General features: G+C 36.6%; 12 protein-coding genes and 1 long non-coding RNA gene across 18 annotated transcripts; 9 read left to right on the forward strand and 4 right to left on the reverse strand.

Moving 5' to 3' along the window:
- Positions 1–6,442: 6,442 nt before the first annotated feature.
- On the reverse strand, positions 6,443–86,662 carry LOC306858280 (transmembrane protein 178B-like). The gene is made up of 5 exons (XM_079398726.1): positions 86,285–86,662; positions 83,574–84,198; positions 46,769–46,882; positions 9,550–9,687; positions 6,443–6,879 (listed from the first exon to the last, which is right to left on the reverse strand). The coding sequence occupies exons 2-5, from the start codon at positions 83,953–83,955 to the stop codon at positions 6,629–6,631; spliced, it is 885 nt and encodes a 294-aa protein (XP_079254852.1). The 5' UTR covers positions 83,956–84,198; positions 86,285–86,662; the 3' UTR covers positions 6,443–6,628.
- A 1,490-nt stretch (positions 86,663–88,152) lies between these two features.
- Positions 88,153–90,909, forward strand: LOC306858284 (small ribosomal subunit protein mS33-like). 2 transcript variants are annotated; one of them, XM_079398731.1, is made up of 3 exons: positions 88,153–88,223; positions 88,976–89,196; positions 89,268–90,614. In XM_079398731.1, exons 2-3 carry the CDS (start codon positions 88,982–88,984, stop codon positions 89,371–89,373), a joined length of 321 nt encoding a protein of 106 aa, XP_079254857.1. In that variant the 5' UTR covers positions 88,153–88,223; positions 88,976–88,981; the 3' UTR covers positions 89,374–90,614. The 2 variants fall into 2 exon arrangements, with proteins under 2 accessions (XP_079254857.1, XP_079254856.1); XM_079398730.1 differs by lacking the exon at positions 88,153–88,223 and adding an exon at positions 88,544–88,739 and having other exon boundaries at positions 89,268–90,909.
- Positions 90,910–91,577: 668 nt separating this feature from the next.
- On the forward strand, positions 91,578–108,464 carry LOC306858747 (serine/threonine-protein kinase B-raf-like). The gene is made up of 20 exons (XM_079399439.1): positions 91,578–91,764; positions 96,544–96,645; positions 97,392–97,655; positions 99,120–99,223; positions 99,337–99,439; positions 99,680–99,828; positions 100,065–100,184; positions 100,936–101,095; positions 101,348–101,387; positions 102,058–102,177; positions 103,332–103,465; positions 103,556–103,673; positions 103,758–103,842; positions 104,370–104,546; positions 104,704–104,750; positions 104,877–104,995; positions 105,075–105,206; positions 105,510–105,644; positions 108,012–108,165; positions 108,264–108,464. Exons 1-20 carry the CDS (start codon positions 91,597–91,599, stop codon positions 108,284–108,286), a joined length of 2,454 nt encoding a protein of 817 aa, XP_079255565.1. The 5' UTR covers positions 91,578–91,596; the 3' UTR covers positions 108,287–108,464.
- A 6,948-nt stretch (positions 108,465–115,412) lies between these two features.
- Positions 115,413–124,355, forward strand: LOC306858779 (uridylate-specific endoribonuclease C). Of its 2 annotated transcripts, XM_079399501.1 has the most exons (9): positions 115,413–115,445; positions 115,715–115,774; positions 116,108–116,175; positions 121,505–121,604; positions 121,739–121,850; positions 122,014–122,135; positions 122,626–122,738; positions 122,931–123,084; positions 123,192–124,355. In XM_079399501.1, exons 4-9 carry the CDS (start codon positions 121,569–121,571, stop codon positions 123,450–123,452), a joined length of 798 nt encoding a protein of 265 aa, XP_079255627.1. In that variant the 5' UTR covers positions 115,413–115,445; positions 115,715–115,774; positions 116,108–116,175; positions 121,505–121,568; the 3' UTR covers positions 123,453–124,355. The 2 variants fall into 2 exon arrangements, with proteins under 2 accessions (XP_079255627.1, XP_079255626.1); XM_079399500.1 differs by lacking the exons at positions 115,413–115,445; positions 115,715–115,774; positions 116,108–116,175 and adding an exon at positions 119,944–120,064.
- A 536-nt stretch (positions 124,356–124,891) lies between these two features.
- On the reverse strand, positions 124,892–125,713 carry LOC306858187 (troponin T, cardiac muscle-like; the record flags this gene model as incomplete). The annotated part of the gene is made up of 1 exon (XM_079398603.1): positions 124,892–125,713. The coding sequence occupies one exon, from the start codon at positions 125,711–125,713 to the stop codon at positions 124,892–124,894; it is 822 nt and encodes a 273-aa protein (XP_079254729.1).
- Positions 125,714–130,997: 5,284 nt separating this feature from the next.
- On the reverse strand, positions 130,998–143,860 carry LOC306858262 (cryptochrome-1-like). Its single transcript, XM_079398701.1, has 14 exons — positions 142,975–143,860; positions 136,812–136,920; positions 136,481–136,623; positions 135,869–136,053; positions 135,594–135,682; positions 135,015–135,155; positions 134,591–134,902; positions 134,360–134,511; positions 133,477–133,679; positions 133,086–133,193; positions 132,839–132,922; positions 132,650–132,727; positions 132,452–132,562; positions 130,998–131,706 (listed from the first exon to the last, which is right to left on the reverse strand). Exons 1-13 carry the CDS (start codon positions 143,130–143,132, stop codon positions 132,459–132,461), a joined length of 1,866 nt encoding a protein of 621 aa, XP_079254827.1. The 5' UTR covers positions 143,133–143,860; the 3' UTR covers positions 130,998–131,706; positions 132,452–132,458.
- A 4,104-nt stretch (positions 143,861–147,964) lies between these two features.
- On the forward strand, positions 147,965–282,605 carry LOC306858406 (ankyrin repeat and BTB/POZ domain-containing protein 3-A). Its single transcript, XM_079398936.1, has 17 exons — positions 147,965–149,125; positions 241,685–241,834; positions 257,974–258,181; positions 262,642–262,794; positions 264,502–264,667; positions 266,225–266,314; positions 268,628–268,729; positions 269,397–269,490; positions 272,084–272,219; positions 273,931–274,154; positions 275,201–275,379; positions 276,389–276,494; positions 277,174–277,276; positions 277,805–277,886; positions 278,082–278,150; positions 278,522–278,635; positions 279,883–282,605. Exons 1-17 carry the CDS (start codon positions 148,258–148,260, stop codon positions 280,102–280,104), a joined length of 3,066 nt encoding a protein of 1,021 aa, XP_079255062.1. The 5' UTR covers positions 147,965–148,257; the 3' UTR covers positions 280,105–282,605.
- A 557-nt stretch (positions 282,606–283,162) lies between these two features.
- LOC306858433 (NADH-cytochrome b5 reductase 3-like) lies at positions 283,163–286,608 on the forward strand. The gene is made up of 9 exons (XM_079398985.1): positions 283,163–283,443; positions 283,715–283,840; positions 283,949–284,021; positions 284,225–284,331; positions 284,450–284,579; positions 284,754–284,837; positions 284,911–284,996; positions 285,318–285,417; positions 285,549–286,608. Exons 1-9 carry the CDS (start codon positions 283,426–283,428, stop codon positions 285,719–285,721), a joined length of 897 nt encoding a protein of 298 aa, XP_079255111.1. The 5' UTR covers positions 283,163–283,425; the 3' UTR covers positions 285,722–286,608.
- Positions 286,609–287,120: 512 nt separating this feature from the next.
- On the forward strand, positions 287,121–292,005 carry LOC306858434. Its single transcript, XR_013783210.1, has 4 exons — positions 287,121–287,174; positions 290,142–290,214; positions 290,521–290,593; positions 290,764–292,005. It is a non-coding gene; the product is annotated as an uncharacterized lncRNA (long non-coding RNA).
- A 15,587-nt stretch (positions 292,006–307,592) lies between these two features.
- On the forward strand, positions 307,593–317,657 carry LOC306859098 (uncharacterized protein). The gene is made up of 7 exons (XM_079399933.1): positions 307,593–307,910; positions 313,481–314,086; positions 314,687–314,844; positions 314,938–314,967; positions 315,449–315,560; positions 315,692–315,879; positions 316,070–317,657. Exons 1-7 carry the CDS (start codon positions 307,880–307,882, stop codon positions 316,262–316,264), a joined length of 1,320 nt encoding a protein of 439 aa, XP_079256059.1. The 5' UTR covers positions 307,593–307,879; the 3' UTR covers positions 316,265–317,657.
- A 256-nt stretch (positions 317,658–317,913) lies between these two features.
- On the reverse strand, positions 317,914–344,977 carry LOC306858438 (muskelin-like). Its single transcript, XM_079398990.1, has 18 exons — positions 344,894–344,977; positions 343,396–343,465; positions 339,614–339,756; positions 339,266–339,354; positions 338,832–338,941; positions 334,163–334,355; positions 330,371–330,448; positions 330,129–330,194; positions 329,525–329,637; positions 327,809–328,021; positions 327,465–327,686; positions 326,694–326,823; positions 323,070–323,217; positions 322,205–322,319; positions 321,269–321,408; positions 320,651–320,753; positions 320,384–320,438; positions 317,914–320,258 (listed from the first exon to the last, which is right to left on the reverse strand). Exons 1-18 carry the CDS (start codon positions 344,971–344,973, stop codon positions 320,137–320,139), a joined length of 2,190 nt encoding a protein of 729 aa, XP_079255116.1. The 5' UTR covers positions 344,974–344,977; the 3' UTR covers positions 317,914–320,136.
- A 2,930-nt stretch (positions 344,978–347,907) lies between these two features.
- Positions 347,908–403,045, forward strand: LOC306858398 (uncharacterized protein). 3 transcript variants are annotated; one of them, XM_079398925.1, is made up of 4 exons: positions 347,908–348,242; positions 376,194–376,257; positions 389,396–389,547; positions 402,605–403,045. In XM_079398925.1, the coding sequence occupies exons 1-4, from the start codon at positions 348,231–348,233 to the stop codon at positions 402,650–402,652; spliced, it is 276 nt and encodes a 91-aa protein (XP_079255051.1). In that variant the 5' UTR covers positions 347,908–348,230; the 3' UTR covers positions 402,653–403,045. The 3 variants fall into 3 exon arrangements, with proteins under 3 accessions (XP_079255051.1, XP_079255050.1, XP_079255052.1); XM_079398924.1 differs by lacking the exon at positions 347,908–348,242 and adding an exon at positions 348,560–348,855; XM_079398926.1 differs by lacking the exons at positions 347,908–348,242; positions 376,194–376,257 and adding an exon at positions 386,140–386,404.
- A 6,520-nt stretch (positions 403,046–409,565) lies between these two features.
- Positions 409,566–432,804, forward strand: LOC306859082 (neuroepithelial cell-transforming gene 1 protein-like). Of its 2 annotated transcripts, XM_079399899.1 has the most exons (11): positions 409,566–409,808; positions 416,517–416,583; positions 420,490–420,552; positions 428,645–428,920; positions 429,406–429,468; positions 429,656–429,752; positions 429,832–429,908; positions 430,004–430,261; positions 430,357–430,527; positions 430,802–430,988; positions 431,089–432,804. In XM_079399899.1, exons 1-11 carry the CDS (start codon positions 409,699–409,701, stop codon positions 431,526–431,528), a joined length of 1,809 nt encoding a protein of 602 aa, XP_079256025.1. In that variant the 5' UTR covers positions 409,566–409,698; the 3' UTR covers positions 431,529–432,804. The 2 variants fall into 2 exon arrangements, with proteins under 2 accessions (XP_079256025.1, XP_079256026.1); XM_079399900.1 differs by lacking the exons at positions 409,566–409,808; positions 416,517–416,583; positions 420,490–420,552 and adding an exon at positions 425,678–425,976.
- Positions 432,805–477,121: the final 44,317 nt, after the last annotated feature.

Consider the following 477,121-nt stretch of genomic DNA (forward strand, 5'->3'; position numbering starts at 1 on the left):
TTTTGTTCGTTTTAGTGGGTGTCAATACCAACGTCCGGTGCACGAGCCTTCAAATACTTTCGGTGCGGCCCAATTAACTTTATCTCAGTAAAGAGGCAGCGGCTCCCAGATAATGTCAAGAGTGCATTAGGCGTTCACAGTGAGCTTACAGAGCGCTCTGCTTTCAAACGCTCAGCAGAGCCACTCTGTCATGCTCTCGTGCTTAAATTACTGCAGTGCTGATCTAATTGGCAGTGGAAGCTGCCAGCAAATATGCAATACTGAAACTGCAATGACTGAGCATGTGTTTTATCCAGGTCCTCGGTTATAATGACCCAAATACGTAATGTATTCTTTCGTTGAGTGGTTGAGTTGATATATATATATATATATAGAGACTGAATGATCGAGTGCCTCATTTCCGTTTTATCACCTAAAATGATTTGCATATGTATAACAACGTTATTTAATGGTGTAATTAGTTCAATGAGGCAAGACCTGAAATCGCTCTTGTCTAAGTCAGTGGTTCTCAACTTTTTTTTTTAAATACTGTAATACAGGAAACGTGCAGATGAAATGCTGTGCTGAAATGCCCTGTCAGAGTTTCCTGCACATCTTATTCAGTAGCACAAAACTGAAACTTAACTGACTGCATGACCAGTCCAAACTGGTAAAAATAACCAGGTGTAAGTACTGCTTCAAAATGCCAAAAGAAGAAACAGGAGCAAAAGACAAAAAAATAGAGAATAGGCGATTTATTGAAAACTGCATTTAAACTCAAACAGGCTGTTCATCAGCTGATCAAAAGTTTAAGACCATAGCCTTAAAAAGTTAAAATCTGTGCAATCTTTTGTTCAGGAGTGTGTATGTGTGTGTACTGTGTATATTTATTATGTATATTTAAAAACACACATATGCAGCATATATTTTGAAAATATTTACATGTATATATTTATATAAATTATATCATGTAAATGTTTAATATATAAACGTAATATTTGTCTTATATGCATGTGTGTGTATTTATATATACATAAGTATAAACAGTACACGCTTGTAAACAAAAACCTTTATTTTGGATGCAATTAATGTATATTATAATATGTAATATTAATATATATATTCAGTTGCAGTTGTGCTGCCTCTAAAAAGACATTAAATCCCATCCTTTCACAATAGAATGGTATTTTTTCTGATTATTTTCGGAATATTCTACTTTCAAAAATAATAATTCAGAGAACTGTTTAGTTCTATATCGGTGTCATTGATAGCTAAAGCTAATTCTGTTAAATTAATTCAAAATATAGCTTAAATAACATAAATATTAGATGGAAAAAGAAAAAGCAGGAATTATTATAAATTATGTAAATTGAAGCAAATAGAAATAAAAATATAAAAACAAACAAACATGTAAATAAATGACAATTTAGAATTGGAACAATTAGAATTTAGTTTTATATTGTCAGTTTTCATTTTTAAATGACTAAAACTAAATTCTAATTGTTCTAATTATTTTTGATGGTTTCATGCTCTCGTCATCCAATTATAGACTTCACTGTGCATGTTTATCTTTATCTTTGGATCTCAAACTGTCCAGGTTGTCTTTTATGCAGTCAGTAAACGATATGGGAAGTGTTTCCTCTTCACAAAAGCCTATTTATTTTTATATGGTTAGTTGCATTTTATAATTTGCATTTTGCATTGTTTTTCCCTTTAGAACAGGCCCCTGGCCCATTTTTGGGTCTCTCCCTGCCAGTCTCGGAGCAGTGGTCTAAATGCTCTCAAGTTAAAGCGCTTGTGTTTCTGTCGCCCGTCATCAACAGCAGGGTCAATACTCATTGTCTGAAGAGGCCTGATGGAGAACACACAGACCCATCCTAATCAGAGGTGGTTATTCATAGCAGCGCACTGTAAATGCATTCATGAAGTATTCATCAAGCCTCAAACGCAGGCTTTTCATCTCTTTAAATCAGCCTGTAAGATGTTTTTGTTTTGTACTTTTTTTTAGCCAACATATCTAGTACGAGAGCTAGTTATTGCCTCCGTCATGACGGCTTCCCTCAGACTCGGCTCACTGTTATCACGTTTGATGAGTTTGCCCGCTATTTTTCATCCTTGTACTTTTCTCTCTCCACTTTCTCTGGATCCGTTTCAGCGGTTTGCACAGTTGATCAGATAATAACCTCATCATATTTGTTGCCATGGTGATTTTACTTGACTTAAATGCCAGCAAGTGAACTTCACTGATCTTTGTCATGCTAGACTGCAGTCCTGTCATTTTCTTTTCCTTTTTTTCCTAGTTAAACATTTTTATTACGTCTTTTGGAAACCCTTTACAGTAATGTTAATTTTTTTTAACATTTTTTTAATGCATTAGGTATCAGGAATTTAAAAAAAAAACTTTTGCAGAATTTGTTAAATAAAATAGTATAAATTAACATATGTACAAAAATGAATTAATGAACAATTTATAAATTACCATTAAAATTCTTTATAATTTTTCATGATACCTAATGCTTTAATGTTAACATTAAAAAAAGTTGTATATTTTTAGTGCTGTCAAACGATTAATCGCGATTAACCGCATTCAAAATAAGTTTTTGTTTACATTATATATGTATGTGCACTGTGTATATTTATTATATACACACACAGTATATATTTTGAAATTATTTAAGTTTATACATTTATATATTGCTATTCTTATACTTTATATAAATATTTAATATATAAACATAACAATTTTCTTAAATATACACATGCATGTGTGTGTATTTATATAATAAATATGCACCGTATACACTCATATATTATGTAAACAAAAACTTTTATTGGATGCGATTAATCCTTTGACAGCACAAATTTTTTATCTAATGCCTGGAAATAAGGTAAGTACAATACAAAGGTAAATATACAATACAAACAAACACAACAATGAGATTTTATTTTTGTAATGATATTACATTCCACAGTTTTAACATTTTTTCCAGATTTTATTTTCTCTTTTTTTTCCTTAAACACTTTTTACAGTTTTATTAATTTTTTTTTCAGGTACTCAACAGACACATTACTGATGAAAAAGATCCGATAAACCTATAGGCTTCAGTGTCCCATTAAAAAGCTGCAGTTTCACCGATTCTGCTACTTTTTATTATTACATTTTGAAGACAAAAATATTCCCGCTCATGTTTCCCATCCCACCCCGTTCAACAAATAACTGAACAAAGGCTGACAACTGTTGGCTGTGATGTAAACACATTTGTGTGAATGTAATGTGTAGATTGTGTAAAGGAATCTGTGATCCTGAGCCCATATTACCTACATGCCCAACGCTTCGTGATCTTCCTTTAAGGGGAGTCCTTAAAATGCCCACTAAGTGACAGTTAGGCTGTTAGTTTTTATTCATTGCCACAGATTCTATAAGACCGACTGAAGTATTTCACTATAAGCATCACAATGACCCATACAAAGCTTATGAGATACAGTTCACTTCCTGCTTTCAGTCTGGGACTCTGTCTAGGATGGATGCCAATTAAACGGTAATTGAAAGTGTTTATTCTTTGCGTATGCCCTTCGGTGCCCTTTGATGTCTTTATACTTTGTGATTGAACACCCCTCTTTGCCTTGTTGAAGAAAGGAGTGAATTTGAGTGCATTTTTAAATATTATTACATGTTATTCTCAAATAGGATTGTGGAACTGGTTTTATTTGAAAAGTGTTGTGTACAACCAGCAACTGACCCCATTTATGTCTTCGCCTAGGAGCGTAATCTGTGGACTGAAATGCATATTTTCCTTCTAAGTGTGTCAAGGAACGCTATCTTATATAAGGCCAGATGGGTTTGTTGCAAGATGCCCCTAAAACAGATTGTTTGTGTATTTATGCAGGTGTTCTGTTGCATGCACATTGTAATCAAGCACTGTGGAGTTTGTGGGCTTTGTTTGGTCGATTTGTTGCTTCTGAAAAGTGTGATGAAGTCTTGTAGAGTTCTGGATGTTTATGTAATTTCATGGCCAATTGCATTGTCAGCATGCAACAAAGTCTTTTTACTTGAATGCTGCCACACAAATCACCCAAAGCACCCATAAATATGTCAGAAACCTCTTCTAAATGCTTCCCGTGAAGACCGCTGGACCCATATTTCATCAATGCAGAGCTGAAAAAGGAGAACTTTCAGTGAACTGTTGGCTGTGTTTATGGTGAAAGATCCCATGAAATGGTTTTGGAAGCAGTGTTGGGAAGGATCATTTTGAAATGGCCTTTAGAAAGAGCCTTTAGTTTGTCACAGCTCTGCAAAACTTGGCAGCTTGTTTCATAAACGAACGCAATGAAAATTCTCAATGAATGAACTTCAGCTGTTTCGTTTGCAACCAATTATTGGTTGTTAAAGAACTAAAGTATGAGCATCAGCGCAACCAATGATGATATTGCTATTTGGAAGCAGGTGATCTTTACGATTTAGGTTGTAAAATGAAATACCCCTGAAACGGTTAAAGGGATAATTCACCCAAAAACCAAACCTGTATGAGTTTTTCTTATGTTGAACACAAAGACGACGTTTTGAAGTATGTAGGTAACCAAACAATTGCTGGAAGCCATTTATTTCCATTTTTTCCCCTGCCATTTATTTCAGAATTTAAATTTTTTTGGGTGAGTTATTCCTAAACAAATATTTAATGGAGTCTTTAAATATGTAAGCGCCCATTCTTAGCACAGCAGTAACCTGACAGACTTAAATGGACACCAGGGTAACTGCTAGTTGAGCCGCTGGCCGTCATGCTAATTTGTGGACCCGAGAGAGTCTATGAAAGAAACCTGGCAGGTATTTTCTTTTTTTTTTTTTGGCAAATCTCCCTTCAAGAAATCTGTAAACATGGTCTTGCGGCAAAGCTAAATCTCCTAGAGTAGGTTTTTGGCATGGACGAATGAGTGTGCCGATTCGCCAATGACCCTCCACGTGTGTGTCCCATCATAGCACGCTGTTTTATGGCTGCTCAAGTGATTTTTTTTTTTTTTTTTTTTTTTTTTTTTTCTTTTTTTTTTTTTCTAAATGCATTTATAGCATGTGTAATGGATAATAAAAAGTTTCAGATTGTGAAATGATTGCGTGAGGAGAAATTATGAAAACAGCTTGAGGGAACCAATCGCATGTCGGCTTAGAGATTGTATTAAGCTTGTGCTTGCCGCCCGTCCTCCATTTCGAGGTCATGATTCCACAGATGTACCTCTTTTGTGCACCACTGCTGTCTCATGTAATCACGAGGCACTTACATACCACATCCTGTTTTGGGAATTCCCTGTAAGGAAAGAGACGCATGGTTAAACAGAGCAGGAAGTTGGATTCAAATGAGGATTTCTTTTGTCAGTGCATAGATGCTTTCAGAAGAGAAGTCAGCATGCGTTCCCATCAAATGGCATAAATGCCTCCTTCCAGACAAGCTTAAGGCAGTAACAGTGTGATGTTGAGTTGTCTTTCTGTCTACGTCAGTCGTGTCTACAGGGACTAAGTGTTCACTAAAACAGGATATGGCATCTTTCCTTTCCAGTAATTCTTGGTTCAACAAAAGCCTACCTGATTTCCCCCAAGGCAGGTTTTTGATTTATGAATTATTCTTTTTACCTTTTTTTTTTTTTTTCATATGGAGACCACAAAACTCTCTCACACACATACTATATTGATAGTAGCTAAAGAATTTGCACACTTCCTACACACTCATTCACACTCGTGATGACTGTAATTACTAAAAAAAAACCATGAAAGCAGTACATAATAAAATCGAAAGCATGTTAGAAATGTCCATTGATACCATTTGGACATGAATAAGAAATGAAACATGGAAAATGCTCAAAAAAATGTCCTTCCCGTTAGGATTTGTTTGTTTTCTCTTCTGGAATATTATAGGTATTATTTTTCTCTTTACAATTTGCTGTACAGCAATAGCAACATAACGTCACGAGCAGGCATCTCCGATTCCTGAAATCTTCCTTGTTTATGCACGAACGGATCCTTTAGCTGCATCCCATGAGGCATTGCGATAGTCTCCAGGGTCCGAGACAAATCGGCGGATTTAGCCACAACAGATCCAAATCGCATCAAAGTTGTTGTCCTCTCATGTGAAAGAGCCTCATGGTCGTGGTGCTCCAGATTTGTCCGAACTCCTGGGCTTCAAACATTGGCAACAATACAAATACCATAGTCTCCAGGTTTGGCGTTTTTGGACGTCAGTCTAACAGACATGTCAATATCCATCCTTGCAGCATCGGAATGAGCAATACTGTCTGTATTTGTATTTATTTTTTGCTTCATTCGTCACCATTTTCTTGTGCTCACCAAAGTCACAACTTTGAAAGAACGACTATTTTCCTGTGTAGGATCTTGACGACGGAAGGTTCCACTGATAATATCTTTACAATTATCCGTGATATTTTTTTTCATTTTTTTTTTTTATCTTTGTTTTCTTTTAAACGATCAGGACACTCATTTGTAGATTCACACGCGTAGTTAAAAAATGGCCTGGTTGGTGAGATTAGAAATGATTCTAAATGAACATGATTTTAATTTTCAGTTATGGTCTTTTTTTTTAAATGTATTTTTGTCCCCCATTGTCCAGCTGCACATGTAGGCTCAGGGATTTTCAGAGGCTGTCCCTTAACACACGGTGCCGTTTTCTTGGCGAGATTTGGGGCACGTAGAGCGAGGGATCGGCTGTACAGAGGGTGCCAGTGTGCAGAAGAAGCCGGAGATGAGGGACAGGCCCAAACCGCCCCAGGCGCAGAACATTGACCAGCCGTAACCGTGACTGATGTCATCTGGGAGGCCATATATGTAGCGAGGGTAACGGGACAGCTCAAAGTTGATGCCTGCTACACAGGTGCACAAGGAAATGATGCAAAATGTGCCTGAAAAAGAGAAAGATAATCATCAGAATATTCATCCAACTGAAGTTTCATCCTTTTACTGTGCTGACTTTGAGTTCCAGTTCAGTGGAAAGGTCTAAATTAGAAGTGAATCATACAAATAGTGGTCTTTGACCCACCCCCTTAGTCACGGTTGCTATGTCTGACAAGCTACAGTGCTCTCACGCCACACATCATGTTCTCACGGAGTGAAAAAAATACATTGCGGAGCAAAGAGGAAACTGACAACATGCTGACGGACAAGACAGAGCAGGTTACTTTAGGTATGAAACAAAGTCTCAACAAATTTTGTCACGTTTCAAGTAATTCAAACAATAAATACTGTTTTGTGGCTCTTTGATGTGTACTGACAGATCACTGTAGCGCCTCATCTCTTCCACTTTACCAGTTATAGCATGAAATAAACATGAACGAACATCAGAAGATATCGTTTCAACCACAGAAAGACGTTAATGCACAGCATTTTTCAAGTTCAAGTCCACCATTTATCTACTGTCCTGTTTTGTTTGCAGATTCAGCATTATAATTGGTCAGATCGTCTCAATCAAACTCCCGGTGAATTAATTTCAAAAGAGTCAGACGTTAGCATATGCTAAGCTAATACTTTAATAAGCAGCAAAGAATATTAAGTAATAATAGCACAGCAAACACAAATATTGGGGAATTGACCAACGTTTTAGTTCACCGTTTACTGACCATTTAGATGTGAGCTTAATGTTGCACTTTTAGCAATGCTAATAGGTGAATAAATATGTGATCCTGGACCACAAAACCAGTCATAAGACGCTGGGGAATATTTGTAGCAATATGGGTCAAAATGATCGATTTTTCTTTTATGCCAAAAATCACAAGGATATTAAGTAAAGATCATGTTCCATGAAGATATTTTGTAATCTTTCTACCATAAATGTATAACTTAATTTTTGATTAGTAATATGCATTGCTAAGAACTTCATTCGGACAATTTTAAAGACTATTTTCTCAATATTTAGATATTTTTTGGACCCTCAGATTCCAGATTTTCAAATAGTTGTATCCCAGCCAAATGTCCTATCCTAACAAACCATACATCAATGGAAAGCTTATTTATTCATTTATATATATATATATATATATATATATTATTTCAATAAAAAAATGGACCCTTATGACTGGTTTTGTGGTCTCTATTGACTTTGCTAATTATATAATTGTGATAATTTTAGAATTGCTGGGACTGCATTTACATGGAAATAAATATGACTGAAATTAGAGGACCGGAGAACAAAAACATCACAAGATGGCTTTGAGATGGCCAGAAGTTATTTAAATATAGCCTAGCTACCAAACCAAATCATCATTTTAGAATGATTTCCAAAGAGAAATCTAGAAGTCTATAGATATTTGTAAGTTAATTTTCAGTGGCAGCTTTCTGTCTATACACTGCCATTAATTGTATTTTCAATGTGCTGCATTGGCTGTGTATAGGCCTACTACAAGCTGCGGTTGTTATATGTTATTACATAACATTGCAGTGACATTCCATCATGCATTTGCAGACTCGGCATATTCACAACTCCTCTTTCCCAAGCCTTGTTACAAGCTTTATCTGCAAGTCGAGCCCTGTATAGACGACGCTGTCGTAACATGCTAGTTGATAAAGAGCTCTAACAAACTCATTTTCCCCCACCATGTGACCAAGCGAACATTCAGAGGGGATTCATCCTGCCATAATCTGACCCCCAGCGCTCCTTCTGCCTTTATAATTTAGCATCTTAATTGGCTTTTTAATTGGCATCTCATTATTCAGGCGCAGGGCATCGCATTAATCCAGCGCACATCTTAATTGCGTCTCCGCTTCGCTCTCTATGGCACCGCCGCCGCACTTATGGGAGCGGGGAGAGTGACGCAAAACAAGTCAGCCGCTTCCTCTGCTCGACGGGTGTTAACAGAATATCAAAATGCACGGTAACGAGGCCACAGGCTGTGTTGATTGGTGTGGGTGCATTCAAAAGATGCTCGCCGTCGAGAGCCTCGATATTGGTTGCCATAAAGTGAGATAAGAGATCAGGAGATAATTGATATTATGTAATTGCTTTAATGGCGGCTTCCTGGCTGTCACTCATTAATTAATGCAGTCTTGGGGTGACTTGCGTAGGAATTATTTACTACCACACAGTATTCTATCAATCTATTATCTGTAATCATTTTTTAATTATACTAAATATAATACTGTATATAATATAATATAATAAAATATATATGTATGTGTATTTATACGTATATAATATATTTGATTAATGATTATTAAATTAATTTATATTTTTTTATTTAGTTTTCTTTCATTTATTATATTATATTATATAAATTGTTCCAAAATAATCTAAGCAATTAAGTTGAATTTTGACAATTTCATTCATTCATGAAGCATAATTAATTAATTTATAATAATTAGCTCATCAGGGAAAATGTTAACATTCTCACAATATTTATACTTTCATAGATTTCATTTATTCTTTTATATATATATATATATATATATATATATATATATATATATATATATATATATATATATATACAGATTATGCTTTATATCTTGACTTAAGTATAATCAAATCTGTGTGCATAATGTAAACAGCCTATATTGTCTGTTGTTTTTATTTGACTTACCGCCCATGAGGAAGAGCAGACCTGCCACATACTGCATGAGGCCACGGTCCCAGCAACATCCCAGCATCCCAATGATCCAGCCGAAGAGGATGATGGCCACTGCCATTCCCATAAATCCTGCTGTCATCCTCCGCAGATCTGTGGGCGGCGAGAAATAAGGCAAGTCAAACACATGACTCAGAGCTGATGAGGGCACAGCGTGGACACGCTCGGCAAAATGACGCATTTCAATGAGCGCTTCTATAAGAACTGTACTATGTTCTATATTATTACGTTATATTTATATATTCATAGTTTGTTTGTTTTTTTCCACCAGCTTCAGCAGGCGATCCATGAAATTATTTTTGAATTATTAAAGGAGTTCTTGGGCTGGGCAATCTAGCATTTGAGTAGTTTGTTAGCAGAATTCAAAATTGCAATCGAAAATGAATATGTGCATATACAAAGTTCATAAACTTTATAAATCCTGCAATAATGCACTGCACTTGCCCTGCTGTGAGTGTTTGAGTGTGCGCCGCCACACACTGAGTGTGTTGCAGGGTTGACTCTGTGTTAGCTAGAGGGTAGGTCACAACATTTAGCTCTTTTTAATCTCACAGTTGAATTCTCACAGTACAGGAAAGGTGGCAGGCCCAAAACGCTGGGCACGGTGGCTTATGCCAGCCAACTGTGAAAGGGTCACAGAGTTCACCTCTGGGGCAGAAGTGCCACTTAGATGAGCATGCTGTAAGAGAGCTTTTATTACTTTCTAATAGAGATGAGGTGTTGAAAGCTTTTTTCTTTATCAAAGTCATATCAAAACGAAAATGTCAGATATTTATGAAACAGCAATTCATCATTCCCACATCTCTATGACAGGATATTCAGCAGATGCTTGTATGTTATTACTTAACTTGAAAGTGCCAGATTTCATGAGTGTATGGAAGCCCGTTTCATCCTTGAAGAATAAATGGTAATTGCGGTGTTTGTTTCTGGCATTTGCGACTTCATGTTCTTAATATGAACTACTTTTGACTACTTTCTTTAATTTGCAACTTTAAAGGGTTACTCCACCCCAAAATTAAAATTTTGTCATTAATACCTTATCCTTATGTTGTTCCAAACCCGTAAAAGCTTAGTTCGTCTTCGGAACACAATTGAATGAATTAAATTGCGATTATGAACATGGTTTTGCGCAGCTTGTCTGTGAATATGGCTCTGTGTAGTAGATGCTGCTCCATGTGAAAGCATTTACGTGATGGAAATTTACGTTCAATACAGAACCGGCTTTACTGACAAGATGCGCATTAAATAATGCATGCGATTTATCATGCAGCCCTAATATGATTTATTTGCAGTAATTCCAACTGTTATCAGTAATGGCGATGTTATGGGACATTAGTGTAGTTTTAGGTCTAGTTACTGCAACTTTTACCTTTAACTGCAGGTTTATGTCTCACAATTACTATTAATATTTCCAGTATTTGCAGCTTTATTTCTCACAATATGACTTAATTTCTCACAATTGCAACTGTTTTCAGTAATTGTAACTTCAATATGTGACAATGTGACTTTCTTGTATTTGCAGTTTCATCACAATGCAACTAATTCTTGCAGTTACAACTTTGCTTCTCATAACTGCCTTTATTTACAATGTGACTTTATTTCTCACAATTGCCACTAATTTTGGTAATTGTTGCTTTAGGTCTCACAATGTGACTTTCTCATATTTGCACCTTTATTTCTCACAATGCAACTTTTTTCCTGTAGTTGCAAATGTGTTTTTCATAACTGTGACTTAATCTCATAATGTGACTTTACTGTATCTCACAATGTGGTTTTCTAGTATTTACAACCTTTTTTCGCAATGCAACTTGTTTCTTGTAATTATGATTTAATCTTACACTGACTCTCACAATTAAACCGTTTTTTTGTGGAGTGAGTATTGCAACTTTGTAATTTCTAGTATTTGCAACTGAATTTTTCACAATGCAACTATTTCTTGTAGTTGCAACTTTGTTTCTTGTAACTGACTTAATTTTACACCATGACTTTCACAAATTAAACAGTTTTTGGGGGAATTGCAACTTTACATCTCACAATGTGACTTTCTAGTAGTTGCGACTTAATTTTTCACAATGCAATTTTATTTCTTGTAGTTGCAACTTTGTTTCTTGTAACTGGCACGTAATCTTACACTGTGACTCTTGCAGTTAAACAATTGTTTAGGTAATTACAACTTTTTCATAATGTGACTCTGTAGTCTTTGCAACTTCAACTTATTTGCAACTTCCCAAGTGCAGCTTTATATCTCGGTGTGACTTTTTATACATAATATTTATTTATTTTTGTTTACATTCTCACAATTACCATTGTGTTTTCATCTGAGGTGGAAACGACCATAGAAGTACCATTTGTGTCTCAAAAAACTCTACACAGAATGCCCGATAGACCTGAACTTTTATGTTTGGATGTATTTCTCTCCTTATAAGTTGTCTTGGAACTGTTTTACTTGGCTGTCCTTTGAGAGAGCTCAGTTATGACCCTTAGATACTGCAATATTGCTTCAATAAAATAAAGCAGAGCCTTCACAACACCAGAACAGTTGGTGTGAAATAAGCAAGGTTACGTTATAAATGTATCCTTTCTTAAAAAGAGTTTAAAGAGAAGTTGGCCAAGTCATGTACTAACAAACACATTGAGGTTTAAAAAAGCTCTCAGAAGAGTGTTATTTAAACATTGAGTCAGACTACAAACACTTTACCACACATCTCATGGAAAGCTTACTTGGGACCAGCCTTATTTTAGTTTCTTACGTTGGAGCCCACATAATATTTGTTACATAATAATAGACTTTGTTGTTGCTGACAAACACTACCGTTTCTACATGTAGACAACAGCATGCATTCTGAAACGATAGGTGCTCAGGTATAGTCATATAAATTGCTATGGATTATACAAGAGTTATATCCATGCAATGTTTTTTTTCGCTTTGTGGTCGTCTGTGACTTTATTTGTCAAGAGAAATGCAAGAGAGAAAGCGGTTTACATGAAGTGGGGAGCCTTTCTCGGGAGCAAATTATAAAACACTGTTTGCTACCTAAATGCAGCTTTGGTCTCATGTTGAGAGAAACATGTTATGCCTCAGAGAGCAAAGTATCGAATTTCTCTTCCCTTCAAACTTCATTCTGTAATGAAGTGCAGCATACTAGTATGGTTTGATTTTAGTTAACAATTTTATTTCTATTTATTATACTAAATGGGCTCTACTGTATGAATATTTACTAAAAATGTACTTTTTTTTTTTTTTTATTGCTTTAAACGTGTTGCTGTTTTGCAACAGTGATTCTCTGCTTCGCATACGGAGTGTAACTTTCCTTTGTACTTTTTCTGAAATATTTATCTATCTAGCGGATGTGAAAGAATGAGTGATTGTGTGGAGATTGTGGAAGGGTTTCTTAAAGGTGCTTATGTATTCTGCAGACTGCTGCTAAGCCAGACTGTCAGCATCGTTCAAAATGTATGTTAACTAGAAGAGGACGTCAACGAGAGTACAAGAGCGCAGAACACAAGACAGGCAGCTCTTCTGGAAACAGGCCAGGAGAAGTCTCTGTAGTTGGCCCTCTCCTTTTGTTTGATATTCTTGTCGTTTTTGTGTATCTGTGTTTCGTAACCTGCTGGGCTTCCAGATGTGTCAGGTTCTGCCAGATCTTTGTTCGCCTCGCTCTCAAGCGCTGAATGAGAAAGCAGACCGTAAATGCTGTACTGCAAGTAAATGTGTGCTTTCAAAGTCTCTAAAGGAAAGGGGTGTATAATTATGTGTGGCACAGGATCTTCGCCAATTAGATACTTTTTAATCAAAAAGAGGGAAATATATAGACTGCTGAAGCTTGATTTCTCTGAATTCATGACTTGAAATGTCAGATCTTTTAAATTCAGTTTTTCCACTCTGAAATATGCCATGAATGCCTGAAATGATAGACTGCTCCCTTAGGGCTGGACTTGACAAGATTATGCTTCCTCAAAATGAAATGTATAGTCAGGGTTTGAAACTGTTCCATGCGATCACCCACTGTTTTAGCGATGAATACTGTAAGGATATACTTAAAGGGTTCATTTACCCTCCTTCCAAACCTCTGACTTTTTTTCTGTTTACAGAACACATTGGAAGATATTTAAAAAAAAAAAAGCTGGGATGCAAATATTGAAACCCATTGATTTAATTGTATGGACCAAATAAAAAACACAGAGACTGCATCAGAAATCGAACACTCTCTGAGTCGGTACTTCTTTTGAATATGTAATTACTTAAAGACCGTTTAAAAAAAATAAAGTATGTTCTATAGTTTGAATGTAATTCGGATGTACTGCATTGGCCATGTTACCATTGTCATGTGAACTACCATCGTGACGCTTCACAAATCCTCTATTATGGCCTCATGGGATAGTGAAGTCTTCAACAGACGAGAATCTCGTTGAAAATAGTAGGTTTTCTGAGGACTTGTTGCCTATTCTTTTATGAATACTGTGAATTTGGACCTACTATTCTGCTCACATACTGTTAGTGGGCAAGTATGTAATTTTGGATGCAGCCTGAGACTTTTTTTCTCAAATATTTTCCTTTGTTTCACTGAAAGAATGTAATTTTGTTTGAAAAGAGTAAATGATGACAATTTTTGAGTGCACCCCTTTAAATCACACCAAATCACCAAAATACCATTATAGTCAACACGAAATGGCTTTCGCACCACATTATTTCCATAATGTGACATGATTTGAGTGAAACGGAACAATAAAAATACTCAGTGAAAAGTTTCATATCAGAATGAAGCCAGGAATTGTTTCAGAGTTATTGCATTTTGATGAAAGCTTATTAAAACAAACATTTTTCCCCTCTTTGTACAACTGTGCATTGATAATTATGCACATAAAGACAGAGGCAGCACATAAAGTAAGTAAATAGGGTTGATTATGATTTAATGTCAACTTTAAGCCTTAACTTATGATTCAAATATTGCTGAGCTAATTATTCAACCCAAATATTCCACTTGGGATCACCTTGAAAATTAAGTTTCTTTCCCCACTCCTTTCCCAATTTGAGCTCTGTTAGCAGCGAGGTTCTTGTTCAAATTTGTACACAATTCCCTGAACGATCCACAGACCTCATGAATAATTGCACATCCCTTCCGACATCCAGATCAGACTCCCAGGCTGCCTGTAAACATCCTGTGATGAATCACATAGCCTTCTTGACTTCAACCTTATAATCCCTCTAACAGAAGTAAATATAGACTAACCGCATGATCTAACCACATAATGGCCCTACCTTCGAAAGCTAATGGGAAACGTGATTGATTGCAGGACGGTTTATGGTGGATGACAGCATAATCGAATTGGGAATCAAATTGTGATATAATCAAGTTAGGATTATGCAGCACTCGAAGCCTTGTAGTCCAATATGTACAAACCTGGAGTCTTACAAACATATGCTAACTGATTGATAGTAAATGAAGGTCCACCTTATGAACAGGAGGTCGAGTAAAAAACGGCCATGTGCTCCCTCCTGACAGGAAACTAATGGCCGCACCTGCTCAAAAGAAACTGATTTGCATGCCAACCATCTATAGCGTCTCGTGTGACTGAAAGGCTGAATCTGTGTTTCGTCTCAGCCAATCCTTGTTGTCAAACATGTCTCAATTCATACAGCAACATTGTTTACAGGCAATCGAATCAGAGTGAGAAACGCAAGCCTCTTTTCATCTCTGACCTTTTCAAGAGGGTGCTTCAGAGAGTTCCATCATTGTTAAAGGAAGGCCTTTGTCTGAAAATGAGTTGTTACAGAGAGCACATGCAAATTTGAGTGCTGACTGAGAAACAAATGAGTGAGTGAGTGAAGTGACATACTGCCAAGTATGGTGACCCATACTCGGAATTCGTGCTCTGCATTTAACCCATCCAACGTGCACACACACAGCAGTGAACACACACACACACCGTGAACACACACCCGGAGCAGTGGGCAGCCATGCTGCGGCGCCCGGGGAGCAGTTGGGGGTTCGGTGCCTTGCTCAAGGGCACCTCAGTTGTGGTATTGAGGGTGGAGAGAGCGCTGTACATTCACTCCCCCCACCTACAATCCCTGCCGACCGGAGACTCGAACCCGCAACCTTTGGATTACGAGTCCGACTCTCTAACCATTAGGCCACGACTTCCCCTATGAAGTCGTGGCCTAAGTCCCATATCTAAATGAAATGATAGAAGGGATATTGCTTGAGGAATAATGCGCATCAGCTTTATTTGCACTGCTTTGACAGTTGCCTTTTTTTCATAGAATAAGAATAGCAATACGTGAGTCAGAGCGGACAGTTTAGAGATTCATCTAGTTAAAATAAAAATACAGAAACTGATTAGCGCACAATGTAGAATCGAACCTGTAATTCTTACATGAGCACCATGGTTTAATAATCTGCGCAAGCTACTAAGCCAAAGCACCGTCTCTGATTTTCTTTTTTCCTTCAGTAGCTTATAAGAAATAGCCAAAAATATAATTTTGGCAACAGCTGCACATGATGACACCAAGACACTATGTTGCTTATGTTCACTTTTACAATAACAAAAAAGTAGTCAAGTTTTGCTGTCAGACACAATCTTTGTGGCTCTGTTTTTGTAGTTTATCTTTCTGGACAGGATTTCCCCTCCGGTATTTATTGGAAATAAGCTTCTGTTATCCTCAAAAGTAGTTGTATTTTGCTGAATCAAATGTCAAAATGATTCCTAAAGTCTATAAAAGCATGTCATGTTCTTCATTGAAATGAGTCAGCATGTTTTAGTGCAGCATGTGGTCGTTTTTCTCTCCTGGCTTTGGGAGAGGATGACACTTTTGTTTTTTTTTTTTTGTTTTTTTTTTCTGTTTCTCTTTTTTCCCTCTCTGTGTGGAATGGCCCCTGGAGGTAATAGAGCTTAATTTCATTACCCCGTGTCAACCTCCACTGGGGAGAAAACAATTGCTAACTAAAATTAGATTACAGAAGATGCGATGGGAGAAGCTGGAGGAACATCATACTTGTATGCTCAAGAGAAGCATGTGTGTGATTGGTTACAGTGATGTAACACTGCATGTAGTTGGCACGACTTACAAGTGTTGGAATATGTTGGGAGTAGCATGTTAACATATGTACTATTTCTGCAGTGCACTGTGAGCAGTATCCAAATTTAAAATATGCAGTATACACATTTTGTTCTGGGATATTGTAACTTTCAATGCAATGCACATTATTTGACCTTCGATTTCTTAATAAATGAACCAGAAGTAATCACAGCCTTGATTTTTAGGTTTGATTAATTCATTACCAAGATGGGTTTTTTGTACAAATTATGATTGAAAATGCAAAATAACCATTTCATTTTTGAGAGAACTGAGTCAACTGAATAAAAACTGTGGTCATGTGACAACAATATTGCATGCTACTTGAAATGTATTGTTTATGTATTTTCACATTGACATGTGGACAAAGCAGGCAACAAAAATGTATACTACACAGTATTTTTGCATTTCCATCGTATGACTTTAATTTATACATTATAATTATAATAAAATAATATAATATATAATAGTATAATTTAATTAAACTTTAAAATTAAAAAATTCCAAGTTGAAAATAAAACAAAAATTGTTGGAGTGTATTTTACAATAAAGTACTATGTCAGTCTTTCTTCTTCAGATTTTCAAATTTAATTTAATGTTACTTGCTGTTTCTTTGTAACTGTTTTTAAAATTTACTAGCAGTTTCTGAGTAAAAATAATTTCTACTTAAAAAAAAAAAAAAATCTGTACAGTATTTTGTTACTTTCTAAATTTTGTCTTATGCCTTAAATTTATTAAATTTAAATTATTAGGTCCAATTCTCATCATTAACAAACCATTATGTCTTTTGCCTCCATAAACTCCTAATTTCCTGCGTATAGTTAGTAATGTAGTTGTTAGGGTATTGGGTAGGATTGGGGATGTAGAATTTGGTCATGCAGAATATGTGCTTTATAAGTACTGCTTGTTTTAAATGCTAATAAACAGCATTTGTTAATAATAGGCATGCTAATAAGCAACTAGTTAATACTGTAACGCTGCTTTGACACAACCTTCATTGTAAAAAGTGCTATATAAATAATGGTGGTAGTGAATTGGTCCCTATACTCAAGTGTTACCCTAATTTTTTATTACTTTTATTTAAAGCTCATCAGCTTGTTTGTGAAAAAGTGCACTTGCAAAGAGCTGACTGACGTTGTCTTTCTGCTCCCCTGTGGCCAGAGTCGCTGTCAATCCTGTGGGATCTGCCAATCCGGCCGTGTAAAGCGATAGTGTCTGTGATAGGGGATGGACTGAGGCTGTATAGGTTGAGGGAGGTTACAGCTGGACATGGCAATGTCAATAAGAGCTCACTTAGTGACCCACTGAGGGAATCGTTGAGTGACGGACAGCTGGCACTTCAGTCAAGCACTGCGCTGATGTGACGCTATCGACTGGCCATCAGCAGCATTGCCGTGCTGAGCACAAGTCAACATGTCCTTGCAGACGACAGCTTGTGTCTGTGTATTTTGGTGTCATAAGTGCAAATGAAATCTTGACACTGAAGGCAAATGTTCAATTCATAAACTGATATCAATACTTTTTAGTTTTCAGGTAGCAGGCATCATATTTTATGTTAAGTGCAGAGTTTTCATACGTTTCTAATAATGTGTGTATTTCCTGAAGTAGAAATGCATCCGAACCATTAGCAGTGCACCATTATGACAGATTATCAATTCCAGCTGAGGGCAAGTTCTGCATTGAATGATACGCTAATGCTTCCTGCTGCTTTAGCTCAGTGTTTCCAAGGCCAGAGACTGCATAAGTCTGAAGAATCTGTTATTCTTATTATGCCATCCATAGTCCTGTCTTACAGTTAAAGGAGCCAGTATATTCCATTTATATGCACCAGCCTGAGAATGTTTTATATAATTTATGATTATATTGTTGTCAGACTATATAACTCATGCTACTGAAATGTATTTTCGATAAATAAACAAACTAAACAGAATTGCAATATGTACACTCAGAATTCAGATGACAAAAGTCAGAATTGTGACGCAAGTCACAATGACCTTTTATATATTTTTATTCCATAGTGGAAACAAGCTTCCATAGAGTTACACTGAAGTTTAGTGTGTTTTTTTTAACACGTACTAAAAATATTGAATTGCACTATAAATCACTTTAGATAAAAACATCTGCCCAGTGAATCAATGTGAATGGCAAAACACATTGTTTTGATCAATTTCCAGCCTAGAAAATAAGGTTAGTTAACTTTATCCTCCAGTATGCTTTATAATCTCCTTCTGTTTGGCTCAAAGATAAAGATGGTATCAACAAATAAGATCAGCGTGTTTCAGAGAAGAAAGCAGCATCTGAATTTATGCATGCTGGCAGTGTAGGCGACTTTTGATAAATCGGGGGTCAAATCTTACAGACCAGAAGGTTAAACTGAACAACCACAAACAAGCTGTTCTGGGAGCACTGTAAAATGATCTATCTAAATCCATATCTCCGCCATCATAAAGCGTGCATATACGGTCACCGCCGGAATAAGTAGGCGTAAAAATTCTGTCTGGACTTAACGTCCTTTCTGACCTCAGGACTTTATGCTGCTTAAAAAGAAAGTGATAATGCAGGAAATGCATTATAGGGCAGATAAAAGGACATGGATGTACGATTAGATGAGTCATCTGTTGAAACTAGCCTTGTGAATAACTCCCGCCAATTGCCGTTCGCAGAGAATAGAGTATTGAAATCGCGACTGAAAAAATAAAAATGTTTTTTAATGAAGTGTCAAGGTTGAGCGGTTTTATGGAGTCTGTAGCAGTGCTGATGGCAGGGGCTCGATGACAGCCTATCATTCAGGCTGCACTGCAGTTCTGTGCATTACATCAATAAAGTGTCGATTTGCGTGATGCCGCATGAAGGCTCTGGTGAGGAAGCGTCACGGGTGCTGACAGCCATCGAACATGAGGAGAGGCATGTAACTTGGCACTTTTGCGGCAGACCTTTTGGTTTAATTTCATATGCTTTGAATAACATGCGCTGTGGTTTTTTTATGCACTGGCTGCTTTCAGCATAGCTTAAATTTCAATCTGATTAAGGATGCCGCTTCATAAATCGTGCACGACTGGTTTAAAAGCAACATCTGGAGCATCAACTTTTTACTCCTGTCACACAGCATGATTTTTGACGCCACAGTCCAATGCACAAACATATTCTATTTTTAATTACACAACAGTTAGTGCTGGTTCCAAGAGTGCAACTGCACTGGGACATTTTTTTTTTTTTTCTCGTGGTGTTCCAGACTAGAAAACGGAACCAAATTTTGACTGGTGCTGGTCTTTCCAAATCTGTCATTTTTCTCTCTTTCCTGACGCATTTACAGCTGGTTTCTCACTGGAAAATGTAAAACCTGAATTGGACCTGAAGCAAAATTAGATAGATAGGGCTTTGTTTCAGACCAGCTTAAACTTTTCATTAAAAGATGAAAAATATATTGACTAACCCATTTTGCCAAATAAAAATACTTGATTGACAGTTTCATAAAAACATTCTATAAATTATCACACTCACAATCAGGGTTATTATAGTTCTGAATTTAATTATATTTTTCTGTTCTATTGCTTATACTATACTATACATATACACTCACCTAAAGGATTATTAGGAACACCATACTAATACTGTGTTTGACCCCCTTTCGCCTTCAGAACTGCCTTAATTCTACATGGCATTGATTCAACAAGGTGCTGAAAGCATTCTTTAGAAATGTTGGCCCATATTGATAGGATAGCATCTTGCAGTTGATGGAGATTTGTGGGATGCACATCCAGGACACGAAGCTCCCGTTCCACCACATCCCAAAGATGCTTTATTGGGTTGAGATCTGGTGACTGTGGGGGCCATTTTAGTACAGTGAACTCATTGTCATGTTCAAGAAACCAATTTGAAATGATTCGAGCTTTGTGACATGGTGCATTATCCTGCTGGAAGTAGCCATCAGAGGATGGGTACATGGTGGTCATAAAGGGATGGACATGGTCAGAAACAATGCTCAGGTAGGCCGTGGCATTTAAACGATGCCCAATTGGCACTAAGGGGCCTAAAGTGTGCCAAGAAAACATCCCCCACACCATTACACCACCACCACCAGCCTGCACAGTGGTAACAAGGCATGATGGATCCATGTTCTCATTCTGTTTACGCCAAATTCTGACTCTACCATCTGAATGTCTCAACAGAAATCGAGACTCATCAGACCAGGCAACATTTTTCCAGTCTTCAACCGTCCAATTTTGGTGAGCTCGTGCAAATTGTAGCCTCTTTTTCCTATTTGTAGTGGAGATGAGTGGTACCCGGTGGGGTCTTCTGCTGTTGTAGCCCATCCGCCTCAAGGTTGTGCGTGTTGTGGCTTCACAAATGCTTTGCTGCATACCTCGGTTGTAACGAGTGGTTATTTCAGTCAAAGTTGCTCTTCTATCAGCTTGAATCAGTCGGCCCATTCTCCTCTGACCTCTAGCATCAACAAGGCATTTTCGCCCACAGGACTGCCGCATGCTGGATGTTTTTCCCTTTTCACACCATTCTTTGTAAACCCTAGAAATGGTTGTGCGTGAAAATCCCAGTAACTGAGCAGATTGTGAAATACTCAGACCGGCCCGTCTGGCACCAACAACCATGCCACGCTCAAAATTGCTTAAATCACCTTTCTTTCCCATTCTGACATTCAGTTTGGAGTTCAGGAGATTGTCTTGACCAGGACCACACCCCTAAATGCATTGAAGCAACTGCCATGTGATTGGTTGATTAGATAATTGCATTAATGAGAAATTGAACAGGTGTTCCTAATAATCCTTTAGGTGAGTGTATATTGACCCATATTATACTCATGTTAGAGGTCTTTGTCACAAACACATTGATTGTTATACAGTATTTCTACTCCTCTGAGAAAATTATTTTATTCATATTTATTGATACAGTTGAAAAGGTTTTTAATTAAGTTGATCAAATTTTAGTCTTAACATTTGTAGGGAAAATGGATCTTAATTATTTCATTTAGAAATATTTAAATTGTATAGATTTCATCATAAAAATGTGAAGAATCTGGCATGGCATATATAATATTATTTTTCTTAAATTTAAATTTGCTTTCAATGTCGTCTTTTCTTTTTTCTAATTTTCTAGTTTCGCTTTATTTTAGTTTTATTTTAGTTTTTGTATTTTACTCAACTTGCCAACTGGTATAAATTACAAATGTGTAATTCTAGTTTGCCAATTAGTGCCATTTCCATTTTTAATTCAGTTTTTTTTTTATGAATTCTAGTTTTATAATATGTCATCATTTATAATATATCATATCTAAAACTAAAATTTATTTCTGTCCAATTTAATATTATTTTAGTTAATTTTAGAGTGTAAAAACAGCATAAAAATGCATTTCAGTTCAGGTTCAGTTCCAAATTATGTTATTAATTTGGTTTTAATTTTCATTCAGAATAACACAATTGCTGACATTTGTGATATTATTCTAAATGTTAATTTTAACTGATTTTACCTATGTGCTTGAACCACAGCCATGCTGTTATTCAGTACAAGAGCACTTGCTTATGTGATATTGCTTAATCATCCAACCCCCATCAAGAGTGAGTCTGACAGTAGAATGGCACAGCTATGGAAAATGCTGAGTGGCACGAAGAAGCCTCTGCCAGCTGTCAATCACCGCATCTGTCCCTCATGTGCTTTTTCCACACAGTCATCACAAAATCAACAACAGGGGACAGAACAGGCAAACGCACAGCTATTTGATGTGACAGCCGTTTGACATTGTTTATGCAGATATGAAAGCTCTGCTGTGCTCGTGTGAGCAAGGCTACGTGCTGCGACGCGCTTGCAACCACAAACGTATTTGCCGCTATAGGGGCTTAAAGGCAAATGCATCCTGGTCAGTCACCTCTCCTCTGTACTGCCACTCATTCCCGTTTGTGTCTCGTGAGGACGGGTGAGGGAGCTGCGTCCTCTTTGTTTCATGTTGGGATTAAGGGACGACACATTTGCATGCTGCTGTCAACTGGACGGACGCGTGAGCGCTCGCACACGGCAGTGGATTTGCATACTGAACATCAGGCTAAGCTGAAAGAAATGATGGGAGGGAGAAAATTCTGGCGACAGAGATTGATATCTGCACTGCTTCTATTTAACACTATATAGTGCACTACACTCTAAAAAATGGTGCTATATAGCACTAAAAGTGGTTCTTGGCTCGTAATCACAGGGGAACCACTTTTTGTGCTATATAGCACCATAGGTGCTATAAATGTTATATATAAAGATGAAAGTCATATATTAACTAAAAATTATATTATATTTTTTTATAATTTTTTTTTTTTTTTTTTTTTTTTTTTTACAATGGTCTGTCTGAATAGCCTACTCGATTCCGATTGGCTGGCTGGTATGCATTAAACCCGTTTAATGCACAGGTAGTTCCAAGTCAGTTTAATCACCGTTCTATATTAATACTCTGCTCTAATTGACCCCCCCCCCCCCCCCCCCCCCCCCCACACACACACACACACACACAGAGAGGTTGAAGATTGCAAATTGCAGTGCACATACAGAAACTTGTCAACTCTTTCTCACGACTTTTATTAATAAAATAGCCTAGATACTAGATCGCTACACTACATTCCTCAGCAGCGAGGTGATAAAATCGCTGTTTTTAAGTTACTAAACACAGCTTCATTGTTTGTAGAGAGACTCACAGACGCCGGTAACTCACTCACAGCTGTCATCTCTCTCTCTCTCGATCGACAATTAATTCAAATGAATGCTATAATTCATTCAAATAATTGTTTTCTTACCGCACTATTTCATCTCTGTGACTGATTTGAAGCGGGCAGAATGCTAGTGCTAATGAGCCGTAACCGAGGGAAAAAACTCTAATTTTTATCCTTCTGATCAAATATTGTGCTGCAAACATCATTAACAGTTTTAACTTGTCAATGTGGGCAAATGGCCATGGTATAAGCGGGCTAATGCATAGCTAGCTGTACATTAAACGATTTTAATGCATTTCAGGCAACCACCCTCCACTTAATGCACAGCTAGCCGTGCATTATCCCTTACATGTTATGATATGATATATGATATATTATATAATATTATATTGTTTTAAATATTATAAATGATTGAATATTTACCTTCTTGTAGTGATAAGTCTTTTTTTTGTACAAAAATATAATAGCACTTGAATAACAAAAAAATGGGGGGAAAAAACACATCATGCAGAGGGTTAAACCTTTTTAAAAAGTCCAGATCTAAAGTGAGAGAAATATACATTAAGCTTTTACAGGTCATCTAGTCTGATCTGTGAGGTTTAATGTCATGACATAGGACAGTAGACTCTGTATTCATCATCTGTGGTGTTTCTTTTCCTCTGCAGATATGAATGGGGTTAAGCATCATGCTTAGATTTAAATCCTGTTGTAGGCATTTACTGTTCTTCATGCTAAAGGCTTGTTTAGCTCACAGATCTTGTCTTGTGTACACTGAAGCTCTGCAGCATTCGAATGTGCAAATCTGAAGCAACTGACTGTGCATGTGTTTACTAATCATTCCAGAGTAACTGTTAAGTTAAGATGTCTGAGATATTCAAACGCACAGTGTGACTTTTAACGCAATGTGTCAAGCTGTCAATGCAGAAAGCTCACCGAGCTCACTCAAAAACAATTTCTATGTACAAACGATGCAATGCTTTGAAACTAGACAGGCTTTATCTGTCATTCAGGCAAATGGCAGATGAACATGCACACACACACCGTAAATGAGCTAAAAGCCCAAAGGACGATCTGCCCTGCGGTGTGTTTGGATGGCTTTGTCCCTCCTGTCTGTGCTAAACTGTCACCTCTTCTCTCAGTCAGTATCCCCCATAGTGCAGTCTGGCTCCATTCACAGCACAGCTTTGGAGCAGGATGGCCAAAGCCCACAGGACCGACAGACACGAAAGGAGCGAGATGGGAGGGAGGGAAGGTGGATTCAGAGAGACAGAGCAGCTTTTACATTCAAACTCTTGCATGAATTAGCATGGTTCCTTGGTTTCTGCGAGCACAGTGTGGCTGTTGACCAGTCGAGGGAATCTGGTTGAGAGCCGGACGGTTTCATGCATTCACAGCTGTCAGGTGGCTCTTCTTTTTTTCTTGTGTGATCTTTTAAAACGAAAACTGAAAGTCAATTGAACCTGCATTCCCTGAGGAACATTTTGTTTGGGCATTTTGTTTCTTTCCATGCAACACCAGTTCATGGTGACCAGGGTTTTTGTTTAACTTTGCATTTATTCACTGCTGTTTTTAAGTTTTATTTTATTAATTCCTGTTTTGTTTGCAGTAAAATCACTAAAATGAAAAAATCCATGCAAATTCTCCTCACAAAATAACTTGGCTGTTTGATTAATGGATGACCACTTACATGGGAACCTCTTTGTCACCCCTCTCACCTCTTAACTCTTGCTCTGAACCGTCTCCAAAGACCACATGACTTAGTCAACCATTCACATTTAATCTTCAAAAGACCTGAGTGTCCATTGAGGTCTTTGGTACTATTTTATTAGCTGACTAGGCTTTGCAAATGGATTCAGGTCATGACAGAGATGGAGACACAGAAAGAGAAAGTAATTACATCTTAAGTTTTATAAAAGAGATTAATGGAACCAAAGTCAAGGAATTCATCTCTCTGCATTCATGCGGTCTAGATGTTTACAAAAAATTGGCAGACCACATGAGTTAGTGGTTTTGATTGTCATTAAAGGAAACGATTAACATCCTGTTGTGGTGCTGTACATGCCTCCCACATATTTGATGATAAATTACAAGTGCTAATAAACATTATTAAATGCAAATATTTTTATGTAGCGTATTGGAAAAGTTTTATTCAATGGTCTGGAAGGAATATGTTGACAATTATTTTGACTATTATTATGGTTATAAAGGAGGGAAAACACATTTACACTAATAGGTACAACTAAAAGGATATCCATTGTGTCAATACAGGACAAAGAGAACAATGGTTTTGTTTTTACTATGTGCCAATACAATTGCATATTAATGTATTGTGATTCTATTTCTTACAAGACTGCAATGATGCTTCAAACCATTGTATCAATATTTCTATTCGTTTTTTCAGGTATATAATTTCCTATAGTTAAGAAGCAGATCATCTACAAGGTGTTGGTATTATCTGCCAATAGTATTTCTAATTTTCATTCAAGTTTATCTATTTTGTTGAATATTTATATTTTATTTAAATTAGAAAACATTATTTTAATAGCTGCTCGACATTACTGGACAAAAGACGAGTAAGCAATATGAGAGAGAAAACAGATTCACACTCTTTTCCTGAGGTTTCACAATTATGATCTAATTTTGATATTCTGATGCAATGCACTGTACTGAATTATGACATTTATTGTTTCAGAATATTTATTGTATAATATAACAAAGTAGTTGGCGGTACAGTCCTAATTTTGACAAAATCTGTGTTGTTCAGCAACAGACCACAGATTCTTATTTTGTACTATATCTAAAATATTCCTTTAAATTCCCTTGTTCCCTTAAATTCAATTTAAATACACATCTGTACCTCTTATTCCTCATATTTGCATTATTTTAACTTGCCTGTGCCTTTATAAGCACATTTTCGTTGGACACTGCTTTACCTGTTTGGCTAAACCATGCCAGCAGTAATGCTGAGGATCTGTGGGTTGCTATTATGCTGTCGTCTGATGCAGAGGAACTGTGTGAAGAGTGCAGGGGGCAGTGTCACTCCACTGGTCATATGTCAAAACAGAGGTGAGAGACACTGATACCGGTGCGAAAGATTTGTCACCAGCATCCCACGACAAGAGCTGTGTGGAGAAACATCCCTCAACTCTGTAGCCGAACGGTTCTGAATTACTAGCAATATGACAAGAATCATTACACTATGCTTGTGGGTGGGCCTAGTCACAGGACTCCGCCCACAAGCCATGACGTCATGCATACATGTTTATATAAGGTAGTGGAACAAGATTTCTGATGAAGATGGGTAGTGATGTTATCACCCTGCAGCCCAAGACCGGTTTCCCACTGAAGCTAAGCAGGGTTGAGCCTGGTCAGTACCTGGATGGGAGACCTCCTGGGAAAAATAGATTGCTGTTGAAAGAGGTGTTAGTAAGACCAGCAGGGGGTGCTCACCATGTGGTTTGTGTGAGTCCTAATGCCCCAGTATAGTGATGGGGACACTATACTGTCAACAAGCACCGTCTTACGGATGAGACGTTAAACCGAGGTCCTGACTCTCTGTGCTCACTAAAAATCCCATGGCACTTCTCGTAAAAGAGTAGGGGTGTAACTCCGGTGTCCTGGCCAAATTCCCTCCACTGGCCCTTATCACTCAATGCCTCCTAATAATCCCCATCCACTTGATTGGCTCTATGACTCTCTCTCCTCTCCACCAGTAGTTGGTGTGTGGTGAGCGTACTGGCGCCGTTGTGCTGTGGCTGCCGTCGCATCATCCAAGTGGATGCTGCACACTGGTGGTGGTTGAGGAGAGACCCCTCCACATGATTATAAAGCGCTTTGGGTGTACGGCAATACACTATAAATGCATCATTCATTCATTCATTTTGGCTGTTTTAATCATTACTTAAACACTTTCATTTATTACATTTTATTTATGATTTATTTATGATATTTTATTTTCTTAAAGTTATGTGTAGGGAATGCTATGTATTGCATAAACAGACACATTCAGCCCTCATCTTGCCTGCAACACCTCCATGTTCATAAACAAGCAATACCAAAGAAAGTTGGGTTGAATTTTAAGCGGAAACTTAAAACGCATTCCCGAAGCGACAGTGGTGCTATCAATAAAAGAAAAGGTGCATCCAAAACGCAGTTTTCTGCTCTTTCTGAGATGCAAGGCAGCGGGAACCTTGGGCGTTCCAGACTGTCCCTCGACTGTGTGCACTGAGCTGATAAGATGCCTCCAAAAACCAGCTACAAGCTCCGGCAGAGTGAGGATATTTCCATCTCAGAAGGACAAAGCAAGAGAGAGATGATGAAGCTGTAAGACTTCTCCACGAGATGCCAGTGGAGGCCAGACAGCTGTGTCCAGTCGAAATGATTTTGTTTGGTGTCTTGCCGTTTTAACTAGGAAACTGTTCATTATCTTCGGCTCACTACGTTGACTTTATGCTTGAAACAACCTCTGTCTGGATCTAGGTGGTCTATAATACCTGATGAAAGAGATCTGTTAATGCTTGTGTGCTAGCAAAAAAAAAAAAAAAAAACCTATAGCAATTTACCTTATATGTTTTGCTTGCACAAATGATGCAACTTCACTTTTGAATGGATGTAAATGGAGAAAGATGAAAGCAAAATGGCGTAGTTACCATCTCTATCAGCAGGGGTTTACTTCGCTATGCGAACAAGCCTAACCTTAACCTTTTGATCAGGACATACAATAATATCTGTGATTAGATTTTCCATTGTATTTGTTGGGGAGGGGGGATGTTTTTTCAGTTGTCCAAATCCGTAGTCATATTCGCCAAGCTTAAGTCTAATAAAGACCATATACTGATTACCAGAAGGGATGAACCTGTACTATGGAGACATGTCTTTATTCTTGTCTCCTATATAGCCTCAGAAACCCTCATCATCTACCAAACCTAATCTGATTAAAATCAGACAAGTCTGTATCTACTATACCAATGCAAAGCACGGATGCTTTGTGTATAATCTTGAGTCTCTGGCCTAAATCAAGCAGTCATAATCCCTAATCCAGAGATCGCTTTCTGCCAGCTATATGGGCAAACGGTTTCTTCACATATAATAGAAGAGCATGAGCGAAGGGGTTTGATGACTCATGTGGTCCAAGTGTGTTTGTAGAAATAGGCACAGAGGACAAACACTAAATACACAACACATGCACCATGTTTATCGCTTCAAAGTGAAACAGAGTCTTTTGTTGGTGTTTTTGTTTGCACAGTAGCCATGTTTTGTCTGTTAGGTTTCTGAACTGAAGAACTGAAGTTTGAACACACATGCTCAGTTCCAGCTCTGGAAGAATATAGTTTGTTTCTAAACCAGCCAACAAGAGTCTCCTGGGATTTAGGTGCGTATTTCTTTTTGAAATGGCATCATAATATTTGTCTAGTAAATGTGTTGTCTTGAGTAAAATGCTTGCATGCAGATTTGCAGACACAAGCTCACGTCAAATTGGGTTTGTCTGACAAATGCTTAGTGACCCATTTCGCTTAGTGACCCATTTCTGTTTCAATGCTGTTCAATAGACAGATGATGTGGGGAGGGGTGTGAAATATAAAAACAAGCATTTTGGGGATAACTGTTGTGGTAAATCCTTTCTCTTTTCAGCTCTTTACTGAGCCAGTCCGCTGCGGTCTTACCCCAGTGGCTGCTGTGAGTTCCTGTAACAAGCTTTTAGTGGCAGGGGGCCAGAAGGTGGTCTCACACAATAACCTTTGACAAGTGGGAAAAGGTGGTAGAAATCAGCTACCGTGACAATATTTCCAAGCCTGGAGGTTGTTAAGCTGAATAGGCTTTTTTAAGCTGCTTATGGAACGCTTGTTTCCACCACAGGATTAATAAAAAAAGGTTATTGCGACTTTTGTCTCACAATTCCGATTTTGTTTTTTTTTCACAAGTCAAATTTTTTTATCTCACAATTCTAACTTTTTTATTTCTCAGAATTTTTCTCAGCGATCTAAACTTGCAATTCTGAGAAAAAAGTCAGATTTGCGGGATATAAATTCTGACTTTCTTGCAATTCAGAGGTCTCATCTTTTTTCTCTGAATTCAGCGTTTACATTTCACAGTTGTTGTTTTTTTTACCACAAAATAAAAGGTAATTATGAATTTATTCACAATTCTAATACTCACATTTGTAAGTTTATATCTCACAATTCTGTTTATACGTTGCAATTGTGGGAATTCTCATTGTTGCAAGAAAAAAATTCTTAAATGTGAGATAAAAAGTCACAATTACCATTATTTTTATAACGGAAGCTTCCATTTCCTGCTTTCACTGCTATTTTATTTGATTAAAATCAATTTAATCTTATAATTTTTAAAATAATGTTTTAAAATACATTTTTATTTATTTTTTTACAACCCCTAGGACAAACAATTTCTGAAATAATTCTCTTGAATTGTCAATTTTCATATTAATTCAACTGAATCTTTCATAAACAGCAATAGTAACACACCAACGCTGAATTGTTTTACTCTTTGCATTACTTTGCTTGTCTGTGTTTGCGTTGTTCCAGACCAGAATATGTGAGTGTTTCAATTTAGTCAATTTTGTGAATTTATTTCTTTATTTATTTATGCCTCTCCATTATTATGTGTATTTTCAGTAATAGTGAAAAAATGAGCAATTTGCTGATATTCAAAACAAAACACTTTCCCTCCATAGCTGTCACAGCAGATATTTCTCAAATTAAGAAAGTCACAGCAGACACTTGAACAATGCAGATTAGTTAAATACAACACACTGAAATATTGGTAAATCAACTCTGAGTATTCATGTTTAACAAAGCTTTTCATCTATATATTCATTGCATCATATGATTATGACAGCCTTTGCTCCTAGGCTAAAGGTTGTTGAATTTTAATGAGAATTAATGTCAGATTAAGTAGGGTGTTGAAGTGGGTGTTTTGCACCCTGTTTAAACCTTTAAACACCATGGCGAGTCTCCGGCAGGTGCAAGCTAGCGACGGGATTTGATCTAATGACAGTAAACAGTGGAGCATGGTGTGAAATTCTATGTGGCAGCCAGTCATGGCGACGTAAACCACCACCTCTTCTTTCTAAGTCTGCTGGAGTAAGCACTAAGTGAGAGTCAGTATTGAGTAGTTGGGTCATAATGAGGCAGGAAGGGAATTAATATTCACTTTAGGGAAAGAAAGCAAGCTTTATTAGACATTCCAGGGACTTGTTAGTCCACTCAGTCAGTGAATCCTTGAAGCCAAGCATCATATTTGTGACAGATGTTTATTTTTCTTATTTTTTAACCACACATTTGAGAATACAAAGTGATTCTTGCTGTTTTCCAGTTGGAGAGGTTAAACGTTTACATTGTTTCATGTCCTATTGACCGATAAAAGTGAAAGTCTGTAATTTTTATAGAAATGCTTAAGCGTCTAATAGGGAAGCGTATTAAATCGTTATAATTTTTTTCTTTTTTTTCAATATTATATTTTATAAAGAAAAATTTTACAAAAAAATTGAATACAAATATTTTAATGTTTATATATATATACACACACAGCGCCCTCCAAAAGTATTGGAACAATAAAGACAAAATTGCTCTGTTGGCTGTGGAGTCAAGACATTTACAAATATGATTAAAAAATGAATACGAGACAAAACTACAGAATGTCACATTTTATTATTGGGTGATTCAACACATAGATGTTTTACCAGCTAAGAAGTTCAGCACTTTTAGAGTTTCATCCCTCTATCTGATGTGAGCATAAGTATTGGAACAGTTGCCTCACAGGTCTTTCTAAGTGATCAGCTGTGTCCTGTTGCATTAAATTTTCAGATATTAAAAGCAGGGAATGTTTCGTATCAGTTATATTAATTACTTCTGTATTCTGAATCTTGCATTCGATGATGACACACACAAATCAGGATGAAGACGAGGGAGCTGACTTTGAGAGAAAAGCAAACAATTTGGATGCTAAAAGAAAAGAGGAAGTCAATTAGAGCTCTAGCAAGAACAAAGGGCATGGAGAAATCAAGAGTTTGGAAACCACCAGTGACACCAGCAACCAACAACGACCTGATCAGCTGAGAAAACAACAGTAGTTGATGACAGACAAATCACAAAAGCTGTGAAAATGAACCCTAAAAGACGTGTCTGTAAAATTACCAACAACTTCCAGAAAGCTGGGGTGATGCTCTGACAATCTACTGTCCTCAGGAGACTTTGACACAGAATTACAGATGCTACACAGCAAGATGCAAACCTCTGACCAGCACCAAAAATAGAAAGGCAAAGGTGAGCCAGAAGAGTGTTTGGAACTGTGTTTATGGACCGATGAGACAAAGATTAACCGTTATCTAAGTGATGGGAAAGCAAAAATGTGGAGAAAAAAGGGAACTGCAATGATCCCAAGCATACAGCCTCATCTGTAAAGCATGGTGGAGGTGGTGTCATGGCATGGGCATGCATGACTGTCTCTGGAACAGGCCCTCTCAACTTTACTGATGACTTAATGTATGATGACAGTAGCAGAATGAATTTGGAAGGGTGCAAAACCATCTTGCCTACCAATATTCAAGAAAATGCCACCAGATTCATTGGGAAGTGCTTCATATTGCATCAGGACAATGACCAAAAACATCCTGCCAGTTCAGTCAAGGAATTTATAAGAGCAAAGAAATGGAAAGTCTTAGATTACCCAAGTCAATCTCCAGATTTAAATCCGATTGAACATGAACTTCACTAGCTGAAGAGGAGAGTAAAGGCAGAAACTCCCCAAAACAAGCAACAATTGGAATTGGCTGCATTAAAGGCTGGGAAAAGTATTTCAAAGGATGAGACCAAGAGTCTGGTGATGTCTATGGGTCACAGACTCACTGCTGTGATTGTGTGCAAGGGATCTGCAACTAAATAATAGCTTTTAATCTTTTATATCTACCTTATGTTCAACTGTCCCAATACTTATGCTCACATCAGTGAGTGGGATGAAACTCTAAAAGTGCTGTTCTTTTTTTGGTAAAACATGTATGTGTTGAATCACCCAATAATAAAATGTGACATTCTGTAGTTTTGTCTCATATTCATCTTTTAATCATATTTGAAATGTCTTGACTCCACAGCCAACAGAGCAATATTGTCTTTACTGTTCCAATACTTATTGAGGGGACTGTGTATATGTGTATATATATATATATATATATGTATATGTGTATATATATATGTATATGTGTATATATATATATATATATGTATATATATATATATGTATATGTGTGTATGTGACCACCCCGCTGCATAGAGTTTGTGTCATAAAGATATTAAATTATTTGTATATATTTTATGTATTTATGTATGACTGTTTCTATTTACATGTGGATATAAGTCTAATTGAAATTAATGTATTATAATGAGTTTGCACTGGACAGTCCAGCTGCATTTTCCGATTTCCTGGTGGCAGTTGAGAGAGAATAGAGTAACCGTGACAACTGCAGCACATCCTCAGACAACAAAAGAGGACCGCTTGGGCAACCACTAACTCTTGTCTGTCTCTTTCATTCATTATCAAGGTTAGTTAAATTTATTAAAATGTAATGCCAAACTACAGTTTACATGCTTTAATGTGTTAATAATTTGTTTAAATTGATAATTTGTGTAATTTTAATACCTGTTCCATAGAGAAGTTTATCCAAGTCGTTTGTGTTGTTTTACTTAACTTAACTTACCTGAAATACTTGACTAAGTTAGTTGATCTGAGATATTTATGAGCAAATCCAGATGTGTGGAAGATCTACAACATTTCTGTATATATGATTATCTATTTTATTTGTGTACTGTGATTTGATTTGAGTATTTATATGTGTTAATGACTACTGTGATTCAAAATGTTTAATGAAATATAATGCAAATTAAAGACAACAAAAGAAGACCGCTTGGGCAACCACTAACTCTTGTCTGTCTCTCTCATTCACTGTCAAGAGAGTACTATATATATATATATATATATATATATATATATATAAAATTTTATTATTTTTATTTTAAAAACTCATAATTTCTTAAGTATATTACATGTAATCCTTTGAAATCAAATGAAATCATTTCAAATTAAACTTCCATTTTTCATACTGTACACTGTAATGTGATGTCTAAAAGATTTTAATGTAAAGATTTAAAGATTTACATGTGCACCATGGCTGATTGAGCTAGCCAACAAAACTTTCTATTAGAAATATGTCACACTGGCCTGGTCACTTTGTCAAGTTGTCTTCCATCAAACGCTTGAGTTTGAACCTTAAATATCAAAATAAATAACATTTGTGAATAGATAAACATTTAAAATCAAAAGTTTTTAATAGCCAATGCAGGTAGAAAGCAGTAGGGTCATTTAGAAGGACTCTCTGACAAGTGCGACACATTTATTGATGAAGATGATCAATAAGCGGAGATGGCCGCAGCAGGATCACAACAATTGCCATCAAATATCTCACACTCAGTGTCAAATTTCTCCAAAGAGTTCCTTCACAGCCTGAACACTGTGTTCTGCCAGCCATATCCATCTCTTGAAGGAAAGTCAAGTCAAGTTCAGCGAGTGAAACGGTCACATTTTGAGAGTTGGGGCTGATTCTCATAATTACCATGACAGTGTAATGGCCCTCATCTATGCTCAATTTAGAATATATTCTTATATACTATAATCATCCTCCGTCGCAGCGCCGAAACGCATCATTAGCACCTATTTCTGTGATGGTTTACCCCCAGCGTTTCAGTGCAGAACTGAACGCGAACCAGTCATGATGAAAATTCTGATATTATCAATTAAAACCCCTTTATAGTACACACTGCTGCTCTTGTGCAAACGCACATCTCATTTCTAGAAAGTACACGTTCTAGAGTTGTGAGAGTGCATGAACTCTTGCTATGCCATTAGAGATAATGCCAGCCATGAGAGCACTGTTTGCTTTACATACATTTACATTCATAGCATCAATGAACTACAGCGCTCAAAAGCATTTTTATGAACCCTGCTGATGGTGCGCTGAATACTGAATGTGTTTTTACAAGGCTATTTTGAGATTTGAGATTGAAATAAGATTTTTATTTTATGAAGAAAACATATGTGGTGATTGCTCTTTTTTTTTCTTTCTTTTTTTTTTTTTTTAATGTTTCTAAGATGTTTTGAGTGGTTGCTTACCAACCCAAGTCAAGTTATTTATTTATGTATTTACTATAAAATAATTAATTCTTTTAGTTTCCTCATAATACTTAGTGATATTACGAAATAATTTGATGACCTTGCTTTCTTTCTTTACTCTTACTTTAAATATACTATAAATATAATTTTTTACATGACCAGTGTTGTTTATTATATTTTTATGTATGTATTATATACTATGTATAAATATACTATAAATGCAAAACTTTTTAATACATGTATTCAGTAATAATTTATTATGAAATAATTAGCTCACTATTTATTGATTGATTGATTTATATAAACAGATATTTATTTTAAATATACTGTAATTATATAACTTCATTTTCTTTTTGACTTTTTATGCATACGTAGAGCAGCCTACAATTTCATAATTTAATCATATTTTTTGTAATTAAATGTATTATTGATAATTTGATGACTATTTCTTTTTTTAAATACAATAAATAAAATTATTTCTTTATTTTAATTGACCTTTTTATACATAAATACAGTGTGGTTTAAAAGACCAAACTGCAGGATTTCAAAAACATAACTATTTTAATTGCTTTATGGTGGAAAATGCTGGTAACTGATTAATAATAATATTGTTTAGTTAAGATAATTTTTCATTAAATAAAAAACAAATATTGATGTCTTTCTCTTTTGCCAGTATATAGTATTTCTTCCAAATAATGTTTGAGAAGAATTTTATTTATGTTTTAGTTATTGTTTTATATGTAAAAATACAGTTTCAAATTCCTGAAAGACAGTTATTATAAAGTTAAAGTCAGGATAATTACGAATAATATTTAATAACTTCATATATTGTGACTATTAGCACCACGGTTCATGCAATAAGATTTCAAATAAAGCATTAAAGTTGATTAATGATGTTTATAAAAATGCCATTAGTATTCATTGGCCTGCAGACATCTCTGTGCTGTGTGTTGTTTGGTGAGTACAGTAATGTTTGTATATCTTCTCTCTCTCTCTCTTCAGTGCTTTAAGAGAACAAGCAGTGTGGGGGTTGCTGAGCAAACACATGGCACGCCTCCAGCTCCCTTCTCTTGCTCAGACAGTTTCAGGCAATGTATACACACACACACAATACACACGCTGCTTTCTCGTCCTGCCTTTCCCAGGAACGTTCAAATCTGTATGCTGCTTTCTTACAAAGGAACAGAACTCGTGCAGCTCTGAAAAATTCAGCTTAAACTAAGTTTTACGTTTTTAAACTGAATTAATCAAAATAAATTTTGCATCTGGGATGGAGTTATTTAGCAGTCTGGTCCTCTCAGGAGGGCAGAAGGCTCTATTATGTGTCACATGTAATGGATCTTGATTTATCCTGCTTTGTCTTCATGTTTTAGCACAACCTTCATGTGTCAGACCTACACTTGATCAATGCCAGGCTCCAAGGTGACTAAGGACATGATGCTAGACTATAAACCCCCTGATTTGTTTGCATTAAATATTCTGTTTAAACTCCATAACCAGCAGATGTTAAAATGAGGATAGTGCTGTTGCTAATGTTCTCTAAATAATTTGATAACCATTTATATATTAATTTATTTATTTAGTTAGTTAATTAGTTCGTTAGTTAAAATATTTATTTTAAATATACTCTAATTATATAATTTCTTCATTTTATTTTTATTTACTTTTTATGCATACATTCAGTGTAATTCCTTAAATTGTAATAATATTTTGTAATTACATTTATTATTAATAAGTTGATATTTATATGCTTTTTAAAAAAATACTATAAATATAATTGTTTCTTTATTTTTATTTACCTTTATATGCATAAATACAGCGTGATTTAAAAGACCAAACTACACGATTTTAAAAACAGATTTAACCCTGGAGATATTTTAGGATTTCCAAAAATGAAATATCTAACATAAAGAAAAATAGTGACATAACTGTAATGGAGTGTCAGACAGGAAAACGCTGGAGACTCTGAAGGCTTAGTAAGAAGTAACATTTAATAGCAAACTCAGGATCGTGGAGAATACTCTAAATGTAACTGAGATCAGACCAAGACTGAGGGAGAACTGAGGACTTATAAACCTGAACCAAAAAAATGGAACTAATGAGATAATTAATAAATACAGATGGAACAGAATGATGTAATCGGGGAACAGGAAACATGACCAAAAAAGGGCAAAACGTGACAATAACAAGACTAAGAAATACTAGATTGAGTACAACTGTCAATTTCCAAATACTAAAATAATAAAATTCACATTTCAGTTTTCTTCATCTTTTCACTCAAACTTATTATTTGATATTATTAGCCTAATGTTAATACAGTTATCATAAACAAGTACTTTTTAAGCAAGTACCAGATACGAGTGTATTTAACTTGATCACAATCTAATAAACACCTTGTAAGTTAATCATTTTAAGAGTTATTCAAACAGCAATTAAAGAGAAAATGCAAATAGATGCATTTTTACTAGCTGACTTTGCCATTTGGACCCTTCTATGGCGTGCTCAATTCTGAATTATTAATTTAGGTGACTGGGCGCCCCATAGTTACTCACTCATGCTTATACTAATATGTTGATTGTGACAGACAGTGTTGCTCCAGGGAGAACAGCTTTTACTTTAATGCAGCGCTGTAAGCCATTGTGAGTTTGCCTGGCAAAATGGGGGTTGAAATGTAATTCTAATGTCGGAATGTAAAGTAGGGATTGGCTTTCCAAGGAACTGTTTGCAACAGGGATCTGTAAAGATGGGATTCTAGGGCTAGTTAGTGCTGGGAGAAATGTAGTTGTTTTTTTGCTCAGTCCCTCCAAGGCAAAGCTGAAGAGAATGAAGCTATTTTTGAAGCAGAGAGAAATGTTCATGCATAGCAAAAAGACGGATTATCCATACAGACAAAGAGATGTATCAGGTGGATTAACGACAGTGATTATGTTGAAAATGGTCTGCCAAGCACGCTGATTTGGTGAAACACGTTTTTCAATCACTGCTTTCTGTTTAACAAGCAGCTCTCTTTTAGTCTTTTGAATGTTCTGTATTTTCAGCCTTTGTTTGTTTATTTGATGTATTTGGTCCTTGGAGTAAGAATGGCTACAAAAATGAGAAGGATGTAGCTGAAGAGAACTGTCAAGAACATATTTCATCACAAAAAATAAAGTGCATTTTTACTGAAAAGCAGTAAAATGCATTTTTTTTATGCATTGTTATTAGATTTCTATGACAATTAAGAATTAAATAGTTACTGTTTTTGATCATTCTAGTAATTACAGTAAAAAAATGAATTTTTAATATTTTTATTACACCAGAATTTTTATGTATGTATGTATTGCCTTAAAATAATGAGAATTTGGAAGGAAAATTGCTTAATTGTCATACAATGTCATGAAAAACTAATATTAATAGCACTAAACAAAAGTTTAATCTTTACAGAAAAAAATAAATAAAAATTAAAATTATTTTGATGTGGGGGTGAAGCATGACATGGACATCAAAAATTGGATGACAATGTATTTATCTTTTTTATTATAATAATATTATAATGTAATAACTATAATACATTTATTATTAAAACGTTGACTTTTTTATTTAAGTACTTTCTTTTTAAAAATATACTATAAATATAATTATTTATTTTTTATTTATCTTTTTATCCATGCATTTTAGTGTAATGTAAATGTCTGAGACTACACTGAAATGTGCATTTCCAAAAATATGTCAAACAAAGAAACATAATGACACAACAGGGAAAAAAAAGTCATCTTGAGTGTGGTTGTCATTAAGTCCAAAAACTAAGAACTTATGAAATTCACATTTCAGTTGAAAATTCATCTTTTCACATAATGTTTTTTTCACGAGATTCACTTAGAAATAAAAATCGAATCTAACAAATTTTACCAAAATGCCATGTGCTCAAATTCAAAGTAAAATGCCAAGAATTTGGGAAAACAATGCTAAAATGCACTGAAAGATGTGAATGGATTTTAATCAAGCCATTAACTCTGTGTACGTGCACACCTATTTTTAGGTCAGACTTCAAGGGAGAAAATATTCTCTTAGGCCTCTGAAGTGCTCGATACATCCCTTGCTTTCCACTACGTCAGTTATGGAAGGACCATTAGAGCGTTTGTCATTAAATTTCTCCCAGTGAAGCGCTTAATGAACTGAGAGCCGCAGCTCCAGTCCACCAGTTCAACTAATCCAGGAGAGTCTCTATGGATACCATCACCTACAGCAACAAAGCCAGAGGCTGTTCTCTTGTGGGACAGAGTAGGCATATTCATGCTCGGTTATAATGTCCTCATACAGTCCTCTGTTTTCCTGTGTGTGCTAATCTACAGGACAGGAAGTTTGCCCTATAGAGCAAGGGGGATTCAGAGATGGTTCCTGGATCAGTTGAGGACATCATCAGCAGATGTAGAGCCAGTAGAGTTTAACAGTGATCACCCAATTTACAGTGGTACTTGTTACGGATCTATTTTTCCCATTCATTTGTTTCATTCCACTAGGAGTACCAGAACCAAACCAGCTGTGAGATTAATCACAATATTACAGCATTTCATTTAAATCTTAAAAAGTATTTCCAAGTCTGAAGAAAAAAACACGCTTTTATGAGCTAATGACTTATGAATGGCAATCATATTAAAACGCCATTGGTCATTTTTTTAGTCATTTGTATACAATATAATCAAGGATGTACTATATAATGCAATATTTTCAAAGTTCATTGCTAAATATTTGAATGTCACAGTGCTGCTTAGTAGTAGGCAGTTGTTGCTTCGGTGGAAACAGTGATTTCTCTGATTGTTTAATCAATGGTTGATTCATTTTTCCCATAGGGATTTCAAAAAAAGTCTTTGTTAAAGCTTTATAAGCCATGACCCAAACCAATCAACTACAATTGTAAATTTTGATTTGATCTTATACAGAAGCATATATCATCTCAAATCTCATGGCAGATCTAGTTTAAAATATTATGGTTAAAAATCATTTTCTTTATCTAGACCACCACTGTAACCCCACCATGGGGCTGTATTGTTGAAAGAATGAGAAACTCAAGGATACAGATTTTGTTTGCATTTGAGTTGAAAAGCATGATGTTGCAAGCTAAAGAAACACATGGCCACCAAGACACCGTGCAGAGTTCAAATTCTTGACCTTGACAGCCTACTCATACTATGCAAAAGAGAAACAGACGCGACCTGCAGTGTGACCATGTTTTTATCTCGTCACGTTTTTTGTGCCAAAGGCCATCGTGATGAATTCATGGCCTAATTTAATCTGCAAGTACTAAACGCTACAGCTTAGAGCAGCCAGAGAGTGATTCAGTGGCCTCTGTACGACTGAAGGGGGAAAAAAAAAGAGCTCGATTTATTTGAAAACACTGTTATCTGGCCAACATTTTTCACTGAAATAGACAGTAGATTTGTGTGCCTGGAACATGCAAACACTGAATACATTATGCATGCTTAGTGCATAGAGAGTTTAATGGTGAAGTGTGCCATCTTTAATGCTAATAATTAGGTTAGAAATTCTGTATTTGTTATAATTTTTATATGAATTGAATGATGAATTTTTGGGCAGTACAAGCACATTACCTATACTTCAGTGTGGAGATTATTCTCTGTTTTTAAACCATGTTATTGATCTGATTCAGCGCCGTATATTGGCACTGCACTGCAGCACTTGCAAGAGCATGGCACTTTTCTCTCCATCCGAGCTCTGAGATCAAAGTAAGCCGCTGATTCGTGGCCACTGGGCAATTTCTGCTCGGCCATCCGCAGACTAATCACTAGGCGGCCGTCTGACAGATTACAGCCCTTCTGGATGTGGCGGTCACAGCCAAACCCACAGGGAACTCTGGCTAATCTGAAATGCCCCGTGAGCATATGTGTAAAGTCAATCGATCTACAGCTCTACGCTTTGCTCTTGTTTTATTTAAAATTTTCCTGTTCATTTATAGTCTGTTGAATGTATTACCCATCAATCATCCAGAAACGGGGTGTTGATGCAGCGCGTTCTGCCATTCAGTTGTCTTTTGAGGATGTAGGATAATTGCGAGTCAAAATGGTGCAATTTATAAACTGCCAGGACAAAGAATTCCCAGTTTGTAATTAATAGCAAAGGGATTAGCAAGCTCGAGCTCCATAAATGGGCTTGTGGATTTCTCAGCTGAAATGTTAATTTTTAGGAGAAAGTTTTGTCTTGTTGGTGATAAAAATAAACTGCATTGTTCAGGTTTCTATAAACAACTCCAAAATGACCAAGGTCTTTTATACATGTTTATGCAGACAAGGTTATGTGGTACAGAGAAGATTATTGTTGTAAATAAGGATTTGAATAATGTGAATAGTACGACGGGATGTTTGGCGCCTGATAATGCCACATTTATTTACCGCTTTCTCACATGTCGGTTTTCATCCATATAACCAGTGGGCGAATTGTAAAAAAATTTCAGGGGGGATGGTGCAGTCGGAGGGGAACTGGGAACTAATTCTCATTCTACAACCTTTACCATAATGTGTCATGTACCAAAATGAATCAAAATAAAATGATCTCAACCCAGGCTCACTGGAAATATGTGCCTCTACTTAGATTTTAGATACATACCTATACATACTGTGCAATTCACTGCAGTTTCCAGCTCAAATTAACACTAGAGACAGTAAAACGGCAACATTTTTTATTCCTTTTCACACAAATTATGAGTACATAGCAGATTATCAATGAAGAAAAACTTGGATGGATCCTTGCACAATGTCCTGACCTCAACATAGTGCATGATTTGTAAACTAATGAATTTTGATGTTTGCATCACATAACCAGTTCCATATGTATGGCTTTTCTAACATAGTAAAGTTGCTCAGGAGCTCACCTGGTACAGCATTGCAATTGCGATACGAAGCGCAAAGTCACAATAAAAGAGCTCAAAGACTTGTACAAGTAAGCTAAAATGGTTTGGTTGCTTTATCAAATGCATTTTTATCTCAAGTTTGCATTTGTTAACACTATCGGTTAGGATTACAGTACGGTTTAGTGTGGGTGGTACGGTATTTTTAAATGTGAGCATGAACCTTTTAGCACCACTCGCCAGACATTTAATTCTCAACTGCCACAATATGTGCAATTGTACATAAAACTGACAATTTCCACTCCCCGAACATTTCACTTTGTTGCAAACCGTGCAAAAAGCAGTGTAATGTCATTTTACAGAAATGTCTCCACAGGTACATATTTCCAATGACCCTAGGATTGAATTATCTTATAATTAAGATTTTTTTAAGTAACCATGAAATCAAAATGTACCCTATTTCCTTTTGTGTACATGTTCCTGGTCTTAAAAAAAACACATCTGAAACCCTCTTGCAATTCAAGGCCTCTTGTAATATAGAGACCACTTTTCACAATCTTAATTCCTGATGGACAAAAAGTCCTGTCCCACATTTTCTCCACTGAACATCTTGTTTACAACACACAACAGAAGTGAAATATGTCACAAATTCTGTTTCATGTTGACTTCAGCCTCTGCTCTGTCAACATGCAATTACATCTAGTGTCATTTGGTGTATCTCGGCTCCTTGACTGCTGAATGAAAGAGGTCAACAAAAGATCAGAGTCTCTAACTGTCAGAATGGCTATTGATGGCTCACCTACCACAGAGGAAAAGGTCTCTCAGCTTTTGAAAGAAAATATAATGATCATGGATGTCAAAATGCCAAATCGCAGTTGAGAGATTTCTCAACTGCTCCCTCTGCTCCTGTAATGGCGCGCTTGTTCATGTCAAGCCCAGATGGTTTGCATGATGACACCATTTCCAATTTCCATTTATTATTGCCTAGACACATGGAAATGTCTTATCTAGAGATTACATCAGTAGTGTACAGAAAGTGAACGATGTGTTGTGGTCCCATTCAAAGTCCACTTAGTACAATAAACACAATGAAGGTTCATGCTCAAGCAGTTTAAATGTAAGTACAGAGATGATACAAATTGCTCCATCCCACCTTAATAGTGTCTGATTACAGCAGTGACAGTTAATTACTCTTAACAATTCATTTCCTCTGCGTATCCCACTCTGGGGTAAAGACTAAATTACCACTTAGGATGTTAGTATGTCATTACAGGTCCTGTTTTTAGCAGGGTCCCAAGACAACAATCATCAAGCTATCAAACTAACGTTTTGCATAAGAAGCAGCTTCAGTAAAATATGTAGCTTTAAAGGGATAGTTCACCCAAAAATTAAAATTCTGTCATTAATTACACAATCTCATGTCATTCCAAATCCGAGAGCTTTCTGGCACTGAAGACTGACACAGAACAGAAGAAATGGTTGAACAAAGTTGTTATTTTTGTTTTCTTTGCGCACAAAATTATTCTCTTAGCTTCATAAAATTAAGGTTGAACCACTGATATCACATGGACTATTTTAACGATGTCCTTCTACCTTTCTGGGCCTTGAATTAATGACAGAATTTTCATTTTTTGGGTGAACTATCCCTTTAAAGTAATATGAGCTGTCAAGTTTTAAAATACTTTTGTTTGCCATTATAATGTAATGTCTTTGTTTAATCTTTATTTGAGGCTGATGATACCAATATATGTGATTTTTGACAAATTATTATTGATCAAATGAAATGCAATATCAATATTTGAACTGCATATGATTTAATAAATGTGATAATTGTTTTAATGAATTTTATTTCAAATAAATACAATTCGATCTGATTTATGTGATTATTTATGTGACTTATTGTGTTTGAATTAATTACCTGGTAATTAACTCAATTACAATAATATCTTGATTCGTGTTTTCATTTTTATATTTAAAAGTATTGATGTGATTAATTGAACTTAATTAAATTGATATGTAAATATTTTAAATATATGAATAAATTTATTTTAATTTAATTTAAAATGATTGATATGTGATTAGTTGAGTGATATTTAATTCTCATTTAATTAAAAACATTACATGAATACATTAATTTACTCATGTAATTAAAATCTATTTCATTTAATACATTACTCATGCAATTAAAATCATATATATGATTGATATATGTGAATAATTGCATGCAGTTAATTTAAGTATATTATACAGTATTAAGTATGTAATTGATTTGATCACATGAATACATTTTTAAATAATTGACCCTAATAATAGTAGACTAGCTTTATAAAATCCTTTGAACTTCTTTTCTTCTTATTTTCTTTTGCTTTTTTAATCCAGTGCTTGAGTCTCTGAAACACTAAGCAGTTTCTGAGTTGAGTGCACCGAAATCTGGAGGATTTGGAAACCAAGATCATAATTTGCCTCTTTGGGCACCTTTACGCATCACGGCAGATTATTTCCTGTCATGTTCATTGACAGCTTCCTGCTGCTCATTTTTGGTGCTTCCTTTTGATCTTACAAAATCCCTAAGCTGCTGAAGTTACTCAACCAGGCTGTCTTCATCCAAAGCCGAAACACCAAAAGCATTTTCAGTTTTGAGCTGAAAATGCCATCCATTGCTAAAAACAAGTGATTTTGGCTTCGGTGGAATCTCATCTTTGCTTTCATATTCTGTATAATAGAAGTTGCGTCGTCTTTTGTGACTTTCTTGCTGTTATAGTCGGTTTCCTGGTGTGTTGACTGACAAGTACAAATGAGTGTTGTGTATATCCCACAGCTTTCTGAAGTTTTGCTGATGTCACTCGCGAGCAGATAAGCATTATGAGAGCACAGGAAATGTTCTAACCTCCCTTTGTTCAATTTCACACACTTTATGAAATGTCAGGTCTCGGTTCTCATCCGAGCGAGACACAAGCAAAAACAACAGAAGCCGCCGTGACGCTCGAGTGTTACCTGTTCTGTTGATTCTAGACATCACAACAAAACACGAGCTTTGATCTCACACCTTCACCAGTGGCCGGTTGAGACATCTAGGGATTCTTTTTGAGCCTTTTTTTGGCAGTGTTACCCAGGTTCAGACACATTTCCCAGACAGTACTAGAGTAATTTACTTCTCAATGTCCACTAATGGAGAGTTCTTGATCTCCTGACCTCTCTTGGCATCCCCAAAATCAATATGGCACTCAATGGAGTCAAAGCCTTAAAGGCCATATCTTCTTTTTTTCTGTTTTACATCTGTTTTTCTGATATCATCGGACTGTTTGATTTGTTGGAGCTGCTGTGTAAGCCGTAATAAGAACATTAAACATCTCAGCCTGACCTTAACCGAGAAATTTACCCTTCCATGTCTTTCTTTACAATGTAGGTCAGAATGCTTGGATCAAATGACAGACACACTGGGAGATTCTAAATACTATGTGAACATGTTGTAATCTAAGCTCAAGTGTGTATGAGAAGCATTTTAACTAGAGATGCACAATATATCAGAATTGGTTATCAGTTGATATTAGGTGTCTCTTTATTGGATATTTAATTAACCAACCCCAAACTTTTGAACTGTAGTGTATATTCAATCATTCATTCAAAATTAAAACAACTGATTTTGCTTTTTAGCATTTTATTTTCAGTTCATTTAGAGAAAATAGAATAGAATTTTTACATCAGCCATTTTTTAGTTATATTATGGCTCATAACTGTTAAATGGCTCATATAATATTTTATTTGCTCAGATTTTAACTTTTGACATAAACTCTAACTGCTGGGGTCTGGGGTCATTTTGTGATATCAAAGAGTAAATTTACAGGATCACAGGTTCACATGAACCAGATACTGTGCACAAAATAGAAACCGTAAGAAATGTTGGGCTCCACAGAGATCTTTCATCTGTTGCACTCGACTGCACTGAGAACTGTCTCTTTCTTGCAGTGTCATTTATGCATCTCTGCTTTCATAACCCTCCATGTTGAAGCTTTGGAAAATGAGGAAAAAGAGAGATGGAGGTGTAGATATTGGTGGGTTTTGGGGTTAAAGGAGAGGTGTCTCTTCAGTCACCTGACAGAGGCTGATCTCTGCAGCGCATTGGAGTGTGACCACATGACAGTTTGAGGGCATGCTGAATCCTGCTCGCTCTTCTGTCTGTGATACACAGCAGCTCCAAACCACAATCTCATCCCTTAAGAGGGTTTCAAACAAGCCAATACCCTCCAAGGAGAAGGCATTTTGTGTAGATTTACACGCTCCCCACTCAGTGTAAATTTTGTAAACTGTAGTGAAAACCAGTGTCACAACTATGGACGTCAGCCAGAAAGGAGAAGCTCTGTTGCTGTGCGCTTCACACAAAAGAGCCATATTTAGACAACCTTGTTGTATTGCATGCTTCCTCAGTCCTGTTTTTAATGAAAATTTGTTCTCCAAGCTAAACTCTGAGTTGCTTTTATTTAGCAAGGACACATTAAATGTTTCAAAATTTTAAATACATGCCATTCTTTTCAACTTTCTGTTCATCAGGAAAAAACGGGTGCCACAAAGTCATCATATAACACTGAAGACTGGAGTAAACCAACTCAATCTGGCAAGATAAATGCAAAATAGAACTAAAGTAAATGCCTAAAAAAAATTACTATGCATTTAATGCATGCAATATAATGTGTAAATAAATAATATTTTATATATACTCACTTTATTGTATTTTATATAATTTTTACCAGCAAAATGGATTTATAAATAGTACATATAGCATATATTTAATAAACAAACCCTCAAGAGGAGGCATGTGTAAAAATGTGTGAATCTGGCTTTACAGGTTTGCTAAGCTTTTTGTGGGTCAGGTTGCACACTAATGCTCCAATCTCTATATTCGCGCATTTTTTCCACCACTTCTCTATAGGCATCTTCATAATTTCCTTTTTATAGGGGGAGGGTGGGAACCAGGCAAAAGTGGGTCAACGAGGTACATCTGACTTTGAGATATGTACCCTACTTCCTCCTTCCACAAACTAACAACAAATCACCTCATCTTTAGGTCTACTGAGAGCTTGCCCAAAATAAATTAATGAAATTACAACATGTTGCGCTACCGCTTCCATATCTGGCTTTGACTTGACCTTAGAAAGTAATATGTCTGAGTAAATGAGATCACTAGGTCAGGGATGATTACTGTTTCTACGGTTTACAAAGTGCTTGTCTCAGCACTAAAGCTTAAAATATACACTGATTCGTACTATAAATGTAACTTAGTCAAGCTAGCATGGCAGTTAGAGATATTAATGCTTTAGTTGTTTAAAGCAAGGAATGTTGAGGTCCCAGTTTATTATTATGAATGAAAGGTATACTCACGCAGAGAGTGCCACTCATCCTGACGAATGGTCTTGGTGATGTTGTAAGAGAGATTCTTGGGTATTGTGACCGAGGAGTAGTGGTACTTGATATAAGAGCATCTCGCAATGGACCCTGCAAGCAGAGAAGGAAAAAATAGTTTATGTTCTAGTAAAACCAGAAATCGTGTTTATAATGAAATGTTAAAGGAATAATTCATCCAAAAGTGAAAATTTGCAAGCAGTTTTCAAACCCTCAGGTCATCCAAGAGATTAGTTTGTTTCTTCATCAGAACAGATTAAGAGAAATTTAGCATTATATCACATGCTAACCAATGGATCCTCTGCAGCGAATGGGTGCCGTCAGAACGAGAGACAAACAGCTGATAAAAGCACAGTAATCCACAAATAATCAACATGACTCCAGTCCATCAGTTAACCTCTCGTGAAGTGAAAAGCTCAGTATTTGAAAGAAACAAATCTATAATTTAAACCATTGCTTCTGGCCAAAATACAAGAATAATGCTTCCTTCAGTGAAAAAGTCCACCCCCTGTTGTCCTCTCACATCAAAATCCTGATATATATTTGTTTTTGACTGCTTTCACTTATAAACAGTGCTCGATCTGTGCATTTTTCTCCCCTGATTCAGATGAGACAACTTTTTCACTGGAGAAAGCAATATTATGGATAGCAATACTATGGACTCATATTTTACCCGGAAGCAATGGTTTAAAGTTGAAAATGCAGGCGTAAATTGATAGACTGGAATCCAGTGGATTATTTGATTACCTGATGTTTTTAACAACTGTTTGGACTCTCATTCTGACGGCACCCATTCACTGCAGAGGATCCATTGGTGAGCAAGTGATGTAATATTAAATTTCTTTAAATCAGTTCTGATGAAGAAACAAACTCATCTACATCTTGGATGGCCCAAGGGTGAGTCAATTTTCAGTAAATTTTCATTTTTGGGTGAACTATTCTTTTAAGTGAATCGTGTCTAAAATGCTAACAAATGTGATGATCAATCAGCATATTGCAATGAAAAGTACAACAACAGTCTTGATTTAAATGGAGATTTACACTGTCTTCATTTTCTAGGCATATATTCCACTACTCGCTCCTGCTAGAGATTTTCACTTCACTGTATTTAGCACGATCAGAATACAAATCTTCAAACCTTCGATTTTCTTCCTTTTCTTTGAGAAAGTACAAATCTCATTTTTAGCATCCCGGGAGGCTTTTTCAACATTTACAAAGTAGTGTGATTGTGTTTCTCTTCTGTTTCTAATCAAACGGTGGTTTCCTGTAGCTTGTGTCACATTTGAAATCCCTTTTCTGCAGTCTACTTTGAGGCTTTCTGGTTGACTTGTATAGCGTATCTCTCAAGCTTTGGGGAATGAGATATGTCACATAGTGTCTGAAATGATTTAGTTTGGGAGGACTGTGAAGTGCATTTGTGAATGATATGGCCTTTAGAACAAGGCCTGCACACATCTTCACCTTTAGACAGGAATGATGTGTTCATGTGTCTTCAGAGCACACGCACATGCACTGATCAGCAGTGAAAAAGGGCTGACAAAGATAATGATACATATTTCTGTGTCCTAACGGTACACGCCAGCAATCATTCCAGCTTGCACTATTGTCCAGGATATCATTTCCTGTTGATTATGAAACTCTGCAGATAGAAAAAGGCAGCTTATATCATTCAGAAAAGAGAATTATGGTCCCAATGCTCGACTCTGTCTTCCATTATCGCTTTCTTCCAGGAACCACTAGACCAGCTAAAATTTATGTTGTGTTACCAGTGGAAGGTCTAGTTTCACATTGATTACCAAATCATTAGTGTCACAAGTTGAAAATGGATACGATAGCAGTGGATCTCTACTATATATATATATATATATATATATATATATATATATATATATGAGACTCAGCAAGTACTATTTCTTTGGCAGACTCTCCTGTGCTGTCTGCTTTTCTGCTCATTGTACTAATCTAAAGTCTGCAGACAGGGATTTGGCAGACTGGAAGAGTCTTTTACTTATTTATGAATCTCCAGCCTGTCTTACTTTGCTTTAACTATCACAGAGTGAGAAAGGACATTTTATATTTCATTTTTTTTTCTCCTGAAGGTTGAATTTGGATTTTTTTTTTCCGCAAGGGCGTTTTCAGCTGTTTACTCCAGGATTAATCACTGCCATTATCCGCAGCTAATGTGTCTGCTCAGCCGAATTTCAAAATAAATAAGTGAATTTTAAATAATCCATTTGCAACACGTTCCACACATTGCCAACCAAGGTGCGAAGGCACTGTCACAAAATTAATCACCCTTGAACTTCATCTTTGAATTTTCTCTGGATTCTCAGGAATGTCACTTTGCTATTTTTCCAACGTCTTCGTCAATAATTCATGAGCCCTTCGCTTCACTTTTCCCCTCCTCTGCCCTAGTAATGAGTGAAACCTTTCTAAGAAAAAACTATATCGACAACAACAGCACTGCTCAACTCGAGGAAGGACTGCATGTCAATAAGGTACCAGATTACAAATACTATAGCCTGATTTCTGACTGGGCCTGGATCAATGATATGTGTCCAGTGTCCTCATTACATGTAATCTGGATCAATGTTGTGTGGTGTACTGTACCATAATAGCACTGACGTATATCCAAAGTCACTACTGTTGCCGCTTTAATATTGCAAAGGGGATTAACTTTATCTCCTCATCTCTCTGCAAAATATACCAATTTGAAAGTGGCACAGAGAGATTAATGTAACACATTAATTTTAAGGTAATACAAGAGCAGAAGTTAATATCCTCTAACAGGTCATTTTAAAATAATAACAATCATAACAGTAAACAAAACAACTCATAATTAGCACAAATGTTTATATATTTAATAACTCTGGATTGTAGATATCCCCTTTGGAGGCTAGAAAATGAACCAAATTGTTTATTTAGAAATATTCAAGACAGTTTTAGTTCAATTTATTTGCAATAATGGCTGGCTATTTAGCAAATAAATTATTATTTGTGAAGAAAGAGACTGTGTATTAGCGCATGAGACATCCTTCAGTTTAGAAGTCATACAAAAATATTCCACCATATAAAGCAACATTTGACAAACCAGAACCATAAACGTATTTTATTTTATTTTCAAGATTGTTTAAATGTATTTAATTATATTATAATGTATTATATTTGTAATGTTGACAAATTCTAAAAATATTTCAAAGATAAATTTGATATCATTTTAACAATTTTCCCCTCAGGTAGTTTGATTTTCTTACCTCTTATTACATGGTGTCTTAGAATTTTTTTTTATTTTATTTTATGTGATTTTATTGTATTTACATTTATTTAAAAACATTTTAATTTATTTTATTTTACCAGTAGTGGTTGGCTACTTGCCAGTAAGTAAATAAATGTGAAGAAAGAGACAGCAGAAAGCTACATTTGACCAATCAGAATGAAGTATTCCACAGATCTGTGTAATAAATTTATATAAACTTTTGATGTACTTCAAGTAATTGTATAACCCCTTAACATGTAGGGCAGTGCAAGAATTACTTAAAGACCGCTTTATTAGAGGTCAGGCTTTCAGAGAGTCCAAATGTTTTACAAAGCAAAAAAACAGCATGTCAAAATGCGGAGCTGGATTAATGCTGACCTCTCTGTCAGGAGATATTTGGCGTCATTGCCACAGACTCCAGCAGGAGTGTATTGCACACACTGTACTGAACCAAGGGCTGTATCTGTTCTAGTGATGTAGTTGTTTGCTAAGCAGTAACGCAGTTGTGGAGGCGAGAGTGATCAGGTGCCGGGGCTGATGTGATACTTTCATATTTATTTCTATTAATCATACACTCCCCCCTGTGCTACAGGCCTGTAGCCGCGCTGCTGCCATGTGCTGCAATTCCCTTTGTTCAGTGGTGAGCATTAGTCATCATTACGCTTTTCCTGTTGCCTTAGTGTTCGAGTCAAATACACTGCTGAAGCTGCTTCACAGAAGAATGACAGATAGATTTGGTGTTTCTTTCCAATGATAGCCTATGTGATCTTCCCTTGTTTGGTGATACACTAAACAAAGGCTTTTCAAACTTCATGATGCTTCATGATTGCCGAAATCTCATTGTGCGGGATTTATATTTCATGTACAAGCCCTATTTATGTAAAATATTAATTTATTGGATTTTGTACTGTCAGTGTAGTGAAGCTACAAGAAACTTTTAAAATATTATAAGTTGTTTTGATTATGTTTTCAGCTCTCTGTTGACATAATGGTAGATGCATAAACCTCAAAAGGATCATTCATTTATATACTTAAAAAGTCTGGATCCTAGTAGAACTCTCCTCAGGCTGAAGCGTACGTTATTTACATTTCAGACTACTTATTATGTTACTTAATAATTAAATTTTTATTATAAATTCAACACTTAGTTTATATTTTAATTTAAATTTAATTAATGAATTTTAATTTAATTTTATAAACAATGTCAATATTTTATTTTATTTAAATTTTTAGCATAGCAACAGTGACCAGCTACTTACCATAAGTACATTATGGAAATTAATTAATTTTATTATGTGAGAAAAAGCATTGTTTGGTTTAGTGATCACTATACAAAAATATTGGACTGCAGAATGCCATGTTTGAAATTGTCAAAATAATCTATACAGCACTTTTCACAGTAAATATTGTTCCAAACTAGCTGTACAGAGAATATTGCCTTATAAACTGCAGTGAAAAAACAGAAAAAAGAAAACATTAGCTATTTGGGAAGATATACAAAAAAAATATTTAAACAAATAATTGTGATTAATAGAATTTCCAACCAGTCTTTAGAAATGTAATTGTCAATAGTCAATTCTGTGTATAATAATTCTGTATTTAATAGGCTATTTAAGTAAATTATAAAAAAAACAAATATTTCATCTAATTCTATGGTGTTTGTTTTTTTAAACTTGCAATTCCTAAGACATTGTGCTTGTGCAGACCTTTATGACATGGCAAAAGCTGAACAGAAGGCATAATATTAGTACTTTATCAAAGCTGGAGTAAGCCATGCTTGACGCTAACAGTCCCAGAGTGGCATTATCATCTAGCTGACTCATAGTGTTTGACCCGACACTCCACAATCTAATTATAAATGTGCCTCATGGTGGTCTCTGTCCTTATGATGAAGATAAAGGCTTGTGATAAAGACTGAGAGAGGCTTTTGGCATAACTCTGTCTATGAGTCAAGATTCCACCCCACTCTGTGCTGTCACCCACATGCATATGGACATCAAAGATTCCTGTTATCACACAATCTGTTTTTCTATTCCCTTTACCCCAGGGAGCAATAGCTGACATAATGCATGTGTGGCTTTATTATTTTTCAGTTGGGAACGTTGCTTGAGAAGCATAGTTGCTAATGGCTGTGTACATTCGAGTTCATTTCCATTTGTTATTTATTTTTTATTGCAGTTTCTGTGCAAGCTAAGCTGCACATTCAGTGCACGATCTTCTAACCATAAAACCAGTGCATAAAAATGTATTAAAAATGTATAAAGAGAAATATGGATGTGTAAAATCTATACAAAATAAAAAATAGAACTTTATAGAATGTGATAAATTACACAAATGCCATAATGCATTAACCATGCAGCAAATTAAATATTTGGTATTTCAATATCTGTTGGTCATAGATTAATATATTAATCTATGATTTAATTAAAAATGATCTGAAAGCATTCATGAAATGCTGAAAATTATGACATTTACTGTTACCATATAAATGATCTACTTTCCTTCTTTATTTTTTAAATTAAATAGCCAATATTGTCATGGTTTATTTGTATGATTAAATAGGTTGTTTTTCCTTTTTGGACAAAATAACTATATAAAAATGAATAAAGATATACAGAGAGAAAGAGAGTGATGTACAGTATATGTAGCCTATTATAACACACACACATACACGTACATGAAGATGGAAAATATATTTTATACAGTGGAAGAATATTTATTTATATTTATGTATTTATTTTATATATTTATATTTAGATATATTTAAATAATTGTTTTACAAATTAAACTGACCACAAGTACTGCGGCTAGAATGTTTTTTAAGTATAATATGTATGTAAAAAGTTTTTTTTTTTTTTTTATATATAAGTTTTTATTTATTTATTTAATTGTTTTTCACAAATGAAACTGACCTCAAGCACCAAGCTTAATATATTAGGTTTTATATATATATATATATATATATATATATATATATATATATATATAATATATTATAGGTTAGAGTAGTGCACAAAAAATTGCTTAAATGATTTAGTGGCTGCCGTCTCAAGGCTAAGTCAAAGAAATTATTTTGTATGTAAGTTTCAAAACCAAACAGGTTCTCACACACTTCAGTCCAGAGTCAGGCAACATGTCTCTTTTTGTGCTCACTCTGTTTATTCCTCCAGACCTGCATATCGCTGGCAGAGACAGGCACGTGTTGCTGCCAGATGGACTCTACGGTGCAGTACTTGCCCTGGCCTCATTATTTGGTGACCCAGATTGCGGTCCATCCCTCCCCGAAGCCAAACCAAGCTGGATTAACAGCGAGATACACCAGTTAAGTGCATTGGTAAGGGGGGAAGGGGGGGGGGGGGGTGTTATAACGGTCATGTATTCACTGACCCAGCTGATGTGTTTCATTGTCTTCATAATTACAACACAGCATATGAGCGGTGGGTTTGTACAGGTAGATCAGTCTGTTGCTGCAGGGAACGTGAGGATAGATCGTCTCTGCTTTACAATTGAAGTGAAATTAATTCAGAGATGCTTCTTGCAGCCGCTGAGCATGACATGAAGATGAATGTAATGTGCAGTTAATTTTGCCAATGCACCGATGTCACCGAGGACAATCTTGTTTACAGTTAACAGTGGATGCTGGAGACCTATGCGTGTCCTTTAAACTTACATTAAGCTTGAATATAGTTGATTGTGAAGGTTTTGTGGCTAGAACATAAAGATGTTTTGTTCTTCCATGAGCAAATAATTCATATTTACATGTACTGTAAATATCTTTCAGACAAGTGAAAATAAATTAAAGTGAACCTAGTATAAGTTTAGACAAACTTGGACAACCTTGGATTAAGTGAATCTTTTTTGTTAGAATTGGAAAGTCTGATTAGTCTGTTTAGGTGAATTAGTTAATTTGATTTCTTTCAATGATTCATCTGTCATCACTCGGTTTATGATTTTTGGAATAAAATACCTTTTATTAGGCTTGTTGCCAAAATGCTGTCATGATTAATGAAGTAATATTTTTCGAACACAGTAAGAACCTTTACAAATCTTTTTGTTCTTTTGTGTTTCATTTGTATGGATTTGTTTAGGTGAATAAGTTCATTCAAATCGGTTTCATTTCAATGATTCCTTTGAGTCATCACTCAGGAGTGCCACAAGAAGTGCTTATGCTGCACTTTATGTTTAGGATTTTAGAATCCTCCAAATCAGCATATATTAAAATTGTAAACAATTGCAATAATATCACTGTTTTAACTGATTTTCAATCAAATAAATGAAGCTTTGGTGAAAATAAGACTTCTTTCAAAAACATCAAGAACGGTAGTGTATATATGCCAAAATATAATTTATATAATACAATTTATTTAATTGTGTATTATCAATAACTTTGGTAAGCTACAGTTGTGATGAAACATTTTTTGGGGCCCAGAGTTTTATTTCAAACAGTCTCTACATATCTACAGTTAAGTGAATCGATTTGAACGAATCATTAAAAGAATCAGTTCATCAGAATTACTCATTTGCATAGGACATCTCTAGTGGTTGTGCTGTAGCAGTATTAATGCTAACCCCATATTCACACTGAGTGCCCAATTATCTCCTATACTTTTAATATTCAGCTTTTGCAATTGAAGATCTGTCAGAAAACAGCGTGGCATGCCTTCGGGAGGTGATGACAGGGAACACTGAGCCTGGTTTACTATGGATCATGTTGAGAGTTTTACACTCCGCAGCATCACACTGGCTTTGAAGGGTCAGGAAGGCTTCCCTCTGGAGTGGCTTGTCTCTTGTAATTCGCCAGAATCAGTATGTACATGGTAGAAGCCCTCAAGCCACTGTGTTAGAGAATGAAGATGGATGAATCCGGGCTGGTGTGTGTTCGGCTCAAGCTCGCAGAGGGTGGCAGATCTCACCCTGATCCAGTGGAAAAATAAATAAATAGCCAATCAAAGCTCTCTTCAAAGTCTGTGGGTGTGCAAAAGCCCTAAACGGTCGTACATAATATGCTAGAGCAGCATTCTTCTTGTAATGGAATTCATTTTATAACTAGGCTACAAACTTGTTTATTGGGTTAATCACTACTCTTTTAAAGTCGATTTTTGGTCTTTGACAAGCTGTCAGAGGATGCCAGCCACTTTGTTTGTCTCGTTCGGTTTGCATGCAGGAAAGAATGAGCTGATTATAAAGCAGCATTAGCATTATCTGCTGTGTGCAGGAGATGGAAGTATAGGCAGACGTTACTGACTGATAGTATCTGGACCCTGGCGCAGAGCTCTTTAATTAAAGCCCTTAAAATGGCTGCCAACACACTGTCCTTCACTCCTGTAGGAGAAAACCTCGCATTGCCATTCAGCATTTTTGCTGACGCGCACAGCAAATGGATAATGGCAGTCACAATGCTAACTTCATGCTCCTGTGGGATGCATCTGGTTTGAAGAGCCTTTGTCCAGAGGTTGAATGTAAAAAGGTTGTCACCTCTCTCCACACCAGTTTAGTGTCATTGAACAAAAAAAGTGAGCAAAACTGGATGCTAATGACGCTAGCAGATAGTAGCTACAAGTTACATAAGATTTATTAGCCACAAACTGCATTTCACACTGTATTACTACTTTTGTTATGTTCTTTTGGCAACTTTACTATTACTATTTACTATTACTTAACTATTATGTCTTCACTGAGGTAAAACTTGGTAATTAAATTGTCCTTAGAGTTAAAGGTACACTCAGTAATTTGTCCATCATTACATTGTTTTACACAAGAAATGAATGGTACTTTTGAGAAATGTTTAAAATTATGTAGGCTACACAAAAAATGGGTCTCCAGAGTTATTAGTAGCTTAATAAAAGCTGCTTTATTTTCATGCATGCAGCCATTTTGAGATCACATGACCAGTCGATTTGTCTTGCTTTATCCTGGAAACCTGTTCTATTACTGAAAAAAATTTGATTGTGGAATAAAATAATCATGTACTACAATGAAAATTTTTGTTTTGTGTGATGCCACATCTACACTTACATACATCTGCCACTAGGTGGCAGTATAAAGTCCTGGGAGTGCAATAATGAAAGTCATTTCCGAGTACATAATTTAAGATTTACACCATGTTGTAATTCCCAATAATTATACCAGCCAACTGGCCAGATTGTATTTACTCGCCAAAGCCAATTTGTAACTCTCTGGAGATGCTTGATGAGTGTTAATTTTGTGTCCTGTTTACACGTTATGAAAGGATAAAACTGTGGAGCATATAAACGCTGGAGAAATTCTCGAGTAGTTTAAAAAGGTTTGTAATCTTTCGCATGAACGTGACCTATTGACTGGAAAAAATGTATTATTGTTGAGAGAAGATAATTAATGGGTCCAAAAATGGGATTGTTTAGACAGAAATGTTTTTATTTTTTCCCCCCACAGAAAAACAAACAGAAAAGCAGCATATTGCCTGTAAATAATAAATGAGAATGTACACTATAGTTCAAGATTGGCATCAGCCTAAATGAAATGATGGTGAAAGTTTTTATAAGACAGCTGCCTGGCTTTCTGCCACAGAAACAGAGGCATGATCTGCCATCAGCCTCAGAATCTATATCTTAAGTAGTCTATTGATGAAGCTCTTAACGTGGGATCTAATGATAACACCACTTTCAGGATTGCTGAGCTTTGGGTTGAGAATCAAGAGGTCAGGGGGCAGTGTTTTCTTTTGCTGCTATCTACTAATTACATGATCAGACCGTTATTCCTGTGGGACTTGTCTTGTGGAGCTCTTAATTGTCGGTTTGAATAAACTCAATGCTGTGGTTGGAGTTTTCAGGTTATTTTTGTGGTGTCACTCTTGTCAGACAGATAGTCAGTTAGTCTCACTGACATCAGTGTATCTACATGCAAGTAGACAAAGTTTATATGTGGTGCCCTGTTGGTTTGTAGTAAAGATGAATTTGAGCTGTAGCTCATGGTATTGGGGTCTCATGCTGACTAAACAGCATAAAGTTTGGTCTACACTGTAGCTTATTCTGGCCAAGAATAGCCCACTTAAAGACAAGATGCTGTGACTAACATGCATCATGAACAAGAAAGAGAAATTGTACACTTTTATCCACTAAATGAGCTCATTTCAAATTTGATGCCTGCTACAGGTCTCAAAAAAGTTGGCATGGGGGCAACAAAGGGCTGAAAAAGCAAGAAATTTTGAAAAGATTCAGCTGGGAGAACATCTGGCAACTAATTAAGTTAATTGACATCAGGTCTATAACATGATTAGCTATATAAGGGATGTCTTGGAGCAGAGGTCTTCAACCCTGCTCCTGGGGACCCCCTCTCCTGGAAAGTTATTTCCAACTGGCCCACCTGCCTTCAATTTTCAAGCAGTCTTGAGGAGCTTGATTGGCCGCTTCAGGTGTGTTTGATTAGGGTTGTAGCTAAACTCTTCAGGATAGTGGGTCCCCAGGAACAGGGTTGAAGACCTCCGTTTTAGAGAAGCAGAGTCTCTCAGAAGTAAAGATGGGCAGAGGCTGTCCAATCTGTGAAAGAGATCCTTCAACGGATCTGTGAGAAACGTCAACTTGCAAAGGCTTTGCAAATCTCATCATCTACAGTACATAACATCATGCTGTATATATATAATTTGATTGATTTTATTTCTGGGAAAAGCAGAATATACAGTTTGGATTGTTGATATCTTGTTAACTTTTTAATTAGTAAACTCTACTCTAACTAAGCTAAATTCTAAATCTTGGGTTTGAAGCCAGTAACCTGACAACTTTGTATATACATTATTTGAGTTGTAAAAGCACTCACTTTTTCAACCCAGTCCCTTGTAAACATGATTTTGCTTCCAGTTAAACTAATAAAAAGTTATCTGTGCCATTCATCCTGATAGTTGTGTAAATTTAGGCAGACAGATTAGAGCTTTCCAAATCACAAAAGTGCATTCTGTGTACATGTGGCGGTCTAATGTGGGACTAAGCCTGAGACTGCAGGTGATGTTCTGCCTGTCTTTTTAGTAAGACAGTGCTCTTGAATTTCAGCTTAAACTTTGAAAATCCCTGCCAGGGGTGCACATTTGATTTTCCGTGAATTGTTTGACCGAGGGCAGTCCCGTATTTGGCAGTGTGTAGATAAAACAGGCTCACAGGAAGTCAAATCAAATTCCAGGCAAAACCTTTCATCTCAGCTGGTCATAGACTTCAGGATTGCAGGACTAGCCACCCTTCCAAATGCATTGAGCAGACAGAAGTGGGATATTTCCTGTATTTTTGGGATGAAAATATCAAACCTGGCCCTTAGGTAGAGAAAACCTTTGCTGTATCAAACCTCAACACCACATAAATGTGGGATTTGCGTGAGTGGAGTGTATGGGAATAGGCAAGAGACTGCACTTGACTTTTGGCAAGGTGTGCATCAAGAGTCGATCAATCTGAGGCTTTTACTTCCTGTAATTTTCGCTACTACTTTCCCAAACACCCACATTTTTCCTACTGTGTCTGTAAATTAATGCAGACATTAGTTCGGTCTTTCGGTATTTTTGTGCAGGCTCCGATCCAAGAGGGTTATGAAGCTGCAGAGTCAATAAACAAATATCTTCCATTCACTGAGCACACACAGATGTCATCTGAAGCTGCAAGAGAGCTGTAGGTGTGTGTGGAGCAGCTGGGCAGGTGGGGATGGATGCATTCGCAATAGATTCGCAAGGTTGCTGAGCTGCAATCCTGCCAGAGCGCATCTCTTTGACCAAGTCGGTCTTGAAGTTACACCGTTACTAAAGTGACATGTCTAGAAGCCACACTTGATCTGTGCCATTGTAAGGCTGTGCCAATTTGGGAGAAATAAACACTACTGGGATCACTGAAGTGTAAACCCTCACAAAAGGCTGACATATAAGAGAGCTGACACATTATGACTCAAACATGAGCACAGCACACCTAAATCAGGCAGTGAAATGAAAATCTGGGTCAGGGAAACTCAAAGGCCTCAGGATCCAGTGCTTTACCGTTCCATCTGCTTACTATGGATGCTGCAAAGACAGAAATACAACTCTGTATATACAACTGCTCATTCTATGCTTCCATTTCACTAGCCATCTAGAAGAATGTGTCACCATCTTGAGTATATTCTGCTCCAGGCAATCACTAGTCTCGTTCCTCTAATTTTTGGGGAGTAACTAACTAAAAATAGTGACAAATGGTTTTCTGCATTTTGCAGTAGCATGAAAATAGAGCTTATATAATGGCATGGACTTTTAATTTAAAGCTACTTTACTAAAATAGTTATTTATATTTATAATTTATATTTATATATATATATACAATTTATATTTATAATTTATATATATATATATATATATATATATATACATAATATATTTTTATATATATAATTGAAAAAATATAGATTAAAATAAAAATTTAAATAAATGGAAAAATTCTTGTTTTAATAATTTAATGTTTTTTATTTAAATGAAAAGTACATTTATTTTTATAGTAAAAAAATATAATTTTTATTAAAGAGATAAGTCAGTATTAGTCAGCATAAAATAGTACACAATTACATCACATACATATCATTTTTATTTTGTACTATTTTATGCTGACTAACATTTTAGCTCTTTAATAGAAGTAATATTTTTACTAATATACTATTATATATATATATATATATATATATATATACATACAACACATTAATTTTGTACTATTATTATATAATATATAATAAAAATATTATAATATTATTATAATAAAAATATTATTACTGTTTTCTATAATATCTTTCAGTCTCCGTATAACAATTTTTTGCTATTCTTCATAATGCAATTGTCATGGTGCACACACGCATGAGGATTCAGGAACACGCAGACGAGGAGGTAAACTCAAAATAACAGTCTTTAATAAATCCAAACAAGGCAGGGCAAGACAAGGCAAGCTAGACACAGACAGGAACACCGGGGAGTAACGAGTAGACCAGACGAAATACAACTGAATAGACAGGACTATAAATACACAGGATAATCATAGATAATGAGACGGCTGGACAAGAATTAACTAATGATCATATTAAACAAGGACAGGAAACAAACCAAATATGGAAACATGAGGCGCAAACACATGACACACACGACAGAGGTCTGACAATTATATAGTTTTTATAACATTATATTATTATTTTCTATTATTTCTTATATCCATTCATCATGAATCTTATTTTTGGCAGTCTTTAATAGGGTCTAACAACACCTATATTATCAATTTGTTTTCACTGATGCAAATAAAAATGTATTAGCCTCTATGCAAATACAGTTGATCATATGACCCACATGATGAAATGACTGAGAGGGAATAAGGAGCAGCATTGGGTCAAGTCTTGTCAACATGTTCTCTTAGCACGGCATCTTAGCCCCTTAGTCCAGACAGTTTCGGTGGCATCCTTCCTAAGTACTAATACATGTCTAACAACATGGGCTGCCTCTGCACAGCGTGCCATGCTGGTGTGCCAATATAACTGCAGAAATGCCATCATGCTATTAAAAGAGAGTTAGCCACAGGGGCCAAAATTAACTTTTTGCCATAACTGCCAAATGGTTGGTGAATTAAGAATATTTACCACCCATAAATCCATTTTTGCCATCCATGAAACTGTATTTTGCATGATTTTTGTTTCATCCAAATGACAATTAAATTTTAGACCCGTTTAAATAACCTCTTGTTAATTTTCTTTTATCCGGAGTGATGCCTTAAAAATGCCGTTTATGGAGGAAACTACTAAATACCCACTTGTCCACAGCAAAAATAGATTCAATTTGATCAAAACATCTCATTTACACTATACAAAGTGTACTTTGTCCGGTGGTTTTATCCATGCAGTGTGATTTTATCTGGAGCGTTTCACTTGATGACAAGCAAGGATTACACCAAGTAGTTTGGCATAGCAAGAGAACTGAAGATTTCTAAATCAAATACATTTAATATTAATCTCTACATCTTATTGTTCAACGCCAGTGATTTCTCCACGAGTGTTTAAGGTTGCAGACACCTACAATACTGTAGGTTTTACACATACAGACTAAAGTATGCAAAGCAAAAAGCTGTTTGCGAGTCAATAAGTTTATGCATAAACCCACCCTGAGCATTTTTGCCCCACTTCCTGGAGCTTGAAAGCTTGTTCCCTCCTTTTTGATCTGCTCCTTTCTCACTCTTTTAGTGAGGCTGGCTCGGCCAGCCGTTTAATTAATGTGAACAGAACGTTACTCTCTCATCCATCTTTCTCTGCGTGCCTCTCTCCGACTTTGAGTGGTACGTTATCTTCCACTTTCCCAGAGCAAACTTCATTGTTAATTAAAAGCTGCCAAGTCCTTCTTATGGTGCAGCCGCCTTTCTGGGAACTACATCCTCACGCTTTTCCCCCTGAAGAGGACGAATAGATCCTCGGCACATCCATCTCTATCAGAGAGCATGCGTGTTAGTCGCTGTAATGTAAAATAACAGCTTTAAAATGGCGGCAGGGCAAAACGCCCCATAGATTATCTTTTGACTCATTTCTGAGTGAATGGCAGCAGGGAAAATGGTGTCCGATAGCAATTAAAGCTCACAGAGCTGAATGTCACACTACGTGGTGAAACCATTGAGATCGCTTTTCTGGTTGAACTAATTTGGGTTTATAACAAGCTAAGCTAACCCTGAGCATAAAACCAGTCAATAGCAGTGAAAATCATCAATCGATGCATGTGTAAACGAGTAAAATCCAATGCCACAAAGGGAAGCTAAAGGAAGAAACGAGAAGAAATGCTGTTTGTTTTAAATACATCATACCCGGGGGTCTTTGGCAGACAGTGCCATACATTAATCAAGTTATTTCAGTCTCGGGCGTCCCTGCTGACTGCCTGAGAGGAATAGCCTCTCGCTGGTTTCCAAACAGGTATGGCAGATGCTGCACAATTCTCCCATTAGATGAGAGGTACTATCTTAATTTTATTTTTTTAAATTTTTTTATTTAATTGAATTATTTTAATCTTTAAATATGAGAAAATGCAAGGCCTTTTATTGAAGAAAATAAACTGAAAACTTAAGTTTTCTAGATGGGATATTTTATCGTATTTTATTACTGGAATAATAATAATAATAATAATAATAATAATAATAAAAAAAAATAATAAAAAAAATTCACTCTTTACTTGAATCATTTTATTACTAACATTAAAGTGTATGTGTATATATATCATTTCTGCGGTAAACTAAATGGGTATTTCTTGGGCTCTGCTTAAATATATAGCTTTATATATATATATATCTTTAAATTCGTTTTCTGAATATCAAAAAAAAATTTCCACCTAGGACATTAAAGTCTTTTACAGACACATTTATATTCATTCCTATCATGGAAACCACTAAAACTGAATATGATTTTCAAGATTTCTTCTTCTGCACATTTGATTGTGTCCTTCAATCCAAATTAATGTCTTAAAATGTAAATTCTCCTTTTTTCTATACAGAAACCCGAACTGTGTCTCGTAATTTTTGATGACAAATCCTTTAAATTCATAATCCGAACATGCACATCACATGTTAAATTGAGATTAGCAAGCATTAAATTCATAATTCTCATTTAATTCGTGCAAAATTGTCATATGATGGGGTTGGAGGTGTGTAATAATGCTGAAAGGACACATTAGCAGCATCTATATTTGCAAACTTCAGCGAATTCTCACTTTGAGATGAACCGTGTTAATGCCAAGAAAGTCATTCGATTTATGGAGATTTGTTATATTAATCTATTGACAGCCGTAGTTGTTACACATGCAGCAATATGCTCATATTTTCTCACTCGGTCTTGGGTTTTCTGAACAGGCAGGAAAGTGTAGGAATAGCAGACAGAAAAAATGATCCATAAATACAGTGACTTTGTAGGCTGGCACGATGGTGCGTGGCATCTTTATCCACAATCTGGTATGACTGCTTCCTTCCTGTATGTCACCTCACAGATGGGACGATTACTACGGTGCTGTCAGTCCATTTGTACACTGTAACTACTTCACGGATTACCATCTCACCGAAGGCAAAAGCTGCCTGCTTGTCAAACCAACATACATTTGGCTGTGTGATTAGAAATTTGTGCTTTCACTATAGGTAGCAAACACTGCAGGATATTGTGTAAAGGTGTTTCCAAGTTTAGACATGTTTACAGTTTTTCATTGCATTCGAGTTTTTAAATTCATGTTTAGGCCTTTCAAACTTGTTTCTTATTTTACATTGTGGTTGCAAATTCTGCTGATGTGTTACCAAGACAAAGTGTTATCTAGCTGACTAACATATGAGTTTTTTTTTTTTTTTTGTGCAAACGTGACTCGTTATGTTCTTGAAAGCATCAGTAAGACTGTGTTGAAAACTACAACTCATTCAGTACTGTTTTGCATTATATGCCATCATTCTGCAAAAGTGGAGTTACATTACAGCTGTATAATTTCCACACTGAAAAAACTTTTACATGCTAGTATTTTACAAAAAGAACTGAAATTTTAATGTGCAAAAACTGAAAGTGTGTTCTTGTAATGTATTCTAACAATTTTCATTTTAAGAAACGTTTTACACTTAGAAAAAAAATCTATTTTTGCAATGCATTTGTAGCTGTTTCCTGTAGCTATTCTTTGTGTAAAGAAAAGAAATCATTTTAGTGTCATGACAATTTTTAATTGAAATGTAATGAATGTCTATAAAATATAAAAATACATTGCAAAAAAAATGAAAATGTATATTTTGTGGTAAGGCCAGTGAAAAACAGAAACAGTTGGCCTCAATTATTATAACATGATAAATAATTTCCCTAACTGTTTGGGATGAGTATGATTTTTATATATATATTTGGGAAAAGGTTTCTTATGCTCATCAATAACATCTATATTATATTTCTGTTTCAAATGTAATTTATCCCTTTTTTCAAGATTCTTGGAATAGATAATTAAAAAGAACAGCATTTATTTGCAATAGAAATCTTTTGAAACAATATTAATACTTTTACTGTCACCTTTGATCAATTTAATGCATCCTTGCTAAATAAAAGTATTAATTCTAAAATCTTACTCAAATCAAATCAAATCTACATGTATTTATAGCACATTTAAAAACAACACCAGTTGACCAAAGTGCTTTACATATAAAAATGAATCAAGAACAAACACAAGACACAACAATATCCATCACTGAGCAATGACCCAACAGCTAGGGGCAACTGTATGCCACAGAGTAAAGGTGTGTTTTCAATATTGATTTAAAGCAGTCTAATGAGTCACAAGATCTAATGTGCAATGAGAGACTATTCCACAGACGCGGGGCTGCCACAGAAAAGGCTCGATCACCTTTGGTTTTCAACTGTGATTTGGGAACATGTAAAAGCAAACTCTGAGATAATCTTAGAGGTCTAGTAACATGCAACAAACATGAAATGTACTCTGGAGCAAGGCCATGCAATCCTTTAAAAAGCATTATCATAATTTTATAATGAATTCTAAAATCAACAGGAAGCCAGTGCATCGCAGCCAGCACTGGAGAGATGCTGGACCACTTCCTTGTGCCAGTCAACATTCTAGCTGCAGCCATGAGAGCAGATTCTTAGACAACCCTAAATATAGCGATTTGCAACAATCCAACCTGGATGAAATAAATGCTTGAATCACGGTGTCCATGTCCTCAAAAGACAGAATTCTCTTCAATTTGGCAATAATACGCAATTGATAGAAACTTCCTTTAACAACAGCACTGACTTATCAAACTTCAACTCAAAGATTAAAGAGTCAAAGGTTACACCAATATTTCTTACTTGGGTGTTGATATTATTGGCTAAGGGGCCAAGATGTACAGAAAGCTGTTTGGCTAATTTTGGGGGGCCAAAAATCACCACTTCCAATTTGGACTCATTGAGCTTTTTACACATTAAATTTTTGACAAATTATCCCCAAAGGAAGCATATATAGAGAAAACAACACAGGACCAAGACATGAGCCCTGAGGAACCCCCGAGGAAATAAACTGAGACGATGATATAAAGCTTCCAAGCTCCACCGCAAAGGATCCTCCATGTAGCTAGGATGAGAACCAATTTAAAACAACCCCCTCAATTGACAATTACTGACCCCAAACTTTTGAACTGCAGTATATTTCATTTATGTTTATAAATATTCTATTGTTCATTGTTAATTCATGTTTGTTTATGGTACATAAATCAATTAATATATAAATTATACAACTTAAAATATTTAAAAAATATACTAAATATTGTCATTTGTAGCACCTAAGATATGCACCTTTTAGAAGTAGATAAGATGCAAAGATGTCTCTTTAAGGGCACTGCCCTAGTGATAATTTGCAGAAATTAACAATAGTTTAAATCAGGGTGTTTAAGTTCAGCTCCAACCTTAATCAAACGCACCTGAAGCAGCTAATTAAGATCTTCATAGGTATTGGTCATTTGTGCATTCATTAATGTTAACATCTGAATTCAGATGGTTTTATATGTCTTTTTCACAAACTCCTGATTGAAAACTCAAGCTCTATAGAGTACGACAGAAACCTCTAATGACTGGCTCAGAGAGTGTCTGAGCTTTCAATAGATGACAACAATCTTCAGATAGTTAGAAACGAAGGTACAGTGCTCATGAAACCTTGTGGGATGTTCTATAAAAATGTAAGAATGCTTTTTCATCAAAAAACATGGCAAAAAAAACAAAACAAGCCGTCCTCCTGTGAAGTTAATTATCCGCAATCATTCTGTACCAGATCTCTGAATTTGTACCCCTCTGAAGAAAAGAAGACCATATTCTCTGCTCCTCTGTATCCGTCATGTGGTGTCAGTTCTGTGCTCTTTCATAAGACATCTTACACACTCCAGTGTGCTTCAGCTCACAGCACACACCACATTAAAACACCCCTGTACCCGCTGTTAGAAGCAGGAATTCAATTACAGACCCGATGCGGAGATGGAGAAAAAGCAGCGACCGGCTGACTAAGACTCTCTCCATCACTTCATACTGGGCTCAAATTAATGAATCTCATTCCTGGGGAAACTCAGAGGTGGAAAGAAGCATTAAACACTCAACTTTTTCCAGCAAGATCGGGAAAAGTATGCAGCTCTTAATGATTGGAGTGCCGCCGGTGGCTGCCGACAGGATGTCGGATGTGGATTCTGTTTCAGTTGCTGTTGGAAACTGTGCCAGGCTCAAGTAACCTAAAATCTATCAAGTCTGTTTTGCTGCTAGTGTAGGTCATTAACACCAGGGGCCGAGGTTGGAAATAGGAAATTGAACAAGGAATGTATAGGCTGCGCATGAAAATGTTGGTTCTCATTTTGTACCAGATAAATAGTCTTAAGTTTATGTTTATTACTCTGTATTAATCATAGAATGTGTGCATGTTTAAATGTTAAAAAGAAATTTAAATGAATGCTGCAATTTGTTGATATGATTATATCATTATATTGGTACAACAACGATAATACAAATATAAAAATACAAATAATAATATGTATTCATTTATTTTGTATTATTCATTCATTCATTCATTCATTCATTCGTTCGTTTTGGGTTGATGCAGTAATAGAGATCCTCATTATGTACCAGATAAATAGTTTCAAGGTTTTTTTAAAATAACTTTCTTAGTGAAAATAAACTTATTTCACATTCCTGAGTGCAAATAAATTAAACCATTGCTTTAAATCTACTTTTATCTTCTCTAAAATAGCTTCAGCTAGTTTTAGCTAATTAAGGATAGCTTGACTATAGTTCAACTGTTAAATTAGGACACTTTCAAAGTCATTTCTTCAGTGCCGAGGGCTTGATTTGTGTGCATCAAGTGGCCATTCAGATCACGTTCAGCTCCTGCTGGCAAAAGAGAAATGAGTTGAGGAAAAAAAAAATCAATTGACTGTGTCCATCAGGGACCGTCATCAAAATTTTGATCAACTCTCAAGTCCCTCCTCCTCAAACCTGCAGGTAATTGTGTCCCCTGTCTTCCTTCGTCCGAGCCAATGTGATTTTAATAGCATTAATCGGGTTTGTAATGTATCATTAGCGGAATGAGGGACCTTGTCTGGTTTAAAGCCCAATCGCTGATTGACTGAACAGGCAAACACCCAAACTGTCATCAACAATTGCCAATTACATGTGAAGTTTATGCAACAAAACTCTTAACGGCCGTACATAAATAATATCCAGATTAGATGGGCAATTGTAATCTTTGATTGTTGATAATTATGGGCCTGGCACTCAGAAGGAGAGTTTGCTCATAATACGCGAGAGGTTTCCTAATGTGTTTGTGTTTTGAGTGCCTTTGCAAAATGTACTCGATGAAAGCAAACACACAATCAGACCAAATTAGCCGAGCGCTGGCAGTCTGTCGTTTCCGACGGGCTCCACCTTAGCCCGAGCCGAGCATGTGAATTTTTGTAGATTGGATCCAAATTCATCCTATTGAAAACAACCAGTGGGCTGCTTTCCGATTTCATCTGCGCTTTGATTTTCCTGGGTTTCCGCCTACGCTGTCTCTAGATTGAATTGTCTGATTTTTCAAGTTTCCGACAGCGTTTTGTAAGCTGTAATTCTTGCTGTGAACCTCATTAACATTGCGCCAATCACCCTCTGCCTTTGTTAGTTTTTGTTACTTGTCCTTGATCCACTCGGTATTATATTAAAACTATGAATAATGCTGCTGTTACAAGTGGCTGTGTGTCTGTTTATGCAAGTGTGTTTTTGCACACGTATATATGCATGGAGAGATGCAGAGCCATTATAGAGAGCCCAGGGGAAAGGCAATTACCCAGAGGGCACCCTGCTGCAGCCAGTCTCAGAGCGATACAAGCAGTCAGACTGTTTCCAGCTTCTCCCCTCAAACTGCCACTGTGGCAGCCTGCAAAACTTCTCTCTCTCGTGTGACTCTCTCCTTTGCACTCCCTGATTTCACAGTTAGATTTACAGCTGTCACAGCGGAGGTCAAAGAGAAACTAAATAAAAATCTGTTTCTATATCCGCTGTTTCCGGTTGAGGTTGATCTCGCTGACGGTGTAATGAGTGAAAGCTGCTGGTTTATCAGTGCAGTGCTGATTTTTGTAGATGGCAGTGGGGGGGAATGGTTTAATTCCTTAAGCTGAGAGCCAATGGCGCTAGTGGTCTTGACACATTAACACTCAAATTACAACTGTATTTTTTGCTGAAACAAATACAGTCAAAAATCTGTTAAAGTATAAACTGTTTTTTTATTTGGAAAAAAAACAATTTACTGTCTATAAAAATAATAATTTACTATTATTATTATATTAATGGAGTGTATAGTTGTAGTTTTCATATAAATTAAATGATTTTATTAATTCAGGTCTTGTATTTATTGTATTTTATTGTTACAGTTTGTATATTTTAAATTGTAATTATACTGTATGTATGTATGTATATATATATATATATATATATATATATATATATATATATATATATATATATATATATAAATAATATTACTGTTTTTACTGATTTTATATATATATATATATCAGTAAAAACAGCAATATTGTGAAATATAATTACAATTTAAAATAACTAAATTTTTATTTTTAATATACTTTAAAATATAATTTATTTATTTGGTGGCAAAGCTGAATATTAATCAGCCATTAAAGTTAAAAATACCAACTTCTATTTAAAATACAAATCTTTTTGAACAATATACACTACCATTCTTTTAGTTTAGGGTCAGAAGTTTTATTTTTATTTGATTAGATTTTTTCTACTGATTGATTGATTGATTGATTGATTGATTGATTGGAAGAAACTAATACTTTTATGCAGCAAGGATATGATAAATTGATTTAAAAAAAAAGTGATAGCCTAGTAAAGTGAAGTGACATACTGCCAAGTATGGTGACCCATACTCGGAATTCGTGCTCTGCATTTAACCCATCCAACGTGCACACACACAGCAGTGAACACACACACACCGTGAACATACACCCGGAGCAGTGGGCAGCCATTTATTAAAGACTTACATTGTTACAAAAGATTTCTGTTTTGAATAAATGCTGTTCTTTTTAACTTTTTTATTCATCAAAGAATACTGAAAAAAGTATCACAGCCCCCCCCCCCCCTCCTCAAAAAAATAGTAATGGAAAAAGTAAATAGTAATGGCTGATGGAAATCAGCTTTGCCACCACAGAAATAAATGCTGTTTTCAAATATATTTAAATAGAAAAATATTATTTTATAGTGTAATAATATTTCATAATATTAATGTTTTTGCATTATTTTGATCAAATAAATTTAGCATTGGTGAGCATAAGAGACTGTAAAAAGATCTATCTATCTATCTATCTATCTATCTATCTATCTATCTATCTATCTATCTATCTATCTATCTATCTATCTATCTATCTATCTATCTATCTATCTATCTATCTATCTATCTATCCTGTAAAAAGTGATAAGTTGACTTAACTTAAAAACCCCTTGCCTTAAAATTAAGTAAATAATATTTTTTTTAAATAAGTTAAGTGAATTGTCAGGTTCACTTAACTTATTCTTTTATTATTATTTACTTGAAAATTTTACGGCAAGGGGTTTCCTCAATTTTTTTAAGTTAAGTCAACTTATCACTTTTTACAGTGTGTGTATATATATATATATATATATATATATATATATATATGCAATATATTATATATTAGCTGGGCATTGTTTACATTAAGACATTTTAATTGCATATCTGGTATTTGTTGTAAAAAGGTAATGAAACAGATATTTTAGTTTATGTGTTTATGTGATTGATGTGCTTATAGCAGCAAACAGCAATATCCATAAGGTGTTCACTGCAGGTTGACTGGCAGCCTTTAAATAAGCAGTGATGAGGAGACTGCCGGCCCTCTGAGACTTCAGTTTTGGGTGTGTGGATGTCACTGTTTGCCCTTCTCACGAACTTCGTTATCATATATTCAATTATGTATCAGCTGGGGACCCGCAGAGCAAATGAGAACGAGAGTGAGGGCACCAGTTTCACTCAAAATGAGGCAACAGGAAAGGCTTGTGTGTGCATACACTAAAATTTGAGCAATATTTTGCCAATCTATGGAAATGCATCACTTTGCATTCAGATTACATGCTGAGAGACAATAAGGTTATAAGGTTAAACCTTATAAGATTTTTTTTCTTGCAATATGGATTAAGCTATTCCAACAATGCCAAATAATGTTATTTAAACTACATTTTTGAACCATTTTTCTATTTAAATGGTTTCATTTATAAAAACTACATTTTAAAAGCTAAAAATTATTTATGATATTTTTATATTTTATATATGACATTTTCTAACGCAAACAAAAACACCTCGAAGTCCACAAAATAAGATATTTCATAAAAGTCAGTCAGGTGCAATGCTGTTTCAGACCCCGTTGACTTTCATTGTATGGAAAAAGCAGCTAAAACATTCTTCCACAGAAACAAGTCAGTCAAACAGGTTTTGTAATCTCCTGAGGGTGAGTAAATGATAAAATACATTTCATTTTTGTGGTTTCTAGTTAAAACTAGAGGTTTTGAATAATTATAAACCAAGCTCCACAAACTCTGAAAGTAAATCTGTATTTCTGCCTCTACTAGAATATGATTTTACCCTATTTGTGGATTTTAGTGGACAGATGGAGCCGGGGGTTTGCTCTCTCAAACTGAGGAGTTGTGAGCACCTAGCAACAGCAGCATGACCGCCTGCCTATTACAGCCCAGCGAGTTAATGGCAGTTCCCTGAGGCGAGAGAGAATTCCATCTCCCTTCTCCGTGTGAGTATTCTCGTTTTCCTCCTCCGTCTCTCCAGGTAAAAATGGCAACATGATGCCGTGCTCTTGATTTTTATTTAGTCCACACCTTCTACGATCCTCAACCTCTGCGCAGACATCTATCCCTTGCCGCATACGTAGTGGCGTTATTTGTGATGCCGATATCGATCCTCTGCTGTTTTCTTGTTCTCTGCTTGTCAGTTTGCCCTCTGGACAGCAGACCTTTGGGAATGTGAAAAAAAGCTGTATGCTGAGACTTTCACATCCTTCAATCCTCTGCTCATCTGAGTGGTCCGCTCATCGCCTGAGGCTGTCCATCTGATAAAGGTGTGCCCAGACATCAACTCTCCACTGACTCTCTCCATGTTCCAGAAGTTTCATCACATATTTGTCACTTCCCTCATTTCTCTGACTGGACACTTGCAGAAAACCTGAAATTATTATATAAGGGTCCTACAAAAAAACTGGTCACTTGGCCAAAATTATCATACATTATTTTTAAATCTTGTTCAAAATGTGTTTTTCACCAACAATTAGAATAGAATAGAATAGAATAGAATAGAATAGAATAGAATAGAATAGAATAGAATAGAGCCAGTAACTATTTTTTAATGTTTTTATTATTAGTATATTTTTTTGTATTGGATGACTTTAATTTCATGATTTCTGGTTGTATTGCTGATCTAAATTATATAGTAATAAGTTAGAAATAAAAAAAACAGGTTATTTATTTAAACAAAACAAATGTATGGCTAATAATAATAATAATAATATAAAGGATGTTTTTTCTGTTCTGTTCTGTTCTGTTCTATTCTATTCTATTATATATATAAGCTCACAAAGGTTGCATTTATTTGATTAAAAAGTACAGCAAGCTGTAAAAAAGTAACAGTAATATTGTAAAATATTATAATAATTTAAAAGATACAAAAGTTTTGAAAAATGACAATACAAATAAAACAATTTAAACTGTTTTCTATTTTAATATATTTTGAAATGTTTGAAAATGTATTCTTATGGTGGCAAGGATAAATATTCAGCAGCCATTACTCCAGTCTTCAGTGTCTCATGATGCTTAAAAAATCATTTTAATATGCTGATTTGCTGCTCAAGAAATACTAAAAATAATAAACATGTTCTTTTATATAACTTATTATTCCTTTTTTTGCAATGTTGTTTTAAATTCTATTTTATCAGAATTCTGAATGGCCTTTGAATGGATTTTTTTGCCCCCAGATGGTTTTTTTACAGCATCTATCAGCAGAGGTTAACTAGGTCATGCTACCTAGCTAAACAATGACCCCTTTATAAAAGGTTTAAGTGAATTCCCTGCTCTTTAAATGCATGCATCTCGATTTGAGACAGTACTGGAGAAGAATCATGATGCTTCATTTAGACACAAGCGTTGAATTACGGCACTACTGCAGTCAATCGATATCATTTCTTGCACATTTCTTCTTTCAAGTAGTCCGTTAACACTGTTGATAATGTCTAATACATGACACAGTCACTTCTGGCCTTGGAGGGTGGATATGAGAGTCTGACAACATGCATTTTACAGCTTATTTAGGTTACAGTAGCAGAAAGGGTTTAAGACCGAATTTTGGGCGCTCTATAGCTTTGCTTAGAAGATCAAAGCCTCTTTGATCCTTAATAGGTAGCTATCAGGTGCTTGCTCGCGTTTAAAGGGGATATGTGGCGTGTTCTTGGCCTCATTCTTTTATAAGGAAGCTTGAAATGCTAATGCTGCTATCGCTAATGCATCAAAAAGAAACGGTAAAAAGCTGGCTTTACTTATCCAGCTTCCTGGTGTTGATTACACGGGCCTTTTCAGACAGTGAGGAGAGAAGCTTAAATGCACCCAAGTGAATAGCAAAGATGGGTTTGTTGGCGAGCTGGCCCTCTGTTGACTCTTTGTATGCTTTGACATCGACCTAAAAGGTCTGTTGCAAATTCCAGACTAGAGTAGGAAACAAATGAATTCTTATGAATGCAACTGGCTAACAGTGATTTGATCTGAAAGTTATTAGATTTTGATTGACAATTACAAAGACATTCTTTTTTAATTTGGAATAACGTAAACTGATGAATTGTGCACTGTAAGCGCAGTAAGATGCATTAAGAAAGTAAATAGGGTCAATTTTGATTTGCTGTTGACTTCAAAGTAAGAGCCGATAATTAGAAAACTCAAAGTTGTATGGATGCATTTATCAAGCACCAGATGCTGCAGCGGCTGAGAGAGCGTGAAAATGTGCTTACAAAGTCAAAGCAAATGAAGTATAAAGGAATGTTTAAACAGTGACATGGGTGGAAAAGGTTTGAGCTCTATTTTGTCAACACAGCATGTTAATTTGTCTGGGGCAATTTCCCACATCACTTCATTTTAACACCTTTTGAGCATGTGGCAACCCAATAATAAAGAAGCAGTCGTGGATGGAGGGTGTGTATGAATAGCTAATGTAGATTGTTCAGTTTCACTTCATAGGAATGTAGAGAGAATTGTTAATGATTGTAATCAACTATCAATTGATTATTTAAGCAGTGTGTTGTGCTTTAGCTAGTGTGTGTGTGTGTGTGTGTGTGTGTGTGTGTGTGTATATGAAGAGTTCATTTGCAAAAACCGATAACCGATAAGAAATCACGTTTTTTTTATTGCGCATTGCAAGTAATATCAATCAAACTGCAGTTGGGTTGTTTTAAGTAATAATAACTTAAACAAATACAGGTAATTTAAAAAAATGTAAGTCCATTGAAAGTATGTTTTTTTTACATATTAAAAATGTGTTTTATAGCAAAAGCAGATAACTCCAACAGTTGTTTTTTTGGCAAAAGCAGATAAATTCACATGTTTTAGAGTTTAAAAAAACACTCGTTTAATCTTTGTAATCTCCTCAGATCACAATGTAGATGCCTGACAAACGTTGTTGTGATCATAAACTGTATGGATGTGATTACACGCAATACACAGAGCTTTTACCTCACCATTGTAACGCGTTGCTTTTGCAAGGCTCCGTGAAAATGTTTCAGCTTTTATTTTCCTTTTACACCCTGAAGAATATATCACAGGTTCATCAAGTTCATCAAAATTATCCATCCTCGATCACTTTTAGTCAGCTTTGACGAAACTCCTCTCAGCTAGCACGTCTTTTCAAAGTGAAAGTAGCCTTGTCATCTGACCTGAATACAGCGCACTGATTTGCTAAAATGGACTTATCGGCTTCTGTTCAAAAACAACAAGAGCGCTTGTCAGCTTCTGCAGTAAAACGTGAACTCGCGATGCCTTGGAAAAGTGGACAATACCAGCTTTTTTGACAAAACGTGTTTACGGTTCAGATCGCGCTATATGTGGATCATAATGCACTGCAATCAGCTCTTTTTTTTTTTTTAAGTGGCGTTTATCGGTTTTTGCAAATGAACTCTTCATATATATATATATATATATCCTTTAGAAACAATTCTAATATTAAATTCCAATATTTTGTTCTAAAAGGGTTAAAATGTTAATTATACAAAATATAAAATAGTTAAAAAATTATATAAATATAATTAGTTTCGTATTTTTTCAGTGTTTTTCTATATTCTAGTAATGAGAATGTGATTTTTTTTGCATTTTGGTAATAAGAGATTTGCAGTAAACCTTTACTTCATCGTCATAAAAATAATGCAAAAATATCGTAATGGTCCTAAAATAGGCTTCATTTTCTTTTAATATGACCCAGACATGTTCTTGACAGGTTTCATGAGATTCACCCACACAGTGAAAACATAGTAGGCGGTGTGTATCATCTTGTAAGAAATGTTGGACAGTAGTTGGCGGTATGACTTCCCATTTCTGATGTAATGCCCTGATAGTGCAACAATCAAAGTCATGCATTCAGGAAGATACTTGGCCTTTCATGAGAAAATGAAACACACACATCTCCCTTCTCTCCAGGCCTATTCTGCAAATACCAAAGCAATTAGAAAGGAGGAAAGGGAGAAAAAAACAAAACAAACGCTTGCATCAGAGAGCAATAGCATTTGTCAGGTGTCTTCACGTTGCCACGACAACAGAAGCAAGAGAATTATTCCACACATCTTGACAGATGACGTCACTCAACCTTCTGCCTGTGCCTTATCTGTCGGCTTCAGCGAAGACAGAAAAACAAACAACCAACCCGGTCCGTCACTCACAGCGTAACACACCTTTGCAGAGAAACCTCGCAAGTCTTTCACACGCTCGACCCGAGAGGCAGAAGCAGCTGTGTGATTCCTCCGTGTGCCATAACTCTTGCTTTGTCGGCTTCCTGAAAGCTCTCATTTAAGCCGGCAGCTGCGGTGGACGTGGTTCTCATTAGAATCGGCCCGCTCTCTCCAATAGAGCTTTTAACAAGCGTCTTGTCTTTCTCGGGCCTGAATGGATTGCTGATTGGTGTCATTGCACCATGAGCTGAACCCCACTGAAGTCCAGCCCTTCTGATGAACCATTGATCAAACGAGAGGATGTGAGGAAGGGGGATGAGAAAGAGGAAGGGTGTCCACCAGGAGGAGGGAGAGCTTATACATCAGACATCAGGTCTGGATTCCAGCTTTTGCTCAATCGACCCTATTGAGACTCATAGCCAATAACAGGAAATTAAGATTGAGCGAAAAAAGTGCAAAAAACACTTTTAAATCTGCACATCCTTAGAACAAGATAAATTTATTGAAGAATTAAAACTGCATGAGATATTAAGCTCAGTTTATTTTTCCTGCCCCGTTGGCAAGTTGTTTTTTTCTTGTTCTTAGCATAAATGTAACAAGATTTACTGAAGTTTGTGCTGCCAGCAGGGTATGAAAAATACAATCAAGATTCTTTGAAAATAAACAAGTCTTATTATCCTATTACTTTCAAAAGTTTTGCTTCTCAAGAAAATTTGTCTTGTTTTAATGATGTTTTAAGGACACTTTTACTGGTAAATAACAAAATACTTAAGAAAATGCATGATGATAAATTGTGTGTGCATGGAGATTATCTCATGATAATTATACTGTAGTTGTCTCTGCATATTAAGTTTAAGCATATTAACATTAAACTATGACAGGTCGTTTACTGCAAAAAGACGGTCACTGCGACACTGGCAAAGTGATGAAACTATGGCGCTATGTGCTTTTTAAAACCATTTTCATTGGTTTCACGTTATATTATGGGCTCGGAAAATATGTGGATGCGCATGCCCAGTAGCCGCAGCTGTATCCCTTCTAGCCTTAACCCCAAATCAGACAGGAGAGTAGATTAACTTCGGTGGACTTAAAATGGTGTGTTCCGCGGTTGAAATTAAACACCTTCTGATGTTTATTCATGTTCATTTCATGTATTAAGTAAATATGAAAAGACGATCGGTTCACGTGTTTGAACTGAGGCAATACAGTGATCTGTCACGACACATTGAAGAGCCACAAAAATGTATTTATTGTTTGAATTTCTTTAAAAATGACTCGATTTAACCCCTTAACTGTCACTCACAGTTTTGAACATAGAGATTATAGAGCACTATTCAAACTTAATTGGAAAAAATATCAAGTGTTATTTTTTGTAAAATATCAGATTAAATAAATACTAAATGTAATATATTGTAAAATATAAATATATTATTAAATTTTAAGTACATTTAATAGAGGAGTGTGTTCAATAGCTTATTTGTTTTGCTGTGGTTTTAAAATTAATTGAATAAAAAAAAAATAGTTTTGCACTTCAAAAAACCCAAATTGGGCATCAACAAAAATGTATAAAGAAAGAATTTGTCCGCACACTGAAAATACAGCTACAAAAATGTATTTACCAAACATCTCAATGCTTTGACCAGTCAGGTCTTCATCTGACATGATTCTTTATTCTTGAAAATCGATAAAAGCATACAATTTCATTAGTATTGGCTGAAATTTAGGTATCTTGACAACCCTACTGCTGGTAAGTTGAGTGAGCTGTTTTGCATTGCCATGGCAAGTACATTGAAAACAGGCGAATAGGCAAAATTGTATTTGCATTTTACTTTTCATATCATGTATCCAAATGCATGAGATTAGCCTAGACTTTTTCAGACCTTAAAATGCGCCGAGGCTTTTCAGGCTTTTGGCTTTGGCATTGACCCACTCATATTGAGTGAAGATCATCCGGTGTTTATCACACTCTCCCAAATTCAATGCCAAACTAATGAGCAACTGAACGGATCAATGTCTGTCTCAGCATTTCAAATGCATTACTTGTATTATAGCTCAGCTTACAAAGATTCCCTATGATTGATCTGCTCCAAAAAAGCATTTCCCACAAACAGCAAATCCAAAACACCATAGAGATGCTACGATTTGGGATTGAAATAGCAGTGGGAAAAGTGTTTGGAAAAATTGAGCCGTTCTTGATGACTTCTGTGAAAGGAAACTCCAAATAATGAGGAGGGAGAAAAACACAATCTTTCCGCTCGTGCTTTTACCTCATTCTATCCTTCACTTCACTGCAATGTGCAGTCCTTTGGTGGTGAAATCATCAGCACTCCATTTCAGGAGACTAATCTGCGTGCCAGAATATAAATTGGGCTGCGAGAAAGAGGGAGACGAATCGAGCGAAGGGGGAGGGGCGAGGGTAGACAGAGTGTCATTTCCTCTTGACTAACAGCCCTCGCCGTCTATTCTTTATCCCTCCACTTCTGCTTGTAATTGCACAAAGCAGCCGCATTCATCTGACTGGACGTTTTACCCATAGTTCCACTGCAGTTCTCCCACAGCTGTTCTCTGTCTTTCAGGTGAAGCATTACTACTGGTATTTCTTCAGCGTTTCAGCTGCCTCCAACCATCCTCCTCCACTTCCCTGCATGGCAACCCCCACGCCTCCGCTTTGTTCACCTCACAGGGCTGATTGCGAGCGGAGACCTGTGCCAGGTTTCATCAGGGAAAACAGAAAGACAAACAACGAGGCTCACAATGACTCTGGGTCACGCAACATTCTCCGATTTCAATTCTGCGGCACGGTGCCACGTGAAACGCCGACATTTATCAGTCCCGTGGAAACACAGACGGCTGTCAGCTGAATATTATAAGCAGGGCTTGTGCTTTCTAGCATTCAGGGACAAATTATAGCAGCTCTACAGCAGTGTGACAGGAAAATAATTATACGTTTTAATTAAGAAGAAGTATTTAGGTGGCTTATTTTCAGAGCGATTTCTGGGCATAGTTATGAAATTACAGATTTATCAAGGAATTGTTTTTAAGTCAGGCTGAAATGCCATTCGCAACTCGTTTTATTTTCATAACGTGACATTTTTGCGTCAACTGAAGTTTATTTTTTTCCTCGGTAATTGAGTTGAATGTAAAAAATGTCCGTTAAATACTATAATGGTGTCAGATCTTTGAATGGGAAACGAGAGGGTTTGGCAACCTAAAGAGAAAAGTTGTGTTTTGATAAAAGACAAACATTATTTCATATAGAATACTGAGCACCTTAGCCAACACCTAAACCTAACTGCTACAACAACTACCTTACTTACTATCAATAAGCAGAAAATTAGGAGTTTATTAAGGAACAACTCTTAAGTAATAGTGAATATGTTCTGTTCTCTAATCTAAAGGGTTACCAAAAGAGTAATAATGCTGTAAAAGTGCACATTTTTATGTTTTTGACTAAAATAGGATCTAATTTTTGGCACATTTGCCACAACATTTTGTTTTAATTAAAATTGTTAAATGATTGTCATGATGTGCATGCACTTTTTGTGCACTTTCTTTATCACTGACCAAATTCTTTCTTATATATAAAATTAACTGCTCCTTGGAATCATCCTTCAGCTTATAGTTACCTTTGCATATTAACCTATAAAAAACCTTGAAACTACCTTGAAACTTAAATTACTTTCTTGATGCCACTGACCTCCATCAAGTCCTTAATGTTCCCATTTTTCTGATGTGATTTCAAGAAGTTAATAATTTTCCTGCCGCCATAACATATATCAATCAATCTAGATGTGTGATTTCACAGCACATTACCCAGAATGTTGCATTTTGGAATGTTCAAATGTTTTAATAAATAGCCTTGAATAGAAAAGCTGCACTATTTACTCCAAAAAAGACCAGAAATAAACCCCAAAATGGCTCAGATTAGAGCACACGCTCCACACAAAACGTCAGGAAAAGCGCATGTTAAATGCATTGAAGAACAACGTGACCTCCCCAGCTGGAGAGCTTTCATGGTGTGATGAAAATGTCGATATCTTCCGACACGGTAGCCAATGATCATATTAGCATAATTTCCAACAGGAGGGTAAAAATGATATAACTCAAGCTGTTATCAAGCAGGGTGCTAATTTCAAGTCTGTCATATTCTTAAATGCACAATTGGACGTCTTATTCGAACTAAGCGAGAAATATTCCTCCTGCACTAATGAGGGTGCTTTACACACTCTGAGGCCAAATCATAATCTGCTGGTCGTGGGCTGAGTCCAGGCACTCTGTCAAGTCACATTTCGCTATATGGATATTTGTTGGAAATGAAAGGCGTAACAGAAAATGAAAAGGGAGGTTATTGGATACCTCATTTATTTCGGCATCGTTCCTCCAAAGATCTTAAATGCCTCCTGGCCTTGAAAATTACAGAACGCTTTTCCCTTTCTCTACACTTTATTGGAAGTCACACCCAATTTCTGTGATATAATATGCCTTGGAATAAAATTATTGTAAGAGGAAATTCAAAGCAATAAAACCTCTACTGCACAGTCTATTCCTTGTTCCCAAGAGATGTACCCAGCATCCCACCTCAACACCTGTGTATTTGATTAGTGCCAGCGCCCGAGTCCCAGCACGGCTTACTTTTTGAACCATGAAGGTGTGGCTTCTTCCTCCCATGGCATCCAATTTAAACACTGAAAACAAGGAAGCCACATCCTTTGAGATCTCAAGTACAATCCAATCCTTGTCTTCACTCACCGAGAATGGATTTGGAGGGCCCTTCTTGTAATAAATTGAGATTTAACGTCCAGATAACATCGTGAATATGCAAATTGAGATCCAAAGGTCATATTGAAATCTGTCCTTGATGTAAACTGCATACATGTTGTCCATTTGTATTTGCTCTCTTTATCTCCCTCGCATCCCCAAGGCTACGGTAACCTGCTAACATCAGGTTTCCCTGTTTTAATGGTGGGAGGTTGAGTATCTCTCTCATCCCTTTTATTGTGCTCTAGGTCTAAAATGTCTTCATCATCCCTGATGGGTGTCCCGCTGGGAGACAGGGACAGATGGTGGACAATGAGATGGGTTGGCTGTTTCTGCATGATCTCACCCTCCTCTCACACTTTCACTCAGATAGACTTTCTCAATTTTCCACAAACTCCAGATGCTGCCATCTTTCACATAATTTCCTATTTCTGGTCGCCCCTTTCGTTGTGCAGATATTTGTCTTTCTGCAAACTACTAACATAAATCATTTCCTCTGTGCTGCAATATGTTGCTATATTGTGGAACCTTTAAGAATAATATCACTAAAAGGAATATACTAGTATGGTGCTAATCAACTGGTAAAGTTGAAGTCATTTTGACACCAACTGACACAAATCGCACATTTCCGGAGGTCCTGCAACAGCTGAGCAACTGCTATTGAGCTGCTGCGAGAATAGGAATGCTAGTCATTTTGTCTTCATTTTTTTTTTTTTTTTTACAAATATTTGGTTTTTGGTTTGTCTATTGAAGAAAATATCTTTAAGTTTACATGTCATATCCATTTATTTTAATCACTTTTATGCAATCTGATATAATGTCAGTTGTCAAAAATTACATTTTAGGTAAAGTTTACTGTAAAGTAAACAAAATATTTAAACATTTTATACGCTATTTAAACTAATGTATTTTTTACAGCAAATTTTAAGTCAGAGTTTTACACTAAAATTTTATTTCAATGAACAAAAATAGTATTTTAGTTGACCAAGTATTCAAACATTTGCTCTATTAATTTCAAATTTAAAAAAATTAACAATATATGTGAAACCCGTTTTTTTAAAACATTAATTAGTTGTACAAGTTTTAGTGCATTGTTATGGAAAGATTCACAATTTGACACATTTCATGTGTTTTTTAATATATTAAATAATTTTTATTTTATAATATTTTGTAAAACAGTTCAATTATTGTCTAGATGTGCATTTTTCGTTAAGCTTTTTTTTTATACAAAATTAAATCATCCTTTGAATGGCTTACTTATAGTTATCATTGCTCATTAAGCTGTAGTCAAAGAAAATATTTTTAATTTTAATTCCAAAAGATAGAATAGTGAGATTAAATGGAGCACGTTTCATTTCCAATGAGTGACTTTTCCCATCTTTAAGCCCTTAAGTTTTGACCCCTTATCTGTGCACGACTGGTTTGCCCTCTCATAAATCATTCTATTCCTCCCTCTCTCTTTCCCAAGAGAGGATCCTGGGAAGAGACAGAGACTAAGCTTCCTCTGAGAGATGGGAGATGCCATTATAAGCACAGTCAGCACATTTCATAAAACGATGTGCTTGCAACCCAGTTAATGATATGAATAATCATAAAAAAGATATGTAATGGTAGGATTCACACATTTATTTATAAAGACGCATGGCTATTGATTAATATTTGCCAAACAAAGCATGTGCAGATAAAGAAACAGCTGTTTATCTGAGCAGTACAGGTTGGCTAATGACAAATTGTTCTTTACATTTCATTATCTCAAACACACAGGCAAAATGCGACTTGCATCATCACCCCTCGCCCAAGGTGAATGGCAGAGAAGGTGTAGAATAACACTGCATTATTCTATCAATGCAACCCCCATCCCAAATCAGCACGCAGTATGTGGCTGGCAGGTGCCCCAGAGAGTTAAATGAGCTTTTGCTGATGGTGTAACACACATTTGGCTGCTACTGCACACATTCATGTAACACAGAGCACTACAGGGGCGCCTCTTCAACACAAAATCCCTCTTACGTAATCGCATACACATTAGGCACAGGTACCAGAGGAGGTGACACAATTCAAATAAGCTTGTTTTTATTTCAGAGGGCATTTTGTGCTGCTGCTTTTCCAGAACACACATTTGCAGACAGAGGTTTTGCATGTAACCGGAGAGTGTGCGAATCTCAGCAACTCTGGGCCAATTGTTTTGGTGTACCTTGACTGAAACACAGCCTTCGGTGTTTGGGCTAGCACAGTTTGGGGCTCAGGAACTATTTATAGATATCCTTGTGTGTGTGTAGCTATTAATATATGCATCGCATATGCCTCTAACCAGTGAGGAGTAAATTAACCTAGTTTGGTGGAATATAATAAGGCCCAGCGTGTGAGACTAGCCATAGGGCTTCGCACCTTTATATGCAGGGGATTCGTCACTCCTGCTAACACATGAGTGTTGAACTTGCCATTATATTTATTGTCCATTTTTCATGTCAGTGCACATGAATGGGGCTGTAATGTCTATCGCAGGCCTCCAGTTGTGAATGCTGATGTTAGTTTGTGTATGTCTGGAGTTTATGCATGAAAATGTTTCAGTAGTTTAATATTGCACTGGATTTGCTGTTCCTGAAGGTAATGCAAGTGCTTGAAGGGAAGCAAAAGAATAGTGCTAAGATTTCAGACTTTCAGGCTACTAGTTTATATTTGTTGGCTATATAGACGGTTAAAAAGATGCGAGAATGACAAGACCGATCACAATTCAGTATGCAAATATTACAATGGCACCATTGCTGCTGTTGCATTTTGAATGCTGAATATTCAGTTATATTTGATTCACTTGGTGTACATACGTGGCAGATTGTAAACATTTTATCTCAAAATTGTTTGAAAAAATAGGGATCAGCTGATAATTTATCGTAAATTTTCTAAGTGACCATTAACCAATAAACAATTTTAAATGTTTTGTTTGTGCTTTTAAAGAAATAATAATAATAATATGTATTTTCAGACTTTAGTGGAATACATAATGAATATATTAACCAATATGATAATAATAATAATGTTGATTCTTTGGGTCAAGCGATAATTAATAAACAACATTTTTATGTTACAGAAATGGGACAGGCTTTCTTAAAAGATTTATTCAAAGGAAAGATCAATTTAAAAAAAAAACATTTTAAATATATTTCTTTGTGCTTTTAAATAAATAATAATATTTATTTTGAGACTTTAGAATACATAATAAATATGAACCAATATAAAAATAGGCATAGAGCTTATGTACCCTTCATAAACAAACAGAGGAGTATTACCCCATATGATTTTCGTCCAATAGAATTAAGAAATCAAAAACAGTCCAAGGGTATTTGCTGTTTTGCACATATCACAGTTGCACAAATATTTATGTGAAGGGACAAAGTTACAGAGGACAGAGATCAAGCTAAGAGGCAAATATTTAACAATTTAATAATAAAATAAATAAATAAATGTATTATTGTTGTTGGTGTGCCATTAAATGTTGTTAACAACACAAGTATGAATGACTGTAACATAAAATGTTAAATTAAATAATTATCGGTTGACTATGGAAACCGATATCTGAAATATGTAGACAATTGTGAATGTCTCTGAAAACGCATTACTAATTTACAGTTTATAAATAAATAGATAACATGACTAAGCTAGATTATATAGTGGTTTGGGTTGAATTAATAGCAGAAGCTTAAAGTTCAGAATCACCCTAAACCAGATGTTCTGAGGAATACCATACTCTTCTGACATGAAAGCATAATCTGCATTGCACACTGATAGACACAACACATCACTGTCCTACCTTTTCGAATGAAGTCCTCGATATCTTGATCAAATCCAAGCCGATGGCATTTGCTCCACAGCCCCATGTTGGTGGAGTTATACTGCCTGCTGCACTCATCGGCGGCGCTCATGGCGAACAGCTGCCGTCTGTTCCGCGCCAGCAGCAGCTTTTCCTCCCAGCGGTCCAGGCGCGAGCGGCTCGCCCGCAGAGGGAGGCTATTGTTGGGGATGTAAATAAAGCCCGGGTCCTTCCGGCGGCTGGAGAAACTTCGGCACCGCTCTCGATACCTCCGGGCGTCCGTCTCGTACCAGTGGTCGGAGCAGATAGCCACGGCCAGCATCCCGAGCGCACAGAGGGACAGAGACAGACCGGCGTAGAGCAGCAACTTCCCCGCAGCCATGCTCGCGTCGCGTTCGCTCAGAGCCGCGTCAGCACCACAACAGCTTGGAGAGCTCCTCGGCGCGCAGCCGCATCCCGCCGGGCGCGCGGACAGAGAGAACGGGTGTCAGTCGGTGCAGTGGAATTTGTTTTGGAGAGCTCAACCGAAAATATTTTAGCCTTTATTTAACGTCCGTCCGTAGCCCTTCCCATCCAATACCAGTGAATGAAACCAGATGAGACGAGTCCAGTCCTCGAACCAAGCCTTTCAAAAATAAGGCAGAGGAAGATTTTTTAAACCATTTTTTAAAAATAAACTTATAGCTGATACAACACCCTCTTAATGGGGTTTCAATCCCAACAGTTCACAAAATAGCCCAGACGTACCATTGCGTCACTTAAGACTTCGTACGCCTATCATGCTGTAGGCTATTAAAGACAGGACGTGATTCACGGGACATTATTAATGTTTGAAGTTTGAACCTCCCAGAAAATTTATGTGGGGGTACAAACAATATTCGAACGTAGCCTACGTTTCAGGTGTGTTTGCAAACGTTTCAGTAACCAAAAGTTAGATTACAAGTTAAGTCCACACCAAGGACGATAAGGATAAAGATCTAAAAATCGTTCTTAATATTAAAGAATAGCAGTCCACACCACAGCTATAGGCCTAACGATAAAGGCAACGATATCGTTGGAATCACTTTCAGAACGATTTTTTTTCCAGCTGATTAATGATTAAAAAAAGAAAACTTTTTTATTGCATCAACTTTACAATCAATCAAGGAACAAAATCACATTCCAACATTCAGCCTTGGTTGAGCATAACCAAAAACAGAACAAAAAAATTAATTAAATTTAAATTAATTAAATTAAAAAAAATAAAGCAACAAAATAAAATAAACTAAACCAGAAAGAAAAATACAAAGAAAAGAAATGCATAGCCGATGCTTCAAAAATAAGATATAACAAAATTGGCTTTTAAATTTAATTAGGCTATACAAATCCAAGAGAGAATTCAACTTAAGGGCTTTCTTTGTTCTTATAACAAATTTGAAAGATTTGTTATAAGAGTTTTACCTCATTACACCATTGAATAAAGGTGGGTTTAGATTTAACCTGTCTGTGAATAAAAAAATTAAAATCCCAAAACATAACAGGAAATTAATAACAAATTCAAAATCTCTCTATAAAAAAACAACAACAAAAACATCGACTGCCAATCAGAATCAATCCTGCTACAAGCTCGAGAATTTAAGACAGCAGATGAGCGTGCACTGGTGTGGACAATAATATCGGTAGGCTACAGTTATCGGTGTGAACAGGGCTTTAGTCAGAAGATAATTTTTCACCTGTAACAACCGTTTGCGCTTGCTGTTGCGATCATCGGGCGGTAGCCTGTATTCACAAAAAAAAAAAAAAAATACAAATACTGCCAGGCTAGTATTTATAGTCATTATAAATTCACAACACAAATAGGCTGCACAAATCAGCACAAAACGTAATAGGTTTTTTAGTTCGTTGCTGTGCTAGGCCAAATGACAATCTACTTTGCTTAAGACAACCTTCAAAAATGGGCTAACTATATAAAAAATATATATTTAAGAAGCCGACTGATGATTCTAAATTGCCTTTGATTCATTTAACATGAACCGAGTCAATTGTTCGGGAATCGGACTAGACTGATTACCAATTCACTAAAAAGAACCGGTTCATAAGAGTCATTTGTTCGGGAGTTGGACTACGCTGGTGGTACTGAATGTTTTTAATTCACTAAAAAGAACCGGTTCATAAGAGTCATTCTCGGACTGGTCGCGCTATAGATTCGGTATAACAATGCTAGTAATGCTGGAAACTGTCGGAGTAGGCTACTTCATTTCTGTTCGCATTAGCGGTAGGATAATTAATGATCAGATCATTTAATGACGTTACTGAAGAACCGTTAACAGAACCGGCTATTGAATAAATGAAACGGGTTCCGAATAAGAACCGGTTTTCGGTTCCCAACCCTTCCCATCACATTTAACCTACCTGGACTATAGATTTTTGCTTTCCGGTTTATGACACATAATGCACCATCGCAGTCAGGTTTATTTTCTCATAAGAGGATGCATGAACATTTATGAAATTGCTCGCTGTTAAATAGAAAATGTATTAAGATGACTCGACATCAATTCAGTCAACCGATTCAATTCAGTTAACGTTAGCCTATGATCAAGACAGTAAATCATTCCTGTGAAGGAATGTTATAAAAAAAAACAATGTAGGCTACAGCTATATAGCATCCTTTGTTGGAAAACCCACGGGCCCCGTTTCTCGGGCTGATAAAGTAAATTGAATTCTGTACTCACCCCAATTGAAGCCGATAAAACGGGTTCACTCCACTCTGATAATGCACATCCAGCCCATTTTGTGTTTGCAGTCACTGTACGTTTGGCTATACACTGCCAAATAATCCAATTGAACACACATTTATAAATGGTATACTCTGGAAATATCAAACCGTTCAACGACGCCGCATCTCAAACGCTTCACGTTTAAATGAGTGCATCTCTCTTAGAACATTTGGCGGATGGTGCATCCTCCTCCTCGGACAATATGGTCCCAGCATCCTCCGTTGCCTCTGTCTGGGAAAAACAGCGGTGATGTCATGCTGTCAATATGAGATGTTCATTGTTTATTAAAGCGGCTTCTTAAAGGAGTCGCACTACTGTTCTTGGTTCCGTGTCGAACTGTAACTGGAGTTGCCTTGCTGGCATTCTCTCTTAGATTTACACATACTAAAGGAAACCGGTGTCTTTCATGAATAAATAATCAAAGCTTTCAGAATCCTTCATTCTGCATTATCAGAGCTATAAAATGATACTACACCAGACCAAAAAACCCTTCTTACTCATAAAGGTTTGTTATTTGAAACCACTATGCACTGTCCAGAACCAACAGCAGTCAGGTGTATTGCTGAATAATGAATGAGAGCCGTGGCATCTGTGTGAGTGAGACCACTGTAAGCCTTTTCTGTTTTAATGGGTTGCCCACACAGCCTTCAGATAATGTAGGGATTCTCATGTAGCCTACTTCGCATATTTGTGTGAATGATATATATGAGGCTACACATTATTAAAGATTCAGTTCAGTATAATGAAACAGCAACAATCAGCAGCCCATTTCTTAAATGCATGTAAATGCCTTACTAAATAAGAAAAATGCAATAAACAATAGAGAATAGCATTATTTGCACTGCAAGGTGACAAATAATTATATATGAAACAATATTTTAGAAGTTTTGTATTTAAAAGTCAGCATCCGAGTGAAAATAATGTCAGGTATTTGTCTCAGAAGTGAACAGAATTGAGGAAAACTGGAAATAAAGTGGATCTTTATGCCGTAATTTAGGCAAAGGCTACTACTGACAGACTGAAATACTGAATGTGACATAATTTGCAAAATGGGTCTGAAACCGCATAATATTGATGCATTGGATTGACTCTTATTACACATTCGAGATGTCTTTTCTTTATTGAATTTTGTTGGACTGTAATTGTCTCTACAGTATGAATGACAGCTTGACAGCTAAATTTTAATTACATTTTAAAGGGAGGCAAAGTTTGTTTTGGAACTTATTTGCAGCTAACAGTGAAAACTGAACAATGTAATCTAAAAAATGCAGCAGATATACACAAGGCAATTTGTCTTGTGCTATTTGAGGATGTGTTATCTTGTTCCTTTTTTGTCCCCAGAATTGTGTTAATAGATACATCCTCTGGAAGGAAAAGAAAAACGTGATTGTCATGCTAATCCAGACAGCTGTCCATCAGTTTATTTATTTATATCATAAACTGTGTGTGTGTGTGTCTTCCACCTTTTCTTTAAATGTTTATAATGCATATATCGCCATCTAGTGCACAAATACATCAGAGCACATCTAGTGTTCGTCACGCAGCCCTCATAGGGTGGTTTTAAAACGTTTTATATGAGAATAATAATTAGAAGAAAAATAGGGCTCAAGTATGTCTTTTTTTAATGAATTGTCCAATAATCACATGCTCAATACTTGGGTTTTCGGTTTAATAAATAAATGTAATAACGAAACTGTGAACATTAATGTTCAATTTAAATACATATAAATCAAAGTTAGTCTACTGATTAAATAATTACAGCACACGCGGGGCTTGTGATGATTATGTAGTAGCTGTTATGAAGACAGGACTCTTATTTTGGCATATGTACGACTTCCTGTGAGGCACAAGACCTTTTCTACAGTGAAGAGGCTAAGCAATTCAAGCTAAAAAGGTATTTAAATTTGATTAAATATTCTATTTAACTCTGCAAAGCTTAAGTCGCAAATAACTGACTGCCTACACGAAATATTTTGTATTTAATAATTGAGAATTGCAGTCTATGGCCAGGTCCTTTAAGCAGTAGTTTTTACATATGAAGAAAGAAATATTGCATAAATTAGTCATAGTTTAAGAGAAGGCACTTCTCGTTAGCTTTTATAAAATTTAACCTGGGGAAATTTAAAGTGTGAAAAACGCACAGTGCTTGACCTAATAAACCACATTTGACTGTTGTTTTAAGGACCTGAGAGACTGATAGGAAGTGCTTGACCTGCTTCGCGCATGCGCGTTATTCACGTTCTCCAGCGTGTGTTTGAGCGGATGAAGGTTGAACTGTCAACTAACCATAAACGAATATTCACAATAGTTACTGAATATATTTTTTCAGTACTTAATGTCTGTCCACATGCCTTTATAATAAAGCGTATATTTTTGGACCTCAATTGCTTCTTTCAGGATTTTTGAAAGGGTAAGAATACAAATTTTAGGCCTGTTATATGCTAACTTGGGTAACGTTAACGTGTATATATACAAAGCAACTGCAGACTCTTTAATAAAATGCACAACTGTTTTAAAGATATTAAAATAGTATTGTTTTATACATTTTTCTATTTATTATTTCCATTAAAGCATTCATAGAAATGGCAAGAAATTATCATTCTATGCATTCTACTGCATTTATCTGTGTAAGTTATACTCTGTTAGGTGAAGATGGCTGGTCTGTCTAGCTATGCCCTGCGCATGGCCCGTCTGAGCGCCCGAATATTTGGAGATGTGGCCCGTCAGACAGACTCCAAATCAATGAAAGTGGTGGAGTTGTTTAAAGAACCCCCGCTGGCCCAGAGAAAAGAAGTGTATGACTGGTACCCCCCGCACAAGATATACTATTCAATGACTCAGAAGCTTAGATTCATGGGGCTTTTCAGGTAAGCTCTTTTACAGTGCACCTATGAACATTTGATCTTCAAATTCTGCAGTTAATGGTTCTTTTTTTTAGGGATGAGCACCAGGATTTCAAGGAGGAAATGAGACGCTTGAGGAAACTGCGGGGTAAAGGAAAACCTAAGAAGGGAGAAGGGAAGAGAGCCGCAAAGAAGAAGTAGACCAGCACAGTTCATCTACTATTTATGAAAGGACATTATGAATGGAGAATCCGACGAAGAAGCTCTGTACACGAGTTGTACCTGTGTGGACAACAGGACACCTGTGTTTAAGACTGTGGTGACATGTTCTGTTTGCAGAGATGATGGTGAAACAAAAACACAAATACTGAATTCACCTTTGGTGTCTGTGATGATAATTAAATGTTCATTTTTGTACATTTTGCATCTTCATTTAGCAATACCTTGACATGGTTCTCTTTATGCTTTTCTGAAGAGTTTTGCCAGTTAACAATGTTGGGACATCCTCGCCTCTTAGGTTTGTTTTCCAACGAATACACTGAAAGAGCCTGTAAACCCTTAGGCTAAAGCTTGGGCTACATACAAGAAAATCATTCATATTAAATTATTACATTTGTGCCAATAAATCAGTACATCACATATTGTAATGGACCCGTAATGGAAATATGTCAGTCAAGATCATGTTAGAAATTATGCTTTTTTATAGCAACAATTTTGATTGTGAGAGACATGCCATTCTGTAAACCTGCCCAAATCTGGTAATTTTTTCCTTAATGTGATAAAAAGGCATCTTAAATCTGTTCCAGTGATGGGTGTAACAGGGTCATCAATTTCTTGTGCACCAGATTGGGTTTCTATTCCATGGTCTATTTTGCAGAATTGTCTGACTTATTAAATGGGATGATTTTTAATTTTTTGAGCATCAGTCATCTGCAGGAGTGTAAAGTACTCGAATAATTGTACTGGATTACTAAAGTATTATTTTGGGAAATGTATGCTTTATTCTAGCAATAATGAAAGTGAACGTACTCTTTATTCTTAGTTTTGTAGGACATTTTTGAAGTCATTGTGACTTACATATTTTCTCTCTTTGTACGTTTTGCTAATCCAATTACTCTCCTGGACTTTTTACAGCCGATAACATAATTTTGTTTTTAAAGTGTTAACTATATTTGCACACAATTATGGTCATCATAACAATCTGATATAACTGTTGAACATCTGGTGGTGTGCCTTACGTAGTTGGGACATTGACCACTTTTACAACCAAATCATCTTCTGATTCATGTTCATATTCTGGTCCATTATTCTGAAGAAATATATTTGGATGCTCCACAGCTATTGAAATATTTCTGTGCATATGCCTTTTCTGCCTAATGCAGGTATATGCCAGCTGCTGTATTCCTATCCACATCTTGGTAGTAATCTGAATTTTCATACGTATCTTGAAGAAAAAAAGAAAGAAACAGTTACAGTGTTTTTGCCTAGATACTTAAAAAAGTGTATATGTGCTTTGTTACCATATTTGATACATCAGGCTTTTATGGTCCATATAGTATAATATAGTGAGAATATGGAGCATCTAATCTTTATTACTTTATTAAAATATGCAATTTGGTGCAGTTGTTATTTAAATGAATTGCAATTATGAAATTCTAATAGCTTGATATTGCAAACTGATTTTTACGCAGTATAGCAGACTACTTGCATAAAATAAAAAAATATCTGTTGTCACTCTTTATCTCCTCATAATACTACTTAGTATTTACTTCTTATATTAATTCTCTGTATCAAAGCTTTATAGTTGTAATTATGAGGGGCAAAACATAAGTAATCCTAAATTGTTTCCGGCCACTAAATGTTCATCTTTATTATACACTATAAGGCTTTTACTTACTAAAAAGTATGAACTAGGCACGTAGAAGAAGTTTTGATAATGCTGATAATTAGAGGACTTGGAAATTTAGATATTAAATATGATACAGTAGACTTTATAGGGTTAATTATTATTATTATTTTCAGAAAATTGTACACCTCTGGCCACCTGATAGTGATGTGAGATCATGTTGGATTGACTGCTTTGTCATAGTAGGGGATATATATATAGAAATATTAATGTTTATGCAGAGCTTTTGGGTTCAAATCAAGCTTTTGGGAGTTATTATTATTTGGGAGTTACCTTTATATGGTCTACCTGATATACATAAAATTGGATAATTTAAGTTGCATGAACGACATGGCTGAAACAAATTTGTGACTTATTCGTTTTTTATCATCTACACTTTAATATCAGTGCACTGGTCGGCGTCCAGTATCCCCATTTACCCCTCCACGGGTTTACGTTTGGTGAATCTGTCTCCCCCTCCTGTCTCGTTCTCTGTTTCTTTCCTCTATTATTTTCCACTCAGTTTCTCGTGGTTTAAAATGGCGGCGTTGAGCAGCGCCGAGTCCCCACCGCCCGTCTTCAACGGAGACACCATGAACCGCGATCCGGAGCGGGACCCGGGACTGGACGAGCTGGGCGCGGGGCTCGATCCCGCCTGTCCCGGAGGAGCGGCGATCCCCGAATGTCAACAGGACATTCCCGAGGAGGTACAATGGGGGAGTCAGGGATGAAGCAGAGCTCGGGTGTTGAGCGGAGCTGGGCTGGATGGAGATGTTCAGGAAACACCGGCTGTAATACGGATCGTGTGGGGATGCAATGCATTGCAGGGGGCGAGATGATGCACGAACATATATATATGTAGTAGAGAAAATCTTATATCGTGCGCTTATGCATTTTCGCAAGGTGCATTTCCGAATGACGCCATTTATAATTCTCTCATTGCAGTTCTGTGAGCCAATGTTTATCAGAAGGCCTGTTCGTGTTTTATTGGCTTTATACCCCCCGACCCCGCTGCATAGCATGCATGCTACATATCTCACCTTGCGATGCATCGTATTAATGGGAAACTACAGATGCAACGGGGAATATTAAAGGCTCGCATGCATTGTTTTAGCTCCTTTGTGTCACCAGCTGGCGCGAGCTGCGAGTCTGCTTTCGAATGCATTTACATTTAAATCTGCAGTGATGTCATTCTGCTCGTGCATTGGGCCCTGCTAATGTTCTACGTTTATTTTTGATCTCGTGCAAATTTATTGCATTGTGTATCTTTCTTCTAAGCTGTCAGCCGGCTGTCTGCACAAATCACCTATGCTACTATAGGGGTCCTTTGCTCTTCGATGTACACACTGGGGTTTCGTGGGTAAATCTGCACCCTGCAGAAACGTCCAGTTTCAGTAACCTGTATTTTGGAGCCTGGTTGACCAGGTCGGAGCATCTACAATGTTCCAGAAACCACCTATTACCAGCTGGTTAGTTGATGCTCTAGAAGCTTGAAACCAGCAACAATGATCCAAAAACAGTTTTACCAAAAGGTAGCTGTGTTTTTGGAACATTACAGCTGGTTTCTTGCTTCTCAAGCTATTTAGAAACCATGTACCATTTTCCATTTTTCCTACTGACTTAACATGGATTTTCGTGCAGAGCATTAATTCCGTCATGGAATTTATTCAGGAAACGGCTAACCTATTTTGCTTTAGTTAGATTAAAGAGCATCTTGTGTAAGTTATCATTGTAGGAGTGAGTGTTTAGTGGTAATTAGATTAATTTTACTACACAGGACTTGTCTTGCTTCTTTTTAAAGGAGCATCTATATTTAGATTATTACCTTTTTTTTACTCGTACTTAAAGTGAAAAATGCGGTATCGTTAAAGAATGGAGCATGATTTAATCTGATTGCACAGTCCATGAACTTAGTTAGCAGTTTTATTGATGGTCACTGCCATAACCACAATAGACTTTGAAGAGTTCACATCATATCTTCCCATTAAAGAATAGTTTGATGGGGTTTGCAATGGGAGATCCTAAACTTTTACATTGACCCAGAATGTTGAATATTGGGCATAAGTGAGTTTTCACATTCCTGTATTACTGGCATGAATGTTGAAGGAACATAAGAGCTTTTATGTTTGAAAAGCATCATAAAAGTATCATGTTATATGATATATAGCCCATTGTATTCCAGTGGGTTGATAACAGGATTGAATTGAACTTGGTGATAGGCTCAATCCAATTCATTAACAAATTATTCACTCCTCTTCAGTTTGTTCTTTATATTGTGATATCGTATGACTTCACAAGTCAAATGCAAGTCATATGGACCTTTTTTTTTTTTTTTGGTGTTTGCATATTTTATCAAGTGTAAAAGTTCCAGTTCCTTTTTTTGAAGGAGGCAAAAACCCGTATTCTTCCCAATTTCTGCTGCTGTGTTCTACATATGAAAGACATAAGGTTTGAAATGGCACGAGGATGAGTAAATGATAGCAGAATTTTCATTGTTGGGCCTCTTTGTAGAGAAGTTGTAGATGGCTGCAATTATTTCACATGTATTGAGCTATTTTAAATTGTTTTGGTTATGTTGCATGTTGGAAACACAGAGTCTGTTACCACATGGGGTTCGCTTTAAAAGAAAGGCTTGTAACAAATGTCTGTTTAAGAAACTGTCAGCAATCTTTGTCAGGAGTTTATACTGGAAAGTCTACTGAGAAAGTCCCTTGTCACGGATGCCTTTTAGCCTTTTTTTGCACTAATTTGACTAGTAGAGCCAGTATCTGCACCGTTGATTAGGAATCAAGTGGCAGCTTAACTCGGAATGCAGGATTTTTAATCAGAACTAAAGTTAGATGCACTTAAATGTGCTGTTTCAAGGGGGCGTAGAGGCATTCCAACTTTCTTGACAGTCTGCTGGAAAATTGTTTCTCCAAATGGTGATCATAATAAAGTTTACTTGTAAAGCTTTGTAGCACTGTCAGATTGTGTTTACTTGGCTGGGACATTTTCCAGTGAACTTGGAGTATTTTATGATGCTGCTCGTATTGCTTGGCAAAATTGAAAAATGTTTATTGGCTATTTGGAACAAGTGCATTGCTTGCATGTTTCCTTGAGCAAATGCTTGGCTGTAATTTTCTAGTACTTTAAACTTTTCTCTCTTAATTTATAAAATTGGATGTGGTAGTACTTTTTTCCAAATGGTTTTTAAAATGTGCTGTAATTTAAAATCTTCAACAACCAGGCCTAACATTTTTAGATCAATCATCTCCTGATAAATAGCCTCAAATGTTGAAAAATATTAATATTAGGGTTGTGAATGTCAGATTTTTGTACATTTAAAGTTGCATAAAATGTACATTTAGGATATCAGAACTAGGGATGCATCGATCCGATACTCCGGATCGGTATCGACTCCGATACGGTTATATTCTGCTGATCGGGTATCGGTCAGACGAGACCGATCCAAATCCGTATACTATTGTGTTATTGTTGAGCCCCACGAAAGGCACAAAAACATTATAAAGCACCATAAAGTTTTCGTGCACTATATTTCAAGTGTTCTGAAGCTGTTCCATAGTTTAATCCGAGGTACAGATGAATATTTAAGTCTTTAAATTCAAGTTCAGGTAAACTCTTCTCTCCGCCGCGGCTGTCTGTCATCCTCCATTCAGCGTTCAAACTGCGTGTCGCGTTCGGTTACTACAGTCAAACTCTCTTCAAGAGCGCACAGTTACTGAGGTTTAAAACTGTTAAAAGAAAAGGCTTAATAAACTTACGCACAGATTTGATACGCTACGCATCAATATCTCTTCCCTCTGTACTTTGAACGTTTCTATGCGGACTCAGGGCTGCGCGCTGTGACTCCGTGTCGCTTCAAGCGCATCATTGTGCACACGGGATGCGCATAAGCGCTTTCTGCTGCTCTATATTGGAGCCTTTTGCGCAATGAAAGATTATTAACAGTCTTTCTTGTTCTGTTCGATCTATCATATGTTGCTGCCTTCATTACTGTGCTACAGATTTAAAAGAAATGTCTTTTAGTTTTATAGTAGCCTTTATATTTATATATAAATGCATTTGCTTGTTTTTTCATGAATGTATTTTACAACAATTCAAAGAGCAATGTGTATTATTTCACCAGATTTAGTCCTACACTTATTCACTTTTATTTGTAAATAAAAATGTTTCACTAGGTTTTATAAAATTATTGTGCACCCATGATTTTTCTAGAGTATCTTTTGCTATATTATAAACAAGTTTATAATAGTATTTTTGTCATAGATTATGATTATATATTTTTTTCATTTGTTATTTTTCATTAAAATGAAGTTATCTATATGTAGTAGATTGTGTTTAACACACAAAAGAGTAACAAACACAGACACACAGAAGTATAGAAATTCTACATCGATTTAAAACAAAAAACTGCGCTGGTATCGGATTGGATCGGTATCGGCAGATACTCAGAATTTTCAGGATCGGATCGGTTCTGAAAAAATGGTATCGTTGCATAATCAGAACTAACTGTTAAAGGTGATGATTGTCATTTTTATGGCTTTTAGTGACAAAACAGAATTGACCTTTCGCAGCAAGTTTGATTGACAAGCGATCTGACCAATCATAACACAGATCTGCGTTTAACAAAGATTAACGTCGGTGGACTTTAACTTGAAAAATGGTGTATTGGCATCTTTTCGCCTTTGAAACAAGATACCTTCTGATGTCCATTCATGTTTATTTTATGCTATAACTAGTAAAGAGGAAGAGATGATCGGTTCACATGCCGCTTGAACTGCAGGCACGACACATTAAAGAGCCACAAAACGATATTTATTGTTTGAATTTCTTAAAAAATGACAATTTTCAAGCTAAGACCAGAAGTAACCTGCTCTGTCTTGTCTGTCTGTGTGTTGTCAGTTTCCTCTTTGCTCCGCAACGTATTTTTCACTGCGTGAGAACTTGACTGAGAACACTTGAGGGTCTCTACGAAGGGTCGATTGCCAAAAAAAAAGGTTTCCTGAACCTCTCCAGTTCTCATTGCTCAAACACAAAGAGAAGTCCCACCCCCAACACACCATTGGTTGAGACAATACTGCTGTGTCAGGTTTTGAAAGTGCCAGAGTGTTTCAGGAAAATGTCTTAAATTTGGCTTAAAAGTGTCTCAGCAATTTAAGTTTGAGACTGGACAAAGTATTTAACAGAAAAAAAATACTCTTCAGTTCAAACTGAAGCATTTTGCAGCAGCTTCTTTGCTAATGCTCACTGTCTGTTTACTTCACACCTCAGATTTAATCACTATATCACAGTTTCTGTGGGCAGGGCTTGAGACAGGCGTCAGTGTCAGTTTTAACAGCTTAGTGAAGACAAGCAAATTATTCTGTTTATTAGATTTAGCCTAGACATGAGGTTCTTACTCATGTATAGTGAAGTTCAAAGATCTCTGATCAATCTAAAGGAAGCTGGGAAAATTGGTTTGCTAACTCTAGTTTTCTTTGCAGATATGGAACATTAAACAGATGATTAAGTTAACCCAAGAGCACCTAGAAGCCCTTTTAGATAAGTTTGGAGGAGAACACAATCCGCCATCTATATACCTGGAGGTGAGTTGGCCCGACAAAGAGTTGCTGTCATGAGTGTAATGTGAAAGTAATATAAAGATGTTTACTATACCAAGAAAGTTCATTTTGAAAGATACTTGATGTTATAAATGAAGAATATCATGAATAAAGTAACTGGAATTTTTCATGCCATTTGTAGTTACAATTAACTTTTGGGCTTTGTTCCTAAATCTAGTAAGCTGCCTATGTAGGTGGCATTTTAAGGCATTCAAAAAAAAGTCTAAAAGTTGAAAATGCCTTTTTAGTCAAATTCTATGGGGGCATCCTAAGTATCCATCCCATAATGCATTGCAACAAGCATAGTGCAGAAATCCATATATAAGCAGGTGGGAGAAATTAATATTTATAGAAGTATTTACAATTAGTTAAATCTAGTTAAAATTTACAGTTTCTTCTAAATATGAATGTGTGAATATGCTTTTATACTAATTGTTGTTAGTTTAGCTACATGGTAATGGAAAACTATATATATATATATATATATAACTCATAGTTTTTGCCTACATAGAACATTGATCACTTTACAACTAGGCAGCCGCTTATCTAGGGATTCTTGCAAATAATTTCTCTAATGTTTCAAAGGAACTGATAAGGCCTTTAGTTTCTGTGTATGCAATCTCGGCTAATGCATAACTTCAGATCTTTATCCTTCCAACAGTTTCAAAACATGAGCATTTATGTGAAACCTGTTAATAAAGTATTAATGATTTATTTCCTCCATGCCACAGGCCTATGAAGAGTACACTAGTAAACTGGATGCATTACAGCAGCGGGAACAGCAGCTTTTGGAGGCCATTGGGAACGGAACCGAGTTCTGCTCCTCGCCCATACCCACCCTGCTGGATGTAAAGGGACCGGCCCTCCAGAGCGCCCCCGCCGCCCCAAACACCTTGGCTGTCCTGCAGACCCCCACAGACGCAACACGAGGGAATCCCCGCTCGCCACAGAAACCCATCGTAAGGGTTTTCCTGCCCAACAAGCAGAGGACAGTGGTGAGTTGTTGTTGGTTATTGCTTGTTGTCTGGTACTGTTACACTTTTATATGTAGATAATTTAGTGTGAATGATGAACATAATTCAGATCATTTGCATGATGCAAGTAATTATTTACATTACAATCGATAATGTGTTGCACTCCTAGTAAAAATCTAAAAGAATAAAAAAGGAGTTATTCTGCAGAATGTCCAGGCTTCTCTCTGCCATACAAAACTAAAAAGTCGGAAGGAAAACAGTCCATGCAACTATATTACAAGCTCTCTGAAGTTATAGTTGTATAGTTACAGTAGCTTTATGCGATGTACAGATTAAAATTATAGTTGTTTTTCACTAAAATTGTCTAATGAAGTGTTGTTTGTTAACTAAAACTAAAGCAAGCAAACTAAAGAAATCTTTTTAAAAAAAGGAAATTAATAAAAATTACAAAAACAGATTAAAATAAATATTAAAAATATATTTGAAAAGCTGAAATTAAAAAAGATCATTCAGAATATTTCTAAATGTAAACAAAAGTATATGGCAAAATTAAAAGGAAAACTAGAAATATAAAAATAAAAGCTAAATCAAAATATTAGTAAATACTATAATAGTATGTAAATAATACTAATATAATCTAAACACAAACAAAAGCTATAGCAACTCTTAAAAACAAAACCTAATAAAAATGAGAAAAGCATGACAGAACTAAAATGAAAATAAAGGCTAATTTTAAAAAAATATTAAATACAATATTAGTGTGTAAATAATACTAATATAATATAAAAATAAATTAAAGCTATAGAAATCTTAACTAATAAAATGACAAGTAAAATTAAAACGAAAATATAAAAATAAAATAACTCCAACTACTATAATAGTATGTAAATAATACTAGCAAAATGTATGCAAAAAATAAATAGTAAAAAAAAAAATCAAGTTAGAAATCGTAAACTAATAAAATGACAAAAGCATGTGACAAAATTGAATTGAAAACTGAAAATATAAAATGAAAGCGAATTCAAAATATTATAACTAAATACTATAATGTAAATGCTGCATACTGCTAATAATACTGGCCTAATGACAGAGCATTAGGTAAGGGATCTGATGAAGAAAAAAAAACTAAGGAGGTGTATTGTGTCTGTAATATTTTGCCCACATCTAGCTTTGAGAATTTTTGTCATGGTAGGATATTTCGACGATACTTCACAGTAAGGTTTCAGGCAGGGTTTAGAAAGGAAGGGCTTCTGGAAGGCATTTCCACTCCAACCAGATTGTAGAGCGGCGGGACTCCATGGGAAATGAGCAAATGTAGGTGACCCCCTTTATTTTGATTGTGCTCAGCGTGTCTCTGTTGGTTTAGCAAAGAGTAGCGGCAGAATGAGTTGGAGCCAAGAAATCAAACACACCCAGACGCAACCACAGCCTCACTGTAAGAGATGAAAGTGACTTGAGTAAGTAGTTTACGTGTGTGTGTTTCAGGTTCCAGCTCGCTGTGGGATGACGGTGAGAGACTCCTTAAAGAAGGCTCTGATGATGCGAGGCCTGATCCCAGAATGCTGTGCGGTTTACAGGGTTCAGGATGGGTAAGAACTGTATTCTGAAAGCACACATTACCATCACTACTGCAAAAACAAGCCAAGGCTATGTCACACTGCGAGTCGTACTTCATATTTAATGGCTGTCCCGCCCACATTAGGGAGAAGAGGCCCATTGGCTGGGACACAGACATTTCCTGGTTGACAGGGGAGGAGCTTCATGTTGAGGTTTTAGAGAATGTGCCACTGACGACCCATAATTTTGTGAGTATGATGAAACTGACCACAAACTGGCTTAAAATAAATCTGAAATGACAAAAAAGGAGGAAGTTAGACCACATTGGTGTGGTCATTTCTATTCTTGATTTTACTCTTAAATTCACCTTGACAAATTGAAGACATGTTGAGCTCTTTCTCATCCACGTTGACGGTAATATATATAGTTTTTTTGGAAGCATTCAGATTCTTTGTAATGACTGTAAGTGTTATTTGGTGACTCAACAGGTGCGAAAGACCTTCTTTACGCTGGCCTTCTGTGACTTTTGCCGGAAGCTGCTGTTTCAGGGCTTCCGCTGCCAGACGTGCGGATACAAGTTCCACCAGCGCTGCAGCACAGAGGTCCCGCTCATGTGTGTCAACTATGATCAGCTGGAGTGAGTGTTCATTGGAGATATGCGTTATGCATAAAAGGGTGAAATTTGCTCTGTGTGATGCACAGTAAAATGTTTATTTCTTGCATATTAGTATTCACCGTATTTGAAATAGTTTACATATTTTGTGTATAGTTTGTCCAATTGGAAATAGTCCAATGTGCTTTGGGTAAGTGATGCTTATGCATAATTTATTTGTACTGACATTATAATTTTTTGTTTATAATTGTGTTATTTAGTTTATTGCTGGCATCAAAATTTCTGGTGCACCACCCCATTACCCAGGAGGAGGCGTCATCAGAGGGAACGACACCCGTGTCAGAGATGTGCCCCTCCCTCCCTCCATCTGAGTCCACTGGGTAAGTTTTTAGATTTTAGTCCACATCTGCACTCCAGTGACCATGTAGTATATCTTAGTAATAAATACAATTAATAAATATTATATTTATATGAATGTACACCAATTTATAAATTATCATCTATATTTATATATTTTATTTAATACTAATAATATTTTTCTATTCAACTTTTATTGCACTACTGTTTAAAAGTCTGGGGTTAGTAAGATCTTTTTTTATGTTTATCAAAGAAGTCTCTTATGCTCGCTATGGCTGCATTTATTTTATCAAAAAATACATTAAAATCAGTAATATTTTGAAATGTTATTACAATTCAAAATGTAAATGTTTTTTTAAAATGTAATTTGTTCCTGTGATGACAGCTGAATTTTCAGCAGTTACTACTCCATGCACATGATCCTTCAGAAATCATTCTAATATGCTGATTTGGTGCTCAAAAATAATTTCTGATTATTATAAATGTTAAAAAGAGTTTTGCTTAATATTTGTGTTCAGAATCCTCAGTAAATGGAGTTAAAAAGAGAAGTATTTATTTGAAGCAGTTGTCTTTTGTAACATTATAAATGTTATTTTGAACAATTTTGATAAATTTTAATGCATCCTTGCTGAATAAAAGTGTTCATTTCTTTCAGACAAACAAACAACAACAAAAAACTTGCTGTCACATTAACTGCTACACATGTGTGTAGGTGGCTTTTAATTGTGTATTGTGCAGAATTACATTGAACTCTCCTGGCTCGGTTTTCTCCAGGTCTCTGTGCCATCCTACTGTGTCCCCATCCAAATCCATCCCTATCCCACAGTCCTTTAGACCTGGAGAGGAGGACCACCGCAACCAGTTTGGCCAGAGGGATCGCTCCTCTTCAGCCCCTAACGTCCATATCAACACCATCGAGCCGGTCAACATTGATGTGAGAACTGGACAGTTGGACAGCTAACCAATATATTTTAGTCAAAAGGATTGAATCCATTTTAATGTTATAGGCCCTACTTAAAAATGTCTTTACATTCCACTTCCTGAATCTAAAAAAATTGTATCCAGTAATATTAACAAATAATGTTAATATTACTGAACCCCAAAAAAACCCCGTAAGGTACATTTGTAGCAAGCAAAAAGCACAAAATGTTACAAGTCCCTGCTAATCTGTGTTATTTCTGTACAGGATTTGATCCGTGATCAAGGCTTACCGAGGTCAGATGGAGGTAAGTGTTGTCTGAAACAGAAAATATACACTAAGACACACTGAATTCAAATGGCTTTCCGTCATCCCATGTCTTTGTGCTATCTCTGTGTCATTGGCCTTAGAAGTTTGGGATAGCTGATCCATTTCACTCTGCCTGCTAGTAAAAGCTGACAAACTGGCCTTTCTCTCCCCTGCCCGCTTGTGAATTGCTTCAGCCCTTTTCTTTATCACATGGCCTGCTGTAAAATACTAATTCATAATCTGTGTTATCAAAACCCGCCCCTGTCCTTTCTGCTTCTTCAAAACATGTCCCAGAACTAAGTTTAAAGAGACAGTTCACCCAAAAATGAAAATTCGGTCATCGTTTACTTGTCGTTCCAAACCCGTATGACTTTCTTTTTTCTGTGGAAGGTAAAAGAAGATGTTTAGAAGAATGTTCGAGCTGCTCTTTTCCATAAAACAAAGGGCGAGTAATTGATAACAGAATTCTCATTTTAGGGTGAACGGTCCCTTTAAGGACAGACTGTATACAGAAATAATGAAAAACTGGCTCTGTGTCACCTATAATTCACTTGATCTTCTCTAAACACCCTCTGAGAGTAGACACAGGATTTTGGTAGTGGGTGACAGGAAGTGCACCTGAGCTTCGGGGGCCAGTGATCCCGTGTCTGTCTCTCTCCCCCCTACAGCCCCCTCGCAACACCCAGCCCGCTGCTTGAGGAAGAACCGAACACGGACCTCAAGCCCCCTTCTGTCCTCCCACCCCAATGACATTGTCTTTGATTTTGAGCCTGAGCCAGTGTTCAGAGGTAGCTAGGCCTTCGTGCGTGGCTGTGTCCCACACCTTGTCTCGTCTTTTGCTTGTCTGTCTGTCTGTTTGTCTGTTTGTCTTCCACCTTGTGTGTTTTTTCACTCCTCCTCCTTTAAATTCTCACTTTCTCTGACACTTCTCTCACACAAACGCTTTCACTGATGCATGATGGGCTGCAGTTACTTTTCCTCAACCCAATACACTTAACTCACTTAGTAAAGCAAAGAATGGCACGCGTCACTCAGACATTTCAGAAGCACAGGCCCCCTTTTAAAAAAATTATAAATCGTAAGTCTATTAAATATAAAATATCTATTTTATTTAGGTCGCATTTGCCATTATCTAACAATCGGTTATACTTTAGAGAAACAAATACATTTACCAAAAAAAAAAAAAAAGTTAAATGTAATCTTAAAATGCAGTTCTCACAAAATAAAACACAATCTTAAAATGCAAATCTCAAAATGAATATCCAGTACAGTACAGTAATAATATGTAGTATTTTTTATACTGTACATTGTAGTGATGCCTGAATTGACTTGCATCATTTAAAATGATGGATTTTATTTTTTTATTATTTGTTTAGAAAAAATAGTGTTGAATTTTAGTATTAGTTATTGACCATAATGTAAAAACAATTATAAGCTTATTGTAAAGGACAGTGTTATTTTAAAAAGTATTTATTAATATTTTGAATTAGGTTTTATTTTCTGTTTTTGTTTTAATTTAAGTTTTAGTAATTTTATATGCTTATATAAAATTAATATTAATATTCTTTTTAGCTTTAATGTTTTTCAGTTTTAGTCATTTTAGTCTTTGAATTTAAACTTATTTTATATCAGCTACTTGCCAAGGCAACATAACTAATATTCTTTTTTTTGTTTTTAAGTTTAAGATTTTCAGTTTTTTATTTAACAGTATAAGAGATGGGATCTGGGTCAGGATTTGATAGTATACTTCAGTCGAGGCATATATTGCTCACAGCTGTGATGTGATCTGTTCCTCTCTTTCTCCCCCCATGTGACTCTCTAAGATTTTATAGAGTCCTTTCCTTCTGTCTCCTTCCCCTCTTACTCTGTCTCTCTCTTCTTTGGCTCTCATATTTCCTGTTAAAGTAACTTTACTTTGTTTCTCGACCTCTCGTAATGCCAGGCTCCACAACAGGCCTGTCGGCCACACCTCCTGCCTCCCTGCCTGGTTCCCTGCCCAATGTGAAGGTGTCCAAATCGCCCTGCCAACCGAGAGAGCGGAAGCCATCGTCTTCGTCTGAGGACCGCAATAAAATGGTGAAGATTTCTTGACCTTACTTGACGCATCTAGTCCAGTTCAAAGGTCATTCAAGATGGTTTTTGGCATTTATTTTGTCTAATATTTAGAAAACCCTGGGTCGACGGGACTCGAGCGATGATTGGGAGATCTCAGAAGGTCAGATCACCCTGGGACAGCGGATTGGATCTGGCTCTTTTGGAACAGTCTACAAGGGGAAGTGGCACGGTAAGTCCTCTGAGAACAGTTTTGGTCTAAAGATGATAAAGGAATGTACAGGAAAGGCTAAATGTGTGTCTTCCTCTTCCTCAGGTGATGTGGCGGTAAAGATGTTGAATGTCACAGCTCCCACTCCACAGCAGCTACAGGCCTTTAAGAATGAAGTGGGTGTCCTCAGGTAAGAGCTTCATTGTTTATTTTTTTAAACATTTGTTTTTTTGTTTTTATTAGAAGAAAATAACCAAAAGGGGTTTAAACTTTACCAATTGTTGGTAACGGTAGCAAAAAATCTCTAATAAAATTTAAATAATTATATTAAATATAAATAATTAAATGAACACAATTAAATGTCAATCATCAAATCTCAATAATTATTTGACTGAAATTCTCTAAAATTGACAATTAAGGGTTAAGCACTTCGTTTCACTGACTATTGCCTTTTCTATCATTAGTGTCTTCTCATTGTTTTGGGAATTGAGCGATAAAACTTAAAGGCAATATTGTAACACAATTGTTAATTTCATAAAAATAAATTATTCATCATAAAATACATGGATTAAGTAGCAGAATTAATCTTTAAACAATTTTTTAAATTTCAATTAACTGTAAATCTTGTCATTAAATGTTTGTTTCACGTTTTTGAGATTATGTGCTACCAAAACATTGTTCTGTCAAAGCTTATTGAAAATTCTGTAATTTTCGCAGGAAAACTCGCCATGTGAACATCCTGCTCTTCATGGGCTACACAACCAAACCCCAACTGGCTATTGTTACACAGTGGTGTGAAGGCTCGAGTCTCTACCACCACCTGCACATCATCGAGACCAAGTTTGAGATGATCAAGCTGATTGACATTGCCCGTCAGACGGCTCAGGGCATGGAGTGAGTAACACTCAAAAGTTTTTAGAGAAATGTAATGTTTAAAAATAAAGAATCCATTAAGTCTTGAATAGAAAGGGTGAAACCTGCTTGCATCAGATACCCAACTGCTCAGGTTATGATGCATGAATTTAACACTTGTAAATCATTTTATCCACAGCTATCTGCACGCCAAGTCCATCATCCATAGAGATCTGAAGAGTAACAGTATCCTTTATAAAATCTTTATTGTTGTAGAAATATAAAAATACAATAACTCTTATTTTTTCGAGTCACTGTTGATAGGTATACATGTGTGTCCACATGCTCTTAGCCTTAACACCACCTCCCTAGATATCTTTCTGCATGAGGACCTAACAGTAAAGATTGGTGATTTCGGTCTGGCTACAGTGAAATCCCGCTGGAGTGGCTCGCATCAGTTTGAACAGCTTTCTGGCTCGATCTTGTGGATGGTGAGTGAAGGAACATGTTTTAACTATGTTAAAGTATTTCTACTGTACTGACATTTGCATCTTGGCTGATTTGCTTCAGGCTCCAGAGGTGATCAGACTGCAGGATAAAAACCCATATAGTTTCCAGTCGGATGTCTACGCGTTTGGCATTGTGCTCTATGAGCTCATGTCAGGGGCTCTGCCTTACTCTAACATCAACAACAGAGACCAGGTGAACCTCTTAGCAGTGTATTTTGGGTGAACTATCCCTTCAGAACAGATCATATGATGACTAGGTGGAAGTGTTTGTTTTATTAATTACATAAACATGAATACTACTTATGCTTTTTTTTTTTTTTTTTTGTCTTATCATCAATTCAATTTTGAATGTTAAAGTATTAGGAAGAGGATATACTGATATACTAGGAAGAGGATATACTGACTATATATGACTTAAATCAAGCCTGTACCCTGAAAAATTTCTGCCAGTATCTGAAAATTGCAGAAATGAATGCGCATATCTCTCCTCATCCAGATTATTTTCATGGTTGGCCGGGGTTACCTGTCTCCTGACCTGAGCAAAGTGCGCAGTAATTGCCCCAAGGCCATGAAGAGACTTATGGCAGATTGTCTGAAGAAAAAGCGAGAGGAGAGACCTCTTTTCCCCCAGGTAATGTTGTGAACACCTGTCAAAATTCTGCTTTCTCAAATTTGGCTGCCATCTGTCAAGGGCATGCAGATTTATGTCAAGGTGTGTTACCACAAGATGGCATCAGAGTGGCATTAACAGTAAAATAGTAATATATATATCTATATATATATTAGGGCCAGGACTCGATTAAAAAAAATAATCTAATTAATTAGAGGCTTTGTAATTAATTAATCGAAATTAATCGCATATAAATATTTGACCTGAGAACAGTGAGAAGTAAGTTTTTTCATATGGATTTTTAGTATACCATTGAATAATGACTGAATACATAAGCTTAAGCAACAAAATATTGTTTATTTTTGTTCAACCAAGTCCAACAGACCAGTGCAATATTGCCATTAAGTGTAGCAATAGGATATTTAGAAATATAGTAGCCTACATTTCAGAAATTCAGGTACCCTATAGGTAGGTATACCTTCTGTAAACTGTTTTTTTAAGTAAAACACAATACTTTCAAGTACATTCAGAACATCGGAAACCCTGACTATTACTGTAGACAACATCTCTGTTGCTTCAGAGGCCATAACAGACTTTGCTATATGTTTAGCATTGAGGTGATACTTGAGGCTCGATGTGCTGCGGTGATATGCGAATTCCTTGTTGCATAGCTTGCACACAACCATGCTCTTATCGACGCTTCCATCCATACGTTTTTTATAACAAAATTTCCCATCCACATGGCCAACCAAAGCGGTCTCATCAGCTTCTTTGTCCATGTTCACTGTGGTTTGTTTTTGTCTGAACGCTAGTTGGTGCTCCAGTATAATCGGTCCGCCGAAACTCATCCAGTGACAAAAGTTCCGAGGTGCAAAAATAAGTGCGATTTAAAATGCGTTAAAAAAAATTAACGCGTTATTTTTGTGTAATTAATTAATCTTAATTAACGCGTTAAAGTCCCAGCCCTAATATATATATGTATTATTGGTGTAACAGTGCACAAAATTGGTATGTTTTCAGTACAGCGGGGGAAACATTTAATTTCTTTTATTTCTTTTTCTTATTAAATAGTGATTTACAGGACAAACTATGGCTTTGTCTTGTATGTAATATACAATATAATATACAAGGGTGCACATAAGTGGCGTGCAGATGCGCATGCCTGACCAAAATAAACCTGTAAGTTCAGACCGCTCATTTGCACACCGACATGGTTGGCAGCTGTTAATGCACTATCACTGTATTATTTCGACTTACTGTAATATAAGACTTTCATTAAAACTGAAAGCATAAATCTAGGCTACACATTGCCGGTTTCACAGCAAAACGGTAACATTTCTTTCATTCACTGACGTGCTTCACTCAGCAGTGCTTAAACAGCCAGTGTGTGGCTTTGTCCAAATACCCACACTTGCAGTCTTTGCACTTGACCACTTGACTACTTAAATACGTATTTGCTGTATTTGGCCCAAGTGTTCAAGTGAGGATGAAGACCATAAGTGTGTGTTGAACTTTTCGTTACCTCATGGGACACACTTATAGTGTTGTAAAAATGTAAGCGTTTATATAGCTTTATTTTAATTTTAATTTAAAATACTTTGCATTTTAAAATCAACTTCTAAATGTCTGTTCAGTAGTCCCTATAACATGACATAATTTAATTTGTGGTGCTTCTAATTAAGTGATAAAAAGCAGTTGCAAATGTTATATAAAATAAATATCACCACTACTCATCTTTGCATCAATAAAACGTAAAAACACTGTTTTTCTACCAAATTATATGTAATATCTAATTATTATATTAATATTTAACTTATATTGGAAAGTTTTTCATGACCTCTCGCGAGATCTCTGCAAAAAGTCCCACGATTTATATCCAGAACATGATGCATGATGGGATACGTTTAGCCTCGAATAGCGCTCTGGAGCGGTATTCGAGATAGTGTGAATTTAGTATCCATTAAGGGCATTGCACTTTGGCACTTTGAAGACATGGGACAGATTTGCACACTTACTTCCTGTCGCGCGCACGCGCTCTCAAGTGGCCAAGACCGCAAGTGTAGGGTATTTGGACAAAGCCTGTATACCTACTTGCCGGCAGCCTGCCAAAATAAAAGCTTACTGATTCTGAAAATGTTGCAAGTTCATTTAAAAATAAAAACTAAAAAAAGAACAAAACTATTAAAATGTAAATATAAGCAGTGTATTTAAGCTGTGTACTATAAATTTAATATTTTCTTATTTTGAAATATAATGGCATTATCACACTTTATATAATGTTTTATTTAAAAAAATTACTAATTTAGTGGGTTACTCTATGTGCAGTGTGAGCATCAAACATTTGCTCTCGTGATTTTTATTTTATTATATATTGTTTATTTATGACAGATCCTGGCCTCTATTGAGTTACTGGCACGCTCCTTGCCCAAGATCCACCGCAGCGCTTCTGAACCATCCCTTAACCGCGCTGGATTCCAGACAGAGGACTTCAGCCTGTATGCCTGCGCTTCCCCCAAGACGCCCATTCAGGCTGGTGGCTATGGCAAGTTCACGTACTCAAACAATGTTGTCCTTTTTTGACTTATATTGCTTAATTTAGTATGAAACTGACACACATCTGTCCTTTGTGTCCACTTTTAGGTGAATTCTCAGCGTTTAAATAGTGCTGCAAATCCTAAAATTCCATCCCTTGTCAGTTTTTAACGACGTCTTGTGTTCCTACGGTGGGTTCATCCATAACACAGAAAAGGACTAGTTTTCAAAGAATGTGCTGTTTTTCTTCGTCTTTACCTGAAGAGCTACGGCCTCAACGGAATTGCTTTAAAATAAAATGATCTCTGCAGGGTGTCATTGCTGATTTTACAAAAATGTCATAAACATCACATTGGACAACTCGATAATGCAGCGTACAACAAAAACGACTGATGTGAGAAACCAACAGCTGCTCACTGCAAAGAAAAAGGCAAACAAACCCAAAAAGATTGTGGCAGGGGATGAAAACCTTGCCTCAAGAAGGAAGATAAATGGGTTTGGGATGAATGATATTGGGATAACAAGCCCCGCCTTTGCTCCGCCCCTGGAGAGGAACAACACACAGCACTGGCCAATCAGAAAACAGGGCCCAGTGGCATGGAATGATGGGAAATAAGAGAGCGCATAAGAGAGAGGACGTCAAGTCGCAGTCATGGAAAGGTGCTGAATGTCAGGAGATAACTAAACGTTTTCTCTCTTGCAATGAGTTTGTTACGAGATGTCGCTAATAAGGAGTTACTAATAATACAGATTTCTTTGGTCTTTAGCATTTTTTTTCCCTCAAGGGTCATATGTTGTAGATAAACAGACCCTTTTTTCAGTTACAGATATAGTTTGTGAACAGTGGTAAATGAAGCAACCATCAAAAGACCTCTTTTTTTTATATAAATATACATATATATTCTGTAGGTTCTTTTGCTTTTAGTTCTTTGTCAAGGCAAACTAGTATTTTTTTTTTTTTGCATTTCACATGTCCCACGCAAAGAAGCCTGGGGAAATGTTTTTAGCCTCTCTTGGATCGGCACAAATACCATCAGACATGTCTAAGGTGGGCAAAATCAAAGCGGTTTCCGCGCTTCTAGAGAATGTGATTTAGTTTTGCCTCCTTATAGTAGCTGATGTCATGTTTCTGAACAAGTCAAAGGTTATATTATTTTAAGTTTCTTGTAGAAAAACCCACTGTATAAAGCAAACACGAAGCCTTGCTATGGAGTAACAATGTGGGCGTATTGCAGATGTATTTCTGTACTTTTCACTACAATTTTAAGCTTAACTGTTGATATTAGAAGCCATTCCTTTGAGGCCATAATGGTTAACAGTTTTTTTTTTTTTTGAGTTTCGATCCATCCGAGTCATGTGACAACTCTTTGGACCTTGCACCGCTGGATTCATTCCAATATATTTGTTCACGGGTCATAGCTTTTTTTAAGTTTAAGTTGCATATAGTTTTTCTTGTGTTATAGACAGGCAGGCCTGCAAAGTTACATTAATTTATATTGCTTTCATTTTATTACTTTTTGCTCGGTGTTGTTTCGAACTCTCAGAGAGGTGTGTGTGTGTATGTATACATATTTTCTCTCACTTATTCTGTGATTTGCTGAAATGGACATTACGCAGTGTGTCTGTGCACTTTGTGTAAATGACTGATGCAGATAAGCAATTTTGCCTTTTTAAAGACTTAATATATTTTGTCATATGAAGAGGTTAAAGCATGGTTACCGGATTGCAAAATAAATGAAAATTGATTTCAAAAACAGGCAGGGCCATGGGACACTAAAAACCAAAGCTTAATCCAACCTCCTTACGCCATCTGTGTCCACCTTCGCCATTGCTGGAGAATGGTTATCTGGATCTTCGACCAAATCGATTCGCCCTATGACTTGAACAGGCGACAAAGCGGCAAAGACTTCTGCGTCAACCCTCTAGCATAGCATTGGGCTGTAGTGACACTAGCACTGTGTAGCCCTGAAGTTCACCTAGACACTGTGGACGGTGGAAGTGCCCTCGTAGGGATGCTTTTCGTTATTTCGGCCTCTTCGTAGTGAAATAAGTGGCTCCGCTTCCTTTTTTTTCTCGTAGGAAATGACGTATTTTTGCTTTCGGCTCCACAAAATGCTTGATGTTGCACAGATAACCGAGGCTCTGCGCTTGGTTCGCCTCTCATGCTCTGTTACAAAAGCGAGGACACATGCCCCATCTTCTTGCTTTTGTTGAGATGGATTGAATTATTTATTTTGGTTCTTTTTCGATTATTTTTATAAGGACGATGCTCTGTGAATTGGTTCCGCCACTTAAACTTGCCATTAAGGAGAAAGGAGCTCCACGGATCCTTTGGGTCGTGACGGTGGTCACTGTTTTCACATGTATAGTTTTTGACGAGACGTTTGAATGAACTTGTTACCAGATTAAGCTGGCAAACCTATCGTGGCTTGCGTATGGAGATGGTAGAGGTGTATTTTAAGAATGCTGTATTTATTTTCTATGGGAATGTTACTGAAGAGGTCTGACTTGTGAAGGATTGATCCTTCTTGACTGGAATACTTGGGGACCTGCTTAATTACAACTCGGAGATAAACACGTATATATAGATTCTCTATAACCATTTTTCTTTCACTCCCCAAACCCCCATGTTATTTGCTTTTTAAAGCCTTCACCAAAAACGTCGGTATCACATTTCTTTCTGTTGCCTTGCCTGCACTTTAACCCCACCACCCCAGTTCAAGTTCATTCAAGTGAGAACTATCATACAACTGTTTGGGAGACTCTTTTCATCTGTAAATAGCTGTACAAAGGAAGTACTGTCCGTTTGCTAGGAGGCATGGAGATAAAAACAATGAAATGACTTCAAATGTTTCAACATAAGAAATAAAGGTTAAGAAAAGACATTTTGATAGATGAAATTCTGAGAAAATATTTCTGTGTAAAAATATTTAAGACTGTATTATATAAAAGGAAAAGAGCTTAATGTATTTGTTGTGAATATGAAAAACTGATATATTAAAGAAGTGCATGAAAACTGGCTAATGTTTTTTGTGCTTTTATCTTCATTTTATTTGAAATTCAATGTGAAGCACAGTTTGATTTTAAAGGTCACATTTACCACTGATTTTGATGCTATATTTATGATTATACTAGTTTTTTTGGCTTGCAAAGTAGATTGTTTTTGTTTTGTTTTCTGTATTATTTTGTAAAGTTGAAGAGGAGTTGCCATTCTCTCACTAGTTCTGCCCACTCTTTTCTTACTTGGGCCCTCCAAATCCTTTGTTTCCAGATCCTTCAGAAGAGACGCTGTTACTTTATGGGTTACCTAACAGACTTTCTCACTTTCAGAAACCTTTTTTCCTATCTTTAGATTGAAAAAGGGAGGAAAAGTTTGTGTATTCACAAAAATCGTCTTGGTGGGTTATTATATTTGGATGGTTCTAGACGGTAAATGATTGTTGCAACATCCATGGGTGAGTAAATGCATGAATGTATTATTTTCTTATTAATGTCATATATTTGTGATTTGCATTTGTAAAATTAAAAACATAAATGAATATGCATATCACCCCCCTGAAAGCTGAATTTAGTTCTACACTGTTAACGTTATAAAAGGTAAAAACATGATATGAGCTCTCAACTTTTCAGGATTTGTCACTGGATGCATAGCATGTCCAATTTCATCTCTGTCAAGAAGGAAAAGACACAATGAACGAGGTATCAGTAAAAATTAATGCACTAATTCATCTTTACATTACTGTATTGTTTTCAATTTCCAATTAGTCAAATATGGGCTAGTTTATTCAAATCTTTTTGTTGATATTTCATGTCAATCTTAGAGCGTTCCCTGGCTAACGCTCAGAGGCGTTAGAGCCTCCAGCTTGAGACTGACTTAAACGCAGACTTCTCCAGAGGGTGATTTCTACAGTTTCAGCTGTGCCGTACACACCAGATACTGGCATTGATCTTGACATTTACTAAAAACAAACTGCATTTTGTATCCCAGAGAAGCACATCTTTGTTGTATATGTTGCGTAAATCTGTGGCACATTCATTCTAGGACGGGAAAAGAATTAGATGAGTGAATACAAGTTTTATGGTTAGTAGCAATTTTATGCTACTCAATCCTGGGAAAATTTCTGACCTGTCACAGCTGCAGATTCAAAGGCTCCTCCTACTTGCAAGAGAGGCAGGTCACCTGATCTGCCAATTTAACCTACCGCATGCATGTGAATATGAATTACACACAAATAAGCATGATTTAGTAACAGAAAATAGCAGATGGATTAAAATGTTTATAAGAAAGGTTAATGTAATAACTTTTTAAAATGAGTGTTCTTTTTTAGATGATTTGCATTGTGATATTTTGCATACAAATATACCACTATCTGAATTATGTTTTCAGAGCGGGGGATTGATTGATTTTCATAAACTTTTACTCTGTTGTACAAAATAAAAAAATAAAAAATCTCAAAGTTGTGTCATTCATGTCAATAGGAGACTTTATTTTTGGTATGACTATGATTTTATAAACTGATCAGAATAATACTTTTATCACTTGTGCCATAACATCTTATTACAATATACCACTCATGACTCAACTGATATCAGCATCTTTCCCTGTAAAATCTCAAACATACAACTTTCTATTCATTCCTGCTATGAGGCTCAAGCGAATGAGTTGATCAAGTTGAGATGAGCATTGATGAATGCTATGGGATGCTCCAGCTGTGAATAAATAAGTTTTTATTAGCTGAAAGGATGCAAATTTAGGATGTAAAAATCATGAGCACATGCATTAGTTCATGGAGACAAAGGTTTGATTCCAACAAAGTCCCGTACATTGTTATTGAGCTAGAAATTAAATGATGTATGTTAGTAAAACTGGCAAAGCTTGAAAAAACAAAAGTCTAAGCTCATTTTATTGAACATAAACATAGCACTTCCCCATTATCACAAGCTCTGGTTCAGAGCCTAAACTTTTGCTTTTCAGATTTTTAAATATTACAACAACAAATCATGCATAATGCTGTTTTTAAATGCAGGTCTTTAAAGAACAAATCTATACAAGAGACCTGTTCAAATCACAATGGTGCAGTAATTATTTACCTATCTTAACCTATCTAAAAGAAGCCTTGCTTCATCACAAAATCTGTGGAACAGAGGATAAGCATTTATCTTCAAATATAAAAGCCTGGCGTTCAAATCCCACAATTGTTTTCCATCAAGTAAAACAAAGCCCCATCCAAAACTCTCCTCGAGACAACAGACTCAGGAAATCAAGCATTGGACCGTCTTCATAAAGACCAGAGTTCAAATCCCACTTTTGCTTTTTGTTATGTCTTCTTGTTATGTTCAGCGAAAGTGCCCCAAACACCAGCGTGAAAGCCATGCAAGTGGCTGAACACATGTTTGTTGTGGATGAGTTTGTGCTGGAGTGGTGGGTAAAAGCCTCACCTCAACACATTGGGATGATGCTGCCATTTTCTAGATTATTGTTAAATACCAGATGAACAGTGAAATGTGACTTCCTTCATTTGTTAAAACAAGAGATCTGTGGTTCACAGGTAAGAGCCCTGCCTCATGGTTCAGAGGTTGCTGGTTCCATCCAAGCCAGATCTCTGTGATATGAAGCAGTCAGGATGATTCAGGAAAGACTCTGTCAAAGCTTTAACTATCTTATTGTAAAATCACATGCAGGTGAATAGTGAAATATATAAAAAAAAAGATCTGTGGCTCACTGGTAAGAACCCTGCCTCATGGCTCAGAGGTTGCTGGTTCAATCCCAGCCAGATCCCCAAGACTGAAAACTTTCCACGGGAATTAATATGAATAAACTGGAAATTTGCAAAATTGCAGGCACTGGGAATTTAAATGTAGTTGAGAACAAAATCTTGGAGCATAATCTTGGTTAAAACAACCAGATTGAATGCAATTTCAGTTTAATTTCTACCCTACACACTGCTCAATCACATGCTTACTGCAGGGCTATTGAGGCCACACCCCCCACATGCACTGTGCTTTCCTTCATAGCATGAACAGATCATTTCTTAAATCCTGCACACAAAATATCAAAATGTCCATCTTGGTAAGTATTCATATAAATTACATGAATATTACAAAAAAATGTTTAAAACTTCCTTGTTCTGTGTGTAATATACTGTGCAACTAAATTAGGCTATACCACAGTAAAAACAAATACACTGACTGAACAAACATTTAGGTGAGATAATAATAAAACAAAAGTCTAAAAATGACCCTCCCCCACACACAATCCCCTCTAGTCACCTAAGAGGGGGATTCCCTTCATTTTCTCTGAAGCACACTTGCTGCATTTGAGCCCAAAGACTACATCTAAGTTTTGATATTCTAAATATATTTGATGTATATTTAAGTTTAACTAGTAAATACCAAAAAGTGTTTATACAGTAGCTAGACAGTTTATGAGGTATGTGCTATAACTCAATCTATGATGCTCCTTCTGCTAGCAAGTTGTCTGTTATCATACAAAAGTGTACTGGTCAAAAGTTTGGACACATTACTATTTTTAATGTGTTTAAACATTGCATATCTTTTGCTCATCAAGTCTTAATTTATTTGATCAAAAATACAGAAAACAAAGTAATATTGTGCCGGTATTACAATTTAAAATAATAAATAATTACTAAATAACAGTTTTCTGTTGTAATATACTTTCAAATATAATGTATTTCTGTGATCCAAAGCTGAATTTTGAACATCATTACTCCAGTCTTTAGTGTCACGTGAGTCTTCAGACATTGTAATATGCTTATTTATTATCAATTTTGGAAACAGTTGTGCTGCTTAGTATTTTATTATTATTATTATTACCTGTGATTTTTTTTTCAGGAATCTTTGATGAATAGAGTTTAAAAAAAAGAATATTTATTTAAAATAGAAGTCCTTTTTAACAATACACTACCATTCAAAAGTTTGGCATCTTTTTAAATTAATACTTTTATTCAACAAGGATGTGCTCAATTAATAAAAAGTAGTAGTAAAGACTTATATTGTTAGAAAAGACTTCTATTTTGAATAAACACTGTTCATTAGATTTTATTAATCAATAAATCCTGAAAAAAGCATCACAGATTCCAAATGTAATTTTTAAAATGTGTATTAATCTGAGCCTATGATCAAACAAAATGTTTAGATACAGTTTTATAAATTTCCCCAAATTTCCAATGAATTCCCAGAAATTCCCGGTAAGTTTCAAACTTGGAATATTTCCCAAATTCCTCAGACGAAGTTCCCGTGGAAAGATTCCGGCGCTTTGCAGCCCTACAGGTGAGTCGTGCGACGCTCGTTTCCTGCACTTTATCGCATTACGCGCCAGTTTTATTTGTCGAAGAGCTGAAATATGTGTTGTTTATTGACATTAAAATACTGTCACTGAGCTGAACATCTAATTTTGTGCTTAATGCACTTTAATTGTGCAGAAGTAGAGCTGAAGTGACCGTAAAGCCAGTGGCGCGGATGGAAAATTACATTTCAGTTTCTAGTTTTAGGCACACGGGAGCTCTCATATTTAAACTTCTTTTTTTTTTTAACAACAGGGTCAGGGTCTCGACCAGCAGAGTAATATGGATCTACTAGATCAGATCTCAACTGATGGGGTAAGACGGATGAAGTGTTGTAATGAACTCAAAAGCACATGGTCAAAGTGTAAACACATAAAATAGAGAACAAATGATTCTCCGAGACTCTATTACTTTTGTGATGTGTTTGTTCTGATTCATTTAAATGAATGTGTATCATGTCTGTTAAACAATGATTTCAATGCGTTGGTGTGTCTCGTTGTTTACAAACTCGAGCTTTTATAATAAAGGTTGATTGGAAGTCAGGACAAATTTGAACAAATTATTTTAAAGCCTATTATAATCTGTAAAATAATGACTGATAGAATATCTATAATGGTGTCTAATTGCGTATTTTATTATTATTTATAGATGCAAGATCAGATATTCACCAGTTGCCCCTTGAGGAGTAGCCTATCTGGACAGTGAGGTTTGACCAGGTAAAACAATAGGAAATTAAATGATTTGTCTTGCATTAAACAGGGCCTATAGGTTTGTTTTTACTCACTGAATACAGCATGTATGGAATCAAACACTTAGAACTGAATCGAAGCAATGCAACATTTGGTAATTAAGCTCTTGGGGGGGTCTCTGAGATATGAGTGAGTGTTGTGTGAATGAAGGGGTGGGGATGAGTCGGGTCCCCAAAGTGTTGACAGAATGCAGAGCTTCTTTCTTCATGTAAAACAGCCCAGAAATACTTATGCCTCATCCTGCACAACATTCCTAGCCATTTTAATGTATATTTTTCAGCTGTTTTTGTCCAATTAAATGTTCTTTGGAAAATCACAACTGCGACAAACAACAAACACCAATTTAAATTAGGGGGATGAGTCAAACAATAACTAGTACTGTTAAAACATGATGTTTGTCAAGATGTTAATAGAAAAAAAGATAACACAACTTCTTTTTTTCTCTCGTTTTTGCAATTAAATCATCCTGCAGTGTGACATGAATTTTTAAAAGTAGTCTCTCAATTAGAGATGTGAAAGCAGACATACCTTTATTGTCTCTAATGTGAAGTGTCCAGGGAGCCTTGTGCACTTAATGTCATCCTGCTGAAAAAGGTAAAGAGTGTGTGACTTGTTAGTACATATAAGAAGCTGACCTAGACAAAATATAGATTTATTTGTGCATCAAAAAACATTAATTAAAATATAGGCCTAGCTGCAATCAGCAATTAAGAGGCCAAGTACAACAGAGGCAAAATGAGGAGCTAAGCATAGCAAGAAGCATCAGACCAACTGAAACAATGAGTAGTTAAAGCTATTAAGATGATTTTAGTCAAAATAGTTGAAAATCATAAATACAATCACTAGTAATATGACAAACAGGTTTATCATTTTTGACAAATAGGTGGCATGGTTACCAAATTAATGTGGTGTGGTCAGTGTGAGGTGACAATGGACCAAAGTGAAAACTGGACCAATGGTCAAGGAGAAGTTTGAAAAAGTAAGTTTTCAAAGAAAATCTAAATGACGGACAAGAAGTTTGACTGATTATGTCATAATTTTTATCAATGTTCTCAGCATAATCCAATGAATCTGTCAAGACCAGTCTCATGACAATAGCCAAATTAATCAAGTTAATCATATTTTTTAAAAATTGTATTATATTTTTTGACTCTAAACTTTTTTCAAGTACCCTCAGAGCATAGTGCCTATGACACATACCAAGTTTAATAATGACACCTCAATGCATTTGTAAAATATGCCATTTTACATCAAAATTCAAAATGGCAGCTGTGCAAAAGTTATTAGCATAAACATAAATGTATCTTTGAACTGGTGGGGGAGTAGAGACTCCAAACTTGCAATGGTTAATATTGAGACTGTCCTCTATCTCTGTGCCAAATTTCATAACTTTCCCGCAAGCAGTTCTATGGGAAGTCATAGCGGAAGAAGAACTTACTTTACTTAGATGATGTCTAAACCTCTTTATTTTTACCCTATAAAGCATTTTGGTCAGATGTGAACAGCTGCACACATTCACCAAATCCGACAAGGCAACATTAGAGGTTAATGAAATTTACAATATATAAATATATTTGAAGTTTGCATAAAACATATGCATAATGCAATATATGCATAAAACAACAAATATTTATGTATTTTGAGAGCAAAGGAAGACTGACTCAATTATGTCATTCATGGTGCTTCATGGAAAAAGGGGTGTTTGCCACAAATCATGCTGTCATACATGATCATTTTAACAATAATTTAAAAAAATGCAGACAGCAGATGGCTTTAACAAAAGCATATACCATCTATTAATAACCTCAGAGCTAACAAGGTTTCAGTTCTTCAATTCTGGTGGGCGATTTTCTAATGGTTTTGAAAGAAGTCGCTTATGCACATCGAGTCTGAATTTATTTGATCAAAAATACAGTAAAATGAAATATTACAATTTAAAACAATACAATAATAATGTAATTTATTCCTGTGATGGCAAAGCTGAATTTCCAGCAGTCATTATTCCAGTCTTTAGTGTTACATGATCCTTCAGAGAGCATTCTAATTTGATGTTCAGTTTTTATCATGTATTATTGGTTCTCAATTATTATTAATGGTTCCTATTATTATAAATGTTAAAAACAGTTTTCACAGCTTCAAATATTTTTGGACATTTTTTTTAGAAGGTACCAGAATTGGTGTTATTCTGGTACCTGGTGCTAATTTCCTTAATCATATGACAAACCCTATTTAACTGGCATCATTCCTCTAATTTTCACTGAGATTGGAAGATGGCGAGCCACTGAAACCCTCCGACAGCAGGTTGTCCAGATGAAGGCCAAAGTGACACTGTTTTCACTCTGATCAGATCAACATTGTAAACAAAATTCTTCAAAACTTAAGAGGAAAAAAAATCTAATTATCATCATGCAATAAAATAGCTTCTCTTCCCTGCAAACGATGCAATGAAGAATGAATGCATGTTTAACTTAAAGGCCAAAATAAAACAAAACATGAGCAGGTTTCCATATAGAGAATGAGAAGTAACCATGGCAACGGGATAGCGTATCCTGATAATAATATTAATAAAAAATTGGTCCTTCCAAATCTGTGATTTCTAGAATATTGCAGCTTTACAATGACACAGTTCATTCAAGTCCCTCAAAAATGCTGGTCATCCACGCAGGGCCGCATTAAGACCTCACTGGGCCCCGGGGCTATGAGTTATTACAGGGGTCCCCATCACAATAATGATATACCTTTAAATAGGACTTTTATCCTATCAATATTTAATGCACTGAAATTTCAGAATTCTTTTTACAAATTTCAATATCACACACACAAACACACACACACACACACACACACACACACACACACACACACACACACACACAAACAAACAAACACAAATACTAGCCTAAGTAAAAACAAGCTTACTGAAGACAAGTAAACAGTCATGAATTACAATAGAACAAATATGTCTGGTTTCCTTTACCCTTGGAGACCCTTCACCCAAAAATTCTGTCATTTATTCATCCACATGTTGTTCCAAACTCATAAGACTTCTGTTCATGGTATGAAAAATCCAAGCACAAATGGTGATATTAAGATATAAAATATTTTTAATAGTCTCTTCTAATAGTCTCATTTTAATAGTATCAGTTTTGTCCATTCACTAAACCAAACTTTTTAAAAAGTAAATGAAGAGACACAAATGATTAAGAGATTTATTTAGGCTTATATTCACATAAATATTGAATAATGCACATAGAGCATATCTGATATGGTAAACATGGTTAATCTTAATTTTGTGTTCTGAAGATAAACAGAAACGTATGGGATTGGAACAACACAAGTTTGTGTAAATGACAGAATGTTTAGTTTTTTAGTGTAGTTTTTACTGAAAAAAATGGCTTACTCAAATTATTCCAGTCACTGTAGAGCACATAATGATTTTCTCTAATGAAGTTATCATAACCTTTCATACACATGCAATTGTAATCTGATCATACATATGTCATCAATTGATAAAAAAAATAAAAATGTGTTAACACTAACCACTTTTGCCCATTAACCCATTAATATTTGTTTTTTTTGTGTGCAAATAAATATTACAAAATTTGTATCACATGTTTACTGCTAACAACAGACACTCCCTAGTTCCTGGATCTCACGCCTCGCCCTCTGGGTAAAACAACCAATCCGGGACGAGAGGCAGTCACCGTGCGCCACTCTGATTGGTCAGATTCGCCTGTCAATCAAAATCCTTGACATAAGAGTAAACACCCATCAAAAACCAGCTTTTCATCGCTTGAGTGACTAAACGTGTTTCTTTCAACCACAAAGTGGATCAACCTGCAAATATGGCCAGAGGGTGAGAAAATAGGATGTTTAACGGTCTTTCCGTTTTGTGCTTTAGATCATCCGCCTCAAAAAGTAGCGTTGATGGTATTAGGGGCATTTATTGCGGTTTTAAAATCATAATGACTAACTTATGCTTTTGCCAAACTATAACGTTACTGTAAATGTGACCAAATCAAGATGCAATGTTTTTAACTTGACGTTAATTTAACGGGTAACGTTATAACATCCGGTAAACTTCCAGGAGGATAATAAACGGATGTGCACAATGATATTCTTTACGAAGCTTCGTGTATATATTTACTTTACCTTTTCACCATTATTGTCGTACTGAATTTGCCGTTTTAGTTTACAAGCGAGTTTTGTTTGAAGTGGAGGCGATGCCACATTTCCAAACACTTGTTCAACAGTTTCCAGCTGCTCTAACTCCCTCTAATTGTTTTGTTGTGTTGTGTGACTTACATGAGCTGGTTTTACATCTAACGTTAATCTTCTGAGCTTCCGTCGTGTATAACACAAATGCTAACTTACTCTGAACTCTAGCAAAGTCTCTTTGGGTATCCTATAGTCTTTGGCTCTAGTTGTGAATAAAAAGCACAGGTGAACTATCAAGTGTCAAAATCATTTCCGGTCTGGTATTTTTCATATATAGCGGCTCGAAGACGGTGTTTATTCCACTGCATTTTGAGTCCCAGCCACTGAATCTGATCTATAATAGAGATCATTAATATAGATCAGTGGTCACACCTGTTATTAAACCCAGTTGAAAACTCCCTAATGAAGTCATTTTAATACGTACAGTTCATACAGAAGATCTCTTGTGATTCAGTGTTTGAAATATTTATTTTGTGGCACTTAAGAAAACGTCTAGGTGGTAAAATTATCTAAAAGTTTAGGGATTTTAAAGAAATTACGTCATTGAGCATGTATTACTATTAATATATTTATATATATTTTTAATCTTGACGTTCTTAATGTAATATAACGACATTTTAAGATACATTTACATACATTAAGATACATTTTTTTTATTATTACCATTATGTATGAAAATATATATATATATATATATATATATATATATATATATATATATATATATATATATATATATATATATATATATATATATATATATATATATATATATATATATATATATATATAATGTCCAACACACATACTTTTTTTTTTTTTTTAAAGAATGTAACGTGTTGTAAACTAAAGGCCATCGTTTTTTTTATCATCTTGTATAACCTTTGGAGTCTCGGAGAACCTTTTGTCATTGACTAGGTAGAGATGAACTAAAATAACACTTAAAAATATCCATGGTAGCATTAATAGCAATTGCAATGGGTACCACAGTTATTGTTTATTGCTGTCTTAACTAGTAGGCAGTACAGCCAGACTTGACTGATTTTAGATGTTTAAAGCCATGCTTTCTCTACTGCAGTCAAGGCATCAATCAGGAGCTCTCAGAAGTGCTGAATGAACTGTGGGAGCTGGATGTGAACCGCATGAAATCTGGAAAAGACTATAAAATCAACCTACAGGTAGGTGGTTGGGAGAGGAGGCATGTTTATGAAGAATACATATGAATAAGTGAATGCATTGTAATATATTCCACATACGTGATTGCAGGTGACTTTATCAATCAGTCGTTTATAGTTCATTTGTTTTCTCACAGGGGAAGGCTGGCTTTGTAGCTGAAGGCAGTAATAATGCCAGGGACAGCGCTAGAGCTCCTCTCTTCTCCTATGTCAATGAAAACAAGCTTAAAAGCATTGATACTTACGCCCGTAAGTAGCTATAAGCCATTTCTATACTAACATGTAATAGCATAGCATGTTTTTAATTGCATCCTTATATAATGTATGAAAAATATTTTTAGTTTTCATAAATTACTGTTAATTAATTACAAATACTGTTTAGACAGCTGTTTTATTTACTTTCTCTTCTCAGACTTCATAAATCTGCTGGACAATTATGAGATGTCTACAGGAGTGACTGAGCATGTGACAAAAGAGGAGCTTCAGGAAAATCATCTTTTCCTGGATTCTATTCTCAAGACAGAGGTCATGAAGGTATCTTATCGCTCACTGATTTCTGTTTTTGCCTTGCTATGTAGTAATGTCATGTTTGCACATGTAGAAATTTAGCAACTTGAAGTATGTCTACTATTGACTGTGTGACTGATAGAGGTTCCTGACCAGAGTTGGAAAGTAACTAATGCTAAAACTACAAAAACATTTAGCCGTTTTAATTCATATTTAATATTTTATGAAGTAAACGCTTATAAATAAATAATAAAAATGTGCTTTAATTTTTTTAATGTGACATCTATTTATTAACTTGCAAAATGTGGTTTAATGTGGTAAATTATGGTTTAATGGGAGTGGATGGGGAATATGGGCATGTGAGACAAATGTGCAAATGAGCTTTGTAGTACAGGGATGGTGGTTCAAGGAGGAGACTATTATAATACGACATTCTGCAAATATATTCAAAAAATGTACAAGTGAAGAGAAATATTATATTCTTTCAGTCCTCTTCTGACAGGTTTTCCCTTTGCAGTGTGCCCACAGTTATTTAGTGCGCAAAGGTCTAGCCCAGTCGGATCTGGCTAAGTTTAAGAGCCAGCTCTATGACATCTGGTTTAAGCTGTATCGCAGAGACAAAAATGGAGGGTGAGTTATAATAACGGGCTGGCTTACATCACATAACCTGAACTGGGTTTATTATATGAGTAACTGACATACAATGTGTTAAAATCCTTTGCCATAATATTGCTTGAAACTTATGTGCTAATATACATGCTTAGCATTTATACATTAAGTAGTTTTTATTGATCGGCCATCTTCCACTTGTCCCTGAGGCAGTGAAGATTCCTGTGGATTTGAGCATGTGTTTGTTGGTGAAACCAAACATGGTAAAGAGATCATGGGCCTCCACAACTGGGTCCAGTTTTACCACCAGGAGAAACACAATCATGTGGACTACAAAGGATACAAAGCCAGAAATAACAAGGACAGGGTATTTCATCATTTTAAATTCATTTGATAAGGCAAATATTATATAACCAAACTAATATAGCTTTGTGTGCATTACTTCCAATGTTTACATTTGGTTCAATTTCACAGCCGGACGAGGACGATCACGTCTTGAACCTGCAGTTCAGCTGGAATGGCCTGGTGAAGCCAGTGTGCAGTTGTTTTATTGGCGTCAGCCCAGAGTTCGAGGTGGCTCTCTTTACTATTGTCTTCTTTCTGTCTAATGAGCGTGTGACCAATGTTACAGTGAAGGTGGATGAGTACCTCCTTGAGATTGTGGTGTACAGATTTGGGCGCTCCATTGGGACTTCATATCCCAAAATGATCAGCAGCAACAACCGGGATTTCTAGATATTACTGCAAGGTCATACCTGGTACTATTTGAAGAAGAAAAAAAAAAAAAAAAAGAGGCTAACTTGGACAAAGTGGACTTGATAATCCGAATAATCACTATTACAGCTTGAGGTTCTTAAATTCTTAAACTTGAACTGATAGTGGGACCAATGTGACCAATATGTTTTAAAACTGTCAGATTACAAATTATAGCTCCAACTTTGAAAGGAAACTATTTTGTACTACTATAAAATTCTGCATAATGATACAGTTATGTACAAAAAAAAACTGAAACTCATTGGTTTGCAGTCAGACCATTAAAGTTGGGTGAGCCTTAAATTGCTTAAAATGTGTGTTTAGCTTATAAACTATATAAACAGCTATTTTGCATTAGATGCACTAAGGTTAGTTTCAAAGAATATACACATTTTTACTATGCTTTTTTTAACGCTATGCTAACAGTGATTTATGCATAGAAGTTTTGCATAGACCCAATCTAACTGCTGCAAGCTTTTAGAAATCATATTTTTTTTTGTTAATCGAGCAAGTTAAAAATCTGAAATGAAACGCTTATTTTATTTTATGAGACTTAAGCCATCCACACTCACTGTCAATGAAGTGTACTTTTTGAATGACTTGGGCGCTCAAACTGCACTAGATGGAGTGGAATCTGGAAAATGGGACCTCCATAGATGAAGAATATCACATCCTGGGAACTCTTGGATTAAAAATTAATTTGCACCTAAATAATTTAGCTTTATATATATATATATATATATATATATATATATATATATATATATATATATATATATATACTGTATGTAAAGGATACTTTGAATACGTTGATGTATGTGCTAAAACACTGCTGTTACAGTATATGCCTTATGTTTGTTATAATAAAGACCTTTCCATTCATATAACATCTTGATGTATCTGTTTATTAATAGCTTTATTTATTGTTTATTCCAGTGCTTAATTCCACATTTAAAATGATTCCTTATGTGTAATTTCTGCAAGAGCTTTTGTAGATTGTTAACTAGTAATTGTAGAAAAGCAGTCTTTGAGACGTTCAAGTTAAGATGCATGTGCATTTTTTCCAAAATTAAATTACTGCTTTATATATATGATAACTCTGGGGTTGATGAGCAAAAAAACAAAACATACATTCAAATATAAGCAAAACATTTTGATTAGCAGATTTACAGAGAAAAAAAAACTTTTAAAAGGTTTACAGCATGAGATCAAGACTTCAGATCACACAAAACAAAAATAACACTATAAACCCATTACATGTATGATACCTGAATAAAGTGTAACATTAGAAGCAATTATTAATCAAAAGAAATAAAACTAGAAGTGATGTCCTAGAAAGTTCAATGTGATACTTGAAACTGTGATTCCAGCAAACCTTTTTGGCTCTGTTTTGTCCCATTGCATGTGTCAAGCTGATTGATTTATTTCCAGGACTTCCTGGTGGTCTTGGATGTCTTAGCTCCTCTTTGATGGTCAATAACGCGGTTCCGCAAAACGTTGATGTCATACTTCTGCCTCTTTAGCTTCTCTGCCAGCTCAAACTTCTCAGCGTGAAGTTGAGTGAGCCACTTCCAAAGGTCAAGGGCTTTCTCTCCCAGCTTCTCCTGGTTGAGATGATCGATGTTGAGAGGTTTACGACGCTCCATAAGACATTTGGTCTTCTTCTCGCGCTCTGTCAACCTCTTGCCCTTCTTCTGATCCACCTTCTGCAGGAAGCCACCATAGCCCTTGTTGGAAAGGATCTTCTTTTTCCTGGCATCCTCCTCAGCTTTCAGTTTGGCGGCCTCCTCTTCACGCCGTGCTCTTTCCTCGGCAAGGCGTGCCTGTCTCTCACGATCACGCTCTGTTCTGACGCGCAGCTGCTCGGCACGATCAGCCCGACGCCGCTCTATACGGTTCTTCAAAGTCACAAGCTCATCCTCTTCCTTCTGCCTGGTGGAGAAGTGCAGCTGAATGAGACTCTGCAATTCATTGAAGTCCTTCTCCGTACGCTTCCGGTGGATGTCATCAAAGTCCACCTTCTCTCCTTCAGGCAGCTTTGGTGCCATAATGTTGGGAACAAACATCTTGGGCTTTGGTTTGGTGTCCTCCTCTGCCTCTTTCTCATCAATTTTTTCTTCTTCAGCCTCTTCTTCCTCCTCAGTCTCTTCTTCGTCCTCCTCTTCAGCCTCCTCCTCTTCCTCTTCATTCACCTCCTCCTGTTCTTCCTCAAACTCCTCCACCATCTCCTCTGTGTCACACATGGTGCTCTTTCTGAGTGTTTCGCGAAGAGGGGATCACTGAGGTATGATGACTGTACAGCTGGTGGTAAAGATCCTGAATGGACTGAGATGTTCTCAGTCTGATGTTCTGATGCCTGGTGGTTTTATAGGGGCCTCCCTCCCCATATGACATTTACTAAATGGCTGTTGGGTAAGCTTTTTGAACAGATGCACCTAGGATCTATTTTCTACCATGCAGGGCCTTGTCTTGTCCTATACACAGACCCTGACCTCTAACCTCTGACTCTGCCACCCTAAAACCTTTGTGGTGTGAGGAGCCTATTTCAGACTCAAAACAGATGCACCCGCACACTTGTGCATTGGTAGGGGTCCTCTTTCACACCATGTTTGATTAACTGACCACTAATATTTATTGATAGCATCAATAGTTTCATTCTGTCAATTGCTTTGACTATAAACAATGTCTTTGTGTCATTTTTGGGTTCACAGAACTCTCATTAATTCCATTTCTGTTTCAGCATTCCAAAATGACGCAGACAATGCTGTACCTCACCCCTGAGACAATGAATGGAACCCGATGATGGAAGACAAAGAGAAGACAGACAAGTGTTTAGTGGCATCTATACAACTATTTATGTATTAACATGTCAGCTGGCTGACCTTACCATTGGAATCCTATGGAACAACCGCCATTAATTTGGTTAAAAAGTCATGCCAATTTTCTATTTGATATGTTCTGTGGGATGTGGGTGAAAAGCCTTTAAAAATAAAGTGTGTATATATGTTCTTCCAAGACAACCAGATAACACTGCAGCATCAGTATATCTCCACCTTATTAATGCTGGTTTTAGTGTTACATCATTGTGAACTCATAAAAAGTGCACTTATATGCACTTAAGTAGTTGTGTCTGTTTTACACATATTGCTCTTATGTCCTTTAGTAAATTCTTCCTTGATAATAGTGAGGATAAGTAATACCTCAAGAATGAAGGATAATTACGCCCTTCTTCCTCCCTTGTTTGATTATAAATAGTCTTTATGGTCTCACTGTACCCTTGTACTGAGGGGTGCAAGCATGTTATTTGTGAGTGACAGGTGGAGGTCTTATTTAAACCAGATTCCTGATTGGACAGATGAAGCAAGGGACAGCTGCATCTAACAATAGGGGCCCAATGTTTGCAACGATTGACAGCATCCCCCAAATAACCAATCAACAGTCTCGGTAGCAATTTTCCTCTGTAGTATATACATCATCATTATCATCAAACTTGGTCCAAAAACAGACAGTACAAAAGAAACAAACAAATAATAATACGCAAAAAATCCACAATATCACATATTTAAAAACTAAAACGCCATTGATATTTAAAAAAAGGAATAGATTAAAATTGTGTATTAGAAATATTTCTTTACTATAGAGCTATACACCAATTATCGTTAGGCATGTGTTTTTACATCGACACTAAATTCCGTGTGTTTTGTACTTAACGTACGTTCTCAGGAGTGTACTAATTGGACTCGGAGATTAAAATGTATAATCCAGCATTAAATCCTTTGAGTTTTGAATATTCAGATAGATTATTGAGAGCTGGTTGCAAATGCAATCTGAAAGCAGCTAAAAATATAGCTGCAAGCAGCAATGACGGGGCCAAGCACATCAGCGACAAAACGAGAAGCAATAGCATGGAGCATCAGAACAACTGCAAAAATGAGTAATTGAAGCCATTTTAAGATTATTGCAGTCCAAATGAGTGAAAAATCATTCAAAACTTTTCACTTTTGACCAACAGGTGGCACCGTCAACAAATCGATGTGATGTGTTCTGTGTGACGTGACAATGACACACAAAGTTTGGTATCAATATGCCAAAGCATTGTAGAGATATAGCCTCAAGTGTCATTTTGGCATCATACCACAAATTCGTTGTTGTGGTATGTGAAAACCAGATAACCGACTATGGCAACGTTGGTATATCTGTTCTCAGCATGACCCAAGGAATCTATTAATAACAGTCTCGTCACAATAGGTTAAATTCACAGAAAGATATAAGCACTTTTTTGCCATTTCATTATAAATTTTGACCACAAGATGGCACTGTCTCAAAACATTTTGAGTACTTTCAGGTCGTGGTCTCCATGGTACATATAAAGTTTCTGAATGGTACACCAATGCATTCGTAAAATATAGCATTTTATATCATAAACCTCCATTATAGTCAATGACAATTTCATGTTTTGTTCAATTATAGCGCCACAATCCCACCTAATTTTGTAAGTGTCCTTAGAGTGTGCCCATACATATCAAATTTGGTGAAAATATCTCATTTTGTTTTGGAGTTATAGACATATTTGTGTGTAAGTAGATAAAAAATGACTGACTGTTGACTTTGTTTGCATTTTTGTGCCGCTTACTATCAAAATCTTGGCAATTGGTCAATGGATAAAATTACCGGGACGCTAAGTTTCCGAACCTCCCACGGGGGTTTCGTGTCGATCGGAGTAAGGGTTTCTAAGATATTGCCAGATGTTTATTAAACGCTAAAATGCAACGTAGAGCAAACCATAAGGCTAAACCTGACAAATTTGGTAACAATGGACTCTGCTACGATTCAGGAGTCTAAAAAGGTGACTGCTGTGAAAATATGTGAACCCCACCCAAAGTTATAAGCATGTGAAAATTTGATTTCACCACTAGGTGGCGCTGCTTCAAAACTTCTCAGGCTGCTTCAGGGCATCGTGCTAATGACCCATACCAAGTTTCGTAACGATACGTTAATTCGTTCGTAAAATATAGCATTTTACTACAAAATTCAACATGGCCGACGACTAAAATGGCTGACATGGGAAAATTGGATGGTTGGACTCGGCATGATGCTTTGAATCCAATGAGACCTGTTTTGTGATTTTTGGCCAAATCATTCACAAGTTATAAGCAAAAATATGAATTTTTCATATCTCCTGACCACTAGGTGGCACAGCGCCAAATCACTGCACGTAGCCTCAGGTCATGCTTGTTATAACACTCACCAAGTTTCGTGTCAATCAATATGCCAAACCCTTGCGGAGATATAGCCTAGATACATTGTTGCTTGCTTCAGATCTATTTTTGCATGCTTTTCGGCAAATTCGTTAGTGTGATATTCGAGAATGCTTGGACGAATCGACTTGATTTCCATAACTTTTTGCCTCCATGGTCTGTAGATGATCTGAGCCCATTTTGGTGAGAATCGGACAAATCGTCTAGGACGAGTTCGATAAAGTAGGTTTTACGAACATTTGAAGATAGCGAAAAAAATAAACCTTACGATTTTTGAATTTTGGACATGATTCGACTCGGCTTGAGGCAAGGATGCAGAGGAAAGAAGAATTTTCATTTTGTGGCTTATGGTTCCAAATTTATTAGCATTTTAAAATAAATTTTTTGGACAAGTGGCGGCGCTAGAGAGTTTGAGTTAGAGACTCAAAATTTGGTGTGATTACTATTGACAGTATCATCTATCACTGTCCCAAATTTTACAACTTTCCCGCAATCGGTTCTATGGGCTGCCTTTGACTTTGCGGCGGAATAATAATAATAATAGGAATTCTAACAATAACAATAGGTGCCTAAGCACCTTCGGTGCTTGGCCCCTAAAAAGCACATGCCAACTCCCACCTGCTACGAAAGCTACTGTTTTTTTTTTTTTGCTACGAGAACTATTTTTTTTTTTTGATTATATGTTCTTTTTGAGACTTTATCTTGATATTTGTCTTTTTGAGACATTACGTGCTCCTAAATAAATAATTTTTAATATAATATAAAAATTCGACCGCTCCATTGGAATGTATACCTTCGATAGCTCAGTTGGTAGAGCGGAGGACTGTAGCGGAGCATCACTGGAATCCTTAGGTCGCTGGTTCGAATCCGGCTCGAAGGAGGAACTTTTTGCAACTGTTAAATCTGGAAATGCATTATAAACTGTTAGTAGTTTGCATTCTCAAATTGCAGTCTTACATACAATGAGCTGTGATGTACTAAGAAAGCATATAGATGTTTACCGGCCTATATCAAAATAGTAAGTGTCTTTAAGACATTCTAATCATGAAATAATAAGGTTAATCAAGGCCTAATCATGAAAAAAAATTGTTGCCACAGGTGAAACTTCATTGTGCATTTGAGTAAGTAAATCGCATGAACAGCGCCGGCGTGTGGACATACACGGACTTTATGAACCTGGGACAAACAGAGATTTAACAGACACTTTCAGATGATTCTTCATCGTGACAGAGAAAAGAGGTGGCTGTGCAGTTTAATTTATTATGTAATGAAATGCACTGTCACTTAATTACGCAACACGACAGATGAGCCTCGTGCGCTCAACTGTTTATGGTTTATGCATGTGCAATATTTTAACATGCAGGAAAAAATTATTTCATATCTGTCCAGTCATTATCGTTAACGGACTGAGGTTACTAATACAAAGAAATAAATAATTATATTGTAGACGTAACGTCTCACGTAACGTGGGGGGCGTGGTCAAACAACTCATCCGTTTGAGTCGAAGCTAATGTCCTCTTGTAGTGTAAACAAACATTTCTCCCGTTTCTCTAAACTTTAATATATATATATATTTATATATTTTGTCCTTGGGATGCCGACAGCTGACAATGTTTCTGAACAGCTAACTTTTTGCGTTTCATTCTGTCTCTGTTTTAGGTAAGCAGTCAATATTGTAATGTTTTTAAGTAACGTTAGCATGATGTGATGCAGTGTCCCATTGCTTAAACACAGCCCTCAAAATTACATTGACAAAATTACCAACTTAATTCACCCTAAAAATAGTACCAGTGTCTTCGCATTACATAAAACCAAGCTGCATTTGTTGGAAAAAAGATAGCATAAACAAACAAGTGTGTTAGAGTTTAAGTTGTAAATCAATACATTTATTGCTTAACATTAAGTTTAGACCAGTGTTTGGACACTTTGTGATTAATTAATTTTTAATAATTTTACTCGAGTAAAACCGTCTTAAAAATCCACTTAAAATAACCTCATATTTGCAAAAAAGTTAAGGAGGGTTAGTTTTCAGAAAATGTTTAGCACTATCTGCTTGTAGATGCTGCTTGGTTTCAAAATAATAAATATATTATAAATTATGTAAAATTATTTATTTTTATATTTCTAGAAATATATATATATATAATTGATTTATATATTTATTTGTTTATGTACAGCTATGCTGTTTAGTGGAATCGGCATTAGTCACAGAAAATATTTCAGCAGACTGCGTGACAGAACAGCATCATGTAAGTAAATGAGCGAGACAACATTTACATTTACACTTTATTAAACAAGCACAATGTGAGAGGATGAGAAACACAGTGAATTATAGCTTCACACAGTTTACAGCAATGGAGGGACACCCAGGCGTAAACGGGGACTGAGAAGGTGTACAAGACAGATGTCGGTCTGAAAACATCTGTGGTAGAGACAGAGAGAGAAAGAGGGCAAGCAAGCGGCCTGAGGATAGGCTTAGTAGTGTACTGCATGGACAGTCTACACATACTTTTAAATTGAGCCACAATAATTCTTTATATCAAAAATATATCAATGGGTCTATGACTACATGAAATAGAGAAAGCACATACAATATTAAATATTTACATTTTGTATGCGAGTATTTGTCAAATCCTTATATACACAAAAATTTAGTCCCCAAACAGTACAAACATGAACGCAACGTTGACAGAACATTGCAGCTGTGCAGATCACAGAGCCGCAACGTAATTCCAATGTTGTCAGGATGTTGGTGACCGCTTGGGTGAAGTCCCTGTGATAATGTACAGTCTGATTGTTTCGAAGTGCTATGTGTTGATGTGCTTATAGAGAGAATCATGCACTTCCTTCAATCGCTCCCGTCAGTGGGATTTTGGTTTGCTCTGTAAAAATGCAAAACGTAACAACTCGAAAAAAGGTGCGAACAAAAAAAATCTGGCCTCCGCGAAGTTGTGCTGACCGCTTTACGTCGACCATTTCTGAAAAAGACAAGAAAATGCAAATGATGCTTCATGAAGTATAAGATTGTGACAGAAAGAAAAACAAAAACACTTGAAAAAAAGGTTATTTTAATAATTTTTTATTTGTATTTATTTATTATTTTTTTGTAATTTTATAATTATGTTTTATAAATTCAGTGGAAGTGTACAATTATAATTTTTTTTATTTCAATTGAAAATAATGGTTTGCTATTTTAATATACTGTAAAATATAATTTTGAATTTTCATCAGCCATTACTCATATGATCCTTCAGAAATAACTCTAATATGCTAAATTATTATCAATGTTGGAAACAGTTGTGCTGCTTAATATTTTTTGGAGCCTGTGTTACTTTATATGATGAACAAAAAGTTAAACAGAACAGCGTTTATTCAAAATAGAAATGTTTTTTCAACAATATATGTCTTACTATCACTTTTTATCAATTTATCACACCCTTAGTATTCATTTCTTTAAAAAAAAAAAAGGCTAGAAAAAAAAATGATAGACCCCAACCGTTTGACCAATAGTGTATATTGTTACAGATATTGTGATATTATTGTTACCGTTTTCAACATCGATAATAAAGTATTTAAAATAGAAAATCATTATTTTATATTGCAATAATATTTCACAATCTTGCTGTTTTTCCTGTATTTTCTGGGTTTTTTTTTCTTTTATTTTTCTCAGAAAAGTAAAAAAAAAAAAAAAAAAAATTCAAATATAGACAACTAGTGACAGACCTGATGTTTAAGAGCTGCACTGCCTCTGGACTTTTGAGCCTGTGGCAGGACCAGACTCCTCGCTGTGTCGTTTTCCAGATGTCTGAAAGGTGCTGCTGTGTAGCCCTCGTCCTGACAATGACATTTAAAAATTATAACACTGACTGTAAAATCTGTATGACATTAGACTGCCCTCTGGTTAAATGTGGAGGTCATTACCTGGCTGTACAGCAGGACCAGATATCTGCTGTGATTCTTGCCTGTAGCACATTGTGCTACTAGTGTTGCCTGCAAAACCTGCGAGATAAACAATCATGTAATGTTTTGCATAATAAATGGAAATACTGCTGAGATTTAATGATAGATTGTTGATAATTGATTGTTGTGTCATTGGCATAGCATTTATACCTTGAGGTGGCATGCTGCTGCTTGTTTGGAGCTCTCCTTGTGAGTAAACCATCGTTCTGCCATGCCATTCACCTTGAGAATAGCCTGAGATGAATTAAAGAAAATCTATCAGATATAGTAGTGTGTATGTTATAATTAGTTAATTCACAGTTTAATTTTTCATTTTTTGATTGAAATTAAAATGAGCAGACATGCCTAATACAGAGTAGCATGTATAAAATATAGGGAAGTTAGGGAGTGTCCAAACCTGAAGGTGCATTGACTTCCTTGGTCACATCTCCTGTTTGGAATCCCATTATGGTTGTGGAATTCTCACTATTGCAATTAGGGTTGGATGGCACCATTGCCAGCAGTCCTGTAGGGAGAGAGGCATCAGTCAGAGAAGAACACAAACTTGTTCCATTCAGATTCTCGACTATTTTTAATCCAGGCATCCAGTCATACACAATTTACAATACTCCTTTCAAAAATCAGCCCTCAATATCCAGAAGCCTATACATTTATAAGGATTAATCAGATTTACATCATTAGGTTTTTGTAGGTATAAGTCTCGCTGTCAAGAAATGTTCCAGGCAACATATTCAGAGAGTGATGTATGGGTTAGTGTGGCATTTTCTTTTCCCTTTTTTTTGACTTACCCAGGCCACGGTAGCAGGACAGTTGCTGGTAGATCTGTTTCATACGCTCTATGTTGAGGCGGCTTGCCTCGGCGTGATGCACCATGGGTTTGGGGTAGTGTACACCAATTATACATTTGGCTGCTTTCTGGACGCTTTCAGGAGCATTCCAGGGTTCGTAGATATACTTGGCTGGGAAACCCCTTAACACTGGCAAATATCGCCTTCAACAGATAAAAGAGAGTAGATTTTATATATACGAGTCAAAGTCGAGATTTGGTGTCCACATCAAATTACATTTATAAAAGTGATTAGATATATAGAAAGAAGTATATAGAAGTCAAATGTGTACTTTAATGTCTCAATTAACTTTTGGTAAAATATGGGTGTAATGTTCCATCTTCATTCAGCATATCAGATATATTTATGTAAAATGAAACAACATAATTATTCTAATCTGTACTTCTTAAAATATATAAAGGAAAAGTGAGCATACTAGATTTTTTTTAATATATATTTTAAATGATTAAAAACGTCTTGCTGATAAATTGGTAAAACCTAGTGGTTTGAAGGATAGGGGTAATGATTTAAAATTACAATGGATTCGTTTTTGGGGGGCTGCACTGTGATCCTTGTTTTAATGTCATCTAATGATTCTTGTTCTAAATATGCCTAATAAGATTTTTTGGTATTTGGACTATTGTTACATTGAATGACATTATGGGTGTCTTCTGTAAATCATGGTAAATATGTATGATAATGATAATTTTTTGCTCAGAAAAAATAAAATTAAACAGAACATATTCTAATGCATGTAAAAAATGTTTTTTTTTTTTTTTAATTTTTTGATATTTTTTAATCACTATTTAATTGTTCTTGTTTTCACTGTACATTTCTAACTCACCGTATGTAGTCTCCGTTGGGGTCGGTACGGCGGCCGAAGCCCACTGGACAGTAGCAGTGGAAAAACTGCTGGAAGAAGGAGCTACAGGACAGCCACATCCAGCTTCCTGCATTCACACTCCAGTCTGCATCCAGCAACAGCTCCTCGAAAACCTGTGAAGACACATGCATGTGAGTGCTGCCACTGAAGGTCTGTCATATTAGTAAAATCACAATCATGAGCTCTTCGTACCTTCATGCCCTCCTCCCAGCTGATCCACAGGTCTCCGCGGGTGAGGAAACAAGCGACTGCATGTCGGGCCAGATGGTGGATCCAGCCCTCTTGTCTCAGTTGGGTCATGATGGCATCGATCCAGGGGAAACCTGTCCTGCCCTCAGCCCACTTGGCCAAAGCCTCTGGGTTTTTGTCCCACGGGATCTGCACGCAAATAGGATTGCCTTCCATCTTGTCAAAGCGTGGGTTGTTGGTGGCAGCCGTGTAGAAGAATTCGCGCCACAGTAATTGGCCATAGAGGGACAGAGGAGGTGAGCTGTTCTTTTTGACCTGTGGGGAAAAAGTTATAATTCAGCTAACTCTCTGCGTGTTTCCTGAGTCCGTTTAACATTAGCAAGATCATTTGAAGTACAGTGACATACAGATATGATAACATGCTGACCTTTCTGTAGAGGTCTGTGAGTTTGAAGTAGAAGAGTCGACAGGAGAGGCAGCCGAATCTTAAATATGGACTGAGGCCAGTGGGACTGGCCAACAGCGAATTGGCATTCATTCTTGGACGCTCAAAGTTGGCCACCCAAGCCTAGAACAAAAAAGGTTGTTATGAAAGAATCATTAATTTACTGCGCTCATCAATAAGGATGGCCAGTGGCCAGTTTGTCTTACAAACTTTAGATTTCGTTTTCTGTGATTTGTTGAAAATGTAGTAAAAATACATTAAAATCAGTACTATTGTTCTATTTACTGTCACTTTTGATCAATTTAATGTATCCTGGCTGAATAAAAGTATTAATTTCTTTTAAAAAATTAATAAAATAAAAAAAATTGAATGTTACTGTAGATGGTGAGGATTTTTTATGATAATCTCGAAAGCATCCATTAAAATGGGTCAGATTATTAACAACTAACGAAATTTAATTGTTTTCAAGAAAAATTGGATTTCTGAATTTATATAGTTTGTTATATTTATAACATTTCAATCCTACGGCTATACATGTGTGATTTATAAAGTGTCTCCAACCTTTCTCTCCAGGTGCCTCTCCAGACGAGTGAGGGCCTCTGTTTCTCCTCCAGGCCACACAGCTGAGGACAGACCTTCTGTGTCAAAGCCTGTTCCAGGAAAAGCATCAACAGTTACCCTTTTTACAGTGAAGCTTTTAAACATAAAGACAGCTTGACTGATTCCCATGATGTTTAAGGATTATATATTTCATATTGGTGAGTAGTTAATTATCCTTCACATTTTTACTCTACACATTAGTTTGAAGCAATTTTTTTAAAAGATAGAAGACTGACCTAGCTCTTCCAAAGAAGGAACCCCGAACTTCTCATCATGGTCTTCAGAGACCGGCGTGGTGCACGGCCCCATGACTTCTGCTGTTGTGGTCTCTGTCGGGGTCTCCACCGCCTCCATCTTGCTGATGAGGGTCTGGAAGCGCTTGTACGTGAGCGGACACTGGCCTCCATTCAGCTCGATGATCCTGAGAGACGACAATGAGTAAGAAAAAGAATCTCAATTACAGTTGACTCTGCCTTAAAAATGTTACTGGCCAACTGTTGCCATCTGCCATATCAGACAAGCTTTCTAATCTTTCTAATGTCAGTCTCTGGTAGTCCTGTGTGTTTGAACAGGATTTGAGTTCAGACAGAATTGAAAATACGATAAAACGTTACTGCAGAGGGACTTATACATACACAGTACATACATAAACAAAGTTTTTATCCTGTTAACAAATTGTTTGACACACCTTGATAATATTTTTATTAAGAACACCTACATTTGCTCCAAGGTAAATTAATGTTTTAAATTTGTATAATGATTTAAGAAAGTGCTATAAAGTGAGCAGTGGTTTTCAAGGGGGCAGAGCTTAGCAGAAGGTCAGTTACATCAAATTTAGAAGTACTCACTTGTCCAGATCGTAGAGCGTGTGAGAGATGCGAACTATCACCTCCACGCCTGCCTCATTGGCCAGCTTCTTGATGGCTGCATCTCGCTCCTTTCCAAATGGCTCAGAGTCGTACTCGTAGGACAGACGAGTAATGTTCCACTCCTGGATGCATTACAAAATCATACTATTAGGGGATGTAAAATATTCACCCACAGACACACAATAGTGAAAGAGAGAGCCAAAATGAGATTTTTTGTTATTTCTAATCCAGCATATTTCATAAATCAGAAATGTTATCCTGGCGCAAGATTATTACTGTACTAAAATGTAACAATTCAGTCAACTGAAACCTTAAAGAGCCTGGGGAAGACATCAGTGGGTTGACCACGGATAACGAAGAGTCGTGAGTTGAGTTTGCGGAGGCTGGCATCCAAGTCTTCCAAACATTGCAGTAAAAACCTGAGCAACAAGAGACATGAAAGGTATTTATAGCCACATATAAGAAGGCAGTTATATTCACAATAGCTATTGCACTGTGCAACAGAATATATTGAACTGTAAATCATTTCAAAGAGGGCAAGGCATCAAACAGGTGGAGGGTAAAAATAGAAACTATCTGCTGACAGAACTGCTGTAATTATAGATTATTACTTGCTGAAGCTACAATGTATTGCAAAAGGTTTCACCCATTTTCCCAATGTTTTATCCATTTTTTGACAACAATTATGACGAAATCTAATTTTCTGTGATATTTTTTTTTAATAAACACTCAAACTCAGAATTAAACATTTCAATGTTGCTTTTATTGAAAAATAATTTTCTTTTATTAATGGGTGTGTGATTGTGTGTGTGACCCTGGACCACAAAACCAGTCATAGGGGTAAATTTATACATAATCTGAAAGCTAAATACATAATACATGTTAGTATAGGACAACATTTGGCTGAGATACAACTATTTGAAAATCTGTAATCTGAGGGTGTAAAAAAAAAATCTAAATATTGAGAAAATTGCAATAAAATCGCAAAACCCCCCACAAATATCAAAAATTAAATTTTGATATATTTACGGTAGGAAATTTACAAAATATCTTAATGGAACATGATCTGTACTTAATATCCTAATGATTCTTGGCATTAACGAAAAATCGATAATTTTGACCCATACTATATATATACATACATATTGTTGGCTATGGATACAAATATACCCGTGCTACTTATGACTGCTTTTGTGGTCCAGGGTCACATATGATAAATCTTATATTACGATGATAACTGATTAATAACTACATTCCTGCTTTGCAAAATAGGGGCAAAACTTAGGAAATACAGAACTCAGTTTGGCACTATTGCCATGATTATGACTTACACAGCCATGCTTCCAGAGAAAGAAACGGCAAACTGAAAATTTATATGATTATTATGCACAGAGCTGCCATTAAAACAGGTTGCCGCCCTTATATAGCTGTCAGTGTACAGACACTCATTTCATCATTCAAGAGCTGCACTCCAATGACCTTGAATTCACTGTTCTGCTGTACAAAACTGAATCCAATGTTATTTCATCCTCAACCCTGTATCTTGTAAATAAGACATTACATTTACAATTATTTATCCTTGGCATTGCTTGCACCATGTTTTATCAGTTGAGCTACAGGAACATTTATTGAATAAACTATGAATGGTGCAGTCCTGTATTAAATTCACAACCAGAATAATGCGGGTGGTCGTGGGGCCAAGATACTACTAATACTACTAAGGTTGCAACTAATGTGTTGTGAGGGGGTTTTAATGTGTTAATATGTGGTTAATGGAATGGTTTGGGTGGTTGCTTACTAGTTCAAGTCAAAAGAGGCCAGCCGAGTCTCTCTCAGATATGACTTTGCTCCTTCCTTCAGTGTAAGTGTTGCACTGTTTGAGGTATCTTTCATGTCCTATTATTAGTGTGGAGTTATCTGCCAAAGTTTTTATATTGCAATTGCAAGCATTAATATTGACTGATTGATTAATTTTTGAAGCACTGGGTGGGAATTTAACGATGACAATTGTGATACACTGAATAATTGTATTTTATGTTGATTCAGTGAAGTAGTGAGTTGTCTAAATGTTCAGATGTATTTCAGTCTTATTCTTCCGTTGGTAAATTGGGTTATTAAAAAGAACCACGGCATGTGAGCAATTTGTTCACACAATGTACAGAACATTTTATTTCTGGTGTAGTGCTGTTGAAAAGTGGTGCAGGAAACCCAATGGATCTTTTAAAATAGCTAGCAACAACGAAATGAAGAGCACTTGGCCATGATGCAGTATGTTATTGACCCAGAAACCCAGTTCCTGTTGTCTGCAGGATCTCACATGACTTCAAGAGCTGAGTAAGTGAAAAACTCCATTCTCCAAAGCTAAACTCTCCTCAACCCCTAGACAACCTCGTATAATCCTGGCCAAACTATACTTGATCTCAAATGAAAGCTCTCTAAAACTACGGTGTTATCACTGTCAGACAAAAGGATTCCTGTTTAGGTCTTAGTTCAGACATTAGCTTAATGTGTCTTGGCAAGAGGGTTTTGCATAATCTTTAGTACAAAATCCATAATCCATTTGACATATGATAGTCATGTTTCTGTCTGGACTGTAAAATAACCATACGATGCTAAAGAAAGTGGCCTGATGCTCTACAGAGTGACCAGTCAAATATTTATTTGTCACATTGATTACGGTCTGTTTGAGAATGATTCATCATGGTTCTCTGATAAAAATGAACAAAACAAAAGCAAGATGAATGAACGGAGTAAGAGGGATCTACATATCAAAGACTCTGGCATGGGATGTTTTTTGACTTGGGATAAATCTAGGAAACACATTCTGGTGACTCCTTAATATCATGGCAGGTTTACATGGGTAAGCACCATTCACATTTATGGACTTTTTCATTATTTTTCCAATACGAGTGAAATTCTGGGAGAATTCTGTATTTTGTCAACGAGATATTCATTAGTATTCTGAAGTAACACAACAAAATCAAACAAACTTATTAGTCAGCAAGAAAAAAAGACAGCTTATTGGTTGAGACCAGTATATTGATACTGCCTGTAATAATGTAATGCAGTATAATCTACACAGGTTTCATCTCTTTGTGGAGGAAACATCATGTATTTGATCAAAAATACAGTTGAAAAAGTAGTATTGTTAAATATTATTACAATTTCTGAATTTCTATTTCACTACATTTTAAAATGTGGCATTATTCTTGTAATGCCAAAGCTGAATTTTCAGCAGCCATTACTCCTGTTTAGTGTCACACTACACTAGAAATAAATCGCTATTTGTAGCTCAAGAAACATTTCTTAGTATTATCAATGTTAAAAATAGTTGAGCTGCTTAATTTGTTTGTGGAAATAAAGATATTTTTTTCAGGATTCTTTGATAAACAAAATAAAAGCATTCATTTGACATAAGAAATATATAGTAAAACTGTTAACGTCTTTACCGTCACTTCTGATTAATATAGTGCATCCTTGCTGAATAAAAGTATTAATTTTTTTCAGAAAAACCCAACTAATCTTTTGACAAATTTAAAAAAAACACCTAATGCAGTCCACATGTAGCAGGATGTACACAATACAAACGTTAATAGTTCAGATTAAAAACAGCTGTGATTAGATGGCTGATAAAAAACCTGTGACCAGCTCAACTAATACAGTCGGGACCAGAAGTTTAGAAATAGTTTCGAATCTGTTTCTTCTTGCATCATTTAACATTTTTAAAGTTTTCGAAATCCTGACATGGAAAAAGATCCCACGTTTTCTCTCAGTTTTGGATCTCACTGTATATCCATGTTTACAGATGATTCATGCTGCAGCAAAACATCTGTCCTTTTATTTCCGTACTTTTGTACGATCCTGCCTGCTCTGCATCTGCTCACAGGAAATGTTGTCCTCTACACAGCAGTCAGCGATAATGTGTAAGTCCCTGTCTAAGCCATAGCCTCCCTCTCTTTGTCATTGACTCACAGCCGTATGATTGGAATCAAAGACGGTTGTCTCCCGGGTCAGACAGAACACCACAGTATCATATTATACGACAAGCTGCTTTGTTGTTGTAACGATTGCAGAGATAGCATCAAGTTCAAATGTGAAATCAAAGTGTATCAAGTTTGTGGTGTATGTTAGCAGTCAGTTTTATAGTTGTGCACTACAAATTTAATTTTTTCCAAAATCTACTAGTCAGTTTACCAAAGCATAATTATTCTGACTTCATTCACTTGTCCCTAGACTGATTTTACAGAGCCAGTAAGAGATAAATGCACCTTGAGGAACCAAGCAAGCATAAAAAAAACTACATCTTGTCAATTTTACCATCCATCTTTCCCAGTTTATGTAAAATAGGTGGGTACTACCAGAGTTTAATTTGATTCCATGGTGAATAAAGTGGGTCACCACAGCTGAGCACGTTACTATGCATTTTGTAGTAGTCATTATGATCACCCTTTATAACACACTGACCCCTTTTCCTAACACAATGGAGACACAAGAGGGCGGATGAAGGCGGGTTACATCATCACACAGCGTTCAATCAGATCATCTGTGTCGTCCAGTAGTCGAGTGTGTGCCAAAATACATTTATAGAAATGGACACATGCTCACACACCACATGCTACGGTAATTGGATATATATCACAAGGTGTAAAAAGCTTTTTAATACAACAGTTGTTAAACACCCATATGACTTACTTTTTTAACTTGAATCACAAAAGGATATATTTACAGACTGTCCACGCTGGTCTTTTCCATACAATCAAGCAAGATTTTGAGTGTATATAATATATTTCAGTCTGTTCATCACTCAAATCTATATAAGACTTAAATATAGTGATACTTTTTTTGTCCTTTTTGCAGCTTACAGGCTCAAGTTCCCATCTACTTTTATTTCATGGAAGAGTGCAAGAACTCCCTCGTGCTCTGTGTTGGAAAGTCAAAATGTTTGGAATGACGTGAGGGTGAGTAAATAAGACACATATTTGTGTATGGATAAACTATCCCTGCTTTAAGTTTAAGAGATGTATAGCATGCAAGCATGGGTGTGGAAGACTGATGCAAGGGTCTGTGTTATGTAATACTGCTTGTAGTTAAGAACACAAAACAGACTCTGTAACTAATGCATTTGTCTAGCTTTTTATATATGCAAATTCTATGCATATAAAGTGAAAATCTCTTCTTTAATAATATAATCTTTAAAAAAATAGATTTTAATATTACTTGAATACAATTTCAATAATCTGTCCATGGCCAAAAAATAAACCTCCATGTGCTGAGCGTTTAGCAGCAACTCGGTTGAGTTTTTATCTTATTTCCTGTGTGTGACCTCACTGGGAAATGGGCTCAGAAAAAGTTTATGAACACATATTAAGAAATGTTTGGCTCCACTTTGAAAACTAAAATAACCTTACATATAAACCTTGACTTGGTTTAAGTTAGTGTTTTATTAAAATATCATTCAGAAACCTATTCAGAAGTGCCCTCCCACTGATGGACAAGCTGCAATCTGTCGATAGGACCTTGCTCAACCAGTCAGTAGACTCAACTAGTTACAAGTTTCTCTTTAGTAATTCAGATACTATAACATAATAATACATTCTCTATGGCAAAAAGATGCACTGGCTGCAATCAGTCATTCATTTGATCTATAACCAGTCTATAAATCCACTAATTTACCACTGATAAATTGCCAAGCATCACTAAAAGAAAGTCTATAAGTCCAATATGTTTTGTTATTACTATACAGGAAGCAGTTTACCTTTAGGAGTTGTATTATTTGTCAAATATTATTTGAAATGCATATGTAAACTAACTGAGTTTCTGCTGTATTATGCAAAAGCATTTTGATAAAGCATTTTGATCACGTTACATCATTGCAGCAATGTCATTGTAACAGAATAGAGTAGTAGAATAGTTGCAGATTAAATAGCCTAGATTAATAGAACAAATGAGAAAATGCTGAATGAAACTAAATAGAATAGCATACAAAAACATAAAACTGGATTTAATCTATTATGATAGATTAGATGAGAAATAAGAGTAGAATAGACAATAATCAATAGAATAATAGAACAATCATAATAGAATGGATAGATCACAGTAGAATAGAATGGTAACACTTTAAAATAAGTTTTCATTTATTAAAATTAGTTAACTCCATTAGTTAACATGAACTAACAATGAGAATATAAAGCATTTATCACTTTTAGTTCATGTTAATTTCAAAATTTACTAATATATTGTTAAAATGAAAACTTAATATTTAATGGACCTATCTGACAATGAACAGTTGCATTTTTTTTTACTAATAATGCATTAACTAACGTGAACGAATGGGACCTTAATGTAAAGTGTTAGCAATTTTTTTGTTGTTGTTAGAAACAGACGATTATTAGTAGACTACTCCAAATAAGATTTTGCAATGCATTCCCAGCACAGATGTTATATAGGCTAATATTTGGCGTCCGATCCATTACCTCCACCTGCTGATCCCGACGTTGGAGGATCCGGCGAACCAGGGGTCGAGGATGTACACACAGCGGACAGTGTGCGCTCCCAGGATAGAGTCTCTGAGTGAAGGATTGTCGTGGAGCCGCAAGCCCTTCCTGAACCAGTGGACCGTATTTACCACCATTACTCCACTTCAAGTCCCTTCAACCGTTTGTAGTATGCTGGGGTGCTTTGATATAGACCTCCTTCGCGTTGCTCTACTGCACACTCCAAAGAAAAAAATGCTTCCAAAAGCGTAAATAACGACAAGTTATCTAATGAAGTCACTATATATGCGGGTTCAAATTATTATAGAAAAAATAATTAGCCTTGCTCTAACAAAACACTTTCCATCTTCATGTGGATTAATGATTTGAAACAAGACCACAGTTGAAGCATTGGGGCGCACGCTGGTTAAGTTACCCGCGCAACAGCCGAATACACGACCGGCTTTAGGACCAGGACGCAACGCAAAGTACACTTCCCCTGTTGTATAACTTGTTTTTCTGAATTACCCAAAATAATCAACAATACTGTACATCTTTTATATCTCGCCTGTGAAGCAAGTTGATCTGTGAGTTGACTTAAATGTCAATGCGCGCAGTCTTCCAGTTGAAGTCAAATCGGAGACGTCCCAACCCTAAATCAGCGCGATTATGTAAATATTAATATTGTCCCGAGCCCTTTTAGACCGCGTTACAGGCAGCTGTAGCAAAATAAAGCAATATCCCGCATGAAGTGAGATCTCATATTAGGTATTCAACGTGTCTTGGTTGTTTCCTTCAACGTTGCGTCCACTTGTAAATATTTTCCCACGAAGAATGTTCCATAGACTTTCAGTCATGCATTTCAGTCGCTCGACTAAACTCCACCTAGTTGATTGCGCACATTAAATACCATGTTCTGATTGGTCAAGCCCTAGTGTGACGCACTTCATCCTCAGTCACGTTCCTTTGGTGTGATTAACTAACACACTAACCAGCTTCATAAAATGTTGTTCTTTACATATTGTGAATGAACATTACGTCTTGATATGGTTTGTGTTAATATGCACACATACATGCATATAATTACAATGTTATTGTTTATTAAAAAATATTCATAAAATTGTAAATAATATAAAAAATGGATATATGTGCAAACTGTACTTATAAACACTGCCAGGCTTGATTTATACATTGCCAACCCATAAAGACCACCAAGGACTGTAGTGTTCAGTCCTCGAAGCTGCTTGTCTGGAGCTGCAGTACCCGGATGGGCACATGAGAAGCGACACGAGCAAACTCGTGTCAGTACGCTGTGTTTTTCTGAAGCAAGATGGCACTGTTGAGACGTGCTGTTAAAATCACTTTTTTTTCAAGAATTGTTGGCAGATATTCATTTTCTGGACTTATTTTGGCGTTCTTTGCACACTAGAAGGCATCAGTTATCTGCATGAATACAATTCTGGTCATATTCCTTACATCTCTTATCATTTTTAGCAAAATTGCATTTTGTTTACCATTTAGTTGTCGATTATGCTATTTAACATCATAGATATTTACTTCTACTGCAAAAGACAAAATAATAACGATCCTGTAAATATGTTTGGTTCCTTTAATAACGTGTTGCCTTATCAAGCATCAGTGACTCTTTGTCCCTGGTTTGTTTACAGCCCACTGTTCATGGAAAACAAGCCTCCAGGTACTGTAAGGTCTTTGCTTTCCCAGCATACTCTGCACATTTAAGTTTTGATGCTCCAGCTTTGTCACTGAAGACAATTAGGTTCTTAACTCTCACTGTTCTGCACATTTTGTATGTCTTTCTTATTTAACACACCTGAGTCAGATCATCAACTTGTGAGAAGGGCGCTCCATGAACTGAACCGAGTGTGTAAGATAAGAGAGACATACAAAATGAACAGTGGGTCCCCAGGAGTTTAGAACTGCTGAATAGGGGTGCATGCACAACTATCAAAAACAGCCGCTGCTGGATTATATTGTGAGCCAAGGATGTGTGCACTTTTGAACAAGATCATTTGTATGATTTCAGTTATTTTGTATTTTTAGCATATGATATGCGTTTTTTTTTTTTTTTTTTTTTTTGCCAGGACTGTTTTAAGTTTTAAGCACAACTGTAAAGAAAATATCTCTTATGTGCATTTTCAACACTGTTTAAGTTTTTTCCAACCCTCTTTAAGTTCAGACCAACATCAATGGATAAGCGTTGATGTCCTTTGATAGAAGAGCATAGGTCAGAGAAGCATGAAAATCAGAAGAGCATCTGTTATTAAAGGAATAGTTCACCCAAAAATCTAAATCAGGTCATCCTAGATGTAGGTGACATTTAGATTTAAAGATTTAGAGAAATTTATTATATTACATCACTTGGGTCCTCTGTAGTGAATGGGTGCCATCAGAATGACAGTTCAAACGGCCGAGAAAAACATCACAATAATCCACAACATGATTCCAGTCCATCAATTAATGTCTTCTGAAGTGAAAAGCTGCATGTTTGTAAGAAAACAACCCATAGGGTATTTAAACTTTAAACCATCACTGAAAAAAATCCTAATCTACCATCATATTTGTTTGGACTGTTTTTAATAGTAAAATTGCTTGATCTGTGCATATTTCTCCAGAATAGACAACCTTTTCACTGGATAAAGCAATATGATGGACAGAGTCATTTATTTTACCTGGAAGCAATGGTTTGAAGTTAAAAACTTCTTAATGTTTCTAACAAATGTTTCTTACAGACATGCAACTTTTCACTTCACAAGATGATAATCGATGGACTGGAGTCCTGTGAATTACTAGTGGATTATTGTGATGTTTTTATCAGCTGTTTGGACTCTCATTCTGACGGCACCCATTCACTGCAGAGGATCCATTGGTGAGCAAGTGATGTAATGCTAAATTTCTCTAAAACTGTTTAAAAGAAGGAAAGCACTCATCTATATCTTAGATGACTTGAGGGTGAGTACATTTTCACCAGGTTTTTATTTTTGGGTGAACTATTCCTCTGTTTAACCTTATTTTAACTCGTCTGCATTCACACTACCTCTTCTTATGAAATATTTGTTATGCTATTATAGAAGCGTGTAGAAACTCATTTTGAACTGATCTGAATTAGAATAAATGCTGGTCATATAATATAGTCAATTATGCTGAAAAGGAAATGATGTAAGCAAATAATTTGAAATCATTTAGATACTGCCTCACCAAGAATGAGTTAGTAGATCCACATTCCTAGATGTCAAGTATGCATCATACTTCAATAACATAGTGCTACCATTTTTGTTAATACGAATATTTACATCTCACCATCATTTTTCTTTCTATGCAACATCATTTATACATGTTGTTTCGGCCAAATAGTAGCATGAAAAATGTCTGAATGTGTGAAGTTACGTATGCAATTAATTGCTAACCATAAAACATGAACCGTAGTGTTTGTATAACCAAATTAAACCTTCCAGATGAGGAATGAATCTGGAGATCTAGACTTAATAACACATTTCTTATTCATACTTGTTCTTTTTGTCCTAATATAACCATAATGGTCTCTGTGTTTCCATAAGATGGATTTTTTATGTGAGTTATACATAAGCACCAAATACATTGTTGCCTTTGTGTTTCCAGGCAACAAGCAATCATAGAAGAACATGTGAAGGAGAAATCTCAATTAAGAAGAGCAACCTCTGTATCCCAGGCTGCCTCTGCTGCGGACTGTTTTATTCACGGGCACTACATATCAAAGGTAATTAATAAAATATGTAGAATAGATTAAATTTGAATAAAAGCATAATTGTGCTTATTATAGCAAATAATGTATGTCAGTTGAATCAGTGCCTTTAATAGCTTAAAACACTTAATAGTACTAATAGATATTAGTTTATTTCTGTTGAAAAAAAAATATTGTCCATTACTGATTTAATGAACAGGAAATTAGATAAGGAGCAGAGTGGTTTTAATAGGAATATTAGACAGTATTACATTAAATGCCACAGAGGCGCAATGTAGATTTTTGATAGAAAAAGCTTTTAATAATGTAATTGTAATAAGCTATCTTTATTATTAAGGGGAAGTCGTGGCCTAATGGTTAGAGAGTTGGCCGTTAAAATGCAGGGAGGGTAACCACTCAAGTACAGCATAAAGGCTATTACTCAGTATCTCCTAGAGAGGGCACCAGATACTCAACAATTCCCCATCAATGCGTCAAATGTCGCCTTCAATGCGTATTAATAATGAGCTTGATAAGGAGACACACTGCAAGACTTCTCACGGCAAAACAATTAGTTTCTTTTCACGCTAGAACACTTGGATAATTAAACACACAAAGCCTTTAGACGTTTTTAAATCTATTCTTGTACAGCGTGCTTGTTTCATTCCAGAACTTTTTTGACAATTCTGAAGTAATTGCCTGAGTTAAATTTTAGATTGATAGAGACAGATGAAAGGTGCAGAAACTGTGCAAGCGATTGCTTTGATCTACAAATTTCAGAATCATCGCGTAAACACCCTCCGGCTATAGAGGAGCATGTCGAGTTGGTAAGAGAAGAGTGTTTAGAAGAGATTATGAGGGTATAATTTTGTTCCATATGCAATTATATATCACATATAGAATAATTATTTATAATTGTATAATATTATTGCAATATAAATAATAATCATATAATTAATAAATATTCATTTGTATTCATGTCGTCTTTTTAATTATTCGTTTTTACAAATATGCAGATGCTGATAAATATTTTTCAATCAAAATCTGCATTTTGCTCATGTATGTGATTTTTAAGGATAACAGTTTTTAATATTTGAAAGACACTACTAGTATGAGGCAATTTTTCTGTTTTGAAAGTGAAAAAGGCACACTTTTGGAGCCTGTTGATTTGATCACAAGTTATTTCAATTTGCATAGTCCCTCCCTCCTTGAGAGTGATTTATACACATAGCCCCTCCTCCTATGAGTGCTATATTTGCATAGCTCCTCCCCAGATGAGTGGTTTTGCAGCGAATGATGCAGTGGTTTGTGAAGGCGTTCTGAGCTTTCGAATTACGCAGCCAAAGTTGGGAGCAGAGGCGCGCGTTGGAGATATTTTTTTTATTCTGGTGATTTACCAAAACACTAAACGAATTGTCACTGCGCGCGCGTGTAGATTGTGTTTGCGCTTGAAATTTGTTGGCAATACATTCCTCTACTGCTCCGAGGACAGGGCGCGCCACAGGAACGCGCTTTGGGCTTTCTTTAAAATATCAGGCATAAGCCTAACATTATGAGGTGCAGCCATGGCAGGCAAGGGTAAGACAGCTGCGAGGACGCTGGAGGATTTAACGCTCGATTCCGGTTATGGTGGAGCGGCGGATTCCTTCAGGTCGTCCAGCGTGTCGCTCTGTTGCTCGGACACGCATCTGTCGTATGCGCATGGGGGCAACTGCTGGCATCTGACTGAATCCATGCACAGCAGACACAACAGTTTGGACACGGTCAACACAGTCCTGGCGGAAGACACGGAGATCCTGGAGTGCTCGGGCCAGTGCGCCAAACTGCCCGAGCTGGAGGAGGACGTGCCGTGGACCCTTGGAGAGGTGGAGGGCGCGCTGCGCAAAGACGAGGAGCTGTGCGTGGGGAACGCGTCGCGGGAGATCCTGGCCAAGCTCTCCGCACTGGTCAGCCGCGCGCTGGTGAGGATCGCCCGGGAGGCGCAGCGCCTGAGTCTGCGTTACGCCAGATGCACCAAGCACGAGATCCAGAGCGCCATCAAGATGGTCCTCTCGTGGACCATCTCCGTGAACTGCATCACTGCGGCGCTCAGCGCGCTGTCGCTATACAACATGAACACGGGCGATAAGTTCAGCCGGGGCAAGTCTGCCCGATGCGGACTCGTCTTCTCCGTAGGGAAGTTCTTCAGGTGGATGGTGGATAGCCGGGTGGCCCTGCGCATCCACGAGCACGCGGCGATCTACCTGAGCGCCTGTATGGAGAGCCTGTTCCGAGAGGTGTTCAGCCGGGTGCAGAGGAGCGCGCTGGTGGAGAAAGAGAACGGAGTGCCAAAGTTTTCCGTGGAGTCCCTGGAACAGGCCATAAATAACGATTCGGAGCTGTGGGGTCTTTTGCAGCCGTATCAGCACCTCATTTGTGGCAAGAACGCAAGCGGTAAATGTTTACACTTTTTTTAGGGTTACACTTTATTGTACGGTGGCATTGTTATAGAGTAATTACATAAATACTGTATTATCTACAAACTTACTTCAGGGTTATGTTTAGGGTTAGTTGCTTGTAATTATAAATAATTAACTAGTAAGTATATGTCACTGCTTAACCTTAAAATTAAGTTTGACCTATTTTAGTCTCAATAATTATTCAAACTGAATATTTAGAATGTGCTTTATATTGATTTAACCAAATCATGCACTTTTTGTCATTGATTACTGCTTGTTTTATGATGCAATTACGTTGAAATGCACCTGAACTCAGTCACAATACTATTTTGAGGTCAGTCAGCAGTTGTTCTACCCAACTACCTACTTACCTCCTACTTACCTTCTTTTTTTGAGAACACAATTGAAAGTGTTTCATAAAAGTTGCCAACATGCACTCTTAAAATACTTTCTATTGCACAAAAGGTTCTTTAAGTTATACTAAGAAACAATGGTTCTTAAGAACTGTTTGGCGAATGGTTCTTTGTGCAACCAAGAACTGATTTCTGTGGAATCACTGTTAAAACCCCCCCTTTGGAATCCTTATTTAATCAGATACCTGCACCTCCTCGGTTGGTAACATTGTGTATGATCCCAGCTTCATAAATGATGTCTGCTTCTCTGCAGCACTGTTGACTTATTTATTTCTCTGGGAGATAAATAACTTTTGTGGGAGGACATGAGTGAGTCCCAGCAGGATGTTTGTTTTCAGACTTCTTATTCATTTAGACACTGTAACAGTTGCAAACACAATGGGAAGGGCGTCACATGTGTGCCGCAGTACCTTTTCTCTCCACCTGTTGAAACTCGATTTTGGTTTCTGCCATGAGGGGCTTATTTTGATGACATAATCAAGGAGCCTTATTAGTAAAATTGAAGGTTGCTATCCATTTAAGAGTGCATTTCAGAATGTGATTAGCAACCACACATTGAGCGATCAGTTTGGGCTTCATGACGCAGCTCTAGGAGTTGACACATTTTGCATTATCACAGGCATGCCTGTGCTTTCTCTGGAAATCTGATGTGATGGACAGTTGGAGAGTATACCAAAAGATCCACAGAACAGAGCTGCATATTTGTGTTCACATTAACACTGTTTGTAGCAGTAATCTGCTCTGGCCACCCTACAAACACCACTTTTTATACACAATAGAGCAGGTAACATAATCGTTACACCATTAGTGCAGGATTTTCTTTGTTTATGCAAATGCTTTTTAGCTGCAGAAAATGGTTATCTTTTACTCACCGTCATGTTATTGCAAACTCATATAACTTTATTTTGTCTGTAGGAAATTTAGGAGAATAGTTGCTCTTTTTCATGCAATTACAGTGATTGGAGACTGAAGGTTTTAAGATTCCAAAATAGGCTAGTGTAACTAAGTATATATGACTTCAAATGTTAGAGTAAAGACTTTTACATTGTTACAAAAAATCTATTTCAAATAAACACAATCTTTTGAACCTTATTCTTAAAAGAATCTTAAAAATGTATCCTGTGTTCTACAAAAATATTAAGCACAACTGTTGTCAAGATTGATGATAGTAAGAAAAGATGAGCTCTAAATCAGCATATTAGACTGATCATGTGACACTGAAAACTGAAGTAATGATGCCTGAAATTCAGCATAAAATTCAATTCAATATCAGTATAAAATATTATTTTAAGAACATTTAAAAAATAATCTTACCAAACCCAAACATTTTAAATGAAGTGCATTTTAATTTATTTTATAAAAAATTAATTTCATTTTAATGTTTTAGTTTTACAGACTTTTTACGGTGCTTTTACATTTACATAGATGCCTTAAATTCCAGTTTCCATTTATTGTAATTGAAGAATGTACTGGATGCTCTTTTCCATACAAATTGAACCTTTTTTGGAGTAATTTGCTCCTTTTAATAGATTTTGGATTTGTCCTTGATGGAAGGCCACTATTATATTGCAGAAATTGTAATGAAAAATGATGTGATCCAAAAAGTGCTTTGTTCCATGTATCATTTTTTAATTTTTTGTACCCGCCACCTTTCCAATGCTGAGATTTTGGCAGACTTTCTGCAAAGCCTCTTGTGTTTTTTGCAATGTCACAATGGCCCTAGAAGGTTCAATTTGGGAGTAAATTGGTGTTGCTCTTAGCAGCTTTCAGAATACAGTAGTAATTGCAGCACTGGTTGGTGATCAGCTCTTATATCTCAACCTTATACTAGACTAGAAGCAGTAAGTCAGCCCCCTTTTTTGATATGAGCAAGTCCATGCTTGTTATGCATTGCTGATTTGTTGATTGATTGATATATGTAGGTTTCTCCTCTATGATTATCTAATTTTCTCCCTTTACCCTCGTTCTTTTCATGCCCGGCTCCCTACTCTTCTCGAATACAAGAATGGCTGTATAGTGTATAGTGTATAGTGTATAGTGTAACAGTGTATAGTTGCTTGAATAGTGGTTATGGTCAATTTTCCGTGGCCCACCCAGCAGGGTTGATTATCGACACACGCAACTGACAGACGGTTTACAGGAATAATGCGCTCTCTCGCTGCAAGAAAGAAGGCGAACAAAGAAACCAAGTTAAAGCGAAAGATGTGGAGGGACAAATTGAAAAGATGACAATGTCGGAATTGGGTGGAGAGAGGTGATAAAGGTGAATAAAATGATACTGAAAGAGCAATGACTTGAGATGAGACGGTGAAATGAGAAAGTTGGAAGAAAATTAGCGTGAAGACACCAATATTAGGATAAAAGAGCAAGAAGGACTGTTGATAGGGTTTTGTGTCTTATGTAGGAGGTGGAAATCCGAAAGGGCCATGAAAAAAGCAGACTGAGTCCCAGATAAGCCAAGAAAATGTAATTTTAGTTCTTGATATGAAGGGGTTTTGTTGCCTCCCGCAAAATATTGCATCTCTTCAATTTCATTCGGTGCACAAGCTGTCCCTCCACATCTATTATTGATGTATAGCTAATGTTGCTCCTCGATTTTGGTGTAATTTGTTTTTCATGAGTTGCTGACAGCAGTCATTTCACTTGTTACTTGTCAAGCACATATAGGCTACACGTCAGTCCGGAAATGTGTCCCCTAAGACGCCTGAAAAGTGAGAGGTAGTTTCACTGCCTAAATGCGCTTGTGAAATGTTGCTTTGGGGTGTTTTGAGCTCAATACCAATGCAACAGACGGTTAGCTGGCTCCAGTGAAGCTTGTGAAGTCTTTGATGTATCGTGTTGGATGTATGGCAGATATAGGACAGACAGAGCAATACGATAATAGTCAACTATGATGATTTAAAATGCAGTGAAGAACAGCCGGAGGCCCAATTTACTAGATTATATGTTTCATTCTTGTAAGAAGTGCCTTATGCTCACTGAGGCTGCATTTATGTGCTCAGAAATACAGTAAAAGTAGTTGTAATGTGAAATAGTATTGCAACTTAAAACAAACATTTTCTATTTCGATATGTTTTAAAATGTTATTTATTCCTGTGAAATCAAAGCTGAATTTTCAGCAACCATTACTCCAGTCTTCAGTGTCACACGATCCTTTGGTGCTTAAAAAAAATATCTTATTATCACGATGCAAACAGTTCTACTGGTTAATATTTTTTGTTGGAAACCGTGATCCATCCTTTTTGACTGGATTGTAAATTGATGCTTGAGAACCAGATGAGTCTAAGTTGTAAACAAATTATTCAACCGGTTTTGTGAAGCAGATCATCTGATTGATTGAAAAGACTGAAAAGAACGATTCAGAAGTCTGACTTTGAAATAAAGTGCACAAGATATTTTTATGGTGCTTTTGTAGCACCCTATGAAGTCCTTTGCTGAATTTTAAAATGCCTAATTAACAATTGATTACATTTATTATTTTCCAAATTCATTCTGTTTTAATGATTTAATTAGATTTTAATAATCAAAAAACACGTCTAATCAAAGAAAGTTTTATTGGTTTGAAACAACATGAGGCTCAGTGAAGTATAACATTTTTTTGATTTGTGTTATGCTATAGTCAAATGAGAGCGGAATCTTGAAGTCATCATATCATAAAATGCCAAAGCTTGTTAGTCATGATTCGTCCATTCGTCCCATACTCTTCTGATCTTGACCTTGCCTTAATGTCAAAAATCTGTTTGTATCTCCAATTCTGACAGCCCCTGATTTGCAGATATCAGGCCCAGCCATGTCGGTCTGTTAGTTACATATTGGTTTGAGTTTTAATCGGCTTTGTAAGATTTCAGTTAGTAAATGCTGGCGTCCGCTACATGATGTATTGATGGGGTCTGCTTAGTCAGTGTGCATAGTGTACTGCCCCCTGAACTCTCTGAAGGATTAGACTGTAGGAATGCTGCTCCAGCAGGTGGCTGATGAGTATATTCTGAGCCCACGCTGAGCTCAGGTCAATGGTGAAACACACTGTCAGCCGCGATTCTCTACAACACTCCTCTTCATGAGGGCTGGCTGCAGCACGGACAGCTCGCAGCCAGATTTCTCCCACTCCACACCAACCTGTGGGGAGCATTTAACTCATAAATAATTGATACCCCTTGATTTATGATGCACTGTTTCTGGTTGATAAACTGATAATTGTTTTCATGTTGTGTCTGGGTAGCCAATATGTGACCGATATTAAAATTCACACTTTTTTGTTTGAATAAATTAACAAGAAAACATAAAATCAATTGTTTTAAATACTCTAAAAATCACAGTATTATAAAATACAGAATTGATGTTAATTCTGAGATTTGTTGAAGATTACATTTAACAGTGTTAATAAATTTATACTGTTTTTGAAGACTACCTTTAAGTGAGCGTTAGATATCACCAAAGATAATCTCGATGTAAAAATAAGGAAAATAAGTGTGCACACTGTCCAGTATCGACCAATAGTAAAAATAATAATATATATTATTTTTTATATAGACTGTGTTGGCTCAAAACCAATATGGTACCAATATTTTGTGCATCCAATTTTAGGTTAATTCAATTTTAGACATGATCCAACATGATGTCTGAATTGTTTATTTGTTGTTTTCATTATTTCAGTATTTCATTTTTAATTATTTCATCAATTCTTTGACTGGTTGTGGACCATTTGCTTTTATAATAGGTAATATTATTCAACATACAGAATAATCAGCCAATCATAGTGACATGGAGGCACTGCACTATTACTTGGACTGGTTTACGTAGTTTTCAATTAGTTTTTTTGTAGTATTGTGGTTATTTTATTTTAATGCTATGAACTTTGTTTCTTAGGAGGCTTTTACATAAGAAATGAAGAAGCGCAATGAAAATGATGCAGAGATGAGTTTTTAAAAGTTGGCTTTTTTTTCACTTGATACGCAGTCTTAAAAAAATGATTGCTGTGGAGGAATGTTTAAAAAACAATAAATGATATGCAATGGGCAGAGATGGCCTTTAGACAACATTATAACTCATACGTCATTTCTAAGATCAACCTGCTTCATCCATTATGAACGCCATCTTTAATGGAGATCTTTGACATTCCCAAAGGCAATGCAGATCATGTTTGCATGCTACAGTTCTTGTTTTCTGCAGTCACATTTTAGTCTCTGTATGCCAGTGAAGCATGTAGCTAGTTGCAGATTCTCCATATTGACATGTAAGATTATTTTGTTAAATCCAATCTATTTGAAGTCTGCCACTGCAAGCTGCAGGAACACTGATTTCAAAAGGACGCTTGCATGGTAGACTGATTTCTTGCATCCTTGACTGTTCAGAACAGCCTCGAGCTGTCACAGTGTTCATTTCTTTTCTTTTCTTTCTATAGACATGAGGAGTGCTTGTAATGTGGACAACAAAGTGAAATGTGTTTATATTGTTAAATTCTGCTCAGTGTTTTTAAAGACCCACTGAATTCAATTTACTTTCTGATGTGGATGCATTTCCTGTTGAATCATATATTGGTATGCATTGGCATAGATTTTTATGGATATAACATTTAAGTATTAGTCTAAAAAGATACAAAGTAAAAATTGAGTATATTGGAACAATATAAAGACAGTTGTTTAATTTAGTAAATAACATTATATTTAAAGCATATTAAAACATATTTAAATAACATTTATATTTATTTTTTGAGGAGTGGGGTCCCTCACAAGGGGATATTAATAATTAGGAGGTCCAGTTTATATGTATATATGTAGCTTAACTGAGTGTGTTTGTCCTCAAAGCTAATAGACATTGGCTTTATAGCACACAACTCTTATTTTGATTTCATTGAGTCTTTAATGTCAGCAATCAAGAATGGTCAGGAATTTCAGATGGAATAAGTAGATATTATGTGACACAGTAGAAACGAGACGCAGTTGTTGCATTTGCCATTTACAAAATAGTTTATTTCCATTGAAACCATGGTTTAATGTTTCATATAATCTTTAAAACATGCCCTGAAGTTCTGCAAGCCCCATGCGTCATTTATTTTACATTCCTCTAAGCTTTGCATTATTCAGATGACTGTTACAGTTTTGCCTTCATTTTCAGTCTCTGATTTGGCGAAGTGAATTCCATTAAAACAGACTTTGACAGAGGTGCCATTAGTAAGACGTCGCTCTGTGGGAAGCAAATGAATGACTTTGTTGTCATAAGCTGCATATTAAAGCATCGGGCATCTCTGTGGCCTCGTCTTTCCAGGCTATTTCAGGCTTTGCACTGGATGAACCCCAAAGGCTGTGTGTGAGTGTACATAGGCTCATGGTGAAACATTTTTTATTATTTATTTCTTGGGTTTCACATCCACCTAAAATAGAAATCTAAAAACAGGAAACTAGCGTAGAACTAGGAGATTTGTATTGTAGCTTTACTTTTAAACTTGAATATATGGCTATAGTTTTCGATTATTTATGATCGTCAGATTCCATCTCATCCATGTGTGCTATTGAGTGTTTCCCACGTTCCTCTCGAGAATCTTCCCATGCATAATTTGTATGTCACAAATGCTATTGGAATTCAGCAAACATGTCCCTACTTTACTTATAATGCAATGCACAGACATGTTCTGTGTCCTTAAAGGAATAGTTCACCCAAAAAATTACACCTTCATGTCATTCCAGAGCTGTGTGGCTTTCATTGACTTCCATTGTATGGACCAAAATTCTTCTTTTGTGTTCCACAGAAGAAAGGAAGTCATACAGGTTTGAAACGACATGAGGTTGAGTAATTTGTATTTTTTGGTGAACTTTCCCTTTAAGGCAGTCTATGTAAGATGTAATTTGTTGCTGTTAACTGTGCATATTCAATGTGAATGTGTAAGTAAAGTCACGTTTTACTCAATGTGAAATGAGTCAGGCAAGCCAAAAGATAGAATTGTGTAATGCCCCAGTAATACACAAGTTTTTTAATTTGTTTGGCTTGATGCTTGTGCTCAGATGGCTTGGATTAAGGCATTCAGGTCACCATAATGAATTCTGGGTTGTGTTCGGAAGAGCAGTGATTTTTTCCTTTGAACAGGGTTTGAAAGCAGGATGCTATTGATTAGTGGAGAGCTTCTCCACCACTGATTTTTTTTGGCGGAAAGACAGGAAACGGGCGGTATTTTTAACTACAAAAACACATTGTTCTTGAGCTATTGTTTTGTTTCAGCTTTTAAAAACAGAAATCTCAAGTAATTAAAAAAATTCAGTTAGTACAAGGTTTTTATAATAATTGCTTTCAGAATATTTCTTGTAATATAGCTGATGAATCATTCCCGTAATTTCCTCTGACGGTGATTGTGAATCACAACGTTACAGCCTGGAGCTGTTTGACATGATGACCATCTGGAATGACAAGGAAAATGGTATCAGAAGTGCACTGGATTGCTCAGTTGTGTTCGTTGCGTTGCACTGAAATGCTTTCAGAAGCAGCGTATTGAAATATTTGAGTTAGGCCTGTCTGTCGTTTGAAATTAAATTGAATTGCATGATATTGTGATTAATTAATCAGTTTCTGTTGAAAAAAGCACCTAGATGGGATTATTCAAAGACAGTATGTAATTGTGGCAGATTAAAACATTTAATAATAGTAATGCAAAAATTTTTATTAGAGTTTGTCATTTTATTTCTGCCTACAGTCCTCATTTAGCAGAATTCAATCTGCGTATTCACATCCGGAAATCTTTTGTAGTCTCTATTGAGAATGCACGTGTGATGGTAGATATTGTGATTCAAGTGTCTCTTGCTCTGGTGGCATCAGTGTCTGCGTTGTATACCGTGTCTGCCCTTTTGTCATGCTCACAAAGTTGTAATTAACAGTTTTCAAAAGGCCTCCCGTTCTTTTTCTCAGAGTCCTACTAATTACTGTTTTGCTGGCAGTCCCTGGAGAGAAGGGGAGAGTCCACAGAAACTGGCAAAATAATATAGCGTCTTTCATTCGACAGAAGCCAGAAGGAAACAAACAATTAGGCTGACTTATGAAGGTGGGTGGCAGAGGGGTTTGTGGGAGCATTGACAGCAAAACAACTGCATGTTCATCTCCTTTCATCTCATCATGCTTGAGAGGAAATGATGGGGAGAAAGGGCTTGTGATTGGGAAATGACCTGAGCTGGACTCAAATTTGGGTTGTAAAACCACAACATGTCAGAGCAGGTACACCACCCATGAAGCCTCAACAAGAGATTTACACCTGTACTGACTGATGCGGTCATGTCATTCATTATAGTAATACTAAATGTGTTGCCAGTGTATGTATGTATCTATTTATATGCATTTCATTTTGATTGCAAACATTTTGTTATTATAGTAAATTAACAGAAAATATGCATATATTTGGCAATACATAATAGATTGGAAATAAATTTGCCGCCTTTACATATTATTGCACAAAATGCACAAAAATAGTAACAAATAAATAATTGAATAAAATTATTTAATACTTTTAGTTTTTTACTTATTATTTATATACTTTTGTATGTGTATGTATTTAATGTAATTAAATCCATTTTGTTTTATAGTAAGTAAATGGAATATACAAAACAATTCAGTAATACATATATTGGAGATTTAATTTCAGGATATATTGTATAATGAATGCACACAACTAGTTAACAACAACATTATTAAATATACATTGTTTATTATTATTTTTATTTTATGTATTTACTATAAATTGCAATATTTGGTTTTTAATTTAACATTTAATTTTTATAGTGAATAAATAGAATATTCACAAATTCAGTAATACATATTATATATTGGACATTTTATTTCACTTTATACTATATAATGAATGCACAAAAGTAGTTACAAATAAAAAAATTAAATAAATATTTATTTTTAATTATTTACTTATTTATTTATATAGTTTTATGTATTTTATCTTAATTGAGCCTATTTTGTTTTATAGTAAATAAATATAATATACACAAATCAATTCTATATTGAAGAAAAATTGATTGATTATACATTGAAGATTTCATTTCAGCATATATTATATAATGAATATACACAAATTCACTAATACCTTTTATATATTGCTATTTCATTTCACTTTGTTATATAATAAATGCACAGAATTAGCTAAAATAATAAAAATAAAGTTATATATTTTGTTTTAATATTTGCATTTTAATTGCATTTATTTTTATGGTAAATAAATAACTAGAATATGTGCATATTTTTTTATTTGTTTTATTTTATAGTAAATAAGTAAATAAATTGTGTACATACATTTGGTAATACATAATATATTAGAAATTGTATTTTATTACAAATTATTTGATCTATTTATTGTATTTATTTGTTTGTTTGTTTCTGCTTTTGTGCATTTATCTGGTTGTGCCCGCTCAGGCTTTAGGGAGCCAACACCCTTATGCCTTGAGGGTTGACAGGTCTGGACTTGTGGGTAACTGATGTGGTGTGGTGGGAATGGGAACCGGAATAAACCACTGCAGGTCATCTCTAGTTTTCTCGTCTCTCATCACATCCAGTAATCAACTGGCACACACATGCATATGCTGTCAGCGTGCTGCCCACTCTCACCATCACATGCAGACGTATACACACACTGCACACTCACACACGCTTATCGGTAATACTCACACACCCACACGCAGGCTGCTTGCACAGTTACTGCTGCTCACCACACCCTGTGCCTGCCATAGCAACAGAAACCAGTCTTACGGCTTTGCTCTTCCTACAAATACATCCTCACTTTAACTCTCCATGGAAAAACATCTTTCTTTATCTGTCTTTCCCCCTCACCCACAGCAGAAACTCCCCATGTTTACCATCCATCTATCTTGGTTTCCCTCGGGCTGCGTGATACGACGGCCCATAGACAGTTCATTTCTTTCCTTCTGCCACAGAAACATAAATGCAAGATCAGCAGGGGCTTGTAGTCTGTGACTTTTCACAGCCTGGCATTGATGGGCCGTGGATTTCAGAGTCTTAACCTCTGGTGTCATCACCTAATACCAACTCCCACAATGCAATTTACCATCCCGCCGCCCGCCTCAGAGTGAGAGGCTCTTGTGAGAATTGCCCTGAGACCACTTGGAAGAGAGATTCATATTTTGTGAGTCTTTCATTTCACTTTCAAGCTGCTTTAACAGCTCACCTTGCTCACACTGTGTTATTACTTTATTCTACCCAAAAGCCAAGATATCAGGGAGACTGGGGCTTGTTGTCACAATTTATAGTCCAGTAAATATTTCTTAGGCCAAGTATACAGACCTAAAACTTGGCCAAAAATAATCTAAAAAATATTTTGAACATCTTTATTTGTTAAACAGGAAAAATGTTCCAGTTGGTTTTTGGGCATGTTGTCACAAAAAAAGTTCATGTAATTTGCCACAATGGGACCCTGACGTTTAAATGGCTGTTATGATTATTATTAATATTATAAAACATTGTTTTGGCATAAAATTTAGTTCGGTTTTTTTTTTTTTTTTTTTTGCGATTTAATTAATTCAGAATTCTAATTTCAGAGGATTTTTTTTATATTGTTTAAAAGATATTTGAAGAAATTACTATAGAAAATACAATTGTAATTGTAATTGGGCCAGGGTTGTTGTAGTTAAATCAAACTACAACCAAGAAAACATGACTTTGTTACTTGAAATAAAACAAATATTAACTGAAAAAATGAAAATAAAATATAAAACAGCCAAAACTGATTTTTATTCAAGCAAATTTTTGTTAAGTTTAACTACAATAACTAAAGCTGAATATACTAAAAATTTAAATGTAAAAGAAATAAGACGCTTTTGACATATTTAAAGAACACAAAAGCTAATAAAAATGACAAAAACACCAGCAAAATTACTGAAACTAAAATTAAGACAGAAAAAGTCTAATTCAAAATATTAACAAAAACTATTATTAATGTTACTATTATAGTTCAATAAAACTACAACCAGAATTTAATGATATTTCTAATTATAATTTAAAATAAATAAACCCTTTAGACATATTTAAAGTAGTGCTGTCAAACGATTAATTGCGATTAATCGCATCTAAAATAAACGTTTTTGTTTACATAATATATTTGTGTGTACTGTGTATAGTTGTATATATAAATACACACTAATACAGTATATATTTTGAAAATATTTACATGTCTTTATATGTATATATTTATGTTTATATAAATTATATTATATAAGTATATTTAATATACAAATATTACATATTTTTCTTAAATATATGCATGCATGTGTGTATATTTATATACATAATAAATATATACAGTACACACACATATATTATGTAAATAAAAACTTTTATTTTGGATGCAATTAATGGATTGACAGCGCTACTGTAAAGAAAACTAAAGCTAATAAAAATGACACATAGCAAAATTACTAAAACTAAAAATTAAAGTGTAGACAGAAAAAATAAAATCTAATTCAAAATATCGACAAAAAGCTAGTATTAATGTTACTAAAGTAACACTGAATTGGACTTTTCACTCAAAACCTTATAGTTACTGAGATATAGCCCCAATAGCTCAGCCTCAAACCGATGCTTCTTAAAGCTGCATAATATATTTATATAGTTTATAATAATATAGTTTTCTACTTTTGAAAAATTCCTGAGCAGGATGATCAGTTAAACAATGTGAGGTGTGAAAAAATGTGAATCAGCAAAGCTGAGCTCCATCAAAAGCAGCACAAAAGTATTGTGTGAAGTCTGAGCAGCTCGGCGTTCTCTCTTTCACACACTGTATTTGTTTTCTCGCTCGCTTTATATCCATTTCCCTGCCTCCCTGGTCCTTTTCCACTCTCTTTTTCATACACCCACTCTCTCTGTTGCTAAGGGATCTTCACCTTGCATTATCCACTCTGGAAATCATTAAACAAACCATCATTCTATCTCCAGCATCGGCTTTATGTTCATAAAAGCCGTAATTCACAAATATATCAGCATATCAAACGTTCCAGCATTCACTGTCCATTTATCAATGCATCGTTGTCCCTGCATATGCCACTGCAGTAAAAAAAAATCACTGCTGAGTATTACGAGAAACAGAGTGATGTGGGTGCAGATGAGGGGAAATAAAGCTCGTTAAATGATTGCAGCATTGCACAAAATGTCATCATTAGGACTTTCAGTTCCACTCCCTCCATTGCTGTGGGAATCACAGTCCAGCTGTTCTGACACCTTCCGTTGTTTCCTCTCATTTAGTCAGACGTCCAACTCGATTACCACTGCCTGACTGGAGAGGAACCTGCAAGCTAATGGTGTTTCTTTAGGGACTATGGAATACTTTCTTATCTTTTGCTCTTTTGGAAGGGTTATTGTACAAGTTGCCAAAATTTCAGTGTTCCCTTAAATTTTTGATCAAATATAATTTTATGTATCGTGCATAGATTAAATAAAGTATTTAAGTTTTTATATAATTGTAATATGTAAAATACTTAAATCATAGTAATTTATATAAATATATTTAATGTATTATGATCATATAAATTAATGTAAATAATAAAGAAATGATATACACTGCCATTCAAAAATTTGGGATCAGTAAGATTAGTTTCTTATGCTCATCAACGCTGCATTTATTTGATCATATAAAAAAACATTAATATTGTGAAATATTATTGTAATTTAAAATAACACTTTTATATTTTGATATATTTTAAAATGTAATTTATATTTTAAACAGCAATTATTCGAAATAGAAATCTTTTTTATTTCTTTTATTTTTTATTTTTTTAAAACATAAGTTTTATTTAGCAAAGATGTGTTAAATTGATAAAAAGCAATAGTAAAGACTTATATTGTTAGAAAAGATTTCTCTTTTGAATAAATCTTGTTCTTTTAATCTTTTTATTCATTAAGAAACCTGAAAAAAGTGTCACAGAAATGGATATACTACTGTTTCCAACATTGATAATAAATCGGCATATTAGAATGATCTGAAGGATCATGTGACACTGAAGACTGGAGTAATGGCTGATGAAAATTTAGCTTTGCATCACAGGAATAAATTATATTTTAAACTATATTAAAATAGAAAATCATTATTTTAAGTTGTAATAATATTTCACAATATTCTTGTTTTTCTGTATATTTGGTCAAATAAATACAGCCTTGATGAGCATGAGAGACTTCTTAAAAAATAATTGTATATGTAGTATAATTATATGAAAACAGTAAATATTTAAGTAAAATAAAAAGCCTTATTTAATAGATTTATGACATTTGGATGCACTCAAGAAATCTCTCGCTTTTTTCTCCACATTTTTGAGTCTGTTCTAAATTTTTGCTCATCTCTGAAATGAGCAACTGCGTATGTATGAGGCTTGGATGTAAAATTTGCTTTGATACAGATGCAGGGCTTGCCTTTTTGGCATAAGGGTGCAAGGTTCAGACATGAGATAAAATCTTTATCAAACGGCTTCAAAAATGAAATTGTTGAAAAATCAAAGTGCAAATGTAATAAGATGACTATTCAAAATAAGCTTTGTCCATTTGGCCATAGTTGCTTGGCACCCATTGAAGCTATAACTATGATAATAAAAGTCTAAATTCAATTTGTAGATGTGAAGATGTGTAACCTTTGAAAAGACTTTGTCAAGAAACTTGTGGAAGTGCATCTCTAATGTTAAAAACAATTGAGTGTGCATGAGATGCGTTTAAATAAGCTTGCAATGCATTGTTTGCCCTCCTGCCAAATGTGTAGGACTCTGGTACATTTCACTGAGTCAAAAGTATCACGTAAGCTCTTTCTGACTGGATTTGTGCATTCCAGCAATGGGTTTGTTTGTAATGTGTGAGCGTGCATATTAAGTGATTCATTGATGGACTGTGAACAAAGAAAAGTCAGCTTTATGTCACTCATAACTGCTTATGAGTCAGTTGCATCCGTATGCTCAATTACAGAATAATACTTAACACTTGCCAAGCTGATTAATGCTATATTTCAGGCATGTTTTCATTGCTGTTATCTTCAAAGGAATGCCCCCAGGCAGTGAGAAAGAACAGCTGAAAAAAAATTACAATTCATAATATATCACTAGCAAAACGTAGTAATGCTGTGCCTGGATTGGGTTTCAGCTTTAAATATGATGTAAGATATGTTATAATGACATTATGAACTTGTATTTACATGGTTGAGTTTTATATTTCCTTTTTTCTTCCAGTCTCTGAGTCTGAACTATATGTGACCTTTCTTACTTTCTTTGTAATATCTAGTGCTGTAATTTATGAGGTCAGGAGCTCTTCTGCAAGGATGCTTCTTTACAATGGTGGCTGATTTTCTCTTTCACAGCATAAAGGTGAAGTGAGATTTTTGTTCAGTGTTAGAACACTAGATTAATGTGCAGATACAACTAAATCATTCATAGGATGGCATGATAGAGATTGTGTCTTTTGACTTTGACCTCCTAGCAACACCCTTGCAACTACCCGGAACAATCTAGCAGCCACATAGTAACATAAGAACTACACAGAACCCTTTTCAGCTGCATAGCAACACCCTGGCGACCACCTAGAATAACTTAGAAGCCATACAGCAACATAAGAACTGCACAGAGCCCTTTTCAGCTGTATAGCAACACCCTGGCAACCACCTAGAATACCTTAGAAGCCACACAGCAACATACAAACTACACACAACCCTTTAGAGCTGCATAGCACACCCTGTTAACCACTCAGAACACCTTAGCAGCCACACAGCAACATAAGAACTACGCAGAACCCTTTATTAATTGCATAGCAACACCCTAGCAACCACCCATAATACCTTAGCAGCCACATAGTAACATAACTACACAGAACGTCATAGCAACTGCATAGCAACAGCCTGGGAACCACCCAGAACACCTTAGCTGCCACATAGCAACATAAGAACAACACAGAACCATTTTAAATTGCACAACAACACCATGGCAACCACCTACAACACCTTAGAAGCCACACAGCAACATAAGAACTACACAGAACCCTTTTCAGCTGCATAGCAACACCCTGCCAACCACCCACAACACCTTAGAAGCCACACAGCAACATAAGAACTACGCAGAACCCTTTATTAATTGCATAGCAACACCCTAGCAACCACCCATAATACCTTAGCAGCCACATAGTAACATAACTACACAGAACTTCATAGCAACTGCATAGCAACACCCTGGCAACCCAGGACACATTTGTTGCAAACTAAGCAACATAAAAACTAATCAGAACCCCTTAGCAACTGCATAACAACCAATCAACAACCAGTTTTTAAAAATGTAGTTTATGCAATAATTTGTGTCGCTAGTTGTGCAAAATAGTCTAATTTTTGACTTTTTCAAGCACAAATCAAAATGAGTTGTATGGCTTTTAGTCACAAATGTTAGCTTTGAGGCCATTTATATGCTAGTTTGCTGTTAAAATTGATGCAGTTTGCATATACACATGTAACATTGTATCTCAGTTTCCCCTCTCTGTTTAAAGTGGTGTAGCTGAATATGTTAACAGCAGTGTTTAGCACATATTTAAGTTAAGACAAGGCCTCTGTTTCTCACCTGAACTTCTCATGGTCCTGCTAATGTAGTGTGTACTTGGTGGGAAATATTCCTCATTTGACAGCTCTTGCTCAGTTGGCAGCAGCAGGTGTTGCTCTGTGGGCCGTCTTTATGTGTCAGCTCAGAAATATGGTGCACACTCCGGGGTCGTTTTGCAGATCCCTAAACCAGCTTTCATGTTGGCATTTGAAATTGTATTATGCTTGCATTTTTGGCATTGCATAACTGTGTCGTCGTCCTCCTCCTTCTTTCCCCACTCCTCATAGCTGTGAAATTTCATGTCTAGGTGTAGCCGAAGTTTAACTCCTCATTTTCACATTTGATGGGGTGTACAGTCCCTCTGCAACACTTGTTTAAAGCAGCAAATGTATCTGGGTTGCAATGCCCACAGTGATTGGAGAGCGCGGCATATGTAGACCTAGAAAGTGGTGGAAATATTTCAGGAATGAGCACACCAGTGCTGTTTATCGATTTGGAGCATTAGCACTTGAGAAAGCGGTCGCATTTCGCTTTGTCAGAAGTCTGATAAACACCGAAGAATATAGCATTATAACTGCATAAGCGAGACAACCGTTGGTTAATGTGTTTTTCAGCTTTCTCTGCAAATTGTATGAAAGCATTTTCTCTCAACATCAATTACAGGAAAAAAAATGCATTAGTTTGGTGTTGTAGTGCATCTGACTTTGTAGTGTCATTACATAGAAAAGCAAAAGTTAGTATAGCCCCCTAAGAAGCTATGCATTGTGATTATCTTGATTTCTCCCAATCAAGATCACTTGATCTCAGCATAACAAAAGATGTTTACTCATGATTTTTTAATAGATCTGCTGTTACTAATCTTTTTTTTTTTTTTTTTGACTTTGACATATCTGATGTTTATTCTATCTAAACAGCTGTGAGGTAAAAAAATATTTATTGTCAAAAAAAAAAAAAATTGTGACGATTGATTAATTGATGTCCATTCATAAATGAGGGCATTGTGGAAAGTAATTTATGATATGAAAAATTAAAAACTGGGACTCCTTGAGTAAGATTATTTAAGTATTAATGGAGTTATTTAATATTTTTATACATTATTGTACTTTTTCATTATTCATCCTAATTGTGGCCAATTTAGTGGAATCAATCAATATGAATTCATAGTTTATTGCTATTATGTTATCCCTCCTAAATATTTAAAATTCAAATATTACATTTAAATATCTAAACATTATAAATAAAAATGTAGATCTGTGTATCACTTACATAATTATAGTGTAATTTATATGCATCTCCTTGACTGTTTCTGCTATTTTTTTGTCTTAACTAAATTTTGAATTGAATTTAAATAAATTTCAAATGAATTTGCATATTTTATTTGAATTAATATATAACTTTTTCAAATAAATGAATTAATGATGTAAGATATTATACATATTCTATAAAAATCAAATAAGTTTACCCTGGATAAGATTTCAAGAAAACAATTTTTGTTATGATTTGAAAAGTTGTGATCATGACAAAACAAGACTAATAAAAATAATAATGCATGGCTTCTTGCATGGAAAACCCCATACATTTGTCAGTTTGTTGTGCCATATGGAGCCTGTGTGCAGTAATAATGTCGAATACAACACCATCTGCAGATCACAATTATGACAATTGTTAAAATGTCATAGTTGTGCATCATAAGAACCATATTGATGGTAGGAATAATATGAACTATGTATAGGAATGAAATCAGCTTTTTGGCACCGAGAATTAATCATGCTGTTGCATCAGTTGCTTAGCTTTGCCGATACACCACATACCTCTGGAATATTTACTTTTATATCAATATATTTTTTTATAATTATTGCAGTGGACATACGTGTAACTTTCTTAAAATATATCATAATAAAGATTGACTTTATTGATTGATTTATTCCATGCATCAAAGAGTTAAAAGTGCCACACTGCTTTGATTTTCCTTATAGCTGTTTGCTTAACATTATGCTATCAAACTAAACTGTGGTGACAAGCAGCAGCTGACCTTAGTTTAAATAAATGTATTGTAAATTATGTACCTGTCCGTATGATGGATAGTGTTGTGTGAGTTTTTCCTTTCTGTTGTAAGCACACATGGCATAGGCTGCCAGAGTTTGTTGATACTGTAACAGGATCTCCCACTATCCACACAGTAGGCTCTCCCACTGCTGATTATACACACAGCACATGCTGTACATACACAGCTACACATCTTACCAGGGCTTTTTTAGTTACGGTGAAAGAAGTAAAACAAGGACTGTGGGGGACGCTCTGAAGGAGTTGTAGGTTATTGGGGTGCCAGGCCGGGCTGTGTAGCCTACTTAGCGTACAGCTGCAACTAGGCCAGGCTGTTCCTCAGAGCAGACGCGCCAAATGATTTAGCAAGCAGAGGCTCACAGGGTCCTCTGGGACTCCAGTGTCCTCGAGCACAACAGGCACAGTAACACACTTTTGTTGTGTTTTGTATGTTTTTTTTTTTTGTTAATAACATTTTGTAGAAGGTGTCATGAACGTTTTTTTTTATAGCATTTATTAAAGGGACAGTCCACCCAAAAAATTAAATTTTGTCATCATTTACTCACCCGCGTGTCATTCCAAACCTGTATGAGTTTCCTTCTTATGTTGAACATAAAAGAAGATATTTTAAAGAATGCTGGCAATCAAAAAGTTGATGGTCCCCATTGACATCCATTGCATTTCTCAGTCAGTGGGGACCAACAGCTGTTTGGTTCTTCAAAATCCTTTAAAATATCCTCTTTTGTGTTTAACATAAGAGAGAAACTTTTACAGGTGTGGAACGACATGAGGGTGAGTAATGACAAAATTGTAATTTTTAGGTTAATCTAGGTTGTTGTTCATTTTTAAATATACCATTGTCTATTGTTAATTCATGTTTGCTCATAATACATTTGAATTGTTAAAAATGTATTTGTTTTTATAGAAATTAAGATTTAACCTAGGTTAACAAATGCTATTTATGAGTATTTTTCATTTTGTCATGATGCAGTAATGTTAAAGGTCTGAACCTTATTGCAAAGTGCTTACTCTTTTGTTATTGTTTACTTATACATGTCAGAATTATTTATACATTTTATATTTATCATATTATTAAATTATAAATTAATATTATTAATAATAAAAAAACGAATTATAATTAATACAAAATCATAATTTATTTATTGTTTGTTTATATATTACTATTTTTATAACTCTTTATTTTCTAATATATTACTTATAATATTTATTTATGATTGACATACCATGTTTATGCGGTATTAAAGGGATAGTTCACCCAAAAATTTAAATATTTTTAAGGTTGTTCATCAGAATAAAGACACAATAAAGACAACTTTTCGAACAACTTGAGGGTGAGTAAATGACAGAATTTCCATTTTTGAGTGAACTGTCCCTTTAAAATCCAATTAAGAGCATTAAATACAGGTTTAAACGGCCCAAACTGGGTTTTGTGATCTAGTTGGTCATAAGTGATATCTTTTTTAAGGCTTCATATCACAAATATTGCTCTAAATAGAGATTTTTTTTTTTAGCTTTAATGGTTTTAAAGGAAAAACAAACATGCAGTGCAGAGGTTTGTTTATTTGGGAGCAAAGGTATGTCACCTTATTGTGCATTTTTGACTTTTGAGGATATGAAAAAGCAATTTAACATCCAGTCATCTGACATGGATGTTAATGCCAGATGCAAACAGTTAAAAATTAAGAATAGAATGAGATCGACTGCTATACAGTCACACATCTACAAATAAGCAATGTCACAATAAGTGTCACATTTTGCTTTGGATAGGGCCACTGTAGTTTATAGACCATGCAAAAACGAGAATCTCTGTTTCTAAAGTCCCACAGCTCTTTATTGCTGTACAAAGCACACAGACGCACACACCTCGAGAGGAGGAAGCCAGGGAGGCGGGGAGTGTTAGTGCCGAACCAGGCTAATCAGAGCAGGGAAATGAGGCGAGTCCTACACAGGGCTCCCGCGCCTAGAGGCCCACTCGCTTGACAGCTCTGATGGATGGAAGTGTCTTCTCATCTGAGAAAGAGAAAGATATTGGCAGGAAGTTGAGGAAGTGCACTGCAGGTATGTCGCTGCTGGGTTCCTAGCCTGCCTGATTTAGGGTACTTAACAAAGAAAGATGGAGGTGGAGATTGAGAGAGCTTTAGGGAAAGGAGCAAAGGCATAATGAGTCTCCGCGTCAGACGGCACACCCACACAACGTGGAACGCATATTGTACAATAATGGCGAGAGCTGGTTGAAATCATCAGTTCAAATCTAATTGGATGGCTATTGCATAATATCCGGTAGTCATGGTGCACAGGATTTTATGAATATGATGGGATGCAAGGCACCAGGATGGTATCATGAACTCTTTTGAGCAAGAACTAGTCAATGCATTTAGCAAATTTTCAAAATCTCAGTTTTGTCCGTTAGGGATTGGAAAAATTGACCTATTCAGATTTTCTTTTTTATAACCATTCCATTCAGTTTTGGTAACATTTTTAAAACATTGAACATTTTGTATGTGTATATTTAACTACATATTGTAACTACTGATTCCTTTTGATTGGTTCATTGAAGAATCAGTTCATAAGTCATTGTTTTGTGAATCAGACTGCTGTTGTGTACAATTCAAGAAAGATGCCTTGTCTATTTATTTTCTTCGTATTGTTGTGCTGTCTTTAAATATAAGTAAATGCTATTTAATAATATATTTTTAGCTACAAGGTTTCTGCAAATCTTAAAAGGGTCTCGAAAAGTTTTGATTCACCTTCCTCAAATTAAGGAATTTAGTTCCAGCAGTAAGTCTTAAAATTATAAAACCATGGCATTAATACATTTTAAATAAAACAAATACTATTTAAATAAAATCTGTTTATTTAATCTTTTAATTTAATCTTTTGACAGCACTAGGTTCAATAAATAAATAAATTGTATCATTTAAATAAATTAAAATGTTAAATGTTAAGTAAAATGTTAATTAATAAAAAAAGTAAACAAATAAACAACAATAAAACAGGAAAAACACAAATAAATAAATAATGATTGAAATTAAACAAATAAACATTTAAATAAGCATATTTAAATACAAAATGTAATTGAAATAAACAAATACATAAATAATACTAATAAACACTCAAAAATGAGACTAAAACTCAACCGGTAGAGCTGTGCAATGCATTCCCTGTGGACCATTTGAGATTGTCTTTTACAATTAGAGAGCCATCTACATTACTCTATGCACGACATGGTCTTTGTGCATGTGGGTGAGTCCGTATTCAACGCAGCATGATGTAAAATGAATCTGAGATGCCCCAGATGACCTCTCACAGTCTGGTCGATTCATTCATTGTGGCCTGGCTGTCGGCTTGCCCGCCTTTTGCTCGGGAAAGCCTAATGAAGTATGAATGGGACCAAACGCAGTAGATGGGTTATATGTAAATCTGTGCCTTCCAGCTAAATTTCACACAATTACAGAAGTCAAAAATAGTTTGCACGTACATCTAACATCTTGTCAATTTCTTTCTCGCTTCATCTAAAACATTCTCCCAGTGATAGCTGATAGTCTCAATGTTTAATTCCATCCATGCAGCAAAACCAATGAAACGTCAATTTAAGACAGTCAGTGTATGGCCAGTGGCATCGATCGGACAATTACACGACAGACCATGATCCTTTCTGAAAGTTACATCACTCTGGTGTTATTATTACAAATCTCTGCTTTTATCCTTTAGCCTCCATGGTTTGAAACCTTATCTTAGAAACAGTGAAGTGAAACAGCAAGTTTAATAATAAAATTGACCTCACCAAGGTGTTCTAAAAACACACAGCAATAAGATACAAAATGTTAGAGGCTAAAATCAACAAGTTTTTATGACAAAATTCTGTGCACTTTTGGATTTTTACCAGTCCAGCAGAAGATGTTTCCACAAAAAACTGTTCATTTATTTTATTTTTTTCTAAATCAGCCTTTGCACTCAAGTGGGTCTTTTATATAAATCTTTTAATCTTACAAAAATCTCACATACCTGTTGAGCTGACATCAAATTTAAGTATGAATTGAAAAAATGCCACACAAACGATAACATCTTGGTGAGAATTCACACGGCATGTCAAAGAACCCATTTTACCTTGGACCCTTTTATTCTGCCAATTACGGGAACCTGCCACCGGTTCAGTGTACTGTCATTAAACACAGACGCCCTTGGGCTAGATTCTAATCAAGTATGAGAGAAACAGTTAAGTGTGTGCGAAACACACATTTTTTATTTTCCATGTCCATGACCAAAGGCTGGACCATCATGACTCATTCTCTCTAAGATCTTCCACGTGCCCTTGGAGATTTTTTCTGACCCAGTTATCTGAAATCATACATAATTGTGTATACACTTCGCTAACACACTGGATACTAATACAGAGCTTTGTGAACATAATGTGTATTGTATAGAAAATATTCATTGAATAAATAAATAAATGTGTTTGTCAATAACAAGACATCATCGTCAAATTAAATTTATAACAGTGATTTTAAATCATTTTATATGCAAGTATAGTGTCTAGTTTAATGTTTCAGTTAACGTTTGTGAAAATAAAATGTCAAAATGTGACATTATTCTTACTTGCACTTATTAAAATATAAAAAAGGAAAAGTGTTCATACTAATTTTTATATATATATATATATATATATATATATATATATATATATATATATATATATATATATATATATTTCAAATTATTAAAAACTTGCTTACAAATGGGTAAATCCTAGTGGTTTGAAGAATAGTAGTAAAGTCCATTTTTCTGTCCCTAGCCTTTACAGAAATATTACACTTGAAAAACACTTTAGGGTTACGATTTAAAATTAAACAATATGTTATTTGAACAATTACACCTTCTTGAGCCATCAATGTGGCAATGTTTGTTTTTTAATTAATTATATAGAATTGCAAGCACCACAAAACTGCTCGTCCCCACAGCCATGTACAGAGAAAAAGTGCTTTATTTTGAGGTCAAAAACAGGTTTTTCTACCATTTAAAATACAGTAATGAATTCATAACTATCAAATATATAATGTAAATGACATAAAAAAACTAAATGGTGAATAAATATTATAAAATAATGAAAGTAGTGATCCCCTGGAGTTGTGTCACTGGTGTTACCGTTGAACAAAAATAGTTTATTTTGAAATAAAAATCACACTGATGACATCACTTGACTTCCTTCTTCCTATTTCCTGAAGATCTATGAAGAAAGGCCCATGATAAGCCCACTGTCTCTTTTCAGTTATCAGAAATTTTCTTATTTATCTCTTGATTTCATATAAAGCTTTTGGTTGAACTTTGGTTTAGTTGAAAGTTGCTTTATTGCTAGGGAATTGTAAAAACTAGAATACATGGATTAAACTACTTAATTTAGTGAATATACAATGATTGACAACATGTGGTTTGATACCTTGCAAAAGCCATTTTGTAAAATGCATTTTTCATGAAAATTGTGTGTTACTGTCACTGGTGTCACCTTCCTTATGGGCAAATAAATGCACAAAAGATTAAAAAAAAAATAATAATAATAAAATAACCTGTCGTTTTTATATTCATGAAGTCAAAAGGTAATCTAATAATGTGGTCTAAGTTTAAATGTTAGAAAAATAAATATATTTTAAGACATCTTGCCATATCAAAAGTGGACATTTCTGTAGAATGTAGAATAACTACTCATAAAATCCGACTTTTTACTTAAGTGCCACATATTAACTTTACTTAAGCACCACATACAATATTTTATGACTGACTTTGTATTTAACATGAATTTAATCAAACGTTGTAAGTTACTAATTATATCATTTTCATTGTACAGAAGACAGCAAAGGAAACTTAAATTATCAAACAATATTATCATTTCATTATCAAGACTTCAGTCTCAAAAAGTCCCATTATAATCACTGAAGCTGTTTGCACTGTGAAATGAATCTCTTACTTACATCGTACGCACTTCTGCACTTTGTTGTTTCTGATAAGAGAATTCAGTCACGAACGAAACACCGCGTTTCAGCGGTGACTCATCTGAACGCCTCTGATTGGCCATTGCATTCATAAGCTCAACAGAATCGTGTGTGATTGGTTATAATGCAGCGCTGTAAAAACGCGTCTGTCTCTGGCTCAGCGCCACCCAGCGAACGCAGATTAGAATTTTGCAGCTGGTGATTTGACGCACTGAACGATCTAATCACGCCAGTGTGATTGTATCAAATATAAAAATATGATTTGGCTATTTTTTTGTCTTTTGGAAGCTGCATTGAAAATCCACTTGGCTCAAAAATCTGAGGGGGCAGGGGCCCCTTAGTTTGAATGGGCATGACGCCTTTGGCCTACTGTGTGACTGACAACCTGCGACATACCAATAGCAGTTGGCCTAGTGCGAGTGAGTTGTGACTTGGTGGTGGAGAAACCCTGATGAGAGTTAACTAAATATTTTCATTCCATATCTCCCCCAGTCACGCTGTTAGCGATAAATTGGCACTGTTGGAGCTCATGTTGGTTTCTATAAAAATCATGGAAAGTTTGCTGGTCTGGTCAAATCTACCTCATTCTGTGTGCTGCATCTATAGATACTGTATGAGAAGATAAAGCATGTAATTAGCTCTGTCTGGACTGCTATAATACCCACAGAGCTTATTGCATTGTCACTTGTTCTTGAGACTTGAGGCCTATTTCAGACACTGCAGGCAAACCGCTGCCCTTACTTTGCCCTGGTCTTCAAATACACTGGTATTAATAGAAAAATGGAAAAACAAATGGAAACCAAAAATTACCTATATTTAAAGGTTATATTTAACATTTAAAAGGAATTTATTTGATTTATTTTTAGATTTGTAAAACTCTAATTAGCATGCTGACCGTGTGCTGAGCTTAAGAGGTTGATGGTAAAACCCTCTCAGAAAAGCATCAAATTCATAAAGATGGCAAAAAATTATTTCAATACTTTTTTGTACAGAGAAAATGTATAATTATTATATTATTTAATATAGAGTTTTTGCAGACCTTTTAACTTTTACTGATCACATTGCAAAAAAGATGATGTTCTCTGTCAATTAGGGCTGGGCGGTATATCGAGTTTGTACGATATATCGATATATTTTTATATGCGATACAGTATGAAGCAATACTGCTGTGGAGAAAGAGCATAATACGCTTTGTTCTAAACATGTGACAAGCTTTATATGAAGGGCTATAAAAAAACTCGTAAGATATAGTAGCCTATAGTTTATAGTTTCAGTTTAAAGCGATTCAGCCCGTCTGATGCTCTGACAGAAAGGCTGCGTGTGCCGCTGACAGAGACACGCTGGTTTAAGCTATGTGCTCTTTTCCTAAATGCATAACTTACATTTCACAGGTATATTCTCCATCTGTAGATGTTAGAAAGCCATGGAAATATTTCCATTTTGCTGTCAGAAGTGCATGAGCTTTTGCTTCAACTTCACAGACTTCATTTAGAACGAGCGCCGCCGCGTGCGCGCCAAATACAATATAAATCTGACATCTGTAGAATTGGAGGTAGTGTATTTGTATGATTGCACTAACCGCAAAGTGACTATAATGGGGTAATCAAACCAGCCTTTTTACTCAGTCTGTGCTTTCATTTTTAGTTTAGTAAATTTAACTTATGCTTTAAAAGCATTGTTTATGTTTTTAGATTACAATGTTACAGTGTTAGAATGTAATGTGATTTTAACTCTTTTTTTGCACATAATATATGCCCACATGGTTACATTCACTTTATTTGATTATTTGTTTAATCTAAATACAAAATACTGAGATATATACCGTATACTGCAAATCAACCAAACAATACCGAGATATGAAGTTTTGCTCATATCGCCCAGCCTTGCTGTCTATAGTGTTGTCTTGTTTTCCAGTGCAAATGTTGAAAGATTTTACTTGAGCAAAAAGTATTGTTTTCTGTGAAACTGATCAAAATGAAGTAAGTTTGATTAAAAACAGAACAGATATCTGCCAATGGGCTTAGCAAATCAACTTAATAATAAAAAAAAAAGTTTTCATAAACTATTGGCAGACATTTGTTCTTGTTTTTGTATAATTTAATGGAGAACTTCATATACTTCAAATCTTCTTTTTAAATCAAGTAAATGTATCCGGATTTAAGGATGTTTAGATATTTGTATTGGACAGATATTTTTAGACGTGTGCAACATTTTATATTTTTGTTACTGTTTTTCTTTTTATATGGTTTTACTTTTTTAAATTTTTGGGCATTTTAGATTATATTTTAAAGGGATCAAATCATGAAAAATGTCATATGTTTTGTAGGCATTAATGACACCACTTAAACTAATGAAGTGACCTACACACACATTTTTTAGCAAACATAAAAGTCCCTTTAATATCGATGAAATTGGATTTTACAACTTGTTCTGTCGGGATTGTGTTTTTGATGGTTTTCCTTGCTACCTTTCGTGATACCCCAAGTCATCTCATCTTGTCACTTCTTTAAGAATAGATGGTTTGTCACTTTGCCCTTTGCTTCGTGTTCGATACTGCATTTATTTCTGCATTCAGGTGGCCTTTGTCTGATAAGACAAGACCATGGATCGCATGTTACAAATTCCTCCCTAGTTACATCCAACACAAAAGCAACCTTTCATTGAAGCCCTCTCCATTTCCCTTAGCTGCAGATAAGGCAGTCATCCATACATTCGCCTCTGAAGCCGACTGACTTCTGCTATTAGAAACTCTACACTGAAGACCCAATGCAGTTGTAGCCATCTGGACTGATAAGACCATTCAAGAGGCCCAAAAGAAAGTCAGGACCAACCACAGGTCAGATAGATAATCTCACTTCCTCACAATTTCCCTCTCACTACAGGATTGTCTTGGCTTTACTTTGGGAAGCGAGAGCATAATTGTCTCTTATCTTGTTAGGCTGGTGGCCAAACTTCTAAAAACACAGAGGACAATTACATTGGAGTGTTACTCGTTCTCAACCATTTTGTGCTAAGATGACGTTCCCTTTTATCGTAGTGTTGTTCTTAATTGTAAGGTAATGAAAGAGAGGTTCAAAAGCAAAGACGAGATGATTCAAGGCGATCAAAGGAAAAGAAAAATCAGTTAAGAACACAAATAAAAGGTTGATATAAAAAGTTAGGTTGCTGTTAGGTTGTTCTGAAAAGTATTCTATGTAAGTCTTCTGAAGTCATACCATAGCTGATACGAGTGATAAACAGACCAACATTTAAAGGGACAGTCCACCAAAAATGAAAATAATGTCATTTACACACCCTCATATTGTTCCGAACCTGTATGACTGACTTTCTTCTGCACAACATAAAGAAGATATTTTGAAGAATGGTACCAAACACTTTCAGGTTCCATTGACTCTAGTGTCATTTTCAGCCATTTACTCTTAGTCTTTTAAATTAGTCTTAGTCCTGTGTCAAATTTACTTTTTAGTTATTATCAAATTTATTCAACCTCGTCCTTGTTTTTGTTTAATCAAGTTTATGTTGTATAATGGTAAAACTGATAAAAAATTATTTTTTGCTCAAAATTATAATCGCAATGATTGTTGTCATTTGAGAAATTTATTTTGGACTTTCACCAGTAAGCATGGTGATACTCATACACTTGGTTTACTTTACCTCATCTCTAGTCTAAATTATGAAAACTGGTAAAATATTTAAAAAATGTAAAAATTCCTAATGGTAATACCGAATTGCAATAATGCTTCTCTATTAAAACAACAGTGGTTGAGTAAGTGCATTTATTCAGCAACCACAAGCGCAAACAAAATAGTTCTCATGACAGAACACAGACATCTCACATGGAGATCGGTAAACGTCAGCTTACTTGTTTGTCAGTGTTTTCAGATCATCGTTGGCGCTTCCGTAATGAAGAGTGAGCGCTAGCGCAAGCGCATGGTTGCCAGATTGTAAAACTTAAGCCAAACAACAGACAGAAAATGTATCCTTTTAACAGAGAAGCTCTGATTTGGGGATTTGAACTCTTGATACGCACATATGCACAACTCTTCAACCACACACATGAAAGCTCGCGTATTAGAGGCTTGTACAGCAGTCCAAAATAACATTTTGTCTCCTTTTTTTGACAAAAATACAAAGAGATTTTGGTATAGTTTTTATCTTTTAAAATACATTTTAGTCTTGTCAAGTCACCTTTAAATAAATAGCGCTTAAATATAGCACTTTTAACAATACAGATTGTGTCAAAGCACTTAACAGTATCAAATTGGAGGATAGAGTGTCAGTAATGTATAATAATAAGATTAAACACTCGATTTTCAGTTAAAGGCATTTCATTATTAAATTCAGAGATGTCTTGTCTTTTATTGTCAACAATATTGCATGCCAACGAATGTTCTTCGTCATAGTTTTCATTAGCAAAATGAATAAAATGGAAGTCAATGGGAACGGTGAGTTGAGCTGAATCAGTTCAGTCTGATTGAAAATATTCAGACGAGTCAAGGTCATCAGGGAACACATCTTCAATTCAGTCTATTCCTCACACAAAAATCGTGTCTTCAGAAAATTTGAAATATAGTATTTGAGTCTTATGGACGACTTTTATGATACTTGTTTTAGAGCTTGTACGCTCTAGCCATCATTCGCTTGAATTTTATAATATATCATTCAAATTCCAAATAAGAAAATTGAATGGGTTTGAAAGGACATGGGGTGAGTAAATGATAACAAAATGTTCATTCTTGGGTGAACTTTTCCTTTAAGAACAGAAATAAAAGGCTGAGATGAAGGGGTAAGTAGCAATTGAAAAGTCATTGGCTTTATTAAATCTTCCAGGAGCAGGGCGGACGTTTAAGGTAATTGGAATGAGTCTCATGCCCTCAAAAAGAGGACAAAGAATGACATTTCATTGTATATTAGCAGCTGCTGTCTCATCATGTCTATTATACATGTCTGTCATCATTAGCACATTTCGTATGAAAAGAGCTGTCTGCAGATATTACAGTGGGACCTCAAATGGGACTGACATGATAGATTTACACTATGAGTATTGGAATAGAAAAACTCATTATCCTTGTCTACATGGCAAAAAATGAGAGATAGTTTAGGTTATAAAACATTTTCAGCCAGAAAAGATGATGCTTTGAGAAGACCAGTGGAATAAAAAAAAAGGAACAAATGTCTGTATTATTGCATTGCTGGCAATTTTGAGTTTAATTCTGTGGCGCCACAGCATATGTGTGTATTTCATTGATATTCATTCATCATTATATGCCCAGCAAAGGAGAGAGACAGACAGACGCTGAGAGGGTAAGGCTCCCACTGGAGCTCTCCCACGATCCTCCAAAGCGATTGTGTCATAGCCAAACCATTTATCTTCTTAATGTCGTAATGATGGACAAAAATATAGATTTATCTGCCTGAGTCCTTTATTAATTGAATTTGTATGTGTTTGTTACTTATCCTGTTTGACAGAGACCACATCGTAAAATATATTGGAACTAGAGAGAAGTGGATAATAGTGTTTTATTTGACAGAGCAGAATTGGAAAACATATTACTGCTACAGAGACTTTTATTGGGTTGTATTTTAAGGATATACTGTTTGTTTTTGAACCTCAAAACCACTTTGAAAGAACATTCTGGTGTAAATATAATAAATGATATCCAAAGCATCTGAAAATAATTTAAGTTGTTTTTTTGTTTGTTTTTGTGTGTGAAAGCTTACAAAAATGGGGTTTCATCAGCAATAGTAATAATAATAATAATATTATAAATATCAACCAAAAATATTCTGTTAAGTTTTAAAGATTTTGTTTTAGATGTGACTGGCATGTAAATATTATTATTATTATTATTATTATTATAAATATGGCTCACACGCTTAAAATGTGAAAACTTAAAGGAGTTTTCTGTGTTAATATTATTAATATAATATTAATTATGCATTATTTCTTATTTTTTTTATTTTCTTCTTATTCAACCCACAATATTCAGCAGGAGTGGCGTATTGCTAATAATAATAGCTATTATTATTATTATTATTATCACCCAGAAAATTCCTGGATGGCCAGTCCATCACAGGGGGTTTAAATCTTTTTGTTTTATTTATTTATTTATTTATTATATATTTTATTTATTTACGCTTTGCATTGTTTTGTTTTGCTTTGCTTTGCTTTGTTTTGTTTTGCTTTGCCAGTTGTAAGCAGGTACTTCAAAATGACATGTACGGCGGAGAACCCTGGCTGAAATGTTGCTTTAGTGTCATCCTTACCAATCTTTAGAGTAAATGTTCAGAAGTCCTGGTGCTACGGTGGAGGTCTCATGAGCACAGAAAGTGAAGTCTATTCCCTTGAGAAAGTACCTCACTTTGTAAAGGGATACAAATGCCCGGTCCTTCAGAAACGTCTCTCCTGAGCAGCAGGCAGCGCAGACACCTGGCTCCATTTTGTCGCCGAGGTCTGATGACTTTTATCCTGGCTCTGTGAGCGACTCCATCCATCACAGCAAATTTTATCTCCTGTAACGATCCCTCGTTTCTCAGCCTGTCTGGGGTCTAATGGAGGAGAACGGAGATGGATTGGGAGGTGGGATGTCGACGACAGCTTTGGGACACTGCCCTTTGAGGATACCCCCTGCCATTGGCTGGTGTTGTGTTTTGTAATTGCGCCTATTAATTATTATTGTGGTTTTGATTGCTCTCTTTATCTTTTATTGGTGGAACGTGAGTCGATCAAAGCCCTTGTTCTCATGCTGTTGTGGTCAGACAGCAGGGTTTATCTGACGTAGTGTTTCAGGGGTGTGTATGATGCTCAATTATCTGTCCTCACTTGTTGTCGATCAAAGGGTTGTCATCAGACATTCCATTAAATTAGATTGTTAATTCGATTCTGAGCTTGTTTTGTTGTTTAAAGGCCAGTGAAGCATGTAATGATACTTGATAAAATAGTGTGTTTGCCATGCTGGACACTTAGCCAGAGATGCACCGTTTGCAATTACCAGCTTTGCTTTAATTGGTTTCTAAAGTGTAGTTGAGCGTGGGGTAAGATAACTGTATATTTTGTGTCATGTCACTACATTAAAAAAAGGGCCATCATACAGTATTTTATTGCATTGCATTTTTTTTTTTGCGTGTCAAAGTATATTTTATAATTAAAAATTATTATTATTATTAAAATATAGCAAATAAAAACTTGTTTACTACACTTCAGGGAACTAACATAATTTAAAAAAATGTTTTATTAAAATAAACCTTAACTGAAATAAAATCAAATCTGAAGAATTATAATGTATAAAAAATGTTTACAATAAAATATAGACATTTTTAAACAATGAATAAAAATAACAAAAACACACATGACTAAAACATTAACTAAAATTAAAATGAAAACACATATTTTAAATTTAAAATAATAAAATATAATAATAATTATATATGTTAAACTGTAATAGTATCTCGATGCTAAAATAATGCTGCTACACTTAATATTAAACATTTTCTTCGCTGGTTTATGGAAATATGCAGTCATATGTGGGGTTTTTTGTAGAAATGTATTTTCTATAAATTTCAGAAGATAGCAGAAAATAATTAGGATTATTATTTACATATATTTTTCGATTCCATTTCTCTGTGCAGCAATTTAAGTCAAAATTGAGCTTACCCCACTCAGACTTACGAAAGCAAATAACGATTTTCCTGTAATTTAAGACCTTGAATTTGTTATTTGAAATTACAATCTCGTCATCATCTGCCCACAGAAAACTGAAGAAAACAAAAATGAATTATTTCCACTTCAGCTAGATGTTTTCCGGTGGAACGCATTGTCCTTTTTTTAATATCTCTTATCACATGTGCCTCACACTGAACCATGAGTAAAACCTACGAGTGGTTGCTAGTAATGTTTTCTATTTTTACTAGCCTCCAGTGATTCATAGTGCTATTTAGGGACGTTCACCCTTTGCATCTCAGTACAGGCTGTTATTTTGCACTTCATTATGTCCTAACCTTAATTGTGGTGTTTTTAAAGCAATCAATAAACCCCTGGAATTAGATCCGTTATCCCAAATACAGCACTCTGCAGCTGTTTTGCCCTCCGGTGTGATTTGGACTAGTTTGAACCACAGACGCTCAGTTTTGTTATGTTTTCAGGAGCATATGTGGTCCGTTTTGTTTTTGTTGGGAATCGTAGTGAATCGATTGGCTGAAATGACGTTGTGATTGACAGGGGCTTATTGACTAATTGCACACATGCTTTAAACAGGTTCACTTCTATAGTCGTCTAAACACGGTTAGGAATCAATGGCAGCTGGGTCAGAAAACAACATGCCCTAAAGTGCATTAACGGATTGCTAATTAACTGATGCTTTTATCTGCCAAATCCATGAATCCTTTGAAGGGAAAGTGCAGTTAAATTCCCGTGAATGTGCATTTTCTGCCTTCGTTGATGGAAAAGGTTGTATTGGGTAAGAGTAACCTTTTTTCCGAGGCGATTAGGCTAACAGCGATGCTTTCTGCTACTTGAATCTTGTATCTTGTACTTGTATCTGAACCCTGGAGAGGCTTTGAAAACTTTGGTTTGCTTTGTTGAAATAGGTTTCATCATTTAATGTGATTTTCTGAGAATTTCGCTCTTATTTCTCTAGAGAAAAGCTGCTCTTTTGTTGAAAATGGCTTGGATGATTCTCTTCTGCCAGATGCAACTGGTAGGTCATTAGATGCAGTGCCACTGCAAACATCAATTTAGCTTTGAATTTGAAGTACATTAAATCTTGAAGTTCTTTTATCAAACGTTATGAAACGTCATGTTTCATCGTATCAGTGACAGTATTCCTCACTTTTATTCAGTGCCAATGATCCACTGACACCCGTTTCAAGTTAATTTAAGTGAATGAAGTGCTTGTCTCTCCACTCATAATAATGGAGTCAAGGTTTGGATTGGTTTAGCACAGGGCGCTATGAATATAAAAGGTGAAAGTCTTACAGTAGTCATATTATTGGTTCAGTGTGTGCTTATTATTCTTATCAAATGTTATGGTAAAATTATATAAAAATGTATTTTTATTTTATTCATAATTGATATAATATAGATTATTAGTAGTAGTAGTAGTACATATATTTTCGTTTTATATTGTTATGGATATAATAATAATAATAATATTAAATGTTACATTAAAAATAAATAAATAAATAGATAAAATATATGTAATTATTATAGTAGTAGTAGTAGCATCATTTGCTTTTTTATTTGATGTATTATTGATAATATAATAAATATTATATCCATGATGCAAAAATACAATACAAATAAAATGTATAATTTTATTTATTATTAGTAGTGGTACTAGTTGTAGTATTAGTATTATCATGACATTTGCTTTGTGATTCATTAAGACAGAAAAGAAATTGGTGACATTTTACATTAAGGTTCATGACGTAGGTGTTGTGAATAAACAATAAACCATAGTCAATAAATGAATACAATTAACACACTGTAATAAATGCTGTAAAAATGATTTAGCTACTGTTAAGGAATCAAAGCTTATTATAAAGTATTTCAAAATTTGTAGCAGATGTTTTTGGTTTGGCGACGTAAAAGTAAAGTAAAGTCGTGACGTATTGTCAAGTATGGTGACCCATACTCGAAATTGGTGCTCTGCCTTTAACCCATCCAAGTGCACACACACAGCAGTGAGTAGTGAACAAATCCACACACACACACACACACACACACCGTGAACACACACCCGGAGCAGTTGGGAGCAATTGGGGGTTCGGTGCCTTGCTCAAGGGCACCTCAGTCGTGGTATTGAGGGTGGAGAGAGCGCTGGACGTTCCCTCCCCCCACCTACAATTCCTGCCGGCCGGGGGCTCGAACTCGCAACCTTTCGATTACGAGTCCGACTCTCTAACCATTAGGCCACGACTTCCCCCAAAGGGGAAGGGGGAAAGGGACGTTCTCTGCATTTAACCCATCCAGGTACACCTGGAGCAGCGGGCTGCCATCAATGCGGCGCCCGGGGAGCAGTTGAGGGGTTCGGTGCCTTGCTCAAGGGTCTCACCTCAGTCGCGGTTGCCGGACCTGAGACTCGAACCCACGACCCTCGGGTTACAAGTCCAACTCTCTATCCATTAGGCCACGACTGCCCCCTGAGTCTGACGTGAACTCACAGCATATGATTTCTGTACAAATTCAGCTCCATCTCTTCCTGTTTCAGCACAAAACGACTCCAATTTATGGCCCTTCATCACATTCTAATTCAAATGTTGGCCAGTTGCAATGGTTTTGTAGCTGTGCCAGAGTAAAGGACTGCCGTCTGGTGTTTGTGAGGAGGCCGGGGATATAAATGACAAGAGGTCTCTGGGCTCAGATGGCCGAGCAAAGGGTCAGTGCCACCACAAACACCCATCACCCAATGTCCTGTCTGCAGGAAAACCTCTTTTTGAGCTGTCTCATTTTCTTCTCTGCTAGACAGAAACAAGAACTGCTCTGAAACAGAAACTAATGTATAGGTCACTTTGACCATAGCAGCTTGTCAAGCTAGAAGCTATATACTCCTGATTTTATAGTTTGAAGAATAGGTCACTCGAAAATAAAAATTTGATGAAAATGTACTCACCCACAGGTTATTAAAAATGTAAATGAGTTTGTTTCTGCATCAAAATAGATTAGGAGAATTTAGCATTACATCACTTGCTCATCAGTGGATCCCCTGCAGTGAATGGGTGCCGTCAGAATGAGAGTCTAAACAGCTGATAAAAACACCACAATAATCTACAAGAAATCTACATGACTCCAGTCCATCAGTTAACAGCTTCGAAAAGCTGCGTGTTTGTTGGGAACAAATCCATCAAGGCATTTATAACTTCAAATCGTTGCTTCCAAACGTGTATTGTGCTAAAATATGAGTTTTCTATTCATAATATTGCTTTCTCCAGTGAAGACATTGTCTTGTCTGAATCAGGAGAGGAATATGCACATATCAAGCACTGTTTACAAGACAAAAGTTTTAAAAACAGTGTTGGTGGTGATTTTGATGTGAGAGATCAACAGGGGATGGATTTTTTCACTGGAAGAAGCATTAGTTTGGATTTTGGACACATTTTTTGGCCATGCGGGATGGTTTAAAAAGTTTAAATATCATAATGATGGATTTTTTGTTACAAACACACAGCTTTTCACAAGATGTTAATTGATGGACTGAAGTCGTGTAAATGCCATTTGAACAGATGAGTTTACATTTAGTACCAATAATAATATCATAACCCTGATATATGCTGTGGAGAGTAGAAACATAGTCATGAACAGCATCAAAGACAAATAAGCTAATTATTAATAATCATTCAGACATCATTGTATGTCAATTTAGATACTGTACCACATTGCAGAATGAATGGAGAGCTTCTTGCCTATTTGCTCTTTGTGTGTAAGTAATGGGTCATAGCTTGGTTGCCATGGGAATGACATTAATAATGATAAGTTCATGCACAGCAATAAGCAACTACCATATTTCATGGCACCTATGGAAAATGTCCACATTTCTGTTTACAGATTTATTTCAGAATCAGAATAAGACAGAATTTGAGACTTTTTTAGTCCCAAACTTTTTGTCAAAGCTTCAAGATGTACTGTAGAAACGACTGGCTTATTTCCCTGTTGATTTTGGCATTTATATAATCCACCATGTTTTTCTTGTCCAGCCATTGCGTCACACAAATACACTTGAATTTAGTAATAAAGTTATGTTCTTGTCAGAGCGTGTTCCCAGAATTCCTCCTCGGACCGGTCCTACAGTGATCAAACTAGAAAATAAGGAATTTATGGCCTCTGCATTACATAACAGATATGCAATCCAATGAATACAGATGGGATGATAAATGTCTGTTTGCAACTAAGATGCAGATGACATTGATTGACTGCTTATGATTTACATAAGTATCCAATAAGAAACACCGTTTGCAGGATGTTCTTGGTGTTTATTTAAAGAACCGCTGTGTCATGTGGTCTGGCTGGAAATGAGCTGGCTTGAAAACTGTTGCGCAAATGTAAAAAGCTATTCATTCAGGCAATTCATTTATTAAGCAATGAGCAAAAAGTAAACCATTACAAATTACCTGGAGGGCTACATTTTAAAATCTGCATTTGTAATTTCTGCATTTGTAAGGTTAATGAATAAGTGATTGATTGATGTGGGGAATGCCATCGGGTATATAATATTACTGTACTGATTAACTTAAAACCTATTTATTAGCTAATTAACATATTGAACAGTAGGTTTTTAACATTACTTGAAGAAAAAGTGAGTATTTGGCTCCATTTAAAATTGTCATCATGATGTTAGTGTTGTGTGCCGGTGCATTTCAATATGCTAAGATGTTTAAAATGTTTTAGCATGTTTCTATGTGGTTTCTACAGGCAGGTGGCTACTTACTCATACAATTAAGTCAAAAGAGCCCAAGAATTGATTATATTCTGGTACCTATTTGTACCTTATTTACCCCTAAGGGGTGCATACAAGTACCTTAAAGGTGCATATTAGTACCTAAACTAAGCATATTACTACCTAAATGGTACATATTTGTGGCTTTTGAAAAGGTACCAGCTTTTGTATCTTGACAATTTGCTAAAAAAAAAATCTGCCTGGAAAAAAAAATTTGTAACAGATTTGGAGAAATTTAGTATTACATCACTTGGTCACCAGTGGATCCTCTGCAGTGAATGGGGGCCGTCAGAATGACAGCCCAAATTTTAAATTTTTGAGTGATCTCTTTCTTTAAATTCCCTCCTTCAGTGTAACTCTTGAATTTTTTTTGGTCCGAGTCTGATTAGTTCTAAAAGTAACAGCACCCAAGTAAATATTTATTTAAAAACTTACCAGTATAAATATTTTGCTGATTAATTTTTAATCATCAAATAAATATTGGCAGACTTTGCAATTGGCACTCCCTCCTTTCACAAAAACATGCAGTTTTGGGCAAGGTCAAATGCATAATTAATGTTACACTAATTCATTTTCTTAGTTCTTTCCTCCTCTACCCAAATAACTTTTTTGGACATTTCTCAGATGTCTCTAATCACTATAAAATCACTCTAATAATTAATTTGCAGATATCTCTGGCTGAGACCAGATCATTTAATGTTCCCTCTCATTTATTTTCATTCCCATGAGCTGACCGCTTGTCTGTCCATCATCAATGTCACATGTCTTATCATGTGTCATGTTCCCTCAGGAAGAGCAGTCAGAATGGCACGTGTCACTAGTATTAGGGATTACCCCTCACAAACCCAATGTTGTCATGTGCACACTAGATAAACTAGATAAAGCCTGGCCCACTGTCATATATTTACCGCAGGCAATATGATTTCAGGTCAGTGATCAATGGATGCTTCACATACGCAACACTATGAAAACCGTTGCTTTGGCCAATCACTCAAATGAGAGGCATTGGCGGATTATTTATTTCATTAGAGAAGGTAATCAATAGACAAGTAACTGAATCATAGATTTTTTTTTCTTTTTGGCTGCAACACAAAGTGTGTGCATGAGATATCTGTTGAAGAAGAGGAAGTGTTTCATCTTGAAGTGATATGGGGATATCCAAAAGTCTGAGACCATTAGTGAAAATTCTTTTTGCACTTTTATGTACTTTTTCTTTTAATTACAAATAATATTTTCATAACAATTTGAGCATAATTGTTTTGTATAAATATCTTAAATAGTGCAGAATCTTATATCTCATCATTTTTTTTTCAAAACATTTTCAGAACTTGTATACATTTTTTTAAACAAACAAAAAAAACATTTTAAAAGTTCTAAAATTGTTAATTTCCAATTTATGTTTATTTCCAAATTCAAATACTTATTTTCAGACTTTTGAAGCGTTTCATCTGGAAGTGATGAAAAAGTCTGAGACAATTAGTGAAAATAATTTTTTGCACTTTTCTGTACTTTTTTTTTTGTTTTTTCATTTTTAGAATTTTTGAAAAAATCTAAAATTGTTAATATACAAATGTATAATTATTTCCAAATTTTATTCCTTATTTTTAGACTTTTGAACCCTACTTCATTTGGTTTCTTTTTAAAACAGTCACTTTGTAATTCTTCAGTGCAGCTATATGAGTTAACTCTGTGTGAAATACTTCCTTCAAAATTGAGAAATGTCTTTTGATTTCCGCAGCTATGGTTGGTCCGTGAGGGAGAAACTTTAAGGCCATTTAAATTCATTTTCCAAGTCATATTCAATCTCTCATAAATCTCAGAAGTTGATGTAATGCACTTATGCTCTTTCTGTGGTTGAACATGCTTTTGGCTCTATCTGTGTTTAGATTTAGTATGCGGTGTTGTTATACCACTGATCATCCTTGGGGATTAGAGGAAGAGGATTTGAACTTTAAAAACTCTCATCCTAGGGAAATTTGAAAAACAGAAGCAGACAGACAAGCAGTCATGTTTTGTGTATGTGTGTGTGTGTGTGTGTAAGCTCAAGCTTGTTAATAGCATAGCAGAATAATTATAGTTTTTGTTATTTTCAATTTGTCATTCTAACTTACATTTAATTTTGCAAGCTATTTTAAATTTCTGTTTTTATTTTATTTTTATTTATTTTTTTTATTCCCCTGCTGAAAAAGCCAGAAACCAAAAACTATTATAGTTTCATTCTGCTAAGGTTGATTTCATTTCTACATCCCAACATTTCAAATCTGGATGTATGAACCTTTAAAACCTTTTTATTCATAAAGGCATACATTAACAGCACACAACTAACTCAAGCCAGGAGCAGTTTTATAACATTTTATTTCTTGCATCCCTTCTTTGTGAACAGTCTTGAAGACATCTTATTGAACAATAGAGCAATATTTCTCGATATTCACATCACGTCTCACATCCCGTTGCTTGCCAAGGTCGTAACAGCCTTTATGAGCTTAGTTAGCCACTGGCTTGTCAGTGTAAATTTTAATGTTACAGGAAATCCAAACAATATTTTAAAAGTTTCATATATTCAGATGACATGCACAGCTCTCCATATCACCTTACAAGGTTTTAGTCACGGTTGTCATCCAGTCAGAGCCGCTGAGGCCTTTTTAATACTGTTGCATAAGTCTGACCCCTCACCCAAGCGTGTGATGAACCTTTCTTTTTTTCCGGTTCCTCAGGCAGTGGAAGTGATAGACCAAGTCAGAAGTGATTGGATTCTGCTTCCCATTCTCTCCCACCTGTCTGGGTTTCTGTGTGTGTGTGTGTGTGTGTGTGTTCTCAAAGGTGACATCTTTCAGTCAGTGTTTTCTTAAAAACTTTATAGTTTTCGCAAGCCAGTTTTTGAATCTCAAGGTCATCAGGGTGTGCAGCTCAAGGGACGAGACCTTCTTTTTGTCACCTTCAGTCATAACCACGAGAGAGTGTCCACCAGATACTATAGAGACTTGTGTGTTACATAACATACTATCTAAACATCAATCGACAAGACAGAATATGACATTGCAACTGAAAAAAACAGGAAAAACTGGACGTTACAGCTAAACGCATTCAGGGCCGCTGCTGCCCAAATGGGTGCCCTAAGCAGAATTGTATTCTTGTGCCCTCTCCCCCAAATATTATGGATGTAAAAAAAAAACACTATAGGGGTCAAAATAGAACTTTAATAAAACATAAAAGTAAATAAATAAATAAATTGTCATTAAATTGCATTATTTACAAATTACAATTTTAGCTCTAGACAGTTACCTATGCTATTATTTTATTAATGCAGTTGTCTGATTGATTTTTTTAGTCTCAAGCATTCAAAAATCAGAAAATTGAGCAGTTGGTGGCCAAAAATGAAAGATTAAGTGGATATTTGAATAAACCTAAATGTTTGGTCAATATTAAATGACTTGATCGTTCTGTAAGTGTATTACCAGGCCTTTGGCTCCCTTTACAGACATTTGTAAAAATATGTTATGCAGGCCCGGCGCCAGGACGCACGACTTGGGGGGGCTTAATCGTGCAGGGTGGGGGGTGCGGTTGGTTTCAAGTAAACGCTCAAAATCCATTATTTGGGTAACACTTTACAATAATTCACTAACCCTTAACATTAACTAATGGAACCTTATTGTAAAATGTTACAATTATTGTTATTAAAGCATATACGTTCACAAAACGCTTAAATTAAACAGAAAAGCAAACAGGTGCATGATTTGGCATGGCAGCCAATACAAATATTCAATAACCGCTTCTTACCTAAATCCTGCGTTTGGACCAGGCTCGGTTGCAGAATCACATCACTCTATGCTTCTGAAATTATTATCTTGATCTATATAGTGTAGTTAGCTATCTCTGTGTCATAAGTGGTCGCTTGTCAAGCATGAAAAACACAAGTTTAATTTAAATTCTGATAAAAACTGTCACTCATTCATCACAATCTTACAAAGTTCCGTTTTAACCAATGAATGTGATAACACAATCAAACTTTTTTTTTAATGAAGTTACGAGTACGATAGAACTCGGCGCTGGACAAAAAGTGGTGAGTGGGTGGATTCCAACCTAACCACCTGATTGGCCATTGCGTTGTAGAAATCAACAAACATGTCTTTGATTGGTTACTTTGCCTCCCCTCTGCGAAAATGCATTGTAAAATCATTTGACGCTTTCCAAAGCAGAAAATACACACTGGATTGTTTGCCAAATGTATTTCGTTATATTGTTATTGCAAAGAAAACAGATCCTAGACCAGGAGTTATGGGCAGCTTTTTCATCTAAAAGCATTCAGTTAGGCTATTTTACACTATGAGTTAGACTATTATACAAGCTAAACTAAAGTCAGACCGTCCCCCTTAGTCCGGAGGGGGGGCACAGGGATATCCGTGGGGGGGCAAGGCCCCCCGGCCCCCCCTCTGGCGCCGGGCCTGATGTTATGTAAATATCTAAATGGTTTATTTTGTATTAAATTATGTATTTTAACAGTGTTTTTCAATGAAACCATTTTTATATAATGCATGTTAAGTCATTTTAAAGGCTGTTGTTGGCTTAGGTCTGTTTTTATAACCACAAAAAAAAATATTATCTTAATACTTCTTTGTAAACAAGTATTTGAAGTAACAAAACCATGTTTAATTTGTGGTCGCCATCCATGGCTACAAGAATCATGATTTTTGGTTTTATTCGTGGCAAAACCATGGATAGTTTTCGTAAGGGAACATGGAAAGTCAGAGAGAATATTATATGCGTTGTTGGTGGTTAAATTATTACCAACATCAAAACACATTATTAACGTCAACAGCCAAAAACGTTTCACAGGGTTCGTGGGCGCGGATGCCAGAATGCTGCGTCACGTGTGATTAGCCTACTGCCCATTGCGTCTGCAGTCACCGTAAAACACATTTTTTAAATAATTTTATATATGTTAATGTTTAGATTTTTATTTATGTGTATGTATATGTTAATTTTAATATTAATATAGAATGAAAGTGTTTTTTTTTTTTTTTTGAGCAACTGGGATGGTGCCCCCCTGGGAGTTGGTGCCCTATGCAAACTGTACTGCAGCCATCAATAAAAATCAATGAAATAAAAAGCTTTTATTTCAAGCACCGACTTTCAAAAACAACCTGTTTAACACAAAATAGGTGTCTTCTTTTTTTCTCAGTATGTACGGGCCACAAGAGAAATATAAAGGAAATAAATGAAAACAGCTATAGGCTATACCATTATCAGCATATATTGAAGTTGATTCGTCTCTCTTTGTCTCTGAAAGAATATGCGGCGTCAGATGCCGAAAGCTTCGTCATTACTCTGTCATTCCGTTTTTACTTTCACTTTCTGCTTATAGTGAATTGACTGATTAAGACGTTCACTGGCATAAATCTTGGTCAAAGTGTGCAAACCCTGGTGCAAACGCATGCTTGTGTGATATCCATTGGCTCACCTTTATGGTTTAAAACAGAAATATTTCCAACATTGCGACGTAACCAATTGCCCCGCCCCCTGTAACAAAAACGTACCGTTTTTGAACCATTTTGTGAACTGTTACACCCATAATATATATATATATATATATATAATGTTATCACTTAGGTTGACCTTTTTCAAGCTTTTTCAAATTTCTGTTTTGTTTTAAAATATAGGTATTTAAGTATTAATGTCATTAATTAATGTAAAACTAATCAGTGTATTCTAATCAATTCCTTACTCTCTTTTGCATGATTGCTGTTGTCGCTGCTGATGTCATTGTGATGACAGGTAAGATTAACATACAGTTCTTCCTTCTTTCAACCACAGAATGATGAAATGTCAAGTATCTAACTCCATTAAACATCAGACAATATCAGTTTAACGCAAATGAAAATAAATGAGCACCATTAAGCAAGTTCAGCTGACATTCATCACTGCACCTTCAAAACCCTTCCAAGGGAAAATGCTTTTAAATTTTGACATTGAAATCTTTCATATTCCCACAATATGTTTTATGGCGAGGCATTCATTAGAGCTCTATCATCCTTCTCCCTTTTGGTCTGACCTCTTGACTTTGAAGCTTGGAGAATGTGATTGTCACAATAAAGTTCAATTGCGTTTCTCTCCCATCGTTGGAGTTGCTTACTCTGACCGTGATGCTCAGTGCTTATAGGACTAATGAGAAAATAATGGCACATTAATGAGCACATTAGACTTTTAACAAAGAAAAACGTGTCTGTTGGCCCCCAAACTGCACTCAAGGTTGGATGGCGTAGTATTTGTTTCAGAGGGAAGTGTAATTGTGAAAGGGGAGGTCACGGCTGACCTCCATCTTGATTAATGGCTTTTGGACTGAAACACACACTGTCTTGCAGCTGTTCGTTTTGGTCTGTTAAGTTCAGTCCTGGTTTCATTTGGTCATTTAGATCAAACAGTTGTCTGGTTGTGAAGATAGCTGCAGTGAAAAGCCCTACTGAGAAAGGGTCTCATCTGTTCTGAACTTTTTTGATTGCTCTATAATTTTAATCAACGCCGTATGCTAGTCTGGACCATTTTGTCCTTCAAAATTTTAAATAAGTACAGAGTTGCCTGCATCAGCCAGGACGTGGTTATTAAGCTAATTTTTCTTCACATAAACTTCGCTGTCACGAATCAGCAACCTCTTATTGGCTTTCAAACAAAAGATGCATGCAGAAATACCTTAAGGGATCCCTAATGAAATTGCAATCGCAGAGTTGCACTTTTAAATAAACTTATTATTATCTCTTTCCCAGGACAATCCTTCATGTTAAACAACCAAACCTCATCCTTGTCCTCTTGCTACAGCTTATACAACCTTGATTTTTACTTTGGAAAAGAATGTAAGCACTGTTTATAAATGCAAAACTCAAATATTCAGGTTGGTTGTGGTTTTTAGCATAATTTAAAATGTATTCTCAGTGTTTTTTAAATATGTTTCTATGCATTTTCAAGGGTGTTCTGTGAGGTTTTTAGAACACTGCTATGCCATTGCAAAAATGTATTTATTTACTTGTTTGTAATTCATGTCTAACACAAATTCACCAAAGCTGCGAAGGTAGGGTTAGTGTTTTGTGCAAATCTCTGTTCCTAAGTATGAACAATAAATATAATGTTTGCCTCACTACAAATGAAGACGTGAACTAAAATTAGCATTCTGGGTTCAGATTAACACAGGGAGATGGAAATACTTTTATGATGCTGCACAGAAAAAAACAAAGACTAGAAGAACCACAAGGAAAGAAACGGAAAGAGCTGTGAACAGAGAGTCTCACAGAATGTGGGTTGTCGATTACTATATGCATTTCAGTGGTTGAGCAGTAATTGTTTCAGATCATAAGTCCTGTGGCACCTGGTTCTTGAAATGATTTTGCTAACTTTAGTACAGTGATTACTGATATCGAGGGATCTGTAAAACCGAGATCAGAGTAATTGCACTGCGTATTGAATGCCTTTGAGCCAGCCCCCGAGACTCAAACTAGGCTCATATTAACTCAGTAAAAAGGGAAGGTGATATAATGCATATTACATAAATTCTATAATAATATATAAAATAATAGAGAATTTATTTTAATTTTGTTTTTATATTATTTTATTTGATTACTTTTTTTGGTTGCACTTTATTTTAAGGTGTCTTTATTACAGTGTAATTATACATATTTAAGTGCTGAGTAATATTAATTAACTACATGTACTTACTATATGGTTATGATTAGAGTTTGACTTAGACTTAGGGTTAATTGCATGTAATTATGAATAATTATATGTTATTATAATAGTAAGTATATGTAACGTGTGTAACAAGGACACCTAAAAGGACATATTATTTTATTTTATTTGATTTTATTTCAAGCATTTCCAGACTATAGTACAGTATTAACTTTGTGGTCCAGACAGGCACTAAAACTTGAATGTCTGGTCTGGTCACCCTGTAGTCCAATATAACAGTCTAGATTTGCAGTCAAGGGCCACATTGATGCAACTCCCCTTAATTTACCCTCCTTTTGGGTCAATAACTGAGGCAACCTCCAGCACCAGCTGTGGAGTCAATACTGGTTAAGCACAGGGCCAAAGAGTGTTGAAACAGGAGAAACATCCCATAATTGGTGATAATTAGCATAGTTAAGAGCAAGAAGTGCCCTTCTGAAACAAAGGCCAGTCCACCAGTGCAGCTTCGAACAATTATTATCAGACTGTATGACAAGAGTGAAAAAGAGAAACTCAATAAGCCATTACTTAACTAGACAGTAGTGCTTAACTAAGCTAAGGAGAAAAGAAACACAAAGATAGCAGTTCGTCCTCTGGCGTTTTATTGTCAGTGTTTTTGAGAGACTTGTCTACATGCATTTATTCAGCTTTCACCGAGGTCACATATTTATGTGCATTAATTATGAAAATAATTAGTCTTTTAATGGCCCAGCGATTGCTTGGCCTTGAAATGATCTCTCCTGGAGGAGGAAAGATGCTCACGCCATGTAAATGTTCCCATGTAAAACCCCTCAAAAGGTGCCTTTATAATGCATTTCCAATGCATTATTCATTAGCATGAGACCTTTTCTTAAAAAGGCTGATGACATGATAATAGTGTCTAATTAGTTAATGGAGAGAGTACGATTCAGGTCATGTAATATTAAAAATGGAGAAGTCAAAGGATTTAATAGAACCCTTATTTATACCTGGCCTTTGCTTTCTTGTGTTATCCATTAGACAAAGAAGTACCGAGTCAACTTTGACAAAATGGACAAATTGAGGTGTGATGTCTGGTGAATGAATCACAGAAGTGTTCTGATTAGATTTAGTGGGTTAAGCCTGATTGCACTTACTTGATGTGCGGTTAAAGTAGTGCAAATCAATGGTAACAGACGTGGGACACCTATTACAGACTTACAGGATTGTGTTAACAGTGTACCGGTGCATGGTGACCATTTCATGCTTTGAAAAGGGACGTGACCTCCAGTTATTGAACATTAATGGATCTGTAAATGTGGGACACAGAAATTTGCTTTTCTTATGCTTGTGTCTCACTACCAGCACATGCTTTTATCCGAAGGGACTTGATGTACATATATTACAGGGACATTTCATTCCTGACCAGTCTGAGGTTTACATTTACATGAATGCATTTGGCAGATGCTTTTATCCGAAGCTCTGTATTTGATCAATTCAAGCATTCTCTGAGAATTCAACACATGATGTTGATGTTGCTAGTGTCATGCCATACTGTTTGTATTTAGGGGGAGTTTGAGGGGGTTTCAAGGGCTAAAATGGTTCCATAATTGTCTGTATGTGTGAATAAAACATAAAATTGGACTTTTTATAATTAATGTTGTTCTCCCTTTATGTAGTTATGACTAATATCCCAGTATCACTCTACGTCTTCAATATTGCTGTTGTCATGACGATCAGGTTCTTTTTTTCTGTTAGCTGTGCATGAGAATCAACTTTTGAATGTATGATGCATAGTTTGGTATAAATACATTAATGCCACTTCTTATATGTGCCAGCTTAGTGAATAAAATTTCTAAATACAATGTTACACTTTTAAAAATAAAGGTGCTTCCTGATGCCATAGAAGAACTTTTTTGTCTAAATGGTTCCATAAAGAACCTTTAACATCTGAAGAACCTTTCTGTTTCTAAAGAAGTTTCTTCAGATTATAAAAAAGTAAGAAAGAGATGGTTCTTTAAAGAACCTTTGACTGAGTGGTTCTGTGTTGAACCAAAAATCGCTGTGAAGAACCTTTTAAGCACCTTTATATTTAAGAGTGTATAGTTTCTGCCTGTTTGGGTGTAAATTTCACAAACAATAGTTTTTCTTTGCTGTTCTTTAATCTGACATAAGTGTTGTGGCTGAATCAAATCAAAGACGTGTGAGTGCTCTACTAAAGCGACTGTCTAATCATGATTCAAGTTTTTGAGCGTTTCCTCCTCTGATCTTTCCAGATCTATGATTTCTGTCCGTATGCTTGTAGAAGGTTGATGCTGACAGTTTTGACTTCAGATCTTTTAACAACTTTCAGTTTGGTGGAAAATTACTGTGAGAAATTTATCCAAGATGCTAAAAAATATATATTTTTCTTCCTCTAGAACTGGATTTGATGATACATTTGTAATATATTACTTGCATTAAGCCTTCAAAACTTGTGAATAAAAACCTGATAAAAAGTATCAAAATCACAAGATTTTTTACCCATGCACTGTAAGAAAGAAAATCTGTATAAAAATGGATTTTACAGACTTTTACTTTGCCCTTAAACCACAGAGTGCTATGCATAATTTAAAATATGGGTAAAACACCTGTGAAAAATCAATACGGAAAATTCCAACATTAAAACAGTACAGACTTTTAATGAGAGTTTACAATGAAAGTCAGTTGTCCAGTGTTGCTTTTCAAAATATCGCTATGCAGGTTATCCATCAAAACTCCTCATATTTAAAGAGCAGAAACAGCACGTCACAGTAAAGGTTTGACTTTGTACATTTGTAGTATTCTCTTAAATGTTCAGCATAGCTAATATAATATAATATACTCCCAGAATTCACACAGTTAAACACGTAGGCGTCCGGAAAGCTTTTGACATCTCACCGTAACATACTTCATTCCACCAAATGCAGCTGAACACCTTTACGCTTCCAAGTGACTGAAACCAGAAACCCACATATTATGATTTATTCAGTGCTGTATCCTCTAGCTGCCAACTCCCTTAGAAACAGGATCCTTCCTGAACAAACGAGGAAATGATTCTCTAAACATAGTTACATGACCCACGCTGTCCTCACTTTGGACACCAGAGAAGATCCTAACAGTGATGCCCGATTCTGTGTGGTTTCCCTCACTGTCCATGTTTAATATTTCAGTGCGATCTCTCCAGTGCATGGTTATGTAATTCACCCAATTTATATGGTCACACTGCTTGTTTTACAGGCGTTTCTAATGTGTGTTTTCATAATCATATCCATTTCCGTTGTCCTTCAGTGACAAGACAATATGCTTAAATGTTATAATGTACATGTCATATAGTGTAGGTTGTGATGGGATGGATGGTAAAGGTCATGCTGGTAACCCAAAGGCCATTTGTTCAAAGGACAATCTGTGAAATGTAAGCATTGCTGAGTTGTGCCCTTGAGCAAAAATCTTATATTGTCCTGGTAGAAAGTGTCATGTAGAATGGTAGAATCAGCTAGTAGAAGTATCTAACGTTATCAGGTTATTACATTTAATGTGTTGCATTGAACTAAACGCAGGTAGATATTTTAATTTTATTTCTAGTTTTTTTTTTTTCAATGTATTTGGTCTTTTCAATTTAGTCAGTATTTAACATTCTGTCATTTTAGTCCATTAACTGGACTGAAATGGCATATAATCTTATGTTCTGGTCATTTTGACTCGGAGAGGATTTTCTTTTTCATGAAAATGCTAGTTAAAATTATCACATTAGCTCAGATCAATGAGACCAGTCGGTTGTAAAATGAAATAGAAGTGCTAACTGAAAGAAAACAAGTTGATTAAAATGAAATACAATATTTGGTGATAAGATGGCTCAATGAGAGATTTACAAGCGATTTTTAAAAGCTGATCAGTTCTGTCTAAAGTTTTGTAAAGGATTTTGAGCACAGCACAAGGGTTCAGGCTATGCATGTACAGTATATGCAGCTGTAAGGACTGTATTTATATGTACTTATGCCACAGACACTCAGGGCAAGGTCACACTCTCTTTTTTTGCACACCGAGAAGCATTATCTTAAATCATTCACAGATCAACTCTACACACAGCCAAAACCTAGAGGGACAAACGTGGGGAAGAAGTTATTGGGTCATTCATCATGATGAGTCAGATGCAAGGTGGCTCTTTAGCTTAAGCTATTGCGGTGAGCTGAGGACCTCGTGCCCCTCACCGCGTTAGGAGCTAAATCAAGAGCTTTTCTCAGACAGGAGTCTCTCCTTTGAGAAACACATCAAGATTAGGGAAATCCAGTGCTTACAAGCAACTAGAAAACATTTAGTCATTGTATGGAAAATTTACTAGATTTTCTCTGGGATAAATGTTGCCATTTTACTTCTAACATTTATTTACTAACATTTAGTACATTTTTAAGTCACCTTGTTTTAAAAATGTTTAATGCCAAGAACCCCCAAGTATGATAAATATAAAGGCAGGTTTATATTTTCATGTGGAAAAACTCATTGGAATTATTAAGACATCTTGTTTGCAAATGTAATTATTCATAATGATTAATGAGTAAATCGTGAGCAGCAGTTGGTAATTTTTACAGTGTTTACTGTATTTTTTCCAAGTATAGCAAATAATAGTGTTTTTCTATAGTATTCCAGTTGTAATGTACTCTGGGAATTCATTATTTCTGGTGTCACATACTACTGAAATGTCAGTTTAATTGCACAAGAGCACAATATTTCCATAATTCTTGAATTCTATCAGCAAATGACATCCATTACTTATGAAGAATCTCAACTAGTTCTGTTTCTAACTAGTCTGCTATATTATACTTAAATTTTAATTCTGAGAAAAGGTCTCGTACACTAAAAAAAACAGTTATCAGAAATTGGTCTTAAATTTCACAAATAATTACAGTGGTGGCAGATAACACATTGAAAACATGAAATTTTGAAGACTAAATGCTAACTTCTTTTTAAAACATACTCAAGTACTCTTTTTTTCAAAGTACTGCTATAGCAGCGCCTGACAGCCTCCTCATCAGGCTTTAAAATGCTGCCCTCCTTTCTCCACCAGCTTCCCATCACCCTCTATTGTCACATCTTATCCTTTTACTCTCAGTCAAGTGACCAGGCAGCTAGATAATCACACCCGGGCTCTATTGATTGATATCAAGGCATCAGCGCTCCAGGTCAGCCATTTGAATAGACCCATAGCTCAATTACGACACACACTATAGAGAACTGCAGTCTGTGTGTGGTTTTGCTCTCAGGGAAATGAAATCCCTTTTTGGAGACAAAGTGCTCACAAACCTTGTTCTTTTTGGCTGTTTTCAGACTTTGAAGCCTTCCCTGCTGCTTGAGGTCTCTGTCAAACCAACTCAGATCTGTCCCAAAAGCTTAAAAAATAGAGCCTTACAAAAACAAGCACAATTTCTTGCCGTATTTCAGTATGAATGCTAATTTTTGGTGGAAATGCAAATGCCCTCATTAAAACCAGTACTGTACATGTGCTTCTTTTTAATACGTGCTGATTATAAGAATTTCCCTGCAGTCGTGCCTTGAGTAACTTTGAGAGGCTGTTATTCTTGTTCACATTCATTAGTCTTGATTGTTGGTTTATTTAAATTGCATGTTTTATTTCACACAAGTAATTATGAAGGTAGACTATATCCTGTAAATACTGAAAAAAAAGAAACATTGACAGAAAGTAACTTATTTTGTTGTACTGATGTTACATCTAATTCTAATAATGTACAGTATGTGATGTTGATCTTCTCTTTTGGATCACACTTGGAAATGTGTCACCGTGCATCAGCGAGCAGGCGAGCTATACCATCATTATTGTGCCAGAGGAGCGTTTGACTCATTGTGCTTTGCTCATTGTTTGTGACTGTACCTATGACGTATGTGAGAGCGAGCGTCTCTGTGGGAATTCACTTGGATTAGTAGCAGAGCCTTTTGCGAAGGTGTTAATTATGCAGAGAACAGATAATCAATAAGACAGCTAGAGACAAAATACAGTAGGCTGACTGAAAGCTGCACTCAATCCTGTGCATGCCAATGTGCTCAGTGGACTCCAAGATGCAAATCAGATAGCACTGTAGAAATATGTTGGCAACAGCTTTTGGTTTATATTAATGTGCCTTTGATGGGTCAATACCCATATTGTACATTTGACATCAAGTAGTGACCCAATACAGTACCAAAATTCATTACTGTACAAAAGTCACCAAAATTACTACTACTAATATTAATAGCAAGAACCACAGCAATAATACCTTGTATTTAATTAAATCAAATAATGATGATGATTGTATTATTATTATTATTATTATACACATTCATTTACATATGGTTTCCATATTTCTTAATGTATTATTATTTTTTGATTGATTGTTTTTTTACAGTAATAGCAAGAACAATAATAACTCGTATTTAATTCATTTATATATAACATGGCATCCAAAATAAAAAAAATTGTTTTCATAATATGTGTGTGTACTATGTATATTTATTATCTATATATAAATACACATGCATGTATATTTAAGAAAAATGTTATGCTTATATATTAAATATATTTATATATATTATATAATATAAATTATATGATTATAAATATATACATGTAAATATATGTAAATATTTTCAAAGTATATACTGTATGTGTGTGTATTTATATATACACAGTAAATATACACAGTACACACACATATATTATGTAAACAATTTTGGATGCGATTAATCATTTGACAGCACTAATATAAAAATATATATATATATTTTTAAGGGTGTTTTGTGATCTTTTTTCCTCTGTTGCCTGCAACTATATCAGAACAGACGGGCAACCCATCAGGTCCTTCGGCTGAGGACATTTACATTAACAAGAGTGCAAACAGAAGGCTGTCACTAGATCAATGAGTTTGGATGGGTGGAAACTGGATGGTTTTCTGCAAGAGCACTTCTATTAAGTCCAGTCCAAGCTACGCTGGCTTTTTTCCTGTCACAAAGGGAGTCTTTCACGGAGGCGCACAGCAGCCCTGGCATTCTCAAGAGTGCCAAGAGCATTGTGGGCTATCAAAGTGAATTACTGTTCAGTCTGGTGTCATCCCTCAGGCTGCTCACTTACCACCCATGTTGGCCTCCTGCAGGTGGGCAAAAGAGGAAATCTGACTGCGCCTGAATGGTGGGATAGTCGACCGTGTCATGGGACCACTTTGTTGCGCAAGAATTGTTTTTGATCCACCTTATTTTGTGATCAACTCTAAATTCCTCTCAAAACTCAGTCAGGCTTTTTTTATTACCTATAAAAAACTTTAAATAAAACCCACTGGGCAATTCAAAGTAATTTTACAGATTCAATACAACTTAAGCTCTATTGACAGCATCCATGGTGTGATATTGATTACTACAGAAGATAATTTTGACTTGTCACTCAGTTTGCAAAAACAAGCTGTATTTTCAATAAAGCACTTACAAATGAGATAAAGCACTTCATAAGTATGAAGGCTAAAAACAAAATATTAAAAAGTGTATCCACAAGACATAAACATTATAGGCCAGATTTACTATGCAGGGTAAATTAACGTGAGACTGCATTCCCATAAAAGCGCTGATGAGAGTGGAAATTTCTGCAGGTGATCTACTGGCAATGAGCAAATTAAAGAACACAGATGCAACCAGATCATATCCATAATGACCAACGCAATCTACCAAGAGCAGCGCAAATGAGTGTAGGGTTGCAAATAAGCAGAGCCAGTGATAATCAGGTGTGTGTAATTACTAACAACACAGAGCAAAATGGGTAAGAAATGTTTTTGTGTGGAAATAAGGACACAAATACCAGTAAATTGACTACTGCAAACTTGAGTAAATCCCTTGCATGATTCATTTAAAAACTCTCATCCCATATATTTTGCATCTGAAAGGGAAACCCCTATAAAGGCATATGCATATAGAGTCCATACTTTCAGTGCAAATGTTTCAGCGCATGTCCTCAGTAAATTTTGACCGTAGTTTTTGTAACGCCAAAAGAGGGTCTGTGCCCATGCAAGCTGTTAGTAAATTTGCCCCTGTATGTGTTAACATGAAATACGTGATAAAATTTCTAGCTAACCCATGAAACAGATTCATTTGTCTAGATTAATAATATAAGAACAAGTTTAGACAGCTCAAATAACACACATATTTGTACAAAAATGATAAATGTCCTTTTCAAAAGTGCAAGTTGCAAATTACTGCATTTAAGCCCTCTTAATGGCTCTAAAACATAATTTTTGTATGCTTTTACAGAGGGGACAGATCAAAATTGTCGGTAGTGTTTAACAGTATGCCACACATACAAAAGGGTAATTTACCGCTGGCAGTTTAATGAAAGTTTTAATAAAAATTCTGTCCTTAATTACTCTCATGTTGTTTCGAACCCATAAGTGTCACAGTTCACTAGGGAGCAAGGAACGAGGTAGCGAGGAGTACTTCAAAACACAGGAGTCTTTAATAGTCCACACACGTAGTTAGACACAGGAAAACTTGGAATGACGTTTAGAACTGACAAACACTAACTGAAAGGACTGGGGCTTATAAACACAAGGTAATCAGGGAGGAAGACGAGACACACCTGGAATCAAATTAACAATCAACATGAGGGAGAAACTGGGTCACAGGGAACACATGGGGAGCAAAACACACACAAAACAGTCCATACTCCTGACATATCGCCCCCCTCCCGGAAGGTGCGTCCTCGCACCGTAGTAACATCCAAAGGGGAGGGACGGCAGGAACTAAGGAGATGGCAGGAACTAAGGGGGCCGGCAGACAGAGACCAGGGAGGCGATGAAGGAGGGAGGAGCCAGGGAAGAGACAGGAGGGACCCGGAGCAGGAGGCGCACAGCTGGACCCAGGCCACAGCTGTGAAGATGGCCCACAGTGGAGCCGATGGAGGGAGGAGCCATGGAGGAGGGATGGCCGCCGACTTCAGGGGGCCGACCAACGGCGGCGGAGCAGGTGGTGGAGGAGCCCGGGGTGGAGACGGAGAGCCAACAAGCCAGGGGGATGCCGAGGATCCGGGGGGCCAGGGTGGAGCCAAGGGCTCTGGCGACCGAGGCGGAGACCCGGAGATCCGCGGCGGAGCTGGAGCAACTGAGGACCCAGGTGGAGCTGAAGGGAGGAAGGAGCCCAACGGAGCTGGTGGGACGGAGCGACGAGGCACAGCCAAGGGAGAGGGGTCCTGAGGCGATGGCGGGTCGAAGCCCGACCAAGGCGGAGCCAGAGGGACGAGGGAGCCCGGTGGAGCTAGCGGATCGATGGGTGACGGTGGAGGCGAGGGAGCTAGGAGCCGAGGTGGAGCCACTGGGTCTACGGGCCGAGGCGGAGGAGGAGGCTCAGGAGGAGGACGGACTACTCTAGCACCGGCGACGCTGGAGGATGGCAGACCCACGGGGCTCGCACCGTACAGATAGGGGGCTGAGGGCGAGCGGGGGGCTGCCAGACGACAGCGGTGGAGGAGGCAGGAGCGGGTGGCGTTAGCTAACATCAGGAACAGTCTTGTATGGCCATCGAGAGATCTGTCCCCCTGCTCCAGCAGGAGGAGGAATTCGAGCCGGACGTAGGGATCCATGGGGCACAACGGAAACAAAAAACACTGAGCAAAAACGAAAAAAAAAAAAACGGAGGGTAGACGCAGGGAACGGTTTGTTGGTCGGTTCTTCTGTCACAGTTCACTAGGGAGCAAGGAACGAGGGAGCGAGGAGTACTTCAAAACACGGGAGTCTTTAATAGTCCACACACGTAGGAGACACAGGAACACTTAGAATGATGTTTAGAACCGACAAACACTAACTGAAAGGATTGCGGCTTATAAACACAGGGTAATCAGGGAGGAAGACGAGACACACCTGGAATCAAATTAACAATCAACATGAGGGAGAAACTGGGTCACAGGGAACACATGGGGAGCAAAACACACACAAAACAGTCCATACTCCTGACAATAAGACCTTCGTTCATCTTTGGAACACAAATCAAGATATTTTCGATGAAATCCAAGAGCTTTCTGACCCTGCATAGACAGCAATGCATCTACTACGTTCAAGGCCCGGAAAGGCAGTAAGGACATTGTTAAAATAGTCAATGTGACATCAGTGGTTCAACCTTAATTTTATGAAGCTACGAGAGTAATTTTTGTGTGCAAAGAAAACAAAAACAATGACTTCATTCAATGTCAGTCTCATTCAAATAAGAAAAGATGGGCAAAAAATCGCAAGTCATCCTCTTTGTCGAAGTGTTAGAAAGCTCTCAGATTTCATGAAAAATATCTTAATTTGTGTTCCGAAGATGAACAAAGGTTTTACAAGTTTGGAACGACACGAGGGTGAATAATTGATGACAGAATTTTCATTTTTGGGTGAATTATCCCTTTAAATCAGTGCTACAAGACTAGAGAAAATGGACAAAAAGGACTGTGGTGGTCAATACATAATGCATAATGAAAATGTGGAAGTATGATCTGTAGTCTTCACTAAATTTTGCGTTTTGACAAATTTACAATGATTTTTTGGGGCAAGTAACACCAAAAATAATGCACATTGTTCGTTTATCACTGACAATGTAACAAAGCTGGGTAAAATAAGTTAATTTACTCTTTAAGTTTCTTATTTTTCCATGACACATTTACAGTTGTTGCATTTTAGTCCATTTACGTGAATAATATCTACAATATCTGTATATCTACCTCTAGTATCGCATTTTAGAAACTGAGGGAAGCAGATGCTGGTCTGGATAGGTTATTTTCATCAGCAGTCTGTTGAAATCTGAAGGATCAAAGCCGGTGTTATAGACCAGAGCTTTGGCAACCTGTCCTGCCTCTGGCGGCTTAGCTTGTGAGATGTCCTCTAAGGTGTAGACACAGTGACTCACGGTAAAGGTTTAATCTCAGCCTTTTATTGAAAGCTGAGGTGGATAGTAGTGGGTGGAGAATTTAATTGTACTAGATCCTCTGTCCCCTTTATCCCCGTATTTAAGGGCCTTACAGCATATATTGTATGTTATCTAGGGTGTAATTGAAGGCCTCGGGTTGCAGAACGCACTCGAACAGCACAATTTTATCTTGCGTAGCTGGCATATTTGGACACATCTCAAGGATTATACAGTTCTGCGTAATTATAAAGACGCTTGTGGAGGATAAGCTCTCAGTGTGACCCTGTCTTGTTGGAAATATTGGGGTTGCTCATTATACAAGATGCAGAAAAATAACTACCTGGCAATATCCTGCAAGGGTGGGCGGCACTAATCAGAATCCTGAACCAAAGGAGGTGCAGATTATTCAACCACGTCCAAGCTGAACGAACACATCAAGGTCAAAAAGTCAGTCATTTCATGTGCCGGACAAATGTATCAAGTGATTTTGTATTAATAGAAAGAGATGAGCTAATCATCTTTATTGTGACAAGCAGGAAAAAATTCATTTTGATATTTTAATGTTTAATTAGACATGGTAAATTTAGTATCATCTAGTTAGGAGCGTAATTATTTTCTCAAGATGACTAATTTATTTTTGAGTCTCAGAGCGTTAATATCTGATGCCAAGAATTAAATGCACATTAATTTATTTAGTTCTTTTTGATGCGAATGCATGAAAAATATGAAGATTTTAACAGGCTAGTAATAGAATATGATTCATCTAGGTGCATGTTGCTGTGTTGTAGTGAGATCTGGCTTTTGAGGTATGTTTTCAGCGACTGAAGGTCAAACCTCTTAATGCCATGCTGGAAATGTCAAAACAATTATGGACACAATAATAGTCCACGTTTTAGAGCTGTGTGTGTATGTTTACGCCTTCTGCACAGATGTGCACTTATTTAAATTGTGATCAAGTATAAAATTGTAGTTGCAACACTGATGGCAGCCTCTGTGTTAATAATGTCGTGACCGGTTATTATCCCAGAAACCTGTTTTATAATGTTACATTTGAATTAGTGTTTTTGCCTCTGACATTTGTGACCACATCCGTGTGCGTAAGTTCCCCATTGTTAAGTTGGGAACAAAATACAGAGGAGCACTTTAGAGGTGAAAGCCATTAAAGAATAAAGCAGAAAGATGGTCTTGAATTGTCCCCCTCCTCTACAGATGCTCTGTTGGTTGTTTTTACTTGATTAATTCTGTATATCAAGCATAGGCCTTCATTAACCTGCCAGCTTACTCAGTATTATATAAGATGTCCCATTGTTTTTGAAGTAAGAGCCAAAGACAATGTGTTAAGGCTTGAGGGATCAATCTTTCTCTTGAAATCTGCGTAAGGCACATTAGGGAAAGCGTAAGGTGATGACGTGGTTAGAGTCATAGTTGTTTTAGTGCTGAATCAACTCCTGGGGCATTCACACTCAAGAGAATAGTACCTCACAGTTATGCTGGAAAAAAAAAATCAGTGTTTGAATTGGCTAGTGCAGTGTAGTACAGTAGATCTGTTCTCAGTCCCAAGATCACTTTTAAAAGATATTGGCTTGAGTTCACGGCATGTTAGGCTAAACATTTCCTGTATCCATCCAAGTGTGTGTTTTGATAGGTCCTAGTAAGGAGTTTTGGCCTGAGTTATCACATATTTTACACTGATTCTTGACTACTGGGACAAAAGAGGCTACAAAATGGTACAAATTGGTTCTTTTAGTTATTCTAGCATTCTCTTCAGTGAATAAATGAAATTAGACTTTGAATTTACACTTGATTTATTTATAGGACATACTGTAGTGGTAATGTTGAACATGTTACTGTTTAAACTGAAGGCAGGTAAAGTTGTAGATGTTTTTATTTTATTTTATTTTTTTATCTCCATGTAATGAGACATTTGATCAAAAGCAATCGGCTTTTAATCAGAGTGACAGCTTGTTGACGTCAGTTTATGCCCAATGGTGTCAAAAATCAACCACATAATGCATTCATTAGGCATGATATACAGTATATTGTGATTTATAGTATATGTTATATGTTAAGCTATGTGGCATGTGTTATTAACACTTTTTACGTTTTTTTTTTTGTAAGCAGATGACGTAAAAGCAGATGAACATTTTTAGCATTTTGCTCTTATTCTTTAATCTCTTTTTTTTCCTTTGAAACATTTATTTACCAATTAATATCTCATGTACAGCCTTAAAATTATAACATAGTTGTTCTGTTTATTATGATTTTTTTTTTTAGTTCTAATTATTGAAGACTGATCATAAAAATGCATCAGTGATATTTGCTTTTAAATACTGCTATCACAAAACATAAATGCCTGAATATATTATTTTTATATATTCATTGATTTTTTTTGGCACTTGGTAACAGTATTAGAAATATATTAAACCACTGATTTATTTTAACTGTAAAAATAGGCTATATTATATAATAATTATAGTTTGTTCTGTGGTTTTCAAAAAAGGAGGCCCAGTTTTTGAATACATTTCATAAGTTGATCTTTTTTCACCTTCCGTTCATGAGGTGTGAAGTGGAATTTATGACCAACCGGAAATACCATTTAAAATAACATTTAATAAGACTTTTTCAAAACTGTTTTCGGGTTTCCAAAAACTTTAACATAAACACTTTTTGAATGTTTTAAAAATGACATGTGATCTAAGACCTTTATACAGCTCATGTTATTGCAAAGATTGTAAGTCAGTCCCTCATGGCCCCGTTTTCGTTCAAATAAAAAAAATCAAATCGGCATCTACCCTGACTGTCTATTGCTCATGCTTTAGCTCAAGGACATCAAACATCTGTCTGTTAAGAGGACACAAATGGGACTACTCCTCAGCTCAAGGTTATGTAACTCTCTAATTACTCACAGCAGTCAGGACCCCCATGGGGCCAAACACCTGTGTGGTTATGTTTGGTTTTGATAAAAGATGCAATATTTATGTAATGCACTTTATTAACTGCTGTCAAGGCTTTTGCACAGTAAAAATGCAGCCAAAAGCAGTTATTAGCTGCAATGCATCAGCTCGTGTTTCTGGTTTTGTATGCATTCAGTAGCTGTCTAAATGTTGTGATCCAAACGAACATAAAATGATGCATTGCACCAAGATGCATCGCACCATCTTCCAAGTGTAAACAGAAGTTAACAGAGGCATTCACCTTCACTGCGTCTTTTGATGTATGAGCTAATTTAACAAAATGTAGGTTCCTCTTATGAGTCGCTTTAGTCTGACTCGGCTCTGAACGGAAAGAAAGATAATGCCCTGATAGTGCAGAACCACCAGTGTCCCCATCAGATAAAGACTTCTAAGGGTTTGATCCTGCAGAGTGAAAGCTGCAAAGCAAAAGACCGTCTTTGATGTTCACATAAGTACGAACATTTGCTGGTCATTTTTGGTTTGGCTTTAATGCAGCATTACATTAAAGTTTTACCGAAGGCTTACTGGGCCTGAAACTTTAGATAGTTTAAATCATTTCTTTTACCAAGTATTTGAGGTTTTTTTTCTACTGGTATCTGATCTTTTTTTGTTTTTTTTTGCCATTTATAATATGTGACCCTGGACCACAAAACCAGTCATAAGTTTCAATTTTTAGAAATTGAGATTTATTTAAAAAATGCATAAAGAAATGAATTAATTAATTTGTACTTTATTTCAGCAAGAATGCATTGAATTGATCAAAATGGCCTAAAGACATTTGCAGTATAATGTTTTCAAAATTGATAATAGTAAGAACCATTATTAATAATTTAGTCCCAATAATATGTATTACTAATCAAACACCATTCTGAAGGATTATATGACACTGAAGACTAGAATAATGAGTGCTGAAGATTCAGCTTTCCTATCACAGGAATAAATTACATTTTAAAATATATTCAAAATTTTTTAATTGAAATGATATTTCACAATATGACTGTTTTCTGTTTTGTAATATTTGAGCAAATAAACTAAAATAACTACAATCTATTTATCTGTACCCTGAGTGTTCAGGAATAGTGTTCGATTACGTCTGTGAACTCTTAATTTCAGGATGAAATCAATTGAAATTACAAATCTAATAGTTTAACTCTGATTATTCTGCCACAGTGCTAAACCACCGTGCCATCAGTAATTGCTCTAGATGTGTGCTTATCTATTCATTACAAAGGATTTCCATTTCGAGCCGCACAATGGAGCCACTTCATAGCAGACGCTTGGCCTAAATCGCTTATTTCTGTGAGTCGTTCTTAAGGAAGATCCGTTGCAGATTTACATCAGATCTTCATTCAATTAGCACTTCGACAATAGAGGCAAAGCTTTTAATAACGCAGATAAATCTCAAGCTCCCTGATTAGGAATCCTTCACCCAGAACTTTGGGTGTTGGGAAGTTCATGCACGTTAACAGACTTAATAGATGTGTGCATCCATATCATATAGCTAGTCCTTGTAATCAGATCTTTCTGCAATCGATATGCTTCTGCTGCGATTGCCTGTTTAATTAATGCATCCCATTACGGCAATATCTGTGGAAAATGAACATCCTAGAGCCCACTATGGCTCCTGAATAGCCAGGGAGTGACAGTATGGCTGCGGTCAATAGGCTTGAATCACCCACAGTGATGAAGCGGTGTAGCCCTGATGGGTCTAATGGAAAACCCCAGGGGCTTGTCGACTCTGCTTGATGCAGTTAGAGAACAAGACCAGAACACTGACAAAGTGGATTAACACCACTGTCATGGTATTAAAGCGGCACAGTTAGAACAAGTGTTTTGCAAGTCTGCCCAAACGAGAAGTCACCCCCTCCGGCACTATAAAGGACCCATGGGGCCTTAGCGTAACTACTTAGTCGTATCCAACATCAAACATTTTGTGACTTTTATGCCTAGATAAATATGATTAAATATTTGAAATATTGAATATTTTGGTTTAATGTAACTACTGATGTAAGAGATTTTAATAAGGGCTGTCACATGATTAAACAATAATATTAATATTTTCATATTTAAAAACAAAACAAAAATAGGTAAATACTGGTCACAGACTTATGGAGATTTAGATTGAGTTTCACCCACAGAGAATGTTTTCATGCCCTTTTAAGTCTTATTTTGTCGTAACAAAGTGGTTGAGTGTGTTTACTTGCTTTTTTAATTAGATTAATCAGACTAATTCACAAACGCTGAATGTGCACAAACACAAGAGGCGTGATTTATTGCATGAACCAATCACAGCCGATCATATCTAGTCATATCCAATCATATCGTGATGGAGGCATTGCCTCCTCTCATGTGACTTTGCCTTATTCATTACCAAACTCACTGCACTTTTTAGGGGGTCTGTTAAAATTCAATGGGCTCAGGGGAGGTGAGTGAGACGTGGACTCCTGCTGTAACTTTACCTGCTGGTGTCGCTGTTTGGCAGTGTTTCTTCAGAAAAATTAGTGATTTATACACTGTTATGTTTTGTAATATTGGCGTTGTTTTATTTTTGTACTATGAATTTTTTCCTCATCAAATTTAGGAGGAGACACTTCCTCCATTGCCTCCTCAGTGGACACACCCCTGATACGTATATATATATATATATATATATATATATATATATATATCCCATATCGTTAAACGTAAGCCTGTAATTTTAATATTTAACAACATAAATCATAAAAAATAGACATTTGTGAAGTCACACTCTCTGTAGTGATTCTTGTCTGTGAAAAAATCAAAGAGTGTATCATGTTGATATTTGGCATAAATTCAGGAATAAAGATGACTTTTTTGTCTTTTTTGTTGTTATAGTTAAGGCTTGGGAATTTATTTCAGTCCCTCTGATATTTCTCATCCTATGACAGTTATATAAAACACTGGGTCTGTACTAGACTGCGTAGGCTGGGCGCTTAAGGCCGTGGACTCAGGCGAACTTGCTGGATCTGTTTAGAAATGCATGTGATCTTTGAGACTTTAATGTTTGCATTTTTTGCTTTATTTGAGATTCTGCCATAGCTGTTTTTTAGCCTTTTTGCTAAATGGCACCAGCTATTTTTTGTGCCATATAGTAGGAATGGGTCACTAACTAGTCGATTAGTGTAGTTTGGTATTAAAGTATAAATTATTCTAATTTTTAAATGTTTTTGTATGTCTAGCAGTGGTGCTTTGATTAACAATGTCCTGCAGTTTAGTTGTTGGAAAAGTTGCACAGTAAAACCTTCTCAGAAATGTTAAAATCTTAAAATTCATCCCTTTAAAACACCACTGTTACAATCAAATCAAAATGTGTTCAGTCTGGCTCAGGTGAACTTGAAACCAGTTTAATTATTATACAATTATGTGATTGTTTTAATCCATAATTAATAAACAATTCTGAAAGGCCTCATGTTAATGATCTTTTCACACAATGCATGTAGCTATTTTTGAAAGCAGCTGTTTTTTAAAAAAGGAAGAATTTGAACCCAACAGTTTGAACGTTTTATCTCAACGATGTCTTCACTTCTCTTTCACTCTGTATCTTAACTCGGCTACCAAATTTCTCCGGTGCATATCCTGCGGTCCTCGTCTCACTCACCCCCTCATTCTTTCACACAGTCTTTTCTTCAATCTCCTTTTTGCACTTCCTCACTCTCTCAATTGTCCTTTCACTGATTCCAAATCTCAGCATATCCCTTGCTTTTCTCTCTCTTTCCATCTATTCTCTCTTTACATCCATCTCTAGCTTTCTCCTTTCATTAAACCTGCAGACTCTGAGCTTGTGTGGGAATGTGTCTCTTTGTGAGTTTGTGTGCGAGCACTTTTATGAATTCAAGTAGAAATGTTCTGTGGTGCTGTGCCTGCAGAGCCAATGACTGAAGCGAACAGTACGCTGGCAGCCTCCCCATGTCCATTATTGTGGCTACAGCACTTGAGGCTCACTGGCCACCACTTTAATTGGGTTCTGCTACATTAGAACAAGTCATTTCTTTTCAAGAGAAAACGCAGAAATCACTGCTACTTAGTAACTCGCAGTTTTTTGGTTTATAGCTTAATACTTGGCTACTATATAATTAGGGACCACTAGACCTGCATTAGGGGTTTTTCAGGCTATTTATACATAGATGGAGGGAAGCAAAAAGTAGCAGAATTTATGTGTTGCAACTTTTAGTAGTTAACTTTTAATGAAACCGTTTTGATTGACATGCTGTCTTTAAAACACAGCTTTCAAGGTATGAGACACTGAAAAAAAATAACAGTACTCACAGAGATATACATTCAATAAACTGGTTATAATCTATACATTTTTATTTTTATCTTTTAGAAGCTTACTTAATGTAATTTCAGGAATAATTTATAGATGCAATGTACATCTCTTGAGCTTATTAAAGAAAAAAAAAACGAATCTAATTGATTAGTCTGTTATGACAGCTAGTCCAGATAACTCAACCATCCTGCACTTCATAGTTTACCTAAAATGAAAATTAGCTGAATAGTTGCCCACCTATAGGCCATCCAAGATGTAGATGAGTTTGAGCCTTCATCAGAAAAGATTTGGAGAGCTTTAGCATTAAATAATTTGCTCATCAATGGATCCTCTGCAGTGAATGGGTGCCGTCAGAATGAGAGTCCAAACAGCTGATAAAAACATCACCGTAATCCACAAGTAATGACACTCCACTCAAATTTATCATTAAGATGTATCTAACTTCAAAGCATTGCTTCTGGCTAAAATATGAATCCAAAATCCATAATATTGCTTTCTCCAGTGATAAAACTGTCTTGTCTGAAATCTGAATCAGTAGAGAAATACATACAGATCAAGCACTGTTTAAAAACAGTTCTAAACAAATATGTTGGTGGATTTTGATGTGAGAGGACAACAGATGATGGACTTTTTTACTGGAGGAAGTGTTATCATGGATCATGGACTAGTATTTTGGCCAGAAGCAATGGCTTAAAGTTAAAATTTCTTACATTCACACAGCTTTTCACTTTACAAGATGGTGTGGCCTGGAGTTGTGTGAATTACTTGTGGAGTATCGTGATGTTTTTATTAGCTGTTTGAACCCTCATTTTGACGGCACACATTCAATGCAGATGATCCATTAGTGAGCAAGTGATGCAATGCTAAATTTCTCCAAATCTGTTTTGATGAGAAACAAACTCATCTACATCTTGGATGGCCTGAGGGTGAGTAAAATCAGAGCAAATATTCATTTTGTGTGTGCTATTCCTTCAAACCTATTTGGACAAAATATCCATTTAGCCATACATTATATTCAAAACAAAATATCAGCCTGCATTGCATTTACTATAGCAGCAAGAATCTGTCAGGGATTTTTCAATAAAACAATGTGTACATGTTCATTTTATTAGGTATTTTAGCTAATCTCCAGTAAATCTGACTGGCTTTGTGTTTGCCTCTAATGATACAGATCTATTGAGTTTAGTAGCTATTTATTCACAATGAGGTTTCAGTATTTGGTTTGGCTGCACTTACTTTGGCCATTTAAAGAGACTTAATGATCCTGCAATAATAATCTTCACATTGACGCATCTTAGCAGGCAGGATAATAGAGTCATTGGGTTGGTGAAAGTAAAGCACCCTAATGCTTGTTCTTGCTTATTATGATGAAATCAAATGTCTGTATTGCTGTGTGGATGTGTGATTTCCTAAAGTTTGTTACAGATAAACCTATCTCAAGTAAAAACTGCCTGAATTATAGCAGCAAAGTTATTCTGGTCTGAGCGCACTCTCTTCATGATGGTAAATTTGAGTCCGTGTGCATCCGTGGATTTATTCCTGAATAAGTGCATGGGAATGCACTCTGACACTACAGTAGTCCTGTGCATTGAGGGAAATCCTCTATAGCTTGCATTGCCTCACATAATGAATGATTCAGTCACAATGAGCAGGCTGGCATCCAAATATCAAACCCATGGATTTTAATCAGTGTTTCATTCCCCACAAATACCAGTTTTTCAATGAAAAAAAGGAAAACACATAAATATAGATGAACAACACAATTAAGAAAATGCATAACGGTGTTTCACAGGTAATAAAAAAGCCAACTGTTAATTAAGTGTTTTGATTTTGGCCAGAGGAAGTGCTCATATTTCAATCCTTTAAGCTTCTGTTTTAGCTCTGAAATGTGCCTCTTCTCTGGGGTGGATATCAGAGTCAATGAAAGATAGGTTTGATCTCTTCTTTTAAGCTTTGTAATGTTTGATTAAGGCTTCGGTTCATCTTGTTCATTCTGTATAGCATTCAGTGTCTCAAAAGCAGAGATTCAAAGGTATATTGTTGTCAAAATTGTAATTGCAGGCAACATTTACCCTATTTATTTTCTTTATACATGTTCCTTCATCTTCTTTTATCAAAATGTGATAATTTGCTCTGCCTCTGAAATGATTGCTTGAAAAACACATTTCAAATCTGCAATCAAATGATTTAAAACAGTGATTTAAATCAATTTAGCTTCTTTAGCAAATACATTCTTCTATATTTCAATTAAATATCCTGTTTTACTCAGAATTATCACATCCCAAAAGTAAAATGAGTTGTGAGTGACTTAAGAAGAGCATTGATTTGTTGCATTGCCATTTCCCTTTGTCAAAAATACGCATTCACTAATTTGTTTATTTTGCTCTTTATATATAAAAAAAATGTATGACTGAATACGTAGTTCTCTGTTTCATGTTCATTTCATGTTGTTATCTGCAGCACTTTATTTGTACTAAATCATCTGTATAAAATTGAATCTTCATCTGTAGCCATTTATCATTTAGCTACTGGGAGCATGTGAATTTAGCATATTTCGGCTGAGTCATAAAGAAGTGTTTTCACAGCATGAGACTGCAGAGCTGTCTGTCCACCGATGAATTTGCAGTTTGAAAGGTGTTTTGCAAATTAAGGTCAAAGCCGGTGGCTAAAATTAGCACAAAAAAAAGCTTTATTTTGTTCAGACAGGTGAGTCAGGGGTCTTGTGGATATTTCCAGCAGCCAGTGTGCCGTTCCCAAGAGAGACTTCTGCTTTCAAGCTCTGACTCATCAGAAAGATAGCAGGGTAAAAACGGGTATTTTGAGAGCTCTCGTTGCATTTATAAATTAATTTTGGTAGTGTTTTAAAAGCCGTACATTATATCCCTATGGTAGAACAGTGCTCCGAGATGTTTATCCATATCACGTGTCCATGGCACAACATTCAACCGTTGACTCATTCTCCAATGTTTTTTATTTTCATAACGTTTTTAGGCTTCATCATAATAAATTATTGCATTCGTAGCTGTAAACTGTAAGACTGTTAATTTTTTAGCAGTAAGTTCCATTATACCATGTATACCATGCAAAACTTTTATAGATCTACCTTACATTATGTAATTTCTCAGTAAGATACTATTAAATGGCCATTTGTCAAAGTGAAAAAGAATAAGTCATTGTGTAATTTACAGTAAATAACTGCAAACTGACATTCCCTGAATTCCCTTTGACACTTCAAATTTGATGGTGTTTTGATTAAATAATTGTGTTTCTTGATGCTTTTTGTGATCAGTGATGTACATTAGGATTTTATGTTGCATATTATGTTGTTAAATGGTTTATTTGATTTTCTTTTAGTGTTAGGTCTGTTACCATGATGCTATTTTGTATTTGGCTAGTTTTGCAGGTTTTGTTTCGCAGACCTGGCAACCGTGCCTTCTATATAGGCCTATTAGTATTTACTTCAGTTTGGGGAAAGGCTATTTCCTAAGAATAAAGCTTTGATTCTTGTAGCTTTTCCGTTTATCATTATTATAGAGGTTTTAAAGGGATAGATAGATCACTACTCACTTACTTTTCCTTTTTTTCTTATGCTTTAAACAATTCAATAACTAAATTCACAGAACTTGCATCACAGAAGTAGCATTTGTCTGAAAGAAGAAAATCATATACACCATTATTTTCATTTTTGGGTGAACTATCCCTTTAAAGGTACAAAACGGATATTTGTAGCAGTGTGATCTTGACCTTGCATTCAACAGAAAACAGCTGCTTACCAGTTTAAAAAGTTATCTTTTTTTTTTTTTTTGTCAAAGTTAATTTGTAAATCCACATCGCACTTTATATCACATTTTGTCATTTCCATATTAACGGCTATCCTTGAAATTTCTAGAAGTGTATATTTGTGTGTAATCTCTAAGAAATGTTGGAATCCATCTGGTTATTTCAACCTCCATCTCGCATAACAAATCAATAAATAAAGGGTGTGAAAAAGTTTAAAGGAACACAGGGGAACTGAGCTTGCCTCCACAAAGATGTCCTTAAAGCACAATGCTTTTTTTCTTGGCTTGCCATAGATTACAGTCCCCTCCTCTCAAAATAGCCCAGAGGAAGTTCCACCACCTGCCTGAATGAGTGGGTGAAACCCTGAGCGACCCAAACCCTTATTTCCTTCCGCTATTCTCGCCCCCAAACAGAGCAGTAGCAGCAGTCAGACCCTCTGCGGGTCGCATTGCAGCACTTATACAGCACTCGGGTTACCAGGCAACAGCGCTCTCTGTAGAAGTGCAAGGGAGTGAATGAGAACCTCCAGAAGCCGAGTAGAAAAGCCCAGAGCTGAGAAAGTGCTAGAAGTGTGACTACAAAACAGTTGGTGTTTGTCGTTCCTGGTTATTGCTTGTAACTTCCCCTCGTGTTTTGAGTGCCTGTGACCTACATCAGAAGCAGCGGTTCTTGCGTACCTGGAGATTGTGATGGTTTTGTGTCTGTTTGTGACAAATATTGAACAGTTTTCAGCAGCAAGTGCAGCAGCTATGCTTCTAATGCCAGATATGTTGGACATCTGCCTGTCATGTGTATGCTTTCTGAATCGGATTCACTCCTTATGCAAATATTATGGGTTTAAGGGTTATAAAATCATTTCAAGTTTCTGGTTTCAAAATGAATGTCAGATACATATATTTGCAATCAGGAAGCATCTCTCATAGTTGACAAGAAATGCTGTGGCTAATGGTAATAAACAGTAATTAAAAGATTTAGATTTTACACAGTTTTCTAAAATACTTAATCCTGAGATTATTGTTTTTTTTTTAATTCAGTTTATATATATTACAGTACACATATATAGTATATTACAATAAAAGAACCGGTATTTCAAGTTGTAATAGTCATTCACAATATTACTGTTTTACTATATATTTACCAAAGAAATGCAGCCTTGGTGAGCATAAGAAAGTTCTTTCAAAAATATTGAAAAAATAATTATTATTTGGTAATAGTCATAAAAAAATATTACCAACCCCAGACTTTTGTGTATATACACTATATATATATATATATATATATATATATATATATAACTAAACTTTTATTTTATTTAGTGTTGAAGTCATGAGAATGTAGTTGTTTAATTTCAAATTTTCAATCGTTAGATTTTGTTTGATTTCAGCAAACACGTTTTTTTTCTTACAAGACTATGGTGGTACCATGGTACAGTGATAGTATCAGAGCCCATGGTACTTTTGAAATATACCATGGTACTTTAGACAACATCATAGTATTACAGTGGAAAATGTCTTTAAAAATATGGTAAAATTAGGATATTTTATTGTACAGGGAGACCTTTTTGTGCCTCCTGGCAAAACCTTTTAGCTGTTTCACCTTGTATCATATATAAGATCATCTCAAATAATATCATATTTCAGCTGGAATCCCACTCTGTTGCTTTTGACACCGGTGCACAGTGTTTTCTTCACAAAGCACCTTTAATATGCTCGCTGAATATCCTTGCTCTTCGTATTCATGAGAAATAACCCTCTGCAGTGTGAAGGGATAGAAATGAAAGTGAATGCAGTATGGCTACAGGACACCCCAGCATTTATTTATGAATACATTCACCGATTTTACTTCCCATTGAAACCGCATCAACGTGTGTTTTCAGACTTTTGATGCCAGTTCTTGTCTTGAGTCTTAGTAATGTCCAGCCTCAAACTCTAAAAAGGTGTTTTATATTCAGGACTTAATAGCACTCTAAGGTCATCGTGACAACATCAAATATGAACCCTTGCTGAAGTGTATTACCGTGTCTGTAGTTTTAAAGTGGGCTGTAACCTTTATTTTATTACCAGATGTTCTATTCATATTCTAATTCTAATTCTTGTGTCTGAATCAGAGGCTCATGAATAGTCATTGTTCTTTGGGAAGGCTTGGTTTTAAGTTGCATGAGAAATGATAGGCTGAGTGAAGTGTAGTTTTGCGGTAAGTGGCTGCTCTGTAACCCAGAGTGGTTGTGGGACAGCTGAGAGTGACATTGAGTGGCACGGTCTCTTGGCCTTTCAGTCTTATTCCAGCTGAATCATTGACCCAACTCGCTCTCCAACTGTCCTCTCTCCCCTCATGAGTCAGCGAGTCTTGTCCCTGTCCACTCAGCAGTCCGCCAATCAAAACACTTTATTTTTAACCACTACCACTCTTTCTTAAGACTTCTTCAATGAGTTATTTAATGAGAAATAGAATTTCCGTTGATCTTTTAAGATTTAAGTTTTATTTTTAAATAGATTTGTAAACATACAATTCCAAAATCGCAAATTCACTTGGTCAGAAGTAGTAGTATTTTGTTGTATTTATTCATTTTATTTTATATTTCATTTATATTATATTTTTAGTGCAAAACATAATAAAGTAGATTTTTTTATTTATGTATGATAAATAGATTAATAATGCATAATATGAATAACTGGTGCAAAACACTTTAGAAATATGAAATCTGATAAATAAATGCATAATGCATAATATGAATACCTGTATCCATGTATAATGTTTAAAAATAATATTTATTTATTTATTTTTTGTTCAAAACACTTTAGAAACAGCATAAAGTAGATTTTGACAAATCTGAGAAATAAATGCATAATGCATAATATAAATACCTGTATGCATATATAATGCATAAAAATTATATTTTTATATTTTATTTTTGGTGTAAAACACTTTAGAAACATTGTAAAGTAGATTTAGAAAATAGTGTATGGTAAATAAATGTATAATGTATGATATGATAGACTGTATGCATATCGAATGCATAAAATATTATTATATTTTATTTTTTTATCTTTTAAGTTTATATTGTTTCTGGTCCAGTAGATTTAAAAAATAGTGTATGTGAAAGAAATTAATAATGCATAATATGACCGCTTTACGGCTTTGGTTTTGTCTTGATAATACAAAAAAAAGTGGCACAATCCAATGTTTACTCTAGCACCTGTCAAAACTGAGAAAATAACACGTCTGGTGTCTTGTTCCCTAGCTCCTGTCAAGCATCTCTCTGAAACTATGTAAAGAAAAAAAGACAATGTCCTTAGTTACCATGAGCAACAAATTCCTGAACAATGAGTTTCCCCTTTATTCTGGTAAACAATAAATTCTCATAACAATAAATAGAAGTATTATCGGTATGCCAGAATGAGACAACAGCTTCAGCCTGTTATTTATCTGAAGGTTCAGAGAAAGAGGTTTTGACAGTATGTTTATGTTGATCACAGAGGCGCGGTGTGATTGCTGCTATTATATATCAAAATAGGGTGCATGTTATGCTTCACACATATGCTAATGGATAATTTTAAGACATAAATCATAAATGCCAGAGTTAGCATTCATTTTATAAAGCACAGAGTGCTGGTTTTTAAAACTCACTATGTTTTGGGCTTGACTTTCATTTTTCACAACCACATCTTTACGCAACCATTCATCCATAGAGCAATGAACTTATAAACTTGTTTATGTAATAATAGATAGCCAATAAAAAAAATGCTTTTATTGTAAGTTCATTGGGCAGCAGCCCAGACATCCGATGAACAGAAGAGAAAACAAACCATTTCTGGGCATTTAGTCTCTCTTCTGATTAATCTTGTGTTTTCATGCAAGGGCTTAAAGACTGCAAAATTTCATAATAAATACAAATTCCAAAATGCCATTTGTTTTGGGAATGAGAAAAATACTTTCCCTTATAACCATAGGGACGTTGTCTTAACTTCCATAATGAACTGCACGTCCCAGCGGATCATATTTACTCATATTTATTCTCCTCATTAGTTTTGGCAATGTGTTGATATTTCTAGACCTCAACCGTAGCTCATTCCAGTGCCTCTGGCCTCCACAGGATCCCTCTATGGCCTGTGAGTGACAGACAGCTATTGTGTTTTGCTGTATTGCTCTGTCAGGCTATAGATGAGAATAGAGGTAGTGCAGGGACTCTGAGACTAGCCATAATGGAGGGTGACGAGGGTGGAAAATGAGCGGAAACATTAAGACGAGCTTGAGCTAAAGATGCCAGCTGTGAAGAAAACTACAACCATAAACTGTATCCATAATTTTAATACCCCACCGGTTTTATTGTGTTTACTGTTGGAACTGACTGAGTCAAAGTTCTTACCTTGTCAGTGTGGCAATACGAAAACACTCAGACAGAATTAGATTAATTTATGCCACAACAGTAAACAAGGTGAACATGTTGCCAGATACATTTGCATTTCTATGAGGATTTGGGAAGTAATTCAAAGCCAGAAAGTTTCAGTTATAGAGTAAATCGCACCAGTTATGTTCACAATGTTTGGGGTTGACAATATAAAGTTATTGCTGATGCAGATAAGATGATAATTATTTTCATATTATGACTAATAACCGATAAATGGACATTATTAAAATTCAGTTATATTTGTCTAAATAAATTAAGAAGAGATATAAATTATTTAAAACATAGTACAATTCTGACTAATACCGATAATCTTATAATTACAGTATTTACATATTATGACTTATATGACTTATAAATAGCTGTTTATAGTCTATACATGTACTATTTTGACTAAATAAAATGTAGATATAAATTAATAAAAAAATAGATAGCATAATTCTTTCTGATACAGATAATCCAATAATTATAGCATTTTATTATAATGTATAATCAATAAATAGCTGTTTATAGTCTATAAATATACTGTTTTGACTAAATCAATTTAAAATGGAGATAAATGAATTAAAAAAAAACTGATTTACAATTCTGGCTGATACCGATAATCCGAAAATTATTTTCATGTTATGACTGAACCAATAAATGGACAATATTAAAATTCTGTTCCATTTTGTCTAAATAAATTAAAAATACATATTAATTTGAATAGATGTTACAGTTCTGGTTGATATTGATAATATGATAATTACGGTATTTTCACATTATGACTTATAACCGATAAATAGCTGTTGTATATACTATTTTGTCTAAAAAATGTCAAATAGATATAAATTAGTAAAATAATATATATTACAATTGTGTCTGATACCGATAATCTGATAATTGCAGTATTTTCATATTACGGTTTATAAACGATAAATAGCTATTCTATAAATAAATTCTGGTCTATAAATATACTATTTTGTCTAAATAAATTTAAAATAAAACACTAGGTGCTACAAATTAATTTAGGTATCTCAACATTGTATATACAGTACAAAAAATAAACATTAATATTGCCTAAGATTATGTATGAAGGCACAATTAAATATTCAGTATAGACCCTTACCGATAAATTACAAAAATAAATAAATAAAAACTCTAGTATTGGCCAGTGACTGACATAGTACCAATATTTTGTGCTTTGCACTGTAAAACAGGACTGATAACTGTATACTGTTGTTGTGTGAATGTAGCCACTTTTAAAAGCAGTCTCATTTTTAAAACCAAGATGAGGGTCACTTAGCAGTGTAGTCCTTTCTTTTCCCCTCTGGCCTGGCATTTTCCTAGTTCTTCTCATGTTCTTGACCCAAATCAGTCATATTGCATGGTAAACATTCCCGTCAGTGCTTTCCTGGCTCCCTGGGTTGTATCTGCGGGCATAGAGCAGGAATACTGCAGCTTGTTTTCTCACCGACATAATTACTGTCACCACAAAATGAGAGCGCATATGCACCAGGCTGTTTACATCACTCAGGAGAACACAGGATGCAGGGGTCCGAGCCCAGAGGCTCTGGGTCACGGCCAGATTCTGATCGGTAAGGTTAAGAATTGATGAAGATCGCCCCTTAAGTGCCAGACAGAACCGGAGGCTAACAGCAGAGGAGCGTCTGTGTCTCTCCAGTGTGGTCTGCCAGGTTTGTTTTGTAATCAGTTTTAAAACTCTGCCTGATGTCTCTGATTTGTCAGTCCTGGAGAAAGTGGGCTCCCACAGCCTCTGCTGGAGCTGTCACCGCTACGCCGGTAAGCATCAAACTATCAAAGCGCAGCGAGGGGCTGGAATGTCCTCCAAAGTTGGAGAGTGACATTTATGGACATTCAGATGATAGGTGATGTTTTAATGTTCTGCTCTTATGGGCGTTTGATTTGCACGCTTTCCGTTTATGACATCCAGTTGCAGATAAAAAAAGTTACAGATTTGATTTTATTCAACAAATAATTATACCAAAAACATGTTTTTTAATTTGTTGATGGTCAGAAGATTTGGGTAAAATTTTGAATGTAGGCTATATTTTTCCTTGCAGTTTATGATGTTAAATGCAAAGTCATTGAATTCCATTAGCGGATGTTGAATTTATTTTCAAAGAAATATTTTAATTATTTAATTTAATTTTAATTATTTATTAATAATTAGTTAATTATTATGTTAACAATTATATTATTTAAATAACCGTTTTCTGTTGTAATGTAACTTTTTCCTGTGCTGCCAATATGCTGATTTGATGCTTAAGAAATATGTTTTTTTATTATCGATGTTAAAGTACTTGTGATGCTTAATATTTTTGTATATTTGATAAATTTTTTCAGGGTTCTTTTATATACGTAGAAAGTTCAAAAGAACAGTATGTAACAATGTAGAAGCCTTTGTCACTTTTTATCAATTTAATGCTTCCTTGCTGAAAAATATCACTCTATAAGGTTATTTTTTATATGTTAAGCAATATTTAAATGTTAGAATATAAGAAAATTCCATAGTCTGGCTGTCTGTAGTCTCCTATTGATGACTATGAAAAGTTGTTTCCTCTTTTTCTCTCCTTTTCTGCATTTTATTTAGTCTTGTACCTGCTCTTTTTTTCTCTCACACTCTCTAATTCATATCAAATGGAGTGGAGTAGGTCGACCTGTCAAACGAGCTTAACCCCCTGCAATAATTAAACCGAGTGTTGCTTGCCCGTGGCAGAACTTGCCGGGACCTGCTTGGATGGTGGAAAACCAAGAGGGAAACGAATGTGCAGTGGCACAGAGGAAATAGACCGGATGAAGAAACGTTTCAGATAGGGAAACACAATCAGCTCGGTTGAACTGTACATTCACCTCTGTTCAACTCTGAATGTTCCTCTGCTGTTAGAATTGCCTGAATGTTCTGTATTCTCTGTTTGCATCAGCGCTTTCCAATGAAAGAAAATAATTAATGCTGAGGTCTGGGTTCGAGTCTAATTTTGGATTATAATGGTGTTTAACTCTCAAGTCGTGTCTTTTCATATGTGAATCTTAATTTAGCGCCGCTTTCATCTCATACGCAGCAGGGAACAAACCAAACAAGAGAAGAAAATAAAATTTTCTAGTGAAGACTTTGACTCTTAACCCGCCTCTTTTTTTTATTGCCATTTTTTTGAGTTTAGAATTTGTTTTTAGAAACGTTTCACCCCAGAGGTGTGTTTCGGTTTGCCTTTCTCTAAGCTGTTGACTAGGGCATGATGAAACTTGTGACTGTGACACCCTATCCAGGAGCCGTGACTTCAAGGACATTTTTGCTGCCAGACAAATTGGAGTAAATGTCAGTGAAGAAACAGTAATTGCTGCCTAAAGGTTAGGCTAATTTCCACATGTTCGGGCATGTTTTATGGTATTTTCAGAGGATTTTGGACCACACCTATGCATTTATTCTGTGTAATATGTCTGGGATTAAAGCAAATGCCGCGTTGTGTCGTAAAGGTTCGTTATGTAATGTTATGGTTCATTTCCTAATTGCAGAACACCAAGACCGTGGGAAAATCAACAAAGCAGCATTCTAGTCCTGTATTACAAGTAGAGAGTTGTTTACTTCACTGTGGGGTTTTATACCAGAATTGAAATTTTAGGTTTTGTTATATGTTGAGTACAGTTTAATTCCTTTTATTTTTTCTTTATTAAAAATATTTACTATTTTTACACAGTTAGTTACTTCACTATTGGTGCAAACCTCTAACTTCGCACCTTGGAACTGATATTATACCCAGTTGAAATTTCAAAAGAAAAGATTCTATTTTCTTATATATTTCGTACTTTTTCTTTATTAATTTTTTTTTTAATAGAAAGGAATCAAGGAATCAAGATTAATGTCAGTAGCCTAATAAAACCTATTTTATTTTACTTGGAGTAGGGTCTCCTCATAGAGGCAGCCATTGTGAGATCACATGACCTTATAATCCACTTATTATCCAACACTTGCAAAATAGTGTATTCTTACACTGAATAGTGTATTGAAACCACGCTAAAAGTTACTGAATGTTGCATTTGCATGACATCCACACCACTAGATGTCAGTATTAGTTCAAGGCGACTGTTGAATCAAACAGTGCAATAAACTGCAAAATTACTAAAAAAAATGAATTTTCAGATGCACATATTGCTTTTCAATATGTGCATCTGAAATTGCATAATGTCTGAGTATGTAGTATTTTTACTTCATTTGTGAAGTAACAAACTTCACAACCCTTAAAAAAGTACAATGAATGAAATTGTCATGTGACTTAATTTGCAGTGCTTCACTGCCCTTCATTCAACCTTCAGATGCACATTAGATTGGAATCTTTGTGGAAATAGTAGGTCATCCAGGAATTTTTTGCCTACTGTTTTATGTATGCTACGTATATGAATTCACTTTTTCACCTACTGTACAGTAGGAAGGTAGGTATATTCTGATGCTGGGAATGTTGTTTTATAGGCTACTTACCAGTGCTAACTGTTTCTCAGACACTTGACAACCTCTACTCGTTGCCAAAGGCAAAACTGAATTTCCGTCTGTGTGTTTCTATTTTAAGTCTGTAGGTGGAATGTACGTTTTCTCATTGACTGCATGCATTAACCCTCGGTATGAGTAGATGACGATATGTGTGTGTGTGTGTGTGTATGTGTGTGTCTGTCTGTGTGGGCTTTTTGCTCACAGTGGATATTTGAAGAATAGTGAGCTCTAAGTCTTCTCACAAATGTGAATATAGCTCAGTTTTCTGGCTTCGTGCTTGTGGCTCTTCTTCCATGTTCTGTGGACATATGGCCACCATCTGCTTGGGCCTGGCTGCATCAAGGTACACATGCTGGGCCCCAAGCAGGGGCCTCTGGGTCATGTTAACCCGTAAGACGGACCATCACACCAGCAGGATGAACAGAATATCAATTTGAACACAGAATTAAGTCATGTTTAGTAATACACCTCGGCTGCTTTGAGTATAATATAGCCTTTTGATAGTCCTTGTTCTAGTTTTCTTTAATGTAGAAAGCCTCATTTTCACAAGGACTATACATTTGAAGTTTGTTTTGGCCTGGTCAGGTTTAAGAAATATTGAGCATAAAATCAAAAGAGAGAAAGCAGACTAGCTTTTGTGAAATACATAAAAGCCATTGTTTTATCATATTCCTCCCATGTCTTTTTGGTCTCACACAACTCTCTGTCACGTCTGCCTCTGTACAATTCTGCCCATCATCTCCGTCCTTCCCTTCTGTCCCTGTAAAGCAGATAAGAAGCATGTGAAGAGAGTTGTGAATAGGTCACTGAGTTTGGCTTTGCCAGTGGCTTTGAAATTTTAGCTTGCTCCCAACAGTGACTGACTGACTTTGCGGGCCAAAAAGCGTTTACGTCATGACCCCATCCAGACCATATTTTACATGCAATTTGGAGTAGAGCCCTGCACGGGACTGTTTTATTTAAACCTGCACCCGCCCGCTCCCACGGAATTTCTGACCAGGACCGCCTTCAATGTTTGTGTCCACTCCCACCCGCTCCTGCTGACTTTCTCTCAGAGCTTGTAAAAAATGTTGGCTACACAAATACTCAAATATTCATTCAACTTAACATCCAGAATAGCAGGCTTCAAACATGATTGCATTTAAATAAGATGAAGTAATGCTAAACCAAAGCACCACACGTGACAAAAATATTGGGTATTTTTCATTAGCGTTATAAAACATTAACCATTAAAACAAAAGCACAAATAGCAGCACCTCAGTTTTTGAAAGTAGCCTACTGCTTGATACACAAGCACCAAACGATTTACTAAACAAACAGTTTAAAGGTCATTGCACACCCATTTATTAAAAAATAAATACGACCTCACATTATGCCAATCACGTTTACACTCTGCCTCCGAATCTTTCGAAAAAATTCGCATCAGGTTCGATTTCTGCGTTTTCGCATCCGTAGCATGCATTTTGATAGGATGAGGAATACGAAAGAAACGGAAAAACGCATGCGAAAATTTCGGACTCGGTTGCAATGACCAACTGTTAACAAACAGTTTAAGTAGGCTAAATAAGCCAAAGCAAAATATTAAATAACTTTAACTTAAGTACATAGAACTTAGAAAATAGGTATGCCGTCTCAGGGCAAAGGTGCCAGATTTATGTCCTTGTGCACGCAACTTAAGTTTAACTCTTTCCCATTTTTTTCAGTGACAATTGAGAATTGTTTCCAGATGTCTGACTTGCCTTGCCTTGCCTTGCTTTGCTTTTGTCAAGTAAACAGCCGCTTTAATTTTCTTCTCAATTTAATGTGTTGACTCCATTTCTATGACACACCAAATTTCACTGTTCCATGCGGGTCTCCCGCGAAATTTTCTGACCGCCCGCAGCAAAGGTAAAACCATCCACTCCCTCGAGATTTGCGTTGGGTCCCGCAGGAGCCCAAAGCCAATGCAGCCCTCTAATTTGGAGCTTGTTGCTCACACAGTGTTATCTTACATCTGCATAAAACATCTGTGTATACAAGCCACCTTGACTATATATTTGCCACGTCGTTTTTCTAATAGAACTATGATGTACATAAAAACCATTTAATTATAATATAATCCAGCATTTTTATATATACATTTATGAATATGCAATTTATAAAAAAAATTTAATTGTAAAATTACAATTTACAATTTTAAAAATAGTCATAAATTTATATGTAAAAATGATATAAAGTATAATTAATAATTATATCAATAATTATTATCATTATGATCATTAATAATGAATAATTCTAAATATATATATATATATATATATATATATATATATATATATGAATAATTTTAAATATGTGATTTAAAATGTAATTTTACACCCATTTTATTTTTTATTAAATAACAAATTTAAACACAAAAATCATAATAATTTCATTTAAAAAAGATCAAATTGACACAATTACAATTTAAATGAAATATAATTCATCATTATATATTTCACAATTGTTATTAAACAAATGACAAAATTACAATTTAAAATAAAATATAAAAATGAAGTATTAATTTAAACAAAATTGGACTTTATTTACACTTTTGCATATCATACCAACCTCAAAGACTCAAGCATTGGTGCTGCATTGAACTCAGTCAGTGGGCAGCATCTTGTGTGAGTTTTGCATGCTCACAAATAGAAATTGTAAATATTTTCTTGGCCAACATGTTTCTGTGATACATTTAGGTATGTGAAATGCTGTTATTTTACATTTTAACCCATATTTAGCATTAAAAATGTTTTAATTAAAAAAATAAAATTAAATTAAAAATTAAAAAATTGCTTTTACAGTAGCAACTGGTTTGATGTAGTGGGTCCCTGAAGGCTAAAGACCAGTCAGGTGTGTGTTGTACAAATGTAGTATGTTATAAATCATCAGATGTGAACCATGGACCATGTAGGGGGACAAAAGGAGGGCCTGAAGATATGAGTATTTTATCTGTTTATTTATTTGTTTTTTGATTGGTTGGTTTTGACTCCGTGTTTTCTGCCGTGATGAGTCAGGGAGCACAGATGGAGAGCAGGAGCATGCTGCAAAGCATCATGGGACTTTCTTTTGATCCTATTATATGATGTGAACAGTGTTAATTATTTGGAGAGTGCCGGTCTGTTGGGGTTATTTGTAATATTTGTGCTAAAATAACCTTTGCAATTGACTGAAGACCTTTAGCTGACTATTGAATTTGAGTGTTTTGTGTAGTAGACTTTATGGACTGAAGTGCATTTTTATAACTAAAAACATGATTCTAGTAACTTGTATAGCAATTTTTCAGCAGCTAGATGGTAGTTCCTTTCTATACAGTAACTTTCAAAGTAATGAGCGACTTTTTTATTTAGTTGCAGTGTAGCGTGACAAAGACGCTATTTTTTTGTCAAATTTGCAACCGAGCAAACTGAAGCAGCAGTCAGATACACTCTACAAGAATGTCCTTTCTCTCTCCCTCATATTGGGAAGTCAGATTAATTTGTGCATTTGAATATTTCAGTTAAATGAACCGGTACTGTGTAAGATCTCGTCGCCCTGCAGAATCCTGTCCCTTCCTTAATGCTTGATTGAAAAATAGTGTTTCATCAAAAGAGCTTTGATTAACTAAACTGACGAAAGACCAACTTAAAACAGAAAAAGATGTTTCATTTGTCCAGTTTCAGTTTCTGTAATATAGTGTAATATATAATTTGAAAATATGTTTTCAAGATTTTCATGACTAAATATGTGGTGAAGAGATTTTACTAATTTGTTGACCTCTAAAACGTTGAGGTCTAAAGAGAGTAATATATTGCATGTCACCAATTTTATTATTATGCTATTAATATCATTTTGTAGTTATGTAAGAAGTCATTTACTCCTTAAATATCTTCATTGTAGTGTATAGCTAACTGCTTTTTCCAATGATTGACTGTAGAACTACTTTACATTATTAGTAGGGAAGCTACAGTTTCTAAGCAACACCGCTGCACACATACTTATTACAGTGGCAAAGTGACATTTCCTTGTGACTTCCATTGGCAGAGACAGAGATTGAGCACAAATCGCTTGGGTTTTCTGAACTAGAAAGACCCTTTACCCTGTTAAACATTCCTGCTTGTGGGAAATAAACTATGTTCTATCAAAACTCATGCCCACAAGTGAGCCATTAATGGGTTAATGTGGAAATGGAATTGAAACACTTCCCCAGCAGAATGAAATGTCATCCAGTGATAGAACTCTTGGCCAGAATCTCTGTGGTTTGGAAATTCAGTGTCCTTTTCCTAAAAGTAATCTCATCTGTCAATCATCATTCACATAGAGGCTGTGTCCGGGTCAATGTCACTCAATCCTCTTACAGTCCCAGCATGCTTTGCACACAGTCTCAACGCAAACAATATTTTGTACACTTTCTTTTATTGCCAAAGAATTATGAAAAATATTCTATTTGTGTTGTTAGAAAATGTGTTTGAGATCTCACTCATGGAACTCAAAGGGATCATTTCTTCTCCAAATATACAAAGATATTTCAAAGTATATTACAAATATAAAAAAGGTGTTGATAATATGTATGTATTTTAAAATATATTTACATAAATGTGTTTTTGATCAGTTTAAGTTTACCTAAATAAGTAAAAAACTGAAAAGTATTTTTTCAGAAATACATATATATATATATATATATATATATATATATATATATATATATATTCTGGCAAGACATACAAAATTCAAGTAAAACACCTGTGAAGAAACAATTCAGAAAATGCCTTCATAATAACTGTCCAAAGTTTATAATTTAATTTTTGGTAACACTTTATTTCGATAGTCCACTTTAGACATTCTACTAATAGTAAGTAACTTTGCAACTACATGTCAACTAGCAGTCATTAGAGTATTAGTAGACTGCCTACTTAATATCTTCTAACACTTTATTTTGATGGGTCCACAACATGCAACATACTGACTATAAGAAATGTTGCAAGTATGTCAACTTATTCTACTAACCCTAAACCTACCCTAACAGTCCACTCTGAGAGTTAGTAGACATGTAGTTGCAAATGAATGAGAATTAGTTGACATGTAGTTGACATGTAGTTACAAAGTTACTTATAGTTAGTACAATGTCTAAAGTGGACTATCAAAATAAAGTGTTACCTAATTTTTTAATTTTTAATTTAAATATTTCATATAATAAATTAATTTCAAGGCAAAATGACCTTTTTGCCCTTTTAAGTACTTTGTAATATATTTTGACATTTAAAGTTTAAATTAAATATATTTTCATATTGAAAAAATAATATATGACTGTAGGCCACGCTGCATACATTTAACATCTTTATTTTAATAAAATATAATTTGCTATCTGTAACAGCACGGCCACTGTGTCACTGTGTGTTAATCACTTACCTTGGTGTCCGACTACGTATCATAACACTATCTTACTTTGTGCTTTAAGAATGTTTTAAGCCTTGATTGTTTATTAACTTAAAATACATTGACCTTTTACGTCTTTGGCACCAGAGGTATAAGAAGTAAATTTTCAGGTTTGCATTAAAAAAATAAGTTTACTAATTGAGCTCTCAGAATACTGTACCAGTCAGTATCGCGGCCCTCATTAAAATCTCCCTGTGTCCCTTGTTGATCATATTGCTTCAAGCTGATGTAAAATGTCAGAACGGCAAAATGTTGCCCGTACCCGCCACAGCTGTAAACCAGTGTGTGTTATGAAGAAGGGGGCATTCACCTCGGTTGTCATGGTGAAGGAGAATTCGGACAGCTTGAGGGGTATTTTAATGATTTAGCACTCAAAGCATAACCCTGTCTGTCTTCACATTTGAACTCTGATTGTCCATAATGATATTTATTCAGCACATAGCATTATTATTATTTGATGGCTAGGTAATGGATAGTGCATTGATTTGCAGCTGCTGCTTTTATTATATGATCAATGCAGTATATTGTTTGCAACATATTTTCTGATGGCAAGGTTAGAAGGTTTTCCTCTAATGTGAGATAAACCAACCACAGTTTCTACATATTATTTATGCAAGTCAAAAGAGCAGCACTGTATGACCCACTTTTTGCAAGAACTGACCAGAGACAGAGAAATGTTTAGTGGCAAGTAACCAAATGGAAAACTTTTCTTGTTCTTTTTTACATTTACATGACTACTATTGTGCAGAATTAATGTAAAAATTAACTACAGATCATTTTAGCAGTTCACAAAATAATCTAAACATATTTTGACCTTATTATTGAGCTATCAGTTGATTTAAACTAAATGGATAGTTTAGCAGAACTGCATCTGCATTAATTTACAGTAATTTAGCAACATTTGGCCTCATACATTTTGATAAATTTTGACTGTTGTTTACTAACCATATTTTAAATGGTTCAAACAATTGAGAATTTAGAAAGCATGTTTCTCATCAGGTCTCCCCCATCAAGAGTTGATCAGTTTTACTGAGACACCACAAAAGTTTTACTGGGATTCATGCTACAGTCTATATATTTTACGTGTATGCGCTTGAAACATACCCACATTTTTATTGCATAAAGTTCTGGAACTTTCAGTAAACTTTCAGTCTAACTTTTCAGATGTTCTTTCCATATAATGCTTTTAATGCATGACTCAGATGGAAATGTCAAACTGTCATGTTGAACGGCAATAAATAGACATGCTCTGAATATTTTAAAGATGTTATAAACCCAAGTGCTCTTGCATACGAGACCCACTTATCTTATTTCTTCAGTGTTTTTCTTATCCTGAATGCAACATTTTGGAGGCAAACGCACCCTCAGGTAATATTTTGGGAGGTACAGTCACAGGACACCTAAAATTTTGAGTTTTTTGACACTGCGCATTCTGTATGCACCCACCTCCAAATGCAGCACATCCCCACAACCCCTGCTCTCTTTCCACCAATCACCCAGCTGCTGGGCAGCTCTGCCCTGTTGCTATGGAGACTTGGCTGTTAATATTCCGTACAAGTCTCACTCTGATAAGAGACCAGCCGTGCACCGTAGAGAAATCGATGGGACTTTCCTCCAGCAAATATACAGCAGTGCAGCAAGGGAGAAAAAAAAATAGAAATTGAAAGCGAGCTAAAGAGTTTTGTTGACTTTTTTGTGACAGGGTTGGTTCCCTTGCAGAGTCGCGATTGAACCGTTCCCTCAGTAGGATACTTTAATTAAGTTACTGGAACAAAGCTACTCTGAACCCCTTTGAATTTTAGAACAATTCTGTCAAATTTAAATTTTTTATGTTCTGCAAAGTTTGATTGCCGGTCGTGGAATTAATCTGTATTCCTGATATTCCGTGACTCCGGTAACAAAGCGTGAACAATTTTTTTTTCGCTAATACCTTATCACTTCAACAGCTGCAGGAAATCAAAACAAAGTATCTGAGTGTGCACTCGGGAGAAGAAGTGTGTTTCTGTCACCGGAAAAGAATGGGACATTGATTGTAGATCTAATCATTCAGTGCAGAGCTGACAGGGGATTTCAGGCAGAATATACTACATTTCTCCATCCTGGCAGAACCGCCACTTACAGGCAAGCCAAGAAAGGGAACAATCTGTTGTTGTGCGAAAACTGTGGGAAAACTCAATTGGCTGGTGTGCTCGTATGCAGATCTAATGTATACCCTCCACCCCATTTGTTAGGTATGAGACTGCATTGAAAATCTGGCTTTGAAATGCAATTTTTGAAATGTTATTTTAAACTGTGTAATTATTAGAATTTTGACAAAAAAAATTACAAAAAAGCATTGTGAAGTAAAATGAAAAAGAGATTTTGCACTGTAGGTCACTAATCAAATAAGTGATATGTGAAATTGATTGTGTAAACTTGGGTTGTACAGATGGTAAGATGATCTTCCACTGAACCTCAAGATGCTCTTTAGATCATCTCAGATCATGCTGGAGAACATGATCATCTGGTTTTACACAAACTTGTGGAGTGAATGCAGCTTGAGTGCTGCTGTTATTAAAGCAAAACCAAGGCACACTAAATTCTAGGACATTCATTGTCATTTTTACTCAAATAATAATATAATTTGTAATGCAAATGAGAAGAGAAATGACATCCAAAATAGAAGCATTTTTATTATGGTCTCAGACACTGTTTATGGTGCCACTCAAAGACTTAATGTTAATGTCTTAATGTATCTATTTGTAGTATTTTCAGTGTAATGCAGCTTGAAACCGGCATCAACATATGAATAATCAATTTAGCTAATATAATTTACCTGCACTTATAGTGTTGATTTTGCTTCCATCTGGTTGGCTGACATTGTGTTCCTCTCTATTTCCTTATAAAGAAATAAATTGGCTCTTTAAGAAGTGACAGATGTAGCGGCAGAGGGGGATGATGTGACAGTCTGTCGAAGTTCTGGGTTTACGATCAATGTTGAGGCGTCCAAGTAATTTTTGGATATCGCTTAAATGCCACTAAAACCAGCAGAGAATTATGGGCCCATCATCATGGCAGTAATATTGCACATAATGACTGGTCCCCAAAGGCATACGTCTTATAGTCTTTTAAAGAGATTTTAATGTCCATTAAAAGTATTCACTCATTTACTGACTGAAGATGTAGTTCCCTATCTGTCGGTCACTACGAGTTATGTCATGACGACATTAGGGGATTCACTTGGGAGCCCCAATCACCTCTGATATTAAGAGAAAACGCCAATGAATATTGGCTAGTGGATGTTGCATACCTGAGCCACTCCCTGTGCATACGGGTATATACGACAGGTGCATCCACTCATCAGATTTTTGCTTCAGAGCCGAGTGGATGAACGTGTTGATCTCCACAAAGCCATTCATCATCTGTCTGGAAGCTGTTCTGGTTGGCGTCACGGTGCGAACAGCGGTGTCCCTGTCTGCAGCGATTCCCCTGGGCACTTCAACTTAAAGAGCAGATTTCCTACAAGAGCAAATCACCAAGAGCTGGAGGCGTGCACACCTCCCACTTCCGAGCCCTCGCGGTGAGATGATTGGCTCTTCGGCATGGGCCGTGGCTCGCGACCACGCCCTGCCCTGGTTCCTTTCTTCCCGGAAGTGCACGAGGAGCTGATGAAGTAGTGGATGGCCCCTTTTTACGGCCAGAAGTGGTGCGTCTGCCTCCCCTATCCTCGCTACCCTCGATGGCCAGGCGGCTACGGGTGACACTGACATTCCCCAGGCGGAGAGTGTGGTTGCGGTGCACCTGCTCGCAAAATGCCACCACTTGGAGGAGTCGTCCTCGTTCCCCGTCCAAAGCTTACAGTGCTGCGGGCCACGCTACCCCTGCCCTGCATGCCACGGCTATCCTGCGAGTACACCAAGCCAAGGCATTAAATGCACGAGGGTAGTACCAACCCGAGGTTGACGCAGGAGCTGCGCTTAGCCACTGACCTTGCCCTACGGGCAACGGAAGTTACAGCACAGTCCCTCGGGAAGGCAATGTCCACACTTGTGGTCCAAGCGTGCATCTATGGCTTAGCCTGCTGAGAGGGGCGAAGTCGACAAAGTACGCTTTCTCGATGCTCTCGTCTCCCAGGCTGGACTGTTCGGCGACACTGTCGAGGACTGTGCCCAGTAGTTCTCAGCAGTACTGAAGCAGACCGAGGCCATCCAACACATCTTGCCCCGGCGTGATGCAGCCACCTCTCCGCCACAGGGCAAGCCCCAGTCTGCTCGTCGCCGTGGGTGCCCTCCTGTGTCCTCCAGAGCTGCTCCGCCCTGTGCTGAATCATCACCTAGGCCGGTGCATCGAGCCTCTCGCGGGAGTGTGGCGCCCCCCGTATTCCAGCTGGGCCCGATATCGTCCAAGGAGGCAATAAAGCGGCCCTGACACGGGCAACCCGTAGATGTAGGAAGCTGCTCCATCTTAGGAGATGGCGAGTACAGCGCCGCTCCTTCCCCTGAAGGAGGCCAGGGGGAGAATAATTTCATTCTATTCCGCCGCTGGCTCAAGGTCCAGCGGTACCCACATTCTCAAAGAAAGAGCAATTTACTTTTCCTCTGGGTTCTCAGGTTCGCGGGCTGACAGTGTGCGACCTACTGCCTCCTCACTCTCACCCGTGACGCCCCCTCTTGCCAGCTGCCAAGAGATTGCGGTTGGGAGATGCGATGCCTTTCCACGCATCTCTGGCCTGTCCCTGCGGGGACCTGGGGAGTTTAGCGGGGATGTGTCAGAACGCGACGCCTTCTGTACCATCCAGCTCTGCTCCCCTCCGCTGCACCACCGTGGGTATGTCAATTGTCCCCTTGGTGCCACTCGCACGGAGTTTGGAGGCGTGGCTTGCGCTGCCCAACCCGTCCTGTTGGCTCATTTGCACAATCCAACTCGGCTATGCGCTTCAGTTCGCCAGGCGACCTCCCAAGCTCAGTGGCGCTCTCGAGACTTCGGTGGCAGTCCGAGACGCACTTGTCTTGTGCAAGGAGATTGCTGTCCTCCTGGCAAAGGATGCAATCGAGCTGGTCCCTCCAGTTGTGCGATCACAGGGACCTGGTGCTCCGGCACCTCAGCCAGTTGGGGCTTCGGGTCAACTGGGAAAAGAGCGAGCTCTCCCCCGTGCAGAGAAACTCTTTTCTCAGTATGGAGTTAGACTCGGTGAGTGTGGTGGCGCGTCTCTTCAACGAGCATGCCCAGTCCATGCTGACCTGCCTGAGTTCCATCAGAGGCAGGATGGTGGTACCACTGAAACGCTTTCAGAGGCTCCTGGTGCATATGGCATCCGCAGCTGCAGTCTCACAGCTCGGATTGCTTCATATGGGACCACTTCAGCACAGTTTACACTCTCAAGTCCCGAGATGGCATGGCGCTGCAGCATAGTTGCCGTGACCCTCATGCCAACGCATTGCTGCTCATTCAGCTCCTGGACGGACCTTGTCTTTCTATGGGTCGAAGTGCCCTTAGAGCAAGTGTCTCGACATGTCGTAGATGGATAACTCCAGTATGGGCTGGTGCGCTACATGCAACGGGCAGACAGCCTCGGGGTTCTGGACAGGGCCTTGACTGCTTTGGCACATCAACTGCCTTGAGTTGCTGACAGTACTACTAGCCTTGCAGCGGTCTAGCTGCTGCTGTTCGGCTAGCACGTGTTGGTCTGCACGGACAACACTGCGGCTGTCTCGTACATCAACCAGCAGTGTTAACTACGATCACGTCGCATGCCACAACTCGCCCGCTATCTCCTCCTCTGGAGTCAGGCCTAGCGCAAGACGCTGCATGCCATCCACATCCTGGGGGAGCTTAATCGTGCAGCCGATGTGCTCTCACGACAGCTCACATTCTCCGGAAAATGGTGTCTCCATTCTGACACGATCCAGCTGTTCTGGAGTCGATTCAGGGAAGCTCAGGTAAACCTGGTTGCCTTCCATGAGTCCACCAGTTGTATGACTCCCTGCCCGAGGCCCCCTCGGCACGGACGCACTGCCACACAGCTGGCCTTGGGCTTGCACAACTTTACGCTTCCCCCAGTGAGCCTTCCCACACAAACACTGTGTTAGGTCAGCGAGGACGAGGAACAGGTCCTGCTGGTTGCGCTGCTTGGCCTACCCGGACCTGGGTTTCGGAACTCATGCTCCTCATGACAGCCCCTCCTAGCGCATCCCTCTGAGCAAGGTCCTTCTTTCTCAGGGGCCCGGCACCATGTGGCACCCGTGTCCAGATCTGGGAATCTCCATGTGTAGTTCCTGGATGAGATGCGGCAGACGTGAGTGTTTTCCACCACGGTGGAAGACACTTTTACTCACGCCAGAGCCCTCTCTATGAAGCGGGCTCTTGCCTTGGGGTGGAGTCTATTCGCGATCGACTGTTCTTCTCACGAGAAGACCCCTGAAGATGCACGATTGGAGTAGTGCTTATTCCTGCAAGGAAGGTTGGAGCGTAGGCTGTCACCCTCCACCTTGAGAGCGTATGTGGCTGCTATCGCGGCCCATCACGATGCAGTGGACGGCCAGTCCCTGGGAAAGCACAATCTCATCGTGAGGTTCCTGAGGAGTGCCAGGAGGTAAAGTCCTCCTAGGTCACTCTTGGTGCCCTCCTGGGTTCTCACGTTTGTCCTAACTGGACTTCAGAGGGATCCCCTTAAGCCGCTGGACTCAGTGGAGCTGAAGTTACTGTCTGCTAGACAGCGTTCCTGACCGCGCTCACTTCCATCAAGAGGGTCAGACCTCCAAGCATTTTCGGTGAGCGAAGAGTGCCTTGTGTTCGGGCCGGCCTACTCTCACGTTGTCCTGAGACTCTGGCCTGGATACGTGCCTAAGGTTCCCACCACGCCCTTCTGTGATCAGGTGGTGAACCTGCAAGCACTGCCCTCGGAGGAGGCAGATCCAGCCTTGGCGTTGCTTTGTTCTGTAAGAGCATTGCGCATATACGTGGACCGCACCCGGAGCTTTAGGAGCTCTGAGCAGCTCTTTGTTTGCCACGGAGGTCAGCAGAAAGGGAAGGCTGTCTCCAAGCAGAGCTTGGCCCACTGGATAGTGGATGCCATCGCCTTGGCGTACCAATCCCAAGGCGAGCCGTGCCCCCTAGGGGTAAGTAGTTAGACTGGGCGAAGCAGTCTGACACCAGGCCCAGTACTGGTGTTAGCTTGCCCAGGTCTCCGGTCAGCCCCTCTACTGGGCTAGTTGTCCATATGGCTTGATTTCCTTCAGGTAATCCCATGTGTGTATTCTTCCACAGTAAGTTTTCCCTCATGGTAAACCCGTGTCTTCCATTGACAGAGCACTCTGTCAGGCTCTGCTGGCAGCCCTCCTCCCTACGCCTAGGTAGGATCTGAGAGTCCAGAGCACCAGAGTCCAGTTGTATGTAGTACTGCCCCAGGCCTGGGTCAGTCCATATCAGTGTCTCCACATGTCACCTCCCTATGGGCAGGATGTGGCCTCTGTAGCACCCTGTCTGTCACGCGCTTGCTTGTTAACATTTGCATGCCTAAGGTTGTGATGTTATGTCCCCATGCCACAATCTTGAAACCATCGCTGGGTGCCAGGGACACGTTCTCGGCTCCTCAGCGTAAAACCTGATGAGTGGATGCACTTGTCGCCTATTTATACCCGTATGCACGGGGAGTGGGTCAGGAATGCAAAATCCACTAGCCAATATTCATTGGCGTTTTCTCTTAATAGCAAAGGAGATTGGGGCTCCCAAGTGAATCCCCTAATGTCATCAAAACATAACTTCTCCGTTCCCTCCATCAGGGAACGAGGGTTACGTATGTAACCGAGAGGTTTTATCAGTCAGTTGTAGCTATTGTTATAAATGCAGATGTGCCTGCGCAAAACATTTTTAATAAATTACTTGTGTTGTCATCTGATAGTCTGAATGGCTGCTATTAAGGCTAGTTGTCACTTTTTGTTCCATAAAATATATATATATATATATTTATTTAAACTGTTCTTGCATAGGAAAAACAATGCAGTCTCAAAGGAACACTTGTGAGAATTTACCCCGGTGTCCTTTTTTTCATGAAATTTTTATTGTATTATTAATCCACATTACGTAAGATGGACTTATTCGCAGGTACTTTAACATGGTTAAATATTTAATATTAGAAAAAGGGGAAAAATATTTTACTAACCCACTTTTAACACAGGATATTGTCTTATTTTTGTGAATAAATTGGATTACAGAAGCACAGGATTACCTCTGAACTACGAGCAATGTGGTATTCAGGTCAGTGAACAGCTTATAGTCAGAGAACGTTTTTTGAAAAACTAAAGATTTGGCTTGAGCTCAGGCATATTCTTTGCAAATGTTTGTTTTGCCAGAAGTTTAATGAAAAAGGATATGCTCTGTTTTGGCTAACCAAGTGGCATGGACATGAGGACTGTAGGAACGTTGTTTAAAACAAGGACGTAGGGATTCAAGCTTAGAATTATATGACATTGAAATGTCCATCAGCATGTATTCTGGAGATATTTTTCCAGCTCAATCTTTTCAGGTGACCATTAAATATCAATTTACATGATAGTCTTTAAAAAACAAGTGTGTCCTCTAATCTTGTGCAGAGAGTTTTCACACCTTTCCTGCGATGGAAGACTTTCTGTGTTCCCTTCAATTCCCCAGCTATGATTGAAGTGTCTAACAATGTTTGTACTGAAACTAAGTTATTGCAAATTGTTCTTGAGTTGATGGAGTTCTTATGACTTGATGTCCTCTCCATGTTTCACTGTGCAAGTATAGAGAAAGTTTGCTAGTTGTTGAAGAAGCAGGGTTTTTTTTTTTTTTTTTAAATATCATGCTAAAGAACATTTGGTGGGAAGTGTTTTACCATCACTTGACCAAGGTCACCATCTTCAAGGGACTGTGGTCTCATTTTTCTCCTCCCACCCCCTTCACCTTTTAAGTTAACCCCATATCAAGCAAAGAAAAACACATTGCTGCAAATAAAAATAACCGTTACGTCCCTCTCAGTAGGGAATGCAAGTGCTGGAGAGAGATAACATGGTTGATACATGGTGGGGCTGCAAAGCTGGAGCGACAAGAATGTTCCACCTCACATTTGCGTGATTTGATCTGATTACATGAACATGCAGGGGAATCTTTTAGCGTCTGTAATGACATTAAAAAGTTGATGTGCTGAGAGTATAGAGCAAGAGAGAGTGAAGAGTTTCAAGAGCAGAGAATGTTGATTGGGCAGAGGGGTCATAAAATATTGAGGCCTGTTTTTTTTTTCCTTCCCACTGGAGTGCATATTTTTGGCCCAAGATTTCTAGCGATCAAAAACTGTCCATTTCTCTTCCCGTGGCATTCTGGGATTTATCACAGGGTGATGGCTCGCATGAACTCCATGTTTTTCCAACTGGGTGTGTGTTTCTTTGTGTTTGTTGTCTGAGAAAAACAGATTGTTGGACATGCTCTGATTTGAACACTCAGACACAAAAAGACATAGAAGATAACATGAAAATATCCAGAGAAAATAAATTTTTATATATATATTTTTAACTCCCCTATTCCCACTCCTTTGATTGGAATTTTTACTACGTTATTACAGTTAATATCTGACAACTCTAATTCACCTTACCATATAAACTAAACATTTTATAATTTTAATTTATATTATATTTGATTTTATATATTTTTACAAAAAAGTAAAAAAAATTGTTATATACAAATTTTTATTTGTTTTGAAGTAAAATCTGTGAGATTTACCTTATTATGGCATAAACATAAGGGAAATAAAATCAAAATGGTTTAGATTATATTTTAAAATACATGTTAGTGTTTTAGTTTGTCAGTTGTACCGCCTGTTTATTATCAGAACATTTTACAGTAAAAACTATTTTAAAAGCTCAGTTAGGTTGGTATATTATATTTTAGTGCTCCTATGTCATTCAGTTTTATACTGTAAAGTTACATAAGTACCATCCCATAATGCATGTAACATTGTTACCATATTTTAATGGGAAAGTTATGGCAGCCACAGCTGTCAGGATTTTGTTAGTCAAAAACGGCTCAAGCAATCCCTTGTAACTTCCTGCGGGATCCTTTTTTTGGACTACATCATCATCTCTCACCTCTCACTCAACTGTACTAAAATCTTCAGCAAAATACTGCAGCTACTGTAACTGTGCTGGCTTGTGCAATGCCCCGAGGTTTCATTAGTGGCTGCACACATGCAAACATTTACCCCTCACTCTGTGTTGCGGCACTCGTGTTAAAACTTCATCAGACGAGACAATCACCCAAAACAAAGCATTCCCTCGCTTGAACTCCCTTCAAAATTCCTTAAAAGCATCATGTCATCCATGAACAACATTGTGCCTCTTGACAAAGCATTCAGCTTGTCTCCCATCTGGTGAATATTGCACATCCTCCATAATGCATTAACTCACTAACCACAAAGAGATTCGCAGCAGCCAGAACTCGCCGTGCCAGGTCATTTTAATCATGGTGTTATGAAATCTTCATGAGTTTCTGTGTTTCTTTCCCTGTGTTGTCTTGCGCTAACGGCGTCATTCAATATACAACAGGATACAGGATATTTACCCACCTTTGGGAGACTGACAACACAAATCCCCTTAGATGAAAGTCAAGAGTATAGCCTGCTTAAAATAGCTTCCTGATAGGCTGTTGCTTGTTTTTGTGCAGTGTTGGAGAATGTTACTGTTAGAAGCATCTTGTTTAAATATTGTGCTTTTTGTTTAAAACTGGTAATGTTATTAGTATTCATTATCATTAAGGTTTAATCAAAGTAATACATGTGCATTAGGTTACTGTGTGTTTCAGTAAAAGAAGCCAACTCTTTTGAAATCAGATTATGTAACATGTTAGTTCTAACACTGTTTTTGTGTATCTATTTTTATACATTAGTTAGTTGTGGTCCTCAAATTTAATTGGCTGAGTTACGTTCCAAGAGTGGTGAGATACAGTACAAAAAATTTTCACTTTTTGCATCAGTAGTTGGCGACAATTGTCTGTCTTTATGAACAAGTCATCGGAATAATTTACTCAGCTGATTCATTCAAACAGATTCATTCAAAACCATTTATGGGACTGCCTTTATAAGTGATTCATTTAGAAGCACTGATGCATTCAGGATTAAATAATAGAGCTGCTTTTATGAATCATTTACACAACTGAACTGACTCAGTTCAACATACTTATTAATTCTGGAATGAAGCAAGTCATGGTCTTTATGAGCAAGTCAATAACACTACTCCATAAGGAGTAAATTAGATAACTGTCTTTATGGTTGAGTCATTGAATCATTTACACAACTAATTCATTCACCACACACTGATTCATTCAAGAACAGAACAAATGGTGATCTTTATGAATGAGTCGTTGAATTGTTTTCTCAACCAGTTCATTAAAAACACTTATTCATCCAGGAACTAATTAGATGACTACCTTTATGAGTGAGTCACTGAATCAACTAATTCATTCATAAACACGGATACATTCAGAAATGAAACATTTCTTTCTTAAATGAGTGAATTATTAAAATATTAATTCAAGAACACCACTACTTCTGCTGTGGCAGAGCAAATTTAGACGTCATAATTTACAATACTGTGTCTGAAATCTAAGTTACTCAATATTAACTAATTTATTGATCTGTTGTATAAAAGCAATATCACCAAAGCAATATTGTTTAAATGTACTGTAGACTGACACGCTACAAAGCAAATGGCTAGGGATGTCTGAAAGACAAATTGTTACAGATATCACCCGTTAATTAATGCCAGTTCAGAACCACAATATAGTCCCAACGTGTGAAACCTTTATCTCAGACAGATAGCTGCTTGTCCGTCTTTATTCACCTGTGGCTGAGCTCAATATCCCATCTGTCGTTGCCTATTCTCCCGTTCAAACAAAAGCCTTGGCTGCAGCGCTGTGAAGTAATTTGATTAGGGTTATTGAATGAACATTAGACGACCAGGGCTCTAGCCAATACATGCTGCTGAACTCACCTGTGGGTGTGTGGCTTGTTGCAATTTGAAAAAGGTCCAACACAAAAACAGCAGTTTTAATTGCTTCGGGGGATGTTTGATTTGCCTCTCAAACAATGATAATGTCATAACACTTAGCTCTCAAAGTCTCTTGGTCCCATTGCAGATGTTTTTTTGTCTGGTTTTGGCTCATTCACATGTTTATTTATATTTGATCTTTGGCCCACAGGTGTATTGAGCCTGCCGGACAGTCTGAACCTGCACCGTGACCAGCAGCGAGCAGGGAAAACTGGAGAGGGCCATGCCTATAGCCAGGCGGAACTCCGCACCATTGAACAGTCCCTCCTGGCGACCCGCGTGGGGAGCATCGCAGAGCTCAGTAAGTTCTCATGCCAAGAAATGTGTGTTGGTGTGGTTTTTATTGAAACAGGAAGTTTGGGACGAGGAAGTTTTAGGTATGTTTTAGCCACGATTTGCTACTTGCTAGTTGGTTGTAGGTGGACATACAGTATTTGATCTTTTTTATTATTTTAATTACGAAATTTCATGTTTTTATGCACTACCATTCAAAAGTTTAGGGATCGGTAAGATTTTTTAAATGTTTTTTAAAATAAATCTTTTATATTCAAGGCTGCATTTATTTTATCAAAAATGCAGTGAAAACAGGAATATTGTGAAATATTATTACAATTTAAAATAACTCTTTTCTATTTTAACATTTTAAAATGTGATTTATTTCTGTGATGATGGCAAAGCTAAATTTTCAGCAGCCTTTACTCCAGTTTTCAGTGTCACATAATCCTCAGAACTCATTAGAATATGCTGATTTGGTGCTCAATTATTAATAATGGTTCTTATGATTATCAGTGTTTAAAATAGTTGTGCTACTGGTAATATTTTTGTAGAAACTGTGATACTGTGATTACCTCTGATTCTATAGTGAATGAAAATACTGCATTCATTTGAAATGGGACATGTCTTTGTCACTTTTGGACTAACTATTAATAATAAAAAAAAAATCATACTGACCCCAAAACCTTTAAAGGGTACTATAAATACTCAGGAAAAATGTTTTGTACTTTATACTAAGGTTTATTAGCAACTATTTCTACATGTTGGTTACTCAAAATGAGCAGGTTGTATTAGGGGGAGGGACATTCTCGTTCTAGAGAGCATTTGATTGGACGGAAATCTGTGTAGTGCAGGATGAGTCATCAGTGTTTTTGGTCTGTTTTTCTGAGAAGAGAATGAGTGTAAATTTTTAATACATTTAATCTGCTAAAAGTAAACGTTGAGTCAATGAGTCAAACATATTTCTCCTGAGCCCTGTGAAATTTAGAAACGACCCTGGTTTGGGGTCCATTCTGTGTCAGGTCCCTGAGCTATTTAACATCTGGATGATCCACTGAATTAGCTATTTTTAGTCTCTTGTGTGGGTGTATGAAGCCAGCGGTCAGCAGCTGGAAGGCCCTACCCTAACTGAGCGGGGTGTGTCTCCCTGTAGTGTCCACTGGACGGTCGTCAGCCTGAATAACATCTCTTTGTGTATTTGTCTTGGTGATGGTGGTTAGACTTGTGTGTGGCAGTGAGTTTCAGAGCCTGTCCGTACTGCATGACTGCAGCCACTGTTATTTCCTAATCATAGCGAACACAAACAACACCCAATAAGTCAAGATGCAAAAGAGAACACCATCATCCACACTGATTATGTCTCCTCAAGTGTGTCTGCCAAATGAATACATGTGACCCCACTGAGGAGGGGAAATTTGATGTGTGCAGAGGGACTTGAGTAAATTACAGAGAGCCAGTGACCCTTCTGTCACTCTAATCAACATTGCATTCTGCTGGGAAACAGACTTAAGCAATGTGAAAAAATAGAGCAAGCGCTGCAACCAGGCTATTGCTTGCTTTGTTTATTAATTTAATTTTGATTGGGTAAAACACAAAAACCAAGAACATTTCTTGGTCATAATTAAAATGAATATATATATATGTGTGTGTGTGTGTGTATACACACACACACACACAAATATATATATATATATATATATATATATATATAAACTATGAGTACAAATCTTAATGTTTAAGCATATAATGATATTCTAGGGAATTGTGTGCTTCTAATTTTGTAGCAACAGTTTGGACAGGACCCTTTTCTATTCTAACATGACAGTGCCTCTGTGTATAAGGCACGCTTCTAAAATAAATGATTGATTAAGTCTGTGTGGAACTTTCTTGGCTTTCTGGTCTGCAGAAAGTCAAGTCCTGATCCCAGCTGAACTCCTCTCGTGTGACTTTATATGCAGATCTTGAGCCAAAAAACTCATCACCAAACACCAATGACTTGTACATAAGGGTACTGTCATTTTAAACACATCCAAACTGTTGCAACAGAGATGGAAATACAGTTTTTAAATACATGAATTATGTTTCCGTCATTGTTGCCACCGTTTTGTTAGTGCCTTTTTCTGTTCTAAAGAAGGGAGTGTCCCAACACTTTTGTCCTTATAGCCACTGAGGCTTTGTTTCATACTAAAAGTAACCAGCTCTGTCTTGTCTGTTAGTGTCCTCTTTGCACCGTGATGTATTTTTCAATACATGCGTGAGAACATGATGTGTGGCATAAAAGTGCCATGGTTTGTCGGACGTAGTAACAGTAAGTAAGGGGGGTGGGTCTTTGCAAAAGGTCAATTTAGAGTAGGGGGAGTTTGCTGGCTCAGGTTCTGAGATGACAACATGAACATCTTTCTTAAAGTAGAAAATTACTTCTGTAGTTTGTGCTACACTGCAGGGTCAGAATTAACATGCTGCCTATATGGTGAGCGTTTATTTTACTTTGCTTGGCAGTATAATCTGGTAGAATATATTAAAATAGTTATTAATAAATAAATAATAAATTACTAATAAATGCATAATTACCAAACTAAAATTACATGCTCTGAATTATATCTATTTTTTTATTATTTTTTTGCATTTTTTTCTCATATTGTACAAAGATTAAACATAAACAGTATGAAATGAACCAAATTGCATAAAAATATATTCCAAATTATACTAAAATAAAGTATTCTATGTAAATAAACCATCAATTGAATATAAAAGCAAAAAAACTACCAATCTGGGACATATATCTATAATGGAATACACTTTGCAGTGGTCGCACCACATGATATTTTCAAATTCAATCAAAATTTACAAGCACAGAATTGGTCACCTAAACAAAACAAGCTAGCTTCCCACAAAAGGTCACTATGAAAATTATAATTGAGGTCATACCACATGATATCCAAATGTGGTAACTACATACCAGCCGTTAAAAAGATAATTTTTTTCCAAATTTGAAAGAGACTCACAAACCTGCTTGATGCTTCCATGGGTCCCTGGCAAATTGGTATATGATACAAAGTCTTATCTTTGAATATATTTCAACATAAAAGTCTCAAAATGGTAGTTTCTTGATGGTTGCGCCAAATGATATTTCATAAAATGGAAATCATCGGACAAAGTTTGTTTGTATATTATGACGGAAATATAAATACAAATGCTTTGCAATTTTATACAGTATTACAAAACACTTTGGAAATTATGCCAAATAGTGCAAAAAATTAATCTGAATAAATTTAGGGTAATTTCAAAACTAAGTTATGGCCAGACAGTCAAACCACATGATATTTTGATACTTTGAATAACAGAAAAATTGCAAATAACTAATGTTTTTTGAAAAGTTAAAGTGAGTTCATAAATGGGAGAGGCCCTTCATATATATGGCATCTTTTTTATGCATTTAAACTTATTTTTAACTTAGAAAATGCAATCGGACAGAAAATTTAGGTGCCATGTCAGTGACCCATATATATATATAATAAATAATATTATATATAATTTATTTGTGGTCATATTTAAAATAAATTTAACTTTATATAATTTATATTACAGTATTTTTTGTACATGGTCTCTTTTTTTTAAATAGTGTTGAATACTCGTTTATATTGAATGCTAAATCGACCTAGACAGGCACAGCATTTTAGGTCGATTATTTAGGAAGCTGCAGGGTATTTGTGTTATTGCATCTATTAAGTATTAGCACAGATGTGAGGTTGCTGTCATAATGCAGCATTGGTGATGTAACCATGCAGAATATTAGCTGTTGTGCCAACAGATGAGGCATAATAATCAGATGTAATTGTCTTTTTCCTCCTTTCCAGCCTTGTGTACACAAAGCACAATAGGCATTTATATATTGATTGCAAACCCTTCAAAAGCCACCTAATTGACCGTTAACTAATTATGGATCATTTTCACACTGTGTAACGAAATATAAAAGCCTGGATTATGCAATAGCTTTTTTGGTTGATGAAAAGTTCCCATGCATATTCATTTTCCTGTTGAATCATCTCAGTTTTGGCTATGTGAAATATAATTATCTCACGGTGTCCTTATCACAGACCTATAACTGTCAGTGGGGTGTAATGCAAAACAGTACTTGTAAGTGAGTGACCAGCATTTTTATGAGCATCCCAGCATCTCTCAGTGTAAAACCACATACACCGCTGATGTTAAAAGCATCCGTTAGGCAAATTTACTAGGAAATATGATACACTGTGGGCAGTTAACAATGAGGCCCACCCATTACAAACTCCAGTCTGCTGAAGGCTGCTATATACATATATAGAAAGAAATGCTTTTTTCATAGTAATCACTAGTGTACCAGTGACAATCTAAGTAAACAAGCACATACTTTTTATAGTAAATGTCTCTAGAGTTCACCTTCACCATCAAGCCCCCTGGCAAAAATCATCCATGGTATTTTACCCTATTTATTTCTCTCAAAAAATACTCAGAATCATTTTCTGTTTATATTCTAGCACACAAAAACTATGAGAAGAAGCTCCCTTTATAATATGGCTGTAATTCAGACATCTGTCTCTCCACTCACTCCAAGAATCCCCTGAAGAGTTTGGCCTGCACTGAGCTTTTTCATTGGTTTACTAAATAATTCCCAGCTTTATTTATTTTATATATTTAATTATTCAAACCTTGAGATATCTTTGGAGAATGTCCAATACATGTTTTTCTGGAGCTTAAAAAGTCCAGAATAAACTTTTGCTTTCAATAGTTGGGTTGAAGCAAAATGAAGCATGCTAAATTTATTAGTTTCATTTACCAGAGGCCTTTAGATTATGCATAGGAAATTAGCAATTAAGGGATATTAATCAAGCCACAATCTTGACAAGGCAAAGAGAAAACCCATCACTGCTTATGGTGGGGTGGGATAACTGAAGCAGCTTTATTAAGTCGAAATCGAATATTAACACAATGTTCTAAAACAAAGAACTGGATGGCTATAATTTTAATTATAGACCTGCACATTTGTCAGTAGACTAGGGACTTACTTTTTATCCATAATATTTTTCATTCTGTGTAATTAAAACAAAGATTCCACTGGTTTAAGATGTGAGCTTAAAATTAACCAATTAAAAGTTGGTTGTGACTAGGCGCGTTTCCATTACAGATTTGCGCAAAACTTTAGCGATATTTTATAAATGTCGATAAAAAAGTATTTTGAAATGACAGCGTTTCCATTAACCAATGTTATGTGACTAAAACATAACCTTTCGCCTCTCGCGATAAGTCATGGCAACAGATTTAGGTGGGATTTGACAGATTTTGGATATATTTATTTAAAGGAGGCGTAAGCGTGTATCTTTACAGAAGCAGCGCAGAGAGCCGCTTCAGAAACATGCGTGGTGTGGCTGGAATAAACACAAGCATTGACTAGACTGGTCGCAGTCAGCTTCAGTGCAGTGGCCGTATCAGAACTGCACTGCACCACATATGTGCAGTGTAAATTATCTAAGCATTAATGGCAGGGAAAACCCCTTATATTCGAGAGCGACCACGTATGAAGTGTTTCTTGGAGGTTATAGTACATTGAAGAATGATCATATGACATTTTAGATCAACCATGTGACCTGTAAATGCGAAAACTGACGCGTTTCTATTAGGCGTATTTTCAATTCGCAATTTTAATTGCTGCAAATTGAAGGGTAATGGAAACGCACCTACTGACTTGTCATCATGGAAATGACATTGCATGTCAAGTTTGTAAGCTAACGGTTTTTCTTCTCCTAGTTCTTGGTTTCTAAATTATAGCTATTATATATAGCTGAAGATTTTTTCTAGCTAACACTTAAATGTCACCAGCAGTATTGATGAAAAGGATGTCCAGTGTCTGCGAGAGAAGTGAAATCATCTCCATTTTGCCTGTAAATGAAGATGGTCCAATCAAGCCCTTTTTCCCCATCCTCTGTGATGTTTCCTGATGGGCCTGAGCCACCCGGGAAAAACACCAAGTGCCACTTCAGTATCAGAGCAGCTGTTAAATGTTTAGAGAGCTAAGGCTAATTCACACTGCACCAACAGACACGTTTACTGGGTTTTGTATCATGTGTTACCCCTGTCAGCATCTGTTGCTCTTATTTTTGCGGTCGTAGAATATCTAAGATGTGACGTACTGTAAACTGGTGATTTTCAGCGTTGGCTGGCGTCTGCCAGTGTAGTGTAAATTAACCACACTAATTTACAGTGTAGAGTAATTTTAAGTCATTTAGAAGTGAAAAATTAAAGAACAGAGAAAATTTGAAGTAAAAAGAGGGGGTGATTATTCAATTAGGGGCACATTTGACTACATGGAATCAAATAAAACTTATCAAAATTAAAAATTAGTCTAATGTGCTGATTTGATACTCAAGAAACTATTTTAAAACAGTTGTGCTGTTTAATATTTTAGTGCAATCTGTGATACATTTTCTTCAAGATTGTGAATAGAAAGTGTTATTTTGTAACATGTCTTTACTGTCACTTTTGATTAGATTTTTTTTTTTTAAGTCATACTTTCCCTTAAAGTTCTCTAAAATAAAGAATGATCACTGATGTGGTAATTAAACTTATTGTGGAAAGTTCAAAGTCATTTTTTTTTTTTAAATAGCTCTCCTTAACTTCAATGTGATTTAAGCTCTTCACCTCTTTTGTGAGAAATGAAGGAAAAAAAATTACAGCTCCAGTTTTTACAGAAGACACACCACTTGATCTTTGGACTGCTTAATAAGTTAAGTTAAGCAAAGTTTAGAAAAACTCAGTGTAGAAATTTGCAAATGCTCAGACATTTTTCTCAATTACTTTCTCTGTTTTTAGGGCACCATGTCCTTTTAATCTATCATTTCTTCACCACTTATTTCAACCTGCTGAGATACACAGTTTGCCCTCTGACTCCTTGAAAGCAGACTGTGGTACAAAAACACAGCTATTTGCTAAACACACACTCGCATACACAAACGTACATGTACTTTTAGGCGTGCACAGCTCCTGCCAAGTTGATCATCTGTCTGAAAGCTTTCTGGAGCTTTCTAAAGGGTACATGCTCTGAACTTTACTTAATCCTTGTTCAAGCATTTTTGTTTGTAATCTAAATGATCGACCAGCACAAAGAGAAGATGCCTACTTGATGCTTTGGTGTAGAAAACAGATCGTAAGACAGAAATAAATGTCTCATCCTTTTTACAAGCTGAAGTATTCAGCCCTAAACACCAAAGAGCAAACTGTGAAAAAACCCAATGTGCAGAAGTCACCTTGCAATAATCGCATTGTAATTTAACAATAGCTGGATGAATTGATTCTAATTAGTTCACCTTATTAGCCTGCACCTTATACAGAGCATTGTACGTGACATGCAGATGATTCAAGTGCATTATTCCATCGCTGTCAGGTTTAATGTAAGCCTCCTGACAGTTAAAGTTTGACAACGCTCATGTTGCACTAGATAACTGCAAACTCCGCCAATATGGCACATAATTGTAGCATAATTAACATAGCATACATCAGCATTAGCACATAGAACAGCTGCTAATTTAGTGTAATTGCTTGTAATAGTGAAATTAATATGTTGGGTTGCTTAACACTTTTGAAATACACACATAATTTAAAATTCTAATGCTAAAACATGTCCGAAGCTTTGACTCAATAAAGTTATGAGTGAAAACCTTTTCCTTGTTTTTATCCTAATCAGCCAAGACATTGTGTTAATAATTTTTATACATTGGTCCAAAGATATCTATTATGCAGTCACAAGATTATATTTGAACAGTTAAGTCACAGCAGCTTTGACAGGCAAGGTTGTCATTGGATCAGCATGTGTCAGCAGGGAAATCACATGCTTGAGTTTTATGCATGAATTTTTATGACAACATACAGTACAGTATGAAATATGCATTTACCATATGTTTGAATATTGATCATATGAATGTGCACTTGAGCTGTGCTCCCTTCCAGAAAATGAGGTGAGAGCCTTCAAAATTTAAACGAAGCAAAAGTCTTGTGTTGCCTCGATGGAAAAATATCTCACGAGCTGTGCAGCAGATTGCATAGCAAGGTGCCTTTATTTCACGGTCAAAGGAAAACCCGGTAATTATACTGAGAGGGAGTAATTATAAAGGCTCTGGCACTATTTCCTGCTGCTTTCACATTGGTAGTTAATACTGAGACACCTCTATTTGTAACGTTTGTGGAGACAATCTCTAGTGCAGAAATTTCCTTCGGCATCCAGCTAGGACTTGCCTAAGATCCTCTGCAGTGAATGGGTGCCGTCAGAATAAGATTCCAAACAGCTGATACAAAACACCACAATAATCACCACAAGTAATTTAGATGACTTCAGTTCATCAGTTAGCATTTTGTGAAGCGAAAATCTGCATGTTTGTAATAAATATATCAAGACATTTTAACTGGCAAAAAAGAGTCCTCTATTACAAACGTTAAAAAGTTGTCTTTTCTGAATCAGGAGAGAAATATTCACAGATTAAGCAATGTTTACAAGTGAAAACAGTCTGTTCTAAACAAATATGAGGGGATAAACTTTTTTACTGCATTTTTATGGATTATGAACTCTGGTACTTTGATACTTTGGCCAGAAGCTGTAAGTTAAGAATGCCTTAATGATGGATTTGTTTCTTACAAACAGCTTTTCACTTCACAAGGCAGTAACTGATAGTTGTGTGGATTACTTATGGATTATTGTGATGTTTTATCAGCTTTTTGGACACTCATTTTGACGGCACCCATTCACTGGAGAGTAAATTTCCTGCAAATTTAAATTTTTGGGTTAACTGTTTTTAATTATTTTTTAATTATTGTCTCACCATCATATTTTTCCAAATCCATATGACTTTATTTCTTCTGTGTAACACAAAAGAAGATATTTTATGTTTAAACAAATCCTCATGAATTTGCACACTTCCAGAACCATTATGTAAAATAGCTATCACATCATTTTAGCATTTAATAATAGTGTGTAAATTAAGAACTCTCCTGAGAGCCTCAGAGGTTTATTATATAAACTTTGCGAATAAGCATCCTCAGACCCAGTTCGTCTTACTACTTCAGTCTCATTTCCCAGGACTCAAGAGCGCTGCTGAATGCACATGTCTTGCATTATATTCCCCATGTCACCCCCAGAGATCAGTTTTATGAGATGAGTTGTCTTATATCTGACATCTCAAGATATTTCATCATAAAATGAGATTTGGGGGCATAAAGGTAAGCCAGCCTGCCACTCACTAATCCTACTCTGGCTCCTTGGGAGCCACTGCAAAGGTTTCCCTGTAGGACCGGTATATATGCATAAAACATGAAAAAAGCTTAGAAAGAAACACCCCTGGCAGCTGGAATCAGGGTTTAGGGTTGCTTCAGGATAAATTGACTTGAATCCCAAGTTCAGTGTTATACTCTGTAGTTACTGTGGTAATATATGTGATTAATTAAGGATTATACAACAGTTCATTCCGGTCCTCGAATTTCATATGTAGTGCAACTGGGATTTTTTTTTACTGTTTGTATCACTCCGTTTGTCTGTGTTTGTGCCTTCCAGACAGTCTGTTAGTCTGTGTATTAGTGGTGGGGATTTTTTTAGTGACTCTTTCTGCAAATTACATTGATTTGCCAGTAGGTGGCGACAAGTGGTGACTGTATTTATTAGTGAGTCAGTGATTTATTCACTCAACTGATTCGTTCAAGAGTGCCGATTAATCCAGGAATGGAAATAAATGACCATCTTTATAAATTAGTAATTGAACCATTTACTTAAACGATTCAGTCAAAAACAGTTTTATTCAGACACAAAACAATCCTTTAACAATACACAATGGGCCTGAAATATTTCCATTGGTGGAGTTTAAACTATTCGATAGTTTAAACTATAATTTACTTAATATTAACTTTTGTTTATTGAATTGTTGTACAAAAGCAATATTGCATTCACAGTTGCATTGTCCCTGTGCATATTCAAGAAGAATGACACAAACAGTTTGTCAAATTAAATTACAAGACTAGAGCTGTTTTATGAGTGTCATTAGTATATAGTAACTGCACTAAGAGGGTGTAGTTATGGCTTCCCAGAGGTGGTTATTTGTAATGGATGTCATGTTGTAAATGTACCCATAGATGAGACACTCTGTGCTTCTGGCCTCTGGGTGATGGATATTGTGAGTCGCCATTGTTAATGGCGTCAAGTCCTCAGCTAGATGAATCATGGCCCGCAGTGATAGTTTGCCTTTATAATTCCGGTCCACACAGCCGCATAAGGTGGATGAGGCAATCATCATTCTCTGGAGGATTCAGTATGACAGCCTCCAGAGAGCATATGCATACGCAAACACACTGCATAATTTTGTTTGTGTATGTGTATGACTTTTAAATGAAGGCACCTATTTCAGTGACACATTTGCTGACTAGTCAGGCATAACCAGTGATTCACCGGCCTTGATCTCTTACAGATTGCCTCGCTGATGAGTAGGCCATGCTGGCTTTGACCTTGAGTCAAAATCAGAATCACTGATGGTGAAAGACAGCATTTTTACTGATAAACAAAAACAAATGAGACTAAAAACAGAGAAATTTGATTAAAATCATCAACATTTATTGCTTTTTCTCCCTGTGTAATTTCTCTACTTATAGTTCACCCAAAATATAAATTCAGTCTTTAATTCCGTACCCTTATGTCATTTCAAATTTGTATGACTTTTTTTCTTTATTCTGCGAGAGAGAGAGAGAAATCACTCTCCATACAGGGCAGTGCTATTTTAGGATTACTTATTTTTAGTATTATTTATTATACTCTTCAATTGTGCAATAATACTTTATAATATTTAATATATTTATTAACGTTTCAGTTCTGTTATGTGTTTTTTTTTCTTTTTTCTACATTTCTATTCAGCTTTATGTTGCAAAAAGCAACATTTCTATTATAACTCTTAAGTTGTTGGGTATTTTCAGTAACATTTTTTTGTCTGATCTTTATATTTTATTTTGTTTTAGCTTTATTTTAGTTACCGAAAACCATTTTTAATAGTTTTAGTTAGCGATAACAATTCTAGTACAGTGTGACTACGTCATAGTGACTATGCCTGCTGCAAAGCTCCAAAAACACAAAAGATCACAATAAAAGTACTCTATATGACTCATGCACTATTTTTAGTCATAACCTTGCCTCTCCAGTGAGCTGTTAACTGACACAATCACTGAGTCGAACTCAGACTCAAGAACAAAATGAATTCAAGTCAAAATGAATGATTCATTCTTTCACTAGCTCAATTTTCAGTGAATAACTTGTGTGTAGGACGTTTAAAAACATACTACTTTTAATTATTTAAACTCTTCTAGGCTAAAAAATATTCACTCCTGTCTGTATTTGTCCATAAGGCCTTGGCGAGTTGTCTGTAAAGTGTCTGAGTAAGGTTGAGGAGATTGCCTGGCTCTGTAAATGCCATCAGTGCACACTTCTGAGATACACTTCAAAGGGGCTGTGCTTCTTTGACACTGAAAGGACAGGAAAGAAAAGAAGGGGACACATTCAGTCTTTCAGCTTTGACTGTGTCCTTTGGCATGTCTTTGAAGCTTCAGGTTGTGGTTCATCATTATTAGATTGCGTCCTACTTAAGATTCAAATAATTGAAGGTCACTTTCACTGATGATTTCTTGTCCGTAGTAAAAAATAATGTGTTTCAGTTAACATGAAACGATTAGATCGCGAAACACGGTGGCCGGTGACTTCAGCCAAAAACTGAATTTCACTATAAATGCGTTTAATTTTGATTCCGTGTAAATTAGTAAAGATAATTCTTAATTTTCTTCTTCTCCAAGAAACCTGCGTTAGATAAGAGGTAGTAGAACATCTTCACTTACCTTCAAAGATTCCCTCTTTCAATATTATGCAAAACTATACAGCAAGAAATAAAAAAGTTGAGTGTTATGCCTCAATATTGCACTTGGCAGAGTGGATGGGCTCGCGGGGCATCTCTCCAGCATCATATTCGACGGGGGCGTGATCGGTTCCTCATAATTACACCTCCTACTCCAGCATTCACTCCAGAGTTCCTTCAAGTCATTCTTCATGATTAATGCAGGTGTGCCTGAGAGGCCTTTTGGGAACGACCGGAGAATAATTACCGCAAAGTATAAAGATGTGAGAAAGCCTCCGCTCTCTCCCCTCTTCTGAGACCCTCCAAACTACACCAGCCGCCAAAGAGCAATTAGACTAGAAAAGGCCATGTAGAGGATCTATCATTTAGGCTGCCTGTTTCTCTGTAGCAAGCGAAGATGGGAGTAAAGGGGAATTTGTGGATCTATAATTGGAGCAATTTCAAAGTTGAATCACACCCGAAAGGCTTGGATTGAAAAAACAGGAGCCTCTGTTGTATTGTGGTAAAGAGAATGTACCTTCCAGGAGGATGAGGTGTCTAACTAACATGGATGTGTGGGCCATCTTTGCCATTTATCAGCTGGTGTTTTGGAGCATGTCGTGTGTCGATTATAATAGTGTCAGCTAGATATTTAGGTTTTATAAAGACATTTTGAGTGGTACTTGCCTGTGCAAAAACTACAGTGTTGTGGGCTGTTGCCAAGGCATTGCTAGTTTGCCAAAGTTTTTCTCTCTTTTTTTCCTTTCAGTTTGTCTTTTTCATTTAGTTTTACTTTTCACTCTATCGTTGTTAGTTGTCGTTTTTTTTTTGTGTTTTTGTCTTTATCTAAGTTTATTAATTTTGTTTTGATTTTAGTTTTTGTTAACCATAATTATAATAATTCTAATGTATAGAGACCGTATGCAAGAGAAGATTTGTATGCTTAATGGAGGCATATATAATTATTATTATTTTTTTTTTACTAAAATTGGTTTGTGTCTTTATTTCATTTGAATATTTTTTGGAATCAAATCTGTTTTAGTTAATTACACTCATTCTCACGTATATAGACCTTATATGAGAGAGCAGATTTGTTGCATTTGTATGTTTAATGGAGGCAGATTATAAAATAAAAAGTAAATAAATAAATAAATCTTTAAAAAACGAACTAAAAATGATTTGTGGCCATCTTTGTTTTAATTTCTTTTGAACTCAAATACGTTTTAGTTTACTCTTCAATTTTTATTTCAAATAACAAAAGTGGTTTCCCTTTAGCTTCCTAAAGGGAATTTGTGGCCAATTTGATTCTGGAGTTATTAAAATGTGTGTTAGATTAATTCTCAATTTTTTTCAATTAAATTGGTTTTTATTTTTAATTTCAGATAACAAAAATGTTTTTGTTTGGTTTTCATTTTTGTATTTGCCTACCATAATTACACTAATCCTAACATATATAGATGGTATACAAGAGAGAAGAACTGAATCAGAGTCATTTTCCTCTCTATTCTGTTGGTCAGTGCAGCTCTGATGATTAGATTTTTTGTAAAGTCGTGACGTATTGTCAAGTATGGTGACCCATACTCGAAATTGGTGCTCTGCGTTTAACCCATCCAAGTGCACACACACAGCAGTGAGTAGTGAACAAATGCACACACACACACACACACACACACCGTGAACACACACCCGGAGCAGTGGGCAGCCATGCTGCAGCGCCCGGGGAGCAGTTGGGGGTTCGGTGCCTTGCTCAAGGGCACCTCAGTCGTGGTATTGAGGGTGGAGAGAGCGCTGGACATTCACTCCCCCCACCTACAATTCCTGCCGGCCGGGGACTCGAACCCGCAATCTTTCGATTACGAGTCCGACTCTCTAACCATTAGGCCACGACTTCCCCATTTAATTGTGATGGAAGTGACACCAGTTCCAAAGCCACTGGTCAACTGATTCTTAGTATTTTGACAGAGCAGTCATATTTTCTGCTGATGCCGTATGTTGTGTGCTTCAGAAAGGTCAGCAGTGGTGAGTATGACTGCTATGCAGAGGTCTTGCCACTCCTCTGGCCTGCAGCTGTGCTCCTCACACACCCGTGAGCTACAGAGTTGATTCACAGGTCACATTTCAGCTGAGCCAAACCATCGGTATTTGAGGAGCAAGGGCCGATGGGGTCCAATCATTTTTATTATCTAAATTTTTAACAAAGGTTTAATTGCTTTCAAACAGCAGACCCCCTGCAGCACCACACCAGGCCCCCTGTTGAACATCTAACATGTTATTCCCCATAAAACGTGTTGATGTAACATAATTAGTTACTTTTTATTAGGTCAACACAATGATGTAGTGTTTTTAAGATTTGAATTCTGTCCTGGCTGTTTTCGTCTCTTATTTGTAGTCAGTGACATTTCACCTAAAAGCAGCAAAAGGTGAAAAAGAAACTGGTTCAGGACAAATGTACAATGTTAACAGTAACTCCCAGGGTGGACAGTGGTCACACTGGAATCAAATCCTTTTGCATTCTTGCTGAGAGAGTTGTTCCCTTTTTGCACGGATCGGTGCTGAATAACAACAGCAGCTCAGCCACTGATAGTCGCTGCCGCTTTTCTCCCACCTCACACACACACACACACACTGGGACAATCAAGCTAAGGCTAGCTTCAGATGAATGGTGCTTGGCAGAGCTTGAAAGACGTGTTTCAGACCATCTGGACAGGTGAAGAAATGTGTACTTCTGTTCATGAGCAGTCGAACATGCCTGCTTATCATGGTTTTAAGCAGTTGCATCTTACTCAAAAAAAAAAAAATATATATATATATATATAGTCTATATTATGTAAGGCTTGCTAACTCCAAACTCTGCTTTCAAACATTTAAATTCTTTAAAAAAAAACAAGCTCTTAGGGACTATTAGAAACCTGTGCCTGATTGCCTTCTTTAAACCAGCTCTCCTCTATAAAAATTGAATGAGGAGTGTACTTGGAAAGAGAGTAGATTTGCTCTTGATAAGGCTTTCCTTTGGATAATTCACAAGGCCATTATAGAGTAGCACCGTCAGTGTAGCTGTTTGTAAGGAGGGGTGTGTGTATGTGTGTGTGCACGCTTAAGAGAGAGGCGAAGTGGAATGTTTGTGTTTGTCTGATGGCGAGTGATATTCACCAGCTGCTGCCTTAGTGCTTCATCCAAAAAAATTAAGAAAGCAGTACAGACACAAGTTAAGGTTTAAAACAGAGTGTACAGACTTCCTTCTGCACACATTCTCTGTAATTGCAGTGTGTGTGTGTGTGTGTGTGTGTGTGTGTGTGATGTTGTTGTTCTGTTTCTAACTGCTGAGATTTCCGAAAAAAAACAATTAAATTTTCCTTTGTTTTGCGAGAAAGGCTCAGTGATTCATCCAAGCTAATCATTTTATCTTTAAAGTTAATAATTTGTGTGTATGTGTGAATATATAATAAGTCTCACCGACGAATAATTTTTTACAAGTATTCACATGTAGAAACACAGACATCTGCCAAATGCACAATAGGTGCATAATTTTGTTACTTGTCTTATTATATATATTTTTAAATCTGTTTATTTTAGTTAAATATACTAGTTATGTTTGTTTATAATATTCTCTGTGTGTGTATATAAATGTTTTTAATAAATATGTATATATATATATATATATATATATATATAAATCTTAACATATTCCATGTTTCTGTCTACCAGTATTATTATTTATTTATTTTTATTATCTATTTTTAGCCAAAATGTATGAGAAAATTTTGATGGATAGTGATTTTTTTGGAAAACGTGTGTGAGACCCAAAATCTCTTCCGCTGGATTAGAGCCTTTTCAAGCACTTTTAGTCACTTTTAACTTCATGAGTGTCTGCTGCAGAGTTTAGATGTGCTGAATTCAGAGAAGAGCTGCATATTTTCAGGTTCTTCTGTTCTTGTTGAAATTTTAGCTCTTGTCAGTTTAAGGTTTAATAGAAATATTGTGACATTTTGACAAGTTTCCTTTCTATAAGATGAGCAATATCTTCTGTATCCCCTTTACCAGATTTCGGTGAGAAAGGGAAAAGGTTGTTATCCTGTAGCTGTCATTTCCTGTTGTAATGAATGTCTCCCTGTCAAATGTTCCACTGTCTGAGTCTCTTTGTGCATGCGGTGAATAATGAGGCCTCTAGTTTTATGTCAAAGATTGGTTAAAAGCTTTATTTGATGCAAAGCCACAGTCTTGAGGGGGGTCTTTGTAAAAGTACATTCTCATACATTCAACAGCATGTCTTTACTGCCCCCTGTAGGTGACCTGGTGTCCCGTGCCATGCATCACCTTCAGCCTCTGCACATCAAGAACCCCAGCAATGGAACGCCTGTACACCAGAACCGCACCGGCACTGTGCACTGGGAACCGGAGGCCCTCTACACGCTCTGCTACTTCATGCATTGTCCTCAGATGGAGTGGGAAAACCCTAATGTTGAACCCTCGAAGATCACCCTGCACACTGAGAGGTCAGAGCGTGCTGTGTATTAGAAGCTTGAAAGTTGCTACTATGGTAATGCAGTTAATTAAGGCAGCACCGGACATCAAATAGGGTTCATGTAGATACATAAATCTAATATTTAATTTGTGGTGTTTGCTAATGCAATCATCAATAGTATTATTACTAGCAATATCCAAGTTGGCTAATTGACTGTTATCTTGATCATAACCATGCCCCATTCAGGCTAAATTTAATGTTATATATGTATATATTTTATATATGTATCATTTTATATATACGTATATATATATATATATATACAATTGAAAATGGGGAAAAATCTCATTATGAAATAAATGTTTTTCTCAAATACACGTTGGACAATTATTGATACCCCTAAAAATTCTTATGAGTAAAATATCTCTGAAGTATATTTCCATTCATATTCACAATTTTGAGCACTCCAGGGGGATTATGAACATGAAATTATCCAGCCATTGCTTCCTGTTTCACAGAAATATAAATAGGAGGGAAAACAAAGCCCAAATTCCCTTAATCATCCATCACAATGAGAAAAACCAAAGAATACATTTCTGATGTGCAGCAAAAGATAATTGAGCTTCACAAATTAGTGAAGTGGCTTTAAGAAAAGAGATAGAGCAGTTAAAATTCCCATTTCCACCATCAGGGCAATAATTAAGAATTTCTAATCAACATAAAATGATACAAAACTGCCTGGAAGAGGACGTGTGTCTATATCGTCCTAATGCACGGCGAGGAGGAGAGTTTGAGTGGCTAAAGACTCTCCAAGGACCACAGCTGAAGAATTGCAGAATCACCACATGTTGTTTGGGAGGGTTTCCAAAAACAAACTCCAGCATATTCAGTTATCAGACATGACTGGAACTTCAAATGAGACTGGCTTCTATGGTCAGATGAAACAAAAAAATTAGATTTTTAGCAGCAAACACTCAAGATGGGTTTGGTGAACACAAGGATAAAAAAGTACCCCATGTGTACAATGAAATATACTGCTGTAGTTTTGATGTTGTGGGCCTATATTTCTGCTGGAGGTCCTGGAAATATTGTTTAGACACATGACATCATGGATTCTATCAAATACCAGCAGATAAAAAAAATCAATAAGTGACAATAAGTGAAATCTTATAATGGGCCATGTTTTGATCTTCAAAACGGACAATAATCCTGAAACAAACCTCTGACCTAAACCCTGTAGAAAATGAGTGAGGTGAACTGAAGAGAAGAAGCACCGTCATGGAGCTGTGAATCTAAAGGGTCTGGAGTGATTCTGGATGAAGAAATGGTCTCTGATCTCTTGTCAGGTGTTCTCTAACCTCATCAGGCTTTATAGGAGGACAATTTAGAGCTATTAAACTGGCAGATGGAATTTTCAAAAAGTATTGAATAAAAGGGTGCCGTTAATTATGGCCAATGTGTATTAGAGAAAAACATTTATTTCATAATGATATTTCCCCTCATTTTAAATTGTTATTATCCAATGAAAGGTTAGATTTTTGTGATTTTTTTAAAATAAAAAATCAAAAGGATTAATAATGCAGATAAATTTTCACAGCCGCCTTTGATCATATTTACCAAGGGTGCCAATAATTCTGACCAAGACTGTATATATGTATGTATGTATATATATACACACACACACACACACACACACACACACACATACATATATAATGTCTTTTCACCAGGCAGATGATAAAACAGCTAAAAAATCCCATGGTTTTCCTCAAGTAGGGACCAGTCCCCTGTCTGTCGACCAGAATATCATAGAGGCTTTTGCAGCCACTCAAAAACCGCATAGCAACAAGAAACAACCACATAAAACACCTTGGCAGTGTTATACAGGATCCAATGACCCGATACATGATGGTGGCGACATTTTCTTCAGATGACATCTAGTGCACTGTTGCTTTGTGCGTCCTTGTTCTGTATGTCAATTTATGCCCAAGGGTTTTTCAATCACTGTGGGGGTTACTTCAGACCGCATTCACACTATAAGGGCACAGGGATGCCAAGGAGAACGTGATTTAGACGTAATCTTGAATTCCCTGGTGCAGTGTCACAGCACAATGAAGATACAGTAGAACTCTTGACTCCTGTTGGAAGAGAGCATTAATGGATTGCTATAGAATTATGTTTAGCATTCGCTCCACATTGATTTATCCATCAGGACAACTCATCCCAGACTGTCCCACATCACTCAGGTGTGATAAAAAGCCCCCATCCAAGGACCCTGTGGGACATCCATGCAATGCTCGACAGAATAAGTGCATGAGCAGACTGCCTTCTTACCCAGGGACAAACAGTCTGTTTCTTTCTTGGCCTCTCACAGAAGAATGTGAGAGTAGAGGAAGAAAGAGAGAGTGGAAGATGAGAGAATGACAGAAAAAAATAAAATAGATGGTAGGTGAGGATAGGAATAAAAATGAGTGGAGGGTTATGAATAAAGATGGAGAATGAAAACAAGAGATCAGAGTGAAGGAGCGTCTGGAGAGGTTCAGGGTTGTGGCTTTAGATTTCAGACTTCAGTCGAGTGGACTTTTGTTGATGTGCTCAGTGACATTTCATCAACCTTTTAACTTTCCTGCTGTTGAAGGAAAACATACCAGGGGCACGTGAACACTCTTATCTACACTGTAATCTTTAGTCTGTTTTGGTCCACATACTACCACATAGTTTCCAACATGAAATTCACTGAAAGATCTTGGAAATGTATTTCTTAGAAACAGTTTTCCTATCTTAAAGACAATTTTTTTTGTTGTTATTATTTTAAAGGAAGGAATCGTTCTCAAACTGATATGACTGATATACTTTATGTGTGGTAGCAATATTTAATTATTTTTAGATTATCAATATCTACCTTTTAACTTTTTAAATATTTTTAATTATTTTATATTCTTTCTGGTGTGGTTTGTTCTTGTAATGTGGGATGTCTGCTGAGATGTTTGATGTGATCTTTTTATTGTATTTCTCCTTAGTTCAGAGTACCATGACTCTATGATACCATGATAATTATTTCCATAAATCAGTGGAATTTATCTTAGGAAAATGTTTATAAAGACTTCCTTGAGAGGGCAACTCCCTTCCTCTGGTCAATACAAAGTTGTCGAAAGCTACAGTGCAACAAAAAACGTCTCCATTCTCCAGCCAGATGTGGCTTCACTTTCAAACTCCAGACAGGAATGAGAACCACGTCCTTTTCCACCAAACATTTCTTCGAAGGGAGGGGAGCGGAGAAGCACAGAAAAGAAACAGAGAAGGGTTTGCGGTTGGTTTTGGCGGAGCTGGGATTCCTGGCACACTTTCTTGCGGTGGGTAGGTGTCTGGAGAGGAAGAGTGTGGATTGTGCAAAGCTGTTAGACGCAGGTCACAGGAAGCACAATTAGATGAAGATAGAGGGTTCAAAATTAAGCTTGACGGCTTTATTCCCTTGAACAGGCTTTGGAAAGGCATATTTCTAGGGTCAAATGCCTGCTCCATTTTATTTACAGTATGTCCAAGTGTGTGCACTGACAACTCAAAAAAAATTTTTCTCTCATTTGGAAATTGTGATTACATGCTTTGTCACACACACTGCAAGCTTTTTCACACAGAGGGATGTGTGCAATAAGTTTGACACAAAAACAAGTGTAGGCGGACAAAAGCTGTGAAGTCATAGTTGTTGTTTTTTTTAAACTTGAAAGCCATAAACCGAGCCCATTTCACACAACTGTGTATGCTTCACATATTGTCATATTTAGCTGTTGGCATTATTAGCATGTTGATCCACAACAACCTTGCAAGACTAAAAAACTTAAACTGCAGTGCAATAATGCTGGATATGCTGATCGGAAATGCTTGAAGCAAAATATTCAACATACAAAGACTTTCATGGTCATATTCATCGTAACTCACTGCAGTTGAGTCAACTTCCTCATATTCCTCGACCTTTGCCCTCTAAAGAATAGTTTTGAAATGTATGTAAAACTTGTGCTTGGCGCACACTTTTGCAGCTGTTTAATTATATTTTTGCATTCAGATTCATCTGTTTATCTGTAATGAGAACGTTTTCTTGGTAATGAGCAGCTTGAATCTCCAACTTTCTTTTTTTGACTGAAAACTTGTCAGGATGGCAACAGGTCTTTTATATTCCGCCACTCTAATTAGATGCAGCTTAGCGCTGGTAATTAGTAGGAACTGTAATCCCACCAGAGAGCTTATGATTACTTCTCTAAAGTATCCTAAAGCTGCACGCAAACAGATGTGTCCATTCAAATTGGAAATCGCAAAGGTGATTAGAAGAAACAGAGATGCTAACAGACAAAGGTTTGAATATATTGGACTGAATTTGTTTCTTATGATCTTAAAAACCTTTGATTTGAAGGCTTAGTGCTTAAATGCTAGAATTGAGTTTGTGGGCAAAAATAAATTATGAAAACTAAAAAATATTTCTCTCTACTGTCTCTGCAGGCCGTTTCTGGTGTTGCCTCCACTGATGGAGTGGATCCGGGTGGCCGTGGCGCACACAGAGCACCGCCGAAGCTTCTCTGTGGACAGCGATGATGTACGACAGGCAGCCCGACTGCTGTTACCTGGGGTGGACTGTGAGCCGCGGCAGCTGAAGTATGTTTGGGCTGCAAAGTCACTTCCATTTATGCACAAACACACAGGTGGCATGCACACTATGTTCGTAAAATGCCTTAATTAACAGTTAGTCATTCTCTGAAGGACAGAACACACACACACACAACATGTACTCATACTGCATCCCTTATGAATTAAGTGTCTTTAAATTCCTGTGTGGCATTAGTTTCCTATTGACAGGCTCTGAAGTGCTATATAAATAGCTTTTTACATGGTCATTGTTATTTTCTGGAGCATGCTGTTACCTTCGCAGATGCAGGATGTCTTGGCAAACAAACAACATGTCAGGGTTTCTTTTTCCATGGCAACAATCTTTCAAAGTGAAAGCTGGCTATACTAATTATTTTATTTTCTATTTAATATTTTATTTTCTATTTTTATTTTTTAGCCTGATGATAGTTTTTGTTAAGGAAATAATAAAAATAATATATTATTATTAATAAATTATTTGTAATGTTTATTTATAATATTTTTATACATTTGGTTTATACATATATAATGTACATAAGTGTTTAATATAAATAATATATATTGTATTTTTACTTTTTTATATATACAATATTATATATAAATATATAACAAAGATTTCAAGTAATTATCAATATACATTTATAATATTTTCATGTGTATTTAATTCATATGTAACAAATAATATAAAGAATTTTTATATTTATATGATGTAATGTTCTATGTGAATGTAATGTACTGTCAATTACAAATTTATTTAAATGACATTATAAATTATATATAGCTGTACATACACCCACACACACATATGTTCAAAAGCCTCTAAGTGCCGTCTGAAGGTTTCATCTGAAATGTACGGTGGCCGAGAGAGCTCAACGCACTGCAACTTCAGAAAACGCATGCAAATAGAAAAAGCACCAGCAAATCAAGAAAACATCTTCATCAGTTTGACAGCAGGTGGTGCAAATGCGCACAACACAAACAAATAAAGAAACACGCTGCAAATGCTCGCAATAGAACTAAATAAATTTTATTTGCAGTGTGTTTCTTTGTTTGGTTGTGTTGTGCGCATTTGCAGCGTATGTGTTGTCAAATTGACAAAAGTTATTTTCTTAATTTGCAGGTGTTTTTTTCTATTTGTAGTGCGTTTCTTTGTTTGGTTGTGTTGTGAGCATTTGTAGCGTGTGTAAATTGACGAAAGTTATTTTCTTAATTTGCAGGTGTTTTTTTCTATTTGCAGTGTGTTTCTTTGTTTGGTTGTGTTGTGAGCATTTGCAGCATGTGCGTTGTAAAATTGAGGAAGTTGTTTTCTTAATTTGCAGGTGTTTTTTCTATTTGCAGCGTGTTGAGCTCTCTCTGCCAGTGTAACAATTAGCATTTTTATCAGGCTCTTATGTTTATGTTTAGTAATTTTACTCTAATGGCAATGTGTAGGTCCTTTTTCTTTGCAATTATAGTGAAATAACTGAACATAAATACAGGAGCCTGATAAAAATGCTAATTTCAGAAGAAAATTTTAGATGGCACTTAGAGGCTTTTGCATCTGAACTCTTTATATATATATATATATATATATATATATATATATATATATATATATACATACATATATACATGTAAATGTTGTTATAACATATATATAAAAAATATTAAATTACCAAACAATTTCGTTGTTTGGAGATGTGTGACTGGGGTCTGGGCTGTCCTTTTATTCAACAGAGCAGACGACTGCTTCTGTGCCACACGGAAACTGGACGCTGCATCCACAGAAGCGAAATTCCTGCAGGACCTGGGGTTCCGGATGCTCAACTGCGGACGAACTGACCTGGTCAAGCAAGCAGTCAACCTGCTCGGGCCAGATGGCATTAACAGTATGAGTGAACAGGTGGGCACTGATATATTCACACACACATTTGTATGACATTCAGGCCTGACTTTACTAGATCTACTTAGTCAATGTATTTTTTTTAGATTAAGAATACTATATCTCTGACTGCTAAAAATTGTCGTCCTTCAAGCTGGCATTTTGACGAAAGATCCCACAGTTTCTTTTCGGTTCTGTTTGTACAGCACCTTTTGTTCATACACTTACACTTTATGATATGGTAGCCACGTTAGTCATTTTAAATTTAATAGAATTAATTACAACATCAACAAAATAATAACAGTGTAATTATGAGCAGCTCCACAAAATAATTGTCATGAAATAATCACACATCCATTTGTATTAATCAGCACTTGCACTGTAATTACTCCCTGATGTAAATGCCAATGTAAACTGTGACTTTTCTCACATCTGCCTTCCATTGTTTGCTCCTTCGGCTGTATGGTATCCGCCTCAAACCATTAAATACTTGAGCATCAATGACATTTCTGCAGCGTATCATTTGAAGAAGAAAAATGGCCTAGTGGGTTTCTTATAATATTATATCTGTGAAGAAAGATGACCCACATAGACATTTAGAGGCTAAGAAAATAAATAAAGAGCTGCATGACCTTTAAATAAGGAAAACCGCTTCAAATCTGAGGCGATCTGTGTAGGAAGCATCTAACGTGATAGCAGTCGTGACACTCGGAATTATGAATCAAATAGTGTCATCCGTATCCGGCACTGGGTTCATGTTATTGTCACAGTCTGTCTTGAATACAGCAGCCAGTTTATGCAAAGAATGACGGCGACATGCCGACGCTGACAAAGTGGATTAAACTAACATGTAAAATTGAAGCGACACAGTCAAAACCAGACAAACGCAGGGAATGTGATGACAAAGACAATTGTTGGGAGTCCAGCTGGGAATCATTGAGAGTAACTCCATCTTACTCTGGAAGAGTTGCTCCGAAATCACGCTGGAAAATATGGTACTCGTTATTTCAAGAAGAGCCTTGAGGGAAAATACGCCTCAACTGACAAATGAATCTCCTTCTTCGTGTTGAAATCTGTTTGCATAACTGCACGCTCTTGAGTTAGTCATAGAATAAAGTGTTTATAGTGAGTTTTTAAGCACAACATGAAGCAGACTGTGAAACCCCTGTCCCTGTGGTAAAATCACCATAACGTAGAGGATCACGAGCCTTATTACTTTTTTAAACAGTATATAAATATAATTTTCATACTCTGAAAAGGTATTAATGGTTTATGTTGTCCAAAGGTGTTAAACGCTCTAAGCTAATTGCTGACTTTGTGCTTTCATGCACTGATGCTTATAGTGTTTCACTAAAGCAGCTAGAGAATGAATTGTTTTCTGTTTAAAGTGCATTAATTGAGCTTCATCCATAAAGATTAGTGTTCCACTCAGTTCATTTAAATAGACACTTTTAAGTGTTTAAAGAAAGTGTTATTTTCAGACTTTTTGCTCAATAGCCCTTAACTAGTGCTGCAGTAACAGGGCTCATACTATGGCATATGTACTGTAGGTGATAAGTGTTTTTGGTTGCTTTTAAGGGCATGACCCCTCTCATGTACGCGTGCGTCCGTGGGGACGAGGCCATGGTGCAAATGCTGCTGGACGCTGGAGCAGACATCAACAGTGAGGTCAGTATTTATCGGTGGACATTTTTGCCTTGTTGCATGTTGTTGCTCTGTCTCTTTGAATCTAACTAACCTGTCTCTATAAAAATAACTAACTAATCTCTCTGTCATCTTCCCAATGCTGTTTGCATGAGCTTGTGTAGAATTAAATAGTGGTCGTATCATGTGTATGCAGGTGTGTCTACTTAGGTTCTCATGGATCTCATGAATATTTAATGAAATTACAAGCAAATGAGTTATACTATTGATTTCCAATGCAATTAATGTATTTGTACAAATGCCATATTTTAAATATGGCATTTTATATAAAATGTATATATATATTTTTATACAATTTATATAAAATGTGGGAAAATGCAATGATTGCCTAAAGTAGATACACTGATTGTGAAGCACTGTGGCTGAAAACATGAAACATGATAATAAAAGTGGATTAAAACTGATTCAGCTGGCTAAAACAACATTTACTCATGCTAGTGTGAAAATCATTCATTTATATTTAAAGTAACATGTTTCATGTATTTGCCTCAGGGGTGAATCTCCAAAAACAATCAAGAATGTGTCTTATTTTACCATACAAAATTATATATTGCGTAAAGATAATGAAGCCTGTTTTATCTCATTACCTCATTGTGACATATTTTCTTGACAATTAAGGATGTTTTCTGATTGCTATAACATGCCTGGATGAGAATTCTCACTATTCTTAATGATGATTTTAATTGCTGTAATTTAGTTTAGTTTAGTTTTCTATTACGGTAATTAAGAAAATGATTAAAATCAGCATATATTAAAGGCAGCATAAAAAAATACCACCACAATGAATAAATACTATGCACTTTCCCTAGTGAAAAATAAAAAATACTAAAATGTATTTGAAATACATTTATTTTGTGCTAAGTATGCTACAAATACATTTACATATTTATGTACTTAATAAAAATACCCTGCAATTGTACTTTTTGTATACTAAACTGGTATACTTAAAGTCTGCTAAATTGGAACAATTAATTTTGTACTTAATGCTCTTTGTGTGAAAGTAATGCTGAATTCCAACTAAAGATAAACTGAAGTATATTTGATTGTGCTAAAGGAACTATTGCAAGAAAACTTTAGGTACACTTTAAATATCTTGCATTTAAAGACCAATATCATACAGTCCTCATCAATAGTGATATGAAAACACATTTTAGGCTTAATATTAAGAAGAAAAATTGTACTCCAAATAAAGTTGACTTACAATTTTTATATAAGCAAGTCTCGAACGATTTGAACTATACTTAGTATGAAATAAATGTATTTTAAATATATAACTTTTTTACAAGGGTTAATAATTCCATATTAATATTTCACATTACACTAATGACAATTTCGGAGAAAAATACACATTTTAAAAATGACTTTAAAACAGTCTTGCAAAATTTAATAAAAACATAATTGATATATTATTTACAAAATGTATATGAAAATGTGTGCAACCTTATGTTCTTAACCGTTTTTTTGTGAAATTCACTCCTGTATATGTCATGATGTGATCTTGTGCTCTTTTACCTTTTGTCGTCTCTCTCGTTTACCCCTTTAGAGGACATTTTTATATGGAGTTGTTGACTTGGGCAAAGCACCAAATACATATGCATTGATATTACCTTGTTTTACAAATTGCTTTAAGCTCAAGAAGAGTATCAGCAAGTGGGCAGATGTGCAGTTATTTGCCTAATGTTTTGTTGTGTAAACAATTGTTTAACCTGAATCAATGGGTTCCAAAAGATCATGTTTGCCTAGACATGAACAGATGCCTGCATAATTTACCACTGATTACAGGAGAGCTGAGTTTTGCAAGCAGTACAGCTGTAAGCGTTAAAGCCAGACAAGCCTTCTTTTTTGGTGCTTTGTACATGAGTCACTTCTCACTTACACCTCTAGCATTTGAACTCGCTGCCAATTATTCTTCCTGCAGTCTTCGCATTATTGCTATGAAAACCGTGAATTAGATCCTATACTGTGGTCAGGATTTTGAGTAAAGCGAGGAGGGCGTGTAGGATGTCCAAAGGAGAGTGAACGCCAGTAAACTCTAGATTAACGTGGGCTGGATGGAAAGAAGGGGTTTGGAGCACTGGCACTTTCTTCTTCTCTTCGCTTGATATAACAAAACAGCCAGACGGCGGAAGAACTTTCCAACTTTCCGCTCACTCATTCACTCATTCCCTCCCCTTTTTTTCTTGCTCGTACTCCTGCAATTCCGCAATTGGAGCTCAGTGTGCTGGTATATGATGGCTGAATTTTTCTCTCCCTGAACTTCACCTATATGATTCCCAGGTGCCCAGCTCACTACACAAGCACCCCTCAGTTTATCCTGACACCAGGCAGGGGACTCCACTCATATTCGCCGTGTTACACGGACACGTCCCTGTCGTGCAGGTAGTGACGCTGTCAATGATTTGATGCCTTCCACCTTTGCACTTTCCTCAGTTATTATTATGATGCCACCATCATAATAATAATGGCACAAAGAAACAGTTTGATGTTAGTTTTGGGCTGGATGGTGCTGCCCTGGTTCAGATGAACTTGGATGGGCATAGTTTGGTATCTGGAATAGGAAGAATGAGGACAGTTTATTGACTGTGCACTCAATTCTTACACCAAAAGTGGAATAAAGTCTTACTTTGACTATAAATCTTAGAAGTGTTGAATCCAATGACCTACTAAGGCCCACTAATTTAGCTTCTCCAACAAAATGGAAAGGCAAGGTGATATTTCTTGGGATGCTTAATTTCTCAGAAGCACACATCCACCACAGTAGGAGATAAAAAACAAAATCCTTCTTTTTGTAGGATATAATTTCCCATTTTCTTTTTTGAACCAGACAAACAGACCAAAACCGGGCACTTAAAGCATCAAGATTGAAAGAAATTATGACCAGATTACCATAAAAATGTTTGCTAGTTGGAGGTGGCCTAGGTGATGAAAAGAGCAGGCTAATTTAATTCAATTACAGCATTTATATTTACCGATGTCTTGGTGATATTAAAGTTAAATCCTCTGAAATGTGTTTTATAACGATTGTACTTTTCACATTATTGAGCAGCTTCTGCTGGATGCCCAAGCAAATGTGGAGGGAGCGATTCAAGATGGTGCAGAAAACTACACAGAGACGCCTCTACAGTTGGCGTCTGCGGCAGGTACCACAAAATCTCATTGACACCACACAGTGACCCCAAAATGTGTTCAGACACTGAAACCACGAAGAACATTTGCGAATTTACTTGATTAAATAGCAAAATGCTAAACCAAGTGGTGTCTGCAAACATAGAGCTAAATAATAAGACCAAGGTATTTTTAAGTCCAAGGTATTTTATTGGATGTACTGTTTAAAGTCAGTTCCCCTCAAGTTTACACTAACACATGATTAACTGTAACTGAATTTTTCACACTTCATTCATTATTTTTTATTTTATTTATTGACATGATTATGGTAGACTAAAATACAATTTTCCCATTTAATTTATTTTATGCATATTTTATGCATCTAATATTAGTACCTTAAATAGTAAATACAACTGTTTTAGCCTATAAAAAAAAGAAAGACAACACGGTCCAAAACATTTTCCAAGTACTTTAAGGTCAAAATGTACACTATTTAGGGGGTAGATAAGGCACTTTTGAGAGTACAGCCCATTGTGATTTTGTGTGATACTTCCAGTCTTTAAATGGTTACATTCTGTTCCTTTTGTGCCTCTAATTTCGGTAAAATGGTCCTTGTAGACTGTGAGCTGACAAACTGAAGACATTATACTTTTGTGCCCCAGAGTTGGTTCCAGAACCATAATAGTATTATTCAGAAACTGATGGGGCTGCATCGCTCTCAAGAGCCCATTGCAAACTTGCTAATGAGCCTTAGCGACAGCAGCTTTTTTTTTTTTAACATCCACAGTGTGAATGTGACAAGTCCACATGGTGGAATGATGTATGGAAACCAGTGCCAAATGAGATTTCATAATCCCGGCTGTGGCAGTCCTATGAATATGAATTGACCTGAGTGATATTCATTTACATTTGCTGAGTGTATTCCAGCATAATGCCGAAAATTACCTGTCTGCCCCACTTAGCGAACAAACTCTTGAAGACTTGGGTAATTCAGGTTTCAGTCAGCAAGTAATGGACACCTTGGTGATAAAAACGGATGGGGTACACAAAATTTGTATCATCTCCTGCAGAGGAGGAGAATGAAGGAGCACAAGCCAAACGGATTGAGCCGAAATGTCTAGAAACAGGTTTAACCGTATGCCTGTGTTCCCCTGTGACCCAACAGAAATGGCTGCAGATGGGATTGTTTGAGCCTCATCGGATCCAAAACTCATCAGGCCTCATTGATTACGCCCCATTTGCTGTATGCTGGGTCAATTACCCCCACTGTTAGCGTTCGGGTTTTCCTTCTAATGTAGAAACACTTACCCCTCATTACTCGATGTGCATGTGCACAGGACAGCCTGCCAATTTAAAATAGTAAATCAATCTGGGGACAGGTTGCTAGACGGTCTGACTGATAAATACTTTTTCCTGTGGCTTAACTGGAAGAACAAGCACTCGCAACATCAACATCGTGGGTTTGATTCTCTGGATTCTCTGGATTCTTTTGCTAGTAAAATGTGTACATTCATTTTTATGGCTGGTTTAAGGTCAAACCATGATAGAAAATTGATGAAGGAATCTTGCTTTTAAATTAATGCTGTATCTGATTTCGATTGAGAGAATTGTAGCTTAAGAAGCCAATCAAGCCAAAAGAACAAACAAAACCTACTTTATCCATTCCCTTATTACACTAAACAAAAGAAAAGAAATAAATTATACAAATCTTTTCTAACCCAATGTGTTGGAAAACTGGCAAAACGAAGGGTTACATGACTGACTAAAATACAGTAACAGAGAATTTTTCACACTTTCACAATTTATTTAATTTTTATTAGTTGAATGGCGTGGTTATTATTGACTAAAATAATTTTTTCACAACATTTTTTTTTTTACACTATGATTACATGATTGACTATAACAGAATTTTTCACAATTCACTCATTAATTTTTTATTATTTTTATTAATTTCCTGACATGATTATGATTGACTAAAATAACAGATTTTTCACACCGTGAAAATCTATATATTTAGTTTTCTTAATTTTGTTTTATTATTATTATTTTTTATTATTGATATGACTATGGTTTGCTAAAGTAACGGAATTTCACACTTTTTCACACTAAAACATGTCAAACATTTTTTTTAAAACATGTTTGACTAAAATAACAGATTTTTTCACTCTTTCTTTCTTTCTTTTATTTTGTTTTGTTTATTTTTTATTTATTGGCAGGACTTGCTGAGATTTTCACACTTTACATTTTTTACAATAAACAATAACACTATTTTTTTATTTATTGACATGATTTGCTAAAATAACACTTTTTTTCCCACAGTTTTATTTACTTATTTAACATTTTTACACTATCAAAATGTAATTGACTATATAAATGATCATTCTTTCCCACTTTATTTATTTATTGATTAATGATTATGATTGACTAACACATTTTTTCACACCAATTTTTTTTACATTGCTTTTACGTTTTCTATTCTTTTCATTGTATTACTTGCATATGCCACTAGGTGTAAACAGCAGTGTGTCTCTGCTGATCTTAATAGCACAGTAGGTGTCTAACTACATTGCTTTGAATAAAACTATCTTAAAACCAACGTAATATATATATTGTCTTGCATTTTAACAGGCAACTTTGAGCTGGTCAGTCTGCTTTTGGAAAGAGGTGCAGACCCTTTGATTGGCACCACCTACCGTAACGGCATTTCCTCTGGTCCGCTGGGTGAAATGAACTCATACAGCCTGGCAGCATCACATGGACACAGGTAACGCACACCCAATGACTCCACAGCATATGCAGTGTATAAACTGACAACACATTCACCACCAGCACAACAGGGAACCGAGCTTTCATTAGCTCATTGACACGTTTGTCACCACATATCATTATTTCCCTGTCCTTATGCATCATTCTGACTGTGGAAACTCAATCTATCAGATGTGAACCCCTGATGTGTTATTATTGGCACGCATAAAAGCTGAGCTGGTGTATTTGGCCGCAAAATCATATGTAATTTACTACCATAACTCCAACCCCATCACTCTCCATTGCTGGTGAACTGTATGGATGACTGCGTGCTCATTCATTCACTCTCACCTATGGCCAGAGCTGCATAATGGAAGCTCATTGAAATTCACACTGCATACGTCTGAATGAGAATCCAGCGTGTTCGACGGCCAACTCACCCACCTCTGCAGAATTAAGGCAATCCGTTATAAAGGGCGTCAGAATGGGACGCGTAGCGAGGTCTGAGCCAGAACTGGATGTCTTTGGCTTTCAAGTCCTAGAGATGTTTGCAGTGGTGCATGCCGCAGTGATTGGTTGTTTATGCATATTAGATCAGTTGCAGAGCGCTGCTACTTTTATGAAGGTATATGAGTTTACAAAGACATACAATCCTGAGAAAATGCGGTGAAGCGGAGATGAAAAACACGTTGGAATGCATTGATAAATGGAAGTCATAAACAAAGAAGCGCTCAAGGTATTTCATAGATGTTTCATAGAACCCTTTGTTCTCATCAATCTGCTGATTATAAAAATTATGCAAGCAAGTAAACCTCATGGCATGCTTTTTAAAAACAACAGCCTTCATAGTCAAACTCTTCTTATTCACACAAAAATTTTAATTATTTACTCACTATCATTCTGGACTTACACTACCATTCAAAATTCTCTTATGCTCACTGAGGCTGCATTTATTTGATAAAAAATACGGTAATAATAATAATATTGTGAATTATTATTGCAATTTAAAGTAACTATTTTCTATTTTAATATATTTTAAGATGTTTTTAAGATATTTTATTTGTGTGGTAATTCTGAAGCTGAATTTTTAGTCATTAGTTTTTATTGGCATAATCCTTCAGAAATAATTTTTTTGCTGAAGAAACATTTGTTATTATGTTGAAACATTTTAATATTACAAATATTAATATGCTTAAATGTTTTGTCAAAAACGAAATAACTGTTTCAGGATTTTTTGATGAATAGAAAGTTCAAAAGAACAGCATTTGAAATGTAAATCTTTTGTAACATTTTGAGTGGTTGTACTATCACTTATGTCAATTTAATGCATCCGTGCTGAATAAAAGTATTATTTGAAAAAAAGAATAATAAAAATAAAAATAAAAAAGGGGGGGGGGGGGGGGGGGGGGGTTATAGGTTCTTTATGCAGCTCTTTTTCATAATATTTTATAGTATAATATTATATTATAATATTTTATAGTATAAGTTTCCAGTTTTGTTAAGCTCCAAAAAAACCCCAACAAAAATAAAAATAAACAGTAAGGATCTTAAAAGTAGTCCAGTAGTGCTAAAAACAAAAGAAAATCCCAAAATATAAAAATTCTCATTTTGTTTTCCATGCTAAATGTAACAGCAGGTTTGAGAAAACCATTATATAATTTGTGAGTGAACTATTCTTTTAATGAGTGTGAATACCTGATTGAGTTTGTTACATGCACTTGCTCCTGCAGGAATGTGTTCCGGAAGCTTCTGTCCCAGGTGGACAAGGACAAGGGGGACGTGCTGTCTCTGGAGGAGATCCTAGCCGAGGGCTCCGAGACCATAGAGAGGAGACCGCCACAGAACGAAGCCACCCTCCGGACAGGCAAGGCCAAACTAAGGGCCCTCCGCGAGGCCATGTACCACAGTGCCGAGCACGGCCATGTGGACATTACCATAGACATCCGCAGCCTGGGTTAGTAAAAACACTGCACGATTACCACAGACATCAACCGCCTGGCTCACTTCTGTCGTGCAGCGATTAGTCTCAGCCTCAGATGCCATCTGATGCATATTGCACATACAAATGACAAGCACTAGTTTAAATTTCCAATATTATGGGCTTATGCAACTTCATGCATAAGCTCACAAAGCCCATTCTTTATCAGTCCATTGTGATTAATACCAATGATGACACATTTTTGAGGCTGAACTAATCACTTGCCAAAGTTTACCAGGTTAGTGGCATCAAATCTTTGAAAGACACTCTTTGAAAGATGTTTGAGGCCCTTAGTAGCTAGCAAGACATGAGTATCTATAGTTTATTTAGCTTTGTTTTCTGTGAAGAAATCACTATGCACCATATTTATCTACTAACACTATTTACACTACCATTCAAAAGTTTGGGGTTAGTAAGACTTTTTTCTTCTGAAAGAAATTAATGCTTTTATTCTGCAAAGATGCATTAAATTAGATACAAGTCACAGTAAAGGCATTTATAGTGTTACACACAGTTTCTATTTTTTTTTAAAATGCTGATTTTTTTACTTTTTATTTAATAAAGAATTGTAGAAAAAAAGGGATTTTTAAAAAATAAATGTTTTTAATATTTTTGCATTTTCATGAAAATATTAAGCAGCATAACTGCTTTCAAGATTGATATCAATAAGAAATAAGCAGTAAATCAGCATATTAGAATGATTTCTGAAGGATCATGTGACACTGGAGACTTCATTTTTGTTGTCACAGGAATAAATTACATTTTAAAATAGAAAACAGTTGTTTTAAACTGCAGTTGTATTTCCACAAAATGACTGTTACTGATTTCTTTTATACTGTGTTCTTTCAAAAACATGAAAAGAATCATACCGACCTTAGACTTTTAATGTAGTTGCAAAATGCAGCACATGCTCTCAGATTGATGTTGATAGATGGGACAGGCTTTATATTTTGTGCAGGTTGATGGAAAGATCGATTCTGCAGTGTCACATACATTAACTGATTCATTGATTCCATATACAGGTGTGCCCTGGACCCTGCACACGTGGCTGGAGTCCCTGCGAACGTGCTTTGTGCAGCAGCGGCGGCCGCTGATCCAAGGCCTGCTGAAGGACTTCAGCTGTATTAAAGAAGACGAGTACACGGAGGAACTCATCACGCACGGACTGCCACTCATGTTTCAGATCCTTCGAGCCAGCAAGGTCCATTCTCTGGGCTTTATTACAGTTTCAGCCAGTTTCAGTCTTTTATTTTACTTCCTGATCATATCAGGAGACATTTATAGAGTTTTAGTCACCTCTGCAATTCCTGTTTGTTTCTGTTTAAATGTGAAGCCACTACACTCCCCGTTTCTGACATTAGTTTTATTTTAGTATTATATATACTGTTATAGTATTTGATAATGTTTAGAATTAGCTTTTATTTTTATATTTTCAGTTTTCATTTTAGTTATATTCCTGTGTAATATTTTATTATCTTTTAAATATTTCTGTTTACCTTTATTTTATTTCAGATCTAGTTTTAGTAATTTTGGTGCTTAATGTAGCAAAGGCAACTTTTCTAATTGTAGTTTAAGTTTTTCAACAAATTTTATTTTATTTTATTTTAAAAAACAGATAGTCCCACTCAAACATGTTTCATAGTGCCACAGAATTACACACTAGGCAAAATCTATGTATTAAATTGCATTGCATTTGTTCATAATTTACATAAAATAAATTTGTTATAATACTTTCTTCTATCCCAGCTAATGTTTTCACATATTTAAAGTTAAAATAACTATTTTAATTAATTTTTTTATGTAAATTGTACACAAATGTAATTTAAAACATTCAAATTGTATCTTATTTACTGATTTTCTGATTGAGGCTTTTGGCTTAGGAGCTCGTGTTTTAGTCTGACTGATATTACGGCATAGATTCATTGTCATATTAGCATTTAAATTATTTCACGGCACTTCAGAATTTAATGTCCCTCATAAGTCTCTGCATTATTGTTATCACTGCGTGTCAGTCCCTGACGCCGAGCGAACAGGCAATCAACGTCAGCCACACCAGTTCCAGCTTTCTCAATAATTAACATGATAAATCCTCTAATTACAGAGCTCATTATATGTGCCGTGTTAGTATTACCGTAGGCCTGGATGCGTTTTACTTTTAGAAAACAGAATTCAAGGTATAACTACAGCGTGTGTGTTTGTGTGTTCTACAGAACGAAGTGATCAGCCAGCAGCTGTCAGTCATCTTTACCCAATGCTATGGGCCTTTCCCAATCCCCAAACTCACCGAGATCAAAAAGAAGCAAACGTCTCGTTTGGGTGAGTATGTCAGTTGCAGCCCCTTTTTAAGTTCATCTTCAGAAGTGACTCCAGCTCTGCCCTGCCTCTGCTTATAATATCAATAATTGATTAATATCAAACAAGCAAGAGCCGCAATTCAGTACATCAGCAAAACTGCTTGTGCACAACAGTTGTATAAGCAAGAACTTAAATAGCATAACTTACTTTTTAGACCCAATATGGCCAGTAATTTGGTCTATTCTTGCTCCGATAATGAAAAATAGAGACGACCAGAGCTATCTATTCAATTCAGTTCAACATAAAAGGCCAAATCAGCTTGTGCTGCACGAGGATTCACATTTATCAGAATGAATTGATGAAGTGCACTTGTTAAATCCATTCAAACTACAGTTTTAGAGCACACAAGGACACTTTTCAAGCAGTTTCTCTCAGGAGACACGAAAATGCAATTAAAGAATATTTAATTTAGTTCAAATTTAAGTTTTGGAGGAACACTAGTGCCATCTATATTTTGATTAAGCTATTACAATTATAAAACAGACATATTTCATGCTCTTTCTTGTAATGTGTTGATGACAGTCTGTCAAACTGCAAGACATGGTGGTACTGAATAATGAAGAAGCTTGTGTAATCACTGTTGTGTAATATTGCATCTCCGACATGGGGACTTCATCATTTGATTTCTTGCTTCCTACAGATCCACACTTTCTCAATAATAAAGAGATGTCTGACGTGACGTTTCTGGTGGACGGAAAGCCCTTTTATGCCCATAAAGTGCTGCTCTTCACTGCCTCACCAAGGTATGTCTTCATATTGTGGAGTTTATTACACAGCAGGGGCGCCAGAACATGGGATTCACTTTTAGCACAGATTTCAAATTAGTTGGCCCATCTATCTATCTATCTATCTATCTATCTATCTATCTATCTATCTATCTATCTATCTATCTATCTATCTATCTATCTATCTATCTATCTATCTATCTATCTATCTATCTATCTATCTATCTATCTATCTATCTATCTATCTATCATCATCAGTTGTTCTATCTTGTAAATAGGCTTTACTCCATCTCAAAATAACATTTAAATAATAAAATTTCATTTAAAAATATCTGAGCAGACATCAGACCTTTTCAAATCTGTAAGGTCTACAAGAGGCAGGGTAATGTCAGAATGAACTGCTCTAGAACACATTCCTGCACCACTGCATGGATTACAGAATAACTACATATTATATCTTTACTGAGCTCTATGAATACTTGATTTAGTAATAATACAGCTTTTAAAGGACGTTCATGTTTGTCTTTACGTCTTTCTGACCTCCAGGTTTAAGTCTCTGCTTTCTAACAGACCAGCGGCTGAGAACACGTGCATCGAGATCAGTCATGTCAAGTACAACATTTTTCAGGTTGGAATCTACTGACTCATAAATCCCACTCAAACTCATGTTGGTATTACAGTCAAACTAGCCTAGCCTAATTCCTACCTCTGTCAGCACAATTCAGCTTAATGACAAAATGTGCCTGTGCATTTGTGACTAGTGCTTAGCTCGTCTGTATTAAAATGTTTCTCAGAAGTTTGAGAAGGTTTTGTTGTGTTTCAGCTGGTAATGCAGTACCTCTACTGTGGCGGCACTGAGTCACTGCACATCAGGAACACTGAAGTGATGGAGGTATTAAATATTCCCTTCTCTTTCCTCCTTTATGATCAAAATTCCTCCTACCCTAAACCGTTTCTCCCACACACTAATGATGACTTAATGACTGATGACTTGAGAGGATGTTGAATGTGATGAATGAATGAGTTACGGTCTGATAACATGGGGAAGATTTCTCATGGAAAGCACTTTAGAAAAATATACGAATATATCATCGCTCATATGTCTCCATCTTTACCAGATGGAAGCTCTCTAGCACATAGAACTGCAGCAGAAATTGTGATAAATGCTTATGTATTTTAAATTTAATTAAGTGATTGCTCTTGCTTGTGATAAACCTGAAAGCTTGATGAGTTTGGCTCATTGTCGGTCCCTCTTCTTCAAAGCTCCTGTCTGCAGCCAAGTTCTTCCAACTTGAAGCTCTCCAAAGACACTGTGAAATCATCTGCTCCAAGAACATCACAACTGACACCTGTGTGGACATTTACAAACATGCCAAGGTACTCTGAACCATTAATTTAAGACTATTATCTATTAGAATTTTCACACTTACAAATTATTTATTTATTTATTTTGTGCAATACATTTTCTTTCTTTCTTCCTTTCTTTTATTAAATACTAACTATTATTATTATTTGTATATTAATATTGTTATTATTTATATCTATATTTATCTATTAGCTTATTATTTTTAATAAAAGCTATAAAACCTTGTATTTAATCATTTACAGTAATGATTCAATAATATTCATAATTATTTATTTTGTGCGCTATACATTTATGTATTCTTTCTTTTTATTAATAATATTATATCATTTGAATTATATGAATAATATACAAATATGTATCTATTATCTTATTGTTTTTAATAAAAACAAAAAAAGCTTGTATTTAATCCATTATTATTATTATTATTTTGTGCAGTATATATTTATTTATTCTTTTTATTACAACTAATAATAAATACAATAATAGTAATATAATATTAAATTATGTAATTTGAATTGTATTAAAAACATTATAAATATTATACATATATTTATATGTATACTTATTATTACAATATGCTAAAAAAACACAAAAGCAAAAAATAGCACAGACTGAATAGGGAAAATTACTTATGTAAATTGTATATTTATTCATTCATTTATTATTTTTGCAGTTTAGCCAATTGCCAAACATAATCCTAGGTTATCTTGCCCCATGTTTTGTCTTGTTTATGCACTTCCCTGGATTAGTCATTTTATCTGTGTAGTCAGGTTTGGACATTGCACACTGTATATTTGTAAAACCCTGGATTAACATTTGTATTTGCATATTCATGAGGTTAATAACATTAACTAGACTAATACAGCACGGCAACGAGAATGCGACCTGCTTTATTAATTACTTGACAATCTGTGCAAATGTCACCATCTTAATTTGCTCTGCTTGTCTTTAGGCTTTAGAAATATACTCCAAAAACTTAAGACAAAAAAGGAAAATGTATAAGTGTGTGTGCCAATATTTCCCTCAGATGCAAATTAAATGTTTCTGTATGAGGTACATTACGTTATAGTACTGCATGTTTTTTTTTTTATTGTGTACCTCTGGATACTGTATAGGCTACTTTTGCAGGGCTTCATAATTCAGGTTTTAATACAGTTTAATCAAGAAAAACAAATCTAACTATTAACACAATTTAAGAATAGTGCAGAAATCTCTGTTAGGAATTCTAAGTCTCACATTATGTTTCACACATCCTCAGTTCCTGGGGGCTCTGGAGTTGGCAGCCTTCATCGAGGGCTACTTCCTGAAGAACATGGTGCTCCTGATCGAGCTGGAGATCTTTAAGCAGCTACTGTATGAGGTTTCCGCGGAGAGCCCCGGTCCAGGCCCGTCCTACGACGTCCTCCACGACCTCGAGAGAACCCTGGCCCTGCGGATCCGCTCCATCCATCTCTCCACTTCCAAGGGCTCCATTGTCTGACGCTTTCGCCAAACTCACACCAACCGTTCCATGCTGGATTTCATCGAGAGCTCCGTTATTGTGTGCCAACAGGTTGGAGACATTTCAAACATCACCGCCGTAATGACCAGCACCTCTCCGATGGGATGTACTGTAGATCGCATTTCACTCCACAGGCTAACATCTCCACAGCGTTGCAGAAACGTCAGCCTGCTGAACTCATACCATTCCAAGGGCTACGTTTACGTTGTGGAAATATTGTTTTGACAACATTATGATGCCCAACTAATGTTAGTGCCCAGGGAAACCGTGGCTCCTGATGTCATTACTGCCTCGGCAATGCATGCAGATGGATCGGGTTCATTTTTAGGTGGCCTGACTTGGGAAACGACTGTCATGCTACCTGCCGAGGACAGTTTTAGTAACACACACAAGTATATATAACTCTCCAATTGACGTAATATTGTAATTTGTGTAACATTCCCTCCAAGCGACACTTAACGCTAAGCAAACGATGCATGTTAAGTTAGGTGATGCTGCCATCAAGTTTCCCCAGCCATTTGTGTTCGAGTTGGACAATAACATCCAATAGGTATAGAGTTTTACAAAGGAGGTGTTTTGTATACTTAATACTCACATCCAACTACAACTTTTGGTATTTGTGTCACTGAACAATAATATGCCAGCTGTTGAAATCCTAGCACTTGTGTTTAACGCTATGCGGTTTTAAGGAATAGATATTTGCTACCTTCAGTCATTTGTAGACTGATCCAACACAAATTATCCAACCAATGGTAGACTAAACATGTTGCTTTTAGTTTGTACGTCTCACCGAAAGTTCATTGTGTCCACCAGTGCATTAGTTCTGAGCTATTTGTTTTAAAAACCCTCTAATCTTCCACTGTGCTTAGTACACTTCAAACTGAGCAGTTCATCCATGCCTTGAGGTCGCGTAACCAACGATCTGTGTCAAATAATCTGCATGGATCCTGTCTGGAACTTCTGTAAAATACAAAAAAGCTAATTTTTCCTTTTTGTGGATGCAGATTTGCACCCTTTGTGCAGGACTCTACTGTCCTTTGAGGTCTTCGTTGCCTGTGAGTCTGTCGAAATCGTGCGTTATGAGAGATCTCATTGCACTGGTCGCCACCTTCGTGACCCGATGTACATATATTCCTGGTCTTCACCTGCTGCACTGCTTTTGTCCAATGTGAAAAATGTGAAGCCAGCTCAAAACAAGCTGTTTTAAGTGTGCATGTTCCGGATTTTCCTGTGTTTGTCTGTAACCCTTCAGGATGTTGGTAAGTTCGAAACTGTACTGGACGTATGGTGTTACCAGCAGAAGATTTTGTTGGCCAGGCTGAACCCAAAGTAACAGATTTTGAAGTATATAAGGCATTTCATCCAAAGATTATGACATTAGAATTTCAACCAAATACTCCATTTATTGGCACACTTGAGATATGAATATTGGATAATATTGGTACGCATCTTACACATTGCTGTCCAAGAGTCCTGTTTTGATTAGAGATGTGTTGATTTCTATTTCATGTACTGCAGTGGAATAAGTTGGTTATGAACGTCCTCATATAACATGAAAAGTTGGATTATGGCTAAATTTACCCATTGAAATACATAGTTTATTGATATGTAGCTGACTATGGAATAACAATATCATGATGCAAATAATTTAAAACTGTGAAGATACATTTATTTTAAAGAAACTTAGCATAGTTACTTTATTTTCTTACAAAGTACATTTATTGTGAAATCCCTGTCTGCTATTTTGTGTAACAGAGATAAGTCATAATGTAACTGTATCTATGTCCTTGCATTTGCAAAATGCCACTGTTTTGATAAGCTAACAGAAAAACTGACACGGATAAATCATCTTCTTGTAATTTTAAAAGATCAGACCTGCTTATTTGCAATGTCTTTAGTAAACCCCACCATTTGTGTTCGCAAAACTGGATTTGTAAAAGCAATACTTGGCACAAATATGTCCATGCAAGGTTAGTTTTCTCCTCTGACCTGTTACTTGTGCTTAGCATGGATGCTTCTCCATGTAGCCAAATAAGCAGAGGCCAATGCCATGAAGCGTTTGTAAAAGCTGTACACCTCCTCACATAAAAAAAGAGACTTGCTCTGTTTCTTGGCTTCAGATTTGTCTGCTTCAAGGCTGTTCAACATGCTTTAACTTTCCACTAATGCACACCTTTTGACATGCCTATTCGACAAAAACCTGCATGCTTTGGCTGGATCAGAGTCTAACGGAATTTGTTTGCTATTATTATTTCACCTGATTTAAACATTGTACATTGTACAAAAAATATATAGAGAAATATCTATAGAACATGGTGTAAATATAAGGGATGTGGTTGAGTTTAACAATCGAAAAAACAAGGATGTTACACTTGTGCTACAGTACAGTTGTTCAATGACATGCATTTGTGTACAGTCAATAGAAATAACCACGGTTGACCACTGTGTTGGGTCGTCATTAAATTCTGTGATAAACTGTCGAGTCTTGATTGATTGTGTTCAATAGAGCTTGTGAAATAGGTTTCCTCAACATAAGACGGTTGGTTAGATAAGCCGTTTTGAAAGGATAAAAATGGGTTATTCTTGAGTTTACAGGTTAAATACATAAAAATGGAATTGTGTCAGAAAATGGCCATGTTATTTAAAGAGTTTCCAGATTTTAATTAAATGGAATCAAAGAAAATAAATAATTAAACTTGCTAAATGGCACCACCTACTGGAGAATTGTGCTAATGATAACAAGTCATTTTATTAAAGGAGTTTCTGTATTCTGTTACACATTTTGGATGTCTCCCTTCTGTACTTTCACTCAAGTGAAATTTACTCCTTTTCTAGAGTAATATTTAGGTTTATATTGAGAATGGTGGACAGGATGAATAGCACCAGACACGAGTCGACTGTAGTCAGCGTGAAATAACCAATAGACAATTAACTACTACTCTTTTTTTTATAATATACTAATGTGTAATTAAAATATGCACATTATTAAACTGAGGTAAAAACCAAAGACGCTGGCTCACGCGTTAATTGAGATGACCTCGTTTACTGATGATTCATAACAAACGACTCGTTTACTGATGATTCATAACAAACGATTCGTTTACTGATGATTCACAACAAACAATTCGCAAACGTTTTGAATCTTTACGTAACGACGTCACCAGCACTTAGCCCCTCCTTCTCCAGGAAGCTATTGTTATTTTGACAGGCGCAGCTTACGTTCTAGTAAAGTTATTAGTCCGTAGTGTTGTTATCCGTCTTTGTTGCTTGATACAGTCTCAGTAAACACCGCAGGAGAAAATGTCCTTCATCTTAAACGTGAGTATATACATATTAAATAAATACTTCCAGAACGTCGTTTTTGTAGCATGCAACTATATTTTGACAGCGTATTGTATATATACAGATGCATTTCAATGCATTTCAATGGTTGTTAAATTTATTCTTAGGGGTTTGTTGACAGTCTCACACCCTTCCAAGCTTGTTTTTAGCCTTTGTGCAGCACACGCCCATTATAATTTAGTACGTGTGACTGTTTGGTACATTTACTGCATAATTAGAAAATGCCTTTTAATTTCCCTGTCCATAGCTCATCTCTGGCAGCTTTCAGCTGGTGTTTGATTTGATCCGGAGGCTCTTTGGCATAAAAAGAAGACCTGCCATTACCCTTGAAGAACCTAATGCCAAGTACGCATTGCGTCTTGTGGACAAAGAGGTGAGGATATTTTAAAATGTAGTTTTTTACTTGTATATAAATAGGTTTTATTAGTAGCTAATTTAATTTACATTTTTTAATTTCTTAATAATCTTAATTTCTTTTAAGATTATCAGTCATGATACAAGAAGGTTTCGCTTTGCTTTAAAATCACCTGAACATGTTCTTGGACTTCCTATCGGTGAGTGCAGGACTAAGTCCTTTTGACTTGTTGTTTTTTGTAAGTCCCATCAATTTAACTCAAGAACAAGGCAAATATAAGTCAATGTCTTGAAAGCATGTAAAACAATAATAATAATAAAAAAAAAGTCAAATGAACATTTAATAAAATAAAATTTGACTTGTTTTTGTGCTACATTTAACGTTTATGCATTGTATATGTAGGACAACACATCTATCTGTCTGCCAAGATTGATGGAAACCTTGTGGTGAGGCCTTACACCCCTGTGTCTAGTGATGACGACAAAGGCTTTGTTGACCTGGTTGTGAAGGTATACCATATAATAAATATAACTGTAAAACAAACATCTTCATGTAAAAATGTTGTATTCTTTTTTTTTTTTTTTTTAGTTCTTTCAAGTTTAAACATTTTGTTGCCTCTCGTTTCAGATATACTACAAAAATGTCCATCCAAAGTTTCCAGATGGTGGGAAGATGTCTCAATACTTGGAGAGCCTTCGTATTGGTGACACAATTGATTTCAGAGGACCAAGTGGACTGCTGGTTTACAAAGGCAGAGGTTTGTAGTTTTGAAATGCACTGAGTCAGGGCAATGCTATGAAAACATCTACTGTTGCAAGGAAAATGAATTGCACATGAATATTCTGGAAGCATAAAAATATTTTACTGTCAAACACGTTATAACATTGATTTCAAAACAAGAACTTGACTTAAAGTATCAACTTTTCTGCAGGATCATTCGCAATCAAGCCTGATAAGAAATCAGACCCTGTGATTAAAACTGCAAAACATGTTGGCATGATTGCTGGGGGAACAGGTAAGCACATGATTTTTTTTATTTTGAGTGCAATTGTAAGGATTTTCTTGTGAGTTCATCTTTATTTTTTTAGGCATTACACCTATGCTCCAGATTATCCAAGCAATCATGAAAGATCCAAAGGATGAGACCGTGTGTTACTTGCTTTTCGCAAACCAGGTGAGACAAGGACTTTCTTCCATTTTTATGCACATGCATATGTACTAATTATGCACAAAAATATATTTTATGCTAAGTCCAATTACGCACAGAAATGCATCTCTTTGGTTCAGTGTGTGTGTTGTCATGGAAAGTACAGAAGTCAACATTTGAAGTGGATAAAAAAAAAAAAAAACTTTCATCATATTTGTCCTAAAACCAAAATACCCATTCTTGTCTTGGGACAATTTTGAACTTTTTTTGATCCACCTCAAATGTTGACTACTATATTTCAAACTAATAATTATTCCCACTCACTACTCTTTTTGTCTTCTCCAACAGACAGAAAAAGACATTCTCCTACGTCCCGAGTTAGAAGAGGTCATGGCCAATCACCCGACACGTTTTAAGCTGTGGTACACCGTCGACAGAGCTCCAGATGGTAAGAACCTCTTGCTTTTGTAGATGCTGTTAAGCAAAATGAAAAACTTCAGTTTAGGTGACTTAATTTCAACCAGACATTAAAAATCAAGCAGAAGGTGACAAGCTGAAATAATCAACTTCATGTGTTAGGTTGGGAGTACAGCCAAGGCTTCATCAATGAGGACATGGTGAAGAGCCACCTTCCTCCACCTGCAGATGACACGCTCATCTTCATGTGCGGACCTCCTCCCATGATTCAGTTCGCCTGCTACCCCAGCCTGGACAAGGTGGGGCATTCCAATGACAGGGGCTTCACCTTCTAGAAGGATGTCACCTGAAACCCAGCAGTTTAAAAGTCAAAATTATAGCCAAGCTACCACCTGCCTGATGCTCCTATATATTCCACATGCACACTAACTGAAAAGGATCTATAATAATGCAAAAAAACGTTATATCAACATGTACCAGCTGTGTTCCTGAGAAAGATCTGCATGCAAGATGTACCTGCCAATCAAGTCATTTGATGTTTTTTTTTAGTGTTTTGTGTAAATGTTTTGTGCTTTGCCTTAAGTGCAAACAAAAAGTGTTGCTTTTATTTCCGCAGATGCTGGATGATATTGGAATGAAATCATTTAATGTGTCAAGATTTTTCACTTGCTTAATTTATGCATCTTATAAGCCTCAACATATATTGGTGATGGACACAATAATTCTAAATTATCATCCATGTTACACATCATTTTTACATTTGCAGAATCTGTGTATCAGAGTAAGTAAAAGGTACATGTTGTGCATTAGTTTTACGCTATACAAATGAATGTACTCCTTCTGTAACATGGATGCTAAAATGGGACCTGGTGTTGCTCCGTGTACACAGTCTAGGTCTGCATTTTTTTTATTCTGGTCCAGCGCTGCATATTAGTTTGTCTCTCTCTCACCTGATTCAATGTGCAGGATTAAGAAGAACCACTGTTTTAAGTAGTCAAGGCAAAAACATTATCCAACAAATCAAGAGGTTATCAAACAATTTTCAATCTGTCCATTATTAACTAGTGCCTTCCTGTAAACCTTATGTTGCATTGTTGATTTGATTCAGTTCTAAGTGCATGATTCCGTACAGTACCTGTTTGTAGCTTTTGTAACTTGTCTACATGGCCAAAAAAGCATTTCTGCAATAATTTTGCATTTACCAATAAAGCTATATTCTTTATTGATTTTATAGAATTTAATATTTCAGAGTGTTTCATGTCAATTTCAATGCTCTCATTTCTACAAAATGCCAAAAGATCAATCTCCAACAAAGGAATGTTCATTTAATATTTATTGCCCGATCCTTCAACAAACTGATGATACAGTTCTGTTTGCGTTGGCCGGTCTGAATGTCTCGCTGACTCCATTAGTGAATGAACCCGTGTTTCGAACGAATCGGCTCATAGAATCGATTCAAAAGACTCGATCATAAAGACACTAACAATGTGAAATATTCTGCTTTTATGGAAATAGTAAATATGATTCAGTGTATTGAGTTAAAGTACACTCACCATGAAATTACATGAAATGTAAATGTTAAAGCAAGCTAGACGTTTTGAATTGAATCAGTCACATAAACATAAATACATATTTACTATCTTTTAGCTGTATAATACGTCCCTTTTAGTAGAAACTAAAGAACCGTTTTCCATCCGCTCCACTAGGCGGCAGCAGCGCGCTTCACTATCATCCAGATTGACGACTGATTAACAGAAGACGAAACTTCAGACGATGCACCATGTCCATGTGAGTCACAGAAACACCACCAAAATAACTAGTCACTTGCGGTTCTGTTCACACAACACAGTTGACGGAAAATGCGAAGTCCTTAAGATATTATGGAGTCAGTCGGGTAATAAAATGTGGTTTCACGCTTGTTAATATGTAAAAATGGCATCACCTCAACAAAGATGCAATGTACACAAAGACCACAGTCGGAGAGAAAACATGTTGTGCATATCGGTTTATTAACTTTTTACTTGCTAAATGCACAACTGAAAAGCAGTTAATCCACTTTGATTCAATGCAAAATTGGTGTGTTTTTGCGCTGTCAAACAATTTGATTGACAGACGCATCTGACCAATAAGAGCGGCGAACCGTAACGCCTCCTGTGGCGGATTGGTCATTTTACCTTAAAGGGCGTGACATAATTTTAAACCAATAGCAACGTGTAAAACAGGAAGAAGGGCGTGTCCGTTTTACAGGTCGCAGTCAGGCTGATCGAAAAATGATGTAATATTTATTTGCAAACATGATAACATGACTTTGATAATTTAGTTATAAACTATTCTTGAAAAGAGTACCTTATGTTTTGGTAGTGCTAGTAATGTCCTTTTCATAAAAAGTTAAAAACATAAAAAGGTAAAGAAAAACATTATATATATATATATATATACAGGGCTGGAAATGGGGGGACGGAGTCCGGGGAGTGAATTTCGAGGGGGGACGGCGTTTCATTGCCAACTGGTTAGATTTATTTGAAAATTAAAATGATTTCTATATTATATCCATTCAAAAGACTACAAAAGCGATCCCAGGTCTGCATAAACCGTAGTGCAGTGCAGACTAAACAAAATGTAGCGGGATATTTGTGTCTATGGTTTGCTGGGCAATGCCGTCTTTGATTGGCCATCGAGAGCAGACTGCAGCCAATGGAAATGCTTCTCTATTGCTGCACATGCTGCTCCTCACAGCACAGATCGTGACAGCAGACTGCAGTTTGTCATTCATTGTAACAAACAAAGTGTAGAAATAATAGATCCAGTTTGCAGTGTAGCGAGCTTCATTCACTAAAATAGAAGTTTGTGAGATCGCGATGAACTTAATGATTATAAAGAGTTTGCAAATGTGAAATTTAATTAATACAACAGATTTATACATGATTGATTTTATTCAAAAGTTAATATAAAGCGACTTACATTTTAGGAACACTTGTCTGATCTGTTGAGAACTATTTTGTTGATTAAATAAAGTCACAGCTGAGCCACTGCGCATCTCCAAGCAAACAGCGCTGTTTCGATTATGAATGAATCTTTGTTTTTGAACAAATCTAGTGAGTCGATGATTCTATGATCCATTCATAAAGAGAGTCACTTGCTTCATTCCGTAATGAATCAGCAGTTTGAACGAATCGATTAGATGAATGATTCAGTGACAGACAGGGACTTGCTGCCACCTACTGGGAGTTTTCATTTTTAAAGTATAAATTTTAATTGTTTAATGTTTCTGTATTCAATCTCATAACATTGTTTTTATGTATTAATGCCACCTCTGAGTCTTGTTAAAAAGTCTGTAAATATTCCACATTTGTGCTCTTCTGTTCCGTGTAAAGATTAATTGTTGATGCTGATTTCAGGTCTTCCTGATTGTATCTTATTATTTTAAATTAATTTATTGTTTAATTATTATTATTTATTTATTTTTTTACAAAAGGTTAATAAATCTAATTTTGGCACAACATATGACATACATTTAATAAAGATAAAAATGGCATTACAAAGGTTAAAAAAATACTTTAAGGAGTCAAACATCATCTTATAATAGTAAGTTTAATTTCTGTCATTGATCAGAAGGTGTTCCTAATTTATTTATTATTTTTTTAAGTAGAAGCACTAGTGCTCCTGAAAAGAAACGTAAGTGTAGAGTCCTTAAGAATGTAATGTTACCTTTTAAAACTAATTGAAAAGGTTTTTGCAAAGTGTAAACTATTAAATATAATCTACAAATCATGCAATACTGAACCGCTAAATAAGACGTGTTTTGAGGGCTTAGCTAATCAGGCCAATGAGAGACAATCATTCTAATATTTTATGAAATCATTAGTTCATTTCACTAATCAATGTTTTTTTGTTTGTTTTTTATTAAACACAAGAGGTCATTAATAATAATTATATTATAAGATGCACAAATTCAAACACAACGCATCTTTAATTTGGGCAGAATTGCAGATGCCTGTCTTAATGTACAAGAAGGTTTAGAGAAAATATGACATAAGTTCTTAATAAATGTTTTCATAGATTATAAATGTTTTTATGATAAAATACATCCGAAAGGTAATCTAAAATGACCATTGTTAACCCCCCCCCCTCCAAGTTAGAGTCCCCCCAGTAAATATCGGCCATTTCCACCACTGTATGTATATATATATGTATGTCAAAGGGAAAAAATATTAAAGGGATATTTCTGTAGTTCTGTTTCTTTTGTTTTAATAACAAAGTGACTTCTTGCATGGTAGTTACACCTCTTGATTTGGTGGGCAACAGTTTTTTTTATATTAATACAAATGTAAAACGAATTGCTTCACTGCTACTTAAAAATATTTTTAAAAAGCAAATAAAAAATTATTATGCCAAATTACAGCCCCTTTAATTTTTTTCCCAAGTAAGACCACTCAGTAACCACCTTTTGTAAGCACTACAGAAAACATACTTTTAGTATAAAGTAGTGTATTCAATGTAGTTATTGTCTATATATGAGTAACTTTCTATTTACAGACAAAATAATTAGCATTATGTCTGCATGTGAACTACATGCAAATAATTTGGGACTAAACACATCTAATCAACTGTTTCCACAGCAGTTTCTCACACTGATTTTCTGAGAAATGTTGAATATCCACACCACCTACTTGACACTAATTTGGACCATTTAGGTTTTCATTGTGTAGCATTTTCTCATTAAGTGTTATTTAATCTTGTTCTGTTGTGTTGTAGATCTGGGATTCTTTGACTCCTTAACTGTGCCATTGCCCTCAACTTCATGGCCTTTGGTTTTTCAGACAAACAGGTAAGATGAAAGATAAGCACTCACCACCAGTGTTTTTAAGTCTCTGTCTACGAAATATATAGTGTCTTTCTATTCGTAGTCTCTAAACAATTTGAGTGGAATGAGCAAAATGCCACCTGTCTGTTTGAAAGTCACAGTGGCGCTTGTGTAAACACATGCTCTTGGGGGAAAAAGCTTTGATAGAGACAAGGGTTCAAATCCAAACTAGACATTTACAAAATGTAAATTATGAGTGTTTGTGAAACTGAAACTTTAGGTGTACAATATTGTGTAATTTCTTAGGTTAATTATGTGTTTCCCTTACAGAAAAAGAGATGTGTTTGGACCACACAGAGCTCTGGGACTTTCACTGCAATGATGGACATCTGCTCATGGACAGGTGAGACTTCTAACCTGTGTTTTATTGTCTACGTTACAGATAGGTTACCATCATTTTCTTTTTGGAGGGTCACCCCTGTAGAAAGTAAATGATGGTAATCTAAACGTGTGGGGAAGGGATGGTGGTCCAAAATTTTTAGACAGCTAATAATTTTATTTTTTTTAATCAAGAAGCATAACCGCTGCTGGACATCGGGCCAGGACTCGGGGGGGACCCGACTCATCCCCGCCCCTTCATTCACACAACACTCACTCATATCGCAGAGATCTGGCTGGGATTGAACCAGCAACCTCTAAACCGTGAGGCAGCACTCTTACCTGTGAGCCACAGATCTCTTGTCTTAATGTGTTAAGTAACTTATATTTCACCACTCACCTGTGATATAAACCAGTTAAATTTTTAACATGCTGAGTTGGGATTTGAATCCTTGGCACTTTCAAGCGCATGTATTTAGCCACTAACACCACCATAGCTTTTAAGAAGCGAGTTGGTATTTACAGCACTTATTTTGATATATTACACAATTTTATGTAAGCAATAATGAGATTTGAACTCAGGTCTCCAAGATGAAAACGCAAGACTTTACTTCCTGAGCCACTCAATTTATTACATTGAGTGAGAGTTTGTTTCAAGGGTTATTTCGATCTTATGTTCAGCTAAAGTATTAATTAAAGCTACAATTTAACACAAGCAACAGTAGGATTCGAACTCAGGTCTCCAAGATTAAGAAAGCAACACTTTATCTCTTGAGCTACTGAGTTTGTAGTGCTATTTAAGAGTTTGTTTCAGGAGTCTATGTTTAGCTACAGCATTAATTGACGCTAACGTAAGTAACAGTTGGATTTGACCTCAGGTCTTCAAGATATAAACACAATCTTTAATCTTCTGAGACACTGACTCTTGTGGAGTTAAACTGTATTTTGACCTTGATATAGCTTCTTTAGAATTTTGTGTCATATGACGAAAAACATAGCCAATGGGGTTTAAACCGAGACTTTCAAATTTCAAGGCAAGTGATTAACCTCTGTGCCACATATCTTGTGATGAAGGTTGGCTTGTTTTTAGGTCTTGTAAATTTAAGTCTTCAAAACAGAAAAGAGATTATTGCATTTGTGAGATTTGAACATCTGTTTTATAGTTTTGTTCTTCAGAGACCTGCATTTAAACCACACCATTATGGCTGTTTTTTTTACTCAATCTACTGAGCTTGAAGGGGTCATTTTTGTCGCAAAGAAATGTTAAGAAAAATGGAATCAGAACACATTATACTGTATTTTTTATGGGGCATTTTGCTTTTATTTACAAGATTGAAGTTGGGCTCAAATCTGTGTTTCCATGAGCTAGCAGCTCTTTTATGTGTACTAGAGATTATCACAGCTCACCCATTAAAAATAAAAGGTTATGATTACATTTCTTTTGTCTAAAAGCAATTCATTATTCACAGGATTCATCAATGCTCATCTCAGCCTGATCAACTCATTCTCTGTGTTTGTTATGAGATTTTGCAGGGCAAGAAGCTGATATCAAATGTGTCTGATGAGTAATGAGTGAAATATTGTACCAACTAAACTGTTGGGGGGGATAAACTGTCCAATCGATTTATTAACAAATGTCTGATAGATGTCAGTCTTGTGTTTAAATGCATGAAACGGATAACACAAACACATAACTCGTAAACAACACCATTTGTTTATTGAAATATGAATTAGAAACATTGAACCCAACAAACAAACCCAGCAAGTTTCTAGTAATCCTAAAGCCCTTGATTAGCTGTTTCAAGAGTTGGAGCTAAACTTGGAGAAGTGGCTCAGTGGGAGTAGGATTAGACATAGGCCTAACTGCCTTTTCCTCCTGCTGCCGTTTTAAATGTATTAATGCAGATTAATACTTATTGCTTATTGTCCACAAGTGGGAGTTGATACACTGATCTGAATCTGATCTCATGCATGTGCAATGTACGTGTTAATCAGTAAAAAAGGCTATTGGTGGCTAAATGAAAAATATGATGTATGGTTTGTAAGAAGCACAATCCAAGTGCCATCTTTCAAGCACACATTAGATTTAATCATTAGAGACATACTATTTTTTACCAAGTCAAACTCACTGTCCAGATGCTTTTTAAGGGGGAGATGGTGAATCTGATCTCCTACATCTGCTTATTATAAATATTAATAAGAAGCCACCATTGGACACTATTGTATATCAGTCATTATCTTACAGATTACATGTCAAATCAACAGTCATTTTGATACAGGCTTTTAGTGAAGTGACATAAAGACATGAAGACATTCGTGCTCTGCATTTAACCCATCCAACATGCACACACACAGCAGTGAACACACACACCCGGAGCAGTGGGCAGCCATTTATGCTGCGGAGCCCAGGGAGCAGTTGGGGGTTCGGTGCCTTTGAGGGGGAGAGAGCACTGGACATTCACTCCCCCCACCTACAATCCCTGCGGGCCCGAGACTCGAACCCACAACCTTTGGATTACGAGTCCGACTCTCTAACCATTAGGCCACAACTTCCCACTTTAAAACAGTTTGTCCAAATCTGTCCTTCTTCCAATCAAGCTTTATTATAAAAGCTGCTCGAGTTTGTAAATAACAAGACACACCAACACATTGAAATCATTGTTTAACTGTGAACAGACATGATACACATTCATTTAAATCAATCAAAACAAATACATCTACTTCACCAAAATAATAGTCTCAGAGAATTGTTTGTTCTATATTTAACGTGTTTACACTTTGACCGTGTGCTTTTGAGTTCAACACATCACTTCATCTGTCTTACCTGATCCGGTTCATTTATCTAAACTGGTAGAGACCTTGACAAAATCATATTTATTGTAAAATATATTAAGTTTAAACCTTAGAGCTCGTCTTCCAATTTTCCATCCGCGCCACTAGGCTTTACGGTCAGTTGGACAGTTTGACGCTTGTTCAAACAACACGTGCAGACGGTTTTAAACATAGTTTCTGCAGATGACAGCTCAGTGACAATATTTTAATGTCACTAAACAACACATATTCCAGCTCATCAACAAATAAAACCGACGCACAATGCGATAAAGTGCAGGAAACGAGTGTCACACGACTCACCTGAAAGGGTCTCAAACAGTGCATTTCTTCATTCAGTCATTTATTATTAGATCTTTTGTTCTAAAAAGTGGTGAGGGCAGTGCTGGTTATGACATCACAAAACAGCATTTTTAATTTGGCAATATAGTATTTGCTTTGAGTATTTGCTACCAAAAGTAATGCATATCTATGGAAACATCAACAATTAGCAGTGTCCAAAAATAAGAAGTTACACAGTTATTTGATGTTATAGAGATTTGTGCTGACACATTCAACTTCTCAAAGGAGGTTGTGACATTTAATCTGATAACTTAGAATTAAATTTGCCATTGTCTGTCCTGGGATTCTATACAGTAGGCCTAGCTTATTTCCAAGTATGATCTGCTGGTCCACTTTCACTTCCAAATCAGGAATTCTTCCATTCATTCTGTCCCTTTCATTTACATCTCCTGTTGTGTTTCATGGAAGAAAGAAAAAAACATACAAGTTAGGAATGGCGTGATGAATTTTCATTTTTGGGTGAGCTATTCCTCAAAGATATCTGCTCAATTGTGTGCCAGTCATGGGATATACCGATGTAATTTAGGAAGCAACAGTAACAGGATCAGGAATGTGAAAAAATAAAAAGATATGGGAGAGGACGAGGCCCACACAGATAAATGAAGAGAGAATTCCACACATAGATCCAGGGTCAGGGCATAGTGGGAGAGAGACGTCTGTGGGGGATGTGCTGGCTTCAGATAAAGATAGAAAGAATCAAAGGGTCCCCTGGATGAAAAAAACTACAAGCATCCTGATACCCTCAGAGAGAGACTGACTGGGGGACAGAAAGAGATTTTCCAGAGGTGGAATGTGTAAAACATGCATCCTGTGAGATGAAAGGAAAAGGACAGGAAAATATTTCCATGCCAGGGTCTATGAGGACCTGTGTGATTTGAAGCCCCTTTTATACCTACCAGCAGTGCTTTAGAGTGAACTTTACTAACAATAGTTCAGGAGGCACTTGTCCATAAATTAGAATGGCAATGGAAAAGCTAATGGCACTACTGTATATAAATAGCTGCTTACCCAATCATTCCGACAATTCCTCTGCCATCCCTCCATCACCCTCCCTTCCTCTCTATAATGTCATCCCAAGGGGAACTAGGAAGCCACACCTGTCTATCTTTTCCATATTTCTAAAATACATTAAGCATAAAATTAAAAAAAAGATTATACCATAAACAATTATTTTTCATAATCGTTAATTGTCAGTGAATCTGACATTTTTAGTGAGATCCATATAAGGCTGCATTTATTTGATCAAACATACAGTAAAAACAGTAATATTTATTATCTCAAAATAGCATATAATTTTACATACAATAAAATGCATATATATTTTAAAATGCAGCTTATTCCTGTGATGGCAAAGCTGAATTTTCAAGTCATTACTCCAGTTTTCAGTGTCACATGATCCTTCAGAAATCATTCTAATATGCTGATTTAGTGCTCAGTACAGCATTTAATATATTCTATTTTTATTATTTTATCACATAAATTATTACTGTATTATTGTATTTGGAATACACCTAGTAATTTATGTAATGTAATGTAATTTTTTTGTAACTTAATAAATGTATATACTGTCACTTTTGATTCATTTAAATTTTAAACTTATGAATGGTAGTGTATGTTTCTATAGTTGAAAGAAAAATATTCCCACTTCAGAAATGACAATTTAGACAACTTGACAGCTCAAAATAGTTTTTTTTCATAAGTAATTAAAGTAAATGCTTTAACAGTCTTACTGCCATTGTGTGATTTGCATTAATTTAGTCAAATCTATGGAAAGAATCGAACAAATTTTCAGTGATGTCATTGAAAGATGTCGACTGAGTTCAAATTCATCATAGCAGAAACATTCTGTAACTGACAGATCATTTCTCTGAGCAGTGTGGAATAGTTATTCTTCTGATGGATTATGTGAGTTTCTCTTTAACTATGTGCATTACCTCAAAGCACCAGACTGGAAGTGGTCTCTGGAAGGCCCACGCCCACGCTCCCCATTTCCTCCTATAGAAACGCAGGGATCGCGCAGCAGCTGTTTCTGGGGAAGCTCCCTTTGGCAGCTTCCTGTGCCACTCCCACTCTGTGAATAAACACAACGCTTCTGGATCTGACTAATGGAAGTCTGAAGACACCCACCCCTACAAAAATATCCTTTCCTCTTCATCCTGCTCTTTCCTTCCTCCTGTTAGTCTACACTTGAAGTCTTGAATGTATGCGAAACACTCCTGTCAGGTCACATTGATCCCTTAAAGTCAGGGACTGGCTAATAATAATACAGACCAACTGCATCCTCCTTTTCAGACAGCCCCAGGATGAGGGCCCATCAAAGGCAACCCGATGCATTGACGGAGCCACATTGTCATGAAGGCGGCTGGTGTGGATCTCCTGTCCTGGCACCATCAGCTCTGCAGTAGCATTCTGAGATAATCTACAGACTCCTGGCTATCAGACCAGAGGAAGATAGATGATCCTTCTACGGGTCAAAGGTCATATCTAAACACCTACGCACTGATTGTTTCCTTGTAGAGGTTAAGAGCTTGTTCCACTGTTCATGGTAAATGCTCCCAGCCTAGGTCTTGGTCTGGACTCTCATCTGAAGATGCATCACAATTTAAATGTCACTTTTTGCAAACACCATCGGTGAAATAGCAAAATCCCATCAATAATCTTTTGTTTGTCACACAATGCCACTTAGATGTATATGCTCTCAAAGGCATTGATGTTAAATTGTTTTTTTTTTTTTTGTCTAGACTCAAAGCTATGGAGAAATTGGAGTGTGAATATATATATATATATATATATATATTGTGACGAGTCGGCTGCCTCCCCCCTGTCCATCATCACCACCCCGTCCCGTATTCGCCGCCCTTCACCAGGCTCCCGACGGGAGTGGGTGTGTGAGAGAGGAGGGGCGCTGAACACCTAGGGCTGGCGGCGTGTGATGAGGCGCACCTGATGTGAATAGAGCCTCATCACCGCCGCCGTTTAAACGTCGAGCGCGCCTCTCCTCAGGAGACCGGTCTCTTCCCCGTGCATGCACGCTGGTGTCCTCGTGGGTCCAGGAAGGGTGAGTCGAGGAGGACTGCCGCACCCGTTAGGCGGCTGACGGGCCAGGATGCCGGGCCGCCGAATCCCCCAGAAGCGCCGGGAATCCAGGAGGTGGACGAAGCCGCGCAAGAGACGCCGCCGCCACGCGCTCCCGGCCCCGAGAGGGGAGCGCGTGCGGCCACCGGACTCCGCCCCTTCCCTGGACCCTTCCCTGACGAACACTACCCTCCTGCGCTAGCCCCGCGGCACAGCGAGGACACCTGGGGGCTGTTCCATAAAAGACGCTAAGAAAAGCGGGGATTAAAGTCCAAAACCTGACTTTAAATAACCTAACAAATCAATCGGGACTAAAGCGGTTCCATAAACGACAATTCAAGTTCACGCAATCTAACTAATTCGATCCAGGTTCAGTGAGTCAGGATAATGTGACGTACACGCTTATTCTGAAGCAGCCCTTAATGTCGATCATGGATCAAATCGATTCACCATAGCAAACAGCGAATATTTGTGCTGTTTAACGCATTTGAAACATTGTGTTTTCCTCAGTGCATAACTGATACGTCACAGGTATATTTTTTACATCTGTAAATGTCAGAAAGCCATGCAAATATATCCATTTAGTTGTCAGGAGTGGGCGAGGCTTATGCGAGAGAACGAGCGCTGCGGCGCGCATGCGCGCTACACAGACGGAGCAGAATAGAATACTAGCGCAAGAATTCTGAATAAAATATACATTCTGCTAAAATATTTGTTGTTGGACATTAAATGTGACACATAGAATTTTACTACATATAAGTGTATTTTTATGATAGCAGCAACTGTTAATCACTAGCTCAAATGAGTTAAATGTGTGTTCCTCTTATCAGTTAAAATGTACTCTGATTTCTATTATAAATTTACATTTTTAATTCAGTGATTTTAACTTTTGATTGTGTTTTTATGCTTTAATGCTTTAAAGAGCCATTTTAGATTGTAATGTTTTAATGTTCTAATAACCATAAAAGGTACAGCTGTCATATTCAGAGAGAAAGGCTGCATGGCTAGAAACTTCTGATCAACTGCATGCACAAGTAGCAACTATGTTAAAATGTCCTTCGCCTACATTTTGGGCACAATACATTAAATACAGTTGGTTGTAGCCTATTTTTTATTTATTTGATTATTTAAGGTGTATTTTCTGTATACTTTTATTTTTGGACCGATAATAAATTAAACTGACTGTATGTGAGAGAGTCAGTGGTAATATGGATGTGTTCCTATTGGTCAGAGTTAGAGGAGCTCAGCTTAGCCTGACAGTTAGCCTGCTCCATACCAGGTTAGTTTGCCAGCATAAGTTGCCGGGGTAACTGAGTTTGAACTTTTTTAAGTTTGATTTATGAAACCGAATCTACCAAAAATAAGCCTGACTAACCGAAATAAGCCTGGCTTATACTCTAATCTTGGTTTATGGAACAGCCCCCAGGTTCCCTGTTTATTTGGACACTTTGCCCCTTTGGACACTTTATTTTCCTTTTTATTGTTTAATAAAAACCTCTCCGAGGCGTGACGCCACACCCACTGTGTCTGTCGTTGGCTCCTCCCGCCACTATATATATATATATATATAGAAAAAATAATCTGTTGAAACTATAATAGATATTTAAATCTGCTTATTTAATGTTGAACATATAGATAAATGTAAGAAAATAAGAAAAGTCATTAGTATCACCTTTAAAGTTGGCTAATACAGTGGTGTGAAAAAGTGATTTTTTATTTTATTGCAAAGATAACACAAGTAAACACAACATGCAGTTTTTAAATGAAGGGTTTTTTTATGAAGGGAAAACAAAATTCAAACCCACATGGCCCTGTGTGAAAAAGTGTTTGCCCCCCACCCCCCCCCCCCCCCCCCCCCCAACAAAGTGAAGTAGACCAAAAAATCCTCAAAAGCTACACAGCATGTTGAGATCCAAAGAAATTCAGGAACAAATGAGAAAGAAAGTAATTGAGATCTATCAGTCTGGAAAAGGTTATAAAGCCATTTCTTATAAAGCCAAGCTTTGGGACTCCAGCGAACCACAGTGAGAGCCCTTATCCACAAATGGCGAAAACATAGAACAGTGGTGAACCTTCCCAGGAGTGGCCGGCCTACCAAAATTACCCCAAGAGCGCAGCGACGACTCATCCAAGAGGTCCAAGACCCCACAACAACATCTAAAGAACTGCAGGCCTCACTTGCCTTAGTTAAGGTCAGTGTTCATGACTCCACCATAAGAAAGAGACTGGGCAAAAATGGCCTGCATGGCAGAGTTCCAAGACGAAAACCGCTGCTGAGCAAAAAGAACATAAAGGCTCATCTCAGTTTTGCCAGAAAACATCTTGATGATCCCCAAGACTTTTGGGAAAATACTCTGTGGACTGACGAGACAAAAGTTGAACATTTTGGAAGGTGTGTGTCCCATTACATCTGGCGTAAAAGTAACACAGCATTTCAGAAAAAGAACATCATACCAGCAGTAAAATATGGTGGTGGTTGTGTGATGGTCTGGGGCTGTTTTGCTGCTTCGGGACCTGGAAGACTTGCTGTGATAAATGGAACCATGAATTCAGCTGTCTACCAAAAAATCCTGAAGGACAATGTCCGGCCATCTGTTTGTGACCTCAAGCTGAGGAGAACTTGGGTTCTGCAGCAGGACAATGATCCAAAACACACCAGCAATGGCTGAAGAAAAACAAAATGAAGACTTTGGAGTGGCCTAGTCAAAGTCCTGACCTGAATCCTATTGAGATGCTGTGGCATGACCTTAAAAAGGCGGTTCATGCTCGAAAACCCTCCAATGTGGCTGAATTACAACAATTCTGCCAAGATGAGTGGGCCAAAATTCCTCCACAGCGCTGTAACAGACTCATTGCAAGTTATCGCAAACGCTTGATTGCAGTTGTTGCTGCTAAGGGTGGCCCAACCAATTATTAGGTTTAGGGGGCAAGCACTTTTTCACACAGGGCCATGTGGGTTTGAATGTTGTTTTCCCTTCATAATAAAAATCTTCATTCAAAAACTGCATGTTGTGTTTACTTTTGTTATCTTTGATTAATATTTCAATTTGTTTGATGATCTGAAACATTAAAGTGTGACAAACATGCAAAAAAATAAAAAATCTGGAAAGGGGCCAACACTTTTTCACACCACTGTATGTAGTCATTATAAACTTTTTGTAATGTTAGTCAAATGTAACAACAAAATAATGCATTATTAATTCAAATGCATAAAGATAAGTGACTCCTTGCACTGGCTACCAGTGGAAGCTCGCATCAAGTTCAAGACACTGATGCTTGCATACAGAACTACCACAGGCTCAGCACCCTCCTATTTCCACTCACTATTACGAATCTACATCTCCTCCAGAAGTCTGAGATCTGCTAGTGAGCGACGCCTTGTGGTACCATCACAGAGAGGCTCAAAATCACTCTCCAGAACATTCTCGTTCACCATTCCTGGCTGGTGGAATAATCTTCCCATCCTTATCCGGAATGCTGGATCCTTGTCAATCTTCAAGCAACAACTGAAAACTCATCTCTTTCAGCAGTACTTGACTTCACCCTAAACTCAAAAAAAAAAAAAAACCTTAATCTTTCCCTCTATCTTTCTCTCCTTCCCTTGCTAGCTTGTACTTATTTGAACAATGACTGAGACTTGGTGTTACCAGCACTTCCTCTGTCTGATTGCCTCTTCAAGATGAATCGCTTCTTGTATTCCCCAATTGTAAGTCGCTTTGGATAAAAAAGCGTCTGCCAAATGACTAAATGTAAATGTAAATGATTTGTCAATACTTTATAAAAATGCAATATAAATGTTGCATTAAAAAAAATATTTCAATGTATTACTCCATTTATTTTATTATTCCATTAATTTGTTAAGTAATGTATTTAAAAAAAAACATTGTGTGTGTGTGTGTGGGTGTGTATTATAATATCGGCACCCTTGGTAAATATGTGCAAAGGCGGCTGTGAAAATAAATCTGCATCGTTTACCTTTTTTATCTTTCCTTCACAAAATTCTAACCTATCATTGGAGTACAATTGAAATTGGGCAGAAACTCACATTATGAAATAAATGTTTTACCCAGTGCATGTTGGCCACAATTATTGGCACTCTATAAATTCTTATTAGTAAAATAATAAAAGAGTGACTAGGAGCATGAAATTGTCAGGGAAGGACTTCCTGTTCCACAGGATTATAAATATGAGGAACACAAAGGCCAAATTCCCTTAATCATTTTTTTCTTTGGTTTTACAAGGAGTAAAACCAAAGAATATAGTTCTGATGTGCAGGGCTGTTGCACTTCACAAAATAGTAAGAAAAGAGTTAAAGCATTGAAAATCCCCATTTCCACCATCAGGGCAATAATTAAGAGGTTCCAATCAACTAAAGATGTTACAAATGTGTCTTGAAGATGACGTGTCTATATCGTCCTAATACATGGTAAGAAGGAGAGTTTGAGTGGCCAAAAACTCTCCAAGCATCACAGCTGGAGAAGTGCAGAGATTAGTTGAGTCTTGGGGTCAGAAAGCCTAAAAAAATATCAAACAGCCCCTACATGTTGTTCGGGAGGGTTTCAAGGAAAATTCTCCTAGCTCATCCAAAAACAAACTCCAGCATATTCAGTTGTAAGACACGACTGGAGCTTCAAATAGCACTGGCTTTTATGGTAAGATGAAACTAAGCAAAGAGCTTTTTGGCAGCAAACCCACCAGATGGGTTTAGTACAAACAGGGATGAAAAGTGCCCCATGTCCACATTTAAATATACTGCTGGATCTTTAATGTTGTGGGTCTGATTTTCTGCCGGAGGTCCTGAACATCTTGTTCAGATGCATGGCATCATGGATTCTATCAAATACCAACAGATAAAAAATCTAAACCTGACTGCCTCTGTTAGAAATCTTATAATGGACCGTGGTTGGATCTTCCATCAGGACAATGATGAAAATGAGAATGAGCTTTATTGCTAGGTATCTTTACACATATGAGGAATTTGTTATAGTGACAGAAAGATGTGGTGATGTAGGGGCTGTTTGATATTTTTTTAGGCTTTCTGATCCAAAACAAACATCAATATCAACACAAAAATGTGTCACTTAGCATAAAACCAAGCTTCTCAATTGGCTGTCCCAGTCCTCTGACCTGAACCCTGTAGAAAATGAGTGGGGTGAACTGAAGAGAAGAAACACCAACATGGAGCTGGGAATTTGAAGGATCTGGAGATATTCTGGATAAAGGAATGGTCTCTGATCTTTTATTTTTTATTTATTTTTTATTTTTTTCGTGACGTATTGTCAAGTATGGTGACCCATACTCGAAATTGGTGCTCTGCGTTTAACCCATCCAAGTGCACACACACAGCAGTGAGTAGTGAACAAATGCACACACACACACACACACACACACACACCGTGAACACACACCCGGAGCAGTGGGCAGCCATGCTGCAGCGCCCGGGGAGCAGTTGGGGGTTCGGTGCCTTGCTCAAGGGCACCTCAGTCGTGGTATTGAGGGTGGAGAGAGCGCTGGACATTCACTCCCCCCACCTACAATCCCTGCCGGCCCGGGACTCGAACCCGCAACCTTTCGATTACGAGTCCGACTCTCTAACCATTAGGCCACGACTTCCCCAATCCCCCACATTTTATCAGGTGTTCAACAAATTCGTCAGGTATTACAGGAGAAAACTATAGGATGTTGTAATAATTGGGTGCCAATAATTGCAGCCAACGTCAACTAGTGAAAAAACATTTATTTCATAATGAGATTTTCCCCCCACTTCCGTTGTTTTTAAGTTTAGAATTTTGTGAATTTTTTGGGAATAAAAGATTAAAAAAAGATTAACAGAGATTTATGCAGATTTATTTTTACAGCCATATTTGCTCATATTTACCAGGGGTGCCAATATTAGTGACATTGTATGGAGGAATTGGAATACCATTTAAAAATGAAATTACAAATGAAGTATTAAAGTACTAAATCAAGTATTTTATACACATCCACACAGATAGATTCCACAATAACCAATATCTTACATATAGTGTTGAATGGCTGCTTTTCCAACAGCAGACACAGAGGATTGAAAAGACATTTCTTTACATACTATAGTACTATAACTGCCTGTCTGTTTGAAATTAAGAGGTTTTAAAGACTTTGAACATAAATGAGTGCTTTGGACTGAAAAAGAGGTAGAAATAAACAAAGGATTTGTGGAGAGTGGTACTGTCAGCAAGAGATGAGAAAAATAACTAAATCATAACATTGGAGGACTTACCCATTTAAACGCATTCTCACACACACGAGGTGCTGTTTTTCCTCTCGGGGATTGACTCTGGTTGGTACCAGGCTGCTGATAAGGAGGTGCAGAGTATTCTGTGTCCTGTCAACTCCTAAATCACACACTTTCAAGGATACTCACACACACATGCATTCATTTATCTCACAGTAAAAGGGAGAGTTCAAACAACACAGCCAAGATTATGCAAATGTTATTTTGATCATTAAAGAGGCCATGTAGAATGTCTGACATGTCAACCCTGTTTGGAATCTGCTGCATTCTTGCGTGTCATGTTGCCTGTTCTCACATTTTAAGCTTTGAGTTTTAATGTACACACACACACACAGACCACCTGTGTCTCTGAGAGCACTGCTCAGCCTTTACATTTATCATTACACCATAACTGTCTATACTCACTGACAGACCAGGTATTATCCCTCCAGGAAAACTGCTAAAGACTTTCCCATAAGGGAATAAGTCTTGAAGAGAAAAACATGTAAATCATTTCTGGTAGGTTCATTTTGTGAAGTAAGGAAAAATGTGTGATTTTTGAAGAAATAAAATAAAACAATAATAAATAATAAAAGACTTAGTTATTTATCAGGCAGCTGTCTTGATAGTTTTTCTTTTAAGTAAATGGGTACTGCATCTGTCAAACTCAAAATATGATGAAAAATCAATAAATAAAATGCTAATTATTAAATTAAAATACTACATTAAATGAGGAAATTACCTAGATTAAAATACCTAGATTTTTTTGTGTGCTTGGATCACAAATATAATAATAATATATTATGTTGCAATAAATTATATTATTTTACCTACAAACATTATTGTATCTATACTATTCATAGTTTGTTTATATGCTTATTAATTCATATTTGTAATGTGATTTATTTATGTTTGCTTTTTGTTTGTTTGTTATTATTTTTGTTTTGAATTATTATTTTTATGTGTTTATGTACTTTTGGCTCTTTCCTATTAGAAGTTTCATCATTTGGTCCTCTTGTCATATTTTTTGTTTTGTTTAGCTTAAAAAAATAATCATTCTACTGAACTATTCCTTTAAAAGACAAAAAAAAGTCACCAAAAAACTGCCCTCTATGTGAATTAATATAGTATTTTAGTTAAATTGTCTTCATTGCAGGATGAATCACTTAGTAATGTTCAAACAATTGAAGCTGCTTGCGTTTTGAGTCACAAAACGATCTCTGATATCTGGAACATGGAATGTGAGCGCTGGACATCTACAGTACACACTACACACTTTCCACATATCTGAAGAACGCGTGCCATAAATCTCAAGATGAATTCAATAAAGAAGCTTTAGAAATGGCATTCATCATGGGGAGGCTTGGCCCTGCCCTGTCAGTGCTTGGCACGGCGTCTCAGTGCATCTAAAGAGCGAGAGTGAATGAGCGCCTGCATTCTTGGAATGCTCTTACCATTGTGGCTCTTTAATGAGGCAGGGTGAGCGCGCGCTCTCCGTGTGACAAACCCTCGCACCACTGAGCTAACGATGGATGGGAGGCGTGAAGCTAGACGTGAGAGCGCCGGCCTCCAGCCTTGCGACCCCCGAGCTGTTTAACATGCGATCCGTCACTCGCCGCGCTGCGAAGAGTGTCAGAAGGGCGCCCTCCAAAATCTGGCCCACTATAGTTCTCTAGTTATACAAATGCTTTACGCTACAAGATAGAGCTGGATGTGTGTGTGAGTGGAGTTTCAAAACTATTTTCTTCTATGAAGTCAACTTTTCCAGCCCAAACGACCTGAAATTTAACTGAACCATAAATGCTGAATGGTAAAATCACTGTAAAATGGTCATAAACTAGATAAAAATGCTGGGGTTTACCTAACATTTTTTTTAAATGTATTTTTTTCCAATTGAGTGTATAGGGCCCCAATGGCCTAGGCCTGTAGACACTGTTAAGTCAAAACAATATATTTTATGTGCATAAAATATGTTTTGTATGCATATAATATAATAAAAATGGATATGCGTAAAATAAAATAGACACAACATTTATTTCAGGAGTTCATGTATGCAGAATGGTGAAAACTGTGTGCCACAATTCCTTTAAAAACTGTCTAGTCAAAAAAAAGAATAAATAAGTAATATTAAACAAAAATAAATCAAATTAAACAAAAAAATACAACAAAATAATGGAAAATAAAATAGAAAAATGGCCTGTAGATAATGCCAAGTTAATAAATAAATAAATAATGTATGCAGAATGGTATACGAAAAAAGTGTAGGGTTGAAATGATCTGTAGAAACTGGCAAGTCAAAATAAATAATTAAATAAAATAAAAAATTTAATATAATAAAATGCAAAAATGGGCTGTATAAACTGGCAATTCAAAATAAATAATACAATTAAATTAAATAAAAAATTTAATATAATGAAATGCAAAAATGGGCTGCACAAAAAATGGGCTGTGCAGCATCTGAATAAATAAATAAATAAAAATAATTCTAAAATAAAATAAAAATAGGCACACTAAATTTATTTGTGGAGTTCATGTATACGAAACTTCACACATACAGGTTTTTGCCAGAGTCATAAGGCTACTGAGTGGTAAGCTCAGAAAAAATCATGTGGACTTCAAGTCCAATAATAAACACTACATCCTTTACCCAGCTGCTGGCATTACCACACAATTGTGAGAATCATGGAGCATTTACACTTGACAACACACACGCACACACATCACACAGGGCTCGACTCAATTAAAGAGTAAGATAAAGAACAGAAGCACTTGAAAGACAATTTAAACAAATTTGCTTCTCCACATAACAATGGATTCGGTCTCCAAGCGTTTCGTGTTTAGAGCGTTAAGAGGGCAAACAGGCTATCATAGCAACTATTTCAGGACTGAGAGAGACGCCCAGGAAATACGGCAACACCCATGTGTTTATCTCCCTTTGTGCAGCACCCAAAACATTTCCGTTCTACCATTCATAACAATCACAAATGACATGACAGGAGTTTTGTCACTGCACTGATCTAACGTTTCCTATTGAATGGTGACAACAGAGGGTCTTCTCTGAGCCCCCACTGAGCTAATGCTATAATTAATGGAGCATAAGTAGATGCCCATGAGTGGAGGTCACCAAAGGTCACAGTTCATGAAACCAAAACTGAATGGAGGTATTGTTTTTTATGGCACTTAAAAGTAAACATGATTTTCCCGGACTCAAACGGGAGCTTTTGAAGTCTGGTTGTCATGGTTATTGGCTTGGTGACTCTGCTGTTGTGCTGGCACTGTCAGATCTGGCCTTCACAATCCACACAGCAAACTCCACGCCAGCTGCACTTACACATAGCTTTCTCAGACTAATTAACCCATTCGTTTTCTGACAAAGTATGGGAGCCATTGACATCCAGGGGAAATTTCTGACACTAATATATTTACCGTATTAATTATATTAAAAAACAAAAGTCTGTAAGTGCAAGACTACACAGTAAAATGTATATGTATATTGTAATTCCTTTGTTATTTTCCCAGCAAAAGATTAAATTAAATTAAATTAATTCATGACATTATTACTTCATAAAATTACATTAAATTAGCTATTTTAAACAACAAAATATTTGATTAAATTATGTAATTAATAGTAATATTATATATTATTAGTAATATTATATTATATGCAATATACAACTGGTAGAAATTATATCATATATTCATATTCTCTCATATAGCTATCATATTTATCATAATATTATAATTATGAAAAGGTATAATAAATGTAATAATAATATATTATTATTATTATTACCTTCATAATGAAATAAAAATATGCATTTTATTTATTATTATTATATAATAAAATATTTATATTAGTAGTAATATTATATTAGAGATATACACAATATACAATTTTATTGATTTTCTATTTTTACTAATTTTAATTAAAATCAATTGTTGATCATTTTATTTAGTTATATAATAATAATTATTATTATTATTATTTTTATATATTAGTAAGACCATTAAATATTTAGAAATACAGAAAAGCTGATTTAATGAAACACAGGATGTTGATTTAATGATACATCAGGACTTAAAACAGTGACATCTATGATTTCAGACATAACTAAAGTAGACAATATTATTCATGGGTCTTCATGGATCTAGCTCATGTACAAAAAGATTTTATTTTATTATTATATTACATTTACACAATTAATATATTATTATTTAAATTATATTGTTAATATAATATACAATTTGTAAAAAAATATATATTGTGTCATATTATTATTTTACTATAATAATAATAGTATTATTTATTTTGTCATAAGTATTATAAACGTAATTATATTGTTATTGTTATTATTAGTGTTATTGTTATTGTATTGCACATAAAAGTTCAGGATGTTGATTTTAAGAATTAATACAGTGGCTTGCATGATGTTAGACATAGACAGTAGTATTGATGGGCTAGTCCTGTGTCTGCCCAGCCCTCTGCGTGAGCTGCTGCATCTCAGACCTGCCTTAAGTTCCGCGCACAGCGCGTCTCAGACGCATTCGCGCATTCAATACATCACAATCCGCGCAGCCAAGGAAACCCAGCAAAACTTCGCACCCCAAATCCCCGGACCCTCAGGGTGGGGTAGAGACTCAAAGAAGCAGCAGCTCAGACAAAAGCACTCCTTTTGGCTTTAAGATTAAAAAAATACCAACTGCAAAAAAGTTCAGATAGAAACTCAAGACGATCGGCGACTCCACATTTTCATGCAAAACCTTTCCTGAAGTCACTGAACGAGCAGCGCGCATCAAACTCACGGACTGAAAATGGCAATCTCATGGACACTCATTGTATTAGGTGAGTTTACGTTCATATGTGTTAGCATGCTGCTTAGATGTTAATTCAACATTTATCATAATATATAACTTTGCTCAGGTTGATAATTCAAACACCTCCTTTGAATATAAACGGGTTTGTGATTTCAGAACTTGTTTAAATATTTAAAAGCTTTATATTTTTTCAGCGTTCTCACATAATTCCCGACAATATTGGTTTAACCCGTTAGCCTACAGGTCCTGCTTTAACATTTCATTCACCCTTAAAATAGGCGGTTGTTTAGTAAATTTATAAATGGGTCAAAAAATAAACTTGTATCAGAAATTGAGTTGTGTTAGGGGAAACATCTGTTTAATTTTTATAAAGGCTTAGTGTTTTTCAAACAACATATAATGTCAAACAAGGAACGTTTTCAGAACTTTGGAGATAATGTTCTGGCAAATGAGTTATGAACAAATATTCTTCCAGGAACATGCATTATTGTTCATGGAACGTTTTATTTCAGAAACTTTTTAGTTGGACATCTATTATTATTATTATTTTAAATGTTACTACTTGTTTTAGAACATTCAAAAGTAACATTCCCATAATCTTTTTTAAAACTATGAATAACATTCTCGTATAAATTCATATTTTAATTCACACCAGCTACTGATCTGTTCAGCATTATGTTTATAACTCAAAGACTGTTATCATAAAACAACTCGCATTTTGCTGACAGTGGCTATTAATGTAAAAGCACCTGACCGCATGTGTATGTGTAGAAACTCCTGCAAAGAGCTCTGGGAACTGCAGCATCTGTGCCACTCAACATTTCTGTCAGCTGCTTTGCTGAAATTACAAACAGTGACACAATTACAGAAGAAGTGCGTCTCAGACTCAAGAGGGATGTGAGGGAGGACTGTTATTCTTTAATTCTCAGTGCGGTGCACCTGCCTGTCCAGACATCAGCCTGACAGTCATTAGAAAAGCGCTCATGTTTTGTTTAGCCAACCTTGTAAAAAGCACCATAAGCACTTTTGACTCTACCCTGTCTCAGTCAGCCTTTTCTAAAAGGTCTGATTAATTGTTTGAAATTGCTTTTTTGCAGTGCAAAAAAAAACAAAAATAGGATGTTGTAATCTCAGCTTTTCTGAACTTAAGCATTGATAAGATTTAGGTCATGTTGTTTACCTCAGAGTATTTATAAAGGCTCCCTGTGTTGATAAACCTGAGTTTTGAGGGCTTCCTTGTGTTGCATAAGGTTTCCTCCATCCTCTACTGTCAAGAAAGCCTCAATAAAGTGTTCTTTGGCAGTGCTCTGGTCTGGATGTGGCCTGACAGAGCTGTCTTACACAAGGCTTGGGAAAGTGCAGAACAATGGGTAGGAAAGTATTCTGTCAACATCCCTGTTCCCAGGGAAGGTGTGTCACTTATTTTCTCTCTCCTCTGCTTCATTCCTCTTGTTCTCTCTGTCTTACTACATCAAATTATGAAATTTTTCCTGATAAAAGAGAATATTCAAGGAATGAAACACTGATTTATATGACACGAGAGATGAGAAACCCGAGGGAGCGTAGTGTTTTAAAGACCCCAAGAAAAGCCTTGATATGCATGGTTTTCTGTCCTTTGTTGAGGTGTTTCCTTTTTGCACAGGAAGTTTGGGTGGGGTATAGCAAAGGGCTTGTCTCATTTCAAATAGCCAGTTTAGTTTGCATTACAGCTATGAACTAAAAGCTGGTGATCCAAAAAAATTCCTAAATTTCGGTATGAGTAATTTTATACCACAATAATAATAATGAAAAAGAAATAGTTGAATACAATTGAAATAGATGGTGTATTTAGTAGATGGTGACATAAATACTTTAAAAATCACAAAAACAAAACCTTTTAAAAAACAAACCTCACATACCTCAAGCTCAAAAGGTCGGGATCAGTTATATTTCTTAATGTTTTTTTAAAGCAGTCTCTCATGCTCACTAAGGCTGCATTTATTCGATTAACAATACTGAAAAATATTGTCAAATATTATTACAGTTCAAAACAACTGATTTTTATTTTAATGTATTTTGCAATTAAATTTATTCCTGATAATAAAGCAGATTTTTCAGCTTCATTACTCCAGTCTTTAGTGTAACATGATTCTACAGAAATCATTCTAATATGCTGATTTGGTGCTCAATTATTAATAATGGTTCTTAAATATTAGCAGTGTTGAAAACAGGTTTTGCCACTTAATATGTTTTGTGGAAACCAACCCTTTTTTCAGCATACTTTGATGAATAGAAAACTCAAAAGAACAGAATTTATTTGAGTATATTTTTATCAGCTAAAACTTTGTTTTGACCCAACTAGCACCATGGCCTCAAACTATTAGGAACTATTCATGGATGAAAAGCCACAAAACTCCAATTCTGATTTCTTTTAGTCTTCATGTGGCATCTCGAAGTAATGTAGTTCCATGCTTAACATGAGAGCATCTAATATTTATAAGGGAAATGTGTAAGGGAGAGCGGGAGAGACTGGCCTCCGTATCTTGAGATTGCAAAGATGGCCCCTCCTTTTCTGATCTGCTTATTATGTATAACGCCTGCAACTGGCACTGCCACGATCTTCAACTCCCTTCTCTAATCCATCCTCTAACACGGCCTCCCCTCTCTACCCATGAATCCTTCACTTTATCACGGATACTTTGCACCATTAGCAGCTAGTCTTTCTTAGCCAAAGAAAAAAAAAACATTCTCCAGCAGATGAGCTCAAATGCAGCTCATAAATACAGAGTGCTTGCAATTATCCTTAAATTAAAAAAAAAATGTAGCACTTCAGCTTCGATACTTCACACAGTATTTACTCCTCAAAAAACTTGATACAGTTCTATTTGTATGCCATAATGACATCTGATAATGTGTGTCATGAGGAGTGCGTTCGAGTCAGGCACATAAATGTCCGCTGACCTTGTTCGGCCTCTGTCCAGCCCTCTCAGACTCCTTCCTTTCTTCTGTCCGTCTTTCATTCATTGTGTGCATTTTTATATTCACAGTCTCTCTCCTCACCTCAATAGAGGGGGTTAGTTGTGACTCGGCTCCATAAAGGAGCCCCCAATCCCCATCTTCCCTGCCCCCCTCCCGTTGGGCTGAGTTACCCCTGAATAGGACACTATCATGGGGAGAGGGGGTTAAGCTAGGGGCCCATAGAGATCCCGCACACAGCTGGGGAGGAGGGTGGCAGACTGAGGGTGTGCACGTCCTATTCAAAGAAATTAGTACAATACAATGTAATACAACTTTATTAATCCCCAAACTGCAATTAAGCAACAATTTACAACTTTATTAATGTCCTTAAAATATAACAGTCCTTTCAACAAAACTGCCCCTTCAAATGAAAGATTTTTACTTTTAGACAAAACTGGATAAACTGAGTCAATACAAACTTATTGGAGTTAACTTTGGCATTTTCAAAAACGTTTCACTACCAGTTAAAATGGAATAATTAAAATGTATCACGGCCAAAAAATGTATCACGGTTTCCACAAAAATATTCAAAAACCTAATCATCGATAATAGTAAGAACCATTATTAGTAACAGAGCACCAAATCAGCATTTTACAACAATTTCTGAAGGATCATGTGACGTGCTAAAAATTCAGCTTTCCAACCACAGGAATAAATTACATTTTAAAATATATTAAAATAAAAACGTTATTTTAAACTGTAATAATCTTTTACAATATTACAGCTGTCAGCCTTGGTGAGCATTACAGGTTTCTTTTAAAAACATTTCAAAATCTTAATTGTTCCAAACAAGACTTCCAACCAACGTTCTAGGCAACAATCCTGAGAGGCACAATTCATGAGAAAAAAACTATATTTCAGGCTACAAATACAGAATCACCTCCATTTGATCTGATACCAGTCTTTAAGACGAGTGAGGTGAGCTCTTGTTATCTGGGATTACTGAAACAGTACTTCCAGAATCTTAAGTGAGAGTGTGGGAGTCTGTAGGACAGATATAAGAGCGTATCATATGCCTCTCTGAGGGGTTACCCATGAGTATGATGTATCTACTACGCAGGTGAAATGTCTGGGTTTTCTCCACACAGTCTCTACATTGATAGTGTTACGACCAGCAGCCCTGTCAGTGGGTAGTAAACAGACTGCAACTGACAGCAGGGTCAACGAGGGTCAGTCCTAACGATGGAACTAATGGAAACCACAGGGTGATGATGAAGGACGATAAGAGTCAAAACACCAATCTTACACTTTCATTTACTCATATAAATGTGCAGTTTCATGGTAATTAATTGACTTCTTAGAAACAAGGTTCAATAGAGTGCAGCAAAAAGCCTTAGTTTAGGTCTGGAGCAGTGATTAGCAGCAGCCATATTTTTGGAAACCCAAGGCTGTGATAAGATGGTGATTAGACAGAGGGCTAAATGAAAGACAACATTGGCTCACCAACCGAGATAAACAGCCTCTCATCAAGACCCCCCGTCCCCACAGCAACAATGCCCTGTTTCTACAACAACCACTACTGATTGTTCTGACATCCCAGTGGGAAAAGATTTACAACATCTTCATTCTGGGTGGCCAGTTCTGGTAAAAAGCACCAACAGTGGAAATGAATTGTGTAGATGTAGAAGTTTAGTTCACTTATTACTTAAAGTCTTGGACCGATTGATAGAGCCAATAATGTTTTAAAAAGAATATCAGCTTACATGGTTTGTCTTTCTTTTTCTGCACAGGATATTATTTGTAAAATAACATTAAAGCAACTGTAACTCTGATAAATACTAGAAATCTGTTGATTACCAAATATATAATTATGAACTTGAGAGCCTCAAATTAAGGAAAGGCTATTGTATTAAGCCTCAAGAGACTATGAAGCAGATTTGGACACCATTGTTTTGGCATCTGTGGTTCCGCCCATAAGAGTAGGTGTGTTACTTCCTAAGTTATTGTATGGAGTGTCCTGTCCAGCTCACTAAAAACAGAGATAAACTCCCAGATGTGACATCAAGACATTATAATAGCAATATGAGGTGCATAAATAGGGACAAAAACGATAAAATCACAGCTTGACAAAATTCAACATACCTCGAGAAGAAAGAAAACTGCTCCACATATATGCAATTAAATTAAATACAAGATGAGCTGTTTGAATTACTTAAACCCCAAGCTTACCATAAAATCACTGCCAATAAAATTTTGCTGATGATGCAGTAATACAGGAATTAGCACATTTCACACACAAAGAAATGAAGTCATAATACTGGATATTCACATACAAAAGAGGATCCAGATTAAGACTGACTGAGAGCTTTGCTCTTGATTCCTGGTTTAAAGTAATATATTAGGTGATCAACACAGCAAAAATACTCCCTGAAAAGTAGTCAAATTTGGTTGTTACTTTTGTCAGTTGATAGATCACACTAGAAAGTTAGCAAAGAACCATCTTGTTAGCATGCATGAAAGAATTTTCACCAGCACTGTAACTGTTTACCTAAAATGCTGCGTTGCAGCAATTGCACAGAATTAATTAGAAATTTTGAGTCTGCAAAAGAGTGTATATTCTTACACTCTTTCTTAACTGTCTGTTTTGCTTGTTCATCATAGGCACCCTCCTGCAAGGCATGCAGTGCAATGCTAATGATAATTCAACTACAGCCTCAGTTGGGACTACTTCACCCACCACAGTGGATACCACTACAGCAGATTCCACTAAAACCACCGTTCCTCCTATCACATCGAGTTCCACTAAACCCACCATTTCTGCTGCCTCATTGGAGTCTACTACACTCGCCACTACACTCACCTCATTGGAGCCCAATAAATCTGCCGCTCCACCTGCCCCATCGGAGTCCACTGCTCCACCAAGAACTAAAGCCACTTCAACAGAACTGACTGTGCCATCTTCAACAGAACTGACTGTGCCATCTTCAACAGAACTGACTGTGCCATCTTCAACAGTGGCTAAGCAAGACCTAGCCAGTAACCCATTCTCACCAAATGGTCTTGTCACAACCCAAATCACAACAGTTCAATCCAAGACACAAAATGCAGACACTACACTTATAGCCTTCAACAACAGTCCTCAAAATTCACCTACAACTGTCATCACAACCGTTCCCAACCAAGTTACCACCAAACCTGCAGCCACTACAGATGGCACCACACAACTCTTGTCTACACAGACAAACCCATCTGCTTTTGCCACAAATTGTAAGTTGCAGGAATTACTTTAGTATAATCTTTATGACTGCACAACACAACACAACAATGCTTGAATATTTGTTAATGTAAATATTAGAAAATTCTGTGGTTATTTACTCACCTTCATGTCATTCCAAACTCATGTGACTTACTTTCTTCCACTGGACACAAAAGCAGCACTTTTGAAGAATGTTCACGCTGTACTTTTATATTCAGTGTGACAACACAATACAAAACAAAGTTGTAAAACATACAAGAACCGATGCAGTTTGGCATCACTGACAGATATCCAACATGAATGTGTACACACTGTATGCAACTGAAATTTGAGTGCTACAGTGGAGAAAAGGTACTTTCAGTTAGTAAAAATTTAATTTCACACAAATAGGGTACCCATGTGATTTCTGTTTTTTTATTTTTTTACTTGACAACTCACGGTCACTACATGCTTGTTGTATGGGAAAGAGCATCGAGTTCTCAAAATATATTCTGCTGTGTTCCACAGAAACACAAATAAGTTCAGAATGACAAAAGTACAAGCAAAGGATGAAAGAGTGTAAATTTAGTGTGAACTATTAAAAAGTGTCTTCTTTTCATGTTACTTTTCAGCTGCATTACCAAGTACAACAGCATCAGACTCTAAATCTACTGCTTCTCAAAGTTTTGGGACAACGAAAGCACAAACAACTACTGCCACGATCACACCAAGCCTGCCAAATGCTAAACATATTACAACTGCCATCTCTACTCTCCAAAAAACCTTTAATGTAAAATGCTAACATTCATGTTTTTTTCCTTATACATTGTTATATTCTTGATCCTGATGCTGTAAATGATCCTGTTGATTATCTCTTCTGCAGTTTTCCTTTGATCTAAGCAACAGCACTGAGGTATGCACATAAATGACAATAACATATTCAATAACTCCAGTCCTAGTCACAGAGAGTTCAATCAATCAAAAAAGCCTGTTTCCGCCACACAGTAACAAATATAAAATGGTAATTGTGACTTACCTCATAATACAGACTTATTTTCTTGCAATTTTCTAAAAAAAAAGTGAGTGAGTGAATTCAGAACTGCAAGTGAATTCAAAACTGAGAATTCTGAGCAAAAGTAAAAAATCTCATTGCATGCTTTTTTCCCCTCGCAATTTGGACTTGCAGTTACCTTTTTATTATTATTATTATGTTTATACCGTGGCAGAAACAGGCTTCCATACCGAACAATCTATTAAATGGAGCCAGAAAACATTTCTTGATGAACAACAGTGAATGACCTCACAAAATCAATCCCGATTCTCCTTAAAAAATTATCAAAACATGCAGCCGAACAAGCAGTGGTACCATTTTAATATTTATTTTGTTCACTCAGGGTAACATCGTGTATCAAGCCTGTAAGACGCTGGATCAGAAGATAAAAGGAAATTGCTCGGTGACCGTACAAATTCAGGACAAACGATTAATTGCAACAGTAACAATATATGGTGAGGGAAATGTTATGGATTCCAAACACATAAAGCCTCATATGGAGGAACCACTGGATGCAGTGCTTGCCATATTATGTTCAGTTATCTTTAATAACATATAAGTAATGCACTTCCTTTTCAATTTCCAGTTGACCAACCTCTAGAACCTGTCAGTGCAGTTACAGACAAGAATACTTTCCAGAAAGGGAATGTCAACCAGGACACTATATCAGACACGTTGATCGCCATCTTGGCTTCCTGTGGCGCTTTGGTGCTCATTTTGTGCTGCTTTGCAGCATACTGCACTTATCATCGCAGATCCTACAGGAAGAACCAGGTAATGCTCAATTCCAAATACAAAGGTGAATCAGACTCACATTGCTTGATTTGGGTCCATCTTTCAATACATGTATCTAGGAATGATTATGTTCTGAATAATTCCATTCAAAGTTGAAAGTTACGTAAAGAATTCCAAAGTGTTACACAGTCTAACATCCCAATATGTAACGTTACTTTCTCCTCGGCAGCAACACCTGACAGAAGAGCTCCAGACAGTGGAGAACGGTTATCATGACAATCCCACACTGGAGGTGATGGAGGTACAGCCGGAGATGCAAGAGAAGAAACTGACAATGAACGGAGAGTTCAACGACAGCTGGATCGTCCCCATAGACAACCTGCTGAAAGAGGACATACCTGATGAAGAAGACACACACTTGTAACGGCATCGGATGAACTGTCTGGAGAAGGAAACCGGCTGCTCTCATAACGGTAAATTGTGACCGGCTAGAATGTAGAGAAAGCAGAGATCGACAAAGACAATCAAACAATAATGGTTTCATTTGGTGCCTGCTGTATATGCTGTAATTAAGTAGTTGAATGTCAAGTATGCGCTAGAAATAGCGGAAAAGTTTTTTATGTTTTGTGTGTCACAGTGTAAGTGGAAGGGAAAATCTGTAAATAGAATGTAATGTACAATCTGTGGCCTCTCTTTGTGCCTTAACTTTTCTTCAGCACACCAGTAGTTTTCTAATAAACAATTTGATGAACATACAATCTATAAAAACATTAGGTAAAATAGCCCATTTATGATTTATATTTGGTCCAATAATTTTCAGTATTGAATGAATTTTTTTTTAGATTTTGCTCGTCATCTTGGGGATTTCACTGCCTTTGAGTGTGCCTTATGATGCTGTCAAGCAATGTCAAGTTTAAGTTTCACATGCTAATTACTTAAGGATTCAAGGTTCACAGATTCTGACCAGCGGATTTCTGTAATATTTACATTTATTTGATTTTTTTAAAAATTATGTTATGGGGAGAACACTCACAAAGTTGTTTCTAAAACTGAGCATAAATTGTATTACTACTATAGAAATTTCAATCACTTTTTCAGGCCCAGAAATCACATTTATCCAGTGGAAACCTTGTATTAGTTCTTGCACAGAATGTAATTGTTGTGCTTGTATATAATGCTTATTTTGATGCTTCTTCCATAATTTGTATGTTTTCTGTTTAGAAATGATTAACACTCATAGGCACCAAATTACATTTGGACCAATGGATAATTCATCCTGGTAAATTAGATTATGGGTCAAAAGTATGTGACCCCATGATTGGCAGATAAGTTTTCATTATCTTCCATCTGCTCCACTCACGTCTCTGTGTTGGTAATCATGCCAGTATGAAGGTTTTTGGTCTTGTCAACCTGAAACATTTGACACTAAATCCAACACAACTCACATTCTTTAAGTTTGCTGACAGGTATAAATTCATAACGTCTTTGTCTTTAACCAGAAAGATCACCTTTTTCTTTGGGGATGTTTTATTTAATTGTTTTCATGTTGATTTCACCAAAAAATAAATTTTATTGTATTTGCGTGCACTACACAAATCTTCAATATAAGGGATTCACTGCTGTTTCAGTTTAGCTGTTATACTTCCACCAAAGTATTAAGGTTGAATTTATAGTTGTATTCTGTATTTGAAGTCAGTTTGCTGCTGTGTGCAAATGACAGGGGTCTGATACACTGGAAGCTTCATTTCTGTCAGATTGGATAGGGATGGCCATGATTTCTAATATAAATAAAAAAAGTTGTTTTTAAAGTGTGTCTGAATTGAAGTGTGAACTGAATTTATTCCTGTGATGCACAGAGTTTTCAGCAACGATTACTCCAGTCTTCAGTCTCATTAGAAATCATTCGCTGCTCAAGTAACATTTCTTATCAACATCGAAAATGGTTGTGTTGCTTAATTGTTCTGTGGAAACCATGACGTTTTTCAGGATTCTTGGATGAATATAACTTTGTTGGTTTGTTCAAAAAGTTTTATAGGTCTACGTTAAAGGAAGACTAAGACAATATTTAAAAAAAATTGAACAAAATACAATCTTTATTCTTTATGTACATTACATACAATGCAGTTCTTTAATAGGTTCTACACATTCATGAGAGCCACAGTGTAGTGCTGACATCTCAACGTACCCTCGCTCAAGAGCAGAGGGGGGCTCGACGAGATGAGGATTTCCAGGAGAGAGGAAAAGAAAAGTCATTTCATCTCTGACACTGCAGAAATGTACACCGAAAGCAAGAAAACGTATTTGGCATTAAGTGCGACAAAAAGTCTCTGGTTGTAAGTGTCGATCCTCGCGTGTATATTCAATCTGTTTTCATACCTCTTTTTTTTTCAGGAACTTTCTTCCTGGCTCAAAGACAATGCTAAATCTACGAAAGGCAAAAGTAAGCCCTGGTTTCCAAATCGGATACACCCAAATTGCTTCCACGCCAGGAAAGAAATAAAAAGCGGACTGAATCTTAGAAATTACAAATGGGCCAATCACAAACTTCCAAACTCCAGTGTGCCGTAAGTGTATCTCCTCCACAGAGCCAAATTACAGCTAATACTGAGTTCAGGGAATTGAGATATGACACTTGGGAGGACACAATCAGCAGGGTGAAGCATCATGTACTGTCCCATGGTTCTTTGAGCTCGCCTTTGGTTTCTGCGTGGGTGAAGCCAAAACTACAGCAAATTTAAAAGTGATCCAATTACCGGAACATTTTTTTTGCAGGGCAAACACTTCCTACTCGCGCACAGGGAGACAAATAACAAAAATAACTGCTGTTAAACAAACACTGCACAAATGGAGACCAAGTAATCCAGATGGACTATATGGAAGACTCTCATCCGACACACTTTCATCTGTCCAGAATTGTAAACAATCCGGAAGCTCATACGGAATGAAGGGCACATATAGACGTCTCTATGACATCATAGAGCAGGGGTGGGGAACATTAATCCTGGAGGGCCACTCTCCTGCAGAGTTTAGCTCCAACCCTAAAAACCCTGGGGAAAAAAAAACCTAACTGCATCCTGAAGACCTTGATTAGCTGGTTCAGGTGTGTTTGATTAGGGTTGGAGCTAAACTCTGCAGGGACACCGGCCCTCCAGGATCAACATTCCCCACCCCTGTCATAGAGAGAGACAGAACATAGACATGACATTCAGGGCTCAAGGTCGCCAAGAAATAATAATAATTATAATATTAATAATAAATAGTGAGGTTCTCTTCTGTCTTCAGTGGTCCCAATAAGGCTCCTTTGAGTTGGTACCAGTAAGCTGAACAGTCTATGTAACACAGGACTACATTGAGTTCAGACAAAAGCAGCCACAACCTGAAGTAAACAGCAATCTACACTTCAAAAAATCAAATCATCCATGTCTTCGGTTTGTCTAATTGCAGCCAAGTGTTCGCTAATCCATTCGCTAATGGATACAAGTGTAATGACCTGTTATAAAGTACAAAGTGTTGACATGAAGGATCAGAATATTTGCGTTCCTACACACACAGTGGAAAACAGTTCTTGTGTACCTAAATGTGTGCATTAAACCTCAAACATGTCATTATATTCCTTTTAATATCTGTGGATGAGAATTTATGTAATCGGGTGTTTCATCACTATTGAAGAGTCAAAGAAAGCACTAATGTCATGGCAGCATCAGGTTTAGATGGAAGCCAGTATTCAAATTCAGTATTGAGAGTAAATAGAATTGATCTACTAGAGAGAGAGAGAACTGACACTAGAGGGCGCTCTGATCTTTGCCTTCGGCCTCCACTGGCTCAGCGCACGTGTTTGTCCATAAAAATGTGATTTAAAATAGCAAGGCAAAAAGGAACCCATGATGATCACACAGTTCATAATTCAATTCCACCCCTTTATGATGTAAATTGATCGGATTTATAACTACATTTCAAACTGTATGAAAGAAATTTGAATAAACTCGAAATTAAGCTTAAGTTTGTTTAAAAAAGAAAAATCAAGTCAGTGCACAATTTGGCAGATATGCAAATTTAAACCTAATTCTGACCCCTTTAAAAAAAAAAAAAAAAAAAAAAAAAAAAAAAAGCACAACCCTGGCACTCCTTTTTTAAGCAAGTCTCGGTGATGTTTAAGTGGCATTACTTCTGTAGGAGGAAACACAGTAGGTGGGCACGGCACACCTCGGGTGGAAAATGGTAGAAAAATAATTTCTGTTTTGGGTGGGAGGAGTCTGAGAGGTCTAAAGAGGGTGTGGTCTACTGTGAGGGGCATGGCTACAGGGTGATGAGGTCGACAAGGTTACCCTTGGGTGGGGTCATATTGTCAGGGAAGAAATTGACAAGCGTGTCGAACAGCTGTGTGCGCTGAGCATACGTCTGATCCACATCTGAAAAGCCTGTGATGAAGAAAAGAAAAAAATCATAAGTATCAAAGCACATCTGAGAAGCTTCTGCACTGATTTCCACAGTCGTAGAAGACGGTGATTAGAAGACAATTGTGTTCATCAAACAGTGCTCTTACCTAGAGGAATGAAGTCTGAGCTGGATTTGAACAGAGCAGAGGGTAAGAGCTGGAACTACAGGAAAAAAAACACAAAAAGTGCTTTTAATTATGGATTGGACCTTATGCATTTTCAGTATCTGACAAGATTTGCTTTAGTCCAAATGAAATCAAACTATTGAAATACATGTAAATGCACAAAGTGACTCAATCAACAGCAAACGTTTAAAGGTTAGTTAATTACAAGCGTAATCATTAAATGTAAGTTTCCCTTTGGTGGGTCCTGACCTCTTTTGTCTCATCGGGGTCGGTGTGGTCCACGGTAAGAGACAGATCGTTCTGTAGATATTTAAGTGCATTCAAGGGCTCAGTCTGAGCCTTCTCCTCAAACCTGCAAACACACACAAGGCAGCAAGCAGAAGGTGAACATGTGCCTGCAACCTTAAAATGTAAAAAATGAGGACTGTATTTTATTTTTTAATTTCTAGGTACACCAAATATGGCCACCAGATGGCACTAAAAGTGCAGAAATGGCACGCACCAATGGAAAACTACTACTGTAATTTAATCACTAACTGCAGTGCTGCAATTACATAATACAGCTGGGTCCTAACGGTTTACATTCAGATCACAGCAGGATCATGTTCTTCATATTAACATTTGATACAAAGTATTTAACATAGGATAGATATCTAAACACTTTCCTAGCGATGTTTGGAAACTAAGAGCATCTGACAGTTTTCTTTGGTTTCAGACAGAGAGAGAGACCAGACGACCTAATTCAGTAAATATTATTCTTAAGCACAATTTCCTAATCAAGAAGTGTGAGGTCAGAATAATGAGTCACTGAGCATCAGATTGTAACAGGTGAAGCACTTTTGTACTCATATGAAAGAATATTTGTACCTGTATTTGCGAATGAGGTATTTGCAATGTCGAAGCAGATATTCTTTGGAAGGCCGGCACAGCTTTAGGGACCAGAAATCATCCAATCTCATTTTGGGTGAGCTGGACTTCCCTGGGTTTCCACCGAAAAGATAATGCACCTGTGTACCATATAATCATGTCAATCCCCTGCTAATTGCTTTGATTAATCAGCACAGCAATTAAGGAAATTAGTGTTTTATCAGCTCAAGCTGTCAAAGTGCCTGAGGTAAATATAATTTATATTTAGATGTCTCTACGAATGTTCAAAGGTTACAACCTTATAATTTAAAAGCTGTTGCATCTGGTAATTTGCAATCATTTTGGGCTACAGAATCATAATCAGTCTTAAAAAAAAAAAAAAAAGATACAACAGACCAGATGCCATATTTTATTGTGTTAAATTTCACAAAATAAATGATTAAATAGCTAGTTAATAAGATCTCAATTGCCTAATTTTATAATAGTAATACTATATATTAATACTAAAGTATAATATAATATATATATACTCTTATACAAGTATAAACATTGTAATAATTTGATAAAATTTTTAATATTACATTTTAACATTATATTTAAAAAGTATAAACATTTTATTGTAGAAACATGAAGTTAAAATGAATAATATAATATACAATTATTTTATTTTAAAAATGTATGAAAAAAATAAATAAATTATATATAAAAGTTACAGCATATTTAACAAAACACAAAGATTAAAACAAAATTAAACAAGTATTAAGAAATAAATAGGGTCCAATTATAATTTCATGTTCCTTGAGGTAAGTGTGGGCTGACGCCTACAAACTTTGGGTTATCAGGTCAGATTGCTAATCAGCCAATCCTAAACCACACGGTTCATAAACATTCAATTAATATTTACAATGGGTGTGGAAGTGAAATGATCTATATTACCTTGTGCAACTCATCATAGACTAGCTGATGAGCAAAACGAGGACAAGGTTCCTCTTCCTGTACGGCCTTAGTGGGGTTTTCTTTCACCGCCTGGTCATTCTTATAAACACATGACCTGCAGACAAACACACAGACTTAGTCTTTCATACTAAACTGTGCATACTGTCCAAGAAAAGTGTTCACACACACACACACACACACACACACACACCCAAATCAAGTCAAATAAACAAAATGACAGAAACCAGTACACCAGATCCAAAGGAAACACTGACAGACTGATTTTTCAGAAGCCATAAGCCAACTGCTTCAATTAGCGTACAGAACAAAGGGTTTTTCTCCCCCAGTTTAAGTGTAAAGCACATTTAACAAGCACACACACACATGCAGACACGAGCGGCCAGACCCACACGCAAGCAGAGAACATTCTGTTCCTGTTTGATGTCACCAACTCCCTTACTGAAGGTCAGACGGACCTTTGAAATACAACTTTCGCTCTGGCTTTATTCATTATATGTGAATGTGTGTGCAAGCTGAGAACAATTTATATAAGGGGGTTTTGAATGATGCATTTACGCTCATCATTGGCTCTGCAATGTACGTTCAATGCAGCGAAAAGAGAACATGCAGTCCAGGAAGGAAAGAGCATGTTTTTTCATCATAACTGAAGATTTCCTTCTTTTCCAGCAGTGTATGGCAATCTAAAACCTCAGGAATGAAGCCCCTGAAGGCGTTCTGTGGATTACCGATGCAGGCAGTCCTCTGAGCCACAGCATATAAACACAGGTCTAGTGTACTCATTAGCATTCAAAGTGAGATGAGCACACGCTGTACAGATGAACAGCGTGTCCAAGAACTCACGCACCAGTTGTTGCGTGCAATGTCGTAGATCCAGAAGGAGTTGCGTACATTCTCCTCACGTTTGTCTTTGTCTTTGCTGAGTCCTGATAGAACGTGGATCTCATTGAGCTCTGGGTCGATGGTGGCACGCTGAGTGAATCCTGTCATTGGTACTGCAACACAAACACAGACTTAAGCTTAGATCATTAAGAGAAGACATTATGATGTAGCAGCTTGGTGCAATCATTGGACATAACATGCAAATCACCTCTATTTTTTCTATGGTTTCTCGACAAATTCAGTACCAAAAGGTAAAAAGATTATTTTTTTGGCTCACCCCTGGAAATGGTGACTGAATTACCAAAATTTATTTTTAAGTTTTGCATTATTTCTTTAGTACATTAATATAACCACAGATATAATATTAAAGATTTTTAAGCATTCATTTTTAATGTTCTAAAATATTTGATTAATCCTATATTAATAATAACAAAATATTTAAAACATTATATTTTATATTGATATACATGTAGCATTAGCAACTGAATTTACAGAATTTATTTAATTTTATATTATTGATTTTCGCATTCTTGTATTACCGTCATATAACTGAATTGTTATTAAATAAAAATGTGTGTAATATTTACTAATTTGTTTTGATATTTATAAATATTTATATTTGAAATGTTTTAAGCACTGCTACATTAATGTTTACAATATTTAATATTATATTAATACAAAACTAAGGAAATAATTATTACACACACACACACACACACACACACACACACATATACACATATACTTTATGTAATAAATAAAATAACTGCATAATTCACAGGTGACCCTGGTAACTGATTTTCAATCAAGCTATTTTTCAACTAGTTCATTTCTCTTGTATCACTCCATGGTATCTATTCCCTTCAATTTTCCAAAAGTTTCAACCCAAATAAATGTCATTCTTCTTATTTACTTATTTAGAATTTGTGTATTTATGCACTGAATTGCACAGTAGTTGTGAAATAAACAGGATAAAGTCCCAGGACACCTTTAGGTAATTTGAATGGCCTGTAATTCCATTTTATTTAGACACATTTTGTGCTCAAAAAACATCACTCTTGTTTGGAACTACATGATAAATTATTTTTTTGGGGGGGTAAACTATTCCTTTAAGGGCCGGTTGTGAACACACTGTTTGGGCTCACTGTTTCCTTCCTGGTAAATTGTGTTTTGTTCAGTCTTATTTTTGTCTCTCTCCGCAGCCTTCTAGCTCTTGTTCTCTTTCTGTCACCCCCTGTCGCGCACACACATCTCTTTAATGCGATAACAGAAAGAACACAGAGGTCTTTTTATACTCTCTCGTTGCGTCAAGTCACCCATTGAGATTTTACACAATCTGTTTATGGGAACAGGAAGTGTGTCACAGGCCTGTGTCTGCACAATCTCTCTCAGGCTTCACAGAGCGCTCACACTCGTTCACCTTCTGTGCCTCTCCTCTCTGTGAACTGGCTGTTCGATTTGGTATGTTCCTTCAAGCTTGACACAACATCATGCAATCGCTACTGAAGAAAAATTTGGGGGACATTAGGTGGGTGTGCAGACATTATGACCTGTCTGCTCACCAAATTCTTCTCCATGCTGATCACAGACGTTTTACAAAGTCTGCTTTGATTTTGTCTTGATTGTGCGAACGAGTTTCATTTGTATGCATGTGTGGCTAACGGGAGTAATCAAACGAGTGTGTGTTAGGTGAGCAAATCACCACAAGCGCGTGGGCATGTATTTTCTAAGAACTCGCTCAGTTCTTCAGAAGCCAATCGAAGTTCTGAGAACTTCAAATTGATAGTGTTTAATGCTGATTTGTGCCGAGAGAGGGCAGACGCTTCAAAGACGCAGGTGTTCCAGGGTTATTTTAGCGATTATAGCTTTTAATAGCATTTTGAATGAGCTTTTATTTTTATACTTTTGATAGTGCTCTTTTTACATTTTTGTTTTAGTCATTTTATGTGCTTTTGTCATTTTCTTGTCCATTTATTTATTTTTAATACATTTACTTGTGCTGTCAAATTATTAAATCGCGATTAATCACATCCAAAATTAAGTTTTTTTTGTTTACATAATATATATATGTACTGTGTATATTTATTATGAATATATAAATACACATGCATGCATATATAAAATATGTTGTTATATATATATATATATAAATAAATTACATTTATGTAAATATATACATGTAAATATTTTCAAAATATATACCATACGTTTGTGTATTTAATACATACATCCATAAGTATACACAGTACACACATGTAAACAAAAACTTATTTTGGATGCGATTAATCGTTTGACAGCACTAACTTTTATAAAATTTTTATAATTTATATAACCAATATAACTTATTTTAGTAAACTGTCAATTTCTTAATCTTAATTTAGGTTTTTAATCTAATATTTATATTTTATTTCAACTTTACTCCGAAAAGGATTTTTAATCGTTTTAGTTTCAATAAATAACAACAACACTGCTGTTTTTCTACAAAAAAAAAAACTGCTATAAAATACCTCAAATCTATTATTCAATAAGGGAGGAATCTCTGGGACCACAATATCACTGAGACTTGGGTAAGTAACCACCTAGCAATGCCCTTGAAAGACCCTTAACACAGTGCTTGTGAGACTAGCATTTTCTCAAGAAAAAAAAATACATAAGCAGTCATCTAAGGCTGCAAATCTAACAGAGAAGACTTTAAATTTTAAAATGTATATTTCATGCCGAGCCTTCAGAGGAGAATATCTTGATGAGAGTCAGAATCCATGTTCTTTGTACAGCAGCATGTTGTAACCTTGTCTCCCTGCTCAGGAAAGCGCTGTAATATTTACCCCTCATCAGGACTATTCTCACGAGGAACGTTCATCACTGTCATCCAGACCAGCAGATCTGTGTATATCAGTATCACGGAGACAGATGATGTCAAGTTGATTTAGCTGTTGAACAGTAAGACTGCAACAGATCACATGTTCACCTCAGCTGCACGCAGCTAACTGGCCGCAGCAGTGACATAATCCCCACCTGATTCAACTCTATTTCTGAACATGATGTCACCTTCATGCTTAAGATTCCTCTGCTCTCCTTTTAAGGAGTGTCTTCTCAGGGCACGGCTTTGTAAGAGCCATTAGCTAATAAAGTTGCGAATTTAATTTAAGTGCAAATTTGGAATATCGCATTAAAAAAATTGCGAATAAGCACCGTTTCCATCCAACTGAGCCAAAGAGAACTAAATCGCCACTTCCTGATAAACTGGAACTAAATATCACTAAGAAAAGTAGGCGAAGCCACTAAATATAATAAGGTCAGGTTTTGCCATCCCATAGCACAAAGTCACATGACTTTTGATGCACATGGAGCAATTTATTCGCCAAATGCATTTCAATCTCCCATTATTCACATTAACCCTTTTTCGCACAAGTCAAAAACCACCTCAATGGATTTCTCTTTGATATATGGAATTTCCATCACACGTTCCAGATGCGATACTTCAAAATGTGCATAAAAGCAGGGTGATGGAAACATAGCTATTGTTACAGTATGACAAAACAATAACATGACATCAAAAATGACACAGAAAATGCTAATGACATCATACCCATGCCTGAGTCCTTCTTGGTGCCATCTGAGATGATCTCCACGTGGTCACCATCAACGTCGTAACTGAAGAAATCATTCAAGTACGTTTTGGACCTCTGACCTCCAAAAACGTACAAGCAGCGATTTCTCTGTGGGAGAGAAAATAAAAACTGTCAAATCAAATTTGTTGTCAAAACCACCCATAAATTCCACTTAACACCAATAAATTTATCCCAATAAACACCAATAAATTCAAAAACTCACCAATCATCTATCTTAAAACCATATTTGTAATCAACTTTCTTATTGGGAAATGTCGTTCATATATATATATATATATATTAGTGCTGTCAAACGATTAATCAAATCCAAAATAAAAAATTTTGTATACATGTTTACTGTGTATATTTATTAGGTATTTATAAAAACACACACGCATGTGTACATTTACGAAAATTATGTTACGTTTATATATTAAATATATTTATATATGATATAATTTATATGAATATAAATACATGTAAATATTTTCAAAATATATGCTGTACGTGTGTGTCTTTATATATACATAATAAATATACACAGTACACGCACGTATAATATGTAAACAAAAACTTTTATTTTGGATGTGATTAATCGTTTGACAGCACTAATCTATAGCTATATATATATCTAGATAGATATAGTCCTAATTCATACCAGAAAAGCCACAAATGCATCTATCAAAAATATGCAACATATCTGAGTTGGAGCTCAGAGCGCATTATGGGTCATTACTAAGGAGACGGACCGTGTGGAAGAGCATGCAGTGTCCGATGCGAGACTGGATGTCCTCCGGCCCGGCGTTACACGAGTCTTCTCTGAGCAGACTCCAGCTGCCAGCTTGACAGTGATATGCATAAAGCCCGCTGAACTGAGGTTCTGACGTCCGGCCATCATCCATGCTGCCATTACATGTCAGAATCCGGCCACCAAAAGTGTAAATCATGTGTTTCTCAGAGTCCATGCACATCTGAGAGAGAGAGAGAAAGACAGACGGTTTGTCCAAATACCTGAGAGATACTGAACTGTTCAACATAAACCTGTACAAGGGAGACTCCTGGTGGTATGTGGGCATATATCCATAATGCGTACCTGGTGGTCGAACACGAGTTTGGGTCCTCCATCAGCAGACGTGTCTTCACTTAGGAGAGTCCACGTGTTGGCGTCAATGTCATAGCAGTAGAAGTCACTCTTCAGTGACTTGCTGTTTCTGACAGAGGAGTCCAGATAACGGCCCAGCGTGTAGATTTGCCTCCGCTGAGAGTCGATGCACATTTTGTGACATGACCGAGCACTGGGACCGTTCTAAAAGAAATATCACAACCTTTATAGTTTTCGCCTCTTAGTCAGATCACCTATAGATCAACTGATACATAGCACACAAATATATATATATTTTTTTCAAAATTGCATTTTTCCTCAAGTTACACAAAACCTTTTTTAGCTTTTAAAGGGATAGTTCAACGAAAAATGAAAATTATGTTATTAATTACTCACCCTCATGTCATTCCAAACCCGTAAGACATCTTGGGAATAGATATTAAGATATTTTTGATGAAATCCGAGAGCTTTCGGACTCTTCATAGACAGCGATGCAACTACCACATTCAATGCCCAGAAATTTAGTAAAGAAAGACATTAAATATTCCATGTGACATCAGTGGTTCAACCATAATGTTATGAAGCTAGAAGAATACTTTTTGTGCACTAAGTAAACAAAAATAAAGACTTCATTCAACAATTTTGCATGCATCGTGGTACTTTCCTGAATGTATCGAAGACTGACACAGAATACAAGAAATTGTTGAAAAAAGTCATTTATGTTTTTTGGGGGGGTACAAAAAGTATTGTCATAGCTTCGTAAAATTAAGGTTGATCCACCGATGTACATGGACTATTTTAACAATGTCTTTACTACCTTTCTGTTCCTTGAACGTGTCAGCTGTGTTGCTGTCTATGGAGGGTCAGAAAGCTCTCGGTTTATTTTAATTGGAGCTCCGAAGACGAACAGATGACTTACGGGTTTGGAATGACATGAGGGTGAGTAATAGACCGACATAATTTTTTTTCAGACTATTCCTTTAATTAGTCTCTAACAGAATAATGTTTTTACAAGGTACCAGGTGTGCTCTGAAGCACACCTGGTACCAGTAATGTGTGCTCTGAAGAAGAACTACTCACTGGAATATCCAAAATTTGCTAGATTAAAGTTAACAAATCTATGGGCACGTAACCTAGATAAGTAAATTTCATATTGTTTTCAGCAACACTTGAAAAATAAAATACTGAAATAAAAAAATCTCAATGAACATAAATTATTTGTAGTCTGCATAGCCATTTGTGAGTGCTGGTCTACTTTTGTGAGATCATTCATTCAGATATACCCACCCCTGAAACATCCCATAAGGCAAACAACTGTGGTTGGCTGTATCATATACCAGGCAGGCAGGCCCTTCCTACATTAATGGGCAGCTCTTAGTCCATGCTGGAGAGTGTACCAGACTTTATGCAGATTTAAGCAGCCAAAGAGATCTCCATTATAACTTCCATCAGCACTGTGGTGTCTCTCTACATATTTTCCATTACAATCACTTCATTCTCTTCCTCATTCACAAACTACAAAAACTATTTAGTCAAAAATCCCCATTTAAATAACCTACAGATGAAGGAGTACACATCACTCAGTGAACTTTGCACAGAAAGCACAGCGAAGTATGCGAAACTCAATGACATGGAAACATCTAGGGGATTTGTGCCAATCAGCTGAGTCTCAATCGAAAGAAATTCCTATTTTACTTTCTCTCTTACCTCTTTCTCTGTATCCCTTGAGATACAAGCCCATTGGTTCTCCTTCACACTGTACGCCCAGAAATCAGCCAAGTCCTGCGTTCCATCCCAGCCACCAAACAGATACACGGTTTCTGCCGAACAAAGAGGCGAATACAAAAAACAGATAGAGAAATTAGCAGTGAGTGGGTGAGGCGTTTTACACCTTTGTAAACAATTCAATATGAAATCGAAGGTTAAAAACCATTATGGTATTTTAAAAGCGGTTATAAATCATCATATTCTTGAAAGGCAGCTGTGTGCTGAGGTTGGAAGGCTGATGTCGCCATGGTGATAAGCAGAGACAGTTGTTTGAGCTATTGAGCATCAGCGGAGCTGTACAGCGGGTTACTTGAGGTCAGTTTGAATGCACAGGGCCACATGAGGGATGCGGGGATCGATTGTTCCTCTAACAAGCAGCTCACAGATTCACACACACATTTAAAACAGGCCTTAACTCAAAATAGCGGTGCTAAATGCAGTCTTAGCTTGCATTCCACTACAAGCAAGACAGGACAAGCTAAATAGTGCCGCGATAACCGCCCAATCAGAAACTTTGCAAATCAGCCATCTGACGAAAACGTACCTGTCTGAACATCAATGACCATCTGATGACCTCCTCTCATGCCCGGCCTGTTATCATCACCATCACCTAATCAGAAAAAAGGAGAAGAACAGAAGTGAATTGAAAGTTGAGTGTGTCAGGAACAAGACACACACTGAATATCAATACAGCCCTTAAGTCATTTAATACAGCAGACATGGATTCCCTGGAGTCCAGCATTCAGATTCAGAGCAAGAGGCCGCCACTTGTGTGTTCTGTCATACCTTTGTTACATTTGGGGATGATCTGACTCCAGCGTGGCTTATAATCCTGCTGGCTGATGTACTGATTAAACAAACCATCTGGAAGAGAACAGATAAAGAGTCAAGTGTGCACTTTAATTTGCTAATGCATACTCCCTGAGCAGGAAACAATCCAAGTGTACATTAAGTCCTAATTACCGTAAATTTACACTGTGACCGCAAAAGAGAACATGTAAGAACATGAAACACAACTGCGAACGCCACGTAAAATACTTTCTCCTATCCTGTTCTAATACTATATGTAGAAGCTGATTCCTTCTAAAAAACTTTAAACACAGTGTTAGTTCTTGACTAGCCTGACAGTGGATCAACCCTGAGGGTGGACTATTTGTTTTGTCTGAAGAAAAGACAGTTAACAAGGCTCTAAAATCGCTCACCAAGGTCAAAATAAAACAACGTAATTTATACCAATTAAACCTGACATCAGATGTTTCATAAAAGTTCTTGAGCTAAAATTGCACAAAAAACTATTTTCCGGGTTGCTGTGCAAAGGATGGCAAAAGATGTTGAAACGAAAAAACAACATTAACGATTGGCTCTTTTTACTGGAAGGCGGGATTTCCTTCACAAGAGAGACCTTACTGAGTGTTGCACTTCCTCCCATTCATTGTAATACCCATGGACTGTTTCTGTGCAATATCATCTTTGCTTCATTGCCACATAAATGCTAAATAAAGTGACACGACAGACATTTATTATATTCAACAACAACAACAACAACATTGGCTCGTTCCACGTGTCCTGCAAATTACGCCATTTCGACATCATTGCATACAAGCAAAACTTTCCAGTTTTTTTTTTTTTTCAATCCGATCAATTGTTTACATGTCATATCGAATGGATTAGAAAAGGTTTATCCCACCCCTCTCAACCGATTGAAATTTTAATTGTTTGGGCATTTTTATTCCAATTGATGTATTTTCATTCAGATTGGACTTTTATACAGATTGTAATTGGAATACAATGCTCCATGTAAATGTACCTACTGAGTAACACACCATTTTCAAATCGATCTAAATATTCCAAGGTTTACTTTAAATTTAAAGGATCACTCCGTTCCTTTAAAAAAAACTTTTATGCAAATGTTTTGTTAATAGCTTGCATGAAAAGTGTTTTGCGGACACATTCTGTAGGTACCGTTATGGAAACTATAGCTCTCAACTGTGAAACCACCCACTGGTTTATGTCAAAAAGTAGCATGCTGGGTTTTTTTTCTATCATTATGACTCATTGTGTTATTTAAAATGTATGGGAATGTTGAAATATATAAAATCCATAGTTCCTTATTTTTTATCCTGCACCCTTCAGTCAGTACAACAGGCAAACATTAGTTCAAGTGGGAGCATGTGAAAAAGCAAAGCAGTAAATAATCACTATTCAAATAGTGTGAATATCATAATCAGAATGAGCTTTATTGTCCAAGTATTTTTACACATACAAGGAATTTGTTGTAGTGACAGAAGCTCCACAGTGCAACAGAAAGACAGCAACAGGACAGGACACAGATAATAAAAGAATAATATACAAATAGGCAATGTACGAAGCAGCAAAAACACAATATATAATATAGACAACCATGTATGTACAGGTCAAGTATGTGCAAATTAGAAATGAGAAAAAAATAAAATAAGTGAGTGTGGTGAATGGATAATGTATTATAGTTGTGTGTTCCACGTTTATTGTTGAGTGTTCATGAGATGGATTGCCTGAGGGAAGAAACTGTTCCTGTGTCTGGTCATTCTGGTGCTCAGAGCTCTGTAGCGTCGACCAGACGGTAACAGTTCAGAGAGGGAGTGTGCTGGATGTGAGAGGTCCAGAGTGATTTTACCAGCCCTTTTGCTCACTCTGGATAAGTACAGTTCTTGGAGAGTGGGGAGGGTTGTACCAATGATTCGCTCAGCAGTCCGGACTACCTTCTAGTCTTCTGAGGTCAGATTTGGTAGCTGAGCTGAACCAGACAGTTATTGAAGTGCAGAGGATGGATTCAATGATGGCGGAGTAGAACTGTTTCAGCAGCTCCTGTGGCAGATTGAACTTCCTCAGCTGGCAAAGGAAGTACAATCTCTGCTGGGCCTTTCTGACAATGGAGTCTATGTGAATATCCCACTTCAGGTCCTGAGAGATGGTGGTGCCCAGGAATCTGAATGACTCCACTGCAGTCACGGTGCTGTTCATGATGGTGAGTGGGGGGAGAGCAGGGGGTTTCTCCTGAAGTCCACGATCATCTCCACAGTTTTGAGCGTATTAAGCTCCAGGTTGTTAAGACTGCACCAGACAGCCAGCTCCTTAACCTCCTGTCTGTAAGTAGACTCGTCACCGTCCTGGATGAGGCCGATCAGTGTGGTGTCATCTGCAAACTTCAGGAGCTTGACAGAGGGGACTTTAGAGGTGCAGTCATTGGTGTAGAGGGAGAAGAGCAGTGGGGAGAGTACACAGCCCTGAGGAGCTCCAGTGCTGATGGTACGAGTGCCGGATGTGAATTTACCAAGCTTTACTAACTGCTGTCTGTCTGTCAGGAAGCTGTTGATCCACTGGCAGACGGAGGTGGGGACGGAGAGCTGGGTTAGTTTATTCTGAAAGGTGTCCGTGATGATGGTGTTACAAACATGTGTCCACAAACAGGATCCTCACATAAGTCCCTGGTCTGTCCAGATGCTTCAGGATGAAGTGCAGTCCCATATTGACAGCATCATCCACAGACCTGTTTGCTCTGTAGGCAAACTGCAGGGGGTCCAGTAAGGGACCAGTGATGTCCTTCAGATAAGCCAAAACCAGTCTTTCAAATGATTTCATGGCTACAGACGTTAGAGCCACAGGTCTGTAGTCATTAAGTCCAGTAATTTTGGGTTTCTTTGGGACGGGGATGATGATGGAGCATTTGAAGCATGAGGGGACTTCACACAGCTCCAGTGATCTGTTGAAGATCTGTGTGAAGACAGGGGCCAGCTGGTCAGCACAGGATTTCAGACAGACAGGCTGGTGACACACCGTCTGGGCCTGGTGCTTTCCTTCTTTTGTTCTTTCTGAAGACCTGGCACACATCTTCTTTGCTGATTTGAATTGTAGGTGTGGGGGAGAGGAGGGTTGCTGGAGGTGTTAATGGTTGTGTGGAGAGGTGTTCAGGGCGGGTGTGGGGTGTTTTTTCAAAACGATAATAAAACTTGTTCAAGTCGTCTGCTAGTTGTTGATGAGACATTCTGTAGGTTGAATCATAACCAGGTGAACTTATAAGTTGCACATTACTGACATATGACCAACACCGTTATGGAAACTATAGCTCTCAACTGTGAAACCACCCACAGGTTTGTGTCAAAAATCAGCATGCTCTGGAGCATCCCATGCTCACGCACCTCCATGAGCGGCTGGTCCTCAGAGGAGACTTTGACGCCTGCGAGGAGCTCATAGACAAATACGAGAAACTAAAGCATTGAGTCTTTTGAAGTACAATCTGCTGTATAATACTGCAATTGTGCCTTAATGCTGCAAGTTCATCAAAATCTCTCTAACAGTGAGAGCATTATATTTTAAAAATATTACACACTAAAATTATGTTTAGTCTGCATCAAGTGAAACCGACCGTTCGAGAGGAGATCATCTTCATTTTACATAAAATGTCAACGAGGATGTACTGGCTTGCAACGCAACACGATTATATCCAGAGCCATTCTGTTGCCTACAGTGAACCAACATGCCCACATTCCTTACTTAATGAATATGGCACATATCCATACGATAAAACACAAGGTGAGGTACCTCTCACGGCTTTGTCTATGAGCTCCTCGCAGGCATCAAAGTCTCCTCTGAGGACCAGCCGCTCGTGGAGGTGCGTGAGCATGGGATGCTCCAGAGCGATCCGTGTTTTCTTCTGCAGGGACTCGAAGGCTTCTGTGTAGTTGTGCTGCCGGAAGTGTTTCAGGCACAGGCGGATGGCCTCCTGTTCACGGTACTGTCAGGGAAAAAAACAAAGCACTTTAGCTGTAACGTACCAGCAATCCAAGTTTCATATTGCGTGAAACTGCCTGTGCAAATGGAGTTTGAGTGTTATAAAAACAAGAATGTTTTTCTTACTGGAACAGCTTGGCAATTTCAAAACTGTTAATGGTTATGACGAACAAAGACAGTGACGCAGTTTACTGAAATAAAGATTACGAAAAAACAGGAAATATATATTACTTTAATTCACATGCTGCATGACTTGTGTGATTATCTTTAAGCAGTGGGTGATTAATAATGGCATAATCTGAAATAAGCAATTTCTATTATGCAGCATGCTAACATTCTTTTAACCCTCTGGTTGTGTTCGGACTCCGGTCACGCCTTTTGTGTTACCGGTCAAAAATGACCGGACTCCAAACAATTGCTTATAAATCTGTCATTATGCTATATTATCACCAAATATTGGATTCAATCTTTTTGTCAACTTGTTTTCTTTCATTTAGGACTGGTTTTGTGTTTCTATTTGCTTCTGTTTAATCGTAGGCCTCATTTATCCGAGAGTAGGTACCTCATTTTTTGAGTGAAAAAAGCATTTTGTATGAATAATTTTCACAATATGAGAGAAAAAATTCTAAAATTTTGCACTGTTTCTCACACTAGTGTACTTTAATGTTTAATCAGGAAGTTTGCTTTTAAATGCTTTTATTTTGTACAAAATTGGAAGAAGTCACACTCGTGGTGTTCCCGGTCAAAAATGACCGGACTCCGAACAACTGCTTATAAATCTGTCATTATGCTATATTATCACCAAATATTGGATTCAATCTTATTGTCAACTTGTTTTCTTTCATTTAGGACTGGTTTTGTGTTTCTATTTGCATCCGATTAATCGTAGGCCTCATTTATCTGAAAGTAGGTACCTCATTTTTTGAGTGAAAAAATAATTTTTTATGAATAATTTTCACAATATGAGAGAAAAAATTATGAAAATTTGCACTGTTTCTCACACTAGTGTGCTTTAATGTTTAATCAGGAAGTTTGCTTTTAAATGCTTTTATTTTGTACAAAATTGCAAAAAGTCACACTCGTTGTGTTCCCGGTCAAAAATGACCGGACTCCAAACATCTGCTTATAAATCTGTCATTATGCTATATTATCACCAAATATTGGATTCAATCTTTTTGTCAACTTGTTTTCTTTCATTTAGGACTGGTTTTGTGTTTCTATTTGCTTCTGATTAATCATAAGCCTCATTTATCTGAAAGTAGGTACCTCATTTTTTGAGTGAAAAAATTTTTTTTTATGAATAATTTTCACAATATGAGAGAAAAAATTATGAAAATTTGCACTGTTTCTCACACTAGTGTGCTTTAATGTTTAATCAGGAAGTTTGCTTTTAAATGCTTTTATTTTGTACAAAATTGCACAAAGTAACAATTGTCAAAAATGGCCGGCCATTGAAAGTGAATGGGGAAGAATGAAAGAAACAACTAGTGTTCAGGAGCATGTTGTGCTTGCAAACATAAATGCCTTGGACCAGTGCGTGCATGTATACTCACGCTATCACACACACACACACACACACACACACACACACACACATCTATGCATACAAACTATTGTATTACACCTATTTCATCCTACCCTGAACTGTATGCAATATGCTTTTATGAATCTCATATTATAACTCTCTCTCTCTCTCACACACACACACACAATGCACACAAATGCTCAAACTGCCTTGTCTTTGGCCTGCATTGACTTCAAAATAATCTTTTTTTTTCCATCCCTCGACCAGAACGTTACATCAACTTCAGCTGGGTCCTCAAAATCAGAAGATTGCTTCTTTTCAGTTGTTGCAAGGTTTTCAGCTTGTCCAGTGATATTTTTATCTTCCAATATATCTTGCAATGCATCGTCACTGTAAAATTCTTCTTCAGTTGTCTCTTCCTCGTGTAAATGACAAGCAAGGCACTGTGAGGCATTTGTATGCTCTAGCATTTAATTGTAAACATTTGTTTACTCTGAGAGAACACGAAAGCCTCTAAACATATTGTCATAATGTTTTGTCTAGTACGGAGCCGCTTAGAGCTCATGGTGGTGGAAAGATTTCGGGGTGGGTGAAAAAAAATCGGGGTGGGAGGAAAAAATATTTTTCAAATCTTTTGCGTTCCCTCGCAAAACTTTGCGTACATATTTGCAAGAGAACGCAAAGTTTTGCGAGAGAACGCAAACATCTTTGCGAGAGAACGCAAACATCTTTGCGAGAGAACGCAAACATTTTTGCGAGAGAACGCAAACATTTTTGCGAGAGAACGCAAACATTTTTGCGAGAGAACGCAAACATTTTTGCGAGAGAACGCAAACATTTTTGCGAGAGAACGCAAACATTTTTGCGAGAGAACGCAAACATTTTTGCGAGAGAACGCAAACATCTTTGCGAGAGAACGCAAACATCTTTGCGAGAGAACACAAAGTTTTGCGAGAGAACGCAAACATCTTTGCGAGAGAACGCAAACATCTTTGCGAGAGAACGCAAACATCTTTGCGAGAGAACGCAAAAGATTTGAAAAATATTTTTTCCTCCCACCCCAAATTTTTTTCACCCACCCCGAAATCTTTCCACCACCATGAGCTCTAAGGGGCTCCGTAGTCTAGAATATGTGGTGAAAGAAAAGATTATTTTTGAGGTCAATGCAGGCTAAAGACAAGGCAGTCTGAGCATGTGTGTGTGTGTGTGTGTGTGTGTGTGTGTGTGAGAGAGAGAGAGAGAGAGAGATCCTTTTTTATTCATAAAAGGATATTGCATGCAGTTCAGGGTAGGATGAAATAGGTGTAATAAAATAGTTTGTATGCATGGATGGATGGGTGTGTGTGTGTGTGTGCGCGTGCGTGTGTGCGCATGTGTGTGTGTGATAGCTTGAGTATAAATGCATCCACACATGCAAAGGTCCAAGGTCTTTGTTTGCAAGCACAACATTCTCCTGAACACTAGTTGTTTCTTTCATTCTTCCCCATTCACTTTCAATGGCCGGCAATTTTTGACAAGTGTTACTTTGTGCAATTTTGTACAAAATAAAAGCATTTAAAAGCAAACTTCTTGATTAAACATTAAAGTACACTAGTGTGAGAAACAGTGCAAATTTTCGTAATTTTTTCTCTCATATTGTGAAAATTATTCATAAAAAATGCTTTTTTCACTCAAAAAATGAGGTACCTACTCTCGGATAAATGAGGCTTACGATTAATCAGAAGCAAATAGAAACACAAAACCAGTCCTAAATGAAAGAAAACAAGTTGACAAAAAGATTGAATCCAATATTTGGTGATAATACAGCATAATGACAGATTTATAAGCAGTTGTTTGGAGTCCGGTCATTTTTGACCGGGAACACCACGAGTGTGACTTTTTGCAATTTTGTACAAAATAAAAGCATTTAAAAGCAAACTTCCTGATTAAACATTAAAGTACACTAGTGTGAGAAACAGTGCAAATTTTTATAATTTTTTGTTTAATATTGTGAAAATTATTCATAAAAAATATTTTTTTCACTCAAAAAATTAGGTGCCTACTTTCAGATAAATGAGGCTTACGATTAATCAGAAGCAAATAGAAACACAAAACCAGTCCTAAATGAAAGAAAACAAGTTGACAAAAAGATTGAATCCAATATTTGGTGATAATATAGCATAATGACAGATTTATAAGCAGTTGTTCGGAGTCCGGTCATTTTTGACCGGGAACACGAGTGTGACTAGGTGAAATAAAACCCACAAAAAATTACGAAAATTCTAAAAAAATTTATGAGAAATACTTGTACCCTATGTGCGCAAAGTCAGTAAGTTTGAGTCCAATGCGATAACGTTAACTAGTATTTTCAGGAAAAAGAAAAAAAATTTCGGGTGAATTTGACCCGAACACAACCAGAGGGTTAAGATAGACGTGTGTGTGTGTGTGTGTGTATGTATGTATGTGTGTGTATTTGCCACCCATTTTTAGATACAGAATTTCATCTCTTTCTGTATCATTGCATAAAGACGGGATAATTTAAAAAATAAGAACAATTTTAATGGTCTTAGAATACTTCTTTTGATTTTGGGATGAATAATGAACTTAAAGCTGCAGTCCGTAACTTTTTTGTGTTCAATATTTACAAAATGTATATAATAAGTGAGTACACCATGAATCCTTTTTCCAAACCGTGTTTTTGGCTTATCCTAAATCACTAGAATACACCTATAAGAAGTGTTTATATTCTGACTATTTTAGACTGGTTCGGGTAGGTAACGCTGCGGAGTAGCCCAGTGCGTGATTCGTCATAAACATAAACCGAGAGAAGTAGCTCCGGCTACAATGTTCTTCTGCAAGACGCATGCAGTTCTGTTTATTAACCGCTAGAGCGCCAAAAGTTACAGACTGCAGCTTTAACATTTCTTTGTGACATTCATCCTCAAAGATGGATGTGGATGTTTGGACACAACTCACCTTACTGTACCAGTTAAGGCAGGGCTGGACAACGTCTGGATCTTCTATGCCGTGTAACTCAATATACCAGATGCTGAAGTTAAAGCTGGGCCCCCATGACATCAGAGGCACTGTACATAACCAAACAAACACACACACACACACAGACAAGAGGACATTCACACTTTGCTTTAAAAAAAAAAAAAAAAAAAAACTTTTCCATTTTCAAAAGATTCTCAGAGATTTCAATGTCTGAAACACACAGCTTGCAATATCGCAAGAGAAAAATCTCGTCAAAAGATTTCAGCGTTCACACAAGCATTTGTTTGTTCCATCAAAGACTTGCAGAGTCATTCAATCACTCACTCAACTCATGTGATGACTGATCTTTCCCCTAAATGTGTCACCACATGAGTTCACCGGGTCTTTAGTTTGCTCTTTCTGTAAACACTCACCTATTTTAATGAACCTGCAAGGAAACATCTGCTCATCGATCTTGTGCTTTAGCGTGAATGTCTCCTTGTTGAAGTCATTCTTAAGGCCACTAGGATTAGATGAGGAAGACAGTCAATGACCTCATCACATCACAAGAAGCCATTTCCCCAAACATTACTCACATCGCAAAAAAACACAATAAGCCATTTTATAAAATGTTAGTGCTCTGGTGCTCTATTACTAAGTTAAGTAAATATGGTCACCTGCTCTCAAGATGGTATAAAAGCTATGAGTCTGTAAAGTTTATCTGACATAAAGATTAGCCTGCAAGTAGATTGTAATCACAAACATTCTCACACCAGTCTCACCTAGACAAGAGTTCCGTCATGTTTTCTTCACTCATGCCTCCGAACACTTTGAACTTCTTCAGGTTGCACACGTGGGTTTTCTCATATTTGCCATAGGTGATGCTCAGAACGATAGCTGGTCTCTCCAGTTTTAAGGTCAAGTACTGAGTAGCAGAAAATAAATAAAAATTGTTACACTAAAGCAATTCTAATCCGAATTGTTCTAGCCACGACAATCAATTTGATCAAAAACAGCCATACATAAATTAATAACTTTACAATTCATTTAAAAACTTTACCTTTACCACATCAGTAAATCTAGACCCATTTCTAATAGCATTTATCATTATGCATGTTTAAAGTCACACATCAAGTACGTTTTGTGATAAAAGCAAAAAAAGGGGGGGAAAGTTCCCCCTCAAAACTAGCATACATTACAGTTCAAAAGTATGGGGTTGGTAAAATTTAAAATAATAATAATAAATAAAATAAGTACTTTTTTTCATAAAGGATATATTAAATTGATTTATAATAACAGTATAGACATTTATAATGTGTATAATATTTTGATTTCAGATCAATTGTTTTCTTTTTAACTTTCTATTCTATTTTCCGCAAAAATTAAAGGATTAGTTCACTTTTAAAAAATCTTTTGCTGATAATTTACTCACCCCCATGTCATCCAAGATGTCCATGTCTTTCTTTCTTCAGTCGAAAAGAAATTAAGGTTTTTGATGAAAACATTTCTCCATATAATGAACTTCAATTGGACCCAAACGGTTCAAGGTCAAAATGACAGTTTCAGTGCAGCTTCAAAGGGCTTTAAACGATACCAGACGATGAATAAGGGTCTTATCTAGCGAAACGATCGGTCATTTCAAAAATAAATAAAAAAGTTTAAGTTTTATAAGCACAAATGCTCGCCTTGCTCTGTTCTGTGATGCGCGTTCGTGACGTCACGTAATACGCAATGACGTTGAAAAGGTCACGGTTGACTTACGCGGAAGTACCGAGTCAGTGTTTACAAATGTGCGGAAGGAGGACCATATACACATATTCAAATGTCTTTGTGTCAGTTTATCGTTTAAAATACCCATTTCGTGTGCGTATCCTGTGTGTTTTAATATTAAAAAGCCTACTGACTCGGTACTTCCGCCTAAGTCAACCTTTTCCACATAATTGCATATTACGTGACGTCACGAACGCGCATCACAGAACAGAGCAAGGCGAGCATTTGTGCTTATAAAACAAACTTTTTTATTTATTTTTGAAATGACCGATCATTTCGCTAGATAAGACCCTTATTCATCGTCTGGTATCGTTTAAAGCCCTTTGAAGCTGCACTGAAACTGTCATTTTGACCTTGAACCGTTCGGGTCCCATTGAAATTCATTATATGGAGAAATGTTTTCATCAAAAACCTTAATGTCTTTTCGACTGAAGAAAGAAAAACATGGACATCTTGGATGACATGGGGGTGAGTAAATTATCAGCAAAAGATTTTTTAAAAGTGAACTAATCCTTTAAGCAGCACAACTGTTTTCAACACTGATGGCAAAAATGTCTCTGACCAAATCAGTATATTTAGAATGATTCCTGAAGGATCATGTGACACTGAAGACTGGAGCATTGAGTGCTGAAAATTCAGCTTTGCATCACAGGAATAAATCACATTAATAAAATAAAATAAAAAAAAACTAGAAAACAGTTATTTTAAATTGCAATGATATTTTAAAACATTACTGTTTTTACTGTATTTTTGATCAAATAAATGTAGCCTTTATAAGCATAAGAGACTCCTTCCAAAAAATCTTACCAAGCTCAAACAGTTGAACAGTAGTGCATGTCCTCAAAAAACTTGGAAAACTATTAATACATTAAGGGATCTTACGTTCCTCTGTGAACGTTACAAAACACAAGGAAGATGTGTTCTTGCGTTTCTGGTGCATATAAAGACATACTAGATCAAAGTGGCCAGAGACTGCGAGTGACAACACCCTTTTCAGGTGCAGGTGGACAGGAGGAGTTTATTACTCATGCTGCCCTCATGAAAACAATTCAATCATCTGTAGACATCTATGACAGAACAGCCCGTAATCACAGCTTGTAAATTATTGCTAGGAACAAACGTAGCTTGCGTAGAGAGCCTAAAAATTAATGGGCTATTGTCATTGAAGACGGGAAGTGTGAGGAAAAGATTTCACACAGACTGACTGCAATATTCCATCCACCAGCACTGATGGCAGCCTGCACTAAGAGCTTGGTTATTAAAAAAAAAAAAAAAGGTTTTCCAATATTCAGCATTTAACCCACAGATGAAATATTGATTGAACTTTCTATAATGATTTACAACATGTAGAGAGGTCATTTCTTAAAAAAAACGAATAATGACAGGAACTATAATTTTGTAAAACTCTGATCTCTGCAGAGGGTGACTGTACTTTTTTAAGTGAAAGGATGAGATTGGAAGGACACGAGTGAGAAAACACAAGGCTTTGAGTTCGGGCTGGAGGTTAAAAGTTGAGGGCGCGTGTTATTGTACCGCCAACACGCACTTTCGATTTCCTAATTGCCTAACCACAAGTCTGTCTGCTGCAATGGTCTATACCACAAGGCCGGTAAAGAAAAGAGGCTTCCTCTTTCCAAAAGAAGATGAAAGGCACAATGGCACAATGTCAATGAATGAAAATGTCAACATAACCAGGCATGCTAATACCAAGAACTGTCAACACTGAAACTCTCTGAAGCCAAACACCAATACTTATTAAGGCAAAGAGACCTTTTGATAGTTTCCCCCCCATTTTTTAAAATTATTATTATTACTATTTTATTTGAGATGTTTTACTTTGCATTGTAGCACTCGGAGCGTGAGAAATGCACTTAATAATGGAATGTGTTTTTATTGTGTTATTATTAAAACTCATCACATAATAAGTGAGCACTGAATCTGTCTGCAAAGCATTTGCAAATAATCTAAAGTGAAGTGAAGTGAAGTGTGGCCAAGTATGGTGACGCATACTCAGAATTTGTGCTCTGCATTTAACCCATCCAAAGTGCACACACACAGCAGTGAACACACACACAACTGGAGCAGTGGGAAGCCAATGCTGAGTTGGGGGTTCGGCTCAAGGGTGTCACCTCAGTCGTGGTATTGAGGGTGGAGAGAGCGCTGGACATTCACTCCCCCCACCGACAATTCCTGCAAGAACTGAGACTCGAATCTGCGACCTTTGGGTTACAAGTCCGACTCTCTATCCATTAGGCCACGACTGCCCCTGTGTCTTTCTGCCCCCGTGACTGCCCCACACTGTCTTTTATCTGAATGAAAGACAGTGTTGGGCAGTCACGGGGGCTGAAAGACATAGGGGCAGTCGTGGCCTAATCTGAATAAAAGGCAGTGTTATTTTAGTATCATTGATATACTATTATGGTTTTATTAATATTTTGAATTAGGTTTTTTATGTCTTGTGTTTTCATGTTTATTTTAGTTAATGTTTTTATCATTTTGCTGTGTGTTTTTGTCATTTTTATTAGTTTTTTATGTTTATATAGTTCTTATACATTTGTATTGCAGTTTTAGTTCAATACTTAAACTAAAAAAATTAAATTGATGCCCTGGCAACTAGCTAAAATACAATAAGTTTACTTTTTAAATTCAGTTAATGTTTTTTGTTTGTTTTCCCCACCCCCAAGTAAGATTTTTTTTTGTTTGTTTGTTTTAGTTTTTTGTTAACAATAATAACCCTGATACAGGAACTATTATCCAGCTCAGCTCAACACTGAAAGGCGTAAGCAGAAATTACCTGTGGAGGGTAGTTGCTCTCAGATGACCACCTGGAAGACTGATCGTTAGGTTTGTCCACTAAAATATTCCTGCAAACAATCAAAATATGAAAGAGTTAAAGAAAAGCGTAAGGCACAACAAACTTTTTCACACTTTTTATTGCATGCATAATAGAAAAGTTGTGCAGATTTACCATACCATTATGCATCCAGTGCTTATAAATTTCTAATTGTGAATGTGACGCATGCTCACAGATGCATACATGCGCAAATGTGCCTTGTTTATACAGTTATGCTTGCAATTGGATTATGCTGGTTAAGCCAAGTCCAACACAGTTCTGCTTGCTAGATAAAGTTCATAAAGCATGTAAGCTTGAGGTGAAGGGCAAAAACAAAACTGGCAAGAGTACACAGGTGTCACAACATTATATGCTTCACCACTAATGCATGAACGTGTGCACACTACAGCACATTTTCCTCTAGCTGTCATATCTAGCACAAGGATTACAAAGAAGTTATGCAAATTAGTAATAAATTATCCATTTTACATGACACAAATTGCATGGATATTATGGGTTAGACCGTAATAACCAACCAGCTCATTGGCTGTGTTTCAAAACTAAGTGAGAGACCGCGTTTCATAAGCTGTCTAGATAGGCAGCTCACTTGTTTCAAAACTCTGCTACTTTATGCCTTGCTAGATAGCTAGAAATAACAGCATATTTCGTACAAATACCCCAGTGAAATACATTTTACCATAGAGGTATTGTTATATAATATTGTAGATTAACAAAAACAGAAGAAGATTAAAAGAGGGGATAAAAATAGTCCGTGACTCTCACAGTGTCATATTCCAACAGTTTAGCATTAACGTTAGTCACCATAGCATCTTTATGCCTTTATGTATTTTAAAACAGTACTGGTAGTCTAATTATGCTGTATTTTGAACAGACATTTTAAATAAAGCTCGATTTAAATAGCATTCAGCGATTTGTTTACTTCTACAGTTCGTTACAGTGAACTAACGTTAGGCATTTAGCTAACCGGCTACACACTGCAGTTCGGATTTATATTTTAAGTATAAATAAACACAGTGCAGTAAAACACCTGTCAGGTTCTTAAAAGAGCATCATGATCTATATAATGATATGAAAAATAAAAAACATTAGGTGTACTTCAGGCGTGTTTTTTGTATAAACTCACATGGGCTGCTTCATACTAGCCTAACCTAGCATGCTAACATGACCGTCACATCTTCACATTTCCATACATGTATAGCCGTTTTCCGACTTTTGTAGATCTAAATGCACATTAATATGTACAATTAGATATTCATTTGTTTGTTGCTTGCAGTTTATACATTTGTGGCTGTTTTTTTATGTACCCGTCTGCTGTAGCCCGGCCCGTTGGTTAGATAAAGCCATGGATTGAATTAACATTACAGAGTTATAAACTGTGTATTTATATTTAAGAGAAGATATAGAGTCTTAACGTAAGTGTTTAATGTGCGTTACTCACTCGGGTAAATATGTAGAGGAGTACGAGCTCCATTTATAAACACTGTAGGAGAGCACTCTGCTGTCAGGAGCCACCGCCATCTTGATGCACGAGCGAAACACACAGGCATATACATACATACATAACACACACACACACACACACACAGAGAGAGAGAGAGAGAGAGGGCAGGCATGCAATCTTAAAGTGGAACAGGACTACAACATTATGTGGTCCTTGGGAAAAAAATAATAATAATATAAAACAAATAAATTCTCATAATAAAGGAATTTATTCATTCTGATAACATAGTGTTTTTAGTATGGGCTAGCTTGAATCAATCCTAAAGGGCTTAAAAACATTACATTTATTATGTAGGCCCTTGTAAACTAGGAAAACTTTTTTCCTCTTCTTTATCACCTAATATTTTCATAGGACCTAGATTACTCTAGTACTTTAAATGAATCATCCAGCAATGGCTGAACTATTATTAATCATTACAATGAGGCTCAGAGCAAATTTACTGCTGCTAAGCAGAAAGTAGGCTATTCTTGACACAAGCAAATGAACCAGTGGCTATACTCCAAGAGGCTACCTGCCCGAGGGGCGATCCCATCCTAGCCAAGGAGCCAAGCGAGGGATGAGGGGGCGGAGGAGCTGTATTGTTTGAGTGAACTGTAATCCTCTCTAATTCCATGCAATCGAGGGTCTTTTATCTGCCGATTAGCAGTGGGCTTCAGTTTTCACAGTTTTCTTTATCACATGATCTCACAGGCTCTTTAATATGACAAGAAAATGCAATGAAGAGAAGTCATCTTTGAAGAAGTTGGAAAGTTTAGATGGATGGATGGACTGATGGATGGATGGATGGATAGATAGATAGATAGACCTAAAAATTAAAATTTGCTGAATTTTTACTCATCCTTAGGAAATCCAAGATGTGATGGGTGCCAACAGAATGCTAGCAATATTCTGAATAGACTCATATGTGACCCAGGACCACAAAACTTAAGTGTCAATTTTTCGAAATTGAGATTTATACATCATCTGAAAGCTGAATAAACATTGATGTATTTAATATTTCATTGATGCTTTCCATTAATGTATGGCTTGTTAGGACAGGACAATATTTGGCCGAGATACAACTACTTGAAAATCTGTAATCTGCTGGTGCAAAAATATCAAAATATTAAATAAATCGCCTTTAAAGTTGACTAAATTAAGTTCTTAGCAATGCATATTACTAATCAAAAATTACGTTTTTATATATTTACGGTAAGAAATCATAATAATAAAATAAAACTATACTATAAACTAATAAAATAAAACTATACTAAAAACACTGTTATCAGAATGAATAGGCTAAATTCCTTTATTATGTGTTCTATGAGAATTTATTTCTTTGTTTTATTTTATTATTATTATTTTAATGTGGAACATATGGAACATGATCTTTACTTAATATCCTAATAATTTTTGGCATAAAAGAAAAATGGATAATTTTGACCCATACACTGTATGTTTGGCTATTAAATATACCCCAGCGACTTAGGACTGGTTTTGTGGTCCAGGATCACATATGATATGGACTCATATTTTAGCCAGAAACAGTAGTTTGAAATTACAAACGACTTAAAGTTGCATTTGTTTATTACAAACGCATCACTTCATAATACTTTAATTGATGGACTGGAGTTGTGTGGATTATTTGTGGATAATTGTGATGTTTTTATCAACTGTTTGGACTCTCATTCTGACGGCACCCATTCACTGCAGAGGATCCATTGGTGTGTAAATAATGCAATGGTAAATTTTTCCAAATCTGTTTCAGTGAAGAAACAGATTTATTTGCATCTTGGATGACCTGAGGGTGAGTACATATTCATCAAATATAAATTTTTGGTTGAACTATTTCTTTAAAAGGTAACAGATTATATTGTATCACTGTGGACGTGCCTGTCAAAATGCCTTATCAGTGAGGCTAATTATTTGAGACTGCCGAAGAACACAATGACCTTCTAGATAAATGTATTTAGTTGATCATAGCACGCTGATGCTGTCTTTTACCGGAAACAAGCTGATGCAAGGAATGAGAGATAATGTCATTTCAGCTAAGTGCACGGCCAGATCTTGGCAAGAGCTCTTTTAATTTATTGCAAATGGATGGGGACCATTTGTGTGTCGCAATTTCTTAAACCTGTGCGTAACTACATGAAAAAAAAAAAAAGTTATTGCCACTGTAAGAATTTTTTTTAAAAATTGTACCTTTACAAGTCTAAAATCTTTGTACATTAAGTACCTTTTAATGTACCTTAGAGAAGTATTATAATATGTAACCTTAATGTATTAACTTTTTAAGGGTAAATACAAAGTTGTCCCCAGTGGCAAGCTGTTGCACCACCATTTTTGCAATCATGAAGGTGTGGATATACCTAACTTAAAACAACAGCATTCAGTCCATCAGTCTATAAAGAAAACATTTTTAGCTTTTCATGTTATTAATATTTCTTCTAATTTCTGTCACAGGGCAACAAACCTCTGCGCCTTGAGTAAAATCATTACAGAGTAAAATAATAATGCAAAAGACCATGAAATTAAACCTTAATCATAAAATAACTTGTGGATGACTCAGGCACAGAAATGCATGATCAATTATTTAATGAATTTTATTCCAAAAATGAAAAAAATATATTTTATAGCTAAATGTATATTTATTTTATGATATTTACATAAAATATTGTTGGGAATAAAATATATAGGATTCTTGATTTTAGGTATAAATAATAAAAAAATTGATTAGAAGTAGAATTTTCATAAAAAAAAATTGATAGATGCTGTGAAATAAACTATGTGAAACATTTTTTAAATACATTATAGGCTTTATTGCTGCTACTTTATAGCATAGTGCACTTTTAAGCAAACAGCTTGGCCTGAGTTTAAAGAGTGTCGCATTCGGGACGAGTTGCGAATGAGATCCAGCAGCGGTTCGGTGGGAGGTCCCTTTAAGTTTCCATTGAGGGAGGCCGCACTATGTCACATGATGGATATGATATAATGAAACAGCAAAAGTGTGTGTGTCCATGACTACAAAATGAGACTGTAAAGCAACGCAGTCGGCCAGTACACGCCCCATTTTCAGAGTTGGAGCTACTGAAGCTGCAGTGTTCCCAACATCACCCAGTGATGGTTTCGTAGTGCGGACCGGACTGCACCTGCTGCCACGCATAATAGCCTACGCACTTGACAGGAAACGCAAGAGGACGCATGAAGTTATTTGCGGTTCCTTCATATGATGAATGATTACATTTACCGCAAACTCCTCGCGCTCATGTGAGAACTGAGAAATGTGTGGATTGTTATGAGCAACAAAGTAAGTGTGCACAATGATGCCTTAGGCTATTGGGAATGTATGTGCATGTTTATGGGGGGTTAAAAGAACGGGTCTCTTGTTGCTAAGAGGAGATGTTTTGATGATGTGCCACATGCAATATTTTTTCACTCTACCAGCCTTGCCAACGTCCGCATTCCGGTCTCTGTTGCGCAGATTAAAATCCAGAGTTAAGGTTGAACATAGGAAAATAAAAAAAATTTTAGCCCCGCGTTTAATGCTGCGCGTGGATGATGTCTTATTCAAAACCTCTAAGCTGAGCACTTCTGTTAAAGAACAACATCACGCCCCCTAAGTGCGCAGTTGCCGAAGGATGTCACAGCAACCGAGTAGGCTATAACCTATGTCTGCGTACCGACTTTAACCTTTACTATCGACGATCAACTGAATATATTGATATTTAAAGCGTGCAGAAACGAGAGAGGGATCACTTGAGATCTAAAAGAGTAAAGCCTCGCACACTTTTAGAAGTTGCGCTGTTATTTCAGTACCATCGTCATCATCATTACACAAGATAAAGCGGAACAGGCGCTTCGGTGATATGAAGCAAAACTTCGCAGAAATGAGGAGCCGGCTCGATGCCTCTCATGAACAAGTAAGACTGTTGAGATTTTTAATTCACTTTAATGTAATTTAATATGGTTACGTATGTATAGGCTATGTTATGTAAGCCTATAGGAATTTATTTTGTTGACATGGATTTGCCGCGTCATTGTATGTAAAGGAATATAAAGTCATCCATTTGTGTTGTACTTCGCGCATATAGCGTTTAAACGAGTGTTAAATTAGTTTAGTGTGTTTAAAAAAACTATACGTGCTAGAATCTATTCCAGAGCGTTCCGTGAGCGCGCGAGTCTTATTTTGTAGATTCGTAGAGCGATTTCCGAGCAAACATTTTTGGGTATAAACAGGCGACAGCTGTGTGGATCCATATTTTAAAGAAATCGAATTAGACTCCTGTCCGTCGGGGGGTGTTAAGCTATTTTTTCCGCAATAACTTGCGACGCCACTACCTTGTTGTCGTGGAGGAACGAAAAACAACCCGAGCACCTGACAACAACCTGAGCGTGCGCGCTGCCAAGACGATAACACGCGCAACAGGTAGGTTGAGCCTGTGGCGTGTAGACGAACAGAGGAGCGCGGCAAACCGGAGGAAGCAGACAGAAATATGGTTTTGATTTATTGTTAGTGACGTAAACAGGTTGTCATAAAGTAGGTCGCTAAGCACCTGCGCAGGTAAAGGGCGTATTTAAGAGGATTGACGTTGACATTGAACGTTCCGCCAATGATGATCAGTCAACTTCTAACTCAGAAAGTGGTAATGTAGGCTACTGTAAGTAATGGGCAACTTAAAAAATATTTTGGGGCATGCCTGAATTATGTAAGTCTTATCAATTTAGTAACTTTGGAGGTTTAGGAAGCATGGCTAGATTTTTATAAAGCCACTAATCAGGACACGTTGACACATCTCATGTTTTTAGGTTAAGGCTAGTGTGTGTGTGTGTGTGTGTGTGTGAACCAAAGAGGTTCATATAATAACTGGAGAGAGGTATCCATTAGCATTCCCGTTCATCTCAGTGGCACTTGCTCAGGTGGCGCAATATGCAATTGAAATCTGCCATATTTGGTTATGGAGGCAGCCAGGTTGTTTTGAGCCAATCACCTGAGCTGTAAATGCCATGTGACTTATGACTCTGGAGAAATATGATGTCATGACAAAGCTGGGGAACAACTATACATTTTTATATTAATGTCAGTGGATGTTTAGTTTCCCCAAAGTAGGAACAGAATGAATTGCAAATAATATTATAAAAATAAATAAAACTTTAGAATAGGAAAATATTCATTATTAATTAAGAGCTTTCCCTTAATAAACTCCTAATTTGCTGCTTGTAAATAGTTAGTAAGGTAGTTGTTAAGTGTAGTCATGGAGTAGGATTAAGTGATCTAAAATATGGTCAAGGCATTAAATGTGCTTTATGAGTACTAATAAACAGCCAATATGCAAGTAATATGCAAGCTAATAAAAATTGTTACCAAAATAAATTGTATTGTTTCAATAGATTTTTGTGAATTTAATAATATGTAAATTTGATAATTTTATAATATTTTTTTAAAGTAATATTTTAAAATAATTTGAAACAAAATAATCACAAAAATTGGAACCTAAAAGCAATAAATGTTATATAATAAGTGTTAGAACCATGTACACAATGAACAATATGATCTGCAATATACCTCTGTGGGCAGCTTAAAATTAACAAATGATGGCAAAACACCTTACTTGCATTTTTATGTGTTGTGTGAACCAATCTGTATAGACTCCTTGCAGCTCGTTGTTGAAAATGCATATTTGTTTGGCCATTTTCTATCTTGAAAAAGAGCTATTACAGAGAGGATGGCAGTGAGCAGCAGCAGGTGTGAGGAGTTATTGTTATGGCAACCATACATTGCAAGCTGATTCACTGAAAGAAGTTCTTGCATTAAAGCACAAATCATCTTGCAATGGCAATGAAACCGCTTTTATTTTCTGCAGTGTCATTCAGTTGAATACTTAAGCCAGTGAGCAGAACAGCTAAAACAGGAACATATTTACCTTTTTTTTTTACCCCAGGTCTTTATCTGGTCACCCTAGATTTAAGTGATCTCAAACAACAAAATTGGTTGTTAATGTTGTAAAGACAAGGGGATAAGTTCACAATGTACTCATAAAAAAGATCATAACTACCAAAACTCCATCTGTGCCTTGCGTGTCCCTAAAATAATGGAGTAAGCCAAACGCCGGCTTCCGTTCCAAATTATGTTGGCTTGGAAACCTTTTGGCTGTGTGTCAAGTCACTTGAATTGTAAGTCACTTGAGCTATAAGTGACAGAATTTTTAGGGCTTTCCATACCTTGTAAACATTCCCCGAAAAGGACAGTATTTATGAGACTGGCTTTCATTTGTGAATGGGAAAAACCGACTCGAGGTCATGTTGTTCTGAGGAGTGTTAAGTGGATCAGTGTGGTGTAAGGAGTTATTTCCACTCTGGGGTGAATTAACCAGGCACATTTACTCACCACTGCATGGAGGAACACAATAAGATTAACATTGTATTTAAAATGAACCAGGAACTGCTGACGCATGAGAGAGGCCTGCTGTGGATGTTTGCGCGTGCACGTTAATGTGTGTTCCCGCTCGCCAAAAACAAACACGGACCACGAAGTGCATCATCAACCACGATGTACAAGGCTTACTGATAGAAATGCAGACCACAAGAGCTCCAGAAATGAAACAAGCTATTCTGGTCTTTCTTTAGGAGATAATTGTGGTCTAATTTGATCCATCACCATACATCCCTCATCCAATCTGTGTTGGGGAACCTCCAGTCAACAACATCACGCAGTTTCAACTCACTTTAAAGCCTTGGAGACCTGACGTTTAACAGCTTCCTCTTTTGATGAGTCATCTGTGGCACGCCAACTAATGCAAACATTTAACTGGAAACCCAAGATTAAATGTACGCTTCTAGAGAACAGTTTAAAAACAAGAGCATGTGTGTTTCATTTCCTGATGAAAATAGCACTATTTATATGCATGCTCACTGTAACGTGCATTTCATTTTGGGTCAGCTGTGCGTCAGGTTGTTAAGGTTTGCATTAGCAAGTCGTGATGATGTTCAAAGGTGTGTGTATGCATGATTAGAAGTTTGTTTGGTGCGTATGAGTTTGTGTGATTCACGCTCAGCTGTGAAACCTGCATTTCCGGCTGCGGGGTGTGTGTGTGTGGTCATGATGTACTGCTCCCATGTGACTGCGTGTGTTTACATCCGACGGTGGACGGGAGGGGAAGTGAGCGATGACGCAGGAGCAGCGGTACAGAAGCAGAGGCTGCCGCCATTACCCTGAGCAGGAAAAAGGACAGAGTGAGTGAATAAAAAGAGACTAACAAGACTTCAGATTAGATATATGACAGTAGAGCCGTAGAGGGAGCATGAGATGTGAAAAATATAGGACATCATAAAAAACAGAAGGAGAGGTAAAGCACAGGCTACGACATATTGCAGTGCGGATTAACTTGGAGCTATTTAAAGTCTACATGAAATCTAAATTGATACAGTAGTTGAATTATATAGACCCTAGATTTGAAAATAAAGCTGCAGGGGAGTCCAATCCTGCTCCTGGAAGTCCAGTGTTCTGCAGAGCTTACCTCCAATCTGACACACTTGCTTGGAAGTTTCTAGTAATCTTCAAGACCTTAGCTGCACTTGCAGCGTCTCTATGCAGTGTAAACTGTTCCCTACTCTCTGAGCACAGGATACCTGTTGAAGTTCACATCACCTGACAAAATGCGTTCATTCAGAACACCTTGCTTCTTAAAGTAGTGTGGTGATGAGCAAAGACAGGCTGGTAAACTTTCTTCTCCACATGTTGTGTTGTATCGTACCCTTATTTCCTGTGCCATTTACAGTGGCCTTCAAACTGAAAATGTTTACTCTCTTCGGATTGAAATCTTACTTAAGATGGCAGGAATACCCTGTGAAGTCGTTTGCAAGGCACTTTTGTTTGAATCAAAAATCTTTTGATTAGCTTGTTTAGGTTTGTTTAATTTTGATTGGAGCTCACTGAAGCAGGACTGGACAGTAGGATACATTGAGAACTTGATCTTCATCATCTTTGAAAGTGGTCCACTTTTCACAATCCAGTCAAATTCCAATAAATAACAAAACATTTTTTCCTCGCCGAATAACCTGTTTTACTTGGAAATACGTTACACTGTGAAAATAAAACGTGTTTTGAATGCAGTTTCATGTTGACTTTGAAGTTCATCCCTAGCTCTCAAACTTGATCACCCAGTAGCCAACAAATCATTCTCTTTCATCTTTCCGCTCTGGCTTCAAACATCTTAAGCCTTCCTTGTAACCCACAGCCATTTATGATATTCAAAGCACTAAATACCCCTTTGTGTTCTAGAAAAACTCTGGTACTTATGGTTTAAAAGCCTTTATTCAAACCTTGGCTTTGTGAGAGATCCTTCCTCTCTTCCCAGGGCTTCTCAGGTTGGCAGGGAGAACGTGGCGATGGCCGATATTTGTGTCCCGAGTTCCCGGTTCCCAAAGTGCTGAAAGGGAGAGGAATGCGCCCGGGCAAGCAAAGCTGGCAAGGCCACTACCCGAGACCTCCGCTGCCTAATGTGAACTCATATCTCACTCAAGATGCCATTGACAAAGAGCAACTCTCCACGGGCACTGTGTTCCGCCCTACTGAAAACCTCATCTATCAAGAGTAAGGTCTGAGTGTGTTTGTGTGAGAGAGTTGGAGTGCTACGGTGGCTTGGCTTTCAAAGTGACCAGCATAAAGAGGATACATTTTCACAGAGTAATGACACAAGCTCGACTTGGCAGCGGTTGGTGAAAACGCTTTGATTCCGCCGTGCCGGAGAGCACAACGCGTTCCTTATGCAGAGGAAGCGGTTCGGTCACTATAACGCAGTAAACTTTCACAGGAAATGTAAAACGCTATAGGCAAGAAGGGCAAACTTCCATATTAATGCAGTTTCAAAAATCCACCACAGTTAACCCAGCACAGCTTTTTTAATTTAGCCAGTTTGTCAATGAAAGAAACAATGTGAGCTAGAAATTCCAAAACAAATTACTTCCTTGGACCAGTTAGCCTACATTTTTATTGAGACTTGTATTGCATAACAATGAGTCATTTTTGCTGGACTCTTTCTTTTGGACAGAACTGAAATGATTCCTGTAAAATCTGAAAATAATTGTTCTGCTACAGACAATCCCTTTACAGGCTTTTTTTGTTTTGTTTTCGTAGTGAGTGGAGATTATTGTTGTAGAAACTTCCTTGGTGGTACAGTATCGACTTGTTTTCCAACTAATGAAAGGACCCAGGCAGGGTGTTTGTCTAGTTGGAATCCAAAGCCTTTTGGGGCGAGTGAAAATCAGGTCAATTCCACTGGGTCATTTCAGCCAGAGGAAAGCTACCCTCATCCCATATTTAAAACCATCCCCTCTCTCTTTCTCCTTCCTCTCTTTGTCATCTGCATGCCCCTGATGCAAAGTAAACAAGCCAAAAGGAGTGAAACCATACTAACAAATCAATGAAGTCTATTGTCCATGGCCAGTTCTTCAAAATGCTTTTCCCCCTGTAGCACAGCCTCATTTTAAAAAAGTTAGAGTATTTCCTTCTCATTACCTCTAGCTCATTTCTAACCATATCGTTCAGATGACTTTCCGTAACCAGTAAAAATGCTTTCAGTCAGGCTAAATAGCATAAACTGCTGACTCATGCCACAAGCTAACAACAGAAGATGCAGGCAGTTGCATTACCGAGCAGGTTTGCTGAATGCTGCTTGAGCCTGTTAGGAAAGGAAATGTACTAATGAGCATCTCAGCTAGTTTTTATTTTTTATAAGGCAATTTATTTTGTGGCTTTCTGAGTTTATATTAAGATATTAGATATGACTGGATGGAGTCACATTATTTCTGCATTAGAATAGGCCTATAATACAATCTGTGTTTTCTATATACAGAGCTGGCAGTTTGATAATACATATTTAATTTTGGTGCATTTATCACTATATATTATTTGTGTGTTTTTAATTCCAAATCTACATTAAGTAAAAAAAACTTAATGTAGGGGCAGTCGTGGCCTAATGGATAGAGAGTCGACTTGTAACCCAAAGGTCGTGGGTTCGAGTCTCAGGTCCGGCAGGGATTGTCTGTGGGGTGAGTGAATGTCCAGCGCTCCCTCCACCCTCAATACCACGACTTAGGTGAGACCCTTGAGCAAGGCACCGAACCCACAACTGCTCCCCGGGTGCCACAGCATTGGCTGCCCGCTGCTCTGGGTGTGTGTTCACTGCTGTGTGTGTGCACTTGGATGGGTTAAATGCAGAGCACAAATTCCGAGTATGGGTCACCGTACTTGGCTACACTTCACTTCACTAAAAAAAACAAAACAAATGACAGCTCAGCTTTGACAGTACATCTGTTGGTGAATGCTTATGCAACAATTGGTTAAGTGTAACATTTTTTTATGATGTGTTAAGTGCATAATTAAATATTACACATGAGGATGATGGAATTATTTCCCTAAAGGCAGTTCTGTTGAGGGCTTGTTTTTTAAGGAGTGGTTGAAAGGTCGAAAGTAGAGTGCTTAGTTTTTGTGAGTGAATGTTTCAGCAAATGCTAAATGATGTTTTGCATGAATTTTTTTTAAGGATTATTAATATTTTGTTCTGAAATTCCAGTGTATATGCATTACTTTTGCATTTGTTTATTTTTTTCATTCAGAATGTATTTTATATATATATATATATATATATATATATATATATATATATATATATATATATATATATATATATATATATATATATATATATATAGCAATCATCCATTCCATCTAAATGTTGACCTCTGGGTCCTAGCGTTCGATTCTGTTCCTCTTTCTTTCTTCTCCTGTGTGCTTGAATGTCCTATATGCGATAAAAATGGACTAAGCATAGCTGCCATATTTAGCCAGATCACTGAGTTCCCCTCATGAATTGCTGTAGAAAAACAGAAAGGAGAACTGAGGTCAGCCAAATGCAACTTCTTGTACAAATAGCCAGAAAACGTACAGATAGTCAGAGCTAATCTTACTGGAAAATAACACTTGTAATATTGTAAAGTCAGTAAAGTGACACACTATAAACTCTGCTCTTAAAGAGATGTTATCGTTAATTTGGCAGAATTTTTTTTACAATGCAGATTTCCTCTATTCCATTAGCATTGCATTTGACTGGATTTTGTCAAACAAACCTGATGCTGCATCTCTGATTGTTATCAGCTATACGAGAGTTAGATTTTTTTTTACCACCGTCAGCCTGAAATTGTAAACCACAGTCAAGATCGTATGGTATCCACCCATATGGTGCTGTAACATCAGCTAAAAGAAAGAAATATGAGGGTATCATCGGCCAAAGATTAAATGACCAAGCAGTATCAGCACTGGCTCTTTTGCTCCATTACAGCTGCCTCCACCTAGTGGCTGCTTTGTAAAACACATAATTTTGACTACTGACCCTAGATCAGGTGTTTCATGCTCAGGTAACCATAAGCAGAAATAATTCTGTTCTGGTATCAGTTCTCATCAGCATGAAGGAAGCTGAATTAGTGCCAACGAAGAGACCATGCCCTCCCATCAAGCTGCTAGTCTTCCAGATCTTTCTTTAGCGTGGGCAGAAGGCCTTTGACACTTCACCAGACACGTAGGCAGATGCTTGGCACAAATGCCAGGAAGTGCTCACTATGCCAGTGCTACGTCACTACACATGCACATACATATGCACACGTACATATGCAAATACATACATACAAATACATACATGCAACAGTGTGTCAAACATACTCCCACGCTAACAAATGCAAATGCAAACATTTCCCTCCACAAACAGTGAGAGCATACACACAAGCACCCACGCGCACACCAAGCAAAAAAGGATAAACGCCCACACGCAGACGCTCACAAATATGGCTACACAGAGAAGCCACTATTCTGTGCTCTAACTTTTCCTGATAACGCTACCTGTTTCTCTTTTGTGTCTGTATATTCTATTTAATCATTAGTGGTGCTAAGGCAAACATCACTTTTACTATTGCTTCTATTCAGTTATGTAACTATAATGCAAACTATATTATCATCCACACTAATAGATTTATTATACGCGATGTCGTACTCTGCTTTAAATGCTCAAGCTCTTTAAAGTTGAGTGGATTTTTATTGGCTGTTAATGCTTTTATCATTCATCAGTTGGAAAAAAATGTTCTGAAAGTGATTCCAACAATATCATTCCTCAGTTTCATTAACATAGCTGTGATGTTGACTTCTTTTTTCTTTCTTTCTTTCTTCTTGCAAAGTAGTCAGACTAATGATTTTGTGTATCAAATGTTAAATGGGTGAAAATACTGCATTCAGCTAATATCTAATGGCTCGTTTCCACCGAGCGGAACGGGTCAGTACAGTACAGTACGGTACCAGCTTGCATTTACTGTTTGCCAACAGTACCCTTACTTGTTAGGCATGATGTATGCCGGAAAGTAAGGATCGACAATAAAGTGCCATAAGCACAACTGTGCCTTTGAACAATAATAGCCATTGTAAAAGTATAAGTACAAAGTATAAGAGGCTTATATAAGAGGAAATAAAGACAAAAGCAAACAATTCAGTCAAACGTATGCTACAAAGTCAGCGCTGTACTACGGTAAAGTTCAAAATAAAAGTTAAACTTTGCGCTCAGTCAGAACGATATGACCAGGAACAAATAATAGATTCATGAGACCACGAATGCCTGTTAAATATACACAAAATTAATTGTATCTCATGTTTAATCACTACAGAGACATTAAAGCCAGCAGCAAATGTTGGACGGACTAGCCGAGCGTAAGGCTGCTCTAGGTGGATACATGAGCACTGTGCGCCTGGTGATGACATGGAGCTCCGAAATCAGCATAGCAAATTTTCAAATAGGCGCTATCTTTATAAATAAACCACAGATTTGAGTTTTAAACAACTACATTCTTGCCTGAAAAACTCTTAAAACTACATTCCATGACACAATAACAGTAATATTTTGAAAATAACAGGCTTTTGGGCAATGATGTTTCACAAGAACAGAAAAGAATGCACATTGAGAAATGACTATTTTCTGTGTGAAAATATAAAATGATAAAATACACTGTTATATTTTTTTGTGTTTGATGTAAATAAGCCGAACACAGCAGAGCGGAACGAGTGAAGGAGAAGCTTTATGCCCTTGTATCACGCAAAAGTGACTATTCTAGTCAACCAATCAACGTTCTACAGTGAGTTTAGCTCCACCCTTTTGGTACCCTTTGCTGTGCTGGGTACCCCAACGGAAGGGCACCAAAAAAGTGGTACGGTACGGTTCACTATTTTGGTACCATTCACAACTTCTGACAATGGAAACGGACATAATTGCATACCGTACCGCATCGTACCTCTCAGTGGAAACAAGCCGTAAGGTTCCTATCAACGACATAGCTACTTGTTAACAACCAGTCAGTGGTGTGTTTCTGAAAATCATCATAAGTCTAGATAGTAGAAACCATTGGCATCACTGGTCGTTACGATCTACTACGATAACCATGCTTTTGGGAAACACAGCCTACAATACGTTAGCAACAACATAGCTAACAACCAATCAGAACATGTTTGACTAGATATTTGTGTAGCGGAAGTTCCACCTGAGTAATATTTAAAGGGATAGTTCACCCAAAAATGAAAATTCGGTCATTAATTACTCACTCGTGTGTTGTTCCAAGTAAAAATCCCTAAGACCTTTGTTCATCTTTGGAACACAAATTAAGATATTTTTAATTAAATCCAAGAGCTTCATAAACAGCAACGAAACTACCACATTCAAGGCCCAGAGAGTTAGTAAGGACATCATTAAAATAGTCCATCTGCCATCAGTTCTTCAACTGTAATGTAGCATCATAACATTACAGTTGAACCACTGATGTCACATGGACTATTTTAATGATGTCCTTACTAACTTTCTTACTACCTTTTCTTCTCTTCCAGTTCAGTCTCTGGCAACATTCAAGAGAGTACTACACAATGCATGGTTCAGCTTCATAACATTATGGTTTAACCACTGATGCCACATGGACTATTTTAACGATGTCCTTACTAACTTTCTGGGCCTTGAACGTGGTAGTTGCGTTGCTGTCTTTGCAGGGTCAGAAAGCTCTCGGATTTCATCAAAAATATCTTAATTTGTGTCCCAAAGATGAACAGAGGTCTTGCAGGTTTGGAACAACATTAGGATGAGTAATTATGCCAATAACAGAATTTTCATTTTTGAGGCCCGACTTGGACTAGTAAGCAACACAATAGCAAGCACCCATAACATTTTAGCAATGGCGTAGCAATTTTCAAAAAAATCAATCATGGCTGCATTTTTGAAAAGTATTGTAAGCCCAAGTAGATCATAGAAATAACTTACTCAGAACATGAGCAACTGCATAACAAACCATTGTGGTAACGTGTTTCTTCAGAGCAGTCTAGTTTCTTGTTAATCTGTTTCCCTCTTGTATTGCTATTAAAGCCTCGTGTTGTGGTTTATGAGTGTGCGTTCACTAATTAGATGAAGGAAGTTATTTGTGAGTGTGTTCTGGTGTTGTCACGGTCCGGTGGCTCTTTCGCACTCTTTGCAGCTGCCGCCTCAAGCGAACACACCAATGAAGAGATGGATAAAGAAACAAGGAGGAATAAACAGTTGAACTGGGAGAGCCTGGTTTTGATAATAATGACGGATTGGTAAGTAGAGAGGTCATGTGACAGTGTCCAGCTGATGAAATGTCAGTGATGAGCAAACATCTCAGCCTATAGGCTTCTCTCTCTCTGTTCGGCTGGACATGCGGGTGTATATGTGCGTTACGTAACCATCTGTCTCATAGTTTTAGCATCATACACTATGGAGGTTGTTTTTCCGAAGGCAGTGCTGTTCAGAGACTCAGATCTCTCCAGTTAAAGTGAATTTTCAAAACTAAAATGTAAATCAGATCCTGAAATATGTACATGATACCTCAGCATGTGGTTTTTACTATGTAGTGTAGTTTGCTTCCACTAGAGGGCCGTAGTGCACTGATGCTTGATATAGCAATGGCTGTCAGAGGGAAGGTAGGTGTGTGTGCATGTGTGTGGGTCACAATCGCTAGAGAATGTGTAGAATGTTGTTTATTTGCATCAGCTCTTTATTGGCTGCTGGGATTGTGGTCTGACCATGTGACCTGACATTGTTATATAATTTACTAAAATTAGCACAAACACTTACAAACCGCATGTACTTACTAACACAAACACAAACAAGCTATCTTTAAGAAATGATCACTGTTTTGAGATACGTTTGAGTCAAACACACAGCCTTTATTGTGATGTTATGGGTATATTCATAGATTTATACGCACCAGCACAACACTCGTGATAAACGCTCACAATCACTCGCTCGCCTGCTGAAAAGATAATGTGTCCAGACACTGTAATATACAAAGCTGTCATGCTCACAAGTACACGGACACCTTGGCGCACAGTACACTAATCTGGCACACGGCATACAACAACACAACACATGAATTCATGCTCTGCTTTCCCAGGCCCCCGCCTCCTCCCTGCTCCAATGACCGTTGACAACCTCACACTGAATGGCCTATTAGTCATTTTCATCGCATGTAGTTCCACCTCACACCCTCCTACACGCGTGGAAGACCGTATATGTTCTCTTCGATCAAGAGTAAGTGTGCTCTATCAATGTCTCAAACGGGTCAGGGTCTTTCAGAAAGGACGTCTAGCTTCCAACTGCATTGTGAATATTGCAGTAAGGGAAGCCCACTAGCACTTACACACATAATTACAGACAAATGTGTGTGTGTGTGTAATATATATCTATATATGTAATATCTATATATGTAATATATATATATATATATATATATATATATATATATATATACACATACACATACACCTGTATATTTTTTATATATATATATATATATATATATATATATATATATATATATATATATATATATATATATGACCAATTTTCACTATTAACTAGTTGCTTATTAGCATGCCTATTATTAACATATTAACATATAACCTATCATTAACAACATATTGGCTTATAAAGCACATAGCACATATTCTGCATGACCATATTCTACATCCCTAATCCTACCCAATACCCAAACTTAACAACTACCTTACTAACTAATAATAATCAGCAAATTAGTAGTTTGTGATTAATGGTTTATTAATTGACCCTTAAAATAAAATGAGAATCAACCCTTAAAATAAAGTTACCGTGAAAATTGGTTAATATTAATAACATTTAATTATATTTACACTTTCTTAAAAGATGTCAATAAAAATAAAAACAGTTCAATTAATGTGCAATTTGCCCTATTAATTATATATTTATTTATTATTTCTCTCTCTCTCCCTCTATATATACACATACAAAACTAGTCTTAAATTGCTGGGGAATATTTGTAGCAATAGCAAATATTGTAGCATATCAAAACTTAATTTTTGATTAGTAATATGCATTAATAAGAACTTAATTTGAACAACTTTAAAGGTGATTTTTTAATTAATTTTTTGCACCCTCAGATTCCAGATATTCAAATGGTTGTATCTCGGCCAAATATTGTCCTATTGTAACAAACCATACATCAATGGAAAGCTTAAAGTATAAATATTTTTTGAAAAATTGACTCTTATGACTGGTTTTCGTGGGGAAGTCGTGGCCTAATGGTTAGAGAGTCGGACTCGAATCCAAAGGTTGCGGGTTCGAGTCTCGGGCCGGCAGGGATTGTAGGTGGGGGGAGTGAATGTCCAGCGCTCTCTCCACCCTCAATACCACGACTGAGGTGCCCTTGAGCAAGGCACCGAACCCCAAACTGCTCCCCGGGCGCCGCAGCATAAATGGCTGCCCACTGCTCCGGGTGTATGTTCACGGTGTGTGTGTGTTCACTGCTGTGTGTGTGCACAAATTATAAACGCAACACTTTTGTTTTTGCCCACATTTTTCATGAACTGAACTCAAAGATCTAAGACTTTTTCTATGTACACAAAAGGCCTATTTCTCTCAACTATTGTTCACAAATCTGTCTAAATCTGTGTTAGTGAGCACTTCTCCTTTGCCGAGATCATCCATCCACCTCACAGGTGTGGCATATCAAGATGCTGATTAGACAGCATGATTATTAATATATAAGTTATAAATAAATTATTAGATAATTAATCAATGTTAAATTAATGCATTAAATGGATCCTTGCTCATTATCCTTGCTCAAATTTATTTTACTTGAAAGAGTTTCAGAGAGCAATATTTTATTACCATGTATTTTCTCTGGAAATAAAACCGGCGACCTTGCTGTTGAAAAGAAAGATAACATTGTGGTGATTATTAGAGGAACGAGTAGGGCAAAAAATTATTTGAAGACGTTGCTTAATGATGTACTATACATTTGCTCTAGCATATTTGTCCCGATTGTATTATGAGCATAAGTCTGTTAGTTATCAGCAATCAACAAGCATCAGTTTTCTCCTATTTTGTATTTATCCGAAAGATTTTCATCCAAGAAAGAGTATTTGATTGTCTTCATTATCAATAGACAAACATGTGGGTGTGTAGGAAACTAAATATTGTTTCATGTGTTTGCAATATTCATTCTGAACCTCTCTGCCCTGGCAACGTTCTGGTTTATACACTTGTTTCCTTATCACAATGACTCACTTGGATTCTCTGCTAATAAAATGCTTACCCACATACACAGTTCTGATTAACATTCCAATACCATTCCTGTCAGAAACACTTACATTTCCTACTTCCTCAAAAAAAAAAAAAAAAAAGGGACTCGTGCACTAGGTCACTTTGCACAGTGAGGTAAAAACTATGTAATTTTGAAAGTCCTTAGTCATGGTGACTATTACAAGTTACTCAGACCTGTTCTGTATTTCATCAGACTGACAGAGCGTATCCTCAGGCAAGCTTTAACTAGATTTTGAATGCCGTTTTGTGATTTGTGCCAAAATTTATGTCACTTTGACTTGATTTGCTTAAAGGATCGTATTTGTGTGGCTCCACTGTAATCAGTTGAATCAGTGGATGCTGGCTTTGCCTCAAGAACCGGAGTTCTCTGTGATTGGCTGAAACTGAGTGATGTAACAAGTCACCTCTGATTGGCTGATCGGGAGTGCTGGAGGTCATTTGAGTTAATGTGAACGAGGCCATCTCCATAGTGTAGCATCTCCATAGAAACCCCATGGAGGTCAGTGTCTGCAAAGGCATGCATGTGTCATTTTATGTTAAATAAATGTCCTGTATTGTATGTTTTTGAAACTACTAAGAATTTGTAAATATGGTTATGAGTAATGAGGGGGATGAAAGAAAGAACATGGAAGAAAGAGTAGGACAAGAACTGCTCGAAAAGTAAAAACTCATGTACTTACAGCTGATGTACATTTAGAAGTCATTTTAAATTCTTGAGCTTTGGCAGGAAAGCAAATCCAGAGAAAACATAGATGCACAAGATTGAAAACTGTTGGAGAAGCTACCTTGACGGTTTTGGTGCATCATTGTAGAATGTATATTACAGTTATGCATTTCCGGCTCATTGTATTATTTCGCATTATTATCATTGCCATAGGAACAAATTATTTCTGAATCCGAGGACCTGAACAGATCCATAGTACAACACTATGTGAAGCTTGCTATAGCTCAGGGGTAGGCAGCGTCAGTCCTGGAGTGCCACTGTCCTGTAGAGTTTAGCTCCAACCCTAATCAAACACACCTGAACAAGCAAATCAAGGTCTTCAGAATTACTATGGCTACAGGCAGGTGAGGTTTTTTTTTTTCAGGGTTGGAGCTAAACTCTGCAGGGCATTGGCACTGCAGGACCAACATTGCCTATCCCTGCTATAGACTAATTATAGTCTAACCGTCACGGGACGTGGTTGTAGTACACGACAAAGGAGTCTTTAATGAACATCAACACATTAATTTCCATTGAAATAACATTAATCCAAGACAAAGGATGAACAGAAATGAATGGCTTATAAAGACAGGCAAACAAAAGGAGCAAACGAGATGATTAATCAACACAGGTGAAACAGGATGAATGATGATTAACTAACGAGAACAGGAACTAAACCAGCGGTCTTCAACCCTGCTCCTGGGGACCCACTGTCCTGCAAACGTCAGCACACCTGCATGTGTATTGTCAAGCAATCCTAAAGAGCATGATTAGCTGCTTCAGGTGTTTTTGATTAGGGTTGGAGCTAAACTCTCCAGGATAGTGGGTCCCCAGGAGCAAGGTTGAAGACCAAATAACTAAACCAAATAAGGACAAACAGGAGCTTAAACGTGACACTAACGAGGTTAAATGAAAGTGACACTAGTTAACTATATTTGAAGTTACTAATAAAAAGTTGTAAACTACATTGAAGCTACTTAAAGACCAGTGTTGCTATGTTTAATTAAAATTAATAATTGAAATAAATCTGATATAAGAGTTCATTTGCAAAAGCAGATAACTCCGTTTTTAACAATTTTCAAAAATCATGTTTTTTCAGTGTGCATTCAAATTAATCTCAATCATACTGCAGTCGGCTTGATTATTAAAAAATTTGATTATCTTAAAAAATAACCAAATACAGCTAACTAACACAAAACATGATAACATAATAAAAAACATTATTTTTGAACATTTTAAAAACCTGAATTATCTGTTTTTGCAAATAAGTTCTTCAATTCTTTTTAAAAATAATTATAAATATTAGATGCAAAGCAAACTTATTTAATTTAGTTGCCAATAAAACACTTCTTATTTCAGCCTTTTATCAATACCTTATAAAAGTATTTGAACAATTTAAAAAAAGCTAAATATTAAAAACATTGAAGCTATTTAAGGATCAGTGTTGTTATTTATTGAAATAATAAAAGTACTTAAACATTGATAGTAAAAAACAAAATTTATATATAATAAATTTATATAGTATATAAGTAATACTAAAATAACACAGCACTAAATACAACTAATTCAACTATATAGTTCAAAGAAACTTTAAAACCAAACATTTTAAAAATAAAATATATTAAAAAAAGTAGAAAATGATGTGCAGGGCTTTTGTGAACACTAATTGTATGAATCAGTCAATCTACTTCTTGAACCATTTAATTGAAATAAACAGTCAGAAAAAAAAACAATTTGCTAAAACGAACAAATCTAAACTAATCAAAGCACTGAAATTGCGCTACAGAGCGAGAGAGAGAGAGAGAGAACATTCTAGAAGAGCGTTCGATCACTTCCTCTGCTGTAAGTGTAGAATACATTGGGATATACAAACTTGTTAGTTTGTTTCTGGAAAAGCTGCACAATATTGAAAATAGCTGAGCTTCGTGTTAATGAAAAACGTTCATGGCTGCTTTTAGTAATGCTACGCTAGACCACAGACGAGCATGTTTGACTTTCCCACAGAAATCTGAATGCGTCTCATTTCGTGTACAATTCACATATCAGCACAATATTAGCTGGTTTCTCAATGGATAACAATTTGTTCAGCTGTTTCTCCATCACAATGCCCTCCAGCCTCTGAAGACACAGCAATGAGTCTCTCATTCTCTAGAAACCTCCAGAGGATTCTGTACATTAGCTGCAAATGACAATGAGTCGTGACAGTGGAAGGAAGTGACCATGTCATGTGACTCATAGCCGGTCAACACCCTTTTTCCAGTGACAAACACCCTTTTGACAGTTATCCATCTGCTACTTTTTTCATTCTCTCCATCTCTTTACATTATTCTGCTGAACTATGAGTCACAGTCTTTGTTGGAATACAAATGGTTAGATGGTTTAATTAAGTGACTGGGGGATTTCCTACGGCTAGATTTGATTACAAATCATTAACTTGGCCTCTAAACACTGTACAGTAGAGCTCATTAATTTTGTGTCATAGATATGTCAGAAAGTACACACTTATGGAGTGCGCTGCAGTTTGGGGGCCATTTCTATTTTAAGGGGGCCATTCGTACTTGTTTCCGGTGTTTGATATAGTAGGTCTGTGCTCTTGTTTGCATGATCTAAATAGGTTCTTCCTCTTTTTTCCTCCATCAGATCTCTCTGATAAGTGACTGGGTATTCATAGAGATGAATGAATGAGTAAAGATTTGTCTGTATAATTCATTAATCAGGGGCTATTGATCGGGATTGGTGTGCGTGTATATGTGTGTGTCAGATATAATGCACCATAAAAGGTAATTTTAGAGACAAACACTCCTCTCATTTCAAGCAAGCTGACAGTATCGAATAAACACAATCTACCGTTAACTGCCAAACGTTTTAGATAGTTGTGGAGAAACTCAATCAGAAACTGGTCCAGTCGTCAGATTCAAACCAAGACATCAACTGTCACATCAGTGTGGCTTTGTGCCGATTTTATGGTTACATAAAAAAAATTTAAAAAATAGTTTCAGTTGGCAAACTGCTGAAAGAGTTGAACTGAAAGAGTTAACTAAGACTGCTTACCACACTGTAAAAAAATTTCCGTCCCACTTTATATTAAGTGGCCTTAACTACTATGCACTTATATTTAAATTAATCATTTGGTACAATGCACTTATTTTGTACATACATGTTTTTACATTGTACTTATATTCTAAACAATACCTGCATGTAGTTACATCTGTAATTATTTCTGTAATTACATTTATAATTACACTGTTGACCCATCCCTTACACCTTAACCCACCCTTAAACCTACCCAAACCACCAAACCTGTCTCTAACCTGACCCGTATCCCACATCAATAGCAGCAAAAGTGTTTTGCAATACAATATGACCACAATAAGTACATTGTACTTATTTTATGATGCAAGTACATAGTAGTTAAGGCCACTTAATATAAAAGTGGGTAAATAAGATTATTGGAGTACATAAACAAGAAAATAAGGGAAAGGGAAGTGGTGTGTGGCCAAGTATGGTGACCCATACTTGGAATTTGCGCTCTGCATTTAACCCATCCAAGTGTACATACACCCGGAGCAGTGGGCAGCCAATGGCGCCCGGGGAGCAGTTGGGGGTTCGGTGCCTTGCTCAAGGGTCTCACCTCAGTCGTGGCATTGAGGGTGGAGAGAGTGCTGGTTATTCACTCCCCCCACTTACAATCCCTGCCGGACCTGAGACTTGAACCCACGACCTTCAGGTTACAAGTCCGACTCTCTATCCATTAGGCCATGACAGCCCCCATAAAAAATACCTGCATAGTATGAATTATTTGTGAGTGAAAATTGCTTCTACATCAATTTAACTTTTCTGGATTTAGATAAAACCCTATGGTACAAACCTGAAATCATGTGGTTTGTTGAGGAAACGTGTCTTAGCAATTTCAACGTGAATAAATGTGTATATTTCCTGGCGAAAGAAAGAAATTAATGAAAAACTCCCTCAGATTTCCTTTAAAAAGGGAGACAAGTAATAACTAGAGCTCAGAATATCATATAATCTAGATTTGAACCATAAGAAACCACCCTAAAGAAACCACCTAGCAATGTCATAGCTACTCACTCAGCAACTGAAAAGCAATGCCACAAAAACTGCCTCAAAAACTTTAGGAACCACATAGCCACACATTGTAGTAGCTCACATATTTGGCAGAAAATGTAGTTTTGATTGAGAAAGAAGGGAAAGTTCATGTACAAAGGAATATGACCTAGCAGAGTATGCATGTGAATAGAAATGTCACCTATTCATATCTAGAACCCAGTTTAGCTGGTTTAGTGCCGATTAACATGTGTGAAGTTTGTGGGCTGTGAGAATGAAATGTTCAGGGTTTCTACAAAATCAGTCATATCTTAAGTGTAAATGTGAAAAGCAGTCGCTCATGTTAAGAAGTGTGTAGCTGATACAGTTATGCTCAGGGGATGTACAAAATCTGCATTTATTTGAACATTAGATCTACCACAGAGTAGTGCGAGAGAGACAGTGGGAGAGAAATAACTAGAGATGAAGATGAGTAAAGGAAATAGATTTTTTTGGATTCAGCAAGGATGCATTACAATGTTCAAAAGTGACATAAGAACAACATTTATGGCACAACATTTTTTTTTCATTTTGTTCTTTCTGTTTGTCAACGAATTCTGAAAAAAAAACAGTGTCAAGGCTTCCACAAAAATGTTGAGCAGCACAAATGCTTTCAAAATTGATAAGAAATGTTTCTTGAGCAGCAAATCAACATGATTTCTGTAGGATCATGTAACGCTGAAGATTGGAGTAATAATGGTGAAAATTAAGTTTTCACACTAATAAATTACATTTAGAAACATATTACAATTTAAATAGGCTTTCTATTTGAATATTTTTTCCCCAGTATTACTGTTTTTGATGTATGTTTAATCCAACATTGGCAGCCATGGTGAAAAGTGTAACGGAGTGAATGAGACGTGAGACGTGTGGATCCATTTGCAAGGCTTTTATTCAGAGACGTGGTCATAAACACAAGCAGGGTCGAACAACAGCAGACAAGTATGGCATGGGCAAAACACAGAGTAAGCCTAGGGCAAGCGTGGGTCTTAGATCGGCAAACGATATCCAGAGGGCTTGAGAAGAGGGGTAGTCTGATAACCTGAGCAATAATCCAAACGAGGTATAAACAGAGTCCGAACGGCGAGACAAGGGTTAATCCAAGATGAACGGGCAGGAATAAGGAAACGAGGCTATAAGCAAAATAAACCAAACTTAGACCAAACTTATAAACCAAACACGGAAGGGCTCTGTAATGTAGCTATCACTAGGAGAGTGCTAAACGCAGAACAATACTCGGCAATGACAGAGAGGAAGGCCAAGGCATATAAAGCGTGTGTGATTGTGTGATCAGCTGTGTAATCAGTGCAATCAGCTGTGTGTGTGTCGTCAGTGCAATGGATGATGGGAACTGTAGTCCAATGGTGAAGTGCGACAGTAGTATAGTGCAAGAGTCCATGCGGTGAGCAGTTGACCTCTGGTGGTGAGTGAACGGAAGTTCATGGACCAGATTCCTGACAATAAAAGACAAAAAAAAAAAAAAAAATTCAGACTGACCCCAAACTTTTGAACAATATTTTGTATTATTGATTTATACATAGTCTATGAGATTTAATAAATATTTGGATTTGTAGTTTTTTTCCACATTTGAAAGTACCTTGGTACCCAAAGGCAAATCTGAATCATCCTATTTCTTAAAGGAACATTACAGTTTCAGTATAAGTTCATCTCTCTGTCAGCAGTATTTGTGTCATGCTGTCAATTGCCACATTAAATAATTTTCACTCATTGCTCAGTTAGTAGAGACAAAAATGGGTTCAAAGTAATCCACTGACAACTTGAGTTAAAGGGGTCATATGGTGCTATTTTAAAGATCATTATTTTGTGTATTTGGTGTAATAGAATATGTTGACATGCTTTAATGTTTTAAAAAAAACATTATTTTTCAAATACTGTACATTATTGTAGTTCCTCTATCCCCCGCTATCTCAAACGCATCCTTTTCTACAAAGCCCCTCCTTCCAACAAGTGCAGTCTGCTTTGATTGGCCAACTGACCCAGTGCATTGTGATTGGCCAAACACCAAAAGCATGCATCGGAAATCTAACGCCCCTTACCATAATTGCGAGCTTCAACTTTCAACTCAAGTTAAAGCCCAAAAGGGGAACAGAGTCGTGTGACAGATACGCATGATGATGCTCGTATGTATTTGCAGTACACAATCTGCGGTTAAGACGATTTCTGATGGGCTGTACACGCCATTGTGATGTGACCCTGTTCCCCTCACACACACACACACACACACACGTTGCGTTACACACAAAACGCCGCATTTGGACAGTCAATAGCAAATACTTGAACTAATAGCAAAACATACTTACAGTCGCTGATTCAGAAGCGCCAGATTGTCATAGCAAAGTCGGAATTGACCTTCTTTTTTTAGAAATAGCCTTAGTGCATAGCCAGCCTTGAACTCTACTAGGCTCACGAAACTGTCGTCCATAAAATGCGTTGCACAAATTCGAACATTTTTAACCAATGATTCCTAATTGAATCTAATTGAATCTACTTTCAGAAGGCCAAATAAAGTGCTTTTGCTTTCGCATAGAAACGCACAACGTCTCCCTGACATGGCTGCATCAACACTATTGCGGTTACTGAAACCATGCCTTCTTTCTTTGCGTGCACATTTGGGCGGCATTACACAAGTATTTCCACATCGTGACGTAGACGTGGGGGCATGTTTGAATGAGCCGTTTTAGGGGGGCGTGGATGAGTCTTAACTTTTATAAAGAATATCTCTTTGGGTTTGAGACTTTCCAACTCCAAAGAGAAAGGAAAACTTGAAATCGCATCATATGACCGCTTTAAAAATGCTATATGTAAAGACTATTTGTGACCTGTGCTGGGTAAATGAGTCGGAATGCGTACAGGGTACAGGCAAAAAAAATTGAAAAATGTAAATTTTGGTTGAATTCAAGGTTTTCACAAAAATGAGTTCAGTAAGTTCTCATCTAACAATCCCAATGCTCCAAATAGTAATTAAACATCTAAAATGAAAGACGCATCTCTCAGACAGCGTGTGATCCCGATATTAGATACTTTACTAGATTACAGTATGTATTTCAAAATATCTGTCGTGGTGAGTATTCACGTAAACATAATTTGTTATGTCTTAAGTGAACTGTTGGGGAAAAACATCTAATGTGTAACATTATATTAGATTGGTGCGTTACAGTAGGTCTTAATATATAAGCTGCCTGTCTCAATGTTAATCAAGCAATAAAAGAAAAGAGGGAATCACTCGCTGCTCTTGCTTGAATTGCTTTTGTAGTTTTAATAAACAGTTTATTTCTAATGAACGCACAAGTTATTTTTACATTTGATTTGCCTGTTTATTTTTCTTACTTGAATACTTTTGTTTAGATGTAAGGTAAAAAAACTCATTTGTTTCTCTTATATTTTTTTTCTGTTTATTTGCATCTTTGTTATAATTTTAATAGCAAAGATAAAATAAAAATAGCCATATTGTGATTATCAATATATCAATAAAACAGTTTTGAAAATGATTGAGCTACACGTTTGAAGTCGGTAGAGAAGTCAATTATGGGAAAAATCGAGTTCCAAAGCAAAATCACCTAAGAAAGTTTCGTCTTTTGCTCCCAATTCTTTTCTTAATAATAATTAGTAATTATTATTCATCTTTTAATAAGTTATTAAGTATAAGTAATTAGTTTAATCTTTTCCTCCACTTCTTTTCTTAATAATAATTAATAATGATTATTAAGAAAAGAAGTGGAGGAAAATATGAAACGTTGTTGGGTGATTTTGCTTTGGAACTCAATTTTTCTCATAATTGACTTTGTTGACTATTGACTTCAAACATGTGTAGCTCAGTCACTTTCAAAACTGTTTTATGGAGCCATTGTCTACTGAAAGTTTATTGGGAAAGACATTTCATTAGCTGAACAATCGGTATATTGTTAAACAACAGTCCAGTCCATTGAACACACTGTATTCCATCCCTCATAGCTTTGTTTCTTTGAAGTAATTAGTTACACTCCTAGTTACTTCAAAAAGTAATATTACTGTAACTAGTTACTAGCAGTGTTGGAAAGGTTACTTTGGAAATGTAATAGGTTACAGATTACATGTTAACCTATTTAAAATGTACTAAGCGGTGTAAGTTTCAGTTACTTTAATAAAGTAAATGTAACATTACTTTTCTAAATGTTTAATATTTTTCACTGTTAATCATTTTAAAACATTTAGACCAGGCAGAGTTAACCTTACAGTAGAACTCAAAACTGATTACTGTCAGACTTTCAAAATCCTTCAAAACTGTTCCTAGCAAGCGTATAGCACCGACTTGAGTTACCTGGATGAGTCTGTGTTATTAGCTTTTACCAGTTGTTATTGAGGAATAACATACCTTGGAATGCCACGACTGACCAATCAGAATCAAGCATTGCACAGAGCCATATAATAATTTAATTTAAAGCACAGCCACCACAAAATCAGACTTAACACCTCTTATTTACTTTGAGATCATTCTGTGGTTAAATACAGATTTAAATTCATAATAAGAAATAGTTTAATAGCTATGATACTGATTTTGAAATCAAATGTTTGCATAGGTATGACAGGAAACACTGGCATCTAACAATGTCTTGAAAAAAAACAACACTTAATCTTACAAAATAAAGCATATGCATAAACCCAAATAAGAAATAAAACAGTTATCGAATAAGCATGTGTCCTATTTTGTGCCCTAAACTCCGGAAACACTGGTGTCTCATTTTAGAGCAGTAAATGCAATTTATGAAAGAAGTCAATTAAATTATTGTGTGTGTGTGTGTGTGTGTGTGTGAAATTCAGATATAACCCCCTTTGTAATCATAACATTTTCAAAATTAACTAATTTAATTACACATTTTTTCTCAGTAACTTTAACTAATTACAATTACATTTGTTTTGTAATTAAATTCTGTAATTCCGTTACATGTAACTAGTTACTCCCCAATACTGGTTGTGACAAGAAAATTGGTTAGTAAACAATTTTGTCACCCTAATCTCATGTCTCAACTATAATATTAATGAAATCTTATTAGTAATTAGTAGGGGTGTAACGATACACCAGTGGCACGGTTCGGTTCACGGTTTTGGAGCCACGGTTTGGTCCGGTTCGGTTTGCTGTGGGGGTAGGGTTCATGTCATCTTACCAGCAATGCTAAGGAATAATAGATTCACTTAACTCAATAATAACAATAACTTGACTCAACTTTTTCTTTATTAACTTTGGCTTCACATTTTTAGTGCAGTCAGCATACCGGAGTAAACAAAAATGAAATAAATACCTCCAATGTAGACTAGTCAGAAATAACTTAGGGTGTATTCACACCTGTCTTGTTTGGTTCGATTAAAACGAACTCTGGTTCGTTTCCCCCTTTGGTGCGGATCTTTTGGGCAGGTGTGAATACAGCAATCGCACTCTGGTGCGCACCAAACAACCGAACCGAGACCCAGCTGAAGAGGTGGTCTCGGTTCGGTTCCAAACGAACCAAATATGGTGAAAAAGCACTGTGTGCCTAAGCAGAGTGCAACATGATTTTTACTATTTAATTAGGGGTGATGAAATGCCTATATATTAGTATGCAATAATAATAGCAGTGATTGTAATTGTATGAACAATTTAAATTTCTAGGGGCCACAAATCACGTTGAGCAGGGGGTGGTGTTTTCGGGCGATCGTGCAGTTAGCTTACACGTGCGAAAGCCTGCAATCGCTCTCCTATGCACAGTTTTTTTTTAGGTTTCACTTTCGCTTTCTTTATACCTGATCCGTGTTCTGCGCAGTGCTACTGTCAGTATGCCATGGTAGGCGCACATAAAAGCATGCTCTCTCCGTCGGAACCGTCTTGCAGCACTTCTTCGTCTTCGCAAAATCCTTGTTACAACATGGTATAGATGACATCGTCTCATCTGATGTTCATAGGTGTCTGCATATTGCGATTGTATCTGATAAAAGAAAATCAGTAAAATAATAATTGCACTATGAAAAATCTCCATGATTAGCCTGTTTTTCCCTGCTTGAGAATTTATGTCCAATGAATTGATGACCTTTTGGCACACGTGTGGTTTTGTTTACAATTACTGGTTCACTTGAAAAAAGGGCAGTGTGAAAGCGAACCGCACCAAACAAAAACAAAAACATTCTGTTTGGTCCGGACCAAAGCAAGTGAACTAACGGACTTTCCTGGTGTGAATACACCCTTAAATGTGTCCGGGGGATCTGCAATTTCAGTACTATGTGAAGCAGCCATCCTGCATATACTAGCAACCGAGTATGACGCTCACTCCCAAGTCACATGAAATGACATGCACTTGGAAAACAGTAACTTTAGAATATAATATTTAGAACAAAATTTTAAAAGCTCTTATTAGTCGTTACTAATACAATTTAATCAAATGTAAGCAAAGAAAAATTTGTTTAAATTAATAGTTAGTTAGAGATAAGTGCCATTAACCTCAACAATGGGCAGCAGGGGGGCGTGAGAGTACCGCGGTACGCCACGAGAGTTCCGCGATTCGTATCGTGGGTGGTGTATCGTGATCTTTCGGTTTGGTTTGGGATATCGTTACACTCCTAGTAATTAGTTACACTACTAGTTACTGCAAAAATTAACATTATTACTGTAATTAGTTACTAGTAACAAAAAAATTGGTTAGTACACTATTTTGTCATCCTAGTCTCATGTAACTAAGTAACGAGCTGTTTTATGGATGGTAACTGTAATATTATTACTGAAATCTTATTAGTAATTAGTTACACTGCGGATTACTGCAAAAAGTAATTTTATTACTGTAACTTATTACTTTACTTACTTTACTTTTGTCATTTAGCAGACGCTTTTGTCCAAAGCGACTTACAATTAAGAAAAAGTAACTAAAACTAAAAGTTACAACTCTATAAATACTATATACCCACATATGTAAGAAAATAAAGAAATTAAATAAAATTGACATGCATATAACAACATTTCAATAATAAACATATAAATGAAAAAACTAAAATAAAAAGCGATACTTCTATCCCTTGCCGGTGTCCCTGCCCGGTGCAGTCGCACGGTAGAGTTGATGGTCTTTACACTCTTCGGTCTTCACACTAGGAGGGCTTCACATGACAACTGCCGCGACCGCTGCAGCGGTATAATAACCTTTTTTATACCAATCCAACAAATCACCATTTCAATTCAGCTGGACCCACTTTCCTGTTTATCAACTAAAAATGGCCAAGCAAGTGCACACACTGACAAGATACGCGATACAGTACGAGACCAAACGCGATTTCAGCAACTCTCATCCCAGTAAACAAAATAAGCGTTTCTAACTAGTTACTGCCCAACACTGGTTGTGACAAGAAAATTGGTTAGAAAACAATTGTCAGACTAGTCTCATGTTGCAAGTAACAAGCTGTTTAATGGATGGTGCCAGTAATATTATTACTAAAGTCTTATTAGTAATTAGTTACACTAATAGTTACTGCAAAAAGTAAAATTATTACTATAGCTAGTTCCTAGTAAATACTGTAACTAGTTACTGCTCAACACAGGCTGTGACAAGATAACTGGTTAGTAAAAAATTTGTCACCCTACTCTCATGTACTGTAACTAAGTAACAACGCTGATTTATGGATGGTAATTGTAATATTAATGAAATCATATTAGTATGTAGTTACACTACTAGTACTACAAAAATGTATATTACTGTAACTAGTTACTAGTAACTAACTAGTTACTGCCCAACAATGGTTGTGACAAGAACAATTTTGTCACCCTAGTCTCATGTTAACATGTATACTGTATAAGTCAATGGCTAAATTTCCAAAACACTAACATTTACCCTTAGCAATGCCTTGCACTATTGACTTCCACTGTAAGTGCATTACTGTTAACACGTTTTTTGCTCGTTTTACAAATTGAGAAATTACGCAGTTGTCAATGTTCTGTTTGATGCTGTCAATAGATTTTAACATGTATTGATCCCAGTTAATTCCCTTAACACTTTGGAGCAAAGCCAATTGCTATTTTAACCGTGAAGCAGTTACTTCCATTCGCAAGATAATTGGCTACAGCTGAATCTGGGCATCAAAACCTCCTAGAACTTTTCATGGAACACAATTCAACGTGTTCCCCTTCTAGAAACTTGTTTACTTGTTGTTGTTGTTGTGTTTAAACATGACACTGAATTGCATCAGCCAAACTCAAATTGGCCAATATGAATGAGAATCAAATTACTGCCATCTAAACTCTTACTAAACTCTCATGCCATCCCATCCGATTCTTTCACGGCACGCACACGTACAAGTCTGAACACACAGACTAGATAGAGTTGATCGCTCCTGCCATAAATCGGCCAGATAAACTTCAGCCTGGGCTGGTTTCTACCTGCTCCATCTCTGTGTGGGAGTTTGCTGACCCATTGTCACACTCACCGTTGTGTGTGTTTGTGTGAATGTGTGTATATATCCAGATGTGTACTGCTGTGCACTTTGCCTGGTTGTGCAACCAGCATGAATCATTGGGCAACAGGTCATAAAAATAGTTATTCAAAGGAGTACAACACAAGACACTGGACTTTAGAGAACTTCGCAGGAAACTTTGCACAGCTGTACCTGCGGCAATGTGCGTGTGTGTGTCAACAGTTTCATTACCGGGAGAAATAGATGCAGTGCATTGAAACAGAGAATGAGAAGACAAGAGAGTGAGAGAGTGATGAGAGCTCATTTGAAGAGGGGAAACGGCAATGAACACTTGTCTGCTCTCTTTTTTCTCTCTTTCTAGCACCTGATTGTCAACGTGGCTGAATGGATAAAGAGAGAGAAAGAGAGGGGAGAGAGAGCCGGAGGTGAGTACACATCGTCCGCACACATTGTTTTGATCTGTCCTGTGTGTTTTTTTATCCCCACTATTGGCTTGCGCTGGAGTGTTTATATGTCTGGGACATTCACACTCACATGGGCTAATGCTCCTGACTTCCTTCAGAGAATTTATCCTTTGACATATTTGTGGGATGTTGAACTTAAACAGATTTGCATATGCAAACTGCTGAAGTGATTTTGGTGAAAAACCTCTTTGAGGCTTATGACAGATGTTTAGCTTTGATAACATTTTCGAATTATGTAAAATGGGATTAAAACTCTGACAAAATTACTCAGTACAACTTGATTCCTACAGCTTGGATGTAATATAAATATTTTATTTGTCTTTATATCAGTTGTTTCTCTTACACAGCAATGAAATTGAAATTGAGTTTTTTTTAAGAGAAATAGTCTTTATTAAATCTCACACCTGTTTCAAAGATCTAAACAAAGTCTCAAACTGATAGGATTTGTAAGTCTTCAAAGACAGAAAATTCAATATGAACAAACATTTCTTCCTTATTTAAGCTGCTTTTCCCTTTCATTTTATGCCACAATGCTCTTGCGATATGTCAACAAATGCCGGTAACACTTTAGAATAAGGTTCCATTTATTAACATTAGTAAACATGAACTAAGAATGAACAATACTTACTGATGCGTTATTAAATTCACAAGTTGTGTTTGTTAACATTAGTTAATGTAGTGTGAACTAACATGAGTAAATAATGAACAACTGTATTTTCATTAACTAACATTAACAAAGTTTAATAAATAGTGTAATAAATGCATTGTTCATTGTTTATTCATGTTAGTTAATACATTAACTAATGTTAATAAATGGAACCTTATTCTAAAGTGTTACCCAAATGCCTCATTTGTTTCTAACTCTATTTTTGTATTAGAAGAAACATCTAAGTTGATATTCAAAGTCTCTCAAACTATGAAGGAACACTACAAAATATTGTAGTGGAGTCAATAAGTTCACCACTCTCTGTCTGCATGTGGTTAGGATATCACGCACAGTCAGAAAGGCAGAGGAAGGGCTGTGACAAGTACTACTGAAATTAATCTGTCACAATAGGTTAGCTCCAGGATGACTAAGCGCCGTGATTGGCTGAATGACATGTTCCTCAAACATATTTTGATTGTGGTTGGATGGCGCGTCCCTGGCCGAATGCCAAACCTCCTGCGGGGATTTTACCGCTTTCTTAGGAAAGTAATGTGCTTTCTGGGGTTTCCGGGGGACTGAGGCCTCGCTGTAGTTGTGCAAAATGAAACGCTTTGAATCTCTACCTCGCTGCGCTTAGCTTACGACACATATGAAAGTGTCCCGTACTCAAAGCTAGATCAAGGTTTGTGACGTGAAGTCTGAGAGTGTTTTTATCACTTGACGGGAGGTTTTGAATTGAGTTTTCAAAGCTAAATGGAAACACCAAAGCAGTAACAAAGAAGATATGTGGGGAGATGATTCAGAAATATGTAGATGCAAAGTGAAGACAAATTGTGGAGAAGGAATATGGCTTTTGAATATAGATACAAAGATTGAGTTGACACACAAGTTGTGCTACAGACAAGAGTGATACCATAAATCATACAGTAAAGTACTGTTACTTTTCAAATGCGATGGTCACAGAAGCTTCATTTTTGGGTAAACTGTCACTTTAAGAACATGTATATATGGGAAAGAAATGTAGAATAAGAGAGAAAAGACAATAAAGTTAAGGGAAGCAGAGAAACCTGGAGTCCTGTTGAGGCAGGGGCGAAGGTGACACCAAAAAAGAACATTCTTTGGCCGGCTGATGGTTGTTGTAAAAAGACACTCAAGAACACAATGTTCAGCTCTGTGTTTGCCAAGAGGCACTGCAATGATAAACAAGAATCACGTGTGTCCAGAAAATGTCACAGAGATGAGATCCCCCAAAAACGTGAACAAAACTATTTCTCTGTTTAAACAAAAGCTAAATCAGTTTCCTGTTTCACTCTATTATTCTGTGACTTATTCAATCTGTTTTCACTTTATGACAGCAATTACCAGGCCGTCCTGTTGTATAAGCTGACCAGAGTGTCAATCATCAGTGGCAGATGCAAACGGACAGTTTGAACCTAGTGTAGTCAGACATATTAATAGTACTATTACTCAGGGTTAGTGATTTCAACAAAAATACCAAATCTGGAGTATTATGAGTGCATGACTCATGCATAGTTTTATTTGTGTGTTACCAGTTGAATTATACTTCAAAGCAAGTCATATGAGAGTTGTGCTAGTACATTTCTAATTGATTGTGTGAGGTTTTTTTTGGGGGGGGTCTTTCGAATGAGAAAAAAGTCAGAAAAATCCCATAAGAACCTGGGGAATACCAGCTGTAGGAAGTAGAATATCATTGATGCATAGGGTTGGGCACGTAGCATAGCAATATGCTAAAAGCTACTCAGACCACCTTAGCAACTGCATAGCAATGCCTCGGCAATGACGTATGACACTCTAGCATCTCGTTGGTGAGTTTTCACAGCGAAGCACCTGTTATATTTTCTTTAAAGGGTTAGTTCACCCAAAAATGAAAATTCTGTCATCAATTACTCACCCTCATATCGTTCCAAACCTATAAGACCTTTGTTCATCTTCGGAACACACATTAAGATATTTTTGATGAAATCTGAGTGCTCTCTGACCCTCCATAGACAGCAGTACCACGATCAAGGCACAGAAACATAGCAAGGACATCAGTAAAATAGTTTACAAAGCAGCGAGAATACTTTTTGTGCACAAACAAAATAACAATTTATTCATCAATTCTTCTCCCCGAGGTACCGTCTTCTGCTATTTTGGAGAGTACCCCAGAATGTAATCAGCATTGTTTACATTCAAGCGTGCGCATGCTGAACGTAAACAACACTGATTACGTTGATTACGTTCTGGGGTACTTTCCAAAATGGTGGAAGACAGTAACTCGGGGAGAAGAATTGTTGAATAAATTATGTTATTATTGTTTTCTTTGCGCACAAAAAAGGTATTCTTGCTGCTTTGTAAAATTACGGTTGAATCCCTGATGCCACATGGACTATTTTACCGATGTCCTTGCTACGTTTCCACGTGGTAATATCTCTGATTTCATCAAAAATATCTTAATTTGTGCTCCGAAGATGAACAAAGGTCTTACATATTTGTAACGACACAAGGGTGAGTAATTAATGACATCATTTTTGGGTGAATTATCCCTTTAAACACCTAGTTTTGATCTGTCATGTATTTTTTTTACTTACCACAAGATGGTAGTGTCAACACTCAGTCAACCTTATTTTAAAAAAAAGTCACTAAAAGAGATCACCCAATCCTGTCATAATTTACTCTACAAAAAGGAAGTTATTCTCAAGAATGTTTGTGACCATTGACTTTTGGTGTCCAAAGTCTTGTGACACATTAGTATTGTGACAAAGAACTTTCTTCTCAAAATAGTATGTTCCACAGAAGACAGTAAGGTATGGAATCATCTTTTCATTTTAGATGAACTATCCCTTTAATGCTCTGCAGTTATGCTCTCTGAACAAATTCTGACGAGTCCCCATCCACAATCATTGATTTAAGACCCACAGGCTGCTCTTAACTTTCTGAGCTTAAATGCCAGTGAGAATGAGAAAGCACTCTGTTATGCTGAAAACATGGCGGTGTGCATATGTGTGTATGTGTGATCCACTGCCGCAGTGTCATTACCCAGAGCTGGGGGACCGCTCAGCAGTGACAGGCCTTTTAATGAGCCTATTAAGAGCATGGCAAAGACCAGGCTAATACCAGGCATCATTAGTGGCACAGCGGACATAGCACACCCTGGGGAGAGGCTACTTTTGGCAGACACGCTGCGATGGGATGGGTTGGTTTGGTGCTAACTGGCATCTCGTCGGCATACGTACACACACAGGATGGGCGTTCTCCAGTGGCTGGTGTGGTAATTTCTCGGTACGCCAAAAATGTTTTACAACCATCAGGCTCAGGCTAGACTATTCAGTTAAAGGGATAGTTCACCCAAAAATTTAAATTCTGTCATTAATTACTCACCTCATGTCATTCTAAACTTGTAAGACATTCATTTATCTTTGGAACACATATTAAAATAATTTTGATGCATTCCGAGAGCTCTCTGACTCTCGCATAGATAGCAAGGATCCTTACACGATCAAACCTCAGAAACATAGCAAGGAGATTGTTAAAATAATCCATGTGACATCAGTGCTTCAACTGTAAATTCACAAAGCTACAAGAATACTTTTTGTGCGCAAAGATACAAAAATAACGACTTCATTCAACAATTTGTCTCCTCCTCCTCTATGGGAGGGTCAGAGAGCTCTCGGAATTAATGAAAAATATCTTAATTTATGTTCCAAAGATGAACGAAGGTCTTATGGGTTATCGCTTGTGTGGGTTGTCCGCCAGCAAAGTCACGGTGCATATCTGTATTCACTTAATGTGAGTTTGGCCTTGCTGGGTTTTATTGGCTTGTCAGGAATATAAATTCTGCAGCATTGATGTTGCATGATTCTTCTCTTGAATTCCTCTGAGCTTTCAGAGCTACCACACATCAAGAGAAAGTCCTGTGTTCAGCTCACTGAATAGAGGTTTGTACTGTACCGCTCCTTTGAAGAAAACAATCATTCCATGAAAGCCATCTACTACCTACGGTGGCATGTAGGGACACAGGCTTCAGCTGTAATACAGCTTTCAGACAAGTGCGACTTCATGTAAAGTGTTGGATTCATCCGGCCTTGAATGCTGAAAAGATTATTTCAAATAAATGCTTTTAGTTTGAACTTTCTACTTTCTATTCATCAAAGAATCCTGAAAAATGTATCACTGTTTTTGTAAAAATATTAAGTAGCACAACTGTTTACAACATTGATGAGAAATGATTAAGCACCAAATCAGCATGTGAAAGTATGCTTAAAAGGATAGTTCACCTAAAAATTTAAATTCTGTCATTAATTACTCACCCTCATGTTGTTCCAAACCTGTAAGACCTTCATTCATCTTCAGAACACAAAGTAAGATTTTTTTTATTAATTCCGAGAGCTCTCTGACCCTCCCATAGACAGCAAGGATCCTTACATGATCAAGGCTCAGAAACGTAGCAAGGAGATTGTTAAAATAATCCATGCGACATCAGTGGTTCAACCATGATTATACAAAGCTACGAGAATACTGTTTGTGTGCAAAGAAAACAAAATAATGACTTTATTCAACAATTTGTCTCCTCTGCGTCACCCTACAGCGCCATTTTGGAGAGTATCACATATGTAAACAATGTATGCAACGCATGTGTGCGGATACACTCTCCTGGCCTAACGGAGCTAGCGTTTGTGCAATCTCTCACCACGAGTTAAAACTCATATAAATATCTTTGTATTCTTTCATGCTACAGTTGTACAAATGAGGATATTTTCTAACCTCTTTGCACAATCTCTCGTCTATGTAGGCCTCCATTGTCGCTGTAGCTAACCCACATTCTGGTTTGTTCCGTTTATGCAGTTTTTCTTCGGCTACCTTGTGAATCGATACCCCCACGGCAGGGTTGCCAACTTGCGGATAAACTAATTACTGCAAGAGAGTTAAATTTACATTTTTGGGTGAACTATCCCTTTAGGTATTAAAATAGGTTTAGCCTTGTTAAGCAAACACACATTTTAAAAGAAAATGGAATCTGTATTAATATATAAAAAATAATATATAAGCCCACATAGACTCACTGCACCTTTTCACCTAATATTAAATATCAAATCCGACTTTTTTCCCATTTCCTTCAAAAAGGCAAGATGGAAAAAGGTTTCTGTGGGCATGCAGGTCTGCTCATTTATAATAAATCTACATTACTCTTTATAAATCTCACCTAATGCATTTAACTCATTAGTATTGTGACATTATTATGAGTTTCACTTTTACAGTGATGAATTCTGTTCTCTTCAGTCAATCCATATTTAGTCATATCCTCCGGTCTAGTATTGACTCGGCGTCCTCAGAAAGTAATGTCTTGACTTCTGAGCAAGCCATACCGAAAGATGACAGTGTGCGGTGGGATGGCCATTATATTAACGCCCCTAAATGGTGACAGATCACTGTGGTGATGAGAGCCTGACTCATCAGTTTTATGGGAATCAGAGCTCTATATGGAAAGACTTGACCTCATAGGAGGAGAGCACATCAGATTATGTCAAGTGCATGAATATGTCTCTGCAAGGTGTGTGTGTTATTTTTCATTTCACACGTTGATGCTAGAGGACCTGTACGGTGTGTTGTTGCATGTGAAAGTATGACTGACATTCTAATATTCTCTCTGATTATACAGCATGGATGCTTATAAACATCAGTGGAGTGTTAAAATTACACACCTTAGACAGAGGCGGCTTTCTTGTAACCCTGAAATAAAGGGTTATATTTACATGTTTGTATGTTTTTGCCCAAAACGTAATTGCATTGGTACTTGCCAAGACAAGCATAACTATTTTTTCACACGTTAAATGTGTAAAAACCCCAAGTATTAAATGGTTTGTGCTATGGATGTGAATAGTAGATAATAATTTCCACGTGATGTACAATAAAACAACTACTTTAAAGAGGGACCAGACTATCGTATTAAACTTTTGACTTGGGACAGTAATCAATCTCTAGCAAGCACTTACAACATTCTAACATCATTGTGGCAAGTTTTGCGTGGGGAAGCACTATTAAAAATTTGAAGGACTGGTGTTTGACTGCTTCTGAATTGGTATTGAAGATCGTTTGGTCTTGTCTGTACTGCCGAAGCCTAAATATTAGGAAGTATGACTCAGAAATACATCTCATACTTGTATGTCTTTATCTCTATGGTTACAGAAGAATAAACATCTTGGGGGCCTCGATTATTCAACAAATGAAGAGCTTGAAGGTCTCTTATCTGACAAAGTTACATAATTTGCTGGATAATGGGTGCTCTTGATGTTTAGCAATGGAAAATATATAAATATTGACTTTCAGATGAGAGAGTTTTTGCGCTGTAATGAAGGTTGTTGTGGAGATTTGCGTGTGTGTATCAAAGTTATGCTGTGTCTACTCAAGGTTAGTTGGATAAGAAGAAAGTGTTTGGGCAGTTGCCAGGACACTGTTATGCAGTGTAGTGATAATAGTCTTGGCAAACTTACTTATGTGAACGATGTGTCATTGCTATGTTTTCAGGGGTCACTATGTAGTCTGCACAGGTGATCCAAAAAGTTCCTCTGCCAACAGGAATGATAAATGCTCTGTGTGTGCAATGGCTTGTTTGTTTACCTGGTGTGGGGAACGTCGGGAATGTGTGTGTGTGTGTGTGTTTGCGGATGTGTGGGCGAGCGTTTGCGTGATGGTACGCGTTGTGAAACCTGGTCATAATGGCATTGTCCCATACCACACCTTTACTTCTGATGAGCAGCAGTTGATGGCTGAGTGGTGATAGAAAAGTTTCATCGTTGATAGCTTTTGGTGAGAAGAGCAAAGTGTGGAAAAAGGAGAGCCGGACGGATATCAAAACAGACTTCTGACATGTTTGTGGTTGCTGATACCAAGATAAGCCCTTCACAAACTATAACATGTTACCCTCTCAACCAATCAGAATTGATTACAGAGGAACGGCATGCTGATGGGGCGTTCACTCTGATAAATATCTGCCTCAGCAAAGACGCCCAAAATTATTTATTTTCAACAAGATTGCTGATTTCAAACTTTGTTAGTAACAGTACATTAAGGAAAAATATATAAATATATAAATATGTTATGTTTAGCCCTGCTAACCAATTCTACATCAGTACTTGTTTAGCCCTGCCCACCAATTCATGTACTTGGTAGGTAAATGACAAGAGCTGCGTCTATGGAAAAACCAAACGATAAACTTTATTTGATAAACTATTTTCAATTAAATGCCAGACGAAATCAGTAAGAACTTGGTCCTTTGTTCACTTAATTTTACCACCGATTCGTTTACAAACAAGTCACAATTCAACGCAGGATTTTCAGAAAGATTTCATACTAAAAGACAATGCTGTGCCGACTATATTGGATCTGATGTCTCACCATACAAGTATGAGTAACTGCTTTCATTACTTGATCGCTATTGCTTTCTGTTATTACAGATCGTTTGATACATACTATCAATGCATTTTTACCCTAAAACACAGCAGCATATATCTGTGAAGGATATATAGACATAGACATAGAATGACCAAAAACTACAAAAAAAATTGTAATCATCTGTTCAATAGCTATTTTCACTCTAAATGGAGCATAAGGAGGAAATGTCCTTTTATGTCCAGAGAGGAGTGATAATTAGAGTAAAACTGATGGTGGATTCCCGTGGGAGGTCTTGTTGTGATGTTGGAGGGTTTGAAATAACAGCGTGTCAAAGGATGAGGGTTGGTTAAGCAGCAGGAGGACAAGGAGGAAGTGGCCCATTTTGGCAGATTCCTACAGAGAGAGTTGCTAGAGGGTTGGGTAGTGATTGACAAATTAGGGTGAGCGAAAGTGAAGGATCAAGTGACTCAGTCACTCGTGACGGAGGATGGGATGCAGGACTGGGTGAAGGGTCAGCGGAACAAGAGTAGAGGAGTGTACATCACTCACGCACACACTCTTACCCTCACATTCCTGAGAGTTGAGGGAAACGACCGTAGTATGAGTCGAGTGTCCAAGCCTGTGATCTCGTCGCAGTGCGGCACCACTGTTGACTCTGTCTGCCCTTGTTGAGGTCTGCCACCGGATTCCTATGCTGTGCGTGGAAGCGGCACCTGCAACAGTGACCACTTTCCTGTTATTGGATCCATTCTGTGGCAGCGATGAGCATGTGCACTTGTGGAATTCCCCTTGAGTAACAAAAGAGTCAGAAAGAAACTGAGAGAGATGGACTGTCTGTCCTTTACAGTTATTAAACTTTCATTTTCAGTCTCAGAATTAGCTCTGCCGGGACATTTGCGCTCAATCATGTGCCTTTCATTTTTAGTTATTTTGCATTTGCAGTTTCGCTGCATACTTGTGGCCTGAATAAATGTTACGCTGTTTCCAAATCAAGCGTTACATAACAAAGCTAGCCGCAAAACGCAAGTAGTCCCGAGCAACAGGATGTTCTGTCGATCAATTGGGTTCTAATTATGTAGCCCCGCCCACTATAAACGTCATTGGTTAAAAATTCTGCTCCACATAAGTGTATCTGAAATAGTTCTGATTGGCTGCGATCATAAGTTTCACTTTCAGTGTGGATAAATGACTTATCTAGGTTAGGTTGCGTGTTATGAGCATTGCACTTGACGTGTAATTCAGGTCATGAGCTTTCCTATAATGAATTCTCCGCAAAATATATTTTGCAAAGGCACCAGATCTGATTCTGAACTACAGCTCATTAGTTTTTATTGAAGCAGCGGTGTTTATTCTACAACTAGTTTGGGCAAAAAATTCCCTCAAGCTTTCCTGATGATTACAAGCTGCGATTGTGGTGAAAAAAATACATTTTTCTTCAAAACATCTGTTGCGGTGACAAGTTGTTTTTGATTGAGCTCATCCATTTCCATTGGCCCTCCCTTTTCCTCTTAGAAACCTCACAGCGACATGTCCTCAACCTCAAAACAACGTTCCTGCGTAACCAGCTGCTTGTTTTCGAAGGAGCCTTGCGAAACAGTACACCCCAGTGGCCACATTAGTACTGCGGCTACAAATGAATTAGTGCCTGAAGGATGACACATGAAGCATTTACTGAAAGAGAGGCTGAGAGAGAAGAGGCGAGGGAGGAGGAAGAGAGAGAAAGTGAGATTGGCTTGCCTGCGGACTCACTTGGCAGGAATCGCTTGACTGGATGTGTCGTATATGACTGTGCAAAACACACAGGCACACACACAGATGCAGTGAGTGAAAATATCAGGAGTGGCTGCTTGGGATCATTCTGTTGTGGAAAGTAGAGCAGCAAGGTTCCTTCGCAGGAACTTATTGGATTCTCTCAGTTGCTGTTGGATGGTGAACGAAGTCAGGAGATGTCTGCGTGACAGTGATTGTTACTTTTAAAATCGGTAAATCATTAATCGGAGATGTTGAAGCTTTTACTGGTGTCAGCGCAGTGTTTCTTGGGCTTCAGCGTACAGGTGTACTGGCATCTGGGTAAGTAGCTTGTTGGTGTTTAACTAGATAAACAGCACATTTATAACCAGATTCTTTTAGCAGATACTAATACACAAATTGACTAACAGGTTTCTCTTTTAAGTATGTGTCTTCCCAGAGAATCCAACTTATGATCTAAACGTTGTTTGCATCAGTCAAGCTACAAGAATAGAGTAGAGTTTTTCTGTTATTTTATTCTGTGCGCAATTTAACTAACCTTAAATTCGTAAACACACATTCCCATAGTATAGTTTCAAACAAAGCCTGCTTTCAGAAAAGTGAAAGTACATTCCTATAGTACAATTTAAACAATGTAAAGTATTTAAAAACAGTTTCCTGCTGGGATGATTCCACTAAGACTGGTCAGGTTTTTGTCATTTTTCTATTCTCTATTGATTTCATTTTGTCATGCACATAAGTTGCATTTTATTCATTGTGTTGGCTTGTCTTGTGGCATCTGCCCACGCTTTGGCTCATAGAACGACTGTTGCTGAATCCAGCTGTAGGTGTGGCCTGGACGCACCTTGACCCATTACGTCCACCTGCCCACCTGTAAACCTTTATCAGCTTTATTACCATCACCACCCACGTACAAACTACCAGTCAATAGTTTGACACACCTGCTTATTCTCAATTTAAAATTAAAGTCATCAAAAATATGAAGCATTCTGTCATTGTTGTTCCATACCTGTATGTTCTTTCTTCTGTGAGACACAAAAGAAGATATTTTGAAATAAAGTGGAACTCTATAGGGTCCAAAACAATGTAGGTTTAGACCCCATTGATTTTGTATGGACAAAAGGACACAATTTTCATTTTTTGGATGAACTGTCCTTTTAAGAATGAGAGAAGCAAATTCAGTCAGGTGTGTTCAAAGTTTTGACTGGTACCATATTTTATGGTTGCTCCATAATGCGTCACCAGAAGTACAGTGATGTGTTCATTTGCTGTGTACATATGACAGTGTACTGTTGAAAGAGTGCATATTTGCATACAGTAACTTTGTATGTGTTTGCATTCTTGAAGGCCTTATTCTGTCCGCTGTGCTGATTCATGGTAGGAGTGTTTGAAAAGTTCACGCTCATTAGCGCCACGTTAACTCATATTTCAGCACTACTAGGTGCCTTAATCACCTCAGACTCTAATGAGACTCGTGCTGACGTCGACAAGTGATGTCACTGCCGCTGAAATATTCTAGGTCAGGCTCAAGTTTAATCAATGATAGTTTTTATGTTGCAAGATCAGGACGAAAAAGGCTGCGGGTCAGTGGTTTTTCCATTCTACGATATGAACAAGTGTTTAAAATGAGTTCGAAGGAGACGAATGTGTCATGCACAGTTGGAACAAAGAGGGCCGCGAAGGATTCAGGAGCGAAGCAGACTCCCTCTCCTCCCCGGTCTCCACGGTAACAGGCTTGGGTGCCACTATTACAGTTACTCAGTGTTTGAGTGTGAGTGGAGTGTGTGACCGGGTCGACATTTAAACGCTGCCATGTTTCTTAGCATTCAAAGCTGAATGAGAATGAGTAAAGAGGCGGATGAGGAATATCTGTGAATGTGTGTGTGTGTGTGTGTGTGTGTTAGGGGAATCCAGAAGACTGAAGGATGTTATTGCTCTTGTATAGCTGAGAAGACTTCAAGTCTGTTTTGTTAAGTCAAGTTTGCTACTTTTAAACGACTTAGGAGAGATAAAAAGACTCACATTAATGAATTGTTGTGATATGTTGTGATTATAATGCTAAAAAAATGAATGTATAGTGCCGTTCAAATGTTTGGTATCAGTACGTTTTTTCAAGTTTTTTTTAAAAGAAGTTTCTTTTGATCATCAAGGCTGCATTTATTTGATCAAAAATACAGAAAATAACAATTTTGTTAAATATTATTGCAATTTAAAATAAGTTTTCTATTTTAATATACTTTAAAATATAATTTATGCCTGTGAAGCAAAGCTGAATTTTCAGCATCATTACTCCAGTCTTCAGTGTCACATGATCTTTCAGAAATCATTCTAATATGCTCATTTATAATCAATGTTGGAAACAGTTGTGCTGCTTAATATTTTTTGGGACCTGTGGTTTTTCAGGATTCTTTGATAAATAAAAAGTTGAAAATAACAATGTTTATTCAAAATAGATTTTTTTTTTTACAATATACACTACTATACATTTTGCTGTTCTTTTTAACTTTTTATTTATCAACGAATCAAAGATAAAATTATCACAGGTTCCAAAAAACATTAAGCAGCATAACAGTTTCAACACTGATAATAAATCAGCATATTAGAATGATTTATGAAGGATCATATGGCACTGAAGACTGGAGTAATGGTGGATGAAAATTCAGCACTGGGTCACAGAAATAAATTATATTTTGAAGTATTTTAAAATAGGAACCCAATATTAGAAATTCCAATAATATTTCACAATATTACTGTTTTTTCTGTATTTTTGATTAAATAAATGCCTATATGTCCTACATGTTTGTAACAGTGTGAGGTAAATGACAATTTTCATGTTTAGCCAGTAAGTCTCCATTGACTCTTTGCAATCTCAGCACTGTCTATGAGACAATTGAGTTACAAGCATTATCTTTTCTATTGGCCTCTTGTCATATCTAATGGGACCATTGTGAAAGTGTGAGCTGCACTTGCCCACCTATACAGCCCAAATCTCACGATTACCACCCAAACGCCAGCCTGAATCTTGGCTACAAGTCTTGACACTGTGAACTCTTGGATTTTACACAGTTGTGTGCACTTACGGGGGCTTGTGTTTTGAAGAAACCGGAACCAGTGCCAGCGAGAGGACGAGAGCTAGAGTTTCTCTCCCTTTATAGGAGCGCCAGGTTTCTGATTTTCTTTCTCAAAGGTGTGTGCTTCCTTTTTCATTTTTTTTATGTATTTGTGTGTGCGTCTGATTGGGAGGGCTTACAGGGACACACCCTCTGTTATAGAGCGTGATCTTTATGTGATTTTTCTTTCCCTCTTTTTCAGTGCGACTGTATTGGTGGTCCCGGGGCAGGTGCTTTCTGGGTCACGGGACAGTTGGAGCTTTGGAGGGATGCCAGTATGTCTTTAAATGCAGTAAGACCAAAGAGGCTGTCGGGGAGAATGAGCCCTGCCTAGGGCGCGTTATCCAAGTTAAGGTAAGATGTAATCCTAAAATGACAGGTATTGTTGTTGGAAACTGCGATGTGGATGTACCAATGATTGTGAGAGTGTGGGAGAAATAAGTCCGAGATTAGCTCGGTCCTAAAACCTGGTGAGCTACATACGCAAACAATTTCAAAGGTAGCACCCTAATTGAATTCATTTGAATGATTTACATGAGCATCAACTCAACTTGCTACTCAAAATAGCACTAAATGTGAAGCACGAAAGGTGCAATTCCACCTTGTTGCTAAGCTAACGGTATATAAAAATACAGGTAAACAATCCATTTTAACTTCGATTTTGATACTTTTCAGTATTGAATGAAGTGTGTTTTACTCATCCCACCATCTTGGATTTTTTTTTTGGGATGGAATGAGCTTGTCAAAACTGGGAGTGTGTTATTCTTCTTGCGACGCTGTCTTCGATTTTTGGCAAAATCTCTCAAGTTGTGACCATGACTATGATTTGCCCTGTTTTGCTAGGCTGCTCAGTAAGTTCTGCAAATATTTTTTGTTGGACAGATAAGGCACAAATTGTGTGTATGCGCAGTGTGGGTAAGAAAACGAGAGAGAGACGGACAGAGACTAAGAGCTGAAAGTACGTCAAAAGGAAGGTAACTCAATCTGGGCAGCTGTTAGCCATTCCGCTGCAGTGCCACGTCTCAGTGCATTGACGTAGAGAGAATACCTGCTCTGGCTGTATGCTTTTGTGTGTGACGGCGGAAACAGTGGAAGTTTAACAGCGAGCCAGGCCTAACATGAAGATGAATAAACCTGTAAAATAGAGAGAGAAAATAAAATGTCAACGCAAGATCAAGCTGTAACTCTGACGTATGTGCCAATGTGTCACGCCTCCTCTCCCATGTGCTCCTGGGCAAACAGCGGTGAATGTGTGTGCGCTTCGCTATGCACACAAATCATGCCCCCGGGAAGATTGAAGAAAACATGTTTTGCGATGTGGAGTTGAGTAACTTTGGAGGAGCTTACAGTAATTGGCTTTTCCTACTTTGAGCTGTGAGAAAATGACAAGACATGATTACATCACTGCTTTAGTGGCCAATGGTGAGGCAGAGCAAACACAGGAGAGTGTGCGTGTGGTTTGTATGTGTTTCTGGTATGGTATGCCTCTGGGCTTTGGCTTTGTATGTCAGGTAATCCTCCTGAAAAAGATGGATTACAGTGCATATAAAGGAATAATGCATCTGAACTTTCCTATTGTTTGTATGCATGTATGAGAAAATGTGCGTGGTTTTTTTCTTGTTGCATTTTATTTATTTTGATATATTTTTATATTATGATGTTTTTTGTTTGTTTATTTTAATTGTTCTATATTTCTATGTTTTATTTATTAGTTTTTTTAATTGTTCTATATATTTATGTTCTGTTTTATTTGTTTTATTTAGGCCTATTTATTGTTTTTTTATTTTAATAGTTTTATATTTTATGTTTTGTTTGATTTGTTTTCATTTCTATTTGGTTTGTTTTATTTGTATGCTTTGTTTCTATTATTCTTTTTTATAGGTGGTATTTGTTTTGTTTTATTTATGTGTTTTGTTTAGACCAGGCGCACCAGTCATTTATCCACAACTAAAGTGAAAATACTTTGCAATGTGACACTTTTACAGCCAATGAGAATATTTATATAGAACGATGAGAATATATATAACACACTGTTGTATGGAGACAGATTTTGGACAAATGAGATTTTAGTGTGGGCGAGGCTACTTTACACAAAACCACAAAACTAAATTTTGACCTGAGTGAATTTCCAAAAAAGCTTTTTGTATGCATGTATGTATTTTTTCTCCATATTCCACCTTGTTACACTTGTGGGGTTCCCACAAAATTGCTTATAAAATTTCCTGTTATGATATATTATTTTCAAGTATTATATTCAATCTTTTTATCAACTTGTTTTCTTTCTATTAGCTCAGGACGTGTATTTCTACTTGGAACTGATTGATCAATTGATATGGAATTAACTGATTGATCTGAGCTTGTGGTACTTCAATTTTATAATGAACATTGTCAAGATTATCCACAAATAATGCTTTTTTCACTCAAGAACTAAGGAGCAGCTCCAAAAAGAAATACAAAACCTGTGCTAATTGAAAGAAAACAAGTTTGTTGAAAATGTCACAAAATGAGAGACTTGCAAGCTTTTTAAGAAAAAAATACTGGTCATTTTAGACTGGGAACACCATAGGTAAAGGATTATCAGCACAGCACAAGGGTTAAGTACATTGTTCTGTGGAGGTCAGTAGGTAGCTGAGTCAAAAATGGGCTTGGTTTGTTTGTTAATGGCCCTATAAAACCATGACATCATCTTAGGCTCTTTCAGAGCAAGAAATACAATCACAATTCAGTATTTAAAAAAAAAAAAAATTTTTGCCAGTGTTTGGTATGAGCTTACTCATATTTCATGTCTCATTGGATAAGGTCCACAATAAAGGACTTTGCCCTCTCAAAAAGTAACATTAAGGAAGCATTGATTTAGCATGCGCATTACGTGCCAGTGGACAATGAAGTACACTGCAGTCCGTGGCTGTCGTGATGCCCGGGCTTTCTCCTGCATGCTAGATTAATTTTTCCGCCTTGACACGCATACATTTTCTGTAGCCTCAGACTGTCAGGATTGTATTGAATTAATTAAATGTTTTTTCATCTTTTATCTAGAGCACAAACCATCAATATCCTGCATTCAAACACATATCATTCACAATCATTAAGCAACCTCTTATTATTTATTTATCGCTGGGAGAGATTGAAAAACTGACCTGTTTTGAGGTGTTATTGATTGACACCAGATCTGTGAAGTCATTGAAGCAAGACATCATTGTGGGATTGGCGCTGAAAGAAATCACTCAGAGAGAGGAGAATGAGGTTGAGGACCATTTGAAAACACAGAGGAGTCATCAGTCTAATGGTTAAAAGACATTTTACAATTATCCAGAAAGAAATAACAGTGTAGGCGGTCGTTCTGTTTTATATTGCATGTCTCTGATAGTATCCTTGGCAGATTTCAAGCACTTAGCAATGAGAGTTTACAACTGATGAGGTGTATTATGGGGATTCAGTTCTCAGTATTAATTAGACACACCCCATAGGAAGTTCATTTGGAGTTTAAATTTACTGAATTGCAATTTTAACAGGTAATACATTCAGCAAAATTACATGTCTTTCTGCCTTGGTTGACAAGTTAATTTATTAAATATGAAGAAAAATATAAAATTAAACAAGTTTCTATAGTTGGAATGTAATCAATCTATTTGTCCATCTATCTATACATCCGTCTACAATATCTATGTATCTATCCATACATCTCTCTGTAGTATCTACAGGTCCTTCTCAAAAAATTAGCATATTGTGATAAAGTTCATTATTTTCTGTAATGTAGATTAGATTAGATTAGATTCAACTTTATTGTCATTTATGCAGAGTACAAGTACAGAGCTAAAGAAATGCAGTTAGCATCTAACCAGAAGTGCAAGAATATAGTGTTTTATATACATATAAGTGCAGAGTAAATGAAGATATGATTTACAGAATGTACAGTGGAATTGCTATATACAGTATTGAGCAGAGTATATACAGAATATAAATAGGAATGCAATGTAGGGATTGTATGTACATTATGAACAGAGCAATGTAGGATTATATACATTATGAACAGCAGAAACGTGAGAACAGTGGTAATAAATAAATACAGCTGGATGAGTGTGCAAAATATTGATAGAACAATGTATTCTATGCAAAATAGCAGTAGTGCAATAGAGCACAAACCATCAATGTACTGATAAACAACAGACTTTCATATATTTTAGATTCATTACAACACAACTGAAGTAGTTCAAGCCTTTTATTGTTTTAATATTGATGATTTTGTCATACAGCTCATGAAAACCCAAAATTCCTATCTCAAAAAATTAGCATATCATGAAAAGGTTCTCTAAACGAGCTATTAACCTAATCATCTGAATCAACTAATTAACTCTAAACACCTGCAAAAGATTCCTGAGGCTTTTAAAAACTCCCAGCCTGGTTCATTACTCAAAACCGCAATCATGGGTAAGACTGCCGACCTGACTGCTGTCCAGAAGGCCATCATTGACACCCTCAAGCAAGAGGGTAAGACACAGAAAGAAATTTCTGAACGAATAGGCTGTTCCCGGAGTGCTGTATCAAGGCACCTCAGTGGGAAGTCTGTGGGAAGGAAAAAGTGTGGCAGAAAACGCAGCACAACGAGAAGAGGTGACCGGACCCTGAGGAAGATTGTGGAGAAGGACCGATTCCAGACCTTGGGGGACCTGCGGAAGCAGTGGACTGAGTCTGGAGTAGAAACATCCAGAGCCACCGTGTACAGGCGTGTGCAGGAAATGGGCTACAGGTGCCGCATTCCCCAGGTCAAGCCACTTTTGAACAGAGAAGCAGCACTGGACTGTTGCTCAGTGGTCCAAAGTACTTTTTTCGGATGAAAGCAAATTTTGCATGTCATTCGGAAATCAAGGTGCCAGAGTCTGGAGGAAGACTGGGGAGAGGGAAATGCCAAAATGCCTGAAGTCCAGTGTCAAGTACCCACAGTCAGTGATGGTCTGGGGTGCCATGTCAGCTGCTGGTGTTGGTCCACTGTGTTTTATCAAGGGCAGGGTCAATGCAGCTAGCTATCAGGAGATTTTGGAGCACTTCATGCTTCCATCTGCTGAAAAGCTTTATGGAGATGAAGATTTCATTTTTCAGCACGACCTGGCACCTGCTCACAGTGCCAAAACCACTGGTAAATGGTTTACTGACCATGGTATTACTGTGCTCAATTGGCCTGCCAACTCTCCTGACCTGAACCCCATAGAGAATCTGTGGGATATTGTGAAGAGAAAGTTGAGAGACGCAAGACCCAACACTCTGGATGAGCTTAAGGCCGCTATCGAAGCATCCTGGGCCTCCATAACACCTCAGCAGTGCCACAGGCTGATTGCCTCCATGCCACGCCGCATTGAAGCAGTCATTTCTGCAAAAGGATTCCCGACCAAGTATTGAGTGCATAAATGAACACATTCGGGTTTCTTTCTCAGCTGTATATGTCAACTTAAGACATGGACGTAACTTACTGTGTTTACCAGAATACTTTCCAAAATGGGTATTTTCACATAACTTTGTGTGTATGTATCCGTCCGTTGAGGTGTCTGAATCGTGCCGCTTGGGTGTGTGCGGTAGCGGCTGAACACAGGAAACGGCGCTGAGTCCCGATTCGACGACTTCATCTGAATGGTCTGAAATTGCTTGAATGTGTAATTTGGCAAGACAAAACACGATGATAACTTTTAGTCTATACTGGTTGAACTTAACAGTTAATCCACGAATCACATGCGTGCCGAACCGTGGGGACTGGTCCGTACAGATCATGGATCATCTACAATCCATTGCACTCCTAGTGGGGGTAACTGAGAATGAATGGGGGGAGGGAAGTCACGTGAGAGGAGGCAATGCCTCCATCGCAATATGATTGGTTCTTGCGATAAATCCTGCCTTTCGTGTTAGTCCATAATAGTAGGACTTCAGAAGACTTGAAAAATATTGTACAAAACATATGAACTAATTATTTGGTTCTTTGGGTTGCTTTTTTTGTCATTTTTGGAACTTAAAAGCATTCATCATTGGAGCAGCATGGATATTCTGCTGAACATCTCATTTGGTTTTTAATGGAAAGTTTCAAATTCATGACAATTTTTATTTTTGGGTAAATTACCAATCCCGAATTTTAACCACTACACCTTAGGAAGGGGGTTGAGGGGCTGCGAATACAATCTCAACACAGTGTGTAAAGCTCATCACATTTTTATTTAAACCAACACCGTTTTCCGAGAAATGACACATTCCTGTCTGTAAGGGAATAGCTTCTTGGAAGTCTCATAGGCCTTTATATTACTGTACTGTATACATAATTGAATAAGTACCATGAGTCTTAACTGACTCACGTCTAGCCGTCGGCTACGGCTCACGTAACTCACTGCTCCCCCCACAATCCTTAGGGATGTCTGTTACCCCCCCTCCCTCTGATTTTACAGTGCACATTTGTTCTTCATTTCACTGCACTTGCGCTGAAGCGTACTTCCTCTGACTCACGCCGCAAACAAGCCTTAAATCAGATCATCTGTCAGAGGGTCCATCTCAGCGGCTATTAACAGCAAAGGAAAAAAATAACTCTGCCGCAGTTGCCTGTGTGTAGTTCACACAGTCTTTGCTTTGATGGCTTGTCAGCGGCACGGGGTCAGCCTTCCAGCTAACCACAGGGGCGAGTCATAAAGCAGAGATCTCTTAAGAGAGGGCCCAGGGCCAAGGCTGCTTCCCAAAACTGAAGTGCTGGAGAAAAAAAATCGTATTACTGTAAACGTGACTCTTGTTCCCAGAAACCTAGTGTGGGGGCCCCGGTGACGTTACAGTTCAGTGCACACAACAGAAACACTCTACTGGGAGTTGCATTGTGTGAGGCGAGATGAACGCTCAGTCAGGCTAATTATTGTGTGTGGGTAAAAAAACCCCAAACAAATCAATGTCTGCTTATATATTTAACAGCTAATAATACAAGTTTTCACACTTGAGTCCACTTTAAATGAAAAACTCAGAACCCTAGTGGACCAAAAGTGAACTGAGTAAAGAATCAAGTTGTCTTTGCATTCAATCCATCCTTGGCATTTAAAGTGGGGTTGGATCTTATTATAGTCTTTATTATTTTATTTCTGATTTCAATTAAGGGAAAAAATATATGGCAGATATGGATGGATAGGTGGATACATGGATACTGTAGATGGATGGCGGAAACAAATAGGATGCAATTTAAATCCAATTGAAATTTTTAACTAATTTTAACTAGAAATGTATAGTTTACAAGACAAACTTATGATGGCTTGAGAAAGCCTTGTTTGATAGTTTTTTAAATAAATTTAAAAAACCTTTAAGTTGGAGGATGGATGATTAACGGATATTAATGGATATGCCATTGATTATAAACGTAATATATAGAAGAACTTCGGAGATGAATGCGTTCATTTCTGTGATTAATGTGAACTGTTTAATATCCTAATATAGCACCCTTTTCTCTTCCAGAGGCTATGCTAACATTTATTCCCATTTTTTGTGAGTAGGGTTCTATTTGCACACTGACGTGCAGAACAAGTATTATGAGATTAATCATGATTCATCGCACGTAAAATGATTAGTTCTGATTAATCGCCAAAATAATCATGATTCACAGCTCTAAAATATACACAAATACAAATATACCCACTTGTTTTCACAATACAGAAGGGAGCAGTGTGAACATTGTTCTCAGCATCTCCTTTTGTGTAGAAGAAAGTAAGCCATACAGGTTTGAAACAACATGAGGTGAGTAAATGACAGTTTTCATTTTTGGGTGAACTAGTCTTTTAATCCCAAGTTTCTTCAAAGATAAATAATTTAGAATAAAACTGTCTGGTAAACGCTGCATCAGAGTGAGTGTGCTGTGTGTGAGAGCAGGTAATGGCGGTTTAGAGGTTATCAGAGAGCGGACATGCGTAATAAGCCACACACTGCGGTGAGGAAATGTAAAATTACTGATTTGCGCAGTGGTGTTTCTGTTGGCAAGGCCATTCCAGATGAGCGCAGGCCGAGTTTCCCAGGAGCGCTTCTCAGAACAGCTCATTTAGTTCAGGACGTCCTGGGAATTTGTATTCGCAGGTCACTATAGTTTTCTTCCTCCTTCGTCAAAATCCACTTGCTAGAATCACTTATTTTGTCAGGTGTTGCTATACATAGGTTCAACTGAAGTGGTATACCAAAAATAAACAAGCACGGTATTGTGAACTATAATAAAAAGGCTCCTTGTGTTAATTGTGACTTAGGTTAACATCACTTCCTCTCACGTCATACCGCAAATTGCTAAAGCCTTCAGATCTCGACTACGTGTTTTGTCTGTTAGTGCCAAAAAGAGACGTATGAGCAGATATACCTACTTGTCCTTTCAAATATGGTTCCTGGAAACTCTCGCTTATCCTCATTCTCCCTGCCTTATTTTTCTGTCTTTCCGCTCTGTTTTTCTAGGCTATTTATTCAGGCTCTAAATTTGGCCCACTCTTCTGATAAGGTTGTTAAGGTTGTTTATCTGTTTTTGCGCAGAAAGGAACATTCTCCTGTGGCTATGTCACACTGCGCGTGCACAAGTGGGCCAAAGTTCAGCCTCTTCCTGTAAATAGATCAAAAGGAACAGCCAGATGTCTGAAATTCCCCACGAAATGTCCAAGAATTCCAGAGAACTCGCGCACCAAGAGCATGCTTTGGGCCGATGCACTGCCAAAACGACTGAGGATAATGCCAGGAGACTAAGAGGGAAAAACATACTTTGGTTATTATGAAAGCAATGTGTTGCGTTATATATGGCTGTGTGTGGGCGTGTACTTGCTTATGTATTTATGCACAAATACTGCTTCTACAAAAATATATACAGGTGAGTCCAAAACTCAGAGAGCATCTGTGATTCAAAGCCAAATTTAAACAGGAAAATAGAGTTTTATGACTTTGAAATATTTTTATATAAAAAAAATGGTGTAAAAATGAATAAGGAATAGTATATACGTCACTTAAATTTTTGGTTTATTGACTTGGAAATAAATTAAAATCTAATATATTTTGAAATAAATCTCTTGCATAACAAAAATGCAAAATAAAAGTTTTCCCTAGATTTTATGACCCAATTGTATATATATTTTTAAATATGCTTTGTGGTGCAGCATCATTTTAATAAAACTCACATGGTAGCACCACTTTTCAGCCTTGATTTATGAATAGGTAGCAGTCTCCGTCAGAACGGCTTCTCATTAAAGAAAGGAAGAGAGAGAGAATGAGTGTGTGACCTGCTGCCATTATAGCCATCACTCTCCATGCCCCATGCATGAACTCAGGAGAGTACCTAAGCCATATTAACACCACGCTGAACTCGATTGACTGATCTGAATTAACTTCTTGCTCTTACAAACACAGCAGTGTTAAAACCATCTATCCTCACAGCACCGTCTCATGCCGTTCTTTTCATCTTAGAGTCTTTACAGAGAGAATCCGGCTGCACTCATGTGTGTCTCTCTGCAGGGCTTCAGACCGGCAACTGTGGTGTGCAGTTAGGCCACACAGAGGGTATTTAGGGTATGTTAACATGATAGCGATGTGCTAAAAATGGAAACATTGTCAAAATTCCAGATCTGCGAAAACAACTTAAAATGCTGTATTATGCATGCCAGGCCTGTAGTTGGCGATGTTACTTTGTAAACACTACAATATACAATCTAGATTAATCGCATACAAAATAAAAGGTTTTGTTTGCATAATGTGTGTGTTCTGTGTATATTTATGTCTATATTTATATTCATATAATTTATATTATAAATATATTTAATATATAACTAAATATTTTCCTAAAATATATACATGCATGTGTGTGTATTTATACATAATAAATATACACAGCACACATGCAAACAAAAACTTATTTTTGGATGTGATTAATCGTTAGACAGCACTATATATATATATATATATTAGTGCTGTCAAACGATTAATCGCAATTAATTGCATCCAAAATAAAAGTATTTGTTTACATAATATATGTGTGTAATGTGTATATTTATTATATATATATATATATATATATATATATATTTGTTTATTTACAATTGAGGACCCATTTAAGAACGAGTTCCATTTATCATTTATGTGCCCTTGTGTAAATGCGAGTCGTAACTGTGCTTGTGTACATGTATCATAGTTGACAGGATTAAAATATAACATATTAACATAGATTAAATATAATATATATGATTCACTTCTGACTCATCAGGTAAAACATTCATACATCCCTCCATCATCTTTCTCACTCCGTCTCTCATAACCCCACATCATGACCAGCACAGACTCATTTTAAACAGGCCAAATTACTTGCCCTGTGAAAGAGTGGACTGGGAACAGTTTGTGATAATGAGGATGGATTATATGAGTTTTGAATGGTGTCGCAGCAGCAGAGTGTTTGCTGAAGCACTTATTTATGCTGGGAAAGAGTGTGTGCGGGACTAATCAAGGTGTAAATGTGATGAGTCACTATCACGTAGGGCAGAGCGCACTGTTGGGTTTAAAACATTTGATGGAGAAATAACTAAACCGCTGATGTATGTGTGCGCATATGCAGTATACATTTATAAATGAGAAATGGGCTTTGTACAGCAGTGGGCAGATACTCGAGATGCTCTACGACCTGCTTTGACGCACATTCTCTAGTGCTTGCTGTTTCTGAATGTTTTTTCCACATTAGCCTGTAGTTCTCAAACTGCAGTCTCTTTCATGGATAATATACTGTTAGATATGTCAGATGACCTAAATAAGTTCATCAACTGGTTTTATTAATGTCATCATTATGTAATACTTTAAAGCAAAAAAAAAAAAATGGTTTAAACCAACAACTCATTATCTGATGTATTTGTCAGTGTAATGAGGAAAAAATGTTGGGCGGCACTTGATTTTATCCATCAGGAATTGATTAGACTGGGAAAAGAGGATGTTAGATATAAGAATGGAGCTTGTGTTTAAAATATAAGAGAGATTGGTGACGTGCTCTGAAAGTTATTTTGATTAAAGATCTTAAAAAGATTATTTCGAATAATATGCAGTGATAAACTTGATTAAGACCAGGAAGAATAAGATAAGGAATGTGAATTACAGTTTTTTACGATTGCTATGACAATTTTTTCAATACTTCTAACAATTTTCCTAAACTCTTAACGCACCAACACACCTACAACAAAACATGTTCAAAATCACACATTGTAAACTAAACACCAACACTAATTTTCAAATTACAATAATACACTGTTTACCAAAACACTGCAAACACGTCTCAAAATCAAATAATTATTCCAAAACACTAATACATGTTCAATAGTCAATCATAGCACAATATTTATATGGCTTTATTTGCAACAGGACATTACTGCAAGATAACAAAAATATGCAGTACAGTTGCCATTTACAGTATTATATGAAAGTACAAAATATGCAAACAGAAAAATCCACAGAAGAATAACAAATACTGTAAAAAAGTCATCTTCCAATCTGCCCGGTCTTCTGCATTTAGCCACATGTTCTCATTCACATCACACCTGATATCGTCTTCTCTGGCAAGATGTCTTTTGGTATGCCTTATCCACCCCTGGCATTGTTCAGCTGTGATGTCTTGGCATGCAGCATTCATTGCATCCAAGAAGGACATTTGGTCAAAAACCTTCTATCTCCTGGCTCAGGAAAACTCCTCAATGGGGTTGAGGAAAGTAGAGGAAGGGGCAAGGAAAATGGGCATCATTCTCGGATGGGTTCCAGGCTGTGACTGCACTGGGAATGGTGGAATGCCACATTGTTGCATGTGATCACATATATTGACAAGTGGTCTCCCACCTGTCCCCTTTCTACCTCTGGCACCAGTCTTTGGTGCAGATCTTCTAAAATCTCACATTAATGCAGGGTTGCACTTTCCACACAAGATCAGCCCAAAGAGATGCTCTTTTACCGTTTACTGTATGGTCATGTGATTGAAAGAACCTCAACACCTGAGTGTGTTTCCTAGATGGGAATCAGCTGTAATTTATATATTTGCATACCATTATATATTTGCAAGCAGCTGTTTCTCATTAATGAATAAAAATGGGATATATTTGTGTTTCAAATTCACAATATGAACAGCTGTTCACTTTGACTTTAGCCTATAAGTTAGGTTTAGAACATGATGTTATCTGTTCTGACATACAGTGTGAAAGCATTTGAAAATTTGGCAGTAAAATTATATTGTTTTGGTCTTGGTTGAGCTTGTGTGTAAAAGAAGTTCAAGCATTTTAAATTTGTGTTAACTGTATACATTTTGTGTCAAGCAACACGAAATTTGTTAATTGAATAGCCGGATAATAACAGACGGTCGGATGTTGTGCTAACTGTGTTAAGAGTTTAGGAAAATTGTTAAAAGTATTGAAAAAATTGTCATAGCGATCGTAAAAAACTGTAAGAATGTAAATCATGTTGGTTTTAACCATTATGTATGTATGTATGTATTATATATATATATATATATATATATATATATATATATATATATATATATATATATATATATATATATATATATATATCAAACCACAAATACCTGATGCATCAACTACGATACAAAAACACACAAATGCATTTTTTTCTTTTTGGTAAAGGTAAAGATTTGAAAACTGTTCCATTTCAAAAAAACGAGAAGACGTTCATCTGTGTTTAAAGGTCAGATCAGGTTAAAATATTAAGCTGCACATTTTCACTTCTCGCAGACTAATCACTATAAAGAAGCATCACACCGCCTCTCTAACAGATCCAGCAGTGAGAAACACTCACGTGGCTGTACAGACTAATCGCTTCTGGGCCACGTCATTACAGAACTCACTCCAGCCAAGCCACCAAAGAGGATAGGTGTTTCTGTTCACCCACCCGCATTCAGAGATGAAAACATTTAGCTGTCCTTTTTGGCGGCAGTGCTCGGCTAGTAAAACATAAATCGATAACAGAGAGAAACATGTTGAGCAAATAACCGAGATAGAGAGCGTGCTCAAAGCAGTTCTTACATAAATAGGAGCCCTTGCCATTCTCTTTTTAAAATCAGGCCAAGGAGGCAACGGGACGGGAGGGGGTGATGTCATCACTGGTAGCAATGGGCAATCATGCAGTCCATTCATTTTTGTGGGTTTCTGTGTATGTGTGTGCACAAAAGCGAGTTTCTGTCATCTGCGTGCCACTTCCTGGGATTGAATAGAGAAGGAAGTGGAGTGACAGGGTGCAAAAAACAACGCCTCCATAGTGGGCTTTTCACACACACACCAGAGAGCAGGACTCACATGTGTGTTTGTGTATTCACTAAATTGGCAGGAGTCCCTTCAGCTCTGCCCTGTTTTTGCTGGGTATTTGTGTCTAGATGAGATGTACTGAAACACTGCCCTCTTCTGTTTGCTTTCAGACCTGCAGAGAAATGTACAACACCTGGTTTTCTAATTGGATCTGGTAAGTTGCACTAAGTGATTACAATCGACATAACTGCTAAGACCAGTGTTTTAGGAATGGGTTTAGGACCAGGTTCACATGAAGTCTCTGCCCATAGAATGTCATTTCCATAGAATTGTGACATCTGTTATTTAGACCAGAAGTATTCAAACATTTTGACCCCCAAATATGATGCATATATTTTTTGAAAGGTTTATACAAAGACTATTTCGTACTATGTGAGAGAAAAAGTGATGCTATATTTTGAAGTTTGAAGTCATCAAATTACCTTCAAATGAATGTTTTATGTAATAAATTACAAAACTACTAAAACAGTAATAGTACAAAATTCTATATTTATTTTATTTTAATAAATATTTTGCCAAGTAATAATTGAGTGAAAATCACTGTATAATATAACATAAAGAAAAAAAATATTTATATATATAATTAATATAGTAATGATTTATTGGCTAAGCCTACCACATTTTACCATGTATCATATCCATTCCCTGGAATTCTGTAGATATTCCACTAGATCAGCACAAAAAAGGTGAAAATGTCTGAAGATTTCTGGGACTATTTGATTAATATCTTTCTCCTTTCGGTCAGGAAAAAAACTAATCTTTAAAAGCTGTGTAAGCATTTTTATTTTCAGCTCTAGTGCCACTAAATGGAATTACAGAGGTAATCGTTATTTCCAAAATAAACTTTTGAAATGCTTCCTCCATGAGCCAGTCCTGTTCCAAACTCATGCATCTCAAAGTTTTCTAATTGGCTAACCTCAATGGACTATAGTCACATTGTTATGTGCCATAGTGCTGCTATAGAGACAGTTGTGATTGCTCAGGACACCCATTTCCGTAATATCTAGCTGTTGAAAAAAAATCTGAATTGCTTACAGGACCTTTAATAAGCTTTGCCGGCTGCTAGTCTTATGCTATTTTGAATAGTGTATGTTATACAAGATGATATTTTCTGTCCAATTAAACTGACAAATCGGAACACCAAATCTAGCACCAGTTAACAGAAGACGGTTAACTGTCACTTCGTGTGAAAATCAAGGCTGCATTTCTCTTTTCTTATCCACGCTGAGTGACTTAGGCCATTAAATCAGGCACCTCCTGTGGGTTCCAGGGTGCGAGAAACCGATAATAAGGTGTGTAATAATACACGGTAAGGCAAATATGTGTGGGCTTCTTAGCATTCAGAGGAGACCTTATGCAGGCTGGAAAAAGAAAGTAGGAATGACAGTAGTGTTCAGCATATTGCTACAGGCCATCTTGATTATTCTTGGTGAGAAATAGAAGGAAAAAACAGACACGCCTCCAGCACAAGTCAACAAATATCTTAGCCTAAATATAGCTGTTAACCCTAAGGTTTTAAAACGATAGTTCACCTAAAATGAATACTCTCTCATCATTTTCTCATGTTCTCCAAACCTATAACTTGCTTTCTTCTGTGGAACAGAAAGATGAGATAAAAAAAAAAAAAAAAAAGTTTCAATCTGTACAAGTCACAGAAATGTCTTTTGTGTTCCACAATTCATGCAGGTTTGGAACGACATAATAATCTTAATTTTAGGTTAACTGTCTCCAAGTATCTCATCATGCTCCTCTTGATTGGCTCAAATATGCTGCCAGGTATTAGTATGACTGATCAGTTTTAAAGGTGCAGAATGTAATAATGATAGCTAGTGGTTGAAATTGGTACCGCATTCTAAATTCAAAATATTGTTTCGATGAACTTTACACTGTAAACCGTTGAGTTGATTTATCCGTGTTTTAATATGCCTGTGTTCAAAGAGCTTTTTAGATGCTGAGGCTTTTAGGTCGGGTAGAATCTGTATTTTGCTGTATTTTCTGCAAACTGGCAACCCCGGCTATTGAAATATTATTAGGTAAACTGTAATTGGGCATAATCTCAGACCAAAACAAAAACAGACATTCTGACACAGAATGCACATTTTCCAAGTAGAATAACTGGCTATAGCTTGGTTTATGAAGTATGTGAACTTAGCATGTTTCCTGAATATCTGCAAATGTATTATGGTGTTTTTAGTCAAAAAAAATTACATACATCACCTTTAACATTAATCAGCACTGCATCTATGGTTTTAGTTAAACTACTTCAAAAAGAAAGCTGTATGGAAATATAAAACAATATCAAAAGCACATAAAATTACCGACATTTAAAAAAAAAAAAAAAAAAACTATTTCAAATTTGTAACTTCCTCATACAGATGGAGACAATGATTTAATGGGTGGTAGGCCGCGATCAGCCATAGGCTGAGAGGTATAAAAAGAGGAGCAGCGATGGAAAGGTGTGGTACATTTTCACACTTTTTCATGGCAGTTACGACAGCGCACCATGAATGAACGCATTCATTTCCGAGTGGGCCTAAGATTACGTCAGTGCTGTGTTGGTGGTAAGTGCGCAAGTTAACTTCAAGGACCTTCATTGGCCCGGCCGCAGGTGAGCGACCAATCCTGTTCGTGTTTGACGGCTACTTTGAATGATGACATTGTTTAGAGATCTACCAGTGACTCATAATTTCCATCTCCCAGCAGTTCTCCTTTGAAAAGGGTTGACGTCATCCTCCCACGGACAAAACCGATGCAGGGATTCAATCTGGGCAATCAAGGGTCTATTTATACACAAACACACCATACATCAAACCACATTGTGTGTGTTATGCATTAAGACGCGGTCACGATCTTATCCAACTGATCAACAACTAGAGCTTGGTATCAACGGGGAAAAGTGGACGTCACTATTCAAAACCTCAATGCCATGGTGACCATGACCGTGACATTTGTTTTGACAGTCACTTCCTGTTAAAGCATGCCCACTGCTGTCTTAACCTTTTGCTTTTCCTGTTACATTAATCATCAGCTCAGCCAGTGACACAGGGACTTCTGATGGGATCGTTTGCAATCCTGGACACTTCCTCCGGATGCTGGTTTCACATGGTGGTTTAGATGTGTTCTACCAGTGTCTAGCACCATTTGAAATCAGTGTTCTTGGGGAGGGAATTGCTGCTGGATCACGTTTCGCAGCCATGGACGATCCCAAGAGAAGTCAAAGAATAACACAAAAGGACAAGGAATCTTTAGTGGGTGGAGTGGTTTTTCAAGAGAAGTGAGGGAAGTGCATCACAGGAGAACCAGATAGCCTCAAGTGCTTGATGAACTCACTCAGATGTGCTGGAAGTCAAATGAATGCGGTCTGAACAAGCCAGCCCAGTCCCACAAGGAAAATATTGCTGTTTACTGTAAAAAACTAAACCTTAAAAACTTCTTTTCAGTTGCCTTACATTTTTATGTATATTTAAATTGGCCGTACAAGATATTTCAACTTTTAAATCAAGTTACAATTGGTTAAATTAAGTCATGGCAACATATGTTTTTCTACTACTTTGATTAATGTAAATAATTTAACCAATTTTTTAACTTCATGTAACTTCGTTATTTTTATATAACATCAAGCTAATTTAACCAAGTTAATTTAATATAACAAAAATGAGTTGTAATGCGTCATACTTAAACTGAGCTTAAGTTGAAGTAGGTGAACATTTTATACACTGCCATATTTATCCACTAAAACATCAGTGTTAAATGTTGTTTTGGATGTTTCTGTAAGGTTTGATTATCTTCAGATGATATCATACGTTTGCATGATGCAACGTCTGTGAATGATGCAGAACAAGAAGTAGGAACAAAAGGAATATGATGCAATATCTTGCATTACAACAGTGTATGAATTTATAAATATGTGACAGCAATGAGCAATTTTAGTATTTATGTACAATTATAGTGTTTATTAATATTTTGAATGAGCTTTTCTAGTTCGTTTTATTCGTTTTTTTATTTTTGTTTACCTTTTTTCAGTTTTAGTAATTCAGCATAATTTATTTCAGTTAGTCACCAAGGCAACATTTGTTCTAATTAAAGTTTAATTTAATATTTATATTTTATTTTATTGATTTTATAAGCTTTAGTTTTAGTTAACTCTGGCTTGCCACAGGACCTTAAACTAATTTTAATTCAGTTGTAATTTCTCATTAAAATACAACCAAATAACTTGACAGACCTTATCAAACATGCAATGTTAATCGAATTCTTCAAAATGAGGTTCAAGATTAACCAGGGCTTTTATTGTGCATGGATAAATGTAGATAGCACAGTGTTTCCTTGTGGGAGAAACAAGCAGGAGTCACTGCATATTAAACAGTTTTTATATAGGACAACATTGCTTACAACATTAACAACATTGCTTGCATAGACCATAGGCTATTTATTGTATGAATACATCGCGAAAGAGCGTGTTTGGATTTACCTACTTATCTTTCTTTATAGGAACTATGGTGTGCATTTGTTCTTCTCGTTCCCTCATTTGAATGGTTAACTATGCCTGAGAGGGCTAGTAAAGAGAGACTGTGTTCTCCGAAGCTCTTTCCCCCTCTCTGGCTGTTCCTGCCCCCATCTCTCCCCACTAAAGGATGACTGATTTCCTCTGGTGCTTAGAGTTCCTTATGTCATCTAGCACCATTTGAAATCGGTTATAATGACTGGGGATCAATTCTTCGGCTTCCCATTGCGCTCGAAAGGCCATCAGTGCCCTTTTCCTGTGTACTTCATGTGTGCTCAGGCCTTTGAAGAGGTTATTGCAATACACTGGAAAAATAGAAATGTTTTCTTTTCTGCTGAATGAGTGAAATTTTAATAAGTTTGGTTGCTATTTTGAGTCACCCTTAGCATGCATTACAACCAAATAAATGAAAATGCTGTCATTAACACTCCTCAGAGAAACCTGCTCCCAAACGGACTGCATCTGCAGATCAATTCTGCCCTCTGTTGGTTGGAAGGAGACACGAGCTAAAAATTCAGAATGTAGTTAATATATGCAGAACAAATGGTGATATAAATAGTTCACCTCATTTTAGGTTTCAGCAGTTTTCACAATATGCATCGTTTTAAAGCAGCTTTACAGAAAATAGTTTTGTTAAATGTTTATAATTTCTTAATATCCTCATGCTTTTAGTCATTTAGCAGTGATAATTAAAGTTCATGTTTTAATAGTTCAAAAGTGTGGGAATTATTAACAACAATTTCAGCATCAAATGTGAATATGAAGTATCCTTCCTGATATCTTGTGGATATGTGCTGAGAATTTATTCAATTTATATTTGCTTTATATTTATTAATGAACATTGTGGGAATGTAATGTGCTGGCAAACACTAAAAATATTTTTGTTTTTTTGCATGTATTTTTTAAAATATATGTATTATTATTATCATCATCATGATGTGGTGTCTAATAAATAATAAAAAAAAAAAAGATTTTTTTTGTTTGTTGTTTTGTTTGTGTTCTAGAAAGAAAGAAAAAAAAAAAAAGGGGGGGGGGGGGGGGGGTTACTGACTCAGTTACAAAAAGTGTATTCTTTGGGAACCGTCAAGCTTTTCTTTGTGTACTTACAATGCTTTAACTGCCGTTCTAACGAGTAACTGTACAGGATAGGCATCATTTGCAGTAAACAAGCTAAACGTTTTCAGCTCTAATGAGGTTGTACTATTGTGCAAGGCAAATTTGCCTTCAAACACAAAGTTCAAACCCAACTGCTCATCTTATCTGACCTTACACAAACTACAGCATATCATCCTTTACTTGTCCCATCTCCACAAACTCAATTAGGCCAGCTTATTTTATCAGATTTGTTCAGTTTTGTAGAATTGGCACTACAAAAATCACCTTACTACTATATTTAAAAGGCTATTATTAAAATATTTTAGAAATGAAAGCCCCTAAAAGTCAGCTGTGTTAAGTTAAAAATAGACCTAAGTATGAGCAGCAGTGTTTAGCTACCATATTTTTTAATCTTCAGGCAATATTTTTATTTTCATTAGAAATATAGAACAGATATTAGGCTACAATAACAGCTTATAATATCTAAAAGTATACAAAAAGCCAAGGGGCTTAATAAAGCGTTGAAAAAATATATACATTTAAAATATACTTAGAATTAGTTTTCACATTTTTTGTTTGTTTTCTGATGCAGCTAGAGATCGTCTGACCTACTGCTTAGTTTCATTACATGCCAGAACGTAAGGTTTGTTACTGGTGAATGCATTTGTGATTCGAGCTAAAGAAATGAAAGAATTAAAATATTGTTATTTTACATAGCTCATCAAAACACTACATTATTTATATATATATATATATATATATATATATTATGCAATAACAAAACAACAATTACAAAGACAAAGAGAGAACAATAACAACAAAAAAACAATGAGGGTTACAAACAATAATCCAAAGCATACTAATACTTACATGCAATAGAATTATTAGAGTTACTCAACGAGTTTACATACATAGCAAAATCTTTCCTGAAAATAAAATAAAAAAATAAGGAGTTTTCTTTGAAAAATTACATTTATGAATGTAAAATTTAGCAAGAAATGGCAATAGATTAATAATAAATTTGCAGTGAGAAGGGTCTAAATTTAAAGAATAACCAAAAAACACAATTTTGGGGGTTATACAGAAATTTGGATATAAATATTTTTTTAAAAAGTCAACCCAAAATACTTTACAATAGACACAGTCCCGAAACAAATGATTGATTGTTTCTTCAGACTGAAGGCAAAAGGAGCAATTGGGGGAAATATTATTGTTAAATTTAGCAAGTTTGTAGTTCACCGGATAGCAATTATGGATAATTTTAATAGAGGCTTCAACAACTTTATTAGATAAGAAGAATTTCTTCTTTTTATATTTAGAACGCTAAATATGTTATTCCAAAAACTCACACATGCAGGTAAAAACACGACATTGTACGAAACAGCGCAGGCGCGGAAGTGTTACGTCATTAGTCGCCATCAACAGAGCCCCTCCTGCTCGCTTCTGATTGGATAAGATTTCAGATTTCCGCCATATTCAAAACCCGTCCCATCCGTTGAATATCGCAAACTTGCCCCTTTCAATTCACCCCCCATAGCTCATTTTAATTGCACTACGTTTAGTATATACAGTTTACAGTAGCACATTCCAGGTCCACATTTTCAAATGGAGGACACCGACGGATCTCCAGCGCCGATGAACGAAAGACCGCGGAGGAACAAGAGAAAGTCGTCGGTGTCGGATATCGACGCGTCTCCGGAGCGCAGTTTCAAACGGTCAGGAAAATCATGTCACACACTGACTTTGTTGTTGCTCTTCTTCATTATTATTCCAATACTCGCACTTACTGTGGTCTGCGTATCCCTTTGCCAAATATGCCACTCTTTGCAGTTGTGCGAACTGCATTTTGATCTGCTAATAAAAATGTATTAGTTGATTGCGTTTACAATGTTTTATCTATGCATTATAAACCATATGTAATAAGTTACTCTGTAACATAGTGCGTATAGGTGTATGAGTGTGTTGTGTTTTCAAAAGTGAGAAAAACTTCCGCAATATGACGACTACTGAAAACAAAGCATGACAGCACGAGCGCATATGTATTACTGTAATGTTTTATTCCACCACACGATGGCGCTAATGCCTCATAAAAATAAGAGCAGCGTTCAAGCCACAACATGAACAATGCTCAGCTCAAGCCTGCTTTAAATGTGCACCAATCAGAGTTTTACACAAAAACATGGCAGTGATTTAAATCGGCTTTATCACTTAATCAGCTGTGTAATGCAATTGACTGACTGACTAACAACAACATTCACATTTTAGTGCTAAAGATGTTTACAAAGTATATACATCAAAGTAGATTTAATAAAAAGCTATATAATAATATGACAATATATAAAATAAACAAAAACATACTGCAAACATCTTTATTTGTATGCAAAGACATTGATTTTGATCTTTAAATCCTTTCATATTTTTGGTTAAAAGCTTAGAATGAATGAATGTCACATCTGTCAGATCTTGGCGTATAGCCATGTTACCAATATTAAACAAAGAAGACATCTGATAATGTGTCCAAGGTACCACATATAAATAGGCCGTACCAAATATACATAAGCCCTGAGAAAGAAGCCAGAGAGCATCAAATGTGCTTTTATCACAGGCTGAAATAACAACCGTTTATTTTGGCAGAGAGTCTGGTTTTCTTTCTCTCATGCCAAGCCTTCTGCCTGATTGGAACACCAGGAAATGTGACCCCATTTGCCTCTTATACAATCAAAAAATGGCATGGAAACTTTATTTTTACATTTTTGGGAAAATTTGAGAGCTACATGCCACTATGATTGCTATGTGGACACTATGATATTCTAAATGATTTTAGTGTGTTGCTATGCAGTTGCCAGGGTGGTTATATGTGCTTGGTGGCCGACGTCAAAAGAGCCCTTTCCTAGATGTTATACAAACTGGTCCGCAGCTAAGACTTTCAGGAAGTATAACTTTGTTTAAATAAATTCCAAGCATCACACACACATACACATCAAAAGCACCAGCGTGACAATGACGTCACCCTGTAAATAGAAAAAGTAGAATCTTATTGAATGTTCATAAGGAAGCATTCAAAAACAAAGAGTTACATCTTTCAATGGAACGGTTTATAGAGAGTTCAGAAAATAGTGGTTATTGATGTAATGCAGTTACTCTAATAATGTAAGTTTATGGGATTTGTTTCACCTTCTTAATTGTCCGAAAAATCAAAAGAAGCTGCATTGTTTTTGCCCTTTTATTCATAGAATAAAAAGTGCAAGATAGTTTACAAAGTAATTTCAATTGCGAATTTGACATCTAATGATTACGAAAACATGGAAATTATGTTGTCGTGTTAAACTCCATTTGGTCAATTTATTATTTTTGTAATAAATCTTTTTTTTTTTTTGGTCACACTTTATTTTAAGGTTCAATTCTCGCTATTAACAAACCATTAATTACGACTTTTGCCTCAAACTTGTAACTGCTTATTAATAGTTAGTATGGTAGTTGTTAAGTAAGTATTGAGTAGGATTAGGGATATGGTCATGCAGAACATGTGCTTAATAAGTACTAATAAGCCGCCAATATGTTATTAATAGGCATGCTAATAAGCAACTGGTTAATAGTGAGAATTGGTTCTTATACTAAGTGTTACCATTTTTATATTTTCATTTTACATTGGTTTTTCTGTTAATTGAATGTGAAAATGAAAAGAAAAAAGTAATTGTGATTTCAGTATTGATTTAAGTTAATGATTTAAAAATGATTTTTGCTATACTTTATTATAAATGTAGTAAAGGCCTGTTTACACTAATAATCTAAATTTAATTTTTTTTTCTAGATTTTAAAGAATAGCAGAGTCCACACCACAACTATAACGATAAAGTTGGAATTTTGTTTCAGCTGATAAACGATAAAAACATTGATAGTGATTTAGAATCCATCTTGATCTGAAGAGCTTGAGCATTTAAAGTGGCAGATGACATAACTGCAGCACGTACTTCTAAATAAATACAATGTTATCATGCCTTAGTGTGGACGCTAATCTAATCATCTTTATAGTTATGGTTCTTGGTGTGAATGGGGCTTAATTTTTGCCTTATATGAACTATGAGAGAAAAAAAGTGACGTGAATAGCTCACCATAAGTTCTGACATAGTGTTGTGTCACGGAAAAGCAAAGTAGACTTATTCAATGTCTTGTTTTTGACCTTGTTTTGTCCAGTAATCCCCAAGGATTTAGTCAACAGTAACGCATTTCATTTAATACGCACTGAAAAACCAGATATGGTTAAGATAAGAGCACAACGTCACTGCTTTGCACATAGCAGGACGCGTATGTGTTAAAGGCAACCGTTATCCAATTTCAGATTATCTATTCTCTGCGCCTGTTTGACACTCAAGCCCTTTACGTGGCCTTCTACAGGTTCGTTATATATTATGTCTCATATTTGACAGTGGAGACCACAACAAAGAGAGCTGTTGAAGCCGCTGTGGAGTGATCTGGATGAGTAAGTGACATATCATTCCTCCAAGGCCTCTCCTTTGTTTGCTACGTAGAGCACTGTGAAACCAAACCTGAGTCCCCTTCAGTGTTTTCCCACCTTAACGTCAGTGGGATTTCTCAATGACCGAAAGAAAGAAAAAAAACTTGAAACCAACGTTGACCGTCCCCTTAAAACTAAGTTTTGGTTTGTGTGGTACATTGTGACTACTACTATGTCCAAAATTCAGAATACGCTACGCAAGAAGTGGAGTTGTGTTTAAATGAATTTCCACATATCAAAATGACAAGTGCATCAATGACGTCAACCTACGAACACAAAGTAGCATGTTCCCACACTCGTATCGGATCAGCTGACACTCGAAGGTGGTATCAATAGTGATGTAATGTCCTGTGGAGTTCTCAGAACAGGACAGGCCTCATATTTGGTGTATTTGTGCAGTCTGTTACATTGCCTGTGAGAGACTCTGAGATGTTTGTGTTGATGTAACCATCATGGGGTGTGTGTGCTATTTGGTCCATATTTGTCATGCCAGTGTCCAGAGTTTCAGACAACACCTCGACATTCCAGACATGTTTTGGAAGCACTACACACTCATAGGATCCCTGAAGCTCCCAAACAGCACACATTTTGGATGTCTCTCTTATCTGATACACCTTGTTTCAAGCATTGGAGTCTTTGATATTGAGGTGATGAGGTTAATCAGGTGTGTTTGATTATGAAGAGTGTGCTGAGGGCCTCCAGGAACAGGCTTGGGAAACGCTGCTGTTGGCATTTTGCGCAATATGGCTACAGGTCATGGGTGTGTTTTATTATGCCCTAGGGTCATTACCATATTTCACATTTTTCCCTTTTAAAAACACAATTGGTTCGCTTGAGGTAATCAAGTCAGTCTGCTCAATTTCTGTGTAAGCCAAATGTTGTAATCAATCAATATTGCAACCATGTTCAGAAGTAGCTGATGACATGTTTAATTTGGATTCACTTTCATTGGGAATTGAGTGGAATATTGCATATTAGAATAGTACCAGGTTGTTGGATTTGATCTCATGTTGATTTTAAGGTCTCGAGTCACATCATTTTCAAAGGCCATGTTTCGTTTTACTGTCCACACATGCTATCCAGTTTAAACTGTGACAGATCAGAATTAGTATATCTAAATAGTACGCTACCATTCAACACTGAGGTTAGTGATTTTTCAGGTAAATTAATACCTCTATTCAGTATTAAATTGGTCAAAAGAGCCAGCAAAGACAATTATAATGTTATAAAATATTTCAAATAAATACTGTTGTTTAACACTTTCCGTATATTCAAAAATTCAGAGAAAAATAACCTTTTCTGCATCGATAAGAGATGTTAAGCACAACATCAGCATATTACAATGACTTGAGTAATTGCTGGGATTCAGCTTTGCCATCATAGGAATAAACATTAAAATAGAAAACAGTTATTCAATTGTAATAATTTATCATATTACTTTATTATAACTAATATTTCCCCTTGAAAATCGATGACGGTTGTTGTGATGCTGTCGTTGGGAGATTTTCTATTGAAGAAAAGCTTCTTAAAATATTTTTGAAATAATGACAGTTGTGAATTTTAAAGTAATGCATTTAGCTAATATTTGCATGCAAACACAAACAGTGTCACAAGAGGTCTTATGGTGTTTTATAACATCACGTTTTATGACAGCAAGTTCCAATATTTGTGCATTATTCCCAAAATTTGCACGTTTCTATCACCAGAAAAGTACATATTTTGTATTGGCCCAGTCACAGCCAAGTCTATTTTTATCTGTATAAATGAAATATGCTATCTGCTTGTCGTGACTATGGTCTATTCCTCAGCATGGCAGGGCGGAATGGAGGACACTCCATCATGTTATTGGCAGCGTCATTTGACCTACATATTTAGCCCCCTGTTGTCTTTAGCAGTCGAGACCACCCACTGTAGAAGAGTCTTTTTCTAGTGGACACCGATATAGATTCCGTACTCTATTAACACATTTACTCTCTGGTCAGATAATATCACAACCAGGATCATCCAGCTTCTCAATATTCTGCTCACTACATCACCGCATTTCTTAAATTGACATAAGACATAATTCAATTGTAAAAACACACCTTAGTTAAATGAGTCACATGTGAGAACCAGCTTCTCTCACTTCCTACAAACATTTTTTCTCTGTTGAATTGTTGAACTGTAATTACCTATTTTCTCATATACACATACACCATTTGCATTCTCCTGTCATCTGCACTCAAGTGACAGAATAATAAACAGACAACTCATGGAAAGATATAGAGATACGGGATGCTTGCCGAAACCACATCAGACCGAATAAAAGAAATGAGCCCAAACATTCACATGTGCCTACAGTGCCTAATAATAATAGATGGCAACCAGAGAATGAATGTCTTCATTTTGTTTTCCACTGTTTTAGTGATGATTCATTGTGATTGTAAGTTCACCCACATTTAATAAAGACTTTTAATATAAAAAGCATCTATTATAAATGGAGGCTGTCAGACCTTGACTCATCCTCATGCACTGAAAATAGCTTTCACCGCTAATTAACTTATGCAGTATTAAATCTTACCGAATAAAATAAGCATTCTGGGGTCAAATATTTCTGAAAAATTACTGCTAAACTGGGACTGTTGTCTCATGCAAAATATTCTTTGTCTTTTCAAATATTGAGTTGAAAATTCCATCATGTCCATGTATTTATTTACTTATTTGTTCTAAAGTTTGGAATCAGTATGATTAAGGACACATTAAATTGATTAATAGTGACAGTAAAGTCCAGTACAACTTTTCTCATTGATAAGAAATGTTTCTTGAGCACGAAATGAGCATATTAGAATGATTTCTGAAGGTTCATGTGACGCTGAAGACTGGAGTAATGATGCTGAAAATTCAGCTTTACATCACAGAAAAAAATAACATTAACATAATATTAAAACAATCTTTTACAAGATTACAATTATTACTGTTTCTTATCAAATCATTGAAGACTTGGTGAGCATATGAGACTTCAAAAACAGTAGTGTTTTAATTTGGCAAGTAGCCATATCGTAATGGAATATATTGTTGAAAATATTTTTCACCACCCTTTTGGCCTTGATTACATCAGTGAACAAAAATGATTTCAGAGTGATTTGTGAGGCAAACATCTTTTCTTTAGAATAATGCTGACCTGCGCGCACTTCAGGGTAATTGATCATTCTGTTACAATGTTGCTAAAATGAACAATCCAACTGCAATACCACATAACTCAATTAATGATGATTCAATCATAGTTCTGTAGATTAGCTGATAGTAAAAGTGAGAATGTTTTTGAAGGCTTTGTAGAAAGGTTTTGGCAGGCTGTCCCATTACAGTAGCTGAAAAAAGAAGCGGCTCTTAAAAAGGAACCCTGGGTATCTTTGCAAACATGACCTCGCTGAGACAGTTGTCACCAGTCCCCAAATAAGGGCCCAGCTAACAATGAGGGGCAGTGCATTTGTGAGTAAAAGAGGACATGATGGATAGAGAAAGGGCACGTGGCTGAAAGACGGCAGAAACTGAGTGTCTTGGTGTGAGTTAGAGAGATCGGGGCTAAGTGACGCTCTCTCTGTAACGGTTCTGCAGACCATGATGCAGTGTCACGGGAGACAGAGCTACACCAGGCTTGGTGTGTGGTACGTATAGGATGTGTTTTTACATTTATGGGCTTTTCTTGTGGGCACACTGACATTGTTGGGTACTTGGACAAACTAATGTATCTCTGCAAGGTTTGGCTGCAAGGTCTACATCATTACTGCACAACCAGAGGTCTGGGTCTGGTTGGATGCTTTGTATTTGTCTGTTTTTTTGTGTGAAGAGGGAATTAAATGTTTTATTTCAAATGGCTATAGAAGTATAATTGTTTTGAGAATCTTATCTTTTGTTTTTCTTGCTGTAGGCCATCATTGAGACGAGGAAGTTCTTTTACTTTCCTGACACCTGGACCCCATTGGGACTTCACGCTGGTGAGTAGCTTATGACATCCATATGGCTCAATACTTTCTCAAGCATACAAAACACAGTAATTCTGTTCCAAGCCACCTTGCTGTCTACTGTCAACACAGGCAGCAAGTTACTGAGTTAGCATCATATAAGGGATTTGAAACACCGTTATATCACCTCTCCAAAGAGGGTGTACATCATAACCTACATACACTCTTTAGTTTGTATCCTGTTTTGGAGGACAATATTGGGCAGGATGTAAGAAAGAAAGTCTTTGATCAGATTAGCTGAAATAGTACAATTTTAATTACTTACCAATACTCTATCAATACTTTTATACTGAACTAACTACTAGATAAGATTTTTCTTGATTTGGCCACAGTCTTTGATTAATTTTTTCATAATACGGATTATTGCAGTGCCTTCTCAAAGAATAGATGCGGAATGGAATCTTTTTAGGTGATTCTGTTGAACTATATTACAGTTTTCAATGCCATAAGGAAAGGAAATGACTGTTCTATTCACTTTTACATTACTGCTCTGTTTCAGAACATTACAGCCTGTAAGTATGTACTTTAAAGTGTACAAGTACATACTTTAAAGCATAAAGCGGGACTAAAATTTTAATATAAAAAAATTAGACATACAACAGGTGACCTTTGTATTTTAGATGACGTAAATGCTGAAGGTCCATTAATGGTGCTTTGCTACGGTTCACCAGTTTTCATGCCTCAGAAACTTTAATACTACACCCATAAGGTCATTTTTGTTAAACATTTTTCCTACGTGCAAGTCCGTGAGTGTACTTTCCCCTTGCCCTTTATGAAAATTTTGGCAGATATTGTGTTCCACTCAACCATCACGTTGTCGCCAACTGATGACATCTCAATCCTCTCATGGCATCGTGTGCCTCTGGTTCAGCTGATGCACAAATTGCCATTGAGAAGTTCCCAAGCGCCCCCCCCCCCCAAATTTCCACCAAACTATATCCAAAGTCCTTCTTCCCACTGAATCAGTTAAGCAGTAAATGCAAACTAGTTTGTGATTAAAAACAGAGAATAGAGCCCGATTAGAGCATTCCAAAGTTTATGAAGGCCAAGTGAAACGCAATCCATCTCTCATCTGTAGGAAAACTGGGGGGGGTTTGAGGTGGAAATACGGGAAAGAAGACGGACCGCTTTATCCCATGCCAAAGCGTTCCTTTGATATGTAATTTTTTTTCATGAATACACACACATTAGCTCATCTAGTGGGCACATGGGTCTCATTAGGCTTCCAACTCGAGCGCCATTATCTCACCTTCAAAACCCTGCCGAGGTGAAAGAGTATTCCTCCCTCCTCTTATTCCTTCTCAGACTCCTGGAACATAAAAGCATTTGGTCTTTAACGTGCAAGCCGTTCTTCTGGTTAAGGCCGTCTGCATGGCCGCAGGGTGAACGAGGTGGTGCAACAACAGATGGATTAGGCAGGAAGCGGCCTGCAGACCTCTGTGATACTGCCGCATTAAAATTTGACAGTTTGTCTGTATCAGACATGTTCAAATGTCTGGTTTCATTGTCTTCCGATGTGCAAAATATGTTGCATAATTTAAAAGATATGTAAGTAATTCAGTTCAAATGGAAACTAAGGTAGTTCTTATGAAAATGATTTGTTAGTTTGGCATTCATACAAATGTGTTTTTTCTTCTGTTGCCTCTAGATTACAATGTGAGTCAGACTGATTGCAGAAGACACAGGAAGCAGCTTGAGATAACTGAGCATTATACTTTCATTTTATATATATACAAAATGTGCCCTTAAGTCTTTTTTAGTAAAGGTGACATGCTCAATTTGCAGCATTGGTTCTACTGATGGCATCAGTTGGGATGAAACTACCTGAACAATGATAACTTGAGGAGAAACCCGTTTGGAAACAATCATTTTTCCAATTCTATAATTCAAATTCTAACTTTAAATATTTCCTTTTTCATCTTTGAAACAACTTTTCAGGCTCTTATTTTTCAGCTCCTTTCTACTAACCACCACGAGTCCACTGTTCACATCCAGTCAGCCTGATGGAAGTCCCATCCTACTTTTTCCCCTAATTGAATATCCAGTTTTACTTGGAAAAGTTAATGGGTTTCAAACACCATTTCATGTTGACTTTTCCATTTCATTTCTTTCTTTAGATTTTTCCCCTCATTGATCGTTAATCAGTGTTCTCTCTCTAACAGATGGGCTTTGTGCATATTGATTTTGTCCAGATCTGTCAAAATCACAATATGCAAACCACATCTTGGCCATCATGTGCACAAACTCTTCATCCTAGATCTTACTGACCCCTGCAGTATGCAGACTGTCCCAAAAACGTGACTTTGATTGAGCTTGTTTGTAATAATCTCGTGCTTTTTTGTTCCAGCAGCTGTTTGCTCTCATAAATTCTTTGCAGTAATATCCATTTATGGTTTGTCCACCAGGAACATGCAGTTTGAAGCCAAAATACACGGCTTGTCTATCATTTTGACCTTTTCTCTTGTTGTTCTCAGTTTTCTTTCTGTGAAGCTTTAGTTTTATTCTTTTGAGTGATTTTTTTATGCTTTCCAATGTTGACCTAATTATTAATTTTACATACATTTTTTTTAATCCAAATACACTAGCAGTATCAGTGTCACTTGTAAACTTCAGACTATAAGCTTTTCTCCATTCTCAGATAACACAAAAGCAGCTGCTTATCTGCGTTATCTATCAAAATGTTCAAAAGCAAACAGCATGAGTAACCTGTGATTCACTCATTAGCTCAGCTTCTGATTGGCCAGGAATCATAACTTTCAACTAAAACCCTCCAATCAGGGTCTTGATTAATTCTCCCTGTTGTCTGTGAATGGGGATTTGCTAAATGATAGCTTGTCATTTATTGTTTGTGTGTTTGCCAACTTGTTCTCCATCAATGGTCTGATGCTAAATTAGCCGAATCTACTCATTGCTTCAATGAAACTCGAGGAGCGCTGGCTGTAGGGTGTTTAGTTTTGATCACGTGACTTTACAAATGCTTTCACCCAATAAGAAGACAAAGATTCTCATCAAGACATTACTTCTGTTCGTGGCAGCAACAATATGAATAGGGGTTTTTCAACTGATACTAGTCTTATAAACAAAACCTTAATTGACTTGCAAACTAGCCTTGTTTGGTAAATGTTAAATATAAAGGTGTACTATTGATTATAGGTACATTTGGGTTAAAGCTACCACACGTTTTTAAATACGTAGCCTCAATCTGGATTAATAGTCAAGATTTACTAGCATTCAAAAACCTCCCACTTGACTTTTGGGTTTAAAAATGGTATTTTGTCCATTACATTCATACATATATTATTATCATCATTATTGTTAAATAAAATACAAAATGTGTGTCTAGTTATATGGAGGAGCTGATGTCTTCTTGGGAGGTTCATTAAGTTAGAACTGTCTTAAATGGCCTGTGTTGAACATTTTCGTAAAGTGGTTTTGGGAAAAGTCTAGTAAAGAGAACATAGGCCAATAACAGAGACCCTAAGGGTTATCGGTGGCCACCTCAGTACTGCAAAAAAAGTTTATAACCCCTTCACACCCTGCACACACTCCACAGGTAGAGTTTTCATTAGCCAGATGCCCCACCAGCCCCCGACTCACACACACAGGTGCTAAAAGACCTCAGGGATAATGATGTCCTTCCTGAGTCTTACTGGACCTCCTTAGGAGCCATTGTAACCCATAATAATACCAACTTTTGAGGTTGCACTTTGCATATTCTTCAGGAAACTAAAGGAAAAGTGTAGAGAAGTTGACAAAAGAATGTCTTCCTTGTTTCCACTCTCAAAGCCAGAAAGTTTTTACAGTTTTTGTAAGTGTCCCCTTTTAGTTCAGATGTGTATTGTGCTTCAGATTCTTAAAAGGCTGTTTTCTTTTTTGCAGAAACGCAAGCGCAGAGAGAAGGACGATGCGGATGCAGTCAGTCTATGCAGCTTTGACTTCAAGGTAAGAAAACCAGCTAAACAACATCGGACAGATTTGGCACAACTGATTTATCGAAATACACTAATCAAGAGGTCTTGTTTTTTAAATTACTCCCTGAAGTCAGTCTGTCCACAACATGCCTCAAAACAACAAAGTCTGATTATAACATCATCAAGAAAGAAAAAATGCCCCCCTCTGCCATATTTGTCAGCAAAATCAAAGCCATTTTGCACAAGAATCCTAGATGAAATCACTTGTTTATGGCAGAAATCAAAGCCATTTAACCGTAAACTGGAGGAATTTAATCGTAGAAAATCTTTCCACTGATAATCCAAAAGGGTAATTTCTCCCTAAACCGTAAACTTTCCATAATTGTCAGTAATTATCCTCATTTCAGCAAGGGCTTAATTAAGACGCGCTGCTGTGTAAACTAACAAGTTGACTCTGAATTTAACTCTGCACCGATCTTGACTCCTCTCTAGTTTATTTTTGTACTTTTCTCCTTCTCAAAGAGAACAGTTGATTTATTAATACAAATCCATAGCAACCCAATGTTTTTTTACAGTTTAGTAAGAGGTCACACTGAGCACACCCAGATCCTCTGTACTTTGACAGACAGGAGAACAATATAACTGAGATGACTTTCATCAGTCTTGCGCCTACGAGATGAGAGAGCTCTGATTCACCAGAGCCTACATGCCTTAAGGAATGGAAAAAAAGCTGGCGAAGGTTGTTGCACAAAAACATTTCATGCCCAAACATTGGCAAATGTATTCTTTTTAGTATAGTATTGCTAGAGTGCGAGATTATAAATCATAGATAGATCCAATGAAGAAAAGTCATGGAGGTTTGGAATGACTTGAGGAATAAGGCCTCAGTGCCTTCAATTCCAATCTTGGAAATGTTTCAGTCACTTGTTCATTCTGACCCAGACTATTCTAGAGTGAAACTTGTTTCAACAAAAGTTCCCAACCCTCTTCCCCCACAGCACACCTTTGAGAATGCACATTGGGGGAGGTGGGGGGTTTTGTACAATCACCTGTCCTGCAGCCACCCTTTTTATTTTCCTCTTCACTCCCCTCTGGGCCTTGTTCTGGTGAACTTTGTCATCCTGAGACTTTTAAATTGAGATTCTGCTTAATGTAACTGCCGAATTTGCAGACTAAGAAGTGTCAATGTTGTCTTTAAATGGTCACAGTTGAAGTTCTTACCGTGTGACTAATTTAACTTGCGTAGCTTAAAGTCTGATCCGATTCAGATCAGATTGCGATTGTTGAAGTCTGTGAGAATGAGAAGGAAAGAGTCTGCATGTGTGTGTGGGATGCGTCCTGACTCTGTTGTGTGTCTGGACGGAGGGGTGTGTTATTAGTTACCTGCTCTGTTTGGTGGCAACCACCTCTGTTGAGGGTGCGTTGACTCAATTGGAGTTAAATATACTTGATCAGGATGTGTGTGATTTTTATCTGTTTTTCTGTAGATGAAGTTTTGGTGGCACACCAAAATAAGAAACGACGGAATTACGGTTCCTTGCATTTTGCGAACCCACTGTAATAGTAAAATTAATGTTAATGTGTCACGTATGTATTTTACTGCAAGTCATATTATAACTTAACACAAGTTTAGATTTATCGGTTTTGGTTTCAGCTACTTTATTTATAAGAGGATTTCAGGAACTGAGATATTGTTATAGAGATAGTTTGCCTTAAAATGGAAAACTTGCCCTCTTCTTACCTGCATGTTATTCTGAACCTGTATGATTTTTCTTCTGTGGAAGACGGGGGGAGACGTTTTAAAGAATGTAGATGCATGAAATTATAATGTGAGCTGGTGCTTTCTAGCTTCAGAAAGGATGCAAACACACCATAAAAGGGGCTCATGTGATTTTTGTGCTATATTCCAAGTCTTCAGAAGCAATAGTCTCAACTACTTTCTTCGAAATGTCTTATTTTTGTTCCACTGAAGAAATTCATACAGGTTGGACAGTCACAATGTTGTGAAATATTTACATTTACATGATGGGTTACCATATTTACATTTTGTAAGCATCATGGAGGATCGTATTACGGAAGGTAAAAGGCAGATAAGATCCCAAACAGAAGATGAATGAATGGGGGGTGGGCCATGAAGTAGAGATGGCAATTGATAGATTGATTCCACAGAAAAACACTTGGTGTTGATGTACACCTGCACATTTAGACGTCACACACCTACAGCCTACTCCCGTACGGGCTTGTCTTGTAACCACACCTTTGTTACAGTAAATGCGATTTCCTCCAACACTGATAAGAAACAGAATGCTTTCAAAAACTCGGACAGAAGAGGTTTTATCGTAAGATGTTCTTTATGTTGCTAATCAAAGTCTGTACAAGTATAGATAATGCATCCTGGAACATCCAGCCACAAAGAAATAACATTTGAAATTCCATCACAGTCACCTGAACTGCAATACTATTGAATTATGCACCAGGGGGCAGCACTACGATCCACTGCACACCTTTCTGCTCGCTGCCTATGCAACAGAGGTTTATCAGATCGTAGCAAGTTAGCTCACATTTTCCCGTTAGGCAAGCTTGCACACGGCCTGCATGAAGTGAGTCACTCTTGTGTGCTGGTGTTTAGCACTAAAGTAGGAGTGCTATGTTTGTGCTTCACACCCAGATGTCCAGCTGTCATGTGTGTCGAGGTGTTAGCCCGCAGGGGGTGCAGGCTGAGCCAAGCTTTCATGCAATAGGTCTACCACACCTCTCATCAAAACACGCAGAGAACCATATGAAAGCGTCTCCCCATGGGATGAGCAATGAAGGAACCCTGTTATTGATTTCACCCACACAATCTTTGATTTTTAGCCATGCATATATTATGTACCATTATGCGCTGAGTAGCCACATGATTAAAGCCATCAACTGTTGCTAATTTGGTTATAAAATGATAGCACCAACATCTAAAATACTTATGGCAAATATGGGTATTAAAATCATGTATTCTTTTGTTTAATAATTTCTGTTTTATATTTATTCATAAGCAAACGCTTTTATCCAAAGCAGCTTAGAATACAAATGGAATACAACTGATTTATCATAAGGAGAAAATTTACATTTAGTTATTTAGCAGACGCTTTTGTCCAAAGTGACTTACAAATGAAATAACATGAGAAGTGCTAGCAATACAAAGTTTCAAACATTGTCCAAAATAGTACAATTTATTACAGTGTAACTAAAAATTATATGTATATTATATATAATAAAATTGTATATATGTAAATTTTATATTTTTTATACATACATATATACACACACATACATACATATACATACACATATATATATATATATATATATATATATATATATATATATATACACATATACACATATATATATACACATATATATATATATATATACACACACACACAACTGTAAACTGTATGATAAAAAAATGTATATACACCATTTTAAACAAGTTTGAAAAAACTGGGGGAAACGTACATACAAATATTGTATATAAAAATGTTTTAAGCTAATTTCACTTGTTTAGTACCACCCACTTGACTTGTATTGGTAAAATGGATGACATTGACATTGATTAATGTGCCATATATTACTGTTTTACTGCAATTCACATTATAACTTCACGCAAGTTTACATTTATTTGATTTTGTCGATTAGTCAAATTTATGTTGCGCTTTCAGTTTCTTAATAAGAGGATGTTGCAGATGCTGTTCAGAGGAAACTGAGATGGATTGTTAATGGGGTGGTTTACCTTGAATCGAAAACCTTGCAATTTCCACACCCTCATGATGTTTCAAACCCGTATGATTTTTTCGAAAAGTGTTAGTCACTGTTACTGTATTTGGTTTTGGTTTTAGTTGGTTTTCAGTACACTTACAATTCAATTAGTTAGTTGAACAAAAAATAAAAAGTACATGTGATTTTTACACACACACACACTATGAAAATACACTGATTAGTTGTGAAAATAGGCAGTGTAATGTTTTGAATAATAGAATAACAATGTGTAAACTGAACGCAACCTCATTAGCAAATAACCCTGCTTCCGTTTGACCCGTCCACTGAGCAGTGGAAAGTGTCCTGATCCAAACACACTAATGCATGTCCTGTTTCACACTCTTGTATTGACACAGGAGGGTGAGCTTAGAGTCTGCCCATCGTTCATCTCCATTTGCTTAGCACTCATCCCAACGCTTTCACACTTTTTAACACAAATCTCTCTTAAAACGCGCCGTCACATGCTAGTCCATTTGCACAGCTGAAGTTAATACCTCTGCTGACAGTGTGGGAAGGTAGCAGTAAAAGATTTGGGTCTGTAGTAAACAATAGTGCTAGTGGATTTTTGGTCACCCAAACGTAGAGGTCAATGGCTGTGCGGTTTTGTGTATGCTGAAAAAAAGAGAGAAAAGCAGCTTTTGTTAAGCAGGATTTGTTTATGGTGTGGTCTGGGTCAGTTTCTGGTTCGGACCAGTGAAACCTTTTGATTTATCAGACCTCCACATATACCTCCAATACACAGACAGCCACCAGTGCACTGTGTGCGTGTGACCCCCTCAGCCTTGATTGATATTGTAATTGATGACCTCCCCACCCCCCACCAATGAGTGGGTGATAATGACCCAGTTCTTCATTAGCAGATCTCAATGCAAATATGCCTGTACTTTACACCCTTCATGAAACTCATACATAAACCAATCCACATTGCAAACAGAAACGCTTTCGCTCACCACAATGCTAGACTGTTTTGCATTTTATCTTAAAACTTTTACTGCAAACTGGGGAATATGGGAGGTTTGGTTGGTTAGTTTGTTTAAGGTCCAAAATTACTTTAATTAGGGTTAAGTTTTTAAAGCAGAAAATGAGTTTATAAAAATTAAAAGGATTATTTAATAAAGTTTTTTTACAAAATGTTTAAAACTCCTGCTTTGTGTACCATGAAATGTTTTGATAATACATTTCTTATTTGGTAATATCTAGTAGACTAAATCTTTGTTGATATGAGGTTGCAGAGAGTTGTCTCTTCAGATTCTTTTACATATCCCTCCTCTGCACTCTTTCCATTGGTTAGTTTACATCCGGACTCCGCCCCTTTCAAAACTCTCTGTATATGAGCACTCCCTACCTCTCACATCCCCAGAACAAAGTTAGAGATTGTTAGAGTACACACACACAGAGTGTGTTTAGAAGTTAGAAAGCTCCGCTCAGGCGGACAATCTGAGGTTAGGGGGGCGGTGAGGTTTTCAGACCCCTTATGTTACATCACGTATTTATTTAAGAATCACTTGTGGATTATTGCCGACCCTTGGAAATAACAGAAACCAACCAGTGGATTTTATTGAAAGAAATGGTGGCTTACGATGAACCCTGTGTGGTACCTATCAAACGGACTTTACAGAAGATAGACTACCAGAACCAGACTTACAAAGAACTAGAGGTGAGACCCAAAGGAGATTAATCACAAATTCTGTCCTTTTGTTTCTTTTGCTCCATGATAAAAATATGTTTGAGTTCCTTCACTTTCTTTATCAGCCAAGTCAGAACCTTGCCCTGTTGTTATCTGGTACACATACTTGCCTTTAAAGGAGTAAGAACTACAGGTGTGTTTCTCGAGGGTGTGAGACTTGAGTGAGTGATCGGCAAATCAACAAGGCTAAAGGTCTTCTCAGCTATGGTCATTGAGTTACTGGTTTACATTTTAACTTTTTTGAAATTGTCAGTTTGTCATTGTGGTGGCTAAATGTGCCTATACAGCCTGTTTGTTTGGCTGTACACCTGAGCAAAAGTTTTACAGGTATATTAATGGTTTGGGGAACCCCTCCGGGCTTTTTTTGACGGTGTGAGAGCATGCAGAGATAAAGAACATTCCAGCTGTCTGAAAGCAATCACAACCCATAGCCCAGGTGTGCTTGAGACCTGCTCTGAGCATTTAGAAATGCATTTAAGACCCAGAAAAAAAAGCTTTTATATTACTTTTCAGCTGGCTGCTATTTCTATTTGCGGTTTCAATTCGGATTCGGAAGTGGCCACAGAAATGGTTTAGTTGTCGGGAAAGCTAAACCAGTAGTAGCAAATTATGAATGAATCAGGAGATTTTTAGGAAGTTGTGGCTCAAGGCTGAGGTACATTAACTAGAGCTTGGTTCCCCTCATTAATTTTTTTTTTATCACAAACTATTGTTTGATTGCCAGGTAATCATTTTCATGGCAAACTACCATAGACTTCTCTTGTTTTTATTCACAGCTAATAATAACAAAAGACTAACTGTACTCCTAAAAGAAAATCTTTTGCATTTTTAGAATTAAAAAAAATATATTATAGTACTTAATTTTACTTTACTTTTGAGGGTCATTCCCAATGGAACCTTTAGCCAACATTTAGCCAACTTTAGTGACAATTTTGTCCCCAACGTATAGCTAAGCAAACACACTCACACAGCAGTAGTCTAAACACTGGTTCCTGTGGGGGAGGTTTCCCCCTGCTAAGTTCTCCCAATGTGACTCTCCCAGGGGTCCCTAAGAGTCAATACAGCCAGAAATAGCCACACTATCAGTCTGCCTACATGTTGCTCTTTCCTCTAGATAATCTATAGAGTTTTTAAAAAAATGTTTATTATTGCAGGGTTTCCCTAAACAGCAGGAAGACTGCAATAGGCAGCAGCAACACTGCGATTATTTGCTTAGAGCCAGTGATGGCTTACACAGGTACTCCTGTGCTCATTTAAATTCAGTTTTGAGCCAGACTGCTTCCTCTGCGGTCAGTCTCCCCAACATCTTATGTTTTTGGCCACCGGTGGAGAAGGTTCAGTTGTGGTCTTCATGTTTACTTGCATCATATGTTACAGCAGAGGAAGGGCAGGCAGGCGGATCTGAGTGGCCAAGTCCAGTTGGGCTTGGGCCACAGTTGCAGTTCCTGCTAGAATAAAGTCATAGATCTGCTCGGCAGCTGTCTTCGCTGGTCGGAGGAATGGTTCCTTGGTTTCACTTTGCCAAGATGAGAACAACACATCCTTTTTTTGTATAATTTCAGCAGCTGGAAAACCATCCAGCACTGGAAAATCAATTGAAATGTGCATTTTTAAAAAGTGCAAGCACATAGTGCTTTTTGTTCTTCTTTGTTTGAAAGACGCAAACACGTTTTTGACGACAAAGCTCACATTGTTCCAGGAATGGTAGGAGAATTTTTCAGTCAAATCTCCAGAGTGTAGAATCAATGTCTCAGATCTCCTTTGCTTTGATCCCCCCCCCCTTCTCAGGTCTGTTGAAATTGGCTGGAGGCCCAATCATTATGGATATAGAGTTTGAGAGTGCTCACCTCCCCCTCTTCCAGGGGGTTCAGGTGTGCCTGTCTCTCTCACGCAAGGGCTACAGGGCCTGCCTCAACACGAAGCCATAAACAGCTCTTAATGGAGGAAAGGAGGGAGAGGAACAGAGTAGAAGGGAGTAGAGTGCACCCTGTTTAAAGTCCTGGGCCAAATCTGTAACTCACCGTGGTGGTCCAACTGACCCACATAAATACACACAACCAACAGCTCTTAAACTTCTCTTTGAGAGAGCAAATTTGTCTCCGTTAAGTGAACGGGGGGGGCCTGTTTGCTATAGTTAGGCTATGATGTTGAGTGTGTGTGGATCATCAGTGTGGGACAGCTGACTGAGGTCTCCAACATTCCAGTCATGCCTCTTGAACCCTGAGTCTCCAGGGTTGCAGTCAGAGAGGGGTCTTTGTTCGTGTTTGTATGTGTAGGTGTATATATATATATATATATATATATACATAATACATAATTTTTTTTTTGCTGAGGGGGTCAATCTCACGTGACTGGTATAACAGGGAGAGGCTAGAGCTTCCGCCTAGCTGTCTGTCGCCCAGGAAACACCTATCACCCTGACCTCCAGTTGACCCCTTCACACCTGCAACAGTGGAGAGTATATCCAGTGACTCATACGATAGCCTCTGTTGATGTGAGGCAGCAACTTGTGCTCCATTCTTGATTTTTAGCCTTCTCGTGTTGGCAGTTGTGCAGTTAATGAAGCACTGAGGAATCTGTTGTGGTCAGTAGGGGGTGATTAAGTTTTAACGTTTATTTCCATCCTTGTGTTTCATAGGAACCCTGTACTAAGCGTGTGCGGCCTCTTGGCCGAGTGACCTCGCTGGCGAACCTCATCTCTCCCGTGAAGAACGGGGCCGTCCGACGCTTCGGCCAGACCCTCCAGGCCTCGTTTCGGGGCGACGGGCGGTCTCCGGGCGTGCCCCAGCAGAAACCCTGCAGCAAGGCCGCGGCTCCCACACCACCCAAGCGACGAAACAGCACGCTCTGGTCCGAGACCCTGGACGTCCATCAGAAAGGAACCTTTTCCACCAAAGAGATTAAGAGACAAGAGGTGAGTACAGTCGGAGCTACGGAATCCAGACAGCTAGACTATTAAATCCACTTTCAGTCCCCCTGCCAGACGCTACTGAATCAGGCCTGTGTGACTTATTAAACCCAAAGGGCCTGGGTCTTGGAAAGTGCCCTGTTCCTTCTCTCGCTGTTTTTATTCTGCGTCTCGCTCTACCTCTCTCGGTCTGGCTGTGTTTTTTTGGCATGTGTTCTTGGCACACAGTGGAATGGAGCTGAGAGAGTCCGGCTGCATTCTGGCGTCTCGGAGTCAGACATACAGTGCTAACACAGACTGGCTGGTCTGACGCACAAAGCTTCCACCTCTCATTCACAACTAGACCTAGTAATCAGACATTACAGCAAACTGTGACCCCTCAAATATTTCCCACCAAAGGGAGGAATCAGACATATGTAGGGGGCTTGACTAAAAATACCCAAACAGTTTTCTTGGTTATGAATGTGACTGTTCCTTTTCTGTCTCTCCAGGCTATTTTTGAGCTGTCTCGAGGAGAACAGGACCTGATTGAAGACCTAAAATTGGCCCGAAAGGTTTGTCCATTTCAAATTGTTTTGATAGAACATTTAAAGCAAACAGACCGAATAAGTTCTTGGCTGTGCTTTCAGAGTCAGATACATTGGCTCGCTTCCTTCGTCCATTTATAGCCAAAAATGTCTCTCCCTGTAAAATTAGAAGCTGCTATTATTTACTCATCATTTTCTCATTTTGTGTCTCCAGGCGTACCATGACCCAATGCTGAAACTTTCTATCATGTCTGAGGAGGAGCTGACAGCCATCTTTGGAGACTTAGATGCGTATATTCCTCTTCATGAAGGTGAATATTATACAGAACACCTTATTGTTTTTAATGAATTTGACGACAAGTAGCGCTAACTCATTCTTTACCCAATCAGATCTTCTTGCTCATTTGGCGAGGGCTACAGGCCCAGATGGCACAGTGGGACAGATCGGCAAGATTGTTGTGGACTGGGTAATTATCTATCTCTTGATTGTCTTTTCATTATTATAAAAGGCACGCTAACATTGTTAGATTGTTAAGACTTTAACTCTCGCTTTCCTCCACAGCTGCCCAGGTTGAACGCGTACAGGGCATATTGCAGTAACCAGCTGGCTGCCAAAGCCTTGCTTGACCAGAAGAAACAGGACCCAAGAGTTCAGGACTTCCTACAGCGCTGCCTTGAGTCACCTTTCAGCAGGAAACTAGACTTGTGGAGCTTCTTAGACATCCCTCGTTCACGACTGGTCAAATACCCGCTTCTCCTGAAAGAGATTTTAAGACACACACCACCAGATCACCCAGACACAGCAAGCCTTGAGCAGGCGGTAAGAACAGACACAAATCTAGCAACTGCAGGCTTTCAAATGGAGTCGTTTAGGTGACATTTGATGTTAATGCTGCCTTTGTTCCTTGTTTCCAGATAATCATCATTCAGGCCGTGTTGGCTGACATAAACATGAAGAAAGGGGAGTCCGAGTGTCAGTACTATATCGATAAACTGGAATATTTGGATGACAGACAGAAAGACCCTCGCATAGAGCAGTGCAAGAGCCTGCTTTGCCATGGGGAACTTCGCAACAAAAGTGGCACGGTGAGTTTTTGTCTTCAATACAAACACCCATAACAGCCCAAACCGCTGGGGGGCAAATCATTTGTCTTTTATTGGCTGGAAATATAAACACAAAAGCCACCATATTCCAAATAAGGCCATTAGAGGGAAGGAACTAGCTCCCTTTGTCTCTCAAACCCTTGACACAATGACAAGGGAATCTTTGAGAGCGCCAGGAGAGAAATTGCTAATCAGCCCAACGTTCAAACAACACATCAATAACCAGATCTCTCTTTTTGCTTTGCCTTCTTTTTAGAAGTTGCATGTGTTTCTCTTCACGGAGGTTCTGGTCTTGACCCGGCCTGTTATGCGGAACGATCAGCATTGTTTCCAGGTGTACCGCCAGCCGATCCCAGTGCAGGATCTCGTTTTGGAAGACCTGCAGGACGGAGACGTCCGCATGGGCGGCTCATTCCGAGGGGCTTTTAGTAATGCCGATAAAGGTAAGGTTGATGACTCTCAACGTCAAGCTGATCACACATTTTCCTTTTGTAATTTCTTGTTTCCTTTTGCTCATTGGAATATCTTTTTCCCCCCTTTTAGCCAAGAACATCTTCCGGGTACGCTTCCAGGACCCATCTCAGGGCCAATCCCACACACTGCAGGTCAATGACATCTTTCACAAGCAACAGTGGCTCAACTGCCTCCGCACTGCCATGTCAACCCAGAAAGATTCACCGCTCCCTGAGAGCGAATCCTTGTGTACCCCTGCCAGTACAGACGTTTGCACCAAACGGCGCTCATCTTCTGTCTCCGCCATCATCCATATGGAAGAGATGGATGAGAACTGTCCACGGTCCGCGGCCTCTGCCCCTTCATCCCCCAGCTCTGAGGAACCCCCTAGCCCCACGCCCTCCGCAACCTCCACCCTCTCCTCGTCCTCTTCATCATCTTCAATTTCCGCCCCCTTCATGCCCCACAAATCCAAAAAGGACAAGCGTTCAATCTGCTCGTTGGGCAAGAGAAAGGAGACCATGGTGTAAAGACTAAGCTATCCCAGGGTGCACGTGAAGTGGCACTGTGCGGAGGACTTGTATTTATGTGTGTGTATGGACTGTGTGTTTCTACAGCAGTGTTTTTGTTACTGTCCACAATGGCAGCTATTATTACCAAATCCCTCCCCCCCAAAACCCTCCCAGGTCCACGTGGGCCGCACCAGTACCAGAAAGACAGTATTCGTGAGGCGACTGTGTGGATCTCAAGGGATTGAAGATTGAAGACACATCCCGCACACATTTAATCACCACGTTGATTTGTGTGAAAGCGTAAGATTACACATCTAGTCTTGTTTACTGTTAAATTGGTCATATTTGTTTTATTTTATTAATATTGATTTTTTGTAATTAGTTTCTTTTTTCTTTTTTTTACTTCCAAGATATTTACTGTAGCTCTTTTTGTTTTTATTAAAAGCACTGTTTAGCTTTTAGAAGGGACGAATACCCACTGAGAAAAAAAGATGAAATATCTAAAGCAATGAATACTTTGTAAAAGTCTGATTCATAGCTCTATTGGAAGGCAAGTCTTACAAGTACATTCCCATTAAACAGATGTTTTATCAGCTCCATTTTATATTTAAATCAGAAGGTATAATTTATCAAGACAAAATGCTACGTTTTGTAGCAATATGATTTCAAACTGTCCAAAGGAAAATTTGCTATTTTGTTAATGCAAAAAATCGAACCTGAGCCATAAGTTCCCAAGCCCCCCACCACACCCCCCAAATTTAGCATTTTGCATGGAGCTTTACTTGTTGAGTCCTGCCTGTATTATCATGAGTGCCCAGTGCATGTACATGCTTGTCAAAGCAGAAAGTTGTTGTAGAAAAGGACTGTAGGTAGAAGGAAAGTTGAATGAGGGCTTGAGAAATGTTGATGTGAGATTTAGAAGGAAACTTTGGAATAGAGTTGGATACGATTAGATGGACTTGATGATTGGCGCTACTTTATATTAGCAACCATTCATGGACATTGGTTTGCTGTTATTCATATTTTCGTAGTGTCGTCATGAAGTAGGAAGGTTTGATACACTGGTTTAAAAGCCAAGATGTTGTTTTGAGAAGGAAAATGAAAGTATGATTAGGAGAATGAACTGTTTAAAGAAGGTTAAGTATGTTATATGACCACTTCAAAATGTCTGTAAAAGTTTGTAAATGAGAAGGGATGTACATTATTGAGGACTGCGGTGGCCTGTATGTACAGTATGTGATGTAAAAATCAACTATTAAAAGAACAATAAAGGTCTGTGTAAGATTTGCATCTGACAACAGAGTTCTTCTCTTTCTTCTGATGTGAATTGCTGCTCTATACTACAACATAAAAACATTTTTCGAAAGGCATGCGAGACATTACAAAACCTAAACTTATAACACATGCCGATGCGATTATGAGAGAGCTATCTTGAAATTGTTTCCATAAATTCCAGACAGGCACTCAATAAACATACATACACAAATTCACCCATACGCAGGTTAATTAGTCGAACTACTTCTGTTTTTCTCCGCTGACAATGAATCACTCAAAAGCTCTTTAAACAAATCCCCCAAAGTAGGCGACATGCCCGAATCATCTTCCATTATTAGCATTTGGATGATTTTCATACTCTGAATCTGTGTCTTATCCAGTTCCACTGCCCTAAACCCCCTCTCCATTTCATCTAGAACTTGGCAGCTGCATAAAGAAAGTAAGTTTGTATTAAACAAATACCTTCATTTATCTCCGTGAACCCCCTTCACTGATGGTATTTGCCTCTGGTAATCTCTTTAGTGGGAGGCCCAAAACAAATGAGCTGTCAGGAGTTACTTAGCACGTTCGCTGACGCGCTTTGGAGTCTGGATTCGAATAACACACGATCGTTTTGTTTCTCTGACGGTCAATCAGAGGGCTTGTGTGTGAACGTTGACGACAGGTCAAAAGAATGCGATCGGTTCTTGTTTAAAGCTAATCTCAACCAATGAGTTCATGGATTTATATTATGTGCATTAAGTTGTTTGGCTCTTGGATGCTCAAAATGGCCTTTCTGTGCTTGGCAAAGCCACCTTTTAGTGGGTTCAGGTTTTATGGAGAAATTGCCTCATGTCTGCCTTTTAGGGATAACAATTCTCAAAACGTTCGTTCATTTTGCCTGCGGAGGCTGCCTGCTGTTGCCGATTTACTTTAATAAACACTAATAATGTAGACGCATATCCTCTCCAGGGTCAGCGAATGGTCGCGAGCATTTACGAGCGAGCTGGGTTATCATAAAGAGGGTCTGTATTGTGAAGCAGCTCTCAACATTGTTCCTCACTGTATGGGAGGAAACACAGCATTTATTGAGTCCACTGGGAGGAAGTCAAACAAATAGTTGATGGTGAGTTTACAACTGCGAACAGACAAAATATTTACCAGTAAGTGAGTCCATCCAGAAAGAGCTTTGGAGGAGTATGACCGTTTCACAAAACCATCCTTAATTTAACAACATTTAGATCTAATTTTGTGTGTGAATATGACCTGGCATTACACTAACGAAGACCTTGAAGAGTGTTACATGTTGTCTAAACAGCCAATTGAACAGTCACTGAATTAGCACCTACCCCCTTAAGTCTCTAAACAAATGTAAGGACTCTTGTTAATCATTATGGTTACATAAGTGAATGTGTCTTCACTGTGTCTCTCTGAGATGATTGGGGTTATGCAACGTTTGACAAAGACTAACTGCAATAAGAAGCTAATAGCTCAACGTCTTCATGTTGTTGTAGGTAGTGATTGAGCCAGACAAACCTCGGGTGTAATCTTTGGTTTGGATCACATCTTCATGCATTCAGGAAATCGGATCTTGATGGTGTTTTCATTGAGATAACAAATGGTCAGATGTAAAATGGTAATTTTATGATGACTTTGAAGCACTGAAATTGCTTATATACACAGCATCACCGTTATTAACCTTAATGAACAACAGGATGACAAAGCTCAGATGTAGTTTGGGCACCTTTTTTTGTTGTTACACACATAGTTTGTTTCTGAAACCTGAAAATAGGGAATTGACACACAGTATAGAGGCAGAAAGGCTTCAAGGCACATCCAAATTCATTGTTAGTATTAAATCTAGCCTAATAAGACAGTTTTTTTCTGTTTTTGCCATTTTTTCCAGTATTATTACATTTCTGCAACAATTATTGAAAATATCCCACACGGAAATAACCTATATAAACATATATGTTTTAATATAGGTTTTGATATATGTTTTTAATATATGTGACATATATAAAGTTGGCCGTTTTCCTATAATATATGTACATATACACATATATGCACATATATGTACACATATATGCGTACATATATGTACACATATACGTGCATACATGTACCTATATAGGTACATATATGCATGTATATATATGTGTGCATATATGCACCTATATGTTTACCTATATATTAGTAAAATTATTAAAATCCATAGCTGCTAGACAACATAAATAAAAGCCCAAAATGTCGAAATTTACATTTACATGTACATATAGGGCTTATATGTGGATATAAAGAAGCAATACAGGAGACCTATATGGCCTTTATATGCACATATATGCACCTCAATTTTGCCTATATGTGGCATATATACGCATATATGCAGCATATATGTTATCATATATGTGCATATATACTGCATATAGGTTTCATATATGTGCATATATCCTCATATAGGTTCTTTCCATGTGGGATTTGATTGGCTACTGAATTTGTTTTAGATCATTAGCCGCAAAGTTATGCTGACTTGGAAGCCTGTTTCAACCAGTTTCATTTGGCAGTATGGTCATATATATACTGTATGTTAGGTCATTAACTGACACTGACTTTATTCTCTTTCAGACACAAGCGTAAACAAAAGGTCTCGATATGTAGGACAAGCAGCACAATATTTATTTTATCATGGACTCTGTTGTCTTATCAGTAATTTGAGTTAAAGACCGACTGACATAAGTGAAGTGACATTCAGCCAAGTATGGTGACCCATACTCGGAATTCGTGCTCTGCATTTAACCCATCCAACGTGCACACACACACCGTGAACATACACCCGGAGCAGTGGGCAGCCATTTTATGCTGCAGCGCCCGGGGAGCAGTTGGGGGTTCGGTGCCTTGCTCAAGGGCACCTCAGTCGTGGTATTGAGGGTGGAGAGAGCGCTGGACATTCACTCCCCCCACCTACAATCCCTGCCGGCCGGAGACTCGAACCCGCAACCTTTGGATTACAAGGCCGACTCACTAACCATTAGGCCACGACTTCCTCCATAAGCTTGCGTGCACTTAATTATCACTCAGATACCCACTCTGGTACACTTTGAATGGTCTATGTAGAAATAGCATGACTTCATTCACCCAGAGGTGCTACAGAAAAGAATAGCTTGACACACGAAACCAGCTTCCGAGCTTAAGCAGGGAATTGATGTCAGCTGTGAATCACACAATACTAACTTCCTAGTTAAATCAACCTTCCTGTTTCTTATACATTAAATTGTTCACATGCTACATCATGCTCAGGGATAAAGCCCTAACTACAACCAACAAAGGCAAGCAATGACCTAATGTGGATATTTACACATGCTCTCTGCATAAGTTGGAGCCGTAGTGTTTATGCACATGACCACTGGCGGCCATCTTGGCATAACCAAGATCACTGTTGTTCTATGTAGGCAACAGGCATAGAAGTACAGGCAGCTACATGAAAGTATGCATGAATGAATGAATATATCACACACACACACACACACAGGTATTCCTATCATTATGGGGACATTCTATAGATGTAATAGTTTTTATACTGTACAAACTGTATTTTCTATCCCCTGACCTTAAAAGCCTAAAAAGCTCATGGAAACTTTTCCTCATGCATGGAGGCCCAAAAAAGGTCCCCACAAGGTCAAAATTTACTGGTATGACTATCCTTGTTGGGGTCACATTTGGTTCCCATTACGTAGAGAATACCAGGTACACAGATGCACACATACACACAATATCTCTCTAGTCATTCTGGCTTCCAGGCCATGAAGTAATAGGGAATATACAACATCTCTGATGTCAGTAAGACTTCAACTTGTCTCAACCTTCTGTAATTTAAAACTGCAAAATGTGCCATTCCTGTCAATCATACAACCGACGTTGTCCAAGACAGAGATGGGTCAAATAGGGTCAACAAGTTTACTCGCTGAAGTGATCAAATTGAGATTCCTATCATTTGAATGGTATTTGAATTAGTTGTTCCCAAATATCACTTATTGCATAAATTTTGATATTTGTTTAAAGGCTATGATGCTGTAAAATTTGAAATATCTTCAGTTTATGCAAGAGGATCTATTCCTGACAGGAGTTACGGCCAAACTATGAGCCAGTTCTGTCAGTGAGGCGGACACCATTCCAGGAAATGTCCCATTCTCAGTTTTCCCTTTTCATGGGTGATTGCGACATATTACATTTCCATCATTATTAATGGTTATGTATAAAATTTAATTTAGTAGACACTTATGCTGGTCTCTCATGCTGCACCACATGGTTTACACGTTTATTTGATTTTAAATACACACGCAACATCGTTTAACTGTTTTTCTCTCTTTGTTCTCTTGTGCTGTAGAAACTACATTTATCTAAAATTACTGCTGCTTATTGTATTGTGCATTGTCGTTAAATCTCAGGACAACACCTACTGTACTCTCAAGTTATGAAACACTTACATAACGAACAGAGCAGGCTTACAATAAATGCGTGTATATTACCTTGCTAATACACCAACTGACGCAGTGCAATTACTTAAACACTTAATGACAGTGTAGGAGACGTGAGATTTTTAAAATGAATTAAACTGCTGATGTACTTTGTAGGTGTGATATTTGTGATTAACCATTTTATTTTTGAAAACTTTCTTTGGTCACACTTTATTTTAAGGTCCAATACTTGCCATCAACAAACCATTAACTATGATTTTTTTCCTTAATAAACTCCTAATTTGCTGCTTTTTAATAATTAATAAGGTAGTTTAAGTTTAGGTATTGATGATTGCATCATAATATTTCCATAATGAGTTCTGATGTTTGTTTTTTTTCTCATTTATTTTCATAAATGCAAATTGTGAGAAGTCTTTTCTTTATAGACAGGTTACACAGTGTTCAAAACTTGAACACTCACAACATAAAAAAATACTCATTAGAAGACTATTATAGGACCAAATAAAGCCAGTAATAGATACTCTCCACTCAAATAAACACTGTGTAAGATAACATTAAATAAAACTGCTGATGTAACTTATAATTTCAGCCTTTTGTTTTCCTTCAGGTAAAATGAGCAAATTTGTGCATGTTTTGAGTAAATTTAGTAGCATGACATCACTTGGTACACTCTGAGGAAAGATTTTGATTTCTCACACTATTGCAAAAAACACAATGTTCTGCAGCTTCAGTCGAGTGAATTATGTTTTGTATTACAAAAGCATCCTGCTGTACTTTCATTTCCTCCCAAATACCTGATGGCTTAGAAAAGTTTAAAGATGCGGCTTGAGTTTTGGGCTTGACCTTTGGCCTAATGTTGTGTTTTCATCCACCATCATACAATCACAAGGATAAAGCCTTCTATGTCTGTACACAAACACTAAGCGTTCAATCTGGAATAACAAAATGCGCACGTAGCCCTCGTCTTACACACATTATCTACCTCGATGTTACCTTTGCCTTATGTAACATAGGCCTACTACATAGATTTTGACGGCATCTGCTAGCGATTCCACAGGCTTGCGAGACTTCGTGTAGAGCCTTATCTTTTGGTAAGAATCACATAAACACACACTCATTGGAGAAAAACAAAATGTGGCCACCTCTGTGCTGTATTTTCTATTGGTCTTCACTGCTACCTGTGACCCAGAGACTTGTGGGTAGCTTAACATTTAACTTTCCAACTCTTCACAACAATAAATTCAATTCTCTATATCACTTTGAATCAATCTAATGATTTGCTCATTCAGTGAACTGGTCTGTTGACCTGAACCACAACAGGTCATAATGTTAGGACATGTTCAACTCAAAGTTAACTGAAAACTGTTGTTACATGTACTTAAAATCAGTTTACAAATACTTTGTTCATGTGACAGAAGCAGAAAATTGAAGAGGGATATAGGAATATCTCTCAAATAATACAAACACAACATGGGTACACTTTATCTTGTTACGGTGTAATAATACATTGAAATACTAAGTAATACTTAACTACATTTACTTACTATATGATTAAAGTTAGGTTTAGGGTTACTTGATGTAATTATGCATAAGTTATTGTTATAATAATAGTAAATATATGTAAAATAATGTTAGCCACATCACATACACAAGCTTTTAATATTAGAAATTACATGCATTTAATAATTACATACATCATGAAATGTTGCAATCAATAGAAGTACAACCAAATGTGTAAATGCTACAAAATGGTTTTATGCATTCATTTAAAATAATAATAAAAAACTGACATGAAATGCCAAAATATACCAAGAGAACATGTCAAAAATATTTTTTTATAGCAAGTTATATTTTTATGCAACATTTCATAATGCATTTATTTAATCATAATCACAAAATGTCTCGAAAACGACAAAAATGTTTTTCAATTTCATTTCATACAAATAGATTGTATGTATTAATTATGCTCATGTAATGTATTTTTCATCATTAATTTTCTCCATTATATTCCTCCAAGAGTTCATTCAGATGATAAAAAGTTAAGGTAGCCAAACAACAGAAATCCTCAACATGTGTATCTCTGTATCCTTTGTAGAAAGAGTTTGATGTGAACAGTTTGTGTCAGTTTTATGATTATGTAAGTGCTCATGCAGGGCTGACGGCATCAGCTCATAAACAACAGACATTCGGCTCTTCTTAAATGCACTTCTGGCACAAAATACACCATAAAACAGACCAAAGGTTTTAAGCGGACCAAAAAGGTTCTACTGAAGCCGTGATCACTGCCAGACCATCCATTACAATTCCATAGAATTCCTCCTTAGAATCTAAAAATAGTCATTAATTATGCAAATCCTGGAGAAGATTGAGATAAAGTGGCATATTTAAAACAGAGATGTTGAGATTGCAGTTGTTTGGAGATGAGGGTGGAGTCGGACAGCGAGATCTGTTGATTGAACCAGGCCCAAATCAAACACACGCAGCACTGGGGGGTCTGTTTTCCCTGTATGAGAATCATTCTCTCTTCCTGTTGAAACAGATTTAGAGCTTTAAACGGTGATGAAGACCCTGCACTATTGTTTTCCTGTGACCTCGGCGTCCACCAACTCCAACCTGTCTGTTCGGTGGGCCCAGAGGGCCTACAAAATACAGGAAAATGAAGAGAATTGCGCCGTTTTTACACAGTCAGGGAATATTTTCCAATTACGTGGACAGACAGCAACCTCAAAAGGAATCTTTCCCTTTCTCTCTCTTAGAAACGAATGGTTCTGAGGATCTGAAGGTGTGTTACACAAGTGGTCCGGAGCCTCTTCCAAGCCAATACTCTCAATCTGTCTCATGGACAACATCAAAGAGAGAAGAATCAGTCTTGAAGCTCAAATTATGTGTCCCTGACGTGACCGCAGAACAAAGACAAGACTGAACAGATCTCAGCCATGTCATCAGGTGTTCAGCCCTCTCTAAATGGGTTTGGCTGTAGTGTCTGTCTTTCTACGTTTTTATCTCCATTTTTCTCCTCCCTCTAAAAAAAATGCCACGATGCATCCAGAGTATCTTCCAGCATCTTTCCATCCCAAAACAGTCTCTTTCTAAATAAAATTACTATTGAAACTATCCTTATTATTTTAGTCTTAAACTCCCAAACAGCTAGACAGAGCTGAGAATCTGTTTGTCTGACCAATCGAAGAATGGAACTGAAATAATTGACTTTGCTATGTTTTGTTATGATACTAGTGGGAAAGATGGAGTTTTATGTTCACTTTAAGTGTAAATCTCTTTAGGTGTTATATGAGTTGTTTTGTTGCTTAATTCTAAATATGTAGTGACAGATCAAACCGGGACAGTTGACCAGTCAAATGCAAGTGTTTTTACAACCACAATAGTTAACAAGTAATGACGCATTTATAGTTTTTCATGCATGAAAGGACCTCAGAGTTTCAGGCTTGTATTTTCCTCATTCCTCGCATACTGCTCTGCATTTAGTGGATTAATGACACTTGAGATAGTGTTCCTTGAGAACAGTTTATTCCCTGTATCAGTGTCCACATCACTCCCTATTTAGAATTTGCTGAGTGAACATTCAGTCATCTAATTTGGCCACTGAGATGATGACTGTCAGATCAGAGTGACAGTAATGTTACTTCCATGAGTTGAAGGCCTAGTGTGTGATAAAATGATGCCATCTGATTTGTTATCAGGGGTTGGCCAGAGTATTGCAAATCCAGCATCTCCCAAGAGAAAGAAAGAAAGGTTACGCTAAGCTGTCTGTGTGGTGTGGACTCATCCACCGCTCAGAGCTTGTGGGAAAGTGAGTGTTGTGTCTGTTTGAGGCTGCAGTCAACACTCATTGAGCTGAACCGCAGTGTCAACTTCCGTGCTCTGAAATGTTTCAGCCTACAGCAGTGACTCTCAGATAAACCTCCCAACATGCATTGCTGGGAAGGCAGATAAGATTCATAATTCTGCTGTCCATGAATCAGTGACCACAGAAGAGCAAACTGTTGAAAGAACACAGAGACGGCCAAAGCAAATCAACAAAGACAGAACAAGAGTTATCAAACTGGACAGAAAGCGGAGGTCTAAGAGAGAGAAGTAAAAAGAGGGCAAATCAATACAGAGTAAATTAAATAGTCAAATAATTAATATAGGCTACTGAGGAACTCACGTAACCTGTAAAGAACAAGCCTGGGTCATGTTTCACAAAAACAAAACAAAAAGCAAAGCCAAAAAAAAAAAAATTATATATATGTATGCGTGTGTAACAAATAATTATATATTTTTAACTTCAAACTATTAATTCGGTCTTAAATGGTCCATAATCCATAATATTAGATCTTATTAGATCATATATATATGGGGTGTGTGACCTCAGCATGACCTTAATATCAAAAGAGCAATCATTCAATCATGTATGCATGAAGATGCTGACTTGTAATGGTCAGAAATGAGTAGTATGACCTGTCTGATCAGTGAGGACAGCGTGTATGACACTATTTTGCACACTAGACCAAAATAGGGTTTGCGTGTGAAAGGTTCCCCTCACTGGAGCGCTGCCATTGCTCGAAGCACAATTCTGCCTTATTCACCTGTTGAGTCAGCCAGTCACATATAATCTCCAATTTTACCTCACACTGCCACCAGACAAAAGACAGACAAAGAAACAGACAAAGAGAGAGTGAGTGAGTCACCACAAAAGAGAGCGAGCGTTTAGAGAAAGAGTGACAAGGTAGAGAGAACAGAAATCTGGATCTAGTTAGCAGAATAATCACAGCATAACTCTTCAAAATGGTTGCATAACGCCTTTAACGGTTCTCCTACCCGCACGCGTGCCCGGGCCGTACAAATAGTTTGCCTAAACACTTCAGCATCTGTCCGCACAGTAACACATTGTGAAGTGTAAACTACAGCAGAAGAGCCTGTTATCTAACTGCTCCTCAGAGCTCCTACGAAAACAATGTCCTCCCAGCTCTCTGGCTCTACAATAACACCTATCGAGACCTTCTCAACAACCTTCAGATGCAAACGCAGCAGCCAAAACAGTCGGCAAAGCCACAGTTTTCCATCTGTGCCTTTCTAGAGAAAAACATGTTTGTGAAGACCTTTAGCAAGTCAATATAATGTCATGTGAGCTTCAGACTTTTAAAATGTCACCTGCAAAACATTTTAAAGCATATTCTTAAAGGAATATTTCACTAAAAATGACAATATCGACATTTTCTGTCGTCACTCTCACTCTTGTAAATGTTGTAAAAAGAAGTTGTAAATAAATTTACAAGGAAATATTAATTCAGTCTTTCTAACAGTGTTTGTTTGTTGCCATTTTTATTTTTTAGAAGCATACAGTGGTTTCATAATTCATGTTTGAGGGATTTATGTTATGAAATGTTCACAAACATGGATGTTTCTTCAAGTAAAGTGAACATACCAGGCCTTGTTTAACTCAAATCAAAGAATAACATTTTACTGTCATTATAATATTCATTAATATCCTGCATTTGATTCATTTATATCCTCAGTGTTTTTTTATTTTACTTCAAAAGCTTAGGTAATTTTGTGCCTTTATTATTTATTTGTTGTCTTTAATATATTTCTGTACAGTTTTATTTTTTACTTCAGTTTCAGTTACTAGCACTTCTCTTAAACTGAAATTTTATGAGAATTCTTTCTGCAAAAAGTTTAAGAATTATATTTTAACTTTATTTCAGTTACCCAAAATGATTTTTACTACTTTTAGTTAACAATAACACTGATTATAAAACTTATTTCAGTCTTTATGCTTCTAAATTTTACATTTAATTCTGTTACTTGCTGTTTTTTATAATAATATGTGAATTTAGTAGTTTCTGAGTGAAAATCTACACCATTTTTATTTTTATTTCAGTATGTGATATATTTAGAAGTCTTTAAATAACAACGGCTTCACAAGAACTTGTGTTTCTCCTTTGGCCAAACATTAAAATATATATTTTTTTTGTTAGCTACACTGAAATATGGCCATTACATTTGATTACACGTATTATAACAGTCACATATCTACCGCTGGTTTCCTTCCAACAGGGTAAACACACACTCAGTTTTGACTCAAATTATGTAAGTTAGAGACAGCAACCACCTGTTAACTGCTATTCCGTATCTATATCTAGTTATCTGGTATATAACAAGGTGTTTTCCATCCTTTTTAGGACCCATAACCACATGCCAGACACAAACTGTTATTGTTCGATGTGTAAAATATCCAGAAATGCAGCAGACGATGGAGCCGTTCTCTCAAAACTCTTAAATTAGTGGGCATTATTTGCCAAATATTCCTTTTTGGTAGATTTCGATTTATGAGTTAAAAAGATTATTTGAAGAGATTTGTCAAGCTGCTGTATTTCTGATAAGACGCAAGATGCTATATAAGGACTACTGATTCTTCAAGCACATAAATTCACATTTTCTGGTAGTTTTTTTAGCAATCTGCATTCTTTAGAAGCACACAATGGTTTCATAATTCGCTTTTGAGGGATTTATGTTGTGAAATGTTGACAAAACATGGAGGTCAACTCAAAATAATGTGAACCGCAGACCTTGTTTTACTCAAATCAAAAACCACTTTTCTAAAGTGTTGTTTTAAATATAGTTTTATAATATTTATTAATAGCTTTTTTGTATTTTAAGAACTTGTTACATAATGCTTTTGACTGTCAATTTTAAATTGAACATATTGACTGTTTATTAGTACTTATAAAGCACATATTCTGCATGGCCATATTCTACATCCCTAATACCCAATAACTTAACAACTACCTTACTAACTATTAATAAGCAGCAAATTAGGAGTATGAGGCAAAAGTCAAAGTTAATGGTTTGTTAATAGCAAAAATTAGACCAAAAGTAATTGTATGTGCATTTGTCATTTTATTCGTTTGTTTTTTAATATTCCTGTACAGCTTTATTTTATTTTTTTCAGTTTTAGTGATTATGGAACTTCACCTTTTTTACAGTTAGTTGTCAATGCAACATTTCTAAAGTTACTAACATTTATATTTTATTTCCATCAGTTCCATCATAACTCAACACAGCAGTGGCCGTAAAGGTGTATCCTAAAATATATATTCCCACCTGTAAGGTTAGCCAGGTGTAATTTCATCCAAAGGGACTTTTGGCCTGCGTGCAAAGAGGTCTTTGCTCCCCATTGCAGAGAATAGACCCGGGGATGCTGTGACCTGATTTCTCTGCTCTCAATTTCAAGTGCGATTGCTCAACTTCAAATCTGTTTGCATGCGCCAAAGTGACCTCGATGTCTTCACAATGCAACATCTGCAAGATCTCACAAACACCTTGTAAACAACCTTATTCTGTCAACACAGCTTTGTGGGGATCTGATAATTTCACTCAAGAAATTCAGATGAAAGAAGGCCGCACCCGAAGTTAAAAGACAATTTCGGAGAAATATACCATGAGACCGTGAAGTCAAAATACATACGGTGAAACGTGAGCTAGTTACAAAGAAGTTGTCCTGTTTAAAAAAAAGATTACCTCCTCTTTGCAACAGAACGAAAACAAAATGTAATCTAGAACCAACCAGAGGACGTTCCTATAAAATTTTACTTTCTATTTATAGTGGTAACAAACTCAAAATAGATGTCTGTCTAGCATACTGATTATATCTGAACAGATTTACTTCTCTTTACCAATGCATGTCCAAATCGGTGTTTAGACTGCAGCCAAATTAGCTTCTGTACTTTACTCTCCTAAAATTAGACAAAGACGGCTGGAAGCAGGGGAAATAATTTAGCCTATGAAAACCAGTTACTCTATTAAAAGCAGTTAAACAGCAAAGGTGGGCCAAACGGGACTCTATCATGTGAAAGGCTGCATGTTCTATTCCAACCCTTGATTTTTATGGCTGCACTTGTCATGGGTTTGAGTCAGGGATCACTAATGACAAAATGTACACATTAAATGCACTCTATGTTCTTTTAGATAAACATGTCTACTAAGTGCATGCATGTAGGTGACCCAAGAACTCTAGAGTCGAACTGGAGGCTTGCACAAGGCTCTTAAACCCATTTTTAAGTTGGAAAACTAGCTGTAAACAGCATATGAAAGATCACCTTTGTGCTTAACTTATGATAAACCAAACAGACCTACTTCAGATAACACACTCTGTCTCTCTCTTGCTGTTTCTTTTCCTCATACTCTGAAGTAAACACACTGAACAATGCATCAGTCTTTGACTTATCAGAGTTTCAGTATCTCACAAATAATGAGCCTCCCACTGTCCTTGATGGGTGCAACGCTTTGCCCTGTGCTGGTGGAATAAAAACAATAACAATGTTGCCATGGACACCAAACCAAAAATTCCATCCTTCATGACTCATTTGAATTTTTGAAATGTCCCTACATTAATTCATTGCAAGACCTCACTGCAGGTACTGATAAGATGATAAATGTACAACAAAGGATATTTAAAGACTCATAGATACCAGAATTATGTTTATCAGTAGATTATGTTGAGGCCAAAAGAAATGACTTTTTAAAACTGATCCATATTTCCATTCATGTGGTTTTTAAATCCTGAACAACTGAATATGAATTCTCATTCATAGGATCAACCTGAGTATTGGTATCAGTTTTGTTCATATTAACTACAATTAAAACAGTTTATTAAAAGATTAAATAAAATATAAATGTTACATGAACATTAGAATGATGTCTTAGAAAATTGAGAAAACTAGAAAAGTTAGTATTTAACTAGAAAAATAGTATTTAGATAATAATGAAATAACCCTGATTGGTATATTATTATACAGAAGTACATTTGTGTCAAAATGTCTTCATTATAACATGCATTTCAAGGCAGACCAAATACTCCGTAATGCATTTGTTTTAAAAATGAACATGCTTTGAGCTAAAATGTTCAAATATGTTCCTCATTCGGTTATATCTTTAAATAAAGAATGGGCTAATTAATATACTCAAACTGCTTTAAAGGGGATTGAGTTATTTTCAGTGTTCACTTATGAGTCACTTATAATCTCTCTCTCCTTTGGCTTGCTCCTTTTCTTATCAGGGGTCTTATGAGTCACTTATAATATTCACTTATAATTCTTTAAACATTGTGAGAATGAGAAAATAACCCCTTGAAATTACCAGTCAGCAGCATGTTTAACCCCAGGTCATTCCAGGTGGATGTTTATTTGTAATTAGTCATTTAAATGGACACTTTTTCTATGTTAACTTGCTCCTGTGAACTGCATTAGTATCTCATTCATTAGCATTTAAGTCTGATAGAATATGTAAAAGGAAACCCTGCCACTTTCTGTATAACTCGTTCAGCAAGACAGCAGTTTCTCTGCTAGCATCCTGGGTGTGGAAGTGCATACAAAAACTTGACAAAAACAAACTATTTTTCATCTTTTTCATCTTACAATCACACCATCTCCTTTAGCTAAAAACAACGAGACCGCAAGGCTTAAGTAACACAAACAATCAGGCAAGCAGGCACAGATAATTATCATTATTACTACAGCAGAAGGCGGAATAAATGTAGTTTTAAAGATCAGTCTCAACAATCAGGCAGTCAGGTGCAGATCACTATCATTACTATCACAATGGAGGGATGAGTAATCTAGATTTTAAGATCTAGGCGATACACTGTATTCCCCGTTACGGGGCAGTTTTAACGGCTCAAGTCATTCACACACGTCTGATTCCAGCTGCTACAGTAACAGCTGGTGAGTGCATTACTGCCATCACAGACACAACAAGCCTCTCAGAGCGAGGAACACAGGAAGCCCTTTATTAAAGCACTTCCTGTCTCGCTGCCTGGAGCATGAGGGAGCATTGTGACATTTGCAGTGTTGTTTTTCTTCAAGTGAGAGAGTATATTTGCAGATTAACTTCCTGATGTAGTTTATTAGAGCAATATGAAACCAGTTCTGCTTAGACTACATAGAAGCAATGATATTAACACTGCAGGCTAGAAGAAGCAGGGAAAGGACTCAAATATCAGGTTCTTTAACTTAGTTCACAGAGCAGGGTTATTATACGAAAACTAAGAGGAATACTATTAGCAAAATAAAATAAAAAAATTAAATAAAATAAGCATCACATGGTAGAATAATCGGAGTCATGTCAGAAAGCTCGTCTCATATTTTTATGAAGCGAGATACCAGTAACTTTACTCATACTGATAACAGAGATGGCATTAGATTAAATGTCAATGCATCACATTACTATGAGTGTACAGGCAGACAGAGTCCATTTACATTTTCTGAAAATTAAACTGCTATTGTGTGTCTGAGGTCTGACGGTTATGCAACTTTGGTTCTGGATGAAAAAAATTAGGACATTTCATGTCAATTTAAACTTTGTCACTGTGACAGAGTCCATCTTTTATCTTTTTTTTTTTTTTTTTTTTTTGGTCATGCAAGAAAGTCTACAAGCAGAAGATGCATTGCACTTTATTTCAATAGTCCACTTTCTAAAAGACATTCTACTAAATTTACAACTACAAGCCAACTAACTATCATTAGAGTATTGCTCCCGCTTTATATTAAGTGAACTTTACTATGCACCTGCTTAATAATTGTTTCCATTGTCCTAAATTTGTAAGTCGCTTTGGATAAAAGCGTCTGCTAAATGACTAAAAGTTATGTAATGTACTTACATTTAAATTAATCCTTTGATACAATGCACTTATTGCATACCTACCTGTTTTTACATTGTACTTATATTTAAAAAAACATGCATGTAATTACATCTATAATTTATATCTGTAATTACATTTATAATTAAATTGTTGACCCAAACTCACTCTTAAATCAAAAAACCTGTCCCTAAACTTACTTGTATCTCACTTCAATAGCAGCAGAAGTGTTTTGCAATATGAACACATTAAGTACATAGTTTATGCCAACTAATGTAAAGTGAGAGCAGAGCATTAGTAGACTGTTAAGTGGTTGGGTTAGGGTTAGTAAAATAAGTATCGTATTTGTAAGTATTTGCAAGGTTAATTAGTAGTATGTTTGTTGTGGGGCCATCAAAATAGTGCATTTTCCAAAAATCATAAACAGTGTATCATCTTCTGGTAACAGACACAGCTTCCTTCTTTTTAGATTTACAGGTAAACTCTGGCCATGTCGGTTCCTCAATTTATGTTATGAATTACAACTTAAAAAAAATAAATGTAAATAATAAATAAATAATTTGAAAACCAACTGAAATTTTGCATCAAAAAAAGTACATTCGAAAATGCTAAACTATAATAACCTTGGTGCAAACAGTGACATTAAAGATTCATTTAAATTTATGTGGAAAAAGCTGTGCGAGTTCAAAAGCGGGAATACACTGAATTGTATTTCACAATCGGAATCTATAAGACGCCTAAAACCATATAAGTGTCACATCATAATGTGGCGTTCTAGGCATTGAACTGTGGCCAACATCCTCCTTGTCTTCTTGTCTGTACAAGGAGCAGAACGTCTGGGGAGTCTAGTTTTATAGCGGTGTCTGTTTTATGTTTTGAGTCACTGTCAGATCGGCAACAGATGTTCTTGCAGCAAAAGTGACTCAAAATCTATATCAATGTCTGCCAGGCAGGAAACTTCTGTCATCGTTTTTACACAGAGGAATCGAATCAATGGTGTGATCAACTAAATGACTCTTCCCTGTCACTCTCTCTATCCTTTCGCCGTCTGTGTCTCACTCAATCCCACCCCATAGATAACATCATAGATAAACAATATTAACATATTTGGGCACTTAATGAAGTTTCATCTTGTTCAGTGTTTTACTTTACCTTGGGTAGTCAAGAATGTACAGCTGTAAACTCTAGGTTAAAATTCTTATTTGGTTTTTTTTCCGGACGATAAATACAACTGTGATTAGAATATATTGGAATATAGGTGCATATATGTGGCTGTTTTAAGTCCGCATCAGACACTGAAACCAAGTTGCATGAGGAAGTTTCTGTGACTGTACCAGTCTCATAAATATTTAATGAGGTGAGAACTGATGCTATTCTGATTGGTTGTCCAACCGCTTTTAAAAATCTGCCATTTTAAAAGACCTAAGGTTAAGTGTACCAACAAAAACCCTGTCGAGACAAAAGCCAGTCAATTCATTGTAAGCCTCAGTATTGACAATACATGTTTATGCAATTTGAGGGAATGCCTTGTTTTTTGGACTGCCCTGTCATTGCTTGTTATAACTTTCCAGGACTCAAACACTGTTAAATAACAGGAACAAAACTCAGTGTACCATCTATCAATACACCACAGCAACAGAGAAAGAGACAAAGTTATTGATGTATTGAAATGGTCTCATATTGCATGTAAGGTCACATTGTTATATTTAGACATGCATTACGTGATCATGTCTGGATCTGCGCTAGGTTGCAGTGCCATAGGCCTAATTCTAGCCATCCAGTACAGCTGTTCCAGTTAAGTATGTCATTGTAGGTGAATCAGAAATATGCTAGTCCTTAACCAATCCCATCTCCCCATGAACCACATTTGGCATGCATATTATATATATATATATATATATATATATATATATATATATATATATATATATATATATATATATATATATATATATATATATATATATATGGGAGTCTACCAGAAAAAAATTAACCTAGCGAATGGATCTTTCATATCTAGATTCTCTCCATAACACGTGGGCGTATGAGGGATGTGTGCTTTATCTGTTTTGACAGTTTCGCTGTCATGACATCATAGGTTGTTCTCAGCCGGTCCGGTCACCTGATGAGTTTTCCCTCCAACTTTGTATGCCGTTCTCTCTATTTACTATCACTTAATCTTTCTGCTGTCTGGCAAACAACAATGAATAATTTTTTTATGTATTTTAGCAGAGACCGCTGGGGCCGGCAGACCTGTGAAGTGCTTTGTTCAAGGTTTAGCCCTCATCATTGAGTGTCCAAAAAGATATAGCATACAATAGCGCTAGTGAGAAAATACAGTTGTGTCAATTCTAATCTAAAAGACAAAATGCTTGATAGCGAATTTATCTTTTGAACATGATGGTCAGATATGACACTTATATATACAACAGTTTACTGTTTTCAAATCCTGCTGCTCCTGTTTGGAGTATAAACCAGATTTACAAGACTGGAGCAGCGAGCATTAGTCAAAGTTTGTGGTTTGCATTTGCTTTATCTGTTTTACCTTCATACAACTCACTGAAGTTTCCAGTTTTCCATGTAGACTTATTTTCACGCGGTTCCTTGAACAATACTATGTTATGATTTGTAAACTAATACATTCTGACATTTTCTAATATTGTAAACTTGCTCAGTAACTCACCTGGTACAGTATTGCATTGATGCTTGGGTACGATAAATCATGATACAACAGCTCAAAGACTTACAGAAGCAAGTTAAAATGACATAGTTGCTTCATCAAGTGTGTTTTTTTATTTCACATATAATTGTTAACATTACACTAGATAGGTTTAAGGTCAGATTCACGTTAATGTGTTTCAATAAAACTGAACACATTTTTAGCGTCATTTCACTAGACATTTCAGTTTGAAAGTGTTGTGAAATGTGAAGCAGCAACAATATTGTTTTGCAGAAATGTCACCAGATATTTTGCCACAGGTTGCCTAGCATCTAGCATTGAGCTTGATCTTAGCTTTAGCAGAAACATGGCTTCATGGTCATGTGCTGTGAAACGGTATGCTTAAAGAGAAAGTGTATAATTTTTGCACCATTAGTGCTAATTGCACTAATATCAAAACTGAAAATAGCTTCTTTGCTGTTAAATTATTGGTATATAATTTTAATGTCATATCCCTACCTGTGAGGAACCTTAAACTAGCACTGCTAGATCCAATAACTACAATGAACTTCTTTTTACCAATACCTGCACATGACATCCTGCCAGCATCGAGCAATTACCAGTGTAAATAAATCCAAAGCTATTTTGAATCAAAACGTCAGATGTTTTTGTCTGAAATGTTTTACTACAATACAGTACATCACGGAACTGTACTAAAAGGTATACACAAATAAGAGGATTACCCTTGTTTACACAGCATTTGACAGACCTGAACATGAAATGTAAGACAATTTAATTGCTGTGTTGTAGATGCATGTGAAAGGAAGTGGACAAATAGACAAGGACAAAACAAAGCAGACACCATGATCCTCTTCCACATTTCATGTTCAACTTGATTGAGTGGCGATTAGATATAAAGAACATGGAGGAAGGGAACAGGATAGACTAACAGTTTGTTACATCCTGTTCATTGCCACAGGACAGAAGTGATAAGGTCAGCATTGAAAAGTAACTAACTAGTTACCAAAGCTACTAACTTAACATTTTCATTTTCAACAGCTCACCAGTTTATGTATAGTCTTCAAAAAAAAAAGTGTATCTTTTCTAGTTAATAAATAACCTCTGCTAAAACATCATCCCCCGTTTTCACAAACGAGGCTCAAGCCTAGCTAGTCCTAGACTAAAATGTAAGTCTGAACTGTTTCAACTGAAAAAAACCTGCCCTGAGTGATCTTAAAATATATCAGTGCCTTTGTTTTGTCTTTAGATGCACACCAGTAATGTTTTTTTTTTCTAAGGCTTGTTTATAAAAACTACTTAAATATCTTAATTAAACTATGGCCTAATCCTGTGAAACCGGGCCTATATCTTGAACTCATTGCACAGAACAGATTGTCAGATTGTCTGGACAGCAAATTTATCTGTGAAAGAATAATGCTGTTACTTATTGGAATTTGACTTATAACTATTTTAAAAGTTGAAAATTCTATCTAATAGTGATACATTTTAAAATGTATTGCTTGTTTTCAAAGTAGTTAGCTACATTGTGTTAGTTTTTCAAGAGTTGAAAAAGTAGCTTGGCAAGCTGAAGTAGCTTCCCCCACTAAACTGTGGTTTACAGCAAATGCATGCTTACACACACACACACACACACACACACCACTGGCACATAATCACACTAAAATCCTTGGAGTTCTCAGGAGAGGTCTTGGGAAACACACATGCTCACACACACAAAGCAATCATTTACATTTATCGAAATCTCCCATGCAAACTGATTGTATTTGTGGTGGGAAAGGACTTCCCTAGCAGCACTCACATCCTGTGTCTTTCTGTCACACGTGGTACTTGCTCAAACACACTACAGTTACATGGATCAAGGCTGATGTTTGGCCCGGTGACCACTCTCATCAGTAACCCAATACCGCTGCTGGTCTGCAAATGGAAAACACACATGCCAGTCTTCTGAATGTTTGCCTTTCATCTTGTGTGCGTGTTTGACGGGATGTTATTCGTTCGGGTTGTGCAAAAAGGTTTTTGTTTCATATTAGATTAGTGCATGTTTTCGATATCACTTAACAGTAAATAAATTTTTACACTTTCCATGGTTTTCACACATGCTGTTTTTGTGTGTTTGTGTATGTATGTTTAAAAGCTGCAAGAGACTCATGCCATCTTCTCAAAGTAATGGAATACCTACTTGAGAATAATGTATGAAAATGAATCGCTAAAAGAAAAGAAAACCTAATACCCACTGAGGCATGGCTTCAAACCACTGGATCACATTCACGCGCACACACCAAATGGGTTTAATCTTGATTCGCCGCAGTCACACTCACAAGAGTGATGTCATTCACGTGTGGTGTGTGTGTTTGCTGGAACAAAGCCTCTTTTGTGCTGCTGCAAACACTCGCTTACCCAGCTCACGCGAGAAGCGACCAAAAACAAGTTGTTTTCAAAACAGAATTCAATTTATGGTTGCATAATGAGTTACTTGTGTTGTAAAACAGCTAAGTGATGAGTATGAGTGTAAGTGTCTTGTGCATGCATGTTTTAAATGAACTCTAAATGAACAAATACAAAGTTTCTGTGTTCCCTATAGTTTCTTTGCATGAATTGTATTGATGACCTCCAAAGCCTTTTCATGACTGGATCCCTGATACCCTATATTTTCCATTATGCTGTATGACTTGCTTTAATAAAAATAATATCTACAACAACAACAACAACAACGTCAACTGTAGTCAGTATTAACATCCAGATTCTAAATATGCATAATTATGCATGTTAATAATTACAGTAGAAATTAAAATGATACATTATAATAAAATCAAGCATTTTTATACTGTATAATAAATAAAATATTTTTAAAATATACATTATAATAAATTATTATTATTATTGTTAATATTATTATTATTATTAATATTAGTAGTAGTAGTGGTAGCAGTAGTATTTATGGTTACACAGCATGTAATATAATAATAATAAATTATAATATATTGATTACTTAAATGTATTATAATTTTATATAATTAATACATTTATTATAATATAATTAAAAAGGACCTAAAATGACCCTTTTTATAATTAAAAAGGCATGGCATTACTATAATATTAGTAAAATTAATATTAAAATCCCTTTTTGCTGAATTTATAGTTCAGGAATTATGATTAATTACATTAAATAAATTAAAGTCACACAAAATAGCCTTTCTATAACGTCTTTATGTATAATCAGACACTTTATCCTCTGCGCTGTTACCTTGTTGGCTACTGCCCTGCAAACTCAAATTCTCATAGTGCGACCTTTGACCCACAGTCACAATAAACAGGTAATGTGATATAGTTTATTATCACCATAACGCAGAGCAACACTTTATTATAGTATACTCAGTGTTACGTGCCATCAAGCACAGTGACAAAAACTCGATGTGCCCTTGTATTTATCGAATACATTAATGCATTACATGCGTTTGGTTCTGAAAGTCACTTCAGATAAGTGCCAACAGATCACTGCAGAACAGCCAGTCAAAGCACATTCAACAGGACACAAACCCTGAAAGACAAAGACCCACCAGACGACTGCGAGCGACTCTTGATGCTCACTAGAGCTTGATTCAATTACGATCTCAGACTCGTGAGAAGAGAAATTTGATTTAAAAGTGTTTCACGCTTTAGTAAACAGATGAGAACATGAGGTTGGACTCCAAGAGCGATTGTGCATTACCTTGTGAGGCCTCTAGAATGGATAAGTCATGTCAGAATTGTTGTGGCTTCGGCAGACCAAGACAAAGGTGGAGTCACTGTATGAGAATGTCTGTGAGTTTGTGTATGCGTGTCAAAGTGTGTAAATGAAGAAGACATAATCCAGGCTCCATTACATGCTCATTTAATTTAACCTGAAAGCGGGCTGGGCGTCACTTCAGCTGTACAATAAAAAAAACTAAGATATTTTAGTTGTCGTCATTCCAGTACCAAAACAATCTCAGCATTTTACACTGAGCTCATATTTATTTACTGACTGACTGTTCATTAACTCAAGGAGCATGACACATTCACACCTCCAAGCCGACAGTAGTCCTAAGACATCTACTGATCCTCAGCCACACAGATCGAGCAACCTAAAACCATAAATGTCATACAGACACTCATATTATGACCGTTGGGTCAAAAACGCTTTCCATGAGTGTCACAGTTTTTGCAAATAAAAGATTTTTATAGTTACGTTATTTCAAAAAGCTGATGTATTTTATAGCTTTGGGTTGAGCGAAGCTACCTGAGGCTCAGAAAGTCCATATCATGCCTGTACCTGCATGTGAAAGAAGGTTAGAAGGTTAATTGTCCTGAAAGGGGAGGATGAGACAGAAATGTTTCACTTAATAAATTATGGCTATAATCTGCAGCTAAATAATTTATGGTTTTAGACCAAGAAAATTCAAAAACACATGATAGATATTTTTTGACCTAGGTAAATCTCCAGTGGCATAAAAAAAATATTTTCCATGTAAACAAATTGCAAATAAATAAGCATTATAATATAATAAAAGCATTATATAATAAAATAAGCATTATAATAATAAAAGCACTAATAAATACATAAAAATAAAAGCATACATGCATAAATAAATGTCAAAATTAAAGCATAAATATACATAAGCATACATGCGCTAATAAAAAAAATGCATAAAAGCATATATATATAAATGCCAAAATAGAAGCACAAATAAATGCATAAAAGCATAAATAAAAAATAAAAGCATAAAAAAAGAAAGAAAGAAAAGCATAAACATAAATGCACAAAGAAATTCATACAAATGCAAACAAAATAAATAGTAGCATAAAAAATTTAAATAAAATAAATAAATAAAGGGCAGCACAGCTTACGCACAAAGAGCCATTGTAAAGTGTTGGTTGAACTATATATTTTTTTCAGCAAGAGTTTTTGTCATGTGATTGGAAAAGATAAATATACAGGTACATCTCAAAAAATTTGAATATCATGAAAAAGGTCAATATTTGTCACTCATTTCAGAAAGTGAAACCCATATATTATATAGATTCATTACACAGAGTGAAATATTTCAAGCCTTTATTTCTTGAAATTTTGATGATTATGGCTTACAAATAATGAAAACCCTAAATTCAGTGTCTCAGAAAATTAGAATATTACATAAGATCAATAAAAAAAAGGATATTTTAAACAGAAATGTCAGGCTTCTGAAAAGTATGTTCATCTCTATGCACTCAATACTTGGTTGGGCCTCCTTTTGCATGAATTACTGCATAGAATCGGCGTGTCATGAAGGCAATCAGCCTGTGGCACTGCTCAGGTGTAATGGAAGTCTAGGTTGCTTTGATAGCGGCCTTCAGGTCATCTGCATTGTTGGGTCTGGTGTCTCTCATCTTCCTCTTGACAATAGCCCATAGATTCTCTATGGGGTTCAGGTCAGGCGAGTTTGCTGGCCAATCAAGCACAGTAACACCATGGTCATTGAACCAGCTTTTGGTACCTTTGGCAGTGTGGGCAGGTGCCAAGTCCTGCTGGAAAATGAAATCAGCATCTCCATAAAGCTTGTCAGCAGAAGGAAGCATGAAGTGCGCTAAAATTTCCTGGTAGATGGCTGCGTTGACTGTGGACTTCAGAAAACACAGTGGACATGCCAGCAGATGACATGGTAGCCCACTGACTGTGGAAACGTCACACTGGACTTCAAGCAACATGGATTCTGTGCCTCTCCACTCTTCTTCCAGACTCTGGGACCTTGATTTCCAAATGAAATGCAAAATTTACTTTCATCTGAAAAGATGAATTTGGACCACTGAGCAACAGTCCAGTTCTTTTTCTCCACAGCCCAGGTAAGACGCTTCTGACGTTGTCTCTGGTTCAGAAGTGGTAGCCCTTTTCTTGAAGACGCCTGAGCGTGGTGACTCTTGATGCACTGACTCCAGCTTCAGTCCACTCCTTGTGAAGCTCTCAGAAGTGTTTGAATCGGCTTTGCTTGACCGTATTCTCAAGCTTGCAGTCATCCCTGTTGCTTGTGCACCTTTTCCTACCCAAATTCTTCCTTTCAGTCAACTTTACATTTAATATGCTTTGATACAGCACTCTGTAAACAGCCACTCCTTTCAGTAATGACCCTCTGTGATTTACCCTCTTTGTGGAGGACGTCAGTGCTCGTCTTCTGGATCATTGCCAAGTCAGCAGTCTTCCCCATTATTGTGGTTTCAAAGAACAAGAGATACCCGGAATTTATACTGTAGGGATGGTCATTTATTGAAACTCAAATGTAAATATTCTAATATTTTGAGATACTGATTTTTGACTTTCATGATCTGTAAGCTCTAATCATCAAAATTAAAACAAAAAACTTTTGAAATGATTTACTTTACGTGTAATGAATCTAAAATATATGAAACTTTCACTTTTTGAAATAAGTTACAAGAAAAAAAATGTACTTTTTCACGATATTCTTTTTTGAGATGTACCTGTAGAAATATAGTGTTTTTGTAACATGGGATAGCAATAACACTGCACGACCAGCTGTGAAAGACATAGGAGCTATAAATGCAGTAGCCGCAGCGATAATGCCACATGACTGTGGATTATTTGTTTTTGACCTAATAGAGCTGTACTGTTAACTATACATGGACACGTCCTGTGACATCTCAGAGGAGAGTGGTTTGGCTTGGGGGTGCGAATACATAGTTACTTAATACCACACTAATCTAGAATCTACTTTGCCAAATAGAGGATGACAAGAACAAATGGGTGACATCTGAACAAATGTATCACCATCGTGTTATGGGAGATGCATGCTTGGCTAAATGCATGATCTGTGCGTGTGATAGACTCTGCATACTTATTTAAGTGTGGTATTGTGTTGCTGTCACTTGCCCTTTTAGGGTTGCCCATTGCTCTCCATAAGCTCGCTCATTGTTATGTCTGGTCATGTCAACCCAAATGGAACGCCTCCTACCCTCCCTCAAGTGTCTGGAGTCTAAACAGGGATGAGAGAGAGACAGAGAGGAGAATTTTGATGTTGAACTCATGAAATATAAGCTCCACTAAGCATCAAAAGACATGAGCCACTGGTCTGAAGTTAACCGGGCGTCCTGACTGACTTTAAACATAGTCCTCATCAAGCACAAAGCCACCCATGAAGGATGGTATGTTTTCATGGTGCTTTTAAACATGGCCAATAGAACAGTTTTTTTTTTTTTTACCCACTTCTAGTCACGAAACAGAAGCCAGACCATATCATGACTTGGGTTGCTCTCTTTCTTTTGCACTGGAGACCAGACAATTCACCCCTCAATATGAATTTTACCATAGCAGATATTGGATGATTATTTGCAGTGTGAAACACCTCTAGATATTAAATTACATAAATGAGTAAGAAACCAACAAACAAATAATGTGTAATAATGTTATAAAATAAATGTAATACATTTGTTTACACAAATAACATTTGTATGATAAAACAAATAGTAAATTTTGTTTAAAAAAAAATCTCTAAAATAAATGTTTTCATTTAAAGTTAAAATGAAAAATAAAATAAATATGGAGGGCCAAATTACTAAAAATTAAATAATTAAATAAATGTTGAAATATTAAATAGTTAAATACATATGAAATAATTTCTGCATTTATTTATGTAATTCATTAATTAATTAATTTCTTTATTTATTCATTTATTTCCTCCCTCCACATTTCATTTTCAGGGTTATGGTTGTTGGCACGTCCCTCAGTGGGCGGCGTCACCTTTTCCAACTCGATTTCTTTGGTCTTTCTAATTTAGGCGCCTTTTTCTTGTTTTTCAAAGTACCTCAAGAGCGTTTCAAAAGCATAAGGAACCATATGGTACTTTGATGTCATACACCGATCGGTCTGCACACGCAAACAAAGCCAAAACCTAGATTTTTTTAGGCAATATAGAAATCCTGGCCAGGACACGTCTGGGGAAAATGGCAGGTATTGTCACCCTAAAGAGGGGCACACGTCGCATCGCAACAGTAGTATGCTGGCCAGATCATACATCAAATAAAAAATAAAGAAAGAAATTAATTAATTCATTTCTGCATTTATTTATTTCATTATATATTTAACGATTTAATTATATATTTCAACATTTAATTATTTAATTTTGAGTAATTTGGCCCTCCATAAATAAATACCAAATTTGTGGCTATAATAAAATAAGATAAAACTATTTAGTCTTTAAAAATTAAATAAAATTGTATAATTCAGTAAATCTGTATTTATAAATAAAATTGGTATAATAATGTTATAGAAAAATACGCTTGTATTAATAAATGACTTTCGATGTATTCTTAGGTAAAAGTGGCAAAAAAAACAAATTATTTACCAATAAAATTTGTAGTCAATTAATTAGCATTTATAATAATATTGGTATAATGTTATAAAATAATACATCTGTATTCAGAAAACGTGTATAATAACATTAAAAAGTAAATACATTTTTATTTATAGATAAAATTAAGTAAAATCATAAAGTGACAAATTAAACTTGTATAATACAATTATAAAATAAAACTAATTTATGCATAAATTAGATAAAAATGCTTTTGTAAATAAAAGTTGTATAATTAAATTATAAAATAAAAAGGTGTATTATAGATACTAAACAAACTTCATAAAAATCATAAAATACAATTTTGTGATTTAAATGATCATATATCATGAGCCCCCTGCAAATGGTCAGATGTTCAGCAGTCCTAACCAGATGCAAACTCAAGCACTTCATGTAAAATGTGGCCTGACCCTATAGGACAGGCTATTTTCCTAAAACAGGCTAAAACCCTACAACACATCAATGTATGTTAAATATCAGATATATTCCGGTTGACTTTGATGTTTTGTTATTTTTTTAGGAGCGCAGCACCATATTTATTTACGAATCTGGGTCACATAAAAAGTCCTTTGCCAGATAAAATTATAAACTTGCTGAATCCGATTTAGAGGAAAACTCAAGCCTCAGCCCTATTTCTCTGTCCTGTTTTCTCACACTCTTTTATCTGTAAGAGCTGGGCTCCTCATAGGCTTGTAGAAGCTGTTAGCTGGGGAGTAAGCTGTGGGCTGGGACCGCTCACCACAAGGTTCATTTGTGAAAAGCACGAACTGACAAAGTCTTTGATGGGCGTTCATGAGGAAAGGGTGGTCCCTCTGCAACCCAGCAACTATTAACACTTCATCTCTGTCCATTGCCCTTATTCTTTCCCTCCCTCATTCGATCTTTCCCTCAACTGAGCCATTTCCTCAGGAAAGGAGGGGCGAGGATGGTTTTTCCCCTGTTTTTTTTTTCCTGGCACAGGTTAATGAGGCTACATGAGGCCCAGGACTGTTCTTGGATTTCACCGTTCCAGACAGAACCAATACTGGCCAGTCCAGTTTCTATCAATGCGCTAGAGACTGAGAAACACGTCTAAAACACTAATATATCTTTCTCACTCATTCTTTCATCATTATATACGGTCTACGACTACTCAGAAGTTTGGAATCACTATGATGTTTTGTTAATTTAGTATAGAGACCAATTCTCACTATTAACTAGTTGCTTATTAGCATGCCTATTAATAACATACTGGCTGTTAATTAATACTTATGAAGATTTTCATGACCATATTCTAAAATCCATAATCCCACCCAATACCTAAATTTAACAACAGCCTTAATTATTAACAAGCAGAAAATTAGAAAATATAGCATGGTAAATCTCTAAAGTCTAAATTTGACCGTTTTTTTGCCATTGGTTGGACCATTGATTTGACTCATTAATACGAAGCACAAATGTTGTATGCACTATACTCAAGGTTGCAACCCATTACTTCATTTGTAGAGTCAAGGTTGTGAACTTTTTTATAGTCTTTCAATGACCTCTGATTTATCTCTGACACCATTCAGAGTAATATGAGCGTTAAACGGTGCAATTACAAAACAGAAGAACAAGGTTCCTCGGGCATAGCAGGGCCTACCAGACCTGTAAAACTGGAACTTTGTCTGATCATAACGTCATCCCCCGCTCTGCTAGGCTTAAGTGTAATTACCTGTCATCAAATGCCAAATTCTGCTCGGTCTCACTTAATCTCGCTCTATTACTCATAAGCGCTGCTCTAGTTTTTGATGGAAAGGCTGAAATGATGCATTTCAAACTTTTTTTGACAGTGCAATTTTAGAAAGGAAGAGGTTTGTGGCTTGAAAAGTGTATGTGTGTGTGTGCTAATGCAATGATTGGCATATTGAGTAACATGGCAAGGCAGTAAGTGTGTCTCCATCACTCCACTTTTCTTATCAGATCAATATGCGTTAGATTACACCCTGGTCTTGCATCATAAGCAGCTTATCTCTAGTTTATTATCATTCTGTTTTAGCATTTAGCGGTCAAACTTGGCAGCATTCCATCTGATTTACGACTCCGAGCAAGTACAAATCATGCGTCAGACACACTAATGAGAAAGACTTTGTGCCTAGGGCCAAAAAGTGTCATCCCACGGTCACTGCTCTGCTAGCCACAGAGCAAAGCCAGTTTAATTTTTATGTAGCAAGGTAAAGGAGCTAGTTTTTAAATCAAGCTTTAGTAGCGAAGGCATTTTATAAAGTTATCAGTTAGCTTGACACTTGCTAATTTGAATTATCCCTGAGAAAACTTAAGAAATTAAGTATAATTACTGTATTTTCTGAACTAATGATGTCTGATTAGCAGATGAGGTTCTTTTCAGTGAATATTGGTCAAATAATGATCAAAAAATGGTTCACTATTCAGAATCATTCAGACAATTCACTCGTACACTGAATCGTTTGGAGTGATTTCTCACCCAGTAAAACCAGAAGAAAAATAAATAAGTTGAAGTAAAAGGAAGCAGCTGAAATTGTCCTTAGCTACTTTCGCTAAGAGATAACAAAAAAATACAATGCAAAATACACAAACCGAATACAAATATTAATAAAGAGTATAATTCTAAAATAAGGTTTATAGTATAATACATAAGTGTGTTTACAAATAAAACTATATATATAATCAAATTATGAAATAAACAGGATCAGATGTCCCATGTAGCAGTGGTCCTAACTAGATGTGAACTACATGTAAAATTTTGGCCAACCTATATGAATCTATATGAATAAAAATATGAAGTAAACTGCAGCTGAAATCAAAAGTGATGGCATTCAGTTTAGCTTTTATTTTCTGAGTAGTTGGTTGCTTTGCTAGCTAAATCAGAGTAGCTTGCAAATAAAGTTACAAATGAAGGCATTGCAACACTGCATTGATATTTTTAACTTTTTCTACAATTATTCAGGCTAATCTGTTGAACACACATACTTCCAAACTATTAGTTTGCTGGTCCTTCAGGAAATGCACAACTAGTTCAGGTTTTCCCTCTCCATTAGCTTCGCTGCAATATTTCTTCATTCTGCATATTCAAACACCAGTAAAAAGTCCACTCAGCTACTGTTGGCTTGATTCCTGCCCCCTGCAGTACAGCGAGAACCACGCACGGAAGAAACGACAATATCTGGCGCCCATCAATCCTGCTCTAGTTTGTTGGACATCATGCTAACAGTAGGTGAAACGTGTCTGGAAGCGCTCCCAGCTGACTACTGTTTACTAGACAGGAAACGGGAGATATGGAGTGAAATGGATGGAAAAATGGTCCAACGGCCTCCTGCTGACATGGCCAATGCTAACGACCATTATGATCACGCCGGCGTGGAATTCACACTCCAGGGTTTATTGCTCTTGGGCCGGACAAACACCGCTACAGAAAGTGAAAAAAGAGCCGATTAGCTCTCAATTTTGTTTTGAAAACATCTTAAATCATAACATAAGTGTGCATGAACTAGCGTGCACGTGAGCATGCATGTTAAGTTCAGTTCTGTGGGTACCGGGCTGCTTGGTTGGATTGGCGGTTTGCCTGAGTGCTGGTCCCTGTTTGCTGCTGATGGTTGCAGTTTTTCCAGTGCTCTTTGTTTTCTTTAGCACTGTGTCACTCGCTGTGCAAGCAACACTAAAATGGCCCACTTTAATTACTCTTAATTTCCTTTGCTGCCTCGCAAAACAGATTATTATGCCAATTCATGAGTACAGGCAATGAAACTTGCACACATGTGAGGACCTCCAAATAGACTTTCCATATATGAAGGAAAATCACAATGTAGCTTTCAATTGTTTTTACCTAGGCTGCATTGGGAGATCAATTTGGGATTTTTGCTTCGTAAATTTAGCTTTTGATTAAAAACATTTCTGCAAGCATAACATTTCTCATCAAATACTTCAAAAACCAAATTACCTGGACTATCTACTTTTATTATAATGAGTCAGGTTCAATTTATCCTGAGGAATTTTAGGAGAACTATCTTCAACAAAGCCAGTCCATAACTACTTTGTCTCCTGAGCTAGGAAAGAGATATTTCTGAGCAATAAAACTGTTCCCGTGGGCTTGGTTTCGTCTTAAATTAAACAAGTTATAACAACAAATCCCAAACCATAAACCAGAGGTCACCAATTAGCAAACCGAGGTCTAGATCTAGACCCAAGATTGGTTTCACTCATAAATTAATGTAATTATACATACAGCATTTTTGGCCACACAGACGGTAGGCTGTTTTGGCACTGCCAAGTCCCAAAAGCTCTTTATAATCTCTAGTGATATAGAAAGAGGCATTTACAATTGTTTATGCAGCAAGAAGACAGCAAAAGCATTCAGCATGAATAACATCATTTTTCATTTTATATCTATACATCAATTAACATTATTTTTTAGATTATTATTATTATTATTAAAAATAATATTTGGTCAATTTAAAAGTTAATTGAATTATTATTATTATTATTATTATTATTATTATTATTATTATTACTACTACAATAACCACAATGTTTATTATTGTTAATAATAATAATAATTATTATTATTCATTAAATTAAGATCCAACATGATAATAATAATAATTTAGACCAAAAATTTAGACCAAATATTACATAAAAATGATGATAATAGTAATAATAATAAACATTGTTACTATTAATAAACCTAATGTTAAATAGAAAATGAGTTAAAACAACATTCATTATTAAAATAACATTCATCATTAAATTAACACTTAATTTTTCATATTAAATTAGAATTAAATTCTGATTCTGACTAAATGAATGAAGTGTATATCTGCACACTGAGCGCATTAGCCAACATTGAATGATATAGTGGCAGCACTGGGTGAATCTGGCTGACGTCTCTAATGCTTCTAACAGACGTTTTTAAATTGTCAGCGAGGCCGGCCGCAGATGGTTTGGGCTTACGGGCAGACATTAAAGAGCAATTTTTTTTCTTAGGGAATGCTCGGTTTTCTGTCTGTTGGCTCGCTGCTTGGTACAAGCATAGACGTGTAATGGGGCTCCGTGCGCTGGCACATCAAGCATGCTGACCGGCTCGCTCCTAACAGCAGCCCTCACGCTCACTTTTTTCCGAGAAGCGGTTAACCCCAGTCACTTGGCCCTGAAATCTCTCTTTCTTTGAGCAGCTTGGATGTAAACCCTCGAGGCCTCACGTGCACTTTTCTGTGCTCGGCTAGTTAGCAAATGTGCTTTATTGCTTTAACATTTCTAAAACCTCCATGCAAATGCTCATGTCATAAAGCAGCATCTGTTTTGTGTCACAATCAAGGTTGTTTCATACAGATGAGAGACAAAAACACCTCTACAGCAATACATTTGTTTGTAAAATGGATTGTAGGAGAGTCTAGTCAGAGACAGTCTAATGAAAGAACAATGACCTCCTCCTAAATCATACAGTACACCCTGTATTAGTGTTTAACCTAGACTTATTAACATTTACCGCTTTTCCTTCCTAAAGTCATTCTCACTTGCAAAATTTGTGCCACATACACAGTAGAGCCGAGGAACAAAGTCAAACTAACCCTGAGAAAACTTTACAGCAGGCCTGTAGTCTGTGCTGATTTTTGTTTATAGGACCAAAGACCGTCTGGCAGTCAGAATTGAAAACTGATGTCACAGTGAAAGGCTTCTTTGTCTGAAAGTTGCCGACGTAGGATCCCGGACATGGAGTTTAGACTGAGAGCATGTGTGTGTGACGCAACAGCTGAAATTGAATGTCTAGCCACAGCAGATGTCAGGAGTAAAGCAAAGGCAGGCCGGCTATAAATCAAACAAATTAGAGTCTACTTGTACGCTACATCAAGTCAGCGGTCCGGCCTCTGCCTCCTCACCATGCCAGAAGCAATGCAGATGTTTTTGTGATTGTTAATTGGTCTCATTACCCATTTAGCCTTTAATGAAAGGAGAAAATCTACCACTACAAGGTTACAACTGCCAACTAGCTTATGAACACATAAGTATTGTTTCTTTGCCAGTAGTACGTAACACAATTAAATATAAACAGCCAATGAAAAATGAACTATCACACTCTACAGGTTAATTAATCACGAACAGTATGATCGCGTCTAGGTTTGGTTGGAGCAACAGGCTACAATTCAAGAGTACGATCTTATACTGAATGTGTATCAACAGTTCAACAGTCAATCATGTGATTAGGTCACTCCCTCCTCAAGTGACTTTAAAGACCAAATCCAGATCTTCTGGTATTGCAGAAAAACTAGCATCAATAAATGCAGGCCAATGCATGGTAACAGACATCCATCCGCAACAGAATCAAAAGACACTGATGGGAGAAAAGATAAAAGAATGAAAATTCACTCAAGGGATCTTGGATTACCCTCAAAAGTATTTATATTTTCAGCTTGCATGAGAAGAAAATGAGGCGAGGAACACAGTGGCTCACTGAAATTAACTTTACCAACTTTCCAATTACAAACTACTAAACGACAGCAGTTAACCTGCCAGACGGCTCCTATTATTGACAACGTGTTCATCCAACAAAAATAATGAAAAATAATTGACTGTTGAAAAAAAATAAAAAATAAGAAATGCTTAAAGCATAATGATGAAATTTGATGGAACTTTGCATATTTTCCCCATTTCCTGTTTGTTCCAGAGAGACAACAGAAAGTGGTGACAGTTGGAATAAATCATAAGAAAACCAAAATAGGCCTACATTGGAGCACATGTACTTGAAAAGATGTCTTGCAGATATTTCAAGACAATGAAAAAAAGCACAAACCCCTGTGAAGAATAATCAGTGTTGAGGTGATCTATGCTCTCTCAACAGATAAATTATAAGTGTACAAAAGTAAATAAATAAATAGATTCTCTATAAATGCAAAATTTCTTATTATTTTCAAATGCATTGCTGTTAGCCCTCAACAAATCAGCCATCTCCTCCAAAGTGAAATTGTTTGTTCAGACTCTGTTAGGACAAAAATGTAGGGCATACTGTACTATACTTGTTTTAACAGCACATGACTCAAAAAAAGCCCTTTTGTTGATCTTATGTTAGATAAAACGTAATTCTATGTTTACAGAGTCAACAATGAGATCTACTGCCTGCATGACTTGTACCAATCTAATTACTCGCTATGAATTGAATTATTTCAACCAAAACAACATCTGCTCAGCTCATGTAGAGTATCAGGTGAAACATCACTCCAACAGTAGACTATACTAAATGTGCAACTGACTGACACCAAGTATGTTAAATCACACAAAGAGCCAGCACATGTTTGGTTAAGGGCCTATTATCCAAGTCGGACCTGAAATTTAGGCGATTTAAAGAAGAGGAATCAGGGGGTTTACATAATAAGACAACCAGAAGAGATGAAGTCAATGGGAAAACAACATGGCAGTCTCATCAGTGGTGAAATCTGAGATCAGAGCATCAAAAACAATCACTATCATAAAGAACAGAGAGAACAACGATGTATGGGAAGTAAGATTCATTGTCTTCGCTTATACAGCCTTACATACATAACGCAGTACTTCACTGATGCTAAGAGACTGTAAAGGCATTAGGAGCCATGGTAAAAGATTGTTTCCTGGAGATTAGACCTAGTCTAGACTGCCGCTGTTTTTTTGAGTGTCCCGGCACGAGCTATGTGTTTTTAAGACCCCACGTCAAGATAAGTTTAATTGTCAAAAGCACACTGAGACTCCTGTGTTCTGCCCCTAAAACATTTTGATGGAAAACAGTTAATTCTAGAGAATCAGTTCACAATCTAAATGAACTCATTAAAAATAAGAATGAGTGATGAATGAATATGATGAGAGCAATGAGTCCCATTTTGTTTCTTTTTAAATGCAAAATATTTATTTAAATCCTTCTTATGGTTACTACATTGCAAATTAGGACATATTCTAGACTTTTAGCTGTCACCCCCAATTAACGTTCACTCAAAATCATGTGTTTTTATGTTAGATAATGTATTAAACTATACATTGTATCATCAGAGAGTTATATACACTCATGTCCAAAAGTTTGGGGTCAGTATGATTTAATAAATGCTGTTCTTTGGAAGAAAAAAAAGCATCACGGTTTCCACAAAAAATATTAAGCAGCACAACTGTTTTCAATATTGCTAATAATAAGAAATGTTTCTTATGAGAACAAAATCAGCACATTAGAATGATTTCTGAAAGATCAGACACTAAAGTGACACTAAAGACTGGAGTAATGAGCATTTTGTTTTTTTTATATTTGTACAAAATCTTACCAACCACAAACATCTGAACAGTAGTGTAGCTTTAATACACTTAGCTACATTTTGTAACTTTTTCAAACTTTTTTGATCTGATCAAATATGAACTAGTTAAGAGGAAAGATCTTGGGCCTTCAAGTTAAGTTATCAAAACATAATGCTTAGAGATCAATGCAGAAAGTGCCATGCTTTCACCTTAAAACCTGCTGCTGAAATGGCTGCACACCTGACCGCTTCATTCACAGCTCATCCTCTGACCTCTGCTTACCGTTTCTGAAAGCATAAAGAGTCACATTTCAAGGCCATTCGCCCACCAGCATGAGCTCACACACACACAAACTATCTTTGTCATCAGTATCATTGTGTGACTGTGTGTGTAAAGAATTAAGGTGAAACTAGAAAAAGACTCTCTGACTGCTCAGATGGACACATACTTTAAATAGCAATATGTCAGGAATACTTTAACAGGCTCTGTAAAATACTCACCTGAGTAAAACTGAGATTTAGCCGGGAACAACTCAGGCTAACATTTAAGATAGCAGGCTGGTCTTAAAACTGTATTTAAGTCCACACAAACACACTAATTTAACAGGATATCTTACAGTTGTCTGGTTTGCTGACATGCTCAATTGACGCAGACAAAGTGCCTGCTACGGAAAAAGGAGAATCCTCTTTTATAATTTCACACTTTGGATCCCGAGAATATGATTCCTCTCACTAATGACATTTATTTTCACAGAGGCAGCATATGTACATTTTATTCCCAACCACATCGCAAGAGCCCAGACATTACGCAAGTATGGGCCTTGAAACCAAAAGGAGCCATGTTGTAAAACAGCCAACATGTCAGTCAGGCTGCTAGTTGAAACATATTCAGCGAGATAGCGAGCCACACTGTGACGTCTTTTTAGCTTATTAATTTGGAAAAGTTTATTAAGTGTGAAGAAACTTTCCGATTTCTTTCTACTGTGTGCTTACATTTGTTAAAAACCAACTATTATTGACATAAGTACAGCTCTAGCTTATTGGCTAACCAGCACCCTTACGAAAATTAACTATGGTTTTACCATAAATAAAACCAAAAGAACCATGGTTACTATAGTTAAGCTTTGGTAACCACAAATTAACCATGGTTTGCTACACTAACCATAGTTTATGGAATTTGTAGTAGAACTATTGTTGTGGTAATCAATATGCCAAAAAACATGTTTACTACACTTTTACTAGAGTAAAACCATGGTTAATTTTCTTAAGGGTATGCAATTCAACACCAAAAGAGTTAGTTGAGCTCGACCAGCATGGTCTTTCTGGTGATAATGGTTGGTTTATCTCACAGTTTAATGACAGTTAATCCACCAGAAGAGAAAACAAGCACATTAGCATCTCATGCTAAATGCTAATGACCAGTATTGCTGCAGTACTGTATTTACAGTTAATGAGTCAATGCATTTTAAGTAAAGTCTTGCCTACATTTTTGTGCTTTTAATCTTGAACAATAATAAAAAAAATTGTGCGCTTAATCCTTCAATTTACAATCTCCATCATAAACGGCTTAGTTTTTATGAGAATCCTGAGAGACTGTTTAATGTGAACTCTGAAGATTTATTCCAGAGGGGAATATATGTTCAAAGCGAGAAGAAAAGCCACGGTTTGATCGTACCATATGTTCACCTTTACGAGAAGGTTTTGAATTGATCTCAGGGTGCATGAATGCTAATGCTAAAGCGCTAACACATGGGGAAAGCAGGCTTACAAGGGTCATGTCCCCACGGTATGTTCTGGGTGACCTCTGGGGCATTGTGTGACTTCAGAAATTAAAAGAATGTGGGGTGGTGTCCTATGGCGTGACGGGATGGCTAGTGATGGACCCAGCAGCTGTGTCAAGCAACAGTCCCCAACAGTCCCACTAATTTTTCAGTGGTGCAAAAGCGCAGACAGGAGGCCAGGATTTCAGTCAAACCGATATGGGATTTGTGAAATTGGCAAGGATGGAGGAAGCATGAGGTGTAGGGTCTGTTCTGGGTCAGTTTTGAGACAGAACAGATACACAGAGCCTTAAAGTAACACTGAATATTGCGGTAAAAGCCATGTCAAAACTAACAATGCAAACAAAAGTAGAGACAAATGATTCCATTAATGCACATGCAGCACATAATATAAAAGCACACGGAGCAAACACGTGCCTCCTGACTCTAACAAACCTGGACAGCACCGACACGCTCTCATGAAGCAGCCAAAGGACAGAAATGCTTTATTTGCCTGCCCACAGTGATTCACCCTACTAGTTAATGATTTGATTTAGCTGACCTGAGCTACAGAAAGGTGGTGAGCTGTAAGGAGAAGAACGCATGAAATGAAATCTGGAAATACCATCTCTGAATATATCAAGTGGCTTGTGCACAAAACACTAAAATACATGCATAAACTCTGCTACACTATAATGAAGGCCTATTAGCTCATATAAAAAGCTTGCTGAGGTCCAGACTGAGTGACATGGCCTTTCTCAGGTGGACTTATTTCTTGCCAGCTTGGCATCAAGCAGCATTTTATAGAGGTCTCTTATCTCTGTGTTAATCCAACTTTTAAACAACCCTGTACCACGCACAAGGCACAACTTTGATTTATGCCAATTTGGTTTATCTTAAATCAACTTGTTGGTGTGCATGTTTAAGGTGGGCATGCATACAGTTCAAAAATAACACAAATATTGTGAGATAGCTTTCTCTAATTCTTTCTGTCTGTGAGAATGCCAAAGGGTCCATTTATTTTCACGTTATTTGTTTAAGAATAAAATATAACTATAACAACATAAAACTTTATAGGTTGGTGTCTGAGAGTCTGGTAATGATTACCTTGAGCTGAAGTGGTAGCGTTTTTATGCTAAACTTCATCAGACGGAGAATGCTGATGAAGCAGCAAGTGACATTTCCCATTAGACAACACAACACCTGATTCAAATTAGCATGACCCTGCTAATCAGTAGGCCTACATATGTGGATACTATGTCCCAATGTGCATACTATCCACCCTATCTGCCCTAAATAGTATTGAAAATGACTAATATCACAGAATTTAGGATGGATAGTATGCACATTGGGACGCAGGCCATGTAAAACTGAATACTAGCATAGGTGACAGCTCATATCGCAGAAACATTATGCAAAATTTCAAACAGCAACATGCTTCATTATTTATCACATGACCTTATCATGTTACTTCATTATTTTGCACCATTTAAAAGTTTTGAGTCAGTAATTTTTTCTAAAGTTTTTTAAAAGTCAACCAGGAAGCCAAAATTATCCGCACACTGCAAAAATGCAATGAGAATTTTTTTTTCATATGCAAATGTGTAAAAAGTGTGTACGTGATTCCTGCTTGATAAAGTTTTTCTCTTATGCTTACCAAATGCTGCATTTACTGTCAAAAATACAGTAAAAACAATAATATTGTGAAATATTATTACAATTTAAAATAACTTTTTAAATCTTTTAAAATATATTTTATACTATAATTTATTTTAGTAATGGCAAAGCTGAATTTTCAGCATCATTAGGCTACTGCAGTCTTCAGTGCACATAATCCTTTAGAAATTATTCTAATATGCTGATATAGTGGTAAATAGACAGTTGTGTGTGTGTGTGGAATCCTAATTTCAGGGTTTTTGATGTTCAGAAACGTCAAAATAACAGCATTTAATTAATTTTTTTTGTATTGATGTAAAAGTCTTCACTGTCGTTTTTTTATTAAATGATTGAATGCATCCTTGCTAAAGAAAAAATAAGAATTTCTTTAAAAAAAACTATTAATGTAATTAATGTAAGTGTATTTAATTTATACTGTTCACAGTACACTACTGCACAAACAGTACTGCAGTATGTTATTATGATCCTCTAACATGACTGCCTAGAGTCACCTTTCAATTAGAAGCAGATTTACAACACATCACATTCTGAACACACGATCTGGAACATCTACAAGTTAAACAAACCAATAAAAGTATTTGTGTCATCTATTTGGTAAAAGATAACAAAGTGTTGTATAACTCTTTGGCTCATTATAAGTCTCCAGACCTCCCAAACAGTTCCGCTTCATCTTATTGACAAAAAGAGACAGGGGTGAACTTGAAAAGCCAGATTTGGAGGACAGATGGCTCGGGGCGAGAGCGGTAGAATGCAATCTCAAACCTCAAAACTACTCAACCTGCTGACACACCTTGTCATTACCGACAAGGCCAAACAGCTAATTGTCAGTTTGAATGAGTGAGAAGAAGCTACCTGGAGCACATACTGTTCTTGTTTTGTTTTTCAGCATGTGATTCACAATAAGATGTTCACAGTAGCTGAGCCTGTGGCGAATATGACCTCGAAACTGATTATCCAATCAAATAGTTTTGCTCCACAGTGACACCAGAGCGCTAATATAGTCCGCAATCATTCCTCAGCCATCACGCAAAAAATTGCCTCCAAGCACCCAAACTCAAGCAGTTCAAATGACTGCGTATGGTTGGAAAACCTGAATCCTTGTTTACATTTTAATGTGTGCTAATTCACTTTAATGTGTGCTTGTGTGCATGGAGAACAAAATGTAAAACATGTAAGTGGTGAGGCATGTCTTTGTAGATGGGACTAGTGTTGCCTTTTCATGCCTCAAGAAAAGAAATCCCCCAAAATATGCTGACTACAAAGCAAGCTTGTAATTGAGGGTTGATCCAAAAATGATAGACTGAGATTTGGGCCACAGAGTAAACAAGAGCATAGACAGAAGCCATCAAGACATAAACAAGTGGGGTGCAACTACGGTAAATAATAAATAAATTTAATTTAGGTCAAATAAGAATGTGCAATCAGGTGAGTGGTGCCCTCAAATTATTTTAACCAGTTTAATTCATTTTCAGGAAAAGATCAAAAGAGAAATCATGTGCATGTGTCTATGGGAAGCCTTTGTTCTCAGTGTGATGCGTTGTGACCCGTGAAGACATGAGGAAGAGCTAAATCAGATTTACGTTTTGGAGCCACAGGGTTTTTCTTCAAAAGACATCATAACCACATCATAACCAACAATATATGTGATGTCAAAACAGAAAAAAAAAAGATTATATATATTTTATAGGGTTGTTAATCAGTAAAATTTATTTAAAGCAATGATACCGAGATTAATTTTTGGTTGTAGAAGGGAATATATTGTTCTTTTTAGGATGTGAATCACTGGGAATTCATAAAACCAGCCACGCAATCACCACTGAAATGAAATGAAATAAAATAAAAATGAGTAAGTTGATGTAGAAGTCAATATACGGTTCTTTTAAAAATGTGAATCACTGAAAACCAACCAACTGCCATTAAAAAAGGGAATGCTTATGAATAATAAATGTAAAATAATAAAATACAATTAAATTAAAAATAAATATAAAATGAAATAAAAAAAAACAGCAACACAGCTGCCATTAAAAGGGGAATGCTTATAAATAATAAATAAAACTAATTAAAATAAAATAAAAATAATTAATGGCTTTAGGTGACAATATATTGTTCATTTAAAATTGTGAATCACTGATATAAAATTTATAAAACCAGCCACACAACTGCTAATGAAATTAATGGGAATAAAAAAAATAAAAATAATAGAATAAAATAAATGAAATAAAAGTCATTATATTCTTTATTTGTCAATCACTGACAATCCATAATCCATAAAATCCGCCACGCAATTGCCATTAATATATATATATATATATATACTTACAAATCTATTTTATTTTATTGTTTTTTAGAGAATAGAAATTTTGTTTGGTAAAACTGTACTGTAGTGTATTTAGATAATCAAAATCATGTATTGACGGAGAGGAGCTAAAATGGAAAGTTGCTGAGGTCAGTATGTGGTGTGTTGCTTGAATATCCAATAGAGGGAGTCCCTTTAGAAAAAAAAAAAATAAATCACACACACAGATGGTATGATCATTTAGGAGAGAAGGGGAAACAAAGACAGATGACGTGTATGTGTGTGTAGTCGATCCTACACTGCTTCTGCTCTCAGCTGGACAGAAACACATTTTTCTGACTAGACAGCTACAAAAACTTTTTGATTGAGTCTTGTCTGTTGTCTCAGCTCTAGACTGTTCCACAGACAGCACATAAAAACAGATGAATAGCCTAGTGGTTAAAGTTTGATTTTAGATAGGACCAAGACAAACTCCAGGGTGAAGCACTTTACCCAGCATTGCTCCAGGGGGGTTGTGTCTGCAATTACCGACTTTTAAGTCACTTTTTGCTGAAAAGTACATTCATGACAAGCAACCAAGATGAAAAGATTTAAGGCAAGCTTTTCTGTCCTGCAGCCTTTTGTCATTCTACAAATTAGCCTACCATGCAATTTACTCCCATTTGTGGCACAAAAGATGCAGTAACCTCCAAAACAAAAACCTAGTTTTATGAAAGGTTCCTCATAATAAAATACAATGATAGAATAATAAGTAACAAAACTAGGTCATGTAAACATTTCTTGGGTACAATATGGTTTATCACAACTAGAACTTGGTCTTAACCGAGTCTTTAGTGTGTGTGTGTGTGTGTGTGGAGCGTGCAGTTTTTGAGCTGAGCTTGGCTTTCATGGCTGCGCTTCATACACACACATCTGTTTCTCATTGAGTCGGAATTCCTGAGTGGATCTGAGGTGATTTGTGCCTGGGAGTCTCTAAAGACAAGAAGCGGACCATCTCAAAACCAGAATCTGTTTCCTCTGCTTTTCCTCCTACTTTGGGTCACAATCTTTTTCTGCAAGCACGTCTTTTATAGTCTTCTAAAGCCGTTCTCTGAAGGCAGACCTTTGTTTCAGCACAAAAGCCGTTCGGTTGTGTAATCAGGTGTGCTATTTTTCTTGCATGACAAGGTTGAGTGTCAACATGCAGTAGCACAACAGCAACAAACAGAAGAAATGATTATGAGGAGCGGATGGAGAGGTAAACACAGTAGGGTGAAAATCTACTGTTTTGAAACACAAGGTTCTGTAAATTTTAAGTCTCCTTAATTTCTACTATGTGATGCTCAATCATAGGTCAGTGGGACAATCACCTGAAGGTGATCAGGTGACTTTAATCGCAAAGAGGCCTTCTTCGGGTCACAAAAAAGCAAGAATGTCTACAAACAAAGAAAAGACTAATGACTCAAACACAAAATCTGCAGAGCCCCCTTGTGGCAACGAAGAGAAATTGCACTGAGGAATAGGCCTGGGGGGGGGGGGGGGGGGGGGGGGGGGAAGCATGTAAGTAAAATAAAATAAAATAGTGCCTTTAGAAGTTAACATATTGGTAATTTTAAATTGTGAATCACTGGTATACAATTTATAAAACCAGCTACACAACTGTCATTGAAATGAGTGGGAATGCTTATGAAGAATAAACAATAAAATAAAATAAAATAGGAAAATCAATATATAGTTCACTGGATATGCGAATCACTGGTATACACCGTAAATGGCCAAAATCACAGTGAGAATCATATTAAAATGGGATTCAAACAATTCAATTGTTTTCTCTTTGAGGAAGAATGCTAATTGTTTTATGGCTTACCATGTAATATCCTGATGGAGGACAAAAGACAAATAAAACAGTCAGAACCTTCTGTAAAAATTTACTTCACAATAACTTAATTACCTTAAATAAACATAATGAGAATCAAGCAAGATATTTCTGAACAGTTTAACAGTAAACCTTATGGCACACAATACTTTAAGCCTATGTGAAAAGTATTTATGCCTTGGAATAACCAACCAAAAATCCAGCCGACACTGGCATGTCCAAACCTTTTAGGTTATCTAGTACAGAATATCCATGAATTCCACAATCTGCTTTAAACATTTAAGACTGGTGAAGATAAAACAACAATCCTTTAATGGCTGTTTTAAGATGAGAGTCGGATAAGAAGAAAAAGAGAAGCATTCTTTCAATAGCAGCTGTCGTGTCTCTGTAAGCTTGATATCAGAAGAGGGTTAGCGCGCTAATAACAACATTCCTGCCCTCCCTGCTGCTCAGCTTCAGGTCAGATCCAGCGCTCATGGGCTCAGGATACGTGCACAGGAAGAGGAACTCATTTCTCCAGCTCAGTGAAAACACAAGCACTTGGACTTTCTATTTCTGGTCTGCCTGCTATTTATAGAACATTCAGTACTTTATAAGAGGAGGCCGGAGGAGGAACACGGGATGTGGAGGGATCAGATGGATAAAGAGAACTTGGAGAACTGCGGGTCAAACTCACAAAACTAATCCTGACACCCTTTCAATTAATTAAGGGAAGGAACAGTTGAACAGAAATGAATGAAACAAATCACTGGCACAAATCGCTTAAACTCTGGCTTAAAATAAAACCGTTTTCTAATGGCAAATTGAAGCTGTATAGGGTTAAACCCTTGCCTTTTTCTTTACATACATTCACTATACTGTTCAAATGTTTGGGGTCGGTAACATTATATACACATACACATATACAGTGCCTATAGAAAGTCTTAGCCCTTCATTTTTTTCACATTTTGTTATGTTGTGTTGTTTAACTGCTATAAATTAAAAAAAAATTTTTTTCAGCAGCAGGGACTGGGGAAGTTCCGTTAGAGAAGACAGAAAGCTGAATGCAGCTAAATACAGAGATATCCTTAATGAAAACCTGGTTCAGAGCACTCAGAACCTCAGACTGGGCTGAAAGTTCACCTTCCAACATGACAATCACCCTACGCACACAGCCAAGACAATGCAGGAGTGGCTTAGGGACGACTCTATGAACGTCCTCGAGTGACCCAGCCAGAGCTGGGACTTGGAACCAATCAGACATCTTTGGAGAAACCTATAAATGGCTGTCCACCGATGGTCCCTAGCCAACCTGACAGAGCTTGAGATAATCTAAAGAGAAGAAAGGCAAAAAAAACAAACAAATGCAGATGTTGCATCATACCCAAAAAGACCTGAGGCTGTAATTGTTCCCAAAGTGGTTTAACTAAGTTTTGAGTTAAAGGTAAAACATTTTCAGTTTCCTTTTTAATAAATTTGCAAAGTTGTAATAAATCTGTTTTTTGCTTTGTCATTATGTGGGGTGTAGATTCATGTGGGGGAAAAAAGTAATTTAAAGCAGTTTAGCATAACACATAACAAAATGTGAAATAAATGAAGGGCTATGAAGACTTTCTATAGGCACTGTATACACATAAATACACACACGTATGCACGCATATACATATATATACACACATATACATATAATTTTTTTGTGGAAAACGTGACATTTCTTTAAGTGTCGTTTGATGGATAATTTCAAAAGAACTGCATTTATTTGAAATAGAAGTCATTTGAAATATTATAATTGCCTTTACTGTCAATTGTTATCAATTAATGCATTCTTGCTAAATAAAAGTAATAATTTATTTCAAGAACAACACATTACTGACCCCAAACAGTAGTGTGCATGCTGTAATTTATCTACATTTCCAATTTGTAAGTGCATGCGATGTACATTTACGATTGCTATCATTATCTTTCATGAAAATATTACTTTGTTTACATCTGAAAATACTTTTATTGTTGGCGAGGCGTCCAAATAGAGGATAAATGATATTAATAAAACACAAAAAATTAAAGCCCAACATTTCATGATCCAATCAAATCCTAATGCATCAAATCAATTCCAGCCTGATGTATTTTCCTGCAGAATATTCTGATGAACTCAAATAAGTTACATTACAGCAGTTAAATTCATGTAGTCTTAATATCTTTTCCTCAATTCAGAAAAAATGATGAGGAAACAAACAGAGACTATATTAAATCCTTCACCTGAATGGTAAAATATTACAACCGGTGTACTAATACAACAGTCCTACAATAAAACACTGCTGTAAACTGGTTTCTGTCAGTGTCACTGTGGCGCCACTATAGCGGAACACGGACAATGAATGTGGCAAAACGCTGGTATAACTCGAAGTGCT

This window comes from Barbus barbus (genome assembly GCF_936440315.1).
Source record: "Barbus barbus genome assembly, chromosome: 39".
Classification (NCBI taxonomy): Eukaryota; Metazoa; Chordata; class Actinopteri; order Cypriniformes; family Cyprinidae; genus Barbus; species Barbus barbus.

What these genes read in the sequence shown, in the direction of transcription:
- LOC306858438 (XM_079398990.1), bottom strand. Translation starts at nt 344,973, where the DNA reads ATGGCGGTGGCTCCTGACAGCAGAGTGCTCTCCTACAGTGTTTATAAA. An exon ending in GCCTTAACTGGTACAGTAAG is followed by an intron (nt 334,356 to 338,831) that starts GTGAGTTGTGTC and finishes TTTCCCTGACAG; the next exon opens with TACCGTGAACAGGAGGCCAT. An exon ending in CTCAGACTTCATTCCTCTAG is followed by an intron (nt 320,259 to 320,383) that starts GTAAGAGCACTG and finishes TCTTCATCACAG; the next exon opens with GCTTTTCAGATGTGGATCAG.
- LOC306858433 (XM_079398985.1), top strand. An exon ending in TGCGTCTTGTGGACAAAGAG is followed by an intron (nt 283,841 to 283,948) that starts GTGAGGATATTT and finishes ATTTCTTTTAAG; the next exon opens with ATTATCAGTCATGATACAAG. An exon ending in GCTGGTTTACAAAGGCAGAG is followed by an intron (nt 284,580 to 284,753) that starts GTTTGTAGTTTT and finishes ACTTTTCTGCAG; the next exon opens with GATCATTCGCAATCAAGCCT.
- LOC306859082 (XM_079399899.1), top strand. Translation starts at nt 409,699, where the DNA reads ATGGAGGACACCGACGGATCTCCAGCGCCGATGAACGAAAGACCGCGG. An exon ending in CCCATTGGGACTTCACGCTG is followed by an intron (nt 416,584 to 420,489) that starts GTGAGTAGCTTA and finishes TCTTTTTTGCAG; the next exon opens with AAACGCAAGCGCAGAGAGAA. An exon ending in GCAAGATTGTTGTGGACTGG is followed by an intron (nt 429,909 to 430,003) that starts GTAATTATCTAT and finishes TTTCCTCCACAG; the next exon opens with CTGCCCAGGTTGAACGCGTA.
- LOC306858779 (XM_079399500.1), top strand. An exon ending in AAGCATTGATACTTACGCCC is followed by an intron (nt 121,851 to 122,013) that starts GTAAGTAGCTAT and finishes TTCTCTTCTCAG; the next exon opens with ACTTCATAAATCTGCTGGAC. An exon ending in CCAGAAATAACAAGGACAGG is followed by an intron (nt 123,085 to 123,191) that starts GTATTTCATCAT and finishes TCAATTTCACAG; the next exon opens with CCGGACGAGGACGATCACGT.
- LOC306858398 (XM_079398924.1), top strand. Translation starts at nt 348,802, where the DNA reads ATGAAGCAAAACTTCGCAGAAATGAGGAGCCGGCTCGATGCCTCTCAT. An exon ending in TCGATGCCTCTCATGAACAA is followed by an intron (nt 348,856 to 376,193) that starts GTAAGACTGTTG and finishes CTCTCTTTCTAG; the next exon opens with CACCTGATTGTCAACGTGGC. An exon ending in GGCGCGTTATCCAAGTTAAG is followed by an intron (nt 389,548 to 402,604) that starts GTAAGATGTAAT and finishes GTTTGCTTTCAG; the next exon opens with ACCTGCAGAGAAATGTACAA.
- LOC306858280 (XM_079398726.1), bottom strand. Translation starts at nt 83,955, where the DNA reads ATGGCTGCGGGGAAGTTGCTGCTCTACGCCGGTCTGTCTCTGTCCCTC. An exon ending in CGAGGACTTCATTCGAAAAG is followed by an intron (nt 46,883 to 83,573) that starts GTAGGACAGTGA and finishes CTCTGCTTGCAG; the next exon opens with GGTCCATTGCGAGATGCTCT. An exon ending in TCTGCTCTTCCTCATGGGCG is followed by an intron (nt 6,880 to 9,549) that starts GTAAGTCAAATA and finishes TCTCTTTTTCAG; the next exon opens with GCACATTTTGCATCATTTCC.
- LOC306858262 (XM_079398701.1), bottom strand. Translation starts at nt 143,132, where the DNA reads ATGGTGGTAAATACGGTCCACTGGTTCAGGAAGGGCTTGCGGCTCCAC. An exon ending in TCCTTCTTTGGAAGAGCTAG is followed by an intron (nt 135,683 to 135,868) that starts GTCAGTCTTCTA and finishes TTCCTGGAACAG; the next exon opens with GCTTTGACACAGAAGGTCTG. An exon ending in GGAAGTCAATGCACCTTCAG is followed by an intron (nt 132,923 to 133,085) that starts GTTTGGACACTC and finishes AATTCATCTCAG; the next exon opens with GCTATTCTCAAGGTGAATGG.
- LOC306858284 (XM_079398731.1), top strand. Translation starts at nt 88,982, where the DNA reads ATGGCTGGTCTGTCTAGCTATGCCCTGCGCATGGCCCGTCTGAGCGCC. An exon ending in AGATTCATGGGGCTTTTCAG is followed by an intron (nt 89,197 to 89,267) that starts GTAAGCTCTTTT and finishes TCTTTTTTTTAG; the next exon opens with GGATGAGCACCAGGATTTCA.
- LOC306858747 (XM_079399439.1), top strand. Translation starts at nt 91,597, where the DNA reads ATGGCGGCGTTGAGCAGCGCCGAGTCCCCACCGCCCGTCTTCAACGGA. An exon ending in GTCAACTATGATCAGCTGGA is followed by an intron (nt 99,829 to 100,064) that starts GTGAGTGTTCAT and finishes TGTGTTATTTAG; the next exon opens with TTTATTGCTGGCATCAAAAT. An exon ending in CTACAAGGGGAAGTGGCACG is followed by an intron (nt 103,674 to 103,757) that starts GTAAGTCCTCTG and finishes CCTCTTCCTCAG; the next exon opens with GTGATGTGGCGGTAAAGATG.
- LOC306858406 (XM_079398936.1), top strand. Translation starts at nt 148,258, where the DNA reads ATGGCAGGCAAGGGTAAGACAGCTGCGAGGACGCTGGAGGATTTAACG. An exon ending in TTGTGGCAAGAACGCAAGCG is followed by an intron (nt 149,126 to 241,684) that starts GTAAATGTTTAC and finishes TTTGGCCCACAG; the next exon opens with GTGTATTGAGCCTGCCGGAC. An exon ending in AGATCCTTCGAGCCAGCAAG is followed by an intron (nt 275,380 to 276,388) that starts GTCCATTCTCTG and finishes TGTGTTCTACAG; the next exon opens with AACGAAGTGATCAGCCAGCA.
- LOC306859098 (XM_079399933.1), top strand. Translation starts at nt 307,880, where the DNA reads ATGGCAATCTCATGGACACTCATTGTATTAG. An exon ending in ATCTAAGCAACAGCACTGAG is followed by an intron (nt 314,968 to 315,448) that starts GTATGCACATAA and finishes TTGTTCACTCAG; the next exon opens with GGTAACATCGTGTATCAAGC. An exon ending in GATCCTACAGGAAGAACCAG is followed by an intron (nt 315,880 to 316,069) that starts GTAATGCTCAAT and finishes TCTCCTCGGCAG; the next exon opens with CAACACCTGACAGAAGAGCT.